Consider the following 576,716-nt stretch of genomic DNA (forward strand, 5'->3'; position numbering starts at 1 on the left):
AAACTGTAAACATTCAAGCTGAAGGTCGAGGCCGCACAGCTGGGTCTTCAAATGCACATTTAAAACATTGAAGATTAAGGATCACAAATGCAATATGATCAATGCACTCTTTAAAACTACTTCTATATACTAAGCAGCCCACCTACTCAGGTCAGGTATTAACCAATGTCATTCTGCTCAAACAGAAAACCTCTCAATTTTCCACTGCTCGCTATCTGCAGTACCGCACTTGCCTTCTCAGCTGAGTAACGTGCCTAGTTACTAACAAAAAACGATGGGGCGTGCCAAGCCTCCACCAAACAATAAAAACAAAGATGAGAGGAAGTGGAAAACATGATCGTCTGTAGCCTAAGGGAAACATGTTACCTCCTCATCACTGGTGCACTCATCATTAGGCTCATCATACACTGGTTCAGACCACATTTCCTATTCTTTCCTTCAGCTCCACTTCATCCCTCCCTCCCTACAAATTTGTTCTGGGACACAATAGTCCCAGAGCCAACAGTGCACAGCAAGAGAAACCTGACCCTGTATGATGCTCTATCTGGTAGTCCCACACCTGTGCTACTATAGCTCTGTTGGCCCAGCCAAAGGGCCCTTTGCTAATCTCAGATATGGTCATAATTTTGCTACAGTATGTGTGTACAGCACAGGCACACAAATACTGGGTTTTTTTGAGTCCACTTCAACGAAACTTTGCTTACATTTTTTGACCGAATAAAGATGACAATGAAGGTTTTCAATTACAAAGACAATCCTGCATATTACGGTAATGCTACTCTCAAAACCATTCATTATGCAGTCATTATGTTTCTCCCTAATAACTAGGGTGTCCTCTACTCTTTATTTAGCATCTTAGATCATACTGTTTTCCATCCCGATAAAAGATGTGTTTCCCTACAATTCCAAACTTTTGATCCCTTTTCTCATTCTCCAATCAGATTGTATGTTTTTTTTTTTTTTATTTTAAGTTGTTGGCACATGGCATGTTAATGCCAATGAGTGTAAAATATGCCAATATAATATATTTTAACTTACAGATTAGTTGTTTCTTAAGTCATATATTGAAAAAAATATCGCAATAATACTTATACTTTAATATCGGGATTGTTGGGTTATAGTCTTTACATGTGCTCTGGTCAGGTCCCTAGAGGATCTATACTGCCGACCAGCGCAGGCATGCGCTCCGGTCAGTGAGGTGCCGTGAGCACTAGGGTTGGGCAGGTAGGGCATTAAAAATTGAGACCACCAATGACAATTTCATACGTTTCTGCTGGCAAGTGTTAATTCAATTCAATTCAACTTTATTTGTATAAAGCAATTTACAACAAAGTCATCTCAATGGTCTTATCAAAACATAAAATTCGTATGAAGAAAGAAAAAAGCCAACAGGATCCACATGAACAAGCATTTAGCCATCTAACAAAATCAACATAGTAAAACACCATTAAAGAAACATAAACAATTATTTGATATAGCCTCCATACACTCCCATCAAGATATATCTCATGACACGACAGCGTATCCGTTGTTTGTGTTGGAAACACGAAGAAAAAGACAACAACAACAACTCAGAACAGCCTCAGTGAGGCGCATCCACAAAGCTAATCCTTCCTTTTGTACCATTCACTGTAGAAAATATGAACAATCTTCTGATCTTACCTTTGTTGAAGGTCTGGTAACTCTCCCATCTTTTAAAAGCTGTTGTTTTTCCTCAAAAAAAAGTTTCTCTATTGTCTCTAGCACTGTCATCCTGCCTGTAGTGTTATCCCGCCCACTAGCTAGAGCAAGAGAGAACGTAGCAGCAGCGGCCACGTTAAATCAATTAACTAATGCACTGTGAACGTATGTATAGCATTTAGCATAGCGCGGTTACATCCAAAGGCAGCGTAGAGAGCTGCCTTTTTACGTAAATGGTTTTCATCTTGAGGAACTGACAGCGCATGTGCAAACACATAAAAACACACTATGGGAACAGAGGCAGAGCAGCAACATGCTTTTGGGAGAGGGTGTGGCCTCCTCCTGCCTTGCAGCGGAGTGTGTGCAGCCGTTCCAGAAAATAGCACTTAGTAATTTGGGTAATGAAACGCACAAAATGCTGACACTTTCAAACTTATAGGTACTGTATGCTATCAAAAATGAAAAAATAAATGTTATAATTAAAACAAATAATCAAAATATCAATTCACCCTTGGGTAGGCACTGCCTACCTTGCCTACCCTGACTGTATGTCACTGGCTCCGGTCCTATTCGGACCTGATAACCCGCCCGGTTCTGTAATGCTGGAGGAAGACACACATTTATGATCATACACTTATAATGAAGATGAAGTCAAGGAATAGATTTAACACCATTTATTACAGATATGATTTACAAGTGAGTGAGATACTACTCAGCACTGGCCCCCAGGGTTCCATCACACATGTGTTAAGCAAGCTGAAAGAGACCACTGTCCTAGCATCCCCTGGCTTTATCCTCTTTGCTCCTCCTCTTCTGCCAGGGCCCTCTACTCCACTGACCTGTATCAGTAATCAATGGGTGTGGGATCAGGTGTGCACCGCTGAGTGATGTGTCTGTATGTGTTTCTAAGTGTAATGTACAAATAATGTCCCTAATCGTATCGTATCGTGACACAAATTGTATTGCCAAATGCCAGGCAATACACACCCCTACTTCAAACCCGTACTCTTCAGGCCCTGCCTCTGGGTCTTTGGGAACATTTTGATTTCAACCACCTTTGCATGTAGGATACAACTGCAACTATTTTTGTTACTTTCAACAAACACCTGAACCAATTGCACAGGAAACTTTGGGTTGGTGGACGTTTCTCAAGTTCTTGAGGAGCCTCCAGTTCCTCTAAGTCCTGGACATCCACCGTTCCATGCTGTGGTTTTGTTTCAGCATAAATGTTCTGAGCCACTAGTGCTTTTTCCTCAGTGAGAAATTTAATCTCCTTCTGTTGCTTCACTTCCACCTGTTTCAGATGGTCAGACTCATCCAGCAAATCAGTGATTTACCTTTTTATAGAATCTACCTCCGTCCTAAACTGCTCTATTTGTAATTGAGAACAGTGCAGCTTATTCAGTAAGTGGTTGTATCCTGTTGTGCAATATTTAGCAAGCTGCTCTTCCAGAGCTCAGTTTTTCTGCTGAAGTTGCATTGTCTCTGTTGTAGTAATATAGGGACACATAGTCTCCATAGTGTTGTGTTGTGGAATAGCATGCTGTGTGGTTGCTGCCTCCGCCATCTGATTATGAAGTTCATACAACTCCTCCCGAAGGCTGTGTATGATGGTCTTTTGCTCCACTGTCTTCGATTTAAACAAAGCCAACTCAGCGTTGAGTCCTTTTATCTCCTCTTTCTGGAGATCCAAGTCCATTTCACGTTGCATTGTTCTCACATTATAATTTTCCTTTGAAAGCTCCCATGTGATTAATACATTTTGGAGCTCCAACTGGCACACTGCATATTTCTTTACAGCACATTCAAGTTCATCTTGTTTCTTCTGCATCTCCAGCTCCAGGATGTTGTACTGCAGCATCTGAGCATTTTTCTCCTGTGATGAAGAAGGCTCACGGAAAGTTTGCTTTTCAGAAAACAAACCACTCTGCTGATATTTAAACGTGTTCATTTTCATTTGTTAAGCTTTTGTTTGTATCAAGTTGCTAAGCTGTGAATCGACCAATTCACCAACTTCTGCGTATTGTCTTCGATTGTTGTCTCTCAAGCTTTTTAAAAGCGGAACGAACGTCAGCGGTAATCCATGACGTCACGCACGTCACTTTCGCTCGAGCGCAATTTCATGTTTTTTTTTTTTTTTTTAATTTATGATTTGTTTTCCCCCCAACTTATTTCAACAAACTTCTGTGTCACATGACATGAACAGTAAAATTTAAAAATATGACACAAATACAACAAAGCATAAGGAAAATAATAATAAAATTAATGGGCTATTTTTTGTGCTAACATTTTGTAAATTACGTGAAATTACATCCACACATCAGAAACAGACCCCCCCCCTCATTTTTTTTTTTTTTTTTAAACAACAACTAATAAACACAGAAAGAAACAGCTGTTTGACCTGAACGCACCTTCTCAACTATTTAGCCTCAACATTATACACCACAAATTCCTTACAGGGACAAATTGCATTCCTAAATTAAAATTCAACTTATTGTGCCTTTGGAGAAATGATAAGTATAATTATGTTATCTAATTGTGTATTTTTTTTTATTACAACATAATTTAAAATATTAACAGAGGAGAGAAGTTTAAAACAGAAGTTTTAATGGCAAACAAAATACAAATTAATTTCATTTTTTTTAATTTAAAACAATGTCTAATTTATTTATCAGTGCACCTTTTCTCCATAAATCAACTGTATTGAAACTTAATACTGATTACTGAGGATTACCTGAACTGTATTATTGATGAAACAAAAAGAAAGAAAAAAAAGTAACTAATGGCTTTAAAAACGGAAGAATGGATCTAATCATGTACTGACACTGTTTTTCACTGCAATAAAAAAAAAAAAAAACATTTTATTTAACATACATATCAGATTTTAAAGCATACCATGGTAGGGGGCATTTAGCATATCTGAATTTGTGTATATAATATTTTGTTATTATATATAAATTATTATTTAAAAAATGTTTTATATTTTTAAGGAAGATGCCAAATTGAACATTTTGAAATTACCAGAAATCACTGTTTATGTTATTAGAAAACAACAAATCATATAGGGAGTTCCATATAGATTTAACTATTTCACATTAATAAAATAGATATTTTGTTGTTTATAAATTTGTTTTACATAAATAACAATTGTCCACATTCAGTATAAATATTTTATGTTAAAATAATTTGATGGGTAAATGTCTTTGAATTTTGGAGTGGACTTCTTTAAAAGGTAGCGACCTCTAGCCGTGAGTCTGTGGAGCTGCAGTGCGTGTTGACGTCAGAGACTGTGACGCGGTTTCCCCGGCAGCAGTGGCGGAGAGTCGGAGACCGTTGGGCGAAGATGGCGGACTCGCTATCGACAGGTTCAGCAGAGGAGAAGGAGAAAGAAGGCAGAGAGAAAGACAAGAAAGCAGCCAAGTCTGAGGACAGCAGGGAACCAGACAGGGTTACTGTGACGCCCAGTTTTAACGAGAAAAACGGCGGCAGTAAAACGAAGAACCGCAACCTGGCAGGTGAGGCTAGCCTGGGTTTGAGCATAGACTGTAAAAAGAAGCCTCCAGTGACAGCGGCTGCAGGCTGAAGGACCGCTGCTTTGCTTCCTTCACGGGCGGTCACGCTGACACTGACAGGATCACACACTGACACACGTAGACGCTGACATACTACAGTGCAATGTTGTGTTCTTGAAGTCACACCAGCTTTTGGTGCTGCTCGCTGTTTATGTAGCTACAACCATAGCAGTGCCTAATCAATCACTGATCTGCATTAAGTCTGTATTATCATACGTGTCCTAACAGTTTAGAGGCTGTCAGAAAGGCAGCACTAGTTATTGTCACCGGGATCAATGGAGATCCGTTGTTTTGTTTTGTTTAGTTCAGTTGCAGAGATGCCGATAAATGCATGTTAACTCTGCATATGTATTTATCTAATGTTGGCATGTTTACACCTGTACGTGACAGATTATTTTTGCAATCGGCTGCATTTGTATTGTAATTAACGCGATTTATCGTTTTTTGCAATATGAATGAGCTAAATTGGAAATAGTCCTTGGGCGGCAAATGTATCCTTTTTTTTTTTTTTTTTTTTTTTTTTGCTTTATTACGCTACTCTGCACTTGATCCTGACAGTGTTTTGCAGCTCTATTCCTAGCTTCATTACACAACATTCTAACTTTTTTTAATGTGAAATTCATAAGCAAACTCCTGAGATAAGTGTATTTCAAATTACCAAATTGTTTCAGTGTTAATGATGGCTTGCAAAATAGTGATTCCACTTTGTTACATCAAAACCACAAATGTAAATGTATTTTTTTTTTATGTGATAGACCAACACCGTGTGCCGAATAATTGTAAAATTTAAGGTAAAGGATACATGGCATGTAAAAGCATTCATCCCCACCCAGTGAATAGTTTGCAGAGCAACCTGCAATCACAGTTGCACGTCTTTGTGTTGTTTCCGCCACCTTAGAACATTCTAAAAACTGACATTTCTGCACGTTCTTCTTTGCAAAATAGCCTCAGCTCAGTCAGAATGAAGAGCGTTGGTTAACAGCAATGCTTTACCTCTTGCAAGAGATTTCCAATTGGATTATGACTAAGCCATTGTGACAATTAAGTATGCTTTGATCTAAAGTTAAACCATTCCAGTGTAGCACTGGAATGGTTCAAGGTTCAAGGTTGTTGTCCAGTCTAAAGTCTTTTAAAGGGTAACACGTTTTCCTCGTGCCTTTTATTTGAAACCAACCATCGCCTCAGCCTCTTGGTCCCTGTTGAATGAAAGCATCCCCACAGCATGATGCTGCCACCACCATACTTCACAGTGGGGAGGGTGTGTTCAGGGTCATGTGTAGTGCATTTAACCCAAACAGAGCATAAATTAAATTACGTTATAAATAAGTTTGATTGATGATAATTAACAAGATGAAGACTCTTGTAATCTTGACATGTGTTGGTGGCCCCAAGAAAAGTTGTGATTTCAGTTGTGTGTAACGATTTTGGTAATGTTTTTTGTGTGTCTGCAGACCTGTCTCTGTTCAGGTTTATAACGACTGAGCTCACCAGAGGCTACTTTTTAGAACACAATGAGGCCAAATACACAGAGCGTCGAGAGAAGGTTTACACATGCCTCCGCATCCCCAAAGAGCTGGAAAAGGTAAACACACACACACACACACACACACACACACACACACACAAACTTAATTCTGAGAAACAAAAATGATCAATTCTGTAACAGCTGATTGTGTGTTCCTGCTTCTTCTCGTCCTTGTTCAGTTGATGACTTTTGGCTTCTTCCTCTGCCTGGACACCTTCCTCTACGTGTTCACCCTGTTGCCCCTCAGGGTGATTCTGGCCCTGTTACGACTGGTCACGGTGCCCTGTTGTGGCCTCAGGTAAACCTATCAAGGCGTGTGCCTTGAATACATTCCAATAAACCAGCTTTTTTTGCCATTAAAAAGAATAATTACAATTTAATTTAATACTTAAGGATTTTTTTCTCTTAATTTTTTTGTTTTAAACCTTTATTTAACCAGGATTGTCTCATTGAGATTGGGAATCTCTTTTTCAAGAGAGATTGTATGCGTGTTACATTTGTTCTGTTATGTAATGCTACAGCTATTGTTGACATATGTTATCTATGTATGAGAACCTTCCTGCCAAAATACATTGGCATATTCAGTGTATAACAGCCATTCCCACAGTATCCATCCTCATCAAAGACTCGGATACATTTACTTTAATCAAGTAAAGAAAATAATAACCCTGTATTAATGTAGTTTTCAGTCCTGTTACATGCACAGTGCCCACTACAGGATCATAAAAGATACTGGTTTGAATTGGATTTCCTGGGAGGAGTTAGTCAAATGACCTCCTAACTTTTTTCAGTACACACTTTCTTATTTCAACCTCTTAATTTCTTACACCAAAGCTTTGCTTCAATGAAGTTCTATACCCAGTTCCACAGTACTGTGGTGTGGACATTCCGTCAGCCTACAAAGCCCTCACATGAAGTGTAGATGGTAAACTGTTTTGTTTTTTTTTCTCTCTTTTACAATGAGAGACTCAGCAGAGGACTGTCGATAGCATTGTTAACAAACACAGATATTAGTTATTAATCCCCTGTACATCCTGGGTCAAATACCAATGTCAGATGAAGGTAAAGAAAGTCATAATGAATGGTGTGTGTTTTCATCAGTCTTTTTCACAGCGTTAACACACAGAAACAGTCAAAGTCACACTCCCTTCCTCCTCAGGGCGAATACAGAGAAGTTTAAAGAACCCACCCTACATGTTTTTACACTATATGACCAAAGTATGTATGAGGAGAGCTTTCTCATACAGGTGTGTGGTGCTCGCTTCATGAGGTATGGCAGACGGGGGCTTGAACGTTGCATTAAGGCATTTACACTACCAAACTTAAGAGATCTCGCTAACACCCAGTATTTTTACTGCATTTAATCAAATACAGAACAAAAGAGGATGCAAATAACGCTCTAACACGACAGCCACATGTTTTATTTTTGCTAACTTTAGCTCACTCTCAGTCTACCTAATCAATGACCAGTTTGTACCTGCTGTACACAACAAAAGTCCATGTCAGAAGATTAAGTAATTAAAAAATGGTGTATGTTAAAGACGATAATCAGGATATTAAGAGTTTAGTTGAACTATAGTATATTATTGTGATAAAGTGTTCACTGTAAATTTGGCTGCATGGATACAGGCCCTATAAATCTAGAATGACTGTAGTTACATTAGCTTTGGTCACTTTTTGATAAAAACACATATCAGTGTGTATTTTTGAGCAACATCAAATTAGACTACAAATTTAAAACGTTTGTTTTTTTTAAATTTGATTTACTTGCTGTTGTGAACCTAACCTCTCAGCCGTACTGATAAGCCTCAATGCCCCACAGTAGGCCGCAACCCACAATGTAGGAATCAATAGTGTTTAACCTCTAACAATAACAATTATTCAGATCTGTCATTAGTTATTATCATCGGTTTTTTTTTTACATTTTTTTAAGCATCGAAAACAATTTGTGAATAAAGACGAAAGGCGATTTGATCACAGTTCACTGTGAAATCTTACAACTTGCTATGCACTGTATGCCCGTGTTACAGTAAAAAAGAACTGAAGAAAGTGTTGCGTGTTTGACAAACTTAGTGTTTATACACTATTAAATATCTAAATCTAATGCGTGATTTAGTAGTTGGTTCTGTGTATTTCTTCTGTTGAAAGTATTTATTCAGTTATTTATCTTTACTCTGAGTAATGGTTGCCCTCGTCACTTGGGTATTTATTTATATATATATATATATATATATATATAAATAAATATATAAGAGCAAGTCTTTGTGGTCTTAAGTTATTAGCTAAGAATCTTTTATTTGTGTGTTTGATGTTTATTGAAACACATATGCAGTAATGTTTAAAACCAGCAGAGTGCAGCAGAGCTCTGTCACACTCTGAGCCATTGGACGTTTGAGCTTTTTTTCTGATGTTTACTTTGTGTGTGTTTGTGTTTAATCTTTGGCCATTATCTGTGACCTGTGTGTGTGTTTCAGTGGCTCCCGCCTGCTGCAGCCAGCTCAGGTTTGCGACGTGTTGAAAGGCTTCATCATGGTGCTGTGTTACTCCATGATGGGCTATGTGGATTACGCCATGATGTACCACCTTATCAGAGGACAGTCCGTCATCAAACTCTACATAATTTACAACATGTTGGAGGTCCAGACACACAGCACTATTACTCACTGTATAAGTGACTGATTGATAGTGTTCCAAAGTTTTGCACCCAGTTCTCACTCCCTCATTTCTTATGTTGACAGGTAGCCGATCGCCTCTTCTCGTCTTTTGGCCAAGATATTTTGGACGCGCTGTACTGGACTGCTACAGAGCCTAAAGAGAAGAAGAGAGCACACATAGGAGTGATTCCTCACTTCCTCATGGCAGTGCTCTATGTTTGTATCCTCCGTCAGACCACACTGTGTACTGGAGTCACCACAGTGGTGGAAAATTAAAGCAAATGGATTTCTTTCTTTTTACAAGAAACTTTATTTAAAGTAAACTAGAGACTTCAAATCTTACAATGTAAAAATATTTAAACTCAAGAAAGGTAAAGATAAACTGAAAGCTCACTGGCCTGTTAGAGCAGTCAATTCAGTTTACTCATTTTTAGGTGAGATTAGAGGAAACATTCAGTAAATATTCAGTAAATCACCATATTGTGTTTTAAAAGTTGCTACCTCCATGCTCGGCACCTTTACTAGATTATCTATAGCTGTACTTCACACAATTGTTGAAATTAGGCTTTTTTTCCCTGAGGAAAATAGTGGCGGAGATATTTTTTTAATTAAGTACTAAGAGATAGGGATTTTTTGACTCTTGAAACTGACTTGGAATCAGTATATTGAATCGGATCCCCTCCAAATGTTAATGGAATCTTTCATGGCGTAAAGTCTATCTTTGGTTAAAACGTTGATCACATCTGTACGCACTTTGAGTCTCTTTGAAAAAAGTGGCATATAAATCTAAGCCATTATTATTATTATTATTATTATGACCTCTTTAAACAAGGCTATTTGTGGCCCCTAAAATGAAACAATCGTTACCCTCCATTCTTAACCATATTATGCTGTTCTAGCTCTATAGATGTATGATTACAAGTTTGTCAGCAACTCTGCACTTTTTATGTATGAGAATCAACACAAAGAAAAATTGTCCATCTTCTTTAGTAAATATTTCCTTTACCATGTGCTGATAAAGTCCTTCATGCCATCCTCATCATGGTACAGGCCACCACCCTCAACGTGGCCTTCAACTCCCACAACAAGTCCTTGCTCACTATAATGATGTCAAACAATGCAAGTATAAAGTTTATTCCTTTTGTCCAAGTGTTGCAGCAGGACTCCAGTAGTTTCATCTGGCTTTTTCCCGCAGTTTGTAGAGATCAAAGGAAGCGTGTTCAAGAAGTTTGAGAAGAACAACCTCTTCCAAATGTCAAACAGCGGTAAGTAGGAAACAGATTGTTTCCACAAATGTTACATCTTTGACATTTTGAACCTAATGGTTTAATACAAGGTAAAAAAAAAAATTTTGGAATAAAGCTCATCCGACGAGGAAACAAAGTAGGTTAATCCAGGATTGCTTTGTTTTGTTTGTTTCCCACAGACATAAAGGAAAGGTTCACCAACTACATCCTCCTGCTCATCGTCTGCCTGAGGAACATGGAACAGTTTTCATGGAATCCTGGTAACTGATACTGTGCAGTGCATGCACCTTTCTAAAGTCAATAATATGACACTGATATACTGGAGTATTATTGAACACAGACTGGTGACGTATAAAAGAAAACAGTATCACGAGCCACCGCAGGATAGATTTAATGAAAAAAAAAAAGTTTAATTTTGAAAATGTACAAATGTATAAGAAGGGACATGTGTACCTACAGCATGTTAGCTGCTGAGTACCTAATTGGAAGGACCAGACATTTATATCACAGGTAAAAGTCCGCCTCTCTCTCATTTAGTGTCAGACATATTTTAGTTCTAGTGCCAAATACGGACCAGTTTGATCTCAAGTGGGCAGCCAATTTTAGGCGGGAAAACAAGCAATTCATTCTTCTGCTATCTAAATATATGTAAAGTAATTAAACTTACAGACAATATCCAATCTTTAAATACATTTATTTGAGTTTTTGCCCTGTTTTTATTCAATTTGTGGAATAAATTTGATAAAATTGCAGGATTTTGGAAAAGATAAAGATTTATTTTTCAACACTTAAATGACTAAAAGATAAAAAATCTACAACTGAATTATTTGGTATTTTTACACAATGATTCATGTTTTCTGTAATTTCTACTTTATCCTGTGGGCCGAATTCGATGCTCTAAAGGGACGGATTTGGACCCCGGGCCTTGAGTTTGACACATGTTTTACACAGTTTCATCAAACGACAAACTACAGATGAAAATGTTGGTAATATTTATTCTTTTCATGAACTGAGGACTGATTCATTTTCGTGAATAATATATAGTTGAGCATCACAGTTATGAAATGTGTAATGTCCGCCTCAATCCGGTCCTGTACAGTACGCCTATTTTTTACTCATTTGAAAAAGTCAGCAGCTTTGTTTGTGATTTGTTTCTGTTACTCTTTTGTCTTGTTATGGATTATGCTCAGTGAGTTGTTCTTGTTTATTTTCAGACCACTTTTGGGTGTTGTTTCCTGACGTCGTCATGGTGATAGCCTCTGAAGTTGCCGTGGATGTCGTCAAGCACGCTTTTATCACCAAATTTAATGACATCAGTGCAGATGTGAGTCCATTCTTTACACGATTAAGGTTTAGTTTTTGTTTAAGCCCGGTTTAGTTGAATTAAGAATAAACCAGTAAAAGGAGTCAAAACTTAAACAACTAAATAAAAATTATAATTTTATTGTTCAAATATTTTCAGGTTGCCTCAAAAATAAAAAAATCCTTTTTTTTTTCTGTGCCAAGCTTTGCACACTTTATTAATTTTACAGTGATTCTCTGTACCTTAAAACAATGTCCAAAACGTCTTGTTTACAGCGTTTGATTAGAACCTCAGGTAACCTCAGTAACATCATACAGCTCCTGACATATTGTCTTCATTATAAAGGTCATACCGATGAAATTCTTCTGAAACACATTTCTTAATCAAAATGTATGTATCTTTAGTGCTTTAACAGTTACCAGTGGTAGCCCAGATGTCAATGTGGTTTTACTCAGAATCCACTCATTCTATTTTTCTTGGTACATACATTTTCCTGGTTCCACACTACCTTCCTTAGTGTAGTCATCCTCTTTGATTTCTTCCAAGGAGTAGTAAACTGCTTATGTAACGTAGAGCAAACCCACCACCCCACCCCACCCCCCAGGAAGAGATTAACCACTTTATCTTCAAACTGTCACTCCTGATTACACAAACCTCACTCAAGCTGTTACATTCCAGCACTTGTAAATCCATGCAGGTGCATATTTATTTACGGTCCTGTTTTTACTTGTTGCACATTTTCAATCTTTTACCAGTAAGCCTTCACATAAATACACTATTCTAAATACCCTAATAAGAAAATGTAACTATACCTATATGTAATTAATGAATCCAAAGACATTTTTCACATTTGTGTTGAACTCCTGCTATTGGTGTTTCTTTGTTTCAGGTGTATGGGGAATACAGAGCCAGTCTCGCCTTTGACCTGGTCAGCAGTCGACAGAAAAATGTGAGTGTTAAACGTTCATCAATCTGCCTGAGAACTTAAACAAATGTGTTGTACGTTTGCTCAATTAAATAATATCTTAATGGATTAATTCTTAGTGTCAGATTTATGTACTTAATAAAGCATTGGCAGTCGCTCTCCGTACGGTTGCCGTATCAATATTCCGACATTCTATCCTTACGCAGCGCCCCTATTTGGCCAGTTTAGGTCACGTGACTAAGACTAAACACAACCCTAACCCTAAAAATTGTTGCAATTGGCACCGGGGGTTGTCCGTATGGCAACAGTACAAATAGACACTTTCTAAAGCATTTTGGCAGCTAACTAGTGAATTAACTGCACTCAGACTGCAGAGGAGAATTAATTGATTAATTGGATAACATTGTGAAAGGTTATTCCTTAAAAACCTGGTTTCATTAATATTGCTGGCATTTAGTCAAGTTGTACTCAAATAGAAAACTACATCAGTCATTTTAAAAATGATTAAAAGAAAAGTTCATAATTCTCTGTAATTCACGCTTTGATTTGCAGCCAAGTTTACTGGAGAGTTTTAAGGAGAAAATGTGTGCCATAAAACTATTTTGGGATTGGTTGCACTGGTTAATGTTTTTCTTTCTTCTTTCCAGTTAGTGACAATTTTAATATTACTAATACTTGTTCTTATTAATAAATATAAGCTGGGAAACACCTGAAATGCAGATTAATCTTCCTCTGCAAATGTTGACTGATGTACCATAACTTTATATTTCTAACATGTTCTAGCTAGTCTGACTGAGTGAAACAGGTAATGATGATGTGTTTTTTTTTTGCCTCTAGGCTTACACAGACTACAGTGACTCTGTATCCAGAAGAATGGGATTCATCCCACTCCCTTTAGCACTACTGGTCAGTCACTGGTTCTGAGGGTCATCTGATCTGAGTGATGTTGTTTAAAGTATGTCTAAAACCTTTCATCACATTATTTCTTTCTCCAGCTGATCAGAGTGGTGACCAGCTCAGTGAAGATCCAGGGTTCTCTCTCCTTTATGTGTGTGCTGCTGTTCTACCTGGGGTAAGTGCTGGAACGTCCAGTGTTATGTTGGTGGTCTTTATTTGTTCAAGTAATGTTATCTCCTGGTGACGTGGTGGTCCTTTGTCAACAGTATGATCACCCTGAAGGTGCTGAACAGCATCGTCCTGCTGGGAACGTCCTGCACATTTGTCAAGGAGGCGAACATGGAGGAAAAGCTGTTTGAGCCGCCGCCTTCAGCCGCCTCGAGTCGAGCAAACTCAAGAGCGAACCGGACCAAACACGTTCACATCTCGCCTCAAGGTAGTTTAGCTCACTGTTCACGCACTGCTACAGTGCAACTGCTGTCAGGAGGATTAGAGAATGGAGAATAGGTCTGCATGATTTTGACTAAAAACCTAATTGAGATTCTTTGGACCAATATTGCGATTTTTATATTTGATACATTTAAATGCATAAACTGCTAAAATTATGAGTGAAGGAAGTCATGTCACTTGTAGACTGTCAAACAACATATTCTGGCTCAAATTCTCCCACATTTGATCAAAACAAATTCATCTACTTTCAAAAATATTTGGTTTTATGTGGCCAGCGCCCTCTTCTAGAGGAATCACAGAGCGTCAGTCTTAACACTTCAGGATCTGCTTTATGGAAACGCAGACATTTTATCTGTTCCAGCTGAACCTGAGATCGCAAGGCTCCACCATTCTGATTGGTGAACATCACTCAAACGCCAAAGACAGAAGGAAAAAAAAACCTCAGCCTTATGAGGTTACGTTACTGCAGTAGTCAAAACCGATATTGATAAACCTTGCAACCCGAATGGAGAAGCACATTTGTAAATGGAAATCACTTTTCTATACAACAACAAACTACTAATAATATGAGTTCAGGAAACATCATTCAATATTTAGTTTTATCACAATTAATCAAAATTACTGAGCCTTTAATAAATAACCTGATAAAACTAAACCTTCCTCTTGTGTTAGCTTTCTGTTAGCATTTCTTATGATAACAGGTCAGTTTTGGCCCATGTCTTTAATCAGCTGTACAATAACAAAGATATTATCTATCATCTAATTCGTTTCTCATCACTTGGTTATCTTGTTAGGATTCCTAATCAATGAAAATATTGGTCATAATATTTTTGGTGTGGGCGTCTGAGCCTTCATCTTGTCTGTGTACCCCTTGATTTAATACATTTTTTTTAATGGTACAATGATACTAAAAAGAACTGAGAGGCAACGGGAAAACGTGATCTGAAACATGGTTTAATGATAACTACGTATGTGTAAGCCATAGAACTGTAACATGGTTCACCAGAGTTGCGTTTAATTCAATTGTAAATGACAGTTTTATCAGTATTTTCATGCCAATGAAAATGACAGTCAATTATCTGAACTCAATTACAATCCAATTACATGTATTTTCATTTACAAATAATATTATATCATAATTGTAATTAATTACCAATTATGCGATTACAATTATAGTTTACCCCAATCCTGGTTCTCTCTGCCATGCTTTTTTTTTTTTTTTTTTTTACATTTTTTAATTCAAACTGCAAATTTAGAAATTTTGACTTTGTTTCCACATCTTATTCCCACATGAATAATTCCTGGTTTCTTTCCAACAGATCCTACAGCTGACAAAGGAGTGCCACTAAAAACAGACGTTTCCCAGCCCACCAACATGGCAGACATTACTTCCACCGTACTGCCCAAGAGTGACTCTGACACGTTCCTCACGACGCCGGACGGAGACGACGACGACAAGATCATCAACGCAGACACGGGACTAGAAGAAGAGGGACTGAAACAAAGAACGCCCAAGAAAGACTTGCTGGAGATCGATCGCTTCACCATCTGCGGCAACAGGATAGACTGAGCAGCTGAAGTGTTAATGCAGCGTGCACGCAGCACCGCCTCGTTCAGGGATCAGACACGGGTCACAGAGTGAGCTCGGACCAGCTTCCTCTTATGCAGCTGACCCCTCCACTTCTTATTTATTTATAAATCACTGACGAAACAAGCCAAAAGCTATGAAGCTGCGGAACACCTTAGGGCTAGCCAGATGTTTGCAGCTGGGCCCCCCACGTGTGTCCGAGAAAGGCTCCGAGAGCCGAGTCTCAGCCAATCGGGGAGCTGCAGAGGAGGCTTTGTGTGAGCTAGTTAGCGTGTGTGTGTGTGTGTGTGTGTGTGTGTGCAATCGCTACAGCTGGGCTGTGCAAGTGTGTGTTTAGAAGCACAATCATGCTTACAGTGAGCTGGTGTTTTTAGAGCCGACAAAATCTTGGAGGTTTTTCTACAAACTATGACTGAGTCAGACATTTTACACACATAAGGAAGTCTTGTATCAATTTTTTTTTTTCTCTTTTTCTTTTGCAGAAACACACTTGCTTACAAAGAGTTCCTGATTGAATAGAGTTACTGTTAAAATGAAACATGGTGAAGCTAACACGTTAAAATGGATACAGTGTTAAATCTGGATTTAAAGTTTAGATTGTGTCTCAAAGACAGATCAGAGTTTGGAGCTTTAGTGTAATTATGCTGCACTAATTGCTGTTGTTACTTCAAAGTGCAGAGAAGTCAGTGCCTTTTATTAAAGGCACTGGTAATTATTACATTGAGGTGATCTGGCCACCCACAATGATTCAGGTCAATTAGTTTTATACTGATTATTAAAGTGTGAAGCCTACAAACAATTTATTAATGAATAAAAAATACTGCAGTCCTGTTTTGTAAGTTTAATCCTGCGTGCACTGTAAGAATAGAGCTGAAGGAACAGTATTTCTTTTTCTTTTTCATCTTCGCAGCTTTGTTTTTAACCTTATGTTCATATCAGGAGTTTATGATAAAACTACACTTGTTTTCCGACTTTGGTGTGGTGTGATTATTCGTGTGTCGTTGGACAGAAACAGTGACCTGTTATGATGAGAAGAGTCACTGTAGGTTCTGCTAACAGAGAAACAGCAGAGCACTGTTCTCATGTCCGTCAGCACGTTTATTCACAACTGTTTGAGAATCTTTCCCTGTTATGAACCCATATTGTCTGCTTGTCATTACAGTGAATACAGTATGTCTCACACTGCGTTGAATGAATTCATATTCAACCCACAGTGTACCTGTAAGGGGAGCCGATGAGCAGAGCGCTGATGAATGGAGAGAAAAAAAAAATAAAAAATTCAATCCAACACAGTCAAACTGTTAATGCTCCAGTTTTTTTTATTAGATTTTATGAATCTTGATTTGAATGTAGATGCTGAGTGCAAATTATGATTTAAATGTTACTTTCTTATAGTCAAAATGATCAAATATTCAACCAAAGCTCTGAGTAAAAGTCCTCCCAGTCACTGATTATCATGAATCATGTACCTAATGTGAAACACACATAAATATTTACAATATTGTGCTTTTCATTATCTTTCCAAAGATGAAAACTTCAAAATTCTTAGGAGCTCAAATATTTTTTTTTCATTTGCCTCAAGGTCTTTGTTCGATTCCTAATTTTAAGCATTTAAAAGTGTTTCATTTTGGTCTTCTGCCTTTAGGGCCAGATAAAGTGCAGACTGGCGCTCACGTGGGCTACGGGTTTGTTAAAAAATAAAGTGCAATTTTAACACTAAGGTGTCCCTGTTTTCACTTCCACATGTAACTGATACATACAGTTTGAAAAGCACCAACAATATCCAAGCAATAAGTAATGATATCAGTCCCTGTAAGATCAACACTTCAAAAAGCTTTGATTTTGTGATTGATTCTTTGTTATTTGGATGAGTTTAGTGGGAAAATGCTTGGAATTAAGGAAAATTGAGTTATTTCCCCAATTTTTGATAAAGTGAGACGTGTTATATAGGTGCAAAAGCCCCTGCAAATATTATCATTGTGATAAATTTGTGTATATGGAGAGAGAAACATAACTTAAATGTTTATTATTTTTTGCAATGATTCATGTTTTATCTGTCATTTTTACTTATTTTAGGGCAGTGTTTTCCAAACTCTTCAGACATTTAACCTGGAGCCATGTACCCCCTACTCCTGCACACTTAAAAAACATAATGTAATGCAGTGTTTTTCAACCTTGGGGTCATGACCCCATGTGCGGTCACCTGGACTTCTAATGGGGTCCCCTGAAAAGTCTAATTTATAACAAAAAAAAAAAAAACCACTGATTTAAAATTTTCTTTATAAAATGTTTGAATTATTATTCTCGTTTCAATTATAACACCACAAACACAAAACAATCTTAAACAACTGCATTCTTTCACTTTCTGAAATATAAATCTAGTTTAAATAAAATGGCGTTTAAAAATATCTTTGCATCACTTTGTTCACTAATCCTGGCAACAACAAACATTATCAAAAGTTAATTCTTGAAAGGAAGAAAAAAAACATGTGATATACAATGTAGTCTTACAGTGACATTTGTCTCTGACTTTCACCTATATCCTGTTTAGGAACAATATATAATAATAATAAAAAATAATAATAATCTGTAACCACAGGCTAATGTGTAATTTGTGGTAATGCATGGAGGGATATATTCTAGTTTCCAATTTGTGTGTTTTTATTCATGTACCCCCTTTGACAATTTGCGTCCGCCTGGGGGTACCCGTACCCCACTTTGGGAACCTGGGCTTTAGGGGGTTGATTTGTTGTTACCAGTCTTGGTTATTGAGTACATCTAAAACTATCAGTTTTTCCACCTATATTTGTCTACTACTGGCTTATCTGACGAGAAAAACACAATTAACCACAGAAATAATTTTAGAATCGATCACAATAGTTATTTTACTTGAAATATTCATCGCTAGTCAATACCTTTGTTATGATAAAAACCACTTTTTTTCTTGTTGAATCGGTACAGCTGAAATATCATGGGTTTAACTTTCCACATTTTGGTGTAAACGTTAAAACATGCTGTTGTGTGTGGATGTAAAACTCTCCATCATTGCTGGATCAGCGCGGGGGCGCGCGCCCACAGGTGCTCACATCGGAGTAGACGAGCACGAGCACTGGGGATTAGGGTCCGGGCAGGGTGAGGAAGGGACACCGGGACAAGGAGCACATCATCGGCCATGATTCTGTGAGAGCTCCGGGCAGACATCAGAGATGAGTCGGTACCGAAGGACCAGGAGCTAACGGAGCGGAGGACCGTCACACGGTTTGTTTCACTCTTTGTGAGCCGATAAAACACCGACTGGGACCAACAGCTGTGTCCCAGTATCGAAGCAGAACTCCAGGTCCTCGTTCGTCCTCCGCCTCAGAACTGGACTTTGCCGAGCCATGCTGTGGAGCAGGTGGCTCGTGCTGCTGCTCTGCTGGGGGGGCACCGGCGGGGAGCCGCAGGTGGATGCTCAGGACCGGGAGGAGGTCCGAGCGGACCCCCACAGACAGCGGTCCCCTCCACCGGTGGAGCCGCTGGACTTTGGGTTCGTGCCTGCAGCTGTGTACGACACCCACGCTTACTACGAGCCCGGGAGCATAGGCGTCCTCTTCCACATGGTCCATGCGTTTCTCTACGTGGTCCAACCTAACACCTTCCCCAAAGGTGAGGTCCCTGTCCCTCATCTCTACTTTATTCATCAACACATCCACCATTTATGTGTGTCTGTGTTGGCTAATAATGTTTATCTACATCTTTAGAAATGTAACTATCAAACCACATTTCAGCACAATGGTCAATGGTCAGTGGTTTACAAATTGTACCATTGTACAAAAATCAGTGGTACGTAAATTCATTAGATCCAATAGATTTTTGTACAATGGATTAGAAACGAGCATAAGACAAGGACCCTGAACCTATCTGACACAGTCTAAGATTAAAAAGACAATTCAAAAAAACTTAAGAAGAAAATAATAATAACAGTATAGGACAGGTTTTAGCTGAAGCTTTTGTTGAAGCTGGTACAAAACAAATGCCTTGTAAAAAAATGAGTTTGACTAGAGCATCATCAGAGTAAAGTGGAGATGAACATTGTAATACAAGTGCATTGCATATTCTTTCATTAGAGTTCAAGTATCTCTGAAAGCAGGATTCATTGTTTGTAATTATTGATATTGATATCGGATATTGGTCCGAAAACAAATATCAGATTTTATTGAACTGCAATATATATTACATTATATTTATTTAATTGTAGAATACTGTAGATATTATGTTGAAGGTTTAAATGTATGTAACCAATTGGTTAATAATACATGGGTCAGTTTTTTTCATCCCTACTGTTGTTGACTATTGTTCTCTGTTTGAGTAACATCGCTTGATCAAGTCTTTTCTAACATTCCACACTACAAAATAAGTAATAAAAGTATGTATGATTCATGCTGATATTGTATCGATATTGGTATCGACCAATATGCAAGGATGCAATATCGGTATCATATCGGAAGTGAAAAAGTTGTATCGGGACATCCCTATTTCTAATTAATTATTATTGTTGTTGTTATTGTTGTTACTACGCGGGTTGTCGTGATACAACTTTTTCACTTCTGATATGATACCGATACCAATATTGATCCGATACAATATCAAGCATGAATCACTTTGTTGGAGTGTGAAGCACAAAAGTATCCATAGGTGACCTATGGATAATTTTATCGGAAAGCTTATATCGGTGATTTTAGATGCAGTGCGATAAAATTCGATATTCGTTTTCTCGCTGATATCGGACCGATATCCGACATCAATATTGGATTGGGACACCCCTAGTTACTACACTCATAATTTACTTACTTGTTGTAACTATTAATATTATCATTATAAGCAGTTTTACATCAAACTTAATTGGTGCCATTTATAGCACATTGTAAAACGTACATCAAGTAAGTTGTAATAAAACACCTGATAAGTAGACATGCACGGTGGGCCTCATATCTAAAGCTCCTGAATTAAGTTCATAGTTTAAAATTGTATTTACTTTCGTCAAATCATCTAAAGAGGAGATCTCTCTCAGCCGTCACATGTTGGAAAGCTAAAGAACAACTGGCCAAACTCTTGATGTAACAACCTCATGGTCGTCTTTGTCAACAGAAATCAAAGGGCTAAGTCCAAAAGAGACTTCAAACAGTTGTTTCAAAGGTTTATTTGCACAAGGCTGCTGTTTCCATCATTTCTGCCTGAGAGGTACATCTGTAGAGTTAAAAACCAAAGGTTGAAATGTTTCCCGTCAAACAGCAGAAGTCCAAAGACAGATACACAGCCTGCATGGTGGCGCTGGTCCCACAAACCAATGTTATGAGCAGATTAATGGGGATCAATAGCTCGTCATAAGTCACAAGTGGCCAGTCATAGCTGCAAAATTCATGTGATCGACTAGTATTGATGTCTGTCACATGATCATTTCTGACACCCTGCTGCCCCCACGGGGAACATCAACCACACTCTAATGGGCTCACTGGGCCACAACTGATCAAAAGTGGTTTGTTTGTGTGCTGTGCTGTGCTGTATGGAGAACTACGAGTGGTCACGTTGGAGGATGACACAGAGCAATAGGATTGAAGGTTTTAAGTTGCTGCCATTTTGGTGTCCAGGGTTAGAGCCACTGGCTGCCTAATCAATTAGCAGATCAGCGATTAGGGGAGGCTTTCACCGTCACCTGGATCACAACATAATACCTTAATCCACTGGACCATATGCTGCCATTGCCATGGACCTTCTGGGTTCTCACCAGGAATTTTTCACAGCGTGGGGGAATAGCGAGGTGTGTGAGCGAGTGTTGTAGGGTAGTCCAGGCGCATCTTCCCCAGAAAAATTAGAAATTTATAACCTGACGGCCAAATTTTGTGAAATAAAGCTGTTTTATTTATTTTTTTCTTAAATCCTTGTTACTGCCTTACTTTAAAGCCTAATTCATGATGAATGGAGTTATAGAGTTACTCATGCTTGGTGTAAGTCCTCCACTAATAAACACTCAGACACTGTATATACAACGATAAGTATAAGTAATTTACTTATGAAGTGCTTTTTGCAGATAAAATGACAAAGTGCTGTACAGAGCTGTGGTGAAAATACAACGGGTGCATATACATCATAGGAGCAACATCATAAAAGGATAATAAAAAATTAAAATCCAGTTAACTAAAAGCTTTTCTGAGAAGCACAGCATAACGTGCATGGCTGTTCATCATAGGAATGGGATCCACACAAGGTTCCTGCTGCTTAACAGAAGGTTTTCCTTGCCACCATGATGAATTCATGTTGGGTGTGGGATACATATGTATGTGTATATACGTATATATGCATATGTGTGTATCCATAAAATGAAGAGTCCGTCCTTAAGACTGCTCTGCTGTAAAGTGTCTTGAGATACCATTGGTTATGATTTGGTGCTATACAAATAAAGATTGATTGAGATTGATTGATTGAGAAGTGAAGTCTTCAACAGTTGAGCTCCTGGAGAGACTGATGCAAGTTATTCCAGAGTCTGGGAGCCACAGCCAGGAACGCCAGATCTCCTCGGGTTTTAAATTTAGTTTTTGGGATCTTTAGGAAACCCTGACCTAAAGACCGAAGGCTGCGTTCTGAAGTGTAGGGGCACAACAAGTCTGAGATATATTGAGAGGCCTGACCATGTAACGCTGGGAAAGCAAGATTTGGGGATTAAGATTTTGTATTCTATTTGAAACTTAACTGGAAGCCAGTGCAAGAAAGAATGGGGGTTATGTGGGATGTTCTGGGAGCACCGGTCAAAAATCTGGCAGCAGCATTCTGTACGATCTGGAGTCTGTTTAGTGACAAGTGAAAACAGAACTACAATAGTCAATGCGAAATGATATGAACTCGTGTATGACCAGTTCGAGATTTGATTTTGATAACAGATGCCTCACTTTAGAGATATTTCTCAGGTGGTAAAAACAGTTTTTAGCAACCAGTTTGACACAGGATATACAATCTAAGAACTCAGATAAAAAGTGAAACTCTGAGTCATTAAAGGAGCAGTAGAACTGAATATCATCAGCATAAAAATGATAAGACATTTTTAAAACCACAGATCAACATCAACCACAGATCAACATTCTATTAGGGCTGGGCGGTTTACTGGTTCACACTGAATACCGGTATAAATTTTCGTTATGATATGAATTTTTAATATACCGCGTACCGGTATATTTGATTACACAACTTTCGGAACGCTAAGCGTTTCAGACCCTTTTCAACGTTGCACTTCTAAATAATTATGTAAACAGTAGCGCTCTGGTGTTAGTTGTGGTGTAAATTATATGTGTAAATGGATAAGAAAGACACAAATGAAATCTCTGAAGCTACATGTGAGCATGTGCCTGCGTGCACATGCCTCTGCGACAGGAGAACAACACTCATGGACACTGAGGCACGGTTAGCATAGCATGTCGAAAAGAGAGCAAAGGATCGCAGTTTGTTTTCCTATAACATGGAAATAAGTCCTGAGGGAGCTGCAAACATAACGCTACCTTATTCATCATAACAAACCACCACACCACTGAGTATGCAGCATTTAAAGCTAGAAATCAAGCTATTGCTAAAGCTAAGCTAACACAACAAAGAGCCATTGGGCTGCTGTTGCGAACTTGTGTTACTGCTAGTGTGGAATTATTCTAGAATATTCACTCATCATGACAGTAAAACAGACCATCCTAAGTCAATCTACTGCAATAATTCATCTCTCAACCAATAGAAAATGCAGTGAACACCTGATTATGCATGAAAAAAAAAATACCGTCATATTCCGTGAAACCGTTAGAATTTAGAAAAATACCGTGATATACATTTTTGGTTATACCACCCAGCCCTACATTCTATTCAAAAGACTCATTCAAAGACGAGCTTTTATTATGTGGGACCCACAGTAATATTAGAACTGTTATGGAAAGCTTTGATCAGGCCTAAAAAGAAGACCTGACCCGGCCTGAGCCCGACAGAACACGGCCCAAAGCGGGTCAGGTCTTGTTTTTTCTGCCCGATTAAAGCTCTAACGTCTGCATCCTCTGCTTTGTGACCCATAATCACCATCCAATATAAACAATGTGCTTCATAATCTCTGTGTATGTAAGGGGGTGGAGGCGTGTCCAAAACCTAATTTAAATTTGAAAAGTGTATGAATAAAATGTTATCTCTTGTCTATACAGTGTCTCGTGAGTATTTATTAGTGGAGTGGAGTGATTTTAGTGTTAAGAAGCCAATGGCGTGGAACAAATCCCATTAGGTGTGAAACATTGTAGAGCCCGACTGATATGGGATTTTTGGGGTGGGTACCGATATTGTGGTGGTCTAAAAAACCTATAGCCAATTATGAAATAAGAGCATTAATGTACACATGATATAAACATGAGCACAAATTCCTATAATATCCAAAATATGATTCAAGACAAAAAGACAGAACACTACCAAATTAAAATAAGGAACTTTAATTAGTAACACAGTCAACATAAAGAGTGTAAAGCCAGTAAAAAAAAACAAGATCAGGCAAACTTATGCAAACTGTATTTCCAGAACACAATGTAAAAACATATTGGAAAAAATCTCAAACAGCAAACATGGCTAAATCAAAAAACTGTAATCAATGAACTAGTGCACTTTTCCCAGTTTTGTAATCAATACTGACAATTTATCAGGTTCAAATGCAGAAAGCAGAGTGACGGAATCTCCATGCAGCAAATAAGCTTTTTCATCATTTACATTTTGACCGATGTTAATTAATCGGTGATATGACCAGCCCGATTAATCAGTCACTCTTGTTTTAAACTATGGATGGCCTCCTTTGCAGCAAAATTGGTTAACAGGTTATAAAAAACTGTTAAAAGTTAAAGTGTATTCCATTTCGTTACAACAGGTTCAAGAATTGTTTATTATTTATTATTTATTACATATTTAAAAACAGTTTTTCCAGTGTAGGAGTGGGCGATATGTCTGAGATGAATAACTCCTTGACCTACAACCTTTCAGGTCAGAGGGCAAGGTTGTGTCATACCAATCAATGTTAGCCTAAAGGCAGGGTGCACTCTGGGTAGGATTCCAGCCAAAAGTACCAAGTTACACACAACTCATATTTGCATTGATGGAAAATTGAAAACTGATTAGAATACAATAATGTATTATTATTATTATTATTATTATTAACCTTAAAAGAGACAGAAAATATGCACAATATGACTTATTACGATGCAATATGACAGACTTCACATTCTAAAATAGGTAAAATAGAAATAGCTACAGTATATAACACAGACTGAACCATGACCAACATATTTTGAGACACTATCATCACGCATTAAACCGTAAAACTGGCAGCCTACTGTGTAGCAACTTTAGTAAACGTCAAATCTCATGCAAAATCTTGTGCGTTTTCAGAGCGTGCATTTGTTGCAAATACAGAGGAGAAATATAAAATGACCAACAATATTTAACTCACTTAAACTGTATTAAGCATGTTTCGCAGGATTTGCTAAAGTTAAAAAGCCAGTTATGACATTTGATACGGGAAAGCCGATAAAACAGAAACAAAACGGAGAAAAAAAAGGTAAACTGACAAAAAAAAGGAAGGAATTGGGGAAATTTTAAAACAATGAAATCGGAGCCTCTGAAAATGTACTTCTCTTAACAGAAAATACACAATTTCAGTGTTTTTGATTGCAAAAATGATCCCACCAAAAAGAATGAATAGAGAAATGCATGAATATTTTTATAGTTGTTAACTCCACTGGCTCATGTATCAGTTTGTATACAGCTCATCCCCCATTATTTCTTTCAAATTGTACAATTTATTACACAGTAAAATGGATTCCAAAGACACACACAGGAACATGTATGTTAGTTTCTTTGGAGTTTTTAAATGGGCCTTTAATGTTTATCTGTGTGTAAGCTTTTTTTTTAAAATTGTATTTATTTATTTAAAGGGACAATGCATATTAATAAACATATAAATGTAAATATGCCAGAATTAGCCAATGGCTACTTTCCATCTGTAGTCCCTGGCAGATCAAGGAAATACAAAGACCAATATACATTAAAGACAAAAAATCATCACACAGATCATCCCCACAATTAAACTTGAGACATAAAACATAGTAGCTGAAGAAGATGAATGGAGTGTAGCATTTTAGCATATTATCATAATTCCTAAGAAGCAAATGGGAAGTAATTTGCAACTAAGGAATTTTATTTTATTTTATCAACCCTCAGGAGGAAATGTGGCCAACCATGAGTAAGTATCAGGTATGATGTAAATGGATGGATGGATGGTAAATTGGTGGCACCAAATATAAATACATGAAAAAAAATGTATATTCTAATACAAGGTATACATTTATTAAAGTAAGTATTGAACAAGTCACCATTTTTTAAGTAAATATATTTCTAAAAGTTATGTGTAATAATGGGAAATGAGCCAGGGAAAAAGTATTGAACACATGAAGAAAGGGAGGTGCAACAAAGCATGGAAAGCCAAGACACCAGCTGAAATCAACCAGTAATTAGAAAGCAATCCTGGCCCTCATCAGTGCAAATTCATATCAGCTGGTTCAGTCCCAGATAAGAAGGCGTCTCATTACCAAGTCAGCTGAGCACTGTTGGGGCCATGATCCAGAAGTGGAAAGAATATAATTTCACTATAAACAGGCCATGATGACCTGATGCTCCTCACAAGATTTCAGTCAGAGGAGTGAAAATAATTATCATAAGAGTTGTCCAAAAGCCAAGGATCACTTGTGGAAATGTGTTTTCTGGGAGTTTTATGGATCAAATAGCACATGTTGATATTCTGCTTGGTCACTTTCTTGCTTAAATTGCTTTCTGAACTTTCAAAGGTGGAGAATAAACAGATATTTAGCCTCAGTGTGCTTCCATTTTTGCTATTGTAGGTTTGAAATGCATCTTGGGAAACTTCGAAGTATACTTTAGTGGGAACAATCATCACCCCAATCATCCTAACCATAGTTATAGTATATAGTAAACAGTATATACTTGAGTTTGTAGTGTATAGTATGGAGTGTACCATTTCAAACACAGCCATTGAGTCAGCATGCAGTCGTGATCCGACTTTATTGTGTTTCTGTTTTACCCAATACTTTTAATTACCTATTTAATACCTTTTAATTAAAGGTAATACGTTAGTTTGTCAGTTGTGCTGCTTTGGCTTTAATGGCATAAAAAATAAAGGAATATTTTTCAGTCATCATTTGTCTACAGTCCCATTTTGTCGCATCGTGAACCCAGTATCGTGAATCCAATCGTATCGGGAGTTGAGTGAATAGTTTCATCCCTACAAATCTGTCTAAATCTGTGTTAGTCAGCACTTCTCCTTTGCAGAGATAATCCATCCCACCTCACAGGTGTGGCATATCAAGATGCTGATTAGACAGCATGAATATTACACAGGTGTGCCTTAGGGTGGCCACAATTAAAGGCCACTCTAAAAATGTTCAGTTTAATCACAGAGCACAATGCCACAGATGTCGCAAGTTCTCAATGAGCGTGCGAGTGGCATGCTGACTGCAGTCTGTGACCCGAAAAAATCAGTGACCGCTGTGGCTTCTTGGCGGTGGAGAAGAAGAGTGCTACGTAAACTGTGTAAACCTCTTGTGTTGATATTTTTGTTCAGTGTAGTCACAGCAGCTTGGAACCAGCACACTTAGAGCAGCAAAGCCTTGTTGTCAATCGTCTCTACAGAAATATTCCTGTATGCACATTAAGGCAGGGAATACATAACCATAACCTTGTTATTCCCTGCCCCATCACGATGCCACTCGTGCCATCGACATTATATCATGGGACGTCTTAATATTGCGATATCTTGTCCCATGATATATCGTCCCACACCTAGTACTTCTCATTGTTCTATTGCGGTGAGAAGATTTTATCTGAAGTCTCACTGACGGTCTCAGCTTATCTGTCACTCTGAGATGACCCTCTGCTAACCCCTCTATGGTATGAGTCAGCTGGTCCAGATCCCAGTAGACCCAGTAACGCTGGACTGGATAAGATTGTCATCTATACTGAACATCAGGAAACCTCACTGAGTGATGTTGAGTGAAATCCACCCGGATATTATTATTAAATAATGTGACACTGCTGGTGTCGTCTGTCTTTGTCACAAGCTGAGTGTCGTTGTTACAGCGAAGATAGATTTTGGGTTTTTACTTCTTAGGGAGCGAGCAGGTAGCGTCTTATCCCTGATATACACTGGCTGGATTAGAGGATTACCATCATCAACTGAGCTAATGCTAACACTCTCTTGCTACCACTGCTACAGATGGCATTGTAACACACATACTCACTCACACGTACAAACCGTAGACACACACACACACACACACTCACGTCACACAGACTCATGTCCTAAAATCACGTCATAGTCGCAGTGTTTGTCTGTTTTCCTCATTTACTGCTGCTGGTCATTCTGTCAACAAACTGAAACTTGTTGCTATACGCAGAAAAAAAAGAATTACTGAAGGTTATATAGAGGACGTCTGCATCTAATAGTAGAGATACATTTTCTGCATTTGTGTTAATGTGCACAAGTTTTTTTTCTTTCAGGAGCTTTTTCAATTGAAATAAATGTAAACGGACAAATTGACTCTGATTTCTATAGAAGATTCAAAGTTGTGGAGTTTTGTTTGGTACACGACATAGTTACACCTTCACGTAGTTATATGGTCACCTATGATCACGTCCTAGGTAGACTATAATGATAATAACCAAAATGTATACATATACAGTAGCAGTATAATACGTCCTTATGTTTGGTTAATATTTTTGTTATTCATCTGATTAAACATTAGTGTTTTTAAACTCACATATTCATATTGGGTTAAAATAGTTGGAGAATCTTGTAAAAAGATTTGTCATGTACTTTGGCCACTGCAGTTATTAAATTCTTCATTTCTAGTGTTGCACATTGTAAATAGAGATGTCCCGATACAACTTTTTCACTTCTGGTACGATACCGATATTGCAACTTTGAGTATTGGCTGATACCAATATCAATTCGATACGACATGAGCACAAATTATACATACTTTTATTACTAATTTTGAAGTGTGGAATGTTAGAAAAGACTTGATCAAGTGAACAAAAGTCAACAATTCAAGTTCTTTCAGTGGCACAACTGAGGGCGGGGACAAAAACAACAAAAACTTACTGGAGTGTTTATATCGGAGATTTTAGATACAGTCCGATAAAATCCGATATTCATTTTCTGGCTGATATCGAACCGATATCCAATATCAATATCGGATCGGGACACCCCTACTTGTAAAGTCAAACATTCTTCCACAGTAACTGTATTTGCTATTCCTAATGGTTATAAAGGAAGTAGTTATTTATCGATTGGGCTTTGATTTTGTGCATCAAAGGCCTACAACACGTAAAGCCCACAGGCCATAAATTTACCAGTAGAAACTGCCAGCAGCAGATATTCTAATCATATTAATTCATAACATTTTGCTCAGTTTGTAATAGTCTCATATTACCTGTACGAGGGCAAGTTACCAGGCAGAAACAATATTTTGAATCCATCAGCCCCCCCTTACTATGAAGTAATAAAGTGAACAACAAAGCACTGTTGCTAACAACTGAAAACAAATTAGATCGTAACGCGTTTCTTTTGCACAGTTTATGTGCCTTTGATAAACACAGTCCTGCTGAGTAATGTTAACCTTCATGTGGAAGAAAATACAAAACATTGTGATGCGACTGAAGGTTGAAGGATGCATATTTTTCAAGAACAAAAAAAATCCAAACTGATTTTAACATGAACAGTTACAGTTACAGCATTTTGTGCATATTTCAATCCTGTCTATTTTAATACACTCTCCTTGTTTTGTTTATCAGCATCGACTGTCCCCCTTTTTTTTTAATTTCTGCTGCTGAAGCTGAAACTGAAACTCAGCTATCATATCATTTCTTGTAGAATTTTTTGCTAAATATAGTTCCAGATCTAAAAAAAAAAAAAGCACCATGTAGCTTTGAAGCCTGTGGGGCGGCTACAACAAACTCTTTAGCTGCCAGCCAGATTTGACATGTGTTCTCTGTCAGAGAAATATTGTGAAAGTAACCAAGTCCCTATGAGTATTTGATCAGAAAATGTAAACATTTCTGGACGTTCTCCTGAGAACTAAAATATTTTTTACATTCTTGGGTGGCGGCACAGAGAAGTTCATACAGTTTTAAAATTTGTTTTGGATTTATTCCCGCTACTTATTCAACCTGTAACCAAAGATTCAAAGGGGAAACAGTTAAAACATAAGAAGTTAAATTCCTGTGGTCTTCTGAAGACCTGCAGAACACATTAAGTGGTTCTACTCCTTTTTCCAACTCCTAATTCTTGTCAGAAAACAATATATTTATGATTAATTTTAAAGCGCTTTGGGACAACTTTGGTGGTAATAAAAGTGCTTTAAAAATATAGTCTATAATGTAGTATCATGAGAATTATTCATAATTCATATCACACACATGCACACACAAAACATATTTATGGAATTTATCTTTTTTTTATCATCATGAAATCATTTATACATAAATGTTTGGCCTAAATAAGTCAGTTATTCCTGTGCTAACTTTTCTTAGACCTGCTGCTTAAACTCCAAAAAAGTCAAAGTGATTGTGCAGGCCAAGCTTTTATGGTCTGTATTCATAGTATTTATGAACTTTTGCCCTTCATGAACTGAAACTAATGATTACTTTGTTTTTTAAGTGTGTTTTCTTAAAAGGTTGCTCTAAAGACTATGAATTTAAAGTGTATATAATATGAATGTATTAAATCCATTGGGCAGGTTTCACTCCTAAATCCTCTTTATCAACAAGCTTTACTAATAGTTTGATTATCTTTTCACAATGCTGATTGTCCTGTACTCAGTTTGTATGTTTGTACTTTGTAAACATAAAAAAATAGAGCAGTGATGTTGGTTGTTGGGTTGCATAAGACCTGGTCCACACTTTCCAGTATGGGATGGTCAGAGCCGAGGGTGGTGAGAGCCCATACGGGAAGACGCTAACATCAATAAGCATTAGAGTTTTTTCTCAATATTTAGTTCACTTATTTGATATACAACTACAACAAGAGATCAAGTAAGATTTTGTTTATTGAAATGTATATTACATGAAGTGTTTTTTAATTTTAAACAAACGGTTTTTTAAACAAATATGACAAAACAAATAGTTGTTTATCCCCTCGTTTCCTTTCATTTGCTTTGGTTACCTCCCATACTGGGTCACTGAACTAAGCTGTCTAAGCTTAACTGCCCTCACTGACTAATGCTAACTAAGTAGCTGAGCAACAACAGGTGGCAAAGACACAACTTGGATGTTGTCACATGATGCATCTGCAGTTATCAGTGCCACACGTTCCCCCAAGTAGCTATCATTCAGACGTTTTGTTCAGGACTTTGATCAGTGTTCATGATGACATATATAGAGAGAGATTTTATAAACATTATGGGGGAGGGGCAGGGGGGCATCCCAGTATGAAGAGGGGGCAGTGTTGAGAGGATTATCCATACGACCACTAAAGACACTTAAAATCACTGTTCCTTTTTTGTTTTAGTCGACTTATCAGAGCTAAACATGCAAACTGGTAGCATACAGCGTGCTATGCTACTATAAAATGGTGACGTCATCACATGTCATTTTGCTATTGCTGTTCTATAATCGCATAATGTGACTGCACATTTTATGTTATTCTTGAATAGAATAATAATGATAATAATAATAAGAATAGTCACAATATTAACAAGCTGAACAGAAAACTAGGCAAGACCTGCATTCGCAATGCGAATTGAGTACGTATTTGGCAATTGAAAATTGAAACAGCAAAATTTGTGGAAAAAAATTAAATATCATAAAACAGGTTAAAAGTCCTCATTTCTGAATTGTAAGAATTGTTCATGTGAAAGACATCTTATTGTGTGTATTTTGTTGTTGAATAATGTCCCTTAATGTTGTCCTTTTGCTAATTAAATTGAAAGTAATAATGCAGGAAACAGAAGACTGACATTGACCTTAAATATGACCTTGAGTGAAGGTCAAGGTCACACATTGAAAGGAAATGTTCAATGGTATTAGTCTGAGCACTGTATCTCAATGTGTGCTGTAGGGGAAAAAGTATATTATTATATATATTTTTATTATATTATTATGATTCTTGTTTAGGGCTGAGCAGTCATCACGTGTATCAAATATGAGGCTGTTTAACCGTTGTATATGAGAGTTATAGCGGTTTTTCTATTATGGCGTGCTAAATGACGCCAGTCGAAAAAAACCATTATAAAGAGTAAACCAGTTAAAAATTACTCCCAGTGAATTTGATGCGAATCCATTGAAAATTAGCCAAGATATAGCATTTAGAATGTGATGGAGAGGGATTTTCCAGTGACATTATAGGCCCCTCCCACTGATCACAGAATGTTTTTTCCTCATCAGTGACCTGCTTCCATCTTATAAGATTCATCCAACACTGTTTTGAAGTCAACACGACATATCGTCTTTCTGCCACTAAAAGTGGCGCCATCTGAGAATGCAAAGCATGATGGGTAATTTTGACATTGATTCTTGTTTAGGGCTGGACAGTCATCATGTGTATCAAATATGAGGTTCATCCAACACTATTTTGAAGTGCTAGTCACACAAAAGACTGACCTTGACCTTAAATATGACCTTGAGCGAAGGTCAAGGTCACATATAAAAAGGAAATCATCTTGTGGCCAATTTACATCAGTAACTTTGACCCCAACCTATCTTTTTACTGGTTGGCCGTACAGCTTTGGTCCAATCACGTAAAATACTCCACTTGAGATGAGCTTTTCAGAAATGTATGCATCAAACTTGTACGATAAATATTCGTAGAGATATGAAATTTTTGATTTTTGACACTTGCCTTGACCTTGACATTTTGGCGCCAAAAAAGGTTGACTGCACATCCTTGACATGGCCCCTATAAGATGACATACATATCATTAGTGCTGCGTTAATAGCCTAGGAAGAGTTCTACGGCAAATGAGTTGCGGAAGAAAAATAATAATAACTCCTACGATTACAAATTGCAAATTTCAATTGCCTAAAACAATAAAGAAGCCACGGTTTGTTGTATTGTCCTCCTTCTTGCGGTGTGTGTGTGTGTGTGTGTGTGTGTGTGCGTGTGCGTGTGCGTGTGCGTGTGCGTGTGTGTGTGTCAGCAGTTTCACTCATGCTAAACTGGCCTCCATCTGCACATCATATGCAACGGATCAGTCTGAGCAGACTAACATGGATCCATGATCCTACATCCTTAAAGCCAACATTACTCCTAATTGTAATTCTTGTTAACACGTGTGTTATGATAGTTATTATACTTGGAGATCCACATTTTGCCTCTGAGATTGACTGTTTCCACATTTGTGTGGATGCTCCTCTGGTAGTAGTCTAAGATAAAAATCTCGCAAAATGACAAAATAAAAAAAGAATGTCACATGACAACTAATGGCACTCACATATTACTTATTAAGGATATTTGGGTCTTTAAAATGTGTTATTATAGTGAATGTTTGTGTTTGTTTGTGTTGATACTTCTTAACAAATCTAAAGAAGGTGTTTTAGAACACAGATAAAAAGATAGTGTAGGCCTCATCAAATACTTCCATTAATTCAAGGTATTTCCTCTCAAAAAAAATTCTCACAAACAAATGTTGAAGTTTGAAATTTATTATAAGATTGTTTTTGACTCCATCACAAACAATGGGTTTGTTGACAAATGGTCAAATGACATTTCTGATATTTAAGAAGTGTTTTGACTTTGTTCCAGACTTACAGTGATTTCTTGTGTTGTATTTTTTTGCCAGACATGGAAGACTGGAATTCACTTGACACCATGTTTGTCCTGGTTTCTTTATCATATTCGCCGTGCTATGATGTCACTTCACGAGACATAAAATTTCGGCTGTGTTTCCGTGAAAAGCCACAAAATCAACATCCGCCAATATTTTTGGACACAGCTTTCGATCTGTGAAAACACCAGAAATGTCACTTCTGTTGTATGTTTTTGGGGGCGCAGAGCCTTGTATCATTAGTGAATAAGAACAACTTTTGGGATAAAATACAGGTACAGTATAAAATATGAGTTATCGTCCTCAGCAGCTTTAAGTTAAGCGCTTGTGTGGTTGGGATTTTGCCAAAGCTGACATATAAACTTGAATTTAATGTTAGCCAGTTGTCGTTCTAATGCTGGGAAAAGCCTGGGTTTACCTGCAGAGTAACAGTCGGGTGAGTCACTGTGTAGGTAGGCTTAGCACTGGCTGACCTATATAGAACAAGCATGCTGACAGCTGGACTGTGTTGGTGGGGTCAACGACAAGCTCGCTCTCTCTCTCTCACACACACACACACACACACACACACTAGTACAGCTGTTATACTTGTATGACAAAACACAGCCATCGCATCAGTCCTTGTTGTAAATGACAGAAATTATTCCCTGTAATCAGTGCTGTTTGTTTTTGAGCAGAGAAATATTTTTTTTTCCTTACTAAGCCTTTGTTTGGCATCACCTGCATCCAGCTGAGCTGCCAGATACGTGTAAATGTAATCACTTGTTCCCGCAGGTACTTCATATTGTAAAAATGTCATTTCTTTCAGATCTCATTGTTAAAGTCATCCAGCAAAACATGGGTGGCATCAAAATCGAAGAATGGAGAAAGGTATGTTTGGATTAAAGTGATACACGCTACACGTTGAGCTACAGCTCGCAATGAAATGTAAAAGGTAGAACAGTGGTTCTCAACCTTTTCAGTGCACCATACCCAAAATAAAGGTGCCAGTAACCAGGGACCCCCACTGTAGGTGATTGAAGGTGGTTGAACACAGACATGAACATTGAAGAACAGTCATGTGGGGACAGGGTCATCTATAAGGGGGAATAATGGGGAGAGATTTTTGGGACCATCCATAAAGTCAGCAAAATAATGGTCCATTGTTCTATGAATCTGTGATAAGCACATTTATTTATTTAATTATCTGAATAGTATCCACTGTTATCCGAGAAGTTTATCATTTGCACCGTAGCATATAGTCTCTGGGGTGCTTGACGTGAAAGTTGCAGGTCTAGCGCCCCTAGTGGCCAAAAGTTACACAGTGTGCCTTTAAAGATGTAAACCCTTGTTTTAATCAGAAATAAAATGAATTAAAAGTGGCACAAAAAAAAAAATAAAAATGGAAGAAAAGGTGTTGAAATGGAAAACCACAGAAAGTGGTTAAAAGTTGCAAATTGTGGGTAATAGAATTTAAAATTGTAGCAGCAATTAGTTTAAAATGGCAAATCATGTGACAAATTGTGAATGTGGTTAAATTGGCAAAAATAAACATGAAATATGGTGAAAGGTTAAAAGTGACAATAATGGGTCAACATATGTGACATTAGGTGGGCGAAGTGGTGGAAACGGTTTATAAGTGTCGAAAATGTCATTTAAGGCATTTAAATTTGATGAAGAAGTGGCAGAAATGGGAGTAATGTAGCAAAAATACATTCAAAAGATCAAAAATATTGCAAGAAAAAGTGATGGAAATAGGTTAAAATATGGCAAGTTTGGTGTAGTTGCAGAAAATTAGTAAAAATAACCAAAAATGGGCTGAAATTGTTAAAAAATATATATTCTTAGTTTCTTGAAGGCATCTGGCGACCACCCCCCCAGTGTCTCGCGACCCCAAATGGGGTTCTGACTCCAAGGTTGAGAACCCCTGATGTAGATTACATTTTTAGTGTTGTTTTCATTCATCACATATTGCTCATCAATCACTATTTTTAGGTCTTTGTGGATTTAATGTGTTGAACTAATTAATTGTTTTCCTGTCTGTCTCTCTGTTTATCTCCCATATTAACTGTGTTCATGTTTTCCAGCCTGAGAACGTCGTCCTCCTGCTACAGGTGAACATCTTCCTATATGTGGACTTTCTCTCCGTCTGCTCTGTTGTACAAACCAAAAGGCCACACACTGAGCAATGGCTGAGTGACGCTCTCTGTTTCCCACAGTGGCTCCACTACGAGGCTGGCTTCCTCACGTGTGCCACGTTCGGCCTGCTGGTGGTGGTGCTCACGCCGCTCATCGCCGTCTGTTTCTGTGTGTGTCGCTGCTGTGATAACTGTGGAGGAGAGATGCATCAGAGGCAGAGGAAAAGCGCAGACTGTCATAGGGGCTTTTTCACAGCCTCACTCATAGCCACATCCATCTTCATCATGTGAGTCATCATCATCTTCCTCCTATTGTCAAGCTGTTCAACTCAAAGGTGGAAATGGAATATTTGATGTTTGCACTAAAAAAAAAAAGATACAGCATGGACTTTTTTTTTTAATTATGTAGCTTGTAAATATAAAACCAGAGGTGTAAAGAGTGCTGACATATCCTACACAAGTAGAAGTACTGTAATTTGATTGAAATTATACTCAAGTACGTCATACATAAAATACTACAGTACAGTACAAGTTAAAAAAAAAAGCTCAATTAAATAGTACACAAAGTTACTAGTTATTTTCTTTTCACCCCCACGTTTATATTTGATAATAAATCTTGCCACGGTTCCCTTGCATACAGTAAATATCTCATGTATAAACTTAAATAGGAAAAGACCAAATCTTGCACAATTAGAACTTCATTTATTTCCCACAAAGTCATCTGTATAAAATAAAATGTTTCTCAAATTGTACAATTATTTTTAAAATAAAATAACACCAATCACATCAATTTGAAATAAAAAAAATATCAAGCTCTAAGTATAGCTATATAAAACTGAGAAAATGACCAGCATTCAATGCTGTTTTGGCTCACTGCATTACATTTAATCTGATTGGTCAGCTATGATGTGATGCATTTGATGGTTGTCTGGTCAATTAATTTTTTGTAGTTTCACAATGTCCGTTGATCATTTTAAAACAAAAAATAATAATTCATTCTGTAACTGTTGGTTGTAGAAATGTAATGAATTACTTTACTACTTTTAAAAAGTACAAAAAAGTACAAATACCCATATAAGCAACTTAGTTACAGTAACTTGAGTACTTGTAATCCATTACTTTCACCTCTGTATAAAACCATGCTAGACACTGAGATGAAACTTGTTTCAGTGAAGTAGATGCAGAGACAGAATAAACCCTTTGACATCACACATAATACATGTTTATGTGCACTACACATGCACATAACGTCATGAACAGGGAGATCCAGTCAGGTTTTGTCAGTGTGATCATTACTACTGTATATTGTGATATCAGATGGAATTTCAATGCATTCATAATTTGTTCATCTCTTTTGTTTTTGGCTTGTGGAAGTTAATCATAGTTCTTAGAGAATAACCACCTGATTACACTAAGGCTCAATGAGAACATACAAACTCTACACACACTTATCTAAGCGGCATCAACGCCTCAGAGTGAAAATGACTTTATAATCACTCTAGAGCTGGGCGATATGGACCAAAATTATTATCTCCATATTCGAATGCCAATATATGATAAATCTTGATATTTTAAACTCTGTATTCAATTATTGTGTATATTTTAAAGTTTGATGGTTGGATAGTGAATGTGCCTTGTCTAACCCATGTTCATTCATGTAGACACAAACACTGTGATCTTCAGTAGCTTCACAAAACAATATTACAGAATTACCAACAGCTAGATGATTTTCCTTAGACCTCCTGAAATAACAAATACACAATTTTAGGATGTTTTCATAATCTCTTTTACACCCCTGCCTTTCTGTAATATTTCTAAGTGTGGTACCACTACTAACTAAATTACCAAAAAGTCTTGAATCTAATTTGTTTGTTTTTTTTTATTTCTAAGTTTTATTACATTGTTTTTCGATTTTTTTTCTTTCTATTTTATTGTTTTATTTCGAACAGATTCCAAATGCAATAATACAAGAAACAATATTTCAAAAAACAAAAGATTTGATGCAGATGGTATTACTGCATACATGCTTTTTGTGTTTAAAAGGGAATAGATGGAGCTATAAACTTATTAGTCCCACCCCTTTTCCTACATGACAGTAAACCCAAGGTTCCCAAAGTGAGGTACAGGTACCCCCAGGGGTATGCAAATTGTCATTGGGGGTACGTGAATAGAAATAAATAAAAAAAAACATTGATTTTTGTACCCAAGTTTGTACTTTACACGACATATAACTCATACTAACACCAACAATATATAAGCAATGAGTGGCATATCAGTCCTTGCAGGTTTTTCTCTTTCAAATGTCATTCATTTTGAGAGATTACATTAAATAATTGCAGGAAAATTGACTTCTTTGAACAATTTTAAATTTAAAATGATTGGAGCATACCTGTCAAGTATCTCGTTTTGGCCGGGAAACTCCCGTATTTTACCCCTCTTTCCCGCCATCGTCCCGTATTAGTATTTTCTCGTAAAAATAACCCGTATTTTAATGTAATAATAATTAAAAGATGCCGTACAAAACTGAACGCCGTCACTAGCCTCACTAGAACTGCCACCCAGGCCATTTCAGAGTTTAGTGCTGACAGCGGCAACAAACCTGGAAACAACTCAGAACAGAGATGATGAATGAAGACGTTCTGGCGAAAAAAACAAAGAACTCGTGTAAATATCTTATAAAATAGACAGAGTTTACCTTCATAAAGAGCAGCAGGATGGGACACAGTTACACGTTCTGTTAGATTAATAACTGAGATTTTAACGTCTACCACAGCGGAAGGAATGACGTAAGTCACCATGAAAAATCAGCCAATCACAAGCTCCACAAATATACACTGCTTTCAAAAAGTGTTAAATGATGTAAAATCTGCTACAAATAAGTCATTAGTGAATACCAGAGAACCACATGAGTCAGCATGAGAAATTACAAGAAAATATGTAATGAAAATAAAATGTTAATCTTTAACTTAAAGACAAGCAACATGAAATTAACAGTAAATATGCAACGTGTTGACTTGTATATAAACTGTAAGTATATTAAATAAACACATATGCTTCATATACACATTTATGTTTTTAGTTAGGCTGTTTTATAATTTAGGAATTAGAGCTGGGCGATATATCAAGATTCAAGATGTATCGAGTTTTCTATTTTGGCGATATAGAAAACTATAATATTTCATATATAAACTTTTCCTCACCCACCGCGGGCGGTCTCTTTTTTTCTTCAAGCTCGGGTCCTCTACCAGAGGCCTGGGAGCTTGAGGGCCTGTGTATATTTACAGTATATATATATATATATATATTATAGCTTATTATGTATATAAAATACTCGTTTTAGGAGTCGCTGCATTTACCTGTGTAGCATTCAGCATCAGCAAATTTAACCCAGAATTGTCTTTCTGGTCAGACTTTATTTGATAAAATTATCTAGATTTATATCATATTTCACCATTTTGAGAAAATATATTGAGATATGAGTTTTGGTCCATATTGCCCAGCCCTAGTAGGAATGTTCACAGCATTTCATTGTTAATAAAGGTCGACCTACCAGATTCTAATCACATAATTGTATTTAGTAAGTGGTTGATAAGTGGGTATTTTAGATTTCTTGTACACCTGTCTTAAAATATAGGGGATCCTGGAGCATGGTTGGGTGGGTGGGACGGCTGGTAGTGGGCGACTGAAAATTTCTCTTATTTTCAAATCCAAAACTTGACAGGTATGGACTGGAGTCATGGGAAAAAGGCATGGGAAAATTGTGATTCTTCAAATATTGTGGATTATACATTGAATTTGTGTATTTAGATATCTGAGATAACCTAGCTGATTTATCTACAGCTGAATTATTTGGTAATCTGGACAATAATTTATGTTTTTTCAGTTTTTTTTACTTTCTCCTGCAGGCTGAATTTGATGGTCTATTTGTGCTGTAGGGCTACGTTGTATATGACATTACATTATTATATTTCTAAGTGTGCAGGAGTAGGGGGTACATGGCTTCAGGTTAAATGTCTGATGGTGTACGTGATTGTGAACAGTTTGGGAACCACTGCAGTAAACAATCTCATTTTCAGCATCCTGTTTTCTAACCATTGCTGCCGTTAATAAATTACTTTTGTCGCATCTTTAAATGATTGTGACTATAATACACACAAAAAACATATTATACACTTTCAAAATTGTCAAGTAACATAAAGAGTTGTTAGTTTAGTAACATACTTTAATGTCCATAATGTAATTCCTTAAAGACAATAGCCTTTTATAAATGACATAAAGATATGTTTTCACAGTAATGTCACATGTGTATGATTAAGGTTAATTTGAACTGAACTTTTTTTTTTTTAACTCGGACTATGACTTATGCTTGTGTAGAATCATGAAATTGCATCAAACTTGAACAGAACAAAGATTTATGTTACTCTACCTCCCTCTGCTGGTGGATGACGTCACTGCATGTCCTCTCTTTGGTGCTGACTTTGCCTTTCAGTGTCGGCGTTCTCATTGCTTACGCTGCAAACCACAACATCAGCACCCAGGTCAAAAGCACCCGTCGGCTCATCAACACCAACATGAGAGACCTGAAGACCTTTGCAAACAACACGCCCGCGGTACACTTTAACACACACGCATAACACAGCACAACACATGTACAACAAATGTATGTGTAGAACTGATGTCTGAGTCTAGAATGTGTTTCTTCTTCTGCAGCAAATTGAGTATCTGACAGCCCAGTACACCACAGCTAAGAACAAAGTCCTGTCAGACCTTGACAGTAAGTTACACGTCTCACACTTTAAAGCAGTCGTGCCATATATTCTAATGTTTGTTCGTTTACTGACAGACATTGGGCCTCTGCTGGGAGGCAGGATTCACAGTCAGCTGGAAAAGGAAGTCGTTCCTACACTGGATACTGCTCTGCGGATGGCAGGAGGTAACCAAGCTTTTACTGTTGATGTATCACAAAGCAGTCTGCAACTCCAAACATTTTGAACAAAGAAGCATTTTTTAGGGATACAAGTAAATTGATCAGTCTAGATTAGTTGTTCTCAACGTTTTCAGCCCACAACCCCCCCCCAAAATAAAGGTGCCAGAGAACAGGGATCCCCCACTGTACCTGAAGGTGGTTGAACATGGACATGAACATTAAAGAACAGTCATGTGGTGGGAGAAAAAAATGGATGAAAAGGTGGTGAAATGGGATTTTAAAAAACCACAGAAATTAATTAAAAGATGCAAATTACAGTAGGCAAGTAATCTCATTTTGTCTCTCATAGTTGAGGTATAGCTATGATGAAAATTACAGGCATCTCATCTTTTTAAGTGGGAGTACTTGCACAATTGGTGGCTGACTAAATACTTTTTTGCTCCACTGTATGTAACATTAGGTGGGTTAAGTGGTGGAAAATGTTTATAAGTGCCAAAATGTAATTTAAGGCTTTTACATTTGATGGAGAAGTGGCAGGAATGGGAGTGATGTAGCAAACATGCATTAAAAGGAGCAAAAATATGGGCAGAAATAGGGTAAAATAAGCAAAAATTGACTTGAATTGTTCAAAAAATATTCTGTTTTATGAAGGCATCTGGCGACCCCTCCCAGTGTCTTGCTACCTCAAATGGGGTCCCAATCCCAAGGTTGAGAACCACTGGTCAAACCAAATGTTTGGTCTCTTGCTTCCTTGCTCTTTGCTTATATTCTCAGGGTCGTCTTCATCCTTCCAGAATTCTGTTGTTTATTTTTCAGCACCTTCACAGATTCCAAGTGTTTCTAACTGTCATAACATGACTTTTCCTTTTCATTCAAAGCAAAAGTTGAGAGTGCCATTAAAGGTAAACAGAGCTGATCAGAGCTCAGTGGTGCAGTGTTTGGTGAACCCCCGTATTTAGCCTCGTCTTAACTCACTGTGTTGTTCTTTTACATTGTTGATGTTTCCTTTGTGGTTTGTGGTGTCATTGGTACACCTAGTTTCAGAAAGAAAAGATAAAACTGTTCAATGCTTAACAGCAGGATTGGAGTCAATTACATTTTTCCATTACAGTTACGTCTTCATCAATTATCCATGTTCATTTACAACTCAATCAAGATTATGGTGGCAGGCATTTTTACCAACTACAATTGGAATTGCAATTATTATTTTTCCCTGAAAGTCAATTACAATTACCTTCTCAATCATTAAGTTCTGTTACAATGAATCACAATTACTGAGGCTTAAATAAATAACCTCATAAAACGTAACATTCCTCTTGTGTTAGATTTCTGTTAGCATCTCTTATGATAGGTCACTTTTGACCCATATCTTAAATCAGCTGTAAAATACACTAAAATTATTATCTATCAAGCTTCTCTTGTTCTTCATCTCTTGGTTATCTTGTTAGGTTTCCTTATCCATTAAAATAATGGCATTAATATTTTTGGTGTGGACGTCTGAGCCTTTTTTTCTGTCAGTATAGTACCCCTCGATTTCTTTTTTTTTTTTTAATAGTAAAATGATCCTCAAAAGAACTGATGGTGGTGGGAAAAGTTGATATGGAACCTATTTTAATAATGTGTAAGCCATAGAACTGTACAGGTTAATTAAGTTTTTATATGATGTCCATGCCAATTACAAAATCAATTATCAATTATCTAATAATACAATTCACTTACTATTACAACAACAACATATTTTACCATTACCATCACAATCACAATTATAATTATGTCATAATTGGAATGAATCATCAATTACACCATTACAATTATAATTGACCCCAACCCTGCTTAACAGGACAAATATAAAGTTAAAGTAGTCAATCCTAATCTGTCCTGTGGTTGTTCAGCCATGCGAGAGACCAAAGAGGCCCTGGAGAACGTCAGCTCTTCGTTGGAGGTGCTGCAGGAGGGGATGGGGAAGCTTCAGGCCAGTCTGTCCACAGAACGCGCCTCTCTGTCCAACACACTCTCTGACCCCGCCTGCACCAACGGAGCCGTGTCTCACACCTGTAACACCATCAGGTCCACGCTGTCCCAGCTGGGAATCAACGCCGACTACTCCAACGTAAAAAAAAAACGATAACGTTCTGTCTCGTGTGGATCGAGGTTAACACATGCTCATGTTTCTGTGTTTCAGCTGCCAGATGTCAGCCACGCTCTGACTAATGTTAATATAGTCCTAAGAACCGATCTCAGCAACATTGTACAGAAGGTCTGTGTCCATTCCATCATCATCATCATCATCACCATCATCATCATCACCATCTGCTGAACTTGTACTGTTTCCTCACTCTGTTTCCCACACAGGGATACACGTCTTTCAATGACACACCACAGCTGGTTAAAGAGCAAACAAAGAACATTGTCTCAGGTAACAAATATCTTCTTTTGAAGGCCTGACATCATTTATTTTGGTAAAAAAAAAAATACATTAAAGTGGATTTAACTGTTCTAACCCTTCTTCTTCTTTTTTTTTTTTTTTTTTTTTTTACATAATGACCCCAGCTCTGCCTCGTAAGTCTCATTTTAAAATCTCTCTGCCATTACCCATTCCTTTGACTTTTGTCACCACAAATTGTTAATTCTAAAATAAATCTTTGAGGTATTGACTGTCTTTTTGTCGCTACACAGGCGTTAAGGGCATGCTGGATAAGATTGGCACAGAGATTACCAGCTTTGCCAAGATGTTCCCAGTGGAATCCTCTTTGGTCAACTTCACCATCTTCCTTAACGAAAGACAGAGAGCCATCGAGGACTTTTACCCACAAATTGACCAAATTGATTTTTATAGGTTTGTTTAATACTGTTATCCTTTAATGATCACTTTCACTAAAGTAATTGTCTCCCCATTACATCTATTTTCTCTGAGGGGTAGCAGTGGGCTGACACAACATGGTGGGTACACTATAGTGTGTCTATGCTTACTCTATGCTGGAATCCAACACGGACTCTCCAGTTCTATTATACACACTAATTAACAAGCATGACCTATATTTGGGAGATATATAATAAATAAAGTTATAAAATATAAAGTTTATTAGTGTTGTTATGACTATGCAGACCTATAGGTAAAAAGATGTGGATTATGTGATTTAATCCTGCATTTTTTTTTTTGTTTTGTTTTTTTAAGAGGTACTGCCTAGAAATGAATTTCAATATCCTACCTTAATTAGCCTACATTAGCCTTAATCAAACCAAACATCCTCACTAACCATTCGCTAATGATTATTTAGTTTAATTTTAACTATCTGATCATCTATCAATGTAAAATGTTATTTCACGTGTGGACAGTGTCAGCACATTAGTCCAGTTTTAAAGTATTTACACTGGCTCCCAGTCAGTCTCAGAATAGACTTTAAAGTTCTACAGTTCTAGTGTATAAATGTGTGAATGTGTTTAGTCCAGAATACATCAGTGAGATGTTATCAGGTATGAACCCAGCAGGTCTCTCAGATCTATGGACACAGGTCAGATAGTAGAGACCAGAGCTCATAGTAAACATGGTGACGCTGCTTTTAGTTGTTATGCTGCAAAGAAGTGGAACAAACTGAAGTCAGCATCACGTGAACATTTTTAAATGGATGGAGAATTTTAATCATTGCATCGTTGACTTAATGTTTTTACTGCTGATTTTAATGTTCTTATTGCTTATTCTTAAACTGTTTTCTGTTGCACTGTTTAATCATGTAAACACATTAAGTTGCCTTGTGTATAAAGTGCGTCATGCAAATAAATTTTCCTTGCCTTACTAAATATAAAAATAATTTTAACTCTTTCTTTAATAATCCATCCCTCTCAATCCATCTCTTTGTGTGCTGTGTATGTGCTACAGGTGGATTGGCTGTGTGGCAGTTCTCTGCATGGTGATCCTGGTCCTGGCTTTCAATGTTCTGGGCCTGCTGTGTGGCACATGTGGCTATGACAAGCAGGCGACCCCAACCACCCGGGGCTGCCTGTCAAACACCGGAGGAAACTTGCTGATGGCGTAGGTCACCAAAGGGATAATAAAATCACATTTTGTCATTGTGATCTACATTAAGGAGGCCATTAGTAGGTTTACATTTTTCTTTAAAGAAAACATCGATAGTGATGGACAGCACAAATGTATTCTGTGAATACGTCTCAGTTTTTAATGAGCTTTAACATTACTGGACAGTCGGTCGAAAAACAAAATAAATCTGATACTCAAGTTAATTATTATATGAATATTTGTCATTAATTATTCCCCGTCTGCACCTTTTTCTCTGTCAGTGGGGTCGGTTTCTCCTTTATCTTTGCCTGGGTGCTGATGGCCATTGTTACGGCCATGTTTGTCACCGTTGGTAACGTAGAGAAACTGGTTTGTGAACCTCTGGCTAATCGACAACTCTTTAAGGTACTAAATAAATACCACTTCTCCTCCTTCCTCCTATTTGCATGAAATCACCCTGCTGCTGTTACGATGAATTTAAGAATGTCTGATTTTGCATACAGATCATAGACACTCCATTCCTGGTCCATCCTGAAAAGAGGAACTTCCTTCCTGGGATGCTGTTTCAGAATCCAAACATTGAGCTGACGTTGGGCAGCATGTACAGGTAACACAAATCTACATAAAAAATGGGTTTCCAATTTTAAAATAACCTTGTTTTGTTTTTTAAAAAAAAAAACTTCTATTTGCACCAACACTAAACTTTCTCTTTTTTTAAAAAAATAAATCTATCTGTGTCTATCTGTATATGTTTGCATTGTGCTCGTTCCTCAGGGAATGCTACGAGAACAATGGCTTGTATCATGCTCTGCAGCTGGAGACAATGTTCAACATCAACTCCTTCCTTAACAGAACTGTGGTACGTATCAGTGCACTGTGTAGAGATGAAGCTGGAGCATTAATGGAATTATTAACAGATGAATGTGTGTGTGTGTGTGTGTTTTTACTGCAGTATAACAGGGACATAGCCAAAGTGTTTGAAAGTGTGAAGGTAGACTTGCAGGACGTCACCCTGCTGGAACAGGCCGGCAGAGACAACCTGATCAACTTTGCCAACTCTGGGATCGGACACATCGATTACGAGGCTTACCTGGCTGAGGTGTGTGCGTGTGTGTGCCACTCACTCATCAGTCGCATTTTTGTAGTGGTAACAGTTACCTGATGACTCTTCTTTTCATGCTTTCTTTATTTGAAATGATGCTTTTTAAGATTTAGTAGATTATTTAAATATTTGCCCATCATTTTTAATATTCAGGTGAGCAAAGGAGTCACTCTGGTGGACTTGCTTTCCTTCTCCACTGACCTGGAGGCTCAGGCTGACCAGTTGGTGAGTCCATTTATTTATTGTGACATTGAACTACATCAACAATGTGACAACAAACCTTTCAGTGTTAAGGTGTCAAACTGTGAGAATGAATCAGAATCAGAATTCCTTTATTAATCCCAGGGGGAAATTGCTTTTGTTACAGACGCTCAAGAAAATATCACAAATAAAGGAATAAATGTTAAACAAAGAGGAAAGAAAGGAAACAAGTGTATAATTAAGTAAACGACTGTTAAAAATACAGATTAGATAGACACATTACAGTAGTAAAAAATAAAGTAAGATAGATAATACTACTAATAATAATAATAATACAAATTTGTATACAAATATGATACAGATATTTACAACAATAATTATACTAATGTACAAATATAATACAGATATTTACAACAATAATAATAATACAAATATGATACAGATATTTACAACGATCAAGCTGATAGAAGTAGAATATCCAGTCCTACTTCTATTCTCATGTCTATCTAATAGCTAATCCACATGAGCAGGTAGACCTGTGGCCTTTTCCTAGTTGACTTTAAAGAAACACATCTAATGGTTATCCTAAACAGGCTCTCATCTAAACTCCTGCCAGATTAATAATCCCTCGTCACCTTCTAAAGAAAGCTCATACATATGTGAAGGTTCAGCCATGGTCCCACTCTTAAAGACAACACTACAAGGTCCATAAATGGAGGTTTGGATGTATCGTAAACAGAGAGCTTGTACTTGTGTCTGAGCTTTGCTTTCACAACTAAAGTCCAGTACAGGACCTGCATTAGTGCAGACACCAGTGAACCTGCTGCAAATCTGGGCAACTTTTATCTCATCATGGGGCCACAAAACTGTGTTTGTCTGATCCAACGTCCATGTCAGCATTTAGAATAATGACCAATCTGAGCATTAATACAGAAATAAACAAATTTGTATATTTTTGAAAAACACTTTCACTGATATTTATTTATTTGTTTGTTAGTTTGTTTGTCTGTCAGCAGGATCACGTCACAGGTACTTAATGGATTTCAACCAAAGATAAACCCAAGACCCTGGAAGAGTCCATTAAATTATGGAGCGAATCCAGATCAAAATCATCATATCTTTGTGTAGTTTGTAATAGACTAATCTTTATGAAATTTGACTCAGTTATGTCGAGATGGTTCCTCAAATACTCTACCGAGTTTCATTGTGACCTTTCAAAAACATGAGGGTATCCAGGGCTTTAAATTAACTTTTTACATCACCAGCCAGCATGGCTAGTAGATTCTTAAAGTTACCAGCCGAGCAGATTTTACACCAGCCAATTTTTTTTCCAGCGAAAATAAACTCCATTATGAGCCACAGAATAGATTTAAGCATTCATGTTTTTTTTTAATAGTTTGTAATTGGGTTGATTGCAGAAATACATTAAAATGGTAAATATATAAACATTTAATTTAAAAACAATGTTGTAACAATGCATAAAAGGTGCAATATGGAACTTTAGAAGTAAACATTTTATAAAGTATATTCTCATAACTTAATAAACAAACTTAACTCAGATGAAAATTGGATCCCTGGAACACTGTTTGAAGTTAGAAAGAATCAAGTACTAACTTCTTTTCAGATCCTCTTTTATCTTCATTTTACCCTGTGTCGGCAGCAGCCTTCCTTTTTTGCAGTTCATGTTTTTCAACACCCGATAAATGTCTCCACATGTTTGTTTGACTGTTCCTAACTAATTTTACAACTTCGGTCTGTCTGACTCCTCCGATAACAAACCATAAAACAGTTGTTGTGTTGTTGTATGATACGTTACGACATAGTGTTCATGGGAAATGTAGGATTAGTACAACCAGCAGTGTTGCCAGATACACATTACGTTTTAAAGTCTAAACACACACAAAAACCCTGTTTTCTTGGCAGAAAACAGCCCGATCTGGCAATAATGTTGCAACATCGTTTCTTCAGCCTGACGATTCAAACAGACACAGTGGTATTTGTTTCGTTCTTCACCAGCCACAATGGCTAGTAACTACAATGTTACTTGCCAAATTAATTTCTTACCCACATTTGGCGGGTTGGTGGGTGTTCATTTAAAGCCCTGAGGGTATCCATACATTTGGACCTACTTTGTCTTTATTAATGTGGATATACATTTCTTCCAAGCCTTTAAAGTGTAAATGATCCTGGTAGATAACTGCAAATATCTGGCAAAGAGGAGATTTAGTGCTTGGTGGAGGTTTGCACTCTGTGTTCTCACTCTGTGAGTTGATTATTTGAGTTGTCATTTGTGTATTTTTTAGTTATTTACTTTGGGGGCCTAACAAAATTAGATAGAGGGCCGCATGTGGCCCCCAGGCCTCCAGTTGCCCATGTTTTCCCTAATCTTCACCACCTCTAACTTAACAGAAATAATTAAATGCTGCTTTAATGGAAAGTTGTTAATCTATATGGTTCCGTATGGTTTAAAAATGTTTTTATACACCAAAGATGAAAAACAACATTCATTGTACTCTTCAGTGGCTGCTCTATATGCATTTGAAAAATATATACAGTACTGTATATACAAGATATACAGTCCAACAGACTCCCTGGAGAAACCATCAAACTTCATGCACTCTGATAGTTGACATAAACAAGCTCACCATTCACACTCCACCACACACACACACACACACACACACACATTCATGGCACATGCATGCTCTGGGATCTGTGCCATCTATCCTTTTAAAGACTCACAGGGCATAGTACACAGGGATTACTGTGAAAGGCCACTGAGTCCAGGTCCATTCTTAATAAAACCTAAACATTTAAAATGTAATTATTGTGTCGGGACATAAACAATACGATGTGCAGCTGTAACAACAGTTGTTTTGTGTTTGTGTTTTTCATTGAACAGCCGCGCGGTGCCCTGGAGAATGCACTAAAAGGACACGCCAGCAGCATCAGGAACATTCACAGAGAGCAGGTGGTGCCGCTGGAGCAGGCAATGGTAATTAATCACCACACAGCGCAGCACGCAAACAATGTAAACCCAGTAAAAGTCCATACGTTCTTACAAACACCTGCACATTATCTATCTGAACTCTGACTCAGTACTTTAGATCTGCTCTGTCCCTCCTCTATTGTTTAATAGGAGTTATTTAAGCATGAAGTGTGTTTATTGTTTAATTTATCACAGCTGTGTGGTCATACATATCACTGCAGGTCAAAGGTATAACACTGTGTTTTTTTTCTTTTTCTTTCACTGAAATGTTGACAGAAATATGTGAAAGCGCGGGTAAGACACTGACGGTGTTTATTGTGGTATGTGTTTGTTGTAGCAACGTGATGGTCTGTTTCTTCCAGCTGTGCCGTGACGTGACGGAGTGTTGGTAAACGTATACATCCAGGCTTTTGTCCCATTTAATCACTGCGTTTGTGTGTGTGTTCTCTCATAGAGTACATTGAGTCAGAGCATCAGACTGCTGCAGAGGGCGTCCAATGACGTGCCGGTGAGTCAAACAAACAAACAAACAAGCAAAGTATCATCATGTATCAGCTCACATCAAGCTTTCTTTCTCTCATTTAAGGTGAAAGTCACTAATATCCTGAGTGCCATTGATGCTGCAGAGTACCTCATCACTAATAATGCTTCTCAAGTGGTGAAGAAGGTACATCACTTTCAAACAAGACAGCTTAGTACTTTGTTAATGAGCTAATGAACTCATATATGACCTAAGGGCTAGTTCACTAAACCTACATAAAGGATTTAGTCAGGCTAATCCTGATATCACAGGTGAGTTCATTCAGGATGTAACTGGAACCACCATTTTACCAAAGAGAAAATGCGTCAGTTGCCATGGAGATTTGTTCTGTGCAGCTTGCCTGCTGCTGACCAGGGGGGTATTTCATCAAACCCAGCTCAGGGTTAAGGCCAGGTTTAATCTGAGAGTCCGGCTCCGTTAAGCCGGGTTCTAACTGGAACAGCAGTTTCATCAACGAGAAAACACCTTGGTTACCATGGTAACACAGTCCGTGGGTCAAACCTGCTCCCGACCAGGTTTAAGCAGCAGGCTTGGCTTAAGCTGCAGACACACTCTCATGAAACCACGTCATCATTTTGAAAGAAGTCATTTAGTGATGCTTTAAAATACTCAACAAAGATCTACAAAAGGAAAAATTATACTTTTTTTTTTTAAATACCACTTTAATACAGTATTTTAAAAGGAAATTAAACAGAATATCATGGTAAATGTTTTGATATGATTTTAAATCCATACAAATGACGATAGAATCATTGTCTACATGTTTAATGTGTACCGTATTTTTAATGAGCTATCGCCGTCTCCATGTGTTTAAACCATCAGTAATAATATATAAGGATACGTGCGTATCCATCGCCGATCCGTTTAACGCACGGTATAAATGAGTCCATTCATTGATCAGAGAGTCCGTCATTTATTCTCACGGCTCAGTAACAGATGATGTCACATCCTGTTGGTCTCAGCAGTGGTTCCTATTGGCTTCTTCTGCATCGTAAAAGCTGCATGCACCGTCACTCTCTAATCATTCATTCTGTGATCGATCTCGTGGGTCTTATGACGACGTTCACTTAAGCTAAACACTGTCAGCTGGCTCGGCTCAGCTGGGGAGATTGAAGCTGAGAAGAGTTTGATGAAATGGTAAAAGCCAGCACGGTCACGGACGGCTAAGCTGAACCATGTTTAAACCATAAGCCTGGCTCTACTGAGAACACTTTGATGAATTACCCCCCAGGCTAAAGGGCAGGCTTAGCTTATCCTGCTGCTCATTCACCAGATCTTCCAACTGATCTCACACAGTTTCTTACACTTATCTCAGTTAAAACACATTGTTATGTGACTCAGGTGGTAGAGGGGTCGTCTTCTGATCAAGAGGTTGGGGGTTTGATCCCAGGCTATTACCTGTCTCTGCGTCGAAGTGTCCTTGGTCAAGACACTGACTGAACCCTAAGTTACTCCCAGTAGTCGACCAGCGCCTTACATGGCAGCTCAGTCCCATTGGTGTGTGAATGGGTGAATGAGTTGATATTGTAAATGCTTCGGGACTACTTCAGTGTATGCATAAAAAACACTATATAAATCAAGTCCATTTACCATGTGAGAAATAATGTTTATGAAAACCATTTTGCAGGCTTTTCATGGTTTTTCTTGTCGTTCACAAACAGTTCCGTTTGAAGTCGCTCCAGTTAGCTCCGTGAGCTCTCGTTAGCTTCTTTTTAAGCAGGAGAGTTGTGCAGTCTGTTTATCCAAAGCTCCTGAGCTCCAACCACTCACTGCAAATACAGACAAAGGGTTCATTAGTTAAGTGGCCACACCTGAACGCTGCTTCCTGACCCACATTTCTTCCCTGATCCTATTTACTTGCTAACAACACGCCACAATGACACTTTACAGCCATTGTTCTTGTTCTCAAAGTGCGTGGCGCGCCCCACTTGGTGGTGAATGGAGGTATGAAAGGTGAGGCACGACCAACAGGATGAAATTTTGATTTCATGCTAATCTTCTTAAATAAAATAATTAATAGACAAAGATTAGATAGTCAGTAAATGCACAGAATATTTTACACTGGTACCGTCCAGTCACGGCAGGGAAGGAGCACTGCAAGTATTATTTATTTATTCCATTAATACACGTTTCTTTACGTCCTTTAAAGGACAAGAAACTGTTCAAACATAATTATTGTATTTCATGTCCGTCCTTTATTTCCTTAAAAGCCAGGGTTGTCAGAGAGGATAGAGCAGTCTTCTGATATTATAACATGCCTGGATTACCTTGAAATATTGTGTGCGTGTATGCTAAACTGAATCCATCTCACAGTGACACTACTGTTGAGTAAACAAGTTTAAAGAAACGGTTAAAACGAAAGCTTCACCTGAATTTCAGCTTTTTTTTTTGTTCATTTCTGTGTTTTCAGGAAACAACAGGCTACACATTGAGCTTGGTGGGATACTTCCAACAGTACACAGAATGGGTAAAAACCTCTGTGAGTATCCTCCTCATTTCCTCTTCTAGCTCATTAAAGAGATTCCTGAAAAGAGGAAACACACACAAGTGAGTTTATATGGTTGAGGGTTTTTAGTGTAGTTGCTCAGCTATTTGGCCAATTCATTAATCGAGCCAAATTGGGAGTTAAACTAGCTGGTTTTAGTGATTTCTGTGAGCAGGACAGACTTCCTGAATGGAAACAGACTCTGTTTGTATGAGAAATCAGATACTGTATGTGCATGCTTCTACATCTGATTAAATGTGTGTGTGCGTGTGTGTGGATTTTTATCCCCCCAGCTAACCGCAGAGGTGGCCCAGTGTAAGCCCATCAGCAACATAGTGGACAGCATGGAGATCGTAGGATGCAGCTTCATTGTGGACTCAGTGGTAAGACATCACAGCGTGTGTGTTTGTGCTGAATAATTTCCCAGCTGTATGTACAGTACATGTACTCTCCATGTGTACGTTAGCTGAGAGGAGAAACAGGTCTTTGATGGTTGAAGGCAGCTCAGGGACTTTTAGGAGGAGGTGAAAGTCAGTGAGAACAGTGTGTTCTCAAGCTACAGAGTCTGTATGGAGGCCAAGCCGCATACACATGCCAGGACTCTTCACTGTTTACACTTTGGGCTCAAAGGACTTGTGAAGATTTACATTTACACATCAGTGACATATGATCTATGTGAGTTTACACATGTCAGCCTCAGCATGGCGTGTAGTTACTGTGCACATGTGTACGAACAGTTTGTACTGATGAAGTTTTTTTGCAGTGGACTATGAAGTACAAGAAGCTGAATGATTTCACATTTGCTGAAAATACCCAACGTGCCTTTATGCATCACCAACAATCCAAAAACTATGGCTGTGTTCGAAATGGCACACTCCGTGCTATACACTACAAACCCAATGAGTATATACTGTCTACTATTCAATTGAACTTTATTTGTATAGCGCAATTTACAATAAAGTCATGTCAATGCACTTACCAAAATATAAAATGCATAATAAGAAAGAGAAAACCCAACAAGATCCACATGAACAAGCATTTAGCGACAGTGGGAAGAAACGACTCCCTTTTAACAGGAAGAAATCTCCAGCAGAACCAGGTTCAGAGGTGGCAGCCATCTGCTGTGACTGGTTGGGGTTAGTGGACAGAAGGACCAACAGAACAGGATAGAGAGATAGAACATCAGAGTGTCTCAGACTAGTTGAGCCGTGAACCACAGATCAGGAACTGCCATCATCAGCTTCACCACAGACACCTGAAACAGAGCAGAGAGAGAAGGACGAGGAGAAGGCACTGACTGCAGAAAAACATGATACTATATTATCAAGTCAGCCTACCTTGGGCGACCGTGGCTCAGGTGATCGTGGGTCGTCTTCTGATCGAGAGGTTGGGGGTTTGATCCCAGTACCTGACTATGTGTCGAAGTGTCCTTGGGCAAGACACTGAACCCTAAGTTGCTCCCAGTGGTCGACTAGCGCCTTGCATGGCAGTCCTGTCCCACTGGTGTGTGAATGTGAGAGTGATTAGGTGAATGAGCTGACATGTAAAGCGCTTTGAGACTGCTTCAGTGTGGTGATAAAGCGCTATATAAATCAAGTCCATTTACCATTTACCTTGGCTTTTGGTCTCACTCCCAGTGGCCTAGTCAACACTTATTGTAAAAGTGACAAATCTCTTTCCGTTTATTTGTAAGCTAACAACGACTCCAAGGTCTGTAAATGTGACCGTTCACAGACGATCCCATGTCTGCTCTAGTGGTTAGGTTATGTTATGATTCAGTCCTGTTTATGTGGACTGTAAATCATAACCAGCTACATCAGCATTTGAATCTCTTCCCGTTTATTGAACCAGTAAATGCGACCGTTTACAGATGAGCTCATGTCGTTGTGTTATGAATCATATACAGTATGTATTGCTTTGTATTTTCTTTAATTGTGAGTCATTTTGTCTGTATATGTGGTATTTTCTTATTTTTCATGTGTTTTTGGAGTTATTTTCAGTGTATTTGTTGTTATTTTTGTGAGTTTTTGGGGTCATTTTCTGTGTTTTTGTGGTTATTTTGTGAATTTATTTGAGTCAAGTTGTCTGTGTATTTAAGGGAGCTTAATAATTGATGTCATCATTTAGATTGTTCCATATTCCGACACCCTGAACAGAAATGCACCTTTCTTTTGTGACTGTTCTCAATTTTGTGTAATTTCTGTATTCCTCACTATAGAAGCTAGCTTACCTGCTTTTTTGATATAGTTAGGGCCAGCATTAATTTGGTTTAAAAATGTGTTAATATGTATTGTATACAGTATGTATTGCTTTGAATTTTCTTAAAAAAAAGGGGGTAATTGAAAAACACCACACGTTAATGGGTTTGGATACGCTGATAATAATAATAATAATAATAATAATATCCAATATGATTATTTAAAGGTCTTAAAGTTCAAAAGTAAATCACAAACTGTCTCATCTGCTGTAGCTTCAATGCGCTACAATAGTAAACTGATCACTTCCGTGACAAAATGTGAGGCTCTATGAGTCGCCATTGCTGTAAAAAAAATGAACTATTACTGTGAACGGAGTTGTTGCAACTTTTTCTATACGGCTCTGGACAAATCATAATCAGACTAAAACAGAAGTAGCAGCCATTTCCAGGACAAACTAAGATAAACTTACAGAGAGCTGAGCACGTTGAGGCAGGCTGAGAGACAGGAAGACACCAGCTGGAACAGCTATCACAACTTCAAAATAAAATACCTCAAATAATACGTGTCCTAATGTGATGTTGAGTTGGAGGCCAAAAGCCTGCTGTCAATGTACTTGTCCAAAGTTATTTCATTATAGAGTAGTAATGAAAAAATCACACGTCTGTTTTTCAGAACACGTTCTGGTTCGGTTTGGGAGGCTGCTGCATTCTTCTGATCCCCAGCATCATTTTCTCCATCAAACTGGCCAAGTATTACAGAAGAATGGACACGGAGGACGTCTTTGAGGAGTGAGTCCACATTTATGTCCTTTTCTGTCTGTTGGAGTTTTTGTTTGATATCTAATTAAAGCCAAAGTATTTGCTCCTCTTTCTTCCTTTCACTCTGTCCTCATGGACTCTGACCTTCATCATGTCTCCTCCTGATGTTTCACTCCATTGCCTGCAGCTCCTCTTTCTATCCATGGCTCGTTGCACTTTGATTCTGTCCGATCCTTTGCACCTTATGGCCTTTATCTACTGTACATACTCACTTTCTCCAGCCTTCAACTTTTTTTCTTGAAATCATGAGTATGGTCTCATTTCACTCTTTGCATGGACTTTCCTACCATCATCATTCAGATCTACTTCCATCCTACAACTGGAGGAGAGGGGCTTTTAACAATCAAAGGCCTCCTGTTATCCGCTCCCTCACTCTTGCATGTTGTGTTGCAGTATGATTAAAGCAGGTAATCGGGGGGCAAAGGTCTGTGGTTTCCATGGAAACGTCGCTGTGGTCAGGTACAAGCCGATGCTAATCCAATCGTGCACAGTGCATGCTGCTGTGATAGCTGGTGGAGGGATGTAACTTGTGGATGGAGGTGTTTCCTCTCATCCTCATTTCAAACCCCTCCCTCGATCATTGTGCATGTGTGTGTGCACGTAGCTCTCCCTACGACGACACCCAGTTCCCTCGAGCCTCTGCCCCCCCGGGCCCCGCTGACTGGTGAGCTACAGGATCGCTCTGTCTACTCTGTTGAAGAGGTATCGTTGATAAAACTGATCATTCATTCATTCATCTGCAGAACTGCAACCATCAGCGCATCTTCTGTCGGTCTGAGCGACAGATCTTTGAATCTTCTTCTCCTTGGAAACTGCTTCTTTTCTTATAGTTCAGTTTTATTCATTTACACCTATTTAGGACTCACTGACATAAAGTCTCATGGTCAACCTCTAAACGTAATGACCTTGTCAGAAAATCAGACAACTGTATAATGGGTATTAAATTAAAGTTGTCTCTTTTATTTTGCATTATACTGTATCAACATGGACCACATTGTCATGCAATGACACAGCTACTGTACTATGTTAGGCTTTGGAACTAATTTATCATGTTTCCTAAGGAGGACAAAAAAAAGAGTATTTTGGTGTGTAATGAATATGTTGTCAGTGTTTATACTTCAATCTGGGTTTTTTTTTTCTTTAACTCTTTAATTCAGTGCCAGCCATTTTCAAATTGTCTACCTCCTCTGTGACAGCCGTTTTAGAGCATTTTGACTGATTTTTAAAGACCCACAGAATATTTTGTTTGTGGCTTGTTTTGTTCTTCTGTAATCCACAGTTGAATAAAGGCAAGTTTCACACAAATTGCCAGTTTGTGACAAAAAGCTTAGAAAAACCTATTAGTGACTTTGAAACAATTTTATTTGCTTTAGGGACACCTCAACATTGGTTTCCTTCTATAAAACTACAAAAACAACACTGAGACCGGGTTTTGGTGGCAAAATGATTATTATTTTGTTATCTAGGTCAGAGTTGAATGGATTTCTTACTGTATTTTGGCCGTCCTCCAAGTCTTTCCCCCGTCATTCTCCACACACGCAACTTCCTCCTCCTCCCGGACATGCCGAGTGTCAGCGCTTGCCCCGTTTTTTTGATCATTTTCTCTCACCATCACGACACTCTCAACATTCCACTTAGTTCCACACATGCGCTGGTCGAGTGTGAGCTGCTGTGAGGTTCAACATCAACCCGTAGCTCCATTTTCTGTTTCGTAAACTCTTTTCCTCTCCCTCACGGGTGATCTCTCATCCAAAGGTGCGCTGCTGCCACCTACATGTCACCAGTTGGTCACTACATCATGGTACAAGTTAGATATTCACAGCATGGCTTCGTCACACTGTCTCCTAGCAACCCCAGCCGAAAAACACAATTCACGTCTATGCACTCAATGAGTTAAAAACTGACAGTCATCACTTCTAACTGTGTCTATTAACTACACCAGTGGTTCCCAATAAGTATGAATTGGCTTCTGGATCCACCAACACTTTTTACAAGTAACCTGTGACCTAAACAAAGGATAATGCTCCTATTCTTTATATACTGAAATCATTCAAACCTGAAATAAAACAGTCGTTTGTGACGAATCCAAAATATTCAGGGAAATATTCCCTTTTGCTCACAGTGACAATCTTGCATCTTTGCAACACATTTAAAAACAAAATGCAAAATTCAAAAGAAGGAAATAGTAAAGAAACGTACGTAACATTATTAATATCCAACCAAAGTTTTCTAACTTTGGTTTAGTTGGTGCTTTAGTTAATTAGTACATTTTAGAGATGTTTGATATTAGCTTTTTGCCGACATTGTCCAACATTATATATCCAATTTCCAATATTAATCCAATAATGATGTATACATAGCCTACACACCTGTCATCCAACCTAATTTTGGGTCACATTCTACATATCTCCATGGAAATATCAAATTAAGTCTGTATTTAATGTATTACCGCACTGAATATATTCCATAAATAAAAACAAAATAATACTTATCCAACTTCAGTAATGAAAAAAGTGCCATGTTCATTATTTTTTTTGTCTTAAACAAAAACTGTGTGGCCTCAGTCGTGGTCCAGACTGATTGTCCAACTTCTGTAAGAACAATGTTTACTGTGAAACTGTGACAATACTGGGAAAAAATAACCTTTCGATATTTGTGCAACAAACATCACATAAAATGAGTTTTATATAGTTATATATAGTGTGTACATGTGGTGGAAGATGATTACAGCAACATAGCTCGTTAGCATTAGCTTAGAGGTTAGCCCGTGAGCTAGTTAAAAATATGTACGAAACAGTGATGAATTACCACGTAAAATGGCTAATTTAAACACTGTCTACTAATGTGTTAGTGCACAGAATGTAGGTGAACGAGCCGAGGTCTGACGCTTTGCGCTAATGTGTTCCAGAACTAATAGGTTCTTTTTTTCAGTGAAAATGTGCAAAAACACTAATAATACATAATAAATAGGATGTTTTGAAGCAAATAGTTTTAACTCAATTTGTCCTCTGAATGATCAATATCTTCTGATGAACATATGCAGCAACTTCATTTTTCATCTCTACGTTTAATTTTGATATTAACTGGGTAAAATATCTTGATATATCGCAATAATATTGTATCGTGATACATATCGTATTGCAACATCCTTGCCAATACTCACCCCTAATCTCTAGTAAACTTCCTTTAAAAGAAAAACATTATATTTCCTTTGTTTTTGCATGAAAGCCTTTGTTGATAATCTAACCTAGACTGACTAATGTTGGGCTAGTTAAGTTTATTTTCTGCACCGACACTGAAATAGTAACAATATGTGCTTCAAAGTTCACTCTTGTTTTCTGTCTTCTTTCACAGTGGGCAAGAGAACTGGAATTAGCTTTTCCTCTGTGGTAAGTATTATCTATTTATGTATTCTCTCATTTTACCTCAGTATCAGGAAATGTGACTTTAATGGCAAATGCTTAAAGTGTTACTCAGAGCTCAGATCACCTCAAACCACTTTCAGGAACATGACTTTAGATTACTGTTCAATGGCCTCCACCATCACCAGATCTAAAACCAGGAGAACTCATTTTAATTTTGGAGAAAACGGATCATATTTGATGTGGAGCCAGTAAAATCTTGTTATCTAATAATGTCAGTATCATATGGATGAAACATTTCCAACACCAATGCAGTGTTTTACAAACAACACAAGTAAAACACGTAAATATCAGGCTTTATATTTCATTTAATGTTCTTCTCAAAGATGATCCTGAAGCCATTTTTATTTTTACATCACATTATTCTTTGTTTCATTGAGCTGATGAAGAGGTGTGTCTATGTCTCTGTTTCAAGATGACTTGGTTTATTAACTTTCCTACTTCATCTTCACACAGCAAAGGGAAAAACGACAACAAATAGGAATTCTGTAGTGCCAGGTTTTCTCTTCTGTCCTGGGATGGACTCCTGCCTCCAGCGTGCTGTTAACCTACAAAGTGTTCTCTCTCACACTCACCTCCAGCACCCACGGGTGCTCCACGCTGCACAGAACCAGCTGTCTGAACCTCGTTCCTCCATAGTTCATTTAGATGAATTTCTACTCAGGCGATCACTTTCACGTTGTACATTTTTTTTTTTTTTTTAATGCTTTCAAGACTTTTGGAAGTTTTATATATTTTTTGTTAATCTTTTGTTTTATAACATGTGTAGACTTTGTAGCTCTAGCTTTTTTTTTTTCTTGGTCTCTGTGAACATTTGTAATATAGCGAGAATCATTTGGTTCAATGTTGACTGGATAGATTTTCAGGAAAGAATTTGATTTGATTTTTGAATTAGATGAAAGGAGATTATTCGACTTGTTGCATCCAAGCTGCTAGCTCCTTTAGCTTAGCATAAAGACAACAAACTAACAAAGTCCATGTGCACCGTCATATGTTGCTTTTCCACCAACACAGCTGCACATTGTTGTTTTGCTGTGTGTGTAATGTATTGTACTCACATGTTGGGAACTGTGGTGCATTGTTTTCTGAAGGAACCAGACTCGGCTATTGACCAAATAAAAACCAAGTCTTAAGTCAATGGTTTAGTGTTGTCTTGCTATTTTAAGGAAGTAGTATGCAGTGCAGCCACACTGAGGCCCGCTCACTATAAATCACTTTTCTACTCATTGCACACACGAGTTGTACACAAATGAGAGCAGGACCTGCTTTTTGCCGTTTGCATGAGGTTTTTGTCTAAATATATGCTGTAAAATCATTTTCTTAAATAAGTCTGTTTACTTTAGGGTCCCAAGATATCTGTTAAAGCAGTGATTCTCAACTGGTGGGTCGGGACCCTAAAGTGGGTCACGGAGAGCTGGTCAAAAATAAATAAATAGGATTTGTCTTTTATTTTGAAATATTTTTTACTTTTGACAGGCATGTTGTGAAATGCACGTTGCACAAGAAAATATATAGATTATATATGTGTGCTTTTAACAGCAATTTTTAAAAAACTAGTTTGGTTGGTTGAATTCTAAAAAAAAAAAAAAAAAAGTGGGTCGCGATTTAATGACTGGCAAGATGTGGGTCCACTTGGTGAGACCAGTTGAGAACCCCTGTGTTAAAGCTCTTTTTTTTTATTCCTAAATCTGGGAGCTCTTACTAGGGTTTAGCTTTTACCACAGAAAAACAAAAATCAACATTTTAAAATAAAATTAAGCCAACATGGTATAGATGGAGTCAAAAGGAAATAAACAATGTCTTATTTTAAATTGCAACTTTTTTTCAGGAAATTTGTTCTCCTTTGATGCTTTTCTTTATGAAAGAACTCGTAGGGATACATTAAAGCAATCACCTCTGAGGAAGACTGACAGTTAACATAAAAAAAGTTGTACGATAATTACATTTTAATTGCATTATATATATATATATAGTATTTTTTAAATATTTTAAACAATTATACATGTATATTGTGTTTTACAGTAATTAGACTTATTTTTAACAATATCTTATTGTTTATTACACACTTTAATTTCCGCCAAAGGAGGTCATACTTTCACCTATTTTTCTCATATTTTGACAAACCAAAGACAGACTTTAGGCTATTACTGATTAAATAAAATGTTGGAGGTGAGCCTAATAATATATGTATACTGATTCTGAATCAGTTAAAATATCTCATCATCATTGACGAAATGTTGAAAAAAAATCAAGTCTTGGTTAGTAATTACTGATCTTCATCAAATTTGACTCCATTTACACTGATTGACATAGTGGTGGATTTTTCAAAGAAATGTGTGTATGTATACATTTGTATCTACTGTATTTTTATTAATGGGGATATATATACATTTCTTCCAAGTAAATGATCAGGATCATTGATCCAGATAACTGCCAATATCTGGATATTTGGTGCTTAGCGGAGGTTTTACTATTTAATACCTTGCAAGTGCCTTGATGTAATACATTGCATCCTTTGCAATTTGCACTTTAGTGGAATTTCCCTGAAAATTAAATATTTTGCATTTAATAGTATTTTTTTTTTACAAAATGAAGTGGTGGGTAAGATGGAAACAAACAACAGATTATGTGTGTAAGTGTGCTCTTAGTGTTTGCACTGTGTCTTAGAAGAAAGCTTAGAATATGTTTCTATAGGTGAGCAGCTGCACATTTTTTTAGGATCACAAAGTGCTTCAGTGCATTGTGTAGATCACGTGTCAAACTCAATTAAATGTGTAAAATACTTTACGAACTAATTCAGTTGTAGACGGAGCAGTTCCTCCAAATACACATATTCAATGTAATGTAAATATATATACTACAATATTTGCTCGTGCTCACACTTTTCCTGTGCTTATATCACATTACAGCAGCCATTTTTAAAAGCAAATTGTTGAAAGAACTCTCAAATATTCCAAAATCCTGCAATTGTCCTCAATTTATTCCACAAAATTTCCCCAAATTAACCAAAAAAAAAAGATCATATTTGGCCCCTGAACTAAAATGAGTTTGACACCTTTGTTGTAGATGGATTACCACAGAAGTCTATTGCAAAGACATTTATCTGGAGTGACCAATAATTTGGAAGATAGTTTCTTCCTGTTCTAACACAAGTTGGCATTAATCTACTGAGTAAGGTTCATAAAGACATGGACGAGTGGGCAGATCATGTCCTTAACTCAAACATAGTGGACCTTTCAGATACAGTCCAGTTGAGACTATGAGGCTGACCTTTTTTTTAATTATAAAATCATAAAATGTCTGTACACTCTGAAATATTATTGAAGTGATAGAGTTTAAGCAGTAGATGTGCATTTTTTTGGCACACCAATGTTGGCCTTGATAGTTATGTCATTGAATTGTTCCAAAAAGTTCAAATAAGCAAATATTACCAACCTATGGAGGGTTTTTAGCCTTTTCCACAGATGTGATTAGAGAGGGGATATTAGAGGTTGGCAACAGTTTGTGAGAAGGTTGTAAATCTTGTAATTAGTAATTACTTATAATAACTTATCACATACTAATAAAGTAGTGGCTATCTGGACGGTTGCCGTATCAATATACAGACATTCTGTCCGTATACGCAGCGTCCCTATTTTGCCAGTTTAGGTCACGTGTCTAAGACTAAACCTAACCCTAACCTTAAAAATTGTTGTGATATTGAGTTATAACCTAACCGAACCCTAAACCTAAGACGCTACGTACTTGTACTTCGGTAACCGTACCAATAGCACCAGGGCTTGTGCGTACAACAACTTTACAAATAGACACTTTCTACTAATAAACTCCATTGGGTCTGAAACGTCATCAGATGCTCTTGACCTGTTTTTTTTTTTTTATGTTAAAACACACACAGACTCACTGCAGTGTGCACGCTAACCAAAGGGACAGTGTTTAAATCTTTTGTGGAAGTAAAGCGGGAATTTGGCTTAGACGACTCTGACTTGTTTAGGTATTTCCAATTAAGGCATTTGGAGATAAGGACTCACCTCTCACAAGAGGGCTGTGAGCTGGTGGAAATGATGACGGGAGCATACAAAAAAATACCTTAAAAAATTGTATCTAGATTGTATAAATGTCTACAAAACTGTAATGGTACCGAGTCATTGTACATAAAAGAAAGGTGGGAATCTGAATTACAACTCAAATTGTCTATTTGTCTTTTACAACACACTTCCACCAGCTCAAGACAATTGGAGAAAATTTGGCTGGAAGAACATTATAAGGTTTTTTTTTATTACACCTCATATCAAAAGTAAGCAGCTCAAAAGCCCTCGACATTGCTGGAGGCTTTGTGTCAGTATGAATGCCAACCATTCCCATGTATTTTGGACTTGTCTGAACGTCAGACCCTTCTGGGTAAACACTGTAAAAGTAATAGATGAAATCTTTGGCTATGGGATTCCCAATGTTTCCCAATCTTTATAACTTGGACTACAAAGTTATGTTGATGGCCAGCAAAAAAAAATTGATTTTGATCAGAAATGGAAGAAATGGACAATCTATAAGACCCAAGTGTGAATGGGAATCTTTGTAATTATAATAACCTGCTGTTTTGTTCTGTTTTGTTTGATATTATTTGTAAATTGCATAAATAAAGAGTTAAAAATAAACACTCAGAGACTAAATGTACCTCCCTTTTAGTGGCCTTAAAACTCAATTATAACAATGACGATTATTAATTAATATGGCCAGAGAGTGCACAGATCCTTAGATGGCTGAGAACATTTCTAAAACGTAACACATGCAGCAGCTGGAGGTTACCAGGTTTGCCTGGAGTGACGGTGAAGGCGGGGGTGTTGGTGGTCAGGGTGGTGCGATGGAGGCCCACCCTATCAGAGGAGGACAGCTGTGAGAAAAAAAAGGTACACAAACACATTTGACAAGTTGACTCTGAGAAACGTTTTCCAGTAGATTCATCTCTGTAAAAATACGACTTGATGAATCTACTGAGCACATATGTGGATACATTACACACTCCTATACCGCTGATGGAAACTCACCACTTCCTCTGGAGTACTTCAACCAGTGTCTGTTTTTCATCTGTATAGGGAAATCTAGTACAGAGCCTGGCTAGCACTGGTTCTGAACTCTAACTAAACTTACTTTGAAACTTGCAGGTTACAAGACTTTAACCAACAATAACTGGAATTTCTTCTGCATCCCACAAAGAGGACAATGTAATCAATTTCACCTACTAAAAACTCATGCTTTACATTTGATTGAGTACATTGGCATGGCATTGATTTAGAATAAGGGTATTAATGTTATCCAATCACAGGAAGATTAAATATAATGCATTGTGTCTAGGGATGTAACGATTAATCGTAAGGCAGTTAAAAATCGATTCATAGGTATCACGGTTGATATCGATTTTTTGAAAATTGAATCGCAGTACTTTTTTTAACCAGCAGTGTAGGCGGCTGGCTGAGTCTGCTAATACTTTCTTTCTGGCCGCCTTCTACTCTTAAATATGTTAATAAATGATTCATTACCCCTTTAGCACCAAAAGAATATCTGTAATATTACTTGAATATCTGTAAAAGTCACGTTTTTCTATTAGCTCTGTCTGCTAGCATAGCTTCTCTTCTTCACTGCAAGATATCTGCATGCCAACCGACCACTGTGTTACCAGCGCCTTCTGCTGGTCCAAACAAATATGACGTAAATCAGTGCAATCACGGTTTTTTTTTTTTTTTTTAAAGTCCAATTGTTAAGGCACAAAATACATTTTCAGTTGCACTTTTAAAAAGAAAAATAACTATTATGCAGTTTTGCATTGTTTATTATAGAACCAGAATTTAAATTAATAGGCTTCATTTTCATTTGTATTATAACTTTATTTATTTCATTCAAGATTTATTTTTAGTTCAATTGCATTGTTTTGAATTGTTTATCAAGGAATTCTTTTGACAATGAAAAATAAAAGGAAAATAGTACAGTATTTTTTGTCTACAGTCTCATTTTGTAAAATAAATCGTGAGAGAATCGTATCGTGAACCCAGTATCGTGAATCGAATCGTATCGGGAGTTGAGTGAATCATTACATCCCTAATTGTGTCTATTACTGATTTTGCAGGTTTCATTGCAGAATCAAAAGCTGAGAAGATAAGCTCGTATTTATTCAGCGTTACTGCACCAATGCTAATTGCGATGAGGTTGTAACATGAAAGTCATTCTTCGTGGCACAGGAAATGTACTTCTACGTCATGGTGAAGGTCTCTAAGGCTGTAAAAGATAAAACATCAGGACTGGTCAAGCAGATTTAAAGTGAGGTGTGGTCTGATGCTTTCCTTCAAATAGTGTTTTTGTTAAAAGATGCATTAAGTAGATGTGAGAATCTGCAACTTAAAAACCTTGTTTGCAGATGTGAAAACATAAATAGTGCAACAAGAGTGAAAACCACCAAAGGATTGTTTTTATACTTATTGTCTGTGGAGTGTAATGTTAGATAAGAAAGCTTCCATTCGAGCACTGTGAGATGGTTTCTAACAGATATGGTGACATAATTCAGCTGCTCTCTAAACTTAAGAAGTTTATTTACTAAACTGTTGCATCCCAACGACACAAAACAATCTTTTCAAGGATCAAACACCCATAGTTTAACTCTTTATGAAACAACGTGAAGACTCAGTCGGACTCTGAACCCACTGGCTTCTCCATCAATAGTCAATGAAGCTCCTGTGTTAGATTATATAATATCTGAACATTGGCTTCATGTATGTAGCTCCTTCAGACTCTCTGCAATCCCGGGGCTCCCCCTCTTCCTTCCTCAGTTTATGTTCACCCCTTCTTTACAGCCATTACTTTCTGACTTTCAGGCCCACCACACAGGACTTGTGGTCAATGTGCGCGCCTGTGTGTGTGCGTGTGCGTGTGTCTGTGGTTTTGAGGGACATATTTATAAAGGGGGAGGAGTTTGAGCGTACCTGAATAAAGCTTCCTTTGTGAGTTTGGCTCTTTAAAAAGTGGCTCCCGTGCACTCTCTGGCCTCGCACACCTCAGCCCTCACATCTCCCACATCTACCAGTGCAATGAAAGCCAGGATGAGACTGTTGCTGCTGGTCTTGGCAGCAGGCATTTGTGTGTCAAAGGCTCAAACCAACAACAGCAGCAATGACAACAGGCAACAGCAACAGCAGCAGCAGCAGCAGCAGCAACAACGCGGCATCTGGGATGAGCCCATCCGATTCAGCACCAAGACGAAGGACTCATGTACCATGGTGGTGTCAGGAGTCGGGGACTATACTCGCCTGCGCGTGTCGTGCAAAGGTCAGACCCCAGGTCGCTCCTATTACTGCGATTTCCAAGGCAAACCCAACCTGTGCCGCGCCTACAACCTCAACCCTCGCCACTACTTCACTCAGATGATGTGGGACATGAGGAAGCTGAGCCACGCCTGCCAGGGACCAAAGATCTACCGGCCACAGATGTGCAAGAAGTACCCCGATGAGGCTCAGATGACCTTTTTGGCTGCGTGGCCCAAAACCACCACCTCCAAGGCTTCCAAGCCTGTCCCAGAACCCCGTAAACCAGCAGTGCCAGCCCAGACGAAACCAGCCACCGCTCCTAAACCAGTGAAGCCCCAGCCTCAGCCTAATAAGCCCCAACCAGGAAAGAATCCTCAGAGCAAAAAAACCACCCCCAAGCCTGGAAAGACCACTACTCGCCCTACAGAGAACCCTGACTCCAAAGCTTCCCGCATCGCCACCGAGTACTGCTGGAAGAGCTTCCACGGCATCTGCTCCTACTTCATCGGCTGGTTCCAAAACTGAGGCGACTCTGCAGACACACACAGGTAAGAGCAGAGAGAACCAGAATATTTTAACACACTTCAATGTAATATATGATGTTTGTCTACCAAGTTAACCTACTTGTCTGTCTCTGACCGCTCCAGGATCTGTGAGAGGCCTCCAGAGACTGTAGTGTGGTTCGATTCCCCACAGGTTGAAACAACCACACTGGACTGATGACTGCTGTCTGCAGGTCTAACTCTGTAACATGCACAGCAAGGCAAAGGCAAAAATAATTCAGGCATTTGTTTCTGTTGATATATGATGTACATTCCCTCCTCGTGTCACGTGGATATTTTACCTCCATGTATTTCATCAAAAGCAAAGCGAGGAGGAAGAGAATAAAGTCAAAGTGGTGACCTTGAGGCATCTGTGTCGCTCTGTTTCTTTATGTTTTCGCCTCAAACTAGTCACAACGTCTTCATCCCAAAGGGGTCCTTGTTTCCTCTCAGCAGCAGCTGTAACAACACGTCTGTTGGCCGTCTGGCGACAGACGGCAGAGTAAATAATAGCACCCAGTCACAGGAGCTGAACACACCTTTTGTACGCGCTGATGAATCAGGCCAAAGAGCTGCTGTTGGTAACAGAAGAGTCTGTGTGAAGGCCAGACGCAGCCTCCACACTCATTATATTTACCCAATGTTAATGGTTAATATAGTAATGAAAAAGGACAAAAATGATGATTAGAATTTCACAATATAGAGGTTTATTAAATATATTTATTCACAGTGAATATTTCAAAATAGGAAGATTTGTAACCTTCAAAACAATTCAATTTAACGATTGTATTTTTTTTTTTTTTCATTTTGTAAATTTTTACGCAAATGACTAAAAATACCGTCTAGGATGAAAACAAACTGTATTTTGTCTGAATTCACACACACAAAAAAAAAATAATAATAATTCTTCCCTTCATTAAATTGCTTACAGTCACAATTAAAAACTGGTATATGTGTGTCATCTAATATAACACTGGGGATCTGGTTGCAATAAGACTGGCAGAGTTTTCTTTGTTAACAAAACAAAATGTGTTATCTGAATTATGTTGATAGAAATAGATTTATTTTCATGATTTCCTAAACATTTATAGTTTTTTTTTTTTTAATAAAGTAACTCATTTCTTTACCTCAGAGTGGCGCTGTTGAGCAAAAAGTTGTGAGTGGCTGAAGATTTTTAGTTAATGATGATATTCAATGTGAAATCACAAGACAAGAACTTGGTCAAATCTACCACATTTAGTTAATTATATATATATATATATATATATATATATATATATATATATATATATATATATATATAATTAACTAAATGTGGTAGATATATATATATATATATATATATATATATATATATATATATATATATATATATATATATATATTTTAATATAAACCAGTAAAGCTTAAAGTTAAAGTGGTCGCATTAAAACACTGTCCAATAAAGATGCTAAAATTTTGGTCCATTAAAAAATGATACCCTGTGACCAATTTCTTAAGAAAAACATATAATTTATGTGTTTGTTTGTGAAATATTTAACAGAGTGTAAATCATATTTTTGCAGAACTCAAAACCATGGTAAAGCTTCTGGGATTTGTTCTCATCATTGTAAATTCTATAAAGCAAAACCATAATTTGTGTCTTAAATTTAGGCCTTTAAGTTTTTCCTACTAGAAAAGCACATCGTCAGGTAAGATAACAAAATTAATGTGCAATGATGATTAGCTTTTATACCAATTTTGCGCAGGGAATGAGTGATATTTTACTCTTTATTGCCTTTATGTCTTTATTTGGGTTGACAATTTTATTTCAAATTAATGTAACTCTTCTTACGAATATTATTGGTTTTCCCGTCTTTTAAAATTATGATTTGTTCATTAAAAAAATGTTACACAATTATTAGGTTTTGAATATATTCCATAAATGACAGTATGGGGTGAAAGTACACATTTATTTATTTATTTATTTATTTATTTATTTATTTATTTATTTATTTATTTATTTATAAAAACATATTGCTAAGTGCTGACTATGTCATAAGACGTAAGGACGGCCATGGTCAGTGGTAGAGTGGAGCGTCCAGTAAGCGAAGGGTTGGGGGTTCGAAACCCGCACTATCCCAGTCATTGCTGTTGTGTCCTTGGGCAAGGCATTTGAACAACATTGCCTTGTATGAATGGGTATGAATGAATGTTGGTGGTGGTCAGAGGGGCCGTAGGTGTGAAATGGCAGCCACGCTTCTGTCCGTATGCCCCAGGGCAGCTGTGGCTACATTGTAGCTTACTACCACCGGTGTGATTGGTGTGAATGAATAATGGTTTTTGTACGTCCTTCAACAAAAGTGTTATAAATCTCAGCCGTTATTATTATTATTACAAGAAACTATAGACATGGCTTCACTTATGGTCTAGATAAACCACTAAATAAAGAATAAAGGTCCAGATCTTGCATTGAGCTCAAATACATGACATGTTGCCATGCTATTTGATTACCAAATGTGGCAGTTGAACCGTCTTTTTTTTTCTTTTTTTTATCTCACAGTATTTTTATATTGGAGAGTGATTTGTAGTGATTTGAGAGTGATTGTTGGGTTGTGATGAACTGGTGCCCTGTCCAGCGTTGGACACCACAGTAGGTCAAAGATCAAAAGTTCTAGCACTTTTTTTTCTTTTTACCATTTCTAATTTATCTTTAAGAAACACAGAGTGATTCAGTGCACACGTTTTTACAGAAGATACAGGGAAACCTAACCAGCAGAGACGCTTGACGGACATTTCAGAAGTTTCTTGTGGTTTCAAAATGACATTGGACGGTTTAAAGCACATAATTAAAAAGTACGGTATTAACTACAAAAGTTGATGATTCTATCGTCATTTGTATCAACTGAAAATCATAAAACATTTAGCATGATATTCTGTTGAGTTTCCTTTTAAAATAACGCATTAAAGCTGCAGATCTTTGTTGAGCATTTTCAAAGCACTACGAAATAACGTCTTTCAAAGTGATGACGTGGTTCTATAAGAGGGTATCTGCAGCCTACAGGATTTTGGTTTTTTTGTTCTTTCTCAATAAAACATGGACTGGTTGGATAAATGCTACGCCTGTCTGCTGCCTTTGACTCTATCTGCATTCGGGTCCTCCACCACCACCACTACACCCACCTGATGTGACACATACGATAACGTAATGTCATAAATGTAGCCCTACAGTGAAACTTTTTCATTTATTTCATTGATTAGACTATACTGGTATTTTCAGTGAGAAACAATTCTTTTTTTTTTTTTTTTGCAAACATGAATCTACCAAACATTTGTTGATTTTTTACATACACCAGTAATAAAACATCTTCATCAACCTGAGACTGTGAAATATAACTCCCTACAACAAAGTCTTGACAGCATGTTTGGCTAGTGCAAAGAAATGTAGCCTCGTCACATTTTCCCTTTTTTGATGAGATTGTTTCTCTGCCTGAGGTTGCGTGAGGGGGCGTGTTCCATACACCTTGAATATTATATATATATATATATATACCTTTCAACTGTGGGCTGACGAGTGGTATCAGTTGATGTAGAAGAACATAATATGTTTTATTCATTTTCATCTGTTAGCTACGCAGCTAACATGATGGAATGAGCGACAGTCAGTAACTGGAAAAAATCATTCAATGAGATTCGTATATAAGTCTTTGCGAGAGCAGGGCGACTGGCTATGTAATGGATTTGCTCACCACTAAAAGGTAGTCTATGGCAATGCATGCAGGCTCCTGACTGCTGGTTGATCTATAATCTAGTCTCCAGTTTTGTCACACTGTTTGTTTGTTTTTAGGCCGGGCTACTGGACTCAACACGCCACTCACTTTGTTGTTTTTATTGTTGTTGTTGTCGTTGTGTACACTAGTTAAAATCGCTAATCCTCTATTATTCGCGAACGGATCGGGCTGAAATTTGGTAGGTACAGTATAATCTATGGATGTGCACGCATCGACGCTCGAAACCCGATTTTTGATTTGGTCACGTGACACATACCAATATATGAATGGGGCCCATTGTTCCGCATGTGCCACGGGGGCCCCATTTTTTTACCTGCAGTCATTTGACTGAATTCTCGACAACATGGTACATGCTATTTGGCGTTCCGCGGGCCCGGCCGTCGTTCATCCAAACTTTTTTATTCATGAACCATCCGTGACAATACCCCACTTTGTACAGCGCAAACACAAGTTTAATGTTTGACACCATTATTTGTTATAATGTTTTTTTTACTTATTCTACAGGCCAATTAAAAGTGGGTTACAGTTTGGACATCAAAGCTTTAGAGGAAGACGCAAATGTCATCTTCAGTCATTGTCTTACTAATGGGCATCTGCAAACACACCCGAAAAACACCTTTTCAATTCATGTTTATAGAGGAAGAAAAAGTACACATGATGTGACATAATGGACTTCATTTACAAAGTGCTTTTATTACCACCAAAGTAGAAGCATTTTACAATATCAGCTCATTCACCCATTCACACACACACACCAATGGGACAGAGCTGCTATGCATTGGCGCCAATCAACCATCCAATCACCGTCCTGCCCAGGAACACTTCGACAGGTACAGCATTGGGATGGAACCCCAAACCTTTGGATCTGAAGATGACGACCTTCAACACCTGAGCCAAGGTCACCCCTGTATTACACTTTAAATTTTCCAAAGGCAGTTGAACAAGATGAAACCATGTCCAATGTGTTAAACACAAGTTTCTCTATGATTTTTGTCCTACGGACAGGACAGTAATTATTTTCTACAAACATGTTATTTTGTAATTCAGAAATTGTTTTGTTTTGGTTGTTTTGAATATATATATATATTCTTTAATTCTAGACACATCTTTCTTTTTTTATAGATGTGTGTAAAAAGGGACATTAGCAAATAATTTGCTTTGCTCTGTATATTTTTTTTGCTTTTTTTTAATCCAGTGTTTTATTTATTTTCTGCCATACTTTGGTGTGATTGTTTTATTACTATTCACCTCTATTTTTAATTGTTGTTTATTATATGATTTGATTTTTTTCCCCCCCACAGTTTTACTCTTTTATTCTTTATTTAGCCCTGGCATCACTTTGTCCTATACAGTGTTAATAATGGATCTGCTGACACACACACTGAACTCAATGAAGTCATCTTTTCCCGCTACTGGGATTATTTATTCCCACATTCTTGTCACTCTCTCTGAACTCTTTTCATACCTTTCCTTTCAGTTGTTGTTTTGACAAGCCTCGTCATCCACTAGTCAACACATGCTGTGATCAGGTGACGGAAAGTGGGAGTGGTTTTGTGGCACGTGACGCCAGACCTACCAAGTGGATCTGTGGTGACTCAGGTGACCATGTGGGGGGGGGGGAATGCCTTTGATCTTCAGCTGTGGACATGTCTGCTCATGTTGGGAATAAACGCATTCCCGCATTCATCGGTGGAAAGCAGCCAAATGTTTTCTAAAGGGATTTGCTTGGAAGTGATTATGTAGCTTTAAGTGCGTATTCTTGCGCACGCCCCCCCGGGGGCTCGCGCGCGTTCTGGGGGGTGGGACCAGTGGGCGTGGAGCCGCGTGGAATGGATGTATGAAAAAGCTTGTTTGGCGCAGTGCAAGAGTCACTGGTGGCAGGGTTTTTACGCACAGACGCACCTGTTGAAATTGGTAAGTTGGAGCAAACTGATGATGGAGAATAGACTTTGTGTGGGCTTTGACTTTGATGTTGGCGTAAATATTGTACTAAAATGATTGAAAATATTGAAATGAGCGTGCTTTTTTCCTGTTAGAGTAAAATTATTCATCTGCTTTCAGGCAATCCTTCCTCTGATCAGGTCACTATGCAGTGGTTCTTATCTGTGGCCCCTTGGCTCCTGTTGGCTTTCCTTGGACAGCACGTCTCCCTCTCCCTCGGGGGTGGAGGGGCGGACAGCAGCGCGTCCCTGTCCATTCTGGCTCAAAGAAGCTCGGCTAAAGTTTCAGGCCGTGGGAAGTTTTCCATCAATGCCAAGATGCAGTGCACCTGGAGTTCAAGAGACACCGGGGAATCCGTCAAAATCCGCGTCAAATGTGAGAACCCGGAGGCGCGCGTTATAGGCGGAGTGACCGACATGGAGTGTGACTACAACGGAACACCTCGACAGTGTCCCGGCTTCATGTCCAACCCGCGAGGCTTCTGGAAGCAGGTGAGCCGCTCGTTCAGGAAGCTGAAGGGTAAAACGTGCAAGGACCAGCGCGCTCTGGTGCGCGCCGGGATGTGCAAACGCGCGCCACGGGGAGCGCACTTCAAGCTGGACATCTACAGTTCTGTGTCGTCCGGTCAGTCCGGGGGCGGGGACACCTTCATCCCACCACGCGCATCCACGTCCACATCAGCGCCTCCAGGCACCAACTGTTCGTCCTCCAGGGGAAAGCACCAGAAAACGGCCGAGGAGCACTGCAGCAGCCAGTGGACCAGTGTGTGCGCCTTCCTGCTCTCCATCCTGCAGAGCGACGACTGTTAGAGGACCATGACCAGGACTGACTGAGGACAGGGTTTGTCTGGCCAAGCTGCACTGACACATGGACACCAGCATCACCTCTGCAGGGGATCTTCCTCAGGTTGTGACTGTGGCGCAAGTTCTCAATTACCGTTTTGTTTCCATATTTAATATAAATATACAAAGACATTTCAAACAGTCAACTACCTTCTGCTACTATTCAAATGTATTGTTTATTTTTTTTATTTTTTAGAACGTTAAGTAATGTATATAAATGTATTAATTCACACAATTGCATCCGTAGAAAGACAAATATGTGAAGCTCTTGGTTTATTTTGTCTCCAATCTCTGTTATTTATCTCAGTCCATCATTTATCTTCTGCCTCTAAATAAATCTCATGGCTAATGTGCAGCAATGCATGTTACATGTCTGCTATATCTCAGAAGCTGTTATTTATACTTTAACTCATTTAATGGGTGTCACCGTGGTGCAGTGGTTAGCACATCTTGGACACCTGGGTTCTTTCTGCGTGGACGAGTTTGCATGTTCTCACTGTGTTTCCTCTCTGGCCACATTCTGAAAAACATGACTGATTGGAGTCAATAATTTGCTCATAGGAGTGAGTGGTTGTCTTAGCGTATGTTGCCCTGCGATGGACTGGCGCCCTGTCCAGGGTGTATCCTATGAGAGCTGTAGGCACTAGCACCAGCACCAGCAGACCCCCGCTACCCTGAAAAAAGGAGCAATCAGGTTAGAAAATGGATGTATGGATGTTATTTATACTTAAAATCATTTTTGACACTTGGGTCCTTTTTGTGTGGAGTTTACATGTTCTCCCCATGCTATGGCTTTTCTCCAGCTTCCTCAGATCATCCAAAAACATGGCTTTTAGGTTCGTCTCTCAATTTCCCGTATGAGGTGAATGGGAGTGTGAGTGGTTGTCGGTCTGTGTGTATGTTATCCATTGATGGACTGGAGCCCTTCCCAGGGTGTACCCCCACATCGCGCCCAATGACAGCTGGAGATAGACCTGCGTCCTTACACTCTGTAAACATGCAATGGTATTGTTCTACATCCATTTATTGGTTAACAACAACTGTATTTATCCCATATAATCATGCTGGAATTCTTCAGCAAAATAAAGATTATTTGAATTTGTAACGCCGAGATGTTTTATTTGAGTGATTTCTGTCTAATGGATTAAAGAAACCTTTTTTTCCAACAATAAAACTTTCTGTCTCTTGTCAAATGAAAACACGTTTGCACTCCTGCCTCGGGCCTGATTATACGTACCTTCATCCTTAACATCCTGATTTAAACAGGTCAGACTTCACAATAGGAAAACAGATTTTTTTTTTTGACTGAATTCTCTTTAACAACCCTCCCTTTCACTGCTAACATGGCCTTATATTTTAAGCACACACACATGAAAGCCTTGTTCATCCAACACACGACTGGGAGTGATTGAATACATCATCCAAATATACGGCTTGCTCTTGCAATTTCCTCCTACGGCCTCTAATTACCTTCAGAGGGACAGCAGCCAGCTGCAGGAGCTGCTTCAAATAAAGGAAGATAGAACATTGCACTGTTACGATCCAGCTGTGCCTCTGCTTTTCAACCCCCAGATATAGATTTCATTTCCTGTCCAACCTTGTCGACCTTTGATCTGTCCACTCAAAGGAAAACAGTGAATAATTTACCCACTTTTTAATGGAAGTTTGCGGCCGTTCGTGTCACATTAGGGAGATTTGTATTTTTCTACGAACACATCCTCGCTTTTCGTCACCACAACAGAGTCGAGGGGGAGTGAGAGAGTGATTGTTGAAGATAATGAAGGAAGAGAGGAAACCTTCCACGCATTTGTGATTGTCTGACCCGAGGGTCACATCATCAACATTTGTCAGCATTTGGAATAATGACAGTGTCATTTTGTATGTTTTTCTCTTGTTTTGTGTTTTTTTTTTTTTATTTTGTTTTGTGTGTTTTTCTCGTCATTTTTTTGTTTTGTTTTTTGGAGTTATTTTGTGTTTTTGTTGTCCTATATCGCAGTTTTGCTGTTTTATGTGTTTTTCTTGTCATTTTGTGCCTTTTAACTTTTATTTTGTGTCTTTGTTGTAATTTTGTACACAGTGTTTCACTCATATTCTGTATATATCTGCTGTCATTTTGTAAATTTCACTCTTATTTTGTGTATCTTTATTGTCATTTTCTATATTTTACCGTTATTCTGTGTATTTTTGGTGTTATTTTCTGTCCATGGAATAATTTTGAGGTTTTCTAATGCTATTTACAGCAAACAATATTATACATCCTGACACATTATTGAGGGATATTTAGATATGTTGGATGATTAAATTCACCTTTGAAATGTTGACATTACAGTGATCTATAAGAGCTGAATCCTCTTAATGCTGAATATTTGTTTGCTATTCCATGCAGAATGCTGGAATGTCATTGATCAGGCAAAAAAAAGTGATGTTTTTATTCATTTATTTGTTTGTGAACAGTCTAATAAAAAAAAAACAATGGATGGATTTTGATAACATTTTCAGGAAATATCCCAAATAAGATAAGGAACAAGTGATTAGATTTTGGGGATGATCTGGATTGAATCTGGATCTCTATCTCTCATCATTGGCAACATTTCAAAGAATTCATATTTCGGTTCATAATTGACCAACATTCATGAATTTTGAGCCAGACATGTAGGGTTGGTTCCTCTATCACGTCACCAACTTCCTTCCGGATCATACAGAAAATCAATATCTTTCTAACATTTATGTGACAATATGGGGAGGGTGGGCTGCTATGACGGGGAAGACGTCTGCGCTCACTGATGTCCTTTCTAGTTTAATGATGTTTTATTTGACTTTTGTTTTTGGGGGACTTTTGGATCTTTATCTTTTGTGTGCATGATGTGGTGAGTCACATAACCACTTTATTTACTACAGTATGTCAGCTGGAAACCTGTGAGTCTGTTCATTTTATGTAACAGATACTAAGCACTGACATCCGACACAAATTATTATTTTTTTTAAATCCAATCCCAGCAGAAACCACAAACAGATGTTGGGATATAGTACTGTACACACACACACACGGGTACATACACACACACGTACATACATACGGAAGAAGGATTGAATGAACCGTCCAAATTTATGGCTCGTTCCTGCAGCTTTTCCTGTCTTTAATTACTTTGTCAGTGACAGCAGCCAGCTGCACGCGCTGCTTCTATATAGATAGAAATGAAGGCTGATACTTGTGTGTGTGTGTGTGTGTTTCCTAAACAAGTGTAACCCCAGATGTGTGTTTGAAGGTTTTCCTGTCTGACCTTGTTGACCTCTGACCTGCTCTCTGTCTGCTCACAAAGGCACTTAAAAAGGTAAGAACGATTTCCCCCTTTTTAACGGAAGCTTGTTGTCTTGAAGGAAGTCTTTGATGGTCCGATGGGGATTTGGAAGATGTATAGTTTTACTGAGTTCTCCCTCACGGCTCAAGGACACATTTCAGCCCCACCGCAGAGTCAAGCAGGAAGTAGTTAGAGCTTAGGGGTCCAAGGTAATGAGGGAAGACAGGATACGCCCTCCAAAGATAAACTATTTCCTTCCAAACACACCTCAAGTCATCATGTGGAACCTTTTCTTTCATTCATAAAACAGATATGACATGTTAAGGGTTCATTTATTCAGACAACTTTTTTCTCAGGAAATGTACTTTGATCTCCTCGCTTGTTTCGCCCGTCAACTGCCAGTCTTCTTCAGAGGTGTCTGCTGATCTCTTTGACGTGCCCTTGACTTCCACATAATAGTTACAGAATAATCAGACGGTTAAGGTTTTCATATGTTGACCCATTATTTTCACTTTTAACCTCTTTTCATTCCATTTTTCATGTTTATTTTGCCAATGTAACCACATTTACGATTTGTCATGCCCATTATTTTCCAATTTAAACCAATTGTTCCAACTTTTTAAATTGCATTACCGCCCCCCCGCCCCCCCATTTCTGCCACTTTTAAGCCATTATCGATACTTTGAACTGTTTTATTACACTTTATGGATGGGCCCTAAAAACCTCCCCCCTTTATTTCCCCTTATAGATGGTCCTGTCTCCACATGATTGTTCTTCAATGTCTGTGTTCAACCACCTTCAGGTACAGTGGAGGTCCCCAGTCTCTAAAACCTTCATTTTGGGGGTCGCTGGCTGAAAAGGTTGAGAACCACTGCTCTACAGGTATCACCAGCTGCCGTAAAATTGCGGGGACATGTTTGTATCAGTTCAGCAACAGAAAGTATTTTCAAAATAAAAGCTGCTGACCTGTCTTTATCATTCACACTTGTAATCTAAGTAAGTGCTCAATGTCAACCCACCGAGCATTTTTAGGTCTATTATACGTCTAATAAACGTCTAAATGTTCCTTAGACATCTAGTCTAAAATTGGTCTACCAGAGGTACAGAAATAAAAGTTTTTTAGACGTCTAAATGTAGACTAGACGTATATTAGATTATTCAGACTTCTACATTATAGACGTTCACCTGACGTTCATGCATATACCAAGCATAAACCCAGGTATAAACTTAGACACTGATTAGACGTCTATTAGAGGTCTAGTCTAAATTTAGACGTCTAAAAAACTTTCATTTCTATACCACTGTTAGACCGTTTTTAGACTAGACATCTGTTAGACTAATATCCGTCTATTGCTCAATGTCAACAAAGCTTCTTCGTCATTATTTCAAATGTTAAAATCAACTTCCAGTATGTAACGAAACAGATTTAATGTTTGATTACAGGTTTCCTTTTCTAACACAAGCCGTCTGAGGTTGGAGTGATTGAAGTCTCAGAGATTCAGCTCATAATAAAGCATGGAGATAACTCCTTTAAGAGGCAACTAGAGTCTATGTATTATTGTATTTTATGAAAGAGCGATTTTACATCCATACGGTAAGCAGAAGCCTAGAATAATAATGTGGGGCATCATATTAAGTATTGGGGTCTAGCTGAAAGTCATATTTAAAGGTTGGGGGTTCATTCCTAGGCTTGTCCATGCGCATTTATCGACAAGGAGGACCAGTGCTGCTATGAGTGGATCAATGCGAAAATTAGTCTAAAGTGTTTTAGAGACTAAATGCAGGGTCTCAGTGTAAGTCTATTATACTAAATGTGTCAAACTCCTGGCCCTGGGGCCAAATCCGGCCCTTTGGAGCATCCATTTCAGCCCGCAGGAGAAAGTAAATAATTGCGTAAATGAAACTTAACAATGTTTGCAGGGGCTCATATCGTATGATTGCAGTTATTTTTGTTGTTGAACTCTTGAGAAAAACTCAAAATTCTTACAAAATCCTTGAATTTTCCTCAATGACATATTATTTTGCTTATTTAAAGAGAAATTGGTTGCAAAATCTAGATTTTATGTATACACAGATACGTAAACTGGGGCACAATAATGTTAGAATGACTCGTTTTGCGCACAAAATCTGAGGCCCTCTTGTGATCAAACTGCTCCGTATTTGGCCCCTGAACTGAAATAAGTTTGACACCCCTTATTTATACTATTCTGGTTCATCAGTCTGAGTTCAACTGTTTCATTTTGAAGAGGTATTAATCGGCCTTTTCTTAAAAAGAATAAAAGTGAAAAATTCTAACCAAGAATGAGTGGGTGTTAGGATATAATCAGTTTTCATTTCAGCTAGTTACCAGTGTCTGATTGTGTTGACGATGTTGAAAAAAAGATAAGGCTTCTAACTTATCTCTATAACAAATAATGTGATATCTATTAACAGTAAATTAGTCCATTTCAGACTAGTCAGAGAAACCAAACAGAAAAATAATGGGTTTTGATTTCATACTGTAGATATCCAGACTTGTAGATGTAATAGGCAGTCACGTGTAACATACTAGGAGCTGTGTCTGGACAAAGACTCAGAAATAACCACAAACCTTCTGTAACCCTGGGGAAAGTCATTGTGAGAACCTTAATAATTATCCAATTTCAATAGATTCGAGGAATGCGTGTATTTTACGCTTCATGACGATTAAGGCCTGTATTGACTTGTTTCCGACAAACTTAGTGGTTCAAGTGTTCTTGTAAACCAAACAGGTTCCCACGTCAGTAACCGCCATTGACATGATGTATTGATACATATTCAAAAGCTCTTTGAGGGCATTGTCCAAGTGATCAAAAAGAAAACATGCGTCATCGAATGGGGCACACCTGCAACAGTGAGCTTTGCTTTGCTTTGACCTTACCTAGTCCGCTTTTTAAAGGTACAGACCTCTGCACACTGAGAAACCCAAGTTGAAGAGCGTTAAGCTCTGTCACAAACAGTCAAATCAGCAAATCAATAAGGAAATCAGACTCCCAAAGTTGCCAATAATCAATTTCTTCATTGTTTTTTTTTTTCCTCCAGCAGCACAATGGGCTCCTCTTCCACATCTTAACCACACACTTTGTTATTATTTACACATGCAGGACTAATTACAATGGTGTACATATCTACTAGTCAACGAGACTGACAAAGCCCATGTAATTTAGAATAATATCCATCTCTCTATAATGCAAGAAAGTTCTGTATGCGTGTGTGTGTTTGAGTTTGTGGAGCAAATATCTCCACGACGTAGTATCTGTTCGACCTAAAACTTTGTCAACGGTTTACAAAAAAACAACAAAAAACAATAACTATACAAAAAATGCACAAAAACACAACAGAAAGATAGAAAAATACACATAATGACTCCAAAAAAACATACACTACAGAAAAATACACGACATGAAAAAAATATAAAAATGAGAAGAAAAAAAACCCAACAAACACATTTATCATGTCCCATAGAATTAAACCAGGGAAATTACACACGCTATTTTACTTTGTAACCACAATTATACCCCTTTATAACACTACAGAGCACAGAGTATGTACACATCTTTGTACATCCAACCTTCAAACACATACTCATCATAATTGACAACTCTACTTAAGCCCGCACTATATGAATACATACTTCCAATGGGCACTGTATTAGTTTGTTAATTTATAAAAACAAGTCACCTATATCTAGGTCTCTACTGGGTGTCCATCGCCTAGAGCTAATAAAAAGTTGTAAAAAGCCCTCTGGGAATTATTTTACTAGGACACCACAGGAATAAAGAAGAGAAGGTTTGTTAGAGATTCAAACCACCATTAAATTGAACACTATCGTAGCAAAGTGTTTTTAGCACAATTATCTCTAAGCTTACTGATGCAATATACGTCATTCCTAATCCAAAACCTTTCTGCCATTGACGCGTTTGTACGTCAAAGATGTTTTTTCACAAGGGTTGCTAGGAGACACTATGGCGGAGATTTCCCATGAATATTGGCGCTGTAGTGTGATGTAGTGACCAACTCCTGCCTTGTAGATGGCAGCATTGCAATTTTAAATCAGAAGATGAGCCGCGATGTATAGAAATAGCATAGAAGAAATTAAGTGAGAATCTCGCGATCGTTGTGGATGATCAACAACCCAGCCCAAGCGTTTTCCACGTGTTCCACGACGTTGTATTTTTAAAAGCCCAGCACATCTGATAAATGTGAGTCGGATGAATTCAGCGAACCTGATCCAGATTCTTCCAATGAATGGCTGCCGTCTGGATCAACCGGGAGCAGCAGAGCATCGTCCCCAGATTCTCCAGAAATACATGAAAGACATAAGAACTTTTTAACTTACTTTATAACTAAAGATTGATTTGATTTGATTTGCTAACTTGCTAGCTAGCATCAAAGTGATCCCCCCTTCTCCCCTCCTTCACTCCACGCCACATGAATGCCATTTTGTCCCACTATGTTCATATAGGCTACTGGAAAATCTGTTGCCAGTACCAATCTCGTGCAGTCAGGGTAGGCAAGGTAGGCAGTGCCTACCCAAGGGTGAATTGATATTTTGATTATTTGTTTTTAATTATAATATAATTATAAATCATTTATTTTTCAATTTCAGAGAGCCTACAGTACCTATAAGTTTGAAAGTGTCAGCATTTTGTGCTTTTCATAGATCAAATGACTAAAAAGCGCGATTTGCTGGTACGGCTGCACAATCTCACTCCACTGTAAGGCACCCCCTCCCAAAGGCACATTGCTGCTCTGCCTCTGCTCCCATAGCGTTTTTTATGTGTTTGAGCATGTGCAGTCAGTTACCCAGGATGAAAACTATTTACGTCCAAAGGCAGCTCTCTACGCTGCCTTTGGACATAACTGCGCTATGCTAAATGCTATACGTAAGTTCACAGTGCATTATTGAATTGATACAGCGTGGCCGCTGCTAAGTTCTCTAGCTAGTGGGCAGGATAACACTAAAGGCGGGATGACAGCGCTAGAAACGATAAAGAAACTTTCTTTTGAGGAAAAACGACAGCTTTTAAAAGATGGGAGACCTGAGCTACCAGACCTTCAGGGAAGGTAAGATCAGAAAATTGTGAATTTTACAAAAGGATGGATTGGCTTTGTGGATGTGCCTCACTAAGGCTGCTTTGAGTTGTTGTTGTTGTTGTCATTTTCTCCGTGTTTCTGTGTTTCCACAAACAATGAATGCGCTGCCGTGTCATGAGATATATCTTGTTGGGAGAGTATGGAGTCTATATTAAATAATTGTTAATGTTTCTTTAATGGTGTTTTATGATGTTTATCAATGATTTTGTTCGATGGCTAAATGCTTGTTCATGTGGATCTTGTTGGGTTTTTTCTTTCTTATTATGAATTTTATATTTTGATAAGCGCATTGAGATGACTGTTGTAAATTGCGCTATACAAATAAAGTTGAATTCAATTCAATTAACACTTGCCAGCAGAAACGTATGAAATTGTCGTTGGTGTTGACATTGGTGGTCTCGATTTGCAGCGCCCTGCCTACCCAACCCTAGTGCTCACGGCACGTCACTGACCAGTACTGATGTGAAGCAATTTTCAAATTACAGATTGTGCATCCAGCAGAGAACCCACTCCTGTTGGCAGAGCTAAGAAAGGTTCAAAAAAACATTTATCTTTCTGCACATCACACTGCAGCAAAAAAAAAATATAAAAAATGGTATTTATATATTTCTATAATTTACAGCTTGTGCATCCAGCAGATGTCGTGAACAAGACTCTGCCTGGCATCAAACAGACTGGCAGCCAAATGAGATCCCCTTCACTGCAACCCCTGGACCCCGGAATGCTGCCGCAGAGCTGGATTCCGACGTGCCAGCTGACTTCCTGGAGTTGTTCCTAACTGACGAGCTGCTCCAACGTATTGCAGATCATACAAACCTGTATGCCAGTCAGTATTTCCAGGCACATCCTGAAAGTCTGCCACATTTCAGAGGTAATGCTTGGAGTCCAGTGTCAGTCGCAGAACTTTAAACTTTCTTTTCTCACAGATTAAATCAAAAAGCCAAACCTTGAACTGTACGGGAGTGTGGATGAGGTAGATGCAACACCCTGTTTCAGTCAGACCATGTCAAGGAACAGATTTCAAATCATATGGAGGTTCCTTCATTATAATAATAATACGCCAGTGATAGACTACAATGTGGAAAAGTTTAAAGAGATGTACCAACCAGAGAGAAATGTTTGTGTTGATGAGGGAATGATGCAGTGGTGGGGGCGTCTGTGTACAACCCACAAAAGCCAGTGAAGTATGGGATCAAATCCTACATACTTTGTGCCTCTGCCACAGGGCACTGCTACAACATGTGGCTTTATGTAGGGGAAGCTAGTACTCAGCCAGAGACCATGTTCTCACTTTCACCAGTTTAAGTAATACAGAATTTGTTTTGCGTTTTAGTTAATAATGCTCATGTTGGGCAAACATTTACACACTCAGCATAGTAATGTCTCATAGGTTCATTGCTGCATTCCTTGAGCTTCAGCCTCATGATTAAAGGGGTTAAACTTATTAGGCTGTGACCTACTTCTGCCTGGTCTGAACTAGTGAACAGCTCTGTAACTAATGACAAGTTATTGTAACGCAAACTGTAAAGTACATTAGCTTCATTTTTACAGATTTTCTGAGCAACTTTTCACACAAAAACTGAAAAACATCAAAATGAAAACATAAATAAAATAAAAAAACACTTTAAATAATTCAACTTGTGCGGAATTCAATGTCAATTGTTTTTCTATGGAACTACAAGAGATAAAGGGACTTGGTGATATTATTTTCTCCATCACAATCATTTTAATAAAAAAGTGCTTCTTCTTCATTATTAGTGTTTGATACAAGTGGTTCTTCTCTGTGGCATACTGGGAACCAAATGAACCGTGCCTTTATTTTGTTTTGATTTTTCACTCATGACAATACAAACTTTCATTCCTTGAAAACTCATTAAATTGATCATGAACTGCTTGTGGTTCAGCTCCGCCCCCTAACCACCCCACAAAAACATAGTGAAAACCGTATTATCTGACCCACAAAGCGGATCACACACATCCACAGCCAACACCCGGGGCACCCTGAGGCACACCATGGTCGCAGAGGTGGGAGGAGCTGGAGGTATTGTTCTTTCTGTGGCTCGAGGTGGTCTGACCTCCACGCCCTGCACTTCAGACCTTGTTATTGGCTGCCTGCTGCTGCTGCACAGACAATCAAAGAGAAGCCGCTTCCTGGCAAAGAATAACAGAGCCTAATGTGATGAGACCTGAGATCTCTTGTTTTTAACCCACACACTGGCAAACAGTCGTGGAGACAAAGGCACATGGTTTGTACCCAGTACCTCTGACTGGAAGCTGTGGTTAGAGTCTGAAGGTCAACATGTAGCAACCATCCACATCCTGCAGCACAATGAAGGCAAAGAGCATGACAGTGACAGTTGTGATGCGTTGGAGAGGCGTCGTCACTGGAAAACAACTCACAGAGCCCTCCGTGTTTGGGGTTAGCTAGTCGTAATTACTTATAGTGTTTTTTTCTGTCATATATTTAATATAAGCTGGCTCTAATGCTGTGGTTCCTAACCTTTTTTGGGGTCATGACCCCAATTTTGTATCACAAATTTGTGGCGATCTCAGAGACATATTTTTCCTCTAGAAATATTTTTTGTTATAGAGGATTAGTGCACAAAGGGACAAGATGAACCAACACACATATATTTATGAACTGTATTTCATTTGAACTAAAATTACATTTCAGAACATTTTGTGTGGGAAAGAATAATAATTATTTTATAATAATTAAAATATATATATACTGTATATAAATATATATAAATATACAATATTAATCAGTATATTTTTATCAATACCTAGACATTTCAGGCGACCCCAAGGTTGAAAAACACTGCTTAATAGCGACACCAGTGTCAAACTCAAGGCCTGGGGGCAAAACCCGGCCCTTTAGAGCATCCAATTTGGCCCACAAGAAAACTTACTTACAAAATAAGTCAATTAAAATCAATAAATAAATAATTACATTAATTTGGTTGTCAATTTGTCAAATGAACTCCCAATGTTTCTAAATTCCTGCCATTTCTAACCAACAATGGCACAAAATTCCTCTAAATTACACAAAAGTGTTTCATAAAGTCAAGGACTTTTGAAGAGAAGATCCTTCAGATGCTGATATCATGTTGTTTATTAATTGCATATTGTCTGTGCCTTAGATATATACCAGGTAAAAGGCAAAGTGCAAACTATAGGCACAGTATTGATGCAGCATTTGAGATCAAAATTAACCCCTGAACGAAAATGAGTTTTACATCCCTGCAAACGCGGCATAGCGGCCTACATGAATCACTTTAAAAGATGCTCCTGAAATTTCATTTTATGCCTCATTTCCTTCAGCAACTGATATATTAAATAATTTAACCTGTTCTACAGCAGAAGTTAAACAGCTGTGCTGTAGTTATTATGTTCTATCAAAACTCGTTTCCTAAGGGAAATGCCTTCTTTACTGCTGAAACAACTGTCAAATGTTTATTTCCTGCCAACGCAGAGACAGATTCACTCACAACTGAAATGGATAAACATGAAGCTTGGAGTACCAGCAGGTTAAAAACCTTGGAAGAATTGGAAGAACATGCAAATGTGTCATTTCATGACATTTCAACAAATGGCATAGGCAGTTCAATCTAAAAAAAAAAAACAATAAATTATTATAAGACACAGAGGTAAGCTAGAAAGAGTAACCTTTATACTATAAATTAAAATAAAGATCAGATTTTTTCCTACATTCTCACATGGCAGTTATGCGCCAATGAAAATAGTAAAAAAAAAAAAAAAAAATTGTCACCCAATAACCAATACATACTGTATATGTGACTAATAATTCATGATTTGAACAGTCTATATGATGTAATTCCTCAGACATTAGAGCTGAAAATGGAAAACAAAGAACACACGAAAATCAACACATTCCCCCTCATTAAATTGGCCATATCTGAAAAAGTATTAATTCGATTAAACTATTGAATAATCTCGAAAGAATTGGTAAAAATTTCAGACATTTGAGACCGAAGTGTGTGAGATGTATTGAAACCTTTTTTCTGCACAAATGCATTAAAAGGAACAAAAACGTGTCAAGAAAAAGTGATGAAAATAGCTTAAAATATGACAAATTTGGTGAAAAGAGGGGAAAAATGGGCTCGAATTGATCTAAAATAAATAGTATCTTGAAAGCATCTGGTGACCCCCTTTCAGTGTCTTGCGACCCCAAATGGGGTCCTGACCCTTTTGTTGAGAACCCCTGGTCTATTTTCCCACCCTTCCTCACTGGTAATATAATTCTACATTAGAAAATCATATGTGATCACATTGTGTTTAAATATCAGCTGGAACTAATTATACTACTTTATGCAAAGTTCAACAGTTAATAAAAATACAAACATGACAGTGTGAAAGAGTGGACAATGTACAGTAAACAGAACTGTAACATATTTTTCATTATTTCAAGATGTCTGACTTCTAAGCTGCTCTGTCTCCCTCTTGTGGCCATATAAGAGAGTGACTACAGGAAGAAAAAAAACAATGATGAACTTCATGTGAAACATTTATTTTTGCATATTATGGTTGAGGCAAACAACATGCAAACATTGCAAATTTTAAAGTGGTATTTTATCATGGAATGATTTAACACTAGATTGAATATTAGTGGACCAAAAAAAGCTGCACTAACAAAGTTTAAGCTACCTTTCAAAAACATAGTTAAAAAACCTGATTGGCTGTCTGCTCTCACAGACAGCTTCAGTTAATAAATGACAATTTGATGTTAGCTTGTTGTTTGAATGAGTAACAAAAAAAAAAGAGGCACGTTTGGTTTAATTCTGTGTGCGTTTGTTACGCATCGTCTCCTCCACAGAGAAGCAGCAAAGCTTTACGCAGGTCACCACCAGTGTCGCCCTGTAACAAACACACAGACGTAATTAGACACATACAGAGTGAGGAGGTAATCAATTATAAGCTTTTTTCTTTTTTTTTTTTTTTAAACAGATGAGCACCTTGATCATTGAATGCAGGGAGCAGGCGAACAGCTTTCTAAACTCAGCTCTGATGTCCAGCAGGTCCACCTCACTACGGGTCACCATCACTCTGATCAGGGTGTCATCGTCAGTACCTGCACCCTACGACACACACACGATGAAACACCAACAGAAGTCTCAGCTGCATGCGTTAGCTCTTTGGACTTTAGCAACTCTCAGGATCCAGACCAAATAAGGGACATAGGTTTCATCACATTACTTTAGAATTCATAAATCCTTTTTTTTTCCCCCATTTGAGCAATATTTGAAATGTCAACAGCTGTACTGAAATACTTACACCAGAGATGGGCTAATTTTATCACAGCAGGGGTCACAAAAGTGTGATTGTCTGATCAACGTTCATGTCCGCATTTAGAATAATGACCAATCTGAGTATTAATACAGTGATTGCTGTTGTATTCTTTTGTTTTCTGTATTTTTATATATCTTTTCCTCTCTTTTTGTGTGTTTTTCTGTAATTTTGTTTATTTTTTGTGTATTTCTTTGTCATTTGACGTGTTTTTGAAGTCATTATTGTTGTCCTTTTCAAAAGTACTTAATGAGTTTTGAAAAAAAATTTACACCAAAGATAAACTTATAATAAATGGTGGAATCATCCATAAACTTTTCCCAAAAAAATGGGGGTTCCTATACATTTGGACCTACTGTATCTTTATTAATGGGGATAGAAATGTCTTTAAAGATCATGGAACCATGTTCAAAAAGAGTATTTGCCATTGGTGTAAACCACAGAAGGAAGGAGAGCCACACAGGCTATTTAATATTTCATTATACACAGCTTTCAGTAGCTGTTAATTTAGACTAGACTGTGCAGTTTTTTTTTTTCCCAATTGCTCTTCATCAATTATTCGAGACAAAATTGTTAACTAGAGCGTTAAACATCCATTCTTTGTTTCTTCTTGTTTCCCTGCGTCGTCTTCTGGAAAAAAAATAAATGCAGCCATCTGTGTGTAAAACTGTGAGAGAACTACATTTGAGTGCAAAAAACAGGCACTGCAAACAGTTCCAGGTTTGATCAATTCAGTTGCGTGTACGGCATTAATGTATTTACATTTTCTAACTGCAGATCCACCTACATGACATTTTCATCAGAGGCTAACGCGCTAACTGGATCGTGTGTATAATATATCGTGTTTGAGAAACAAAAAATCCTGATTGTAAACGATGCAAACCCCAGGCATATTGACGTATGTCCACGTCTTTGTTTACATGTGCAAACCTTTGGTAAATATACTTCTCTGGGTGATCTTGTTTTTGTGTATTTTTGTTGTTCTTTAATGCATTTCTGTCATTTTGGGTGTTTTGAGACATTTGTGTATTTTTGTTGTCATTTCATGTATTTTTAAGTCATTTTGTGTGTTTTTGGAGTCATGCGTGCTATACAAAAATTAGACACCACCAGTTGGCCATGTCTGAAATGTCGGAGCTTCACTATGAGGTTTAACTGCACTTAAGGACTTACCTTCATGGAGTGGTACAGGGTCTCGGCAAAATATGTTGGGACACTCCGAGCACACTTAACTGTAAAAGGAAAACAGTAAAAGCAGGAAATGATGAGAAAAAGAGAAATAAAAAGAGACTAAAGATCTATACTGAAGTTGTAACTTGTTTACTTACCCACAGCAAGAAGCAGGGCTCTCAGATTTCCAGATGTTTCCCTCTTGATGGTCTCCTCCATCTCGTATCCACTCATCTTCATGTAAGCGTCAAATACTGAAACACAGACGGTTTTACGTTACACTGGTTATCCTCTGATTCTTCTGTCAGGTGAATAAAGAACATACACCTTAAAAGTGTGTGAACAGGTTATGGAGGAATTTGTGTATTTACTATTTCCTAGAAACTGCAGAATATGAATAATATGAGCCACAAACACACAGTTGAAGCACGTATTTAAATGTGTTCTTCCTGCGGAAACACATACCAACCTTTTCTGAGATGTTCGGGGCTTCTGTTGCCCAGGATGGTTACAAATGTTTGCTCTTCGGTGCCAAACTTCAGCTCTCCTGCCTGAAAGAGGACCTGCAGCACCACAACATGACAGCACATGTTCAGAGTTCCAGTCAGCTGCTTTATTATAAGACAAATGGCCTATATCTGCACTATAAAGGTTTCTGCTATAGTGCAGCATCCAGGAAGCATTTTAGGGTTTAAAACCATGGTCATGGGCCTACTGTGGTCATTACATGATAGCAGAGCCAGAAGCAGGGGTGAATGTGAGGTTCCCATGAGAAAAGCTACTTATGGTCAAAATGTTTCATGCTACAATGGCTGTGTTCAGTGGAACAGTCTGCCAGCTACTGTGAGGGAGACCCCCACTTTTATAATAACTAAAAGTCATTAAAGGAGTGGCTCAGATCAACTCAACTTTAGGGTAGCCTATACATGCAATATATAAAATACCTTAGGGTACATACAATACACATAACACGATGGTACGTGCAATAAAGACAGCACTTCAGGATGCATGTGCAATACACATAAAACTTTAGGGTATGTGCAATATATTAGTTTGTATACATTCTTTTAAAGAGAAATATTGTGAAGAAATTGGTTTTTAACTAGAATACAAAACTAATTAATAAGTGAACTTTTTTCTGGCTGACCACACCTAAGTATGTGGTGAGAAATCTCTCCTGTTGTTTGTGATCTTATTGTGTGTTTCCTGTTATGTGTCCCTAATGTGTGTGCTTCTGATTATAATGTCTTGTATGTTTTAATGGTTCCATCAGCCTGTCCAGGGACAGATGGAAAGTAGCTTGTGGCTAAAATCTGAAATATTTACATATTTCACATGTTCATTAATATGTACGGTCCCTTTTCTAAATAAAACACGACTTGAAATGACAATCTTTAATCCAAGCCTGCATTATCAGCATCGATGGAAAGAATTGTTGGTTTGTAGTCGGAGGATTTCTTTGGATAAAAGCAACGTACGATGCTAAATAAATGCCAAATTAAATTCTCATCTTGTGACATAACTCACTACAGGGTTGATTAGAGTGAAAGCCGTACAATTAATATGAACACATGACGTTCACCACTGCAAACAAATCATCCAAACTGATGTAGATTAGTTAGTGCTGCTGCCTCACCTGAGCATCGTTCTCAATGGAGTCAAACTGGATGCCGGACTGTCTGTTGGCCTGAAAACAGATGGAAAATAAACATGTTAGAGCAAACAGCACACATGTTAGGGCTTCATCTATCCTTTTATTCTTTAATTAAGATTAAATACAACATTATAATGTTTGGATAGTTAAAGAAAATCCTCAGAGAGGAGGACATTTACCTGAAGCAGAATAACCAGAAGCCTTTTGAAGTGACCTGAAGTGTCTCCAGAAATGTCCTCTTCCAGGTCATCATCATACTCTGAGAAAACAATACACAGCTGATTTATTTCTCATCTAGGTCAGCTCTGCCACAATGGGTACGATACAGCGCCTTGGTTTGTTGTAAAAATAAACAGTCTTTACTTTGTGCTGAACAATAGTGGAAGAATGATTTGTGCTGTGGTGTGTGTTACCTACCCTGTCTGTAGGCAGCGATGATGGTCCTCACCTGCTGAGGAGTCCTAGAGGCCAGGATCTCCACCAGCACCTTCTCGTCAGTTCCTGCCCCCTACAGGATGAAACAGGAAATATTTAGCAGCGCCGCTATGGAACAGATTGTAGATTTTATATAGCAGATCTGTAGTAGAGCATTGAGTGGTATTTTGGAGTTCTATTTATGTTCATCACCAATGCAAAGACAATCAACACACTATTCTATTTACACTGACTTATTATGATAGATTTTTGAAATTATTCTGCTAGTTTCGTTGAGGCAACTGGACTTGGCGTTTCAACTCTCATTCAAGAAACGTCTTCAGTTCTGAAAATGACTAGTTGGGAGTCTGGGATTTATACCAGCAACTAGAATCAAACATGACCTGGATGACTGAGAACCTCCACAGACATCTAAGATGTTTTACAGCTCTAAAGATAAAAGGCACAAATTGCATTATAAAAATATTTTTTTTACTGTAGAACAGCAGTAAAAACATCTTGAAAATACCAAATATAATTGACAAAATATTTCACATAAAGAAAACGAAAGAGCAGCAGACTACAGAACCTACCTTGATGGCGTTACGCAGAGCGGTCACATCATAAGCCACAGGTGGAGTCATTAGAGACACGATCAGAGTCTCAAATTTGCCGCCCAGCTCTCCCTTCAGGTCATCAACCAGGTCCTGACGTGCACAGATGAGTTACATTACAACTACTGCATTGACAGATGTGCTGCTAAACATCTGTAATATTCTGGTTTTAATCAAGATGTAATGCATTTATATAATACACATATAGATTGGACAGTTTCACAGATGTGTGGATGCCAATTTACGCTTATGGACCTTCCAACTAATTCCTCATTTATTGTACACTTTCACATACGTGTGACAATGTTTGTTAAGTGCCTTGCCCATTGACACAATAACCACGGATTCAATCCTCCTCCCTCTTCCTGTTGTTCAGCTCCTGCAGCTTCCTATTTACAGTGTATGCACAAAAATATATACTGTATATTTATATTTTGTGATCAATGCTATTGGGTGATTTAATGTTGTAATTGGCTCTATATCAATAAAGCTGAATTGAATAATATAAAGTGTCAACTAAAAAAACAAATCAAACATTGTCTGTACCAAATATTTACAACCTATAGTAACAGGTGTTTACAACGCCATGATCTCCTTCACAATAAAAGCACAGGAAATATGATTTGGTTTTTTTTTAAAACAATAAAAGCGGTCTAGCTGCTGTAGGGCTATTAGCCAATGTAAGGATGAGGCCCAGCTAAAGGAAACAGCTTACTCACAACAACATACGCTGAGCTGTGCAGTTTTTAGCAGAGGAACGTAACCCGGGCAGATGAGACAATATAATATTAAACAGCTACAACATGTTAAGTGTTTCCCTTCCTCTAAAGCAGAAGTGTCAAACTCATTTTAGTTCAGGGGCCAAATATGGACCAGTTTGAGCTTAAGTAGGACACAGATTTTAGGTGGAAAAAAAACAAAACAAATATAACATTAATGTGCCCTGGTTTGCACTTCCATGTATAAATTATTTAGAAATGATAAAGTATGTCAATCCATGCAGGATCTTCACTTAAATTTCGTTGATTTGGGGAATTTATGATAATTTCATGGAATAATTTGAAAGAAAATTCTACAGATTTTGGAAAAATTGAGAGTTCTTTGAAAACAATTTGAGATTTGAAAATCACTGCCGTCATCTGCTATAGGAACTGGAAAACTGAGCTCTGCAAATGCTATGCACTTTAATTTTTGTATTTGGAAGGACCGAGATATCTACAATTGAATTAGATTGTAACTTAACAAAATATTTCATTTTTTCTATCATTTTTAATTAATTTTCAAAAAACATTTTAATATATTTGACAGGGACCATGTACAGGAGCATTAATCAGTGCTTTGTACCAGATTTGAGCTCTTGGAGCTAACTTCCATCTGCAGTCCCCAAGACAGACAATTACAAAACACTTTACTCTGTGCACTGTAAAAAGCATAAAAAATACAGTTCATAATATTCACAAACAGTGCAATTATACATTTTTAAAAAGCACATTTCATCAACGGGAAAACTTGTTCCTCTATACTTTCTCAAACGGGCCGAATTTGATGCTCTAAAGGGCCAGATTTGGCCCCCGGGCCTTGAGTTTAACACTCCTGCAAAAGAACATTTTAAAATGCAACATTTAAATAAGAAACGTCAATAATTCCAGGTTAAAGAAAATAATGACAGTGTGCATTGTTTTGGTGGAGTGTTCTCATGTGCTGTTTGTACGTAAACAAGCAACGATGAACCCAGTAGCCTGTCGTTTAGCAATGGTGGTGCACATGTGAGGGTCACACCTTTCCAAACAGGGTTTTGTAGACAGTTTTGATCTCCTGCCTCTGGGCGTTGCTGCGAGCGATCAGCAGCTGCAGGATGGTTTCCTCGTCAGTACCTTTAGGAAAACAGTCACCGTGGTTACTTCAGTCACCATAAACTCTTCCCACATTATTGACATTACATTAAACACATGTAGTGTGTGGGATTGCTGATTACATTTCCATTCCCCACTTAATTACAGCTCTTGGTCGAGGTCAGCTTATGTGTGTTTACATTGTTACAGATCTCACGTTTCACCTCTGTAATGCACATGCGCGTGTGAGTCACTGCTGGCTATGGGTGGAGCCCAGCGCTGACAACTGGGAACACTACAGTAGCTGCTGAAAGAGCTTGGGTTGGTCTAATGGAGCCGTTATCAAGGCAGACACGCCCCTACAGAGGATCAGATGACACTGCACTGAGAGCAGATGTACGTGCATACACACATGAGAGCATCTTACCCAGGCCTCTCATGGCCTTGCGTAGAGCTTCTGCATCCGCGCTGGAATTGAAGTTTCCACTGGGTCTGACAGTTCCTCTGTTGGCCTGAAAGAGGTTCAGATAGTGGCTCAGTGGCTTTATTATTGTACTTTTTTTTTTTTTAAATAAAAAGTAAATACACATGTAAAACTCATACAGAATAGCAATTTGAAAATGTTCAATACACACACTCACAAAGATTAAATTCTCTATAGATAGATCATAGCTAATTGTATCTTAATGTTTATAATAGGACTTCTGTCCAGATTCAGGACTGTGATGGAGTCAATGCTAGCTGACTCATGCTACACCCTGGATCAGGCGCCTGTCCATCACACAGACCAACAGTACCACACCCCATTTACTCATATAGACTATTCAGAGACTCTACTGAATGACACTGATTTTAGACCATAGAAGGAAAAGGAAATATTCAGAGAAAACCTAAAGAGAACATTGAAGTGAAAACATTTCCACAAGCTTCCAATCACTGCACTGAGCTGTACCTTTAATAAAAGAATATTACTGGAATAGCTCATAACACATGGCATAATATCTGTAATACATTTATCATACACTGTAAATCAGGGGTCATTAAGCTTTCTGAAGCTGTGAGCTACTACTCTATAGTCTATCAGTTAGAAAAGCATTGCATTTTTCACGCTTTCACTTTGTTTCAACATGAAACACTATTTCTTTTGATTTTCTGCAATTGTTTAATTTTCATTACAGTTCATAGAAAATCCACCTTGCATTTTTAAAACAATTCCTCATACTGTATATATATATATATATATATATAAAACCACTGACCAACACTTGAAAACATTTGTCACAATGTTTCAGTGAAAATAAACATTTAAAAATGGTTAATTTAACAGTAAAAATAAAACTTTAACAGTATTCAACTTTACTAAGTACTTACTACACACACACATACATATATACTGTACATATGTCTTTGTGAGTTTGAATCCTGGAAAGGACATCAGATTTTGCTGTAAATAGTAAATAACAGAACAAATCGAGATTTTGTAAAGAACTTTGTAAGTAGACTTCTTCTTTCTTTCTTGTCCGTCACGCCGAAATAAGACGTTAAAATTGTGAAATAATCTTTATGGGTGTTGCTCACCGTTCTTGTGATCATTTTGACCCCACGGGGGTGAGATCTTGCATGGAGCCCCAGATCGGGGGAGATTATCAATAGTCTTGTATGTCTTCCATTTTCTAATAATTGCTCCCACAGTTGATTTCTTCACACCAAGCTGCTTACCTATTGCAGACTCAGTCTTCCCAGCCTGGTGCAGGTCTAATATTGTGTGTCTGGTGTCCTTTGACAGCTCTTTGGTCTTGGTCATAGTGGAGTCTGGAGTGTGACTGTCTGAGGTTGTGGACAGGTGTCTTTTATACTGATCACGAGTTCAAACAGGTGCCATTAATACAGGTGAGGAGTGGAGGACAGATGAGCCTCTTAAAGAAGAAGTTACAGGTCTGTGAGAGACAGAAATCTTGCTTGTTTGTAGGTGACCAAATACTTATTTTACCGAGGGATTTACCAATTAATTCATTAAAAATCCTAGAATGTGATATTCTGGATTTTTTTTCTTCTCATTTTGTCTCTCATAGTTGAGGTACAGCTATGATGAAAATTACAGGCCTCTCTCGTCTTTTTAAGTGGGAGAACTTGCACAATTGGTGGCTGACTAAATACTTTTTTGCCCCACTGTATGTGTATTTTTTTACCACCATATATTGAGCGACTAGCCTGCCTTCAGTTTGGCTCATCACATTCCTGTCTTTCCAACCCGCCTATAATCCTAATAACTTCCAGATTCAAACGCTCCAGACTGCATACAGATGTGCACACAAGCTCACAATCTCAACCCAACCTGCTTCTCATCCGCCAAGGACAGAAAACGTTGAAATAAGTGACAGATATTGATGATTTACGAGTTAATCATTCCAGTAGGAGTGGAGACAGAAGGTATGGAAACAGAAGACAGGTCTATGCAGGAGACATTGGGAATGTGATAAGAGGGGGAAACATTAACTTTCAAATTGATTTCAGTAATAATCGTTGGTGCTGTCACAATGGCTCATTATTTCATGACACTCCCTCACATGGTGACACATTAGACTTGTGTCTTTGGAACATGCTCAATGTTTAGAAAGGAAAGCCACCGGAATGCGTCTGGAATCCTGTAATTTTCAAGTCCAACGTCCAAAAAAAACAACCAAGAAATCATTGTAACAAACCTCGACTTTGTCCCTGAATGCAAAAACACCCACATGTTCTCCTCACTTCATCAACACATTCAGCATCACAAGTTCAATCAGATTAGGAATAGTTGTGCCAACGCCTGCCCAGATAAACAGATTAAAAGGACAAGGGACAACACAATACACCTCCTTTCTGCGGGAATGTTTGAAATCTGTTCCTATCATCATGTGATGAGTTACGTTCTACCAACAGGTCCAGACGTGGAATGGGGCCGGGGGCTGCTTTAAAGGTATGCTGACCCTACACATGCAGCTATGGTATGTTACAGTTACTGTAGGCTGCTCACAGCTCATTCCAACATCTGTTGTATCACTAAATATTATCATACCACTTTGTTTATTCAATGTACTCCTCCTAGACTGATGAGTTGCGGTTGTCATGAAGACAGCAAATAATCTGCACAGCAAAGGCTTTATGATAGTAACTGCCCAAGTCATAAAACATAGTTTATTATTAACTTTGCAGATACAAATACATTGTATTATGTGAATAATATAAGTTCATCACACACAAAACAAACGTATGCACACATTCTGTGTGTCAAAGTAGGAATATGATTAGCATGAATATCTTTGACAGTTCCTGGATTCCAGTTGCAGATAGAGAACGGGAGCATTTAAAGAAGTAAACAAAGTGAGCGCAAGTGTCATATGTCAGTGGCCAGCGCTTGTGTGAGCAGTGAATTAATGATGACGTGTGGTCAGGTGCATGCTGGGATCACAGTGACAGACCTCTACATTAGCTACATTTATATATTTTCTACACTACATATCGAAATTAATTTAAAACAACTAGTGCAGTGGCTGTAGGAAGTATGTATATGTTTAGCACTGTAATATAGGCTAGCATACATCTGCAGCTTGCTGATAGAGAGAGTTAGAACTACAAATTAACTTTCTTCTGTTGATTCCAGTTTTTTATTTTGCTATTGAAAGAGGCCACTACGTCTCAAAATAACTTCACTAATCAATCAATCTTTATTTGTATAGCACCAATTCATAACACGTGTTAGCGTAAGAACCTTCACAGAAAGCAGGTAAAAGACCTTACTGTGTGTTATCTAATTTCTTCATAAATTTGATGCTTTAGACCCACATTACATAATTATATATATATTTTTATTTTTTTTATTAAATATTATAAGAAAGTGTCTATTTGTACGGTTGCTGTACGGACAACCCCCTGTGCTAATGGTACAGTTACCGAAGTACAAGTACGTAGCGTCTTAGGGTTAGGATTAGGTTTAGGGTTAGGTTTAAGTTATAATCCTATATCACAACAATTTTTAGGGTTAGGGTTAGGTTTTAGGTAAGGTTTAGTCTTAGTTAAGCGACCTATCACGTGACCAAAACTGGCCAAATAGGGGCACTGCGTATGGATAGAATGTTGGTATATTGATACGGCAACCGTACGGATAACCACTACCTTATTAGAATATTAAATTAATTATAAGACTGTTATGTGGGGTGGAACTGCTAAAAGCCCTCCTCCTTTATCCGGGCTTGGGACTCTGAGAGAACCTATGACATCATCATCAGCATCATCCACAATTTCTTAACATCGAGCTGTCCTGCAAAGCTCAGGAGTTGGGGCGTGGGGGTGGGGCGTCTAAACAAATACAATGTTGCACACCCTTGAACCAAGCAGCAGCCGTGTTGAAAGTCTCAGCTCTGTCTGTCCCTGAACCGCAGAGATATTTGAGCCACAGACACACAGACAGACAGAGATTCCTTGCTTTATAGATAGATGTAAAGATGTCACTTAAAATAAGGCGCTGGGTCGCCATTTTAGAGATGCAAGAAGACAAGCAAATGCCCCCTGCCGTCTTCTCCCACACCTGCCTCACCTCTGGGAGACTCAATGGTTGTTTAGATACACCCTATATTTAGTATAGAGCCTGTACTGGGACCTGCTTATCTGTGCACAGGGAGGCTTGAAGCAAAAAAACAAACAACGGACTTACTTATATGTAGTTACTGAATAATTCTGTGCATGTGAAACCTCAAATTCTAATGAATACAGCTTTAAACTGTGCAATACAAAAAGCAATGTTTGCATCAGGGATGTTTCCACACCTTTTAACAGAGGATGGATCCATCTGGCCACATTTTAAATAAATAAAATTTAGTCTGCACTGACTGGCGCCCTGTCCAGGGTGTACCCCCGCCAAGCGCCCTATGAGAGCCGGAGATTGGCACCGGCAGACCCCCGCGACCCTGTTAAAAACGGGAATAAGCGGGTAAGAAAATGGATGGATGGATGGATAGTCTGCACTGAGCGCTGACCTGTCCTCACCCTCGCTAATATCAAAATAGGCACTCGAATGTAATGTAATTGACAATCAATAGATAAAATAATGCTATGACAGCACTGAATCCGACTACTATGGCTAATACTTGTTATAAATGAGTAAATATGTTATAAGTGTAACTGTGGCTTAATGTGGATGAAAATCTAAAGTTAGGAGGTTTCCTCAAATCACAATGACTAAAACTCTGTTATTAACTTATATGCAATTCTCCAACATTTGTTCCTCCATGAGATCAATCATCGCTGAGAGCAGTTCAGCTTTTCTTCCCCCAAGGTGTCAAATTAATGATACGGCTTTTGGAAAAAAACTACTTAAACAGGAATAAAATGCTGTTGTGGGGGATTTAAAGCTGTATGGACCATGAAACAACGTAGTTTAGTCAGAAAGCCCGGAGGTACTGTCCACTGTGTGGATTACTGATGTGTTTAGAAAATAAACAGTGAACACTCACACAGAGCTGCACAGTTTAGGCCGTGACAACACAACAGAGACCATGTTTAGTTGATTATCTCAAACCTATCCCCAAAAATAAGTTGAAAAAAAATACAGCAATGTCAGTTTTAAAACCATCATGGATTTGAACGAGAGAAAACGGACTCCACCCTAAAATAGGAAGACACTCTTCCCCTTTAAGAGAAAGAGGGTGGCCTTAAACTCAGAGTAGACGTGGAAATGTGTGTATTAGAGCAGAGGTGGAGACCCAACCCAATGGATCGGAGCCCACATGAGTCATACACCAAACTTCCAAACTTTACCGACCCAACATTCTTCACGGACGGACACACTGACAGAGACTTTACACACATTTAAAGTGAACAAAAAAAAAGACGTATTCATAATAAATCCCATTATACTGAACCACTAAGTTATTTACAACTACTTTGACTTCCCATATTCTAAAAAAAAAAAAACAAAAACAACCTCCCTTGCTAACCTATAAAACAAATGTATGTGTTTAACTTTTACAGATGAAAACCAATGAAATGTCACAGAGAATGCAGTGAACAACATCTGTGCATTATACAATGTCGAATAAAGAGGGCGTGGTCATTGAGTTCAGAGAGTGAAAGACAACGAGTCAAACATTTGCATAAATAACGGTATCTCCTCTGGACATTTACAAGGCTTTAACTATGGAGTTGTGTTTTCTGCGTTGGGAGCTTTAAACTGCGTTTTAGGAACATAACTCACCATGTTGATGATATTCAAGGTTTTCAGGCGGTTTGAAGATGATCTGTAAGGATGGAAGAATGAAAGTTTAAGATAGAATCCAGAGAGACTCACACAAGTGGAAACCTTTCTTCTAAAAAAAAGACGAGTTTGGACAAGTTTCCTCTGCTCACCTGTTGAGTGTGTGTGTGTGTGTGTGTGTGTGTGTGTGTGTGTGTGTGTGTGTGTGTGTGTGTGTGTGTGTGTGTGTGTGTGTGTGTGTGGGACTTACCGTGGAGCTGCAGCCTGTGTGTGGAGCAGAGAGAGACAGAAAAGAGAGAAGGACACAAAGTCAAACCCTCTCGGAAATATACTCTCCGCTGTGCGCGTGAGTGAGGAGGCGCGTGACAGCCACCACACCCCGGTGCGGCGCAGAGAGCAGAGGCTCCGCCTCCCCAGCTCGTGAAGAACTCTGGGAAATGCTGTTTTTTGGGTTAGCTTGCTGCTTTCTGAATTTACTTACACGGTAACCTGCCGGTCTCTTATTATATGCACTGGTTCAGCTTATCACATTGCACACAGCTAAAGTATCTTTGCATTTAAATATCAACATTTGTGTGTGTCACAGTCAGTACAATAACTAATGTCTAAGGGGTTAATATATACAGTAACTGGCGTTAGTGCATTAAAGCTGCAGTATCTAGAATCCTCTCTCCGCTCCGCTCCGTTTTGAAACCGAAACCAATCCTCCCATACCGGTATATTTTGTGAACGCTCTTCGTGACTTTTTTCTCCATAGAGACTAGTGACAAATGTATGGACTTTATCTTGTGTTACTGGAGATTTTTCTGGTGTTTTACAGAAATGAATGTACGTATCAATCTGTAGCAGTGATGTACCGTGAGCACTAGGGTTGGGTAGGCAGGGCGTTGCAAATCGAGACCACCAATGACATTTCATATGTTTCTGCTGGCAAGTGTTAATCTAACTAAATCAATATTGTAAAACACATTGTAAAACAAACAATTATTTAATATAGCCTCCATACTCTCCCAACAAGATATATCTCATGATATGGCAGCACATCCATTGTTTGTGTTGGAAACACAGAAACATGACGACAACAACAACAACAACAACTCAGAATAGCCTCAGTGAGGCGCATCCACAAAGCTAATCCTTCCTTTTGTACCATTCACTGTGGAAAATATGAACAATTTTCTGATCTTACCTTCGCTGAAGCTCTGGTAGCTCAGGTGTTGGTCTCCCATCTTTTAAAAGCTGTCTTTTTTCCTCAAAAGAAAGTTTCTTTATCATCTCTAGCGCTGTCATCCTTCCTTGTAGTGTGATCCCGCCCACTAGCTAGAGAACGTAGCAGCAGCGGCCATGCTGTATCAATTCACTAATGCATTCTGAACATACATATAGCATTTAGCATAGTACGTCCAAAGGCAGCGTAGAGAGCTGCCTTTTTATGTAAATGGTTTTCATCTTGGGGAACTGACTGTGCATGCGCAAACATAAAAACACGTTATGAGAACAGTGGCAGAGCAGCGACGTGCTTTTGGGAGGGGGTGTGGCCTCCTCCTCGCCGTTCTCTCTCTGCTCTGTTTCAGGTGTGGTGAAGCTGACGATGGCAGCGTTAACCTAACCGCTAGAGCGGACAAGGTCTCGTCTGTAATGGCCGCATTTATAGACCATGAAGACGCCGCTCATCAGCCACCGTCAGAGATAAACTTTTTATTACTAAACGGCAACGAGAAAATTACCAATCTATGGTAAGAGATTTCTCGCCTTTCTAACGAGCTAAAAAAGAATGATATTATACTGTATTATAGCGGTAACCTAATCATTAGGAACAAAGCCCTAAACCATGCAGGCAGACCTGCTAATAATGTATCATGTTTTTCGGCAGTCAGTGCCTTCTCCTCGCCCTTCTCTCTCTGCTCTGTTTCAGGTGTGGTGAAGCTGATGATGGCAGTTCCTGATCTGTGGTTCACGACTCAACTAGTGTGGGACACTCTGATGTTCTATCTCTCTATCCTGTTCTGTCTGTCCTTCTGTCCACTAACCCCAACCAGTCTAAGCAGATGCTGCCACCTCTGAACCTGGTTCTAACGGAGATTTCTTCCTGTTAAAAGGGAGTCGTTTCTTCCCACTGTCACTAAATCCCTGTTCATGTGGATCTTGTTGGGTTTTTTCTTTCTTATTATGAATTTTATATTTTGATAAGTGCATTGAGATGACTTTGTTGTAATTTGCACTACACAAATAAAGTTGAATTGAATTGAATTGAAAACAAAAAAGGCCTCAATCATACCTACTTATCTCATATGTTTAGTCAAGCATATTAGTCTTGATGGTCAAGTCAATATTGTGTTTTAAACTGGTTTTGCTGCCATTGCCTAAACCATTAGTGAAAGTGCAATGAAGCAGCATTGAAAGTTCTATAATGCAGACGTGGGAAACTAGCGGCCCGGGGGTCTCATGCGGCCCTCAAAGTAAATGACACAAAATGACTTCCAACACACAAAATGAAAGGAAATACACAAAATATAAATTATATAATATAAAAATAAACAAATTACTCCAAACAAACGAGTACAAAATCATTAAAAAAAAAAACAAAAATACAAAAAATTACTCCAACAACACATGATACAGCAACAAAACAGTATGTAGCCATTGTTATTTCCTGTATTGACCGTTCACTACATAAATGTTGATGTTTTTGTGGTCCCCACTTTCTAAAAGTTGCCCATTACTGCTTTAATGTCTGGCATAACATTATGACCATCTGTAAAATGTGCCCCCCCCCCTATCACTCATACAACACTATATGTGCTGCAGGGTCTGCATAATGATTTTGCAACAAATTACAAATCCTGTTTTCTAGGCCTGCTTTTTATTTCATTTCTGCTCATCTTTCCTACACATACGTCCACACACACAGACTTTAGCAATTATCTTGATCTCGTAAGAGCAATTTTATTTGTATATGTTCCAGACAAAAGATCACATTCTTCTCTTTTGTCTCTTTTGATGACTGGGCTTTCTGAGACTTACAGACAAATCAACAACACCTAAATGGGATCAATGTTGTATTACTTTTGTAACTCATATTCTGGTCATGCACACAAATGCAGCAGATAGAAGCTATGCGTCTCATTTTTAAATAAAGTGATATATTGAGCAATCCACATTTTTAAATTAATACTGGCATTTTTTGAGGAGGGATTATCTCTCTGAAGTGTGCCACTAAACAGATTTTTTTTTAAAAAAAATCTCAATATAATTCCATGCTATGTAAACCAGTGGTTCTCAAACAGGAGTACGTGTACCCCTTAGGGTACAGCAGCACATTGAAGGGGGGACTCGGAAAGATTTAACAAATAATTTAAAAATAATCAGGAAATGTCTCTAGCTCCTTTTTCTACTATTTTTTTTTTTTGATAAATTCACCACAAACTAACAGTACTATTGCTCAATGAAATACTATATATTCTTGTAATTTATTGAAACAGGATTATTTTATGCTGTAGAAGCCATTTTTTTAATCACACTTCTTACAATAGGAAACAATATTTAGCGACATTTTACAAAGGATACTGTATTTACTTACTAGTGAAGTATAATCACATAACAGTTGTAGTTTAACTAAATCCTATGTTAAATTACACTGGTTTTGAATTTGTAGATTAAGCCTTAAGGAACTAATGTTCAAGACATATTTAGGGGTTTAGGGGAGCTTGTTGTTTCAAAAATAAGCATAAGAAATTATGGAGAGGGTATTATGATATGAAGAGGCGGGGTACACGTGATTTGACTAAAATGTGAAGGGGGTACATGGGACATAAAATATTAGGAACCACTGATGTAAACTATACTATACCAGCAGAATAAGAAATCTGGATAAGAATGGTTAAAACTTAAATGAATATTGCATTTTACACTTATAATTAAAAAATTCACTTTTTAACATTGCAAAAGTTAATAGATGCTGTTTATTTTAGGGTAAAAAAAAAAAATCCACTTAAATGAATTTAATATTTTCTTGAATACTTCTATATAACTAATGAGATCACTGAAATTCTCAAAGACTAAAGAGTTTGTGGTTTGCCCAGAGAAGTACAGAGATGAACATTTTATTCTCTCTCTTGTTTTAGTCATAATACGTGATTAAAAACAGTTGTGGCAGTGTGCAGCAGCACTAACTGTCCTTAATGGGTTACAAAAACCAATCTCTATTTTAACAGTATAATAGAAATCAGTAGTTGCAAAACATAAGCTCTCATAATTAATTTCATTGTAAATAATGTAATTAATAAAACTGCGTTTGCTTGTGCGCAGTAGTGTAGTGTGGTGTAGTGCAGTGCAGACTAACGTAAGTATGTCAATAAATGGCAGAAAGCTTTAAATCCATATCTTTTATTCAGTCTGTGGTATTTGTCTACTGTTAAGAATTATTTGATGCGTCAGCGTCACAGCTTTAATTCTAGAAAGACTATAGAAGCAACATAAATCCTGTTTTTATAGGTAAGTCGTCTCTATAAACTACATTTAAATAATAATTAAACTTCATTATAGAGACTATTTTTTACAGATATTTGTGCTTAATATGCGAGTTATCTTGTTAGGTATGGCTAAACTTGTCCAGAAAACCAGTAAAATATGTACTTTGACGTTATGAATTAAAAAGTGCACCCCCGTGCTTGCGTACAAAATGGTATAGTCCAGTTTGTATAAATGAAAAAATGAAAAAGCTAGCTCACCCTTAACTTTAGTCGGCAGCTTCCTGACGACTACTGATTTATTTCACATTATATTAGCAACAAACACTCATTTAGCCAAAAACATGGAGTGGGCCCCGATGGAGCTTAATCCTGAGGTATGTGACGTCTTTTTCAGTCGTAGTTCGTGGTGCTTTGTGGGTTTGTCAACTCACTTGTTGGCTAATTGTGTCGTTTCAGATGCTGAACAAGGTGGGTTTATTAACCTTTGACCGTTGGGTAAAGGCGGGAATTGTGTGACCATTAATTACAGTGTAAAGGTAAGTTTCTCTGCAGTAGTTATTAGTCGGAGCAGTGCTGTTGGAGAAGTATTAAGATTTATAGGTGTGGTGGCGTAAAAATATATGCACATAAATGTAATGTGTGTGTAATTTGAAGCGGGAGAAATAGAGGGAATGTCCATGAGCATCCCTCCATGATGTGCCCCCCTCGTGTCTGAGCTATGGGTGTGGTCGCACTGGTCCCAGTCAGAGCAGTATCCCTCCACCCTGTCTGCACACCGCGTCCAGAGGATGTGATGAGGGTGATGCACTACTTCTGTTTGCCTTTTATTGTCCGTGTTAGCTCATGGCCTCGCTGGGTGTGGACGGAACCTGGAGCTTCGTGGACGTGCTGGGATTTGAGGGGGACCAACTGTCCGCGGTCCCCAAACCATGCTGTGCACTCATGTTGCTCTTCCCCCTCACTCAACAGGTAAAGAACACAGCTGTGGGAGTAGTGGGGATGGGTGTGTGTGGTAGTTGTGACTGCAAGAGCATGAATCAGCAGATTAACATTATTCAATACGCAGCCTCATTTATGAAAGACAGAATGTTTTGTTGTCCAGCCAGACATAATTTTATGTACATGTTTTTCCTTCCGTTTTTAGACTATACATAAATGTTTTTCAAGCTTGGGGTCGGGACCCCATGTGGGGTTGCCTGGAATTTAAATGGGGTTGTCGAAATGTCTAGTAATCAATAATAATAAAAAAATAATAATTAAATAATAGTGACTAAAAATGTTTATTTTTGTTTTTATTTTGATTATTCATTTACAAATAAAAACAAACAATTTTATTTATTTTTTTAAACTCAGATTTGCCAAATAAAAATCGTTTTTTTTCTACAAATTCAATGAATTGACTTTTTTTTTTTTTTTGCTCAGCTTTATGTCAAATATAAATCTAGTTAACTAAAATGCAGTTTTATATATATGTATCTATACATATATAGATATGGGATTTTTACGGCTGATATCAATATTGGGGTAAAAAGCTATATATATATATATAGAAATGAGAAAGTACATGAATACAAATTCTTATGATTTAAGCAAATAATCTTAACACTACTAAATTAAAATAAGGAACTTTAATTATTAACACTATCAAATTGACTGTAAAGGGATAAACTTGTGCAAACTGATTAATATAGAATATTTAAAAAAAAGATTAATTAATATAGTTGCTCAAATTGTAAACATGGATAAATCCAAAAAAGCAAAATGTAACTGTAAACGATCAACTAGTGACCTTTTTGTAGTGTTGTATTCTACTGCTGATTCTAAAGTGGCATGTTATAATGCAGAAAGCAGAGTGACGGACTTTCCTTGCAGCAAAAAGTCAATACATCAGTTGCGTATTATAGCCTGAGTGATTGCTCGACTATTGACCAATGTCGATTAATTGATGGCTAAAATCAGCCTGATTGGCGGCTGCACTGGTTAATCGGTCGGCTCCAGTCGTTTATCCGCTCATATGATCTTGTTGCACTATGCTTGTGATCAGATGACTGTACATTTGCTCTTTGTGTTTGTCTACATTACTGACAGCATGAGTCCTTCCGAGCCAAACAGGCCGACAAAGTTATTGGCGGCTCTGAGCTTTATTTTCTAAAGCAGACGGCCAGCAACTCCTGTGGCACCATCGCCTTGCTGCACGCTGTGGCCAACAACAGCGACAAAATGAAGTTTGGTGAGTTCACCTCTGACGAAAAGGACTGAGGCCATAAATGCAATGACAGTGAAGGTAGACCACTTGTTTAAATGATTTTAGAATGACGGACATAGTTTTAGATTGTTGAAATCAACATCATGGTAAGCGATACTGTCTCTTTGAATGGGTTTTTGTTTCGAAAGAGAAATGACTACTGATTGGTGCATAACTTGCTTGTTTCTACAGGAAGTGGTTCGGTCCTCAAGAAGTTTCTGGATGAGACTGCAGACATGTCTCCTGATGACAGAGCCGCACATCTAGAGAAGAATAAGGTAGAATGAAGTCTGACCAGTAAAACTGTCCTTGTTTAATTTGAGTTAAAAAGGAAAAAAAAGGCATTTGTAAAATAGATCAGATTTTAGGACTAAAGATTTGTAATATTCACATTATTTACAGTATGTGGAGATAGAATATTCACTCTAGAAAGTTTTATTTTAATGTAGTGGAGCCCAGAGTTCACAGTAAACATGGTAACGCTGCTTTTAGTTGTTATGGTGCAATGAATTGGAACAAACTGAAGTCAGCATCACATGTGAATAGGGATGTAACGATTAATCGTAAGGCAGTTAAAAATCGATTCATTGGTATCACGGTTGATATCGATTTTCTGACAATTGAATCGCAGTACTTTTTTTAACCAGCAGAGGAAAGTGTTGGCGGCGGGCGGAGTCTGCTAATACTTTCTTTCTGGCCGCCTTCTACTCTTAAATATGTTAATAAATGATTCCTTACCCCTTTAACACCAAAAGAATATCTGTAATATTACTTGAATATCTGTAAAAGTCACATTTTTCTATTAGCTCTGTCTGCTAGCATAGCATCTCTTCTTCACTGCAAGATATCTGCATGCCAACCGACCACTGTTACCAGCGCCCTCTGCTGGTCCAAACAAATATGACGTAAATCAGTGCAATCACGGTTTTTTTTTTTTTTTAAAGTCCAATTGTTAAGGCACAAAATACATTTTCAGTTGCACTTTTAAAAGAAAAAGAACTATTATGCAGTTTTGCATTGTTTATTATAGAACCAGAATTTAAATTAATAGGCTTCATTTTCATTTGTATTATTCCTTTATTTATTTAATTCAAGATTTATTTTTAGTTAAATTGCATTGTTTTGAATAGTTTATCAAGGAATTCTTTTGACAATGAAAAATAAAAGGAAAATAATACAGTATTTTCTAAATTTGTCTACAGTCCCATTTTGTAAATGAAAAAATCGTGAGAGAATTGTATCGTGAACCCAGTATCGTGAATCGAATCGTATCGGGAGTTGAGTGAATCGTTACATCCCTACATGTGAACATTTTTAATTAAAAGTTAAAGGCATTTTTCTTTTTCTTTTTTTTTTTTTACTGCTTCTACTGCGTATGATTGAGAAGGAGATTTTTGGTCATGTTGTTGCTGATTTTAATGTGTTTATTGATTTTTAAGCTGTTGAATGTTTTTTGTTGCACTTTTTGACCATGTAAAGCACATTGAATTGCCTTGTGTATGAAATGCGCTATATGAACTTGCCTTGACTTATGGGAATGTCAAAAATGAGAGAATCAACAAATCTACTGATTCTGTACCATTTATGAAGATAATTTATATATGATAAAATTTGTAAAAAAAAAAAAAAAAACATTTACAAATTTGTAAACATTTGTACATTTACTGCTGTGTAACATGTACAGCATGTATCCATTGTGATTTTTTTTTTTTTTATACATTGTTTGCAATGTATTTTTGGATTTCAGGCAATCTTTGATGCACACAATGAAGTGGCAGCCCAGGGTCAATGTCGGGTAAGGCTTTTTACTGTCACATCGTGGATGCTACTACTATGCATCAGTCTGATATCCAGTAACTGATTCTCTTTCAACATGTGTTGCACTTTAATCATTGCTGTCTCTGAAGTCACTGTCTGGGTTTTATTTTTTCCTACTATATCACATTGAACTGGGCTTTGGCATTTTAAACAATGGGAGACTTGACCATTAAATGATGTATGATGTTTGGAATTTACATAACTAGTATACATGTAACAGTTCCCTTGTAGTTATTTATGAATTTGTTTTATTTGCCATAGCCTGAAGCAGACAAAGTCAACTTCCACTTCATCAGTTTCATCAATGTCAAAGGACAGCTCTATGAACTGGGTAAGAACACAGTCTGCTCACACGCTTTAACGTTTGTTTGCACAATAGATTTTTAATAGTGTCCTTTATTCATTAAGATGGAAAAATGACTGGAGCACTGCAGCATGGAGCTACTAAAGATGATACCTTCCTCGTGGTAAGTAGAACATGGTTAACATTAACATGTGGGTGATGTCATTTGGCTCTAACATTGAAACTTTCATTTGTGCTCAACATTCTTAATATAAAGATACTTACTACTTTTCAAGGAGAGGAACAGACATTGGAACCCATGTATTGTATCTATTGAAAGCCTTTTGTAGCTGTTGCACTAAACTACCACCAGAGGGCTCTAATCTCCTTAGTAATGGAGCTAAGGGGGTTGAAAGTTGATGCTCCATTCAATGATAAAGGAATAATTGTGCTGAAAATGTTTGTCCATTGATAAACTTTACTACAATTGAAGTGTTCTAATGCAACAAATTGGGCTTAAAAGCAAAACATAAATGAACACCCTGTTTATGTCTTGGTATATATTTACTGTTATTTTTTAATTATTTTAATCTATTTAAAAGCTATTGCATTAATGTGTGGTTTACTTATTGTTTCCCATATCTAGGATGCTGCCAAAGTCTGCACTGAGTTTGTGGCAAGAGAACAAGATGAAGTTCGCTTCTCAGCTGTAGCTCTTTGTCAAGTCTAAATGTTCAGCTGGATGCCAAACTAAGGAAAAGGGGAAGCCAAAATACCCAGAAAACCAACACATTCTGCACACTCCTAATTCAAATTATCGTCATTCACACACACTATGCAGCATAAAGCACATTTTGTTTTCACATATCTTTCAAATCTTCTGAACAAAAAATCTTGTTAACATGGTACAAACCCTCTGTTCTGCAAACATTACTACAAAGATCCAAGCTGTTGTATGTGAGTTGTTCAGTGTATTTTAAACACGAGCCAAGTCTCACCACTGTTAAAGTGCAAAATACTTCATTTTTCCATTGATTACATAAACCCACAAAACTGAAATACCTTGTTCTGCCAGTATGAGTGAGACAAAGGTCAACACTGTCTTGGGACACTTTCTGCCTTGTCCCCCTGAATGCCTTTTGTCCCTGTGTGATTAAGTTTCTAATCTTGCATTCCATCGAGTACACCAGAGTATCTATCGTAGGAATAATTTCAGCATTGTTCAACTGCTTGCACACTCGCGTGGCCTTCTAATGTTTTTCTTTAGGAAGTCTGTATGTGATGTTAAAAGGTTTTTATTCCTCTCCAAATTTAATTGAGATGTATTCGTTGGGAGAAGCTTTTATCAACCCAGAAAAATACAAACTGTCAAATACTTAATGTATTGGCTTTAAACAATTAAAAGACTGCCTAAATGTGATTGTTAGTCATTGAGTATTACTAAGCTGTATGCACTTTGTTGCTGTAGTTTTGCAGTGGCTGGAATTGAATAAATTCACTGTAACACTTGAGTCTGTTTTTGTTAATGTTACATGAACATGTGAAATGTTACATAAATTTAACACACTTGTGTTAAAAAAAAAGGTAATTTTAATGACTGCAAAGGATTATTTTCTGGGAGACCATAATCTTAATTTTAAATAACTTACTGAGGTATATATATACTTTCATAATTGTATTTATTTTTGCACCTTATCTTTCATTTACATATTTTCTCTGAGTAGTCATGCTCCTTTTTCTGCGTATATGTATTTTTTATATACCGTATTAATTACTGTTACTATTGTTTTTCTGATTCTTTCGTAACATTTTTGGCTTTATTGTGCATTCTACATGTTAATGCAAGATTTTATTTAGATCCAGCATTTCATCAAATATTTGTTCTAAAAAATGTTTTCCTCAAATGTTAACTTTAGATCCTCATTTCTCCTTTTTGGATGGGGCTACTGGTTCTCTCCCCCCGCAGAGATTCTTGCCTGCGCGTTCTCGCCTGCAGAAATGCGCGGCCCCGACGGTGTAGGACTAGCGGCGTCAGCCTCACTCCGTCCGGTGAGCAAGTCGATATTTTTAGCCTCCTGAAACACACAGTTTCTCCATCTCTGCACCGCATTCAGAGCAAAGCTGAGACAAAACGCACGGACGCGCGTGAAACTGCTAAACGGTGTTTAAAAACCCAGCAGAGACCGGACCGTACCTCTCCGAGACTGGGGAGGAAAAGCCCCGCCGGGCATCAGTCGGAGGGAGCTCCATCACCAACTATCACCTCTGCTGCTGTGGACATGGCGAACACTACAGCAGCGTGTGGAGGGCTGAAGGAACACCATCCTGAACCGGCCTGTCAGGAGGCTCAGAAATGGATAGAGGTGAGTGCTGAGTCCCGGACGCCACGGGGGCCTGGTGCTGGGACACGCGGGGGACGAGTGTGGGTCACACGGGGATATAAATACACAACAGCAGCGGACGCACCGTCACCTGTTGGGGTTAACTTCAGTGTTGGGTTACGGAGTGTGGGGTCAAAAGTGTTCACTCAAGCCTGACTTTTAATGAAGCTCAACGTTAATGACGGAGATTAAAAAAATAATAATAAAAAACACTTAAATATGTAAGGACAAATATCCATGCAGTGCGGTTGTGTTTTCCAAGAGGAACGCCCCTTTTCTCCAGGCGCGAGGGGATCCCGGTTGCCATGGTTATGAAACCGGGGCAGCTTTCACGCACGAGATGCTCAATGTACCGATGGCCGCCGATGAGATTGTCATTCGTGCTCTACTGCACGTTTTCACCGTCGCCATCTGTGAAAAGCTGCAGCTCTGACCTATTTACTGCTCTTTTCATCAGGACTCAGCTTTAGTCCGCCCACCTCCATAGACATAGACATAGATGTCACATAGACATAGAGATAGATGTCACATAGACATAGAGTTTAGAGTAGATCACTACCCTAACCCATGGACTAGTTTCTGTCTCTCACCAGGGTCGTGTTTTCACAGGACTCCCACGGACGAGCTGATACTGACACAGAGAACTGATCATCTACCAAACTAAAGATAAAACCACAGCACTGATGACCACACAGAACAAATGAGTCACTATCTACACCACATGTTTCAAACTCATGGCCCGGGGGGCCAGATCCGGCCCTTTGGAGCATCCAGTTAGGCCCTCAGGAGAAAGTGAAAATTACATAGAAAACATGAATCATCGTTGTGTAAATGAAACTCAGCAATATCGGCCGACACCGATATTGATTCGATACATCAGCATAAATCATACATACTTTTATTACTTATTTTGTAGTGTGGAATGTTAGAAAAGACTTGATCAAATGATGTTACACAAACAGAGAACAATAGTCAGCAACAGTAGGGATGAGGAAAACAGACCCATTTATTATTGTTACATAAATGTTGTCCTTCAAAAAAATATCTACAGTATTTTACAATTGAATAAAATAAATAAAAAATAAATTGCAAAAAAAAAAAACAACAAAAAAAACTAAATTTGAATCCGATATTTGTTTTTAGGCTTATGTCGAACTGATATCGGATCGTAGGGCTCGGCAAAAAAAATCGTTTTAATCGATTAATCAAATACGTAGATAAAAATGATTTTTATTTTGCACATTCGAGTTTAAAAAAATAATAATAGTAATTTTATTTTTTTTATTTTATTTTCTTTTTTCTTTTTTTTCCCACCACAGTTTTTTCGAACTTTTTAGCATTCCGATGTGAGCCAGCCCCCTCTTTGTTTACATGTGTTTACCCTTTCAGTAGGCTATATGTGTGCCACAGGCATGTTTAATTTTTTATTCGCACTATGCTGAGATGCTAAGGGAAGAGTTTATTATTATTTAAATTGTAATGTTATATGTTATAAAATATGTAGTTATCTGATTTCTTAATCAGAAAATTAAAGCTACTATGAAGTTGCTGTTGCACTTGAACTTAAACCTGGGTTAAAGCTTGAAATTGTTGAATGACAGAGAATCATTTACTTTTTAATTTGGGATTTTTATGCATTTTAACTCTTGAGGACAATCACAGCAATAAAGTTGTACTTTTGACAAAATATCTGATGTCTGCAGTCATTTTTAAGTGAATAAAAAAATAAAAAAAATTGATTCGAAACTCAATTTTTTTTTTTTTTTTTTTTTTTTAAACCAGAGATTTTTCCTTTTTTAGGCAAAATCACCCAGCCCTATCAGATCAGAACACCCCTGTTTGCAGGGGCTCACAGTTTCCCCACTGCTTATATTGAATCATTGTATTCATTTAATCTTAAAAAGTTGGGGGAAAAAATCTCAAAATTCTGAGAAAATCCTTCAATTTTCCTCAAATGATGACATCATAGTTCCCTTAATTTAATGTAAATTGGCCTCAAAATCTAGGAAATATAAAGTGAATCTCTTCTTTGGACTGATATCTATCACTTAGTGCTTGGATATTGTCAGTTTCTTACATATTTTGTATTTAATGTATACTTAGAAGTGCAAACTAGGGCACAATAATGTTGGAATGACTTGTTTTCCAGTATAAAATCTGTGGCCCACTTGAGACCAAACTGCTCCTTCTTCCGCCGCTGAACTAAAATGAGTTTGACTTCTCTGATCTAGAACAACGACAACAGCTACGTTAACGTATGTACAGCTTTATATCATGATTTAAAATATCAGATCACTGATGTGCAAGGCAGGGTTTTATTATAGACCTCCAGTCCATCACTGGGCTGAAAACCATTTTAGTGAAATCATCTCTAATAAGTTCACTCCATAATAGAGTTAGCCACCTTTTAGCACCTTTGTTTTTTATTAGGAATGAAATAGGAGCGTTTATGACCATTTTATTTAACTAATCTTCCCGAGGTGAGTAGACTTTTTTTCTTTTTTTTAAATTCAGCTTCAACTTTGACAGAAAATCAGTTTCATTGTACATACAAATAGCTATAGTACATGTTTAAAAGATATACAAAGGACGGGCAGAATGCTACAATTTTAAAAAGTGTTTTGGAGATGTAGAGAAAGGATGAGGGAACACCTGCACACGTGTGTGTAGATGTTTGTCAGTAGAACGTGTTCACATCACTGCTCTGATTTATCCCAAAGGTGTCCTATGAAGGTCAGGACTCTACAGACTAGTCCATAGTCAACACCCAAACTGACATTTTCATAAAAAAATACATTAAAGGTAGAAAAGCAAATGTAAACCAAGTACATCAAAATATCCCAATAGACCTGGAAAATGTACGTTAAAAATTAACTAAGGATCATAAGTTTGACAATTCCTGGTTTGATGATAATGTACTAATCATTTAGGTGAATGGGGTGTCCCAATACTTTAGTCAGTGTGGTGTAAAATCACATCCTAGGTCGATTTAGAGATAGTGCTGAACGATTTTGGAAAATAATGTAATTGCGATTATTTTCCCTCAATATTGCGGTTGCGATTTAATAAGCAATTAAATATTATACTAATATCCAATCAGTAACATCACACTTACTAAAGTGCAGGAAAAGTAAAAACTAATATCTGCTTTAACCAACTGGATGTTTTTTAGGTAAATCAAACTCCCAACGACCTTTGACAGCATGTGCAGACAAAGAAAGAAAAAAAATAAAAAAATTAAAAAAATCGCAGCCTTTGCGATTAGAAAATTTCGTTTCATAATATCGCGATAATATTGCAAATGCAATTAATTCAAATGTTACAATAAGATAAGTTATAAAAAAAAAATAATTACAATATTATAGTTTGAATCAGTAACTGTTTGTTGAGCTTGCATTTATATGACAAATTTAGACTGTTATTATAATAATAATAATAATAATAATAAATAATAATAATGCTTTATATAGCTTTTTCATAGACACTCAAAACACTGCTACATTATGTCCATATTAAACAGTTTGTGAATGAATAATTCATTGTTCACAATTGATTGATCTATCTGAGTATTTACGTTGAGCGTTTGAAAAATTAAATGCTGTAAAATTAAAGGTACAATCCGCCATGTTGCAAAGCTAGCATGATGTGAGTTAGCAAGATAGCAACCTCTGCTTCACTGTTCTGCCTTTTTTGTGCTCGATATTTGCGGAAATGGTGTCCTGTGGCGAGTGTGCACGCAGGGACCGAGTGGGGGCGTGGGCAGGATGAGACATGAAGGCATCTGATTGGTCAGAGCTAGATTAAACGACAACAACCAACACAAAAATATGCTTTTGTTTGGCTCTCTGATGCAGACACACACTAAAACACACAATTTATTCACATAGATATTTGATTTGAATATTTTAGAGTATCTTCTGTAAATAAAGAACATTTTGTCCACATTCTCTTTTCTTATATGTTATGCCTTGTTGTGTTAGGGAGTAAACGGGACAAATTTGTTGAATCTACAAACTCATCAATTCCAATAGATTCCAGTTTGTGTTTCACAAATTAGGCCAGTTCGGTTCAGATTATTACCGCTTGATAAATCCTAATCTATGTGGTTGTATCTATGCTCACTCGTTTTGTTGTCTCACTGCATCTTAATTCTTTAGTTATTTCCAGGCCAGTCAGACGGACCCTATTTCTATTTCTAGAGGTGTATTTATTTATACACAGTCACAGGTGGAAACCATTCAGTTAGCTAAAGCTGTGCTCCATGAGACAGTTCCTGTGTGTGTGTGTGTGAGGGTCTCTGAAGGATGCAAACTAAGTATATGCACACTCACACATGCCAATCAGCTATGCATGATACAGCTTCCAGTCTGCAGACACTCCCTGGTTGGGTGACACTGGTCACCATGGGATCATAGCAGGGTTGGGCTCTCAGGTCTCAGTTTCCAGGCAGACTGTAGAACAGTAGGCTGCATATCAGCATATAAGCAAATGACCTCAGCCAAGTGGATGCACGCTATTTAAGACACTTTATCACAGTGGTTCCGTCTTCCAAAGCTGTTTTGGATCGTGTCCCCGTTTTAATATCACAAATTTCTGGTGACACCAAAAACTTTATTTTTCCGTCTAGAATTAGTTTTTGACCATCTTTGTTATAACAATGTCCCGATACAACTTTTTCACGCCCGATACAATATCGATATTGCGGCCTTGAGTATTGGCCGATACCGATGTCGATCCGATATCAGCACGAATAATACATACTTTTACCACTTATTTTGTAGTGTGGAATGTTCAAAAGGCTTGATCAAGTGATGTTATTCAAACAGAGTAATTTATTATTATTATTTTATATATATAAAAGCATTTCATCAGTATTTTTCTTTTTTTAATGAATTATCAGACATTTCAGGCGACTCCGTATTGGGGTCACGACTCACGACCCCAAGGTTGAATATTACAACACTGCTTTACCACTTGTTGGATGTCAGTCAGCAGCCACATAACGCAGGCAGCCCATTATAGTGACAACAGTGAACCTCTGCAGTCAGTGACAGACAACACATTACAGAGGCAGGTTTAAACACACAGGGACTAAACCAAAGAATGCATGCAACTGAGAGTGTGTGCCAGATGTCCTTCCTCTGCAGATTAACTCCAACGCTCTCCGACAGCCAGCTGTGTCTGTGTGACACACAGTGGACACTAGTCTGACTTCCCCTGCACTGAATACTCACTAAAAAAAAACAGAAACAATAACACAGACTCATCTTCATGGTCTTTAGTAGGGGTGTCCATTGCTACGAGTCTGACGATATGATACGATTCACGATTTGCATGTCACGATACGATATATCCCAATACTAAACAATACGATACAATATCAGTTACAAAATGGTATGAAATACAATTTATTTCATTTTAACTTGCAAGAACAAGTAAATGGTATCTAACTTCACTGACACCTAGTGACTGGGCGTGTACGTGCCACGCATGTGTTAGCGCAATTACATGGGTTTTTAGGCCGGTGTCACGATCTGAGTTTACCTTGTGCTGAGATCGATTATGAGCATGCGCACTACCGGAAAATAAATGAACGCTACTTCCGCTTAGCTTTTTTTCTACTTCCGCCATGCTGAGATTGAAAATGACATTTCAAAGCTAATGTTATTTGACGAGTGCTGAGTGGCTCCTTTTCTTGGGGAAAAATGTTCAACTGCTCAATATACGAGGCAGGAGAAATATGTTCAGTAATGTATTCTGTGCAATTTTTTATTATTACATGTATTGAGTTTGTATTTAAAAAAAAAAAATGTTTTATGAAAATAAAGCACATGTTGGAAAAAACATGATTATAATAAAACTCCATATGAAAAGAAATAATTTATTTTCCAAAAAAACATTATTATAATATACATTGCAGTAAATAACAGTTAACCTAATGTAACTTCATTAAAATCAGTATAATCCAGCACGGGTACATCTCAGTTCGTAGCAGTCACGTACTGAGATTTTAAGAGAATCTCAGCACGGAGGGAAACTCAGACCATGACACCGAGCTACCGGACTCAAAACCACTCACTTTGTTGTTGTTGTTGCTATTCTTCTTCTTCTTCTTCTTCTTCTTGTTCTTGTTTTTGTTTTTGTTTTTGTTTTTGTTTTTGTTTTTGTTTTTGTTTTTGTTTTTGTTTTTGTTTTTGTTTTTGTTCTTGTTCTTCTTTTTGTTCTTGTTCTTCTTGTTCTTCTTCTACTTGTTCTTGTTCTTGTTCTTCTTCTTCTTGTTCTTCTTCTTCTGTACACTAGTTAAAATTGCTACTCCTCTGTTATTTGTGAACGAATCGGGCTGAAATTTGATAGGTATAATCTATGGATGTACGCATCAACGCTCGGAGCCCAATTTTTGATTTGGAGCCCAGGGGGGCCCAAAAGAAATAAAAACAAAAGTCTATTTCTCATTTATTTGCGACGGTTGGTGGTATTAAATCATTGGCACATACCAATATATAAATGGGGTCCATTACCCCGTACGTGTCACGGAGAAGCCAGGGGCCCCATTTTTCAAAAGACTACTCCTCCATTAGTTCTCATTAGATCGGAATGCAGTTTGGTATGAATATTCTATGAGTGAATATGATGAGACGCTTGGAGTCCTCTTTTTGAAATGGGGACATAGTCGTGTGATATATTGTTTCAAAGGTAATTCAGCATAGATTAGGATTATGCCTCGCACAATTTGATTAGGAGCCCGGGGACCCAGCCCCCTTTTTTCCGGCAATTTCCATTTCAGAGTCGTTTTCTCATTTATTTGTGAGTCAAATATTGTGACAGTTGGTGGTACCGAATCATTGACCCATACTAATATATGAATGGGGCCCATTACTCCGTATGTGCCACTTTTTACTCGGTGTAACTGAGTCATTTGACTGAATTCTCGGGAATGTGGTACGTGCTATTCGGCACGGAGACGTTCCACAGGCCAGGCCGTAGTTCATCTGAACTTGTTCTTCAAAAAGTGTAATTAGAAAAAGAGATTTTCACATATTTTGGATCGATACGATAATCGCACGGTGAAATATTGTGATAAATCACTGAATCAATTTTTTCTTGCACCCTTAGTCTTTAATATTTTCCTGATTGCATCACTTTAGAGCACGAGCAAAAGTATTGAAATACTTATCTGTCACTGCTAGTTTACTATGTTAATAATATAATATAATAATGTTTTTTTATGTCAAACTATGCAAACAGAAAATTACCTTTATATGTTTAATCTATTGATTAGATATTTTCCAACAAAAGCTGGTGAACCATGTGCTGGCACATCACTCTTGTTACTTTAGTTTATTCTACAAAGCATTAAGACTGGGTTCTGAATTATTCTGTCTCTGTTTTCAAGTCTTCTCTCTTTTCTGTAAATGTTTTTGTTGTTGGAGTCTTTAGTCAGTAAATGGCTTTCAATTACTGCACCATTATAACAAGGCCTCACACTTACACAATATAAACCATCAATTAAACGTCTCTAGATCAGTGTTGTTGCATTCATTTCATTTCTGTCCTGAGTATAAAAAGCTTTTTTTTCCCCCCAAACTAGTGACTTAACCCATTTTCTTTGACTGATTAATGTAGATCATAAATAATAAGAGTGAACAATAGTTTATTATAAAAACCTTGATTTCCAGCAAGTTTATTTTGTCTTCTTTTTTGAAATAAGGACACATCAAAGCAATCAGCAAACGCCTCTGAAGAAGACTGATAGTTGACAGTCGAAACGTGACAGGAGATCAAAGTAAATTTCAAAGTACATTTCCCAAAAAATGTTGTCTGAATAAATGAAACATTAACATATCATAAAAACCATTTAGCCTTGACGTGCTATCCTACGATGGTCTATATTTGTCACTCTTTACATCTCTGTATTAATAAATGACGTTTTAATGGTAGCTGCTGCTGCCATTCACTTTGGCTAGGCTGGGGTATCCATACGCAGCTTAAGAAGTGCAGATGAAGGATTGAATTACAGTTACTGACTCTGAAATTACCCATCAGCTCCTTGCCTGGTGTCCGTAATGGGCATTAACCATTAATCAAACTACTGACTACTCTGTCTGTAATTATGATGAACTATTAGGTAAATATTTTCCTGAACTAGAGCACTCAGTGTGTTAAAATGTCTGTATTTCTGGTAAAACACACATGGCCAGTCTGCACCCACTGCCTCTGTGGTGTCTCTACACGCTGCCTACACCATAACACTAGGGCAGGTCTCTCACTTCAACACAGTGCTCTTCTGTGAGTGAATAATGCATAGTCATGCTGTAAATTTTTCAAAGACTTGCAGGCTAGAGGAGACACAGCAGGTTTGGGAAAAGGCTCAGGCAAAAAATAAAATAAAATAAAAAATTGCACGATCACCATTTATTTTGAAGTATTACAATAAGGTAATGAAAGGGAACTTTAGATCTCCATTCAAAGACTAACGGATAAGCTTTTTGTGTGTTAGTGGGGTGTGGGGTGTGCATGTGTATCAGCGGATGTTGTGTTGTTTTTTTTTTTTGAAAAAAAACAAAAAACAATTAATGAAGAAAGATAAGAAATAGAAAGCAATGCCAAAGGGAAACATCTGGTCTTGTAATTATAGACAATTCATAGCCCCTCCCACATCCTCATTTCCTGCAGCGCCACAGACCTTAATTAACCATTCAAACTAAGTGAGGCTGTAAATATTATCACAGTAACTTTTTTCTTCATTTTTGTCAACATTAATAAAAATGTTTTTTTTTGTAGAACTTAGAACTTTATTGAAAAATGTACAATACAAGACAACTGGGAAACTACTGAGAATTTTGAATGGTAAAGCATAACTAACACACAAAAACAGAACAGCTTATTCAGTTATGGGTTTTTATCAATTCACAATCACAACAAGAACTGAGAGATATCAGTAACACCCATATTTTTATTTGTCATTTTCATCTACGTCTGCATAGCATCACTATACAGAAGCCTGTGTGCAACACATAATGTCAGGACTATTGCTACAAGAGATTGGAATGTTTAGGGTTCAAAATTATTCTGTAGTTCTTTCATATTGACTCATATTTTTGATTAATTAATTTTTGCACTTTATTTTGATGGACTATCTTGGTTAATTTTTTAAAGTTAGTAATACTAGCAATTCATTGTGATTAATTGCAGTTATTCACATCTCTAATAATTAGTGATGCACTGAAAATCCAGCCATCGAACATTTTTGGCCGAAAATGAGCCAAAAGTGCATTTTTTTGGTTTTCTAATTTCTGGTTTTTCGGTTTCTGTCAAGAATTTTCATTTCACGGCATCCTTACTAATAGTAAAACACTGGTTTACAGCAGTGGTTCCCAAACCTTTCACAGTCCTGTACCCCTTCTGATGTTTGACCTGAAGCCATGTACCCCTACTACCCTAATAATGTAATGTCATATACAATGTGGCCCTACAGTGAAATTTGTCCCTGAATTTTACCTATCCTGTTAAATAATATGTAATGAAAAAAAAGAATAGTAATCTGTAGGCATACAATAAAACATCTTGTTATTCCCCGCCACAAAGTGTGGAAGAGAGATATTCTGTAGATTTGAGCTCCGTCCGAGTTAAATGGGACATCTTTTCTTGGAAACTGTTTAAGATAGGATAACCAAATTTGGTGTGTGGCTTCAGGCTATCAATACCTTGATGGAGTTAGTAAATGAGAAGCACACAATCATTTTTTCTGGAGTTATTGCCCTTGTTTGCTTTTTTTACTCTGTTCGAGATATCTTCAAAGGGGATATCTTTTCTCAGAAACAGTTTTTTCGGCGTGTCTTCAGGGTATCAATACCTTGATGGAGTTTGAAAATGAGAAGCACACAATCATTTTTTCCGGAGTTATTGCCCTTGTTTGATTTTTTTTACTCTGTTCAATGTATCTTCAAAGGGGACAGCTTTTCTCTGAAACAGTTTTTTCGGTGTGTGGCTTCAGGGTATCAATACCTTGATGGAGTTCGAAAATGAGAAGCACCCAAATATTTTTTCCAGAGGTATTGCCCTTGTTTAGAATTTAATCAGCTGACTGGCATTTCCAGTGAGAAACAATCTCACTTTTTCATCTGCCTCAAACTTTGAAATACAACTCGCTACAACTTTAATGCAAAGTGTGAGGTTGAGTGGATGCACAGAAATCTGCTGTGTTTGACTGAATTTGAGAGCGTCTGAGTCTTTAATCGCTCTCCACGCAAAGTCTTTTTCTGTATTTTGTTTTCATAACTGTCAAAGCTGAAAATCCACTTTCACACAAGTACGTGGTGGCAAAGAGCATCAAAGTCTTGACAGCACGTTTGGCTAGCGCAAAGCAATGTTGTCTGTCACCACTAAAGGGTGGTCTAACAGACGGTAATGTATAATTTGTGGCAATGCATGGAGGCTACTAACTGCTAGTCTATTTATATTCTAGTTTCCAATGTTGTCATTTATTCATGTACCTCCATGACAAATTGTGTACCCCTGGGGGTAACCGTACCCCACTTTGGGAACCTAGGGTTTACAGGATATGAGGTATAGTGCGGTTTTCTTTACTGTCAATTATACCTTTGGACTCATTTTTGTTTCTTGGTAAAAGCTTCTTGAGTAGCACGAGCAACAGAATCACAGAGAATGTAGGCCTGCCAGTCCGGGCGCCAAATGTAATCTGTACTAATCTGGATTAAATGTCCAAACGCATCAGTCAAACCTCTCTCATTTTCCATTCAGGTTTGGCTGCAGGTTGCACAACAGTTAAAAAAAATGAAAAAAAAATCTGTGTGTGTCCATCGGTGTTTGTGTCATGTGGGTTTAATTTTGGTTTCCTGTGTATCTCCTCTTCTGGTGACATACAATAGACTCCAAATGTGTGTGTTTGGGATGAGGGCACAAAGCTGTTTCCCTGCTGACCTGAACCCGTCTAATTGGGTTTCTACTGCAGCTAAATGTTGGAGGGAGGGTGAACGTGAAGCATCATGGTCCTTTTTTCAGGAACAGACTTCATAGCAACTAAATATAGTGGACTGAAATGAAAGTCAACACAATCGGGTTAACAATTTTGGTGGCAAAGAGATTAATTAATTGTTGTAGAGTGAATTATGTAATATACAAAACGATTGTCATTTAAGTTTGATAAAGAGATTGTCTGAGTGTCTGTAAAATGAAACTTAGGTCAACAGTTTGTAAGCTTTTCGTAAAATTATCTTTTCAATATGCTGTTCTACAGAAAAATGGCACACTCCTGAACATACAGAATGTTCTGCGTCTATTTTTGTGCAGCAACATCAGCAGTATGAGCAATTCAGGGATAGGTGTACTGTGCACTTGAATTGCATGTATGCATGTAGACAGTGATGGATACATGAGGCGGTTCCAGAATGATAAACTTCTGTCAGCTGTTTGGGAAGCTGATGGAGGGGTGAGTGAACTGCTTCTTTAATCTGAAGCCAGGGTAGCAAACCCTGGGCCACATACGGACCTAGTGATACCCTTGTGTTGTCCTCATGTTTTGTATACAGCCCTTGTCACAGCTTAATCTCAAGTGGGTCTGAACAGAACAATTCTGGCATTTTCTTAAAGCGATTATCCGGAGGATGAAAAGAGAGAGAGAAAATTCAAAAGTGAACGTCTCGATGTCCCTCCCTAAACAGCTCCACTTCCTCCCCCTGCCTCTGCCAATCTACCAGAAGCCACGCCCCTACTTTTGTGCACGCGCATAGCGGAACATAACAAGGTCGCATCGGGTCACATTGATATAGGTCTATGGGTCATCGTTATTCGTTTGGCGATGGACATTTCTAAGTTAGCACTCCTCCATGATGCTATGCTGCTCAGAGTGATACCTGTTTGCTGTTGTGAAGCACGGCCTTGTGTCCGTGCACAGTTTACGCACGCGCATTCACTTTGATAGACAGTCTCCGTGACAGGAAGTTGCAGCCTATTGGCTGGGCGATCGTGCAATTTTCCGTTTGTATAAGGGTCTATAGGACGAAGGCGGGACTTGGCGTATATGAATGACCACCGGCAGTATACCATAGTAAAAGACTTGTTAGCCTTTTTTTCGTATTTCAAAAGAATGATAGATAAACAGATTTCTCAGAAACTCTGGATATCAGCTTTAAGTAAAGTTTAATTTAATTTTTCAACATTATTGTGCTCTTGCATTAACGCTTTCACATGTACGCACCAAGCAAAACTTCCCCTAAGGACATGGATGCTCATGTTTAGTCCTTGGGGTTGGATGTGGCGGTGGGGTGTGCTGGGTCCTCGGCTCCTCTGGGCTTTATCGGGTGTGTATGTGGGCACGGTTGCCGTCTCTAGGCCTGGGGTCACTGGGGCGTCTGGTTGGGGGGTGGCCTGGGGCTCTTAAGCTCCCCTTGTTGCTGCCGGCCTGGCGGCACTTTTGGGCCCGGGGCGGCGCCTGGATTTGCAGAAGTGGCTCTTGCACACACATTGGTCATTGATGCAATATAGCATATATCAATTATCAGTGGCAATATCAGTTTTAGATAAAACCACTCACTCCTTCCCTCTGTTCATTGCCAACATATTGCACTCTCACCATAAAATAGTTGACTCTTCCCCATCCCTTCCATTGTCCTACCCCGACTCCCTCTTCCCTTCCCCCTCACCAAGGACACTGCCCTCTCTTTTTATATTCTCCCTTTAATAAAGTGTTTCTTACCCTTCCTTAGGGTGGGCTGGTGATGGTCACAATTATGCAATAAAATAGATGTATGCTCCAACACCCCCAAATTTAATGATTCCTATCATGCAGTTTTATAGAAAGCCTGATAATGAGCTAGCCTTTACAATCAGCTGTTTTGGATCAGGGGCACATCTAAAACATGCATCTAAAACTCCCCAAGGAGTAAAGCTGTTGATGATCATTCCTCCCTAGGTGTTTTTCTTCAGTTTGATAAGAATATCAAACAAATTGTTTTATTCAAACACATTGTTTTTCGAAATACTGTGCATAACAATGCCACTAGAGGGTCGAGCAATGGTCTGCTGTAAGTGCCTCACTTATCTTTATCTTTTATCTACAGAGCAATAACTATTTGGAATAATCTGCCTTATTGTCTGTGTCGTATTGAAAGTAAACAGGAATTTAAAATTAAATGTAAATCCCATTTTAGAATGACTGTATGTTGAATGGTTCTGTTTCATTTTTTTCTCATTATTAAATACGTATCTTAATTTTTATTTTTTATTTTAACGTTATGTATATTATCAATTGTATTTGTAATATGACATAATGTAATTGATATGATTGTCTGTTCTGTATTTAATTTTTTTGTTGCTACTGTGGACCCCTGGTAGACGATTGGTTACTACAGTAATGGGGGAATTGTAGGATCCTTAATACTGTAATTAAATAGGAAATGTATAAATAGTTGTGATTATCATTATTCACTTTGGTTTCTACTCGTTTATGGAGAAATCGACATTTTTACGCCACTTTGTTTGAGACAAGGTTGAAAACTTGTTAGCAGCTCTATTTCCAGTCCACATCCTTTACATCTGCCTTCTTTTCCTGTCCTCTTTCCTCAGGCAGTCACAGGGAAGAACTTTGCAGACAAGGACTTCCGCAGTGCACTGGAGAATGGTATCCTGTTATGCGAGTAAGCTGGTTTTACTCACTCCATTCCTTTACTGCTGGAGATCGTTCGTAACTCCACACATAAAGTCTCCCTAAGTCTCCATTAATCTCTGCTTCCACCCTCCTCCCCGCAGGCTGCTAAGTGCAATCAAACCAGGGCTGGTCAAGAAGATCAACAGACTGCCCACCCCCATCGCCGGCCTGGTAAGAGGACACGCTCTAGTTTGATACCTTGCGTCATCGTGGGAATGAACTGATGGTGTTTGGCTCTCTGCTGTTTCCTCTTTAGGACAACCTGTCAGTCTTCCTACGGGGATGTGAGGAGTTGGGTTTAAAGGGCGCCCAGCTGTTTGACCCCGGGGACCTGCAAGACACTTCTATCCGAGCTAACCTCAAGTAATCTAGTGCAAATATAAATATATCACTATGTTTGAATATTAAGCGTTTTACTTCAACATGCTTCTCCTCTTTTTAGAGACTCTGACTGCAACCGGAAATTAAAAAATGTGAGTTTTCTTACATCATTTTCACTTGTTTCATCTTCATTGTTTTAATGTTTACTGTATATCGTATGCAACGTAGTACAGAGACAAACCAAAGCTTCTGACCCTCAGGTGCTGAACACGATATTCTGGCTTGGAAAGGCTGCCAGTGGCTGTGCCTCCTACAGTGGCCCCACTTTAAACCTCAAGGAGTTTGAAGCGCTCCTCGCTCAAATGAAGATTGTGAGTGAATCAAAACATTCTACATGGAAATGACATACAATAATATAATTAATATACATTACACAATCATACAGTATAGGCTACAGCCTAGGTTACCAAAGTGGGGTGAGTACATGAATGAAAATTAAAAACACTGTGACAACATTGAAAACTAGAATATAAATAAAACAGCTAATGCTAATGCTAGGCTAATGCTATTGCAGGGCTAATGCTAGGTTTAAGCTAATGCTAAGTGAATGCTAATGTTAAGCTAATGCTAATGCTAAGTGAATGCTAATGTTAAGCTAATGTTAATGCTAGGCTAATGCTATTGCTAAGTTAATAGTAATGCTAGGTTAAAGCTCATGCTAAGCCAGTGCTAATTTTAGGTTAATGCTGTTGCTAGGCTAATGGTAATGCTAGGTTTAAGCTAATGCTAGTCCAATGTTAATGGTAGGCTAATGCTTTTGCTAAGTTCATGCTAATGCTAGGTTAAAGCTCATGCGAAGTCAGTGCTAATGCTAGATTAATACTGTTGCTAGGCTAATGGTAATGCTAGGTTAAAGCTAATGCTAGTCCAATGTTAATGCTAGGATAATGCTATTGCTAGGCTATTGTTAATGCTAGGTTAATGCTAGCTAATGCAATTGCTTGCTAATGTACAGTTAATGCTTATCTAAGGCAGGATGACGCGGGTCAGCACATGCATCCTCACTTGCATTTTCTTCAGGAAATGCAAATATTCTAGTTATTATTATTTTTCATTATTATTATGTATTATTCCTCAACAGAATAAAATTCAGGGACAAATTTCACTGTAGTTCTACATTGTATGTGACATTATGTTTATTAAGTGTGCAGGAGTAGGGGGTACATGGCTTCTGGTTAAAGGTGTGAAGGGGTACGGGACTGGGAAAAGTTTGGGAACCAATGGGCTACAGCATACCTACATATTTACAATTACTTCAATTTTATTGATTCAACAAGGATAGTTTTCTTAATCATGTTGAATACATACTAGGGGTGGGACGATAGACTGCTCATGATATGATATGATATATTTGAAAAGGAAAAAATGACAGACAAAAAAAATGGCATTAGCAAAATTAACCATGCTTTAATTTGACATTAACTCTGGATATACTGTACCTATGTACTCTGGGTATGACCTTTTCAACTCAAAAGGAAAATAATAAAATAAAGACAAATCATAACAGTCTGGTGTGTAGTAGATATTTATCTCTCATGATACCACTCGACAATACAACCTGTAACATTTTAATATTGCAATATCTTATTGCACGATATATCGGCCCACCTTTAATACCATAAATACATACTTTAATAACACAACACTTCATATATTACAATTAGGGTTGGCCAATAGACGATATACGATTTGAATCTCCACATTTTTACCTCAATAAAATCTTACCAGAAAGATAAATCAGGGTTAAATTTGCTGATGCAAAATGTCACACAGGCACATTTATTTACAAACAGCTGCACAATATGTTTTAATTTTGGCTTTTTTTCCTATAAGGGACAGCACGTGTGAGTGAGTTCTGTAAAGTGGCTTGTTTAGGGGAAGGTCTGGGTTAGGACGCAATCAGTAGTCCATCAAACATGCGGTTCTGAGATGTAGTGAAAGCAGTGACTCCTAAAACAAGTATTTTAATACAAAATAAGCTATAAAATTAAAAAAAAAAATAAATAAATATATATATATATATATATATATATATATATATCATTATAGGCAATATTGTAATTTTTTACAACACCAATATAGAAATCTTGATATATCTTGAATCTCGATATATTGCCCAGGCCTACTTACAACATTATATACATTACAATCACAGTATTACACAACAGAAAACGAGGTCATTTGTGGAAAGACATCTTGACAGCCTTCCCACGCACATAATGAGTTGGGTAAAGCATCTGTTTGGTGCTGCGTATGTGGGAGGAAGATAAGTAGTAGTCACAGTCCTACGACCAACTAAATAAACAATCACACTGATATAGTGTACATACAAAGTTGATACTGTATCAATGGTTGTCATTTATGTGCTGAACATGAAGTGTAGTCACTCTGTGTGTGTTTTGATCAGCATTCAGGTTGTAATATCCATGCAATCAATGTGATGATTCATAGGTCAGTGTTTTTCCCACCATGAGAAAGGCAGGCGTAGGAAGCATAGGATGTTGGCACAAGTAAACATTCCAGTTTCAAAAAAAAGCACCTAATTTAAATCTTCTCACACAGTTGTTCTTTAAAATGTTTGTTTTTCAAGCAATTTTACAAATAACCCTCCCAGTCAATAGTTTGGACACACCTTCTCATTTAATCTAAATGGGAAGGTGTGTCCAAACCTTTGACTGGTGTAATATTTGTCTCATTAGAATAGTTTGTGTTACTGTGTGATCTTATTTTTGGCCTGATGTGATTGGACGTGCACTGCAGGAGAGCGACGACGGAGGTGAAAGTCCACAGAAAGGCAGCGTCAGAGACAGCGGCTACGACTGCTGGGACTCTGAGAGGAGCGAGTCTCTGTCACCGCCACAACACACACGGGACAACTCCCTGGACAGGTGTGTGTCTCTCAGACACAAATGAAACACACAACAGCGTAATAAAGATCATTTGGAAATTGTAGATAAAGAGAGGTTGTATCATAATAGTATTTAAACACATCTAAATTGTCTCATGGTGTGTGTTTTTTTTCTTCTTCTTGTTTGTGGCAGTCTGGATTCTTTTGGTTCCCGTTCACAGCACAGCTCTTCTCCTGACGTGGTGAACAGAGGCAACAGTGATGGTTTGTTCTGATGATTTTTTTTTTACAGATGTGAACTAAACTTGCTTTTGGCTTTTTCCATCTGTATCAAGTCTTGTGAATGAGTTGAGGCTGTGACCCAAAGAACTCAATTCAACTCAACTTCATTTACATCTACAGCACCTTTCATACATAGGGCATGTAGCCCAAAGTGCTTTAGAAGGACAGGCAGACAGCAGAAATCAATAAAAAAAATACAGTGTGAGGAAATAAAATCAATTGAATGGAGAGCCACTAAAAAGTATAAAACCATGGATTAAAACATACAGAGTTAAGAATATAATAAAAAAGAAGGAAATTACAAAATCAGGATTATTGCGTGTCATTTCCATTTGTTCTAAGAACCTCAAAAACATAGTATTTGAGGTTTATTTTCCCAAACTATCCTGTTTTCCAGAGTTTTAGCCTCTGAAAAATCACTTTCTGAGCAACTCTTCACAAACACGCTGATTTGTGTCCTACTTATGCATATTCATGAGTGGGCGTGTCTATAGACGGGACACTCACTTCCTCCTCCCCGCACGGGGACGTAGGGCCAGAGGACAGCCCGCCCTCCTCCCACCCACTCCGTAGCCGAGCTCATGCTGCTTTATAAATACGAGACAGATCGTGGGGGCGGGGCGTACATACATAGACTGTAGAAAAAACCCTAACCCATGAAGGATGCGGAAATGCTCACCTTCGTGGGCGTGTCTGTTTACATGTCAATCACGGAAGTGAGTATCCTGGAGGCTCGGCTTCTCCATCTCAGTGTCGCGTCAAATTCGTCATCAAAGTGGGAACGCGTCATCAAATTGGAGCGAGGTGTTTGGGCTCACCCTGCAGTAAGAAAGGAGCAAATCACCCTCTAACTAACGATTGAGGGAATCAATGAAAAAAAAAAAACTTTGGGCATGTGTATGAAGCTCTAATAGCACTTTATGATGTTTAAAGCACAGAAAAGTTGATTTAGCATAACATGGGCCCTTTAAGAGCCAAATTAAAAAGATGTGTATTTAGTTTTCTTTTAAAAACATCAGTGGAACTGGATGATCTAATGTGGAGGGGGATTGAGTTCTAGAGTTTAGGGGCATAAAAACAGAACGATCTCTCCCCGGTGCAGGTGTGGGTCACACGTGGGACATTCAGTAGTGAGGCAGTCGAGGACCTGACGGACATAAAATGAGTAGAGGTTTGCGTTGTATGGAGGAGCAAGGTCATCTACAGCTTTAAAAACAATTAAAATAACTTTAAAATCAATTTTAAGATATATTTTGAGCCAATGCAGAGTTTTTAAAAGAATGATCATATGTTCAACTCTTTTTTTGTGGCTAAAGTTCTTGTAGAAAAATTCTGGATAAGTTGTAGTTTTTTTATTGACTTTTGGGGTAGTCCAGTAAAAATAGAGTTTAGAGTTACGGCTGGTGATAAAAGCATAAATTAAAACTTTTTTGAGTTAAAAAAGGTCTCACCTTAGATGCGATACAGTCCAGCTTTTTTCAGTTTTCAAAAAAGAAAGTAGTTCTGAAAAATGTGAAACTCCTAAATAAAAATAAGCATATTCAGAAATAGACTGACTGTTGCTCTCCAGCATGGTGAGGTTTTAACCTCGGTATAACATGACAGAGTCGCCTAGCTATGGACAACAGCTGAATGTGTGTGTGTGTGTGTGTAACTGTGTGTGCGCGTACCCATTCATGCCCCAGATGCCACAGCTGTTCATCTAAGGAGCGATCACGAGAGATTTGGACCTAGACGTGTGTGTGACGTGTGTGTGTGTGTAAAGGTTTTCAATGGGGATGACCATAAGCATGTGACAGATTAATATATGGATCACTGGGTGACAAGAAAAACAGTGTTCCAGAGTCGGGAATAGAACCATTCCTGACATTCCCTGCAGGTCGCAGAGAAGATAGGCTGCCGTCAGTCAAAACAAATATGCTTGTAGTGAACCCTTCCAACATGTGACAGGTGGCTGACATGGTCATGACAGATGAGTCTGGCATCAATGTAAGGCCTGTCTATTCTTTGAAGGTCATAACAATGTGGTTCACGATGAACTCAAAATAGAAGCTGAGTGAAATCTATATTTACACAACTGTTTTGAAAATGCAAGAAGAAACATTTTGTGGAAGCTAGTACCATATATATTATATAACAGTCTTTCTCAAATTTGGGTACATTTACCACTAGGGGTACGGCAATGGCACTGCAGTAGGTACTTGAGAGAGAAGGTGTAAAATATAGGGGTTTTCTAATGTTTATTTTTTGTTTGAAATGAATACAAAGGTCAGGCTTGGTCCCACCCCAGCCGGTAGATGACTGGAAAGGATGAAAACTATAGAAATAAATCTATTCAGGAGGCATGAAATACTGTTTTATTCTACTTATTAACAAAATTAGATTCTTTAATATGTGTGTTATCACTCATTCATTACATAATTATGCTCTAAAGTTTTCATAGTATTTTGAGCAAAATGATGTAGTCAGACTAAAGGGGGTACTTGGATTCAGAAATAAGAGAATGGGGGTACTTGAGCCAAAAAAGTTTGAGAACCGCTGTTATATAAGACTATTGCCTTATATTTTGGCTGTGTACATTGAGTAACAAGCATGATGACAGTATAATATTACCAACAAATCTGTATCTGAACAGCTACACTGTTTAATATTCAATTTATTGGTATATGTTGTGCTTTTTGTGTTTATTGAATACTCTTGGCACTTCCTCACTGTCTGAACACTCCGTTGATTAATGCCAAATGTATTCCGGGAGCTCGTACCAGTAATCAGCTTTGTGTCTGTTCACATTTTCAGATGGTATTACTCCAGAGATTAAAAAATCCTTCTGACCTTCTTTTTTTCTCTTTTTCAATGTAATGCTTCATTGCTCACTGTTGCTCAGGGCGAGGCAGCGACTCCGAGGCCGATGGCAAGAGACCAGATCTACGGAAGGATGACATGTTGGCCAGGCGGACTGGCAGCATTGAATCAAAAAGTACCATCCCCTTTAACCAGTTTCTTCCCAACCGAAGCAACATGAGCTCTTACGTCCCAGCGCCACGAAGAAAGCCTCACTCAGAGGAGGGCGAGCAGAGAAGGTAACAACAAACTCTGTAGAATCTACTCAGATTAGAGATTAGAATGACTTCACTCCCAACTATTCCCTATGACGAAACCCTTTTCATCAGTCACTGTCAAGCTGCTCCAGAGCAAAGCAAAAGAAACGGAATTCACCACAAAACTCTCAAAACTGTCACTTGGGCTCCTGAGAACAATGAGGAAACTCTAACTGGAAAAGAAGAAATGGTCAACCAAGGTGTGTCAGAGCGTAGGAAGTTGCAGAAATTGGAAAAGGCGGGAATAAAAGTTCTTCCTGCTGCCATTCGCTACTGCAGGTCAGGGTGCAGGGGGTTGAAAGTTTGGGTTTTCGTGGGCCTCAGTTGCACAATTTAACCAAAAGGTTTGTGTGAGTGAATGTGTTTGTGGGCTGTTTGCAGTCAGCTTTATTCACACTGGTGTGGGCGAATAGTTTCAGTCTGCTGTGGCGTTTTGAGGAGAAAATAACTCATTTTTTGGTGACGAGTTGTTTGGTTTGATATTTAAATTGATGATTGAAAATCGGCTTTGCATAAAAATTGTTCTAAATCACAGAGATGTGCATCGGACTAACCCGGAGTTCTTGCTAATAGATTTTTTGGATGCATGCCAACGTCATGCCAGCGTATTACCAGCTTTGCTGAAAAAAACTGATCTGTTGGATTATTTTATCTCTGAAATGACCTTGCTTTACCTACTCATCTCCAAACCCAGCCCCCCCACGGTGGAGGAAAAGGAAGAGCGGTCAGTGTCCCCAAACATCATCCTTCGCTGTGATAATGACTTTTTATCCTCTCATAAATCTGCGTGGGACAGCCCCCCTGATGGGGAAGAGGATACAGATGTGCGGAAAGTTCCAGATGTTCATAAAGACGACTTGGCGTCCAGACGTGCAAGTCGTGGCCCTGTTGGTCCAAAGGTTCATCAGTTTGTCCCTCCCCCTGTGTGCACCAACAAAGACTTGGAGCGGTGGGAGGGCATCAGGCGGGCCTCGCAGCAAACTCTGCAGGAGAAGGAAACCAGGTTAGCTGCATGTGCCAAGAGAATAACTTCATGTTTATTCCACTCTCTCACGATTTCCTTTCTCACTTCCTGCTTTTTCTTTCTTTGGCTGTTGTGACCACTTCTGTTTGACATCTTTGTGTGTGTCTATCTGTGTGTGTGCGTTGGGTTTATCTCGTCTCTACTTTAACTCATAATATCCATCCTGTGACATCACTACGCTGCTGGCTCTGTGATTTGGCAGAGAGATGGGAGCAGTCCCTGACATCATTACACGCAGAAACAACCCATTTCTAAAGCCTGCCTCTAGGCTTGAAGAGGAGGAGGAAGATGAAGAGGAAGAGGGAAAGATTCAGGCAATGCCTCATAAGCAGAGAGATGACTTGGCTCGTAGGCGAGCTCAGAGCAGGAGCCTTCCACAAAGGGATGGACCTATGAGCTTAGTTTCATCAGCCATGAGTCAGTCAGATATGCAGAAGTGGGAGAGACTGAAGATGACAGAGCCAAGGTGTCCAACAAACACTCAGCACACATACAGTTCAACATGACTGAATGCAGCTGAATGTCCAGTATGGTCTTTCTCAAAGGCTTGATATGAAACAACAAACTGGAGTGTGTGTTTGGGTGTGTGTGGCTGCTTCTAGTGTTCTTATTTGGATGGTGCAAAACACAAGGCAAAGGCAAGAGAGGGCAAAATTTACAGTGACACCAATTACTCACCAGGAGGCCGTGTGCTTAAGAGAAGTAACAAAGCCCAAGCTTGGCAGGCTTGACTGCTTCAGCTCACTTTACAAGACAAAAAGATGTGTTGGAATGTTTGGTGGAGCAGTTGAGCCTTCCAAGCATTAGCATTTCGTACTCTGAATCTCACCTTCAACAATATTTCTAGATATACCCACTGCTCTTCCTACTTTTAAAATTATTTGATTAATGTCACGGCTAAAAGAAAGTCTGAAATCTAACATTACACCGAGAAGTTTGACGTTCTCCACTTGTTCAACGATCACCTTATTCAACTTTAAATCTGACTTTGGGCTACAAGATAACCTATATCTTTAACTTATTAAACTACTTTTTGTTTTGGAAATATTCAGAACTGACTTATTACAACTCCAATAATGTAAAACCTGCAGTTCCTTATTCAGGACATCATTTATTTCACTAGATGAAGGCACAGCATAATGTAAGGTTGAATCATCTGCATAGAACACAATTTTTGCATTTTTGGTCACCTGCACAAGATCATTAATGAAAAATTGAACAGTAACGGACCAAGGCAGCTACCCTGAGGCACACAAATGCACTTTTTGTGATCTAGAAGACAGATAGTTATCGATCGTCATCAATGCCACTGGTCCAAAACCATAACATTCAAGTTTATTTATCAAGAGATTGTGGTCCAACAAATCAAAAATTTAAATCTAACAGCACAGTCCCAACAATCAAGGCATTATCAATAGCTGTAAACCAGTTATCTTTATCAAAGCAGTAGATTTGTAATATTATCCCACAGTCACTCCCATGGTTATAAATCAAATAGACCAAATATTGATGCTAACCTGCTGTTAGCTGTGAGCTCTCAGATTACTCATTTAACTATGTAATACCGCATAGTGATCATATATATATGGATATGATTCTCATGCTTTGATTGGAGAGATGCCGACCAGTGGCTTTGATGCTGTGCTTTGATCACCTCTCAGTAGGGAAAGCACATTCGTTTTTTTGACCACTTTGCACCATGTCAAACTATAACGAAACCTGCATCACTTAATTTTTAAAGATATATGCCTACTACTTACCTGTGTGCAATTAAACTTATTGCACCTTTTGTGTCATTGTTGCTAACTTTGACTGAAAGATACAACTAAGCTAAGTTTTCTTCATTTCGTTTTTAGTTTTTTAAAACATATGTTTCACATTTCTACATTTTGCACCAAGTTCTTGAAGCATTAGAAGTGTAGTAGAGGCTGCATTTGCATCCAAAAACAAAGGCAACTGTTGGCTGTAGAACTGCCTCAGCTTTGTTATTCCTCCCCAGCTGATGTCATCGTATCGGATAAAGAGTTGTTTGTGTTCTGAAGGGATAGTCAGAGAGTTGTAAATACACTTTATAATAAGGTTTGTATTTTGTCTAGAGCTCCTTTCTTAGCAGTTAAAAGGCCTTATACAGAAATCATTGAATACTGGTGGAGTCACTGTCACCAGTCTAGTGGAATGAAAATGTGTGAATGTGTGAATTCATGTGTGTTCAAGTGATTCTAACACTAAATCCCATCTTTTTTGTTCACCCATACTTCCTGTCTAATTCAACTATTTCCACTTCATCCTTTTCTCTGCAGTTGCTCATGTTTTCTCTTCCACCCTCTTTCTTTTTTGCCCCGCTGTTTCACTGGCGCTTCTTGTTCCTGTGTCTCTGTGTGTGTGTGCGTGTGTGCCTGTCGTCATTTGTGAGATGAACAGTGAGAATAGCACGGCCCCCGTGTGTCCGGCTTGTCAGCAGAAAAGTTATGGAAGGCCTTTCAATGGATCAGTGAATGCTGGACGAGGCCAAGGCAAAGTTGTGACCTTTGGGGGCGTGACTGAGATCGAGCAGCCTATAGACGCAGTCACGTCAAGTGAAGGGGAGGAGACAGAGTTGCTTAGACGACTCCTTTCCAAGGCAACTGTAGCCATGCCTACCATTGGCCTGGGCTCCCGGTTTTCAGAGCGGGAACGCAGGTACGAACATGGCCAAGTGCGAGACGCTGAGGCTCTGCTGGCCTAAAATCCTGTCTGCACTGTTATGAGCTGCGCTATAGAACAATCAACCTTTTACTGTTGCATTGCTTCTTACAGCTCATAAGCCCATTTGAATGTGCATAAAAAGGTAGTTTGAATGCACTTTTCTGCATTGAGCTGATTTGTTTTTAGTTGGAATAATGCTAATGCATCAGCATGTCACGCTGTGCACATACTGTACATCGAGGTATGTGTGATATTCGCAGTATGTGAATATTAAATATAGTAGTTATAAAATTAAACTGTAAAATCTTTGGTAATGAAATAAATAAAAGTGTCTTTTTTGTTATTTTATGACCTGAATTTATCAACCGCACCATTATGACCCATTTTTGGTGCAAAATCTCAGCTTCTTAAACTGTTGTAAACAGCTTCCAAAGAAGTTTTGGTTACACTTTATTTGTAGTTTTATACCTAAGGTTTACATTACACAACATTATCTGTCAGTAGCATGAATAAGGTGCCATGAAGGCTGTCATTAAGTGTTGATCGCTAAATTATGACACCTTTGGAGCTATGTTGGCATTTTTTGTGTTAGCTGGAGAGATCTAGTGGGGTTAGGTAGGGTTATGGTTAGGGATTAGGGTAATGAACGACACTTAATGACAGCCTTCATGACACCTTATTCATGCTAATGACAGGTGTCATGTCATAATAATGACAGTGTAATGTCAGGCTTTTGTATAAAACTACAAATAAAGTGTTACCAAAGTGTTTTTCCATTAAAAGCCATTTTCCCTTCATAATACTTACAAACTACGGTACTAATTTTTCCTGAAGCTTGGCTCGTCTGCATGTCCACGTCTGGCATGTACAGTTAAAATAATTAAGCACTCAGATTATTTGGAATTTACAAAACAATCTTACAGTCATTTAGATGGTGCTGACTCCAAGCAAACTATCCCAACCTATGCCGGCCTCCCAACCATGACAACAGAGTGCACTCCGTCTCCTGCTGAAGTCGATGCTCGCCTGGCTCAGTATGTGCAGAGAACAGAAGAGTGGGGAGAAGGTCATGAAGAAGAGGAGGAGGAGGAGGAGAGGATGCCAGATCTTAAAAAAGACGACATGATGGCGAGAAGGACAGGAGTTTTCCATAAACAAAGTGTGGCTACGGCAGTGACGTACAATCGGTTTCTGCCTCTCCCCGCCTCCAAACACTGCACACGAGGAGAGGTCACTGCAGACGCTGCTCCGCGAAATAAGCAGAAAGTGTTTGCAGACAGGAGCAAAAAGCTGGACGTCAGGTGGGCTGAGATGTGATTTCAAGTGTGTTTAACAGTGTGCTGAGATCACTAACAAGCTTGCAGTCATGTGTGTCCGTAAAGACGTTTTTTCTACCTCGTATTTGGTTATTTCAATCGTCAAGTTCTCTACCATAGAGTGGAACGTCAACAACCAGGAGTTCCCATGGAAATGCCTGAGCGGGTATCAGTGCTCAGAGCAACGTCTGAAGATAATAAGGATGAGTTGGATGAAAATGAGCCGGTGCCCGACCTGGAGAAGGATGATATGATGGCTCGAAGGACCAGATCAAAGCAAAAAGAAGGCAGACCCAATCAGTTCCTGCCCGTGCCTGGATCTGTCAAATTTACTGTTAGCCCAGTGTCTGCCATGAAGCTGCCACACAGCAGACCAAAAACCACTGAGAAGGTGGACAGTGACAGGTATCGGTCTGAACAAATGCTTGCATGCAGGTTGTGCTGTTTCCAATTGTTACGAGTAAATATCGTAATGAAAATTAAGGATTTGATTCTGTTTGACTTGTGACTAACCGTGGCTCTGCTGTTGCTCCTGGTGACCTTTGATTTATTCCTGCTGAGAGTTTTGATGATGGCATGTTTGAGCGGTTGGAGCTTAAAACCTGATAAAGAGCTGATACTTTTATAGGTTTTCAGTTGTGCTTGGATTTCTGCAGCACTCACATGATTCAGCTCAGTTTAGGCACCGTCTGTACTAACCTTGGCTTGTTATTGTCTGGAATGAGTTTAGTTTTTTGCTTCGAGTTGTGAGTTTTTAGGTTTATTTTAACTGTTAGGTGTAGATTTGAAGTGTTTACACTGTGGAAATGTTTACAGTGTAAATCACAGATGAATCACATGAGGACATGAACTACTGCTTCTACACCTGGAGTCATTTAAAATGGTCACATCCCCCTGTTACACAGAAAGTCAGTAAATATGCACATTATATGTAATCATTTTTATAATTGTATGAATTCTTGTGAGTTTAAAAAACCCCCATATAATTTAGTTTTTCTGATGAATAAAGTCGAGAGCGTTTTCTAACATTCTCAAAATAACAGTTTTTAACTCAACTTTTTAACGTCACTGCTTTCATGAAGGAAAACAGGCCTCTTATTAAATTATTTAGTTATTTTTTAAAAGAGCTAAATCCACCCTTTGTTGAACAAGTTCGGACACGTAACGTCTCCGCGCTGAATAGCGAGTACTACGTACCCGAGAATTCTGTCAAATGACTCGATTTCACCAAGTCAAAAAAGGTCTCCGAGAGGCTCTTGACGTCCGCTCATAGAATATCCATGTCATATTATTCAACGAGCATTAACGGAGTAGTTATTTGAAAAATAGGCCCGAGCCCCTCAGGGCCTTCGTCGAATTGTGCGAGGCATAATCACATTTTATGTTGAATTACCTTTGAAACGATATACGACACGACTATGTTCCCATAAATTTGGAAATTACTGAAAATAAGGGGCGGGCCCCATTTAAAAAAAGGGCTCCGAGGGTCTCATCATATTTATTCATAGAGTATTCACTCCAAACTGCATTCCGATCTAACGAGAATTAACAGAGTAGTCATTTGACAAATGGGGCCCCCGTGACACGTACGAGGTAATGGGCCCCATTTATATATTGATATGTGCCAATGATTTGGTACCATCAACCATCGTAATATTTGAGTCGCTAATAAATAAGAATAAGAATTCATTTTTTTCTTTGGACCCTAGGAGCCCCCCTGGGTCCCAAATCAAAAATCGGGCTCAGAGCGTTGATGCTAAAAATCCTCGGCCCATCTACTGCCACCCTTTGACATGGAAGAGTATTACATTACAGTTTCACAGCACATGTAGTTTACAAAGTCAGGAGATAATTCCTGTCAGCTCAAAACCAACTCCAAAAATAATGGCTGTGAATTACTCACTCAGAACAGTGTAGTTTAGTAAAGTTAGTCAGATTTTTGTTTAAAGAGAAATATCAGTGTCATCATTTTAATTCAACAAGAAAAATGTAAAATGTTTATGTGAAAGTTTCTTTGTTATATGTACAATGGTTTACATCTTGTTGTTTAGTAACTTTAATGATCTGCCATTGGTGAACATGTCAGTGATGTTAGCCGCTTAGAAAAGAGAGGCTTCCTTCATGACTTAATAAACCAAGTAAGGCAAGGCAAATGTATTTATATAGTGCATTTCATACACAAGGCAACTCAATGTGCTTCACATGATCAAAAAGTGCAACAGAAAACATTCAACAGCTTAAAAATCAATAAGAACATTTAAAATCAGCAGTAAGTACAGACACACACATACTGTACGTGACTGCCAGTCAGTTATGATAATAATTTCTGCTGAGTCTAGACATTAATGTAATATAAAAAGTAGGAACAATCAGTTTAAACTGGCAAATAATGCGGATGACAAATCGTGAATGTGGTTAAATTGGTAAAAAAAATAAGCATGAAATATGATGAAAAGAGGTTAAAAGTGACAATAATGGGTCAACATTAGGTGGGTAAAGTAGTGGAAAGTGTTTACAAGTGCCGAACATGTCTTGAAAGTGAAAAAAATGTGCAGAAAAGGCATTGAAGTGGCAGAAATGGGTAACAAAATAACAAAAAGGGATGAAAATAGGTTCAAATATGGTAAGCAGATAAAGGGTAATATTAAGTAAAAATGGGCTCAAATTGTTCAAAAAATATTCTTAGTTCCTTGAAGGCATCTGGTGACCCACTCCCAGTGTATCGCGACTCCAAATGAGGTCCTGACCCCAAAGTTGAGAACCCCTGTTATAAATAACCATAGTTCTGCAGAGCCTTGAGTCTGCATGTTGGTATTGTTTCAATGTTAAGAGGACAGCAAACAACACCATGATTGCCTCGACTGTGTTGACGAGAACTGAAACTCTGACTCAGCAATTATCGTCCTTATTTAAACAATTATGAGGAAGCCATTTGAGCTCTCAGCTTTTGTAGCAGCAGTGAGTTGTAGTCCTCTGTGGTAAAGCTGTGGTTTACTCTTTGTTCCTATGGTTAATTGTTGGCCTTGTTGCTGGACGCGTATTTCACAGCGTTGTTTCAGTGGCGGCAGAACTTCAGGCCACGTCCTCCAAAGCCCCAAACGGCCCCACATGTTTGAAGGAACGAAGAATGAGACAGGATGAGAAGTCCGACTTGGAGATCTCTAACGTTGTGTCTGAACCTTTGACTTCTCCCTCACGTACGCCTGAGTTCAGCCCTGCCACTGCTAAGGAGGCAGAGCTGGAGAAGCAGAGAGTGGAGGAGAAGGTGGAGGTGGAACAGGGAAAGAGGGATGACAATATGAAACCGTATATGAAGCCCTTGGGGCTGGAGGACGATGAGCTGCCTCCAATGATGTGAGACGCTTTTCTTTTTTTAACTGAGAACCCAACAAATCCTTCCAGTTTGTATTTTTTTTTCCTACGTTTTCTTTTAAATCTGTGAAATGAAACCGAGCAAAGGAAAACATGTCTCTCTCTCTCTCACACACACACACACAGTGTGTGTTGTGTTGGTTTCCACTCAGCGTGTGCGTAGTGAACGTGAAGTGTGTTTTTAAGAGCCTGTTGCCCATTACGACCCCACCTGCTCCCTCCTGTCACTCACCTCATTGTGTGTTGTTTTAGGATGAGTCGACGAGTGGCTTTTATGCCTGAGGAAGCTGAGTAAGTTTTCTAGCCTCCAACTGGTTAAATATCTGCATGGCAACCAAAATATATAAAAAAAAATAGGCTATGCATGCATTAACAAAAAAATATTACTACATCTATGCGCTAACGTCAAACTCAGGGCTTTGCTTCATCTCATCAGTGCTCGTCACTAATATTCTGGTTTTTATTTTGTGTTTTTTTTTAACATGTTTTTGTTGCTTTTTTTGTAGATAAAATTCTATAGAAATCAGGTATTTATTCTAACACACTGGAATGTTCGTTTTCTAACAAAATTCTAGTTTTGAAACATATTTTTTGCGCTGTGGTTTATTATTTGCTGTTGGATTTTGAACAAAGTGAGATAAATGGTGTCTGGTTTGTGTTCAGTTTAGTTGTTTGTTGCACAAAGTCTTGCTCGCTTTTTTTTTTTTTTTTTAACATATCGCTTCAGGTCAGAGTTGGGGTCAATTAAAGTAGTAATCACGTAATTGATAATTAATTACAGTTATGACGTACTGTAATTATAATTGTATATAAAAATGTATTTGTAGTTGAATTTTTTTCTCAGATAAGGCTATTGTAACTAAGGCATGAAAATGTTTCATGAGGTTATTTATTTCAGGCTCAGTAATTGTGATTAATTACATTTGAACTTTAGTAATTGAGAACATAATTGTAATTGAATTTCAGGGGGAAAAAAATTATTGTAGGTTTAACTGTAATTGTAATTTGAAAAAAACGCCGGTCACCGTAATCGAGTTGTAATTGAACATGGATAATTGGAGATGTAATTGTAATTGAAAAATGTAATTGACCCCAACCTGCTTTTGGTTATGGCCATCTGTGTTGCTTTTCAGCCATGTGCATAGACTCGCCAGGATTTGTATTTATTTTTTACATTTATTTTGACATTAAAATATCAAAAAGAACAAATGAGCAACGTGTGCAATGAAGTGCTTCACGTTTCTCTCCCCAGGAGTGTGAGCATGAGTGACATGCTGAGCGAGGACGAGGTGGGACACCTGCCGTCAATGAACCGTTACGATCGCATGCATGAGCAATACAACAGCTTTAGGGAGGATGACGACCACTGGCAAGATGTAAGGAACGTGTGCTTATGAGTTATTGTCAAACACATGGATTTGTTTTGTAGTTGTGCATTTGTCCTGGTCTGATCAGTCCTCTGGTGGCAGGAACTGGCTCGCTGGAAGAATCGCCGCCGCAGCGCGTCGCAGGAACTGATTAAAAAAGAAGAAGAGAGGAAGAGAATCGAGAAAAGGATGAAGGAGGATGAAAAGAGAAAAAGCATAAAGACGTATAAAGAGATTCTGGAGGAGAAGTAAGGATGAGCTACTTTATTAAGTGGTGTTCGCCACTTTAAACAAAGGTGAACTTTTAAACCCCACCTGCGCTTATTGCACCCCCAATTAATCCTGACAAGCAACTCATTTTCACATTTATTGAGCTAACAGAACAAGTGACATCATGGTTTATAATGAATCCTAAATCAAAATAATTAAATAAACAAAATACCTGCATGAAAAACAAATGTAAAAGTGTACTAGTCAAAAATACAGGAAATAACCAAACATTGTTTGCAATCTGTGACATAAAGCTTAAGAAAACAAAAAAGGACTTTCAGTGCACATATGAAATAAACTAATAGGGAACAATAACATTTCATGAATACATTAAAACTAAAATGAACTAATCACCTGCTTGAAAACCACATTACAAATACAGAAAATGAAGGAAGATTGTTTGTTTAATGTATTCAGTCATTTAAATCATTATTTTTAGACTTTAGTTCCACATTACATTTTATTCCCGGTCCATATCTAATGCTCTTTTAATTTCTGCTACATTTTCAGGCTTCTCGTTATTACTTTCTTTGTGTGTAGGCGTTTAGTTTAGTGTTATTGATCTCAGAAAGGCATTTGGCATTAAATTGAAAAGTTTGTAAGTCTATTTCCCACCGGGGGGGGGCGTGCCACACACTTTGAGGAGCACTGCTGTAATCTGTTAAAGCTGCTACCCCCGATGATCTTTTATTGGATAAAATCATAGTGTATGCTTCATAGATCAACGAACGTCATTTACTCCCAAATGAAAGGAAAAAGGTTGAAAGTGCTGCATGAAAGTTTGTTTTCATTTCCAGTGTAAATACTTCCGTTTGTTGACATTTTGCGCATTGCATTGTGGAATGTGGAGTCCTGTATATGGATGCAAAGAAATGTTTTTACTTCGTTTCTACCTTGATTTCTTGTGTTTTTCTGCCAGACAAGGAGGACAGTTTTTCACTTGACACCACCCAGAATGCAATGCGCTAAAAGGTGTTTAGGGTGGAGATGAAAACCAAACTTTCCAGGGACAATTTCACATTTTTTACATCTATTTTCCGAGCAAATGATCTTCGATTTATTGATCAATGAGGCCTGAACTGTTAATTTATCTAATAAAAAAATTGTGGCAATAATAAGAACATAAAATAATGCACATTTCTCCATTTCTCCATTCTGTTGTCTTCTGTTTCCAGAGAGCGCAGAGAGGCGGAGCTCTGTGAGGCGTACAGGAATGCAGCCACACCTGAGATGGCCGCTTTGGTCCTACAACGCTACGCTCTCCGCTTCACCATCAGCGACGCAACACTGGACAGCCTGAAACTGCCCAGATCCACCTCTGCACCCACGGAGCACACGTCCACCATGGACTCAGACATGGCTGACCAGCAGAACCTGCCAAACGCTACGACAGAACCGGAGCACAAGAAACAGAAAGAGATGGAGACAGAGACAGCCAATCAACGAGAGGCGTCAGCTCTCCTGTCTGCCAGCGCTCCAACTTTGGATTGTGTTCTAACCACTCTCACAGACTTACAGAATGTGTCCCCTCGGTCTCTACAGCTGCATGAACCACTGAATAAACCCTCAGAGTCTCCACCAACACATCCAGAAGCGATGATTAGAAGAGACGCACAGCCACAGACCAAACACACTCCCCCTCAGACGGGACCAGAGCAGCCTCACCCAGCACCCCCTACACGCACACTCCCCCCCGCTCCTTCTGTCACACACAGACCTGTCCCCCTGCTGGCAGCCAAACCCTATCAACCCAGAGGCTCACTGTCTGCAGTTAAACCTGTAAAGGTAAGGGCTCAGAACCAGCTGTGGTGATCACATGGTTCAAACATCTACTCCATCACAGATCTCCTGTTTCAAAACAAAGTTACCATCTTATCTAGTATCTTTTTTTTTTTTTTTTAACACACGTTAGGTGGAAAAAGGAATTCATATAGTTTTGGGGCATGATTAGGAAATTACAGCTTTACTTGAATAACTTTAACAAAATCCTCTGGGTTTTGTGTGATGAAAAATAGATAAAGATATTTATCAGAAAATCATGCTTTGTTTCCCTTTACAGGTTGATTTATTTATTCACGTTGCTTAGTCAATGTATACATTTAAATCTTAAACCTTTTATCTTCTCCTGGGAAGCATTCTACGACACCTCAACCCAAAAATAAATAATAATCATTTTAAGTCTTTTTTTTTTTTTTTAGGAAGGAAGCCAAACTGTATGTATACTAGGGCTGTGCCTTTCCATAAATCTGACAATACGATATATCTCAATATATCCCAGTGCTGAAAAATATGACACACATTGTGATATATTGCGATATCAATAATTACAAATTTCACCTTTACTAGTTTAAAATGGTATGAAAAACAAGTTATATCATTTTCTTAAACTTGTGTAAATGGTAACTGAGTGTAATTCAAATTACAGTATCAAAAACTAGTGGTATGTTTATAAAACTGTTCAATTACCATTTTCAAAATGCTTCTATAACAGATTCTGGTTCTAAGTTTTTAATTACTTTTTTTTAAAAAATCATCATCATCATCAATCTTTGTTTCAGAATTAGTCCAGAATTTAAAAGATAAAAAGAAAAGCACAATTTACAACAAACAGCTGCACCAATGTTTACGTGCTATGCATATGTTAGTGCAATTAAATTAAATTTAAAAAAATTGATTTGGACATTTTTTGGATCAATACAATAATTGTGCAGTGAAATATAGTGCAATATATTTCTGAATTGATTTTTTCCCTACACCTTTAATACATACGTTTGAAATGTTTGCATCTATGAGATTGAGATTATTAAGGAGATTCATGTTTTCAAGATCAGATTTCATTTATTGTCATCGCACGATAAAAAAAAAAAAATTACAAAATGGCAATAATAAATAAATAAATAATACAAAAAACAAAACAATTCTACAAAAACGTTACATAACTTTTGGCAGTAATTTTCCATTTTTCAGTTCTGAATAAAAGTTGATAATTAGAACGTGAAGCCATGTCGAGGCAAAATGAACAAATGTGAGTTTGAACAGAACATAAGAAATAAATATTTCATAAGAAATACATTTTTTATTTCATTTATTCAAAAATGGTGACCCAGGCAGAAAAGATCTCTCCATTTTTTTCACGCCTGCATCCTTGCTGCATGTTTATCAGGGCACGCTGCGATGCTTACTCATGTCGCTACGCAACTGAAAATTTGTTTTTAACAATTTGAGCTCATTTTTGCAAATTTGCACCCTTTTTATGCAACTACGTCAAACTAGTCATATTTTCATCACTTTTTCTTTCCATATTTTTGTTCCTTTTAATACATTTTACAGATTACTCACATTTCTGCCACTTTTCCATCAAATTTCAATGCCTTTTCTGCACATTTTTTCACTTTCAAGATATTTTCAGCACTTTAAAACCCTTTCCACCATTTTTCCCACCTATGTTGACCTATTAGTGTCACTTTTAACCTCTTTTCACCACATATCAACGTTATTTTGCCAATATAACCAAATTCACAATTTGCCATGCCTATTGTTTGCCAGTTTCAACTAATTGTTCCAATATTGACATACTTTGAACTCTTATTACCACTTTTCTGTCCATTTTTGGCCACTCGAACTTGCAACTTTTAACCAATTTCTGTGGGTTTTAAAATCTTTTTAAACATTTTCCACCATTTTTTATCCTTTTTATTTCTGATTAAAACAAGGATTGACATTTTTAAGATGACTATATACTATGGCGCAAACTTCCAGGTACAGCGTGGGTCCCCGGTCTCTGGCACCTTTATTTTGGGGGGTTGTGTGCTGAAAAGGTTGAGAACCACTGCCTTAAAGAACTTCATGCACATTCTAGGAGAGCCTGCAAACTCTACACAGAAACACCCTGGGATTATTCACCACCTCTCTGAATTAATTCTACTATCTTTCAATTGGTGGATGACTCTTGGAGATGATTTTAAAAATAACTACTACAGACTAGAGTCTGATTTTCTTTGCTTGTGTCTCCCTCAGATGGATGGACTGGTGAGAGTGAATGGAGAAACAACAGAGGATTTTACCCCTGCTCCACCTACATGTCTAAAAGACTCAACTGTGGAAACAAAACACGTTCCCTCAGAGCCAATAGAAAACCTCGTACCACCAGAAGAAGTTGTTCAAAATGTATCGGAGGCAGCAGCGGAGCAGCCGCCTCCACAACCAGAGAAACCAGCACCGTCTCCTGTCTCCACCATCAGCTCTCTGCTGGGAGGCAGAAACTGTATCACTAAAACCACTATAGTGACAGAACTCACCCAGACTCATGTGGAGGCTTTTTACCCTGATATGCAAACCAACGGACAGGTAAAACCTAACATTTACACTCTCCTCATGCCTCTGACTTTACTTAAAGGGGACATATACATATTTTTCACCTTTTAAAACAGTTCCCTGTGGTCTAAATGACATACCTGTGCTGGGATTTGGTCAAAACATAACAGGAATCAAGCAACAGGGGAGGTTTATGACCCTGTATAATCATAATACCTGTCAAGTATCCCGTTTTGGCCGGGAAACTCCCGTATTTTACCCCTCTTTCCCGCCATCTTCCCGTATTAGTATTTTCCTGTAAATTAATGTAATAATAATTAAAAGATGTCTTACTAAACTGAACGCCATCACTAGGCTCGCGAGAACTGCCACCTGAAAGGGCCTGAGTGGCAGTTCTCGTGAGATTAGTGTTGACGGCGGCAACAAACCCGGAAACACCTCAGAAAAGAGATGAATGAATGATGACTCTCCGGCAAAAAAAAACAAAGAACTCATGTAAATACGTTGTAAAATGTGACAGAATTTATCTTCATAAAAAGCAGCAGGATGGGACACAGTTACACGTTCTGTTAGATTAATAACTGAGATTTTAACATCTACCACAGCAGAAGGAACGACGTGAGTCACCATGAAAAATCAGCCAATCACAAGCCCCTCAAATATACACTGTTTTAAAAAAGTGTTAAAGGATGTAAAGTCTGTAATAAATGTGTCTAATAAGTCATTAGTGAATACCAGAGAACCACATGAGTCAGCATGAAAAATTAAAAGAAAATATGTAATGAAAATAAAATGTTAATGTCTATATATATATATATTATAGCTTATTATGTATCAAAATACTAGTTTTAGGAGTCGCTGCTTTTACTTCTCAGAACAACATGTGAAGCTCAGTTAGATGATTAATGAGTGTCACATATTGATCAGCTGTTTGTTAATAAATGTCCCTGTGTAGCATTTAGCATCAGCAAATTTAACCCAGAATTGTTTTTCTGGTCAGGCTTTATTTGATAAAATTATCTAGATTTATATCATATTTCACCATTTTGAGAAAATATATTGAGATATGAGTTTTGGTCCATATTGCCCAGCCCTAGTAGGAATGTTCACAGCATTTCATTGTTAATAAAGGTCGACCTACCAGATTCTAATCACATAATTGTATTTAGTTAGTGGTTGAAAAGGGGCTATTTTAGATTTCTTGTACACCTGTCTTAAAATATAAGGGATACTGGAGCTTGGTTGAGCGGGTGGGACGGCTGGTAGTGGGCGCCAGAAAATTTCTCTTATTTTCAAATCCAAAACTTCACAGGTATGTGTATAATCCTGCTCTTTCAGAGCGCTCCGTTTTAGGGTGTGTGTCCCTGGAGTTGCAAAGACCTCCCTCCCCCCGGCCCTTCTCTTCCGCGGGGTGGCACACACTGAAGTGACTAGATTACATTCAAAATCAATCACCACCATGTTCAAGTGACTCATCACGGGCGATTGAAGTGACTGTAGTCGCATTCGGTATTAACGCTAGCGAGAAAAACAATGGCGGACTTTCGCAAAAGTTTTCATCAGGTTGGGGGTGGAGTCCATTGGTGGAGATTAGCGTTGGGTACCGAAACGCGATACCAATATGGCACCGGTTCCGACGTAAACGGTATACACCGTGTTTGATAACCTACATGACCCGGAGCTAAGCACATCAACAACAGCAGCAGCCGGACAAATCAAGGTAAGTCCCGCTCCCAGTGCTGCCAGTGTGGCGGACATCATCACAGATGATGACAGCAGCCTTTCCTCTTCGGGTCAGTCTCGTAATTTAATGCTAGCAAACACTGTTGCCATTCAACGTGTGACAACAACATATGAGCTATGTCTATACTTAACTCAGTGTACGCTGACTTTCTGTTTAATGTTAAGCTCATAATAAGTCGTGTTTGTAGACAAAATGTTGAACTTAAGCTTTAATACCAGATTTAAAAGGCACAGTTTTGCATTTACACAGGAATGCAACAGACTGGCTAGCTCAGGGGTTTACTGCAACCTGCGGCTCAGGAGTCTCATGTGGCTCTTTGACTCTTTTGCAATGGCTCCCTACAGCTTTAAAAAAAAAAATGTTGAAATAAAGAGTTTTTTTTTTTTTTTTTTAACAAAGGCTATTAATGATTATTGACAAATAAAATCATGATAACAATATTAATATAGTTTAATACAATATTGTTCTGTTTTATATTATTTAAATGTTTTGTTTATTTATTATTTCTATATGTTACTTTTATATATATTATTTAAGGTAATAATGTGTTCAATTTGGCCCTGAAAATAAAAGGATATTGTCTTTTGACAAAGTGTGTGCGGATTGCACCAGAACCATTTAAAAAATACAGAGTAGGCACCAGTATCGGACAAAACCCAACCCAAATGGAGATACCAGTGGAGGGGAGGGGATTTTCTTTCAGATTTAGCTTGTGATGTCACAAACTTAGAACATTTTAAACTGAGCACTTTTCTCTGTTATAAGACTTACACAGACCACAAACAAACAACTGGATGGGTTTATTTCACATTATGTGTGCCGATGGACACGCAAGTTACCTCTGCAAAAGTGGATTTTTCATAATATCTTCCCATTAATAATTATCACCTAATGTTTATCCAGTGTGTTGTATTAGATTGTTGTCAGTTTTTGGTGTAAAGTTTTTTGAATTTGCTCAGGGTGAAAATATATTTATATTCAATTCAAAGTTAAGATAATTAAGATCCCTAAAAATGTTTGTTTATGTTTGAATATGTAATGCATATTTACAAGAATTGCATTATTGCAGATTGACAATGGTGTTTTTTTGTTTTTTTTGTTTTACATACTCGATAAACGTGGGTTTGTGTGTGTGTGTGTGTGTGTGTGTGTGTGTGTGCGTGTGTGTGTGTGTGTGTGTGTGTGTGTGTGTGTGTGTGTGTGTGTGTGTGTGTGTGTGTGTGTGTGTGTGTGTGTGTGTGTGTGTGAAGGGGATGCTTATATAATCCCACCCCTTCTCCCTGTATCAATCAAAGTTCCTCATTATTAGGCTTTCCTTTAAAGCTTATACCCCTAGAAACAGAAATGATATTGCATTAATTTGTGGCAAAATAAGAAATAATAAAAAAACAAGAAAAAAAATTATAATAAAAGACAAAAAATGTAGTGGATTTGAAAATAATAAATAAATGGTCTCGATTTGTATAGCGCAGGGGTCTGCAACCTTTACTCTTTAAGGAGCCATTTTGCCTTGTCTCGACTGGATTAAAGTCCTTCCGGAGCCGAAAAAAAAACCTTCTCATGAAAACAATACAGCGTATAAAATTCTCTACAATTAAAATAGTATCGAATAATTTTATGAGCTAATGGATAACTTGGAGTTGATAACACATTATCAACTCCAACTCATGCTAATTTCTTACAACATATCAAGCATGCATATTAAGCCGGTATGTTAGCAGTTAAATAAATCTTTCCCCACACAAATAAAGTCTGTATTTTTTTCCAGAATAGTCTTTTTTGTTATTTAAGTTATCTTACCAGAGATTTAAAACTGAAGGTTAGCCACTGGTGGAAGGAAAGTTAATGGTCTGTAGATGTTACAGGAGTTGAAGTAGGACGGTGGCAGAGTTATTCATTTTTAGGTTAACCAATTGTTTTATCATTTTATTTGAAGTTAATGTCATTAATCACCAGTACCCTCTGTAGGAAATAATTCATTTTCTTATTTTTTTTAAATGGTCAGAGAGCCATTGCAAAAGAGTCAAAGAAACACATGAGGCTCCAGAGCCGCAGGTTGCAGACCCCTGGTATCGCGCTTTATCCCTACATTGAAGTCGTCTCAAAGCGCTTTACAATATCAGCTCATTCACCTATTCACGCACCAATGGAACAGAGCTGCCATGCAAGGCACTAGTCAACCACTGGGAGCAACTTAGGGTTCAGTGTCTTTACAGGGATCGAACCCCCAACCTCGCGATCTAAAGACGACCCCGTTCCACAGCCTCACCCCAAATATACTGTTGGCTATAAACTTAGAATAAACAGAAATAAATAAACCCTGCTTCACTGAGGGATTGTGTTTTCCTCTGGTTCTTCTCAGTAAACCAGGTGTCAGGTTTCTACAGGTTCATTTGACTAAACATTTCCATAAACTTTAATCACCGACCCTTCAATCAGAGACCAGAAGGTTTAGTTTACAGCAAAGCTTATTTAAAGGTACATTTTTTTACATTAGGTAGAAGCTAATATGGAAGCAGAAGAAGCTTGTGAGGCAGCTGCATCACCCAGCAGCACCGAGGACTATTCTCCCTCTGTCACAGGTAAGATGGCTCTCTCTCATCCATTTTATTTCATTTCTGGGCTTTGTCTTCACAATGTTGATGTTATTTCTCTCTTATTCCTTAGAGGGAATGGAAGAGAGCAGCATGAGCGTGAGTACATCAAATCACCTCCAGCTATTCTTTCTGTTTCTCCTTCACTCACGTTATATTTTGCTCCTGTCCTCCTCCTCCCCCTTCGTCTCGCTGATCGCTGTAGTTGTTCTAGTCAAACTTGTCCTCTCACTTTTCCTCTCTTTCTGTCCGTTTGGTGTGTATAAATGTGTTTCTCTGTGTGTGTGTGATTGTGTCGGTGGGGTCGTGGTAGATTGAGACCCCCATGTTGAACTTGGCTAAGCGTGTTAATCACTGGGTTTGGGACCCCAATGAGGAGCGTAAAAGATTGGAAAGTTGGCAGCAGGAGCAGGAGCGCCGCCTGCAGGTATGCTAGGGGGGGGGGTGATGTGTTCCCCCCACATCTCCCACATCCTTCACTACACTGGAAGTTGGTATTCATGTGTTTCTGTCACATCTGTGTGTGTGCAGTGTGTGTGTGTGTGTGTGTGTGTTGTCTGTTTATTGGCTGGCAGTTTTCTGTAAAGTCTATGTTTTTGTGCAGGAGCAATACCAGAAAGAGCAGGAGAAGCTGAAGATGGAGTGGGAGAAAGCACAGCTGGAGGTGAAGGAGGAGGAGAGGAAACACAATGAAGAGGTGCAAAGAAACAATTAGATTCATCCATTAATTTTCCTGATGACGGGTCATATTGAACACACAAAACACACACACACACACACACACACGTCTACGCCTACGATCACGTCTGACTCTAACACACACCCCTTGGGATTTTACAGCGACACCTAATTTCGTTTCCTTTTTCTTGACCGGTGTTTTTTTTTTATATGTTTGTCTGTTAGCAGGATTACATCTAAAGTACTTAACAAATTTATGTCAAATTTTAACCAAAGATTGACCTTAAGCCAACCAGTGGTTCCCAACCTTTTTTGGATCGTGCAAAGTGTGGAAGGGGGATATAGGTTTGAGCTACGTCCGTCCGTCCGAGTTAAAGGGGACAGCTTTTCTCAGAAACTGTTTAAGATAGGATAACCAAATTCGGTGTGTGGCTTCAGGGTATCAATACCTTGATGGAGTTCGAAAATGATAAACGCGCAATTATTTTTTTCGACAGCTATTTTTAGAAACTGTTTATAATTTTATATTCTGATGTGATCATATTTCTTATGTATACATCTAAGTTAGATTTAGGACATTTAGGAAAAGGTTGTGAGTTATAATGATAACCAATCTAGTTGGGGATGTTGATGACTGTCTTTTTGTTCTATACTGCATTTCATTTGAAATAGATTTATATTTGAGAAAGTTAAAGTAGAGAATACAATTAAGTTTTTGTTTTTGTTGTTTTTTTAATCATTAATCAATTGTTTTTTGTTTTTATCAATTACTAGACGTTTTAGGCGACCCAAATTAAATTCCAGATGACCCCACATGGGGTCACGACCCAAAGGTTGAAAAACCCAGCCCTGCCTTAAGCCATGGAAGATTACATTAAAGTAAATTTTGGAGTGGATCCTCATCAATATACTGAATCTGGATCCGTTTTGAAAACCAATAAAACCCTATCATTCATTGTTTTTGAAATCTCAAAAATTCATATCTCGGTGTGAAATTGACTGATCACTATGAAATTAGACTCAATTGTGCCGGGTTGGTTCCTCCATTGTCCCACCAAGTTTCATCCAGATCAGATCTAGATTGTGCATTTCATCACATTTTTTTTTTTTTTTTTTTTTTAAATAAAATTTTGGTGCCCATACATTTGGACCTACTGTATTGTTTTTAATGGAGATAGACGTTTCTTCCAAGCCTTTAAAGTGTGAATGATTATACTATAATTAAACTATAAATATCTGGTAAAGAGGAGATTTGGCGCTTGGTGGAAGTTTGCGTCGTCTGTGGTCTTGTTTGTTAATGTTTAATTGATTTTTCCAGGAAAGAAGAATTCTGGAGGAGACCGTCTCTCCCCTCAGTCCCGTCGGCTGGGTGAACCAGCAGACAGAACAGACATCAACAACCTCTCCGTCTACAGAAAACAACACCAATGGAGGAAATGTGCCACGGCTACACAATGGCCAGAAAATGCCCATTGGGAATGGGGATCAACATTCATCAAAGCTCCATTTCTTCCAGGGTGAGAGAGTGAGACAGAGTGAGACACTGACCTGCAGGACCAACAGCTGCTTCCTTCATCTGGTGAATCCATGAAAGTGTATCAGTGGAAATGGTTTCCTTTGTTTGTTTTTGTTTTTTTGTCCTGTAGATCCTGCAGGTGATAGTCAACCGTTAAAAAAACAGGAAATGTGGAAAACAGCATCTCTGGACCGCAACCCACATCTGAACCCGTCACAGGTCGTCAAAAGGTAAGAAGTCTTTGTTTTACTGGAAGGTACATCGATGTCTTAAAACTGCAGATATAAAGGTATCATTTAAACATCCCAACCACAGCTGAATATGATTGTGTGCCAATAACACAAGGAGTCAACGTAGAAATAGTTAAGATAGAGGTGTTAATGCTAGGGGTGAATTATTCTCTTTGACGCTCAATCAACAATGGTGGTCCAGTGAATACAGAAGTGGGCTTGTAACTGGAGGGTTGCAGGTTCAACTCTACAGTGGGCCATCACTGTGGGACCTTGAGCAAGCCCCCTAGACCTAATTGCTTACAGGACTCTCTTGAAAAAGAGATTATTAATCTTTCCTGGTAAATAAAGGTTAAAAATAAACTTCCTGTAAATTAAAACAAGCAAAATAATACCACATACTGTACAAAATGTAGTTCAGTATCCTTATCTAAAGCAATGTGCTTTGGGGAAAATTAAGTAACAAATTAAGGCAAAAATACATATATACAGTTTGAATAATTTACCTGATTAATTATTTTGATGTTTTAATATATTTGTTATCCCATGTAGTTGTTTGTTATAATAATAATAATTATTATTATTATTATTATTATTATTATTATTATTATTATTATTATTATCTTCCTTACATCTTGTTGACAAGATGCACTACTACTATTATTTATGAACTCAAGGAGACATTGAGAATGTCTTGATCCGTTGTCTTTTTTTTTTTGCGCCACAGGTCTGGATCACATGACGGTGTAACGAGCAAACCACAGTCGGTTCCTTCCACACCTCAGCCTCCTTCACCCACCAGGTGAACACAGCACTGATTACAGTCACAATAACACCTCACTGTTGGAAAGCAGAAGGTACTCATTGCTTTTCTCTTTATGCGCACATGCTCCTGTGTGTGTGTGTGTGTGTGTGTAGGTGTGTGAGTGGAAAGCGGTTGTGCTCTGGTTGTTCTCAGCCTCTGGGAAAAGGAGCTGCTATGATCATCGATACACTGGGGCTGTTCTTCCACATACAGTGTTTCAAGGTATTCACTATATTTTAGCAGATGTTTAACATTTTAATATTCTAGCACCCTGTTAGAGCCTGAAATATAACAATACCTGAAATTTTACATTGGTCAATAATGTCACAACATACTAAACTCAAAACGTAAAAAATTTTTATAAACTTTTTTCCTGATATGTATATGAAGGTAAGAAGTAAAAAAAAAATTGTCAAGGTTCTCCAAACAGCTTTAATATATATATATATATATATATATATATATATATATATATATTAAAGCTGTATATACACACACACACACACACATTTTTATTAAGATTGTGAACGATAAACCGATGTGACCGGATATGTGTGAGCGATACGGCTACATCGGTAGCAGCCTCCTCAATCAATAGGAATTAGCCATGAATTCCAGGATGAATTGATTTCAGAGTCATGGATCGGGTATCGCGGGTGTGCACTGTAGCTGTTCCTAGTCAACGTTCTTCAAGCCAAAATACGGCGCTTAGGGGCGCCTCCATCTTGCAAATTTGACCTCATTTGGAGTGAGGAGCCATGGTAACACGCTCCCACCCATTTAGCGTACTACCCTGATGACTTACGCAGCTCAGCTACGCCACAAACTTAAGTATCTTTCCCGCTGGAAATTCTACCAACGTCTTATTCACATGATCAGATCATAAAGGTTAGTACTAGTACTAGTAGCTCAAAAAAGACGTAAAACCTGAACGGAAAAGTTCAATGGCGTCTTGGCTTTCCTTCACAACGTAACTGCTTATGCTATTGACAGAGAGAGCTACTCAAGACCCGCGGCTGTCAATCATTGTCATATATGTCCATATATATATATATATATATATATATATATATATACTGTATCTATATATAGACTGTGCAAAGAGGCCAATGAGACAATCCAGCTCATAACTGCAGGGTGTAAGATGCTGGCAGGGAAAGCTTACATGGAGCACCATAATCAAGTGACTGGTATAGTGTACAGGAACATCTGTGCAGAGTATGGGCTGGAAACCCCAAGGTCAAAGTGGGAAACACCTCCAAAGGTGGTAGAGAATGACCGAGCCAAGATCCTGTGGGACTTCCAGATACAGACGGACAGAATGGTAATGGTGAACCAACCAGACATTGTGGTGGTGGACAAAGAGCAGAGGAAAGCTGTTGTGGTCGACATAGCAATACCAACGACTTCAACATCAGGAAAAAGGAACACGAGAAACTAGAGAAATACCAGGGGCTCAGAGAAGAGTTGGAGAAAACCTAGGGGGTGAAGGCATCAGTGGTGCCCGTGGTCATTGGGGCACTCGGGGCAGTGACCTCCAGACTGGAGGAGTGGCTCCAGCAGATCCCAGGAAATACATCAGACATCTCGGTCCAGAAAAGTGCAGTTCTAGGAACAGCAAAGATACTGCGCAGAACCCTCAAGCTCCTCAGGCTGAAATGTTGCACATTGTTGTTCGTATTCTGTGCTACTTTTACCTCTGGAGTTCCCATTTAATGAGTCAGCCAGACTTTTTTGGTTCATGTCTAAAAATAAATACAGTGACATGTGATTTTGTTGTTCTGTTTTTGTTTTTGTCAGTGCCATAAAACCACAATGCTTGGGGATATGTGGTTCTTTTACATATTTGAAAAGAAAATATTGTACTCTCACTTTAGAATTGGTTTCTTTATTTTATAAAATATCTACAACAAATATTTACTGTAGAAACAAATCGTATAATTCCTACACTGTATCAAATCGGTCTGTAATAATAAGGATATCCTTTTTTAATCAAGATGCATATCGAATTGTTTATCACAGGGAGATGTGCAACCCTAATATTTATGCATACACTGTATGATACTACGCTCTACATTGAAGCAATAAGCCCTTTAATCCATAAATCTTTGACACTATTAGGGGAAAAATGTTTTGCCTGCCCCATAACGTAATAACGAAAAGGTTTTTAACATGTTGGGCTCAGCATCTTGATACATTATTAACTAGTTGTAATATTTTGGGTTTTATCACATTTTGGGCTCAGCACTTGTGTTACATTGTTGACCAGTTATTACATTTCGGGTTTTATTACATTTTTTAAAAAATGACATCGCTACTTATCAGGCTCTAACACGCCCTCTTCAGTGTTTAGATATTTTTACAAGACGTTTACCTTTTCATCTTTCTGTGTATCTATTGTTCATGGTGTGGATCCATGGGTGCAGTGTGGAGTGTGCCATGGGCAGCTGGGTGACGCCTCAGCGGGAACTGACGTCAGGATTCGTAATGGACTGCTGAGCTGCCACGAGTGCTACATTGCATCTCGAGGTGGGGAAACACATTAGTGTTACCTGATCTCAGCATTAGGAATGATTGATTTATGTATGTATGGTGCACTTAGTGTCTGTACTAGTAGTCACATGGTGATAATGTTCAAAGTTGGTTGTCAGATGACTGGACTGTTCATCAGGGTACGTAAACGTGCGTGCGTGTGTTTGTTTTGCAGGCAGAGGTCAGCCAACTACTCTATGATTCACCTTCACATCAAACTGGAACTGCAACGTCATCAATATTTTCGTCTCATTCAGCCGATCAGAAAGCCACATATCAAACACTGGATTTATCTGGAACATTGTTGGAAACGTGTGTTTATTCCTCAATTACACACACACACACACACACGTGGGATTGACGCGGATTATGACAGAAATTGGACTGATCTGTGGACGAGATGTCACTACATGCACAAACATTACTGTTACTGTACACGTGCACACCCACACATGGTGTGTCTCCAGCTGAACACGCTGCTTTGCTAAACGCAGCTGTTTTTTTTTTTTTTTGTTTTTAACACATCTGCCCCTGAGTTTGAACTGCACTGATCATGTGACGTGCACTCTCTGAGTGTGATGCAAATAGGTTTGCGTTGGATAACCTGAAGTAGCGTGACCTTATCAATGCCTTACTCGTATCTTCTCCTTCGGTTTTGCTGTTGTGTTTACAGTTTTGCATGAAAAAGAGCTTATATAAGTTATTGTGAGTGTTGCTCAGAGGGATGTTATCTTGTGTTTCGTCTCTCCTTCTCTTTGTTTTGTTTTTTTTTGGGGGGGGGGGGTGATTTGGCTAATTTAAGCATCTTCTTTATTTGCATGGTGTTAAATAATGACTCCTGTCTTTAAGATTTAAAATATTTTCCCTTTAGGATATTTTAGTCCCTGTTTTCCTCTGAGAAACTGCATCACAGCCAGTGCCTTATGTAATGAATGTGAGGGCGAATGTGTGTGTGTGCGTGTGTGTGGGAGTATTTTACGCTCTCGTAGACCTTTGGGTCTGAGCACATTGTGTGTGTGTGTGTGTGAGAGAGAGAATCTGTGCATGCAAATGCAATGTGTGATGACCTGAAGCACACAGCTCCATACCAGCGAATCTAAATGTTTATTGGATCAGCGTCTGCTAATCACCCGCTCCTCTCCAGTAAAGTTCAACCAATGACGTCCAGTTATTTGCTGCTTTTCCCGGTGATTATCGTCCCACTCCTTTGGCAGTTTGCTCTCCTAAAAACTTCCCGTGTTTGCCTCGATCACAAGTGTTGCCTCCCCCGAGTCTCGGCTCAACTTCTTATCTTCCTTCCGTTTCTATGGAAACCTGAAAGCTTCATCACTCAAAGGAAATGAGCTCAATCTTTTATAGCAACTATATGTTTATCAATAAAATGTTTTAAATGGGATGACGCCTTTTTTTTCTTCATTATTTGTATTGCACAGCAGTGGCCTTATGGACTATAACCATGTCCAGCAAAAAACAATTTAAAATCAGAATCAGAATTCCTTTATTAAACCCAGGGGGAAATTGCTTACGTTACAGCCACTTAAGAAAAATCAACAAATAAAAGAATAAAATGTTTAACAAAGATGAAAGAAAGAATGAACATTAAATAAGTGTATAATTAAGTAAAAATAAAGACATTAAGACAGTAAAAAATAAAGTAAGATTAATCATAATAATATAAATATGCAAATTATAAACAAATATGATAGATGTTTACTAAAATAATACAAAATGTTCAAATATGATACAGATATTTATAACAATGAAGTTATGAAAAAGTATAGATATGTGGTTATTATAGTTTAAATAAAATGTTCATAGTTATATTTTGTGCACTAAGACCTGCAATTACAATTGAAACCTATTTTTTTCATTACCTTTTGATAGCATTGGTAAATGGTTTCATATACACTACACGAACAGGTATATTCAACTTGTTAAGTTATATATTGTCATTTAGTCCAGGGGCTCTATACTTGTTAGTTAAACATAATTTATTATTTACTGTCATTTGTAGCCCTGAATCCCATAAGAATGATCTAATCTTTGAACATATTTATTTAGTACATTAAATGAGTGCCTGCACTAGTCTTGTGTATAACATAATATGTACATTTATATGTACAACAAAATTAAATGTTTTTTTTGCTCAATTTTATTTCTATTTAAACAGCCATCGCACTTCACAGTGATACAGCAGAGCGTCATGTCTAGTATCATATACTATACAAGTATATGTTTTATTGGTGCATCAGTCCTCACACGTAGTCACACACGTTTTGTAATGATACAGCACAAATAAAAGGTTGTTTTTTTCTTTTATTATTTTATTTCAGAAACCCCCAAACTACTTCTTGAAGACCCCATTTTGAGAACCACTGATTTAGTCCACTCACAACTGGTTTAAAACCAACCAACATTTTCTTTATTTTACATGCTTCCTGCTTTTCAAAGTCAAATCATAATGTGTCACTATAATAAATAATAAAATAATAAAAGGTTCATATAACAGGACTTTGAACTCAGCTTGTACTGTCACTGATTCCCTATGAGCAGGAGGTTTAGGCTTTTTTTGGTTTGCATGTCTCTGGAAGTTGCATTTTTCCTTTACCAGTTCAAAAAACATTTAAAGAACTTATATAAGAAAGTGTGAGTTTCCAATGTGTGGAAGTATAGTACATAGGGGTGAGAAATAACACAGTAATCGATAATTCATGTAAATATTTCCACAGAAGGTCGGTTAACGGATATTTTAAACAGTATGGTTGAGCTGCTGATTTTGATATGTATTTAATATTTATAATTTCGGTAGAACTTCCCATTTTGTTCAGTGTTTATTGTATATGTTAGACGCAAGGATACAGCACCACTGAGTTTATAGTTATCCTCTGCTGGTTGAACAAAAGATGAGAAGTACACGTGTCTCCTGTGTCTGAATGCAAATGCCATATGTTTAAAAATAAATAAATAAATGAATAAATGAAATAAATAAATAAATAAATAAATAAATAAATAAATAAATAAATAAATAAATAAATAAATAAATAAATAAATAAATAAATAAATAAATAAATAAATAATATACATGTATTATGTCTACTTAGCGAAGAGAGAAGTAATGTCAAAACAATTTATAAACAGACCAAAAGAGACATTAGGACCCGCGTCACTTCCGGAACTATTGTGTCAGGAATCAATTCTCCACGGCACCAGAGAAATGAGACACAGGAAGTTTACTATTAGAAAGCAGAGCTCGTTAAAATGTCACTTCTTCTTGTTGTTTGTGTCTGTTTGACTTAAACGTATAACATCGAGGAACATGGACACCCGGAGAAACCCGCCGCAAACGGTACGTACCTGTGGTTACCATGACAACCACCGAGCGGGCTGAGCTCCAGCTGTTAGCTTGTCACATGATTATGATTATGATCGTGTGTGTTTGTTTGTTTGTTTGAACTGTAGCCGCTCGTGTAAATCCTCACATGATGGTGTGTTTTCTTGTTTTTTTTTTTTTTTTTTTAAAGGAAACTGGTTTAGTGCCATTAGTGACATCGTTCCACTACTGAGTGAGGCTGTGAAATTAAAAACAAGTGTTACCGTGTATTCTACAATATAATGCAACTATGTCACAATAACAAACCCTGCGTCACAGCCAGATTTCAGGCTGTAGTCTGCCATATACACTTAATATGTGACCTAATGTTTTGTGCCACGTATATAAGAAATCATTAAATTCACAGTGATTAAAAAGTTGCTCATTACATTTAAGAAAATCATTTTTTAAAATGCATTTACGACCTTTTTTCTCACTTCTAAATAGTAAGTGGCTATTCATGCGGAAACGTATGAAGAACCTGCCAGTCTATTCATACGGAACGCCCCTCATTGGCCAGTTTAAATGACGTGATAGTTGCACCACGTGACTTAAAGTTCCGTCAGTTTTATTTTAGCTCATATTTATTTTTTGCTACCTCGCTAAACCTTTTGTTTTAGCCCTAACCCAGGAAATACCCTAAATGTTTATTTTTTTTGTATATGTATTTTTTATATGTATATGTTTCTATATTAATAGACACTTTGCTCTAAATATTAGCTATTTCTTTTTTTTTTTTTTTGGTAATGCTGTATTCAAGGGGAGAACATTTTCCACGTGAATTTAAGAACTGGGAATTTTGGTATATTCAAAAATATAACATTTTTAGAATTAACCGGAAATTGGCAGTCTTTTTCTTTTAAATATTCTTGAATTTATCAGAAAATTTCCACTCCTTTGTGACCTTAATGTGGAGTATTGGTTGAATGTTTGAAAAGTACTGTTATATTTAGATGTCGGGCTTTCTAAAGTTCTAAGTCAACATTCTAGTTGTCTTTATGTCGTACTACATTTTTATAGGTCTTTGACACCTTTGTGGGATTTACAGTAATTGAAAAAAACAAACCAAAAAAATAATAATAATAATAATTTGCAGTATTTGTGGTAAAAATGTAAAAAAAAAAAGGAAAGAAAGATAGAACAGGTTTCCCAAGTTAATAATATATTCCCTTCAAGCAAAAGGTGGGAATCATGTTTAAAAATAGTATGAATATAAATAATTCAGTTTTACTCACCTGAGGGGTATTCCATAAAGCGGGTTATGTTCAAACTCTGAGTATGTTCAGGCTCAAATCAGGGAAACTCTGAGTGTCCCATTCCTAAACGCGAGGTATGTTCTTCTCTGAGTATGTTACCATGGCAACATTGTCCGAACTAAACCTGGTCGCTGGCGGGTTTTATCGAAGAAACCCTGGGTTTTTACCTGGCTCCGCCCACCTTAACACTGTTTCTAAACACTTTAATAAACCTGAACACTCTTCTCTGAAACACATTAGTAACATCACACGCCACAGACGTGCTCACATCATTACTAATGTTGTGTTGCTTTATGTTTATGTTATGTAGTTTTTTTTTTTATAACATTGTGGATACAGAGCATTTAGGGAAAGACACTGAGAGGTTGATCTGCATTCAAACATCTACTGACGTCTGTAGTAAAGTTCCCTGGATACAAACCTGTGGATAATATAAAGGAGGAGATGACAATTTTTTTTAAAGACGTGACCATTTTAATTGGAAAGACATTTTCCATTAAGAGAAACATTTTGGATGAAGAAATGTTAGAGGGATGAGTGTGTAGAGAGAAGATCAGGTTACCAAAAACATAGGATCTTATCGCAGTCTTTTTTTATTTCGAAGTGTCTATTAATACAGAAACGTGTCAATAGACCCCGGGACTATTGATATGGAAACGTTCGTTTTCCTGACCTTTTCTACAGAAATGTGCCTGTGTTTTTTCACCGTGTCAGGATGGCCGAGTGGTCTAAGGCGCCGCACTCAAGGGTCCTTCCTTCCACTAAGTGGGTTCAAATCCCACTTTTGTCATATATATTTTTTCATTTTAACATGGCAAATTCCACCTTTAAAAATACATATATGAAAAAAATTTACATTTTAAGGTATTTCCTGGGTTAGGGTTAGGGATAGGGCTAAAATAAAAGGCTTAGCGGTGTAGCTAAAAATAAATGTAAGCTAAAATAAAACTGATGGAACTTTAAGTCACGTGGTGCACCTGTTACGTCACCTAAACTGGCCAATGAGGGCTAGCAGTCTATTAATAAGTTTTCGTATGAATAGCCACAACCTTTTTTTTAATTTTAGAATAAATTAAAAAAGTTTTTTATTGCTGCAGTACGTAATTTTTTCTTCTTCCCTTGAAACTCTGGTGATGTAGCGAGAACCTTCCTCAGTGGATCTGATGAGGAGCTCGGAGGAGGACTCTCTAGTGGAAGGTCCACTGATCTCTGCTGATGCCCTCCACTCTGCCATCAGGAGAGAGTTTCAGACCATTCCCACTTCGTGTCACGCCAGCCTGCTGTCTCTGCTGCATGTAGGACACACACAAGCTCTGATTTGTATATGATTACAATGAAATAAACTCATAAATGGAAATCCATTCCTTTTTTTGCAACCAGAATAAAAGTGAATTCACATTGTCTTTATTTTGGAAAGTAAAATGTGATTCTGCATCGCAAAAAAAAGGTGGAAACATCAGCAATGATCTGGTATCATTTCTCTTTTATTGTAATAGTTTCACACCAAAAATCAATCTGATATTAATCCTAAATCTCCGCTCACTGTTTAGCCCTTGGTGCATTTTTAAAAATCTCATTGTGTTATCTCTCCTTACAGGTTGTGTACGTGGTCTTATCTGTGTGTGTGGGAGTGCTGTGTGTGTTGAAGTTTGGCCAGGAGGAGGTGTGTATGAAGATCCTGGGCAGCGTGCAGGGCGACACCGTCGTTGTGTTCGGGAAGGTGTGTTTGTGGGTGCTGGTGGTTCTGTTCACAGCCTACGTGAAGCACCACCATAACCGAGCCCGCATCAGAGGCTACCTGCTCTTCTACAGGAACATGAAGGACCTCAAACACCTGCCACTCATCACACACTCTGCTGGTAAAGGAACACACCATAGGCTGCGTCCAAATAGTCCCTCCTATCTCCTTTCCTATCCACTGTTCCTTCAAGTGTTTAAGTGGTGACCATGATAAACAGTGTCCGAGTTCTCTTTAAGCTCAGGAAAATAGGCTCAATGCTTCCTTTTTTACTTCCTTTAGCCTAGGAAATACTGATGCATCCTTTACCAAAGGAGACGAGATAATGCTGACCCACAATTCCTTGCGGTGACAACATTACACCCGAGTGCTTACGGAAACGCACGATAAGTAACGGAGATCATGTGAGTTACCAATGCAATAATATGCCTTGAACCACTTTAAATAAATAGTTTAAAACCCATATATTATGATATGTAAGACATATTATCAGATTATAACTGACAGAAAAGAGACACTGTGGTTCAAGAAAAAGGGATCAGAGACATTTTAACCCACATTATATTTTATTCAACATAATTCATATTTGTTAGTGGAAGGTGTCTAGGTGAGCAACCATTCCCAACGTGACGGTTTTTTAGTTTCACTTTTGTTCCTCGTTGCCTGGTAGCCTCTTTTCCTTTGATTTACATTTAGACCGTGTGATTTTTTTTTAGATTATATCAGCGGAAAGTGTTAAAAATGTGCTTTTAGTCCATTTTTGGAAATTTGTATTTTATCATCCACGGCAAACGTCACTAATCTTTGCGGCCGTCAAATTATTACGTCACCTATTTGAAGTGCGTCTTGATTGTTAAAACAAACGTGATGGCCTTTCCCTAACTCCTCTCCTAACACCTTTCCTTAACCCCATGACGTCATCCACAGGGCTATGGAAAAGTTGATAGGAAAGGAGATGGGGGGACTATATGGACACAGCCCATAATTATCAACTGCACTAGCTGCTGTTGTCCACAAGGGGGCAATATGCTGAAGCAGATGTGATTGTCTCTTCTGTGTGGACAGGAAATGCTCTGCTACTGCTGCTTCAGGCTGTTGATGTGAGTCCAGCTGTGCACATCTACATGCTGCTCACTGTGCTGGGGCTGGAGTGCCTGGTGTCTGTGTCGAGCCTCATCTATTACGCAGGTAATAAGTAACGCGTTGTCAAATAAAAAAACAACCAATGGTTTGATTAAATCCTGCAACTAATTTGAGATGTTGCCTCCTTCCTTGATGTTTATTCAGTCAGTTATCTATGAGCCACACTATCAGAGTTTCATCTCAGCATTTGGAATAATGGCCAATCTGAAGGTTAATACAGGAGCAATAAAGGGTTTAGTCTGTTGTTAATATGTACATTTTTTGTTTTTTTGTCTATTTTTGTTGTCATTTTCTACATTTTTCTTGTTTTGTGTTATAAGAGTCATTATGTGCAATTTTTGGTCGTTTTGTTGGTTTTTTGGAGTCGTTTGTATATTTTATTTTTGTTTAAGCTTAGTATTATTTTGTTTTATTCTGTGTATTTTTGTTGTTATGAGTCATTGGCCCTGATTTATCAACCATTCATACATTCAGATCTGAGCGAAATAGGACCTCATTCAGGCTTTTAAATGTAAATACAAAATAGTTCATCGAACATTTACAAATGTGGTACAATGATCAGTAATGTGATGTAGTATAGGCATATTAAACACAGACAAGGGACAACATTTAGTCATTTTTAAGGTTTTTCTTAAAGTGTTTCAATCATTAATTTCATTTAATGTGATATTTATTGCCTAAAACATGTGGACTTAGGCCGATAAAAACGTCATATCCGTGCGTGTCTCCAGGACCTCTGTTGTGAAGTTGCTCACAGCACACAGGGGGGCAGACGTCAACTACTCAGTAACTGATTCTCTTCCACAAAGCGATCAAATGCGCTCCTTTAATTCCAGTTTTCACACTGTCAAAAAGCACATCTTTGTTTTGTTCTACCTAAGTGGGCGGGGCCTCCCAACCAAGAGTGCTTAACAAGTTAATAACGATCGAATTCAGCCACCAGATTTATCAATTTGTACGGTGGGATTGGTCAAATATGAATGTTTCATGAATCACACGTTAGTCCTGTTGTATGACCAAATGTGCACTCAAATTTGCACCAATGGGTGTATTTTTGTTGTTGTTTTGGAGTTATTTTTGTTCTGAATTTGTTTATTTTCCTGTTATTTTTGTGTATATTTCATCCCATTTGTTTTTGCACTAAATTTGTGTATTTTTGCTGTCCTTTTGTGCATGTATTATTTATTTTTTTGAGTAATTTTGTGTACGTTTGCTGTTTTGTGTGTTTACTTTGGGGACGGCACAACATTTTTACTGCCATGGGTTTGTGCAGGTAGATTTTCATCACAAGGTTAACACATTAATAGGGTTTATTTTAGAGTGGGAAGTTTGAAAAATTAAAAAAAATCATGATGGATCTCTACAGATCTAAGGCTATATTTTTGCAGATGAAATTTTTGAAGCATGATTGCAGTGTGTCTGCAATGATGCAGTGACGTCCATCCCTGCCTCTTGCTCAGGTTTTGCTGTGGATGAAAACAGTATCAGCAGCTGTTTCATGTGAAAAGACACACCCCGTAGTTACATTAGATCCAAACAGAGGCACTACCCCCCAAGCTGTATCTTCGTGCATCAGCATCACAATACTTGCCCTGCCCTTTTCAGACCTGACAGCATGACAATCAGCCTTTCAGGCCCCGGTCCAGCCTTCTTCTGTCTCCCTGTCCTCACTGATGTGCTGACTCTTTGCTTCCGATACAAGCACTCTGCCTGTTCTGGTGGATGACACTCATGCCCATCTACGTATCCATTGTGTGATCCTCCAAGGCCTCAGACCTCGAAGTGTTCACATTTGGCTTTCAAAGTGAAAAGTATCTTCTTTTCTTTCCTCAGCAATCTTTTGCTCTTTGAGTTGAAGTTCCATTGGTTTGATGCATGCAAACACATGGAACCAAAAGTCAATTTATCCCACTCGGTTTCCACGATTAACTTTTTTGTGATGTTGATAATTTTTGCTTTCAGTTAAGAATTTTCTATCAAGAATTGCAAGTGAAAATTTTGAATAATTTCCAAAATAAGGGCTTTAATTCAAAAAGATTTAATACAATCTTTAATGAAAGCAACTAAATTTCATATCTCTTCCAACGGACTTCATCAGATCCCTTAGAACCAATGAGGTATTGTATTTTTACCCATTTGGTTCAGTGTTTGAAATTCTTGAGCCCTTTGTAAGCTTTGATATATTAAAACAACAGATTTAGCATTTCCGTGGCTTTTACAGTAAATGCAAAATGTCATAAAAACAACAAACATTAAAATCAATTTTTTTTATTGAGGTGCTTTACTTTTGTAGTGTTTATTGTCTTTCACTGTGAGCTTGTGCAGACTTCTTCCACCTAAGTTAGTTATTTAAGCACAATAAATTATTTATTGCTTATGTAGCTTTTCTACAATTAAGTAATAAACTACTAACCGTTTTTATTGCACCTCTTCATTTAAATAAAAATCCTCACAATAACAAAAGCATGCAAATTTATAACCCACAACTTTTTAAATTTTACTAACCATGTAAGAACTTCCTGGTTTAATGAAATATTGTCACCAGAAGCTAAAATAGAGATTTTCTGGAGGAAATTTTCCAACTAGAGATCCTAAAATAAACTTTAATTATTCTTGTTATTACTGCAACGAGGTCCTCGAATACCTTGATTACAATAATGATCAATCAATTTGAAACCTTCTTTTAAAAATAAATACATGTCAAATAATAATAATAATAATGATAGTAATTCAATTTTAAAAACATCTATTTATACATTTTATTTTAATTTTTTCTTCTTTTCTTGTTTTTTTTTTTATTAACCATTTGTCATTTGACACCACACGTAGTGGAATCTTTTCCTGACAAATGTGCACGTTTTTTTCTAATTTACGTAAGTATTTAATTTTTTTTAATGAAAACAAATGTGTTGGTAATTACTTATTTTCTTTAATGTTTAATATTTACACCAGTATGTTATTCAAATTAACATGTTATTTAGCAAAAGTATATTTTGTCAGATTATTCTATTAATTGATGCCAAAATATTCAATAGCTGCAGCTGTACTCGTTATTAGAAATTTAAGATCTTATTTGTGTCTTTAGTAGGGCTGGGTATCACCAGGTACCTCACAATACGATACTGTCACGTTATTATGCCCCCCCACCCCCACCCACCCCCGATAGCGATAATATCACGATACAGCGATTCTGCGAAAGTCGATATATTGTTTTCGCCATGTCTTTTATGTTGTAATACAAAAAAATAAATAAATATCAATATTTGGCGCCAGTATATCGATATTGTACTGCTAGATGAAATATCGCAATATATCGTATTTTGGCACAGCACTAGCCTTTAGAAATATAGAAATATTACAATGTTGGAGATAATATTCAAAAACATTTTAAAGTAGTAATCCAAGTCCAAAAGCTAACAATAATTTGCGTGACTCACAAATTTGTCATAATTTGACTAATATTCCTGAAGCCAGAAGCATATTCTTTGCCAACACTGATGATGGAGACCACAGTGATCCACAGTTATGTAGCTCTGAACAAACTGCTGCTTTAAATCTACAGTGAAGATGCTCCAGACAATCTCTAGTAAATGGATCCTTATTGAAGGTGTGTTTGGCAGCTGAGGGGCACAGATTGTAGAAGACTAGATTAGAAGCATTAGGATATACCCTAACCAAAGGGTAGGACACAAACACACACTATTGTCTCCATGTTTACAGTGCTGATGATTGGGGGTCTCTCTTTGCCCATCGCATTCCTGCTCAGATCAGGGCAGTCACGCATGACACAAACCAAGCAACGCCTCGCAGCACAAACCCAACACACACACACACACACACACACACACACACACACACACACACACACACACACTCTGACCGATGCAGAGTCAAGGTGACACCACAGAGGACATCATCGGTGATAAGAAAATTAGAGGTTCTTGTTAGGGGAGGAACTGAGGGAGTGACATAAGGCCTCCAGCCATGAAGTCCATACAGGAAGACTGACTCTTTGAAGTGCGTGCTCTCTGTGTGTGTGTGTGTGTGTGTGTGTGTGTGTGTGTGTGTGTGTGTGTGTGTGTGTGTGTGTGTGTGTGTGTGTGTGTGTGTGTGTGTGTGTGTGTGTGTGTGTGTGTGTGTGTGTGTGTGTGTGTGTGTGTGTGTGTGTGTGTGTGTGAGGTTTTCTGTATGTTTCTGTCTCTCTCATTTTAACTCGAATGTGTTCTCCTCAATAGACCTTCATACACATCAAAGTGATGCCAGGGCCTTCAAAGGTTTGACTGAGAATACATGTCTCTCCTCAGGCTGGCTATAGGAGTTAGCTTTAGCGCTGCAGGGCACAGCAGTAGCGCATGCTCACACAAATGCATATTATTAATAATGCTACACTGAACGCAGCAAATTCCTGCTTCCTGTTGAATTTTTGATATTCAATAATAAGTTGTCAATGTGAACCTTGTTTATTTACGCAGCACAAAAGCCTAAAAATAAAGCACACTGCATTTTTATCACAAATTCTCACTGAGAAGACTTTCACATTTACAAACCTTATTTTCTGTAGTCCAGTGGTTCCCAATCTTTTTTTGTCCCATGTACTCCCTTTACTTTTTGTTAAATCATGTGTACCCCCTCCTCATATCATAAGTAGCTTCTTCATAGTTTCATATGCTTTTTCATTTGTGGAACAGCGAGCACTCTCTAAACCCCTAACTGTCTCAAACATTGGTTCCCTGAGGCTTAATCTACAAATTCAAAACAATGTGTCTATTTGTAATTTAAAGTGGAATTATTATTTTTTTTAAATACCATGCAACTTTTATGTGTTTACTTCAGTATTAAGTGCAAAATGTAGCTAATTATTGTGTCCTATTGTCAGAAGTGTGATAAAATAGCCTCTACAGCATAAAATAATTTAAATAAAATAATAATGATAAATAAAAAGTTTCAATAAATTACAAGAAAATATATTTTATGATGCAATAGTCCTGTTAGTTTGTGGTTAAATTGTAAACAAAATAGCCTTAAAAAGAACTAGGAACATTTCCCAATTATTTTAAAAATAATTGTTAAATCTCTCCATATACCCCCTACAAAGTGCTTCTGTACCTCTAGAGGTACACGTACCCCTCTTTGGGAACCACCGCTCTAGTCCCAGTGCAGTTTTGTGAATACTGCACCCACTGCTGCTGTGCTAACTCACTTAGTGGTATTAAAGTGCAGTTTTGCTCCGATTACCTGGAAACCAAAAATATTCCCACCAACCAGGGACCTGTTGAGAAGCAAATGAATTTGAAAGGCAAACTCTGATTTGAGTGTAACTAAAATGGCAAACCAAAGAGGTTTCCAAGCTAAGGCGATATGTAATATAGCACAATTAGAGGTCAGGTTGGGGTCATCGTAGAGATTCTCGATGTTGAGAGGGAGACAAATATTTGAGGCCTACGAGTAATACTAGCGACTAACTCTGGTAATTTGATTTAGAATATTTGTGGAGTTTGTATGCTGATGGATGGATATGTGGAGGAAATACAAATTAAGAAAGCTTCCCTCTCCTGTCACTGGGCCCACACACACACAGAGACACACATATTCATTCCTATGGCAGTGTAAAAAAAAAGGAAGCAGCAGCAGTAACTAGAGGGAACTCCATATATAATGGTCCTTTTCTCAACCCCAAGGTACATATCAGGGCTTTCCTGTTGTGAGACTGCTACTGTATTATTAATGTTCTGAGTTGTTTTGACTATTTTTTTTCCACCGAATTGCAAAAACCCTCGGCGAGACCTAATTTGCTTGGTTTTAATCTCGTCACACAACGTTAATCCGACAGTCAGTGTCTCAATTGTGGGATCTCAACCCTATTTGGTTGCATTGCCAGTTAGTTTGAAGCAACCTGCAGCAGTAGACATTAACTGAAAGGGATAAAACCTAGAAATAATAATGATACAAACAAACACAGAAAACAAAGAAGACGTGTTATGCTGCCTATTTTTATTTATTTATTTTTCAATGACAGGAGACGATTCTAGTTCATATCACAGGATAGACCAAGTACACCGGTCCATCGTAGGAAAATCACAATTATCCACACATTCATAGTATTGTGACAGGAAAGTGAAATATAAATATAAATTAAAAAAGGAGCACAAAGCAAACAAAAATGTACAACATAACAGAATGAAAAATCAAATAAAATCAATAACACTTGTCAAAAATCAATAAACACAATACAACACAAGTACCAAAACATTTATAACATAACATAAATGACACACCTTTAAGTACACCTAATACCTACATCTCTAACTCAAGTAAACAAACATTCCATGTCTTTTCATGCTCAGTTATTCTGTTGTTATTTGTTGCTATAATTGTTTGTAGAATATACTGATGATAAACTATTCTAAGTTTTTCTTTTTCTTTTTAGCGCATTATTTTCTCCTGTAATTAATGAATCACAATTAACGCGTTAAAGTGACAGCTCTACTTTTAATACATGGTTGATACGTTTTCTGTTTATTTACATTTACTGTGAATATTTGACCATCAGCTGTTTGTTACTCAATGTGATTTACCTACTGTTGTCTTCACTACTTAATTTCTCAGGCTTTTAGGAATCTCTCTCCCTCTCACACATACTTGTCTACTGTTCCTTTATTTACACACACACACACACACACTGAGAGAGATTTAGGGCTCCATTATGCAGGAATGTGTAGTATTTCTTTAGATAGTGTGTATGTGGAGATGCTGCACTGTAGCAAAGTAAAGATAGCAGCTCTTTAGAGCCTCCCTGACAATTTCCTCCAGCTAATGACACCCAAGTCTTATCAATACACAACCAGCTCCTCCCCCTGCTCCTCTTCACATACATTGCTGATACACACTGTAGCCTTATTAAATTCACCCCCCCACACACACACCCCCTACCTCGCACTCTACCTTACGGCTTGCTCATCCTTGTGTGTAAAGGTGTGTTTAGGGTGTGAGAATTAGAGGTCTGAGTGCAGGATATGGCACCCCCATAAGGACTGAGTGCAGGATATAACAGCCTGTGTGTTTTAAGAGTGCGAAAGGGATGGAAAACCATAAAAATGAAGCGTGTGCTGTTTCTCACCTGAGTGATTACCACCGACAGGAAGCTCCAACTGCTCTCTGTGATTTTAAACACAAGTAGCGACGTTAACTTTGATCACTAGACATCTATTCTGATCGTCCCGATTCCGAGAAGTGGCTGATTTGTTGGCTTTGCATTAAGAAATAACAGCAGCAGCTGTTGTGTGTGTGTTTTTCAGTCAAGGTGAGGCAGTTCAACACAGAGCAAGCTGCACCGGATGTGAGCCAGGAAGATGTTTCACACTACAGCATCACAAGCTCACCGACGGAGACGGGCTTCAGGTAAGTGGACATTTTATTTGTAGGACTCCACACTGGCACACACACGTAGATGAGCATCTAAAATGTGACCCATGTAAATTAGCAGGACTTAAAAATGCTGGTTGGTGTAGTTTTGTGGCTTGTATCCATTTTACATTTACAATTGCTGACTCACTTTCCAATCCTGTTTCTCTGCTGGTAATGCTGTGTAATCGTTCAACATGACAATATGCTGACAACGTTTGGCGTCTGAATTATGGACATTCCTATAAAGCTTCAGTTTTCTGCAAGAAATACATTTAAGGGAACAGTTCTGCTGATTCATTTGTATTTGCACGTTTTGCGCTGGCTTTTAACACTGATATCCTCGTTGAATGTCCTTCTGCAGAAACTTCTAACTGCTGACGAACCCAGATGGACTTTGAGTCATTTTCTGGTGTTGTGCATGTAAGGTCTGAGTAGGCCTGCAGGACCTGGCTTTTGTTTTATCACAGATGTGGATTCTACAGCCAGCTATAAAATAGACGGAACAATGCTCTCTCCTTTAATGTTTGCACATAGGACGGAGCAGGAAGGAGAAAAACAAAGACACAGTTTGCAATGTTTATCAAGTCGCCTTGTAAACAGGACCACTGACCTTGAAGGAAAGCCGCCTCAAAACATCAAATGTGACCTTTTTAACACTGGAATCCACTGTAATGACCTTTGAGCATCAACAATGTCTTTCTGTAATAGAAAACTTTAGAATAAGAGTTTATTTTATGGGACCCCCAGAGTTATGCATCAAGTGGAAATCATTGTGTAAAGGTTGAATAACTCAGACTTCAAGTAAAGTAAGAAATCAACAATTAGCCATTAAAACTCTCCCCTTCTGCAATCTTTACTTTCCGATGTGTTATTATTAGTAGAACTATGGTGTGCGCACAAACGACTCCAATGACTAATGGCAGGTATTGTGGTTAATTTGTCAGTTTGTGGCTGAGATTTAATACTCAGCATGGTAACATTTAGGACTCAAAGTGTCATACCTGAAGCCACATTACCACACATTTCTGTGTGTGTGTGAGGTATAAGTAGTATCATGGAAAGCCATGATAGGGGCTGCCTGCACACTGAAAACAGGAGGTGTTGATATAGTATTCTGTACGACATATATTGGACACTGGTGAAAGTAATTAATTACAAGTACTTAAGTTACTGTAATTGAGTTGTTTTTATGGGTACTTGTACTTTTTGAGTATATTTATATATAATTTTACTTTTACTTCAGAAATTTCTACACCCAACTATTACTGAGTAAATTATATTTTTTGTTTTAAAATGATCAACGGACAAAAAATGAAAGGATCAGAATACAATCAAATGCATCACATCATAGCCGACCAACCAGATTCATTAATGCACGGCACCACAACAGCACTCAGTGTTTTAGCGTTCATACATGGAGCTATACATGGAGCCTGGGATTTTTTGAAAAATCATTTTGAATTGAATTCATTGGTGTTATTTTATTTAGAAAACAATTGTACATTTTGACAAACCTTTAATTTTATACAGATTATTTTGTGGAAAATAAATTAAGTTCCAATTTAGTTCCGATTTAGTCTCTTCCTTTTTAAGTTTATACATGAGATGTTTACTGTGTGTAAGGGAACCGTGGCAAGATTTATTTCCAAAAATAAAGGTGGGAAATGAAAGTAACTAGTAACTTTTACTTTGAGTATTATTTAATTGAGCTACTTTTCACTTGTACTGTCGTATTTTATGTATGACGTACTTGTATTTGAGTACAATTTCAATTACGTAACAGTACTTCTAGTTGAGTAGAATGTATTAGTACTCTTCACACCTCTTATTGGACACGTGTATACCTGAAACACATCACGACGCAGTGCTTCGGTTGTTTTGTGATGAAGCTCACCTGCTATTCCTTATCCCACAGAGGGAGCTCCAGCCTTGAGGAGGTGGTGGAGAAGCAGGCCGATCTGATCGAGTATTTAAAACAGCACAACACTGTCCTAAGCAAAAGGCTCCTCAACCTCACCGCTCAGCACTGACCTCAGTCCAGCTCTGTGGACAACGAGCCTGATCACCAAGTCGCTCAGAGAGGAATTTAAAGGAGAGAACTGGAGCCGTAGGAAACACTGGATACAGAACTAATGCACCTGTACATACAAAGTAAGCCAAGAGGACTCCTGTTGTCAGACATGGACAGATAACGCAGGAGGAGGTGAACTGAAAGTGGAAGACCGTTAAAGAGGCAGAGTGGGGTGGGGGTGAGAGAAGAGTCGTGGGTCACAGATCAGAGGTGAGGGGTTTTTATCACAGCATTACAGCCCCTAGTGACCCGTGTGAGCTGCTGCTTTTGTTATTGTGAGTGAAACGGTGAGCTCAGAAAGTCTTACAGATCGTCTGCACAGAGGAAGGAGAGGTTATCAGTTTTCCAGGTCAATTCAAAGAGAAAACAAGGGTTAAGAAGCACCTTAAAATGACTCTTAAATGCTGTTTTATATCAACAGGAAATTGTGTGAGTGCTATCCATTGATTTGGTTGTTTGGTTATTGTTTTGCGTTTTTTGTACGTCGCTGATCCAATAAAATGTCCAGTCTTTCAGTTTGGAATTTAAATTCTATCAGCATGATACATAATAAATACTGCTATTTCAGTTTTGGAGTATTGATGTGAACCGTGACGCCTTTGAATCGATTTTTAACTGCCTCACGATTAATCTTTACATCCCTATTGATTTTAGGATTAGGGCTAAAGCTTTGTGGAAGCTAATGGAAAAACCCAAAACTTTGCTTTTGCTGTGTTGAGTTTGAACAATTTGAAGAATCTGCGTAAACAGAGTATGGGATCATCAATTGTGCTGGTGTTGTTTGCTCTCTTTCCTTTACTCTGCATCATCTTTACCTCTCAAGTATTTACAACTCTGTTCCCATGTGGCTTCAAACGATACGAGCACTGTAGGTAGAAGGTTCTCTACCATCCTAGTTCTCATCAAGACGTTTGACTAAAAATGTCCATCCAAGCAGTCACTTTATCTAACATTATGGGTGTCAACTTTTCCATTTTCAATGCAATTCCGATATTGCTGCCTAATGAATTAGCCGATATCGATCCGATACGATATCAAAACGAATCATATGTACTTTTATTAGTTGTTTTTTTGTGTGTAGAATGTTTTAAAAGGCTTGATCAAGTGATACTATTCAGAGAACAATAGTCAGCAACAGTTGGTATGAGAAAAACTCACCCATTTATTAACCAATGGGTTACAGAAATCATAACCAAACACATAAGAATATTATACAGTTGAATAAAATAAAGTAAAACATAAATAATCTCAATGAAACCAATACAAAAAATATCAGAGATTTTATATGCAAGTCGATGCTTTTTTTTTTTTTCTTTCGGGCTGATATCGGACCAATATCTGATATCAATAACCCAATCCATTCATTTTCCCACACGCCTGTTCCGTGATACTACCCTCTTGCTGTTTTAGAAGTATTACCTTACCAACCACCAGTTCATCTAAACCAGTGATTTTTAGAGATGATGTTACTCATGAGTGGATGATTATGTTTTTCTATCTGATAGATTTCAAATTTTTAGGTTTTTAAGATTTTTTTGTCAGTGATATAAATGTTTATTATCAGACACTCTGCGTCCAGTTACTTTAGCGTCGCTAATTATTCCCAAATAATGTTAGTTCTGTGCCATCAGCAATGATTGAAAAATGACTTCATTGTCCCATAAGTTGAGAGCATTTTTAGGACCTATCAGTTTTGGAGAAAAGTGTTACAAAACCAAACCAGAGTTATATCACAATTTTAATAAAAACATAAATCAATATACATCTGAAGTGCATATATGCAATAAAAAAAAAAAAAAAAACATTTCTAGAAATGTTCTAAAGATTATTTCCAGGTCTTTGGTCGGTAGCTTTAAATACCTGAGAATATTTTAAAATCGATGGTATTTTGGTTCCTTACTTCTCCATTTCCCTTAATTTTCAGAAGGTGCTCAGCTGTGTGGCTTCCAGGCTGCCACTTCATCTCCTCATTCAGTCTTCTTCCATCACAAATAAATGGGGACTTAGACCTCTGAACATGGTCTTGGAACAAACACACATTTGTGGAGTCTTTTTGCAGAAACAGCAATATTTTGGTTTTTGATTGGCATTTTTACGGCATCCCACACTTTCTTTTTTTTTTGCCGCTTCCGAGGTTTTATTCAGACCCTGAGATCCATTCGTGCGTGTTGTATTTGCCACACACTGAAGTTTGCTTCATCCATCTGGGTCGGCCTTGTTGCTCTGCTTCCCCCTGTAATAAAGAAACATCTTTATATCCCTTGTTAAAGCAAATACCTATTCATCATGTGCAAAAGTTGGCTGTAACCCCCCGAGCCTCGTGGGTCTCAAGCCTTCAGGTTCATCATTAAGAAGATTTATGTCTGCGCCTCTGTTTTGTGTGAACACAAAACTCTGCCACAAATCACACACACCTTCCTAACTACGCCACGCCTAGGCCTTCACCTGGTTTAGCATCACACAGCTGGCTTTGTGGAAATGGTAGAAACACATGGGATGGTGCACTGGTCCTTACCTCACGGGAAGGGAACTCTGGAGTGCAGTGGAAGGCACCGTCTGTAATGGCAGTAGTGTCTGTGGTATTTTCTCCTCAGGTTCAAGAAATCTGGAAAAAGATGAGAAGAAATATGCATTTAAATGTGCATAGTGGACCATGTGGCATGTGACGCTTACAGGGGACAAGTCATTACAAATAAATGACAAAACAACAACAAAATTCAATGGTTAATAATATGAAATTACAGTAAATAAATATTTGTGTTTAATAGCACTATGGTATTTTGTGGGGTGTGTTGGTCTGTAGCTAGTAAATGTAGATATAGGGGAGGACTGTTTAATTTTTTTTCATCAGCTTTAGTTGATGATCAACAGGAACTGCGGATTTTCTTGAGTCGATACTACTTTTGCTCCTTCAATTTACATCCTAAAACTTACACAATGATGATAACAAATGGTATGAGTGTTATTTCTTTCTTTAAAAAAAAAAAAAAAAAAAAAACATTTATTGAAATTAACAAGAACAAGTAAAAAAACATTTAACAAATATTAAAAACCGGTGTCGTAGAACAAGAAAGGGTAAAAAATATTTCTCGTGCCTCTGTAAATAATGCAGATCGGCGAACGCAACAGCCTGCATCGGTCGATGCCGATACGCGTTAAAAACGCAAAAATCCGCCGATAATATCGGCCGGCTGATGTACCGGTTTATCACTAATAAATATACATTGGCGGGATTATAGTCGTGCACATTGAGCAAGAAAATTCTGAACGTGCATGTTAACGCTGGTATGTAAAAAAAAATTGACTATTTATAGAGTAATTTCTAAAAGTATGTCCCAAAACGTCACTTTCTGCACATTGAACTCATTGTTTTGTTATCCGGGCCCATTTTCCAAACAGCTGTGGCCAACCAGGAAGGTTATTTTAAAAGTTCCCTAATAAATCTCCTCTGCTTGTTACGAGCCAAGCCCAGGAAGAGATAAACAGCCAGATGACTTTATGACTCCAGAGGGTCTCCCCGGTCCCCACCCTCCGCACGCCTGGAGCAGAGATCCTTTACACATGGCACCGCAGCTCCGTGCCATGTTCATAAAGCCTGGCCTATTTGCATGACGCTCGGCCACCGTGATTAACAAAGGAGCGGCTTGGAGGCGGGAGACAAAAGGGACTCGCCTGGGGTCAGCTCCCCTCGTCCCCACCCTCCACCCCACTGTCCTCCATCACGTCCTCCGGGTTTATCACAACCAAAACCAGCCTGTTTGCACTATCACAAGTCAAATCCTATCGCCCACATTTTGTTTCCCCCAATTGCAAAACGCTCAACTAAGCAATAGCAAGCACTTTACATTGATAGGTGTTACTAATTAATTTAGCGAAAATGTGTTGCTTTTTTTCATTATTCAACTGCATTGCCTGAATATAAACACCTTCTACAGCATTTTCATTGATGAATTATGTACTTTGGATTGTTGGTGTTTGAATGTCAACATCATTATCTTGTTTAAGCTTTATATTTTAACTTTTTATTTCCAAAAAAAACATTTTTTTTTCCACATGCGACGAAAAATGGTTGCCGTAGTTACCAATTAATTAATTAAGACCCAGCCGCGCAAGACTTTTAACCGGATCTATAAAACTCAGGACAAGTCTGAAGTTGATGTGTTAAAAAAAGATTTTTTTATTCCATATTTTATTACTTAATGCAGAACTTCTTTTAAAATATATATATATGTATTTTCCGAGGTGTTTAGCGGTAGTTTACAGTGTGAGAGCGTGGTCCTACCTGGCCTGGCGGAGGACACCGACGTGGCACTCACTGCCATCAGCAGCAGCAGCATCAGCAGGTAGAGCGGGTTGAAGATCCTCATGGCGGCACTGCTGTGTGTTTCTGGTAAGGTTGACTTTTTTTTTAATGATATACGTTCCCCACTGGAGTGTTAGAGAGTCCTCCTGTGGTAGTGACGATGCTCTGTCTGTTCTTCTGCTTGGGTTTTTAGTCCAGAAAGATAAACACCAATAAGCCCCAGTGTTTCTAATGATGGCTTTAAAGAACGTGTGTGTGTGTGTGTGTGAAAAGTATTCTCAAGTTCTGAATACGATGTGGCTTTGAGAGCAGAGTGACAAAGGTAGCTCTCCCCCCACCTCATTTATGTGTCTTTTTTAGAGGGAGGGGGAGTAAAAAAAAAAAAGGGAGGTATCTCCCTTTGCTAGCCCCCACTTTACCCCCCCCCCCCCCCCCCCACACACACACACACACTTCAGTATTGCACATATTGACCCCACATGTAGAGGGTAATTCAAGTGCCAGGAAACCACCTCTTTGGACACTAACAGGTAGTTAAACACACATTCTCATGCTTCATTAAGTGTATGAAGTCATGTGACTGAGAGATATAATAATATAAAGAAGAAGAAGAAGAGTGCATTGATGTCAGATTACTTTGGTACAGTGTACTAAGCAGTAACTGAGAGGAGCAGGTCTTTGTAGAGCAGGGTCCCTCCCTCCTCCCATCAGTCACTCACCCCCTGCCCCCACACTGAGGTGGACACACATCTGGGGCTTTTGGGTGCTGCCACGAGGAGGGGTGGCTGCTTGTAAGGGGGTGCCATTGCTAAGAATATATAAAACAAGAGCATTCGAGAGGGTAAACGTCCTCAAAGTGCCAAATATCCTCTTTGCCAAATATTTATGGGTTATCTGGATCAGTGATCCTGATCATGGTGCCCGCATGGACCACTAGAGGCCTGTTCTAACAGCAGCACTAGTAACCAAGGAACTCTGTGTAAAATGTCATTTACTTGCCAGACTTCAAACATGAGATGAATACAGGCGACAGATGTAGTAGAGTTACAGTACATACTTAGGGCCCTATAAATTCAGTTTTATATTTTTACAAAATCCGTTTTATTTTTTTCCAAATTTCATTTATTTTTTTCCCCAATTCTGTTTTTTTCCACTTTAATTTTTGGATTCCTTTTTTTTAGTTTTAGAAATATTTATCATTTTTTTAAAAAGAAAATATTAGTTTTTAACTCCTGTGAGAAAACATAAATACTAACAAAAACATTAATAATTAAACAAAAAATTATGTAAAAAATAAAGTAAGATACAATTAAAAGGTAGATATTAGTTGTGGTGACATGGATTATTCTGACTGCTCCTTTTTAATTATTTATATGCCATGTAAAGATGTATGAGAGCAGCATTAATGTTTAATGATTAAGTTTTGATCAACTTAGTTTAAATTAACCTAATTTAAATGATCCTATCTTCTGTAACTCTGATGAGATGTTGCTCCTCAGGGATGGGTTAAATTGCAGAGGACAAATTTCAATATATATGTGTAACAACATATATACATGACAAATAAAGGCTTAAAGCCCAGTTTAATTAAATTTGATTTAATTTAGAGTTGGTGGGAAAAAGAAAAAGTTTTTAAACTCAATTTTGATCTACCATTGATTAAATCGATTTTTTTTGCCCAGCCCTAATCGTTCAAATGTTTCATGTTTTACAATTAGTAGGAATATAGGAACAATGATTTCCCATTAAATGTAACGAAAATGAAACAATTTCTTGAATTAAGAAAAAACAGTGTTGCATGTTGAAACATTTTCGACCATTTGAAGTTACTGGTAGTTTTCCTTATTATCTTACCCTTTAATTAAAGTGAAACTGTGAAAATTTAGTATCGAAAGGGTATCTGTCACACCAGCAGCTAGGGGTGTCCCGATCCAATATTGATATCGGTCCGATATATCAGAAAACGAATATCGGATTTTATTGAACGGCATCTAAAATCTCCGATATATATATTATAATATATTTATTCAATTGTAGAATACTGTAGATATTATGTTGAAGGTTAAAATGTATGTAACCAACTGGTTAATAATAAATGGCAGTTTTTCTCAAACCTACTGTTGCTGACTATTGTTCTGTTTGAGTGACATCGCTTGATCAAGCCTTTTCTAATATTCCACACTACAAAATAAGTAATACAAGTATGTATGATTTGGATCAGATCGATATCGACCAACACTTAAGGATGCAATATTGGTATCAAATCGGAAGTGAAAAAGTTGTATCGGGACCTCCCTACCATCCCTTCCGGATCATCAATACGTTTGAAGTAGCTTGCAGTTTCAGAAAGGTTGGTGACCCCTGCTTTAAAGGCTTTTCAATAATTATTTTATCTCTATTAATAATGATAAAGTAGGTCCAAATGTACGGACGCCCCTATTTTTTTGGTTGAAAAAACGTGATGTGATGTGCAAACTCAATCCAATCCAAAAGAAACTCTGTCTTGTAATGGAGGAACCAACCCAATATAACTGAGTCAAATTTCACACAGATCCACCAATCATTGACAGAGATTAATTTTTGTGCATTTCTCCAATGATGAAAGGTGGGGATTTTTAAATTTTTTTAAAAACTGATCCAGAATCAGTATATTGATCCAGATTTCCCTCCAACATTTAGTATAATCTTCCATGGTGTAATGTCTATCTTTGGTTAACATTTTGTCAAAAATCTTTAAGTACTTTTCACCTAATCTTGCTAAAAGACAAGTAAAAAATAAACTCCTTGGCAGAGGTCATTATGTCTGAATATTGAAATGTCTGATATTAACATCAACACACGGCCTGAGTTTGCCATTCATTTTTTAATGTGCAACAAGTCGGTTTTTATTGATTTAGTCAATCATTGTTTTTTTTAAAGTACTGTTAAAATTCGGTGCTCCAAAAAAAACCCCCCAAATAAATCATTATTAATTCTTGAGCTGAGCATGAACCGATTCCTCTGTGATATACATTTTGCTGTTTAGTGTTGAGCAACGGTTCGTGAAGCTGCTGAGAAAGCTGTGGATTCATACCTTGGCTCTTTGGGTTCCGCGTGCTCTCTAAACTATTTTTGTGTTTAAGATTTATTGCAGTTTCTATAAAATAACCGGTATGTATTTGGCCACGGTTACATGATGTTTTTGAATTCGGAATTATTTATTCCGAATTAAATCATTCGGAATTAAAGTGTTCTGCTTTGTGTTTACATGGAAATGGTAATTCCCGAACGAGGTTTACATAGAAAACAGGTTTATTCGGCTTTAGGTCTGGGTGTTGGGAAGGCTCTGATTGGACAGGGGGAGATCGTGACGTATCACGTCTATCAGGAAAACACACAACAAACCTTATATTGTTGGCTATAACACAGAAGACCACACATGAGAACTGTTTTCACCTTTATTTTGACTGTAGTTTTGACGCAGCAGCTCGGCATTAACACACGGTTTCAGTTTGGACCGTGTAGCGGAAGAGAGATAGGAACTAATCACCAGTAAAAAGCACAGCAAACCTCTGGAAAAGAGGAGTCACCGGGAATAAATAGTTGCTCCCTGGTAAAGACGGTAGCTCTAACAACAGGTAAAATGATAGACTGTGAATGAAGTACGGGGACGCATGTACTCCATCCTGGTGCCAGCCGTCCAGTGAAGCCTGTTCAGTTTATTGCGTTTCCCGAGGTCTGTGTGTGTTTAATAAGTCCGTTTGAAAGTCTGCCTATTTATGCCTCCGTCCATCCACTCTTTTCATTATATCCATGTCTTTTAAGGCTCTTATCAAATAGTCTAGGCTGGAGTCCGGGCGGTCACCATCTTGGATTATGTCATCACCAGCGCGTCATCGCCGCAAGTCGCGCATGCGCAAAACGATACGAATTAAGTTAAAGTGGCTTTAACCAAGTAAAGTGTTTACAAGAAAAAGGAATTATCTAATTCAGAATTAAAAACTGAATAAACCAGCCACCTAATTCGGAATTAAATCAGCATTAGGAATGATGTTTTTACAAGGTCAGGTTAAAGAGGAATTACATTTTATTCCGCTTTAAAAAGGAATTAAATCTCCCATGTAAACGTGGCCATTGTCTCTGTGATTCAATGTCTCTGTGTTCACCTTGCCATGACTCGGCAAAGTTTAGGGCGATAATCTGCTTTTTGCCCTGAGTAAGATCCTTGTGAACTTGAACATTGTTTTATCGCCCTATTATCATATTTGCAGTGGCTCCTTGTTGACCCGTACTTATATTACATGATGGCAGTCATTTCTCATCTCAAATTATTTAAAGAACTCTAAATTTGTCCAAAATCCTGCAATTTCGCCCCTGTTTACATGACGTTTTCTTCCGTTTTTGTTTCCAAAAAGTTCCGCATTCACACGGCAACATTTCAAAACAATCTCTTTTTACATGACACCGCTGGAAACATAAAAAAACGACGCAGTATACAATAAATGGTGGTAGGAGTTTGCAATGAACTAAAATAAGCAAATACCAGTAAAAGTGTTCGTGTGCATCACTCTTTGGATATAAACTGAATTTCTCCAACAAAATGTTGATTTTCTTCACCATCACTTGGATCACAGAGCTGCACTCCTACTGAGGGCTTTTTGACCCAACCCGGAGTTGTGCTTAATTTCTATCTTTTTGATACGGACTCTGGTTGGACTCGCTGCGCAGTGAAGGGGATGTGTTTCAATGAGGATGACGTATAAATGTTTGCTGAGGATGTGAACGGATGCTGTCTTCCGGTACATGAATAAATTATGTTATGAAATGATTGTTATGATTTAAGCTATATAAAGTACTCATGCTTGTGCTACAGAAAGTATCATTTCCCCGTTTACACGGACACTGAGAGGGAAGCGTTTTCAGAAACTTTCACTCTCTAACCCTTTTCTAAAAAATTCTGTTTTCAAGCACCAAAACGCCGTTGCCATGTAAATGCACCACCAAAACGCAATAAAACTTGTTTTCACTAGAAAACCTTCTCATGTAAACAGGGCCTAAATAGAAATGGGTCACAAAATCAAGTAAATTTAAGTGAAGATCAGGGACTGATATCTGTCACTTGCTTTACACACTTACATTACACATCTTTCACATGTGAAAGTTCAAGCTAGGGCACAATAATGAATAAATTGCACTTTTTCCAGCCTATAATCTGTGACCCATATGTTATCGAATTGCTTTGTGTCTGGTCCCTGAACTAAAATGAGTTTGTGAAGATGGAGGATTTATAAACACTTTGTTTTTGGGCATTGTTGTGATCTCCTTCAGGTTGATGGTTGACTGAATTGGGTTTTCTTGCAGCAGGTAACCCACTTTTTTTGTTGGCATTAACTCCGATGGTGTAGGCAGACTCATTAGTGTGTCTGCTTACAGTCGTCTCTGCGGTCCCCGACTCTCCATTCAGCACCCGCCTAATGAATTGACACATTAAGATGAAATGCCAGCCATTACATGTGAATGAGGATTAGAGAAGCAGCAGGACACTAATAGACTGTAGGACTCAAAATAGTCACAAAGACTTTGAACCAGCATCTGGACCCTCAACTTTCTTCAGTTCTCAAAAATAGACAAAAGTGAACATAGTGACCTTGTTTTTACTTCTGTGTACATATACACAAATGCCTTCGTCTTTGAAAGTGTGCATTTATTGTTTTACGGTATTTGCAGAAATGCTTATTCAAATTCCTCATGGACTTAGTCTGTGCACAGATCACACACACATTCATCCTGCTGCAAACATGGCAGAGGTTTGCAGTTTGTTCTCTAGGGAGCAGCATTCACAAATGAACCCCATTGTCTTTAAAAAAAAAAAAAAAAAAAAAACTTTTATTTTGCCAATTTAAATATGTAAATTTGGTCTCAATTGTCATTCGGAGCCACCTGGTAGCTGCAACCCACTTAGTGCGACTCAACCTGTTTCTGTGGCTCCCCTTATATTGGCTCCTACACATAGAAACAAGGGAACCCTACCAGATTCTCCCACCAGGTTTTATGTTTGACTGATTGGAACGTGTTGTAATATTTGCTCTTCCTGGGGATTATACGTCTTTACAAGGATTACCCTGTCTGCTCAAATACTCCCCTAACACAGACACACACACCGAGGGCAGCCTCACATTAAAACGCCTGCCTGGCTTTGGCAGCGCTACAGTCCGCGGACAAAACAGGCTCAAACATTTGAAGTCTCAGTCCAGATTATGAGATTTAGTTTTTCCATAGCACAACGCACGTCACTTGAATTGTTTACTGAAAATAAATCATTAGGAAATTCAAAATTTACAGCCAAACCCAACAAGGAATCTTCTAAAGAGCCGACATCCTGAAAACCGTAAGTGCAGTCAATTCCTCTCAATGCAGGTAACAAGGGTGATGTTTATAGTTGCTGATGGATCAGAAATTAATTAAGAGTGTTGTCCAATGGTTTTATAAGCAGGTCACATTTTTTGTTGCTGCTGGGGCCACCTTTGAAATGAATTTAGCCAGACACAGGATGAAATTTTGTGCTACTTCACGATGGAAATCACGATTACTTGTCAACCAAAAAAACATAAAATATATTCTTCAAACATAAATACAATCCTTCAAACACTAAAATCAAGTATGTTCACTTTTGCACAAAACAACACTTTTTGCACGTGATGTCTTTGCTCTAGGTCTTCATCATCAAACCCAAAGTCTTCCCATATCAGAGAATTTGACTTGACACTTGTTTACCTTTTTTTTTTTTCTCCATTTCTCCTGCCATGTTTCAAGACCATGAGTAACAACTTTCCTCATGTTGGCCTGCAGGCCAACAGATAAAAATGAGCACCAGTTCGGCTAATACACCATCAGCTGAACCGGTCTTTGTACCAGTTTCTTTTTGGATTTGAATGCAGTCATAATAATCTGAATCTCTTGTTCATCACAACAAATTAAAAACACACTTCAGATAAAGCTCTGCATTCATAGATGTACCGTTACACATGTTGCAAGGTTTTGAACAGAATTGGACATATTGGTCCATTTGTCACACTTTCTACACATCCAGTCACCTGTTTTTCAGTTAAAAATAGTGTGTAAATGTGTGATATTATCCCAAAACATGCATGTGAGGAATTTGTCATGTTGAGGCCTGATTTTAAATGGAGAGAGAAAAATTGAGTCTTATTGCTTTTTCCTCGTCAGATTGATTACTTTCACTTCAGAAGGTGAATTCTGTTGTTTTTTTTTGTGTCTGTTTTCAGTCCGAAAATTGGAGGCCATACATTAGGGTTGCACCTAAAAAACCTAATTGTGATTTTTCTGACAGATATTGCGATTTTGATTCGATTTACGATTAAAATTTTTTTTTTTTTTTATACATTTAAATGCATATGCGTTTTATTTTATTTTTTCCAAATTCTGTTTTCCACATAAAATCCTGTTTTTTTTTTTTTTAGAAATATTAATCCATTTTTTCCCGCGAGGAAACAAAATACTAATAAATAAAAAAATCTATAATTAAACAAATGTATGTAAAAAATAAAGTAACATACGATTAAAAGGAAGATATACGTTGTCCTGAGGAAACAAAATAAATACCAATAAAACTATATTTAAACAAATGTATGTAAATGTATTTTAAAATAATGAGTAAGATACAATTAAAAGGTTAATATAATTTGTAGTGACATGGATTATTCTGACTGCTCATTTTTAATTATTCATGTCATATAAAGATATATGAGGGCAGCATTGTCACTCAGTTCCCCCTCAGGGATCAATGGTTTACTGAATCTGATCAGGTCTATTGATTAAGTTTTGATCAACTTAGTTTAAATTAACCTAATTTAAATGATCCTGATGACATCATTCCAGACCATAATGATTAAACAAACATAAATGTGCAAGACATCACGTGTAAGAAGTGTTTTTCATCACTAGGGGCCAGAATATTTTATAGTATCAGAAGTTATCATTAATCTAAGATGTTTCAGACTCTACAATCCTACCATCAATGGTCTAGTCCACAACAACAGGACAACTTCATCCTCAGATCTTCTGTAGCTTTGATGAGTTGTTTAAACACTCTGAGCAGGTGAAAATGATTACAGCTGACTCATGTTTTCACGGAGTGATGCAGCACTACATGAGAAAAGGACGAAGCTTCACAGACAAGTTAAAGTTAAACGGGCACTGGTGGCTCTGATTTAGGAGTCAGTGATGATTTGTGTAGCTTTTTTTTTTTTTTTGCCAGTTTAGACAGTGTTTAGATTGTGTTTGAAATGGCAAGGATGAGAGTGGGAAGGACTACCAGGAGAACTGGGGAATTGGTGAGCCACAACCAGTGTTGGACTATGGTCTTTAATCCAAAACGGCCCCTGGGCAGCAGCTGCCCACTGTGCATCGGGGATGTATAAAAAGCAGCTGACAAATTTCATATTTACTGTATGTGACAAAGAATTCTTAATTTGTGGCACCAAGAACAAGGAAACTCTGAAATAAAGATTGTTTATTACCCAAAATGATTTATGGCCAGATTAATTCTACTAAATGCATTTATCGTAGATTAACTAATAGCAGTAACTCCTAGCAGTGGTGGGCTGTGCATTTCACACCTGGGCCTTCAGCGATCTCCTACCCCAGTCAACCCCAATTAGTCTGGCCCACACCGACGCTGACACTACTTCATTACATGGAAAAAAGTGTGATCAATCGATTGTGTTCGTTGTGTCACTGCAGCCTTCCTCAGAGCTGTCAATGCTGTCACCCTGGTTCCTCATGTGATGCGTTAAAAACAGCTGATCAGATGATTGTGGGGCCTGCTGTCCTCCGGGCTGTGCTGGTGTTGGTGGGGGGGCGTCTTGTGTTGGGGAGTAGGTGATCGGCGCCCGGTTGGGGGTGATTGGGTGTTCCTGCTTGTCGGTCTGTGGCTGGTAAGGTGCTGTGCTTGGGTGGTCGGTGCACTGTTTGTGCACTTTCAGGCCCAGGGTGGCACCTGGTTTAGCAGAAGTGGCTCTTGCACACACAACGGTCATGGATGCACTGGCATCCCTTGGGCTGTGGGACAAACTCGTATTTGGCTTAACCTTAGATACGTTGATCCCAAATATCACTTTTAGGTATAAGCACTCACTCCTTCCCTCTGTTGACGACCACCATCATTATACTTAAGCTGTGGATGAGCTGCAGAAGAACCTGAAGTGCTGTGGTTTGAACTGCTCCTCTGACTGGAGTCACTTCACCCCTGATGGAAAGACTGTGCCTGACTCCTGCTGCGTGATCATCACCAGGAACCGTGACTGACGCCGCCAGTGCACACACAGGGCTGCTGTGGAAGCTTTGGTGAAGAACATTCTGTGGCTGATCGTGGCTGCTCTGGTTATCACTTTCCTGCAGGTGTTGGGCATCACCTTGGTACGGAGTCGTGTGATCAACAGCGGAGCAGCACTGTACCAGCTGCCACTGTTAGTTCATCTTTTAATAAAGGATTTCTGCTGCTTTTATTGTTTTGTTTGTGTAGCAGTGAGAACTTAACATTAGGGTCGGTTCTTTTTCGTTAAAAGTCGCTGTTCTTGTGACGTATGTTTGTTTTACGCCCTTTTACTTTCACTCTTTAAATGTTTTTGGGGTTATTGGAAAGACAAAGTGAAAAGGACTTGAGTTTCATGGCTTGACACGTTTGACACAACACAAAATGGAAAAAATAGTTTACCATTTAAAGAAAACCAATCATTTCAACAAATAAAGGCACAGGAGGGAAATGTTCTCCTACCATCTTCACTTGGTCTTATTTTAACTGCAAATAGAAACAAAACAACCAAAAAGTAAATAATAAAGTGCCATCAAAAGTTACGCCACACATTTTGTAATTTCTCTGACACAAAGTTCAAAGTTGTCAGCACACATACACATGAATGTCCAAACTGCAATAAAGTGGGTTCTAAAGCTGAAAAAAGATGGAGTACGGTATTTGAAACCTTGAAAAGGTTTGCTAATGAGCCTTTCAATCACGAGCATGAAGTGAGAAATGTGAGAACTACCACTTTAAAATGAATGAACGTGTGAATCATTGAAACACATTAAAAAGAAAACCCTCTGTTATTGTAATTGATAGTTGTTTGTTTATTAAGAAGTACGGGAAATACAGGATCAGCAGTTTAGGGACTTCTTCATTGGCAAACCTGATAATAATTCACTAAAGAATATACTATAACGATGTGTGTTTTTTTTTTTTTTTTTTTTTGTTTGTTTTTTTTAGCTCATTTTGTTTTAAAATACTTGTTTTAAGAGTCACTGCTTTCTCACATCTCAGAACAGCATAACAAGCACAGTTTTATGGATTATTGAGTGTGTTCTAACCCAGACCTACCCCTAAACAAGCCACACTACAGAACTCACTCATGTGCTATCCCTTAGAGGAGTCTGGTCAGACTTAATTTGAAGTACAGTTATGGAGATTTATATTGTATATCGCTATTTTGAGAAAAAATATTGAGAGATGAGTTTTGGTCCATATCACCCAGCTCTAGCATGACTGCATAATTTTTGCCACTGACAATTGTGTTCATAATAAATGACAGTAAAACTATTTTTTAGACTAAGGACTAAATCATTTAGTGTAAATAAGTTAAATATTCAAATAACTGAATGTAAAAATCCTCCTAATGAAGATAAATATTTTAAAAACAAAAAAGGTACAAGTTAATCATTATGAATTTGATATTTTCTTTTTTATATATATTTTATGCCTCACAGAAATGTCTTTTTTTTTTTTTTTTTTACAATTTGAAATCAATTAATTAACCAGATAGCAAATGTGGAGCTGAGGTAAAATTTTGTTAACAATACCCGATGTTGTGAGTTTGATTCCCAGTCAACTGATTTACTCTTAGGTTGTTTTAGGGCTGGGAATTTTTTTATTTTTTATTTATTTATTTGTTTTTTATTTAAAAAAAAATCCCCACCACAGTTTTTTCGGACTTTTTTGCGTTCCGTCCTTGTGTGTTACCGTAGCGCGATGTGAGCCAGCCCCCTCTTTGTTTACATGTGTTTACCCTTTGAGTAGCTGTGTGCCACAGGCATGTTTAGTTTTTCATTTGCACTATGCTGAGATGCTAAGGGAAGAGTTTATAATTTTTTTAATTGTAATGTTATATGTTATAAAATATGTAGTTATCTGATTTTTTTTTTTTTTATTCAGAAAATTGAAGCTACTGTGAAGTTGCTGTTGCACTTTTGCTTCAACCTGGGTTAAAGCTTGAAATTGTTGAATGACAGAGAATCATTTACTTTTTAATTTGGGATTTTTATGCATTTTAACTCTTGAGGACAATCACAGCAATAAAGTTGAACTTTTGACAATATATCTGATGTCAGCAGTCATTTTAAGTGCATTGAAAAAAAATCAAATTGAAAATCAAATTGAAACGCGAATTGTTCTTTAAGAAATCTAATAATTTTTTTTAGGCAAAATTGCCCAGCCTTAGGTTGTTCAGTGCGTTTGGGACTTTTCCCTGTATTTATAGCTACTGCATGTTGTTCGTATGTGTGCTTAAGAGAGATCGTGTAGATTTCCCCTTTGTGTACCCACAGGTTACAAACAATCAGATATTATTGTTATATTAACAGTGCTGTCACTCATACCTAGTTCCATAACATTATCAGTCTAATAAGGTAATCTCATATGATTTGTATGGTTGTTTTTTTTTACATGTTCAATATCGTGTCAAGAAAGGTAGTAATTCAATGATGAATCATGGCCGTCTTTATAGACGTGCTTTCTCTGCTGTGATGAACTTAGGGTTTTAAACCTCAGGGAGCGCCTGCTGTCCGCGGCCGCTGACCCTGCAGCTGACCTTATGGCAGCCAATGGAGTCCCAACAGGCAGACGTGTCTGCTAGGTAATAAAGCCAGTCTGTACCATTACTCTAACAAAAGTAAATGCTAATTATTGGTTTACTTTGGTGTTTTCTCAAACAGCATATGTTTTTACAGAAATGTGTGCTAGGATTTTTCTCATCTCACTTTGAAAAACTCCATTGTTTTGTAATTCATAATTTGACTCTAAATGTGTTAAAAATGTATTATCTCTCTCGTGCTGATGCAACCAAGAACTTTCATTTTTCTTTTTCTGAACTTAAGGATTACATTTCTCTGTTAAAGGCTTCAGTGATCCTCAAGCTTGATTGATTCACTGATAAATGAAGCGCTTGTGCCAGCCAGAGACGGCAACAATAATACCATTTATTATTCATTTATTTACTCACAAAGTTGAATTACACATGCAAAAACAAAAGAGATTTATTTTTGACTTGGTACTTAACGTGTGAATGCAGACACAAACGTGTGTGTGTGTGTGTGTGTGTGTGTGTGCAGTGTTTAGGGTGTAGCCATATGCGTGCTGATTGTGATGTGATTTGTAAGTCAGTTGTTCATCGTTAGAGTGATAGGGGGTCTGTTGTAATGCCACAAGGTCATCAGTGTTAATGAGTGCCGCCGCCAGCACACGTCTCAGCGACTGCTGAACCCCTTCCTATCAACCACACTCCAATAGACATGTACGTAGTTAAGTAACCAAATACACCAACGATGAGTTTGTTTCTTTTTTCCTTGCAGTCTAAAAAACAATAACTGATTTACCTAATCTTCATCCTTTGCCTTCCCTGGGTTCGAAAAGCTCGATGGCTGATTGTTGTATGAGAAATGGCTCGGGGGGTCGAGGGGCAAACTCAACAGGGAGCAGCCCTCGACCCCCCGGGATGTAAGCCCAAAAGGTCTGCAAGGGCAAAAAGTTACTTGGCTTTGGTAAATCCCAACTCAGACACAGCGGCTTCTCCAGACATAAATGGCTGTGGGTGAAGTTTTAGGTTTTTTTCCCAGAAGGCAGCGTGTGAACCTTCATGGTTTCCGACAGCTTAAACAGTCGATAAGAAGAAATATGCTGAGGCAACTGAAGTCTGACAGAGTTAAAGCAATATTTATTTACAATTAGGGAGCAGTGTTTCATCAACGTTCTATGAAATATTTGGATGGTAGGCAAAACAAAGTATTTTGAGTCAGAGTGACTATTTATATGTAAGTGTTGGAAGAAGTAGGACACCAAAGTTTCCATACTTTGGTGTAAAGATTAAATATTTATTAGGTACCAAAAAATATTAAACACATCTCCTGAGTTGCCATTTCACCTGAAGCAACAAGAATTTAAAAATCTAACCTAACCTGTTAATATAGGACTGGACAATATATCAAAATTTGAGGATGTTATGCATTACTGAATATTACGATATAGTTTATATCAATGTCTAAAGCTTATTTTGCATTAAAATAATAGTTTTAGGAATCAATACATTTCCTATTTCGTCCCTAATGATCTGCCGCTCACACAAACTCCTCTCTAAACCACCTCTTTGTTGTCTGTGTAGAGACATCATGGCTTTTGATACAGACAGCAAGTGTGTGTCTATCAGTGTCCGATGTGCAGCAGTAAAACACAATCGACATAGAGCGCCGAAAACAAGTTCTTACAAAAAGTTCAAGTACGACTAATCTCTTCCACCGGCTTCTACAACAGCAGCATTAGGTATGATACGAAGACTGTTAAACTTCAGGCTGCAACGTAAATCATATATGCCTGCCTCTAAAAAAGCCACGTGAGAGAAGTCACACACACGTGCTGTCCCTTATGAGAAGAGAAGCAAAAAGTGGTATAAAATGCCTAAAGCAGTGGCAAGGTCACAGACCCTATTGGATTCTTTAGGGCTTCTGATTTTCCATGATTGCACAAAATGATTGGAAAAAACAAGCGGTGTGATGAACAAGCGGTTCAAAATGTTTTGACTACATTCAAATGTGAAAAGGCACTGTTACAACGAGAGGATTAGCTGATGGTGTATTAGTACGGATGGTGATCATTTTACCGAGTTACACGTCACAGTAGAAACATTACATCTCCAATCACTGCAGGATTTTGTGCAAAGCTGAGGGTGATTTGCCGGTTGGCAATCATTAATCAATATTTTTTTTGTCATTGCACATGTTACAGAGCATATGTGGAACCATATCAGAATTTCCATGGTATTATTACCGTTAAACATGAGTCTGAGGGTCTAGCATTGTGGCTAATCAAATGTTTAGCTTTCGTGATGTGATGTAAACTCGTAATCTGGAAAGAACCAGATTGATGTGTAGCCCCTCCCTCTAACTCGAGTTCTCCACATTGATCTGGGTCTATGTCAGACGAATCCTTTTCAGAAGCAGGGAGGGACATGAACAGAATGCTTGAAACTGATTTGGGCGAAGCGCCTGTCCACCATGATTTGTTTTAACCAATCACACAGTGACAAATGATGATGTCGTCACTGGCATTCGCCGCAGAGACGCTGCTACAACAACACGAGTATGCAAGTTAAGGGCACGTCAACCACATTAACCGTTCTTCTCCCCGCAACTGCTCATGCGCCAGTTTTGCTTTGGCACTTCTGCCTTCGTCACACGCAGATATCCCGCCCTAAACCACAACACTGCCTCATGGTTCTAACCATTTTGGTTTGGTTTCAAAAGGCAAAAGCGAAAACAGCACAAGATGAATCCATCTTGTAGGCAAGGTTAGTAAATTCGCGTGATTTCAGCTTTACCCTGTTTCCATAAGTCATCTGGAGCATATAAAATATAATATAAATAACAGTAGTTGACTCTATTAACCCTATTTTCAGAAGTTCATTAGCCAGGAGGGTTCACACTCACCAGCACTGGAAGGCCACCACTAGGCTTCACGACACAGCCAGTTTGAGTAAAGTCATCTAAACAGGTAAAAATTAGGAAATGGAAAAGTGAAAAAGTAAAGTGATGTGGACGTAACATGGAAATGGTATATCCTGAATCTAAATTGTTTATAAGTGGAAATCAGAGCCCCTACTTATATTTTAAGAACAACCAAGATTTATGTTTTTGCTTTTTGTATGTTGACATTTTGCACAGCTGGTCATATTTCATTATGCAGTAAACAAACTTTATTTAATTTTTTCAGGAGCATTAACATGCTATAATTGTGCATCTGGCGGTGAATGAAAGTGTCTTACTGGTATTTTGCACCAGTGACTTTGATCCAGACGTTATTGAGAAAGAAATGATTGAGATATGATTTTTATATATATTTTTATGTATATATATTGTTTGTTTACAAAAAACTAAATTGTGCCTCTGTTTACTGAGGGAATTAGAACAGTAATCAGGACAAAATCTAGTTTTTAATTTGATTTGAAACACACCCTTTTGTTGACATTATTACAACGTAACGCAGTAAATAACACAAAAAAGCTGAGTTGAAATTGTTTCTAGTTTATTTACAAGTCTCAGGTTCTTTTTTTTTAACTTCATGGCTTCTGTCCAGCTTGTTTGGTAATCACTCTCTGCTTTTTGTTAGGTCGTTGTGACTTCCTGACTTCAAAGCTATCTTTTACTGAAAGAGAGAACACATTAGGAAGCATTAAAAAGCATGTCAAGTCTGACTGTGTATGTGTAAAGACAGAGGACAGTCACATACCTGGGTGGTCCGGCTGTGGCTGGATGCAGACTGAGGCCAGGATAAACAGGGTTAAGACAAAGAAGGCAATGAGGATGAAAGTCAGCTCAAAGCTGGAGAAAGGCAGGTCCATTTACACATCTGATCACTTCCCCTGAAACATCCACAGAAATTCACTTTTCATGTGAGTTACAATAATTACTGATGGAATTCTGCACCAAACTCTGACCTGAAGAAGGTCTTTACCACAGATATAGGATTTTTATTTAATTTAAAGATGCTGGATACAAATATAAAGACAAAAAAAAATGTAAAAGGTTGAAATTGCCACTTGAAAGTGTTGTTCACCGTAAACACTCTCTTATTGCACACATTGCATTATGGGATGTTGAGTTCTGTGAACAGATGTATAGAAGTGTTTTTTTTCTTTTTATTACTTAATGCTTACTGTGATTTTTGTTTTGTTTTTTTTCCCCCAGACAATAAGGACAGTGATTAGTTTATTTTTAGGGGTGTCCCGGTTCAATATTGATATCAGCCAGAAAACGAATATTCGATTTTATTGGACTGCATCTAAAATCTCCAATATAATAAATGTATATTGTTTTTTTGGATTTATTTTTTTAATATCTTTTATTTTATTTTTTTATTTATTTATTCAATCATAAAATATTCTTATTCCTAAAGGTTAATTATATGTAATCCATTGGTTTATAATAAATTGATCTGTTTTTTAAATAATCTAACATTAATAATTCTAACATTCCACACTACAAAATAAGTAATAAAAGTATGCATGATGCGTGCTGTTATTGGATCTGATAGACATCGGTATCAGCCAATAAGCAAGGCTGCAATATCGGTATCGTATCGGAAGTGAAAAAGTTGTATCGGGACATCCCTAGTTATTTTTGTTTGTTTCCGATATTCCCTGTGATATCACAGTTTCAGCCAGATTTGAATCTTTCCGTTTACATCCTCAAATTAACATCATTGTTTTGCCGCGATGCGTGAAAACACCAGAAATGTGTTGGGAAGTCACTTTTGCCATTTTTCTGGGGCAAACAAAAGCTACCACGGTAAGAATGAAGTAAACACTTCTATGCATCCGTCTATGGGACTCCATGTCCCACAATGCATTGCGTGAAACTTGGTGTGTTGACGGTAGAGATCAAAACAATTGATTAATCGGTGAAAGCTAAAATCAACCCGATTAATCGGTCGGGCTCTAGTTGTAACTGAACTGACTAAACTAAAATGAACCTGACTAGGGATGTAACGATTCACTCAACTCCCGATACGATTCGATTAACGATACTGGGTTCACGATACAATTCTCTCACGATTTATTTTACAAAATGGGACTGTATATAAATGACTGAAAAATATTCCTTTATTTTTTTTGGGGAAAATACTATACTATTTTTCATTGTCAAAAGAATCCCTTGATAAACTATTCAAAACAATGCAATTTAACTAAAAATAAATCTTGAATGAAATAAATAAAGGAATAATACAAATGAAGAAGAAGCTTATTATTTAAATTCTGGTTCTTTAGTAAACAATACAAAACTGCATAATAGTTATTTTTCTTTTTAAAGGTGCAACTGAAAATGTATTTTGTGCCTTAACAATTGGAGTAAAAAAACAAACAAACAAAAAAAAAAAACAGTCATTTTACTGTATTTAGGTCAGATATTTGTTTGGACCAGCAGAGGGCGCTGGTAACCCAGTGGTCGGTTGGCATGCAGATATTTTGCAGTGAAGAAGAGATGCTATGCTAGCAGACAGAGCTAATAGAATAACGTGACTTTTACAGATATTCACGTAATATTACAGATATTATTTCGGTGCTAAAGGGGTAATGAATCATTTCTGAATATGTTTAAGAGTAGAAGGCGGCCAGAAAGAAAGTATTAGCAGATTTCGCTCGCCGCCAACACTTGCTGGTTAAAAAAAGTACTGCGATTCAATTTTCACAGCATCGATGTGAATCGTTATACCTATGAATCGATTTTTAACTGCCTTACGATTAATCGTTACATCCCTAAACCTGACGTAAGTTAACTTAACTATGGCCCAAAGTAGGACTCCTGTGCAGGAGAGAGCCAAATGTACAGTGTAGTCACATAACAGAATACAGTATATTAAATAAATGTTGTGGATTGTATATATTAACTTTAAAAGGTGTGCCCAGTGTCAAAATTGTCATCAATAAAACAACAAAACTTGATTTGCTTGTGTTCAAGTGTAGCCTTGGGATCTTAGATAACATTGGCACATTAATGCCTAAACAAACTATATTTCTGTTTGTCCAAATGCTGAATAAAGTTTGAAAACGGCTTGGAAACTTTAGTAAGTACGTACATTACATGAGCAAACTATATTCTTTTTGTTGCAATGCCAAGCTTCATCACCAGAAGGCATTACAACCTTGTAATAGATTTTCTAGTGTCTGTATGAACAGCTCAGTGGCAGTAAATACTCTCTCGTCTGTAGGATCATGTGTTGGATGAATATGGTTTCATATGTTTCCCACTAATCACTACTGACAGTATATAAATGAATGTCAGGTAGAAAAAGCTTCTTCTCAGATTGAAAATCATTGACGGTAGTATACACGGTAGTATCACAGATTAGCTAATAACATGAGGTTTGAGGCTAAGCTTTTCATTTTAAGATAAGTTGCATTTACATAAAAAAATCCTCTAAATTTTACAATGTAATGCAACCAAGGTTTGAATAAATGTTTTCAGTTTCAACCACAATATTCAGACTGAAATGTAATTTAACAAACCTATCGTAAACAGAGCAAAATGCAGTGAAAACACGCCATTGAAAATAGTTCGGTGGAGCTTCTAAGTTCACTACTGACCACCTGAGGAGCTTCTTATATGTACACAGTCCCACAAAGCAGCTTGAAAGTGATTGAGAATTTTCTATGTTCAGAAGAAGTCCCTAAAATCATCTTAGATTAGGGCATTCTTTTAAATCTGACCTGGAGTGTAAACAACACTGTCTAAAGAGTAAAGATGTATAGGCTTTAAGACTTACATGAAGAATCAGATTTGTTGGTGAAAAACGCAATACACGATGTTTCTATATGTGAAAGCAGTCCATTAGAAAAGAGGTAGAACAGGTGTACGATCCAGTCGGGCCACACTGTTGACGTAGACATGTCTCTGCTGGATTCCTTTGACAGTGTGCAATGTAGGCCACTCCTTTGTTTCTTATCCTGGAAGCTAATGGCAGGATCCTGGAACAAGATGCACACTTTTACAGGTCATCATTCAGACTTTGGTCTGAGAACTGCTAACAAACACACACACACACAAACAGAAACACACGCACAAACCTAAACTGGTGAGAGTTTTCTCAGCTTTGACTGAAGTCACACTGTCTGTTTGGGCCTTAATGGTTTCATGTTCGTCTCTGCAAAAAAAAAAAAAAAATTGAATAAAAAAGATTATTAACTTTGTATCTATACTAGGTTTGGGTGGTAATACTGTATACCGCAGGGTCATAAAAATAGCAACGGTATCAGTTTCAGTACCGCCGTTTCAAAAAATGGAATGCACTTATATAGGAGATGAGGATTAAATAAAATGTATTTAATGCATAAACATGGTTCTTGGTCCAGGAGCACTTATGTGTTGAATGGTCTGTTGTTACGTGACAGCGCGGAGGCGAGAGACTGAAACGACTAGATTACATTCAAATCAATGTAAATGATGCGACCTCAAATTATCTCCCCTCAAGCGACGTAACTTGCGTGATTTGAGCGACTAGGTCAAGCGCGACCTCGTACCTCAAAGTTGGAAAATCTGAACTTTTCAAGCGACAACTCCCCCGTCCTTCACTGTGTGTAGAGCTGAGGCAGCAGCTCCTCCTTCCCGCTTCTCCCACTTCCTCAACATACCAGGGCAATATTAAATCCTTAACTCCTTGAATAAGCCTCCATTCTGAGTGAACTCATTGGAGGAGATCCAGGTCAATATACGGATTCTTGATCATCATTGGTGACATTTCAAAAAGTATATCTCAGTTCGCAAATGACTGATCTTTATTAAATTTCACTCACTTATGTCGATTCAATTTTGAGTTGATGCATCTAGATGCACTTTTTCACAGCATTTCATTTTTTCCCCTGTCATTCTAATGAATTGCTGTTTTTAAAATCAATCATAGAAATTGCCTTCAGACACAGAAGACAAATGAAGCTTTCATTAAACTAGCAGCTACTAGAGGATATCTGTAAACTGTTCAGTTCGAACTTGTATCATATACAACAAACAAACACAAGAAGGGCTGTTCTCAATGATATAGATCTTATGATAGATAATAAACAAATATTATAAATCAGCAGCTCAAGTACCATAGTGCTACAGTATTTAAATATCCGTCAATCTGTTAAAATATCCTTCTACAGTAATTTGTGTAACTTACCATTAAAATAAATGATTGCATGAATGTATGATTTGATTATTATGTCTGAATGACGATTGTTCCATTCCCTAGTGCCCATACTTTTAGACCAACTGTATTGTTATTAATGTGGCTTGCCGGAAGTGCTCTTGTCTTCTGATTATTTTTTTAAATTGCACTTAAACATCTCAATAAATCCACAATTTATTTAGTCCACTCTAGTAATAAAAGCATATCAATTGTGTTTTTGTGTGTAACCATACCAGACAAGTGCGCACATTCCTCATTGAGCATCCCAGTTAGAGTGACCAGGGCAAAAACCAGCAGACAGAACATGATGGTTAAAGCCTCCAGCTCAGTTAGCAGCATTTCTTTATAATACCCTGTAACCGCTACAGCTGTACGTCAACAGTACAATCAGCTGCTCTCCAAAGGCTGGGTCCCTTCAAACACTAAAGCAGAATGAGGGCAAGACTCTTACCCCCAGTGTTAAAGGGGCATTTCAGTGTTTGGGATCACACACACACGCACACACACACACACATATACACACACACGGTGTGCTTTATCTCTGTCTCACACTTCAGCAAACTGTAAAAAGCCGACTTACACACCCCTCTCAAGTTCAGGTGAGATCATGTTAACCCTAATTATTTATGGACCCATTGCCTGTGTGGGTGTTCAAGTGGAGAGTCCCCACATTAGCTTTAGAGAGGTGTCAATTGTTCAGATCTTCTCTGGGCCATTGGGCATTAGATCTATTGAAAAGTGCTAAACACTAAGATCTGAAATAAAGGTTGGTAAACCAGGTGCGTCCCTAAATCCTTTGGTGGTGCTGTTTCCTCACCTACTGTGGGGAATTCACTACCATTACGCCACTAATAGGTGCGCGTATAGACGTGGAAATTAACATTTTGCTCGTTCAACGTGGAGAGGTGAGTGCACAGAAGCACAAAATTACATTTGAAGAAGTTCAATTGGAGGCTGGGGGACTTCTCTGTCTGCTACACAAACATTTAATAATGTAGAAAACAAAATAAACAAATAAAATATTAAAAAAAAAACAAAACAAAAAAAAACATTTTCAAAAACCTGACCTGAAACCTATATTTGTCCCCCTACTTTAATGTGGATGCTCCGCGTGGTTGTGTAACTTTGCTCTTAAAACAGGCAGATTTGGACAAAAATCGTCCTATTGATTTGTTGATGCCATTGATCTGAGTAAATGCAGCATCAGACTCGATCAATCAGTTGATCAGCACCATTTGAAGATGATCTACTGAGCATCATCCAGTAGGTCTGAGCTCCGAAGCAGCGCTGTGCCATGCACAATCTCATTTGTGAACATTGTACCATCGCTGCGTAAATTGCGGAGGAGCTCAGATGATTCTGGCCTGGCATCAACACAACACGAGAGTTTTAGGGTCAAAACAGGAAGAGAAAGACGCAGGAGCTCACTGGAGTGGTGTGTCCGACTCCGGAGCGACATACATGGATCTCCAGACGCACAGTATCCTCTGCACAGCAGCCACACGCGCTGCCTTTTTCTCTCCCTCACACACTGCATTTTCTTATTCAGTGGCTGTTAATATTGACTATTGTTATATTTAAATTATTTTCTTATACTAGGTTAACTGGAGTCTTTTTTTTCCATCGCCGCTGTTTATTCAGTTCTGTGTGTGAGTTTGCACCTGAATGTGGGTCGTACTATTTTCACCGCAAACAGTTCCTGGTTTGATGAATTGCATTGCGCCCACTGCATTAATTTCACTTTATTTCCAGTTTAGATTTGTTGCCAACGAAAATAATCCTGCAGACACATGGAGCTGCTAGAGGTGCAATGTGTCTTTTCAGCATGGAATATTTCCAAGCCCAAGGAAAACAGATAACACACTGTAATATCAATGTATAAATCAGGAGATGTACAGTATAATTTTCCCAATTACAGGCCAATTTTATTATTACCACAACTCTTCAAGATTATTGACAAATTCTCCAGGGACAGATTAGATCAATTTATTTAAAGAAAAAAAGGTAATTATCTGCAAGTCATTTAAAAGTATAATAGCCTTAAAGCTGCAGTTTGTAGAATTCTCTCTCCGCTCCGTTTTGAAACCGAAACTGAACCTCCCTTACCGGTGTCTTTGTGAGCACTGACTTTTTTCTCAATAGAGACATAGTGACAAATGTATGAACTTTATCTTGTGTTATTGGAGATTTTTTCTGGTGTTTTAGAGACTCTGACATGAACGCACATATCACTCTGTGGCTACTGCCCTCAACAGTGGCTGCTGCTGTCAACTCACAGAGGCGGCTGCACTGATCCCAGTAGCCGCTCAGCGCAGAGGGAAAACTATCACTCCACATCCAGACTATAAAATGAACTCACCTTGAATAAGCTTCTCTTAAGTTTACATGCTATTTATCCCGTCTGTTCTCACTCTCCCTTTGACACCAGTGTGTGCGGCAGACCCTGCACAGTCATGGGGATCCGGGAGGACACAAAGTGGTCCGTTCCTCCCTAGTATGTTTGCGACTTTAAACTGTTGCTTCTCCACATCAGTCTGCCTTTTTCCGCTTGATTTGCCATGTAACTGTTGTGCCTAAAGCCGCGATGAGACTTAGACCATTACACTTTACTTGAGCAGCCAATAGTAATGCCCAAAAACAGCCAATGGAGCACATGTATTTGTAGAAAGATCTTTGATTGGCTGACCTCCAGCGTCACGCTCCTGAATTCATAAACTTCATTTACAGGGCCAGGAGAAGGAGCAGAGATTCACTGTCCGCTCAAAACAATTTGGATTACAATATGCTTAAAGATTATTATGTATTTTCGACCAAATTATGCAACAAAAAAAACTTACATACTGCAGCTTTAAGTACAAACATGCAGTTCTGTAATCTGGGGTTATGACATGTGACCTGTAACACAGGAGCAGTCTGGCACTGCCTTGTGAACACCTCATCACCTCAGTCAGTCACTGCTCCTTAGTGATCATGGCATGGCCAACAGCCCCAGTTATATCAACCATAATCCTCTTGACCCGAGACATTCTAAAACAGGATTACACCTACACAGTAAATACTGAGGATGGGACAATATATTGCGCAACAAGATATTGCAATAATAAATTATCACAAGGTATATTGTCAATACCTTTCTCAAATGAGTGTCTTTTTAACTGCAGGAGACACAGTCACTGTTCGCGTGCACTTGTATTTTATCCTTATTTGATGAACAGTGTTTTATTCAATTATGTACTTTTTTTTCTTTTTTATGTTTTAGTGTTTCTTCTTTACATTCGCAATATTTCTGGAGCATCTGTGAAAAAAAAAAAAAGAAATTTCCCCCCGGGATAAATAAAGCATATCTGATTCTGATTAATTACAGTTAGAAAATGTAGACAAGCTAATATTGTTGAAAAACCACATGTCCACATCTGGGCTGTTAAGACTGTTCTCGTTTAAAAACAAAACAAACCAACAATCATTATGGACAGGTAAGAATATCTTTTTGAAGAATGTCATAATGACATTATTTGGTTTAAATTTTAGACTGGCAGGAATTGTCAGTTGTTTTTTCCCTTTAAAAAGATATTGTCCCATATGTTATTGTGAGCCCAGTATCGTCTATCATCCCGTCCTGTGTGGAGACGCTGATTTAGTTTTAAGGGATTTGTCTGGTTTTCTCACTTAAATGGTCATTCAATCCACTGCTAAACCTTTACTGCTTTAATGAGACCGAAGCAATGAGGGGATGTGATGTCTGTTAACACATACTTTCACATCAGGGAGTTCCTCAACAATTGGGGAGTGTGCGTTTCATGTGTAAGTGGATGTCATCCATGTGCACAAGTAGTATAAGCTTATTAGCAACATCACTGGTCATAGGGGTGATTGAGGGCAGTCTAAATCCTAATCCTCCTGGACCGTATGTTTGTTATACAGCCAACATGACAAAATCCTGGCTCCACCCCTTTGAATCGCACACACGCACTCACATATTCACACGCACTTGCACGCACTCACTGAGACGCATCACGACCACAGACGTGCTTCATGCATCAGCGTTTATTGCTCGTCTTCTCCTCTCTGTCTCAGCAGGAGTGCTGAAGAAGAGGAGGAGGAGGAGGTTCTCATTGTGAAGTAGTTTCCCTGTTGTCATGACAACCTCACACCCCACCATCCTCAGACCTGTCTTTTTGTTGCCACGGTGACTTGATTCCAAAACGTCTCAGCTCCACTTGATCATCCGGATTGGACTAATAAAGGACATATTGTCAGTGGCGCCGTCTCCTCCCTCCGTAAAGAGCTTGTGGATGGGACAGCGTAACCCACGCAGGGATTCTAATTAGAGGACAGGAAGGCGCGGCGTACTGGAAATGCTGTGAGAGTAACACCCGAGTGTTGCCTGGAAACAGCAGCATGCCAGTACAACAGATAACTGTGGTTCCAGCCAAGGAGGCGAGCAGCAATGGCAAAAATACCAGTCGCTCAAAGGACAAGACTGAGGTGAGCTTTTAACCTCTCTAACTTAAGCTCTAAAGCTGCACGAATTCCACCAAAAACGCACAAACTATTAGTGTTTAACACCTCGTTTAGAGATACATTAATGTTCAATACATCTAATCATTGAAAACGCAGACAGCTTGTTGTGTTGCGCAATAGAAGAAGTCCTGTGGGTAGCAGCTAGTTCTTTCCTTTGACTGCCTGAGTCTGTCACATGTACACTGTTGATCAACATGGCAGCTTTTTATCACTTCACACTCTGAGGAGGGTTGGAGCTTTCAGCTCAATCTTCTATGGGTTACATCACATAACTTCAGTAAATAACTCATTAAAAGGTTGTACTGTGACCTGATGATGTGACTTTAATCTTTTGTCCCAAGTTTACAAGGGCAGATTTAAAATTGAGGTTACAACGGGACACTGTTTTTCAAGAAATGCCAAAATGACTTATCAGTAATAGATAAATGTTTGTTCGACTCTTATCATAAGCAGATGAACAGTAAAGGATCATTTCTAGGTCAATTTTAAAAGCTGTCTAAAAGCATAACAGCATATACATGTATATTTGTATTTATTGGTAAACCGAACAGATACCGTTTAGAGTTTTCTTTAAAAACGTCACGGTCCTGCATGAATTCTTAAAGATTTTAGCATTAGTAAATTGATGAATTGCAATGCGACAAGAGTCCCTTTTGTAAAGGGAGTCTTACAGTTTGAATAGTCACCTAACAAGATGAGGTTCCGTCACTGGTGTATCGTTGCACTTTGGTTCTGACCGCTCATTTACCAATTGTACATGTTTCTCCCCAACAAACTGTAAAGAAAAATGAAAGGATAATGATAACAATAATGACTGGATGGCCAAAGTCAACACACCTGTTGACATGCAAAGCAGTCCTCCAACGTGGCAGGTAATCCACTTTGTTCAGTGAACACATGTACCCACCAGCAGGCCAACGTTAGCCTAGCTTAGCTTTCACATGTTTCTCTTGCTGTGTCTTTCTCCAGGTCTTAATGCACTCGTTCTCCATAGATGGGAATTTAGTTTCTGGGCCTTTTGTTGTTCAACTTCTCAACATTCTAATTTATATTTTTAACAAAAGTAGCATAGCTGAAGCACTAAAACTTTATCTGCTTTCAAACAGTTCAATACTATAATGAGGGACTGTGGGAATCTGATTGTCCCTCAAAGTTTGATTGGTCAGTTTTGTTAAATACTTGTAATATCTGATGAAATCTGCTGGTTTGACAGAGAATTGGCTTTATAGTTGGTGTTTAAATGTTGGCTTGATCTTACACTTTTCTGCTGTTTAGTTTGCTAGGGTGCTCTTTGTGTTTTATATGGAAGATTTTATGAAAGGTAAAACTTAATCCAATCCATTTTAAGCTTCTGTGGTTTTCTGTTTTTGGTATGTAAGCTTTGGGAAAGATAATCCTGAGGTGAATGAGATGATACAACCCATGCATATCAGAGGAGCAACGTTCAATCATGCTGAGGTTGATTCTTCACTTTTCAGTGAGCCCGCCCTCCTCAATCCACTCAGCGTCTTTTATTTGTTACAATTCAAGGATGCGTCATTTTTTTTTTTTTTTGCGCTGCTCCACAAATCATCTGTTCTACTGGTTTCTAAATAGTCATCAACTGAGGGAATCTACACTGAGAGAAACAGTTATTTGGTCTTTTACTGCAAGGAAAGTCTTTACCTATAGACTCCTTAAAGGCCCACATCACGAATGACGTGGCTGGAGGCAAAAACAGGAAACGCTGCTGGCTAAAGCATAGATATATATATAAACACTAGGTGACGCAAGCGGGATTGGCCAGCGTAGCTCAACGGCGGCCATCTTACCTCAGACAACTGACATTCTGACACATTCTACGGTAGCTGTTGGAAGGTGAGTGATAAGCTTAAACAAAAATACCCTTAACTCGATGCAATATTGATGGATTTACAAACGGTTTGCCTTATTACAAACATTATTATACGTAGGTATGACATAGGATGCTTGTATATGTTGAAATTGCCGCTTGTTGTTAGAAAATTGGTATGAAATTGAGCAAGTTAGGGGTATTTAAATAGTACATGCACCATTGACATTGATGTAATGAGCAGGGCCAGCTGTCTAAGGTAAGATGGCCGCCACGTTGCTACATCGCTCCCCATTGTCTAACACTGCGGGTAAGTCATCTATGGTGTGATATGACCCTCTATCGTTTATATCCCTAATTTAATGTGAGTGGCCTTGGTCCCACTCTGTTGCTAAAATATCACGAAGCAGGCTAATCTACTCAAAGCAAAGTTGCTACTTTCTCGATCGAGGTGACTGAAGTAGGTATGACTTGTGTGCCTTGTGTAAGCAACCATCAGCTGGCGGCCATTGACAACCACCATGGGTTGCGTCCGATCTCAGCCTAATTCTACATCATTTAAAACCAGCCGGGCCGTGTTTGGACATGAGCGTTTAGCGCGACAAAGATGCAGAAAATGGATACTGTGGTATGCAGAGGTGAAACGCTGCTTCCGTGAACGGAATCATCAATTAGCCTGGTTACAAACTGTCACTACAGCCAATATGACTCATACAAGCAAAATAGCTGAGAAGATTGTTAAAGGAGAAGTACCATTTATTTTGGGATATTCTTTTGTTTTTGCCATAAAATCTTACACAAACACTGTAATATTCTCTGCACTAGACCTTTACACTGTGATGGAAATTATCCATATCTTGGTAAATTTTTGTGAATCTGATCGTTTCTGTATTGAGCTGAAAGAATTGAAAAGTAATCAGGTCTATGCAAAGTTATGGAAAATAATAATGGTTTATTATAAAAAATATGTAGCCTTATTCACAACTTTTGAAACAATATTTGGAAAAAGCTGCTGCAAAATCAGGCATTTTAAGCCATAACAATCGCAGAAATTGGTCACAAAATTCTAAAGGTACTGAGAAAAAGGAAAAATATCATGTTACGAATTTATTTAAAGAAAACATTTTTATATATAATAAAATATATAATGAATGAATAGCAAATTTCCATTCATTTCTTGTAATTTTAAGGAAGAAATAGTATATCAGGATATATATCTTTATAAGGATATAAATCTACCTCTATTGTGATATAAAATGTTCTCCATATTGCGCTGCACGAGTAAAAGGCATAATTGTAAATCAGTATTAGCAGGGTTTGTTTTTAGCTACATTGCTTTTTCAATTGATATTCATCAGTCACAAACTTTTATCAAACTTTTTTTGCAGTTAATTCCTTCTTTTTTTATATTAAATGTCTGTGAATATAGATAACATCCATCCTTGAAAGGGTCTAAGCCCTCTTTTTCTAGTTGTGTAACACGACTTAATGGCAGTGCAAGAAAAGAAAGCCTGGCTGATTATAGATTGACAACATGATTGATAGATTCATTTGAGGAGTTGGATTGATCATAATGTGTTTGTGTGTATGTGGGATTGACTTGTCTCTTTGTGTTAGCCTTGTGGCTTCACAGTAAGTAGGCTGAGAAGTGCTTTATTACCCTTTGTCTATGTAGAGTCATTACATATAGAAGAGACATTACATTCACACTCGTTCACTCCCTACCAGCAATTCAGCGACTCCAATTAACCTTATGTATGGTCCTTTCAGACCACACTAACGATGCACACAGAGTGGGGGCTCTAAGCAGGGTCTACATTTAGTAAACTATCCCAGTAACCCAGGTCAGACAGGGAGACTGGACTTCTTTACCTACCTTTGGTGGATAAACCGTGATGCCATTGCATAGAAAAACTCCTCAAAAAGCACCAGGCCAATTAATGCAAACCCCTAACCAGGGAATGAAAGGTGAATTGTTGGCATATTTTTCTGTCTGAAAGGATAGTTAAGCCAAAGTGTGTCCCAATCTGGTAATGATATCAGATATTGCTATCAGCGAGAAAAAAAACGAGTATCGGATTTTATCGGCCTGCTTTTAAAGTCTCCAATATATATTGTTTTTATTGGATTTATTGAGGTCATTTTTCAGGGTCTCCTAATTTATTTTTCTAATTTATTCAATTTAATGGTAGAATGTTCTTGTGTTTAAGCCAGGTTAAATTGTACAGTATGTAACCCACTGGTTAACGATAAATTAGTCCATTTTTCTCTGAGTAATATCACTTGATCAAGCCTTTTCTAACATTCCACACTACAAAATAATTAATTAAAGTATGTATGATTCGTGCTGATAATGTATCGGATTGGTATTGGCCAATACTCAAGGCTGCAAGAACGATATTGTATCGGACGTAAAAAAGTTGTATCGGGACATCCCTACATTGAAAGGCTATTATAACGGTATCATATTGGAAGTGATCAAATGTCATAAGGATGGTGTAAGGTTGTGTCAAAGGGAAGTACCTGTTGATGATTTTACAGTAGAATAGTAGCTACAAAACCTGGTTTGCAGTGAAAACATATAGTATAGGGAGAACATGCAAACTATGCACAGAATAATCCTAGGTTTCTATCCAAGAATCCAAACTCACGATATGTTTGTTGTAAGGCAGAACTGCTAACCACTAACAACTAAGGTGCCCCCCTCTTGCTAACATAATGGTCATAATGGATACCCGAGTACTAGGGATGTAACGATTAATCGTAAGGCAGTTAAAAATCGATTCATAAGTATCACGGTTGATATCGATTTTCTGAAAATTGAATCGCAGTACTTTTTTTAACCAGCAGAGGGCGCTATCCACAAGTGTAGGCGGTGGGCGGAGTCTGCTAATACTTTCTTTCTGGCCGCCTTCTACTCTTAAATATGTTAATAAATGATTCATTACCCCTTTAGCACTGAAAGAATATCTGTAATATTTCTTGAATATCTGTAAAAGTCACGTTTTTCTATTAGCTCTGTCTGCTAGCATAGCTTCTCTTCTTCACTGCAAGAATATCTGCATGCCAACCGACCACTGTGTTACCAGCGCCCTCTGCTGGTCCAAACAAATATGACGTAAATCAGTGTAATCACGTTTTTTTTTTTTTAAAGTCCAATTGTTAAGGCACAAAATACATTTTCAATTGCACTTTTAAATGAAAAAAGAACTATTATGCAGTTTTGCATTGTTTATTATAGAACCAGAATTTAAATTAATAGGCTTCATTTTCATTTGTATTATTCCTTTATTTATTTCATTCAAGATTTATTTTTAGTTAAATTGCATTCTTTTGAATAGTTTATCAAGGGATTCTTTTGACAATGAAAAATAAAAGGAAAATAATACACTATTTTCTAGTTTTTTTCCCAAAAAAAAATTTGTCTACAGTCACATTTTGTAAAATAAATCGTGAGAGAATCGTATTGTGAACCCAGTATCGTGAATCGAATCGTATCGGGAGTTGAGTGAATCGTTACATCCCTACCGAGTACACACTGCTGGAGGTGGTTTGGTTGGAGAGTGAGAATGATCGGAATAAAGGATTGTTTTTCAAACATAAAGTGTCAGAAAAGCTGCTGTAATAATGGCCCCCAAAGGGAAGGAGCTGAAAAAAGAATACCTCGCATACCGTCTTTGTACAGGCTTTTGTTCTGGAACCAGAAGTGTACACTTGGTATTTTCCTATCTTCTTATACAACTCGAAACTACTTTAATCTAAGCAAACTTGACACAATCCGATAGTCACATGCACACAGTTTGTATCACCTTTTTGGACCGATATCTTGTTATCATCAATTCTATGTATAGTGCTATTACACAAGTTAATGTCTTCGTTCGGACCATTTTAAAAAGGTTCCAACTAATGTATTTATTTAGTGTGGAAACACTGGGAGAAATGCAGTGCACCAGTTCATTGTTCATATTTTAAATGTAGTAGTGTTCTGCTTGTTTTTCATCAATTATATTTTGGATTTTATAAGAATTTGACCTTATTTAGAGTGTATATTCTGTGTATATCTATGTTCTTCTTTCATATATCAGCCGATTTATCTGATTTTTAAGCCCTCCAATATCGGTATCGGCATCGGACCCAAACAATTTTGATCAGAGACTGCTCAGCATGTGGTGATGTGTACATTCATAGAATTACAGAAGCTTAGCTTTCTGTAACTGTGATTGACTTTGATTGTCTGACCAAGGGACCACATTGCAAGCTTGCACTTTTAACATTTTTGTTAATACATTTACAAAAACATCTACCGTATTTTACGGCGTATAGGACGCTATCTTTTTCCTTAAGAGTTGAGGGTGCGTCCAATGTGGTGGTGCTCTGTGTGGATTTTTCAGTCACACACGTGTCCAGTGAAAGCGGCTGTCGGTAGGCAGAGTATTACTGACAGTCCCCTCTACAGCAGAATGAATGAACTGTAACAGACACTGAACATCACGGTGAACTGAACGTTCAGAAACCAGCTTTGGATAATGTGGGGAAAGTGATGCTTCATGGTCCGTATGAAGGGGAATTGCGTGGTAGGGAGTGACAGCAGAAGTCATACATTTGCTGAATATTTGTTTTTATTTATATATTTAGATTTATATAAAAAAGATTGCTGATTGTTTCAATACAAATCAAATACCGGTGATAAATTGAAGTTTGTGGAAGGGGAGGCGGTGTATATAGGGACTCCCTTGAAAAAGAGGTTTTTAATCTCAATGGGATTTTTTTCCTGGTTAAACAAAGGTGAAATAAAAAAAAAAAGAAAAAGCACAATGAGATTTAAAACGTAAGTTATCTCAACCACTTTTTAATAGCAGGAATTAATAAATGGCATTAAGTTGTCAAATCACTGCGTTAGGTTTATCAAGGGCGATTGTACACAGGACTGAGACTGACAGCTGATGTAACTGACACACACACGGAGAGAGAGAGAGAGCGCTGAAACACTCCGGATAATCAGCCAGTTTATTATACAATAGAAACAATAAACAGCATAAAGTTGCTAAATAACCACATTGGCTTTGTAAGGAAGCGATCGTGGCCGTATTCCCGACGATTGCTGCTGAGGCGATGGTGCACGGGAGCGGACGGAGCGCTGTATCAGTCTGGTTTCAGAAAGTAACCATAAAAAGCTGTAAATGGACTGATATGTAGACGTGGGACAGTGAGGAGGAGACTTCACATGGAGATAGAAACTTATCAGTTGAAACTGATCAGAATACGCAGAAATATACGTAAACCTCCATTAACAGGAGTACAGCAGCCCACCCATTTGCCCGTTCTGATTGGCCGAGTCGTCGGAAAATTGCTAAATTGTTGGAATGCGGCCAATACAGCGGTGCGTTCAGTAGCCCAGAAAATACGGTAGTATTTTTATTATTATTGTAATTAAATTAAGACGTTACATAAGGTCTAATAAGCTTTTTGTCCAGCAGCTGGATTGAAACACACTAATCTGTTGAACATTGTGTCCAACAAGTGAAATCACATTGTCTTCAGGGTTTGCGTTGACCCTGAGCCCAACTACGGTACTAACTTAAATGTGACAATCTAAATCTCTTGATAATGCAGCTTAGATAATGCAGCCTTCTACGAAGTACAGTGTGTACTTACAAACTGCAACTGTGTGGGTTGAGGGGCTCATGTGGCTTCTTTGCTTTGATGTGTTGGCTTTCTAAAAAAAAAAAAAGAAATCCTCCCACATAAAACATTTAGAATGGCAACACCAGACTCCATGCATATCCTGTGTCCACATCCAGACTCTGATGACTATGTATCACTGATCCAGTCGTTACTGATCAGTTGTTTCATGTACATGCAATTAAAAGCATTTGTGTTTATTTAGGTCCTTTGTTCATGCAGTAGTTCAACAGAGACCACTTTATTATTACTGGCACTTTTTTAATGACAATAGTTTCTAATTCATTTAAAATAGTTGAATATAAAATAGATGTTTAAGAAGCTTTTCTCATTACTCAGGATCTCATTCTTGTAAACCTGCAAACTGCTGGGAGTTTTAATTTAAAAAGTGTGCTAGGAAGTTCTACGTTTGTGCTGAAACAAGGTTTAATCCCACAATGCACCTGGGTACCGGTAATGTTGTTTGTGTGTGTGACATGGAATTACAGCAAACTCAAAGTACTAATTTAGGAAGTGCATTTATTTTTTAAATTTCTTTAAACTTACTGTAATTCAGTGCGTTGCTCTGCCGATTGTTTGTTTGTCGAAAACACTACCTCATGGCTACGACCTCATTTTACTATTACCATAACATTATTTTTTACGGAAAAGCATATGTTTTGTTGCTAATGGAATGACTGAGTATTAACACTGTTGTATTAGTTGTAGTATTGACTGTTAACACTAAAAAATATGGGTGCACCGAGTACATTTTTTTTGGCCAATCACTGATCACCGATTTTTTTAAAAGCCTGACCTGCCGATACCGAGTTTGTCCAATCACGATTTTTTTTCATAACTGACATCATACACCTCAAATGTTCCTATCCTATTTTATTGTAAAACATTGAACAATACCTGTGAAACAATGCAAATGTGTTGTTTTAACTGCACATGAGGTAGTTATCTCAAATCTTAATGAAAAGTTTAGAACATTGCTGTCCAAAATACTAAATTATATCATTTCCTTTAGTCTTTCATTTTTCACATTTTAAAAACAAAATTAACATGTCCATCAGGTTCCACTGCAGACCTGTTTGGAGCTCTTTGCCAAAAATAAAGTGCACAGCAGTATTTTGGTTTTACAAATAAAGGGTTTGGGGGTAGGTGATATAATGATAATCTACAGGACAAATTACCAAAACATCTTAAACTACCAATAAAGTGTCCTGAGTGTTAAGTTTCCTTGTAGAGCAAGAATAAAAAATGTCCAAATGCAGCAGCTTTGTGAATATTTAAATGTAAAAATATTATTCTAAAAATAAATTGCAACAGCGTACAGGATAACAGCTGCTACAAGTCAAATATTCTACAGAAATAATGAAGTGTATCATGGGTAACATTTTCATAATTCAAAAGGTAATGACAGACGGGTCTATTCTCCCGTCTGGACTTAAGCGCTTTTTTACACGCCTGCAGTTGCGTGACTCTCTCCGGTCCAGGTTCCTGACACGCCCACCATGCGTGAATCAACCAAAGGCTCGTAATCTGTGAATGAAGGAGGTCTGAAGCCAAGAAGGCGGACTGGGCCATGATGTCATTATTTTTGGGCTGTCTAGAAATCACAGAACATGGACTTTTCCTAATTCTTGTAAATGTGATTGAAATCTGTGAAAATGATAAAGCGCACTTTTAATTTGAAATGCTTTCAATGATAAACAACAAGTTGATTTGATCAGATTACTGCAGGGTGAAGATTGGACACTTTTTTCTATCTGAGCTACAGTTAAAATGTCTCTTTTTTCCCCCTCATATTAACGCCCAATTAACGTTTGTTTGTGTGGAAAGTCTGATTTTATTAACTTCTTACATTCCTGCATTCATGTGATATGTTATTGTCTTTCATGTTTCTTGGTCGAGATGTAACTGAAACTGAATTGCCCCATGAGGACAAATAAAGTTTTATTACTTATTTCATAGTTTGTAATGTTATAAAAGGCTTGATCAAGTGATGTTACTCAGAGAACAATAGTCAGCAACAGTAGGTTTGAGAAAAACATTTATTATTAACCAATTGGTTCCATAGATTTTAACCTTCAACATAATATCTACAGTATTCTACAAATGAATTAAAAAAATAAATATATATATATAAAAGACCCTGAAAAATAACCTAAATAAATCCAATAAAAACAAATAATACTTTTAAAGTGCAAACAATTCAAGTCAGCTATTTTTTATTGTCAGCATATGGTGGGAACAAGAACAGAGGGCGGGGACAAAAACAATATCGGAGATTTTAGATGCAGTCCGATAAAATCCAATATTCGTTTTCTATCGGGCCGATATCCGATATCAATATGGGATCGGGACACCTCTATCCTTTGCTCTTTTTTTTTGTGTAAAACTGCCAAACTGTCGACATGCTAAGCTAACTGCTCCAGGTGACCGTTGTTGTTACACATGAGCTGGTAGGCGTGGCTGTTAATCATCTCACAGCAGAAGAGGTCAGTGGCTGAGTTTATGACCCACTTTAACACCTTTGTGGAGGTGAAAAAGACCGGCGGAAAACATTGGTTATATATGCAAGGATCAGCCGATCCCCCAAAATAAGCGAAATTGACATCGATTGGTGCATCGGCAATACTTTATATAACCTGAATAGGCATAATTCAGCTTCTGTTGATATGTTCATCCGATTGAGCTTATTAAAATTTTACTTTAATTACTTTACTTTAGTCAACTTTATATGTAACTATTTGGGACTGCCTCAATCAGTCAATTCACTTTATTATTGAATCTAATTACAACTGTATAGTATACTGTATAGTAACACTGATTTAGAAGACTTTAAAACAGAGCAAATTATGCACAACACAAATAAAACCAGAAAATGTATGAATTAGCGACCTTTAATCTTACAAAAAGAAAGAAATCCAGAAAGTGCAGTATGGGTTTAAGTTCTGCTGGTGGCTTCACATGATTTTCTTTTCTGTGTGACCTGTGACAGACTGCGGGCTGTGCAACATTTCTTCTGTTCTGACTGGTCAACTGGGATTGGCTCCAGAATAGCCCGTTAACTTGGATGAGCTTTATAGCGTGGAAAGATTATTGTACATTTATGAAAAGAACTGACAGACAGATTTGTGTCTGTAGTAGAGAGGATCAGGCTGTACTCAGCAGGTTAATGCTCTTGGCTCTTATGTGTTCTTTCTCTTTTTTTGGCATTTACAATGACTACCTACATTCTTTTTAATATTGCATTAGTCATAGATTTACCTAAAACTTCATTTAGATCTTACTGTTACTCAACCAAGATCAGTTTCTGTAGCAAACTAACCTGGAACGTCATTCATAAATTGATAACTGTCTTTATTGTGTTGACTTCCTTTTCCATAAACTGCCACACAGAATGCTCTCCTCTTAACTGAGACGCAGACAGACCAGAAAGAAAGGCACAGTTGATGTCTGATAGGTGAGTTCAAGGTTGATCAGACAATCAGCGCTCTGGGAAGTTCCAAGAAAAAGTGCATTAAGTTGACTTAAAATAGAGACACATTGCAGAGCAGCAGCATCTTGTGCACTTAGCGGGACGGTCAGGTAAGAGGATTGGCTGGCTTTAGCTCAGGTCACAATGAACTAACAAGGACATGCGGCTGCGCATGACTACTGACGGCGTAAACAGCAGGATCTGCTGATAAGAAAAACGACAGTGGCAGCTGGTCTTTAAAGCTACTTAGTAATGAAGAATCAAAACATTGGCATTTCAGCATGTCTACTAAAGGATACTATAATGCATGTGTGCATCTACGTCTCTATCTGTTACAGGCGTTTGTTTATAACTTTGAGTAAAAAGTTGCAGACATAATATTGTACAAATTGAGTAGTGGGTTTAAATAATCTGTTTTTAATGATTTGGTTGTTGGTCAACAAAAGAATATGGTCAATGCATTTTTTTCAAACTTTTTTGGCTCAAGTACCCCTTTGTCTGACTACAACATTTTGCTCAGAATACTATGAAAAAACAACTATAGAGCATAATGATGGAATGAATGAGTGCTATCACACATTTAAAAAAATACCATTGTATTGTGATATTGGATATCGGTCCGATATTAGCCTGAAAACAAATATTGTATTCAAATTTCCGCATTTTTGCAATTTTTTTTCTGATTTATTTATTTATTTTTTTGATCGAAGTCTTTTTATTTATTTTTCACAATGTTAAACAAGAAAAACAAAACAAAACAACCCCCCCCCCCCCCAACCCCTGCTATACCGGAGCAGAAAATCAGGTTACATATTTATGTGGCACTGATTAGTATACAAAGTACAGAGCTTATGCAAATTAAGAAAGTTTATCAGCCAACACACTTTCAAAATAAGACAAAAATGGCAGCCACTGGTCATAAAATTTCTTAGTAGATCCTTTCAGTGTATATCTGATTTTTTCCAAACGCATATGAGCCATAACCGATTTATTTATTTTATTTTTTCAAATTATTTTTTTATTTATTTAATTCAATTGTAGAATACTGTAGATATTATGTTGAAGGTTAAAATGAATGTAACCAACTGGTTAATAGTAAATGGGTCAGTTTTTCTCATTCCTACTGTTGCTGACTATTGTTCTCTGTTTGAGTAACATCACTTGATCAAGTCTTTTCTAAAATTCCACACTACAAAATATGTAATTATTATTTTATTAAAGAAAAAACTAATTTAAAATAAATAAATAAGAAAAGGATGTATGATTCATGTTGATATCAGATCAATATCGGTATCGGCCGATATGCAAGGCAGCAATATCGGTATCATATCAGAAATGAAAAAATTGTATTGGGACATCCCTAGTTGTAAATAAGTGGAATGAAACAATATTTTGTGCCTTTGAAATAAATTTATTTCTATGGTTTTTGTCGTTTTTGGTGTGGGACCAAGACTGACCCTTGTATTTTCAGTTCATGTTCTATTCAAAAGATCAGTTTCACCATCAAAATTACGATTATCATTTCTAACTAAAAAATAAACATTAGAAAACCCCATGTTTTTAATGCTTTCGTTTGTTACTTTCCAATTTCTCTCTCTCAAGTACCCCCTGTAGGGCCATCATGGACCCCCGAGGCGTACACGTGTCCTTATTTTAGAAGCACTGGCCTTGAACAAATCCTTTGTGTGTTTTTTATTACTTAATATCTGATATCTCATAACAACAGGGATGACAGACCATTAATAGTAACGGTATTGATAGCTTTCTTTAGGCCTTCCAGGCTGGTTATTATATTATCTTTCCAAAAAATGATAAACGGGACCTTAAATATGATTAAATAAATCAGTCTCCATCATCAGATCATGGCAGTGCAGTGAAACAAGTTGTAATCTTTTTTTATTATCAGTGCTATTGTACGTCAGTGCAATCAGTGTTTTATTACTTGTGGCATTAAATCACTGCACTGTGTTCTGCACTCTTAACGTTTCAGTGATTTTCTGTCTCTGCTTCTCCCAGCAGGGGAGGAAGGCACCTGGGCACTCAGGGAGTCGATCCAGCAACATCTCCAAGGTAACCACTCAAACGGGTCAAAATCAAGGTCACACTTAGCAGTGTGTAATGGTAAGATGCATCCAAGCAAAGTGTGATGTGACGAGGCTGTGCGGCAGATGCAATGAAAGGAAACATGAGCCACTTACTGTATGTACAATATAAGTGTGTTGCACTGTTTGCTTCATAAAATGATGATAGAACTTGAGCCATTTTTTGTCTGTATTGTCATTTTTAAGGCCTGACATGCATTTATCTTACTGTATATTAACATTCATTATTATCAGGGTGTGAAGCAGTCCACAGCCAGGACTGTTCAGCAGTCCACAGCATGTCCAACAAACAGACACAATGATTCCCAGGCAAACACACACACACACACACACCTGCTACCATTGCTAATCTAGAGACTCAAATTAATCCCTCAGCTATGAAAAAGTTGGCAAAACCCATGTAGTCTCATTGAGAACCTGTGAACTAATGACTGAATGTATGAGATACACCAGTGTTTCCCAACCCAGTGCACAGACCATCATTCATGACTGTCCAAGATTTGTTCTCACCTCAAATGATAGAGTTTATAATGACGGGAAGCTCTACATCAGAGATGGGCAACTTGTCTCACAGCGGGGCCAACAAAAGTGTTATTGTCTGATCTGAGGGTACATCATCAACATTCAAGTAGGGCTGCTCGATTATAGAAAAAATAATAATCACGATTATTTTAGTCATAATTGAAATCACAATTATTCAAACCAAAAAGTTATTTACTTTTTGTACAAAAAAAACATAAAATATATTCTTTCAACATAAATAAAATCCTTCAAACACTTGACTTGCCACTTGTTTACCATGCGTTTTTGCTGCGTTTCTCCTGCCATGTTTCAAGACCACCAGCAACAACTGTCCTCATGTTGGCCTGCAGGTTAGCTTTGGCTTTGAGAGGGGCGGGGCGGCGGGGAGGAGCTTGCATGTGCATGGATTAAACAACTCAATAAAAATAAACATAAAACATAAAAAAAATATTATTTCTTATTTTTTTCAATAATCATTTTCTCGATTGTGATTTTTGTAATCGTTAGGTGTAATAATTGAAATTGTAAGCCCTACTTTCAAGTCAGCATTTAGAATCATGACCAATCTGAGCACTAATACAGGAAAGAACGGGGTCTGTGTGTTTTTGTTGTCATTTTGTATACAGTATTTTCATAGTTGTGTTGTGTTTTTTTTTTTTAACACATTTTGTGTATTTTTGCTGTCAGTTTGTGTATTTTGCTGTCATTTTGTGTGTTTTTGGAGTCATTTTGTGGATTTACTTTGGGGGCTGCACAAAATTAGACAGAGGGCAGCTTGTGGCCCCCATGGCGCCATCTGCCTAAATCTGCTCTACATACAACACGGAGGATTCTGAAGGTGACCCATAGAAACGCATTCAGTTTTTGCAGAACAAGGCAGAGTTTTAATTAAACCACAAAAAATTTTAGCATTTGATGACAAAGATATGACTGATTATACAAGAGTTAGTTCCGACCAAGAAATTTAACAGACAAACTTACTAATATAGAGTAACAACAGCACCGGGACTCCTTATGGATCATATCACTCCGCTGTACAGCTGATCTAAATACAGTTACGTCTTGGGCAACACCGCAGTACACTGTGCTCTCCACTTGTAGAACAATTTTTCTTGGTGGAGCCAAATTATTAAATAAACAATCAAATCATAATCTATTGTCACTTATTACTGTTAATAATAGGGGTGGGAACTTCTGGGTACCATGCGATACGATATGCGATACAAAGCTCACGATAACGATTATCTCACGATAACGATTATCTCACGATATGACGATACTGGTTAGGGTTAGCAAGAAAAAAAAGATTAAGTGAAAAAATACAATTTTTTAATTTTATATCTCTGAAAGATGATAAATTGAAAAAGTGTCCTATGAACAGTGACACTATTTTAGTGCAACATTTCTGTAAATAAGTGTCAACATATCAATGTAAATGAATAAGTATCTGCAATAGTGCTTTCTTTGGCTCAGGTGGTAGAGGGGTCATCCTCTGATCGAGAGGTTGGGGGTTCGATCTTGGTCTATACCGGTCTGTGTGTCGAAGTGTCCTTGGGCAAGACACTGAACCCCCAAGTTGCTCCCAGTGGTTGACTAGCGCCTTGCATGGCAGCTCTGTCCCAGTGGTCACTTTGTGACCTCTGTCTGTGAAAGGTGCTATAGAAACAAACATTACTTACTTACTTACTGTTATAGTGCAATATTCCAGTAAACATTATATTGGTTCCTTCAACAAACAGTGAAAAAAATGTCTGTGTCTGTGTTCAGTGAAAAAGCAGATAAAAATAAAAAAAAAATCATTAATCGATTGTGCGAAAAAATATCGCGATATGTCATTTAACTATGAAACATGCGGTTGTAAAACTGTTGTATAAAAGCAATATCACACGAGAGGTCGTGCTGTTGTGCTGAAACACCAGTGCTGATATTTCAGCACAACAGCACTCCCTCTTGTGTGAAATTGCTCGAGTATAGAACAGTGGCTTTACTTTTATCAACACAGATTGTTTACCGTTTTAGGATAAAAATGTAAATCTATCGTTTAAGATTCTGCACCTGCAGCTTTGGGTTCGTGCCTGTTTTTTTATGTCCTTTTGTAAAGGAGAAAACAGTGTAATAAATCACAAATTTTCACATGGTGCACTGGGACACATGTTTAGCACTCATAGTGGTAATAATAAAAAACTATCTATTGTGTCTTTTACAGCCATATGTTAATTGCTTACCAAGTAATGTTTAAAAGCACATATATGGCATTGCACTGTAGAAATCCCATAGGCTGTACAAAAAAATATTTTATCTACATGTTAAAATATCTTCTATTATCTGAGTTAGTTGCTTATCTTGTACATAAGGTTGTACTTGAAGAGTTACAGTACATTTGATCTGAAGACAGGATGCCATTTGTTTCAGGCCAGTAACTCTACAATAGGACCTATTGCAGCGTCCAGGACATCAATAAGTCCATCCTCTCAGGACATATGCAGGTAAGACAAATGACCCTTTCTAAAGCCTGTATTTGTATGACATGAACATGTTCAAACTCAGTTTACAGTCTTCACTATGCAGAGTGGGAGACTGAATAAGTTGGTTTCCTGTAGCACACAAACTCATAAATTCCACAGATTGTAGGAATTAGATCCTACCGTCATTTGGTTTTGGGGTCTAAACTTTGAAGGGCATTTCTGTTGCAGTTGGATGCATGTGTGCGAGTGCACGGAACTCTTTTATCACTCATCTTCACTTTGTTTCTACTGAAGGGAGAGAGAAGGACTGTTCTATGTGCCTATTTTCAGCTACTCATAAGTGACCATTGACCAGTTTGAAGTTATCAATCCTGTCATAAAAATGTTTGATCAGTGTGAATGAGTCTTTTGTAGGATACAACCTGAACAGGTCATCAGTTCATCATACACACATGCAGTCAGTAAGGAGACCCCCCAAAAATGGCTTAGTGGCCACTTTATGCAATTTCTCTGACATGTACTTTGTATTTATCAACCCAATATCTGATTTGTTTTCCACCAACTTAAGGTTGTTTTTTTTTTTTCAATATTACACAAAACAAGCTGCTTCTTCTTTTTTTTCAAACAAAACAACTTTACTGATAAAATTTAACATTTTACACATCACACAGTAGGACATAAAGCAAAACACATGGTATACATAAATGGCCGATACTACGAAGCATAATTATATTTTGGATTATCTCCGTTAGCAGGCTTCAGACAGAAGCTGTCCTAAGAATCTCGATTAAAACTCGCTAGGTTAAGCGTGTTGATTTCAGCCTGGTTATGTGCGCGCTCTAGTGACAGAGGTGGAGATTACAGCGTCAGACCAATCACACTCACTGAGAAACTAAAGAACAACTTATGTCACAATTGAGGAATAATTATTTAAAAATCTGAAGATTTTAAATCCATAATTCAGACCAAAATTAACACTGTTGCTGCAGTAAAAGAAGCAAATAATTAATTCAGGAATTGATGAGCGTTAATGCTTAAATTAGTGAGACTATAAACAGAGAATAAACAAATACTCTGATCTTTCTCTTTTACCTTGTCTGTGGCTCTGATGCTGCGTTCATAGCTCCACCTACATCATGAGGTGGAATATATTTATATTTTACATTATCTTACAGGACTGAGGCTCTTTGCATCACCCCAGAACATATGAATAAATTAATTTATCGGTCTGAAAGCACCCGATGTATTTATTTTACTTCATCAGTCCATCAGATAAAAATCTATATGTTTCCTATAGGATGTCATGGTATATAAAGGATACATATTCTCTCTCCCCTGTCGGCGTCACATCAGATCCACACAGCAGCGTGTTCACAATGATCCTCCTTTTATTGGTCAGGTCGTTTTTTAAGAGAGCTGATTGGTCAGGAGGCGGAGCTTTTGTATTCACTCATATCCGAGAAAAAAACCTGGTCCCAACCAGGGTAGTCGTTCAACCTAAGTTACCATGGTGATTTAGCTTCGTAATACGTTAGCCAGCTTCATAGTCCAGCACACACTGATTAAAGTTAGCGTAATAAGAGGAAATCTAGCTTCATAGTATAAGCCCTAAATTCTTAGTCCAGAAATTAACTTGAATATAAATAAACCTAAAAAATCTCACAAAACTACGACCCAGAACAATAAAATACACATTAATACTAACAATATCTGAAACACCCACATTCCAGTCACAAACAGGTCTAATAGGGGTCATCAAACAGGCTACTTCAGGTTTTCATTTGCTTTTTCTTCCATTTTTCATATCCTAAATGCCTGTTTGTGAACATCCTGTCATAGAAACCAATGTAGACACTTGTCATTGGCCGTTAAGACGTTAAATGTGTTCAGGCTAAATTTCAAGTGGGTCCAGTCCTACAAATAATTGACCATACTGAACATGAGTGAGAAGCTTATAGTTATAGTTTACAGTTTCACTGTCATCCTCTCTGTTAAAGGCTGAGCTTCACATTGTTTCATATTCATGTGTTTCATGTCTAGCCATGGTTTTTATTTTGTTGAACTCATCTTCATTTTCATGTGTGGTTGTGTGTGTGTGTGTGTGTGTGTGTGTGTGTGTAGTTCTGGCCAGCTGACCCGCTTAGAGGATGAGGATGCTGAGTCAAACAAACAAAAGCACACACACGCTTCCTCGAGTATGACTGTGACCAGCACGGCTCTGGGCTCATCCACTGTGGCCCAGAAAAAGCATGTGAAGCGACGCCACCGCCGCAAGAAAAGAAACTGCTCTGGCCTGGAGTGTGTCGAGACGAACGTCAAACTTGAGCAGAGCGACCGCAGCCTCAGCTCCGATCGCAGCGAGTTGGGTGAGAAGAGGGAGCGCTCCTCTAAGAACCGAAGAGAGCTCCCTCCTCGCCTCCGCTGCTCAGCACCTCCTCATTCTGACTCCTCGTCTGAGGCCGAGGCATTCCGTGATGATCGCAGCTGGAGCAAAGAAAAAGCCAGAAGAGCGCATCGTCGCAGTGGGAGCAGAGACAGAGATCTGACTAATGCGCATAAAGACAGAGAGAACAAGGCTGACAATATGGAGCTGCAGTCGGTGGGCTCTGAGGAAGGAAAGGACAACCAGCCGCTGGTGGAGGACTGCGGCGGTCTGAAGAAACGCCACAGCAGCAGAAGTTCAAGGAAGACTGACAGCCACGCATCAGCTAGGGAGGGGTCCAGGAGCAGAGAGGGGGAGAAAAAGGACAACAAGTCTCGAAACCCAGGGGGCAGCTCCTCATTGGCTGAGGAAGGCGAGGAACTCATCACCAAGAGATACCAGGAGAAAGGCTCAGGGGGCGGGGACATGTCGGTACCCACGCCACAGAACCATTGTGGTTTGAACGGGGGTGCTGCACAATTCTGCTCTGATGACTCTGAGCTGGAGGTCTGCAGGTTAGTGCGTGTGCAGCTGTTCGGGAAGTCGGGCCTACGTCACAGATGACGTTAGCGGTAGTAAATAAACAAGTGCTATCTTGAAATGGGGGAAACAACTAGTCCGCCTCCTGTTGTCTGATGACAATACCGGCTTTATTTAAACACTGGAGTTATTTATATCTCCTGTATTCTTACAAAATGGTATACAGTTATGAAGACGCACTACCAGAAGAGGCCAGTGGAAGTCCCAGCTATTAAAATATTCATGCAAACTTTGCCTAATGAAGCCCATTTTTATGAAATATCATGCAGTAAAATCCTTACATGCCATTAATCACAGTGTACATTTTTACAACAGTTATAAATACATTATATTGCCATCTAGTGATGGATAATGAAAACTAAAGCCATCAAGATGCCCCTAAAATTCTCAATCCTCATTTCAGATCTTAATTGTTCACTTACTCGTTATGAAATGTAGAGAGCACATGTAGAGATGAGACGTTTTGAAAACCAGTTTTTACCCTTGTCCACCCTACCAGACTCCAGCATATTTGACCGTCCTATGATGGAACGCTAACGTTTTCTGCGATTTTTCTCTTTTGGAATGATAAAAAAACTTAATATCTGGATTGTTTTTGCCATAGGACGAACAGCCAAACACAGAGCAGCTCTTCAGCATGGTGAAACCTCTTCTGTTACAACAGGAGTCAACATGTTGTTTTCCCCCAAACAAATATGGCGTCCGGCGTTACTAGGCAGAAACGTCACCACTTACCGAATGCCTGACTTCCTAAATAAAAGAGTGGAAGACAAAGAAGAGTGTGAAGCAGGAGCAGCAATCATTTCACCTGTGTGTTTTCTCTAACTGATGAGTGTGTGTATGTTGTGTGTGTGTGTGCAGGATCTGCCACTGTGAAGGAGATGAGGAGTACCCGCTGATCATGCCGTGTCGCTGCACAGGGAGCCTGAGCTTCGTTCATCAGGCCTGTCTCAACCAGTGGATCAAATCCTCTGACACACGCTGCTGTGAACTCTGCAAGTTCGACTTCATCATGGAGACGAAGCTCAAACCTCTGCGTAAGGTATGTCCGCACAGCCCAACACACGGACACACACATCCTAGGGTGACAGCGAGCACAGTTCAACCCTCTTATTGCATCTCCATCACTGCTGTGTCTTCCAGTGGGAGAAGCTAAACATGTCCAAGAGTGAGAGAAGAAAGATCTTCTGTTCAGTGTTGTTTCACCTGGTAGCAATAGTGTGTATGTTGTGGTCAGTCTACGTTCTGATCAAAAGAACCGCTGAGGAGCTCAGACTTGGAAAAAACGGTCAGTGTCCAGCACATTTTCCCACTCATTGACCAGAGGCACACTAAGAGAAATGCTCAAAAATTCGTTATTTTTCCCCCTTGGGTTTGGATTTTGTGGCGTTTAGAGAACAATTACAAATACGCACCATACAGTATATGTCTCCTCCTCATCCAAAAGGCAGTGCATGGGTGCAGCTGTTTCTATTTGTGAAAATATTTTTTTATTAGTGATAAAGACTAAATAAAACCAACACAAAGGTTTATAGAGTACTGGAAAGTAACTCAGGACATCATTGATCAACTCACTAGTTAGTTTTAAAAAGATTCTCTTTGGTATTGTTACTGTAAAGAGAAAGCAAAATGTACTCAAACACTCTGTTATGATCTGTGTTTACATTAGTTCCATCTCACCCATGTTTACAAGGTATTTACATATACATGCAGAAACTCTGGTGTAAACTCAGAGTGGATGTGATCTTCTATGTCAGGGATGTCCAACTCATTTTAGTTCAAATACGGATAAGTTTGATCTCAAGTGGGCCGCAGAAGTTGAGAATCGAACAATTTCAACATTAGTGCTACTTTGCATTTCCATGTGTAAATGATATAAAAGTATGTAGTATATAAGGCACCGACAATATCTAAACAATAAGTGACCTTATTCATTTAGGGCTCTATTCTTCCATGTGCGTGAGTCCAAAAGGCAGTACAGCGGCGCTGTTTGTGGCTGTGTGCTATTCTCCCCCTGTACTTAAGTCAGTCTCTGCGTGCCTTCATCCAAGTTATGTACTGTGGGTGGGGCAGCCCTGAAATGTGGGTGTTCCCATTCAAATTTGGCTTTACGCGCATTCTTCGGTGTGCGTAATTCCTTTTCCTCCTACGCGCTTCTAAACCTGGAATAAGTGCAGCGCTCCGATAAAGTGAAACATTATATTTCACTAGAAATATAGACTTAGTTACATTTGAAGCCACACGGACTCGTGCGTCGTGCAGCAGCAGCTGTGATCACTCAGCTGCTGCTGAGAGTAAAAATGACTTCCATCGTGTTATACAAGCATGGGAAAACTGCTTGTGACAAATTAAATGAAACTCCACTTGAATAATTGTAAAGTTCTACTTCCAAATAAAACTGTCAAAATGTATTATTTTCCATGGATGCCAATAATTATGTTTGGATATGATACAGTGATTTCAAATTACTCCCAATTTCTGCTTAATTTCAATAGATAATTCCCATCAAAAGTTTCTATTTTTTACTATTTCCAAAATTCCTGAGCTTAAATTCGCCAGATATTTTACACGCCTTTGTTGAGGTATCCACAACTAAATTATTTAGTAATTTTCACTGTTTTCTCAGCCCTTCTTTCTTTCCCCTGTGGGCCCATTTTGATGGTTTAAAGGGTCAGATTTGGCCCCTGGGCCTTGAGTTTAACACACGTGTCGTTATGTTAATCACACTAGACAGTACAGTGCAGGTTTGAATGGTGGGGAAGATGCAGGAAGTGTAAGGAAAAATCATTTTAGTCGATAGGTAAGAGCTTTTATTTCCTGTAAATGAAAACAATATTACACATCCTTTCACTATATGCGATCGTTCCTTTGATTGTAGCTTTTAAAGAGACTATTTCTGCTCTGAAAAGACAAACATTTAAATTGAATAAGATTCAAACCCATTGCTAAGAGTAATCTAACTTCTCCCTAAAGTAACTCAGCAGCACCACCTGGTGGTCAGAGGCTCTGACTACGCCTGTAACGTCACTCATTGGCTCTTCACTCTGTGCCTCTGGTCACATGGTTTGGTGTGTTTTTTGCTCTGAAGTGTTCCCATATCAGCCATAATATCATGACCACCTACGACTGATTGCTTTCTATCAGAACCAGCATCCAGTAGCTCAGTGGCTAATATACAAAAAGAGAACCACATGATGAACACATTTGATTGCACCTTATACAGTACATGACCGTTTCCAACAATTCCACTAATATTAACCTGAGCTTTACTGCCTGATTAATCTCACACATTACCCAGCTACACTAATCCAAAGATAAATGGTGTTTTTCTCCTAAACGTTGGTCATTATGTTATGGCTGATGATTCATGTGTTCATTATTAGAGATCCTGAACATACCTAAATAACTGCTGTACATCTATATATTTAATTAAGGAATTAAAACTAGAGATAAATATAATAATAAAATGTAATATTAGTTGATATTGGGTAATAGTATAAATCCCTCCATATTTTGTCTGAGGTTACCACTACATGTAGTGCAGTATTTTCTTATGAAATATGTTTGTCTTTTCATACAATAAATTCATTGATTATATTGGATACTTGAGTGATCACCATTTGCCCCCTAATATTGAAAAAAACGATGTGTTGTTGTTGAGACATATTAAAAATTGATATTTCACTTTAACAACACATTAGTTTCATATTTTGCGCAAATGTTTTATGTGGAATCAAATAAGTGGATTATCATAGACAGATATCTGTAGCGTGACCTGGATATTGGAGGGGGAGGGGCTTTATGTGTATATTGGTATCAGGTAAGACAAAAATAAACAAATATCAAACATCTCTATTTAAGGTAAATCTTGGTAAGTCTGTCCGTAGGAGTCCATTTAAAAGCTTTTGAACTTTTCATTAAATGCCTCAAGGTCAATGAATGATGGTGTTGTTTATTTGTGATCCACGTGTTAGTGTGTGTAGACCCCTCTGTGTTGTCGACCACATTCACACCTGTAGTGTAGTGTGTTGAGATGATAGACACGTGAATCTCAGTGCAAATAATATAATTCACTCACCATGTAGAAGAAACACTCATTTTGATCATTAGCATGTAGCTTTTTCCAAAAAAGTTGGAATGCTTTGTTGAGCATTAATACTTGTAATGATGTGCATCACAATTAAACTGATTATTTAATTTGTCCAGATGAACTCATTCAGAGTTTGTTTAACATAATTAAGATAATTGATTTCCTTAATCTTTTATAGTCAAAGGATTTAAAATTGTGCAGGGATTTAAATGAGTTGCACATCATTCTTATTGTTCCTTTCAAAGACTATTTTGGCATATACCTGGCGTCCATACTTCTATGGAAACTGAGCAGTGTTTATTGCACATCATAGACCGTAGAGATATTGAGATAGAGTAGAATAAAGAGAAACTACACTCGCTCTTGATTTCAGAAGAGTGGTGGAGAGTGTCTCTACTGAAGTACTATACACCGCAGGGTAAGAGCAGCATTGCACACACACCACTTTCCCTCAAACACATTTCATGTGGACTCACAGCTGCAGTTTGTGTGCACGTGTTTGTCTCCAGGTGTGCTGGAGTGGCCCTTCTGGACTAAGCTGATCGTGGTGGCCATCGGCTTCACAGGAGGCCTCATCTTCATGTACATCCAGTGCAAAGTTTACCTGCAGCTGTGGCGCCGCCTCAAGGCCTTCAACAGGATCATCACGGTGCAGAACTGCCCCGACAAGGACCCGCCCAGCCCCCTCGGCAACGGCAGACACGAGGCAGTGGAGGTACCGGTCAGTGCGGCCCCTGTGGGCCCCACAGAGGCTCAGATGGATTCAGACATGTCTGTGGAAGCCGCTGTTGCGCCGGTGCAAAACCCAGTATGAGCTGTTTGGCCCAAGGGTTCTGAATGACGCTTTGCTTCTTGAACAGGACAAACTGGTGGGATTTGAACCCCTGCATAGTTTCTATGCTGGCCCCTGCTCTGATTTCAAGATTCAAACCTGCTTTGAAGCAAACTTATTGATCTGTGAAAACTAAAAAGGGCTAAAAGTGAGAACGGAGGGAACATGTGAAAGAAAGACTGCAATACAATGTTCACTGCCACACCTTCTTTAGAATGCACTTTGTCAACCTGCACTGACATGAGTTTAAACACATTATGGCAGGGGTGTCAAACTCATTTTAGTTCCAGGGCCAAATACGGACCAATTTGAACACAAGTGGGCCACAGGTTTTAGGGGTGAAAATGAACTATTGCAACATTAATGTGTCAAAGTTTGCACATTAAAGATAAATTAGACAAATTAGTATGGAAGGCATCAACAATATCATAAGCAATAATTGACAGCTACTTAAATGTCCTTTATTTATTGACCACATTTTTATTTAATTTGGGTTCATTTTGTGGAATAAGTTGAGAAAAATTACAGGATTTTGGAAAAAAATTTAATTCTTTCAAACTGAATAATTCATGTTTTCTGTCATTTTCACTTTCTCCAGCGAGCTCAATCTGATGTTCTGAAGGGCCGGATTTGGTCCCTGGGCCTTATGTTTGACACATATGCATTATGGAAACCTCAGAGTGCAATGGTGAGGTCTCAGTCTGCTTTAGATGAAATCTAAAAGGTATTCATTACTACAGTACAGAAGGCTGCTACAGGCCTGGAAGGTTTGCTGTTTTTCCAGAGCTTTAGTATCACTATATGTGTGTGTGTGTGTGTGTGTGTGTGTGTGTGTGTGTGTGTGTGTGTGTGTGTGTGTGTGTGTGTGTGTGTGTGTGTGTGTGTGTGTGTGTGTGTGTTAATTGGTACAATTGTCTATTTTAGCCTAAAGCTTAAAATGGTCCTAACGTGTAACACCACTTTAACAAATATGGCAGCCCAATGAGAACTTTTGGTAGTTTAATTACTGCTTTGCATGAATCTCTCTATAAAAGCAAGAAAGTTCTGCGTGTGTGTGTTTGTGGAGCGAATATCTTCCTGACGTGGTGTCTGGTACCACAACCACAAAGAGGAAACATTTAACAGCATCTTAACACCTACAATAAACAGCACTAACCATAATAGCATTAACCACACACACACAATAATCACCCATGCACTAAGAAATGTTCAAATGCTAAATAAATACTTTCATTTGCACAAAATTGTCTTTAATCGGATCCTACCTAAAACGCTGCATTAATACAAACTTTAAGGGTAATGTACTAGTATCTTAAACACAAACATTTATGTCCACAAGTACAATATAGGCCTTTTAATCTCTACATTGGTATAATGAATGGGCTGACAAAAAAATAAATATTTTTTTTAAAGTATTGCTGTCATTAGCATTTTGTGTCTATGAAATGCTGCGATGCAACAAAAACCTGTAACATTGTAAACATAAAAACAGGTATTTGGTGCATATCCCTGCACACACACACACACAATATAAACAGCCTGATGCTGTTAGACAGACGCATACTGAGGCCTCCATGTTCACTCTGGACAATCAGTTCTTCACACACCAAAGAGTCTTATGACTAAAAAAAAAAAAAATAAGATTTATTTGAACTGACCTTTGAAACCTTTAAATGTCACATAGTGAAAAGTTATTTCACTCTTCATAGTTTAAAGGTGGTGTTAACAGGTATTTCTGATGTTTTGCTTAGTTTAGAGGGATTTTATCTCATTTTGTATCAAACAGCATCATTTTAAAAGATTTAAAGACTCAATGAAAACCAGTGTTTATAATTAAACTTCTTTTTCTGTGCAATAAACACCTAATGTAGATACTCTAACTCCTCCTCAGGCTGGTGTTTAGTTATTCATCACTTACTGACAAGGCTTCTTTATAATGACCTTTCCATCACAGCGCCCTCTGCTGGACACACCATGAGCTGAACAAGTTCCTGCAAATGTGCTCTTCATTACACAACGGAGCTTTAATTAGAGTCTTCCAGCAGTTCATCATTCAGATCCTCTTCATGCTCCACCACATCTTCCTCATTATCATCATCACCACAATCCTCCTCCTCCTCCTCTTCTTTATCGTTCTGTGTAATCACACCTTTGTTGGAAAACTTTCGAAGTTTAATGTTTGGGAGTTTCTTCAGATCTCCAGTCCACTCTCTGCCAAAACAGATCAACTTCAATCAATTCTAATAAACAAACTAAAACACAGCCTGAAACGTTATGTTGACTCACCTGAATGTTTTCAGATGCTTTGCATTGATTATGTCTGGGATCTCTAACAAAAACAAAAGGAGGAGTTTAGCAGAGGTACGTTTGTGCACAGACGTGTGTGTGTGTGTGTGTAGTGTGAGGACTCACCAAACCCCACCCCCTCAAATTGCGCCCGCTCTCGCTCAATGGTCTGTTTGATAACGTCCTCTCTGGAGCTATGGAGACGACCCTGACGACCTTTGATCCCGTTCACCAGCTCAATCTGCTCCAGCTCTGAATCAAACCTGTGCAGGTACCTGAACACACACACACACACCTTAATGCCTCCATGTTCAACATGAACACACAACCATCAGACTAGGGCTGGACGATATGACCTTTTTTTTTTTTTTTTAAATATCTCAATATTTTCAAGCTATATCACGATATATATCTCGATATTTTGCCCTTGCCTTGAGATGATGCTTTGATGCAAACAATCAAACCAGAATGGCAATACTCAATGTGTTTTCTCTGTGATGTAATGGGGTTTCTCCTAACTAATATAGCATAGCATAGCATAGCGCACCTGTTAGCAAACCCTTAAACTAAGGTAAGTCAGTTAAAGCCACATGTCACACAGGGACCTTTATTAACATAAGTGTAAAGAACAATATCAACATTTAGAAAACTAATTATGTGCATTTGTGCACATTTTAAAAACAACTTCAGCTGACCAAAGTGCTGTACTGTTTTTTTTTTTAATTATTATTATAATTAACTATCAATTTTGTGGCATAAATAATATATAAACATTTACCACTGTACCGCACTGTAATGATCGCCTTCTGAGGACTGTCCCTTTAAGGGCCATTGTAACGTAAGGTCAGAGTTGAGTCAGACCTGCCTACTTCCTGATTCGTACTGAGCACATAGACTTTGTTACTTTTCTGTTACCGTCCTGTCTGAAATTACATATTAGCAGTGTTTGAGCTTCCCCTGCATACAATAGACGTGCAGTGTTACGGTAACAAGTTGTTTTGAGTCCTGTTTACAAAGTTAAAGACCCGCAGAGACCTCCTTTAAGTGGAGGAGGAGGGGCTGTCTCCTCAGTGCGAGGGAGGCGGAGCAGAAGGGGTTTTGTGTGCGGATTTGCGGTAAATGGAAATTAATATATTGCTTTTTTTTAATGCAAACTGAACAATATCAATATAAACAATATTGTCCCGTGTGATATCGTGCTTTAATATATATCAATATAAATTAAAATATTGATACATCACCCAGCATTACATCAGACTAACATTTACAATAACATATTGTGATAATAAACAGGTGTTTGTATTAAAGGAATCCTCCACTGTGGCCTAAAACTAAAAATGGCCTAAAAATGATCTCACAGGGCGAGAGTTCCAACTGCAGTTTGGTAGTAGACAATGAAGCAGAGAAGAAGAGCTCAGTGCACAGTTGAGTGGCTGAAAACTGAGACTAAATGTGTCGGACCTTTCAATGATGACACAGGCGTCCTCTTTAGTGAAGCTCGTCTTTGTTGACTCAAGCTGACTCTGAAACCACAACAGCTTCTCACCTGGAACACAAAAAAGCGAAATATTTAAGCTTTAAAGAACAGATGTTAACTCGTCATTCTGGAAATGTTAAGTAGACTTACCAGTGTTATATAAACGGGATGCTTTTTCAGTCTTCTGCCTGCAGCAAAACACAAACCAATTATGTCACAGAAATACCCAAATTAGTTTTTTATTAGAAGATCTGAACTCCAGGGCAGGGACAAAAACATCTGTGTGTCATAAAAAGTTATACAGTATCTACCAAAGCTTTAGTGTTGCATTTACTTTGTGACTAAAATTTAGATTTCACGCCCTCATGCTTCCATCCCCAGGCCGTCCCAGCTCAGGGTGCAAGATAAGGCTGAACGATTAACCTTCATTGCATCAATATTGAGGTTTTCACTACTGCAATAACATAACCTCAGATGCTGAGGTTTTTTTCTTCCATCTTCATTATTTGAGTGATATATATGTTCACCAATCAGAATTGCCGAGAACGGCCTTCCTGGGCTGCTGGCCAATCAGAGATGGTTACAGGACACAAGCTTGTGTGCGCTAACAACAACCACACTAGGGTCCTATGAAATAAAAAAACGGAATCAACTGTTGAAACGCTGTCACCGTGAGAAAAAGGATGTTTTTTTTTTCTTTAAATGGGGAAATGTTTTGGGGAACACTCATTAGATGTGTCTTACTCGTTATTTTAAAATACATTTTCATTTTTGACATATGTTTTTGTTTATAGTTTTCTTTTTTATTAGAATTAATTATGCTTCCTCACAGTACAACTTATATCTTCTTTTTAATTGTATGTTACTTTATTTTTTTACATACAGTTTTGTTTAACTATGGGTTTTTTAAATTTATTTATTAGTATTTATTTTATTTCCTCACAGGAGTTAAAAACTAATATTTTTGGAAAAAACTGATTAATATTTCTAAAAAAAAAACGGAATTTTAATTTTTTTTGAGGAAAACAGAATTTGGGGGAATTTTTTTTTTTTAAACGCATGTGCATTTAAATGTATAAAATATTTTTCAAGATCGTAAATAGAATCTCACTATCTGTCAGAAAACTAGCAATTAGGTTTGTTTTTATTTTGGCAAAATCGTGCAGCCCTAACGTAGTGTTTGTTAAAAAAGTAGTCAAATAAAAGTACAGATGTTTTCTCTGACAGGACTAATAATGGTGATTAAAATATTCATCCAAATAATCGTGATGATCATTTCTGGCAACATTGATAGATTTATAATGTGTTTTCTCTCCCTGTAAAGCAGGTACTGACTCAGTGGTCACACAGCACCACTACATACTGTCATTAGAAGCTGTAAACTGTTGTTGTTGTTGTTCAGGAGTAAAGTTGGGTTCGTGTTCCACTCACCGGTCCTTCTTCTTCAGACGGACCTCCTCTCGGTTCATGTAGGCCGCCTTCCTGCTGTACGGATGGACCGCTTTGTCCTTGTCCTTGGTCCTGTTGGCCTTAGGCTGGAACACAAAGACACACAGCAGTGGGTGAGTGTCTATAAACACACTACAACACCACAAACTCACCATTTTTACTCCTCACAGAAGCACGTGGGTAGTCGACTGTGTTTACAACCGCACCGGAAGTAGTCCGACAGCGAATTAGGTTCGGGTTGTCGGTTGAATGAATAGAAAAATGTTCCTATTTCTCAGTGGTGTGCGATTTAAAAATCTAATTATAATAAAAAGATACAAACAAAACAAAACAACAACTATAAATAACTATATAAGTGTTTATATTGCTTACACATGTCATGGATATATTTAATTTCTGATCACTGTAATGACATAACATAAAATGTGTTATTAAATAATTGTAATTATTATTATTATCTTTTTTCAAGCTAAAATAATTAGCTAAATTCCTATAAAAAAAATACAGCTGTGGTTATTTTCACTCACTGTTTTATCGCACCGCAAACTTGGCCCATTTATTCAAAGCGCGCCTTCAAAATAATAACATTTGTTTTGTTTTTCAAAAAATAAAAAAATTTAAAAAAGGAAAAAAAAAAGAAAAAAAAGAAATGTTTATAATATCAACTAAAAGTGAAACAATATATCGCACGACAAAATATCACAATATTAAAATGTCACAAGCATGTAGATTTTGTTGGGTTTTTTTTCTTGTTATTATGAATTTTATATTTTGATAGCACTATGAGATTACCTTTGTTGCAATTTGAGCAATATAAATAAAGATTGTTTGATTCACAAGTGGAGTCATTGAGGATATGAGCGATATCGCGGTCAGATTAAAACAAAAGACACACTATTGATACTAAACACCACATTTTTGGGGTTCGTTTAATTTTTTTTACATTCCTATTGAGTTAAAAATGTCATACCTAAGGTAAGTATTAATGTATGTTAAAGTGAATAAAAGTATGTTTTTTTTTTTCAACATTTCTCTTTTTAGCCCATTATGGTATATCATATCGTATCGTATCGAAAACTCAGTGTATCATCCCATTAACATTTAGGAAAATCTAAGAAAAATAACCTAAACAAATGTCAGATTTCAGATTTTTCTAATTGAATAACCACAACAGCCAAATATGTGTGTGTCTGAATACTAAAGTAAATAAGTTCCTCTTAAAAAAAAAAAACAAACAAAAAACTTTATAAATATAGGCTAATATAGCAACCACATAAGTCCTTCTGCTTGTTCATTATGGAAAATGCACTTTGAGCCTAAAAAAATGTGAAACATGTAAAAACCTGTTGTTGGAGTAACGATGCTTGCAGACACGTCAGATCAAGTGTCTGCTGTGTGACCTGGACGAATGCTGTGAAGCAGGTGAAGGTAACTGGTTTTAATGTGTCTCGGAGTCTGATTACCTGCTGAGTGACACAGGTGGGAACATTGTTAAACCTCAGTTTGATGAGCTGTTCTCTCATGCTAAATGAACTCCACTCTGCAGGTCATGCATACCTGGCAGGCTGGAATGTGACTGTGCTGCAGACTTGTGGGTACAAGCACAGCATTGATTGCATCACATCCGTTTGAGTTATCTGGTGAAACTGAAGGCGTGTTGGGGGTTTTTTCTCCCTTCCCTTCCCTTCCTTTCTATTGAACTTCTTAGGTCAGATCAGGAAGTTTGATGCTGTGACAGTACAGGAGGAGGAAGCAGGCACACAATGGCACCATGTCTGCCTTTTGGCCTGGTAACATGAGAGGCCTCCAGCTGAGGATCCCTGTGCTGCTGCTGCTGATGCTGTGGCTGAGCTCTCTGTCCACCACAGGTAGGACTTCAACTCCTCCGTCTGCTCCTTCCTGCTCTGCGTTATGTGGCACCTGTCAAACTCATGGCTCGGGGGCCAAATCTGGCCCTTTGGTGCGTCCGATTCGGCCCACAGGAGAAAGTAATATTTACAAAGAGAACATGAATCACTGTGTCAATAAAGCTGAACACTCCTGGTGCTTAGATTGCGGGAATTGCGGTCAAAACTCAAAATTCTTACAAAATCTTTCAATTTTCCTTAAATTGTTACATAAAATTTCCTCTAATTAAATAGAAATTGGTCATAAAATCCAAGAAATTTAAAGTAAATATCCTGTTGGGACTGATATCTGTCACTTATTGCTGTTGACATTGTCGGTTTCTTACATATTTTGTATTTTATGTAGAAGTGTAAACTAGGGCACAATAATGTTGAAATGACTTATATGAGATGAAACTGCTTTGTATTTGGCCCCTGAACTAAAATGAGTTTATCTAACGGGACCGCTCTAGAAAGTGAAAGAAGATGATTGACTCATAACTGAATATACAATGACACTAAAGCAGGTTTAAGACTTTAGTTCAGAGGTCCAAACAGCCCCCTGTACCGCTACCATGTCTGAGCTTATTGCGTAAAGTCCATTTTTCTTCAAATGTGGCATTTTAAGAAATCCGTCCCCTTGTTTGAGGAACAAGTTGAGACGTGAACTTCACCTTCTCGGCTCAGACCATCGTGTGAATTGGCCAACAGATTTTTCTCTCTCTCGCAACAATAAGAACCCATTTAGTCGGAAGTTCCTGTGTTCCCTCTGACTCATTTCTGCTGCTGCTGCTGGTGTGTGTGTGTGTGTGTGTGTGTGTGTGTGTGTGTGTGTGTGTGTGTGTGTGTGTGTGTGTGTGTGTGTGTGTGTGTGTGTGTGTGTGTGTGTGTGTGTGTGTGTGTGTGTGTGTGTGTGTGTGTGTGTGTGTGTGTGTGTGTGTGTGTGTGTGTCATTCTGTCACATTTCCTAATCTGCTCTTGACAGTGTTTTGTCAAGACAATGAAGACGGTAACACAGATTCAGAAGCTGTGCCACCAGAAGAGGAAGAATTTGAGGAAACAGCGACTGACACAACAACCACAGGTGTGACCCCCCCCCCCCCCCACCATACCACACCCCCACCCCCACCTTTGTATATTAATACTTCTTCAGAGGCATCGCTTTGATGTTTACTTGACTTCTGCGTCATAATTCCAGCAAGCTGAACGTGTTGTTGTCTGAATAAATGAAACCATAACATATTATTCAAAAAGAAGACAAACTTATCTTGCTGCAAAGGTTGTACAGTATATTAGTTTGTTCATTGATTAGCTTGTGTTAATGTTTGTATAATTGTTGGCTTTGTTCATTGTTAGTTTATTGTTTTATTTTTATTTTGTTGATTAGTTGGCTTATTGTTTCATTTTCTTTCTTTCCTTTCTTCCTTTTTTGTGTTTTTGTTCATTTCATTAAATTTGGACTTCTGTCAGACAGAGTGTGGGGGTTTGTGGTTGGCCTTGTTGGGGTGTGTTTGTGTTTTTAATGGCATCTCATTCACACACCTTCTGTTTCTGATGTTTTCAGAACTAGACGGGAGCTTAGCAACAAGCCCCTCCTCCTCCGTAGACCCTGGTTTGGTCTCAGGTACTTCTTCTCACTCTGACATGTCTTCTCATTGGATCAAAGTAAAAACGGAAATAATGGAGTGAAAATATTTCCTATGGTCATTTATTTATCTATTTATCCCCGTGACCCTGAAAAGGAGCAAGCGGGTCAGAAAATGGATGATTTATTTATTTATTTATTTATTTATTTTGTGGTTTCCAGCAGATGACTTTGAGAAATTAGGTTCAGGAGATGATGAAAAAAAGAGCCCTTATTTCGACCCTAATGAGGGTAGGTCATACTGCACAATGACTTACCAACAAGTGATTGTGTATTCATATTAATATTACCTCTACTGAAGTTAACTGGAGTTTATTGGAACGCTCCTGACATTTCTCAGATGTAAAGTGTCTTCTAAGGCTGTGGTTTCCAAACTGGGGTACGTGTACCCCTAGGGATGGGCAACTGTTATCACAGCAGGGAATATCATCTCAGTATTTAGCATATGGACCAATAATGTGTTCAGTCTGTTTTTGTTTTCATTGTGCATGTTTTTCTCTCATTGTGTGTGTGTTTGTATGTAACTGGAGTCGTTATTTGCATTTGTTGGCCATTCAGCATATTTTTGGAGTAGTTTTGTGTATTTCTGTTGTCGTTTTTGTGTATTTTTTGTCATTCTGTGTTTTGCTTGTTGTTGTTTTGTATCTTATGAGTCTTTATGTGAATTTTCGGAGTCATTCGTGTTATTTTTCTCGCTGTTTTCTGAGTGAATTTGTGATTTTTGTTGTTGTTCTTTTGTGTAGTCTTTCCTAATTGCGTATGTTTTAACTTTTTTGAGTAATTTTGTGCATTTTCTCTATTTTTTATTGTCATGTTGTGTGTTTGGGGACCACACAAAATTAAAACGAGGGCCGCCAGTTGCCCATGTCTGCCCTACGGGTACTTGAACACCTCTAAGGAGGTACACAGAAACATTTGTCAGTTTATTTTTTTAACATTAAAGATTATAATTTTATTTTTTTGACTTGGACACGGACTTTTTTCCTCATCTATCAATATTAATTTGTGGCACAACTCTTTAAAATTCACCAAAAGGTGAAGTTCAAATTCTAAAATGAGCAAAACATCATAAATAAATGAATAAAAAGTCTTAAATTCAAGGTTAATACACAGGAAAGAGTTTAGATGAGCCTGCAGACACAAATAAATAATGTGTAACATGAGATAAGTGGTTCTTGCGATAAGAAATAAAGACTAAAGGGTACCTGGGGCAGTACATTTGGGAAAACATTGTTCTAAGTAAACCTTTAACTTTTCGTGTCATTGACCAAAACCAGCAGAAAAGCTGCTTCTGGTTGTATGTGGGACTCATCTGCTGCTGTGCTCCTGCAGAGACTTCATTCACAAACACATATTCCGAACAAACGGACTCCACCTTCACATCTGATGAGGAAAATGGCTTAAATCTCACCACCATCCTCATCCCTGTGGTGGTGGGGGTCCTTATCATTAGCATAATAGTCTGTGGTGTCATCGCCAACCGCAAGTGGAGCCAAAAAGCCACAAATAAACGTAAGTCCCCCGCCAAAAGGAAGTGAGTCATACTATTAAAAAAAGCATCTGCACACTGACTGTGCCAAAGATCAACGTATTGATGATGCTGCAAAATGCAACAATATAACATCAGTTTTTACAGTTTTAATTTAATCTAAATGAAAATTTGTAACATTTTGCTTAATCTCCTGCTTTAGCTTGAAATAACTTCTCTTTTCATTCCTCAGAGTCTGTTACAGACGATCCGTTCTTGGATGGAACCAGCACAGAAAAGGTTCCTATGTAAGTGTGAAAACAGGCTCTCACAGCCTGGACCAAAGACGTACAGTAGGTTTACAATAGAAACCTAATTACATTAAAAAAAAAAAAGTCATCAAAATATGGATAAAAAAATAATAATAATGATTGTCCCAGTGCAGTATAGTGGCATGGTTGTATAGGAGTTTGGGACTCACCACAGTACAAAATCCTTTATGCTTTGTTCTTTAGAGACTTTTAACACCCTCATTGTGAATGAATGTGCAAGATAAAGCTGGTGCACTATGGAAGTAGATTTGTGTCTTTATTATTCAGTAAAACAAAAAATAATTTCAATTTAAAAAAAAAAAAAAAAAGAAACATTTCAATCAAAAAAAAAGTTTTCTTCAGTCAAAAATAAATATTTCCAATCAAAGTAGAAAAAAGTGTTCAAATGAAAAATATTTTAGACCCAAATATTTGCATTTGAACAATTTTATTCTTTGATTGAAAATGTGTTTTTTGATTAAAGTCATCCTTTTATTTTGTATTCAGGCCATATTATGAGTAGTACATTTGTGTGTTTATTATTTAAAAAAATAATAATTTTTGATTGAAGTAAACTTTTTTTTTGATTGATTTTTTTTGATTGAAAAGTTAAAAAAAACAACAACAAAAAGAATAATACAATAGAAAAGAAAAGAAGGCTTTTATTGTCATCATACACAATGTACAACGCAATTAAAGGACAACTCTGGTGGTGCAAGAGTACATAATAAAATAAAAACTCAATAAGCTTGTAAAAGTAATAAAAAATGGAATAAAATAAATAAAATGTACAATAATAAAGTCACAAATCTACCTATATAGTACAGAAGATGTAAGACTCAAAAGGTTAGATTGAGACTGTGGTTAGTCAATAATTAATATACGTAATAATCCCAGTATTTAAAGGAAGTCACATCACAGCAGATCATTCTGTCCATTGTTAATAAAGAGGGGTTTTCCTGGGTCAGCTGTGTAGTATTAATGTCAGTTCTTCACCCTGTGTTTTCTAGGCCAATGTTTGAAGAGGACGTTCCCTCTGTGCTGGAGCTGGAAATGGACGAGCTGGACCAATGGATAAAAAAAGACAGTGAGTAAGATCAACAAACATTACACAGACAGAAAAATAAAGATGTTTGACCTGCAGATGTCACTGTTTTTCTAAATAAACAGATAGCTGAGATACTGATGCTCCTCTAACTTCTACTAAGCAGCTAGATCAGGAATGGGCAACTGTCATCACAGTGGGGGCCACAAAAATGTCATTGTCTGATCCGAGGGCCACATTATCAACATTCATGTCAGCATTCAATATAACGGCCAATCCGAGCATTAAGAGGAAAAAACAAAAGGTTTTCTTGTTGTCTGTGTGTGTTGTTTTTTTTCTGAATTTTTTTTGTCATTTTGTGTGTTTTTGGAGTCATTTTGTGTATTTTATGAGGTATTATGTGTGTTTTTGTTATTTCTTGTGTTTTTTGTTTCCTTTTTGTTGATTGGGTAATTTTTCTGTCATCTTGTGTAATTGTTCTTATTGTGTGATTCTTTGGTGTCATTTTCTATGTGTTGTTGTTTTGTTAGTTTAGGTGGTTGTGTTGTGTGTCTGATGTCCTTTTGTGTGTGTTATGTTGTCTTTGTTGACATTCTGTGCATTTTGCTGTGTGTTTTTGGAGTTATTTTGTGTATTATGTTGGGCTTCATATTACTTCCAATTTCATAAATTACAATTTTTGGTGGATTTGTCTTTGGGGCCCGCACAGAATTAGACCGAGGGCCACATGTGGCCCCCGGGCCGCCAGTTGCTTATGAAAATTTTAATTCTAAACATAATTTAATAATAATTCACTTCAATCCAACTTAACTTATTCAGCGCTAATTACAACAATAGTTCTCTTGGAGTGCTCAAATAATTCATATATATATATATATAGTTTAATACAGGGGTTCTCAACTGGTCTCACCCTAAGACCCACATTTTTCCACGGCCATTAAATCGCGACCCATGTTTTTCAAAAAAGCTGTTGAAAACACACATTCTCTTGTTTAAATCATAAATCTATACATTTTCCTGTGCAACATGCATTTTACAGCATGCCTGTCAAAAGAACAGTTTCTTTCAAAATAAAAGACAAGTCCAACATGAGAGACTACGTATTTAATTATTTTTGACCAGCTGTTCGCGACCCACTCAGTGCATGTCCGCGACCCACTTTTGTGTCCCGACCCACCAGTTGAAAATCACTGGATTAATACATAAGAATATATATTGTACAGATAAATAGATAAGAATGTATAGATTCAATAATAGAAATTTAATAATAGATTTTTTTTTAAATATATTTTTAATCAGTAATCATTTTTTAATCAATTACTAGGTATTTCAGGCGACCCCGTTTTAATTCCAGGCGACCCCATATGAGGTCATGACCCCAAGGTTGAAAAACACAGAATTAGATTATGAGCAAATGCAGTAAAAATAAAACTCATATCCTCCTTTATTCACTGTTGTTGTTGTTGTAGGTGGTCCTGCTGAGAGCTTAAACCAAGTATAAGTGTGGTGAGTACACGCTATTATTTATTCACCAAATATATTGCCTCTATATGTTTTTTTCAAGTACTTTTCAAGACTTTTGCAACTTGTTTGTTTTTGTTTTTAAAATACAGATGTAACCCCACCATGTTTTTAATGCCTCAGTATTAACAGGGGTCATTTTGGTATGAAAGCCTGGGTGTAATCAGAGCCGGATTAACGCAAAGGCAAACTAGGCACGTGCCTGGGGCCCGATTGGCAGGGGGGCCAGACAGAGGGACCAAGCAGCTCAGCTGACTTTCTTAAAGGGACAGCGTGCTTAATGTGGTTTAAAAGTACTACAGAATTTAGTCACACATTTCAGCCTTAATGAAGGGAAAAGTCAAAAGTGGCACAAAATGTTGATATTGAGCTGCTAGTGATTAATAAAAGGGTCTTTGTGGCATTTCCACTGACTTTGATCAATTATTGTTTTTGTTGTAAAACTACATTTAAAGAAATAAATAAATCAAGTATATTTGACTATTTATTTAACTATTCAATTTAATCGACGCATTTAATTAAGATTTTCTGCAAAATGCAATAGCTTCCAACATTTATCTCATTTGCTCTGTTTACATAGCAATGCTGATACCTATTGGTGATTTACTGCTACTACTGCCTTAAAAATGACACTCACAATGGATAAGATAAGGATATTTTAATAGCATTTAATAGAGCTGGGTAATAACGTCTAAATAATAATAATTAAAAAAAATGTCCGACACAATTTATTTCAGTATACAAAGATCCAACAAGACTACGCTATGTGAAATGTGAATGAACTTCTTATTATAATAAGTTACTATACTAACTTTGGTAAGTTTCAGATTTCAATTCATAAATAACATCAATGGAGGAGGGGCCAAAAAATACATTCTGCCTAGTGAAGTCCATTTCTATAATCCAGCTCTGGGTATAATGGTCTGTTTTAAACGTGACCCAGTATGATTTTCTACACATAAGAGCTAACACGTCTAACCAATGACATCCTGTTAGTTACTGTACTTAGCGTACCATCACAGTTGTGTTTGTTGTGATGCTCTATGATCGACCGTGGCCCTTTTATCATGTCACACAGTTCTGTTTGAGAGCCCGAACACACCAACCACATCTGTCCCTGATTACAACAAGCACGCACTGAAGCCATTGTGCAACCCCGCACTTAGAATAGTCGCTCTTTTTACTGGAAAGGCTGGGAAGTTCTGGTCATGGTCTACTGCAGACACAAGCCTCCCAGTGCTCCCACCAACGCCACCACAGCCCAGGTTTCACCTCAGGCTGTTGTTTCCTGTGCTACGTAATGTAAACTCAACTCTAAAGATTAGTGTGTACTTAATCAGAAATGCACCATATCCTCAAGTCTGGTCTGCTGTGGTTGCACAATGTGATCCTTCCCAAGTTCCTACCGCAGAATGTGACGCTTGTTTTTCCACCACAAGATGAACATCTGCAGCAAGTAGTTTAGGAAAAGGTGCCGTGGCCACATTCATTCCTAGAAATTAGGGAAAACAGTCATTTGTGTTTCCTAAACTCATTTTGTGGGTGCGTGCACCTCATCCGTTTCTTTGTATATATATTTATTTTTTTAAACAATATTTTTATTCCAATTTTAACACTTTTATGCAATACACAAACAACCCCAACAAAACAAAACAAAAGCTCACACACAGCATGATAGACTTTAATAAAGGCATGTCGCTACATCAGTCTTTGATAAGTATATTTGGTAACAGCCTGAATTACACAGAGAAAAGTCAGTCACAGACAGAAACACAGTAGGTTGACTTTATGAATCCCTGCAGAAGAGTCCAAGATGTTGTGTGTTAAATATTTTGTAAATATGGATCCCAGACACTGTCAAATACATCAGTCCTTGAATGGATCATAAATGTACTAAGCTCACTCAGAATACAGTTATATTTTATTATATTGTGCCATGACTTTATGTTTAGAGCAGCGGCATCAACCAGAAAAATAAAATATTTCTCTTATCAGCATAAGTCATGATGTTATATAGCCTCTTGATAATATAATTGTCTATACTGAACCCCCCCACCCCCCCCCCACCCGATCACCACCTCCGCCAGCTTGATACCTGCTGCACTGTATATATATATTTATATTTATCCTATTTATCATTTATTCTCTATCTATCCTTTATTTATCCCTCATCCTTTATATTTATCATTATTATTATTATTATTGTTGCTGGGTTGTTCTTTGTTGTGTTGTTTTTATTTCTTTTGTTTCTTTTTGTTGCTTGTTTTGTGCACCAACCACCAAGTCAAATTCCTTGTACTGTCCTCAAAACTGTACATGGCAAATAAAACATTTCTGATTCTGATTCTGATTCTGATAAGGCCAGTTTATATCATATTTCATGTATAAATACAGCTATTGTCACATTAAAGCTGATGTCTCCTGTCTGTCCTGTACAGTATGTGTCAAAGTAGGATTTCACAACAGAGTTTTCTGAGTTCTCAGATCTTAGATGATTTTATGACTTTTAATATAAAACTCATAGATTCACAGGTTTTTAGTTTTTACTTGTTCTATTGTAGTGTTTGTCAGGGTTATTTGTTCATTTTGTTACTTCACTAAAATAAAACTACAATTTATTGCAACTCATAGTTGAGTGTGCTTTAGTTTAGGGGAAATGTAGTGTGGAACAATTTTGTCCATTTTTAGTTCAGGTGCAAACATCCATCCATCTGTCCGTTCGTCCATCCATTCATCATCCATCTATGCATCCATCTATCCATCCATCTATGCATTCATCCATCCGTCCATCCATCCATCCATCTATCCATCCATCCATCCATCTATCCATCTATCCATCCATCTATCCATCTATCCATCTATCCATCCATCCATCTATGCATCGTCCATCCACCCGCCCATCCATCTGTCCAATTTGTCCATCCATCCTTTCGTCTATCCATACATCTGTTCATCCATCTATGCATCCATCTATCCATCCATCTATGCATTCATCCATCCATCCATCCATCCATCCGTCCATCCGTCCATCCATCCATTCATCCGTCCGTCCACTCGTCCATCCATCCATCCATCCATCCATCCATCCATCCATCTGTCCTGGTGCTGATGATGATGACTAACATATTTTAAACTGTAACTTTATTTCATTTATAAGTTGTTCTCCTCCACTAATGATAATAAGCACAGAAACAAAATAACATTTCTGGTGTTTTTTCATGGATTAAAAGATGTTGATATTGTGGATTTACACGTCTTTGTAGCCAAAGAAGTGGAACAAACTGTCATCAGAACATGTGAACATTTATAATCCAAGTTAAAGGCACTCTGTTCCTCTACTGCGTATGATTGAGAGGGAGATTTTTAATCATATTAATGTTGATTTAATGTTTTTACTACGGATTTCAAACCCTGTTTAATTTATTGATTTTTTTTTTAAAAAAAAAGTATATTATGTAAAGCACATTGAAGTGCAAAGAAATTTTCCTTGCCTTGCCTTTCCGGAAACATCCGACATCATATCACAGGGAACATTATCAACAAACCCGAACAAAAATAGCAGCAATCGAATCACTTTCTTTCTTGTCTTGTGAAGAAACACAAAAATCAGAAGTAAAAACTCTTCTTAATTATCAGATTAGGAACTTTGAACACTCTACAGGATGCCCAATCCCACAATGCAATGCACAAAACTTATCCGGAGCTATAAAGAAATAATAGGGATCAAACCCAGCTGCTTTAAAAAGCTGATCAGAGCTCTCCAGTTTCACCTCTGGAACCTGACATTGTCACCTCTCTCTCTGCAGGTTAAAAGACTTTTGTCGGGGACACAACATGGAAAATGCTCATTTGGCTCTTTGTCATGACAAAGACTTCCTTCAACAACAATCACTTCATCTCACTTTGATTTCTTCAAGACAATCTGCCGTGATGACGCAGGACAAAGAGCATTTTTTATTTATCTGCTCCAGATATAATCAACAGACTGTAAAGTTGAACAACTGGACTTGTTAAACGTTGTCCTATTTGGAAACATTTCACTCTTATTCTGTCATTTTGACGTTTTCTGTCATTTCAACGTTCTGTTTTTCATTAGTATTTAACTTTTCGTTATGTTCCAGAGTCTGAGTCTCACACAGGTTTCTCATGCACGTTGTGATGTGGTCACTTAAACAAACGAGGTGTGGAGCTGTTTTAGTTTGACCAGAACATAAGCTGCACAGACACCTTTTGTTTATGTCTTTTACATTGTTTTTCAATCAGTCCAGATCAGTGTTCATTTTGTCTCTTATAATGACTTTCACCGTAGGTTTTGTCGACAGTCTTTCACAGACTGAATGCAAAGAGAATGATGAAATAGAATAATGACATGTATGGACATATTCGTCAACTGGAAAAAAAAAGAATTCAATTCAAAATAAATGTTAAATTTTAAAGTAAGAAGTATAATCAGTCTGGGAAGTTAGACATGATGAGGCTTTGTCTGTAAATGACAACACATGGACCAGGACTGGTCTCACACGATGTCTTAGGGTACGAGATGTTTGTGGGTTCTAAATAAGAATCAATATGAATGGGAAGCGAAAAAAAAAAAAAAATGCGTATAAAATAGTCATTGTTAACCAGGAAAGATTACAGGCATATACGTCAAAGTACGTAAACAATACATAATCAATAGGCCACACAAACAATGAACTGTAAATCAAAAGTCTAGCTGCGTCCTAAATAAGTTCATTCAATGTACAGTTTTTGTACTAGAAGTATTAAAAAAAATCATCAGAAATGTTTTTTTTTTGAAAAGCAAAAAGAAGAAATTAAGGTTTGAAATTAAAGAGATACAAGTAATGGCTTAAACGTTTTTGATCAATTAAATGATAGATTAAAATAAGCTACTATTGAATACAAGTACATTAAGGTAAGTAATTATCGACTTTTGTTATATGTCAGTGTGATATATAATGTTTTTATTACCTTTTAATGTAGAATTGTCTCCTGAGGCTGTGCCATCACATGAAATGAAATAGTCAGTGTTGGTCTGTACTTACTGTTCTTAGCGCTTTGAGATCAGATGAACACTTGGGATTCCTTTCAGAAGACGTCTGAGTGAGGAATGTTGTGATGGATACAAAATAAAAAAATATTCCTGCGCTGTTATTGTTTGCATTTCAACCGTTTATCCAGTGTCTGCACTCAGCATAGTCTATGCTGGTATATCTTTAATGTACAATGTGAGATATTAGACATTATTGGCACTGGGATGTTAAAGCCTTCAGTCTTTTACCTAAAAGTTAAGTAAATGTAGGGCAGGAGTGTCATACTCACTTTGATTCAGGTGGAACGAACCAGAAAAATATGGATATCTTTGAGGGGAAAAGCAAACTAGCTCTTCACTGTAAACAATGTGTGTAATTCAAATAGAATATCTTTAAGCATGAAGCAATGCTATAGTCTTGAATACAATTTGACTATGAGAATTGTTGAATTTGCATTGTTGTTCCTAACATTTACAATTTATAGAATTTCTATGACTCTTTGTGAGAAATTGCCGTTTTTTTTGTTGTTGATTTTTTTTACTGAAATCTTTGAATAATGAGCATAGAGCTAATGCAACCATCTGTACATATCAGGTATATTCATTGAATGTGGAAATTTAGAGGAACTGAAACGTTTTCTACTGAACTTTATAGTAACAATCATTCAATTTATGTTTTTTCTGTAATTTGTCTTTGAAGAAAATCCTCCCGCAGGCTGAATAGAAAGCCTTAGTGGGCCAGATTTGGCCCTGAAGGGCTTTAGTTTGACTCCCCTGATGTATAGTGAGTATATTAAGATCTTTGAGTGCATGTTTGAAATTTTGACATTTTCAACTTGTCAGCACCATATCTCCATTCATTAATATAAACGCTGTCCCTCAAACTACACTTAACGACACATTTCACCCTGACGCTGTAAATCCACCTCTAACGCCAAAGAAATTTTAGAGATTTCCTATAGTTTCTTAATGCTGAGTGTTTTTCAACCTTAATTTTATGAAAGTAAAACCTCATAATTTGACATCATGTTTCTTAAACCACTGAATTATTTGTGAATCATCCTGGTACTCGCTTTAAAGCCTCAATGAGGGATAGTTTTCTTCTTTCTGGCTTGAAAATGATCAGATATGAGGAATATTTATTATTTCCCATTAGTATGTACAGGTTTTCTTTACTAGTGTTCCTGTTTCCTAAGACGTTTTAAGTATGCTATTGTAATATACTGTAGTATATGTAATAAACTAGAATCACTGCCAGCACCTCACCGTTCTACACTATGGGTTTTATCTGAAACCCCTTTTTATTGATGATGATAATAATAATAATAATAATAATAATAATAATAATAATTAGATTTGTTCGACTGCTTCACTTTGAAAAATCCCACATGTGCCCCACACCTGCACTGAGGAGAGAATGTTCTCTAACTCTAAAACTCAGTCCCCCTTTACATTAGATCATCCAATTCCACTGATGTTTTTAAAAGAAAACTAAAGACAAATCTTTTTGATTTTGCTTTTAACACACAATAATCCCTATTTTGTTAAGTCTTTTTTTAAATCATGTTTCTAACTCATTATAAGTTTTTTAATCCATGGTTTTATTCTTTATTGGCTCTCCATTGAATTGATTTGATTTCCTAATTCTGTATTTTCATTGATTTTTGCTGTCTGTCTGTTCTCGTAAAGCACCTTTTGCTACTTGTCCTATGTATGAAAGATACTATATATATACATAAATAAAGTTGAGTTTTATTCCGTAAAATATTCATCCTATAAATTTTAGTTGTAGTTTTAAACGTACCCTAAACTACAGTACAATTTTGACCACATAGTTTACATGTCAATATAGGAGTAGAGCAGATGCCCAAACAAAACACTGCCAAATATTACGGTGATTGATGCATTTGATGAAAGAGCTGGGCCTTGACACAGGCCACTGGTGAAACCATGTGTTTACCTACAGAAGCACATAGGTTTCTATGATGAGCCAAAGCCTTCACTCTAATGTAGAATGTTCAGGACTTTGCTGACTGAATCACTGTCTCAGCAGTCGGCTGTCACGCTCCATCAGCTCCATTTCACAGCGGCACCAGCATCACCGTTTGTTTGAAACCTCGCAGAGCATCGTCCGTCTGTTGCAATCATCGCATCCACCCGTCCATGGGCCAGCTGTGAATGAGAAAGGCATTGTGTGATTACAGTTCACTTACCTCACAGTAGTTTGGAACTTGCTCCTTTGATCGCTTCAAGAACACTCCTCACAGTTTGAGTCAGAAGTAGTTTCCTGCACATTTGGAGTTTCAGATTAATCAGCAGGGCTTTAACCGTCCTATTATCCTTGGGGTCAGTTTGGTCCCACTCAATGTTTAGCATTAAAAAAAAATAACAGTTGACTTTTTTGCTTCATATTTCATGAGTGTTCCTCATTTGATGGGTACAATTGATTAAGCACAACATTTTCATGATGATATTTTTTCAATGTGCTGAACACATGCTGCAGGCATTGGTGTTCCTCTGGGGTCAATTTGAGCCTAAGCTGTTTTAGATGCGAAAACTGTGTGTGACCTTAACATCCAGTGTGTATTGCAATCTGCTCTCTCTCTTGAAAATGTCCTCTAAGAAAGGGTTTACCATCATTAAGATTTTGGAACAGCTCCTTCACAGTGAAAGTGACGTAGAGGGGGGAATGTGTCGGAGACAGAGGACTTTATAGTGAATAACTCCAAATATGTTACAAAAAATGAGATAAAAACGAGTAAATAAAAACGTTTTATTCTGTGAAAGTCATGAATGTTCACCCCAAATAGAAAATATTTGGATGAAAGATATTCAACACACACTAACTCTGAAACTGAAAGACTGACCTGATGGTGGCGCTGCATGGAAGGTCATATCATGACCACAACCAATAGGGTTCATACTCTGTGGTCATTAATTTTACAAGATTTGGATGAAAACTATTCAAGATGAATTTATTGTAATTTCACAGTTTGGCCTAATGGTGGCGCTGGAGAACAGGTCAAGGTTTCATTATCAAGGGATTATTGATGCATTCAACAAATGAACAAAGTGCCAGAAACACAAACTTGGTCAACAATTTTCTGAAAATCATTTTCTGGAGGCAAATATCTCTGTGGTCAGATTGACCCTAGTGGTTTATTGTGTTAGTAATATTTGAGGATAATAGGAGGGTTAATCATAACTGGGCTAATAAATGTCACTTCTTCTGTCAATGCAAGATAAATAGGGGACTTGATCACTTTCCTAATCAAATTTTACAGTTGTTGGGCTTTGGAGATAAATATCAGTATATTTTCTCAAAGAGATTAAGGTCAACCCTGTGCTCTTTCATATTAACAGTAACACTTGTGCTTTACAGCATCAACAGATATTTTGCTGAGAGAATGAGCAAAACAATAGGGGCCAGAATTTAAAACCTCACTGATAAACAGAAATCATGGTTATGGTTGAGATATGTGCAAAGAGTTGCAGCATCAGCAGTTTCACAGCTGCAGCTGTCTTTCACAGCCCTGTTTGAGGCTGTTTGCAAATGAAGTGTGCATGCTTACACTCCTCTTGTTTCCAGTATGTGTGTGTGTGTTTTCAGTTTCCATTGACCGGATGCCAGTCGTGATTTCCACACTTCTCAGGATTGCATGTTTGGGGCTCAGTGATATCTCTGGGACTCAGCTTGTCCCTGGAGAATCCTGATATGGGGCCATGAAAATGACTCCAGCCAATGCTAACAGTAGGTGCACCGCTGGGCTAAAACCAGCAACAGAAACGGTGAACACTAATCTGTAACAGCATTTGTTCCCTTTGAATACATTGGCAGGGGAAAATTAAGTCCTGTTTCTGTTTCTGCGTGTTTTTTTGTTTTTTTTTTGGCATATCATACAAATTAAGAATTAGTGTGATACCCTGTCCTATCAATTATAATCGTTCATTTTTGTTCGTTTCTTAAAGCTCCCAATATTGGTTTTACTTCATATATTTTCTCCAAGTTCTTGCATCTAATATAAACTTGCTTTAAATTCATATGTTTAGTCACATATTGTTTAAAAACCCTGAGCTGTTAGTTTGTGAAAAATATATTGATGACATTTTGCTGTTCAGTAACAGGTTTAGGCTTTAATCCCCAAACTATTAACTAATATTTAACTAGTAACGCTCTAATGTGGGTGTAAATATAATGATTGGAAACTCAAGGTCGAAAGAATCATTTTAAAACGAGGGCACTCAAGAGATCGAAAACCTCCGACAATCGCCATATCTCCTCAGTTTATCATGGATCAATGATCCTAATCATGGTATCCTGATAATTCACGCTTTTAAGACTTGTTGGTTTGAATTATTAATGATACAGTAGGTCTAAATGTGGTCACCCTCATTTATTGTTTGGGAAAAATCCAGATAAAAAGCGCAATCATGATTCAATCTGAATGAGGGTAATTAAAGAACCAACCCAACAAAACTGAGTCCATTTTTAAAAAAGATTATGAACCAAGAAATTAATTTTAGAAATTTCCCAATGATGAGAGGTAGGGATTTTTAGATTTTTCAAACTGACCCAGAGTCAGTATAAACTGTAGGTCTGAATCCCCTCCAGCGTATAATGGAATCTCCCATGGTGTAAAGTCTATCTTTGGTTGAAATGTTGTCAAAATTTTTAAAAAAAAGTTTGAGTAACTTTGACGTATTCCCGCTAACAGCCAAACAAACAAATAAACATAATAATGATAATATTTCCTCTTTGGCGGAGGTAATATTCACACATTACTTGTGGCCACATGATGTGAAAGTCTTGCAGCTATTGTTGTCCTATGAAGTGTGAAATACAGGGAAATGTTGCATTATGGAGCAAATGCATTTTTGCTCTTTAGGGTTAATTATTTTGGAAAAAATTACATCCATAATGAAACTTTTAAACTTTTTACTATTTTTAAAAGACTGGCCGTATTTCTCATGGCTTATTAGAATGGTCAATGGTACACTGAAATTAATAAGTGGGTGATTAGACAGAGAAACATTGATGATGATGATGATGATGATGAGGAAAAGATGCTTCTTGGACATGGAATGGCACCTGTCTGGCTGAAAAGGAGCTGGAGATGATTTTGACGGATCCCAGTCTCACTACCAGCATATTTCCAGAATGTCAACATACATTTGGATTCTATATTTTATAATTATTTACTTCGGTGAAATTGTTTTTAGGAACAGCGAATATTTCATTCCTCTCAGGTGAAATGAAATTGTCATTTTTGCACTATTGCTTTTGGTTTTAACTAGTGAAGTACTTTCAATGTTTAACATTAAAATGATCGTTTTAGAGTCTTTACATAGAGAGCCATCGTTTGCACATCCTCCAGAGTTTGAACAATATCTGGGCATGTATTTAACACGTGTTTCAGGTAATCGCAGATATAAAAATCAGCAGATGTTATTTATATTTATATAAGTTATTTTATTTTCTTAATATAAGGAACATTAGGTAAACAATTTCAAGTAAACTATTCTGCTCATGGTTTTCTTATTTCATATTTCTCTTTATTACACAACACAAAGACTCTAAAACTGTCCTTACTTTACACAGTAAATACATTTTTTTCCTTCTCTTTACACTTGCTGTCAAAGGTCAACACTACAAGAAGTGCAATCTTTTTAGGACAGCACCGCATGTTTTGTTATTGCAGTTAAAAAAATGAATAATTTTTATTGCATAATTGTTTTTTATTGCAATATTTTAACATTATTATTATTTAAACAAATAAAGCACAGAACTTTAGAGTCTCAATAAAATACAGTGACACAAAAATTGTGATGAAACCATTCCTACTAATTTACATTTGTATACATTTACTTTACTTTTTATTTTGTTTGAATTTCCTACTGAATGAAACAATTATGTTATCTTTTTTCCCCCTTCTAGATCACCTGTGTCCAACTCATGGCCAGGGGGCCAAATCCGGCCCTTTGGAGCATCCAATTCGACCTGCAGGAGAAAGTAAAAATGACAGAGAAAACATGAATCATTGTATAAATGAAACTCAACAATATTCACACAGTTTTCCCCAGATGATTGCAGCCATTTGCAGTTGAAAAAACTCAAAATTCTTACAAAACCCATCAATTTTCTTAAAATTGTTACATATTATTTCCCTTAATTAAATAGAAATTGGTCACAAGTGAAGATCCTGATACTGATATCTATCAGGTAGGTTGCTTGGATTTTGTCGTTTTTTTTGCCCCTGTTAGATTATAAATGGTGACATTGTACTTCACTGAAGAAGAATAAATACCAAACTTGGATTTGTTAACATGAAACTTCCCTAACAAAATATTTTTTAAAGTGAACTATGAATAATTTAGTGTCGATATATAATATTATTTATGTATTGCACGTCACTCCGAGGGGCATTTCTGCGTCACATTCTGGCGCCTACGATCAAACAAAAACTTGTCGTCATCAGGCTGCGACAGTCATACTCCAGTCGGTGGAGATCCAGGAGGAGACGCTCTGAACTGCCGCTGCCTTGGAGCGCCTAAAGACACAAAACCACCCGTTGGCGACACGCTGTGGGATCCGGATGCGGCCGTGTGTCCTGTTTGGATGACTGGAGGTGATGAGAGGACACCCGGGATGAGGACGGAGCCGTCGGGTCGAGCAGCGGTCAGAGCAGAGCTGTTTTAGTGGCGCTGGTGAAGCTAGTTGTTAGCTGGAGGAGCTAATACGTTGGTAGTCAGGTGCAGACGGGCTGCTGCTCCAGGAGAAGCCACACTCTGACCGCCACCAACCGCGTTTATCTCACCGGAGCCCGGGTTGACGTGGGCTGGATCCTCGGACAGGTGAGACTGTTCCACTCCGCACAGTTTCGCGAAGTTTACGTCCATCTTTGCACTGGGACCGGGCCTAGCATTAGCCTGCTAACCGCTGCTTTCTGCTAGCTTTTAGCATTGCTAATGCTTCTTGCTTCACGTGCTTTTTACCTAAAAAAAGGCACATTTGTTTTTTACATGAAACATTTGAAGATAGCAGGCTTACGTTGCTGAGACTGAGTTTTTAAAGTGCACACCGTTAGGTCTGTGTCATGGTCTGTAGGACTTATTCTAGCACTTGAGTCTAAAGATGTACACACTAAGTTGGATCACTCACACAGACACTTTAAAAACCACAGTGATCAAAGCACAATCAGCACTACAATCTCACTAACACACACTTTATACTAATGTATTGTTTTAAAGCCTTTCCTAAACTGTTTTTCCTCTAATTTTGGCTTTGTCAAAAAACCCTGAAATTAATTTAAAAAAAAATTAAAAATAAACTTGAATATTAATATTATTGCAATGTCCTCCTTAAAATTATGTCTAATAAACACGTAACAATAGCTGTCTGTAAATTTTCTTCTCTAAAAAGCTTTTATTTAAAAGCTTTCTTGACCCAAATGTTTACAAACACCCAAAGATTCATTGAAAATCTTGAAGCTTTAAAACAAACTCAATCTTGCCTAAAATTGTGCATATGACATCAAAACCAGCAGTAACTTCAGAACAGCAGTTCACCTTTTGCATTGTATGCATTCATACACACATGAACCTGGAAACACTTTTTACAGGCTTTCTTCTTTTGGGATGTTTTGATCCCTTTCTATAGTTATCGCTATTTGACTTTTGTCAAATCATATTAAGTAATCGCTCACACTCACTAATGTCTCAACTGGAGCTCAACAGATTAATCAATGCGGCTGATTAATCGTGCTGAATTTAGCTTTCACCGATTGATCGAAGTTTGACAATACTTATCTGATGTATTACTTTTTTGCTGCGTGAAAGTTTTGTGGCTCTGTGCTTTCTGCATTACAAGCTGACACTTAAGAATAGGCAGTAATAATTACAAAATGACAACACAAGTTCATAGTTTACAGTTACATTTAGCCTCTTTTGATTTATCCATGTTTACTGTTTAAGACTATAAGCAACTTTATTTTTGCATTTATTTTTTAACATTGTGTTGATAGTGTTACTAATTAAAGTCTTTATTATTTATTTATTTTTAGTAGTGTTCTGCTTTGTTGTCTTGTATCATATTTTGGATACTTTAAGAAACTTGTCTTCACGTACAGTGTATATCATAAATCGGCCAATACATCAGTTATTGACGTATAAATCGATATCGTATAGCTTCTATAGGGGTCGCCAACACGGTGCCCGCGATTTATTTTCCAGGATTCAAACTCGCAAAGATAAAATACATATGAGATATGTAGTCAGTACTTAGTAAAGTTAAATACTGCTGACAGTTTAAAAAATAAATAAATACATAAAAAAAATAACCACCTTTAAATGACCTGAAACATAATTTTTAAAAATGCAAGGTGGATTCTTTTTAAAATGTAATGAAAATGAAACGATTGCATAAATTAGGAGGAATAAAGTGTTGCATGTTGAAATTTCCTGTCTTTTTAAGTTACTGCTATCCTTCCTTATTATCTTACTTTCTAAAGTGAAACCGTGAAAATGTAATATTTCACAATTGCTTTTCTAACTGGTAGCCCTTCAGACTGTACAGTACCTATGAAGTGGCTCACGGTTTCAAAAAGGTTAGTGATCCCTGATCTGTAGCCACTTATACATATTCTAATTGCTCAAAAAGTTTTGGAACCAGCCTATCATACGGCCGACCTATATAGACAAAACATTTGTATGCAGAAACCAAGCTAAAAATATATATCCACAAGAACAGAGAGCTAAAGAATATTTTGTGTGTTGTGTTTGACATGTTTTTCTCAATCCATATCAACCCTCATCAGAGTCACAGTATAGGAGCTCTTGCACATTCCCTCCTACCAACAGTTTTGAGACTCATCAAACCCATTATATGCTATTTATTTTTTTTCTGACTCCAGGTTGAAACCACACTATCTAGAGCATTGGTTCTCAACTGGTCGGTCAGGACCCAAAAGTGGGTAGCGGACCTGTACTGGGTAGGTCGTGGACAGGTGGTCAAAAATATATATATACTTAGTAGCTGTGCTTCCATTAACCCTGTAAATGCGCAAAATCTAAATGGCGCAATAAAAACTGATAATGGAAACACCTGAATTTTGAAAAAAAAAAACACTAAAATATATCTCAAAAGTTTTCACGCTTTCATGAGGAGGAATTCCTGACGTTTCGATATTAAAATGTGTCGCAAAAGCGCTATGGAAACACCTTTTCCGCAAATACACATCACAGAACAAGGCTCAGAATGTGTAGACAGAAGAGGAGACCGGAACATCCGACATTTCTTAACATTATTCCAAAACAACCTTCAATGGAAACGCGTTCAAAGCACAATCATACTTTGTCGACATTTAGAAATATCGCTTTTGTTTTGCACAAATCTGTAATGGAAACCCAGCTACCGTCTCTCATGTTGGACTTGTCTTTTATTTTGAAATATTTTTTTCTTTTAATAGTCATGCTGTGCAATACATATTGCACAGGAAAACTTATAGAATGAAGTTTTAAAAAGGATGATATGTGTGTATTCAACAGCTATTTTTGAATGAACTAAATTTGGTTGCTTGAAATCTTAAAAAAAAAAAAGTGAGTCGCGATTTATTGACTGTGGCAAAATATGGGTCCATGGTGAGACCATTTCAGAACCCCTGATGTAGAGCAGGGTTCTGGCCAAGAATTTCCACAGCATAGGGGATCGCATGGTGAGCACAGTTTTAAAATGTATAACTTTATGAGCCAAATTTATTGAAGCAAAGCTAAAGTTGGGTTTGGTTTTGTTGTTTTTTTTTTATTATCTTTGTTCCAGCCTTACTTTAAAGTTAAGTTATTTGTTGAATTGGAGAAGATGATGATGAATGTAGTTAGTTACTCATGCTTGATATACAATATATATATATGTGTGTGTGTGTATAGGTCCTCCACTAATAAATACTCACACACTGTGTAGACAGAAATATTTTATTCAAAAGACTGATTCCAAGACTCACTTTTCAAATTTAAATGAGGTATTATGTGGGACCTGCTGTAATATTGGAACATACACACACTTGCGTGCCCGTGTGCACATACATGCGGAAGATGCACACATTTAATTGGGCCAAAAAAAGAAGGGCCGGCCTGAGAGAACACGGCCCAAACCTGTCTGACCAGAATGAAGATGGAGGTCTCTTTAAGCCTGAACACGTTTCAATCAGATGGTAATCACATCTGTGCGCGCGCATGTAATATGATCCGTTGTGAGTTAGAAACATGACGAGCAGCTTCATGTGCGACAGACACACCATCTAGTTGAAGCACACAGTGTATATTGGTCGGTAATTACAGTTACCAAGCAGAGTATGTACACTGGCAGCATTGGTGTCAGCTAAGTGATGCCAGGGGTCCTCTGGCTCCTTGGGCAAAGACTGGCATTCTAGCAGATCGCCTGTATTAAATGGATGGTGCGGCTGATGTATTTGTTTCTCGGTGATGGAGATTAAAAACGTTTTAACAACCCCATACATGCCTGGAAGTGCCTTCTGTGTCCAAGTGTGCAACAATTATTACGACGGAACCAATTAAAAAAGGAAAAACTACGGATAATCCCCCCCTACGGGAAAAAAATTGCTATATATCATCACACTTCCAATCAGGGGGCCCCAACGCTCAACAGCCGTGGCGAGAAACCTGCTAGAGGAAGCTTGCCTGCAAATTCTGATCAGACATTTTGTGTCCTGATTGGATTTAAATCACTAAAAACCTCTGCTCCACAAAGAAGCTCTCAAACTGAATACAAAGCCCCGTGGGTGTCACTATCAGTGCGGCTTGTTTTGCAGGAGTGGGTTTTAGTGAAGGGAGGGATATAGTTTTCAGAAAATCCTTAAATGGAGAAAAAAGGAAAAGCCACAAGAAGCAGAGATGAGAGGAATTGGCCAACTCTAAGAGAGGGAAAACTGTTCCAGTCATTCATCACAGCAAGCTAGCAGTAAACACAAAATAGCACAACAAAGTTTTTACTCACTTGAAGTAATGAAAAAATATGATCTAGTTGCAGCTAAACATAGAATCAAACCCAAATTCGCCAACATTGTTTATTTCAAATCACATGTATCAAGTCTAGTACCGTAGTTAACCTGAGTCATGTGTACTGTTCTATTATCTACAGTTATTCTGATTGTTTTAGAGCATGTTACAGATTAGTCTCTTTATTCATTTATTGGGAGTCATATTGTAACACTGACGTCCTAAAAGTAATTTAGTCTGACAAACTAATCGGGTTATAGAAGACTGTATTTAAAACTCTTGGTTGAACATCACTTTGATATATACAGTATATACGTGTTTGATTTTAGGGGTGGCAATCTTTAGGCACCTCATGATTTAATTACGATTATCAGAACTCTGATTGGAGGATTTGAAATCCTCAGGTCTTTTAGAAAACAAGGTTGCTGTGAGATTTCATAAGAATCAAAATACTGAAAGCATGGACATTGTCATAGTTGCATCATAGAAGGTAGCGTTAGTCAAACTGAGACTCGTTGCACAGCTCCAGCTGATGATCTATGGAGCACATGGATGAGAATTTATAGTCCATTAAGGTCTTTACAGTTTAATTTGTTGCTAATTGTTTACTTTTTGAACAAACATGATTAGAGACATTAATTTGTTTAAAGGGACTTCCGGTTTGGGTGAACATTGGCTAGGGTGCGTCGTCTCTGTCTCCCGCAGCTACAACTTTGAAAATCTACTTTTTCCTTAAAACCCCCAACCTGCTTCGAGGGTTATAACTATTATCTAAACCTAAACCAGCCCAGAGAGATGTCGAAAGCTACAAAGTCTGCAAAAAAGACAGAAGCGGATGCCTCTGCGACTAATAGCGACACAGCGCTAACTAGCATAGCCGCCATGCTGGAGGCCCACAGAGCAAGCCTTGCAGCCAACTTTAAAGCTTCATTTGCCGCTTTGGAAATGAGACTTGAAAAAATACAGTCAACGATGACAGAGCAGGGTCAACGTATAGACTCTTTAGAATCCCATGTCAAGCTGCAAGACCAGCGGATCCGGGCACTGGAGGAGAAGTGTGTGGCACTTGAGGCTAACAACACCAAGCTAACGGCTAAGGCTATCGATTTGGAGGGCCGCAGCCGCAGAAATAACATTAGAATAATCGGCTTGCCTGAATCCATCGAGGGCCCCAGACCCACAAGTTTCTTAGCTGACATTCTGGCAGAGATATTTGGTGACCAGATTCTACAGTCTCCTCCTGAGTTGGACAGGGCCCACAGGACGCTCACCGCCAAACCACAACCAGGCTCCCGACCGAGACCGGTGATAGTCCGTCTCCATCGCTATCAGACCAGGGAATTGATCATCCGAGAGGCCCGTAAAAGCCGAGGGAAGCTCCAGTACCGGGGGTCACCAATTCAGATCTTCGAGGATTACACGCCAGAGGTCGCCGAGGAACGGGCTAAATACTGTGTGGTGATGGCCCAGCTCTATAATCTCAACCTTCGGCCTGCACTCCTTTTCCCGGCCCGACTGCAGATTACCCTAGAGAACGGAGCGAGGAGGAGATTCTCATCTCCGGAGGAGGCCTCAGTCTTTGTGGCCGATTATCAACAAACCCCGAGGCCTGATTAGCTTAGGTGGTAACTCACCGGCCGTTGATGTGGGCTAAGGTAACCTAGCCTCCTTACAAGAGGGGGCAAAATTAACATTACACATCAGTAAGCTGCTTGTTTCAAACAGGAACCTTTTGTGCCTTAGCACCAGTCAGTGTTTATTTATTTTTTACTCTATTTGGACAATATACTTGGTTATCTTGTTTGCTTGGAGAGGTTTGGAGTCGTGTTTGACATTGTGGAGCTCAGGCCTGAAGCCTCACTGTTTGACTGTTCTGATGTGTAGCCGGATAATAGTTCATAGGATGATGTTGTGCTGTTAAGTTACTACATGGTGAGAAACTACTATAATTTTTCTATGTATATAATGAGGGAGGAATTGTGACTACAATTGACCATTTAATTTTCAAATCCAAGTGTTTAATGTATTGTATTTCAGGATCTCTTATTATTATTATTTTTATTTTTTTTGTTATAAGTATTTTTAATTTGCTTTACTTTGTTTTCACCAGGTTTTGACTATTTAATCGCTTCAGGTATTCAATACCTCTCAAATGTTTATACGTACATTGCACAAGATTATTTTATTAATTTATTTTACTTTACTATTATTATTTTAAATTTTACTTGTTTATTTTTCTTTTCATTATTTACTTTACTTTATTTAATTTTCAATTCATTGTTGCTATTGATTTATACTGAGTATTCAAAACCTCTCCCATATCTATCTACGCGTTGTACAAAAGTTATTAACATGTTCAAGGTTCACACAAAGGACTTTGGGGGTTTCAAACAGTATAAAGAAGCTGCAGAGCTGAGACAGACAGAAGAAGAGGAAAGGTGACACAGAAAGGGAAGGTCGAAGAGTTGGGGAATGGGGAAGGGGGGTGGGGAAGAACCTCTTTACCTGAAACTGTTTACTTAGAATTTAGTTTTTTGTTTGTCTTCATCTCATGTTGTGCTGTCTCTGTGCAGAGGTTCACATGCACCTCTGGCTGCTTGCTCCCTGGAGTTGACCTACCAATCTACTGCTGGATGCTGGATCATGGCTAGTGTAGTCAATGGGGGTGCTGCTAGTGGATGGGCTGTGAGGATCATTTCACTAAATACTGGTGGGCTAAACGCTGCGATCAAACGTACGAAAATTATGACCCATATCAAAAACCTCAATGCCGACATAATGTTTCTTCAAGAGACTCATCTATGTAACGCAGATCACATAAAATTAAATAGGCCTTGGATTGACAAATATTTTCATTCTCAATTTAATGTGAAAACAAGGGGTACAGCTATATTGATCAGGAAAAATGTACACTTTAACCCAGATAGAGTACTGACAGACTCAAGCGGTCATTATGTTGTTGTCACGGGGACATTATACGAAAAACAAGTAATCCTAGTATCAGTCTATGCTCCCAATTGGGACGATCACAATTTTGTAAGCTCACTATTTGCTACCATTCCCAATTTAGACTCACATCTGCTAATAATGGGAGGAGACATGAATTGTGTAATTGACCCGATACTAGATAGGTCTGTCACACGATCAGCCACACCAACTAAAATGTCTCAGGCTTTTTTCACATTTATGGCACAATACGGATTTATTGACCCCTGGCGACTCTTACATCCCTCCATTAAACAATACTCCTTTTTTTCTCATGTACACCGTTCCTTTTCCCGTATAGACTATTTCCTGATGGATAAAAAACTTTCCTCAGCAATTATCTCTACTCAGTACGTACCCATCACAGTGTCGGATCATTCCACGGTAATTTTGGACCTCCATTTTAGTATAGACTCCAACACCTAGTGGAATAGACTTGATTCTTAAGGCTAAAACCTTAACAAAAGGCCATCTTTCATTCTTTTATAAATTACTCTCTCCTATGAGCGAATCTATTAATGAAATCAAGGTACACTGGGAGTCAGAACTACAACTTAATTTCTCTGAGGATTTCTGGGAGGGGGCCTTGAGGGCTGTTAACTCGTCGTCCAGTTGTGCTAGACTCTCTCTCATACAATTTAAGGTCCTGCATAGATTACATTATAGCAAGGAGAAACTTTCAACCCTCTATCCAGACACCGTTGACCAAAATTGCAATAGATGTTCTCAAACCCCATGCAATCTCACTCATATGTTTTGGTCATGTCCTAAACTGTCCACATTTTGGCAACTATTCTTTAAAACAATTTCAGATGTTTTGGACATTAATATACTTTCTACCCCACATATTGCCATTTTCGGCAAACCTCCAGACGACCTTCGTACTACGAATATTCAAAACAATGTCATAGCCTTTGCGACCCTTATTGCTCGTAGAAGATTCCTCTTGTTATGGAAGTCTTCCCTACCACCTTCAGTCAAAGTTTGGTTACGCGACATTCTCTCTCTTCTTAAACTTGAAAAGATCAAGTTCTCACTTAGAGGCTCATCTAATAGATTCTACTCCCACTGGAGACCATTGCTCTCCTATTTGGATGGGCTCCCAGCTACGGAAGTCTGTTTGTAAGCACCCACTGTGGGCTCATGTGAGCACCACTTCTCTCTGTGTCGGTCCACTGGCGGCAGATGACCCCCCCACAACATATTCATTATGAAATATGCCAGCATGGCGGTTCTGCATCAACAACCAGGGAGTGGGCAGCCATCGATATTCATTCTGTACTGTTGTTGACAGCTATTCAGGCAGGTATGAGGATGCGCACATGCATGGTTCATGTGTAGATGTGTAGCTGCTCATGTGCACTTAAATATGTGTGGACATGTGTATATGTGGGGGTGTATGTGCTGTGCAGAGGTAAGTGTATGTACTTTTTCATATCTATTTTGTAGTCATATTTGCACGGTAATTATTTAAGAGGCTCAGGGGTTTGGGGTGAGGGGAGGGCGGGGCTTTCTTTGTTTCGTTTGGATCAAGTTTTTGTCTTGTTTGTCCAAATTGTTCAATTGTATAAAAAGAAAAGAAAATGTACGCTTTTTGTATACAGTTATATCTGTGACTTGCATTTCATAAATAAAATTATAAAAAAAAAAAAAAGATTTGTTTAAAGGAGCATAGGGCAGGATTTGAGAAAAAATAAACTTTCAGTTTAAGTTTTTATAATGCTAATGGGTGATGAAGTGCTCTAAACCAAAGAGAATGAGTCCACACACATTTCTACCTTTTGCCTTGGAAAGATTGTGTGATATAGAGATGTCCAGAAAAAAAAGTTGTAGGCTTAAAAAAAAAAGTAGAAGGCTCAAATTCACAGCGAGTTGCCGCCACTATGCGCCGATGATGCGCGATGCCTAAGGGGGTTAGGGGGCATCCCCCCCCCCCCCCCGGAAAATTTAGCAAAAGTGATGCTATATGGTGGCTTTTGGTGCATTATATTAGTGGAATTATGAATTTTCTTCTGTCTATTTTGTAGCACTTTTCTTAGCATGATGTATTTTCTCACCTTTTTTTTGTTTGCATGATGCATTTACAAGTTGAAATGTGGTATCTATGATAATGATGACAAAGAATTGAGCATTATTTTCAGTTTATCTCTTTCCAGTTGAAAATGTACCTACTGATAGTATACCAGTAGTATAGGCGCGTGGTCTCTTAGTAGTAGGGATGCACTGAAAGGAAAATTTGTGGCCGAAGCCGAATAAAATATAAACGCTTGGCCGAATATCGAATGCAGTTAAGTTTTTCACTATTTTTTTTAATAGTGCATAAATAGCCTAGAATACATTTTTAGACATGTTTATTAAAGAAAATAAATGTTTATTGAATATTATGACATTTTGAAATATTCCAGTAGCCGTTGCTTTTCAAAAAAACAAAGTTTTTCATTAGCCTTTCAAATAAAACATGCATTCTATAAAAAATCTAAAGTGCATTAAAGGGGAGGTATGATGAAAAAAATCACTTTAAAGGGATCTATATCACTGTAGCAAAACCATTATAGCTGCAGAACAGCTTTAAATTGTTAACCCACTTTATGTTCCCTGAAAAAGGCCTTTTTGTATAATTCTGAAATGTACATTATTTTTCAGTTTTGGGTAACCAAACCTTTTGTTTATAGCTTGTTTTGTTCTTCTGTAATCAGCAGTTTCACACAAATTGCCAGTTTGTAGCAAAAAGCTGAGAAAAAAAGCCTTTTTCTGAAAAAAACTTAGTTTTAACAGTTAGTGACTTTGAAGCAATTTTTTTTGCTTTAAGGACACCTCAACATTGGTTTCCTTCTATAAAACTATAAAAACAACACTGAGACTGGGCTGTTGATGGCAACATTATTGTTATTTTGCTATCTAGGTCAGAGTTGAATGGTTAGCCAGCTACAGCTGGTTCAGAACGCTGCTGCTCGGTCTTAACCAGAACAAAGAGAACACATTACTCCAGTTTTAAAATCTTTACACTGGCTTCCAGTCAGCCTCAGAATAGACTTTAAAGTTCTGCTGCTGGTGTATAAATCTGTGAATGGGTTTGGTTCAGAATACATCAATGAGATGTTAATCAGATATGAACCCAGCAGGTCTCTCAGATCCATGGACACAGGTCAGATAGTGGAGCCCAGAGCTCACAGTAAACATGGTGATGCTGCGTTTAGTTGTTATACTGCAAAGAAGTGGAACAAACTGCCAGCAGAGCTGAAGTCAGCATCACATGTGAACATTTTTAAAAGTTTAAAAGTTAAAGGCACTCTTTTTCTCTACTGCGTATGATTGAGAGGGAGATTTTTTGGTAATGTTGTTAACATGTGTTTGTTGATGATTTTAAATGTTTTTACTGATTTAAAAATTTTTTTTGCCGACTTTAATGTTCTTAAAGATTTTACGCTGTTGAATGTTTTCTGTGGCACTTTTTGTTCATGTAAAGCACATTGAGTTGCCTTGTGTATGAAATGCACTATTACAAATAAATTTGCCTTGCCTTTGCTTACTGTATTTTGGCATTTCTCCAAGTCTCTCCCCCGTCATTCTCCCCACACGCAACTTCCTCCTTCTCCCGGACATGCCAAGTGTCACCGCTTGCCCCGTTTTTCTGATCGTTTTCTCTCACCATGGCGATACTCAATACTCCAATTAGTTCTACACATGCTTTGGTCGAGTGTGAGCTGCTTTGCGCTGCTGTGAACTTGAGCATTAACTCGTAGCACCATTTTCTGTCTTGTAAACTCTTTTTCTCTTCCTCTGAGCTCTTCCCATCACGGGTGATCTCTCATCCAAAGATGTGCTGCTGCCACCTACATGTCACCAGTTGGTCACTACATCATGGTACAAGTTCGAATTTTCATAGGAAAGCTTCGTCACACTGTCTCCGAGCAACCCTAACAGAAAAACACAATTGACGTCTTTAGACGTCACTGAGTTAATGTCAACATTAGATCAGCGCACAAGTAACAAGCGAAAGTGAAACACAAACAGGGGTGCAGTGCGTCCAAGAGACCTATTGGATCTATTTACATAATCCATGTATCAAAGATGAAGATAATCCATGTTATTGTGCAGAAAAAGAAATGTTTCAACGGTCTATTCCTTTAAAATTGTCCTCTGCGTCATTCTCCTTTTCCCACGGATCACTGCTCTCACTGTTATACAGATAAAATTGCTTTCTTCAGGGCTACAGCTGCTTCAGCAGGAAAGAAAGAACGCTGTGCACAAACACTGTGACCGAACCCGACCACCTTTTCTAAATATCTTTCAGAATCCGACCCGTTTGGTGCCGTCTGGTCCCGTCAGGGTTCGGTTTGTTATCCATCCTCTTGTTAAAGTATCAGCTGTAAACAGTTGATGTGCGCCCCCGCAGCGGCGTGGCTGATGACTGCAGTTACCCTATCCACCGTGGTGTCACTATGGAGTCTGATTTCTAGATCCTGCCCTTTAAATGATTTTCTCAGAAACTCAACTAAAATAAGGTGTTTGTAAAGCATATTTAAGATAATCCCTTGAGCGTTACCAACGGTCGGTGGCAGTGAACATGTTCAAAATATTATATAAATCACAAACCTTTAAAACACCGCCTTAAAAGATACCTTTAGAAAAATTTCAATGCAAGCTCTATTGAAAAAGGCTTGGAGGTTTAGTCAGCTAATGTTTGTCTTAAGTCCTTGTCAACAAAACACAGACGGCACCATTTTTTAGTTGATTAGCTGTAATCAGGCACGACTCCATCACAATTTCTGGTCTCTCTTCACCTAGAGCAGGGGTCTGCAACCTTTACTCTACAAGGAGCGATTTTGCCTCATCACACTAGGATTAAAGTCTTCCCATAGCCAAAGAAATACTTTTCCAATGAAGACGGTATTGTATTAAATTTTATACAGTTAAAATTATATAGAATGTTTGATTTGATTTTTATTGATCATGCAAAAAAACCAGTTTAAAATAAAATAAATTAACATAAAGAAATAAAACAGTATTTTGCATCTTCAAATTCTTACATACTGTATCTCAGTTTACATGAACACAATGTTATATAAAGAAGATTTTTTTCAGTTAATGTATTTGAAAGGCTTCAAAAAGTAACTTAATTTGATAACACATGATCATGTGGTCAACACATGCTAATTGCTCATTTCTTGCCACACATAAAGCAAGCATATTTAACTGGCACATTGGTGGTTACATGAGTCTCTCTCCAGACAATTAAAATCTCTAATTTCTTCCAAAATAGTGTTTTTGTTGGTTTAGTTATTTTACTAGGGATTTAAAACTTACGGTTTGCCACAGGTGCGGGAAAGTTGATGATCTGTAGATGTTGCAGGAGGTGAAGTAGGAAAGTGGCTGAGTCATTGCACAACGTGATTTATTTTAGGTTAACACATTGTGATATAAATATTTTGTTATTAATCATTAATAGTTTCTGTAAAAAAATAACTTTTTTTCAATAGTTTTTTTTTTTAAAGCTATAGGGAGCCATTGCATAACAGTCAAAGAGCCACATTAGGCTCCAGAGCCACAGGTTGCAGACCCCTGACCTAGAGCAATCATCTGCCAGTCCTGAGTGTAAAATAACATGACGGACCACAAAACCTTGTGTTGTTCGTACTAAAACAATGTTTAAGAAAATCACTACAAAAACATAAACAGAAAATACATAAAGAAGATGGGAGTCTGGCTGAAAAAGGCTGCTCCCCATCCGTTTTATGTTGAGCAATAAAATAGTTCAGAAAAGTAATTATGAGGTGTTAAAAACCCAATAAAAAAGTGCCTACTGTTTTGTTTCTTAATACATAAACACAATTGATAACATGAAGGTCCACATGTTCCTGTTGTGTTGCAAACTGCAACAACAAGCCTCTGTTATTTTTAAGGGTGTGTGAGGTGTTAAAATGAACATGTGAGTTTGTAACATCTTCTAAAGAGATTAAATTTGGTCCGTGACTAGGAAGATTAACCAAACCAACAAAAATGTAGACTATTCCCAGTCATACTGGTGACAAAACATTACCAATATTTCATGTCAAACGCATACAATTCAGCTTGACTCACTGATGCACCTGGACAGCTGGCAGACAAACTTGGATAAGCTACGTATTGGTCACAGTGTCAACATGTAGCGTAGTGTGTTAAAACAGGGATAAGCGTTTATAGCTTAATATTTGGTGTTTAAAGCATAACTTGAATACTTGGAGGACCCACCCACTTTTTTACTCATGTTTGAACTCATAACTTCATGTCAGAGGAGCAACAAACTCGAGGGTGAAAACGCCTAATGCAATGCTCCCAAAAAAAAAAGTACTATACTTTCCATAGACTTTTTAAAGGGCTCCTCTTTCTTTCTTTGTTTTGTTTTTGTTTATTTTAACCTCAATTCTGTTGTGTGTTTTGATAGCTCCTTTTATATTCCTATTTATGTGGTTGCTTGATCATTGTGGATGCACTGTGTGCATCCCAAATAGAAGAGTGTCCAGCCTTTGTGCTGCTTAGTTTCAGAGAATCCATTATAGTCATCTTTGGTTCATTTTAATATAAACTGTAGACATGTCTTAGCTTATATTTTAATCCAGTTTATATCGGATCACAAGCAAAAAAAAAATAAGCATAACTTAGAACTAACTTACTTAATGGTATATAAACAACCAGGGGTGGTTAATCGACACAATTATCAATTTCCAAATATTCAGGTCTTGATTCAGTTACAAACTGACTTTCGATTCATAACAATTATTGATTACATTTTCTGTTATTGCTGATGATTGATTTTTTGTTTAAAACTATTCAGCTGCTGAATCATTTGACTTTATTGAGTAACACCTCCTATCCAATAAACATTTAATAAATAATGAATATATAACAAATGCATTTTCAAATTAGAAGGGCAAACCCTGTATTACAATTTGAACAATGTAAATTAGCAACTTTTGGAAATTTAAGAATCTATACATGATCGTCAATGACAAAAGTGATTATCAGTGTTTTTCACCACCCTTAATAATGATATATGTACTTAAAAAAATGTTTTGCAGCACATTAAAAAACATTTATGAACTTGGGATGTGTGCTTTGGTTAAAGCTATAAATGAAAGCTGATAGTCTGCCTTGAACACACAGATGGTTGTTGGTTTGTGTGGTTAAGGTTTTTTTTTTTTTTTTTACTTTACATAAAGCACTTTTTTTTTTTTTTTAACAAATAGAAAGCCAAAACTGAAAGAGTTTCTCTCTCATGTCAACTGTGTGAACAGCTTATTTTCATCCTGCTGCCACCAGCACCTGCAAGTCTAAACCACATGTGGTTTTCCAATAAGATGCACATTGCAGAGTGGTAACTGGTTGTTACATTTCTCTCTGTCATCTGGTCCCCTCCTAAACAAAGTTTTTTTGGCTTTGGACAGCCTGCTCAAATAAGGTTGCTGCCATCAGTAGCGCAAACTTGCGATGGTAAATCTGAATCTTAACTCTGGAATATTGTAATATATGTATCCTCCTTTGTGTGTCAGCAACATAACCCAAAGACCTAAAAGGGCTCAATGCTTTTGAGGTCCATGTGATATAAAAGATCACATGGTGGCTTTCTTTGTGCAATCCACAGAACAGAGCTTTTACTGTTTCCTTGTCAGTTCACTGTCACAACCATTTGATTAGTGTAATATATTTTCCTGACTTTTCCAAAGGGAATCGCCAGTTTATTGCAAACATGCACTTTTGTATTGTGCTTGAAGGCATGATAATTTGCTACATTACAAATTTCTTCAAACTGCTCAAATTACAGCAAAAATTAACATATTTTGGAAAATAATTTAATTGCCATTTTTTCCTCAATATTGCGATTGTGATTTAATATGCGATTATTTATTTATTTTATTTATTCAGTGAACACAAGCAATAAATCAATCTGTTTCATAATAAGCAATTTCAGATTTATTTAAACTAAAAAAAATTTGCTGCCTTTGCGATTAGAAAATCTCATTTTGATATCGCGATAATATTGCAAATGCAATTAATTGTTCAGCCTTAGTAAACAGTCATAATAATTTGAAATAGCAATGATTTAAAAAAAAAAAAAAAAAAAATATATGCAAATTTCATAAGAAAGAGGCAATTTGTTTTTTTATCGTTTTCTCCCAACAGAACATTTAATGTGATCATAGTGTTTTGGGCGTATATATCTCGTGATAAAGATCTATAATTTACTCATGACTTTAATTCATCAACAATTTGTATGGCTCGTTAATGGCTTGATGAGAATTCATTTGAGGTTACCTAAATAAGCTAATAATAAGCTGCACCGCAGTGTTCCAGTATATGACATTATTTTGGAAATACAGGAGCAAGACAAGGCTTAAGGTTTTAGAATGCTCAGTTTTAGTGTGACTATGCATTGGATCAATGAACTAAAAAATAAGCGTCATTAGCTATTTCTGTGTGGGTCGAGTCCACAAAGAAAAGCAGGGTAAATGGAGAAGGAAGTGAAAGCTCTTTTCTGTGCGGATGGCTAAGAAGTATCTTCAGTCTGTGGGAGATCTCTTGAACGGTTTGTATACAGGACGTCATCAAGAAAGGCTTTGCAGGGACAAAAGGCAGAGACATAAAACCCAACTAGGCAACTTTAAAAGACTGGTCTGGTAGTAATTAGACAGATGTTAAAATACTGCACTCACGGGGGTGTTTATCTCCTGCAACTTATGACAGGCAGTGTTGTGCTCCAATTCATCAAATAAAGCTGCAGCTGTAAAATTTTGGAATTTAGCTTAAAGAAAACCTGCACTAAGTGTATAGTTTTGTTTTTGTTCTTAATCAGATATTGTTCAATAGGAATGAGAATCTGAGGTGCTTCCCCTCTGCGTCCTTGCTACTCCTTCCTTTAAATGTTTAAAAGCACTTGGTACTACAGATTCAACAGCAGTGGAGGATGTGTAGTGCTGTAGAGAGATACTCTTGCTGTCTATCTGCAAGGCACTAGAAACATGTTAATAATTCAGTGCTGTGCCATGTAACTCTGAGCTGCCTAATGAACATGGGGGAACAGTCTCTCAGGCGTTTTGCTTTGATGTGGACTGGGGTGTGAATGCAAGGTGACATTGTCAGGGACAGAAGGAAGCAACTGTCTTGGGCAAAACATGTAGAGAGATATTGCTTTCTAAGATTTTACTGTGGCAGACAGTTTTGGAGGCACTAGAGATCTATACATTCTTTGTTCTTGTTTTTTGACCTTTAAACCTGAGAGGACAGCAAATCTAGCAGCTTTTCAACATCTGCTTGCTTGTTATCAGGTTTTCTGCAGAGCTTCGTGACACTTCAGTACATTCATTGCTTTAGTTATTACAACACCTGTGACTGGATGCATCAATTCGTATCATCTAGGAGTAATGCACTCCCAAGCTTTAGAGGTGAAGGTAAGTGGCACTGAGCGAAGCAGCACACAGATTTGTGTCTGTGTTTTGGACTCACAGCGGTTTCAACTCAGACGTCTTCAATCTTTCCCTAATACAATCACGGCTCTTCCCCGACACTCACAACTCGTTTCCTCTCCCACCAGTCCTGTGTGAGTGTGCAGCAGAGGTGCAGCATTAAAAACATTTCAAAGGAGTCCTCTTCAAGCAGAGGTCCGGTTGGCATAGAAACGGCTGTCTGTGTGAATAGAGGCTTCTCTTTCACGCCTGGTCAGAGGTCGCCCACTGTCTCATAGTCAAAGAAGTTTCCGTCAGACCTATTTACAAGTTCACCATTTTTGGAAGAGTGGCAGGTTGTGGTACATGTAGTCACAAACTTTGTTGATTTGATGATACTACAAGTATGGAGTTCAGTTGCTGTCCTCTGAACTCTGAAGTTTACTGTCAATATACAATGAATGGATTTACTAAAAATGTCTAGTGTGGCTGGTTCAAGTGGAGTTATTTGTGCAAATGTTTTTAGAAATACTCTTCAACAACTCTTTTAAAACATCTGTTGAACTTTTAGTATTTAAACAAAACAAATAAGTCATCTTGTAGCGCTCATCACAAAATATATAATGAATGAAAAAAGACAACACTGACTACAGATGAGAATAAATCCTACATAAAAAGGACAAAAAAAAATGAAATTGTGTTCAGAACAACCTAAGACTGTTTGACTAGAGAGACAAGCTTTGATGTAAATTTTCTGTGTTCAAAACAGGGGACGGGACTTGGATAAGCAAACTGCTTCTCTCGTCTCCTTTTTTGGCATGGACAAAAAAAAAAAAGGAATAACAAAACTTCTGTGAATGCAACCATGTCGGAAATAAACTGAATAAATAAATAATTGTTAAGAAAAAACCCAAGAATTCCCTTTGAACAAGCATCAGCTATAGTAGGGGGAAAAACATCACCCTTTAACGGGAAGAAACTTAGTGGCAGCCATCTGCCTCGACTTGTTGAGGTTAGTGGACAGAAGGAGAACAGAACACGATAGAGGGAAAGAACATCAATGTCCCAGAGTAGAGACTGGTTGAGCCGTAAACCACAGATGAGGAACTGCAAACTCCAGCATCATGACAGCTGAAACTGAAAAAAGAGAGAGAGAAAGCAAAGATTAAATAGATTACTCTTGAATGTTTGCTGCTGGTTCATTGGTTGACAGTTGTTGAATTGCATTCATATATAGTGTCTACTAGTTAGTTTTTTAAGTCTACTTTGTTACATCCTTTCCAGGTTTTGGAAGTTTTGTTGGCTTTCCCTGTGGCTTCTTGTTGTAAGGTGGGATACACCATTAAGAAGACTTCAGTCCACGGCAGAGCTAACACACATCAAAAATCAAACATGAACACATTGATTTGCTTCTACACAAATTTGAGAGACCTCACATACTTGTTTTTGGATTCGCTAAGTAATCAGGCTTTCTCAGAGGGAGCTTACAAAGTTGTCTACACACTGTCTTCTAAAACAATTGTTTCGATTAGCTAATCATCATGTCAACCATGTCGGAAATAAACTGAATAAATAAAAAAAATCATCATATAATTTTTTCTTCTTGTTGCAAGACTTTGTGGTCACACTGGTGTGTTCAGTTGGCATGCTTTGCATTGCTAGCTAGGGTTGTTTCTGGTAAATATGTTGGTCAACCTTGAATTATCAAAAGCAAAGAAGGTTGTAATTAATGATCGACCGATTCATCGGAGAATTTTTACGTGCATCGGCCGATGTGCGCTGCTGCGTTCGCCAATCCGCTTTATATACAGAGCGGCTGCTCCGTGTTGCTGGAGACAGAGGGTGCAGTGTGCAGAGCCCCTCCCCCACTAGCAGAGCGTGAAGGAAGCTCTTCAACCCCAACTGCAAGTTTTAAACTTTCAAAGCATCTTTTAACTGTTTAACTTAGCTGTTGTTTCGTGTTGTCGCAATTGTATTTAACGAGCAGCTGGCTGGAGGTTTGGTGCGTGTGTTTCTCTCTCCCTCCCTCTCTGCTTCTCAATATTACAGCCATATGAGAGCGCTGTGCTGAAAGGAGTTTTTAAAACATTTAGAAGCAGTTTACTACTTGTTGGAATATTTATTGCTGTTAATGTTGATGCAATTTAGAATAGAAACTTGAACAGTTTGTTGCTTAATGCACATCTTGTTATTTTCCTCTGCTAATTTATGTTCTGGGGTTGTGTTGGGATGGACTATTATTCATGGTTTCTTTTTGTGTTTGATACTGTAATTATATATCTTTATACTCAATAATCCTGTTAATGAAATATATCTTCAGTCAGGCCATCTTTAGTCAAAGCTATTTTCAGGACAAGGACGACCAATTCTCTTTCATAATCTTTCATGAGATGTCTCACACTATTTGTTCTACCTCACCTTTGTTAATTTCAATAAATGTTCCTTTTTTAAAATTGAGACTTACACCATTTGTTATCATCATTATGTAATTTTTATGATGTAAATTGAGGGAGCAAAAGTAGTACCGGCTCCAAATATTGGCTCAAGAAAATCGGCAGTCTGTATCGGTCATCGGCTAAGGCCAATTGAAAAAAAAAAAATCGGTATCGGCAATTCCTTTGGCACAACTTTCATAGGCACCATCATTAAACATAAACTGATTAAGCAGGTCATACATCAATATCCAAGCATTGCAACATTGTTGTAGCAGACAGATAAGTATTTGTCAAGAGTTATATGTTGGTAAAATAATTTGTAGGAAGGTTCGACTGATTCCCAGATGCTCCAGGACTTTGTTGCATTATCATGCTGGGATATTCTTCCTGAAGCTTGACCTGACTGGATCTTAACCAGGGACATGGGCAGCTGGCGGCTCAGTTAAAGTGCCTTTAAGTCTATTAGGAAGATAATCCTTAAGGGAGCGTTTCAGTGAACTGTGCGAGTTGACTGAACAAATCTGTCATTTCACTTTCTTTGGCATTCAACCCTGTCCCACGTACATTCCTTCCTTTCAGCCAGTGTCTCTCCAACACATGGTCACCATGTGCTCTCCTCATTACGCTCTAAAGCTGCCAGCCCTAAAACAGTGCACTAAATGCAAAAGCTCTTTGAACATGAATGGCTGCAAAATATTTTAGATTATCAGGATGAACCACAAGATAACTGTTATGAAGAATGTTTTTTGTGGTTTTCTCATCATTGATATTTGTTTACTTGTGTCTTTTCTAGGATTTCTCAAGCCCCCTGCCTTTCATTCTTATTGTTCCTGGCTCGGTCGGTGGCTCAGTAACTCTTCACAGTGGAAGGTCTGCAGTGCTGTAGATAACACTTACTTCCCCGCATCCGGAGACAAGCCTCTCCAAGGCCCCAGCACAGTGCCTTGACTGACAGGTTTGGGCCCCCCTCTCTCTCTTGTTTATTAACGTGTTCTACCTCTCTTGTTTATTTACATGTTCTACCTGTTTTTTTTATTGCTCATTTGTAGAGCTGTAACTAACAATTATTTTTGCAGTTAACTAATCTACCAATTATTTTTTTCGATAAAAACACTAGTCACGATTTTTTTTCTGTTTTGAATCACACATTTTGGACTGCTTTTAGCGCACCTGCTTAAATCCTTCCACCTGTCAATGTGGCCCTGTCATACTGTTTACAGAGAGGAATTAAAACAATGACCTAAAACATGTATTTGTAGTATAGTTGTTATATTTAACACATAAAATATAATTGAAATTACAATAAAATCATGAATAAATTTAATTTCACAAACTATAAGTATAAGTTGTCTTAAACAAAGTGGTAGTAGTAAACAAAGAGTCAGTGTAAATAAGTAACTTTAAAAAGCTGGAGCTAACCTGCAGGTTGTGGAGAAAATGAGGCTTAAACCAATCACAGTTCCTTTTATTTAAATCAAGTCCATAAAAGAAAACATAACATCTTGTTTGAAAGAATCTTTACAAGTTAAGAAATGTTATCCATGCTTAATGTTATCCAAATCAAATAGTTGATAATGAATTCAAGTGGTTTACTGTTCAATATAAACACTAGTATCTGATCGGGGTGGGAACCTCTGGGTACCTCATGACACGATACAAAGGTCACGATATGACGATTATCTCACGATATGACGATACTGCGATTATCGATATATTGGTCAGAAATCAATCTACGATGAGCTATGACATAAGAAAAAAAAAACAAGTGAAAAAATACAAATTTTATTTTATATCTCTGAAAGACAATAAATTGAAAGTGTCCTATGAACAGTGACACTATTTTAGTGCAACATTTCTGGAAATAAGTGTCAACATACCAATGTAAACCAATAAGTATCTCCAATCGTGCTTTCTGTAAACAAATAGGGTCTTTTTTACCAGTGACACTATTATAGTGCAATATTCCAGTAAACAATATATTGGTTCCTTCAACAAGCAGTGACAACATTTCTGTGAAGACCTACCTGCACATTTTAGTGAAAAAGTAGAAAAGGTTTTTGAAAAAAATATCGCGATGTATCGCTGTATTGAGATATCGTCACACTCCTAGTATCATAAGAAAATAACACTAAATCACTGAGTGCAGAGCTAAACATGCTTTCAGACCTAATACCTTTAAATTTCGTCTAACAAACACATTTGCATATCATTAGAAATGAAAAATGTGGGAATTATCAGCGGTACAGGGATGTCATTCCTCTTTTGGTCTGTGTACAAACCGGGGCTCCACTGTTTCTCTTTCGGGTGTCCGTGTATCTCCGTCGATTAAAGGTATTGTAGACTATGTTTAGGTTCCGAATGGATCATCAAGACTATTGGTCCTCCTAATTGTCAATCATGTTTACGAAAGGCCGTCGTACGTGCTCGTGCCTGGTGCGCACCGGGTCCTTTGAAAATGGATTTTCACTTACCGGTGGCGAGTCTGACATATTGGGAAAAGTGCAAATCTTCTATTGTAAGGTAAGCGACCGATGTCCACACAAACTTGTAAACAGAGCTGTGCACGAGGAAAACGGGGCTCGTGCACGCTCTCCCGCACACGTAGGCGTGTTGCGCATGCGCATTTTTTTTCCAAATGCGGAGAGGGCGTTTCTTTTTTAAACATCGTCCACAATACCTTTAAGATTATACGATGTGTCGACGCCATAATATCCGCTTTGACGAACTTTTGTAGTCGAAGAGATAATCGACTGTGTCGACTAATCATTGTAGCCTTACTCATTTGTATGCCTCAGATTTATATTCTCATTGTGTTTCAATGCTGCTGGCACAAATGGACAGTTGAATTTCACTTTTTATTTTATCAAAAAAAGAATTTAATAAATACAAATACATAAAAACAAGGGAACAAAATGTACCAAGATCAGGAAAGGAGTGGAAGAACTATAAATGCATTGTTTCCTGACACTTCACCCCAATTACCCTTTAATGCCCTTTAAAAAGGATGTGTTTCGGTACCTCATTATCGGATCGTTTATCTTTTTTTTTTAACTCACTGATTGTGATCGGTCCAAAAATCCTGATTTTGTAAAGCCTAGTTAGAAGGTATTTGGTGTAAATTGAGAGCCATACTTCAGTCAGGCTACCACAAGGCAGTTGTGGCTACAGACATAGCTTGCATTTTGACATTGACCTAACAATTATCAAAAATAAATGGTTAATCTTTGATTTCATATTAATTAGTCGATCTTAACATCATTTGTGTGGTTAAATTCACTGCGCTTGCCCATGTGATGCCTGTTTAGTCCATTGCATATACTTGACACATGGCATGAGCGTTGTTCCACTGCAGTTTTCTCTGACGCATGTCATGACCGTGCAGGTGTGAACAATTTGAGTCGTATCTGATATGCAGTCATTACGTGGACAGCAGATGAATGATATCATGAAAATTGAAACAATTGAGCTTATTTATTCTCTGGCCCATAACAATAGACTTTGAGCGCATTTGGGTTTTTCAGTTAAAGTGTAATTTTTAAACATCTTTTTTTAGCTGCACTTCATCTTTGAAGGACTGAAAGAAATATTGCTAAACAAAATCAGAAGCTGCAAATAATATAAATCCACACAAAACTATGAGGCACAGTCTAAAAAGTATAAACAGATTTTTATTATAAACCTCAGAATCAATTGTTGTTTTAAAAACCGTGTATAGTGAAAAGTATTTCATTTGTTGATGTGCTTTGATAATTCACTTAATTGTGTCCTCTTCTGAATTTATTTGCATTAGCTGTAGTCTGCACTTCACTAAAGGTCAGTGTTATAAATTATTACAGAGAAGACCTTTGTTTGGGGTCATTTTTCCACTAAAGCATGTCACATTAGTTGTATTCTGGTAAGGCCAGACAAATGTATTCCAATAGCACATTTTATACACAAGGCGATTCAATGTGCTTTACATGATTTAAAAAGTACAATATTTAGAAAACGTTAAAGAGATTAAAAATCAAAGGCATCGGAGTTTGAGAGCAACAATAAAACTATTTTAAATTCTGTCATAAGCAGTAGAGAAAGGGAGAGCTTTTAACTTGCAATTAAAAATGGATGCTGACTTCAGCTCTGGTGGTAGTTTGTTCCACTTCTTTGCAGCATAACAACCAAAAGCTGCTTCATGGCCGTAGCGGCCAGGCATGTTGATGAAAGCTGTGCACCCCTCACGGTACTAAAATCCACTGGCCGTGCTTTACGTTACCCTGCCTCCGCCCACAGAGATAAAAAGACTGTAAAACTAACAAGAGGGTTCATTTTGTGATGGAACAAACATGCCCAGGTGCTGAAACTAATGCACAGAGAGAACCCTCTTGTCATCCAGTTAGTTTGGAGACGCGGAAAACAAACACACATGCACATGGCAATCTACCGGAGCCGACAGAATTATCAAGTTCATTTTCAATTATTGTGCAATTAATTGCACCTGTGTCCGTAGATCTGAGAGACCTGCTGGGTTCATACCTGACTAACATGTCACTGATGTATTCTGGACCAAACCCATTCACAGATTTATACACCAGCAGCAGAACTTTAAAGTCTATTCTGAGGCTGACTGGTAACCAGTGTAAAGATTTTAAAACTGGAGGAATGTGCTCTGACCTCTATGTTCTGGTTAAGACCCGAGCTGCAGCGTTCTGAACCAGCTGTAGCTGTTTGAGGACCATTGCTCCATTACAATTGTCCAGTTAGCTGGAGATAAAAGCATGGAGCAGCTTCTCCTGATCTTTCTGATTCATAAACCTTCCACTCTGTAAATGTTCTTTAGGTGGTAGAAGGCTGTTTTTGTTATGGCAGATTAGAACACCAAGGTTTAGGACCGGGTTAGAGCTGTCTAAAATGGTTAATATATAGATTATTTTTGATTAATTGACAAATATTTGTTAACTGAAAAATGATCATTTTACTCATCCAAAAAAAATTACTTAACATTACTAAATCAATGTAACTATTCACATAATAAAGATATCAAACCATCTCGGTAACATTTCAATATTTATTAAACATTTCTTCAAAATGGCACTTAAATTTCTCCAAAATAAAATTCTATTTTGAAATAGAATGTGCAAATTATTGCATTCTCAGGACCAAGCTTGCCAAATTCGGGGAACAAAAACATTTCTGAATTGAAACACTTGACCACTGCCATGTAGGTCATTGCACCTGACTTAGATAAATGCAGTAATTTTTAAAATGTTTATGTTGGATGTAATAGCCATTGGTTCAATGGTTTCCCTATCATAATTGTAGATATTCCTATAGCTTTGATGGATGCTGGTAGTCTATAGAGCTCTTGTGCACAACATATTTATATTTATGCTTCCCCATTGACCTTAATAGGTCTTACTCGGGTCTTTATTTAGAAAGAAACATCAGCCTTATGTTATTCATAGCATGTCTATTCTCTGTCTACATATTGGCCATGCTACATGTCCACTTCACCCTCTATCGTTCACAGCTGAGTCCACCTAAAAGCTTTTTAAACTCAGAAAAATACTGAGCCCTGTCTTAAAATGACTTTTATTACAGAGCCTTGTTCTCCCCTTCTAGCATTCTCTACTGAATTTAAAAAAATGTTGTCATGAAGGGTGAACCAGATGCTCTAATGAGCACAAAAGCCAACCTATTGAGCTGGTATACTTTGTAAGTTAGCAAGGTTTTAGGGATGATGGCAATTTTCCTTGTTTTTAAATGTATGAATTGTAATTTCAATGCAGAAATGCTTCCACACCTATTCAAATTTAAGTTTACGTTGTACAGATATGCAATAAACATTGATTGAATCCTCATGAAGAGATTAGCATTCAAACATACAGAGCTCAAATGAACGTAGAGCAAGATTAAAACAGTTTTTTCCCCTTTATGTATTAAAAACCTGTAATTGAATGCATTGCATTCACGTGTGTTGAATTCTATTAATTTGCCTGCCTTGAATATCCAATTCTGCTTATGTTTTCTGTAAAAGGAAAATTAAGAAAAATTCTAATGCTGTTCATATGAGCTAAGCTACATTTATCTGTCAGGTCTCAGCATTTTTTGAACTTGTAGGAAGAAGCTTTGTAGTGAATGTGGGGCTGCAGAGGAAATGAGGTTGAATTCCAGCAGTGATTTGTGAATCATCTTTCATTCTTTTTCTTCTTTTTTTTTTTTATGGCAATTTCATCCACTGCTGCATAATGGCTATAGGGGCTCTTTTCTTTCATTCATTCTATTCTTTCTTTTATCTGTTGATGTTATGTAAGTCTAGGTAGGCCTATGAATGCTTGTTTTTGCTCAAATTTCAGTCATTTTGTTCTTTGTGAATTAACTTGGGAGTAGGGGCAGGACTAGATAAGCATTAAGCTTCCTTCTGCCCCTTCTCAAGCATTGCTGGGCTCTTTTAAGTGAGCAACGATTGCCTTATATTGTTTTATGTTTAAGATAAAGAAATAAATCAAATCAAAACAATATCTTGTGTGAAACTACCTTATGAAATGTACTGCATTACAAGGAGAGACTATGTAAATTCCACAGGTTAAATATTAATGTTTAGTTTCCCCTCGTGTAGCTCTTGCTCTCAAGCTGCTCTTTGAGGTTCTAAATGTCAAAGTAGAAGATCGTGAATAAAGATGTCATTGGTGACCCATGATTTAGAAAAATGTCATGAAAATAGAAGTCTGAAATAGTCAAATGAAACTCAGGAAAATCTGTTTTAATGATAATAATCTGCCTGTCAGACTGGTACCAGGGCTGTGTGGGAACATGTCAACTTGTTCAAACTCAATGCCAAACACCTGCACCAGGAAATAGAGACATGTACAGCTGGAGCTGTAAGAGTTATACTCAGTGTCATTTCCATATAGGAAAGGCAGTTTTCCCTCAAGTATGCAGCTTTGAGGTAAGTGTTGCATCCAATTAAAAACAAAGATTAACATAAATTCATATTATTTTTAACTTCACGCCACAGTATGACCAGGCTTGAATCACTGGAGCATATTTTTTTTTTTTTTAACTCATGTCACTTTAAAAGCCACCGTAGCCAATAGAACATTTATGAATGTGTTTTTCTCTCATCTGTTGCTTTCTTTTCAGTGACACGTCTCATTGTAATGTAAATGAATTCATTTCATGCTGTCACTGAATTCATTCAGTGTAGTATTTTTACCAGCACTGCTCAGACCTTGGCAAGGAAGTGTAGCAGCTGCATTCTTTAATACGGGCGCGTTTTATCTGGCAGATCCAGTCACAGCTGACCCAGACTGTACTTGCATGCATCCATAACCTCTGTGCTTGGTTCCCTCTGAGGGAAAATTAGCTCATATCCCCGGTACTGTGGTTAAAATGGAGCCTTCTTTGTTTTACTTTAAGTTGGCCAACACACAGCTTGCATAATGGACAAAACAGACAATTGTGTTCCTATTGGAACCACATTTTCAAATAACAAACTTGCCTTACGGGTGCTTCATGTCATGTGACAAACTCATGACCGGGCAGTCTAAATTTACCATGTCGAGGCAATTTATGAGGAAGACATTATAACCTCAGATTTCTTAAAAATGTTAGTAGGTGTATGTTACTAGATAAAATTACTATAATATTCGGGTCCTACAGGATCTTGTGGCTATTTATTTTGCCAATTATTGCTTCCACGAAACTTGTGAAATGTGTGATATGCAGTACTTACTGGGAATTATTTGTAAGAAAAGGAAGGTTTATTTACCTTCACAAACACTGCAATGTTTAGGCAGACAGAGGTGTAATCAAAACTTTTTAAACCTTTAATATTTAGATTTTATACCTTTTATTTTGTAACAAACCAGAAGAAAATAAATGGAATTTAAAATCCTTCAATTTGGGAACATTAAGGATTTATGGTAAGGAAAATCATCTTGGATGAGCTGATTTTATGTTTACTGGAACTGTCCCTGTACTGGGCTGTGAACCAGTGGTTTGAGGACCTCTGTTACTGAGCATCTTTATACTACAAACAAATTTAGCAGTGTTGATTTTTTTTATTACGAGTGGATACTTAACTCACTACATAGCTTCCTTTTCATTTGCCGCTGTTTGAGCTGATATTTATAGTCTCTTTATCTATTAGCTAATACTTTTTCTTAGAAACTTCAGTCTATGGTCTTGCGGCAATGGGTTTTTGGGGAAAAGTTGTTTTTATTGATTTAACTTTCTCTATTCTCTGAGGCTGTTATTGTGACAGTAAAGCTCTTAGTTAGGAAGCTCTTGCTGGGTTACACAACCAAATCATTGTTCTAAACTTATGCTCAAAAAAGGAATCCACTGTGTAATTCTTAATGTTCTTTTTGCTTTTAATTGGGACCTTAAGTACTTAAGTAGCCATTGGAAAAGAAGTTGCTCTTTTGTGACATTTTCTTTTTTTATTCAGGCTTATCGGACTCCACATATCAAAAAAAACATATTATGAGCAATTACAGGACATTTACGTAAGAATTTGATAGATGTATATGGTATGCTGTACTTCTTTACTTTTTTTGTTGTTGTACTTCTTTACTTAATGTTTAATAGCATATTATTGTTTAACTTCAAGTTAAATGTTAACCCAGTGACCTGGATGCATGTAAAATGTTTACATAATGTGGTACACAACAATTAGAAATCGTAATGACGTCACGTCTGTGTTTTCATCTAAAATGAAGCCATAAACCCTTTTCTTATGGCTTATCTGACCACTATCTTAGTGTCTCACAGTTATCACATTTCAAACAGCTGGAAAGCCTGACGGAGCATTTCCACATTTGCCTGAACAGACACTTTAATGTTTATGCTTGTCTACATCTATTTCCTTTCCTTTCACTCATTTGAGCCATTCAAGCTTTCTCTCTGTGTGTGTTTTGTTTTTTTCTTGCTCAACAACAATGCACTTATTTAAATGACGTCTGAAGTCCTGGGGGGCAAAAGAAAAGGTTATTATTGCTGCAGAGTTTCTCATGTTTTAAAAGGCAGTTGATCCTGGCTTGGTTGTGTAAGAGATAAGTAATTGCACGTAGCCTTAGAAAAACAAGGTAATGTACAGTCATGTTATAAACATGTTTGTGCCCATGCTTGTCAGGTTATTATTTTCTTTATCTTTGGGTCAAAAGGATAGTGAATTAAACTCTGGCTATGTTGTTTATGTGTGTCAAGTGTCTTTTGGCAAGACACCAAGTCGTAAATAATTCCCAAGGGAGGATTTGTTCCTTGCATGACAGCTCTGTTATTAGTTTGACTGTCTGTGTGAATGGATGAATGAGGCTGAACATATAATGGACAACTTCAGTGATGATGGGTATATAAGTTGTCGCTTTACAAATGTTACAGATTTCCAGACGGAATTTGTTTTCTGTGGCTGAGGCTTCCCCTTGTTTGTTACTCATCGTGTGTGAGAGAAGTGGGAGTGATTCACTGTTGCATGCTGGCGCAGGTGTCCCTAACTGTGCCAGGTTGTTGAATTGTTCATTTTTTACATGTTCTTTTTTTTGTCTCTTGACATGTCATGTTTGAGTTGAAGAAGAAAAACAATTGACATGTTGTCCTTTGGTTTTCTCCTCTCCTTGTCTTTGACAGCTTTTTAACCCTGAGTTTTGTGTGTCTGTGTGTGTGTGTGTGTGTGTGTCTGTGTGTGTGTGTGTCTGTGTGTCCACAGAGATATTCGGAGCTTGGAGTTGGATTTGAAGTGGAGAAAACCAACTGTGGCCTGAACAAATAGAGATTACTGTAAGTATGCACTGTGAACTTCCCTGGGGTCAGGAAGTTGTTGTATGTAGTTGATGCTCATTGTCTTGGTTTACACAGTGGGCTAGTGAGAGCACTGGGTGTTTTGGATAAATGAAGCTGTGTGTATTGTTTGCAGATGAGGTTTTGTGGTCTAAATTGCTCCTTGGTGTATCATCAAGTATTTAAAACTCATCCATTTGGACCAATTAAAGGACTGTAGATCAGCTACAGTAACCAATCACGCTGTTTTCGTTGCAGTCGTGTTATGTTATAAACTTCAGACTGTGGTTTATGTAATAGCTGTTTTACTTGTGTTTGGGGCTGCTGCTGAATGATAACCTGATTATTTTATATCGCATTATCAGAGATTTGTCAAGTTCCCACTGTATTAGAAACTGCTCATTGGTGCCTTTCTTATTTCCTAAAATGAGTGTCATTGAGTTGTGCGAGTCAACAAAAACACAGTTTATTGAGTTATTGGCTGCTGTTTTAGTTCTTAAAACATTAAAGTTTGCAAAAGCTATGTTTGTCGGAGGCTGCTACAAAAGGAAGTGACTTATTTTTTCCAATTGTAGCCCTAAAGTTCAGAAGTGGTTGTGCATGTGTTTTTTCCCCCACTTCCTTGAGTATTCCTCTACACCAAAAATAGACTGAAGTTTATTCTACATTAGTGCTTGGTGTTCGAGGAGCAGCTTATAGGATGTAGGCTTGAGCTCAGCTGTATCCTAGCAACACATTTTCTTTGTTATCACGTGAATTTGTGCCCTCTGTCACTAGAAATAAAGCGTTGGCTCGAGTAAATGTGAAGAGATTTTTTTTTTTTGAAAAGGATTTTGATCAGACAGTGACGATCATGTTTTTTTAACACATGTAGAGTGATTAGGGTGACATTATCAAAGTACTTTAAGCTTTAATTATAGTGCAGATTTATTGAAATTATATTTAGGCAGAGCTCAAACGTTAACCTTGAATCAAAGAAGCAGTAATAATAATAATAATAAAGTAGGAATTACATGCATCCTTTGGCCTATATCCTTGTTTAATGAATCTGTTTTGGTGGCATTTTAAAAGAAAACATTTTTGTAGCATAAAAACAAAATAATACATTGAAAGCATTGGATATGGCAGGACAACTCTTATTCCAATAAATGTGTTGATTTGTTATACTGAGTACACTAAATGCTAGTGATTGGTAATGAAAGAATAGAGCAGCAGGACACAACTTGTTTTGTCGATGTCGATCAGCGTCATGTCGAAGGAAATTTCTGCTCTGCTGAAAGATGTGTAATACATAAAATCTATTTCTCAGCAAATAATGTCAGCACATGTCATGTTGTTAACACTACCTGTAGTGTTGTGCATTTTCAAGGAAAAGCAAGGAGATGGTGGGGAGAGGCATGGATCCACGTTTTGTTTCTACCTTCATCCCAGCTGACAGTAGCTGAAGCATGTTGCTTTTTCTTCATTAAAACCAGTAAAAAAGAAAATCCTATCCTTGTTTAATGCAGTTCAACTGTGTGAATCTTCCGTGCATCACTAATTCATATTTATATATTGAGTTGTGGTAAAATATTTTAAAAAAACAAAAAAAATTCTACATATAGTATAGAAATTACTGTAGTAACGTGTCCTTTTTCCTGGCCATATTCCAGTGAATGAAAGGTAAAGTGATAGCACATAGCAGCGCGGTGTTCTGCTTGCTGCTGCATTTTTTAAGCAGGCAGTGGCACTCAAGTGTCCCAATGTTAATATTCCCTTCCGTCTAAAACAGTTTCTCTGGTCACTTGGACTGGATGGAGGATATTTGATACATTCTGAATAATTCAGGATGATGGTATTGGGATTGAGTTTTAGTTTTAAGTGGAGGTTTCCTGTCTTCCTCCCAGTACAATCTCCTTGTTTTTTTTTTTTTTTTTAAATGTATGAATTCTCAAGGTGTTGACCTTAAAGTAAGCTAACAGTGTGGATACAGTTAAAGTGGGGAATTGGTTGGCTGTTCTCAAAGAGAACACAAACCAACGTAAAAGGTTTCTGACATGAGTTTCTGGGGGAAGTGGACAGCTGTCCCTTTAGGATGGTCAGTTGTTGTTGTCCTCCCCCCAACCCATATGGGAAGCTCTAATGTCTATGTTGCCTAGAGTCTCAAATGAAGGATGGATGCATTGATCTGGAAACGATCCTTTCAGTATTCTTGTGCGTTCCTTGGGAAGTACCAGACATACACTGAAATGCTTCCAATAAAGAGGTGACTGTGTGTTACAGAATTCCAATGGAGGGAAGCGTTCTCACTTTCTGAACAGGTTCTTCAAATTTGAGCCGAAAACTGCGACAGTTCCGAGACTGAGACTTGGCTATCTTCTTTTACTCCCAAACCAGCCCCACACCTCACCCACTCATTCTCTGTAAATAATTCAGTGTTGCCTTTTGCCTGTTCCAGATAGGAGCGTGCACATCATTGAAAGTGGTGGATAGCAGGGCTTTAGGCTCTCTAAGACTGTTGTCAGTCAACAGAGAACTCTTATCAGCTGCCATATATTGTAGTTATTCAGCTGAAAGTGTTTTAGTCATGGTTAATTTCATCATCATCATCTCTGGACAAATGGTAGCTTTGTGTAGCTTTTTAAAAGTTAAGGTGACCACTTCTTTGGAGAAAAAAAAGAGTTTCCCAAGTGAGTGTAAAAGGTCAGGGTTTTAAATTAAAGTTTGACCATCAGGCGGTTGGTCAGTAGTCTTCTCTTGCATTAGTCCTGTTTGGGTTTGTATTGGAACTGTTCCTCTAAGGCAGTGTTTCTCAAATGGCGGTATGTGTACCCCCGGTGGTACGCGATTACACTACGGGGGGTTAGAGAGAGAGAGAGAGAGAGAGAGAGAGAATTAATTAACAAATGAAAGTATTACAGATATGGGGTTTATAATGTTTATTTTTAGTTACAAATGATAACCATCATAAGGATGATGGAAATGACCTGATTAGAACATGAACTGAAAATACAAGGGACAGTCTTGGTCCCACACTAGGTGGGAAATTACAAGAAATGAACAAAAACATTTAAATAAATACATTCAGGAAGCATTAAATACTGTTTCATTCTACTTATTTACAATGGGATTCATTCAAATGTGTGTTATCACTCATTTATTCCATCATTATGCTCTATGGCTGTTTTTTCATAGAATTTTGAGTGAAATCTTATAGTCAGACAAAGGGGGTGCTTAGGTTCAGAGATAAGAAAAAGGAGGTACTTGGACGAAAAAAGTTTGAGAACCACTGCTCTAAGGAATTCCCCAAATGAAAAGCACTTCAATAATAGTGTGACAAAAGTCAGTGTAAAATACTGTATATATATATGTATGTATTTAGGAAATTAATTTGTATTAAATGGTGGGTTTGTTTTCCATCAGATATTTTTATGTATACTTTGAAATGTAGGTATAAGTTAATTTGTTTTCAAACTGCCCAAAATAGGCCACCGAACCTTCCCTTTATATTCAAGAGACAGTAGTAACCCTGACTGTTTGTTTTTGCCTGATGCTCAGAGAGAAGCTCCGTTGAAGATCATCAATATTGATCATATGTGGTTTGATTTTTGCCACTTTCGGAGTGAAACTGCTGAAAGCATCTTGTAACAACACTTATTTATTAAATTGACAATACATTACTACTCACCTACCACAATGTTTCTTTTCACCATCAAATTATGATATTTCCCCACTAGAGGGCAGCCTTTGTAAAAATATTTTTAAACCTCAGACATGCTGTTCAGTTTAGACATGAGCTTAACTTGTCAAAAGGTTTTAAAACAGATTACATGTTAAGTACAGGGTTTCATATCAGTTTGTTTGTAGATTTACTACCAGGTTTTACTTAAAACAAACTGAGCACCACCTTTTCTGTTTCACTTTTAAGAGCAAAATGAGCAAGTTGATGATTTGATATTTACGTTATCACAGAAAGGGAAGAATATTTCTTTGATCTACTGCTGTTAAACTGTTTTATAATGGCAAACTGTAAGAGTTGTATTGCAGATTGGTTAAACTACAACTTTCAGATTTAAAAAGAAAAATCTTTTTCAAATTCTAATATCAAAAACTCAAACTGCATAAAAAGTTTTTTTTTTTTTTCTATTGTGTGCTGACTCACAATTGGCCCTTGTCAATATATTATAATTTAGCTTTTTTAGTCCATCATTGTCTGTTGATGAGTCTGTCAAATTTCTCATCATACAAACATCACCTTGTGCTTATTAGAAGGGTGTGATTCTTTTTAAACTAGAGTCATCCTGTAGACGCCAACAAACATCTTTTTTGGATTACTAATGTAACATGATGTCATTAGATGGGAGTTTTGGACCGGTATTGGAGTGATATTTATTGTTGTAGGATGCTTGCGTACGTGGCTCTGATGGTACTAAGTCTTCTAACCGAGAGGTTGGCAGATTGATTTCTGACTTCCACTGTCTGCGGGTTGAATAAGAAGCTGAAGTGGCTCGCAATGTGAAGCACTTTGTAACTTTTATAAGTAGTGACATCATGCACTATATTTTAAGGCAAGTCCTTTTGCCTTTTTATAACTTGATCTAATCTATTGACCAGCCTGCCTATACAGTCTATTTAAATTAATGAAATATTTAATAGAATATTCAGATTTTAGGTTAAGATGAAGTTACAGTACTGTCAGTAAATATACACAGATATGTCACTCTGCTTCATCCTTCCAGCTAAATTAATTGTAACCCTTAGATGGTTTATTACTTGTGTGAGACGATGATTGATTAAAAAAAAAAGAACCCTCAAACTGTTACTGTAAAAGGAAAAGGAATTTAACATAGTGTAGCCATAGACTGAAAGTGTGTGATGGAAAACCAGTAGCGGTCTTGGATCGGGTCACTTCATTACATTTTAATCTTTTGTTTTTTTTAAACTTGAGCCTTTACAAGCCATACCAAGGCAATCTTCCAAGAAGCATTCCTACAACATGAAGCTACCTCCATGTTTCACAATGGGATCTGTGTGTTTATGGTGTTTAATGTCCCTTTTTAGAGTCCCAGTGTGTCTTTTGGGTAATGGATAAGATTTACTTTTGCTCTCTGTTGGATAAATGTCCGTTGTATTGGAAGACACCTTGTTATAAGTGTTCACCCTTGACCCACATACAAAAATATTAGGCCTGGGCAATAAATTGAGAGTCAAGATATATATCGTCATTTCTGTTTTGGCATTATAGAAAATTAAAAGTAAATAAAAGTGTTATGTCCCTTACATGAGAAAAAATGTTGTTCAGCTGCTTTTAATAAATGTACCTATTTTGCACCAGCAAACTTGATCTAGAAGTGTCTTTTTGGTAAGACTTAATTGAGTTTAAAATATAGAGTTTTATATTGTATATCACCATTTTGAGAAAAAATATTGAGATATGAATTTTGGTCCATATCGCCCAGCCCTAAAACATATGCATTTGGACTTTAGGCTCCATGCAGCACACCTTACGCTGTGCTTTGATCAGTCAGTATCAGGTGGTAGTGCAGGGCTAAAAGTCTCTAACACTAAACCGATACATCGGCGGCCGACATTATCGAACAATTTTTGCGTTTTTTTTACGTGTGTCGGCCGATGCAGGCTGCTGCGTTTGCCAATCCACATTATTTACAGAGAGCAGAAATATTTTTTTCTTGTTCGACATCACCTGTTTTTAATTTGTTAAATATTTTTTACTTAGTGTCATTCTACCTCACTTTTGTTAATTTCAATAAATGTTCCTTTTTTTTTTTAAAATTGAGACTCATACCATTTATCATCATTGTGTAATTTTTATGATGTAAATTGAGGGAGTAAAAATAGTATTTGCTCCAAGTATCAGCTCAAGAAAATCTGCAATCTACAAAGAGGTGTACATGCTCAGTACTCTGTGTTATAAAGGGGTATATTTGCGGGTGCAAAGTAAAATAGCATGTGCGATTTCCCTGGTTTAATTCTATGGGATGTGCATGATAAATGTTTTTGTTTTTACTCATTTTTATATATTTTTATATATTTTTTCATTTGGTGTATTTTTCTGTAATGTATGTTTTTTAGAGTCATTATGTGTATTTTTTTATCTTTCTGTTGTGTGCATTTTTTGTATAATTAGTTTTTTTTTCCCATTGTAGTTTGATTCTGGAGTCATTTTGTGTATTTATGTTCCTTTTTGGTGTAGTTTTGTGCATTTCTGTTGTCATTTTGTGTATTTTTTTGTATAAATATTTAGTTTTTTGTTTTACGTCATGTGTATTTTTGTATTTTTCAGTTTTTGTACAATTATTGTTTTTTGTTGCCATTGTAGTGTGATTCTGTTGTCATTTTGTGTATTTTTTGTATAAATATTTGTGTATTTTATTATAATATTTTTGTTGTTGTTTGGTGTGACTCGCTACTCAGTGGCTCACACACACGCATGCGCTTTAGCCGCGCACATCAGTAACTGTTGGGGAGATATTCGCTCCGCACACACACGCACGCAACATGCATGCACAGACTTTTTCTTGCTTTTATTAGTAGATGCTGTCCTACACTTACTTTAGGTTGCAATTTATTCTATATTATTTGCTCTGCTACCTGTCTGTTTTTAAAATGATGTTTAGTGCCCCTTCTATGTCTATATATTAAGACATACTGTAGCAGTTGCAGATGTTTTTGATGCACTCCTTAGCTCCAACTATGAGCTTTGTGTTTTTATGTCTTCCTCTGAGACCTCTGAGCTTTGCTGCAGTGAGTCTCTGCTTTATGGATCAATACTGAAACAGTGAGCTGACAAAGTGAAATGCAATATTCATAAATAATGAGCAGGAGACCCTTTTACCCTGCTTCCACCCAGTTTTGGCCAAGAAAAGAACATTGTCATTGTTGCAATGCTCATCTTTTCCCCTATGTCTTCATATCTTTTCTGAACAATGTTGTTTCCTTCTTTCATTCTTCTGGATTTAAAATCAAGGTCACGGTGATCTCGGCTTTTATTTCTTGCTTCATGTGCCTAGAAGTGGTTCTGAGGAATTACAGCTTTGATTTACAATAGATATGTAGAAATATGTGCAAAGTAAGCTCAGCCAAGTATGTATGAATACTTTTTATAAGTGTGCTTAAAGTGGCAAAATGCCAACAAGCAAGTGGAGCAGCTTAAGAGAAACAGGACAGTGGATGGCGGTGGTGTATATTTGTTGCATGTTGATGGTGGTAGGCAAGAGTTTTGATGGAATCTTATACAGTTTATTGTTGACCGATTTTTGCCATGCCAGGATCCCTGTCCCTCCGTTTCACTGTTTGCTGCTGTTCCCTCCTTATTTTATTGGCTCAGGTCAAAAACGGGCACATGTGCTTTGTGCTAAATTCCCTGTTTCTGTGATATTCAGGGTAAACTGGGAAATGCATAAACTCTAACAGACACTGAAAGGAGTGCTTTCAGAAATAAACGAAGCCAGGATGCCTTTAAAATTAAATCACACTTTATTTTTACACCACTTACCTGCTTATACATCTTAAAAACTAAGCACATATCCTTAAAGAATATAAGTCTCAAAGACACAGGCTTTGTCCATGCTTTACTAAACATCTTCGCTGCCAATTACCAACTTTATTTTGAGGTGGATTATATTCAACATGCGTCTGTGAAAAACTCTGGCTTTGAGGCTTTTCTAATGTTGATTCATTTAGCAAGTTATTAAGGAGATCATAAGCAGCATATTGGGTCTCAGTGTATGGCTGTGACTGGATATATTTAGAATATTCTGTTTCCTATAATGATTTTCTTGTTTTTCCTTAGTTAATGCCCTAGACTCCTTCCCTCACTGTATCTATACTCTGTAAATTATATCTAATAATCTGTGTACTGCTTCCTCAATTCTTGGAGCATCCAGAAGCTTAAATGTTGTCTAAGAAAATCACTTTCTCGGGCGAGTTGGAGGAGCTCAGTCTGAGTGGTTTACCACAAGAGCTGCTGGTGGTGGAGGTGGAGGGGTGCTCAGAGGTGGCAGCAGTGCTGATGAGGATAGCATCCTCAGTGCATAGCAGTCAAAGGCAGTGGCAGGAGCAAAGAGAAACGGACGGCAATTATGCGAGACGGAAAGGAGTAGCTGCAGCTGTGGGTTTGTTTAGTTAAAGGATAGTGTTTTGTGGATGGCTGTAAGTTTTGCAGACCCAGGAGGAGGTTACAGCAGGAGGTATGTGAGTACAAATGAGACTGCGAAGTAAGTGAAGAGCAATCTCAAGTGAAATGGACCTTGGACTTCCAAACCTGTATTTCCTCCCTGTGGATTAAGGTGAACATCTGTGTTAAGCCCACTGGAAACGGAGCACCTGTGGATCTGTAGCACCATGTGGAATATATTACAGTAACAGGATCAGCTGTGCAAATACTCTGGGAATTCAGTGAGGACCTGGAATTACCTGCTTCTTGCAGCTAAAGCTGCTCTCCCTACACACACAAACGGGCACACACACACCTTTAACTCCTTAGTGTCTGAGCTACTAATGAGCAATTCCATGTGTGGCTGTGGCTGCAGCATCATCTCCTCTCTGATGAAGAGGCTGGGCCGCACAGTTTGCTGCTCAGATCTCCTCTCCTGTAGCAATACTTCAGAGCAGCTGCAGCGCATGGCCACTGGTTGCCCACCTCGACCAAAGGTAATGGTGTGTCAGCAGCCACATCAGTGGCATTCTTTAGATAAGCCAGGCTGGCCCGGTGTTGTACAGCAAGTGCTACACAGTGCTCAAACCAACACTAAATCAAGCAACCATTGTTTGTGCTTTGGATGTAGTTTTCCCATATGATGGAGCAGTAAAAGCATGGAGCACTGCTCAGTAATTGCTTCTTTAATGGAAGCAGGTGATTTAATGGCTGTCCTGCTGCCTTGACAACAGTGGCCATTTAAATGGATGCCTTCAGTTTTTCTGCGGTTTACAGTGATTGCTGCTCCTCTCCGATAAAAGCCTTTTTCTAATGAAATAAAAACACCCAAGGTTGTGGTGTTTTTTAAATTACAGCTTGGATGACAAAGTTAGCTGCGTGGGTCTAACACTGGCTTGTCTGTCACATGGCTCAGAATTTGATGGACGCTTAGTCATTTTTTATTTCCAAATCACAACCTGAGCCACCTACTCTGTCTGGACATTCTTCTGATTTTCAAGAAGATTTATGCCCATGCATAAGAATAATTTAAAAAAATCTGGAGAAAGATTTGTTGCTAATAATAGCTGTTGTACAGTTTGCATTAAAAAGCATTATAAATGACATTCTAAGTGGAAATATTTAGTAAATGAGTTAACTGTATAAAACAATAACTGTATAAAAAAATATTTTTTTAGGGATGTCCCGATGCAGTTTTCTCTTTTACGATACAATACCAATATTGCCGCCTTGCGTATTGGCCGATACCTTTATCGATCCGGTACGATTTCAGCATGAATCATACATACTTTTATATTACTTATTTTGTAGTGTGGAATGTTAGGAAAGGCTTTATCAAGTGATGTTACTCAAACAGAGAACAATAGTCAGCAACAGTAGGTATGAGAAAAACACATTTATTATTAACCAATTGGTTACATAAAATGTTAACCTTCAACATAATATCTACAGTATTTAATTGAATGAATATAATATATATTAGAGATTTTAGATTCAGTCCGATAAAATCCAATATTTGTTTTCTGACTGATATCGGACCAATATCCGATGTCAATATCTGATTGGGACACCCCTATTTTTAAATTTTTTTTTTTTTAGAAAACTTACTAAACAAAGCCCCTGACTGTATAATTGAGTATCGTCTTTCTACTTCAAAGCTCAAGGGCTTCAGTTTCACTTAATTCCTTTGAGACATTACAAGACATTACAAGACCATCTCAGAATAGAGCCATTGATTACAGATGGAGCAAAGTATATAAGATTACAAGACTTCAGAAATCTTGAAAAATTATGTAGCAAAACTTTTTTGTCTTAAAGGCATCCCATGTTTTTCAATTGAAACATTAGGTTCATTCTTTGCTGCTCGCCTCCTCTAAGTGTTTAAGAAATGTTGGTCCAGCTAGTTTATACCAGCTGCTGTGTTATGTTTTCATCTACAGCATGCTTTTTGAACAGGCAATATTTCTCCAGCTTCTGTTAAGGTCCTGTGGTTCTTTTTGGAGTTTTTTTGTTTCACTGTTTGGGGCTTTACACCCTCTGGGATCTTGGCATGGCATTTTTTTTATTCCTAAAATAATTTTACTTGTGTACATTACTATTTCCTCTGCCTGTGTTAGTATAATAGTGTTGTATAAAATCAGCTCGGGAAAAGAAAAAATTATGGACTTGGGCTGAAAAGTACATTAAACATTGTCCCTTAAGTCAGATACTTTGAGTGCTTACACCCTCTATACAGCAGCTTTACATTACACTAATTGATGACTTTTGTGATTTCCCCTGTGTGTAAGAGAGTATCGATATTCAAACCAGCCCTCTTGAGCTCACTTTAGCAAATGTATTCAATTTCATTCAACTTTGTTTATATATTGCAAATTACTCAAATCGCAGCGCTTATCAAAATATAATATTCTTAAGAAAAAACCCAATTAATCCACATGAACATTCATCAGCTACAGTGTGGATAAAAAAATTCCCATTGAACAAGAATACATCCAGCAGAACCAGGCTCAGAGCTGGCAGCCATCTGACAGAAAGAGGGGAACAAAACAGGATAGAGAGATAGAACGTCGGTGTCCCAGACTAGTTGAGCCGTGAACCACAGATGAGGAACTGCCATCTTCAGAGTCAAGACACCTAAAACAGAAAAGAGAGAAAAGGCAAACTGAGAGCGGAGTGTTGAAAAACTATTTTGCATATTTGGATCTTTACATTTCAACAACAGGAAAATCTTTTGTCTTGCAAGCAGGGCTGATGGTATCATGCTCAAGGGCCTCAAAGGAAACAACTTATACGGCAGAACGACCAGCATGTGGATATTTCAGCCAGTCAAAAGCAATATTTCCCAAGTAAAAATGTGATTTGTGAATCTCTGGAAAGCAATCAGTCTATTACACAAGGTTTTCCGAAAATGGATCAAGTTGAGCACAAAAGACAACAAAATTCATGTTATTCAAATGATAAGTAAGTCATCTGAAATACTGTTAATTTCTTGATAAGATTTCCAGGCCCCACATTTAACACCAATGAGGTGAGGAAATGGAAAAAGACATAAAAGTGGGGGACATCCACCTTTAATTAAATACAAACTAGTACAGTGCCTGTCGGAAGGATGTATTCATATAGGGGTCTATTCTCCCGTCTGGACTTAAGCGCTTTTTTGCGCACCTGCAGTAACACGCTTCTCTCCAACGCATATTCTCTGATCCCGGCTGCTGACACGCCCACCCCACGTAAGGAGCCAAAAAGCGTGTGTGTGAATGAAGACAAGTTGAAGGAACGGAGGCGGTGATGTCACTTTTTTTTGGGCTGTTTAAAATCACAATATAACAGGTTGATTTGATCAGATTATTGCAGTGTGACTGAGGTTGAGGTGAGTCACAGTTAAAATCTCTCTCCTTGATCATCATCATCATCAACATTGTAAAGTGTGACCGAGTTAGATGCGCTGGAGATATGAGGAAATAACTTGCTTTAATACAGAGGGATGTTTGCAGTGAAACAGAACTATTGGTTTCCATAATACGCAGTACGCAATATAAATAGTTTAAAGCGACCTGAGCTGAGCCTCATTCAAATATGTGTGGGAACAGTTTGTGGTCTGTCCAAATCCTCATATGACAGCTTGTTTCACTCTGTAGTGGATCAAACTGTGACTTTACGTTTGACATAATATGAAAATAGTTGAATCACTGTGACCAACATGGACAGAAGTCTGTGTCTGTCAGTGTTTTAATTAATCACGCAGCAGCAGCTGCGTGATACAAGTCTGTGTGGCTTCAAATGTAACTAAGTCCATATTTCTAGTGCAATATCATGTTTCACCTTATCAGGGCGCTGCAATTATTCCAGGGTTAGAAGCAAGTAAGAGGAAAAGAACTTTTGCACACCATAGAATGCGCACTAGGGCAGATTTGAATGAGAACACCCACATATCAGGGATGCTCAGCCCACAGTGCGTAACTGGAATGGACTGACTTAAGTACAAGGGGAAAATAGCGCACAGCCAAAAACAGCGCCGCTGCGCAGCTTTTTGGACTTGCGCACATGGAAAAATAGAGTGGGGGCTTAAGTAGAGTTGTCAATTATGGCCAAATGAGTATGTGTTTGAAGGTTGGATGTACAAAGAGGTGTACATACTGTACTCTGTAGTGTTATAAAGGGGTATATTTGTGGGTGCCAAGTAAAATAGTGTGTGTGATTTCCCTGGTTTAATTCTATGGGACATGCACATAATAAGTGTTTGTTTTTTTAACTCATTTTTATATATTTTTTTTTGTTTAGTGTATTTTTCTGTGATGTATGTTTTTTTTGGAGTCATTATGTGTGTTTTTGTATCTTTCTGGTTTCTTTTTGTGCTTTTTTTTGTATATTTGTTGTTTTTTGATGCCATTGTAGTGCGATTCTGGAGTCATTTTGTGTATTTTTTAGGGATGTAATGATTAATCGTAAGGCAGTTAAAAATCGATTCATAGGTATCACGATTGACATCGATACTTTGAAAACTGAACCGCAGTACTTTTTTTAAACAGCAGAGGGCGCTATATATTTAGCCCGTCTCTTGTCCAGCAGTGGACAAGCGGCGGGCGGAATCTTCTTTCTGGCCGCCTTCTACTCTTAAACATGTTAATAAATGATTCATTGCCCCTTTAGCACCGAAAGAATATCTGTAATATTACGTGAATATCTGTAAAAGTCACGTTTTTCTATAAGCTCTGTCTGCGAACATAGCATCTCTTCTTCACTGCAAGAATTTCTGCATGCCAACCGACCACTGGGTTACCAGCGCCCTCTGCTGGTCCAAACAAATATCTGACGTAAATCAGTGAATGACGGTTTTTTTTTTTTTAAAGTCCAATTGTTAAGGCACAAAATACATTTTCAGTAGCACTTTTAAAAAGAAAAATAACTATTATGTAGTTTAAACGATAATTTAAATTAAAAGGCTTCTTCATTTGTATTATTCCTTTAATTATTTTATTCAAGATTTATTTTTAGTTAAATTGTATTGTTTTGAATAGTTTATCAAGGGATTCTTTTGACAGTGAAAAATAAAAGGAAAATAGAACAGTATTTTCTAGTTTTTTCCCCCAAAAAAATAAAGGAATATTTTTCAGTCATCAATTGTCTACAGTCCCATTTTGTAAAATAAATCGTGAGAGAATCGTATCGTGAATCGAATCGTATCGGGAGTTGAGTGAATCGTTACATCCCTAGTATTTTTTTGTATAAATATTTAGTTTTGTGTATTTTGAGTCATTTTCATATTTTTGTTGTTTGGTGTATTTTTCTGTAATGTATGTTTTTTTGGAGTCATTCTGTGTGTTTTTGGGTTGCCTTGTGTGACACACACTATCTCCTCCATGGGTTCTCTCACACACACGCACATCAGCCGCGTGCATGCACCTACTCCGTCATAGGTTGTTAAAATGCGTGTAAATAAAGGTTTTGAAATGTAATGACCAAATACAACTTTTTAACTTCCGATGTGATACCGATATTGATTCGATACGATATCAGCACAAATCATACATACTTTTGTTTTGTATTTTGGAGTGTGGAATGTTAGAAAAGGCTTGATCAAGTGATGTTACTCAAACGGAGAACAATTGTCGGCAACAGTAGGTATTAGGAAAAATGACTCATTTATTATTAACCAATTGGTTACATAAATTTGAACCTTCAACATATTATCTACAGTATTCTACAATTAAATTAAATTAATACAAATATATTAAAATACCCTGAACAATAACCTATATAAATCCAATAAAAATAAATTATACTTTTAAAGTGCAAACACTTAAAGTTTACTTCAGTAATTTTTTTACTGTCAGTATATGGTTGGAACAACTGTGGGCGAGGGCACAAACAATATTGTCCACTATCCACTACTCAAAGTTAAGAGTTCACAGCTCCAGTTAACAGAACAAAGTGGTCATTACTCGCTCATTTATTGGAGAGCTTATATCGGTGATTTTAGATGCAGTCCAATAAAATACAATATTAGTTTTCTGGCTGATATCGGACCGATATCCGATATCAGTATCGGATCGAGACATCCCTAACCACAGGCACTGCTGTCTCCCATTTATTGCTTGGATAATGTCACTGTCTTACAAACTTTTTTTTAATCAGTTATAGGTGAAAGTGTAAACTACGGCACAATAATGGTAAAATTGCTCTTTTCTCCAACCATAATCGATGTGTACATGGGTAAACATTTACATATTCTTACTATACTGGTGGCACTTATAGTTTGGAAAATACAGCAATTGGTGTGCTATAAATTGGGAGGAAACATGCTTTGTTTGGGGTTTGTGTGATGTCTCACTGCAGCTGGGGCCATCACCGTCCCCCCAAGGGCAGACCATGGAAGATCAGTTTGTCCAGCCTCAGCGGGGGGGAGCCCGCATACCACTTTCTGAAGCCTCTTTGGCACTTGTTCCCTTATCCATTTCCGCAGCAGGTGTCAAATTTATACTGTCAAACATATTGACACAGTGACCTCATTGACTGTTTTGCAATGTAGAGAGACTCATTAAAGACTTCAATGAAAAAAATATATGTCCTACATGACCAAATGTGTGGTTTTATCTCAGTTTTTTTCTATTTAACTGTTGTGGCTCACTGCTCGTGGCGTATTTATCACCCTGACACCCGTGTCACCCATTGGCCACAGGAGACTTAGTTTCACACCTGCCCACTCTATTTTGCATCTCTTGGAGGACTAAGAATCCAGTATGATAAATGTTTATTTTGTGATGAATGCCATGTCTTATTGTATCTGAGGCTATAAAATTTGAATTGAATAAAACCTGTGTGTGCACGTTGAAGTCATGGAGCAGTTTTCTCTTGTTGCTGGTGTATCTTTTTTTCTGGAGTAGCTGTAATAAAACACTGATAGATTTTAGGACCCAAGACATTTAAATGTTTCTGTGTTGGAATTTTTCCTTGTTAAAAGCTAGTTAAGACCATCTAAGTGACTACAACACATTTTTGTTGAAGAGAAATAATTATTCAATCTCAGCTGTTCCAGTAAAAGGCAGGAGCTCTACTATTCATAGCCTCCTTTTTCTGTGCTCTCAGCAATCAACCACAGATCCCAAGAGGGTCGGCTGTGCAATCTGAGATCGGTCTAATGTTCTCAGACTATACAGCCAAGAGGAGTCTTATAAAGACACCAATGACCTCTTTTTCAAGGTGAAAGCAGTTGGTATGATCCAGATTGTGCCTTCTTTTTCCCTCCAAAAGTGTTTTCCCATCATCTATTTGGTGCAATGATGACATGTATTACTGTTACTACAGAACAGACTGAGCAGTCATTTCTTTCTTTGTCGCAGTTGAGATTAGCCAGAGTCCTCATGCATCTGAAATGCATTCAATCATTATTAAAGAATATGAGCAATCTAATGGGGTGAAATAAATTGTCTACGGTCACAGAGGGTATTCTGTTTGATTTCCTCGAGCTCTATTCACAGCTAAACAAAGAGAATGTTACTAAGCGAATAAAAACAAAAATATCACATTTTTAATTTATTTGTATGAAGGTATTCCTGAGAATTCCAGCTTGTTCTTGAAGGAGGCTTTTAAAGTTTCATTTTATTTCAAGCAGTGACCATCATCGATAATTTGTGAGGCTTTTAGTTCCACTGGCTCAATGTCTGACTGTTAACAGAGCATATAGCATGCACACTGTTCTTCAGAACAAGTGCCAAACCGTAATGTTGACAATTTGACATGCATTTTTAAATTAATATTTAAAAAAAAAAAAAATGGGATTTATGTCAAAAGCATGAGGCTAAGCTAAACTTGTGCTCATCATGTGTACAAGCTGTTTCTGATACTAAAGAAAATGAATAATGCAGTACAGTAAAGAAATTCAAATTGACTGTATATTTGTGTTTTCTTGTTCCTTGTCTCCTCTCAGCATGTCAAGACCTTCTCCTCTTCAGACAGCCTAGCGAAGGTTCAAGAGGTAGCAAGCTGGCTTTTGGAAATGAACCAGGATCTGCTGTCGGGGGGCAGCAGCAGCAGGCGAACTCGGGGGCCTGGCGGTCCAACAGTGCGAGGTAACGCCTCCTCCACGGCTCGGGCACCCCAGCAGGCGGCAGAGGAAGGCGACGAGGATGAGCACATGAACCGTGTAGTTGAGGAGGAAGAGCAGCAGGTAAGGCCCCTCAACCATGAATGGAAGAAAGACTTGAGTCCAGAATTTGAAGTTTGTCCCTGTTTGTATTTCCCAGCATGAGGCGTCACAAGTGGTTGGCAATGGGAATCAACAGTGGGCATCCAGGGACTCAGGAGCCAGTAATGGCCCTCAGAGAGGAGAGGAAGGCGAAGAAGATGAAGAGGGCCTGTCGAGCGAGGTGAACGGCCGAGGGAAAGGAGCCCGATGGCTGTGGGCTCCTGAACATAGACGCCTACGAGGCCAACCGCTGGGTGAAGATCAGGAGGAAGAGGAGGAGGAGAATAACAACAGCAGCAGCCAGCAGGAGGAGGAAGACACCGAGGAAAGGACAGAGGGTGGGGAGGACCAGGGCACAGAGGAAGAGGAGAGGGAAGAGGGGGAAGAAGACGAGGATGAAGGGGAGGAAGAGATGGACCAAGAGAGTGACGAATTTGAACATTCAGTGGAGAGCGGCAGGGACGAGGAAGAGGAGGAGGACGGTGAAGGGGATCAACAGATCCGCTCTCCTTCTCTCAGGAATAGTGCATCAACCCCCAATAACAATGTGGAATTGGGATGTACACGCCAAAGCTCTTCCAACAAGAAGGTAAGAAAGGCTTTTTTTGCTTTATCTTTGCTATTTTACATGTATATGTTTGTTTGGAGTGTTTCCCTGTTTCATACTTTAGTCTGGACATTATTCCAATTTTGCTTGATACTGTGTCTCCCCCTAGTGACACACATCTGTTACTGCACTGTCATTTGCAATACTTGAGGTGTGCTTTTGCATGTTACATGTTAAAGGATCTACATTATCAAGAGTTCTGAGTGTCGATTTCATGTGTGAAATGTGCTGAAGTCTCATTGCACAGTGGCTCTTTTACCATTCGTGTGCAAGTGTTAACGTTGCTGATGAAATAAAGTGCTTCGCAATCATTAAATTTTTAATAAGTGGTGTAAGTCAAATCATTTTTTTTCCGTTTTTAATTTTCACTTTGAAACAGCTAACACTGCCAAAATGTAGGAAACTGTAACACATTGGTTATTATTTACATTAACAACATATCATGCTTCCTTTTATATTTTCACCAACTTTATAGTGTGCACTAGGGGTGTCCCGATCTGATATTGATGTCGGACATCGGTCTGATATCAGCCAGAAAACGAATATCGGATTATATCGGATTGCATCTGAAATCTCAGATTGTTCCCATCATATACTTTAAAAGTATAATTTGTTTTTTATTGGATTTATTTAGGTTATTTTTCTGGGTCTTATAATTTTTTATTTTTTTATTTTATTCAATTGTAGAATACTGCAGATATAATTTTGAAGGTTAAAATCTATGTAACCAATTGGTTAATAATAAATGGGTCAGTTTTTCTCATACCTACTGTTGCTGACTATTGTTCTCTGTTTGAGTAACATCACTTGATCAAGCCTTTTCATTTTTCATTCCACACTACAAAATAAGTAGTAAAAGTATGTATGATTCGTGCTGAAATCGTACCGGAAGTAAAAAGTTGTATAGGAACATCCTTAGTGTGCACAGTATTATAAATGGACATCCACTGCTTGCAACTAAGGCACCTGTTGATAAAGAGATGCTTTATTAATGACTGTAAACTAAGGATGTAACGAGTAATCGTAAGGCAGTTAAAAATCGATTCATAGGTATCACGGTTCACATCGATACACTGAAAATTGAATCGCAGTACTTTTTTTTAAGCAGCAGAGGGCGCTATCTACTTATCCTCTTGTCCAGAAGTGGAGGCGGCGGGCGGAATCTGCTACTACTTTCTTTCTGGCTGCCTTCTACTCTTAAACATGTTCATAAATGATTCCTTACCCCTTTAGCAGTGAAACAATATCTGCAATATTACGTGAATATCTGTAAAAGTCACGTTTTTTTATTAGCTCTGTCTGCTAACATAGCATCTCTGCCAACCAACCACTGGGTTACCACCGCCCTCTGCTGGTCCAAACAAACACTCGGACAAACTAATAAATGCTCCTCTTGAAGCCAAGGTAACTGCAGTGATGATCAAAACACAGATTTAGGTCGAGTTACTGTTGGATTCTCTTCAGCTAGTTTTTTTTTGCTCATCTATTATTTTCTTTACTGCTTTCTCTTCTTAATTGTAGCATTTTTAAGTTAAGCATGTGTCTGTCAAATGTTGACATGCAGCCATTTCCAACCATTAATGCCTACTAGGGTATTTAAGATATTACCTCAGGAGTTATTCCTGATCATTTTCGATGCTCATTTAACAAGGTAGAGGTGCTTTTATTTTTCTAACCATGCAGTCTTTTTTTTTTTTTTTTTAAAGAAAAAAACACTTCTTTGAAGCTCCAATTTTGATCAGACTTCATTTGAACTGTATTAAAATGAAGAAAATAAGCTTGTTATGATGCATTTATTGAAGCACAAAGTTGATATACACAGGATCTCATTCATGTACTAGCCCTTGTTTTTTAGGTTACAGGTTCAGTTCAGCAGAGGGCAGTGTTTGCCTTTCTTCTTGGGTAGCATTTTTAGTTCCGCTTAATTTGATTAATATAAAGCTAAGCGTGTAAACTGGTGCCATTAATATTTTAATTAAAAACTGTATATGATTCAGAATTTTATCAGAGTGACATCCTTGGTAATTGTTGTCAGTGTTTTTCTCTGATGTCAGACTCCTTTTTCTACTTGGCTGCACAGCACAGGCTTTGTTTGATCTCTGTATTACACCTGTAGAGGAAATCATTGTAATGCCTCTATCCCAGTACAATGAAATGATCACATTTTTAGTGGGTTTGACATCACTTTTCAACACTAACTTGAAGTTCCACAACAATGACATTGTAATTTAAGCTGTTTATCACATTTAATACCTGCCATTGTTTTTATGACCTTTGATGCAGACTTGGTGTTGGTTCCTACAGATCAATAAGCTGCTGAAGATTATATATATTTTCACATAAAAAAAAAGAAATTGCTGCTAGAAAGTTTGTTTTGCTCTCCACTGTAAATACTCTCATTGAAATTTTTGAAAAAATTCTGTGCATTGCATTGTGGGATATAGAGTCCTGTAGACAGATGCATACAAGTATTTTACTTAATTCTTATTTTGATTTCTTGTAAAATAAACATCTGCCATTGATTTGCAACAACTTTCAGTCCATGAAAACACAAATGTGTTGGGAAGTTGGTTTTTTTTTGGGAACAAACACAAGAAAACACATTAAGAATGAAGTAAATACACTTGCATGCATCCCACAATGCAATGCGTGGAACTTTCCAATAAATGTCTAACAGTGTTTACGGTGGAGATGAAAACAAATTTTTGAGCAGCAATGTCAACTTTTTACACATTTCTTTGAGCAAATGATCTTTTGATTTATTGATTTATGAGGCCTACACTGTCTTTTGACTGATTTAAGATGTAACATATTTTTAAAAAGTTTCTTTCCAGCAGCGTTAAGCTTTCAAAAGTCGATGTGTCGTGTACTGTATAGTGTACAGTTTGAGCACTGCAGCAGAGGAACCATCAGTCCTCATATCTTGACCAGGTGCATTGGCCTGGGTGATATCTAAGATGTATATGCATTCTATGTGCACTGAAGGAGTGTGAAACTCGAAACGGGGTCGACCGTGAAAAGGTCATAAAGGTCCTCAATGGGGCAGATTGAGTTTTCATCGTCCAGGTGTTGTACGTTCAGACCATTTCAACAACATGCTTCACCATCTCGTCTTACTTTACACTAGTTCTATTTGTCCTCACTCCGATTGGCTGATACTATGGATCGTGTTCATCAGTTAATCTCCTAAATTTGTGAAGAGCTTTGTGGATCTATATGCAGGCTGTGGATGAGCGTCCCACACTTCTCACAGTACATACCTTCTGGACTCGAGTCAACATTTTCTCCAGCTTTACATGCGATGCATATGCCTTTCTATTTAAGATTCTGGTAACTTAGTGGGATCAAGGAAAAGTTATCTTCTGGAAATTAACTTTGTTCATTCTTTATTTATCAATCTAAGCCTTAACATTCTGCTCTGAGATACAATTGACATAATTTATACTTACTGCACAAATAATTATTATCCAAGTCCCCAAAACTCATTAGTAACTAACTTTTCTGTCGGTGTAAAATCCAATTCGTTTTAGAGGCTCCCTCCCCCACATTTGGGGCTGACAGTATTTGATTATTAACATGTCTGACAAAAATATATTGCAAACTTGCAGGATCTGATATCATCGTGACTCATGAGCCGTTAGTGGCATGTAGAACTGCAGGGCTCTGAAAGGTCTGATGGGGATTGATTGCACTGACATAAATCACTGAGACTAAAACAGTTGCAATTTTTACCACAAATATTTCACATTACTCTGTTTTATTACAGTGATTAATAAATTCCACAGTTTAGTTCTCGGGATGATATTTTAAGTTATTTGCATCAATCTGCATCAGTTTTCAATGTCATACTATATTCATTAAGACTGAGAAGTGATTAATTATTTTACCCATTATTACATATGTGCTTGATGAGAAATATATCTAGTTGAACGACTGTCAGCATGTGAATAGCACTCATATGAATAATATGATTATTTATTAAGATGCAATGTTACCTGCCCTGCATGTCTACCTGCCCTGCATGTGTACAATACAATGGAATAAGCTGCACCTTGGACATTCTGTCCCACTCAGTATTCAAATGTACTGCAGGCATTAATGCTCACACAGCAGCGCCAACTGCACCAATTTAATGAATTTCTGAAGAAAAGGCCAGTCTCCTCATTGTAGGCGGTGTCTCCCACACACTGGTAATGTCGCACAGGCTGAGATGTGCCACAAAGGACCAGTCCTCTAATCCTCCTACATGAATGTAACTAAAGTCCTCACTATATACTATTAAATGCCCACAGACTTGTCAAATTGCTTTCTTTGTTTGCTGGAAAGAAACTCCAGATTTATAAAGGATTTAAAATTTCACCCTGGAGTCATAACAGTTGGGCTTATGTGATAAGTACATTTTGGGTTTTGAGCTTTAGTCAGAGGAGAATCCAAGGTATTTCCTTAGGCTCAGCCTTGCTCTTTTTGTGACCTTTCGATGCATGGTACTCCAGTTCATGCTTGTACTGCAGATGGTTTCTCTGTAAATAATGTCAGCCTGCTCTCATTATGCATACGTTTTCTTCTAGTTAAGAGTCTTCAACCCTTTACTGTATCAGTTATATTTTTTATTTTATTATTATTTTTAAATCCTCCCATGTCTTAATATCTAATTTTGGGTCAATACTACATGTCGTGTATCCTTTTTGCGAGAATTTCATGTTTTATTATTATTTTTGTTTTGTTTTTCAGTCATTACTGTTTAACATAACTGACCAGCCCTTGCTAATGATGGGTGAGAGGGCAGTGTTACACATGAGTGAGGGGGGAATATAAGGGTAGAGGAGTTTGAGAGGACAAAAGCATTCTGTTAGTATAATGTGATGCTACTATTGTGTAGAGGAGTTAAATCTGCTGTACCAGTGTAGTTACACATATAGAGAATATTAGGGGGTGGACAGGAGGTGGGGTACTGAGGTGGCCATCTTGCTCTGCTCTGGTCACGACGGGTAGTCTCTGCCTCTAATGGTAAATGGTGGCCCTTGGGTACCAAGCGGTTACTCAGTGGTCCACCCTCCTCTCAGTCACTTTTACAGAGGGAAACCAGTGGGTTTGATGTGTCTCCATCATTCAGACACTTTTTAGTCATTCCGGGCCCAGAAACGGAACATTTGCATTCTGAGACCAGATTGAGGGTAAACAAACAGCAAAAATAGCCCTCAGTGAAATGTAAAATATAATTAAATCAACTCATGTCTTTTTTTACTGTGACATGCACACAAAACACACTAGTATTAGAGTAGTACTGTATATGTTTGTGATTCTAATTTATTAATTGTGATTGAGCTCTCAGCCTCACGTTTGTTCTGTGGGCGTGGCTTAAGTGGCTCTGAAGATGCTAAAGGTAGCTGGCCCCTGGACTGGGCTATGAAAATGGGACTTGAAGGGAACATATTATACCAAATTTGGACTAAATTCAGTTCAATATATAAAGTCCATAGTAAGAAAGAAAGAACCTAGCAAGATCCACATGAACAAGCATTTAGCGACAGTGGGAAAAAAAAACTGTGCACAACTGTGTCTGACTGGACATCATCCCATTGCTGCCCATTAGAGCCATGTGTAGATGGTGGATCGTGTTTGAATATAATTTTGGTGTTCTACTAGATAATCTTAATTCTTAGTTCCTATTTTTAGGTTTAGGGCTTTTTTCCTAGTGGTTCGGTTAACGCTATTATACGGTATACGCTTTAGTAAATAAGTAGGTTTTGAGTTTACTTTTAGATGTGGAGAGGGGGGCTGGTTCCAAAGGCGAGGAGACTGGTAGCTGAATGCTCTGCCTCCTGTTCTACTTCTAGACACTTAAATAATGTCCAGGAGACCAGCAGACAGAGAGGAGTGATCTGCACAGACGATAGGGCACTAACAAGTCTTTAAGATACACAGGCGCTTGATCATGTAGAGCTTTGTATGCTAACAGGAGGATTTTAAACTCTATTCTAGATAAATGACATTACTCTGCTGGGGTTTGGTCAAAACACAGCATGAATCAAGCAACAGAAGAGGTTTAATACCTTGTGTGAAACAGCTGTTTGAGAGCGCTCCTTTTTGGGGTTGTGTCCCTGGAGTACACTTCCTCAACTTACCGGGGCAAAATTAAAGCGGTTAACTTTTTAAATAAGCCTACATTATGGGTGAACTCATCCTTTAACTCCGTAAGTTGATCATTTCAACTGTAAAAGCGGTGTTGTTAATGGTAAGTGCTGTAAACGTGTGGCCGCAGAAGCCTTCTCTCTCCCCTGTCACCAGCGGAGTTTAGCTTGTGATGTCACAAACTTGGGAAATATGAGCACTTTTTTTTGTGTTGTAAGACTTACACTGACCACAAACAAAGGACTGGATGGATTTATTTCACATTTTGTCTGTTGATGGACACTCAAGTTGCCTCGTGTTCAAAAAAAGTGGATTTTTCATATGTCCCCTTTAATTCTGTTGAGGCAGTGCAGCTGCTTAGCAATCCCAGTTAGTGACACCAGAGGGAGACAGTGGTCTGAAGGTCATCCATAGGTTGTATTTGGCCTTTATGGCTTGCTCAATAGTTACAGACTTAACTTGTATTGACTTCCTGTTGTTTTGAAATGTTCCCTTTACAATATTGTCATTGAGCCAGTGAAAGCTTAAAGGGTATTGGTACTGGAAATATGTATGCATCATAAGATGTGTTTTGTATTACCAATAATCAACATATGTGTACAGTACACTTGTTTTTTTATTTTTAAGAAATCAGATGAGCTTTCATTCATTTCAAGTAGTTGGTAATTTTCTCTGTTTTATTTTGAGCTTTAAGCAAAAGTACATTTTATTTGATTGCTCAATCAATGGAATAGTCGTCAGAATACTCGGATTACCAAAGTATTTGATTGCATCAGCACTAGATTACAGTAGTTAAAACTTGAACTCCACTTGCAGTGGCCACACAGTTTCTTTTACAGTACTTGTTGCATTCATACTCACTCTCTAAAACTGCAGCAAGCTTGTCATAGCAGCTGGAAAGTGCATTCCAAAGCCAAAGTCTTGGAATGTCTTTGCGATCAAGTGAGGTACACTATTTTAAACAAGCACTGATTTATTTCCTACATGTCATGTACATTAACTTGCAAATACCCAATCCTTATATTTTCTCTCTATCATTTGATAATGTAGATAAATTCTAATGTCTATGAACTGAACTGGATCATTTAGCAGGAGCTCCACAGCCTGAACGCAATGATGAAATTCAAAATCAAGCAATAAGTGTACAATCATCTTCAAGCTCACTATATGAATTTTTTTTCAATTCATGTAAATATCTTTACAGTGATTCTTACATGTTTCTTTTGCGGTTTATTCAGCATGTTTGATTAGCTAAGCAGTGGCTAACATGGCTTCATTTTGCGCCTCATGCTGTAGAAACTAAAAGGGGTGTTGACTGGCTACCTATTCACCAATTGTTGACAGTCAGGGAGGGGCGGTGGGGCCCATAGTGTGCTTTGGTAGAAACTCAGGCACTATAATCCTCCTCAAACAATAGTGGATGTTAGAATAGAAGAGAGGTTTAGCCCTCCTGGTCTTTTGTTACCAAATATTTTGACTTTTTAATGCACATCATTTGTCTGTTTTTGCTACAGGCTGCCAATTCATACATGTATTAAACTATAGTTATTGACAATGACTGTTCCTCCTACTGTCTAATTACATGACCTTGTTGCATTTTTTTAGTGTTTGATCTGTTTGTTTGATCCATCCATTCGGGGTGTAAATCGCCTGTTTCATTCCAATACGAAATTGATAATAAGAACAACGATTTAATATTTGCCGATGTCACAAAGCCTGCCACGAATAAAAAAGAATAAAAACACAATATTGATACATTTTGAGAATTTTATTGCCTGACTATTTAAGGCATTTACATGAAAAACATTCTTTTAAAAAACTTTTTTCTCACCAAATAACGTTTGGTGTTTTAACAAAGCGGAAGGCAAAATGGTGATGGATATTGATGTTTATACTTTAGATCAATTTGACTAAATTATTGATAAAACAATCGATTCCGGGTTAAACATGTTTTTTTTTTTTTTTGCTTGTCTTATGCAATCTTTGCAGATTTTACTAAAAAGTTTAAAATAGCCTCATAGGTCCAGCTGTCTTAAAGATGATCCAGTGAATTCATTGCTGAAGTAAATGTGTCTCGCACTTGAACAACTGCGTGATCATCTACTTAAATATCCTCAGCCTGTTTGCTGACATGGAGTTACTGACATACCTCGACACTCGGGTTCATGAAAGAGTCGGCCCATGTTGGTCGATAACAAATCAAACTACTTTTGACAAACACAATTCTTACTCAAATATGATAGTTGTTTAGATTTAGGCCGCCAGTTTTGTTGGTACAGACTTTCATCAGGGATCCGGGATGATGATTTAGGAAACTATGTTGGAAGGACGATGAGAGGGTCTGTGAATGACCACGATGAGGAAGTAGCTCTTGACACGTGCTGTGTTGGACAGCTCTTGGCACACATTCCATTGCTGAGGGGTCGTGGGAGTAAATGCCACTGTGCCTATCTCTGAGGGCGGGGTGAGGCTGAGCCAGTTTATCTTTGCAGGCCTCCGGCAGCAGCTGCTCTGGCTGGCGTGAGCACAGCAGTGACCTCACACCCCAGAGATATTATAAAGGGTACCAGTCAGCTGGGAGATGCGTTCACAGTCGGTCGGAGCTCAGCAAGTGCAGTCCTGACACGTCTACTGAATGGTTGAGAGGTCCAAGTAAGACTGCCGATTAGTTGGGAAAAGTGAAACTCGTGGAGATGTTACAATAGACATTATCCTGTTAGTTTTGCAATGCTGCGGCGTTGCCCCATTCCACGTTTCTCGTCGTCTGGTACTCATAAAAAGACGCCAAATGTTGCCTGTGGGAAAGGAAAGGTTTCGTCCTTGTTCAATCCGGAGAGCCAAGCCCCCGACGTGGTTAACCCCAAGGATGTCACTCCTGAATCTATACCGCCTCAGAAAGTCCTCAAAATCTTTAGCATCAACATCATTGCCCAGGGTTTACCTTTCTGTCGCAGACGGGTGAGTATTTAAGTTTTGATTGTGGCTAACTTATATCCACAAATTACTGGCTCAGTGTATAATATGATATTAGATTAGAGGAAACCCTGCTGCTGTTGGATTAATGTAAATAACAGTTTTTGGTCTATAGATTATGATTTTCTGTTTGCTCAAAATTTGTTTTTTTAATGTATTTTCAAAAGACAATTTTGGATCCATTTCAAATTTTCAACCTTGATTGTCATGAGGGAACTACTTTTTAACATTTATATTGCATCTTTCATCGCAATAAATGAATGCGCTAATAAGGAAACCGTTCAAACGCATCTACCCTTGAATAGAAATGTTTACGTGTCATGGCCGCAGCCTGTGATGGACGGCGCACATCATTGTATCCTTATAAAGAGCGTAACCAATGAGTCTATTTTTAGGAACAAAATTTTTTATTGAAAGTCATTATTTACCTATTATTTAAACTTCTTTTTGATAGGGCTATATCTGAAATTTTTTTTTTTTTTTTAAACGATGGAATGATCATGTTTTAATGTAGTCGAAATAGAAATGTGTTTTTCCACTGTGCCTTCAGTTAAACTAATCCAGGCGATTGATGTGAACACTAACCCTGGTTTCATTCAAAGTCTGCCTTTCTGCACTGTAATGTGCAACACGAGTTGATCCTGATGAAATGTGGCGCCGATGTGAAGTAAGCTGCTTTCCAAAGGGGTTCAGAACAACTTTTTATGAAAGGCACTAGTCTCTTTAGCTTTACTTTCTCTTCATCCTAACACTGAAAGTATTGCAAGTTATTACACACATATTTGGTGTTATTGTAATCTTTAGGTATCCACACTTCTGCTTTGTTTTTTTTTTTCTTCTCTTTTTCCAAAAGGCAGATGTAGTAGTTCCCCTATTTTACCAATTATTTATTTTACTGAATCACACAATTGCCAATTCCAGTTGTTAAAGCTGTTATAAAAAAGTGAAGTGTAGAAACTGAAAACCAATAGAAATAAATGATTTTATTGTCACCGTGAAATGAACAATAATGTCTATTAGGCCAGTCAGAGAGGAGGGTTGTTACCAAGCTGCTCCAAAGAAGCGTGCTGCCACATTTGTAATGATTGACCAATGCTAACATGACCTGGTCCCCCTTCCTTTACTTCTTTTTCAGTGTTTGTTTTTAAAATTCTTTTAAACCAGGTTTTTATTTAACTCAAACAACCAATTGTATTTAGCCTTCTCATACCTATTCTATTGACAATTATTTTATCACAGTTTAAGGCTTTTGTCCAGTACTTGTAAATTTAAAAAAAGAAAAAAATAATACATTTGTTCTCATTGGAAATTTAAAGTTACCTTTTGACAAATAGTACTTTACAATCCAGCCAACAGCAGGCTGATAAATATAGCAAGTTTGTCGCCCATCTTTTTGAACATTAGCATTGAATAGTTTAATTTATGGATGCAAATTTAAGCTAGGTGAACAAAAGGGAAGTGCTATGTTTTTAGAATTTGTGACAAATATCTTTTACACAAAGAATGTGCATCATCCCATGTGCTTTCTTAGAAGCACTTAGACATTCTGTGTTTCTGATGCAAATGAAGGAATAAACCAAGTCCAGAAATTAACTTGAATCTTTGGTGTTGCTAAAGCAGTCTTTCTAAGCCTGATGCAATTAATCGGAGGCAACCATCAGGCCAGTTCATGGAGTTCTCATCCTGCTGCTCTGTACACAGCGATGGCCACGTGGATGTTGCTGTGCATGTCGCAGCTGTCAATGAATGCAATTACTCGACGCCTTGGTGGTAAAGTTGAGTTTGGCTTGGCTGGATATTTGGGAAAACAAATACTTTATTTGGTCCTTTTAGATCTCTACTCCGAATTTCCCTGCAGTTTCATTTTAGACCACAAATGGAACATACGAGACTATTTTCTGTTTTTCTTTTTGAATTTAATGAGATGGGTTTTAATACCAAAAATAAGTAGATTGTGCTGATAAAATACAGTCCGAGACACCGTAAAGCAGTTCCGGCAGCAAGAATAGTTGTCCAGCTGTTATAGAAGATGACCATGAAGATACATACCACGGTTGTGGTATTCCTCTTTTCACCCACCACACCCTGCACTGCAGGCCTGGTGGATAAGCCTGTCTGGACATGCCCACAGCAGCTATGTCTGCATTAACGGCTATAAGCAAGACGCATCCGAGACTTAAGCAGGTGTTATATCCGTGTCGGCAACTTTCTTTAACAAGTTCTTATGTCCTCACAGTTTTCTCTAAGCTGTCAACATTCTAAAGGAGTCATGGAGCAATTGTGGTTCTGGTCTTTTATTTGATTGAATTTTACTGAACGGAAATGTAAGACTAGATAGAATATTGTCAACTTTGTTCTCTCAAGAAAAAATGGGACAAATAAATAAAGGCAATTTTGATTAGATTTTCGTTTAGAAAACAACAATCTGATGATTCCCACAGAGGGCACCCCTGATTATGTTCTGTTCAAGATGTAAGCACATGATGTGTGACAGCTTTGTGGTTATGATTCCACTCCTAATTTTTCTCTCTGTAGGTCAGATAGTTTGATCAGAGCTCAAGTAATATTTTTGCTTTCGCTATTTATTTTACAGTTCTATCCATTTATTCTCCTCATTTCAATGTGGACAGGATTTTTTTTTTTTCAATATATCCTTTAACTTCAGATTTGTATTAGACTTAAAAGAACACACAAACTTATTTAAATACATGTCTGTTTATGTGTGTGATCATTATGCAAATGTTAGTTATTAAATTTTTTTTATTTTTGTACAGCAACTGATAACACCTATATCTTAACAGTGATTACTGCTTGATATACTGTACCTTTTCAGAGAAAGGAGATTTTCAAGTACTTTGAACCAAGGGAACAAAATGATTTTCTTTTTGTGTGTGGACATTTAAAAAAAAAAAAAAACACCTTTTCAAACTCTCTGAAACTTATCTCCTTGTGTGGCGCTTTAATTTCACACTTATATTAAGTGTTTCAGCAACACTGTCTGGCTCATCTTGGGTGTCATCAGAAAGTCAGCTGATTTATAAGAGCCGCTTTGGGCACCTGAAGCAACTTCTATTAGGCCTTTTGATGAAGTCTCCTCCCATTTCTGAAATGCCTCTCGCAGAAATATGTACTAATATTTGACAGAATGGAAAGTAATTATTTCCTTTCTCTTATCTCTGATGCAATCTTTTGTAACACAGTAGGGTGACATTGAGGTGAAATAAGAAGAGATTCCTGTTCCAGGTTGTTTATTAATGTTTATTAATCTGTAATACTTTTGAATTTATGATAAAAGTTTCTGTAAAAACACCAAAAAAGTAATAAGTTTATGTTAAAGCACAGCATTTAAATGACTATTTTTCATTCAATGAAGTGCTAACTGTCTTGGAAGTTTAAAAGACAGTTGACTTTGGCCCTGTTTTCTGCCCTGAAATAAGAATTGGGCCTCTGCGCCCTGCAGGAGGTCGGATTCAATTGCCCTTGGGCTCCAAATAACACATGGAGAAGGCATCTGCCATTGGCTATTCTGAGAAGCAATGCAATTCCTGTAGACATACATATCCATTCAGCCACCTACTCAGCAGTCAGATTAACTTTCCTGTTTACCTACCACTTGGATGGAAACTTGTAGTTGTGCACACTAGCGATTTCATTGTTTAGGTTCCCCTGAGAAGTCACTCGGCTGTGACTTGTATATCTCAGCTCAGTCAGTTTTCTGATTGTTTTTGCGGGAAAAGATGAGCGGAGTAACCTTCTGTCTAGATTAATTGAACACATCACACACAGTTTATGCAAATTTTCTGTCTTTTCTTTTCACTAATCATCAATGTCAAATCGTCAAAGAGGCTCTACGTGCTCAGTAAATTAAAGCACGATTCAAATACCCATCATACGGAAGCTGCTGGTTCAGAGTGTTTTAATGCTATTGTATAGGGTGACCATTTTTTATTTAAAATAAAAAAAGGGCACTTGACCCATCCTGGGCATAGTCAGAGGATAAACCAAATATGTACCTACATATGCCTTCGGCATTTATCTTTACCGTTCTTTCCTTATCGCTCCTGTGTTGTTAAATCCCTCTTTTCCTGCAGACATTTTTCATTAAAATCTGCCATTATTTTCTCTTTTTGTCCCTATATGACACTTATTGGCTGTAAAAAAGCAACATCTTTGCTTTCAGAAACTTTTTTCTGATAGGGAAAATTTGACCAGAGTTACGGGAAATTTAATAGACATTAAAAGTAAACATGTTTGGGTAAATGGTAAATGGACTTGATTTATATAGCGCTTTATCACCACACTGAAGCAGTCTCAAAGCGCTTTACATATCAGCTCATTCACCCAATCACTCTCACATTCACACACCAGTGGGACAGGACTGCCATGCAAGGCGCTAGTCGACCACTGGGAGCAACTTAGGGTTCAGTGTCTTGCCCAAGGACACTTCGACACATAGTCAGGTACTGGGATCGAACCCCCAACCTCCCGATCAGAAGACGACCCACTACCACCCGAGCCACCGTCGCCCGTGGCTCGGGTTTTTTAGATGTTTTAGACCAAACATCTAAAAATAGATGTTTGGTGACTCTTAAGTTAGCAATGAGTTTCTTCCACCTACCACAGGGTGGCTAGAAGCCCCTGATATTTCCAATGTAGCCAGAAAAGCGCTGAGAAATGGTAATCTCCCTTAAAATGTACAGGGGAAAAAAACCTGCTCACACTGCTCCTTAGTGGTCACCATTTGGTCAGGTTTTCTCTAAAGGGGACATATTATGAAAAATCCACTTTTGCAGTTTTTTTTTAATCACATATGAGGTTCCTTGAGTGTCCACCAGCACCAACACACAAAAAAAAAATCCAGTCCTTTGTTTGTGGTCTGTGTAAGTCTTATAACACAGAGAAAATAGCTCCGTTTCGAATTTTTAACATTTGCGATGTCACAAGTGAAATCGGGAAAGAAAATACTCTCCCCTCCGCTGATAACGCCACCCATGGACTCCACCCCCAACTTGATGAAAAATTTTGTGATAGTCCGCCATTGATTTTCACACCGAATGCAACTTTTTGGTCACTTATCAATTGATTGCTCCAGTGAACTGTGTGTCTCTCTCTCTGACGGGGGAGAGAGAGGGCTGATCACTCAAATGCGATCCATATCTGACATTTTCAAATCAGATTCAGGCCACTTTCATTTGTGATCCTGAATCAGATACAGATCGAATGCTTTTCAGTGCGTCCTCAATGTGAATGATCAAGGAGGATTTAATGCTCATTTGATAAGTTGCCGTTATGAACAGCTGTAAGTGACAGTATTTAAGCACCGGCTGTTGAATCAGTCCTTTTTCTGCACGAGAAGATGGATTAGCCTTATATATTTGATACATGGATTATGTAAATAAGTGCACACTCATGCGCGTACTGTGCCTGTTTCCTCGTGCGCTGATCTGATGTTGACATTAGCAGTTGTCTGTTAATAAATGCAATGCTTATCACTAAAACGAGCGTATAATTGTCATTTGTATGAGGAACAACGGTTTCAGGTCAGGTGCTGATATGAATACCTAATGCCTGTCGGTTTCAGTTTTGCTCTGACAAGTTCGGGTCAAAGCTTGATGGTTCATATCATAAGTGGTCTGTGTTTAAAAGCAGATCGGCACCACAAAAAGCCAAAACATTATTTGGCTCCCTTTTTTTTTTTTTTTTTAACAGTATCTTTGTTGTCCTCTGCACCTGCTCATTCATTCTTTGGCTCCACTGCACAAAAACTTTGAGACAAATGCGACAACGCGCATGCGGGTCACATTGGAGCCGCAAACCGTTCACACTGGAGTCTGATATAGGTCACATTTTAAATGGTAATGTGAACGGACGAACAGAAAACCGGATCTGAGCAAAACAATCGTAATGAAGCATTAAGACTTGCAGTGTGAACGTAGCGTGTGCGCCACCCCGCGGAAGACAGGGGTGGTGAAAGGGGAGATCTATGCAAATCCAGGGGCCCACCTCCAACACAGAGCGCTCTCACAGAACTTGTTTTTACAGCATATTAAATCTCTGCTGTTGCTTAATTCGTTTTATGTTTTGACCAAACACCAGCACAGATATGTCATCTCGACCAGCGGTTCTCAACTGGTCTCACCCTGGGACCCACAGTTTGCCATAGTCATTAAATCGCGACCCAATTTTTAATTTTTTTTTCTAATTCAACCAACCAAATGTAGTTTTTCAAAAATGTTAACACACATATATATATATATTTTTTTTTAACGTAAATCTATATTTTCCTGTGCAACATACAGTTCACATAATGCCTGTAAAAAAGTCCAATATGAGAGATTTAAGTATTTATTTATTTTTTGACCAGCTGTCCGCGACCCACCCAGTAAAGGTCCGCGACCCACTTTTGGGTCCCGACCCACCAGTTGAGAATCGCTGATCTAGACCACAGGGAACTGTTTTAAAAGTTAAAAAAATTGTATAATATGTCCCCTTTAATGGTTTTTGAATTTCATAAAAGCACCTTGTGCTGCTTCCCATAGTGTCAGCTCATTGACATCCAGACCTTTTTATTGCAGTTTTTCCTTTTTAAATATTGTGCACACTAAAGCACTTCGTATCGACTACTTATCCAGACAAGAACCTTGAGCTGTTTGGTATTCCAGACTATCAAGTGCCTCTATTTTAGTTTAAGGACAGAAAGACTAGGTTTTGAAGGTGAGCGCATGAATGTGCATGCCTCTCAACAATGCCACTAAGGTCAGTTTCTCAGTGTATATTGGAAAAATTTAAACACATGGTCGGCAACAGGGGGATTACACCCTCTTAATAGTGCAAGGCCTCTGAGAGAGTCCCTCACCACACAGTTTGTAAAAAAGAAAAGGTGGACTAAAGAAATGTTGACTAAACTATAGGAAAAACTTTTCAAAATGTATTTTCTCATTACAGCAGGTCTAAGCGGGGCAAGTCAGTTTTTATTCGAATAACTCTTTATTAGTGTACAACTTTCAAAAGCTCTAGAAAGAAAAAGGATAAAACCAAGCATTAATTTAAACGGTTCAATAAAAAAGTACAATAATTAAGACAAATAAGTCAAGACCAGAATTAATAGTGTTTTTAAAAGCTCAGTCAAAAGCACAACAGGTTATTAGCAATTTATGGTTGACTGTTCTTCTGTCAGTAGTTTTTTAGTGAAATGTCACCCTATTTATGAGATCAATGGGTAAAAGTTATTTATATGAAGTCAATGAGAAAACATGTAGTGATCAAAATGTGCACATGGCAGTCCTCATCATGGTCAATTCTCTCAAATCACCCTAAAATCTTTAATATTTTTGTTAAACCGCATGAACAGAGAAAATGGGTATTTAATAAAACCCGAACCCGATGTACCAGGTTGGGTTCAGTCTTAATTACTATATTTTATACGGACTCAAACCGGACTCGGCTGCTGCGCTGTAATAAGCGTTTTGCTTATGCATTTCGATTAGCATGAAAAAAGGTGCACAAAAGGAAGATGAAGTGGCAAATTGAAGGCCGGGGGTCAGAAAACCAGTCAGTATCTGGTGTGACCACCATTTGCCCCACGCAGTGCAACACATCTCCTTTGCATAGTCTTTATCCGGTTGTTGACTGTGGCCTGTGGAATGGTGGTCCATTCTTCCTCAATGGCTGTGCAAAGTTGCTGGATATTGGTAGGAACTGGAACATACTGTCGTATACGCCGATCCAGAGCATCCCAAACATGTTCAATGGGTGACATGTCCGAGGAGTATGCTGGCTATTCAAGAACTGGGATGTTTTCAGCTTCCAGGAATTGAGTACAGATCTTTGCAACATGGGACAGTGCATTATCATGCTGCAACATGAGGTGATGGTCGCTGATGAATGGCACAACAATGGGCCTCAGGATCTCCTCACGGTATCTCTGTGCATTAAAAATGCCATCAATAAAATGCATCTGTGTTTGTTGTCATTAAACATACGCCTGCCCATACCATAACCTCACCGCCACCATGGGCCATTCCATCCATAATGTTGACATCAGCAAACCGCTCACCCACACGACGCCACACACACTGTCTACCATTTGCCCTGAACCGTGAAAACCAGGATTCATCCGTGAAGGGAACACCTCTCCAACATGCCAGACGCCATCGAATGTGAGCATTTGCCCACACAAGTTGGTTACGACGACAAACTGCTGTCAAGTCGAGACCGCGATCAGGACGATGAGCATGCAGATGAGCTTCCCTGAGACAGTTTCTGACAGTTTGTGCTGAAATTCTTTGGTTATGCAAACCAATTTTTGCAGCAGTTGTCCAGGTGGCTGGTCTCAGACGATCATGGAAGTGAACATGCTGGATATGAAGGTCCTGGGCTGGTGTGGTTACACGTTGTCTGTGGTTGTGAGGCAGGTTGGATGTACTGCCAAATTCTCTGAAACGCCTTTGGAGACGGCTTATGGCAGAGAAATTAACCTTCAATTCACTGGCAACAGCTCTGGTGGACATTCCTGCAGTCGGAATGACAATTACATGTGTGGCATTGTGCTCTGTGATTAGACTGAACACTTTTAGAGTGGCCTTTTATTGTGGCCAGCCTAAGGCACACCTGTGCAATAATCATGCAGTCTAATCAGCATCTTGATATGCCACACCTGTGAGGTGGGATGGATTATCTCTGTAAAGTTGAAGTGCTCACTAACACAGACTTAGTGAACAATATTTGAGAGAAATGGGTTTTTTGTGTATCTAGAAAATGTTTTAGATCTTTGGGTTCAGCTTATGAAAAATGGTAGCAAAAACAAAAGTCTTGCGTTTATATTTTTGTTCAGTGTATATGGAAACCCATCTATAGAGGGACTAGATACATCTTATCAACTTAATCCTACACCCTTTTCAAACAAGATTATCAATCTACTGTTATTCAGTTGTCTCTGTCATTTTTTGCCAGAGCACTTTCCAAGTTTTTCTATTTTTTTTTATAATGTGTTCAAATGAATGCGTACATATTATGAATGATAACACTAATAATGCTCAAATTGTTTTTATTTCAAGGAGTGTGTGAATTATTTTGAAGGGCTATAACTAACTCCAAGCACTGGATGGATAAAAATGGCCTTTCTCTCTGGATTTATTGGGGCGGCTATCCATCACGGATCCATCTGTTTACTTATGAGCGAACAGGGTCACTTTATTTACAAGGACACTTTATTCTGACTTTTGTTACAGCAACATTTACACTTAGTGATTCTTCCTTTTAATTTCAACGAGAATGAAAGCAATCTTTCTCCACAAAAAAATGTTCCCACTGTTTTGGTTGAACCTTTCCTTCGTGTCCTTAACTGAATGGCGGAGTGAAAAATCCTTGCTTCTTTGCAGTTTGCCCCCATTGAGCACAGAAAAATACTACAGCTGCATACCTGCTATTATTTACTTACTGTCTACTTCACGCCAGATTTCTCTTTATCATCAATATATTTGTTTTTTTTAATTATTTTGAAACCGTATTTTTCATGTATCTCGTTCATTTATTCATCCATCCAGTTACACCCTTTGCCATGAAAGGTGATTCCTGGTCTTATCTCTAAGCTGCAGAGCTGACACCATTCCTCTTCACACTGGATGGGCTGCTCATCGCACTCAAATAAATTGAGCTTTTCACTCTCGGAACAAATGGTTCACCGTGACGGAGCTTTTTCCAACACTGATTGATTTTAAAACTTTAACAAAAAAAGGTAGCACTCTGACAAAAGTGAGAGTTTTTTAAAGCTGGCAGACAAAGGCAAAGACCTGATAAAGGAGCTACATGGTGTGACTGGTGCTTTGGAGCACCGGCCTCGTGTAATACAGTTCTTTGAAATTCTAAATCAACTGAAAGGATTTAACATTTTCTGGAGTTTAGATTTTTGTCTTGTTTAAATAGTCAAGTATTTGTTTTATCGTAAACATCTATTATCACAACAGTATATGAGCCTGTACAGCAGGGGTGTCAGTCATTTTAGTTCAGGGGCCAAAAATGGACCAGTTCGATCTTAAGTGTGCTGCAGGTTTGAGCTTTTAATATCAGTCTCTGCTAGATTGTCACTGAAAAAAATCTTGATTTTTGTAACCAATTTTTGTGTCATATTGAGGAATTTTGTGGAATTGTTTGAGAAATTGCAAGATTGGTGGGAAAATTGAGTTCTTTCCACAATTTTGAATTAAAAATGACTGCATTCATGTGCTATAAACCAGGGAAAATGGCAAGCCCCTAAAAATAATGTAGTTTCATTAAATTAGTATATTTGAGATCTACAAATGAATTATTTGGTCATTTACACAATAATAACATATTTTCTCCGTCATTTTGACTGTCTCCTGCGGGCCGAATTGGATGATTTAAGGGGCCGGATTTGGCCCCTGGGCCTTGAGTTTACCACTTATGCTGCACAGGGTGTAGAAAAGAAAAAAAAAAGTTAATCAGGACCAGACTGCCTGTTGCACACTATTTCATCATAGGAAGATGCAAACTACTAAAAATAGTTACATTTAGTAATTTCACACCTTGGAAAATATGTTTAAACTGTAATTGTTCTCTTAAAAATCTTACCTGAAATTAAAAATATAAATGCTTAAAATACTATATACCTATAGACTAACACCTTTTATTCTAGGTCATCGGTAATTTGTAGGAGGTGTGAGTTCAGTTATACAAAAATAAATAAAGTATGAAAACCACAGCTGAAAGTGAAACGAGGGCCTTTTCATCGCTGTGGCGCTCTCCTCACAGCCAGAGGACCTCAGTGACTTTTATGTGGGAGCTGTATTTTTTTTTTCCAGGTTAGCTTTCATACCACACCACTGCACCACAGTTACTCATTGTTACTGCTCAAGTTTTTTTTCCTACATAAACTAATAACATTAAGCTTCTTTGTGCAGCAAGGCTTCAGTGTCAGGAATAATGTTTTCCAGAAGTTGTTAATTATTCCGGTTGCCCATTTTGCAAAGAAATGAAGGAACTTAACCTTATATTAGAATCAGAAATGTTTTATTGACCAAGTACTGTTTTTAAGTCAAATAGTCAAATAACTAAAATGGTATTACTTTTATCCCCTACACATTCCTTATATGGGTTTGGAACAATATAAGGTGTTATGGTGTCCATTTTGTTTTCTGTGTAGAACAGTTTCACAATCAGTGTTGCAGTAATAAGTCTCCTAATACCAGCTAAATCATTTTAGTGAATAAATAAAGCATTTCTAAGCTATTTTTTTTAATTCCATTATTCATATTCTGACCATAAAGGTGATTTTGAAAGATACTCAATGAAATTAAAAAAATTGTTTCCTAGCAGCAACTACAAAATTCTGATTTAGTTGTTGGATAATATTTGGTTGTTTAATAAACACTAAGATGAGCGTTTATCTGGACCAGTGGCTCAACTGTGTGCATGTGTGTCTACGGCCATTTAAAAGCAAATCCTGTATCATTAAACTCTAAAGCCAAAGTTTTTTGGGAACTACTTCATTCATATTTGCCTTTTCTTTTCTTTTCTTTTTTTTTTCTATGTCCATCTTGTCGTTGTGATTTGCTGCATGGGAACAAACAGGTAAGACAACTTTTTATTTTCCTCTGTAAAAAAGTTGTTTAGAGAACATTTAGTTTAATTATTTTTGAAAAACTATTAATGCTCCTTGCATTTAGACACATCTCTACGGTTGATTTATCTTTTACCTCTAGGGGGCAGTATTGACTAACAGAAAATTGGGCAGTTACTGCAGTTGCTCAGTAACATCTCAAACTCATAACAGTGTTCAAGATCCACTTAAATTAGAATAGCTCTGTCATTCAAGTATGTCACATTGGTTAGGTTGTACCAGCATGTAGCAATATTTTATTGGTGTTACACCAGATCTTGCTTTGGCGTAGGCTTTTAGCATCTCTTTGTTACACCTTAGTTAAGTCTGCCTCGTATCCTCTGAAACAAAAACTACTCTTAACCACACGTGTTATGCACAAGCTTTTTTCATGTCAGCCAGGCACTGATCTGTTGTTTTAAGTGCCAACCAAGTACTCAGGCCCTCTTATAATCATTTTTCACATGCATACACTCAACACTAAGAGCTTCAATAAATGCTCAAATTGTTATGACCGAGTGCAGCACTCAGAGCTACATTAAGTGTAAATAAGCTTTTGCGGTGTGTCACAGCCTTGCAAGTGTAATGCAGTCATAATTGTTTAAAAAAAATCCTTGCAGGCTATGCTGAACAATGTTAGTGCCAAAACATCAGTGTTTTTTTGAAAAATAATAAAAAAATCAAACTGGAGAGCACAGCAGATGGAAACCCTTAATTCCTTAATTCTATAATTTTACCTTTTTTTGCAAGAGTTAATCTTTTAAATGTTGGATGGTTTAATTGAATATGAGACATTTAAAAAATAAATAAATATCCATTTCAAATTTTCCTGAATTCCATTTCAGAGTAAACCTATTTTGTTTTATTTTCACTTTTATCTGCTTTCCCTAATTTGATGTTTATTACTGACATGCTAATTTGCCAAAAATGCATAATATGGATTAATTAAGGTAAATCTTCAATCAAAGCAGTACATGCAAATGATCTTGCAAGATTTTGTAGATTTAGATTTTCATTTTATTTGACAAGTCAATGTATTTATCTTTTCCAAACACTTGCTAGTTGCTACACATTTAATAACCAGGTAAATTGAGAAAATGCATGGCATTTTTTCTTAAAGGTGAGTGAATTATGTGTTATATACCCATTTACATGTATGCCTTGCCATTCTCAGATCAAGGTAGCTGCTAAAGTTAGCATACCTCGGTACCTTGCTCTGCTTTATTACACATTTTTGAGACCTAGCAATGAAATTGTTCTGCAGTTCACCTCGGATGTTCAGGAGCGAGCCACAAGATGCAAAGTGGCTGTCAGTACCTGGGCCTGACATGATGTGTCACAGGGTTAATTGAGGACTTGGTACATTCTGTGTCCTTCTAGTGTCAAGTCATAAGCTGTAGCTCTGATTTTTCATGGTCTATTATGCACTACAGGAGTTTGGTGCCATTAATAGGCTGTTAGGGGTCACAGGTCTTCTCTTTTTTACATGTTTAGTAATTTTATTGTATTGCACAGTTAAGTTCTGGTCAATCATTTTTACATCATTTCTCACATAATGCACTACACAGGTATTTCCAGTATTTGCATTAAGACACCAAGTTTATTGAGTTTTAAGTCGACACAAAAAAAGTTCCCACAGGTCAAGACAGGTTACAACTTAATCTGTATCCTCACATGTGTGTGTTTGTGTTATATACATTAAAGTCAAAGTTTTCTATAGATTCACAGTACTCAAAAACAAATATTCAACAAAATCCACTTAATACCTGCAAATGCATAATTATCTCCTCCAAGGAGGTGACATTTTCTCCGACGTTTATTAATTTCTTTGTTAGTAGGTATAAATCAACGGATTCTAAATCGTTTTCAAATTTTGAAAAATCCCTATCACTCATTATTGTTAACATTTTGAAAATTAATATCTCTGTAATTAACTAATCTTTATGAAATTTGTCTGAACTATGTTGGGTTGTTATTTTAATTACCCCAGAGAGTTACATCCGAAACAGACACGGATCAAAAGTTTCATTGTGATTTTTTTTCTAAAAGTAGGGGTGCCTAATGGACATACATTTGGACCTGCTGTATTGTCATTAATTCGGATAGACATTTCTTACAAGCCTTTAAAGTGTGTGATCATAGTACCATGATCAGAAACACTGATCCAGATAACTGCAAATATCTGACAAAGAGGATATTTAGTGCTTGGCAGAGGTTTGTGCTCGAGTGCTCTTGTTTAAGTTATACATTTATTTATTAAAACAGTTTTTTGGGGTTTTTCCTAAAATCCTTTAATTTTGTATTTAAATTTGTTACTCAAACTTGTATGACAGTACAGCTCATAAAAGAGCTGCTGCCATTGTATTCTACTGTTTGGATAAGGAGGGTGAGGTTAAGCACCAAATTAAATCTTCTTTCCAAATATACTGTCTGTGACTGTTGAGTAAATAAACTCAACAGTAAATGTGTGGTTTGCATTGCGCGCTTCACATCCCAGTGTTTTCTTGCACTGTGACGCATGTACCCGCTCCATCCTCACTACTGACGCCTCCAAGATGGCTAGTCTAACAGGCTGCATCCAGACAGACAACATGGGCGGGACCGTGGTCACGCATCGTTTTTCATGCCTCTCCACGTACATTTCTCAGTTCAGTCAGGTGTCTACAAGCATTATTAATGTTTCCAGGCATCACAGCTGTGTTCTGGCTGAGGTCAGACATGGCCACACAAAAAACAGTAATGCTCCTGTTGATCTCCCATCTGTATCGATCTCACTGCCTGCTGGTTCTCCAAGCAAAGAAAACGGCCTTTCCATCTTGTCACACAACATCTTTTATTTATTCTCAGCCACCCGTTGTATCAATGCTTCATCCAAGTATAAAAGGAGTAGAATTCTCATTTTGCCGTCTTATATTAATTCTCATGCTTAACTGGCTGAGTGTGTGTGTCAAATTATATGGATTACACACCAGATCAGCACATGGAAGAGAATTATTTTCCTGCCAAGGAATGAAAGTGGACTGCTTCTGGAAAGAGGCGCATGTAAAATCAGCTTTTCACTTCAGATATTAGACTGTAGCCTGGCAATAAAGGCCATAGCAGCAAATACTAGGACTAATGTTCCTGTTTGTTTGATTAGTCTTGGATAGTCAGATTATTCATGAGTATGACGGCTTGGTTTGTATTAAACTAAATGTTAAAATACATGAAAATTGAAATGTGCCCTTTTTGGAGAGTTTTTGTATTGATATAATATATAATCAGATGGCTATATCTGTCTATGAGTTGCTGGTGTTTGGTCATTGCATTTTTTTTTAGAAGAGGCTTGATCAAGTGATGTTACTCAAACAGAACAGTAGATATGAGTAAAATCTGACCCGTTTATTAGAAGTGCTGGAGTGGACTCTGGAATGGGTTGCTTATATTGGAGATTTTAGATGCAACAGGCCGATATAATCTGATACTCCTTTTTTGTGCTGATAGCAGATCGGGACACCCCTAGTTTGTACAACTATCAGCTTTACATGTACGCACAGGTTCTCTATCCTCTAGGTCATGTGGATTCTGATATCTCAGCTGAGGCAATTGGACCTCAAGTCTGTTTTACATTTTCAACCAAGTCTCTAGTTTAATGTTGGTCTATTTATTCCTGCCCACAATGCATCATCCTGTGACACACTGTATACGGAGTCTGACACGTATTCAGTGGCCGTTCTCAGTTCCCACTTTTGCCAGATATTGACCATTTTACCACCCAGAAGCAGTGGTGAAAATGATTCTCCTCTTGGTCATGAAATTCCTGGGAAAGTTCTGTACTTTGTAAAACCAATTTTCCAGCCTTAAAAATCCATGGAAAATTTAAACTGTTTTGAATTATTTTTTATTTTTTTTAAATATAGCCTGTTTTATTTTAATGTTTAAAATCCAACCTTCACTATTACTATTAGACGTTCAGCAAGTCATTTAACCCTAACACCTTGTGTTGTACATAGCTTTGGATAAAAGTGTCTGCTAATTGAAATTATAACCTTATAATTAAACATGGTAGCACTTAGTTTGTTGTTTTTTATTGTTAAGTTCAATAGCTTATGCATTGTTATTTTATTGTTACATTAGTACACTGGAAAGGCCCACTCATTTTTGCACTCCAATGGTCTTAAACAGATCTTAGCGGTTCAGAACTAAGTTTTGGAAAAGTTTTGAAAAATCATTGTCAAAAAAGTGTTGGAATCATGTTATAAAGATGCTCAGACAGTCATTGCGATCACAGGTCAGTCCTTGATTATGTCCCTCAAAGGCTAGACTTGCACACTTGCTTTCTTATTTATTCCATTTAACAAGCTTATAGCACTAGCCTGAAACTATTTTTTGTTATGAATATACAATATTTCTATTGAATGTGATTAGTTTGTTGTGTTACAGAATACTTGCTTTTTTAAGATGAACCGTTGTCTTTGTGGAAACAAATTGATTGAAGTAAAGGGCTGCTAAACCTGGCTTATTAATCAAATCAAATGATGCAGTTTTTCTAATATTTTAAATGTTTTTAACGTTCAAAGTATTGATGTTGTTTTTGGATAAAGTCATCCAGCCTTTTCGATTAAGAACAAACAATGCAAGGTCGCTACTTTGGACTCTACTTTGTGCCAACATTCCCAATTTAGCTGAGTTAGATTTGGCTGAACATTTAGTGCTTACCCGGAAGCAGTTCTAAATAAAAGTGGATTTTTGAAAAGACACATACATGGCCTCCCCAAGGCAGCAGAACAAAGCAATCAATATCCTCCTCGCCTGATGAAAATAGGGGGGCAAATTGTGGGGATTAATTTACTAATAGAGTGGAAAATCAATAATGCGTTTCTCGCATAGATGGAAGCACAATGAGGCGCACATACAGAGCAGCTGGATCTTTAATGTGTCCGTGTTCTGTAGCCCTCACTGCGATAGATAATAACAAGGCAGGCTCCATGACTACATTAGATTTTCCAGCTATGTTTCCTAACAAGGCAGCAACATCTGATGCCTTTCCTTTAAACAGAGCTCTGATGCAATTAGCACTGCCTCATTAGATTCCTAGTTTATCCCTTTCTCTTGTTTACCATCAGTCCAGTGAAAAAAACACTGGCATTATTAAAAAAAGGTCTCAAGTTTACTCAAAAACCTGTTCCAGGATTAGGTCAAAGAGAACTTTTAGAGGCAGACACTTCGGTATTCACCAAGTTGTTTTTTGGCTCATTTACGGACTCCCTCCTTACTTATCTATTTATTTTTAAGTTTGAGATGAATAAATAAAACCCATTGTTGAATTTAGCATGCAGTTTTAAGACTATGCATGACTCACATTACTAGGACACATACAGTTAGGTCATATATATTTGGACACTGACAAGTTTTTTATCTGTATAATTCAAATTCTAGTGATATAATTAGGCTTGGGCATCGTTTATATTTTAACGATTCTGATTCTCAATTTCGATTCATGTTCTAAACGATTCTCGATTCCAATTTTTTGAGTTGTGCTGGTCAACAGGTCACAGATTTAACAAGGTAATTTTTTTGCAGCAAAAACATTAAGACGGCAAAATCAAGCAATTAGCTTATTGAATGAGTTTACATTGTGGGTGAACTCATCCTTTAGTAAGTCCGTAAGTTGATAAGTTAAACCGTAAAAACAGCGCTGTCTATGAGAAGTGCTATAATGCTATAAACATACGGTTGATTGAAGTGACTGCAGTTGCTAGAGTCACGCTTGGCGTGAACGCACCTTTATAACCAACCCTAGATAGAATGGACATAGGCATAAAGTGCGGAGTCTTAGCTTCCATATTAGCTTCATTCAAATTGAATGAAGGGTTTAGGAGTTTCAGGTCTTTAACATGGGCTACCCTAGTTCAAAAGGGACTTAGAGGAATTGAACAATTGACTCAAAGGCCATTTCATGGGCAGGTGTGTTATGTTACTACCAATGAAACACATAAATGGCCTGGAGTTGATTTGAGGTGTGGTGCTTGCATTTGTAAGATTTTGCTCTGAAGACAACATGCAGTCAAAGGAGCTTTTCATGCAAGTGAAACAAGCCATCCTTAAGCTGTGAAAACAGATAAAAACCCATCGGTGAAATTGCTACAATATTATGAATGGCCAAATCTAGAATTTGGTACATCCAGAGAAAGAAAGAAAGCACTGGTGAATTTGGCAACGCAAAAAGACCTGGATGTCCAACTGTGGTGGATGATCGCAGAGTCAATTCCATGGTGAAGAAAAACCCCTTCACAACAGCCAACCAAGTTAAAAACACTCTCCAGGAGGAAGACGTGTCATTGTCCGTCTTCCATCAAGAGAAGACTGCATGAGAGTAAATACAGAGGGTTCACTGCACGGTGCAAGCCACTCATAAGCCTCAAGAATAGAAAGGCTCGATTGGACTTTGCTTAAAAAAAAAAACATCTAAAAAGCCAGCACAGTTCAGGAAAAACATTCTTTGGACATATGAAACTAAGATCAACCTCTACCAGAATGATGGTAAGAAAAAAGTATGGCAAAGGCGTGGTACAGCTCATGATCCAAAGCATACCACATCATGTTTAAAACACAGTGGAGGCAGTATGAAGACTTGGGCCTGCATGGCTGCTAATGGCACTGGGTCACTGGTGTTAAATGATGATGACACAGGACAGAACCAGTCAGATGAATTCTGAGGTGTTCAGGGACATACTGTCTGCTCAAATCCAGCCAAATGAAGCCAAATTGATTGGGCGGCATTTCATAATACAGATAGACAATGACCCAAAACAAACAGCCAAAGCAACCCAGGACTTTATTAAAACAAAGAGGTGAAATATTGGTAAATGGCCAAGTCAGTCAGCTGATCCCAACCCATTTGAGCATGCAAAGACTAAACTTTAGAAAGAGAGTGCACAAAGGGGTTTTAACCAAGCATTAGAAAATAACAATTTATTTTCAGTTATTTAGTTTGTCCAATTACTTTTGAGCCCCTGAAAAAATGGGATTGTTTAAAAATTGCTCTTTTTGTTCAATCTAAATGTAGCATTCACATGAAAGCCTCGTGTGCAGATTTCAACAAGCAGCATGTGACGCTATTGCTCATCTCCTGTCATTAATCATATGAAATGGTATTGGTCACTATGCTCTTTACCATCATTATTAGTTGCTGGTTGCTGAAACCTCAAGGTTCTTCAGGGCACCAAGCAGGATGGACCCTAGGCTGGTGTCCAGTCTTTCCTATTATTATTCTTAAAACTTAAAAGCTCTATTTATTGACTGTGGTAGGAACCAAAGAACTGAGGGAATATCTTTGAACTTCTAGAAGAAGCTTCCTGAAATGATGCTTGAATAAGGGGCATTCTTGTGGTAGGGCAGCATTGCTGGCTTTTTATTTTACTATACATGCCTTGATGTGGCCTGAAGTTAAAATACTGTCCATTTTAAGCACTTATCACAAGGTATGCAAAATTTAAGCTTTGATATTGTAATTTAATATTGTCAACCATAAAATCTTCTTTACAAAATCCATAAAGTTCCCACGCATGAAATGTTATAGGAAGTTGGCAGTTAAAAGGGTAAATTTGGGACACGTCACCTACATGTGCTTTTCTTGTTTCAACTCTCCTGATCCTCTCTGGGCGTCCTTTACAACATCAGCATGCTACACTGAGTTGTAAAAAGTGCTGATTTGGACTGACTGGCCTCTTCAATATGTGATGAGCGTGGGAGACTGGGACCCCGAGGGGGCAGCGAAGGTTTTACTGCTGCTTCATCTTTCTAACCAGCTGTGGATGCACATGCTAAGTCAGCACGAGCCGCTGACTTTATTTTTTTTTAAAGAAACATAAATTAAAGGATTACTAGTGACCTCTTCATATGTCAGAGGATTATAAAAAAAAAAGTCTTCCCTAAACCCCCGTGTAATCCTACTTGTAATCACGGTGCATATCATGCAGTTTTAAACACTTTTTGATAACATTACTTTAGTTTTATAATAAGACATAATAAATATATATATATATATATATATATATATATATATATATATATATATATATATATATATATATATATATATATATATATGTTTTAAAGAAAGATCCAATATTGCATTGATAATTGCAGTTTTTGTATGTGTCAAAGAAAAAAATTTGAAGTGCGGACACCCAAGTTTACAGATCACATATTCATATATATATATGGAACTGTATATGGGCCAAAATTTATATATCTATATTTTTTTACTCAGATATATTATTTAAATCTCAATATTTTTTAACTCAATCTTACCCAGAAAGACAATTACAGGTTAAATTTGCTGATTAAAAATTCCACACAGGCACAATAAACAGCTGCACGATATGTGCTACTTTTCCATTAAGGGACACATGTGAGTGAGTCCTGTAGTGTGGCTTGTTAAGGAGAAGGTCTGTTAGGACGCACTCAGCGATCCATCTAAATGTGCTTTTCATGCTGTTCTGAGAAGTAGTGAAAGCAGTGACTCTTAAAACAAGTATTTTAAAACAAAATAAGCTATAAAGTAAATGTGTATATAGGCGATATTGTCATTTTCTATATCGCCAAAATAGAAAATGTGATTATCTTGAATCTCGAATATATATGCCTAAACCAAAATAAATGTGATTCACCACATATTTGAAACAAATGGGTTTATAGTGTGAGGGCCACCAATGAGTAACTTTTTTTTTTTGTATGCTTACTGATCAGAAAGAAACGTCACCGTAGTTTAAGTGCAGATACAGCGTCCAGCCCTAAATCCAGGAGAATGATAGTGTTTATATATTCATGACTGAGAGGTTAAGGGAACCATGAAGAGCCAAAGTTTGCATTACTAAAGAAACCAGAGTAATCTGATGGTACATTCAGTGGGCGTTCACCATTAACGGATGTTACCTCGAGTGGTAATCGTTACATCAGTCACACTGTATGTAACAGCCTGGACTTCCCAAGCACGTCACATAGAAAAAATGACAGTCAGTTTAATGTAGTATGCAATGATGTACATGACGAGTAGAGATAGCACAGAACTGTTGCCCGGTAATGGAAATGCATCACGACTCATGCATGCATAAAAAGGGTTCAAGACTTATTACTGATCGAAAATAACGTTTTTCCACTTGATATATAAGCCAACAATATACTCCTACCATATAGTTGTTCAAATATATGCATGGTTGTTAAACATCCTGTCTTTCTGTTCGAAACACATTTATATACAGAGATCAAATTATTCAACTGCTTTCCAATTCTTAGATAACTGTATTGAAAATTTATTGGTGATTAAAACTGCAGCTTTTCTTTTTCAAGAACAAATCAGTTACTACTAGATTTGGTCATTTGCAAATATTGAAAATGTTTACACATAGACTACAGATAAATAAGACTAATTGAAATGAGCTACGTATGCGTAAACTACTTCACTGTTTTATACCAACTGTCTGAAGGCCTATAAAACATGGCACATTCATAATGGCATAATTCATATAGTATAACTTGTCACTTTTTCTTTACATTAATTGATGAAAAATCTATTAAGGTGCACATTTCTTTGTTGTTCTTTTAGCCAACAGCTAAATAGTGTTCAACAATTGAAAGCTAAAAACAAGTTTTGATGACTGGTTTTTCTATCACATTGTAAGGGAGTTAACAATCATTAATGCATACACAAACTCCCTGCTTTACAATGAAGCATCATTATTAGTGAGTCATTTGGAGATGAAGCACAGAGTAGGGGGAAAAGAGGACCTCTTCATGTTGGTTTGGATTCTTTTACAGTTTGTTCCACAGCCTGATGTTGATTTCATTGTCAGCCAAGCAAGGTTATAGTGACGTCTATAGCACACATGACAAGGAATTGCTGTGACAAATTGACACACAAAAGATGCAATTGAAACCTTCGCTAACAACGTATTGGATTTATCAAAGAGAATTGCCTGAACAGGTCAACTCTAATAGAAAACCAGAGCCTCATCCTTGGACAAGGCCAGAGGCAGCATGCAGCAGCCCCAAGGCCAGCAAGTGCAAGCACTGTTGCCAGGCAACAGTTTACCGATAAATGGATAGAGCGTGGCTGCAGAGAGTCTGGTCCTCCACACCTCCCTGCCAATCGTCATTGTAGCGTCAGGATTTGCGCTGCACTTCGCTCGGCCTTGAATGATTGAATTTATCTCAGGCGTCATTGGTTTATTTTTGTTGCTCGTACTTGATATCTATCACAGGTTTGATGGTCCGTGAAACCTTGAAATATATATACTTGTTTGTGGAGAGTTTTTTTCCTTCATTTTATTTATTTCCGTCATAACTTTTATTCATCAAAACTTTTTTATACCAGACATTAATATTGGTATTTTGTTGACAGTCCTTGGTTCTGCGTGTATTTTAAATGGAAGAGACCACATGGTGTTGCGTTTTCTCTTTTCATGGGCAATCTTTGCAGTCGTGTGATTTGGGTTTTTGTCCTTAATATGGCATGTCTGTCTTTGATGGAGACCTATTGGTTTCCTGAATATGTAATCTGCCAAGTTCATGCCTTTGGCTACCCACTGAGAAGGGCTTCCTTGTTCGGTGTCTCCCTGGCAGTGTTCAGAGTGTCCCCAGCCTCTTGTGCACATTAACATACAGCTGTCCCACAGGATGTAGTGAGACAGACACCCATGAGCCTCAGAGGGAAGCTGGGCTCTCCCTCTCCTTTTCTAGATCCAGTGCGCAGTCAGCAGCAGATGGGCTGTGGAGATTAAACCACTTGGCGCATGGCAGCTTTTGTGGGCTTTCTATTGTGAAACTTAAAGGTCACCTATAGGGTTAAGGCTGAATTGATGTGATGAGCTCCGCCTCCTATAAATGATCCAAGCTGTTGATGGTCTTGCTAATGATCGTCCATTGGTTTGTCAGGAATTCTGAACACCAGTGAAGTACATGCAAAGTAGAAGAAAAAGTTCAACTTTGGCCACATTATGCATATTTGTGGCAAAGTATTTAGTAATTCTATAATGTGTTCCATGTGTAAGAAACCCAACAGGTGTACGCTAAAATGGCTCCAACAACTAAATGAAAACTAAACATAAATTAAAGAGTTTTTTATTCTCAAAGTTTAAAAATATATATATATATATATATATATATATATATGTATAATTTGTTAATGTAATTCTGACCACTTGTTGAGCAATAAAGTCTTATAGAAAAGCTGCTAAGATCCATTTGCGGTAGATTTTTTTCTTTTTTAATCTACAAAAGAGAGAGCCATAATAATTCATGCTACATTATCTAACTACATTACTTCACTTCCCACCTTATCAAAACAATATTTTTAATATGAAAAGAAAAGGAACTGCTGTCAAGTAGATATTAGACTAACCTGACATTAGGAATCATGAATCTCTCACTAAATCTTAGCCAAAAGGTCATAAAACTTGATCAAATGCCTGAAAGTAAAAATGTCCTCCAAATTGTGTCTCCTACTTTTAGAAGAAAAGGCTGCCTCTCTAAAAGACCGCATGGTGGTTTTTCACAAATAAATAATCAACTGTTGTAGGGCTGGGCGATTTTTGCCAAAAAAAAAAAAAATCTTTGATTTTTTTAAAGAAAAATTTGAGATTTTAATTTTGGTTTTTTGTTTTTCATGCACTTAATGATTGCAGACATCAGATATATTGTCAAAAGTACAACTTTATTGCTGTGAATGTCCTCAAGAGTTAAAATGCATAGAACGATCCCAAAATAAAAAGTAAATGAGGCTCTGTCATAAAACAATTTCAATCTTTAACCCAGGTTTAAGCAAAAGTGCAACAGCAACTTCGCAATTTTCTGATTAAGAAATCAGATAACTACATATTTTATAACATAACATTACAATTAAAAAATAATGAACTCTTTCTTTAGCATCTCAGCATAGTGCAAATAAAAATGAAACGTGGCACACATATAGCCTACTCAAAGGCTAAACAAAGCGGGGGCTGGCTCACATCGCGCTACGGTAACCCACAAGGATGGAAAAATAAATAAATAAAATAAATGATTATTATTATTTTTCTTTTAACTTAAATTTGCAGAATAAAAATCGTTTTTAACTACAAGTTTGATAAATTGATTAAATCCATGTTTTGCTCAGCCCTACAACAGTGACTATTTGTGGAAAGAGTGTTAAACAACAGATCTGTTGATGTAGATGTGTGTTGTTTAAAGGTAGAAAGTTCATCTAATGAATGGCACATTTTCCAAACTTTATTTGACAAAGACAACAATGGCTTACCTCCCACCACCACCAGGGTAAAATTTTCACATTTAATTATGTTATAGTTTGACCTCTTTGTTGGAAACATTTATATTGAAGTTGATATGATAAAACGCAGTATCAAAGTAAAAAAAAAAAAAAAAAGTAACAAAATAACAGTGCAATATCTTTTCAGCCAATATGTATCACTTTTTAATATGGAAGTCCACTTGAACCTTAAAATAGTGTGAGAAAATGCTTTTTATACTGCCAAATATTTTTCCAGTTGATTGTTTTTGGGGACATGGTGGAGAATTCATTTTGCATGGCTCAAACCATTACATGTTTGCAAACTTGTACAAAAACAAACACACAGCACAGTGCCTGTAGGGGCATTAAAAAAAAAATATATATATATATATATATATATATAGACATTGTATTAATTCTTTCTCTGGATAATTAATGTGCAGTGATACTTTTTGCATGGTTTTAAGTTAAGTTAGTGTGTCATTCTGTGTAACTTTTTGGCAAAGAGCAAAAGGACTGCAGCAAAGGCTTAGCAGCTGAATCAGAAGGACCCAATCAGTGCTTCCTGTTCCTCTTTCAAGGTCAAGTGAAACATAAAATGTTTAAAATTCCCTTCACTCCCAAATATTGCTTTGGCTTTTTAATGATGAAGCTCTGACTGAAGTCATAAATGTAACAGTATTTTAGACTCCCGCTGTTATGGAGGGGGCTGTGAACATAAACTGTGACTGATTACTTGGTTACTTGATATTTATTTTACTGCGTTATAATTTTAAGCTTGTCTGTCCCACTTATTGAAATTCTATTACATCGGCAAAATAGCGAGAATATGTATATATGACATAATACTATGGTAGATTTTTTTTTGGTCATGACGTTTGCATTTACAAAAAGGAAGAATTTCTGGATTATGTAATTAGGTCCCTGCTGTTATTTCATTTAGTTGACATGTCTAAGCCACTCCAGCTTACAGGGAAGTGCCATTGCACTTATGTTGCATCACTTTTCTTGCAGTTATTTAATTCTAAAAATGTACATTTTCGTGTGCTGGAGTTTTTATTTCTCTTTGGAAACAAATATGTTTGTATTTTGTATTTAGTGTTCACAGTTGATGGGAAACACGTTTGGCACTGAATAGAATGCTCACAACCACTCTGTTGGTGGGCCATCAGAGATGACAATTATTCTCTTCAAACAGGGACCGCTGCTTTCACAGTGGGTCGTCTATACTAGATAAAATGGTGAACATCAACTTGAGAATCGCTCTTTCAGTTCTTAACTAGGCTGTCTGCGGGGGACGGGGGAGGGGGAGGACCAACAAATAAACTGGTTGAATAAACTTGAGATGTTTCACCTGCATCCCTCCCAGATTACCTCATGTGTCAGACTGCACTCCCAAAATGAAGTACCTTTAGGAAACCATCGCCAACTGCTACAGTATTTTTTCCTTTCTTTGAATATCTTTATTCTACCTCCCGCCACCTTACACTTCATTATTCTATACAGGCTGCTGACATTTCAGTGCAGAAGTAGTGACCTACTGCCCTGCAAAATCCTCTGTTGTTTCTTAATTGAAACATAGCTGTTTGTTTAATAATCTTCATAATCATGTCATCCTAGTTGTTTTCACCAAGCTTGGGATCACCAGTAAAGCCACGTTTCGACTTTCCTGCACAAACAGAACAGGTTCTTGTATTGTCACTGCCATAGGCATACAACTTTTTACACTATTTAAACAAAAAACTTTACTCTTCTGACAGCATAGGGTAAACAGTAGTGTTTGTGTTACGTTTGGTGCTTGACAGTTCTTCAATGTGTAACAAAGTTTGACCTGCATTAAAGAACACGGGAGTGTGCAGATGGTTTGGAGTTAGTCTGTTGCTCCTTCAGTTAAGTGATTTGGGAACCGTAGAAATGATAAAATACTATTGGTGTGACTTTATTATCCTCAAACATGTATGCCACTGCAAACATAGGGGTCACAGAATTTTGAAATTCAAGGATCAATTGAGGACTACTTATTATAGGGCTGCTCGGTTATAGAAAAAACAATAATCACAATTATTGTAGTCTTAATTGAAATCACGATTATTGAAACGATTATTTGTCAAGCAAAAAGTTATTTATTTTTTGTACAAAAAACACATTAAATATTGTCTTTAAACATAAATAAAATTCTTCAAACAGTAAAATCAAGTGTGTTCACTTTTGCACAAAACAAAACACTTCTTGCACGTGACGTGTCTTTGCTCTAGGTCTTAATCATCAAACCCAATGCGTTCCCATAGAAGAGAATTTGACTTGTCTTGCTAGTTTACCATGCGTTTTTGCTGCGTTTCTCCTGCCAAGTTTCAAGACCACTAGCAACAACTTTCCTCATGTTTGCCTGCAGGCTAGCTTTGGCTTTGTGAGGGGCGGGGCGGAAGGGAGGAGCTTGCATGTGCGTGGATTAAACTCAGTTAGTATTAATAACATGTGTGTGCCAAGCTTTATTATTTGTAGATGTCCAAATTTTATATAGCGAATAAAACATATGTAAAAAAATAAAATTATATATATATATATATATATATATATATATATACAGTGAAGAAAATAAGTATTTGAACACCCTGCTATTTTGCAAGTTCTCCCACTTAGAAATCATGGAGGGGTCTGGAATTTTCATGGAAGGTGCATGTCCACTGTATGAGAGATAACCTAAAAAGAAAAATCCAGAAATCACAATCTATGATTTTTTAACAATTTATTTATTTAGAAATAGCAGGGTGTTCAAATACTTATTTTCTTCACTGTATATATATACACATATACAGTATATATATATATACATTATAATCGTTTATTCTCAATTATGTTATTTTGTAATCGTTGGGTGTAATAATCAAAATCATAATCAAATTTTGATTAATTGAGCAGCCCTAACTTATTATATTAAGAGGTGTTTGCTACGTAAGAGTATTGAGAGGAGTTACCTGCAGTTTTATATGGTAAATCACAGTAGATCTGAAACACAAAGGGATTTATCCTGTTTCACAAGTTGCCTTTATCTTCATTCGTGTAATGAGGCTCCTCTGGTTAACACTTAAACTCTGTGGTACTACGGAGAGATAAGAACATATTTTATTCCACAACTCAGTTTGTTAAATGTCATCCTCTGATCTATCATATATTTAGGTAAAGGTCACATCATTTTTCAGACGAACCCTATGCACAATCCACTTAAAATTGCTTTATGTTGAAAAGCAGACATGCGAAATGTTGCTTCTTTACTGGTCCAAGAATTGTACATAATTGGGGATACAGATACAATTACTATCAGTGTTTTAAAAAGACTGAGGCAGTAAAATCAATTAACTAAACCCAAGGGCTGCTGACACCTTTAGTTTAGACCATCAGGGGAAATATTGATGTGTACTTTTGTCAATCTCCAAACATTAGAAAAAATTTGGAGATTGACAAAACCGCATTCCCTGAAGAAAATGCAGGTGAGGATGCAGGTGCTGGCTGCTGCATTAGGTCAGCATTAGCATTAGCCTAGCATTAGCAATAGTGTTAGCATTAACCTGATGTTAGTATTAGCCTAACATTAGCATTAACCTAACATTAGCATTAGCCTAGTGTTAACATTAGCATAAACCTAGCATCCTACTACTAATTTTTCAACTTTTTCAACTATTTAAGTATTTCTCACAGCTTTCCAAGGTAAATTTGAAGATATATCGCCATATTAACAACCAGCCCCCAATGGGCACAAATTTCCTTGCTTTGCTTAATCTAAAAAGCAGATAGATCAATCTGGAGGATGAAATGTTTACTTTGTGTTCATGTTGATGTCTGTTGGGCTAAGATTCACCAGGCTCATTCAGCACATTCCCAAAACATCTTTTCATAGTTGAATCAGATATCAGAGCTCCAGCTGCATTCAAATGCTGAACCCAGAAAGATTTACCATTCAAAAGGAAGACAAAACTGAGGAAGAACTGGTATGTGTATGCTTTGAGCATCAAACTTCACAATTGGCTTCTTGATTGGCAGTTTAAAAAAAAGATACGTTATTCTATTATAGCAGGGATGTTGAACTCATGTTGCCTCAGTTACACATCCAGCACAATTTGTGGGCCAGACCTGTAAAATAATACCGTAAATCAATCAATCAATAAATAGAACTCTAAATACTTATTTACAGTAAAACAAATTTAAACATTATGAAGATGTTGAAATGTATTAAATGATTTACTTTTATGACACATCTTGTAAAAAAAAAAGCCTAAAATTGTATTAAACCACTCACATTTTGAACTATATTAAGCATCACTCTATTTACCCCTGTGCATTCCAACTTACAGAACCTGATAACATGCACAATGTTTTGTCTGTGTGAAAATCCTGCAATTTGTTTGCAGTGAGTTTTTCCCCCCATTAAATATTAAAGTGTAATTTATAAGCTGTATGTATTATGTAACATGTATATAAAATATGTGAAAACCATTCAAACATATGCTCATCGTAATGCTACGTTCTAGCTTCAATCACCAGTTAAAATGTTTGCCATTTCAGTTAATACACCGCTACAATATGTTACGTTCTGGCAACATAAGTAAACAATATGTTTTAACCCATGATGAAAGATATGAATAATGATCCACCGCATTCCAATGTGGGACGACACACACCCAGCTCTCACCAAAACCACGATAGACATTGTAGTTAATTTTATTACTTATTCAAATTAATCTGATTGGCCGGATTTGGCCCGTTAGCCTTGAGTTTAAAATGTGTATTATAGAGATGATATTAGAATATTATATTTTTATTAATTTCGACAGTTATTTTATTTTCTAAGTAAAATGCATTCATAAACTAAGATGCTTATTCTATTAATGTGCCTGATATATTAATACTAAGGCTTATTCGTTTCTGCTGCAGATGCAAAGCAGGACACTCCTGGGGCTAATAAGCAGTAAATCAGAGCGCTAACACGCACACACATGCCCACAATACGAACCCAAACAGCTGCGGCCAAGACAACCAAACATGCTCAGTTTTGTTCTTTGTAGAGAAAAGCCTGTACTCATCCTTTCATAGGGTTTTACATCAAAAAATGATGCTCTTTTTAATTCCCCTTTTTAGCAGCTCTGGAGAATTGGATGTAAATCTGACTGTTAGCTATTTCAACACAAAGAAGATGCATTCATATTTAGCCACATGAATGATATTGTCTTTGTTGTATTGCTGGGAGCAAACAAAGTGTGCCAGTATGTGCATAATAATCATTTCTCCTGTGATTATGTGGGTTGATGCCAAAAGGATGTCTGATTGTCAGCCTGAAACAGATGCTTTGTTTGAACGTCAGTGAGATGGACGTAAGTGTCCCTTTTATTAGAAGGGTTTTCTTTGGGATCGTAACAAATTATGACATTAATAATTATTGTCAAAATATGTTTGGAAGCAACTGTAATTTAAAATGCTGCCAAGGGACTGTTATGATGTCCATTAGAAATTATGTTTTTACCCTGAATTTAACAAAAAAAAGTAATTGAGAATCAGAGCTCACTTACTAGTGACCTAGCCTAAAAGAACATTCATACTTATCTAGCTTTATCAGGTTATGAACTAGATATTTACCATTTCACCAATTCAATGTGTAATCAAACTCTACGATGAAGTGGCACTGTTATATTTAGAAAACAAAAATGATTAAAATAAATTTAAAGGAATTTTTCTCAAATGATAAACAAACATTAATTTATTCAGTCATTTTCATTGTAATATCAGGGCATTGCCTTGTTTAAATGGCAATAAATGCTTAGTGATGGCTATAATCTCTTTGTTGTAGGTTTCTTACTATGCATTTTTAATGTTATATTAATTGGTCAGGAAAAACATGTTTTTTTTCCCCGTCCAGCAATGGCAATACCCACTGGCTTTTCTTGCTTTAGAAGGCAAGGCAAATTTATTTGTATAGCGCATTTCATGTGCTTTACATGATAAAACATTCAACAGCTTAAAATCAATAAGAACATTTAAAATCATCAGTAAAATCAATTAAAATCATCAGTAAAATCATTTAAAATCATCAACAAACACATTACATCAACAAGATGACCAAAAATCTCCCTCTCAATCATACGCAGTAGAGAAAAAAGTGCTCTGCTATCTGACCTGTGTCTATAGATCTGAGAGACCTGCTGGGTTCATACCTGACTAACATCTCACTGATGTATTCTGGACCAAACCAATTCACAGATTTATACACCAGCAGAGGAACTTTAAAGTTTATTCTGAGCTCAAGAACTAACAACAATGTAAGCACTTTCACTTCTACGACTGTGAAGATAGTTGCCTATTTTTGTAAAAACTCTAAACTTGTATCAATACGTGGTGCAACTGCAGCATGTATGGATACATCCAATAATTGCAAATTCTGACCTCTGTCCTCAATTCATTTTCAATGACCCCATTGATGTCAAAAACGAGGCGCTGCTGCTTCTGTTAATTTCTTTTTTGACCCGACCCCTACTAACTTGGATGTTTGGGTCGCGTGGGTGGCTGTAGAATATGCAAATCTGCCGCCATGCAGATGACGCCACTATTATTCTTTTTGTAGAATGCCGTGATCTATGATTCCATACTTTGCAAAGCTCCCCCAACTTGTATAGCATCTGTTCAGCCTGAAATGAGAAATGCCAGAAAAAATATCGAAACCACAGCAGACCCCCTACTTCCATCCTTTTTCTCGCCCTTAAGAGGACAATCACACAATGACATTGCCCCGTTTAGTGATGCATCGCTGCCCATGAAGTATTTGGCTTCTTCAAGTTCACCACCTCACATTAACCATTTGCTCAAGAAAGCCTCTTTTCTGCTGTACTGTTTTCTTTTACCACCAGTATCTTATCACTGAGAAACTGTGCAGGCCACATCTCTCTGTTCTTGCTTAACAGCTGTTGGACCAATAATTCAGTCGTTACACCTCTTCGTACTTAATGCCTGAATAATTATTCAGCCAGCAGCTCCATGGATTAAAAAATGCTTCTCTTTTGTATATCTGACATAGATAAGCCATTCTTTTTCTCTATCAGAGTAATTCCTGTTTAAAATGTTGACTATAATATCCTTTTGCTGTATTAAATAGGTTATGCTTTGTTTGGGTTTGGGACTCGTAACAAAAAACTATTGTAATAAAAAGACAGCCTGAATAATTAATGCCACAATTAGTCATTTGTGTGTAATATTTTTCAAATTATTGTCAAAGAAGTGTGCTGAATAATTCACCTCCATCCTTTCACATTTATTTTGTTATGCAACCACTCGAGAGTTGGGCCCTTTAATTTTTTAATCAGTTGTCATTTCTTTCTTTCTAGTTAATTGTTTTAATTGAATTTATTTTTGTGCTTTTATGTTGCTCTGTAATTAACTGAAAAGGGAATCGAGTTGATAGGCTAATGGTGGCTGTTATATACTGTAGTGTTTAGAAATGATAAACCAAGATGTGTTCACTTTATTTAGCCTTAAGAAGACATCAACCTGAAGCAGACATGCGTTTTGCCAAGGCTTTTGGTTTTGATAAGCAGAAGGTCGGTATCGGGAGGGGCGGAGAAAGGAGGCCTTGTTAATGCTTTACCAACCAGCAGAAGAGGAGCGACAATGGAGGCCGCAGCCCATTCAAAGGCCACAGTGCAACTCCTTTTGCATGCCAAGCATTCCAACGTGCTGTGTAAAGGTTGGGCCAGCAGAGAGCATGGAGAGGGCCTTTATCATGAGAGCCACCTTAAACACACAAAGCTCAAACTGCCCTGCCTGATTTACGTGGGAAATTCTAAGATCGGCCTGATCCTTCGACACCTGTCGTATTTTCAGATAATTAGTATTCACTTGTGCTTCAGTTTAAGTTCTTTCTAAACTCCACATCTTGGCTATCAAAGGGAATTAAGAGAAGAAAGTCCATGAGTTACTTCAAGCTACTCTGCTGTGGCCTCCTGTGATATTTATAATTTACCACATGTTTCTCCTCCAGACAAACAAGCACTTACAAGACAATGGCCTAACTCTTGAGCCTTTAAGACTGTCAGTTGTCCAGGTTATGGTAATTATAGTTGTTTAGTCAAAGCTGCTGGACATGCTTGTTATTTTGCCTGAAGACAAGTTACCTGTCAATGTCATTTTTCAGAAGCTTCCCAGTATTGATGTGTCTTCGGTGAGAGGTGAAACATCCCCAAGCAAAACTTGAGTTATTTTAACAAAGACAATCTAATGTTTATGCCAAACCTTTTGTCAGTATGTGTCACAGAAGCAGCAATAATAGTTGCATTTAACCATCACTGTTTTTTGTGAGGCACAAGGATGTGAAAAATATGTAAAGGAAATATGAAGGTTTTTTATTATTGTTTTTTTTTATTATTATTTAGCAATCACCTATTCTCCAAAAAATTATCACCACAGATGGCATCTTATTTCTTTAAAACTTAAGTTTAAATTATTATTATTAGTGAGGATGCATTGGCATCCTCACTATTGTATTCGTTCCCCTTTATTATTATTCTACTATTTTTTTCTTCTTCCGTATCCTCAAACTCGTCCCACAATTTTCAACTAATTTCAACAATTGAGGTATCAAACTTTTCAGAAAATTCTGCACATCTCTGCTATATCTCAGTGTTTTTGAAAACTTTTGAACTTTTTGAGTTATTTCTCGCGGAACTTTTTGCTCTTTTCCACTTACATTGAAAGTTCGAACCTTTTTGACCCTCTTGTGCATTTTGACCCTCTTCATCGTTGGCCATTTTGAAACTGATCCAAACCATTCAACCTTTTTCAACCTTTTTCAACCTTTTTCAACTGTTTCAACCTTTTCAAACTTTTCAAACTTTTTCAACCTTTCAACCTTTTTCAACCTTTTCAACCTTTTTCAAACATTTCAAACATTTCAAACTTTTTCATACTTTTCAACCTTTTTCAACCTTTTCAAACTTTTTCAACCCATTTCAACTTTTTCAACCCACTTCAACCTTTTCAAACTTTTTCAACCTTTTTTTTGACCTTTTTCAACCTTTTTTAAACTTTTCAACTAATGCTTCAGCTGTTTGTTCACTTTCAGCTCATACTGGGAATTTACTTATACTAGTATATAAACTGGTTTTAGCGATTGTTGCTATAAGCTATTACAACGTTAAGGCTATTGCTAGGTTAATGCTATGCTAATGTAGTGCGACGGGGCTAGCACATGCATCCTCACTTGCATTTTCTTCAGGAAATGCAAAAATTCTAGTTATTATTATTATTATTATTTAAACGGAACAATGGTAGGATTGTTTGGGCCATTCTGTGCCCACCCCACTCCTCTCTGTGTGTTGGGTCACCCTTATAATTACAGGTGTGAGCCAAGAGATATAAAAGCCTATGACTCTGAGCTTCATCTCCAATAAACAGAGCTCTTCCCATGACCCCCTTATTATGTCACCCTGTTTTCATGGTCTAATGCTAATGTCTTGAGAGGTCAAGAATGTCAAATGCCGGCTGCCTTCTGAAGCATGTGACTTGGTATGAGCTAAACCTTGAATACGTTTTCATATGATAAAATGATATTGTTCAAATTCCTTATTCAATATAGATAAATAGTCATCAAGCCATGTTTCTTACATGAATCAAAGAGTTTAGTCCAAAAGCGTGTTTTTATTATTATTATTATTACCGCCAGCCTTTTTTAAAACTTTCAGCAGTTTGCTTGGCCATGTTTGTTCTGAATTAAAAGCCTGCAGGACATTTTTTGTTTTGCTGCCATCAGTCATGCATGGATTTGTTAACCAAGCTTGTGCAGTCATCCATTACCTACTATGCTAAAGGCAAATACTAGTCTATACATTAACAATAGAGGAGAGTGTAAATCTATTCACATGTGGCCTGCATATAGTTAGCACATTTGCTTTTCTTGGATCTGCTTGCTGGGACTTTACCTGCACTTCTGGAATCAAATGGAGCATATTGTTTTATTAAGACATACACTACAATGCCAAAAGTATTTGCTCACTTTACTCTTTACTCTTAAACTATAGGATTAAATCTGATGTCGTTCTAGTCTTTCTAGCTAGAACAGCTTCAACTATTCCAGGAAGGCTTTCCACAAGGTTTAGGAGTTTTTTTTATGGTAATTTTTTACCATTCCTCCAGAAGGACATTTCTGAGGTCACACACTAAATGGGATAAGAAGGCCTGGCTAATTCATCTCTATTATGTTGTTTATCAAGTTGAGTTCAGGACTCTGTGCACAACAGTAATGTTATTTGTCACCAAGCTTCATCATCCATGCCTTTATGGACCATGCTTTGTGCACCGGTAAGCAGTTATGTCAGAACTGGAAGAAGCCATCTCCAAGCTGTACCCACAAAGTTGGAAGCATGAAATTGTCCAAAATATACAGGTCTCTGGTGAGATTTATGCCACTGTATCCAACATTTTGCATTGTGCCTGGCGATTTACGGCTTGGATGCAACTGCTCAGACATTAAAACCCATTCCATGAAGCTCTCTACATGCTGTTCTGGAGCTAATCTGAAGATCGCATTATGTTTGGAGTTCTGTAGCTACTGACTGCAGAAAGTTGGCCACTTCTACGCACTATGATTTTTTTGTGGCCTACCGACTTGTGGCTTAGTTGCAGTTATAGTACTGCTAACATTTGATTGTAGAATATTTAATACCAAGGATGTATTGCACAGGTGATATTTTATCACTGTAACATGCTGGAATTCACTGAGCTGCCGAGAGAGACTCATTCCTTCATGAATGTTTGTTTTTATATTTATTCAGAAGCACTAACATGATGCAGTTTTAATCAGCTTGGTGTTTAAAAAATTAACTAAGCCTTCGTCAGACTCAATTTAATCTACATAGTTCTAATTTGTTTGAGCTCTTTGTGGGGTTTTTAATAGTTCATCTTTATAATTATATTTTTATTGTGTTGAGTTATAAACATACTTGTTTATACATTAAAAATGTATAGAATTTTTTACATTTTTATTTAAAGGGGTAATAGTCTTCAATCCTGTTTAGAAACACCACTCCTCCACAGGAGGGGGAGGAGCTTAAAGGAGGTCTTGCTCAAATTTTGCTCGCTTTCCAACATTACTACACCTTTAATCCATTTTTAAACTTGTACATATTAACTTTTTGTTGAAGGGTACATGCAGTGAACTGCAGGTTTAGTCAGGTAACATTCTTCAGTCCTTGTAAGCACATCATCCCGAAGGCTCGGCTGGCATTATCTTGCCTTCTCCACAGGCTGATAGTGATGCAACAGCACTGTATTGGATATAATGTCAGGTAGTTGTCATGCACGTTTCATGCATAATTTTTCTCCTTGGATTATATAATTTCCTCTGCTGAGATGTCCAGTCTCTCTCCTGCTCGCTTCTGTTAGGCAGAAAGATTAAAATCAAAGGAAGGAACATCTTTACTCCCACTTGGTTTTTTTTTTTTTTTAAGGAATATAGAATTGTTCATAAATGTACATTTCAGATGTTTTTTTGGAAATAATGTACATCTTTAGTTACTTGGTTATGCATAAATAAGTAATTTATCTCTTAATTGAAAAGAGTCATGGCTTTTGCTATTTTATTAAATTTTACCACAAGTATTTATACTTTTGCTTGCTCTTGCCATGCTTTTGCTATGAATCCAGTTGGCTAAGTGTATTCCCATCTATGAAGAGTCAAATACGCACTTTGCAGATACAGACACGATCCCTGCTGTGATGAGTTGTAGGGATGATGGCCGTGGTACGGTGTAGGAAAGAAGGCGTGTGTAGGATTTTCTGGATGATGCAGATTGGTTTGGCAACAAGTGGTGCCCCACCTTTGATGGAACAGTCGATGCCCAGCCCCCCACCCCCCCATCCCCCCGCTCTGCTGCATTCAGGGTCCCCCGGTGCATTCACTGGCAGAGATGCGCTGTGCACGTTGGACTGCACCATTGCTGCCGTCTCCACCGGGGAGGCTGTAATCCGACCCTGCATGGAGGTGTCGTGCCTCCAGTGAAAAGGAAGCGCACTCTCTCCTCCCCCTTCCTGCACAGTGTCACCCTCTTCCTCCCTCATCTGCTCGCTCACAGGCTGCTCTGCTGCGCACGAGCCTGCGTGTCGTCGCATCATCGCTGTTAGACCTCGCTGTGAAACGTTGGATTGTGTGTTTTTTTTTTCTTCTTCTTCTTTTTTTTCCAACAATACCCTTCACCTTTTTATCCCCGATGCCTTTACCGTGGGAGTGTACTGCGTGCACGGCAGTCCGGTGACGTGCCGGAGCATGTTTGCATCAGAGAAGGATTTACCTGAGAGTGTCCGTCACACGCACCGTAACGACCGTCCGTGAAGAGGGGAAAAAAACACCCACAGCAAACCTTCACCATGGGGTTCTACGGCACTTTAAAGATGATCTTCTACAAAGTGAGTACGGGTGTCCCCCCCTCCTCCGACACATCAGTGCGTGTTATTTAACCCGCTCTGTCGCCCACATTATCGTGCGCGCCTGTCGCGGCAGATTGTGCGGCCACTGCGGAGGATGAGGAGCAGCAGAGCCCACAGACTCCTCTCATTCCCCGGGCCTTTAATGTGGTTTTCAGCGCTTTGGATGCTGTAGTGCTACGATGCGATGTGGCATCTTGTCCTCTCCTCTAACTTCAGCTGTGATACTGCACGCATCTGCTCTTCTGTAATCAGGGAGGGTCATTGTTATACATGGAGAAGTCACCCTGCTTTGCTGCATACATGATCACTTCCATCTGCAGCGCTGGGTGTAAATATCAAACTATATGTAGGCTTCCTCTTTGGATAGCACTGGACCCCATTATATTCTCCTATTGGTAGGACACTTGCTGCACCTGTGCTTTATCCTTAACCCTCCCTTTTTTCTAATAATGCTGGTGCCATACCACCATTCATCCTGTAATAATGCATGCTTTATACACATTTCTGATCCCATCTGAAGCTACACCTGCAGATTTCAAATGAATGAAAAACCACCTATACACACCCACACCCTTCCATCCTGCAGTCCTCTCAGGGTTGTTTTAACCACGGCTGCCTCATGTACATTTATATCACAATAATCACATTTACAGCCTGGAATGCACACATGTGATCATCAGCTTGCATGTGACTGTTAAGGTGGCCAATTCCGTGACATTGGAGGCTCTGCCCCAGGCTTCAGCCGCAAATAATGGGTCACTGTGTCAGCCTGCGTAAGGCAGAATATCCTTAAGGATGCTGGTGGGTTATTTACTGGATGGCACTAATGAAAATATATATTTGATGGTAAGGAAACGCACTGAAACAAACAAATAAATCACCAACATAATAGTAAAGCAGATAAATGTTAATTACACACATGCTAATTTAAAATCAGACTGAAGCATCCCATGTGGTGGGGATCTTTGCTTAATGCTCATAATGTGGTTAGAGTGTATTTTCTAATCAGTGAGGAGCAGATTGGGAGATGAATTAGATGATGAATCTTTGCCAATTTCTCTTCTTCCTTCCATATTGTGTATGTAATCTTAAATTCTAGGAATTTTGAAGTCGATCTGTTCATCTTAGATATTTTGTGGAGCTTTTTTCCCTTGCAGCAGCAATAAGGAAAATATATTTCCTTCTGATTACCAGTTCACACCCATTCTTCTGGTTTGATATTAGAAAGTGTGCCAGTTCTTTCTAAAATGGCCCGTTTGGAGCTTGCAAGTTTCTGTGTGTGTTGTTTCATGTAGATTGTCGAGAGGAAACTCTTTCTTGACTACTGAAACGGTTGAAAGCCATTTCCTCGTTTCTTTAACTGACTGATGGAGTAGGAAGTAGTCTCGGGCGACACAAACCAACACATTATGTGAGAGTGATTGCCATCTTTAAAATATCATTAAGTGTCTGTGTATCCATCTGTTGTGCTAGTAAAAGAGAAGCCAGAGAAGGGAGGGGTGCAGACCATCGGTAGTGATTTACAAACACTGCGTTCTCTGGTTACCTTTTCCCAGGCTGAAACACAAGAGGAGGCTGCCTACACGCTGTTTCCCCCCCTTCATGCATGCATTTAGGTTGAGGCTTTCTTACATGTATGCACACATTCAGAGCAAGCCAAACCTCACCCTTTCTTTTTCACACACTGGGAAACAGGCGCACACACCCACTGCATGCATACACACACCCAGGCTCTCCTTGGCTACTGAACTGCCATTGAAGTGAGATCACTGCCTTAAGAACTAGAAGTGGAGCTTGAGCGCTGTGTTTTAACAACCAACAATCTAATTGGCTCAGTTTTATCACTGACCTTAACTGTAAAGTCTACCTTCTAATTCCACCCTCTAATTTGAACCGTATTTGTTATTTTTTCTCAACTTTGTTGCCACCTTTTGATAATGATTCCTTCGTATATCTTTGCAGTTTTTATATGTTTTTTCCTTTGATCTTTAGCACCCTCTCACATGAGATGAATCGAGTGGGATAGCTCACAAATAACTGTTCTGAAAAAAGTGTAATGCCCACAGGGTACATAACCTGTGCTGCTTATTAGCAGGCTAATCATGTTCACATCCTTATATAAGCCCAGGCTTTGGGTGTTTGTCAGTTGTTTCGGTGCAGTGAATCCATAAACCTCATCAAAACCTGTAGTTGGGAACCTGTATTGGTTACTAATTCATGGCTACTCTTCCCTGATAGTCTGCCTGTCATTCAACGTCATTAAGGCCGAAAGGCAGGGAACATTGCCTTTAACTGTGGATCCTCCCGCTGTTTTCAACACTCATCTGTGTCCTCGGTGGGGGACGCACATGCACACCAGCACTTAAGGAAATTATAGTGATAAACCCAAAAAAAAAACTATATCTTGAGGAGAGGCATGTAATCATTCTACTGTGGAGTCAGACCGAATGGAGTCAGCTGTCCAATTTTGTTTGACTATACGTGGTAGAACACTACAAAAATAAACAAAATGAAATGCGCTAGCATTGCATTGCCTCAAGAGAACCTTTATTTACTATGGATTTTTGGTTTGGAAAAGCTTTTGTTAAAATGCTTGGCACTATGAAGGGAGAGAGTGCATTTCCCACTACATGTTGTGTCTTGCAGCTCAGCAAGACAAACTGTTGCACAATTACCTCTGACTCAAAATTACTAAGACTTGTAATTAGTAAAACACCAATGTTCCAGTCAGGTTTAGATTTTGTGGAAGAGCAACAAAAACTGTTTTATATTTTTTTTTTTTGAGTATAAATGTTTTTCATGATAGTGCTTTGCATTTTTTTTTTTTAATCTAAATAAAAATTTGATTTTAAAATCCTAAAATTCCCAAGTGCTTTTTAAAAACAATTAGATGTAATGAAAAATTAAAAAAATCAAGTGCTGTGTCTTCTATAAGAGCTTTTTGGTATTGTGCCGTCTATTCATCCTTAACTGTAGATGGTGATAATTGTTCAGTCATGCCAATAGATTCACTGCTCGCTTTATATTCTGAATGAGCATCAGAAGGCAGGATGTTGACGGCACGAGATGTTCTTGTCCTTTAATATAATGATTGAACATGGCAACGTGTCTATGTGATATAATGTAAAAGAGCATCACACTCTAGCATTAACGACCGTCATTAGTGTCGTCACTGATTTTTAAAGCCCATTGAACGGAATTCTTTAATATTAACTAAATGTTGAACTTGTGAAGAAACTGCCGTAACAATGAATTTAACGACGGTGAATGTTTACATTTCCAATTCATGTACATCTTTAGATGACTCAATTGTCACACTTATCAATCTGTGGACATGAATAATTTCTTCATAAAACACAAGAAAACCTAATTAATGAACAAGCAAGGCCGAGCTGCTACATTATGTAACCAATTATGGCTAATAATCAGTGTTCAGTTACTCCGCTAGCTTGTTTATTCATGAAAGACCAGACGATGAGATGGTGGTGATCAGTTGCATGTGTGTGGACGAGCGTTGCCAAAGCAGAACGGCAGGCATGGGATGAAGAGAATTGGCTCGCCCAGGCCGCCAACACAGGCTCCCTTTGTTTACACAGAAGGGTAAGTTGGTATCGGCGATCGGGCGTCGTGCGCACACGCAGGTGAAAGGAAAATAAAGAACTGGCTCGTTCTGTTTTCCCTCGTGGGGCATTAGTATGAATCAGAGCAGACTGTCAAAGTGTGCACGAGTGTGCTCCTCCCTCTAACAGTTGCTCTACTCAGTGGGTTTCTGTGTGCGTGGACGTGCTGAACGCTAGGAGGCTGGGCGTCAGCATGTTTGCCTCTGGATAATTTGTAGTGTCTGGCTGCTGAGAGATTTCTGTTCACATGTCGCATCAACATGGGAAATTATCAAAAGATTTAATCACGGTGTTGTAAAGCGAACATACAAAGTGTTTATTTAATATCCTATTTCATTAACCTGCTGCTCCCACAGAGCAGTTGTAAATTGTTGCTTGGTTAAGGAACATCTTAAGTTGAATCTCTAGTCTGCATTAAAGATTAATTTTCCATTTGCATTAACTAGCTTCAGGCCTGTGGCATCTGTTTTATATTATGCTGCGATTCAGACAAAATGTTAACAGTCCCACATGAAAAAGAGAAGTTCTGCCTCCACTTCTGTTTTTGGCGTCCTCTTTTAGGACTGCTGTTCATAACTTCTTATGTTTTTTTTTTAATGTTTCATACACTCAAAGAACGCTTCTGGAAGGGAAATCAATAAAGGAAAATTGTTTTATAGTAATTTAGTTTTCCTTGTGCACCCATTGTGTTATTCTGTGGTTGCTTATAAGCTTGTGCTTGTTTGTTTTTTTTCTCTTCTCTCACAGATGAAGAGAAAGTTGGACCATGGCCCCGAGGTTCGACCTTTCCCTTCAGGAAAAAAGCCCTGCAAAGGCCCGGAGTACTCAAGGTAAACCATTAATGCATGATCACAGCTGTCACACACTAACTTTCTTCTAATTGCCCTTCTTCTGCAGCTTTATGCCTTTGTTTACCACCTGAGGGTCAACAGGTTTTTCAGAAGAAATAACATTTGAAATAAGCTCCATCGTGTTATTTTCATGCTAGGCTGCAACTTAAGAGAGAATTTGAAGAGCTCTAATCAAAGATGCTGCATGTGTTTACCAGCTGGAGGATGCTTCATTTTCTTTATCCGCAACAGTCAGCCCAAAGTCCCAGATGTTTCTCCTCCCTGAATATTTAATGTTCGCATGTAGCAACATTAAAATTCAAACCGAACACAGCCACTTAACAGTAAATGTTGCAACGTAACCGGCTCCGTCTCAGCTTTGTCTCACATTAAAAATGCATCAATAGTGAAATCGACCCCCGGCCTCTTATTTTGCTGCCGGCTCACAGAGTCTCAAGCGATTGGTGTGCACGCCGGACATTTTTCCACCACTGTCTGTATATTATGAGAGGGAATGAGTTTCTTTGAAGACCTGCGCTGCCTCTCACGTCCTAGCACCACATTGATGTTGAGGCCTGAACAGACTGAATTACACCTTAGTTAATGAGCCATAAGAGCTAAATGAAGTCTTGGTTCTGGCTGCCTGGTTTTGGTTCAACATCAGGAATATTTTTGCATTTATATATTTTTTTTAATTCTGATGCATTGTTTCACATAAACCAGGAGGGAGCTGCATAATAGGAATATGATACTTAAAGGGAAGCACTTTCTTTTCTTAGGACTGCAGGAAAACTTTAAATTACATGTGATTTAAATTTGTTTCTTAACCACAACAATATGCAAGGCCTTATGTTGTTTGTTAGTCTTTGAGTTAGTGTTAATCTTATTTAAACTGTCAGGTATGCAAGATTATGTATTTTTTATTTATGATTGCGTTCTGTTGTGCACTGTTTTAGTGTGTAGATGAGGTTTAACTAACTATTGAGGGTTGGTAGAAAACGGAGGGTCAGTGGTTGGCGATTTGTAGCATTATAGCAACTCTGCAAGGTTGAGTGTTGGTAATACAATAGAAAACTGGACACATTTAATGTGTCTTTTGGTAATACACCAATAGATGAACACAACAAGCATTGAAGTCAACAGTATCAAATCATTTTTTGATGTTTTATGTTAACTAATTATTGTAAAGTAACCTGCAAGGCATGCTGGGACACCATTCCTGCTGTGGAACATATCAATAAGCTAAAGAGAAGCAACTTGGGAACATATAGATTGTACAGAGAATTTTACATAGATTAAAGATTTATTCTCTTAACAGCATCAGATCCTTTGTGCGCAGTCACCTCACTGGGTAATAAATGGTGATTTAGGAATGCAGGTCATATTAAATCTACATGTTTTTTTTCTTTAAGTTTAAAAGGAATTCTTTGTTTCAAAAGGGAAAAAAAAGCAAATACAGATGTTTTAAGCTTAGCAATTGCTTTTATCTCACCTAATCTACTGACAGTCCCACCCTCTGATCAGAATTAAAAACCAAATGTGTAAATATACACGTTCAGCATCCCTACATGAATAATCCTCATAGTGAGTCCCATTGAACTCTAGGATAGTGCTGTCAAACACTTTATTTTTGAAGTTAAGAGTTTCTCTATCGGTTATAAATGTTATCTCTAATTGATTGTCTTTATTTTTGAACTGTTTTTCTTTATAATTTGCAGCCCGACAGGAATTGTCCCGTGTCCATCCACACCCACCACATTCGGCCACATCAGGACAGCCAACAGTCAGGGGCAGCAGAGGCGACGCATCACCTCAATCCAGCCACCCACTGGGCTCCAGGAATGGCTCCGAACATTTCAGGTGACCTTTTTGCCGCGTTGTTTTTGTTTTTCCTTTTACCCTCCAGGCGACTTTTAACTCTCGAGCAAAAACACCTCAGAAAGAAGATTTAAAGCCTGATCCAGGGTGACACAGTCACTGTAATAATTGCTGCCATGTTCTCATAGCCCAGCACATTATCATGGGCACTGCTGGATGGAGATGGGATTAGTCGTACATATACGATAAAAAGCAGATTTATGAGGTCACAGAAGGAGACTTTAGACATAAGCCATGTGTTACTACATATGTGTTAGTTTCTACAGTTTTACTCTCAATAACTATCAATATCAACAGTCATGGTATACTAATATAAATAGATAGATACTTCAATAACTATTTCTAGAATGTATATATCACATTAACATTGTCATCAGTGTACAAATGCATATTTGTCAAGTCTCTTATCTTATGTTCGATTCAAATGCTAATTGCTTAAGACGTAATGAAAACCTGATGTCATTTAAACATTAGCCTTGATGGGGTCCATGTAATTAGTTGCCATAGATTTCATTACTCCAGAGAGTTCAAACCCATTATCTTTGACTGGCTGTGCAAACCTTTGATACCTTCATGTTATTCTTTTTAATGAATATAATATTCCTGGGCCTGGCCTGCTTTTTTTTATCCCTGACAGCCAGCTTTTGGCTACCAAACCTCCAACTTGCATTCTGTACATTCCCCAGTCCAGTCCTAGCCTGTGTGAATGTGAAGCTCTGGCTAACGAAACACCACGAGAACGTTGACTTCTTCTGGTTACGTCAAGGACATGCGTGTGAATGAAAAATGTCACTTGTTGAATTAAAGGATTAGTAAGAGATATCTGAAGGGTATTCATATCCGTCTCTGGTTTTTAGTCTGTGATAATAAGATTTACAGTATATTGGTAGGTCTAGATTGAATATATAAGTAGAGCTGGGAGTCAATGACTTTAGCAGAAGGATTGGCAAGAGAAGAATAGTTTATCTGAGTTTATAAGTATTAAAAGATCATCTGGCAGCACATCTAAAGTTTGTTTAAACAGCATTTGTCTATTTTTCCACACATGCCAAAGGTGATGCTCTATTTCATTTGTAAACATTTATGGTTTGAACAATTTATTCCCATTACTTTTCTAAGATAGACTTGTCAGATGTTAAATACTGAAGCTGAGGGATTCCTTTCTCCAATCTTCATTATTTTGTTCTTTTTGAGGCTTGATGAATTCAGCCTTCATGCTAGTGTTTTACTGAACACACTTTAGTGTTTCCGTGAATGTCTTGCTTGAGTAATTTTGTCAGCAGCTCATCAAAAATGATTGGTTTAATTAAAAGAGCTTTGCTCTTTTGCATCAGGCGGATTCTTTGCATGTTCAAGTGGTGTTACTGATCGCAGATTTTAGAGCTCCCATCATACAGAACCATTTAAGTTGCAGCAGAAAGCTAACTGACATGTCTAGACGGAGTTTAATAACCAAAAACATTTTGTAAGGAAATATTCAGGTTATTTTAGCATTTCTTCTAGACTCAAAAATGTTCACAGCTGTTTCTATACATGCCAAATGATTAGAACATACTGTATATATATATATATATATATATATATATATATATATATATATTCATTCCTAAAAGAAGAAGTAAACCAGCATTGCTGCAGAGTGAAGGGTTTGTTAAAGCTTGGTGTTTGCATAAAAATGCTTAATTTGTTTCTATTTTTGTTTCTTTTTTTTTTTTTTTTTTTTTTTTTCAGATGAGAACATGCACAGAAAGAATAAAATACACCTATTGTTTAAAAGGATGGTTGAATCCATGAACCAAAAAACTAATGTAATTTTAAAATGATGCTTTCAATGAATTACTGAAGCGCAGGAGGTTCAGTGGTGCATCATTGTATCCCAACATGAAGGGTTGAAGCTTTGTCTCCTGAGGTTGGGACAACAGCTCATGCTCATGTTTCTGTCGGTACTCGCGTCCAACCATAAATGGCTGAAAATCGATGCAACACATAAGTAGCTGCTGCATGATCTTCCCTCAGGGATGAGGTCTCTAAACCCCCTGATTACCTTCGCAACCAGGACCACTGAAGCTTTTAGCTGCCAAATTACAGGTGGTTTGTGTGTGCCAAATTTTCCACCCTGCCTCATAGCCTGTAATCATGTTGGAGGAAAACAACTGCAGCTGTTGCCTTAAATGTGTACTCCTGGTGCTACTTTGCAGAAACGGTTGAGCAACTGAATGTCTAAGAAAGGAAAACATGATAATGACGTTGATGAAAACTGCTTCCTGATTTTAAAATATTCCGTTGGCTGCTGGAAAAAAAAAAAGTGGTTGCCTCCAGCAAGTCTGTGCGGCTGTGGAACGCACGTAGGGAACATTCTCGCGTTAGACATGGCATAGAGCAACATACCGCTCAAGGTGCCCCAATCAAAGAACCTACACAAAACAAGCACACAAAGACAAGTCAACGTTAAGCTATAGGGCAGCGAGTGGCGTTTTCTATATATTTGGTGTTGTAACCCAGATTTGAATGCATAATAAATATTCTCCTGGCCGTGTTTATCTCCATGAGCGCACCTGTCATGGTAAACTACTCTTTAAAAGTCTGAAAAGAACACAGAGACAAAAGAGAACACCCAGCTGTACAGACAGTGCAGGGACGACGATGCTACACAAACCAAACGGAACAAACCAAGCCACTACTTCTTCTCTTTGAGCTTTATTCTCACACTGGTTATTGCAGATGGTGAAATCCGATCATAACAACTGACATGAGCCCATAATGCCGGGGCATCATAAACCAACACATCCTTTGGGCCATATCTTAATTTATAGTCAGACAGGCAATAAACTCAAATCCTCTCTTGTTTGTGACTCACACAACCAATGCAGACATGCATTTTACACCTCAATATTTGAGTCATGAGTATGTATTTGATTTAAACACATAGTGTAGTATTAATTCCCATTTTTTACTCTTGATTAGTTGTGTAAATACAGACATTTCTTTAATCTTCAATGTGTTTACAACAAACTTTTGTGGTCTTAATCATCTTGTGTAGATATTTATTTACACAACTGCCAACATTTTCTATTTAAGTTGTGACTAACCTTAAACACATAATTTTGTCTTTTTAAAAAAAAAAAAAAAAAAAAATATGTTAAGATTTCATTACTTTCAGAAAACTTTTTTTCAGAAAATAAGTTCTCTGGACATGTTTCTACTGCCAACTGTCAGTCTTTCTCAAAGGCATTAGTGATTGCTTTGATGTATCCATACAAGTTCTTTCATAAGGAAAGCATCATAGCATCTACTGCTTTCTGTAAAAATGAACTTGTAGGAATACATTAAAGTAATCACTAGATGCCTCTAAGGAAGGCTGATAAATGAAACCATAACATATTAACCTTAAACACGGGTCTAAAATGTTTTGTTCATTTCTTTACCCAAACAGAGCTGGACTGGCCCAGAGAAGCTGCTTGCGCTGGATGAGCTGATTGACAGCTGTGAGCCAACACAGGTCAAACATATGATGCAGGTGATTGAGCCACAGTTCCAGAGAGACTTCATCTCCCTGCTGCCCAAAGAGGTGAGTGTTTAGGCATTATCTTCACTTTCTTCTGACCTGATCAGCCACAGGAAGGACAGTCCTCCTCCCAGCCATTAGCCTCTCACTCAGTTTACTGCATCATCATCCAATGTGGGCATCTTGTTTGCAACATTTGCCATGCAGAGAATCTGGTTTCACGGTTCTTTTTCAATCACACAAGATTGCTTCGAATCACAGCAATGTCATTTCAAATACTTGAGACAATATCTGACAGGTGTTCGGATGAGCTGTGATGATGATGGTGATGATGGTGATAGTGGTGGCAGCAGCATCGGGGAGAGTGAGGCAATAAGAGGAAAGATTTCGAGGTGTTTCAAAGCCAAATATACAAACTGTGTGTTCACACAAAGTGCTTTTTCATGTGTTGATCTTGTTGTCTTTGATCTCTTTTTGTTTTACAATCTTTCATCTGTGCTAAAGCTGCTGGAAGTATATTAGAGGAGGCTTTTTTTGGAAACTTAAACAACATATCTTTAGGCTGGACTGTAGGATTAGAATTAAAACTAAATCCAGGTTTCACAATGGGCCACGCATAGTCTTTTGAAGTAGTTTCTGTTCAAAGGGCTTTTTAAGCTTCAGAACTATCCACGAACATGGAATTGGCTGCTGGCTCAGACCGGCTTTTAGATGATTTGCAGTGTCTGAGACTGACCCAGGCTCTTTTGTGGAAAGCCAAAGGAACTTCCACTCGGAAAAGGAAACATTTCTTAACGTGCCTCAGAGTTTAGTCATTCAAAAGAAATGACTGGCCCTTTATCCTCATGTAACTTGTTCTAGTTGTTTCATGTTTGTGTGTCTCTGCTGCCATTAACACATTTTTGTCTTCATCTTTCAACAGCTGGCTTTGTACGTGTTGTCATTCCTGGAACCGAAGGACCTCCTCCAAGCAGCACAGACGTGTCGCTACTGGCGAATCTTGGCCGAGGATAACCTGCTGTGGAGGGAGAAGTGTAGGGAAGAGGGTGAGTCTTTATATCTTAAGATATACTTTTTAATTTCAAAGAAACTTTATTAAGCTTCTCTCTTGTCTCACTCTTATTAGGTATTGATGAACCTCTGCTCCTGAAGAAGAGGAAAATAGTCAAGCCTGGCTTCACTCACAGCCCCTGGAAAAGTGCCTACATCAGGCAGCACAGAATAGACACGAACTGGAGAAGAGGGGACTTAAAATCACCTAAGGTAGCTTTGCTTTTTAAACCAGTGATTAGCTAATGAATACAGTAACCTCGTATATCACAGAAATAAATCTGGTACATCACACTGTCTGGTTCTGTTAAAACGGCTCTCATTAAGCGTGACACATGCTTGCATTGATGCTGATTGTTTCTGCATAGAGGCTGTACTTTACACCACAGATCCCTAAGCATCATCAGGCTGCAGGCCAGTTTGTTCTTGGCAGCAAGAAAGTTTCAAGCTTCCATTTATCTGCGTACTTTAATTTAGAAGCAAGAAGCGCTCACACTGCAGGTTATTTTAGGCCTGTGCACTTCAGAATGAGATTCATCTGCTCCTGGTGCTTCGTAGCATATGTGGCATGCTCTGTCATTTGCTGAGCTTGCAAAATCAGTGATGCAGTAGGTGAAAATGTGCACACTCAGACACAAGGCACTGCTGTGTGCAAACCTGCAGCATGTGACGAGTAAAGCACTGGACTCACTGTCCTTGGATGTGTTTGCTTTGTCGCTCTGCATTCCTCCACTTCTTCCCTTTCACTTATTCTTCCTCTTCTGTCTTTTCTAAAGGTGCTTAAAGGCCACGATGATCACGTGATCACCTGCCTCCAGTTCTGTGGCAACCGCATCGTCAGCGGCTCTGACGACAACACGCTCAAAGTCTGGTCAGCGATCACAGGAAAGGTACGCGACCGTCCAACACTTTTCTTCCTTCAGCAGGGTAACTTGTATCGATCAATATGGCGAGATAGACTTTCCTCTACAATATGAAACACATCCCTGCAGGACTCATCTAACTCCTCCTTTTCTCTTATTTATCCATTTTTTCCAAATTGGTTATACAGCCCATGTCTGCCTTGGGTGTTAGTATTCATAGCTGAGGCTGGTGCAACCACACTAGCTTTTTTTTGCTGCAGCTTTACATGCAGTAGTAAAAAAGAAAGGCAGTGGTTAGACTGTGTTAATAGAGAAAGGCTCACAGATTGTCGCAGCACTTTGTTGCTTCAATGTTGGACCACCTTTTTAAAAATTCAATTATGTTTTGATCATAGCTGTAGGTTTCTTTTTACTCTTTTTCTTTCACTTGGACTTAATAAATTAGAAAAGGTTTTATTAAGGAAACGCATTAAAAGGTTTGAGAGTAATTGGTTCTTACCGTGATCAAACAGGAGAACGATTCGTTCTTTTGTTAAACGCAAGAGTAGAAATTCAAATTTCATGGGGTGCAAAAAATATGGCAGACCCTGTATAAATGTGGGCCTGCATCCAATCGATTACGTGTTTACTGAGCCAAGGTCGTGCGGTGGACACCGTCGGCACACATTATTTTATTCTTTTTCATTCTGATGTTGTGATGGTTAGAGTAAAGCCAATGTGGCTTTATCCTCTGGCTCTGCAGCTTTTCCTTACCACTTTGTATTCAGGTAGACATCCTGATGCACTGGATATTGTTACATGTTTTTTTTTTACAAACACGCCTCAGAGTTATATCAATAATAAATCTGATTCTAGTTTGGATGCTGTATTCTGATCACGCATCCTATTCTTTAGACTTCATGCTTTTAGAGTTTTTAATCCCATAGAGGACGAGATGCGTACATGTAAGAAATTGCAAATAAGGCCAAGTTGAAAAATTTGATCAATTTCCCGTAGTTTGCATTAAATTTATTATTTATACCATCCAATTTCCAAACTGAAGCCAATTCTTTGAATAGTGAATTGTTTGACCTTGGTTTGTCTGTAGCTGTTCAAACTAATCTTTCAACTTGAAGCCAAGCACAACGTCTCCCACTACAGCTGAACCCCATCCATTCCCTTGAGTTTTAGTCAGAAAAGAATTACAGGCCAGTGTGGGTCAATCAGCAGAAAGATTTTGACTTTTACTCTTTTGGATTTTTCATGTTATCAAGTACAAAACGTGTTTTTATTATTATTCATTAATTTTTTCACATTTGTGCTCTGATGTGTAAGAAAAATATCTCCAAACTTGCTCAAAATACCACACACAGAAACAGACCAGCCACTTTAAAACAGCTGAACAAAATCTGTCCAATCATCATTTTGCTTTATTTAAATAGTTTTTAAGATCAGATAATGAGTTTTACCCAAAATAACCAACTTATTTAAATGAGTAAGAAATTAAAAAAGTTAATTGTAGTACTCATTAAAATTGTAAACAGTTCAATAATTATCTACTAGATTCCCTGTTCCGTAGTAGATGTAGAACAAACTGCTTCCTCTTTTCTGCTTGTTTTGTCCTGCGTTTTAATTCATTGTTATATAAATGACTGCAGCCTGAACTCATGCTGTGGGGCAATCAAGGATTTATAATGAGCACTTTTCATTTAAGGCTTTCCCCCACTCTTATTAAAACTAGGTCGTTACTTAGTAATAAGGTCTGCAAGTGTTTCACTGAAATAATATGAGCCGCTGAAGTTAAGGTTTTTGGGTTTTTTTGTTGTTTGTTGCTTTCTTTTAGTTTAATCCTCCCTTCATGAACACTTCCTAAAGCTTTGGCTCAGAATGAGTCAATTACTGACTTGATTAATCTTTTCTTCCATAGTATAATCTCTTTTTAATGAAGATGTTTTAGCTGAGGTGCTGGTGAACTTTTGCTCCTAAGACGTTTAGTTTTTTAAATTTCTTTGTGGAAATGTGCCGACTATGCTTGCATAACATGCGAGCATGACTCTACCAGGGCCTGGGGGAGTCCTACAGTAAATCTTACCAGTGTCAGGAAATCACTCGGTTACGATATTAAATGTTGTTTAACATTCAACAAGCATTTCCCTTTTATTTGTCTGCCATCCTCTCATTATGTCTTGATATAAAATGAGGCTATTACGTCCTAACTACTTGTGTTAACCTTCACTACTACCTAATTCTGGAGACTTTAACATTATTCAGCTCTGGGGCTTGTTTGCTTGGATTGTTTCCCTGTTTTAATGATATAACATGAATGACAATCTGTAGAAAGATAGGGAAATTAAAGCTCTCATGCAGAATTTTTCTCTAAACAAAAAAATGCACCATCTGATCCATGTCGAACAAACTGTGATGATGCAAATTTAGTTAATCAGATTTCCATGTCTGCATTTTTAATGAGGATTAAAAGGCTGTTGCGTAGAGTGAATTGACCTCTTTTTTTTTCATATTTTATAGAAATGTTAAATGGATGTTTATTATGATTGCAGTCATCTTTTTCAAATTATTATTCCTTTATTTAAAAAACAAAAAATGAGCTAAAAACAGCAGTGGGCAACTCTAGCAAGTCTAAATAGTAGTCCTAAAAGTAGCAGAAAGTCCACAGATTTAAGATGTACAGTATATACTGTATGTTCATGAGCTGAAATTCACAACCATTGTCTTACTAGTGAAAACTGATGGAGTTTTTCTCTGCACTCTTCAGTGTCTGCGGACGTTAGTGGGCCACACAGGAGGCGTGTGGTCATCCCAGATGCGAGACAACATCATCATCAGCGGCTCCACCGACCGCACGCTCAAGGTGTGGAACGCTGAGACGGGAGAATGTATCCACACCCTCTATGGGCATACCTCAACAGTACGATGCATGCATCTACACGAGAAGAGGTGAGTAGCTCGTCCTAATGACAAGTGTTAAGTTTCTATGCAACCATTGTTTATGTCAATAGGCACAACAGCAGATATTTCTATAATCTTTCTTGATTCTCTTTTTTTTTTTTTTTTTTTTAAGTTTCACTGTTCAATGTCTAAGCGACACTTTTCCATCATTAATTGCACTAATTTGCATTTTATTGTTTCTCTCAAGATCTAAAGATGCTCTTGGAGGTTTGCCGATTAGCTGTGATACTTTAGTGTGAAAAAAAACCCCCACAATGCAATGTGTGAACAATAACTCAATGTTGCCAATAAAATGGAACGGTTGAATAAATGTGTTTAAATCCAGGTAAAACCAAATAGATCTATAGTCATTTTCTTTTGCCTGAATAGCAGATGATGCTTTTCCAGCATAAATGAAACTGTATTTTCCCCCGAGCATTGAAGACATGTTTAATATTCATTGTATACTGGTCAGCTGTTAAGTCCTCTTCACAGTCCCTTGACGTGCTTTCCCTCTTTAGTGTAACTAGTTCATAGATTTATTTGTAAAGCCTGGATCAGCTGAACCGAGCCTCTTAATCCGGTTAAAATAATGTTGATCAGGCCTCATTGCTTTTTGACTAGCTGAACATGGCACATACTTGATTTAAAACTTTAATTCCTTTACGTTTTTTTAAGGCCGGTTTTGTAAAACAAGCATTTGCTCTTCAATGTCTTTTTAAATAGAATCTTTTAAACACATATTTGTACTATTTGGATGCTAACTTTCCATTGGCCTGAAACCTATAATATCCTGAAAACATCAAACATGATTTTAAACAAATAATCCACATATCATAATCTGTGAAACAAATCGATGTACAAACCTTCAATCTCTGAGAAACAACTCCAAGACAGCAGAAAGGACAGCAGTGGAATTGTAACGTGCGACTCATCCAGCAAAGAGAGCAGTGCTCCAGGTCTTAAAGAGGGCAGCATGTATGAAAGTGAGGCTTCTTAGCGATTAAATAGACCCTGGGAGCCATTTTAAGTGAACTGGGACTTCATTCATTCACTGGGTGTCGCACTCTGGAGTCTTAAAGTGCTTTTTTTGCCTTTGGGCCCACTAAGCTTTTTGTGTAGCATTTGATTACTCACTCAGTGGAAACGTTGTGCTGCAGGCGGACAGTGAATAACTGGTTGATATCTGTGTGTTTGGACCTGTAGGTTATTAATACATAGGACTAAATGCTAGGCCTGCATCCACAGTGCTGCTAGAACTAAAAAGTCATATTATTGGGAACTAACTGACAGTATGTAACAAAAAAAAGTCATGGACTTCTTACAGTTATTAGTGGAACATTAAAATTGAGTCCTAACGATAATCTCCGAGTGTTTCTCTTTCTAAAACCTGTAATGCGTCTTTTCTTCCTCGGTGAAGTCACCACACAGGGCGTCTGTTGTAACTGCATAGGTGTGTGTTTGTTCATGTTTGGACTTGAATTAGAGTCTGTCGGTGATTCATCTTTGGAGGAGTGGAGGAAAATGTGTATTCCTTCATCATTGTCCTTTAGCTGCAGCTGTATGAATGTGTTGTGTGGAGTGGATGTATAGATTAGATGTGTACAAAGCTCGGATCAACACAAAGCTACACAGGGCTTTGAAATGTTTTCCCATCAATCCTTCACCGTCTCTTAACCCCTGACCAACGGCGTCAAACACCTAACTTGCCATCTTTTCATTCGCAGGGTGGTCAGTGGCTCACGCGATGCCACACTTCGTGTTTGGGATATAGAGACAGGTCAGTGTTTACATGTTCTCATGGGCCACGTGGCAGCGGTGCGCTGTGTCCAGTACGACGGACGGAGGGTGGTCAGCGGTGCCTATGACTTTATGGTCAAAGTGTGGGACCCCGAGACGGAGACCTGTCTCCACACGCTGCAGGGCCACACCAACAGAGTGTACTCATTACAGGTAAAACACCCTCACCCTCACACCAATAACCTAAAGATCACACCTTTTAAAGTAGAAGTTTTGGTTTTAGGTTGGTTTTTTTTATGCCATTTTGTTGTTGTCTATTCATCACTGGCTCCTTGAAGATGTCCTCTCATCATTCGTGTGATGACAGTGCACTTTGTGGTTGCACAACCTTCAAAGCGAAGGCGGTTTATGTCTTTGATTGATTGTTTTTTCTACTTGGTAGCTTCATTAGCCTTTTTAAAACGTTAATGCAGCTCCTACAAGATGACGGGACAAACAGAAATGCTTTCACAGATCAATAAGCCATTAATTTCAATGGGTTTGGTGCTAGGTACTGTAATACAGCTCAGTGTGCTGTTGTTGTGAGATTTATTAGCGACAAGCACAAAGATTTCAGAGAGATTGAAAGTTACTTTTTCCACAGTTTGATGGGATCCATGTGGTGAGTGGCTCACTGGATACATCCATAAGGGTCTGGGACGTGGAGACAGGGAACTGCATCCACACGTTAACAGGACATCAGTCCCTCACCAGCGGGATGGAGCTCAAAGACAACATCCTGGTCTCAGGCAACGCAGACTCCACCGTCAAAATCTGGGACATCAAGACGGGCCAGTGCCTGCAGACGTTGCAAGGTGAGGGAGGTTGGGACGAATTACAGGAAAGTGGTTTAGGGATTGTATCATGTAAACTGAAATGTGGCACATTTTGCACATTCGATGGATGAATTAACCATTATTAAAAGCAAAAAAATGGGAATATCATAGGTCTTTGTCTTTTATATATGCCAATAAACATGAGATGATGGAGGAATAACAACAATTAATACTAGTGTGATGTACTTTGTTTACAGTTTGCTGTGAAAGAAATGCTCCTCCTTTAGACTCATTTTTTAACGACAAATCTTTCGACTCATTTTTCAATTACTCGACTCATCTTATCTAATGAAAAAGATCACGAATTTATTACCTTTTGTCTATTTTATTTTAAATATAACTCATGGATGAAAACATAAAATGTCACCTGTACCATGACTAATGTAAACAATATAATTATAACGTCAACAAAAGAAAACATACATATAGGATGTTTTTCACATTAAAAAATAAACAAAAATGCAGTTTTTCTAGTATATTGCTAGCTATAACAATCTGTACGACCTCTAAAGTTTACACTGCCCAGTAATTTCCAGTAAGTATTAACATAACAACAAAAATATGTATTAAAAAAAGGATGTAGAGTGTTTGAAAGTATGATGTAATACAATTATTTCACTATTAGGGGAAGAATATTTTGTTGTTGTTTGCCAGGCAAAACAAAATAGTTACATTTTGGGCTCATCTTGATACATTGATCAGTTATAACATTTTGGGTTTTATTACATTTTGTATTGTTATGTTTTGGGTCGTTGTTGCATATCGGGCTCTAACGAGGTAAAAAATAAATTGGCGTTTAATAGTGAAATGAAGCATTGACTGAAAAAATGCCGTCAACACATTTTAATGGTCGATCACATGAACTATGTTGACAAATTTGGAAGCATTAATCACTTGTGTTGTTTTCATTTTTTCCAGTGATGCATATCATTTGCACTGGTAACTTGGTTACTCTATATTATGTATTCTACGTGGTTAAAAACAGGAAATGTTTGATTTTACCCAGAAGTCTCAGCCGAGCCTTTGACAGGCTACTCCATGTCTTCATCAATGTGGAATAACAGCAGCTGCAGCCTTTAGGAGACCCTGCAAACGCACAGTATTTAACCCATGTTAATGCTAACAGTCCAATTATGAGCCCGACTGAATGAGTGTGTGTGTGTGTGTGTGTGTGTGTGGCAGCGCTAACACCGTGCGAGCCTGCTGCTCCTGATTACACTCTCATTTCCTTTGTGTCTGTTTGAATACTTCAACTCCATTAGCAGCTCCAGAGCCTCACAGGAAGTTGGAAATCCTTTGCTGAATAGCAGCAGCAGCGGACACCAGTGGCCCACCTCTAAATGCTCTCATTAGTAAAGTACAACCCCACAAACATCCGACAGACACTGCAGGCGAACAAAAGGATGCCCCAGTAAGAGCCTGAAGAGAAGGGAGGGATAGAACGGGGTGAGAGGACGTGTGTGTGTGTCCTTTAAAGAAAAGACCACTACAGTAAAAGACTGAGGGCAACAGGGAGCTTTGTAGGTCATACATTTAGGTCAGTGGACAATTTCTGTCATTCATGAGTGTGTTTTGATAAGACAATAGGACGCCGTTGTAGAGATGAAGAGAGCATAGGTAATGACATGCTGGACCTCTTTGTTGTGGTAATGATGAGAGCAGAAACAAGGCATGCTGGGGGTTGGTGCACAGCACTGTTTTATCCTCGGGTAAATAACAGCAGCTTTGAAACACAACTAAACACAATATTCCTGCCATGAATGTTACGTGTGAGAGGAATGGATGGTGACGCCACAGATAAATTGGTTGTCTGAATAAAACAAGGCTTTGTTTACACAACACTCGATCCTGCTTCCTGTTTGTGTCGGCTTAAATCACTGCGTCACAATATCCTTTACATTGAGATTGTTTCTTTAACCTGTGTGTGTGTGTGTGGGTTGGTGCCAATTACATTTTTCAGTTACCATTACGTCTACAGTTACAGTGACCAGCATTTTTTTCATTTTACAATCAAATTACATGTATGTTTTTATCCTCAAAGTCAATTACAATTACGTTCTCAATTACTAAATTTCAATTACAATTAATCACAATTACTTAGCCTGAAATAAATAAGAGAAATAAAAGTTAACCTTCCTCTTGTGTTAGCTTTCTGTTAGCATATCTTATGTTAATGGGTCCTAAATTAATTTCTTTCCTATTTATTGGTTACCTTGTTAAGCTTCCTAATAAATAAAAATATAGGTTTTATTATTTTTGGTGTGGTTGTCTGAGCCTTTTTTTTTGTCAGTATATCCCTAGATTTATTTGTTTTTAATAGTAAAATGTGGGAAAGCTTGATATGAAACATATTTTGATAATTATTAACTACATATGTGTAGAACTGTACATAGAACTGTAACATGGTTCCCCAATTTAGCGTTAACTTGTAATAATAATAATAATAATAAAAATAATAAAACATTTTTTTATGGAATTTTCATGACAATTACAAAGTCAGTTATCTAAACTCAAATACAATTGAATTACAATTATGACAGCAGCATATTTTTAACAATCATAATTACACCATAGTTTAAATTAATTATCAATTACAATTATAATTGACCCAAACCCTGGTGTGCGTCAGTTTAGAGTGGTGCCCCCTCAGCACTGACTCACATTATCAGTAGAGGAAACGCTGCCATTTGGAAGCCGACTACGTCCATGCATTACAAACATCCTACTGCAGCGACTGTGCTTTGCAGCCAACACACACACACACACACACACACACACACACACACACACACACACACACACACACACACACACACACACACACACACACACACACACACACACACACACACACACACAGGTGGAGAACACCCTTTTTGGCCTCTATGACGATGACAGAACCACTGCAGTTTGTCTGTAGGGGGAGAATTTCAGTGCAGTAAAGAAACAAGTTCTCTGTTTTATTCTGTATTAAATTTCTTTCAGAGTTTGTAGGTTATTTTATCTCCAAATCACTTGTTTACCCACTCACAACCTAAAAAAAGGTGTTATAATTTCACTAGCTGGGTTTCCATTACCCTTGGAAATGAACAAAATCTAAATAGCGTAATAAAAACTGGTAATGGAAACACCGGAGTCCTGGAGAAAAAAAAACACTCAAATATCGCTAAAGCGTTTTTACGCTTTCATGAGGAGGTATTTCGGAATCAGAATAGTTTTATACCGTAATAGTTAATAGTATAAATAGTTTTACATAATGGTTTCAGATGTTTCGACATTGAAATGTATCGCAAAAGCACAATGAAAACACTTTTCCCATAATTACATGTCACAGAACGGGACATACCTGGTCACATGACCACTTCTCTCTGAGAAAACATACGAGGCTCCTCCCCAAAACAGCCTTCAATGCAAACGCGTTCAAAGCGCAATTATACTTTGTCAAATTTTAGATATATTGCTTTTAGGTAACATTTTACTTGAAGTTTTATACATAAGGCTGACATTACGCTGTCATCATTATGACATGACAACTTTCATTAGCATGAAGGTGTCATGAAGGCTGTCATTAAGTGCCGTTCGTTAGCCTAATCCCACTAGATCCCTCCACCTAACCCAAAAATGCCAACATAGGTGTCATAATTTAACGAACGACACACAGCTAGAGACATCAAAGTTTTTTTAGTATTTATGTTAACTTTAAGTATCTAACCTAAACCCTTTGTGTGTGTCCAGGTCCCCACAAGCACCAGAGCGCCGTCACGTGCCTCCAGTTCAACAAGAACTTTGTCATCACCAGTTCTGATGATGGCACGGTCAAGCTGTGGGACCTGAAGACGGGCGAGTTTATCCGTAACCTAGTGACCCTGGAGAGTGGCGGCAGTGGTGGAGTGGTGTGGCGCATCCGGGCCTCAAATACCAAACTGGTGTGTGCAGTGGGCAGCCGTAACGGGACAGAGGAGACCAAGCTGCTGGTGCTGGACTTTGACGTGGACATGAAGTGAGACGTCACTGTGGGGAAAGAACAGCGAGAGCAAAACAATGCCGAGGAGGGACGGAGGAGCGGGGCCGGACGGGACAGGGCGGGGCTTTGGAACACGTTCAGAACTCTATCACCTACTCTTACAACCAATAGCATCACTGTCTGCAGTGGACTGTCCTGTCCTCCACCTTCATCCTCCTACCTCCACCTAAAGGCTCACAGTTTGGCACCCCACTGCTTTTGAACCCCCACAACCAGTGCAAGGTGAAGCTGGAAACGAGCCAAAGAGTCGGCACGGCCCGATTGGCCTCTGTTTGGTATCGGTCGGGAGGAAGAAGAAGAGGAGGAGCGGCTGCTTACGACTGAACTCTCCTCAAAGCCACTCTCTCCTACTGGGGGGTTGGTGTCATACAGACTTGGTTTAGCTCAAGTCCGACAGATTTTGTGATGTACAGAGATATAATATTTTTTAAAATCAACAGTGTCCCTCCTTCACACAGACATCTGCTAAACACTCCCTCCCTCCCTCCCCACCATCACCACATGCACAAACACACTCTGCAGACTAATCAGAGACCGTAGGTCAGGATGGAGGACGTTTTCCAGGCACACTCAAACATGTAAAAATAATCTGAGAAGTGATGAGGGTTCAGGCTCGTTTATTATCACTCCATTTCCCCTGTTCTTGTTGTTCTTTTGGTTTTTCACAATTTGGCACACAACCACAACTGTGAATTTCAATGAGTTTCATGCTTTCTCACATCACTTTTTGTCTTTCTTGCCATCAGCACCAAAATCCCAGTATTAGAAACCAGTCCCATTAAGGTTTGCTGCCGTGATGGCAGTTTGTTCAGTTTTTCTTTATACTTAAGTTTTTTTTTTTAATTATTTGGGTATGGAGCTCAGTCTCCACATTGACATCAATGCTGTTCGGATGTTTTCAGTCTAGCTGGTGTGGTTTCCCTGATGCCAGCGCTGTGCAGAGGAAATATATTTTGCTCTAAGCGCTGTGTGTGGATTAATGCTCCTGAACCTCTTGGTTCCCCCACACCCCCCTCCAGTGACCCCCCCCACACACACACACACACACAATTCCCTCCCCCCAGTGGCCAAACTGTGCTTATGCTGCTAGATGAATGGGAAAGGAGAGATGGAACTTTTATTTGCTGAGACGTTTTAGTCCCAGGCAAAATTCCAAATTAAACTTTGTCTGTTCAGACAAAAAGAAAAACACCCAACACACATTTTTTTTTTCCTCTTTTGTTTGTTTGTTCTTGCCACTGAAACTTGAGCCAAACGTGCCTCTACGAGGCTGTCAGGAGGGAGCGTGTCCGACAGGCATTGACGGGGTCGCCTACAGAAAGGAAAGAGAGAGATGTACACTGTTGGCGTGAGTGCTTGTGAGTGCATGAGTGTGTCATAGCGTGTTAATGGGCAAATTGTAAACACATTCCTTGGGACATCGCTCTTTCAGCCTGTTCTATGGGGTAATGTACAAAAAGCTGTGTGCAACGGCAAAGGAGGAAAAGTAAAAAAAAAACAACAACAAAAAAATCAAGCTGGCAGTCGTGTGGATTCAAACACGTGAGTGACGGAAATCTGTCTGTACTGTGTGTGATTGTTCTGGGAGTCTTAGTGTTACATGTGTTGCAGTCCATATCCCCCCCCCCCCCCCTCCAAAAAAAAGAAAGGAACACAAAAGGCAACAAATCCTGAACAGATACATTGTAGCCAAACAGAAAACGTCTCAATCTCCATGAGTCACAACTCAAGCTGAACTGTGAAAGTGGTATAACACTGTATATTAAAAAAACAAAAAAAAAAGTCAGAAAAAAGCAAACAATCTTGCTCTCCTTGTTGTCTTCTCCCTGTTTTTAATTTATGATCTGGTTTGAGAAATCAGATTTTGCCTCTGGTGTGTTTTTTTTTTTTTTCAGTTTATGTAAACTGCCTGGCAAAAACAAAACAGACAGAGGAAAAACTTTAAAGGGATTGTGTATTTGTTTGATTCACTTAGAATTTTATTTTCTTATAACTTAAGTGCAATAAAATGTGGGGTTTTCTTTTTCATTTCAAGCACATCAGTCGTCTGTTTTTGTTGTGTGTGTGAAGGCTTCATGTTCAATAAAGCAAACCTTTGGATAATTTTTTTCACAAAGGGAATAATTTCATCAAACGATGACAGGACAAAGCTAATGCACAGATATGGTCCAGTTAATTTCAAAGGTACAGGTTTTGATAAACATGTAAAACATATTTCTAACTGCTTTTGCTGGTCAGTTTTAAGGACTTTTTCTTCATTTTAAAACATCTGTGAAAGTTGGTGTTTGACTCGCATGATTTTCTGTCCAGACCAGCCCACTACATTATCAGTGGCACCACATGGAAGCTGTTATTAAGTCAGTGATGCTCAACATGTGGCTTTTTGTCTTAATTTGAATTATTATTCCCCCATAAAACCTTGAAAGGTGGAAACTTTTTTAACCCATTTTACCTTTTCCTCTGGCCGTTTTGCCACTTCCTTTGTCCCATTTTTGCTGCTTTTCAAAAAGGTCTGATTAATACAATTTTTTGCTTTTTTTTTGTCCAATTTTGCAAGTAAATTTTGACACTTTTATCCAGTTTTTGTCCTTTTTTGAACTTTTCATCCAAATGAGCTAACTTGCCCAAAAAATACCACAAGTTTTCTTTTTTTTTCCCTTTTTCACTCTTGTTTGACACATTTTACCCATTTAAGCTACCTTTTGCCATCAAATACCACATGGTTCCTCTTTATTTGCCGATATTGTTTTTAGGCCATTATTGACTGCTTTTGGCTCATTTTAGTCACTTTTCATTCTTACTATGTTTTTGCCACTTTTGGACCATTATTGGCCACTTGTTACCATGTCTGCCTTTACTCGCTCATCAAAAAACGTACCGGACCAGATGACTTTGGGACGACGGTCCACCGTGATGATGCACGGTATGCCAGATGGCCTTTCCAGCCCTGCCTCCAGGACAACAAACTGTCTTGTTTCACGGTTTTACTAGTTTAGGTATGGACTCACTGATCCCTGTGGAGCTGCTTCACAGCTACAGCATCAAACCGTATTACCACAAGTGATACATAAATCACATCCAGCAAGTGGCACAACCACACTATAAAAGCAAAAAAATGAGGATTAGTTTGCAGGCGCCTCTTCTTAGGATCTGAGAAACTTTTCAAAGACTTGATGTTTGCAATCATAAAGCTGAGTCATTCAAGACTTTCATGCATGTTTAATGTGAATTTGGCCTTAGCTTGTGCTTTTATGTTTTTTTTTGGTTTTTTCCACAATTTCACACATTGCAATTGTTGCTACATCAGAAGCAGTGTTTGAGGTCGCATCCTACAAAATATACATATTACAAAAGTAACAAGTTACAAAATAAACTTACCATATTTTTTCAGTAGCCAAGGAATATAACATACCTACACAAAATATGGTAACATATTTTTTATAGAATATTTCTTACACATACGTATATTGGTCTAGGATGCACTGGCATGTCTTGGACTGTGGGATAAAACTCGTATTGGGCTTAACCTTAGACACGTTGATCCAAATAGCTGTTTTAGGTACCACTCACTCCTTCCCTTTGTCCACAGCCACCACCATTATACCTAAGCTTCACATTGTCACCAGACTGGCTTGATTACACAACACAATATGCACAACTACAACTACAACTACACATCTCACTTTCACTTTAAAATAATCAACTCTTCCCCACCCTTTCCTCTCTTTTTATATCCTCCCTAAAATAAAATGGGTTTTTTCCCTTCCTTAGGGAGGGTTGGTGATGGTCACAATTATGCAACAAAACAAAAAAGGTAATATGTTAGTCTACATTTCGAGTAACTCGAGTTACAAACTCTTCCCAAATAAAATGCACCAAATCAAGTTGGACACTGGTGTACAAGATCGAGAATTACTTAAGTAACTATGATTCTATGAATCCTGGATGACCACCAAAGGCGGTGCTTAAAGCACTGGATCTTCCATCTTGCGCATGCGCTAGTCAAGTAATTATATCAACAAAGTCACCTGTGACCCCGGATGATCCAGAGAGTCTATATCAACCAGTGTCATCAGGTGATCTGTTCCTGTCAAAATCTTCTCACGAGGACACAAGGATCCTGAGTGACAGGATGCTCTGGTGATCATCCAGGGCATGATGAGGAGGCAATGAAGGATTTGGCCCGTGACCCACCCCAGAGCCATCAGCCTTCCAGCATAGACATGCCTGGCTCACTGACAGAGCATGCAGCTCCCCCACACGGTACCACAGCAAGAAGAAAGGCCGTCTTGAGAGACAGCCACTTTAAATCAGTGTGTCCCAGCGCCTCAAAGGGCGGCTGGGAAAGGGACTGAAGGATAACCTGTAAGTCCCATGATGGCGACCCATAGACCCAACGCGGTCTGAGTCCCTTTCAGAAACTGCTTGACCAGATATTGTGATCCCACTGACTGGTCATCCACCTTTGCATGACTGGCTGAGTTAGCAGCCAAATTCCCTCTGAGGGTGGAAGTAGTCTTGTTTTTGTCAATAATTGACCGCAGGAAACGCAGTATAGCCACCACTGAACATGTCTCCGGCACCTCGTTGTGAGAGTCACACCACTCCACTATGGAATCAGAACAGTATCATAATGAATGAACTCTTGCAGGGTTTTTCACGAATGCACATGCTTTGTTTCACAGTTGTATTTCAGATTCACAAATGCACACGCTCTACTTCACAATCATTGTATTAAAGCACACTTGTAATATAAATCCACAGATAATGTAAATTGCTGAATGTGCATTTACAAACTGCTTCTGTGCTGTGAAACCTCTGTGTATTTGTGAGAGAAATGTGTGTGGTGATTTTTTGAGACTGCCCTGACATCGCGGGTCAACGAACGTCACCATTGACTGATAAAAGTCATTGACAGATTCATCAGCCAGTCATGTGGCTTCTTACATTTTCTCCACTCTTGTTTGAACACTGCGTATGCTCACACATATCAGTAGCTCTGCAATTGGTTTAAAAGTGTAGTGTAGTCCATCCCACCACCAGCATTACCCCATCCACCTGGCAAGGATTTTGTGATCAGTCCAGCTTAGACACCAGGACACTCATCACTCTTTAATTTGAGGGTATTTAGAACACAGTTACCTCAAACAGACAAATATTGACAATCACAGTACCTTTGTACCTCAATTTGAATTTGATCCATGTAACAAGAGAAAGGAGTTTAACCCTCAGCCACACATCCATTGGGTGTGTATTTTTTGCAGTAGTTGTTGCTTTAGTTTCTTTTTAAATATAGGTAATGAGGCAGATTGTTTGAACCTAATATCCAGCTAATTTCATTATTGTGGACCACTGTAAGATACACTAAACCTAGCACTTGCTAGGTTCCTATAGTTTCCTTTTAGGAGCAGCTTATGTCTAGTGTGGTGTGTTTGACAAGGTGAGTATAATGGAATTAGTTCACACAATCTAATGTTTAACCTGTTGACAACTCTATACATTGTGATAAAAGTCACCTTCAGGAAGCTTTAGTAGGCCATGTCTATGGAAGAGCACATTTCTATGAGAATTACGTGTGGACCATGAAATAGCTCTTACGGCTTTCTTTTGTTATATCAAGAGTTTCTCAATATAAGTAGTGTAAGTATTATTCTATATAATATTACAATTATGCAAATGAGGCTCAGACAGAGTCGTATATAGTGACAAGAGCACATCTACGTGGAGCACGTCTCACTTTAAAGAACAAACCTACAATTTTAGATCATTTTTGAACCAACTCATTCATATGTTCCTTAAAGTTTACGAATTGATCTATATGGATTCCAATAAATTTTATTGCATCCACTTTTTGAATAACTCTACCATCTATGTTTAAATTAATGTCACAGTCAGTGTACTTATGACTGCTTGAGCGAAAAACAATATAAAAGGTTTTAGTAGTAGTAGAAGAACATGAGGATGCTGTTGGTGCTTCGTGCAGCTGTTACCAACCTTTTGAACATGAAGATAAATTAGCCTGGAGATGTTGATGCGAGGAATATTTTTTCCTCATATTGTTAACTGACCACTACACAACCGTATTTCATTGTTTTTCTTTAAAATAAAATCTGTGATGAATAGCTTTAGCCTAATAGCTTATTGCCCTAACTTGGCTTTTCAGCTCAACCTAAATCTCCATGAAGATAGGCAGTGTTTGGTGACCCTCTGGGTTTCTTTTCCCTCTGAAGCTTCAGTGAAACAGCAGCAGTCACTGAGCTGCAGATTCCCTGCTGTTGCCTAGTGATAGGCTTCGTTTTCACTATCCACTCACATCCACACATGAATGGATACACGGGGAAGTTTCCACTTTGGTTGGCAAGGTTACTCGGCGTGCCAGTTTTTCTCCCAGGATTTACTGGTGTTTAGAAAGCTCTGCTGCATGACGCACAGAGCCAAAAAAAAAAAAACAACATCTCTGCAAACCTTAAGCATGAAGTTACACAGTTTAATAAACCTATATTTAGCCTTTAAACAGTTGATCGTGACTCTAGTTAAGGTTTGCAGAAGTTCATTCATATTTGCATTGGTTTCGCTTCAGAGATCCAACAGAAGTTGATGGGTACTTCTCCAAGTCATGCAAGCATATATAAACTCAACAGAATGGAGGCAAACATCAGTGGCAGATTGCACTGTTTACCTTAAAGCTTTCCTTCAGTTACTGCAGCTTCAGTACCAACTGTTGATGATGGGAAGTATAAACCTTATTCCTCACATCCAACTCTTTAGTTAGATTACTGTTTAACTGTTAATGAGCTCACTTTTCACTCATTTCACTGATTCTGAAGTGATCCGTAAATGAAGTTGTGAAAACATTTACCTCTTTCTACACCTCATTGCTAAGATATGTGACCATACTTTGAATTCCAAAAGAATGACAATTGGCCTGAGCCCAAATACTTAAAAAGTACTTAACATTTACTTTAATCAAATCAGATCAAACTTTATAAAGAGCTTTACATACTGTAGGTCCAACTCAAAGTGCTTTATATAGTTAATAACCACAAACCCCATCAACCACTCACAGGTTTAAATAACAAGTTCTGATGAAGTATGGCCGGGTGGCGCGGAACGTCTCCACGTCGAATAGCACATACCATGTGCCTTTGAAACGTTATATCACCCGACTATGTATGTTCCAATAAATTTAGAAATTACTGAAAAAGGGGGAGGGGTCCAAGACGCTCTTGACATCCGCTCATAGAAGAATCCATGTCAAATTACAGCCCAATTCAACGAGCATTAACGCAGGAATAGTCATTTGAAATTGGGCCCCCGTGGCACATACGGAGTAATGGGCCCCATTTATATATTGGTGTGTGTCAATGATTCTGTACCACCAACTGTCGCAATATTTGACTCACAAATAATTAGAAAAAGACTTTCATGGAAATTGCCCAAAAAAAAAGGGGGTGGGCGACCGTTCACAGACGAGTCCATGTCTGCTCTAGTGGTTAGGTTATGTTATGATTCAGTCCTGTTTATGTGGACTGTAAATCATAACCAGCTACATCAGCATTTGAATCTCTTCCCATTTATTGAACCAGTAAACGCGACCGTTTACAGACGAGCCCATGTCCGCTCTAGCGATTAGGTTATGTTATGATACAGTCCTGTAAGGAGCAACCTCATTGCTTTCAAAAGTGTTAGATTTTTTTCAATAGCACAAATATTGGCAGAATTGAGCAGTCTGCGACACATTCATGTACGATGGGAAATGCGGACATTTTCATGGATTTACAAACCCCCCCGGACAGGACATAAAGAAGGGGACATTTGGTCACCCTCAACTATGCACAATATGTAACTAAGTGTGGAGTGAAAGAATAATGCCATGTAAAGTGCTTTGAGTGACCAAAATAAGGCACTATATAAACCCAATGCATTATTATTATTATTATTATTATTATTATTATTATTATTATTTAAAATGTATAACCTATTGCGGCCAATAATGGACATTAATGACATGTTTGTCATTTCACAGCCGGAATTCAACCAGACTGAGTCGATCTGATCCAATTACTTTTGGTTAAACAAAGTTGTGTTAAATGCTTCTTCAAATCCAAATCCTTTAACCACGTTCTCCTGTGGAGGTAAGTAACAGTTGTTTCCTCTCAAACCAGAACCTGGTGCTACATTTAAGTCTCTTGACTTTGTCTTCGTCCTACTTCTGCTCTTTATGTGAATGTATAATGTACATTACATCATAAAAGAGCAAATGAAATAAAATGAATCTCTGAAACTCTGCTTTTGATTTTGGATACCTAATAAAAAGTGACACAAATGTCAAACAAAAATAAGATTTTACAAGTCGGATGTTAATCAATAATCTAATAGAAAATTTTGAAGAAGTCCATTAAGAAATTCTTTTTTTTCTCTTTTTACTGGTGAGTATATTAATCTGTTTGACAAGTAGAAACGAGTAAAATTATTTTCTCATTAAATGGGCATCACAAATAATTGGTTTTTTTTACCCCTCAATGCCAAAACGACTATTTAAAACATGAGTTGGCTTTGACATTAAAAAGTGCTTTGAGTGGAACTCCTTATTGGATTGAGTTTATGTAAAGTATCATCTTGATTAAAAAGGCTTTGCAGCTGATTGACTGTAACCAAGGTGATTGTCAGGATTCAGAGACACTGGTCCATCTCTACAGACTGTCCTTTAATGAACTTCATTTTAGGAAATGATGAATCATCTCGTTCCTTCAGGTTATTACTCATTTTATCAGCATTACTCTTACAGCCTGGATCGCACTGCGCTGTCTGATGAATGAAGGTCCCTCTCGGCTCTCGCCGCTCAAATGAAGCTCATCTACCGCCGCCTTCAGCATTTACTCATCATCCACCAGCCAAGCCAACAACACGCCACCGACATGAGAGATGGAGCTGGTGAAGGGGGATCCCCCCCCACCAGGCAGAGTTTGATGTGAGTGGAGGCATTCAGGGGGTTTTGATGTTAGGATAAAAGAGGCAGGGGGGCTCTCACACCTCATACCATCTCCCTCCATCTCTTTGTTGGGTAATCCTGCCCTACAGCATCATTGCCTCTCTGGTTGCCAGCAGAGTCTCAATGGGCCACAGCATTAGCAGTGGTAGCATTGCACAGTCCTCTTAATCCTATTTGGAACCTTTGTTGTAGCTCGAGGACTGATAAAGAAGCTTATAATTGCCATAACTGGCTGTCAATGGATGATGCTGAGTGAGGTTACAGTATCGGGGCTTGCCATTGATTTGTGCACACAGGTGATGTAAGACGCCTTTCTTTTTTTTTTCTCGGGCAGCTAATGTTTATGTCAACTATTAGTCTTTGCTCCTGCCCTCTGGATAATCACATGGATTTAAAATGGCCACCTTTACTCAGCTCTTCCCTTCATGGCTTAAACTGGATGTTTGTAGAAATTTACACACCTGACCTTTACTCCTTTTCATTCATCTCACAAGGAGAAAATAGAAGCTGCTGCTTGAAGAGCGCCCCAATTGGTATGCCAAGTTTGTCATCAACAAAAATTGGCAATTTGAATAGATTTCTGCATTTGATCACAGCTCAGCAGCACAACAAACCACACGTTGTGCTTCCAAATGAGATGCGTCTTTGCTGCTATTCTTGGTGAAAAATTGGGTTGTGGAGAGTCTGTGGCACAGACAGTCATTCATACCTTTTCTATTTTAAATGCTTCTTTGAAGTGTCTGCTTAGCTGTACATGGACCAAGTCATTAACGTGGATGATCATTGGTGTGGCATGAAGCATAAACAGAGGCCAATATTGATGTCAGGTGTTCTTGTTTCCTTTGTTTGTTATTTTCTGAGGCTTGGAATGATTTTTTAAAGTCGTGTATTTCAAATTCAAATTCTTCCAAGCAGCACAACCAAAATGGAAAAATCCAATTTCCAGATCCTCCGTAAGTCTTATATCAAGGTGATGTCACTATTTTAAGGACTATAGCCTTTGGGAACCAACGTCCAAAGACTCGACATTAGGCCTCGACATGTGGTAAAATATTACAAAATGGTTAAATTGTACAATTCTGATTAGTAAAAAGTTAGCGGCTAGTGAAATAGAACATAAAGATTTCCTATAAAATGTGATTAAAATTAAACAATTGCATGAATTAAAAAAAAAAAAAAAAGTGTTGCATGTTGAAAAGTTTCCTACCTTTTTAAGTTACTGCTAGTTTTCCTTATTATCTCACCCTTTAATTAAAGTGAAACCATGAAAATTCAGTATTTCAGAGATGGATATCAAACCTCTAGCCCTTCGGATTATTCAGTATGTTTGAAGTTGCTCGCAGTGACAGAAAGGTTGATATAGGTGATATTTTCAAGAATACAGCAGCTTTCGCATGATATGTTTCAAATCTATTTTAAACCAGTCTCAAAAAAAGAAAACAATTTCTTCTCTCCCAATGAGCTTTTTATCGATTCCTGAACAAACAAAAAATGCAAACTCATTGGGATCATAAACTATGTGTCATTCAGCCTTAACCAAGTTCTGTGAATACAGTTAACATTGCAACATGGTGTTTTATTGCTTCATTTATCAAGCTTGTACATCTGAATCACACAATGATAAATTAGATTAACAAATAGATGTAAAATACAAAATTAAAAAACTAAAACTTCAGAAAATTCTCCAATAATGCCAAAAAAGTCGCTTGATTTTTCAATAGATGCTTTCAATCAGTATAACTGGACCAATACATTTTCACCAATGAATCCCTCTGTAAAAAGTGAGGGGGATGAATATTATTTTTATGAAAGTGCAAGTGTCGAACTTGACGGACCGGGTCAGGTTTGGGTGCTATGCAGTTAGGGTCCTACATATAAAAAAATATAAGAAGTTGCACATTTATGTAAATACTTTTTTTTCAGTCTTTGCATCCAAATTTGTATTCATTTTTTTCAATTATAATTTTTATATTTCAAAATAACTTAACTTGTTATGGCATTCAGTGTGGACAGCAAAGTAAGATTGTCATTGTACACGTGACACATGCTTTGAATCTTGAATCTAAATACAAGATTTCACCCTTAACATAAAGAAATAATCCCATTTTATTGCTAGTAGTTGACAGTGTTAACAGATGGCCTCCTGCTGCTTTATGAAATATGAAATAAAAGCACAAGATGTTTTCTGTTTTTTGTCCTATAAATGCCGGAAACCCACTGGGTTGAGAGAACTTCTATTACAGAGTGTTCTGTTCTTTTCCACTGTGCAAGCATCCTATGACTCATCATTGTCTTAGAGTCTCATTTGAGCAAATGTCAATTTTCTTTAAAAAGAAAATTATTGCTCCTCATGCACACAATGTGGCGACACCTTCAAAAATGAACAGTTAGTGTTGATTCTTAGAGCTAAAGGTTTTCACATGAATAGCATTTTGATCTTAAGTCTGTTTGTGACCTTCCAGTGAAAAATGTGGAGGACTGCAAAGGAGCATTCAGGCCAGGCGGCCAAAAGGATGTGAGAGGAGGCTGCCAGCACCACCTGTCTACTGATGAGCACAAGCTTTTTATCCACAGAGTAAGCAAATTGCCCTTCAGTGCTAATTATATAGGGTGAGTATATATATTTTTTTACTCTGACACATAGGCGTAGAATTGCGCATGGACCGTATGGACGTGTCCATACCAATCTCAAACGATGGCTCAACTGTTTCCACCAATATTAAGGTTAAAGGGAAAAAAGGCAGCTTATGTGGCACACAAAGGGTTAAATCCTTACCACTTCAGCACCGCGCCTTTGAGACAGGTGTGTTTTTTGATTGGCTTAGCTTCCTGTAGGCTGTTGAAGTTGTTTCGCATACAGACGACGCTGACGAGAGGGAGATCGCTACTGTTTGTGTGCGGTGCAGCATGTCCGAGGATGTCGGGCAAGGAAAGAAAGGTGGAAGAAGAAGTTAGTGTTGGCTCATTGTAATGTTCAATACAAGAAGGCCTAGTGAACACAATTCATCTTCTATACTTGAGTCGTGCTGTGTCACTGCTCATATCATCAATCTTTTGGCCAAGTTGTAGCTGATCTAGAAAATATTCAGCGCTACAGGTAAACTTGACATGGTGCTATACTAAATGTTTTTGCTGAGCAAGTTTGACTGCTTATGTACAGGAGGTAATATATCGTACAAAGTTAATGTCAGGCTGGCATCATGTGTTAACAGTCTTGCCTGGTAGACCTAGTTCCGGGAGAGCAGGTGGAGTTAGAGGTAAGACCTCAACATATTCTATGACACTGGAATGTAATTCAAATATAGATTTGTTTTTACACAAAATATGAAACGAGTAATAATAGAGGGTTTTGACGATGCATCATCAACCACGTCAGCAACTCAGTCGTCGCCATATTGGCGATATGCAGCAGGTTAACAAAGGGAACGCATACAAGCAAATTCTGTATTTCGAGAGAAAATGGTAATTGCTGTGTTTTTGGCTGTACCAATTGGTCAGACAATGAAAAACATTTGTTATATATATTGTTGCCAAAAAAATATAACAAATCAGGGAAAGCAATGTCAAAATTTATCAGAGGAAAGGAGGCGCTTGTGGCTATCGAAGCTAAACCAGGACCTAAGTGGCAAAAATCTGAAAAACATCCACATCTGTTTGCCCCATTTCTTGTCAGTGTAGCCGATGTGGTCTTTCTATTAATACATTTCACCAAAATCTTGTTCATAATGTGCATTTGGTTTCATGGTTTTATTTTGTAATGTTTCATTTAGAGACTTTTATTTTAGCAGTGCCTCTACTTCCTGTGCGTTTGCGGGCTTTACCTCATTTCTATGAGGAGGCAGACAGGAGGTAAACAGTAGCATCAGCTCTCCTGGTTAAAATGTGAAAGTTTTCAGCAAAGACTTCATTTAGGTTCTATTCAAACATTGTTTATACTTTATAAGGCTTTTGCCATTATTTCCGTTTGTAGTTGATGTGTGAAATAGCGTTTTTTATGTTAGTACAGTACCATACCTGTCAAGTTTTGGATTTGAAAATGAGGGAAATTTTCTGGCGCTCACTACCAGTCGTCCCACCTGCCCAACCAAGCTCCAGTATCCCTGATATTTTAAGACAGGTGTACAATAAATCTAAAATACCCACTCGTCAACCACTTACTAAATACAATGATGTGATTAGAATCTGGTAGGTCGACCTTTATTAAAATTAAAATGCTGTGAACATTCCTACTAGGGATGGCCAATATGGACCAAAACTCATATCTCAATATTTTTTCTCAAAATGGTGATTTATGATATAAATCTAGATAATTTTATTTCGAATGAAGTCTGAGAAGAAAGAGAATTTTGGGTTAAATTTGTTGATCCAAAATGCTACACAGGCTGATTTACTAACAAACAGCTGCACAATATGTGCTACTTTTGTTTGTTTTTTTTCCTGTAAGGGACAGCATGTGTGAGTGATATGTAATCTGTAATATGGCTTGTTATGGGGAAGCTCTGGGTTAGGACTCTGTTCTGAGAAGTAAAAGCAGTGACTCTTAAAACTAGTATTTTTAGCTATTATATATAATAGAAAACTCGATACAACTTAAATCTCGATATATCGCTCAGCCCTAATTCCTAAATTATAAAACAGCGTAAATAAAAACATAAATGAGTATATGAAGCACATGTTTATTTAATATACTTACAGTTCATAAACAAGTCAACACGTTGCATATTTACTGTTAATTTCACATTGCTTGTCTTTAAGTTTGACATAATAATAATAATAATACATTTTATTTAAAAGCGTCTTTCTAAACATCCAAGGACATTGTACAGGGCAGTCATTAAAATAAACACAATAAAAACAGCAGAATAAAAACAGATAAAAACAAGTGCAGCAGAATAAGTATTGGTGTGGTGAATGTGTGTCTAGATGGAGTAGGATTGTCTGAAGAGGTGAGTTTTGAGTTTTGATTTGAAGAGTGGGAGGGAGTCTATGGTACGGAGGTCGGGGGGAGAGAGTTCCAGAGCTGGGGGGCAGAGGAGCTGAATGCTCTGTGTCCCATGGTGATGAAACACAAAATGATATCAGTACAGCCACTCCACGTTTTACATTCCCACACAAATCTGCAAAAAAACAAAGGAAAATGTGCAACAGACAGGTGAGACTGCACTAGTTAACTTACATACACGTGCTAACAGGAAACTTTTGTAAGTGCTGTACATACCTGTCAAGTATCCCGTTTTGACCGGGAAACTCCCTTATTTTACCCCTCTTTCCCGCCATTGTCCCGTATTAGTATTTTCCCGTAAATATTCCCTATTTTAATGTAATAATAATTAAAAGATGCTTTAGTAAACTGAACGCTGTCACTAGCCTCACGAGAACTTCCACCTGAAATGGCCTGAGTGACAGTTCTCGCGAGATTAGTGCCGACAGCGGCAACAAACCTGGACACAACTAAGAAAAGAGATGATGAATGAAGACATACCGGCAAAAAAAACAAAGAACTCATGTAAATACCTTGGAAACTGGAACAGAGAGTTTACCTTCATAAAGAGCAGCAGGATGGGACACAGTTACACGTTCTGTTAGATTTATAACTGAGATTTTAACGTCTACCACGGGGGAAGGAACGACGTGAGTCACCATGAAAAATCAGCCAATCACAAGCTCCACAAATATACACTGCTTTCAAAAAGTGTTAAAGAATGTAAAGTCTGTAATAAATGTGTCAAATAAGTCATTAGTGAATACCAGAGAGCCACATGAGTCAGCATGAGAAATTAAAATAAATTATGTAATGAAAATAAAATGTTAATGTTTCACACAGTAAATCGCCATCCTGAATGACAAACCCCTGTGTGTGACTCAGTTCATCAACGTATACAACACAAGGCAGAAGGTTTCTAGTCGGCCAGTGCAGACACGCCGGCTACATCAGGTACAGTAAGTGAATTTAAACTTTGATAGTAATAAGTGCTCTGTAGTTTATAGTGTACAGTGGATATAAAATGTCTACACACCCCTGTTCAAATGCCAGGTTTTTGTGATGTAAAAAAATGACACCAAGGCAAATAATTTCATAACTTTTTGCACCTTTAATGTGAGCTATAATCTGTACAATGCAATTGAAAAACAAAATGAAACCTTTCAGGGAGGTGAAGTAAAAAAAACTAAAAAAAACTGAGAGAATGAGGTTGCAGAAGTGTGCACACCCTCTTCTAACTGGGGACGGGGCTGTGTTCAGATTTAACCAATCACATTCAAACTCATTTAAATTGGAGTCAGCACACACCTGTCACCATTTAAAATGCCTCTGATTAACCCCAAATAAAGTTCAGCTGTTCTAGTAGGCTGTTCCTGACATTTTTGTAGCCTCATCTTCTAGCACAAGCCATGGTCTGCAGAGAGCTTCCAAAGCATCAGAGGGACCTAATTGTTCAAAGTTATCAGTCAGGTGAAGATGACAAAATAATTTCCAAGGATTTAATTATAACATGGAACACAGTGAAGACAGTCATCATGAAGTGGAGAAAATATGGCACAACAGTGACTTTTCCAAGAACAGGACGTCCGTCCAAAATTGATGACAAGAAAGAAGAAAAAAACTGGTCAGGAAGGCTGCCAAGAGGACATTGAAGGAGCTTCAGGAATTTCTGGCAAGTACTGGCTTGTAGTACATGTGACAACAATCTCCCGTCTTCTTCATTTGCCTTATCTTAGGAAGAAAAACTTCCGAGCCCGGCTTCATTTTGCAAAAACACATTTGAAGTCTCCCAAACGCATGTGAGAAAATGTGTTATGATCCGATGAAACCAAGGTTGAACTTTTTGGACATAATTCCAAAAGGTATATTTGGCGCAAAAACAACACTGCTCATCACCAAAAGAACACCATACCTACAGAGAAGCATGGTGGTGGCAGCATCATGCTTTGGGGCTGTTTTTCTTCAGCTAGAACTGGGGCCTTAGTCAGGGTGGAGGGAATTATGAACAGTTCCAAAAACCAGGCAGTGTTGGCAAAAAACCTTCGGGCTTCTGTTAACAAGCTGAAGATGAAGAGGAAATGTATCTTTCAACATGACAATGATCCTAAGCACACAGCCAAATCAACAAAAGAATAGTTTCACCAGAATAAGATTGAGGTTTTGGAATGGCCCAGCCAGAGTCCATCTGTGGGGTGATCTGAAGAGGGCTGTGCACAGGAGATGAGTGGGCAATTATTGCCTCATCAAGATGTGCCACACTGATAGACTCTTATCCAAAAAGACTGAGCACTGTAATAAAAGCCAAAGGTGCTGCAACAAAGTATTATTTTAGGGATGTGCATATTTATGCAACCAGGTTGTTTTAGGTTTTTTATTTTTCCCCTTTTTAGTTTTCAGTTTGATTTTTAATTGCATTGTAGAGGTTATAGGTTACATTAAAGGTGGAAAAAGTTGTGAAATTATTTATCTTGGTTTCATTTTTTTACATCATAAAAACCTGGCATTTGAACAGGGGTGTGTAGACTTTTTATATCCACTATAAAAATGTAGACTGTGGTCTGTGAACTAATGCATATCAATCTGGAGGTCCTTGAAATGAAAAATGCTTGGCTAACATTACACCTTGGGTATTCATGATATCATGCAGTTGGTTGATTAAATATGTTATTGCATTACTTACTTTGGCCTTCACAACACATCTGTCATTGATAACTTGATACTGCTCTCCCTCACCCATCCACACACCATCTGGTTATAGGCCTCCACATTTTTTATAAGATTTAAGGTATTCCGCAGTGTATGGGCTTGGCAAAAACCAGGTAGTTGATGATATCAGGATACATAATAGATGGAAGACTCTCCGGGTTGATACAAGACGAGGGAGCCGACTCGTATGGATCTGCAACATCAATAAAGCGTAACTTTTCCAAATATCGTCCCCATTCCTGCGGAACAAGTCCTTCCCTGTATGCCTTTGCATCTATAATGCATTTTGAGGAGCTTTTCTGTGGTTTATCCATCGCAGAGTTTACCTCCGAGTACTGTTTACATCCAAATGTCGCCAAAATGGCTGCGCATCCGGGTCACTGCCCAAAATGTGACGTCGGTGAAAACCCTCTATTAATTTTGTGTGATGAAGTAAACTGGTCCAGCTGTAGGCAGCAATAGGGAGAGAAGCCGTGAGAATTAGGAGTCTGATGGCAATGAACAACAGTAGAACTGGAGACAATATTGATATTAAGGAGAACGAATTTCAATTACCGAAACGTCTCCATGCTAAGATGTTGTTCTTCACAGCTCTTTGATATGGTGTTGTTACGATTGTTTTTCACACGTGTGACAGAATCCATGAAAGAGACCGCTTCTTACAATGGGAAATAGGAAAAAAAGAGAACAAGAGGAACTAAAAGAGACCAAATAACAGAGGATTTATATTTGGAAAAAGTCAGCAGGAAGACCCTCCTGGATAATACAACTTCAATGCAGGTAGAGGGAGTTGACAATGAAGGTGCCATGGGAGAAAACTCTTGGAGAAGAAAGTCAAAGTAAGATAAGTTTAATTTCTAGATGAATAAATGTTGTTCAGCATTTCTGTAGCCTTGCATATCATTTATGTGTCAATGGAGGCTTGTAGAGTGGTGATGTTTTTGGAACTTTCTGCGAGTAGATGACTGGAACAAAACCAGTTTATCAGAAAACTTTGAGATGACTCCATCATTTGGTCGAAATGTCAACGCCGCCATGTCAAGTGTCAGAGACGAGGATGACTCAAGCGCAGAGAGAGAGAATCAGGCAGCGGGCAGGCATAGCGTTCATATTAGGAGTCCATTTTAATGACCAAAAAAAAAAATGTACAAAAACTGGAATCCAAAAAGGCACAAGGAGTCGCAAGGAAAACAGGGAGCAGGGGACAAAAACACAGAAGAACACGAGGGTAACATTGACAATGAACCAGTCATCATTCTGTGTCCAAACACTCAGCTAAATAAAAAGGGGGGTTGATTGGGAACGGGTCACACCTGGGTGCAAAACATGAGGCAGCTAATCACTGACAACCCAAAAACACTGAGGAGGTGGAGACACGAGCAGGAAGACCTGGGAACATAAAGACAAGACAACACGCAAAACTAGAACTATAATGGAAACTAAACAGAACCAACAAAGACTGACGGTACACAAAGAGGACCACAAGGGCTACAGACAACAAAACTAAACAGAACCTGACACTCAATCCAAGTCTCCACTGGAAACGGACAGAACAAATGGAGAGAGCCAGCATAGGGCGACGAGGCTGAATCAGAGATTTGAAGGTATATTCAAGATTCTCAAGAACAGATTATTTTTAATGTATAATAAAAATGATTGACTGGAGTCACCTCTGATTTTCGATGTTTTTAGTCTTTGTTCTAAAGAGAGAAATTAATTTTCAAACCTAACAATGGACAACTACCTCAATGACTATATTGTATATTTCTGTTTCCAAGCATTTTTAAGAAAACAATGAATACTTTTTGAGTATATGCTGTGGTCGGGCCAAGTGTCCTCTTATTTGGTAATCAAAATATGGTTACCCTAAATTAAATGGTCCATTTTCTGCAGCCATAGACTACATACAGAAGGCTTTTAAAGACATTTATTATGATTGCATGGATGGTTATCAAACAGAAGTTTTTAACATCTAATCGATGTCAAGTGTGTACGTGTGTGCGCGCACTCTATTAAATCTTTGGTAAGATCCAGCAGGGATTGTCATGCTCAAGATTTGCCTTAAGCACTCTTCAGCCACACACACACACACACACACACACACACACACACACACACACACACACGTGCAACGCCTGTGCCTCTATTTGTTTTAAGATCGGTAAACTTCACCTCATTGTAAGCCATCATTTCAAATAAACAACAATCCAGAGTTTCAAAAAGATCTGAGGCACTCAGAGACTGTAGTAAGTAAGACTGTAATAAGCTACAATCCAATTGGGTCTGACTATAACCCTTCTTATTTTAACCTTCCCTAATCACACATCACATCACATTTTCTGGATAATGATGGATGGCAAATCATGGAAGCTACCACTCTCAAACAATATAAATAAATAGTAAATGCTTCACTTTGTCAACACAAGACTTTCCTGAAGCTCATTTGATTTGTTTACTTTATATAGATCGAACATTGCAGTGTACGCAGGTTACTCCAACATGCAGCAGTCAGAGCCCTCTGGTTTGTTGATCTAAGGTGGAGAATGACCTCATCCTTTACCCATCCAGTAGCCTACGCTGAATGTATTGGAAAGTCTTCTAAACCAACAATAGCTCTTTTGTGGACTGACAAAGTGTTGATGAAACCATGGTAATTGTAAAGTGCAAACAGTAAAAATTTGAAATGTACCTTTGGATAATGGTGTCTGATTTAGTCCTAAACACTGAATGTCACAGAGTACAGACATTAAAACTAGTGTTTGTATATTACGAATAAGCAGTTATTACATAAGTAAATCGTCACTGAGTTACGTTTCTTGATGGCTTCTCTGATATCATTTTATCAGATGTCTAAAGAGTACTGATATATCCTACTCAAGTAGAAGTACTGTTATTTGATTGAAATTGTACACAAGTACAAGTAAAAAGTAGCACAATTAAATAGTACTCCCTACGTTTATTGGTAATAAATCTTGCCATAATTCCCTTGCATACAGTAAACATCTCATGTATAAACTTAAAGCTGATATCCAGAGTTTCTGAGAGGACATCTCGATGTCCCGCCCTAAACAGCCTCACTTCCTCCCCCTGCCTCTGCAATCTACCAAAAGCCACGCCTCTACTTTTCTGCGTGCGCATCGCAGAACATAACAAGGTCACATTGGGTCGCATTGATATAGGTCTATGGGTCAGGTAAGAGCCAAAATCATATTTACCTGTTTGCTGTTGTGATGCGCGGCCTTGTTTCCGTGCACGGTTCCGCCTTCACTTTGATTGACAGTCTCAAAAACAGGAAGTCGAAGCATATTGGCTGGGCGTACTTGACGATCGTTTCCATTTGTATAGGGGTCTATAGGACGAAGGAGGGGCCTATATACATTAATGAATATGAATGACCACCGGCAATAGACCATAGTAAAAGACTAGTTAGGTATTTTTTCGCATTTCAAAAGAATCATACATAAACAGATTTCTCAGAAATTCCGGATATCAGCTTTAAGTGAAAAAGATGGTCAGTTTATCTAGAGAGGATCTAGTTTCTGCTGGCCATGTTGTCGTATTAGATCAGGATTAAGTGTTGTTCTCCAAACGGGAGGCCAATGAGTTCCCATTTAACTTCTATTTTTAGCAACCAACAAATTCAAAGATCTGGGGGATTTGCAGACTGTACAAATTCCATATAGGGCAAAGTGCAATGATTTACTTCAAAATGTACAAAATATATTTACTCAGAGGGTAGGATAGTATATGTTGCTCAAGGAATGTCCAAATATAAAACAAGCATTTCAAAAGAATCATACATAAACATGGATTTCTCAGAAACTCCGGTTATCAGCTTTAAAATGGAAGAGACCAAATCTTGCACAATTGGAACTTGATTTTTTTTCCACAAAGACATCTGTATAAAATAAAAGGTTTGTCTAAATGCACAATTCTTTTAAAAATAAAATAACACCAATGAATTTAATTCAAAATAATAACAAAAATCTCAGGTTATAAGTATAGCTACATTTATGAACTAAAACTGAGAAAATGACCGGCAGTTTTGGTGTGGTGCATTACGTTTAATCTGGTTGGTCGGTTACGATGTGATGCATTTGATTGTTGTCTGGTCATTTCATTTTTTTGTAGTTTCACAATGTCCGTCAATCATTTTAAAATAAAAAGTAATAATTTACTCAGTAAAGGTTGGGTGTAGAAATGTAACAAATTACTTTAAAACGTACTTAAGTACAAGTCAAATGACTGATTTAGAAATACACTCAAAATAGTACAAGTACCCATAAAAGCAACTCAATTTCAGTAATGTGATTACTTGTAATCCATTACTTTCACTTCTACTTTTTTTATCAGTGTTTGATTGAAACAACAGCATTAGGTAGTGAGGAGTTTTTGCCAGAAAAGCTGCAGCAGTGCATTAAAGCTGTCAAAGCTTCATTAGAGCTGAAGGTTTGGGTGTTCTCTGTTTCCTCACATCATAAAGCCCAATGTCCAGTGAGAAAGGAGAGACAGAAACAGAACCAGAGGTGAAATGCAGCACTCATAAACATAAACGCTAGCTTTCCTTTAACAAACCATCAGCTACAGCAGGGCTTGATTTTCAGCTCCGGCTGAAGGCCCTTGAAGGCCTCCTGTCAACTTGGCTTTCATCTTTTTCATCACCCAGGCGGGTGTTGCATCACTCGTGTTCAAAGTGGTCAGGTCATACGCAAACCTTCAGAGGAGCTTCATCCTTCAAGCTAATTCAGCTGAAGGTGAGAAACTCCCTTAGATAAGAGTTTAAAGCTCTGAATAAACTTCATTACTCTCGTCTGTGTAAAATGTTCCTCTTGTAAGACACATTAAGACAAAAGAGAAGCAGCCACACTGAATAAATTCATCATTTTTTTTTTTTTTTGCCAGGACGCTTCCATCACCGGCTTTACAAAGCATCTGAGCAGTGTTGGCATATGCTAATTTTAAAAAACCACTACCCTCCAATTTTCATGTCAATTTCACTTTGCTTTCACGCACGTTGCCCACCAAACACTCACTCTTACCATAAACTATTTACTCAAAATGATACGGCTGCACATTTTATTAAAGATGTCTGACTTTAGGAAGTAGCTGCTAACTGAAAAATGTTTTTTTCTTTGCCTTCTTTTAATTGAACAGCTTCGAGGAAAGATGACAAGAGTAATACTATTTCTCAGACAAATGGCTCATATGCAAGTGAGCACCAGAAGCAAGAGTGTCTACATTTTATCTTCTTGGGCTGGGCAAGAAGTTTGGGCCAGTTAGACCACAGGCTAACCACTGCAACTGTGATTTCTGATCTTACCATCATTTCTGGACTATAAGCCACTACTTTTTTCTTACGCTTTGAACCCTGCGGCTTAAACAATGACGCGGCAAAATTGTTGATTTTTTTTTTTCCCCCCAGTTTTATAAGCTTCATGCCGCCACAAAATTGAGCTCCGTCACATTAGACCAGGTGGAACAGTGACATTTTTAACATTGTTCTTGCTTGCACTGAATCATTCTGATGACTCATTTTGTCATGATGCACACTGCTTCATCATAGCAACAACAGAGCGAGGGCCTGGTGAAGCAGCAGCAGAAGCGTGGATGAAGTAAAAGGCAGCCAGTTTGTAATAGAAAGATAAACAACATAAATCATCGCGTTCGGTTTGTTCAGGATTGCTCTGGACTCTGGGGCTGATGGAGACGCTTCCGTAAGGAGGACGGACAGATGGAGTGGAGATCAGAACAGCCTGGATACAGGCTGGATCCAGTAGGAGTGTGACAATATCTCGATACGGTGATATATCGCAATACTTTTTTGCACGATCGAGTATCAATATACTCGCGCAAAGCACCAAAATATACAGGTAGGTCTTCACAGAAATGTTGTCACTTTTTGTTGAAGGAACCAATATATTTTTTTACTGGAATATTGCACTATAATGGTGTCACTGTTAAGAAAAACCCTATTTTGTGTTTACAGAAATCACTATTGGAGATACTTATTAATTTACATTGGTATGTTGACACTTATTTACAGAAATGTTGCACTAAAATAGTGTCACTGTTCATAGGACACTCTTTCAATTTATTTTCTTTCAGAGATAAAAAATAAAAATCGTATTTTTTCACTTTTTTTTTTTTTTTTTTTTTTTTTTTTTTTTTTTTTTTTTTTTTTACCTTGTCTGCACATGCTTTCGAAGGTTAACACTACAAGAAGTGCAATCTTTTGACAGCAATGCATATTTTATTATTGCAATTAAATAAATTTATTTATTTCATTGCATAATTGTGACCGTCACCAGCCCTCCCTAGGGAAGGGTAAGAAATACTTTATTAAAGGGAGGATGTAAAAAAGAGAGGGCAGTGTTACACCAAGGTGAGGGGTTGGAGGGGGGTGGGGAAGTTAGCAGGGAAGAGGGATACAAGATAGGATATAGAATGGGTGAGGAATAGTTTTAAGTGATGCGATGTGAAATTGTGGTTGTGTATATTGTGTTTATTGTTGTGTTGTCAAGCCAGTTTGGTGACCAGTGTGTGGTTTAGGAATAATGGTGGTGGCTGTGAACAGAGGAAGAGGTGAGTGGAAATTCCATAAAACAGGTATTTGGGAACAACGTGTCTAAGGTTGAGCCCAGTATGAGTGTTATCCCACAGCCCAAGGCCAGTGCATCCATGACAAATGTATTTCCAAGTACCGCCACTGCAAAACCCAAGAGCCGCCCCCGGGCCCGAAGAAGCAGTCAGGCCAGCAGCAAGAGCAGGCAGCCTAAGGGCCCCCGGCGACCACCCCACGGCCAAGCAGTCCCCCGAACGCCCCCAAGATCCCAAGCCGAGAGGCAGCCATCGCCCCCCCCATACACACCCGAGAAAGCCCCAAGGAGCCAAGGACCCAGCGCACCACGCCACCGATCCCATCCCCAACCCCCAGACCCCCCACCCCATCGACCCCCCCCACCCCCCCCACCCCACCCCCGCGCCTAACCCCCCGAGGGGAGGGCCCAGAGAACTCCCTGCCCGAGGCCCCAGCGGAGGAGCCGAAGCCCACACCCAGCAGACGACCAGAACCGCGCCGAACAGGCAGCCAGTGGGCACCCGCCGGCGAGCCCAGAGCCAGCAGGGGCCCGACCCCAGGCCAGAAGGACCCGGAACGGATGCAGCACCAGGAGCAGCCCGCCCAGGGAGGACGACCACACCCCAAGCCGCATAAGGCACCAGGGGGCCGCTGGGAGTCTCCCCGCCGGCCCCCAGGCACCCCAACCTAGCCCCCCACGGCGCCCCAGATCACCCTTCACTGATGCCGCCCGCGCCACGAGCTTCAGTTCTTTTTTTTTTTTTTTTATTAAAGCCAGGGCCCCCTCCAAGGGCCAAGCCAGACCGCCCCGCCGGGATGTGGCCCCCTATTCCGGCCCCCGACACCCTACCTCACGGGGCACTGCCCAAGCAGGGGCCGCACCAGTAGGTACGCAAGGGCGCGGCACGCGCCACCCGCCCCGAAAGACCCCCGCCAGGACCGGCCCGGCCAGCAGGCCAAGCACCCCGGGCCCCAGGAGCAACCCCCGGGACCAGGACCCCCCAAGGGCAAGCCCCCCGGGACGCATCCCCCACCCCCGCCCGGGACCCGGCCACGGCCCAGCAGGACCGCACAGCCCCGGACAGCCCACGGCCAGCAGCCCAGGGCCCGCCGCCCCCCGGACAGCGCCAGCCACGGAGCAGCGGCCCCCGCCGGCCCGCGAGCAACCGGCGATCCCCACCGCGGGGACGGAGGCACCCCAACGGCACACATCAAGTGCGGGACAGCAGCCCCCAGCCAAAGATGCCCCGGACCCACCCACCAGTCCGCAAACGGCAGGATAGACCCACCAGGCGGCCGACAGCAACCTCCACCACCGGAACAGCTAGCGCCGCCCCCCAGTAAACAGCATCACCCCGAGGCGCCAAGCAACCCCGCCCCAACCCCGGCGAGGACACCAGCACCCCCCCAGCACACCCACCCCCCAAACCGGCGAGGCAGGCCGCCCCGGGCCCGCACACCGCGGGGCCCGCCCCCAAGGCCACCAGGAGACAAAGCAAGCACCAAGCCACACCCAAGGGGGAGAGGCACCCCCGCGCCCCACCCGGCCGACACAGCCCGGAAAGACCCCGCAAGGAGAGACCCCGGCAAAGCCCCCCCGAGACCCACCGCCACGCCCGACCGCACCATCTTGATGTGCTTTTGCTCTATGCAGTGGCCCAGCCACCAACAGAGGGGCCAGGCCCCCACCGGAGAGGCCCAAATATGTGTACCAACCCACCACCCTCTTATGGTGCCTCTCCATTCCCCAATGGAGAGGCACTTCCCGATCCCCTGTGTGAATGTGTGTGTTTGGTGAATGTATGGGGTGTAATTAAAAGAAGGGGGATGGAGGGGAGCGGTGCTCCCCCTCCAGCCTCTGTGGATTTATGTGTATGTGGTGTAATAGGCCGGAGGGTGTAAAAGATGATACACCCTCCGGGGGGTGACATGTTGAGATGCGATTAAAATTGGAGGGATTAGTAGGGCAACTAGAGGTGGGAGGGCCGCCCCCACGCCACTACATAGTAACACAGGTGGCGGCCCCCTCCACCCCCAGCCCCACCATCCAGCCCCCCAAGGGTTGGGTATTGGTGTGTGGTGCATTTTGTGAGTGAGCCAGACCAGCTGGGAGTGGGGTGAAGTGAACATGTAGGAGGCCTGTCCAGTGTGAGCCGGGCCCGTCCGCGTGGCGGGCCACGCGAGAGGGTAGATGGCGCAGACGGGCAAGTGGCACTGCGGGCCCCGGAACAGCACAGCCGGAGACCCCCCCCCACGGCACCCCCCAGACCGCGCCGGCCCCGCGGAGCACGGCGACACCCCCCACCCCCGGGCACAGCCAGGCACCAACAACATCCCCCGGCACCCCAGGGGGCGACCCCCGCCGCCCGCCGGCCCGGAGCAACGCCACCCCGCCACCAAGGGGAGCGGCCGAGCAGGGGGAGGCCCATGCCCGCACCAGGGCCAGCACAGGCCCACCCGGCGCCACGATACAACACTCTCCACCGGGAGGCGGCCCCGGCCCCCCCGACGAGAGAGGACGCCATCCACCGCCAAGCAGGGCCATCCCGCCAGCCACGGACCGGCAAGCCAGAGTACCGAAGCACCCCCAGCCCGGAACCGCCCCCCCACACCAACGGCGCCAATAGAGCCCCCCCCCCCCCACGGAGGCAATCCCCGACGACCCACGCACCGGCACGAGACACCCCCCCGACGCCAGCACACCCCAAACAATAGCGGGCCCAAGGCCACCAGCCCCGCCCCGCCCAAGGCTGCGCAGCGCCGCCACGAGCCGCGGCCGGTCCCCGGGCAGATGGCCGGAGAGCACCTCCCCGGACACGTAGCCCAAGGATCCGCCCCCGGGGCACCCCCGCCCCGGAATCGCGCCCACGGCGCCCGGTGCACCCAGCCAGCAGACCAGCCAATCCCAACGCGGATCCACCGGGCCAGGAACCACGCGCCGCGCCCCCGCACACCCGCCCAATACGACCCCCGGGGAGGCCCCATAGCACCCCTCACCCCACCCCCTAGCCATAACGTCCACACCCCGGCCATTGCGGTCGTACAAAAAGCCCCCGAGGGGGCCCCGCCTAGCTCGTCGCGCAAGCGACATCCCTAGCAAGGGTGCGCCTCAGGGAGCCAAGCCAAGGACCCGCAAGGGCCGACGGAGCAACCCACAGCCACACCCCGCCACCCAGCAACCCAGGAGGCAATCGCCGACCCCGGGCAGCAGCCACCCCCAAAGCTACCCCCACCCCGGATCCCCCCGGACCGGAGCCAAGGACCCCACCACCCCAGGCCCCCCAACGAGACCACCCCCCAGCCAACCCACCCGGCACGGCACCGCCCGTCCCCCAGGCGGGAGCCACAGCCCCCCCACCAGCGCCCCAGGCCAACGGGAGCCCCCCAAACCCAACCCCACAGGATGGCGGGCGCAAGAGCAAAGGAGGAGGAGGGGGGGAGGACGAGACAGGGGGACAGGGAGCAAGGGGAAGGAGCGGCAGGGGAGCACGCAGGGCCCCAGCCCCAGAGACCAACCAGATGCGCATGCAAGGGGCAACGGCGCCAAATCAAACAGCCCCGGGACCCCGTGAACACCCAGAAGGAATGCACACCCGCGCTGAGGCAACAAGGCACCCCGGCAACCCACCCCAGCCATCCTGACCAAGACCACCCCAGAGGCCCAAGGCGGCCCCGGCCTACAGTTGGGCTAGTGCGTTAGTAAAGAGTGGTGCTGGCAGTCGCTTGCAGGCTAGATCATCAGGCTTTTAAAAATTTAGATTTAATGCAATTAAAAAAGGAGTCCAACGCTCCTCAAAGCACGTTATTTTTTTTTGTTTTCTGAGAGCAGACATCTTTTCCATGGAAATAAATTCTGTGAGGAGATTTTGCCATTGGTTTATGTTTAAGGATTTTTTGTCTTTCCAATTTAGTAATATTGTTTTTTTTGCTATGGCTAGTGCCGCAAGGATTGATTGTGATTGGTTTGCTGGAGGTTGAAGCATTGTCAGGTCTCCAATCAAACAAAGATTTGGAGATAAAGGAATTCTGTAGTCCAAAATGGAGGACAGTTTTTCAGTGATTAGAATCCAAAAGTGTTGAACTGGGGAGCAAAGCCATAAGGCATGTAAATAGGAATCCGCTGTATTCTGGGTGCACTGAGAGCAGATGTCTGTTGCTGAGAAGCCCATTTTATGCATTTTCTGTTGGGTAATGTGGGATCTGTGGAGGACCTTGTATTGAATTAGCTGAAGGTTTGTGTTTTTTGTCATCTTAAAAGTATTACAACAAATTTCTGCCCAGAAATCAGTGCTCGGGGTGATTGAGAGTTCGGCCTCCCACTTCGCGATTGGTAAGTAATTACAGTTAGTGTTCGAAAGCGCTCTGTATATTTTTGAGAGTTTTTTTGATTTTGTTGAGATTTTTTTCATATATATAGCCAGTTCTGGAGGTTGTAACGTAGTTAAGTCTAGTGGAGTGGTTTTCTTTATTGTCTCTGTTACTTGTAAGTACTGTAGAAAGTTACTTTTATTTATATCGAATGCTTGGGTTAGATTGTTATATGACCTGATCTTGTCATTTTCAAAAAGGTCTTGGAGATGAGTGATTCCACTCTCTTCCCATGTCTTCAGATAGAGTGGTGTTTTTTTATTTTTAAAGTCGGGGTTGTGCCAGATTGGAGAGAGTATACTAGTTTTTAATTGGCCATTTGTGATGTCCAGGGCTTTCCACCATGCAGTCAGTGTGGAGGCAATTAGTGGGTTTTTAAAGCAGTTGTGATGTTTGAGGGTCGCAGTGATAAAAGGGAGATCAGAGAGTTTAATGTGTTTGCAGTCTAACTGTTCTATTTCTAGCCAAGTGTTGTAGTATTCTTTTGGATTTAGCCATTCTGTTAAATATAGTATTTGGTTTGCTAAGTAATAATGCATGAAATTAGGGGCTTCTAAACCACCCTCGTCTTTGTTTTTTTGAAGGGTAGAAAGGCTTATTTTAGGTTTTTTATTTCTAGTATAGAATTTTGTAGTTGTAGAATCTAATCTTTGAAACCATTGTTTTGGTGGTTTTAGTGGTATCATTGAGAACAAGTAGTTTATTTTTGGTAAGATTTTCATTTTAACTGAGGCTATCCTGCCAAGTAGTGAGATGGGGAGATTGTTCCATCTCCGCAGATCTTCTGTGACTTTGTCCAACATCGGATCATGATTTAGTTTAATTAATTCATTTAAGTTTGGTGATATATTTAAGCCTAGATATTTAATTGTATTTGTGGTGGAGGGGTGTTGTGGATTTTGGTGTGCAGGATTCCAAGAGTTTTTTGTCAAAGGGAGGATTGATGATTTTGTCCAGTTAATGGAATAGTCTGATAATTTAGAGAAGCTGTTTATTAGATTAAATACTTCCTCTAAAGAGGATTGCGGTTCTTCCAAATAGAGTAAAATGTCATCCGCGTAGAGATTAATTTTGTGTTCTGAGATGGATGAGTGGATTCCTTTAATAACAGAGTTCTGACGTACAGCTGCTGCGAGAGGTTCAACGAATATTGCAAAAAGCAAAGGTGAGAGTGGACAGCCTTGTCTGGTTCCCCTCTGCAGTGTGAAGCTTTGGGATGTTATTTTGTTTGTGGTTACTGAGGCCTTAGGTTTATTGTACAGGGTGGAGATCCATTGTATGAATGATTCTCCGAAGCCGAATTTGCCAAGGACAGTTAGGAGGAATGACCAGTTTACTCTATCAAATGCTTTTTCTGCATCGAGTGACAAGATTATTGTTTTCTTTTTAGAGTTCTGTGCCATGTTGATCACATTAAACAGTCTTCTCACATTGTCTGTGGAGTGTCTCGTATTTTTTCACTTAATTTTTTTTTCTTATGTCAGATTATCGTAGATTGATTTCTGACCAATATATTGATAATCGCAGTATCGTCATATCGTGAGATAATTGTTATCGTGAGCTTTGCATCGCGTGTCGTGAGGTTCTCAGTGGTTCCCACCCCTAGAATCCAGGCTGTTCTGATCTCTGCTCCGTCTACGGTAAAAATCAGCCAGTTTGTAACAGCATGAAGTTGCCAAATCACCACGTTGGATTTGTTCAGAAGCGATAGTATTCGTATTCTGACTCAGAGTCTGACTCGCTGTGATCGCTCCGTGGCAGTTCACGGTAAGAAGAGCGGACGAAGCCGTGTATCAGTCTGGTTCCAGTAAAAAGTGACCATAAAAAGCTGTAAATGGACTGATATGTAGACGTGAGGAGGTGATTTCATGTAGTAAAGGAAACGTATCAGTTGAAACACGGAAATTTCCGTGAAACCTAACTTGAGTACGGCAGCCCGCCTACCTGCGCGTTCTGATTGGCCGAGTTGTCTGAAGGGCATCCTCATCAGTCAATAGAGTGCGGCCTCCGTTAGGCTGCGGCATTTATGTGGATTTTTCTTTGAAAAATGCTAAATTACTGTAATGCGGCTAATAAAACTGTGCTTTATAGTCCAGAAATTAAGGTATATGTGGTATCAACAAAATGTGGGTGTTGAGACATAGTGACCTGTAGCAAACACGCAACAGGTCTTCAGATATAACAACTGTCTGGTAGTATAGAGAAGAAACCTAAGTACTGATAAGAAACCTATATAACATATTTCAGTTTCAGTCTCTGTTCTCCAACATAACACAATTATGTGTTTCCAATTAAGCAGATCCAAATAAATTTGTGCACCACAGCCGGCATGAAATGGTGAAGCTGACCTTCACAATAATGAAGTGAAGGCAAAGAACTTGGAGGCAGTTTATGTTTTGAAGCTAATGTGAAAGAAAAAACCGACAGTGCATCCACCAGGGTTCCTTTCATACTTCCATGGCTTCTTGGTCGACAGAGACACTGATTGTGATTTCTACTAATTAAAAATGTCCAAAAATTAGACGCTACAACCTAGAAAGGCTCTGTTGGTGGATTGAGGCGAACCCAAAGCTAAGCGATAATAATAAAATATTCAAATGTAAATGAAATGTTTAAAAACACTTCACTTTATCTGGGTTAAATATTATCCAGAGACGAGTGGAGAGCACACGGGAAGCAATGAAGCAATTACTGAGAGTGCTTTTAATACTGCAACACAAATTATCCTCACCATCTGCAAAATATTGTGCGTTGGTGATTCTGTGCTGTTGGGCTTTCATGAAGATAACACTTTTTCCCAGGAGAAAACAGTCAAACGTGGGACCAACACATGTCTGCAAAAGGCTTCCTGTGCTGTTAAAGGTCACAGCTGCATTTAAGCTACACATTTAGACTAGTTTGATGATGGAGCCTTCTTTATGATGTGTTTCATTAGAGCGGTGAAGATAACAAAGAGGGTGAAAACAGATGTGTTCAGTCTTAAACAATCCATAAAAGTGGTTTCATTGGCGTGTTTAACATATTCTCCGTGTGCTCTGACGATCTGTAGGAGATACTGTATCTGCCTGGTGACCTGAGAAAGCCGCTGGGGTGATAAATTGGAAGCATGTCAGATATGAAATCTGTTTCAGGCAATTAAGAGCTTCATGGAGATTTATGTTGATTCCTCATTGAATATGAGAGATGATTTTTCTCTGGTTAAATTACTTCTCAACGGACCAAAGAATGGAAAAAAGAAACAAATCTGATCCAGAGGCACTGATTATAATAAAAATAATAATTATAAAGGAATCTGTTCCATGCTGTAACATTTAGCATCTAGCTTGCAGGAAGCAGATCATGGGTGCCGGTTCAATTCCCACCATAAGCCTGAGTGGAGTTTGTATGTTCTTATTGGGTAATCTGTCATTCCCCAGCAGTACAAAAACAGGTTAGTCAGGTTAGTTTGACTCGATAGGTTGTCCATAAGTGAGAATAGATGTAACACACATGTCAAATTCAAGGCCTGGCAAATCCGGCCCTTTAGAGCAGTGTTTCTCAAATGGGGGTACGTGTACCCCTAGGGAGTACTTGATAGAGAGAGAGTGGAAAATAACAAATAAAGTATCAATCTTGGTCCTACTCCAGGCATGATGTGACTGGAAACTATAGAAATAAATCTACTTAGGAGCCACTAAATCAGTGTTTTTTAACCTTGGGTTCTGGATCTCATGTGGGGTCGCCTGAAATTTTTGCAAAATTAAAATAGTTTTTAATTTTTTAATTATTATTCTTTATTCTCCTTTTTTTTATTATTATTATAACAACACACAACCTTAAACAACTGTAATTCTATCTTTCACATTGTGAAATATGAATCTATTTAAACTAAAATTCCGTAAAAAAAAATGTCTGAGCTGAAACATAATCAAAAATTAATTCTCGGAAAAAAACGTCTTTAGGGTCACCATAAATTCTTGATATCAAAATGGGATCACAATCCAAAAATAGTTGGGAACCACTGCACTAAATACTGTTTCACTCCACCTTTTTACAAAATGAGACTTTAAAATGTGTCTTATCACTCATTCGTTCCATCATTATGCTCTATATTGGTTTTTAAATAGTTTTCTAAAATGTTGTAATTGGACAAAGGGGGTACTTGAATTCACATATAAGAATTTTTTGCAACATCCTGCCATTTTCCTCAAATTACTGCACTAAATTTCCCCAAATTAAATAAAAAATTTGGCCAAATAAACAGGGAAATACAAATATACATGGAAGTGTAAACTAAAGCACATTAGGGTTGTGAAATTACTCATTTTTTCTCCCAAAAGTCCGTGACCCACTTGAGATTAAACCAGTCGACATTTGGTCCCTGAGATAAAATGAGTTTGACACCCCTGTTAACAAGACAATGGTTATGTTTACATGGAAGCTTTAATTCCTCTTTAAAGCAGAATAAAACTTAATTCCTCTTTAAACTGACATTGTAAACACTTCATTCCTAATGCTAATGCTAAATTTAAATCCAAATTAGGTTGCTGGTTTATTCTGATTTTAATTCTGAATTAAATAATTCCTCTTTCTTGTAAACACTTAATTCCGCTTTAAGTTAATTCCGGTCGTTCTGCGCATGCGCGACTTGGAAGAGAGTCTTCTTAACCCCTAAAGCGTAATTGAATAAAGCCAAATAAACCGGTTTTCCATGTAAACCTGAATTCGGAATTACTATTTCCATGTAAAAACGAAGCAGAACACTTTAATTCTGACTGATTTAATTTGAAATAACTAATTCCGAATTTAAAAACATGATCTAACCGTGGCCAGTGTGTCTTTATGCATTGGCCCCTCAGACTGACTGGTTTCTAACATGTGTGTTTGTACCTTGTACACATTGTGAACTGAGGAAGATACCAGCAGACTCTTATGACCCTGCACAAGATGAAACAGGTACTAAAGAGGATTTAATGAATAAATTAATGAATTAGTCTTTAGGGGGAAATGAAAGGATGGCAAGTTTGCAGAAAGGTTCCCCTTGTTAAAGACTAAAGAGGTGGGTGTAGAAAGTAGAGCCACAAAACAAATCCTCAAACCTCACTCATGACAGATCTGGGAAAAGAAAAAGCCTCTGTACGTTTCACATGTGCTCTGAAACAAAGTCAAGTGGTTTTGGCATCTGGCCATCGTTGCTTCTTTGATCGTCTCTTGACAGACTCAAGGTCGGTGTAAGTTTTTCTGGAAGAACCAAAGGATGTTTGGATTATGTCTCTTAATCTCTGCTATTTACATCTGCTTGTATCATTTAACTGATATGCAGAGGAATGGATTAACAGCCTCACATGGAGAGGCAGCTATCCCTCTATTATACTATTATAATTACTTAGCGGTGCCCCAATACAACATTTTAAAATAACTTCAATAAAAACTATATACATTAAGTTGGAGTTTTCAGATGCAGGTTGATATAGTCTGAAAGCTGTCTTTTTGTCCTGATATTGGACCGATATTCAATATCAATATTGGATCGGGACACCATACTATCACTATTACTATTCAATAGAGCTGTCCCAAACGATAACTTTTTAAACGATTCATCTAGTGATTATTTTTTTGATTAATCAACTAATCCAACGATTAATTTTTCAGGTAGCGATTATTTAACACCACTTGATCAATGCTAAAACAACTTCCAAAATAATTAAATGAATATAATGTTATTCAATTTAATTAATAATATCAATACTAGTAACATGATACTAATTGAATTATTTTGGATGTTGAGCCTGAGATGGCTATAGTATATTAAAATAAAACCTTCACTTATGGATGTTAAATGGGAACAGGGCTCTAGATCATGGAAAGTACGGTATATGGTAAACGGTTACATCATGACGTTATGTTTTAATAATAAAACGTTGACACATTGTTCCGGCTCTACTATTCAAACAAAATATCCTGCAAATGTTGAAGGACTTCATCTGCCTCAGGAAGTAGTCACTCTGGGTTCTTCACCCAGTCCAGTTTATTGCCTATTAATATTTGCATGTATTTGTAATCCTCTATGATGTCCACACTGACCCCCTGGATGGAAACAGGCTCACGGGCCTCTTGGTTCTCCTCAGGTCCACAATCAGCTCCTTAGTTTTTGTCACGTTGAGCTGTAGATGGTTCAGCTCACTCCATGTGACACATCTGTCCACAGCAGCCCTGTTCTCCACCTCGTCCCCCTCCCTGATACACCCAACCACTGCTGAGTCATCAGAACTGCTGCAGACGACAGGTCTCAGTGAAGTAGTTGAAGTTTGTGATGTAGAGGGTGAAAAGGAAGGGGAGAGAGGACAGTCCCTTGAGGAGCCCCTGTGTTGCTGACAGTGTGCTGCTTACTTTGTCTTGATCAGTCCTGTCAGGCTGCCTGTGTAACCTCATTCCTTTAGTTTTGTTGATATCTGCTGAGTAGACATCTCATGTATAAACTTAAAAAGAAAGAGACCAAATCTTGCACAATTTGGAACTTAATTTATTTTCCACAAAGGCATCTGTATGAAATAAAATGTTTGTCAAAATTTACAATTATTTTAAAAATGAAATAACAACAAAGAATTCAATTCAAATTCTCAGGCTCTAAATATAGCTACATTTATGAACTCTAAAACTGAAAAAATAACCGGCATTCAATGCTGTTTTGGGGCCGTGCATTATGTTTAATCTGATTGGTCGGCTATGATGCAATGCATTTGATTGTTGTCTGGTCAATTCATTTTTTGTAGTTTCACAATGTCCGTTGATCATTTTAAAACAAAAAAATAATAGTTTGCTTAGTTACAGTTGGGTGTAGAAATGTAACAAATTACTTCTTTTAAAACATACCTAAACACAAGTAAAATTACTACTATTAGTAATATACTCATAAAAGTACAAATACCCATAAAAGCAACTCAATTACAATAACGTGAGTACTTGTAATCCATTACTTTCACCCCTGGTTTTTACAGCGTGAATTATTCCATTTATTTTGGTTGATATAAGAGGCTGCTGTACTTTTCTGTATCTCAGAATCAGAATCAGAATCAACTTTATTGTATATATAAGAGTAAATATAAGAGTAGTTAGACTAATATGTGCAAACTAAATAAAAATAACAAGATAATAATAATAATAATAATAATGAAATAAAATAAAAATACAATAATAATAATAATAAGATAATAGTGCAGTAGTGCATTGATGAGTAGTGCAGGTGAACATTTAAATGAAAAAATTATGTCCATGAACATTTCGCAGTGACAGGATTGTTCCAGGGTTGATATGTTTAGTTCCATGGTTATTTCACAGTAACAGAAACAGGTCTGACACTCTTTGACTGTATAGTGTTGATCAGAGTGACAGCCTGGGGGAAGAAACTGTTTTTATGGCGGGAAGTTTTGGCGTACAGTGATCTATAGCGTCTGCCGGAGGGGAGGAGTTTAAACAGATTGTGTGCAGGGTGTGAGGGGTCTGCAGTGATGCTACCTGCCCGTTTCCTGACCCTGGACAGGTATAAGTCTTGGATGGAGGGCAGATCAACACCAATGATCTTTTCTGCAGTCCTGATTATCCGTTGTAGTCTGTGCCTGTCTAGTTTGGTTGTAGATCCAAACCAGACAGTGATGGAGGTGCACAGAACAGACTGAATGATGGAGGTATAGAACATGATCAGCAGCTCCTGATATTGTTTTTCAATTCAATGGACTTGGTCCACAACTGCCTCTAAGTAAAATATCTCCACATCGATCCTTAACACCCGGTACATTACGAGTCTTTACGGTCAGGGTCTTGTTTTTGCTTCATAGAAAGATCAGAGTGATTGAAGATGTGTTCAGTGCATGTAAAAGTGTGTGTTTGATTTGGATGGAGGAAGTAGATGAACCTCACGTGTTGTAAATCCATAGTGTTGATGAGTCCCAGTTCATACAGGGATTATTGGTTAAATGAGAGTGTTTTGGTCAAGGTCAAAAGTAAGCCTTGCCGCACCGTTGAACAGTTTATGACTTCATGATAACCAGTGGGAGAATAAATGATCCCAAGCCTGTCTTGACCTCCCTGTGACCTACAATCATTGCACTTCTGGGCTTCTGCTCCATCACTCCTGCAACCAAATGACTTCCTGTCAGTCTGCAGGGAGTGATATATTCCTGTAGCAGCATCCTGAAACTTTGGAGGCGGGTTTGCCCTCAGAAGTGATTTTATTGTTGTTGAGACTTGGATACATTGTCTGCTTACCCTAATTGCTCAATTACTATTTCAAAGAGCAGAAAAATCACAGCTATAATACTTCTACTTCTGGTGTTAATCCTTCTCCAGAGCTTCAGTATTTTCTCAGTTTATTTTTTCACAGGATCTAAATGACTTGGTTTTACATCAAAGGAGGCTTTCTTCGTATCAGCAGGCAACACAATTAGCCACTAATGAAGAAGGCTGCAGATTTCTGGATTCTGCACAGTGACATCAGTTCTTTGCATTAACCACCCTCATCATCCTGCTCCGTTAGGATGGAGGAGTGAGGGAGGAAAGTGTTACCTCTAATGGCAAGCGTAGGAGAACACAGTCAGGATGACCTAACATCAAAGAGGGCGTAGGAGAAAAAAGATCGTCGACTCACAGCAGAGAGTGGACTGAAGAAATTACAGGATGCGTAATGTAAAAGTTTGGAGGTTTTAACCGAACGTAGAAATAATCAGAACAGCTGTGGTGGTTATCTGTCTTCATCATCTGAATTCTGCAAGACTTTGTGATGTATAAGATAACACCTGTATGCTGCAATGATGTGGACTTGACCCTTATTGATTCAGATTTATAATAGTATTAGTCTCCACAGTGTTCACCTCCTCAACTCATAATTGTCATTAAAAATATTTTAATTCAATGAAATCTGGACTAAGATTAAGTATCAAGTTAGAATAACTTAAACTAGTTTAATAAATTGGATGAAAAATGTAAATGAAATCTAAATAAAATCCTGGGAATTTTTTTTTGGCAGAACCAGAATCCATCTTTTTTTCCCATTATACTAGGCAGGCATACAGTATATAAGGGGGCAGTCAGAAATGTGAAGGGGGCACCATATGTATCATGCTCCAGCACTTTCTTTCCCCTGTGCTTATAGTAACAGTGTTTTCATCATTGAAGTGGGTTGTTAGCTAAGTGTCCAACCCCGACCTAGAGAAGTGGATTGACCTTAGTCAGGCTTCTACCTTCAGACTTGCCCAACTTTGGTGAAGACTAAGCTATTGCTGGTATAGCTCTTAAGGTCACTGAGGCACACAAACCCCCTGACCACAATAAGGTGGCAATCCCTCAAGGGGGGAAATGAAAAAATAAAATAAATAGAATGAAATATAATGAAATATCCTTCATTCAGATTTTATCAACCAACAACATAACATACAGTATATGTTAACTGGATGATTTTGATTTTGCTTTTGTGTTCCCAGGGTTTTGGTGAAACTGTTTGGGTTGGATGGGAGTGAATTTTAACAGGAGTGGCTGTTTCAGTCTCCCTAAATGGTGACCAATCCCCTGTTGGCTCTGTCATGGTCGCCACGGTAGCCGTGGTAACCATTAAGTATGGTCTGGTGACAACAGGAGGTGAAATGGGGGAAAGGGGGCTGGGGGTGTTTTGGGCTCGGGGTGTGCCCTGGCCACCTCTGCTACGGCCCTGGAGTCAGCTGAAATGTGCAACTCAGCCCTGGTGGTGATGGTGGGACATGGTTGGGCTGTGAGGGGGGGCTATTTGGTGGTGATGAGACCCTGTCTCCCCCTCTCTCTCTGTCCTCTCTCACCTCCTCCCCCTGCTCATTCACATCTACATGAGACATGATGAGAGCTTCCACCTGCTCCAGAGTCTCATCCTGAAAACGCATCCCCAGGTTGTCTAGCCCAGGATGAGGCTGTCTGGAAGGGGTCTCCCCAGTCTGCTGTGGGCATACCCAGGGGTGCTTCAAACCTAGCCTCCATGGCCATCATGTAGTGGTCCTGGAGGATGAGCATAGTGGTGTGTTCCCACTTTTTAGCATTCCCAGTAATAATTGTTTGTGTTCTATTACAGGAGCTGGCAGGTTTAATAAAGTCAATAAATGATTAGTCAGCCTCTGAACTGTGGGAGGGGGCTTAGAAACTGAAACATTTTTTAAATGGTGGGCCAGTTTTATTATTTTATAAATAACATGCACTTTTACCCCAAAGTCTGGGTCATGAGACTGGGGGTTATCATCCCTGGTGTTGTAAGGGATGTGTGTGCGGTGCTTGGTGTCTCGTGGAGCAGTGCCGTTACTGCGCGTGTCCGCGTAATGGCGGCGCATGGTACGCTCATTAGAGCGATATTTTGGGGCTACAAAGTAGTCCCGCAGGTCACAAAATTGTGGCTGAAAGCCTGGCTTTCTGTAGCCCGGTGGTGCTGGGTCGGTGTGACGGACGCATAGGTGCGCCACTTGCGTCTGTTATAGATTTGGCTTTTCAGAGAACTTGATTATTAATATTAAGATATAATTTACTTTTGGCCCCTACAGCAAGAATTAAAATAAATGGACGTTTAACAGATCGGATAAAATTGGAAAGATCAACACGTCAAGGATTTCCTTTATTGCCAACCCTATCTGCACTCTATATCAAACCATTAGCACAAGCAATTAGAGAAAACCAAAATATTAAAGGCATAGCAATTAACTCTATAGATCATAAGGTAGCCCTGTACGCGGACAACATCCTACTGTATCTTTCTAATCTAGATGATGGGTTTCCAGAGTCTGAGAGCCACAGCCTGGAACGCCAGGTCTCCTCAGGTTTGAAATTTTGTTTTTGGGATATTTAGGAGACCCTGAACTGAAGACCAAAGGCTTCGCTTTGCAGTGTAGGGACACAACAAGCCCGAGATATATTGAGGGGCCTGACCATGTAACGCTCTAAGATTTTACACTCGATGCGGTCCTTGACTGGAAGCCAGTGCAGAGTAGAAAGAATGTGGGTAATGTGGGATGTTCTGGGAGCACTGGTCAAAATCTGGCAGCAGCATTTTGTACGATCTGGAGTCTGTTCAGGGTCAACTTATTAAAACAAGTGGAAACAGAATTACAATAGCTAATGCGGGATGTAATAAACGCGTGTATGACCATTTGATTTTGATAACGTCTTGTTGTACTTATTTATGTCACTGCTTGTTAAAATTCAAATTTCTCAGTTCCATGAGTGGGATTAACACATATCTCGATTTATTTGGAGAGGAAAAAAGCCACGTGTCAAATACAGCACATTAACACTCCGCAGAGAAAAGGGTGGTCTGTCATTACCAACACTATGTGATTATTATATAGCATCTCAACTCAGACCATTAATATTGTGGTGTGATGTTCATATGAAGCGAGATGGAGAGAGAATGTGGAAATATCCCTATACAGGCCTTTATCGGTGATTCAAAATGAATGATAAATTATTCAAATATTCTGACTCCTCTGGCAAACTTTACATCAATTACATGGTTGCAAACTATAAAAAAACTGAAATTATTGGATCTCACACAAACACTTTGATGGGTGGCTTAGATTTTAAACTTAACCAAATTTACTCAAGATTCAAGCATTGGGGACAACAAGGACTTACTTCTTATTGTAAAATACTGGACAAGAAATCATTACCAACTTTTCAAACATTACAAAGAAAGTATAACCTGGACAAAAATAATTTTTTTAGGTACCTACAGTTAAGACAATATTTTACCAAAGCCTATCAATTAGTATTGGAAATTCAACAAATGATATTAGAAAAAGATGGGAGAATGAAATGAGTATTGAAATCTCAAGTGAGCAATGGAATAAGGTATGTGAGACTGCTTTCTCGACCACCTGCTCTGCTTACTGGCAAAAATGTAATATGGTTCTTCAAAACCCCCAAGCAACAAATGAGATGGGACCCAAACAGCTCTTTATGTTGGAGAGGTTGTGGTGATAATGAGGCCCATCACACTCATCAGTTTTGGCCCTGTGTACAGTTAAAACAGTTTTGGATCAACAATAGAGCAAATAATTGGTATCAAAATAACAAAACATGATGACACTACATGGGGGATATACCCACAGACTTACCAAATAACGTCAAATACCTAGTCAAAGTTCTCACAACCTGTGCAAAAAAAGCAATTACCCAGAAATGGCTCCAAAAAGATCATCCTTTATTAGAAGCCTGGATTAATTTAGTTGAAGAGACAAATAAAATGGAGCATCTGACTTTTATGCTAATGTTACAGGCTAACCTCTATTACACGATGGAGAAAATGGTTGAAATATTCTGACTTGGTTTGATGGTTGTATAACTTGTCAGTGGTGTGCACAGACATTTTGGGGGGCAGGTGCTCAGTGAAAAATAAGGGCACTTTATGCTGCATGTAGAACTGACGGCTGCCTTATTATAGTAGTGTGAGATTTAAAAAAAAACAAAAACATTACAGGCACATGTTGAATGTAATTGCATAATTATGTCAATATCTTAATAAAATGACTTGACCTTTGAACTGGTATAGTTTCACACTATAGCACTGATCAGTCAATCACTATTGATTTACTTCTTTGGAATGAACACACATGGAGAGGTTTTAAGCAAGTTACAAGCTACAATGATAGATTAGTGTCGTATTTTAACCCAGTCAAAACAAAAGAAGTGTACAAAGTGTCATTTTGAAGTGAGGAGTGAAGAGTGAGTGTGACCTCTCTCTAAAGCAGCATCATCCTCCTTGGTGCCATGTCTATAAAGAGCCTAATGACCTCACAATGATTTACCTGGATGTCTTTCTCTATGGCAAGCTGTTGGATATTGCATAGCTGCTATCTTTTTAATTGTGTCATCTCTTTCACATACAGTTGCTACATCATGCCTTTCTTGTTCTCTATTCTGGTCATCAGACAGCACTTCTGATTCTGTAACTGTGCATAGACTTGGTGCTGCTATGGACTCTGCTTTATCTGTAGATGAATCCGGAGATACGTACATCTATCTCAACTTCTTTGCTGATAGACGGCCTACTGCTTCCCTGCTGTAGCTGCCTAGAATAGAATAATAATAGTTTTAGAAAAAACCTATTTTTTAAGGTTGAATATAGCCTATTAAGGTAAATACAAGATTACTGCAAGTCTTTTAACATAGAAATAACTTGTTGGTATAATATAATTAGCTAAAATAGCTTAATGCCTAATTTAGTACAGCCAAACCACTTTGTGTAGTTAAAATAAAATGTGGACAGCTTTTAAGATATTTCAGTAAAATTAGACGAACAGTTCAACTTTAAAATTTGAGCTTTAAAATGCCCTAAACAGTGAACATGACTCTTGACTCTGACCTTTCATCTTCATCTTCCTCCTTGCTGCTGGTGGATGCTTTTATCCAGGAGAGCAGATAACTTCTCCCCAGGACTGCTTGCTGTAGCTGCTTTTCTTTTTCCTTTCTTATCCTCTCCTTTCTAGGCATTGTCCCGCAATTGGTAAATAAAAAGAGACCAACAATATGAATAAGATTGTTTGGTTATATTTCAACAGGGCACATGGCTACTTTTTCTGCAGGCAATAGGGAATTGCCTGTTTGTCATTTATCAAATAAATTACTGCAAGTGTTAATTATGTAGCCTAATGTAAATCTACACAATAGCCTACTAAATATTCGTCTTAAGTAAGTAAACTGATAGATTCACATGCTGTAGGATACCAATGACAAACTCTACCCGTGGTCATCATCACGTCATATCTATTATTGGTTTTGGGTCGCGTCTAGTAGGAATGTGCGATATTTTATCGTTTATGATTTATTGTCAAAAACATTCTCACTGGTAAGAATATGTCATCCCACGATATAAACGATAAATTCCCATGTCGGAAACTAACGAAGGCCATGGACCATTTCTCCCTCAATTTAGCCAACAATGCCCAAAAAAAACCTTGTTCCACGAGCCAAAACAGCCTCTGTTTGTTGTCAACAACTTAGTATTCTCTGGAGCAGAACGCTGTTTAAGAAAGCTCTGCTGGAGCCTCCATGGTGTGCACTGCCACCGCCCCCCCACACACTGCCGAGTGTGTGAGGTGATCGTCTCGGCTACCTGAAGCTGCCGTGCTGGGATAGATCATGGACCGCTACTTGGTTAAAACCAGACAACCATCCAACAAAGGGAACAAATTCAAGTTCCTCCATCAGATCCACCCAAAGTTCCACAAACACAGGGACAGAGATGAACCTGTAGCAACAATTATGACCTGGAAACTCAACTAAAGCTAACTATGCTAAGCTAACACACCGATACACAGAGCAAATGCTAACCACTCCATTTAAGGAATAGACCAAGTAAAAAGAACACGTCTTACTGTCATAAAGCCACAGAGAGCTACTGATCTATTTATGGTCAGATTTAACACTTGTATGGAAGGATAAAAGCGAAACATGTCACACATTGTGTGAAATAAATGTTAGCATAATATTAATGTCACTATTGATCCGTCCCAACTTGTGAAACGCAATTTTTTTTAAAATTATATTTCACTTGTTCACAAGACAAAGCTGGTCCCATTAGACTAATGTAACTATTGAGATTTTTACACCTAAATATAATGAATGATTAAATCATCAGCTTGATCTGGTTTAATTATAGGAAATCAGAAAGATATATTTATCAAAAATAACTTTATGTAACTCATTGTCAAATATGAAAGAAACAAAATTCATCAGCAGTAGAAACACTATTGGAGTTATTTGTGCTTTTTTTTTTTAGAAAATAATTTCAAGTCAGGAAAGAAATAAATTGCATACAATAATACTAATAGAGTGATCCACATGCACAAATAACTTCCATAAAATATCAGCCCATGAACTCTTTGAGTCAGCAGCTATTGCAGCATTTTATAATGTGTCTAGTGTTGATGTATTCATTAATTTTATTTGTGTTTGTAAGGAACCTGTTTACACTAAGCTGTACATTTAAAAAAAATTATTTATAGCTTTTATTTATCGTGATTTTTATCTATGTCGTGATAATACCAGAAATTATCGGGATAATTTTTTTTAAGTCAATATCGCCCATTCCTAGTGTCTTCTAGCTTGTTAAGCAGGTGAACAGTTGGTTAATTTATGCCCAGCTGTGTGGCGTTGAGACAGGCTACTTCACAACAGAAACAAATAAATGCATTTATGTCTTATCTGGCTGGTGGGCAGGGGAGGAGGTGTGTTTTGGGCTGGAGCTGTGCATTGTCTGCTGCTACAACGCGCCTCCTTTTGTGTCCGCTCTGCGTGTTCACATTGACAGAGGTGTGTGCGGGTGGGGGTGGAAGGAATATTTAATTGGGGCATTATTATCACACACTTTTAATCAACGAGCACTTACAGATCATGTCAGCATGGGCCACAAAAAAAAAAAAAAAAAAACTTCAAAAGGGCACTTGCTTGGTCCAGAGGGCAAAGGGCAGGTGCTTTAGCACCACCTTTTGTCTACCTGTGCATGCCACTATGACTTGTGTTTACACATAATTTTTGATCCCAGCTCTTTTCATATCTGTATGTAAAATATCTTCATAATGTACATTGAAGCTTCTTCATGCTGACTGTTTTGGTTGAAGAAAAACGGAAACGCAATGTTTCGGTCCTTAAAGGGACCTTCTTTAGGCAGGCTTGCTTGCTAATACACGTGTAAAAACGTGTCTTTCGTGAAATCTGAGCATGGAGTGAGGTATCAATCTAGAGCTGGCCCTGGGGTATGGTAAGGTTTTACAACTTTACAAGGATTAGGTTTATAAATGTAAATAGAGCTCATTATTTGATTTTGTTAACTCAGAAATCTGAATTATATCGAAATGGACAAAAGCTTAAAGAGCAACTATATACAATAATACCTTGATTATGGGCGGGGCTCCTGTAGCGGTTAAGCCATGCCCAGTTTATGGTAGAACAATCTATGCTGCTAACTACCTACTCAATACTCACTATACCGCTCTATTCACAGTTCTCTTAATCCAACCTACTCACCACAGATTGTGGAGTCGACAGGTGCTCGTGGTGGTTGTTGAAGAACCATTCTCAGCCAATAGTAAAATGTGATTGTAATAGCCAGGTTTCAACCCATAGAGGGCAGTCACTCTTACATGTTTACAACACAATACGCCAAAATGAAATACTTTGATTAAAATATCATGAGTTGGACTAGGATCAATCAACAACTACTGACATTTTACTGTATTCGGAAAAATAATTCCATGACTCCATTTTTTAAAAAGCTCATCTCCTATGAATGATGATATGCACCACAAATGTCAATTTTATGAATGAAAGTGAGGGTTTAAGGAAATGGCTTTGGCTTTAACACACAAATAGCAGATGAGCAGTGGATGGGCATATCAGATCCTAAAGAAGGACTCCTTCAAACTCCATTAAAGCACTGCATCCATTAGGGTTTCCTCCTGAACCGTGATCAGTTTTCTCTACACACTCTAAAGACTCATGCCGATTGAGTGGCTATTCTCTGTGCAGCTGGCGACTGCCAGAGCTGAGGGATAATGAGACGCGGGATAAGAAGCCTGTGAAGAGGGATCAGCAGCAGACTGTTGGCAGGCCTGTGCTGTCTGAGCCAGGCTCCAGGGGAGTACGCCTGCCTCAGAGGAGCAGGGCCCACGTGGCCGATGAGAGCTATTTATGTAGAGAAATGTAAAGAAACCATCAGAAAAACAGCCGCACTTCAGACTTGATCAAATCTTTGACATAGCTTTGGTGTAAAAGGCGACCGAAAGTATTTGAGAGCACTGTACGTGAGTCTCACAGCGAGTCAGATGACATGATCGGCCAGTGAGCGGGACGGGGGACGTCTCCAAACATACTGTAGGCTACATGTATGACAACAAAGCTGCTTTTTGTAACGCAGCTTCAAAAGCAGGTCAAAACTAAAATTTGGTGACTTTGCTAGGACCCAGACTTCACATCACACTGAATAAAGAGTACAAATCATGTAGTTGTTTTAAAAGTAATTTATTCGAGAGAATAAAATACCCTATCGGATTTCAACTACTGTACTGACACCTGTCATTTCCAGAAATTCTTGGATGACTCTGCAGTGGTTGGATGTATCAGGGAGGGGGATGAGGTGGAGTACAGGGCTGCTGTGGACAGCTTTGTCACATGGAGCGAGCGAAACCGTCTACAGCTCAATGTGACAAAGACTAAGGAGCTGATTGTGGACCTGAGGAGAACCAAAAGGCCAGTCAGCCCTGTCTCCATCCAGGGGGTCAGTGTAGACATTGTTGAGGAGTACAAATACCTGGGACTGGTGATTGACAATAAACTGGACTGGGCTAAGAACACTGAGTCCCTCTACAGGAAGGGCCAAAGCCGCCTCTATTTTCTGAGACGGCTGAGGTCCTTCAACATCTGCAGAAAAATGCTGAGGATGTTTTATGAGTCAGTGGTGGTGAGTGCCATCCTCTACGCTGTTGTTTGCTGGGGGAACAGACTGAGGGTCACAGATGCCAACAGACTCAACAGAATCATCCACAGGGTCAGTGACGTTGTGGGGATTAAACTGGACTCTCTGACAGTGGTGACAGAGAGGAGGAGCCTGTCCAAAGTGAAATCCATCTTGGTCAATGTGTTCCACCCACTCCATGATGTGCTGGTCAGTCACAGCTGCACCTTCAGCACCAGGCTGATCCAACCACGGTGCTCCACAGAACGCCACAGGAAATCATTCCTGCCTGTGGCGATCAAACTGTATAATTCATCACTGTAACTTCACAGCTTGATTGTTGTATATATCTAAATCATATTTGTATATTTGTATTATTATTATTAGTATTATCTATCCGACTTCATTTTCTACTACTGTAATGTCTGTGTATCTGATCCCTATTTTTAACTTCTTAACTTAATTATACACTTATTTATTGTTTATTGTTTCTTTCGTCTTTGTTAGCATTTTTATTCTTTTATTTGTGATTTTTTTTTTCTGTGGCTGTAACATAAGCAATTTCCCCCTGGGATTAATAAAGGAATTCTGATTCTGACTCTGATCTGCTGGGAATCATGCTTTACCAGCTGACAACCCCCCCAAAATATATGTTTCCAGTCTCTACTCCCAACCCAAAGTTTGGGAATCATTCTTTAAAAGGAACCTTTGGCAGGTGTTTGGCTTCATTTTGATCGCTGACCTTTACACAGTATGAGTGCAGTCAGGGGTTTAAAATGTTGTCATAGAGTGATGACAGAGGGAAGCAGAGCAATGGATAACTTGATGGCTGAATGTAAAATTACGGTAAGCTTTACCATCAAAAGCAAATGCATTGATTTACAGGACAACATGTTTGTTAATGTATTTGCGTTCATATACATAATTCACAGCCCAATATGTTGTTACGGGTTGTAGTTCACTCAATGAAATAGTTTCCCATCAAAGCATTTTGTTTGATGGAAATGATTTCGTGAATTTTCTTAGGTTCAGACCTTAACTTTTTTTTTTTTTTATTGCATGTGGATACAACAGACAAATCCTGGGTTATACTCATACTACTGAGGCCCAGACTGACATGGTAAAAAAGAATATGTAATTGTGGTCACCAATCAGCTATGATGTGTGCATGAATAACTAATTAGTGGCCACGATACAAGTATAATGTGCGTACAAAATATTAATTAATATTCATGTAATTCCCAGTGGTTAGCGTGGCCAGTTGCTGCGGCAACGTCAGATGTTGTCAAAGAGGATCAGGTTGCTGAGCTGCCCTCATTGATGCTGTGTCGCTTTTATTAATGTTGTTGTACAACTGTTAAATGTGTTAATAAATGAATGTGGGTGCAGCTCTGTGTGAATGGACACATCACATGAATAATACTGGACTTAAAGAATTATTCCTGAATTGTGACGTAAATTGCCCTGCATAGTTTGTCCGTGATTGCGATTGGTCTGATTCGGCAATCTCCACCCCTGTCACAGGTGATTGCACGTAGGCTGTATTAAATCTATGGAATCACAGGAGTGCCAAAATTAAAAAGGAAATAAATGTGGAAATATAAAGAGAATCAATAATAAAAAATATACAAATTTAGTCATTCTTTTTCCATTTTGTCTTTGCTTTTTCATGCTGTTACTTGTGATTCGTTTCTCCCTGAGCCTGCTAATACATAGCTACTGCAAGTAGGAATCGTGTGATTAGGTATCAACTAGTCACCCTGGACAGAAAGACCAGAATGACCAGAATGTCATTGCTTTTACTTGACGGCTTGAGACATCAAGTAAAAGCAATGTCAAAACGCAAATGGAAAAGACAAAGACAAAGCAGAAAAAGCACTGACAAAATGGAATAAGCAAAATGCAAAAAGCAAAGACAAAATGGAAAAAGAATATGACGCCATTTGCATATTTTTTTTTTTTTTACTATTGATTCTCTTTATATTTCCACATTTATTTCCTTTTAATTTTGGCACTCCTGTGATTCTATAGAAAACAATTTAATTTAGCAAGTCCAGCTTCTCTCGGAGAATTTTTGGTTTGGTCAGTGGTGGCCAATCCTGGTCCTCAAGAGCCACTATCCAGCATGTTTTAGATGTTTCCCTCTTCCAACACACCTGATTGATATTGGATATTGGCTCTTGAGGACCAGGATTGGCCACCCCTGGGTTAGGTGAAGCCCGCTAATGGAGATAAATCCAGGCTTCACTTATCTAGCTTTGTAGTACAAGCCCTAAAATGTTTTTTTTTAATCACTCATTAATCCCATCATTATGCTCTATCTTCAATTCAACTTTATTTATATAGCGCTTATTACAGCAGAAGTCATCTCAAAGCGTTAATAAAATATTATATTTGGAATAAAAAACGAAAGAAACTCAACAAATCCACATGAACAAGCATCAGTGACAGTGGGAAGAAACAACTTCCATTTAACAGGAAGAAATCTCCAGCAGAACCTGCTTCAGATACAGTTGTTTTCACATAGTATTCTATACAGCAAAATGTTGTAGTCAGAGTTGGACAAAGAGGGAGTTTGTGTTATTGTGTTTTTCTACATCTCAACCCAGTGATGGACAACACAAGGTGTGAGATACATTTCACCCTGTGTAACAGGCTCATTGCTGCCTGTCAAAGCCCAGTACTAGCCAGGGTTAGTAGAAAGAATGACTGATGGATGTTGTTCTTTCACTGAGCTCTTTGACAGCTACAGGGGATGTTCACAGTGTGACTCATTGAGTTTCATGAAGGTGTGAGCAGCAAGAACTAAACAAGAAGCGTCTAGGTTCTCAGATTTCTCCATCAGAAGTTTGATAGAGAGGTGACATGCACAGAGTGAACACAACAGTGACCAACCTGAATAATCCTATTTTCAGACATTTCCATTTGTTTTCAGTGTAGTTTACAGAGCTTGGAGGAGAAGATTTATTCAGAGCTTCAACTTGAACTAAAGAGAAAAGCAAAATAAAGCCAAGATGGTTTGGGTTAAAATGAGCACATACAGACCGTCTTCAGGACACAAAGCAGAGTTTCAGCTTGTTTTCCACACAAACAACTACTGGTACCATGGAAACAAATCTTAATGGAAAGATTTTTTTTTTTTTTATCAATCTTAAAATAAAGTGAAACTTCAACCGATTGCAGATTGAATGCACTAAAGCAGTTTTTGTTTTGCATTCTACTGTGTGTGTAGAGAGTGAATACAGAGTCACAGTGAGAACAGAGTGAAAACAATGCATATTGCATTAGGGAGCAGGAGGCAAGGGAGGAGCAGTATTAATCAAACATCCATAAATACAGTCCTTAATGTTAAACCTGCAATTATTTTCAAAACTACGGATGCTTGTGATCTGTCTGTTTGAACGCAGAGTTTCTACAAAGTGGGTAAGAACCTAGGCCAGATATGTGTTACATTTTCTAACAGGATCTATCATTCCAGGGGCTTTTCTTTTTTGTTAATGTACCTTCGCCAAGGAGGTCATATTTTCACCATCGTTCATTTGTTTGCTTGACTTTTAGCGAGATTATATCAAAAGCGCTTAATGGATTTTGACAAAATTCTAACCAAAGATAGACCTTACACCATGAACGATTCCATTACAGTTTCGAGGGGATCTGGATTAATTTGCTGATTCTGGATCCTAAAAATCCAGAATCTATTTTTACTTTGTGTAAATAAAGTCATTCTGTATTCTACTTGGAAGCACACATTTATTTTTTTTCAAATAATTTAATTGCTCTTTACATCCACACATTCTGAGTTTCAAACATCAGCGTGCTTTATGTTTTGACACAACATAACCTGCCCTGCTGCAGCACATACTATTAGGTTTGTAATTTTAATTTTGATATATTTATGAGAATGTACAGTTCATGCAATACTACATACTAAAGAGTAGGACATTTAAATAAAACAATGCAATTAAGATTTCCTCAAATCAAACATTGTATTGAAACAAATCAAACAGCAGCAAATTAAAAGTAATTAAAATGTTGGCTATTTTTACTGATGATAGAAAATAAAACAATGATATAGCCTGTTAAAGCAGAACTAAGTAACCTTAATAAATCCTTCTCGTAGTTCCTGTGGGGGTAATACAAGTGTTTATGGGGTGATTGGGGGTCTTTCTGGCCAGAAAACAGCACTTGCAACTTTCCTGCCTCCGACCCGGTGGCAAGACACACGTACAAATTTACTTTTCTCAAACTCATATTGTTGCGGAGCCAGCAAAAAAAAAAAGCTGAGAAGACCATTGTCCGAGGAACGGAGCAACTCTATGCAATGACAGCTCAGCAGAAACACACACACTGTTGTCGTAGTGTTGTCGCAACCCAGCACTCAATCAGGCAGCACACACACAAATATCCATCCATCCATCTTCAGAGCCACTTTGTCAACACACAAACACATCACACATTTCCACATTACTACTTCCAAATTACTTATCATTTATTTTATTGTTTCTCTTCCTCATACTGTTCACATGGTCACATGGGACTATATGTGTGAAAGCACCCTTAGTGTCACGGTTGTATTAGGATTTTTTAGTGATCGGTTGCTCCCGTCTTGGGAGAGCAAAGGTGTGATGTAGCTGTGGGGTGGGGCAAGTTACTTAGTTCTGCTTATTGTGCCTATTGTGAATTGGGTCACTACTCACTTGTTGATTTCACTTAAATCTTTCCTGGTTTTCCACCTGCAGGGAGAGATTCATCACAAGTGTATGTGTTTGTTTCAGAACTAAAGCCTGTTAAAAAATGTACACTTCAGGGCTTGAAGGAAAGTGAAGAAAGATGTTTCAAAGTAGAAGGTGTCTTCAAATTAACAAAGAGATGCTGAGGAACTCATCTTTTTCCTCTATAGCACAAGCTCATTGTGTATCTATACAGTTACATTATGACCCCATGCTTCGACACACATTACACCACAGGAGGCTTTGGTTCCCATAAAACCGCATTGATGGCCCCAGAACTCGTCCGATAATATTGACTCACAATGTTTTCTTGTACATCATCCAAATCTCAGCGAGTCATTGCTTCTCTGCTACTGATTTCCAGAACAACCATCTCCAACATCGGCTGGCATCCTGCCAGAGACGATGAAAAGAGTTTTAAAGAAGAAAGCGAGCACACAGAGACTCAAGCTATCATAAATCCAAATGAAGCCATTACCATAATTCTCACAGCTATTCTGTTTTTCCCCCCATCTCTGTGCTCGGGGGCGATGTTCAGAACATTTTCCTACCCATCTCCATTTCACTCATGCTTGTCAGACAGCAAGCGGAGCAGAACAGTGAAAGAGGAACAGCGGTCATAATGAGAGCGAGGATAACGCAGCAGAGGATGGAGGGATGGCAGTGACTAAGTGAGGAAATCCAAATAGTCTGAATCAACTAAATTGAAGGAGCGTCATCTTTCACAAGCTCAGCCGCTTTTAACGAGGAAAAAGACAATCATCGGGGATTTCATCATTTCAACTTGTCTGCTCACCCCCAATGCAATTTTTAGCACTTCCTTCCTCGTTATTTAGGCAAAGATATGAATTAAACATAACCACTTGCTGCACTGGAGAAAATTAAAAACATTACAGACACTTTATTTTACATTTGAAATAGTGGCTGCAAGTCCAGGGGAGAAACTGTGGGTGATTAGCTTGGAGTTAAAATGAATCTCATTGCGTTTTGTTCCTCTTGGGTGTTTTTGCCTTTAGGTTTTACAAAAATCTAAAATTATCCAAGACTTCTGTTCTTACTTTCTCTGTGACAATATTCCATTGTTCATATTATGAAGAGACTTCAAGGCTGTTTGGCCTCCAGCTACAGTGAATCCACCACAGGTCACTGGTCTTCAGTCGATCCACCTGCTCCCTGTCTGCTCTCCATCAACCCATCCAAAGGACAAAACTCTGCCCCCTTCTCTCCTTTGGGAAGAACATCCACTAGTGTCCACTTTCTAATCTTTGAATAAACTTTTACACACTTTCTCAAGTCTGACATTTGCAAATAGTTACTGAGTGAAATGTCATTGTCTTTAACCCTAGCTCTGTGAGCTGTGTGCTTACCCCCATAGGACAGCCTGCAGACATGCAGAGTTAAAGAATATTTGGCAAAAGGGCACAATATGTCAAGCAGCAAATCAGATTTCACAACAGGGATAGTATAACGCATGGGACAAAAATCTCTGTTTTCCACTCAATCTGTGTGAGGATTCTCTATTAGTATTACAAAATAGGATACAAATGGAGTTTTAGTTTCTGTAATAGCCTGTAAAACCTATTAATACATCGATAACAATACATCAATATTATATAGTACTTTTTTGGACACTCAAAGTCGCTTTCCAGAATTAAGGGATTATTCTTTCACTCCACACTTTGTGGTGGTAAGTTACTATTGTAGCCACAGCTGCCCTGGGGCAGACTGACGGAAAGAGATGCTGCCATAGTGCGCCATCGGCCCTCCGACCACTACCAACACTCGCTCACACACTGCATTCATACTAGGCACAGCAGAGTCTCCTTCTGTACACTCTGATTGTTAAGATTCATCTTTTTTGCTGTTGACCTTCAGTAAAATGAGTTGATTCTGAAATGTATCCACTTCTGCATCAAGTACGAAAACATTATTTTCAAACAAGGCTGATTCAAGTCAAGTTTGCCTATGTAAGACTCAAATTCAACATTTGCAAGAACTAGATGTTAGTTAAGTACTAAAAAAAACAGTTTGAATTTCTGACAAACAAACTCAGTAACACCTGGAAGTCAAAAAACAGTCAAGGATATTGACAGTCATTCCTGAATAATGAAACATGATTGCTGCCACTGAACACTAGTGAAATCTCATCGTTCATGCAACATGCAGAGTGGGTTCAGTATATGCCTAATTTTTTTTTAAACGGCCCGAAACTTTAATGTAAAAACATTGTTTTAAGATGTAGCCTAGTTTAAACTTCCGTGTTTGCTCGCCTGTCTACTCCTTTCTAATCATCAGCTTGGCAGCGCCGCTGTATGCCTCTCAGTCAGAATTATACAACAGGAAACGTACAGCATCACACTACTAAAACACTATGTTGCCCCCAGAGAGAAAACGGCCCCAACTTGGCATCTGCAGATGAGAAACAGAGATGTATGTTTCCAGCTCGACCGCCTCCGTCTCCCTCTGCTGCTTTGACGGCTGTGACGCTTTCACTGGCCTCATTATGAGCCTAACGGTGTCTCCTGCTTCTTTTCTTTCCTTCTCCCTCGATCCGTGGGTGATGAGGCCTGATCCTTCACTGTCATTCCTTTTCTTCACAGGTTCATCCACTGCTCTGATTGGCAGGTAATTACCACTGGGGTGACAGCAGCCTATTCTAGGGGTGCTGAGGTCATCGGGATGGTTTACAGGTTTTTTTTTGGAGCTCAGTTTTCCTCGCTGAAGTTCTGTGAGGTATTGCTGCGGTCATGAGAACGCAACAGGTGGAAACAGAGTTGTTCTCAGATTCTGAAGCAACCTTTGGTATCTGCTAAAGAGTTTTTGTGCATCTAACGTTTGTTATATTATTACTGCAGGACTGGGGCTAATTAATCTGATCTCTTGTATTGAAAAACAGTAAAATAGAAAAGGAAATAAACACCTGGTGGAAACTGATCTAAAGGTTAACTAGGGATGCTTTGAAGATACAGGGATAAAAACTTTTGATGGAGTCTTTATTATTCAGAAACAAGCAGTGGAGTTATAATAAACCTTAAACAGCAGCAGCATGGTAGTGTAGACCAGTGGTTCTCAACCTTTTCAGCCTGTGACCTCCAAAACAAAGGTGCCAGAGACCGGGGAACCCCACTGTAGGTGGTCTGAAGGTGGTTGATCACAGACATGAATATTGAAGAACATGCGGAGACAGGGCCATCTATAAGGAAGAATAAAGGGGAGAGCTTTTTGGGGCACATCCATAAAGTCAGCAAATTATGGTCCATTGTTCTATGAATCTGTGGTAACCACATGTATTTATTTATCTGAATAATACTCCAGCAAGTTTACCATTATTTGTGCCATAGTATATAGTCATCTTAAAGATCTAAAACCTTGTTTTAATCAGAAATTGAGCAGAGGTTAGTTCAGGCAGGCCGCAGACGTCAAGCCAGCCACACCTTCAATCAACCAACAGCCCAGTTTGGCTCACCATTGGCCAAAGCATGAAGGAGGCACTACTTAAACTCTGACAGCTGCCTCATACCTCCACAGCAAGCATCTTGCTAGCATTTCGGATAATATCGCTCAGATAATCAGATGCATCATTCAGCTTACCTTGCTGCTCATCAGAAGATCCTAGGCCACGACGAAGCTCCATGGCAGATCAAATCGAGGACTCTAAAGCAGATGAAGCTATCTGCAAGCATACTCCGTGTTCCCTGAAACAAGGAGGCATGTGCCAGGCAAGTGTTCGCTCAATCATCGCCCAAACTAACACAACAAATCTCCACAGGAAAGCCGTGGAGAAAAGGAAGCATCTTTCCATCAACCTCGCTGCAGTACAAGCCCCAACTCCAGGTGCTCCGGCTAAACGTGTACGGTGCTCGGCTCGCAGCTGGCCGACAACTCGGGTGCCAGCTGATGCCTCGTCCTAGACCATGGGTAATATTCAGTCGGCTCTGTTCAGCATCAGGACCCATAGTTATTCATATTGCTCAGCTGCCAGCCAGCATAGCGTTGTCTCTCAGGGGTCTTCCTGCCCGCTCCTTGCTTCAGGCATTCCATGAGGGCTCATGGAGGGAAAAAAGGTACTCTCCTCACCCTGGGCTTCTTACGTGGGCGTGCCCAGGAGCACCCAGTAGTGGCCTAGTGGTTAGGAAATATGTCTTGTAATCAGAGGATTGCTGGTTTGAATCTCACCTGGGCCATCATTGTGGGATGTTGAGCAAGTCCCTTAACTCTAACTGCTCCCCAGGCACCACACTTGGTGGCCCACTGCTCCTCAGGGATGCTTGCTCGGCATAATATGGTCTTGGGGGGTCTGGTTGACCGTGTTCCTTGCTTCAGGTATTCCATGAGGGCTCATGGAGGGAAAGGGAGGCGTGCTTTCCCCGCCTTGGGCTTTTGGACACGGGCTGTGGAAAAGCAAGGAGTACCCGTAACAAGTTCATATTAAATTCCTATCGCTCAGCTGCCAGCCGGCTACTGCTTGGGGGGTCTTGCTGAACACTCTCCTTGCTTCAGGCATTCCATGAAGACTCATGGTGGGAAAGGGAGGCATGCTTTCCCCGCCCTGGGCTTTTCCCCGTGGGCACGTGGAAAAGCAAGGAGTACCCTGCTCTCCTTGGCTTAGGAGGACCCGTAGCAATTCATATTGCTCTAGCGTGCGTTGTATGGTGTCTTGGGGGTTTCTGCTAACCGCTTTCCTTGCTTTAGCCTTTAGCTTGGGCTCAGGGAAGTTCAGGTAGGAGTGCTCTCCCTACCTCCGGCTTTCCACGTAAGCACGCGAAAATGGCATGGAGGTCCTGGAACAGACCCATATCGCCAAATATACAATTGCATGCATATCAATGTAAAGCGCTTTATAAATTCCAATGCATTGTTACTGTAAATAAATAATTTATTCTGACTAAAGCGGTCCTGACTGAAATGAAATGGGTTAAAAGTGACCCACAATGGTGGAAAAGGTGGTGAATTGGTATTTTAAAAACCATAGATATTAGTTAAAAGTTGCAAATTAGAGTGTGTTTTAAAAAGTATTAAACTGGCAAGTAATGAGCATGACAAATTGTGAATGTGGTTAAACTGGCATGAAATAATTTTAAAATAAAGTGACGGGGTAATGGGTCAACATAGTGTGACATTAGGTGAAAAAAAATGCTGGAAAGGGTTTATAAGTACCAAAAATGTTTTGAAAAAGTGCAGAAAAGGCATTGAAATTACATGGAAAAGTGGCAAAATTGGGACTGTAAGCTCTTGTTGCACTGCATTGGTTTCCCCATTAGTGCTCTGGTTTATCCAATCATGGATACATGTTGTGGCACTCCAGCATCAGCTCAAGTGAACCTTTTTAGCACATTTCAAACTTACAATAAAGCTCCTTGAACATCACCTCCAGTGGTCTGAGGGCCATCAAAGTCATCTCTGCTGTTTGGAGCACAATCAAAATTACTGATAATATTTTTGTGTTTGATTGCGCTCTCACTTCTTGCCATGCTAGAGCAAATAGTGCACACACCAATGAGTGGATGGATTATGGTAAACATTGTGATTGATGTCACTGTTTAAGTATATTAGAGTAATGTCATATTTTCTGCCATTGCATCTATAATTTGTTGGTCATTGTCATCTTTTTGAAAATTAGCACTGTTAAAGATTAAACTCACTTTTCTCGCACAGTTGATCATTTTCCAATGGTTTATTACATCTAAATGACTCATCTGATCCTCTCTTGATACATCACATTAAAAAGACTAAGATTTATGTTAATCAAGATGCCGCATTAAGAAGGCACTGCAATACGGTGTGTGACAGGTGCTTCTGCATGAGATGTGTGCTGGAGTGGAAAATCAGTAATACTGCCTAAAGACACCTGTTGCCTTTTCTAATCACAGAAACATGCAATCGCACGCTGAAAGGATTTTAATATAAATGCAGTATTTGAATACGTTACCTAACAGCTTCATGCATCACTTACCATTATCAGCCTTCAGTAATGACTGCTCAGCCTGATCAGAGAGTTGCTATGGCAGCTCATCCCAGCTTCCTTTTTAGATACTTTATCACTCCATCACAGCATCAATAGAAGGAAAACAGATTATGTCTAATTTATAAATTCCAAGTAGCAAGCATGCATGCTAGGATGTTGGGTTAGGCTGGAATACCTGATGAAAAACTAAAGAAAATCAGTGCTTAGCTCAGCATTATCATGTATTTTATTGTTGAAAGCAAGAGGAAGCGTGTCACCTTTTGTTTTGATTTTATTTCTGACAAAGCTTGGAGTCACACTGAGAGCTGAGAGTCACTCTATGAGTTTGTAGTTTTATCTGATGCAGTGAAAATAAGCTGTAGTGAAAACCTTTTCCTTGGGTGAACGTTTGTAGAAAATTTGTTATTAATAGATGGATTAATAACTCATAAGTTTTAGTCTGCTTTTACACTGGTATCGTCCCAGACTTTGGCAGAATAGCAAAGAACAGCTGATAGTTTTATCACCTTAACTTTGCTCAGTTTTTTGTTCACAAGGCACTTGTGATTACAGATGCACCGAAAAGACAATTCTTGGCCCAAAGCGAAAATGTGTAAAACAAGGCTGAAAAGTGAAACAACAACAACAAAAAAAATACTTATGACAATTATTAAGAATTGCCTTGCCTTAAAAAAGTTGAGGAGAGGCATCCCAGTTATGATGAAAAAAATAAATAATAATTTTGCGCCTTTAAAAAATCTCTGCTGATGGATCTGAATTTTGGTTACATAAGCCTTTTTTGTCTTTTAACCAAAACAAGCACTTATTTAAGATGCACAATGATAGATGCAGACTGAGCTCTGAGTGACGCACATGAACATAAATACTGTGGAAGGATCCACACCATTGCAAAATAAAACCTGGGTCAAAGAGTGACAACAACACTGGCAACATGGCTGAGTCACAGGCTCAGCTGTGGGAGTGAAGCCCTGACTTCAGACAGAGTGAAGAGTGGTGAGTGATTTCACACTTTGGAGTGCATAATAGAAGAATCATACAATTAAGTATGAAAGCAGAGTTTGATCGAATGCTAAAGCAGATCTGCAGATACAGTACACACTGACATGAGGGTGTTTGGAAGCTTCGCTGAGGAAAACCACAGGATATTCTGGAAACTGCTGACTGTAACAAGCCACCATTACGTCACCCAGCACACCCAACATTTAACCCAATGTGGGACCTTAATACCTACTCCCACACATGCTGACAGCACTGTTATCATCCTAAATCACAGTAAGCTTCCTTCCCTCCCTTCAAAACAGAGATATTTATAAAAATGAATCACTTTCTGACCCTGTGACAAATCTGTACACCAAGAACTAAACGCAGAGGGATGACATGGTCTTGATCAGAAAACATCCTGTTCCCTGATTGATATGCACCAACTATCTGTTAGAACTGCTGCTGCTGCCGCAGGAGGAGAATAAGGCAGGAACAGATGAAAAGCCGACAGCTTACTCTGTGATCTAGCTTCTGTGTTGATCCCTCAGAAAACAGAACAGAGCTGCACTCTCAGCTAAACAGACCTGGAGATGAGAAATTGGTAATCTTTTGTAAACCAGTGTAATTGATGCCTCTCTGTTGCTTTGGATGCATGGTGTGTCCTCGAGTTGTACCCCAGTGGAATCGGATATTGAAGGGTTCATAAACTCTGACCTTTTAACCTGTAATACAGATCCTGAATTCATCCTGGAGATAATGTGTGGGATAATATAAATAATCGGACTCCATGTGCGGTCTAGCATTTGCTCTCCTCACTATATAAAGCAGGAGTATTCACATAAAGCTGTAAAAATCTCTGGGTTTCTAGCTGATATATTTGACATTTAGCCCATTTTCTCATACATTCATGTCAAACAACTTACAAGTGCTGGTCATATAATTAGAATATCATGAAAAATTTGAATAGGTTTTGTTTCACAATGCTCTCCAGGGCGTGGTTATCCCTATTGCTTGTACACTTTTTTCTACCACATCTTTTCCTTCCCTTCGCCTCTCTATTAATGTGCTTGGAGAGCTCTGTGAACAGCTAGCCTCTTTAGCCATGACCTTTTGTGTTTTGCCCTCCTTGTGCAAGGTGTCAATGGTCGTCTTTTGGACAACTGTCACGTCAGCAGTCTTCCCCATGAACTAGACTGAGAGACCATTGAAAGGTCTTTGCAGGTGTTTGGAGTTAATTAGCTTAGTCTTCAATATTGAACCTCTCCACAATATTCAAATTTTCTTAGATACTAAATTTGGGGTTTTCATTAGTTGTCAGTTATAATCATCAACATTAAAAGAAATAAACACGTCGCATATGCCAGTCTGTGTGAAATGAATGTATCTCTATACATGATACAAGTTTCACTTTTTTAATGGAATTACTGAAATAATTAAATTTTTTCATGATATTCTAATTATATGACCAGCACCTGTATGTAATTGTCAACAATATGTTTATGTGTAAAAAAGAAATGTTATATCTAAATATTATATATAAATCGAAATATGTTGATATGTCTAAAGCTAAATATTTAGAAAATATTTAAATCACCAAGGTAGCCATATTTCAGTGACCTTAGAGCACGAAGCCCCACCCACACCTTTTTATTTACCTACCCCATCAAAATCAGTGTGGACTAGGGATAGGGAAATTAGAGAATTTCATATTTTCCAAAAATAATGTGAAATTTTGTATTTCAAATTCACAAACAAATATAACTAATTATACACTTTTACAGCCCGTTCATCATCTGCTAAGTGTGCTAGCCAATGAGCAGTATCAACTGGTTGAGAACTTGAAGTGATAGTGATAGTAACATTTGTGTGCTTCATGACCCTGATGATGTGCTGACATATTTCAGCATTGACCCTGTTTTGGTAAAAAAAAAAAAAAAAAAACATCAAAAAAGCAGATTAATTTAACTACCCATTCAATAAATGTTATTCAGGGCTGCTGAAATATTGGTTTTCTCTAGATTAAACACAGACTGAAGACAGAGATTCACTGTCACACAGTTTCATATTCCCTTCAACCTGCTGTTACATAGCGCACGTATACCTGTGTCGGGTGGATAGAAGATGTCATTTTACTGCAGCTGAGACAAAACCCTGACCATATTCTGCTTAAATACAAGCCCTTTAGGCCTTTCCAATGACACAGAGCATTACCCTAATCAACAATCATTAGCCTGGCATATTCACTAATAAAGGTGCCAATGAAGTGCATACAGTAGTGACGTCTCATAAATTATGGAAAGGGGAAGGGATGGAAGAATGAATGGATGGATGTCGTAATAAAAGAATGTGCTTCGGGCGCTGCAGGAGGGGGAGAACAGATGGACGTTGGTGTTGTTCCATTAACGGTGTCAGTTCAGTGTGCCTCCCTGACCACTAAACTACACTAATGTGGCTCTAGCAGCTGAGAGTGACAACTTTGTTTAGGGGAACAAATGAATCGCTCTGAGACTCTGTGTGAACCATCTGTTGACAGAGGCTCATTTCCACAATGATGGCTATTAAAAGACACTGGAAGGCTTTACCCAGTTTACTTTGTTCGGCTGCTTTTATCTCACATCAGTAAGCACGGCGCCTCTATTGTGGCACTGGATTGTCAAAGCTTAGCTCTAATAGGTGGCACTCATAGATTAGGATGAACAAAGCTACTTTCTACTAAACCACTGTCAGACTTTTGGTGTTTAAGCAGGAAGTGTCAGAAAAGCTATCAAAGGAACAGGTGGCTTACTTAAAGCGACATTGATGCTTGACAAGCATTGGATCAGCTAGTTACTCAGTTTTTCACCATCAGTGATAAGAGCTGGATATCAACAAAACACTGATTTGTCAAATTGTTGGCATTCGTCCACTGATCTATTTATTTTTGGCTTAAATTAAAACATTCTCAGTATTTTTAGTTTGAAAATAGCTGAATAATTGCATTTCCTGTTAAAATATGGAGACGAGTCGTTCAATAAGTCAGCAAGCTTGCCTGCCTCATGGCAAACCCTATGTGCTATGAGATTGGCCTGAGTTGCTGTCTCTTTAATGTCACATATTGTTTTCAAACACTTTTAATGCCTTGACTTTCCATCATCTAGATGTGCTGATCGATCATAAAAGTGCAGTGTAAAGTTATGGAGTGTAGCATAGGCGACTTTGTGTGGTGTAACGGATTGTGAATTTTCTCTGCCAAGGAGGTAATATTTTCAGAGTCTATTTGATTGTTTTTGCCTGATACTGTAGCAGGATTACATCAAAAGCACTAAACAGATATATACAAAATTTTAGCCAAAGACAGACCTTAAGTGATGAAAGATTTCATTAAATTATGGAGGGGATCCAGATCAATTTACTGATTCTGGATCAGATTCATAAATCTAAAAAAGCTCTATTTCTCAACATTGGAAAAACTAGTACAGTGACCGTCGGAAGTATGCATTCATGTGGGAGCATAAGTACAGTTGTCAATTCTGGCCAGATGAGTATGTGTTTGAAGGTTGGATGTACAAAGAGGTCTATATACTCTGTACTCTGGAGTGTTATAAAGGGGTTTATTTGCGGGTGCAAAGTAAAATAGTGTGTGTGATTTATCTGGTTTAATTTTATGGGACATGTGCATGATAAATGTGTTTGTACATGTGTGTATTTTTCTGTAATGTATGTTTTTGGAGTCATTATGTGTATTTTTGTATCTTTCTGTTGTCTTTTTGTGCATTTTTTGTATAATTATTGTTTGTGTTGTCATTGTAGTGATTCTTGAATCATTTTGTGTATTTTTGTATCTTTTTTTATGTAGTTTTGTGCATTGTTGTCATTTTGTGTATTTTTTCTATAAGTATTTAGTTTTGTGTATTTACAGTCATTTTCATATTTTGGTTGTTTGGTGTATTTTTCTGTAATGTATGTTTTTTGTAGTAATTTTGTGTGTTTTTGGAGCCTTTTTGTATATTTTTATGCATTTCTGTTGTCATTTTGTGCACGTTTTGTATAAATATTTTTCATATTTTCGTTGTTCTTTGGTGTATTTTTCTGTCATTTATGTTTTTTGGAGTAATTTTGTGTGTTTTTGGAGCCTTTTTGTATATTTTTATGCATTTATGTTGTCATTTTGTGTACTTTTTGTATAAATATTGTTTAGCTTTTATTTTTTATTTTATTTTATTTATAAATACAGTGTGTGTGTGTGTGTATGCCAGCCATCTCCTCCGTGCGTTATCTATCACACACATGCACGCGCGTCTTGCACATAATCCGTCGCAGGTTGTTAAGAGAGACACGGTAACTACGGTACACCAGTTAAGTCAACTATTCATCAGCATGTATGTCTATGCTGTACACCCCCTCAACTAACAGAAAAAGTTTGTCACACCAGTGCCACCACTGGATAAGTTTGTGTAGAGCCCTGATAATAATAAATATGTTGATAGGGATATAATATTAACAGTGAAAGTAGTAATAAAAGTAATGTTGTATTGATATTAATGTTAATAATTGCAATAACAAAATAATATAATAATGCACTAAAAACAATATTAATAGTAAACAATATTAAATAATTATAAGGTAATATAATGATAATATAGAAATGCTAATAATACAATGAGAACACCAGTAACTATAATACAAATATTAATAATGAATTACAAGAATAGCAATTACTTTAATACAATAAAAACAATAACAACATAAAATAATAAGGTAATAGCAATAATAATAATACAATGAGAATACCAGTAACTATAAGATAAAAGAATAATACAAAAAAAAAAAGAATCATCAGCCGTGTGTGTGTGTTTGTTTACGTTGTAGCTGCTAGCATCTTTCTTAGAACATAGAAGAATATAAGAAGAAACGCTCACCGTTGCGCAGAACAAACTATAATCATAGTGGAGCCATCCGCTCACAATAACGTTACATTCCTCTGTCTGAAGAATCAGAATGTTTGTGATAAGGTTGGCTAGTGATTGTCAGCACAGCCACCGCCCACAGCCATGGAGACGAGGGAGGAAGTGACGTCCGTGACCCGAGATTTAAAAGAAGTTTGGAATCACGGAAATAATATTAAATAACCATGAAATATTACCTTTAATGACTTTTAGTGGTACAAAAAAGTTTTTAATATTGACCTTTTTTTTTTTTAACCCAAACAAACTGCGACACGGTGACGTCATGAACCCGGAACCGGAAGTAGCGCGCTCAATACTACGCTCTTACCGTTGGAGCCGTAATTATAAAATTAACGTTTTGACCATTTTGCTGCACCAAATTACTCAAAAATAACAGATGCACACACTTGGGGTATTTGGAAGCCGTCGACTAAGTTTACGGTCGAACTCTAACCGCGTCGGGGAGATATTCGCTCCACAGACACACACACACATCCTTAAATTATAGTATAGATTAGAAAATTTTTAATTTTGGTTTGTAATCAACCAATCTATGAAATCTGACTCAGTTTTGTAATGTTGGTTCCCCAACTAACCCACTAGTTTTCATCTAGATCTCATCCGGATTACGCATTAGATTGTGATTTTTCTAAAAAATAGGGGTGCCCATACATTTGGACCTACTGTATCTTTATTAATGATGATATAAATTTCTTCCAAACGTGAATGGTCATGGTACCATGATCAGGATTACTGATCCAGATGACAGCCAACATCTGGCAGAGGTTTGAGCTCTCTGAGTTCTTGTCTATTTATGTTTTTTGTGGTGTTCAGAATGTGTTGCAAATGTAATTTTCCCATTGTCTTTAATGCATCACTAAGGTTTGAAGGTTGTCAATCAATCCTCCTGCCAATGATGACAAGTTGTTTGTCAGTCGCGGCAATATATAAGTAAATATAATTCAGAAAAAATCTCTGATATGTTGCTATACTAAAATATATGTGCTAAAAACAGACTTGAAGTCTATCATTGTACATTGAGAGCAGCACTGCCTCCCACTGAGATGACCCTGGTCTTAACCCAGGAAAAAACACGTTCTTGTGGAGTTTCAATTCTGCCTCCAAACATCTATGTATAGTTTCTGTGCTCGTGTGTGTCCGTCTGTGTGGCCATTTTCAGCCTTTGTGGCTTCCTTTCCAGTTTGCTTTTCACCCACTCCCTGCAGCTGAATTCATTCACCACAACAGCACCAAGAACACAGCTTTTAACCACCTGTTCCTCAATAACCATGTGGCAAAATTGCTGTTGCAACCACAGTGGGAAAATAAAATCAACACAGCAACTCCTTTTTTAACTATGGATCCAGGACTGACATTCCCTCCTTTTGCCACCTGGGGCCTCATTTATCAACCTTTCATGAGTACAAACATCCCCACTGAAAGTATGATATTATCAACTTGTACTTGTGTGTAGAAATGGGTGTAAATTTATGTACGTCTCTTATCATGCGTGCACACAAAACCTGGTGGTAGAACAGTTATACTATAACTATTTAAGTTATAGAATGTTCAGCAATGGCAAACCTCACACATTTTCTCTGTTTCTTCTAATTAATGCAAGTTGTCAATTATTAATTTAATACGCAATATGAATGATTGATTAAATGGGTTATGAAGCAGCGTTAACTGGACAAGCTAAAAAGAACAAGCACTATTGGAGGATTTGGAGAGCTGTGCATCTATAAAGATCACACTGATCTGTTCAGTGAGAGCAGAGTAGATTCTCAGCAGTTACCGCCTCCTCGAAAATATAATATACTGTTAATTTATGCTGTGGTTTGTAAATGTTGGAGCGATAGATGGAATTAAAAAAAAAAACATCCCAGTGCACATTTAGCTGCTGTCTGCACCTCCAATGTTACAATGCTTAAATAAAAAAAATTCAGGGCCTCGTATGGTTTTTTAGAACATCTCTATGGGTCATTGGGGATACGGTTACGCACTGAAGCTGGGGCTTATGACCCCCATAACCAACCCGAGAATGTGGTTCTACTCAAAGGCCGCTGGCTGTGCCTGTCCGACTAGGAAAAGTCTGCACATCAAGTCGGTTTGCTGTGTGAAATCCCTCAGAGCTGACGAATTGATGCCTCATACAGAGCCTGTCCCACCCTGCAATGCTGCTGCCATTCAAACATAACAGAAAATTATAGAGATTTTAGAGAAGTCTGCTTGTCAATCGTCAGGACGAGCAGAGTATTAGACAGCACTGGGAAAAGTTTGGTTCGTTCAATCGTGAACAAAAGACCTGGTGTACAGGAGGCAGTGGAGAGCAAAGGTATCCAGAGGAGCAGGAGGGCTCAGAGTCCCAGAGGATAGCAAGAGGTCCAGCACACAGGAGAGCCGTACAATCTATCAGACGTGTCCAGAACAGAATGCAGACTTCAGAGGATTGAGCAGGGATCAGGTACAGGAAGGCAGTCAAGAAGAAATTCTCCAAAGAATGATCACAGGGAAGCATGACAATTTAACACTGAATACAGGAGAAGACTGGGTTAAATACTGAGGAGTGAGACAAGGTGCAACCACTGAGATAATCAGCACATGTGAACGTGATGAATGTGATGAGTGCTGGGGAGGCAGGAAAATCTTGAGAAATGTGCTCAGGTTTTCATTGACTACATTGCTTAAATAATAACTAAACCCCTGCTTTCTGCTGAGCTGCCAGGAGGGAAATTCACAAAATATCTTATTATGGGTGTTCAGTAAGACACGCCCACTCTGTGTGTGGAGAAAGACAGTACTACACACAATGATGTGTCTGTACACACACACATAGCAGGTTCATGAGCTAAATTGTGTACAACTACAGACACACTATGACGACTTGAAGCTCACGCACAGCCTTACAGACACCACTCAGGGGCAAACTGTAAATGCACACATAGCTTGATGAGCCCTCTGATTAGACCAGATACCTCACCAGACAGCCCTTCTTGCTGGGTGAGTGAGAAGAGGTTTGCTTATTTGAATGGCGCTGTATTCTCCGCCCTCTCTACTTATACTAGGCAGGACTCCCTGCGACGGATGAATACATTTCACCAGCCAATCAGGATTGGCTAAATGAGACAGGGCTTCTGAAATATGACTCGGAGGTATATATCCCATAGTGAGACATCTCACTCATATTACTCAGAGAACCGCGGTTATGTAATAACCTATAGTTTCTTTCTTGTGCTGCCACTCTGGTGTTTGAGTGTGGTGAGTTTTACGATGCGGTGCAGCCTAATTCTAAGGAACACAGAAAATTAATTAATTTTACAAGATTAAACAGTTTGGAAATTGATTCAAAATTCAACGAATAATTCTATTAAGAGATTTAGGAGTAGCTCTTTCTGTCGTAGATGTCCATGCACCGCTGCCTCCACCAGCACCGTTCCAAGATGCCGATGCTGTAGGTACGTCCCTCCACAGCCGATGCGGCGTCTAAGTATATTATGTCGCAAGGGTGAGTGTTTCTTCTTATATTATTTTATGTGCTAAGAAAGATGCTAGCAGCTACAATGTAAACACACACACACACACACGGCTGAACTCACACAGAGCCTTTAGAGAGTTTGGTGTTCCAAAACATCTATTTTTCATGGTACTTCCGTGTCTCTCTTAACAACCTGCGACGGATTATGTGCAAGACGTGTGAGAGATACCTGATTAGGTGGTTTGACCCAAAAATAGGTGGGTATATAATATTTCACAAATAGGTGGGTATATAATATTTCACAAATAGGTGGGTATATAATATTTCACAAATAGGTGGGTATATAATATTTCACATTATTTTGTAACCAAAAATGAAACGGTGGTAAGAGCAGTTACACCCTCATCAGTATTAATAATTTATGACCCATGTGTATACCAATTGAACCATGTCTAATCACTAATATACATCCCTGTTTTAAGATCCTTGTTACCACACATAATATCTCTAAACTCTCCTAGTTTCACACTTCTTTGTTGCTCACATTTACTTTACGGTAGCAGAAAAGAACAATGCTACTTCAGTATATCGCTGAGTACATCTTTAAAAGAAAGATAATAAAAGACGACTCCCAGGAGTTCCTTTGAAGTTGAAGGGAGTTTTTAAAAATACACTGCAGAAGAATTTCATGCTCGAATCATCTCCTCCCCTGCGGTACTTTATTGTGAACTACTTGCAGATCCACTGTAAATGTCTTATCTCACACAGTTAAGTATGGTGTAACCAATTCATTTCAAAGTTTAGTGTATGAAACTTCATGCTGTGTAATTAGTATAATAGAACAACAACTACTTTCATCACACTCATTCGCATGTTAAATACATAAAGGTTGGGAAACTCTGGCATCACTCAATGCATCTCAGACATTTTAAAGGTTTGTGCTCCCATTCCTCATCCCTTTTCCTCATCCGGATGCTTCACATAGAGTGCATTAACCTTCAGTATGTCAGGGTCAACAGCATTCGGACCACAAGCCACATCCACCTCCACAACGCAGACATTAAAACCGAGTCAGCCTCTATTTGCAGCTGAAGCGTCAGAAAGAAGTGCAAGAAAATGGAAACCAAATGATGTTTGCATTGGGCTCAAAGTAGGACTGAACTGTTCTGAGCTGCTCTGAGCTCTGAAATAAGTGAGTGATCCCACAAAACAAACATTTTGAAACCATCCCAGGTTGACAGTCCCTGTAAACATTTATTCTGAAACAGCAGCTGGCAAAGAGCGGAGCAGGGCATGGGGAAATATTTGTAGGTAATGAAGTCATTTATTTAGTTCTTTTAAACACATCAGCTGAAACAGTGAGTTTTGAACCCTTTTATTCTCAGGCTCATTGAAGTGTTTGCCTCATCACATTGAGACGAAGAAAGTTCTCAAAGACTTTCAGAGAAAGTTGAATACCTGTGTGCCTGAGTTCAGGAAGTTCTACAGATGACGTTTCATCATAGTGCAGTCAGTTTATTTATTTATTTTTTCTTTTTAACAAATGAAGAAACAACTTTAGAAGGAGAAATTAAGGATGATTTAGATTTTAAAACAAATAGTTCTCATTCAAAGCCACAAAGGAATAGTTTTTTTTTTTTTTGATGTAACAAGATCAATTTTGAAAAACAATCCATTTTCTGTTGCTCTTTTCTGTGATGAGATATTTATTCATTCTGAATATCCATTAAGGCTCTTTGAAATTGATTAGCTGATTTAAAGACACTGTACATTTCCTTCCTGGTAATGTACAGGATCCATTAAAATGATGTTTCTTTTTTCTGACTTGCAGCCAAACTGCATCACATCCATGCACAGATCATTGCAAATTATGACAGCTGATCTGTCTGTTTGGCTTTTTTAAAAAGATAACACAGCAGGGCTTAGGCAGAGGCTTCATTTTACTCAGAGATTATCGTACACCTGCTCCGTCAGAATGTTGGGAGGAGGATTAATTCTTGATTAAATTCTGTACTTAATCAGGAAAAACAAAGAAGCTTATGACCAAAAGCCAGAACACTGAGTATGTACTTTAAAAGCTTTTCCGCTACAGCTCTGTGTGTGTTTTCATTTTCAATAACCTGAATGTTATTAAGACAATTATTCATGGTTGTAAAGATAGTTCCCAAGATATCTAATCATAGAATTGATTTCAACAGCGTTGTGCAGCTAAATCCAGTTTGATTGAAACTGAGGAGCCTTGAAAAGTCAAACCAATCATTTTACCATGTTGGTCATGAAAAAAACCCAACATGAAATTGGAGGCCAGCAGTCCTGTCATTTAGGGGTACCAGAGCCTCTATATCAGGGGTGGGTAACCACAACCCTCGAGGGTCTGATTCCTGAGACGTTGATGTGTCCAACACTGCTCCAACACACCTGGTTGAAACCAATGTGTTCTCATGAAGCTCTGCAGTAGCATGATAACAAACTATTCATTTGATTCAGGTGTGTTGGAGCAAGGACACATCTAACCCAGGATTTCTACTGGATGCGTAACTGCTGAAAAACAGCAACGCAGCAGGTTTCCATTCAAGTCAATACACCTTTTTGCGGTGACATCATCATCATCTGAGACACTTGAGCTAGCAACACCCGCCGCCTTTTTAAGAGGGGTAAACTTTTGCTTGACAACCGCTATTTACACTATTTACTGCGGTCAACAAGAAGGTTTTACTCAATGTCTTACAAATATTTCAGCAGATTAAAGCCAAAGGCCAAGCACCGATAAGAAGAAAAGGTTGGTTTACAAGACTTCTTTCATCTCTCTTCTGAGTAGTTTCCTGCTTTCCTGCTGTCGACACTAATATCTGCCACTCAGGCCATTTCAGGTGGCAGTTCTCGTGAGGCTAGTGACAGCGTTCAGTTTAGTAAGGCAGAGGAATGTTTTTATTTATATTTTAATTCTTATTACATTAAATTAGGGAATATTTACAGGAAAATACTAATACTGGACAATGGCGGAAAAGAGGGGTAAAATACGGGAGTTTCTCAGCCAAAACGGGATACTTGACATGCAGGTATGTTTGTTCACCCTTTCTTTTTCTCTTTCTCATGGCCCGTCTCATGGAAATCCCCGGTGTCCCCGATCGCTAGTCTGCCTTTGCCTGTTACCATGTATCGCGCGATTACACGTGAATTAGCGGGATCTTCTGAGTCCTTGCTGCAACAGATGAGCAGCAAAATCGGAAGGGTCCAGGGGAATTGCTGGACTGCAGATTCCGCTGAAGTTGCGCAGGGGAGCAGTTTTAGTGCAGATACGCATCCAGTGGAAATCCAAGGTAAGTCTAAGGAATCAGGCCCTCAAGGATTGGAGTTCCCCACCCCTGCTCTATATTGAGTCTGTAGTCATACACCACCTCTATAGCCCTTTCTCTTGCCACAGTCTGACAGAAAAGTCTCAACTAAAGAATTTAGTCAATCCCAGGGAAGTCAAGCATGGATGAGATTACTTTTTTAAATAGATTATTAAATTGTTATCATTTGCAGACAATTTTGGTATTCTTTGTGAGGTGTGAGGTCACAAAAAGGGTAATTTTAGGGTAATTTTTCTTTATTGTATTTATGTATCTTCTATAACAAATGCTCTCACATTGAGGAAACATCAGTAACATTTCGGTCATTGATCAGCATAGTGTATTTTCAGATTACACTCTATTGACTCACTTTAAACAGTGGGTCTAAAATCCACATTCTACACTCTTTTGGCATATGACATGCCAAATTGCACTTATACGATGAACTGAATACTAATATGTGCTTCTAACCATTGAGTTAACCATCTGTGCCTTTAACATATGTAGCGACTGGCAGTGGCATTCGCACAGTGGGAATGATAGATGGGCTCTACAACCAGAATGTATAACAGGTTTAATGAGGTACCTTTATAAATAATAATGACAACAATATTTTCTTTGAACGAATGCATAAAGTGCGTCATGTATATTAAAGCCTACATTGATATGTGGTTAATGAAACTAGCCACATATCATTTTTGTTGTTTCTACTATTAATTAGATATGTCAACAAAATAGTTAAAACATGTTTAATTTCATCATGACTAGACTGTTACAATGGTCTGGCTTCCACATACACAGCACAGTTCTGTTAAAATAAAGGCTGATAATAGAAAAATACTCAGGGCAAAGCTAATAAAATCATTAGCGTGCATGAAATCTGAATGAAATAGTCATGTTTTATCATAATGACTCAGTATTAAAATATTCACGCATGAACCTGACCTTTTTGGTATTCTGATCCACAGGTATTAATAGAATGGCCTACATTTAAAATGTGTGTGTGTATTCAGCTGAGACTCGTTATTACCTCCACTAAGCTTTATTGTTTCTATAGATTTGTTTATTTATGTGTTAATGTAACAATTTGAGCATGGAGTGATGTATATTGTGTTTTTCACTTGACTCTGTCTCTTTCTTGTCTTTATATTTGGTTAAATGAGCGAGTTGTTTGGTTTTTGCTCCCATTCATTATAAAAAGGCTTCTTGTTAGTCTGTCTGTTTCACTGGTTTTTATCCTTTTATCCTCCTGCTCTTGTTCCACAAAGAGAGTAAACCAACCTGGACACTGAGGTCATGGTGAATCTGAGATCTTCCTCTGCAGAACAAACACATGTAGATGCAAACATTGGCTGCCGACCAGCAGGACCGGCTTTCAAGGCTGATTTGATCGAAATTGCCACGTTATCCTTGCTGATCATCCAATCAGTTCCTGTTAGAGATCCCAGCACGTGTTCCCATTCCCACTGTGACACCAGAGGCAGAAGTACAGGCTGTTCCAATCAATACCCCACACAAACACACAAGGCCCATGCTCCACTGTTGGCTAAATCTCTGGCTACTAAGCACAGGGCGGCTAAATAAGCCTTTAGCAGGCCCAGGCAGGTGAGACGGATGACTTTCCCAAATGAGGACTCTGCTGACTCCGTGCTCTAAATCAATGATGGTGGCAAGCATTGAAATGAAACCCTGCAGCACATTTTCCTTTGGAGCGAGTTGGCTATACCTCTGCACACATATTAATATTTTATCATGGGATTGCTCACTACTGTGACAGATTGTATTCTTTGGTTAGAAGAGTTGTAAAATCACTTCTTAGTGATGATCTAGTCTGACACTGACCCGCTGGGCCTAGTTGATGGAATACAGATGGGTTTACATTTTTATTTTCTTATACAGTGAACGTCATCAGTTTGGGGAACACTGCAATCATTTTGATTGTGGGCACACTTTACAACCACATATGAAGTTTTATGCTCTGTGTACACAAACAAATTCACAGCTGAAAAATGAAAAAGCTGTCTCCCACTGTCAACAATTAAAAATCAGTACTGAGCTCAGGCAGACGTATTTTTCAAACCAAGAGACTCCGCAAAAGTTTGATTCAAATATAGTGCTCAGCCTTGGATGCAGCAGCTGAAGCTCTGTTTGTTGCTGCTCTGGGAGACTTTAGCAGCAAAACTAAGTTAATAAGGCAAAACATTAGAAGAAAAAGAAATCATTTAAGAATGAAAACACCTCTAGTAATTCTGCCCGGTACTGTATTTCAAAGTAGCACAAAAAAGGATGGGTTTAAATAGTCAATCCATGGATTTTGTCTTTATATTGATGCAGACAATCCAAAAGCTTGAAACAACCTTTTCCTTGTCAGGTTGATAGACGGTCAGGACTCAGGTGCAAACCCACAGACAAAAGTTTTGATTAATGAGGCAAGGGAATACAGACAGGGTTGAACTTGGCAGGTGAAGGCAGTTGTTTCTGGTCAAGGACACACACACACACACGCACACACACACGCACACACACACACACACACACACACACACACACACACACACACACACACACACACACACACACACACACACACACACACACACACACACACACACACACACAACAACAACAACATACAGACCAACAATCGTACACACTGAAGCAACTCACTTAGATAGAGGGGATGAATAAAAATGGGATGGCTCAGACCAGGTGGGATTGAGGGTGAGTGAAATTCCCAAAAAAAAGGTGAAACCACATTAATATAAGTTAAACAACAACAACAAAATAGGTTGCTACTGTAGCATACTGTGTGGCCAATAAATCTGCATTGTTGCTGATTCAATGCTATTATTTAATGTGGTATTCAAGCATTATTTATTTCAAGATAATATATGAGTAATAGGATTTGAAGTTGTCTTTTTTATAGTTGCAGGTAGCCTTTATAGGGCTTAAAACTGAAGGTTGTGTTCTGAAGTTTGAACATGTTTTACTAAACAAAGTCAACTTCTTTGTTTGTGTTTTATTCTTGTCATATAGAAAGTTACACCGACGGAATAAAGCTGCTGTGCCATTGGTGCTCGTCAATATATACAGATGGACCCCTCTGTCCTGATTCTGCCTCTATGGGAAAAGCCTAGAGTTGTCAACTAAAGTAGTAGTACCATCTAATTATGGGGTAAGTGTGATTCACGACCTGACTCATAGTTTGGAGTTACAAGGAAGAAAAGTTACAGTGACCCAACAAAGGAAAACTGGGCAGTTTTTAAATGTTTCCACAGCACAGTGGATAACAAGAGCAAACGCAATCCTCCGCCAAGCACCAAATATCCTGTTTTGTAGATATTGTCAGTTATCTGGATCAGTGATCCTGATCATGGTACCATGAGCATTCACACTATGAAGGCTTGGAATCTACTTCTTTGCCCATTAATAACAACACAGCAGATCCAAAGTTATGGTCGCTCCATTTTTTGTACAATCAAGATTAAATGCACCATCTAGATCCAATTCGGATGAAACTCAGGGAGTACTCATACTGCCAGCTCGGGCCTTTCCAAGCTCAAGCAAATATCCCCCCCTCCCTGTCCCTCCTCTGGCACGGTAGAACGGACGCCATCACCAGCTCAACTCGGTTCCCACAGACAAACTCGTCATCACGTTAATTTATGACACACGTATGGCCTTACGTCACCATTAAGCGACTCTGGGTTTTATGTTGACAGTACATGCTGTTAATTTCATATCTCCTGTTGTAGGGTAACTATGCATCAAGTTTCAATCAGACACGTGCTCTTTTCATGGCTGGATTATAGGAACGGACTGGGTTTCCCAGGGCCCCTGAATGCAAGGGTTAGGGTCGTTAATTTAAATGATGCTCATATGTGCTCTATTGGAGAAATTCCACCAGTTTATGAAAGATAAGAAGTTGCTCTTTACAGCCAGAGTCAGTAAGTTGCGGTAATTTTACTCACACATAACAGAAACATTAAAGATGCCGCTTTGTTTTGACGAAATTGACAAGAAGAACAGAGAGAGAACCAAGTGAGTGAGAACGAAAGAGAGAGATTAAAACAGACCAAATAGCAGTGGATTATTGAAAATGAAAGACTCTCTCTGATGATAAAAACCACCATGAATGGAGGTGCAAAGGGATTTAAAAACAAAGGAAGAAACTGATCCTATAAAGGTAAGATCAGTTTAATTTCTGGAACAATAAATGTCGTTCTGCTTTTGTGGAGCTAGTCTTTGTGTACATTAATGTAAGTGTAAATATATGCTTTTAACGTGTGAGACAGTTTAGGACAGAGTATTTGTGTGTTTGTTTAAACTTTGTGTGTGTGTGTGTGTGTGTGTGTGTATGTGTGTGTGTGTGTGTGTGAGTCCATCTGAGCATATTTATCTCCATCACTTTCAGTTTTTCTTTCAATGAACATGACAATATCTAACTCTTCTTTTATTTCTTCTTCTTTAAGTCCATGCAGAGTGGACACGCCCCTCCCTGGACATTAAAACCATGAGCTGATCCTAGTTTCCATCATCTGGTCTAGACCCATCACTTCCACAGGCAACAGACAGAATAAAGCTCAGAGTCAACATGGGACCATGGGATGCACTTATTTATTGAAATGTATATTAAATGATTATTTAAAGTTCTGTAATTTTATTTTCTACGAGATGTTTTTCATTGTTTCAATAATCTAGAGACTTAAGGAAGGTTTATACGATTTGTTTCAAGGACAGATTGTTATAATGTATAATAAAGGTGATTTACTTGAGTCACCACTAATTTCAGATTGTTTTTAAGTATTTGTATAAAGAGACTTTAACAGGACAACAATGATGTGCAGAGCTGCAGTAATGTTGGCTTCATACAATAATAATAATAAGTTAACTGATGGTGGCATTGAAATTTCAACGTCACCGTCAGTGTACTTTTTTTCATTTTTTATAAATTGTTCACTGGACGTGTAGATATTGTGTGACAAAGATATCAAAGGTTGTTATTTTGAGGAATCGTATTTATGATTAAAAGTTGTGATTGTATTATATTCTAACGTTTAGAATTATCTGGCTCGTCTTCCTTTCTTTCTGTTCACAGCATAACCTTATATTTAGTTCTAAAAAATGTGTTCACAGCTAATTTTACTGATTATTGTTACACATCATCCTGTATGTGCATTATATACAGTATAAATGTGTAGTTTTAACCAACTGTCGGAGAAACAATTTTATTAAATACATAGCAAATGATATGCAAACAGAAAAACAAAGGTAGAAATAATGTATTTAAATGTGAAATTAGTGAGTTGTTGAATAGTGCTGAGGTGCAGGGTCTTCTTCTGCAGAGACGTGATGATGAGAGGTTCGTGTAAAACGTGGACTTCCAAGGTACTTTTGAGGGTATAAACATGCATATAAACACATTACTGGAATATTAACCCATATGAATCAAAAAATATGGAAATGGGACATTTTACTGCTGCAAATGTGTAACATATTACTGGTATTTTGAGAACCTTAACACATGTAGATTTCTGAGCAATTCGTTATAGTTGTGCAGGACTCCCAGGAACTCCACATACTGAAAATCGGTATTGCCACTAGTGCACTAACACGACACGGCCTAAGAAAAGAACTAAAATTAGATTAAAAAAAATAAAAAATAGTTGCAACATTTTGCAGTCTTGTTCCAGGTTCTGCTGTCAGAATATTCCCATCCTTGCACTTCCAATGTTTAAATGTTGTTTTGTTTTTAAGGTTCATGTTAAATTTTGCAAAAGGTTGCACTTTATTTCTGGCTTATTGATTTGTGTTTGGCAAAGTATCACGCTTTCTTTCAGACGTTTCATTTATTTGGGCTTGTATTTGTGATGTTCTGTTTTTGCGTTTGGATAAATAAATGAATACACCCACTTTGCTCCCAAAGACACTTTGTTTGTTGTGATTCTACAGAGTTTGTGAGTATGTGTCCAAGAACACTGAAATATATGATTATAGTATATATATATATATATAAATATATATAAAAAAAAAAAAAAACTCTTCCTCACCCTCCGCGGGCGGTCTCTTTTTTTCCTCCAAGCTCGGGTCCTCTACCAGAGGCCTGGGAGCTTGAGGGTTCTGCGCAGTATCTTTGCTGTTCCCAGAACTGCACTTTTCTGGACTGAGATGTCTGATTTATTTCCTGGGATCTGCTGGAGCCACTCCTCCAGTTTGGGGGTCACTGCCCCGAGTATATATATATATATATATATATATATATATATAAGAGGTACAAGGAAAACTGGGAGCAGGGTACAAAAACGCTGCAGCACACGAAGAGGATAACATCAACAATGAACCAGCCATCATTCTGTGTCCAAACACTAAATAGTGAGGTGCCTGGGTGAGACAGCTAATCACTCACAACCCTAACACATTGACATCACTGGGAGGTGGAGACACGAGCAGGAATACCTGGGAACACAAAGACACAAGAGTTAAAACATGAAACAAGAACTGAGACTACACAGATCAAAGACTTCTGGCACGTTTCCATTGGTGGTATCGGCTCTACACAGCTTCGCACTCCTCGCTTTTGGGACCCAATACTGTTTTTCTGGAGCTTTTCCATTGAACACCAACCTAACACGTGAAACTGCCAGACTCCACGAATTGCACTTTTTGGCTGCCATCCTCACAAGATCGCCAACAAAAATCAATGCTGGCCAAATGCTTCCTCTTTGATGACCCTACGCCGTATTGATTCTCAGACCCCATCAGCGTCTGTTTTGAGCCTACGTCACATGTTCAGACCAGGGCTGCTTTTTTTGGAACCTCAACAAAGGAGGTACTAAAAAAAGCAGCACCAGGTACCAGGGAGGAGGTACTTTTTCCCAGTGGAAACGCGGAAAAAGAGAGTAGAGCCAAGCCAAATAGAGCCGATACCACCAGTGGAAACACGCCATTACAGAACTAAAAGAGGACCACAAAGGCTAAACACAAACAACATCAAACAGACCCTGAAAGAACTGATCCAGAATCCATATATTGATCGGGATTCCCTCCAAAATGTAATGGTATCTTCCATGGCACAAGGTCTATCTTTGGGTAAGATTCTGTAAAAATCTGTACTTTTGATGTAATCCTGTTAACAGACAAATAAATAGATAAACACAGATGAAAATATTACTTCCTTGGCGGCGGTAAAAATCATGATTCTAACCACAGCAAATGCAGATCAAGCATTACGCAAAATAAGAGCTCCTCCCCCTTTCCCTACAATAACGATTCCTGGTTCTTCTTCTTACACTCCAGATCATTCTTACATCATCTGTATTAGTGTTTTGCACCTCACTGTGTGCTTGCAGGAATTTTGTGAGCTCAGAAAAGCGTATCCTAAATGACATCATCATGGCAAAATAATAGTCTCTGTATGAAAGCAGCCTTGCTGTGTCTGACACTTTTATATCACAACAGACTTCAACAATTTGAGTTGCAGTAACCCGGCTCTTGAAATGAAGTACAACGTCTAACACTTTGTGTGCATCAGTGGATGTTGATTAGCATGACCCTGCCAACAAATGACCCGTTATTCTCCCTTTGACCATGTTTGATGATACTGACTGTTCATCTGCTCCCACAAGAGCTGCAGCTCTGCAGATTCTCTGATTGTCTGGCTATTACAGCCGAGCCCTTCACAACTATTCATGTTTGTCCTGCTTTTAACACATGATCCGTTATAGTCCACTGCCAGGTGTCACCTACTACCGGTAATATAATGCTCTGGTTGATCAATGTATGTCTGTGTAAATTTTGCCCCAGTTAACTTATTTTCTGTCAACAGTGTAGATCATCTGATGTTTTTCACGTTAAAGTAGACAGAGGTCCTAACCTGCTATGTAAGGGATTCTTATTCACATTCAAATGCTGCTTCAGGGGTTTCAGCTCCCAGTCAACTTCTCATTATGCGTCGCTAGCTTTCAGGTGCTCTACAAATTTAGTGCAGAGCACTTGATGTTATTTGTAATGCAAATAGATTCACCTGGCCTTTAGAACAAGCAGTCTCTATGGTGATTATTTAATTGGCAAATTTAAGGTGTGAAACTAATGTTGGTTTTCCTACTTGTTTCTTTGAACTAATGGTTTAATTAAACATAATTCATCATTCTGATCAGATTGTACTTTCTAATTTGAAAATAATAGAATATTTGAAGAATGGCCTTTAATACATTATGAGAAAATTGGAATAGAGAGAGTGATGGTGTGCTATAATGATGAGAGTAATTTATCTTTGACAGGTGGCCAAGGGCCTCAGGATAATGAGATCACGGAGTTGTGTATTGTCTTTCTGCGTTAGTTCTTGGAGCAGTTGAAATTGCTCTGAAATTCAAAACCATAAGCAGGGTAAAAAATATAATTTCAGCGTACTATCATTAACCAGGCTAGAATGCAATTTAATGCAGAGCTAAATTGCAAGTTCAGCTCTGCACTCAAAATAGTATATCTATATTCCCAGGTTTTTATAAGACGATAAAAAGCAAAGATACTGTAAGAGTCGGCACTCTAGGAATTGTTGACTTAAAGCTGATATCTGGCGTTTCTGAGAATTCTATATTTATGTATTGTTTTTTTGAAATGTGAAAAAAATACCTAACTAGTCTTTAACTACGGTCTACTGCCGGTGGTAATTCATATACATTAACGTATATTAGTCCCTCCTTCGTCCTATAGACCCCTATACAAAGGAAGCCATTAGGCTTCGACTACGTGTTTATGAGTCTGTCAATCAAAGTGAATGCGGAACCGTGCACGGAAACAAGACCACGCATCACAACAGCAAACAGGTGAACATGATTTTGGCTCTTACCTGACCCATAGACCTATATCAATAGGATCTTGTTATGTTCCGCGATGCGCGTGCAGAAAAGTAGAGGCGTGGCTTCTGGTAGATTGCAGAGGCAGTGGGAGGAAAGTGGAGCTGTTGAGGGCGGGACATTGAGACGTCCTCTCAGAAACTCCGGATAGCAGCTTTAATACAAGTCGTTGTAAAAAAACACATAATTTCTCATAAAAAAAAACGCTAAAAAGCCGATGACTTGCATGTACTAACTGAAGAACAAAACTCTAGTGGTGCAAAACCACTTTTAGGGCCCATAATTGACTTCACACAGTCTTCAGAAAGTGTGAACCCTTTTAAAACAAACTACTTCCTAAAATGGAACACAGCAGGATGAACTTTGAGACAGAATCATTTCCATCAACCTGTTTGAGTTTTTTAGTCCTTAATTATGTTGCGAGCAACAGCAGTGCCTCATTATCTAATGCAGCCTATCTTTATCCATCCAGCTTTTAGCATCGCCTGCATAATGGACTTCACCATAGCATTGAACGCACCCTGCTCTACACAAAAATAAGGCACATTTAGCTCTGCCTCTACTTCTCTTCACTCTCATCTCTCGCTCCCTATCACAGACTCCAGCCTGTAATGGGGCCTCGCTTCAGGATGAACACACAAACATTTTTCATATTTACAGCCGGATGTGAATCAGATGACATTTGAAAAACACACGCACGCACACACGCACACACACACACGCACACGCACACACGCACACACACACACACACACACACACAGAGAAGATTTTGGAGGGCAGACCTAAAAGAAAATGAACCCCTTTAATATTTTCATGCAGGATTCCTATTTGAAAAACCATAAGCAAGACATCTGGGATCATTTTGAAAGAAATTCAATTATTTGAAAGATCATGCTGTCATTAAAATGATGAATTAATTATCTTTCTGTGGATTAGTTATTCATTATTTAAGTGGTAAAAGGCTGTAAGGTCAGCAGTTGAGACTTGAGAACTTTCTGCATGTTTGCATGTGTTTCCTGTGATTGATTGAGTTTTCTGCAGGTACTCCATCCAAAGTCTAAACATATTAAGTTAAATGGAGTCTTTAAAATGCCTGGAGGACTATGATTATTACTATGTGTTGGCTTCTGTCACAGAATGGTGTTCTATCCAGTGTCCAGTCCCTCACCTCCTGTCCTGGGTAAATTAAATTGTGAGTGAGTGAATGGAAAGGTTTACACACTCAATATACAAAACATTTAATTCTCAAGCATTTTTAGTTCAACATTAAAAAAAAAAAAAAAAAAAATGCAAAACAGAAATGTTGAATTTTGATATTTTAGGAATGTTGGGTAAGTTTGCGCTGTATAAATTACTTTATGACTGCAGTGGAAAACAAAGTAAAGCCCACATAAAAGTTCAAAGTCATCAAGGACAACAATGCATATATTATAGAAAGTGTTTTCAGGTTATGCATGAATAATATCTTGGTTTGCTGTCAGCAGGCCCAATCACATACGGTACTATTTTATATGATTTATGATGTATATTTTTTAGCATGTATTAAGAATGCCCCACTGAGATCTAAAAATTAACTAAACCTAAACGGTTTCTTTCTCAAAGGTGCATCAAATTTGATAATTTACTTCATAATTACAATAATAATTCGTAATAATTCAATTTTACAACGTTTGTTTCCTTGTTGCCACAGTATTTGACTCTGAGCTTCTCCTTGTGGACATATTGTGCAAAATAAACACCAATGATAACAAATTTGCAAGCAGTGCGAAATTATCTGATTGAATTTAACTAAGTTTATACGGGAAAATGGAGAAACTTTGTTTTTGTGCTTGGTAGGTTTGATAAATGTCAATTGTAACAGAAAAAAAAAGGATAATGTTTTTGTTCAGCATGCCGTCGTGGAACATAACACTAGTTAAACATAGATGGATGATCGTTTAAAAGATTGATTAAACTTGTGGGTGCAAAGAAAGTCATACATTTGTTAAAAAAAAATAAAAATACCCTCGTCTTCAGATGTCATAGTTGGTCATGGTAATGGGAAAATGGTAAAGTAGTATGTGAATAATCTGTGTGTTGGCAGATACTACGTTAGCTTGTCAGGACAATTTGTGTTTTAAGCTTTATTTCTTCCAGAAAGGGTGAAGAGAAAAAGGAACTGCTCTACAGGTTTTCATCAGCCTTAGCCACCATTTGTAGTCTTTTACAACTTTTGTCCCAAATTCAGTTCCCAGGTTCTTTCAGCACCCACGCACACACACGCACATACACATGGCGATCCCTCTTTGTTTTGTGCTTTAAATGTGAAGTTTTAAAGAATTGTCAATCAAAACGTCCATGACCACTTGAGATTCTTGGGTGATCACACAGGGTGAAAACATTAGAGGCTCCACAGCCAAGGTTTCATCGAGAGGATGCAGCTACAAACCTGACTTGACTGTGAATTGTAAGACTCTCGCTTTTTGCTCAAGACTTTTTCCTTAAGAACAGTGTTTATAAACCTGTGCTTTGCAGTAAAGCCTCAGTCTCCTTCCCGCTCCCCCTGAATCAATGCTCGACTTGTGAATGCAGACAGCCTATTTGTTCAGTCTTTCAACGAGGAGTGAATAACTCCACTATGTTCCTGGCCAGGAATTAGGTTGCAGGAAAAAAAAATCCCGGAAAGAATGGGTTAGAAACACAATTTTTTAAACCATTGTTCTTTACCATAATCAGTATTGTCAGGTGTGTGCTCAATGGCCTGTGTTTAATTAACAAGCTTTTGATTACTATACCCTCTCTGCTCCGTTATTGTCTCACAGCTTAATTGGTTGAACCACAGTCTATGTGACAGATTTGCTGGTGTCGTTGCCAACACACAGAGAACCGCGTGTTGGCGACTTCTGCTATAATCAGAAGTGATTACAGAAGAACTGCATTGTTTTTTCTTTCAAGTATGTATAGTAATTGCAAAATCATGAATGGATTGCTGTTACCAGCCTCTATAATGATTGGATGTCTAATGTCAATGAATGTGACATTTGATGACATTCAATGAAAGGTCGCGCCAATCGAGACCTCGCCCACTGTATTCGACCTATGTCTAAATGATTCTGCATGAATATACATGTTATGTTGGATTATTTTAAACCTTCTAAATCTTTCAGTTGTTCTGCTGTTTTGTCCTGGCTTTTTTGTTTTTCTGGAAGCAGTTTTATATATTTCGGTGGGAAGACATTTTGTTGTTTTATGGAAAAAAAAAAGTGTCTTTTGATTGTTGGTATTTTATCCACTCAACTATGCATTCACCTCTTGCTTAAATAATCAATATTTTAATGTCTAATCAATGTTTTAATGTTTTTCAATGTGAGAAAGTAAAGTATCTAGAAATGAACTGGCTCTAAGAGTTATATGTCCTATCTAAGATCCCAAATAAAGAGCTCTAAATTGGGTCTTAACTTATGCACTAAATTGGAGTGTTCATTATGAAGAACGTGTGAAAAAGAGTGGCCGCAAGCTCTCAATTAAATTCTGAAGGTGCAAATGAGTGAGGCTAATTAGCTTATTGTTGAATGACAGCAAACAAATGTGAATATAGAGAAACACAACGGGTTACAATCTTTGAGAAAGTCAATGCTGTGGGGGAAACACGAAGAGCAGCAGATGAAGTCATGAAAGTTGGATGGATAGAAAAAGAACAAAGAAAGAAATAGCTGTTTAATTCTTAAATGAATTCCTTCCGAAAAATTGTTTCTCCTACCCTAAGCAGAGCCGACCCTACCACTAAGCGGATTAAGCGGCTGCTTAGGGCCCCACGGCCACAGGGGGGTCCCCACACGATGGCTGTCCGTCACACTTCTTTAACCTGTTATTTACAGCAAACTGCTACCTACTAGTTAACACCCCCCATCCTTCAAAAAACACTGTCAACTTCACTATGAGTTGAATCAGCGTCTATTGCCAGCCAACATCAGGTGACCTGTGATGACTGACCGGGGCAGGTGTGTTCAATTAAAAGAGACACAACACCATGTTTAAATATGTCAAAGAAGGAAAAAAAATATTGAATAAAAATAAATAATTAAACATGTCGAAGTGGACATTTCTCTCCGAAGCAGAGAAGAGGAAGGGGGAAAAAAATGAAGACGCAAACAAACAAACTCAAGGTAAAGTCAACTAAAGCAACTTTCAACATGCAGCAGGATGATTCACTGTTGGTGATAAAATGCCTCCATTTTATTACATTAGTTTGAAAACATGTAGCCAGCGCTAGCTGATTAGCTCCAGCTAACTATATAATGTATTGAAAAAAATGTCACCATTGTTTGAAAACACATCTGTGCTTAATATTTAATTGTAGTGTCTAATGTGTAATTTTAAACTACCTGCTTCATACTGTGAAGGTTAGAAAATGAACAATATGAAAAGATTTACAATCATACCAAACTAAAGCAGAATTAGCAAATAGTTAGTCCCACAATGGTTACCTTTGAATTATTTTCTGTTTCCAATAGTTGTGATTGAATTATGAAATAAAGTCAATATCTTTTTTTTAGAAGGAGCCATACTTAAATATTTTGGTGGTGGAACTAAAGAACAAGAAAGCTCTGGTCAGTAAAAATTGATTGTTTTAAATGACAGGTTACTGTGTTATATCCTTATTCATAGACATAACCTGCTTTCTTTGCTTAAGTTTAATCTACTCTGCATGTTCTGCATAATGCTGTGTTTGTATTCTATAAAGCAGCTGCAGACGATTGTCTAACTCCTGGGTCATCCACAGAGGACATCTCTGCTCTTGATGATGGAATAAAAGCTCTTGATGATGGAATAAAAGACTTCACTGCTCAAAAAACAAGAAAAACAAACATATAAATATAGTCATTACTAGCAATTTTTTTTCTTTTTAAATGGTTGGAGAAAATAAGCTGTAATGTTTTTCTTTTAAGTTCTAAACAATATTTATATTGCATTTTTCATTTGGATGTTAAGACTTTGAATGCATGAATACAAATATAAATAAGAAAAATAAAAGCACTCATTGCAACAAAATAAATATGAATAGTGTTTATGAAGTGGTAAATGTAATTATATATATATATATATATATATATATATATATATATATATATATATATATATATATATATATATGTGGTAAATGCTAGTTTCTGTGAGAGAAAGAAGTTTTTTTTTTAATCAGCAGAATCGTACTTTATCTGTAAACAGTTAAGGGTCTTTTGTAGCTGGTCCTGCTTCCACATTGGCCTGTAATTGGACTGGGACTTTGGGGGGGGCATGTGATGTGATGGCTGACAAGAGCAGCAGTGTTCAGGCAAGCCGTCTGGGAAAGTTCTCCCCACAAGCAGATTCTATGTGTGTAGCAGTCCTCATGAAGGCCAGTGGGAGTATAGATTAACAGAACTAATTACTATTCATTTGAAAAGCTAATGTGTGACTGGATCACTGCAGCTTTTCGTCTCTTTCCCATCTACTTTCCCCCTCGGTCATTCATTAAAGAAGTTTATTCTGAAGTGTTTCATCAAGTGTTCGCCATCAGCTCACTTCACACAACTTATATGATAGAATCCAAGAGTGGGGAACATTTATGTTACCTGCACACGCACTTTCAGCTCTTATGGGGGTGGATCCATTCTAAATTCATGCGCACCAGTCCATCGAACATCTACATTTTCCATAGACTTAGAATGGGTATACGGGCACGATGCACAAGTCACGTCCATGTGTGTGTTTGATGTGCCTTAACACGTAAACACGTTTGCAGACGCCACACCTATGCCACACTTTAAAGTTTATGCACACATATGCCACACCTGGATGACAACTTTTGGATGAGTTTAATACTAAAGTCTGTAATGTCATAGATGTGGAGAAAACCAAACTCACAGAAAACACCTTGGATGAGGACTGAAATAATGCAGAATATTTTTGATTGTAGAAGAGCTGAGCGTAAATGGAGATCAACTAAACTCCAAATTCATCTAGAACTGTACAAAATAACTCAACGTAAATTGAATGATGGCTTGTTCAAAGCGAGGCAGCCATACTTTTCTGAAATTATTGCTAAAAATGTCAACAACTCTCGCACATTGTTTTCTGTAATTGAAAAGCTCACAACCTCCAAAGATCAGATAGCTCCTGAATTACTGTCAACTGGAAAATGCAATGAGTTTGCTGTATATTTCAATGAAAAAATGCAAATAATCAATAAGGTCAAACATCAAAACAACAAAAAGCTTGATCAGCTTCAACCACTGAGGGATGAGTCAACTACAATGTTAGAGTTAATTACAGTGAACCCAAAAACATTAGAGGAAACTGTTCAGCAGATGAATCCATTAACGTGTTGCCTTGACACAATACCCTCAAACTTCTTTAAAACTGTTGTAAAGTCAATTGTCACTGATTCGTGTCAGATGATTAACTGCTCATTCCAATCAGGCACCGTAACAAAATCCCTGAAAGTAGCTGCTGTCAAACCTCTGTTAAAAAAGAGAACACTGGATGCCTCTATACTGGCTAACTATAGTAATCAGCAACCTTCCATTCATGGCCAAGATCATTGAGAAGATGGTCTTCAACCAACTGAGTCAATTCTTAACATTCAACAAAATATTTGATCAATTTCAGTCAGGTTTTCGTTCTCATCACAGCACAGAAACTGCTCTTATCAAAGTGATCAATGACATAAGGTTGAACACTGATCCAGGAAAAGTATCTGTTCTCATTCTATTGGATCTAAGTGCTAAGGGCGACCGTGGCTCAAGTGGTAGTGGGTCGTCTTCTGATTGAGAGGTTGGGGGTTCGATCCCAGTACCTGACTATGTGTCGAAGTGTCCTTGGGCAAGACACTGAACCCAAAGTTGCTCCCAGTGGTCGACTAGCGCCTTGCATGGCAGTCCTGTCCCACTGGTGTGTGAATGTGAGAGTGAATGGGTGAATGAGCTGATATGTAAAGCGCTTTGAGACTGCTTCAGTGTGGTGATAAAGTGTTATATAAAATCAAGTCCATTTACCTTTACCATTTGACACTGTAGATCATACAATTTTGTTGCACAGATTGCAAATATGGGTTGGACTAAATGGAAAAGTAATGCAATGGTTTAAGTCATACTTGGAGGAGCAAAGTTATTTTGTAAGCATTGGAAACTTTGAATCTGACAAATTACCAATGTCCTGTGGGGTTCCTCGGGGCTCTGTTCTTGGACCCCTTCTGTTTAGCCTTTATATGCTTCCTTTAGGGCAAATTTTACAGAACTGTAAGGTTGATTGTTAGAGCTATGCAGATGACACACAACTATATCTATCACTGAACCCAGATGGCTATGGTCCCATAGAGGTGTTTTGTGACTGCTTAGAAAAAGTAAACTGTTGGATGAGTGAAAACGTCCTTCAACTAAACCAGGGGTGGCGGTTCTCAAGAGCCACAATCCAGCATGTTTTAGATGATTCCCTCTTCCAACACACCTGATTGGTATCATTTTCGATATTCATTTAAACAACAATTCGAAATAAGGGATGATATTGATTAATTTAGAACAATTCGATACCAAACAATTCAGTGACTTCAAATCGATTCAGTAACGTTTTAGCCAAAATAATAATTCAACCAGTGTGACTGTTGAAACACACCCATATAAATTTTGCCATGCTTTAATCAATTTTTTTGTATTTCCTTTGATACAATTGATTGTTTATCTTTTAAAACGATTGATGTCATCCGGAAGGCCAACTTGCTGAGCACAGATCCATAACAATAATAATGCATTGGATTTTATATAGCGCTTTATCATAGACACTTAAAGCGCTCTATAGAATTAAGGCATTATTCTTTCACTCCACACTTAGTGGTGGTAAGCTACTATTGTAGCCACAGTTGCTATGGTGCATCATTGGTCCCTCCAACCACCACCAACACTCACTCACACACACACTACATTCATAATACAATGTGTCACCTAGAATTCTCAGTGGTCTCCCATCCAACTACTAACCAGGCCCAGACCTGCTTAGTTTCCAAGATCTAACAAGATCGGGCAATGACAGGCTGGTATGGCCACATTGATGTAGTTGGATCGTAGGAATATACATCGATTATCGATCTAATGGATGAAGCGTTACACATTAGTTTAAAATGATGTTATTGTTCAGTTGCAGTTACATTCTGGTGCTTGTATTTGGTTTCTCTGGATACATCCACCCATAATCCACAAACAAGTATGTTGGGTTAGTCAGAGTATCTAAATTGCTCATAGATGTGAATAAGTGTTTGAAACCTTGTCTGTTTATATGTGTTGACCCTACGACATCCTGCCCCCTCCTGCAAGAAGAAGCAGGTACTGAAGATGGATAAACCTTTTTACAGCAACATAATATATGTTATCAATTCTTGGCACTTGTTAGTGTGTGTATATATAAGATTACCTGTTTAATATTATCTCTGAAATCTGATTCCCTTTTCGGTATGTCGAAAACTGCAGCTGTTTGGTAAAGTGCTGCTACGGTCAACTATCAAAAGCGCTCTCAGGAACCAGGATTAGCAACCTTAGTTATGAATATGAATATGAAGTGGATGTGTGTATTTGCAGCATCTGTAGCTGAGTGAATTTAGTATTTTGTAGAAAGTTAGAGTGAATGTTAGATCTATCTAATCAGTCTATATACTAAAACAAGTGATATTACCCAGTGTGTCTGTGGAGGAATGAAGAGTGTAACACTTTATGACTAAGTCATTTCAAAGATATTAAAAAGTCTCATTGGAGCAAAAAATAATCATCACTTTGGGGCTTGGACTGCATTCAAGGTTTTTAATCTTTTATATTTTAACTATGACATGGCATTAACAAGGCCATTTTAATCAATTAATTTGGTTACAATTTAATTCCTTCTTGGCATTGAAGCATCAAAATTTCTACTTTTATTTTCAGTAATGTCATCTAAATCACCAAAAACTAATGTGCTCTACAATTGGACAAAACTTCCAGGCTAATGTCGTTTGGCTCTCTTTACTGCAATGGGAGCTGTAAAAGTTTGTGTGTGTGTGTGTGCATGTGTGTGTACGTGCAAATGCATGTGTGTTTGTGCGTGTGCATTTGTACTTTGTCTCATTTTGACTTTAAAGGAGCCCAAATCCTTAATAGACTACAGATACAAGGATTCTTTAATTTCTAATTAGATATAATTAGATATTTATTCAGGATCTGAAAGTGATGCCTTATAAGTGCTCTGATGTTGGAATCACTGCGTGAGTAAATGACACAGAGCCTTAATGAAGTCCAGTGGCGGCTCCTGACAAATTTATCTGGGGGGGTCAACTGTTCTGATGATGACTAAGGTGACCCGTTATACCGGTAAATTAATAGGCAGCAAGACAATTGCCACATCTTGCTGTTTTCTGGTCAACTTACATTGTAATACCTAAAGGCTGGGATACACTGTGCTATTTTTTCAGTCGTTGTACTCAGCTCCAGCTCAAACTGTGCGACTCAAGTGCAGAGCCCGATTGTGCACAGATCACGATGCATGTTCTCACACTGTACGGACCGACACTCTGACACGATCTGACTGCTCACACTGTATGTTCATACATGCCACGTCGGGGTCTTGTTTCCGGAAATGCAACGTACAAATTAGAAAAAGACGAACTCTGAAGCGTCGCCATTAAAACAGACGGAGAAGAAAAAGTGGAGAGACACTCGCAAATCTCAGCAAAAAGAGCTTTAAAAAAGAAAAGACGGCGATGTGATGGACCAGGAGCTGGATGGACAGACGTGGGCATGACAGTCCGTCAATTTTACAGCGGTCCTACGGTGTTCACGCATGCTCAGTGTGAGCATTTACAGTATGCTGGTCCGTGGCACTGCTTCAACTGTGTGATACCCTCACAAGGAGCTCTTGAGGGGCGACTGGATTTCAAACATGTTTGATATCCTTACGACCTACGATTGCTGATCGGGAGCTGGTCGTGAGGTGTTCATCGCTTCTCGTGACCCCATGTATCTTACACGATGCACGACACACGATCTAGCAGAGACTCACACGATCCCACAAAATAGACGCACGAGTTGAGAATCGGCTGTAAATGGGCTTAAAATCGTACAGTGTATGCCTGCCTTAATGCAACGGCTACAGGGAAAAATTACATCCAGGAGTGATCAACCAATAAAATTTACTTGGCTCTACAAATGAAGATCAACAGAGAGATGAACTGTGAATCAGTTTACCTTCAAATATCTTTGAACATTAATGGATACGCTTGCTTTACCAAAGGGGACTACATATAAATCAAAATCATTAAAAGTATTTATTTACAGTTCTTTAAAGTAGTTATTTTAAATACTAATAGTTTATATGAATCCAAATAAAGGGGTAGTGCAATCAAATTGCTCAACATTGCACAAACAATACTGTATTTGCAGAAACAAACAGTAAATACAATATATGAACAGATTACCATATCGGTAACAACATTTTAAAGATTTTGTGCAACTTAACTATCTTGCACGCATTCAACAATGAACTATAAATACAAATATAATGCAAAATTAAACATATTGCCTGAAAGCAGCATTTGAATGAAAAGATAACTATAAAAAAACCAACATCAGCAGTGTGTGTGTGTGTGTGTGTGTGTGTGTGTGTGACAGAGAGAGACAGAGACTAAGAATGACAGGTTGGGATGTGTCGATTCTTGCTCACTTCATCTTTGGCGACGAACCACTACCCTGTAGCTCTCATCCAGCTGTTAGAAGCAGGGTTCCCCCCGCTGGTGCGTTCAAGTCTTACTTAAAGTGTAGGATGCTTCTCTCTCTGTCTTTCCTGCCCTCAAGGAGCTAATGTTTTTCCCCAGCAGGCATTTTTGCTCCTGGAACATAAAAACAAACATCAGCTTGCTGTGGCAAGTCATGTTTTCCGAGCTACTGAATGAAACATATTTACCTCGGATCTTTCCGGGTTCAGAGTGCAATTGAATGCAGCAGCTGCACCTATGCTCATGTTAGGTATGATAAAAATATGATAGTGCAAGCCCTCCCGGAATCCATAAGGAATGCATTGTAACAACTGAAATTAGAAAAAAAACTGATTTTACAAGGAAGTCTAAGACCAGTCAAGGCAATTTTCAATTTCACTGAGATCGCCCAAAAGGGGCGGTACTTCGTGGACATAGACATAGAGGGCAGCTCAAACTGTCGAGAGCTGTTACAGCCCTGTAACACTGTGGTAGAATATGATAGAAGAAAAATCACTCTTTTTTCCCCTTTGGTAGGGCGTCGCCCTGATCGCCCTTATGTAAACACCACCCATGCTTAAGCCTCTGTTTGAGGGCAGCAGCTAGGCTGGAAACTCTTGAAATTGTATTTTTTCTACTTAATTAATGGTGTGCCATCTGCCCGTCTCCATGAGGGGGAAAGCTCCAGCTGTGTCGGCTCTGATCTCACCTGTCACCTGGCTGCACCTGCCCTGATATGAGCCTGTGAGCTTCTCACTGTGTGTGTCAGGACATACTGCCTTGAATGTATTAGCCCTCACTCTCTCTCTGTGAGAGTGATGTGTGCGGATCACTTCGATAATGTGACATCCTCAACTCTCCAGCATGACATCCTCATCTGTGATATGAGTGACTACTCAGTCCTGCTTTGACAGCTCACTTTTCCCTAGAGAAGCCATTTTTTTTTTACTTGTATGAATCCCTTACCTGTGTGTCTGACAGGAAAGTGGCCTTTAATGAACAGGTTAAACTTTGTTATTCACAGGGGTTTCAGATCATCGTTTTCCATGACTGTGCAGCAGACCTGTGTAGACAAGGTTTACAAGGTTTCTGCAGCATTCGTGTCATATGAAGTTCTTATCGGTCCAGTATTATGCTATTTTTCACCCATCTCCATTTGTAAGAACCCCAACAACATAGTACTTGAGGTTTATTTTCCCAAACTTGCCTGTTTTCTGGTTTTAGCCTCATGACCCTTTTATAAACAGGCTGTTTTGTGGCCTTAATGCATATGCTTGAGTGGGCGTGTCTCTACATGATTATTATTTTTTATTTTTTTTGCCAACTTTAATGTTCTTATAGATTTTAAGCTGTTGAATGTTTTCTGTTGCACTTTTTGATCATGTAAAGCACATTGAGTTGTCTTGTGCATGAAATGCGCTATACAAATACATTTGCCTTGCCTTGCTTTGTAGACGCTGACTTCATGCCTCACTCTTGCAAGGGTGATCAGTGATCACCAAAGTGATTTTCTTTTGCTATCCACACATTTGTTATTGCTTTCAGCAAAAAACAAAAAAAAAAACAACAAAAAAACTGCAAATTAGAGTAAAACACATCGTCTCAACGCTGCTTTAGAGTGCGTGTTTATCACAGCAGCAGTCAGTCAGCTGTTTCAGCTGAAGGAACTTTCTTCTCCTCCTCTCGTCTTCTAACTACAGGAATAGTGCATTTAAGGTGATAGTCATTTGTTTTGTCCAACCACTGCATCGCATTGGGTCACAAACACGTCAGATCAATTCAAAGGCGATACGAGGAGGTATAACAAATACTAAAAATGGAACTGCTCCGGGTGGCACTCCGTGTCTGTCCACTGCTCTTCAGGGACGAATTGAATGCAGAGAACACATTTTGTGTATGTAGCTTTACATATATGACAATAAAGCATAATATATATTCTATATTGAACCACAGTGTTTGTTTGACCTGTGAGGTAGTTTTAGAGGGAAGAGCCCACATTCTTATAGGGTAGGAGGAGCCAGGATTGTCAGTAGGAGGAGTTTCCACTAGGTGACATCACATACAACAAAAATCCAACTCTCCCATTTGGAGCTGACTTTCTACAAAATGTGGAATAACAAGGGAGGGAGAAACAACTTTACAAAAACAACAAAAATAAGATAAATCAGCAAACAAGTGGGCTTGGAATGTGTCATGGTCTTTGTCATTTTTTTTTCTTCTTCTTTCTTGAAACATTTTATTTACATTTTTATCTATACTGCTAAATTCTCCAGGTGTTCAAATGGTAACAGAAATTTAACTTGTTTCCATGTACCAGTATTCAACAGGTTCTTAAAAAACATGACCAATAATAAAACCCGTTTTATTATTGAAGGGACGTTTGTTTTACTTTTTACTTTTTTACTTAAGTACATTTAGTAGGATGTACAAGTAAGCGAACAACTTCAATAGTCATTTTTTATTCAAGTATTCATACTTTTTCTTGAGTACTAAAGACTAGTACTTTTGCCACCTCTGGTGTTTTCAAGCCCTGCGTGAGTTCCTCTTGTGAAGGTTTTGTTCAGTCAGTCATTGCTTATTTTGTGTAGATTTTAGGATTCTATCTGAGGTTTTTTTTTCAGGTTTTGACATCTTTCTGTGATATTCCTGCTTATATCTTCACTCCCATTCTTGTTTGTGCTTGTCATTTTCATCTCTGTGCTGTGAGTGATTGGGCTCTCTCCTGTTTTGCACTCAGGTGTGCTGCATTCCTAATCAGTTGTGGGATGTGAAATGTTTGCTGGTTCATATGGGGTGCCAAGTGTAAAAATGTAGTATAAAAGTTTTAGCTAACACATTTTCATTATTTATCTCACTTTTCTCATATTTAGCACATTTTCCTAAATTAAACACAAAATTTAACCACATATATAGAGGTAAAAAAAAAATTAAATCTAAATATTGAAATCTAAATGTTAAATCTATATCTAAATGTTAAATCTAAGTCTAAATGTTAAATCTTATATATAAATGTTAAATGTTAAATCTAAATGTTTTATATATCATATCTAAATGCTTAATCTTATATCTAAATGTTAAATGGTAAATCTAAATGTTAAATGTTAAATCTCAATGTTAAATGTTAAATCTAAATGTTAAATCTATATCTAAATGTTAAATGTTAAATGTTGAACTTACATGTTTCGCACGTATGCTAATTGCCCCGCCCCTTGTAACCTCAACCAATACACGAGCATAGACACACAGCCGATCCCACCCACCTCTTCACCCTTCACCGATGCCTGCCTGGGTGATTATGGCTGGTTCTCTCCATGCGGTGGAGATCGAGCGCATTCGGGCTAGAGCCGAAGATCTCAGCCCTAACCTGAAGAGATCCAATGCGATCGAAGGCTGGCCTCTCGAAAATGAATGCCTAATGTTTGAAAACTTATAAACGGCTCGTTCTTGAGCTTTGTGCGTTCACAGATTTTAAATGTGTCAGGCTGGATTGTATGCAGGCTTTAAAAAAAATTGGCAGAATTCAGGCCATATTCTGTTGGGCTCGGGCTGTGTCGGGTCTAACTTTTGAAGGCTGATTATAGCTCTACTTTGGGCGTTGACTTCGGCCTAGATCAGAATTCAGGTCTTAACGCTCAATTCAGATATTTTTGGGTCAAACTATAGTGACTTGCATACGCAAAAGAGGTCCTGAGGTACTAAGAGGTGTTATTAGTGTGTGTGGATGTGTGGCCCCTTTAACAGTTGTTGAGTGTGCAGGTTTTTTACCAGTGTGCTAGCGTGTGTATCCAGAGCACGAGGTAAATGGTAAATGGACGTGATTTATATAGCGCTTTATCCCTACACTGAAGTAGTCTCAAAACGCTTTACATTTCAGCTCATTCACCCATTCACACACCAATGGGACATGCAAGGTGCTAGTCAACCACTGGGAGCAACTTAGGATTCTTGCCCAAAGACACTTCGACACATAGACAGGTATAGACTGGGATTGAACCCCCAACCATACCTGTCAAGTTTTGGATTTGAAAATAAGGGAAATTTTGAGGCGCCCGCTACGAGCCGTCCCACCCGCCCAACCAAGCTCCAGAATCCCTTATATTTTAAGATAGGTGTACAGGAAACCTAAAATACCGCCTTGTCAACCACTTACTAAATACAATGATGTGATTAGATTCTGGAAGGCCGACCTTTATTAACATTGAAATGCTGTGAACATTCCTACTAGGGCTGGGCAATATGGACCAAAACTCATATCTCAATATTTTATATATATATATATATATATGGTGGGAAAGAGGGGTAAAATATGGGAGTTTCCTTGCCAAAACCGTATACCTCTCGATCAGAAGACGACCCCCTCTACCACCTGAGCCACGGTCGCACATCTATCAAGAAGCTGTACAGGATGGTGACAGACAGATAAATGTTACAATTGTTTATCCCAGTAACGGAGTCTTGTGTCCTACTATCTGACTGCTGTAAAGAAAGGGAGCTTAGAGCTTCAGCCCCAAATTAGAAGATAGTTTCCCCTGTGTCTCCCCACAACGGTCTGGAAACTGGAACATGAAGGGTTTACAGTGCGCACACAGACACGCACTTGTGTAAATATGTAGGCATCTAGTCTCGGCATGTGTGTGGTATATGTAAAATATAATAAATATTTATTACGTTTAGGAACTCATTCCTTCCACTGTCTATTTTTCACTCCGTCCTATATTGGGTTCCCCCTCCCCCACAGCTCTGTCTATGATGCATTTTGATGGCATAAAGGTCTGATAGAATGCGACCTGGCCGTTCATACAGCAGTCGCATTCCAAAATATTAGATACGTATCAGATTTATATCCACATATGAAAGAGGCCTGGTTCCTATTTGAAAAAAAATGGAATTATAATGTTCACATTGACATGAAGAAATCAGATACATGTCATATGAAGACAAAACAATCGGAATTGACCTGCAGGTGTGAACATAGCCTATGTCTCCTGCAGTTGAAAAGAAATGCTTGCTTGGGACAGATAAAGCAAGAATGGAAAGGAATCTCTTTTTACATCATTCTCAGAAATGGGCAGTTCTTATTTTGAAGAGACCAGTTGATCCGTACGCAGACTGTTATTCCCGCTGAACATATCGTGCTAAGTTAATGGGTAGTTAGATTAATGTTGAGGTACAATAATGCTTAACTTTAAATAACAGCTGCTGCAATCGTTGACTTTTCTGTTGCATCAAACTCAAGTGCGCTATACACACTTTTCCATAGATTTTATGAATATAGTTCTTTTGACTGAATCAAAGTACAGGAGAGTCACACCAGATTACATTTTATCTCTCTCAACATTCAGTGACACATTTATGGTCACATTTTATGGCTTTAGTCTCCTTTAATTCAAAAGGCTATGCTAGTTTTATCTTTGTTCTGTGTCCTTAGGACTGTGTTTGCTGTTACAGTTGAGTATTTCATGTTCTTTGAAAGTCAAGGTGAAATGTTGGCATCTCTGTGGCAGGACAGAATGGATTACAAAGGCTGCTTCTTGAATCCACCTCTGACAGCAACAGTAAAGCATACCGCACACTTCAATCCTGCCTCCCCTGAGAAAACTAGAGGAAAGGATTCATGCAGTAGCTGATAAATAAACCGAATTCCTTCAGTACTACCTGATACAGATTCACGGAAAATCAAATGGTACTATTTTTTGGGACCTAAACGCAGCCTTATGACGGTGAGGAAGTGGAAGAGTTGAAGAATTTCCATGACATTTGTTGAGAGTGTGTGTGTGGGTGCGTGGCCCTTTAACTGCGAATGAATGCCCTCGTCGCTCGACCATGTGCGGAGTGAGAGAGCGTGTGAGACCGGAGTAGATCGATTATAAGCTGAATTAAACCGGAGTCCCATGTCATACTCAATGACTGTTGAGGATAGCATCAACTACAAGAGTTGGAGATGAAGCTGTGGAGCCAGACCACACTGGAACTACTTTTATTACTTTTAGCATTATCATTAGCATTAGGAGCAAATACATATTTATTGACTGTGGCATCGCAAAACCTGTTGTATGCTGATAGTTCGTATTCACAGGTGCACAGCGGAGGTGGGGCGCATACACACACATGCTTTCACCTTTGAGCACAAATACGAGTGAAATAAAGCCGTGCCACGTAAAACAAATAACTGTTCAGTGTAAATGAGACGGATACAACAATGCAATGGGAGCATCTCCCGAAAGTTTCATCACGACAATGACGTCATTGATCGGCTCGGCAAATTAAGACATTGCAGCCTATCACATTAATTGCATAAAATGCAAAATATCGGCCAATTCGATATAGCCGATCAGATGTAAACCCTAACTGCAACACTGTTTTCCCCGCTTTTTGCTTCCTAAATAGAAAAGTAAGAAATTCAACCTGTTGAATGTGGCTAAACATAAGCGTATACAGATTTAAAAGATTTTGCAGCGTATTGCCTTAATAAGAGTACTAATTTAAACCTGATTATGAATTATCCATTGGGCACCACATGGTGAAATCTATTAAAAAAGCACAGACTTAAATTAATGTGCAATTATCCCAATCACTGATGATTGCTCTCAGCATCAAACCAATTTGCATTCATTATAACCTAACTGTAATGTTTGAATGACCACATTTTAGCTCACAGCTTAAACTTATTCCAGAAAGAGGGACGCACGGTGGTGTAGTGGTTAGCACATCCACTTCATAGCAAGAAGGTTGTGAGTTCAAGCCCTGGGGTGCACAATTGGGTTCTTTCTGTATGGTTTGTATGTTCTCATAATGCATTGCTAATACCATGATGTAGAAACCATATAAGTTTGTGTTTCAGGTTTTCACTTCACCAATTACAACACCTAAACTAAAGAAAATACAAAGAGGAATACTTTAATACATAAATTTGCAATTTTTTCGCCAAAGTTATCGAGTGAAAGGCATTGGGACTGAAACGTGTTTTATTAAATGTTTGTCTGATCGCTTGCACTGTGATTCACTGATAGAATATCTTCATCACTGTATGTAAAATGTACACATCTTTTTAGTTAAATTTTAGTTTAAGATAACTGATTTCACTAAAGACATTAAAGTAATCAAAGGAAATTAGAATCTTGCTTGGTTTAGAATGACTATCAGAGATCTATTGGTTTTGCTTCTCGAGCTAAGTATTGAACCAAATGGTTTGATTGAAACTCTGAAAGGCCAGCTTTGTTTGCCTTCGGTATATTTACTTATGCAAAATGTGTATACGTAATAAAGTATGTATATATATATATATATATTTGTTACCTACCACTGCTGTTTATGACTGCCTCATTAACCTGGCGTAACATACTATAATCGTCCACAAGGTGTTGCAAATATATTATATGTATATTATAAATATACATTATACAAAGTACCACATGAGCCTTTGTTTATGTCAGGTCTGGATCAGGTTCAACTAACCTGTGAAAAAGGCTTTCAAAACTTTTAAAATACTTTTCAGGGATTCAAAGTTAAAACAAAAAGAAAAGGAATAAATTATTTCTCAGTGTGAATTGTTTTGTGTGCAAAGACTTCCATCTTGGTGATCAATAAAGGATACAGCGGGTAAAATAAGTATTGAACGGGTGAACATTTTTCTCAGTCAATGTATTTCTAAGGACGCTATTGACATGACATTTTCACCAGATGTTGGTAATAGCCTATGTAATCCAGACATGTAAAGACATCAAACCAGATGTTCATACGTTTAGTTATCTGTAATAGTGTTAAATGAGCCAGGGAAAAAGTATTGAACGCATGAAGAAAGGGAGGTGCAACAAAGCATGGAAAGACACCAGCTGAAATCAACCAGCAATGAGGAAGCAATCCTGGCCCTTATCAGAGCAAATTCATGTCAGCTGGTTCAGTCCCAGCTGATGACCTATAAGAAGGTGTCTCATTACCAAGGTGTCACACATGAAACATCTCATGATGGGTAAAAGCAAGACAACCTCTCTCAAGACCTTCACAACCTTATTGTTGCAAGACATACTGATGGAATTAGTAACAGAAGATTTTTTAAACTTCTAAATGTTGAGAACTGTTTGGGTCATGATCCAGAAATGGAAAGAACATTATTTCACCATAAGAAGGTTGCAACTAGGGGATCCTTACAACATTACTGTAAGAGGAGTGAAAAAATTATCAGTAGAGTTGAGCAACTGCAATGTGCTCTTGTACCCCTGTTTTGGAACCCCTGCTGTACAACAACCTCTTTAAAACATTCTTTGTGTGAAGTGTGCATTTGAATACTGCACTCATGCTTTAATAAAATAAAGTCTTGCACAATTTGGGAATTCTAATAAATATCTAAATTAGTGTATTTTGTATCAAGTATAGCACATATATTCCAATTTTAAAACAATGGCATTGAGTGAGTGCATGTTGCCTTAATTTGAGCAGAGTTATAGTTTTTAAAAATATTATTCAAAAAATGTCAGGTCAGGAGTTTTTGCCTGTACTAGTATATTGTCTGGTTAAAATAAGTTTTGTTAGTGGCTGTCACTACTTTCTATTGAAGCTCATGAATACACATTTTAATTACATTTGTGCAGGTTCAAACCCCTTTTTCTGATTTTTGTAGCAATACTGAGTAAATTAACAGGATATTTTCTTGACGATTGGGCACAAAAAACATTTTTTGACAAATGTTTAAAGGGGCAGTATGATGAATAAATCACTTGATAATGGTTTTGCTACAGTGACATACAGTACATCCCTTTAGCCTCATTCAGAAGGCTGAAAAAGTTATGTTTCCTTCCTCCCTTGTTATTCCATATATTGTTAAAAAGTCAGCTGCAAATGGGCGAGTTGGATTTTCCCCGCTACCTCAACTCAACTCTCAACTTTATTTACGTAGCGCAAATTACAACAGTCATCTCAGAGCGCTTAACAAAATATGAAGTCCGTAGTAAGAAAGAACCCAACCAGATCTACATGAACAAGCGTTTAGCGACAGTGGGAAAAAAAACCTCCCAATTTTTTTAAAGGAAGAACAGCTAGCTTGAGGTACCTGACGTCAAGTTGCGGAAACTCTTACTCCTGACAACCCTGGCTCCTCCTACCCTATAAGAATGTGAGCTCCTCCCTCTCAAACCATCTTACAACTAAAACAAACACTGCTGTTTAATATAGAATATATGTTATATGTAACGCTCCATACACAAAATGTGTTCTCAGTTGGCAGCAATGGTAGCACCCAGAGCAGTTCCATTTTTAGAACCTGTTATATTGCCTCATATCACCTTTGACTTGATTTGACGTGTTTGTGACTTTGTTTGTGAAGAACGTGACTTATCAGCTTAACACTCAGAATTCAAGATTCTTCTTCTCACTTATAAAGCCCTAAATGGACAGGCACCAGTCTATCTCAAGGAGCTTGTAGTGCCATACAATCCCCCCAGAACACTACGTTCTCAAAATGCTGGACTACTCGTTGTTCCATGCATCTCTAAAAGTAGTATAGGAGGAAGAGCTTTCAGTTATCAGGCCCCACTTCTCTGGAACCATCTACCAACCACGGTTCGGGGGGCAGACACCCTCTCTACCTTTAAGGTTAGGCTCAAAACATTCCTCTTTGATAAAGCTTTTAGTTAGGAACCAGCTCATAGCTCATAATTAAGATGCAATAGGCATAGACTGCCGGGGGGGGGGGGGGGGGGGGTCTGGCATGCTCGGTTGGAGAGAGGTTGGAGAGGGCGTTAAGAGAGAGGTCATTTAGGTTAGAGAGGGACCGGAGAGGGTCCCATTCCTCTTTCAAACACTCCCTCTATGTCTGCTTACTCCCTTGTGTGTTTGCTCCTGTACTCCTTCTGGCTTTTGTCTTGCAGGTCCGTGGGATCCTCAGTGTGGAGTTACAGAGACTCAGCGGCTCTGTCTCCACCCTTTTCTCTGCACACACCCAACACAGCATAACGTGGATGGCTGTTCATCATAGGAATGGATCCACACAAGGTTCCTGCTGCTTAACAGAAGGTTTTCCTTGCCGCCATGATGAATTCATGTTGGGTGTGGGATACATATGTATGTGTATATACGTATATATGCATATGTGTGTATCCATAAAATGAAGAGTCCGTCCTTAAGACTGCTCTACTGTAAAGTGCCTTGAGATACCATTGGTTATGATTTGGCGCTATACAAATAAAGATTGATTGATTGATTGATTGAACACTCCTGTGAGTGTTTAAAGCAGCTGGATGAATCCGCCGCTGTATAAACACACCCTGTCACTAAATGCTTGTTCATGTGGATCTTGTTGTGTTTGTTCTTTCCTACTATATTTTGTTAAGCGCTTTGAGATGACTTTGTTGTAATTTGCACTATATAAATAAAGTTGAATTGAAGCGCTGAGACGGACTCACAATCACAATAGAAACTTAAATATCCATGTGCTAAACTGTAATGTGCAGTTTTTTGGCTGAAAACCATAACGGTGCGTGGATTGCAAAAGAAAATTGCTTTGGTGATCACTGATCTCTCTCACAGGCACGAAGTCTGCATCTATAGACACACCTACTCATGAATATACATAAGTAGGCCCCAAAACAGCCTGTTTATAGAACTGCTCAGAAAGTCACTTTTCAGAGAGCTAAAACTCCAAAAAAGTTTGGAAAAACATACCTCAAATAGTACATTGTTGGTGTTCTCTTGTTCTTAGAGCAAATGGAGATGGGTGAGAAACAAAAGTTACGCATGTAACTACGTAGTTATGCCCCTTTTATCCTCACCGCCGGTAATGTGTGCGGGGTTGTATGTTGCCAACTCAATTGCCTGGTTGACATGTGGGGGCGGTAGTGTCTTTGGTAGAAACAAGGGGTTCAGCAACAGCATGACTCCAGAACCATATGCTTTCCAGCGCATGCAGTATGGTGAAACAGAGAGTGCATGGAGTTCACTCACTCTCTTAGCCAATATTGAGGCCAAGAGAAATGCCGTCTTGGCCAATCACTATTTTAGTTCAGCCTGTTCAAGGGGCTCGAACAAAGGGCCGCAGAGTGCTTGTAATACAACCGGTAGATCCCAGGGGGGTACCCGTACTGCGTGAATGTTTTTTTTTTTTTTTTTCCTGCGCCCCTTTTAGGAAGCGAGTAACCGTCATTGACCCAATAGTCTGATAGGCCATCTTTGCCCTATGAGCCGAGATGGCAGCCACATAGACTTTCAGGGCTGAGGCCGAGCAATTTTGGTCAAGTAACGCTTGCAGGAAACGCAGTATAATTGGCACTGAGCACTGCTCTGGTGTCTCCCCGTGTTGACTACACCATTGTGTAAACAGTTTCCACCAATTTACATACTGTGATCTAGTGGAAGCTGCTCTAGAGTTTAAAATGGTTTCCACGACAAAGTTGTCACATTCCCTTAAAAGTGGCTCTGGCCTTTCAGAGGTCAAGCCCATAATTGTAGGCGGTCTGGATTCGGATGCCAAATGTGCTCGTCCAGTTGGTAAAGGAGGTCTTACCTCCTCGGGAGTCTCCTGGGGACCCCATCTAGGAGCCTGTGTAGTACTGGAAACCACGGCCTCCCTCGCCAGTTTGGGCCCATTAATAGGAGACTGTGGTTGCCTTGTTGTACTCGATGTAGCACTGCCAATAACATCGGCATTGGTGGAAAGGCATAGAGGAGGCCCTCTGGCCAAGGGTGGGCTAGCGCCTGCTGACCAAGTGGGCTCATCTCCTGCAAGGAAAACCACAGTGCACAATGTGTTGATGCCCGTGAGGCAAACAGATCCACCTGGGCTCTGCCGTACCTCCTCCAAATCATCGCCACCACCTCTGGGTTGAGTCTCCACTCCTCCGGCAATGGTTTTTGGCGGGACAAGTAGTCTGCCACCTTGTTCTGGATACCTGGACGGTGCATCACCCTGAGGCTCGCAAAATGAGTGAATGCCCATGGAAGGAGCTGCTGAGCAACCTGCAGCACCTTCTTGGACCTTGTGCCCCCCCCTGGTGGTTTATGTGGTAAACTACCGAAGTATTGTCTGAGCGTACCAGTATATGCCTGTGTTTTAGGAAGGGCAGGAAGTGTGTCAAGGACAGAAGTACTGCCCGTAGCTCTAGTACATTTATGTGCTCCCTCCTGTCCCGTAGGCTCCAGGCCCCTCTTATTGCCCGATGTTGCCACACAGCTCCCCATCCTAGGAGGGAACCAAGCCCATGGAGACCCATCTGGAGACGTATAACACGTTCTTCCATGGCTGCAGAGCAAGGAGACACTGAGGAGACACCCCCACGTTCCTGTGTCTGTGCCACTTTGCCAAATGGAGCCCATTTATCCTCCTTTGGAGGGAACGCAAAGATAGAATCACTGCTGAAGCATGCCCGGAAGTCTTAGCAAGAGGGCATACCACACGGTGCGGCCTTGCTGAAATCGAGGGAGGAGACACAAACTATCCTCCACTCGCTTCGGAGAGAGTGAGGCTCTCATCCTTTGCAAGTCCACGATCATCCCAATGACAGGCATTTGTTGTGAGTGTGAGGGAACTTTTCCCATAGTTCACAGTTAGCCCCAAACTGGACACCTGAGTTATGAGAGCAGCAGTATCCCTGTTCAATTAGTCCCTTGATTGGGCGCATTCATCAGTCTTTGATATGCGGTAGGATCTGCATCCCCTGGCCTGTAGGGGGGACAGGGCTGCACTGACACAACTTGTGAATATTCGTGGTGCCAATGACAGACCGAAAGGCAATACTCTGAACTGGTAGGCTTGACCCCTGAATGCAAAGCACGGGTACTGTCTGTGCTGTGGTGCAATCGGCACATGAAAGTATGCATCTTTCTGGTCGATACATGTGAACCAGTTCCCCTCCCTGTCAGCATGTAGCACCTCGATGGTGCTACATGCCAGTATTGAACATAGTCTGCCGTCCCTTTTTGGGATCAGAAAATAACTTGAATAAAAACCGTCTAGCTGTTTCGTAGGACTTACAGCCTCGATTACCTCTTGCGAGGAGGCTTGATATCTCTTGGCTCAGGGTCAAGGATTTTGCTGGGTCATCCAAGCTGGTCATTTTGACCCTGTTGAAAGGCGGGGGCCAATGTCGGAACTGGAGTTTTTAGTCCCGTGATAGAGTGGCCAACACCCAAGTGTCTGACGTTAAAGTTCGCCAGCCTCTGAGTTGGTGTCAGGAAAACTGACCGACCACCGGCCCCAGGCACTCACTGCCTACCCCCCCTGCTTCTTGAAGTCTCGGGGGGGGGGGTCCTTGTGTCTGGGGCCATGGTCCTGTACTGCGGTAGCAGCTAGGTCGCTCCACGTCCTGTTGAACTCGGCATGCAGGGATGACCTGACAGGTGGGCACGGGGAATGCCCCTTCTTTGAGGAGGCCTCTGCCTGGTTACTGGGGTAGGTCTCCTCTGTAGGGTGGAAAAATGTCATCTAGCCTCTGTGGCCTGGACGCTACATTCCAGTGTCTGCTATGCTGCAGGCCCAAACACCTCCCCCAAAACCACTGGGAGAGCCCGGAGGGTGGTTCTACATGGCCCCGCTAAAGGAGACTGGGCCAGCCACACCTGGCGATGAGTCAGTGTCAGAGTAGACATGAGCCTGCCAAGCTCTTTACTCATAAAGGTGAAAGCCTGCAGTGAGGCATCACTGAGGCCTTGAGTACTTGAGGGGTCCCGATTGGGGTCCTGCAGTGACTGTGAAAGAGACAACATAAGGTGGGAGTGTGTATTACCCAAACGACCCATGCGGGCCACAATATTATAGCATCTTACTAAGTAATCATCAGTTGCCTGGCATTGAGGTCTGGGACAGCGGGCATAAGACCTCAATGACCGGGGAAATAATAATGGTTGCCATTGAAGGCTCCACCAGCGGCATGCAGTCCGGGTCAAAGGTAGACGAGTTCTGCATAGCTGCCATAGCCTGATGGGCCCTACTGAAAAAAGTGCTTGCCCGGGTCGGCGGCACTTTTGTCTCATCTAGCCCCAAGTGTGAAAGGGCCCTGCGGATCACTGGCTTCACAGTGTCCTGATAGGTCTCTGATCCTTCGGTGGAGTCATGACCACTGAGCTGGGATTCAGCTCTTGGGGATCTAGCAGACATGTCTAATTCAGCCTCAACCTCAAAGTGGCTACAGGAAGCACCCTTTGAAATGGCATTATCCTCCTGTTGCCCAGGAGACCCAGCCACTTGCCCGAATGTCGTCCTGCAACCTGTCAGCCTCGCTGGGCTGAATATTGAGCAGCAGCTGTTTAATCTGAGAAAGCTCAGATGACAGTGCATCCACCTTCGTGGCCAAATTGTCCACCCTCCTGTGCTTCTTCCATGCTGGGGCGCCCATCGCTTCAGCAGGACAACGCTTTGCCGTGGTCTTACTGATGCCTGACGGAGGCAGTGATTCACCCTGACCCTTCAATTCTACAAGCCTTGCAGTTTTCAAGTTTTCCACTGACAAATTTCAACAATCACTGAGTAAGGCAAGGAGCGAAAACACTCCCGCTCTGTGTACTAGTATCTGGAGCTACGGGCAAAAACACCCCCGCACCTCACTCCCCATGAGCAGTCCAACTTAAATGCCAGGAGAACAAAAAACAAACAAACAAACAAGCAAAATTAACTCCTGCTGCTTGTTGAATATTTACCCACCAATGAGATTAACTTCAACAATGGTAAATTATATTATGCCTGCTTCCTTAAAAGGCAGACCTTTTTTTTCCCTCCTGTTTGCTGCTCTTTGTCTTGTTTTTGTCTTGTCTTAATCTAATAGGAGCCTCTGCATCCCAATCCTAAATCTAAATCATGGAACTGATCAGCTGGTCTCTCAACATTATTGGTCAAATTTCTCAAGGAGGACGTGCAATGGGAGAGCCCATATGTCCTGAGGATGTGGAAGACATCCACCAGATTGGAATTATAACAGGTCTTCTGCTGATTGGAATTGGTATTTTCTTGAATTATCGCAAAATTTGGAATATGTTGGCAGCATTATTGGAAAGCCACTAGTCATTGACGGAAGGGGCCGAACTCTCAGATGGAATTCACCATGGTGAACTTTTAAGGAGGAGTGGTGAGTTTGTGTCAAGGGAAATGGCCACATTATTGTATTAATGGATATGAATGACGAGGAACAATAGGGCTGGTAGTCAATATTGTGACTAGCCCGTCTCAAAACAACTTATTTTCATTCATTCATTTGGCCCCTTGAGATGAACAGCCTGTCGTCAAGGTCTGTTTTTTTTCTCCATACTCCATGGACGATATTTTAATTTAACGCTCTGACTTTCCCTCACTTTTCCATGAACACCTGGGATCTTCGTCTCGACTAACGAACTCTTGAGGCCATCTCAACGGCAACGCCGTCCTACGTCATCGGCATTAGAGAACTGTGAGATTGCAGCAGTCTCAGAAAACAGGCATACGCTCACATGATTATTCCGCGCACTTTCACACACAACCGTTTATTTTCAAATAAATCAACCCCTCCTCCTTCCCTGCAGATGGCAGCAGGAGGCGAAGCTGTAAGGACAGCGCCACCCTGTGGCTGACCTGCGAACTACCTATCCTAAAGACCATGTCTTTTAATATTTCTTGGTCAGGATGTAACTGAAACTGAATTTCCCCTTGGGGATTAATAAAGTACAATTAATCAATCAATCAATAATGCTATGTGAACTTTTCTGATCGGCTTTATACCGTTGAAAAGCATAAGTGAAAAACAAATGATGTTCTGACTCTCAGCTCAGAGGCTTGCTGGTATATGGTTTTATTGGTCTTAAATCACCATGATGTAGCAAAAACAACCTTGACTTCATGGCCTTGTGGTGCAAAGCTTATTTGAACTGTTGGAGGTGAAGCATGTAAAGCAAAGATAATAGTCTTGCCTTTAGGTTAATGTCCTTTAATCTCTCTTTATTAATTTTTAATGCTGGCCTCTCCAAGCCATCAGCATAATCAAAGCAGTCATCATGCCATGCAGTGAAATGTTCAGTTCTAATCACATCATTATTGCATCAAGACTGTAAATGACTGCAAGCTTTGTTAGACAGTCTTTGATGTGTGAGTGTGCGGAGGTAAGCACTGCAAGGAGACAGATGACAGCCCTAATGACCCAATGCAGATTAGCTGCAGCATGTTCAGGTCAAGAAGAACTGCAGAGCATTCTTGCGTTATGTGTGATGCAGTGTTGCTGTTCTTTTTTTCATGTTCCTCTTTGCAAGCCTGAGCACAATGACGGGTCCACTGTGATGACACAGGGGTAAGAAATAGCTCCTTGATGGCCACCACCCCCATAGAATAATCCCTGCAGTTGCCTCCACTGATTTATTGAGAGCCAGTAACCTTCTCTACCAGCGAGTCTAATGCCTGCTGTGGCTCCCAGTGCATGTATCATTTTCCATCTTGGTGATGCATACTGCCATAGAAAGACATTACCTATCATTACTGCAGATAATGTTTGCAGCTAACAAAGTAACTTTTGACAAATTTCCTTTGAAGGATACAGCACTTATGAATTTATTGTGTGGCCACACCTTTATACATGGCTACCTGCCAGATATACCTTTTTAATTCTTTGGTTGGGTTGCTTTTGATTGATTAAAATTAAAATTTAAAATGATCTAAGTTAATGAACTAAAGTAACCTCCTAGAATATATTACCTTTAAATAATTTTTGCTTTTGCATATAAAGCCTAACATTCTTTGTCAAAGGCAAACATTTCCAACGGTGCCAAAGGGGTTTTCTCTGCAAAGCCCTTCATGAATTGTATCGCTGTGGGTGAAACTGCTGCCAGATGCCGCCATGCTGACAAAATAATGTGGCTTCAAGCAGACTATGATTCTAATATAACAAATATGAGAGTCTAGGGTTGCAACACAAGAGTAGAAAGGAGGATTTTGGAGCAAAACAGATATTATCTGGCCTCAATAGTGTAGTTAGTTACTTGTACTCAGATGACTGCATATTTCAAATGAATTGGATTTCATTTATGAGTTGAGGGGGAAGGACAGATAAGAAAGGAGGTTCAAGAAATGAAATCAGTTAAATAATCAGTTTCCTTCATACTTGTATCTAAAGGACTGCCATTATTCATGTGGAGAATAGTCATTTATTTGATGAATAAACCCATAATAAAATTCTCACAAAAAACAGACCCTTTCACTAAATATAATTTTAGAGGCTCATATTGACTGATACCTGAGAGACATAGAGATTGGTTTCAGTTCCCTGAGTACAAATTTAAAACCACTAGAATGTGTTTCTGCCTTTTCCTGGCAAAATAAACATAGATTGCTAAAATGAAGATTTGAGGTATTTTTGAGGCTTTTGGCACTACTAATAGGCCTTTTTCTATAAGCCATCACTTTGAGTAGAGAGAATGCTTGGTTGGAATTGAATTGTATCTGACACATTTTCACAAATCTGTGTGTACTCAAGTTTATATGTTTGACTTTTTATGAAATAGAAGGCCAGATGCTCTCTTACAGAAGTGATGACTCAAAAGCAAGTGTTGTGCCCTTACAGGCCAAGGAACAACATTAAGAATAAGATGAATCATTACATAAAGAAAACTGTACCAGACTCCTTTTACTACTGCTAATGCTCCCCTTTTAACTCCCAAAGCTTTAGCACGATAACTAAGTCTTGTTTCATTGCAAATCTGGGAGGCACTCCAAATTGTCTGCCTTCCCAAAAGCCTAAACAAGATGCACATTGTTTTAGAATGAAGTGGCAGCAAAAATCCTCACTAAATTTGCATATGAAGATGTGTTTTCCATTTGTGGTTTTTGGAGGATTGAGGAAGAACAAAGCGACATCGCTCTTCAATTTTTTCAAAGTGCGGAAATACAGGGGGGGTAAGGGGTTTCTATTTTTTTTCTATTTGTCAAGATCAAGGGTGGGACAGGGAAAATAAAGGAAGTTTTGTGATTGTGGAGTCTACTGAATTTGTGAGCCGGCATGTGGTAGTCCTTTAATTTTGCATTCCTCTCTGTTAATACTTTATATTCATGTCAGGACAAGAAATGTCATTTTTTTTTTTAAACCAGTATCTATTCCACTCTAAAGCTAAGTGGACGTCCCTAAGTGCTTGGCACCCCAGTCACTGATATGTTTTATATTTTTGTTTCTTCTTTTTCACAAAGCTATCCTAAGAATCCTACCTGTCTTAATCTTAAAAATGAATTGTTGAAACCACAATCTTCTTGTCAATGTTTAAAAATCTCGATTCACGTCACAATCTTTGGCCATTCTACAACTTTTCGTCCCCACAGTATGAACTGACTTTGACAAGAAAGTATTTAGGTTTGCGGCTGCTTCTGGTTGGAAGACTTTACAATCCAAACTTAAACTCAAAACATTTGTTACAATGAATGAAATAGGTTAAAGTCTTGGTGAAATATCAAAAGTCTACCACGTCTGTGTGCAAGTGTTTTATGTGAGCAGGTTTTACTGTTGAATTGTTATATATTCATACATGCAAATCAGTCGCTTTTCGTGGAAAATTGCTGTTTTGAACTCAGTGTGAGCACATAGGCCTCAGCGCTCACGCTCCGTATGGCCGGGATAACATGCAGACGTTCATCAGGTATGTAGGGCCCTATATCTATCACATTAAGGAATCGTTTAATGAACCAAAAAAAATTTAATCCACTGAAAGTGACTTAATGTGAATGACATGCCGTCATCATGAAGGGGCTGTTCATTAATTCCTTAATTTGACATACATTTCTGTTTAATTACGTTTTTTATTATTATTATTATTTTGTTTCCTCACAGGAGTTGAAAACCTATATTTTCTGATTTTTTTTTTTTTTAACAAAATATTTCTTAAAAAGAAAAAAAAAAGAAGTGTAAGAATGGCCTAGTGGGTAGGCTCAAAAAGTAGTCCAAGGTTCCCAAAAATGCAGTCAAAGTATGTATTTACAGTGGTAAAAGCGCAGCAGTATTTACAGTGCAGGCCTGAAAAAAAAATAGAAGACATCCAACTTGCAAAAAGAGGGGAAAAAGTGGAAACAAATAAAGATTGAGCTCTACACAAACTCTGTTGCAGCTCTGTACAAACTTTGTTATACCACCTGACAGCACTGACTCCAAACACCAACTCCCCCACCAGCCTCCAGCCTCCTCTTATTTAGTACTGAAGGGGAGGTACCAAAGCACATGATCTGAGGGGAAATCAATTAACTCATCTCAGACAAATTAATGACCAAAAATGCATTTAACATTTACCAAACAATTGTATATTAACTTTAGCAATGTTAAGAGGTGAGCAAATTTTGACATATACTTGAAAAATAGTTATTTGTATTTGCTAAGAAACACCCCTCCAACTCTATTACATGTGGTACCTTCCAAGAAGCACACCACTATATAAACCAATCACAGGCTTCTCTTCTGTTTGCCACTTCCTGGTTTAACAAACACAGCACATGGAGCAATGGGTGAGAAACACTTATACTACTAATGATGCATTTGTTTTTACATTAAAACCTTACAAACAGTTTAGAAGGCACGGGGTAGCCCCGTGACTAACAGGATAAACAAATTAAAATATGGAAAACAGAATTTGAAAAAATAAAATGTATTTTATAGTGCTCTATGTAAGTCCTGTTAATGTTTGCTGGTAAAAGGCACATGGGTCAACAAAGAAAGCTGCCCTGAGAGGCTTGTCCAAACCAAAAGAGGAAAGAAACAAGACAAATGATAAAAACTGTTACTGTAAATGACTATAAAAACCAGTCACTCAGTAGCTGTGGTGTTAAGTATTGAAGTGAAAAACAGTATAAATGTTAGATACTTTTACTTTAACATCACAATTCTTCATATATATATTTTTTTATTGTTTCTCACAAACCACAACTTGAGTGGCCTGAATGCATTTTTTTTTTGCTTGAAGAAAATAGTGTATTTTGTCTTATTGTACTCTTCAGAGGGTTCAAGATTGCTTATTTTGTGTTAAAATAAAAAATAAAAAAAATTTGGGGGAGTATCCTGACCCCCCTACGATGGATTTTTTTTGGTAACCTTTTTCATGCCTTTAAGTGTTGCATGTTTGTGTATTGCATTTATAAACTATTGTATTTGTTCTCACTAATTGTAGTGCTGCTGTCTTGGCCATATCTGCCTTGTGAAAGACAGAACTTGATCACAATGACACTAGTAAAATAAAGGTAATTGACATTAATTAATTAAATTAAATTGTTTCAGAGACATGAAAGCACGTATCACTGCTGTGAGGACAGTAACACACAGCAACAGCTGCTCCACACACAAGCAGCTGAGCTGCAGCGAGCCCAGCTGATCAGAGCAGACACACTGCACATCCAGACTGCAGATGGATCGTGTCCTTTTCACCTTAGATAAAGTTTATCTTAGGTTTACAAGCTATTTATCCCGTCTGTTATCACTCTCTCTCTGATCCCTCTGACTCACTGCACACACCGAGTCAGAGGGACCTCCACGAAGTCCGCCGTTCCCTCTGAACATGTTTGTGCCTTTATTCTGTTGCTTCTCCACCTCAGTCTTCCTTTGTCTTCTTGCTTTGCTGTGTAACCGCTGAGCTTAAATCCGAGTTAGTGACTTCAGCTGGAATACAATGCAATGGGACTGTCCCCACTCTCAGATCGTGAACACACATAGACTTTTGACGAGCAGCTCAAGCAGCCAATGGTAATGCTTAAAACAGCTCATGGGATTGCCCTGATGGTAGAAAGATCTCTGATTGGCTGAAGTCCAGTGTCACGCTCCTGAGTATTTCTAAAGCACTCAAAAAACTTTGGATTACAATATGCTCAAAAATGATTATGGATTTTTAACCAAATAACATAAAAAAAAAAAAAACTTACAAACTGCAGCTTTAAGTGTAGGCTAAATTCATCAACAATTATTTCTTTAAATTCTCACATATTTTCACACATTTGAATGCTGTAACAGGCTTTTGTTTAGGCGTGAATGAGAAGCCAACAACACACAACTGTGAATCTTTACCTCATAATCACCTAAGCTGCTAACACAAAACACTATGAACCAGAGGTAAGTGGTAAATCCATGAGCAATCATTTGAACACTTGTAAACATTGTCAGTAAATTCTGTTTATCATCTTAAACAAGAAGACTGGCTGGACTCTGAAGAACTGATACTACCGTGCTATGTTATCAGCAACAAGAACTGACATAGTATATTGGACTCTTTATCTCAGAACACTTCAACCATCATAATGGGCTCAGTTCATTAAACCTTGGCAGTTGGGAAAGCATCCAGGACGCAGCGGCACAGCGTTGCATGCAGATGTATTTGTTTCCCTAGTGTCTGCAGCACTGTGGTATCTGTTTTCATCTTCCACCTGCAGGGTAATAATGGGCCAGTGATTTTCTTTGGTGACAGCTCTAATTGTGTCCAGAATCTATTTCCACATCTGCTACAGCTTCCTCATCATGCTGACCTTCCTCTTCCGATCTGGCCCACATTTTCATCCTCTTGACTTTCCAGATCTGGACTATCTACATCTTCATCAGATCCCATGTCTTTGTTCTCTGGCAGACGTTCATCATCATTATTGTTGTCACTATATTCATCACTGGACTCAGAAGGATGTTCTTTGACTGCTCTATGCTTCTCTACTCCCTACTGTATTTGCGGTTTACGAAATCTGATTATTTTTATTTACACAAACGACAGCTAATTTGCACAGTTGATATGAATATGAACTGATTTACAACCAAAATACTAAGAAGAAAAAGTGGAACAAAATGTGTGATTGAGCTAATCTGGATGCATGATGTTCCCTTCCTTGGACACATTGTTCATGCTAATTTACTATATCATGATTGACTTTTTTTTCTTTCTTTTTTTTTTTTTTACCTCTTGGTGTCTTCTGGAATAGAATGTTCAACAGGATATGTCAGCAGTGGTCAATTTGAGTTTTGAAAAACCTAACGTCAAATAAAAGCGTGCAGCTTTTTTTTTCTAATAGTCATTTTTCGTCTTTTGTCTTTTCCAAATATAGTATCGTATTAATCTTGCGAAACCAATGTTGTGTATTGTATTGCAAACTCTAGTTCCACGCCAACTAATGAGCAATTGTTCTGGATTCAGAAAACATTTGCTTGAAATTCCAAGACTGACCACTGAAGGGCCCTAACTGGGTGGTGCAGTAGTAGAATGCGGATCGGTCCCCTTTTTTTTTTTTTCCACCATGCCCAACCTGAACAACTATTATAGCGTTCTCTCTGTTCTGTATTGGTTTTAATTCCCTATGGTTTGTAGGTCCAGCTTCAACAGCACATGATGTTGTTTTTCTGCAAATAAGCATTCTGTGATTAGTTTTATTCTCATCTCAGAGCGTTTTAAAAAAAAAAAAAAGCTGTTGCTAAGGAATAGCAATATGATGGGTGAGCCGACTGCAGCCACACAGGTTAATTTAAACTGGTGGAGTGGAGCGATCCAGGACACAACAGTTAGAGGTGATGCTTCTGGCCTCCTCATCAACATTCTGTCACCTCCAGTTTCTTCCCATTTTGTGGCACTGGGGCAGAACCCTGAACCCTCCCTTTAACACTTCCAGCACTATTAAGCTGTCTTTATGAACATCATGTTACAATGAAAAGTTGGGGAAAGACTTGCAAAAAGATGGCGCCCTTTCAAACTAATGCAAAATTTGTAAACCTTGTGTATTACAACATTTACAAATTATAAAAGTATCACATTTTTCTCAGAGGGTCTTTGAGCTTCAGTCAAGACAGAATGAGAAAATCTGCTGTACATCTTTGATATCTCAAAAGTAAAGGTACACTACGGTACTTATTTAGTTACTTATTAATATTTGACGTTTAACGTGAAACATACAATGCATTCTCTGTTTTGCATAACTCAAATATAGAGCATATATATTGAGGTAATATTTATGTAGATGTGTACTGTGGTTACACAACAGGCTGCCCAATGTTTGTTTCTGTCAACTTCATAAATGTCAGCATGTTAGTCTGTTGCCATATAAATTATTTGATTTGATTATTAGCTCCAGCTGCACTGGTTCTAGAAATACTGGCTGTAACCTCTGGACATCACAAGAACAATTTTGAATATTTGAACTGATGACTCGAGGACATTTGGACTTGTTTGATTTATACTGATGAATATGGCTTTGGTTTCTTCTGTACCAGGGGGGCCATCAAATGGTGGACTCTGGTCTGGGTTTGTGGACTGGGACCTACAGACAAAACAGGAGTTACTGTATGAATTAAAACTTGACATAGTGCTTCTACTTTTAGCCGACGCATCCATTGCAGTCTTTACCAGCAGCGGCCTATGCGGCAATGAAACGCAATGAAACCAATTCCATGCGAGTTATGCCATCCCATGTGATATGGTTCCAACAATCAGGTTTGAGCATTGCCGGAGGTAAACATTGTGACTCAGCAGAGGAGGCAGAAGAAAGACAGAAAAGATTGCATTATGGAGAAAAAGTCAAAGAAATCGACAACAGAGCTAGACAAGGGGAGAGACTTAGACAATAGCGTCAGAGTTGAGAGAGTGATGAAAAATAGGAATAAATGGCTATGAGCAGAAAAAGAAAAGTGGTCAGTGAAAAATTTAATCCAGAAAGGACAAACTCACTTCTGTTTCTACTTCCCCCCTGTAGCACTAAATTAGTCTGTCGTCTGTTCAGAAACTGTAGCACTTGTTAAAAGTGCTGATGTGAAACAACATTATGAGACAATAATAAAGGTTTGTTCAAATCTGAAGAAAGATCTCAGAAAGCTCTAGTTATGACGAGTGCACCAGGATCCTAAGCAACACGTTTACCTGTACTGCCCAACATGTCCATTAGTGTTTCCTCAGAGTTTTTTTTTTTTTTTTTCTAGCTGTAAAATCATTTTGACACATTTTGTAAATAATTTTATACAATTTTATTGTATACATTATACACAATATATATTAATTTATGAATAAGTAAAGTTTTATAAAAGATTCAAAGAGTTAAAATCCTGGCAGGACAAGCTAGAGCTCAATTCTCATTAAACAAAGAAGTGAAAATAAGAGAGAAAGATATTCAGCCTCTGAAACGGTTTGAATAAGATTGTAAAATTGATGTGAAAAATGATTCCAGACTCTTTAGAAACATTCACTATTTAGTCTTCTAACTTATTTTCTCTTAATTTGAAACACAGCACTATTTATTTATTTTTGTAAATCAGAGAACATTGTGCGTATTAAATGGCTGTTTATTCTTTTTGCACTGAGGGAGTTTTGCTATAATGAATGTATGTACGAGCATTACCTGCAATCCAAATGTATTTTTCCACAGGCTTCTTTTTGCTTGCGACATTTGGAGGAGTTTCTCTGACAATTCATCTGCAGGACAAATGTACTTTTGCTGCTATCTTACATGAGGAGGAGATAGCAGAAAGAAGTCGTGCAATATCAGTCTGTACTATGTTTAGCCAAGGGTTAGAAACCAGCACAATTATCATTGCTTTGGGACATGGTGGCTCCTCAGGCAGTTACAGGTTTTCTGCTGGTCAACCATGATGAAGAGAAGGCTGATAACAAATGTGGAAGTGAGAAAGAAGAGCTGATATTTCCACAAGTTTGAAGAAAATGATGAGAAATGAAAGTCAAACGAGGTTATAAGAAAAACATTGATTGTATTTCCAAACCTCACAGGTTTAGCAGTGGAGCAATTGAAAGTCTGAAATAGAGAAAAAAGACAGAATTTCAATTTTGCAGGGCAACACTTCTCATGAGCATTTTTTACAACTACTCCCCAGCTTGTAGTGACTGCCACAAGAACCCTTGGAGGGATAATGTTTCACTCTCTGCTTTTAGTGTTACTATCAACAGCTTTTCTCCCAGCAATGCCAGTTTCATTACCACCTGTTTCCGAGATGTAACCTGCTGAAGGATATAAGATAAGAGAGAGAGAAACACCTGCATCCTCTGATGCAGTCGACTGCCACTTCTGATAGGAATGTAATTCAGCTGCAGAGCCTGTTTACTGTCTCTGAGGCGTATCCTTTGATGAACAGCTCCGGTGTTGAATTAAGCACTTAGCTGTCTGTGATGGGGTTGACTGTTGAAAAGTGATTGGGAAAACTTCCGTTATTCTGCTGTTTTGTTGGCATGTCATTCTCAAAGGGAAAAACTCAGAGTTTCTTTCTGTAAAAGTAGCTGTACTAACTAGGTGATACTATAGATATAGGAATACACAATACTTTTTTTGTTGTATAATAGGTAGCATTTCACTAGAGGTGAATATATTATATGTACAGGTAGGAATGGGAATCAAAAACTGGTTCCCAGTAATCCAATTCCTAGGAATGGTTTGTTTGCTTGTATTTCAATTCCGCTTATCGGTTCCTCTTAAGTCGCAAATATGTAGCAATAAACTCCTCCAGGTCCTGTATATTGTGTTTTTGCTCGTACTAAGTGAAGCTCCTTCACCATATAGTTGTTCGCTGTCCACCGAGGAGAATCCACCTCCTCCACCCGCAGCTGTGCTGTCCACCGTGATGTGTTTGTAGCGTCTCTGTTGCTACGCTACTCACTTCCAGGTTCTGTACACTCGCGCAAAAGTTGCTTCTTGCATTGACTTTTCTTCCGAAAACAACAAACTTCAGCTAGAACACATGCTTCGTCACCAGTTTATGTCCTCATAACAAGTAATCAGACACGGGAGACGGACTGGTACTGATCGTTGTCTTTAGTTTGCTCTTTCACACTGCTTCACACACACACAGCTGATGCCATCACATGTCCACAACGGGGACGGCGTCTCTGAAGGTCCATTTATAGAAATGTAAACAAAGGCTAAACTAAAGCTTTACTGTTTAGATACAACAATAAGTACAGCTGTACTATTGGTTAATATGTTCTCTTTTTTTTTTTTACAGAAGAATTATTTGTTTCGTGTTTGAATTAGTTTTGGATCAAGTTGTGGTGGGGAACATTGTGTTGAGAAGGCTGTGTTTCCGGTCGGATGTATTTTGGTGTGACTCAGTGTGTGCACTGTGATGTTAGAGGGCTATAGAGACGTGTGGTTGAATGGAGAATAAAGTTTGGAGTTCCTTGCTGAACACGCCACCTCCGACTCCCGTTCGTCAGCTCTACATTATCGAGAAAGTGGCTCGGCTTTATTTGCACCGTTTCTGGATTCACCAGAGCTGCGCTCGGACAAGAGTCGCTTTCAGCGCTACTTCCGTCTCTCCCGTGCCCAATTTGACAACCTGCTGATCTGCATCGGCGCTCTCATCTTCTACCAGGACACCTACTACAGGCGCTCTATTACAGCAGAAGAGCCTGTCCATCTGCCTCCGCCTCCGGTTAGTGTTTTTTTTCCTTCTTCTCATTATTCTGAATATGTCACAGTTGGGGAACGCTCCTGATCGGTCGATGCGCTGCGATATGCCCCAATAGTTCAACAATCCCAACTCCAGCGTTGGCCGCGGTGGAGGCCCTGGACGCACGTCAAAAGCGTCCGCCGCGCAAAAAGCTTCATAACTCGCAGCAAAAGAGGCACGGGACGTGCAGCGGGACCGCCGACGCTCCCTAGAAGTGCGTCCACCATATATTGTGAATGTACACCTGCCGCTTTTGAAGCTTTCGATGCGTTTGGTGTGAACATGCCATTACCGTTACAATACGGTGCGTTTGTCCGTTACTTTGCTAGCCGCAATAAACTTCCTGTTTACAGTGGCGCTACATATTTTTGCAGGATGCCGTGCCAACCACCATTAAACAGAAAAAGAAGAAGAATCATTGTCGACGTGTCTCTGTTTACTATAACGTGCGCGAATCATGGTGAGTCAATGCGAGAGCAAGACCAGCCTCTCAGAGTGAAAATACATGCATTATTTCAACAATTCCTGCATTGGTGAAGCTCTAAGCTAACACACTGATGACTGGATGTAAGGGAAGCCTCTGCACCGAAATAACAACGGCTGGATTTTAACGGACTGTGAATGTTATCCAGGGACAGATCAGCGAAGCTATTCCATGGTATGTTGTTGTAAATATGCAGCCTGTCACTACTGTGGAGTCACTGTTTTCAGCAGCTCGTTAGCCTGACACCATGTCCTATGCATTGCATTGTATAGCTCAGAAAGTGTTCTGGTTTTTTTTTTAACATATTTGTTTTTATAAGCACATACAACAGCAGAATCTGCACTTGGAATACGCACAACTTACTTTACTAATGTTAAGGTGCAACTCTTAAGTTAAGTTTGGAGAAGCTGTTTTGTGCTTTATATGCACATAATTTATGGGTTTTTATAGCAGTTTTTGCAAAGAAGAGGTGGTCAAAATGTGTTCCAAATGTTATTTCAGATTGCTTTCATTTATTTATTTTAGAAGGCTTCATGTGTTTGTTACATTGTTGATATAAATTATGAAATTATATAAATTATATAATATATTTGCTCTAAGGGAACCTTCTAAGGGCTAAACACAACCCTTTTTATGACGCTGAAGCCACTTTCATTTTTGATTTTTGATTTTGAATAATATTCAGGTTGTTTTGTGTTATTTATATTAGAATTCCTTGTAACATTTTCAGTGTCTGCTGGTCTCAGGTAAATAAACTGGTATTAAAAGAATTGTAAAGACTAATACTGAGCAGAGATTAGAACTGTGAATGCAAATGATTAGAAACTGTAGGATTGGATACATTATAAGTTCATTTAGCAGATACTTTTATCCAAAGCAATGTTAATACAAGAGCAGTAGGGGTAGGAGGATTCAAACCACTGACCCTCTGAATAAAATTTTAACTTTTAACTTAATATTTAATTAAGAATTAACAGTTATTGACTGGTGTCACTCTGTGCTGGCTGAGCTAGGTTTAATTACAATGTTATGCTGGATACTGAATATTCAACCAATTGCAACCAAAAAAAAGTTAATTATGTTTTGCTACAATACGAGACAGCTATGACTGCAGTCGTTTGCTAAGCATCTTAAGAAAGTTAAATCTGCATGCAAATGTTGTTGTCAGTGTAATCTCATTCTTCATAAATACCAAATTGATGACAGCTTTGTTCCTGTTTGTTCCTTTTTTTTTTTAATCCAAGTAGACTGCCTTTAACATAATTCTCTTTATGCAGTTTATTTTTCTTTCATATGCTACCCACCAAATCCACAGCAGTGCAAATAAAATGTGAAGAACATTCCAGGAAGACAGCCTACTCGAAAAATAACACCACATTTGAGTCGACCTCACTGATGGCTCTGATAAAGGCTTAAAAATAGCCCTGGCTGTCCGCCTCTACCTCCTCACTTTTCACAACATGTTAGTTTTGCGTGCAGCACCTGCAGGGGTGAGACTGTTGTGTAGATCGCTTCATGCAAAAGGGCATGGTTTGGATCAAGCAATAGAGACAGAGATGTGAGGTAATCTGTGTCAACGTGAAGCTCTGCCAAAAGGACAGTGAAGGTCATCAGTCAGCACAAATAAAACAACCCTCCTGACGTGATAGGTCATGTTTAGGAAAGGATCTCACTTTTCCACTGAATGACAGGTTGGGAGGGTTTCTCTGCAGATAATTCCAATGTTGTTTAATGTTGGAGCACTTGGCTGATGACTCCTCTATGTTTAATTGACGGTTGAAGGTTGCATTTTAAAGGACAAAGATATAATGGAAAGCTTTTAAAGAATACATTTCCTGATTACTAATAAAAGACTCTTCAAAAATGTTGTTGACAGTTTCATTAAATGCTTTAAAAGAAAATGAAGGAAACTTGGCATTTTGAATCAATACCCCAAATAGGTGTCATAGTTATTGATCAGCTGTAAAATTAAATTATCTTAACCACAAAGAAAACACAAAGGTTAGACTAAATCCTTATAATGTACTTTATACTCACTTCTGACATTTACAACAGTTGTCAGGAACAACCTAATCCAAGAAAAAATAGTTCAAAATAAGTTGTTTTTCAGGGAACCTTGCCTTTTTTACTGCAAAATGTAATCTAAGGGATTTCTACAATTTTTGTAATCATAATTTTGTTCTCAGTTCTCTCTCTCTATATATATATATGAGCCTGTGTGGCATTTTGCATCAGCAAATTTAACCCAGAACAGTCTTTCTAGTCAGACTTTATTTGATGAAATTATCTAGATTTATATCATATATCACCATTTTGAGAAAATATATTGAGATTTGAGTTTTGGTCCATATTGCCCAGCCCTAGTAGGAATGTTCACAGCATTTTAATTTTAATAAAGGTCGACCTACCAGATTCTAATCACATAATTGTATTTAGTAAGTGGTTGACAAGTGGGTATTTTAGACTTCTTGTACACCTATCTTAAAATATAAATGATACTGGAGCTCGGTTGGACGGGTCCGACAACTAGTAGTGAGTGTTAGAAAATTTCCCTTATTTTCAAATCCAAAACTTGACAGGTATGGATCATCCATGTTGGGCAGAGCTCAGAGGGAGAGGAAAGAAGTTTGCAAGACAAAAAATGGCGCTACGAGAATTGATACTGAAGTTCCCAGCAGCTCATACTCGACCAGAGCATGTATGGAAAAAAGCAGACTATTGAGAGTGTCGTGATGGTGAGAGAAAATGATCAAAATACGGTGCAAGCGGTGAGACTCGGCTTGTCCGGGAGGAGGAGTAAGTTGCGTGTGTGCAGACTGACGGGGGGAGAGACTTGGAGGACGGCCAAAATACAGTAAGCAAACCATTCAATTTTGACCTAGAAAGCAAAATAATAATAATGTTGCCATCAAAAGCCCGGTCTCAGTGTTGTTTTTGTAGTTTTATAGTAGGAAACTAATGTTGAGGTGTTACTTTTTAAAGAAAACAACATTTTTCTCAGCTTTTTGTCACAAACTGGCGATTTGAGTGAAACTTGACTTTATTCAACTACTGATTACAGAAGAACGAAACAAGCTAGAAACAAAATTATATTTTTCTGATGAAACTAGAAAGTCTAGTCTTTCAGAATCTAAAACGCCTGGCAATATGGGGTTGGCTGCTTTGAAAAGGGCTGGCAGTGAATGAGTTAATAACAGCCTTCATGACATCTCTTTCATGCTAATGACAGGATATTGTCAGCCTTATGTTACCAATATCATTCACTTAAGTAGCTTTCAATGAATGCTTCTTAAAAATGTACTTTAGTTAAAGACACCAAAGAGCTGCACCTCACGCTAAACCAGTTAGCAACCTAGCCTCACAGCTAAAGTTCCCATAAAGCATGTGTCATGTCCTCTACAACAACGCAACAGTTCTCTTGTTTCAAAGAAGTAGGACAGAACTTTGCTGATTCAAAGTAAAGCAAGATACAGCAGTGTCCTTCTTAATAGGTGGGAAACTTCTCCTTTCATGATTTACAAGTGTGTATTGGATGAACTTGGTTGAACCTCAAGAAGAGGCTTTCACTCTTTTTAAAAGACTGTTGGAAGTCGTATTTGATGGTTCAAAAGCAGCCATGGAGCTCTTGGAACTAACCGTCTTCTGACAGACTTGCAGTCGTTGCATAAGCAGTAACTGTCAGAATATGCCAGATTTATGACAACGCTAACAATTCCTGGAAAAAAGGAGCCATCAGAGTAGGTAGGTGGATGCAGTTTAACATCTTTTTTTTATTGGGAGAATTCACAAACTGCAATGATGTCACAAGATGGCTGGAAATGTGTCTCCTGAAGCCACTCTGACATATTTCAGACAATCATGGAAATCTGGCTGATGCTGTTCTGCTCTGCCAAGCTTTTTTGTCTTTGCCAAACCTCAATGCTTTCCAACATCAAGCCGCCTGACAAAACAATTGTTTTTCATCTTCTCCCAGTGCTTGGGTTTTCTTTAGGTACTCCATCTTCATCCCACCGTCCCAAAACATGTAGATTAGGTTCAATGGAGTCTCGTAATAGTCCATATATTTGAATCTGTCTCTGCCCATTTATTTGATCTGTTGCAGACTGAGTTTATTAAGAGATAACTAAAATTGTCTTTCAAAACCCCTAAACCCCAAATGTTGTTAGACCAAACTCATTAAATGTAATAACTCAGAAGAGCCGACTGTAATTTTGAGAATTCTGGAAGATCAATGAAATTTGCATTAGAACTCATTTAAATATGTGTAATTCCTTTTCCTCTATTTATACCTTATGAGAGTTCATAAGTGTGTTTATGGGTTGTTTCTCAGAACTCTATGAACTCATCTGGAGAGTCTCCAGTTGAGAACCATCACAGCTTTCTATATGTAGATTATGAAATGTTTAACTCCCATGACACACTTTGGTATTAATTGTCTAGACCCATCTAACCGTGTGTCCCTCTTCAAAGATTCACAACAAATAAAGTAAAGTAAATCTAACTTTACTCTTTCTCTCTCCAAAGCATAACATAATTTTTAAAACTTTTTTGGGTAGCAGGATTGTTGTTGTGCCTTTGGAACAACAACAATCAAAATGAAAATCAAACAAAGCTTGACAAGAGGCTTCCTTTGCCAGCAGGACTTAAAATATCACAAAAGCCTCAAACATTTTAATCTTCTTTTATGCCATTTTCAATCAAGAATGAATGTGTCTTCAGCAGAAATTGCCCAAATATAACTTTGAACCCTTGGCTTCACACCGGTTACTGTTATTGTTCTTGATCTTTAACAACAGGTGTGAAGCTGCTGTCCTTAAAATGACCAATCATGTAGTTTGTATTTTTTTTCCATGTGAGTGTATTTAGAATGAGCTTTAAGAAGCTGTTATTAATAATATAAACCACATGGGACACCATAAGGATTGACAGTACTATATTCACCCCTACTCTGCCAATCTGTTACTCTGCAGTGCCCAGTGTGTAACAGCACAGTATTTGGCTATCAACGTTCTAAACTTTTACTTTTGTTGTTGGCATGCAACCTCAGAAACAGATTTGTTGAAATGAGACCAATTTTTCTATCTAATCTCATTTTAAAGGCAGAGCGAGTGGGATCAAAGCTAAAAGTGGGACGAGTCAGAATGCCCAGAGCAATGCATTAATGCCAGACTTTCAATTTTTTTTTTTTTTTTTTTATTTGTGTTCCCATAACAATTTATATCAAAATTGATGTTACCTAATTTTCATAAAAAAGACATTTTTAGGTCGGTGAATATTATTGCATTAACGTTTTGTGTTAATTATTCCACAATTAATTCAATTTATTTTTTAAAAAGTTAAAAAGTAACTAAACCCCCAACCTACTTTTTTCTGCTGAATATATATTTATTTGGGTATTAAGTAGTGCTATTGATTGATCGTAGTCCAACTTTTAACATTTTAGTAAAAGTATTTTAATTTTGCACATTTATTTGTAAAATGTCACTGCCCTCTATGGGTTGAACGCTGGCTATTACAATTACATTTTGCTATTGGCTGAGATGGATTCTGGTGACCATCATGCGCCAAAAACTGTCACTGTTGGTCCCGCCCCTCTTATAAAAGCTGAAAGGAGGGAGGAGGGTTTCCTCCAATCACAGCCCTCAGTGACCATTGATTGACAGTTCTAATGAGGAACTCCAAGCTCCGTCAATGCTCCTGCATTCCTGCGGTGATGTTTTTGACTCTGTGCTTCTATAAAGAGCAGATTATGTGCCAATCAGAGGGTTCATCAAGCTATGTGTGTATGTACATAGTGTGTGTATTCCCGTCTGTCTCTGTGTGCGCAAACATGCATCTACTTCTTCCGTTGTGTTCTGAGGCTCATGACGGGAGCAGAAAAGGGACAGTTTGTGAGTGATATAGTGTCTGTGGGGCTGTGTGTACTGTGTACTTATGCTTGTGGGCTGTGTATTGTGTGTAGTAGTTGAGCAGACAGCGGTCTGTCACTGTCAGCACTGACCAGGAGCCTGACTGGGTGTGTCTTACTGCGTCAGAAGTAACGCCCATAATCAAGGCATTCTTTGAAATTCTCCCCTAGTGGCAGACAAACTAACAACAAAGGTACAGATAGGGCTTGGCAATATGGATCAAAACTCATACCTCAATATGAGCTATAAAAAACAATATAATATATATATATATATTTTTAATTCAACAAAGTTTTACCAGAAAGACAATTCTGGGTTAAATTTGCTGATTCAAAATGCCACACAGGCTCATTTATTAACAAACATCTGCACAATATGTGCTACTTTTGGATTTTTCTCCTGTAAGGGACAGCATGTGTGAGTGAGCTCTGCAGTGTAACTTGTTTAGTGGATGTCTGGGTTAGATGCACTCAGAAATCCATCTAATTGTAATTCTGAGATGTAGCGAAAAGCAGCGACTCCAGGGGACTCAGTTTATCATTTACCTAAGAGGAAGACAAAAGCGCACAGTATGTGGCACTAACAGGTTACCACTGCACCTTTATAAATATTAGAGTAATGACAACTATTTGTGGGTAAATCCCGGCTCGGACTGGCATCTGCAGCTCTTCGCTTTGCTGAATCTAAAGAGCCTTTCTATGCAGACACTTCCAGACTATATTAACAGGATTATTCTAATTGTTACGATAATCTATACTGTAATTTGAGGATGGTGTGTGCGTGTGCGTGTGCGTGCGCGCGTGCATGTGCGAATATCTCCCCAACATGGTGTGAGTTCGACCTGAAACTTAGTCAATGGGTTCCAAATACCCCAAGTGTGTGTATCTGTTATTTTGGAGTAATTTGGTGTAGCAAAACGGTCAAAATGTTAATTTTAAGATTACGGCTCCCTCGGTAAGAGCGTGGTATTGAGCGCGCTACTTCCGGTTCCGGGTTCATGACGTCACTGTGTCGCAGTTTGTTTGGGTTAAAAAAAATAAAGGTCAATATTAAAAATGTTTTTGTACCACTAAAAGTTATTTAAGTTAATATTTAATGGTTATTTAATATTATTCCCGTGATTCCAAACTTCCTTGAAATCTCGGATCATGTACTTCACTTTCTCCTTCGTCTCCATGACTGTGGGCGGTGGCTGTGCTGACGGTCATTAGCCGACCATATCGCAAACATTCTGCTTCTTTAGACAGAGGAATGTAACATTTTTGTGAGCGGATGGGTCCCCTATGATTATTGTTTGTCCTGCGCAAGGCTGAGTGTTTCTTCTTATATTACTCTATGTGCTAAGAAAGATGCTAGCAGCTACAATGTAAACACACACACACACACGGCTGATGCGTGTGCGTGCACTATACCGGGATGAAAATACTGAACTCACACAGAGCCGTTTAGAGAGAGTTGCGACTTTGGTGTTGCAAAACGTTTATTTTTTGTGGTACTTCCGTGTCTCTCTTAACAACCTACGACGGATTATGTGCAAGACGCGCGCGTGTGAGAGATAACGCACGGAGGAGATGGATGTAGACACACACACGGACAAACAGTATTTATAATAAAAATATACTAAATGAGTAAAATAATACAAAAACTAAACAATATTTATACAAAGAGTACAGAAAAAGACAACAGAAATGCATAAAAATATACAAAAAGGCTCCAAAAACACACAAAATTACTCCAAAAAACATACATTACAGAAAAATACACCAAACAACAAACATATGAAAATGACTCTAAATACACAAAACTAAATACACAAAATAACAATAGAAATGCACAAAACTACACTAAAAAAGATACAAAAATACACAAAATGATTCCAGAATCACAATACAGTTTCAACAAAAAACAATAATTATACAAAAAATGCACAAAAAGACAACAGAAAGATACAAAAACACATAATGACTCCAAAAACATACATTACAGAAAAATACATCCAACAAAAAAAATATAAACATGAGTATAAAAAACAACAAACACATTTATCATGCACGTCCCATAAAATTAAACCAGGGAAATCGCACACACTATTTTACTTTGCACCCGCAAAAAAAACCCCTTTATAACACTACAGAGTACAGCATATATACACCTCTTTGTACATCCAACCTTCAAACATAATCTCATTTGGCCATAATAGACAACTGTACTTATGCTCCCTCATGAATGCATACTTCCGAGGGCACTGTACTAGTAATAGTAATTTGGATAAAAGGGAGCTGCTCTTTCCTCCAGTAATGTGGACAGAGTGCTTAGCCTCAGCTGCTGAATATAAAAGTGCAATAGTTTAATTGTGTTCGAACAAAATTTTATTGTTCAAGGTTCAAATTTATTCTGCGGCTCTTTCAAATTGACACTGGGAAATTATTAAATCTATGAGTTAGATTCTTTGTGCACTTTGTCATAATGAACAATCTTGGTTATTTATTTATTTTAAAGTAATATTTTTGGTAATAACAAACTGACCTTTAACAAAGCGCGAACCTTTTAGTGTTTGTCTTTGTGAAAACAAATGCAATGAAATATTTCACCTTAATAAATATAACTACAGTATAAACTCATTTTCTGTACTGTAACTTGATTCCGTGTTCCGTTCACAGTTTTACAAAATGTGATTCATAACGGTCATATTTTTATTAGTAGTGACATTTGTTTATTTGATTCACACCTTAAGTAAAAACACATTTGAACAGACCTTTTACATCACAGTTTTACTAACAACATCTATCTGTAAAGAATACCTGTAGTAACCTCTAATTACAAACTGTATGAAAATATCATAGAGTCAGGTAACATTATAAATCCTTGGTACCCAGCCACGAAACTGAAGAGTTATGCCATCTTAGCTCCTTCATGAACAACTTTATATTGGATCTGCCTTCTGCTGGCAGAAATTTCCTCCTCTGAGTCACTAGACTATCCTCTTTATTTGCATCCACGAGGATGCACGGTCTCACTAGTGCTATTTCCTGTTGTGCAGAGTAAAGCAGTTGCGGGTCCCCGTGTGAATAATTCTGGATACGCTACAAAAATGGCTATAACAGTTTCAGGCATGTGACAAGTACCTCCAAATCCCATTCTTTTTGGTGTTTGTAAATAATAAATATGAAGAATAAAGAAAATGTGTAAAAAAAGCACTACAAAAATGAAATGATTATGAGAACAAAAGGAAGAAGGTGCACAATACTGCCTCTGAATCAACTGTACGACTCATATCCAGCCAATAATGGCTGCTTCCCAGTGGTTGTACAAAATAGTTTAGAAAAATACTCAAAGTTTTTTTTTTTTTTTTTAAATATAAATGTGAACCTTTTTAATCAGTAATTTATTGAACACATATTATGCGTAACATTTCAGTGTGTGGGTGACTCTCACTCTTTCTGTTGAGCACTGCTAGGTATGAAAAGCTGTTGTTTTTACTTCAGTAAATCCCTGCAGCAGTCTGAGGAGCACAGGACATTTATGTAGAATCCTCTACTGTCAAAGTGCAATATCATTAAGAAAAAGCTTCTGCAATGTTTACCTTCATTAAATTATGTTTTAGTGAAACCAAGCTGTTAAGTTACCCCACACACTTCTTCCAACATCAGAAAATTCAGACCTATCTATTTATAAAGCCAACATTTTACAGTTGGTGTTCACTCATTAATCCTCCTCCTCCAGACTCTACATTCAGAGAAGACTTCTTTATCATTTTAAGTTGTTCAAATACACTTGAAGATGCAGTCAACCTTGAAAAAATGAAGATGCTTTGAGCAGAAATGTATTACTTTAGTTTCTTCAATCTGCATTCATGTCATTCTCTTTGGAGTTTAAGCCTTTTTTTTATTACCTACAGTATGATTCGTTCACTTTACAGAAGTGTACACACTTAAAGATGTTTAAAAGAAAATTAAAGAGTTTTTTTTAGACAAAACATGAATACGAAAAAAGTAAACATGCTATATTTATGCATTGATAACCAACAGCAGTGAAATATTAGCATTAGTGTTATTGTTGTAAAAGTGATGCTGAAAGCGATAAAAACTTTTTTTTAAAGGAGCACACTTATAGACATCAGTAGTCTTCTGGAGATATTTTTCAGTGAAGGTCAAAGTTAAATAAACACACAAATACACACGCAGACAGGCTGACAGTGGCATAAACAGAGCAAAGCAAACCAAAAGAAGAATCAACTGAAAACTGATAAAATCTCACAAGATACTTTGGTTGACATTTTTTTGTTTTTAGGGATTGGTTTTGCTATACATAAAAGTAAAGTCAAATAAACCTTCCTGACATGTTTATGGCAAACTTGACATATGCTTATAATGAACACATGGCAGCATTTATAATTGACATGGTTTTTAAATGAACAGGAGACACAAAATCACAGTTGTTGCCACTTAATGCCTGGAGGCAACCATTTCCAACGAAAACGACTGGAGTGACGCTAAATATTAATTTGTGATCTGGAACATAAACTGTTTCAAATGAATTGTGGAAGATGCGTAACTTTAAATACAAATTTTTTTGTACCCGTTTGAATATTCCACACTTACATAATTGGTTCAGCTTCAGGAGCAAATTGATGTTTTCCTGTGTTTCAGTGTTTTGTCAAATGCTTGGAACATTTTAATGTGCATGTCACAGAGAGAGTCAACCAAAAAATGGTCTTTGCATACAACTGTGCACTGTATCCACCTCCGACTGGTGCACTTAAGTAATTTGCCCCTGGGATAAATAAAGTATTTCTGAATCTGAATCTGATTAATATGTCACGATAATGAAATGTAATGCGAGAACTGCGTGCATAGTGGCCAATAGGGTGGCCTCTATTATAAGCCAACCGCTGACAAAAAACATACGTTTTATGCTTGTAAGTGTAGATTACCTATGGAAATTCATTAATAATGTTCTTACAAGTTAAAAGAAAGTACATTTTCTGATATTGTATGACTTTTAGGTTTGCTTCATTCAATGATTTAAATTAAGGCTAAAGGTGATCACCAGTAAAACACTTTTAGAGGGTTCACATCAAATTGATCTTCCTTTTACTGCAGACTAGAGTGTACAGAAAACCTTTTTTTTTTTTTTTTTAATCAAAGGACATACACGGGGGGGGGGGGGGGGGGGGGGGTATAGGTTTGAGATGGAAGTAATCTTTCCAGTGTGAAATTGTCTTTTTGTGTTTGTCTCCTTTCATCAAAACTGAAACAGGAAATTGTGTCTTTAAAAGGTTGTTTTTATTAACAGGAGACCTTGAAAGGTTTGCTCTTACTAGTAATGAAAACACATGTTGGACAAGTAAATGACTAATTATGGCAAATTCACCAATCCAGCTTCTCCATATTATTTACCCCACTAGTGCAGTGTCTGTAGGAAGTATGTATTGCTATTGAAAAGTAGGAGGTTAAGTAGATTTTTCTTGGATGACCAAATGAGTTTTAAGGTGGGATGTCAGGGACATTTAGGATTGTTGTGAAATGTGTAGAGTGATAACTATTGTGTAAGGACACTGTAGGGAATTTAACCCCATCTATTCCGATTTCAGTTTGTTGTCCTCACGGAACCGGATCTCCTCAGACCGGAACAGACTCGGTCCAGACTCGTTTAGTGTCATTAATCCACAAGAGTCAGTTTAGATGCACACAGAATTTGTAAAACATTTATGAAATAATTTATTAACGTTATCATTGCAGTTTAAATAAATCCAACATCGAACACACTTGAACCAAGCAGCAGCCATGTTGAAACTCTCAGGTCAGTCTGATCCTGATCCGCAGAGATGTTTGAGGAACACACACACACACACACACACACACACACACACACACACACACACACACACACACACACACACACACACACACACACACACACACACACACACACAGATTCCTTACTTTTATAGATGTGGGACTGATGACATCATCACTGTGGAGGTAGGACTGATGACATCATCACTGTTGGGGTAGGACTTAATGACTGATGATGTGACTGTGGTAGCTCTGCCCCGGTGGACAATTTTATGAAATAATTTATTACCTGTATCATTGCAGTGCAAACAAATCTGACGTTGTACACCCTTGAACCAAGCAGCAGCCATGTTGAAAGTCTCATGGCAGTCTGATCCTGATCCGCAGAGATGTTTGAGGAACACGCAGACAGACAGACGGAGATTCCTTGCTTTATAGATAGATATAACCAGGGCTTTAAATTAACTTTTTACATCACTAGCCAGCATGGCTAGTAGATTCTTAAAGTTAACAGCCAACCAGATTTTCCACCAGCCAATTTTTTACTACATTATGAGTGCCACAGAATAGATTTAAGCGTTCATGGTACTTTAAATAGTTTTTATTTTAGTTGATTGTTTTAAATTAATTTAATTAAGTTTTGAAAGCTTTAATAAATTATATTCTCTTAAACTAATATTCAAATGCATCAACAATCTTGCACCAGAGCCATTAAGTTCATTTATACAGACAAAGAGGCAAACAGTCACCAGAAGCACCTCCAACTATAACTGCACAATCCCCAGCTGTAAAACAACATTTGGTCAGTCTGCTTTTTCCATCAAACAGGCCAAACCGTGGAACTCACTGCCTACCCATCTCAAATGCATCACAGTTTTTAAATTGTTCACGTCCAAGCTTAAGTTGTGGCTTAAAACAAATCAAAGTTGTACCCACTTGTAAATAATATTTTTTGTTTGTTTGTTTGTTTGTTTGGTGAGTTAGCGTGTGTACTGTATCTGTGTGAGCTCAATGTAATGTATGAATGCTAGATCACTTTTGTAAATAAGTTTATATGTGTTTAAGATTGTGCTTTTATACATTTTGTTTCTAGGGAAAAGCTCAACCAGGGACAGGAGTTGAGAATTGGCATTAGCTATACACTCTGTGTGCATCGCATCAGTTGCATCTTTTTGCTCTAACTATGTCTGATTGCATTGTCCCTGTCAAATAAATAAATAAAATAAAAATAAAACAAGTGAAAATTGGATCCCTGGAACACTGTCAGAAGTTAGTAAAACATTTTTTCTCTACAGTGCCTGTAATTCTTCTATTTTTTCTAACATGCATGCTCTTCAAATGTTAACAAATCCCACTCCCCACAAACTGTATAATGCACATTTTAAAGGTGAACAAATGGTGGAATACTAGCCACTCAAGACCCAACATCCATTTAGTAATAAAACTCCTCAATTTCTTCTTCTTTCATCTTCAGTTTCCCCTGTGTCATAATTGTATTATTATTGTTTGTAATGCGCCGCTCCATTTGTCTTCTTCGAATCCAAATGTGGCATGTACACTATCCTATTCAAAGTACAGTTTAGGTGCTAACAGATAGCGATACAGTTTTGTTTTGGGCTAGACTCAGAAGACTAGGTTCGACTCTCGGAGTGGAAAATGAGACACTGAACATGGTTTAGATTTCAGTGATACCATATACTGTATTATAATAGCAAAGACAACCAACATTAAACATTAACAACAGAAGTGATATAAATGGCCATTCATAGTATGTAGAATTAATTATGTCATTGGACATTAAATAATTTTGCAGTGCACATATGGTCCATAAATGCCCAAAAAAAGAGTTCAAGTTTTGCCTGTAATGGCAAGGCACAACCACAGTTTAATGGCCCAACGGTGTGCGTAGGTGGGAAAAAGAAGTCCAAGTATTTGGAGGGGAATGTGCGTAGTGAGTGTGTGGACCGTTAATGAGTTGCGAGGAGGCACAACTAAGGAAGGGGGGCGACTGCACAAAAGAGCCTCCTACCAGTCCGACCAGAGCAGTGGAAGTTCAGTTGGTTCGGTCCCAGGCACAATCTTCAGGCTTATGGCCCAAACTAAGCTTCTAGCTCAACATCAACCTGGCCTGTATGAATTACAGGTCCAGTTAAATATCTGATGTGTGCAGACATTATCAAAACCATTCAGAAATACCAGTGCTCAATAACACAAACTGCATTACAATTAGCAGTATTTCAATTTCAGTAATCCAATATTGTACAATATAATCAGTTCATGATATATAAATATGATTTGAGTAATTCATGTAATATTTGTTATATTAATGCATTCATTACAGTGCTCAAGAATTCAATTCAATTCAACTTTATTTATATAGCGCAAAATACAACAAAGTCATCTCAGTGCGCTTAACAAAATATAAAGTCGAAAGTAAGAACCCAACAAGATCCACGTGAACAAGTATTTAGTGACAGTAGGAGGAAATCTCCAGCAGAACCAGGTTCAGAGGTGGCAGCCAGCGCCTCGACTGGTTGGGGTTAGTGGACAGAAAGACAAACAGAACAGGATAGAGAGATAGAACATCAGAGTGTCTCAGACTAGTTGAGCCGTGAACCATTGATCAGGAACTCCCAGCTCCAGCATCAAGACACCTGAAACAGGAAAGAGAGAGAAGAGCGAGGAGATGGCACAGACTGCATAAAAACATAATACACTATTAGCAGGATCAAGAAGATCAGCATCCACAAATAAAGTGCATGGAAGCCCAGTGATTAATTGGACTGGATTAAAGTGCATTTGATACCAATACCTGGCTTTGAAGTGTTCAAACTGCATTCATCATTATCAAAAAGATAATACACAGTCAAAAAAATAAGTTACAATGCTAAGGTTTCATTCATACTCAGAGAAACTGGGCATACAAGACGCTATTAATCGCACCAATCAACAAGGTAGTGGTAGCGGCTAGGCTAAGCTAACTCATTCAAATGAATAACATTAGCGCGACAAACCCATTTAGTTTTTTAACCTATACACAGCTCTGTTTCACACACTCGGCGGCTCTGGTAGTCGGCTCCTACAGTTTGACACTTATTGCATTTAGTTTAGGGACATTTACTGGTAAATTAAGCAAACAATGATAAAACGTACCTGCAGCAAGCGTGACCCTCTCGCTTCTGCCGAGTGCTGTGTTTATGTTACCGTGATTGTTCGCGCTATGTCACGTGACAGCGTAATGGCGTCACATGACGACGTACAATGTAATCACGTAAACATAACAGTCACGCTAATGTAAGCATGGAGCTAATTGTTCTATGACACGTCACGACATAGTGTTCATGAAAAATGTAGAATTAGTACAACCAGCGGTGCTGCCAGACCGAATGCATTACGTTTTTAAATCTAAACACACGCAAAAAAACCTCACATTTTTTGGCGGAAAACAGCCCAATCTGGCAACAATGATTTGTCTCATCGTTTCTGTAGCCTGCCGATTCAAACAGACGCAGTGGTATTTGTTTCGTTCTTCACTAGCCAAAATGGCTAGGAACGCTACAATGTTACACGCCAAGTTAATTTTTACCTGCAATTGACATGTTGGCGGGTGTTAATTTAAAGCAAAGTTCATTTAAAAATGAACAGCCAGATCATATAGCTATATCTCATTTTAATCAGTCCCTTTCAGGATTGGGGTCAATTACAATTTTTAGTTACAATTACATTTTCAATTACCCTCGTTCAATTACAATTCAATTACAATTACAGTGACCAGTATTTTTTCCAATTACAATTAAATTGCAATTATTTTTATCCTTAAAATTATTTATAATCACGTTCTCAATTACTAAAGTTCAATTACAATTAAACAAAATTACTGAGCCTGAAATAAATAACCTAATGAAGTAAACCTTCTTCTTGTGTTAGCTTTCTGTTAGCATCTCTTATGATAGCGGGTTCTAAATCAGCTGTAAAATACACTAAAAACCAATCCTCTAACATTTAATTTGTTTCCTATATCTTGGTTCTTTTGTTAGGCTTCATAATCAAAAAATATAAACATTTCATTTAAAAACAATGTTGTCACAATGACTAAGAGGTGCATTGTGGAACTTTGGGCGTGTCAGAGAAGTGAACCTTTAGTGAAGTATATTCTCATAACTTAATAAACAAACTTAACTCAGAACGCAAATTGTATTACAAAATGAACAAGTTGAAATTGTAACAGAATTCAAGTACTTGGGGTTGGTTCTAGACCCACATCTAAAATTTGATAAACATATTGTAAAAATTTCCTAAACTTTTAAAAGAAATCTCAATTGTTTTAAATTAATTAGATGCTGCATCCCAAATCAAGCGGCCCTGCTGTACATGCATGGGATGATCTTCTCCCACATATCATACTGCGCTGACAGCATGGTGCCAAGCAGCTCCCTCAGCCACAAAGGGCATTGGTTCATTATACAACCAAGCAATAAAAATGATGGACAAAAAACAATCCACTACCACCACTGCAATATACTCAAGAAATATAATTTGTTAAGTTTTGAAAGCTTTTATGAATTACAGTATATTCTCTTAAACTAACATTCAAATGCATCAACAACCTTGCACCAGAGCCATTACGTTAATTTATACAGAGACAAAGCAGCAACAGAGTCACCAGAAGCACCTCCAGCTATAACTTCACAATCCCCAGCTGTAAAACAACATTTGGTCAGTCTGCTTTTTCCATCAAACAGGCCAAACCGTGGAACTCACTGCCTACCCATCTCAAATGTATCACAGTTTTTAAATTGTTCACGTTCAAGCTTAAGTTGTGGCCTAAAACAAATCAAAGTTGTACCCACTTGTAAATAATGTTTTGTTTGTTTGTTTGTTTGTTTGTTTGGTGAGTTAGTGTGTGTATCTGTGTGAGCTCAATGTAGGAATGTATAAATACTAGATCACTTTTGTAAATAAGTTAATATGTGTTTAAGATTGTGATTTTATACATTTTGTTTCTAGGGAAAAGCTCAACCAGGGACAGGGATTGACAATATATATAGGTTTTAATATTTTTGGTGAGCGTCTGAGCCTGAGTGTACCCCTAGATTTAAACTTCTTTAAAATGGTAAAATGTGGGAAAGCTTGATCTGAGACATATTTTAATAATTGTTAACTAAATTTATGTAGAACCGTACATAGAACTGTAACATGGTTAACCAGTTTAACATCCATGGCAATTTAATTACAAAGATAATTATCAATTCAATTATGATTACAACACCAACAGATTTTTTTTAAATCACACCATCATTGTATACATTATTAATTAGGTGATTATAATTATAATTGACCCCAACCTGGATCAATATACTGATTCTGGATCAGTTTCCAAAAAAAAAATCCTTTTTTTATTTTTTTTTTTAAAAGGGGATGATCATACTTTTCAACCCATTGTATTGTTATTATGGAGGCAATTATTTCTTCTAAGCCTTTGAAGTAGGAATGATCATAGTATCATGATCATTGATCATAGTAACTACCATTCAGCGGAGATTTGGGTTCTCTGTTACTTGTTTTATTAACAAGATACATCCTGATACATTCTAGCAAATTAATGTATATAATTTCTTGCTGTCCAAAGAAAAATGAATAGAAATTCACAAGAGACTTATCGAGCCCTGGGGGGAATGTTGATACTCGTGCATCCTGCAGAGCATTAATGCACCCCCGGCGGGGCTAGTTATTAAAGCTATGGCTTGTCCTCAGACCAAAGCCATGTGGGGCAGACATGCTGTTAGCACCAGGTGAGCAATTCGGCTTTGGCAAGGAAAGACGTGCAAGTCCTGGCCAACCAGCCTGAGCAGTCAAGCAAAGAACAAGTGAGATGCCAACCTAATATTTCTCTACACCAAGATTTAAGCTTGGCCATGTGCGAGCGCCGTTAATTGCTATATTTAATGTCCATGAGCTCAGGCCAGTTGGAGTCTAAAAATCCTACTTTCACCAAAAACAGTATGTGCACAGTGCGCCTGCACCTGTTCCATGTGGCCTCAGTCCACAACAAGGAATGAAGGACACAATTAGTTTTTAACCTTAATACAAGACCAGTGAGGTAAGAAAGGCAAGGCAAGAAAACTGTTCCCAGAGTTGCTTTTTCTGCCTGCTTGCACAGTAAAATAAGAAAACTGTATTAACGGGAACTTCAGCTGGGACAAATGAAAAGGGGATACCATTTATTTACAATGTTTGAGAGTGTTTGCGTTCTACTGTTAACATCTTAAGCTACATTACAGTGATTTGTCAACATTTAAAAGATTTCAAACATCCCATAATAATGACCAATATACAGGACAAGCAAAGATCAATGACTGACTCCAACTTGAAAATAAAAAACTTTACTGTAAAAGCTAAAGTCTCTTTTAATGTGTATATATTTATAGCAGGTCTGCCAAATCAGTGTTCAGTGAGTTGATTTTGAGAGTATTAGGTACCCTTGACTGCATCAATTGCTACACCTAGAACAGGGAGATAGCTTCCCGAATTGCTGATTCATTAACTACTTCAAATTCTGTGTATTTCAGACTGGATATCTGTGTCAGTGATTTGGTCAGTGACTTTCCAGCTTGTGAAAATGAGCAAAAATTAAATTCACCACTTTGGGAATAACAGAGTTATGGCTTTAAGGGTAGGCTTTCCAAAAAGACTGTGTTATAATAAAAGCCAAAAATTCAGAAAACAATGAGGCACATGTAGCATAAAGGTTAAAGAAGGAGTCAATTTGATTACAAAAACTCAAAAAAATGAAGAGAACACACAACTAAGTAAGTAAAATTTGAGATTTTAAAATCTTAATGTTGCTGGGGATGATAACTAACATTGCTGTACCTGTATTACATTCAAAAGTTCTTCTCACCTACTACTGATGCCAGTGTAAGCACAGAATCACTACCAAGGTGCCACTTCTGTTGTTTTAATCAGAAAAACATTTACAAAGTTCAAGTCACATGACCATTTGTCAACAAATCTATTGTTTATGATGAAGTAAAAAAAACAATCCAGTTTTTTTCTAAAGAAATACCTTTGATTTATTAAAAATGTTAGTTATTGTCTCCAGCAGCTCTACGTCCCTCAGATAGAAAATAGTCTTGTGATATTTTATACAAGCATGTGACCGCCATCACTTTACTAACACTGGACATCCCAACTAGTTTCAAGGAACCTGAATGTGAGTAGGTCCAGTTCTTCTTCACCTTAATAACTCATTCAAAGCTGAGACCATGTTGTCCAGACTCTGTTATGATCCTGTTGAAATGAACCAAATATAATACACGTATTTCAAAGCAGATTAAATGACTCCTTTTCCCCTTGTAAATGCATGAAAAGAGAAGTGAGTCCCTTTGACGTCAGCAGTAGTGACACACGATGACTAACCTTCAGTAGAGAACCAATCCAGTTTCTGATGATGTTAGGCAATCTTCCTCTTTACAGTGTTGGAGTTTCCAAGGAAACCAAAGTGCACTATTGTCCTTCCTGAAAATCTGTCTACACTAATGTGTTTTTGAACCTTTTAATTTGCTTTTAATTAGTGCATAACAAAAGACTTTTGTTAAAAAATACGGTGTGTGTGATCACACAAATGAGCATATATTACAGCTAAAGGGATACTTTGGGTTAATTTGACCTTGGAGAGTGGAACATGTTCATTTTGTAGATGTTCTGTAGTTGGTATAATATCAATAAAATTGAATTTCTCAGTAATGTTGTGCAGTGAGTGAAGAGCAAATCTGATGGTGTGTGTGACAGTGTCAGCTCAGCGGGGAGATTAATTCCAGGTGATTTTTAGAGATAGAGCTAGAGCTGAACTGAAGTGTTGCTACACTGAGATCAATATTGTTTCTAAGATTTAATTTCCTCTGAGATATTTGAAAACCGATTTAATCCAAACAGTAGGAATTTCCAATGAGATGTTTATCGATGCAAGCCCTATGTTTGTTAAGGAGCGTGGGGAGTGATGTCGCAGCGTCAGACTCAGAGCATAAGGAGGGAAGATTCCTGGAAGTGCACAGGGGAATGGGAAATAAAAAATCACATTTTCTCCAGGTACTGAATTTGAAGGTGTATGAATAAAAAAGGTGAGTGGGATTTGGCAGATTGAGTGACGGAGAAGGGTTTTAATTCCAGGGTTTTGAATAATGTTTGCCTGACATGTTGGTGGATGATAGGGGGAAAGCCTATGTGCTATTTTCAGTTCCAGACACGTACTAGCTGTGTACCAATGGCCCTCTAGAGTCTACAGCCAGCATTAATTATATTCAAGAAAAATATGTATGGATTTCCATGTTGTCAGTGGTTTACATTTAATTGGAGCCTGGGTATGTGGTCACTGTGGGAGGACAGTGTTTCCATTCAGACATTCATTTTTTAGGTAGAAATGACTCCTATTCACAGAAACCAGAGGGAAAGATAACAATTGTATCTTCTATCTGACTCACTAAAGACCTAAGGTAAGGCTTTTATCTCACTAAGTGAAAGATGAAAGTTTAAAACACTTAAGGAGAAATTTTTATGATGCCCACAGAATTTGAAAGGGTTATTCCTGAGCAGACGGTGGGGCTTTTTTTTTTTTTTCTTTAAATTAAAAAGCAGTCAGTGAATTTTCAAGTTCATTTTCTACTTGGTATTGCATATCTATACAGTCCACAGCTCACACTGCTGTTGTCTGCCCCAATGTGCCCACCTGTGGCAATTTATTTCCACCATCTTCCTCCACATGGGTTGCCTGCAGAGAACAGATAGTAGAAGAGCTGCAGGAGAGAATAAGGAGGATTTGGCAGCTCCTTTCCCTCCCCTGACTGCGAAGCTCAGACTGCTATCAAAACTGTGAACCAACTTCCAAAGCGCCACATATTTTTTTTAGGCTTTCTGGGGACCAGAACACTTTATTACATGTTGTCAGAGATTTGCTTGAGCCTCTGTCTACCGCAGAGGAAACTCAACCAGGTGTAGCAAAGGTTTGGACAGTGCATCAACTGAAATAGCAAATAGTATTTACATTCTTAATTGTAGCCCTCTCATGTGGAATGATGTGAAACTTGAAGTAGAAACCAATTTCCTCTTAATTCTGAAAGTTACATGAAAGGAGAGATGTGTATCGGATTTGTTAGCTTTTGAGCCAAAATGACATTTTGAAGTGGCATTTTTTTCTGTTTATTTTTGCATGAATATTCTGCTCATTGCACATCACTGAGTTGCTCCCTCAGAATGATATTGTGTCCTCAGTTGCTCCTCTTGGCCTTCAATAAAATGAGAGTTATTGCTCAGCTACAGCAACATCTTCAACCTCTTGGACAACACTGTGGAAAATACAAACTTAAAAACAGAAAAGTAAAGAATAAAATCTAAAATAAGTTTTTCTTTCTTTGCATCCTGGCACCAAATGCTCTACAGACCAGTCTGTCTTTGGTTGTCTGTCTGTCTTTCTGTCTGTCTGTCTGTCTGTGGTGTAGCTCTGCGTCATACCAAAATGATCATACCTATGGTGTAGCCAGTCTTACCCCCAAATTCAGTGACGTGCCGTGACCACTAGGGTTGGGTAGGCACGTTGCAAAAATGAGACCACCAATGACAGTTTCATATGTGTCTGCTGTCAAGTGTTTATTCAATTCCAATCAATTTTATTTGTATAAAGCAATTTACAACAAAGTCGTCTCAATGTGCTTATCATAATATAAAATTAATAATAAGAAAGAAAAAACCCAACAAGATCCACATGAACAAGCATTTAGCCATCTAACAAAATCAACATCATAAACACCATTAAAGAAACATAAACAATTATTTAATATAGCTTCCATACTCTCCCAACAAGATATTTCTCATGACACGGCAGCACATCTGTTGTTTGCGTTGGAAACAGAGAAAATGACAACGACAACTCAGAACAGCCTCAGTGAGGTGCATCCACAAAGCCAATCCTACCTTTCACTGTAGAAAGTACCAACAATTTTCTGACCTTACCTTCGCTGAAGCTCTGGTAACTCAGGTGTTGGTCTCCATCTTTTAAAAGCTGTCGTTTTTCCTCAAAAAAAAGTTTCTCTATCGTCTCTAGCGCTGTCATCCTGCCTGTAGTGTTATCTCACCCACTAGCTAGAAAATGTAGCAGCAACAGTCACATGATATCAATTCACTAATGTATTGTGAACTTACATATAGCATTTAGCATAGCGCGGTTACGTGCAAAGGCAGCTCTCTACGCTGCCTTTGCACGTAAATGGTTGTCATCTTGGGGACCTGACTGCGCATGCGCAAACACGTAAAAACACGCAATGAGAACGGAGGCAGAGAAGCAATGTGCCTTTGGGAGGGGGCGTGGCCTCCCTCTGCCTTACAGCGGGGTGACACTGTGCAGCTGTTCCAGGAAATAGCGCTGTTTAGTAATTTGGGCTATGAAACGCACAAAATGCGGACACTTTCAAACTTAGAGGTACTGTAGGCTATTGGAAAAATAAATAGATTATAATTATATTATAATTAAAATAAATAATCAAAATATCAATTCACCCTTGGGTAGGCACTGCCTACCTTTCCTACCCTGACATTACGTCACTGCCCAATTTCCACTGGATGCGGCTCCGGAGCTGATAGGTTTTCACTTTAGTCCATGTGTTAATTTCCACCGGGTCTGCTGTGCTGCGTGTCTGCTCCTTCCCAGCTGCAACATTCCGGTGCCCTCTGCCAGATATACGTAGGACTTCTATTCCTGGCAGACACCTGAGCATGACGCATCAATCAGCACAGTCGTCCAACCGGAGTGCACCGTGGCGCACTCAAAACGCTACCGGTTCGTATTACCGGACGGCAGAGGAAAACCGGATCGGTGCCGTGGTGCAGCGGAGACGTATCCAGTGGAAACCCCTGGTCGCTTTGCCTGCTTTAAGATTACTTATCCTATAGTTACAAATTGTGACTATAATTTTCAACTCCTATCTACAACTCAGATGTCCAAAAGTAGATTCTTTTATTTTTTTACATGTTAGAGTTCAGCTAACATTTTCGAAACAGATGCTTAATTGGAGCACACACTGATGTAATAATATAATATTATAATATACTATAAAAACAAACAGGGTAAAATGTTATGTTGATTTCAAACTTCATATTTTTGGTTTTAATTGTCAATTTTTCTCATTCCAATGTTTTTTTTAAAGTTGCACTATTAATCTTAAAAAGACAAAGACTGAATTGCCTTCTGTTTGAAATGTGCTATCCAAATAATAGTGACTTTCCTTTCCTGATACAATAAATATATTCTTCTTGCAACTCAGGACTTTGCATGAGCATCATTTTAATTAACATGAACATGGACAAGCCATTCATTGACATCAGAAAATTACTTTCTCATTAGCCTGTGTGTCTACAGAAGACCTTCCTCCTGCCTTTATCCCGTTTGTTTGTTTTTCATTTCATTAACCTTTATCTAGACAGGAAAATTACATTGAGATTAACCTTCTATTTTACAAGTGTGTACTGGTTAAGATAAGCAGCAGTATAGGTACATAAAAGTACCAAAATAATACTAAAATGTTCTTAAAACAAATAAATAATACTAAAGAAAAGTATGAAAAACAGTTTAAAAAAAAAAAAAAAAAAAAAAAGCTTATGAAAGATCTTCATCTTCACTTTGTGACCACTCAGGGCTGCCTTACATAGGCCCCTATACATAGAGCAGGAGGGCCAGTAGTTAAGTTTTATTCTATAATAATGATCTTAAAGTGCAAACCTAATGCACTCCACCACAGTGTGGCTCACATCTGATTGTGTATTTTCTGCACAACACAGTCCTTGGCTTCTTAGACCTGGTGGCATGTCCCCACAACAGAATAATGGATGCCTAATCAGATTAGGAACTGTTGTGGTGTCCTTTCAAGCTGCAAGAGATTTAGACATGTCTGTGAAAATCAGTTTTCCATTTGTGCCAAGAGGCTTGGCGTCCTTTCATCTTGCTGTCTGATGAGACATCCACCTTCAAAGGCTTGCATATTTTCCATCTGAGCAAAATTTGGCTGGTGGAAATTCAAGCAAAAGTTTGTCCAAGAAAGATAGCCTCCCCAAACGTCAGGCGCATTGTGATGTGTAGTCCAGCAGGACGATACAACATCGCAGCAACAAAACATCCCACGAATCTGATGCCTTAAGGAAAGAAATTTAATCAGCTTGAGTGAACATAATCTAATCAAGTAAAGTCCATGTTTGAGCCATATCTTCCTATTTATCTCTTGCTTACAGGTTTGGGTGATGGCCTGAACGATACATGTGCTGAAATTCTATCTATATAACTAAAAGTAGAAGATATTTTATTGCTTTTCTGTTAAGATACCATCTTTTTTCCAGTAGTTTTTAACATGTCAGCCAACAAAAGCCCTGTTGTGTCAGTTTGATGGAGCTTCAGGCTGCACAGACACTAATGGGCTGTCGCATCATGCATTTGCAAGGTCATTCAATTAACATCCAGGGTTGATGTCAGTTGTTGATACCAGCTCTAGCATAGGTTCCTTATTTCAAAAGTATATTGCATAACTCCCCCGTGTCCCTCAAGCAAGGTTTATTCATAGATACCCAATTAATGTTAAACAATTATAGTGTGCTACCAAACCTTTCATCAATGACTTCAGGGCACTTAGTCGTTACCATTTGTTGTTGCATAAGCATCCAATAATGATAATTTAAAAGAAATGTGCTTATGATAAATCTATTAGATTGACTGAAGATGGTGGATGAAAGTTTGGTTCTTTTCAAAGATTCAGCTCAGCTGTCTAAGAATCATGAATATTTAGCAAGTTGGTTAGCGATGGTTTATTCAGTGTTTTTATTGTTCATTGTGTTATCATTGTTCTTGTGAAAAAACACACATTTTATAGCATTTTGTTCACATCTTCGAATGGACACCCAGCCACAACCAGTCATTTCTATAAGTATAAGCAAACAAGTAATATACTGTAAAAAAGTTGTACCTGTTTTTGTAAAAGAGAAACAAAAAAAAGTCTAAAAGATGATCTTTTATAGATGCCGTATGCAGACTTCCTATTGTTAACAGAACCCCAGCACAAACTGAGTCAGTGATTCAGTGATTGGATGGACTTTCATTGACAATTGTCGTGCTACTGCTTTGCAAACTCCTCTTAAGTTGTAGTTTAGTCTGATTCTGCTCATATATTCCCTCTTTCCTGCTTACTTTGAGATAATCTGATAATAGGTCACGCTGGCGCAGGGTTAAGGCTGGGATACACTGTGCGATTTTTTTTACTCGTTGTACTCAGCTGCAGCCCAAACTGTGTGACTCATGTGCATGTACGGACCGACACGTTCATAGACGACACGTCGGGGTCTTGTTTCCGGAAATGTAACGTACAAATTGGAAGAAGAAGAACTCACACTCACAAGTCAATGTAACAGCGGTCCTACGGTGTTCGCGCATGTGCAGTGGGACAGTAAGCAGGTCTGTGGCACTGCTTCAACTGTGAGATACCCTCATAAGGAGCGACCAGGATTTCAAACATGTTTGATTTCCTTACAACCATACCATTTCTGATCGGGAGCTGGTCGCGAGGTGTTAACCGCTTCCCGTGATCCCATGTATACTACACAATGCACGACACACGATTTAGCAGAGACTGAGCTCGATCCCAAAAATAAACGCACGAGTAAAAAATTGGCTCAAAATGGGACAAAAATCGCACAGTGTATGCCTGCCTTTAAGTGTGAAAAGAATCATCTTTCCACAGTTGCAGGGTTGGCTGACCAGGGCTTTGCTGAAGGAAGTTATCTTGTGATGATTTCACATTTTACACACAAGCGATGGAGGTCAGGAAGGGGCTTGTCTCCCTTGGTATCTCTGCATAGTGAGATGCTTTCCAGAAGTTTGACTCTTAAATACAATAAAAAACATACTTTATTATGTGTTGAAGGCAGAATATGTGGAGAACTCCATGCCGGGAATGCATTTTAGTAGAAAATATGTTTAATTATATATTTCCTAGAATCATATAGGAAAATATATCTGGTCGATTTAATTCTGATTGGCAAGAACAAAAGCAGAGAATGCGTCAATAACCTGCGCAATGGGCTTCCCTTTGTTGCATGCACTAAATATTTCAGTAACGTTTAGTAATTTACCATGAACACTACAACAGACACTGCTTCACATAGCCAGCCTTTATAATTAAAAAAGGGTCTTTGTAATTTTCATAACGGCTATTGCATAAGAAGCAGATGCTCTGTTTCAAAAATAACAGCATGAAATTAAAAACACTCTTCAGCTACACGTATTGGCTTCATGGTTGATAATCCATTATGTGCTGCTTTTATGCACGACCACAGAGGACAGAGTACAGCGATAGCTACGCGGTAGCTTGTCAGTTTAGATAATTAGTGCTTACTCAGAGGGAATAGAATGTGAATTAACTGAGCTGTGTGTGTGTAGACCGTCAGTGTCCAGTCATCACTCATGATAAAGTCATTGACACACTGGCCTGTTAGCTCGCTGTAAGAGATGCATTACTTTCTACCATTGTTAGTAATGGACGTCATAGTTTTCGTAGATGACATTTTTTCACGTGACGAAATCAAGAAGATGAGTGAGTTAAAAACACTACGCAAAGCTTGACTGGCACTTATTTAATTGGATCCAGCACCTCATTTTTTGATTTTATTTTTTTCCCAGCACCTTATTTGCATTTAGGTGTTTTGATTACATTTGTAATTATTATATTTGGACACCTGTGTCTTTTAGTGAGTTGAAATCACTAGAAATGTCATTGTACACACAAAATTGAATGTAAAAATGTCTAAGGTGTGATTTTGCGCAAAAATAGTTTCTCTGTCAGCTTGGAAGACGGTAGAAAATGGCAAAAAAATGAGCTGGGTGTAAAAAGCTTTTTTAAACCAAGAAGTGAAGCGAAGCCTGAGGTTCAGAAATCCAAGCTTGTTTCTGTGGAAATCGCGGTGGAGAGAAGCAGTTAGCGTAGTGAGTAGCACCTGTAGCGATGATACTAATGCAGGAGAACCTGCCTCCAACAGGCAGGCGTCGGCTGTGAAATATGGAAAAAAGTTCAGAGGATACAAAATGTTCCCTATGGCTGTTTTTTGGCTGCTTTGACAAAAATGTGAGCTCGCATTTTATTTTCATTTTCTGCTGTGCTGCTGATTCATAAGAGGAGTTGTGGTGTAAAAATTTGTAAATATTTTGTGTTTGTGGGTTTTTGTGTTCTGAAAGTAGTGAACTTTGTGATTAGCTGTGATTTTGCGCTGTCACTCAGAGAGAGAGACGGATGCGAATCCGTAACGGGCGATTGTTCGTGCTTCTTTAAGACTGATTCATTATTCTTTAATTAAACATGTAGGTTAATGGGTTGTTTGTGTTCACGTGATATTATTGGCCCATTTAGTTAACAAAAGGCGCTTTAAAAAATATATTCTGTAACATCTTTGTATCTCTCTTTTATTGCCGGTGTGGTGTAGTGTAAAAAATAACCCTACAGTGAAAGTTTCCTCCGGTCAACAATGGGTATGAGCACCTGGCGAACTTGATTGATCAAACGGATTGGGGTTGAATGTTAAAAAAAAGGTGAATATAATATATAAGGGACATCCTGGATCTGGGGTTTTTAGCTCTTCTTTATCTATTTAATGTATTATAGAAGTATTGGATCGGGACTCGGTATCGGCCAATTCTCATAATCAAAGGACTTGGACTCAAACTAGAGGGCAAAAAAACCTGGTCGGGACATCCCTAGTTAAGGCTGGGATACACTGTGCGATTTTTTTGAATCGTTGGACTCAGGTCCAGCGCAAACTGTGCGACTCATGTGCAGAGCCCGAATGTGTGCAGCTCACAATTCATGTTCTCACACTATACGGACCGACACTATGACACGATCTGACTACTCACACTGTACGTTCATACACGACACGTCGGGGTCTTGTTTCAGGAAATGCAGCGTCCAAATGGAAAGAAGAAGAAGGACTCTGAGGCATTTCCATTAAAACAGACGAAGAAGAAGAACCCGGAAGTGGAGAGACACTCACAAATCTCAGCAAAAATAGCTTTAAAAAAGAAAAGATGGCGACGTGATGGACCAGGAGCTGGATGGACAGTCTGTCAATTTTACAGTCGTCCTACGGTGTTCGCGTATGCGCAGTGAGAGAGTTAAAGGTAAGCCGGTCCATGGCACTGCTTCAACTCTGCAATACCCTCACAAGGAGCGACCAGGCTTTCAAACACTTTTGATTTCCTTACATGCATGTCTGTCATGTTGAAAAAAGGTAAGAATCTTTCTTTTAATTTTTAGGGGTTAAGGTTTGGGTTTGGGTTAGAATTGGGGCTTATTATAGTAGGAAAATTTAAGGAAGCAAAATATTATACGTATACGTGTAAATATTTACTACGCTCTTCGTGCACATGCACCCGTAGGAAATTTTTATGCCACGGATTATTTTACAGAACATCGGGACAACACCCGGCCTTTGTTTCGGGACCTCATGATTTACAAAATAAGCACTGACTATATGTGAACAAAAACTATATACTCATGTTATTAAGTTCCAATCAAGAACTAAGTGGGTTTTTTAAAGCTACAAACCAGTTGGAAAGGTATACAATCAAAACTACTCTTTTTGGGTGAAAGACACGAGAAGCAAGCAAATTAATCAATAGCAAATAGCCTGATTGTGTTTGAGGAAGTAAGACAACTCGTGTGTCTAATACAAGACTGTGAAATGAGTCAATAAATGTATGTAACTGTAAAGCCAAAATGTAAAACCCTGGAGAAAGAAGGACGTGTGGACAAACATTATAGTACATTTGGTATAAATGAAGGCAAGACGGTACATAAATACTGAGGGACAACAATTATGGGAAAAAAGTCAAACAAAAAAACAAACATGAAGTAGCATCAGCAGGCAAAATTGATGTATTGCACTTTATGCCACTGACAGCCTTCGTTAAAACCTGTCAACATTGTCACATTTAGGAAAAAGAATACATGTCTTACTACTACTTTTTCCCGTGTTAATCTCAGACGATTTATGCAGACATGGTAGAAAGAAAGAAAGAAAACAGTCAATGACATGTATTATTGTTATGTGCAGTTTTATGAAAGTGTGTGTGTGTATTTACAAACATTAATACCATCCCATTTCAGGTTGATAAATGTTAGTTGAATTTTTACAAAATGCATAAACTCTTATGCTTTTTATTTTAGTTCACTCTATCTTTAACAGATATGTAGTCTGAAATATGTAATCTATTATAATATACATTATATAATAATATTTGACAAAGGTATCGGTCTGACATTTGGACTACAAATGCAGCCAACCATCTTTCTTTCACAGAAAGTATTGCATGAAAGTAAAAGATTTTAGGTTGAAAGGGATCAGATGAAAGAGAACTTTCTATTATCCATTTCAGTGGATATTGATAACTTCCTTTTTATATCAGTCCAAATCAATGCGTGCCCTTCACATCTACTAGAAAAGATCGACTATGGGCCTCTCTCAAGGGTAAACACACTTCTTCTTTGAGTCCAGCTTCTCTCTCAGATCTTCACTGGATTGTTTGCTTGTCCAAACTCACGCTTTGTGCACCAGAGTCTGAGACACTTCCATAATTGTGGGAAATGTGCCGTCACACCTGTGGAGCCTTGTCATTTTCAGCACCAGCCTGTGTCGTGGCTACGATTTATCTTTGCTTTCTATATTTCTCAGGAAGCTATAAAATGACACTGTTCCCGCTTTTCTCTCATCTCATTCTCCAGAGGCTGCCTGTGCTGTGATGAATCATTTCATCTCCTGCTCAGTGCTGGATGACAGAGAAAAAGACCAGCAGGCATTTCCAAACCAATTGTATTCCACACTCATTTGTACAGACATTGGACACTGAATCAAACGTTCAAATATTAACATTTTCTATCTGCACAAAAAGATGACAACCCATCAGCATTTGGCTATAATATTTCATATACACACACACGTTGATGGTGTTTTTTTATTATGTTGTAGATGATAATCTAAGTATTAGTGACATTGTAGGGCAAAGACAGATCTGCAATAACTCTTCTTTTTTTTGTAACATTGTTTGTAACAGCAAGACTTGTTTGGTTTCAGCTTTTTTTTTTATTGGAGCTGTGACATGAATGATGGCAAAAAGACTTTTAAAACACTATAATGCAAATTTAAACATGCTATGCTGTATTGCTAAAAATAAAAGATGTTGATTCAACGCCACATTCCTGTACATTTATATGTTTCCCATTATCTACACGACTCCATCTCAACTGGTGGCTTGGGACCCAAAAGTGGTCACGGACACTGATTAAAAATAAATAGTTAATGTGTGTCTTATGTTGGACTTGTTTTTTTCTTTTGAAATAAACTTGTTTTGACAAGCCATTTTGCACAGGAAAATATATACATTTGTTTTTTTTAAAAAAGATGATACATGTGTGCTCTCAACAGTTTTTTTTAAAAAATAAATAAATAAATTTGGTTGCTAGATTTCTAAAAAGGTGGGTCACAATTTAATGATGTTGGAATAATGTGAGTTCCAGAGTGAGACCAGCTGAGAACCCCTGATCTACACAACTTAAAACAATTAATAAAAAAAACAAACGGGTAGGCGATTTTCAAAAACTAGCAGGAGGCTAGGGGCTCTCTTTGCGGGGTCTCTCCGGGCGGTGCCGGCCTGGTAGGGCGTGGGGGTGCCCCTTCCCTACGGGTGGGGCTTGGTGCTTTCTAGGGCTCCTCGCGCGGGCGGCATCAAGGAAAGGCAATCTGGCACGCTCTGGGGTGCCTGGTCGGTGTGCCTGGGGGCCGGCGGGGCAACTTGCAGCATCCCCTTGGTGCCGTTGGCGACTATGGGCGTGGTCACTGTCCCTGGGGGCGCTGCTCTTGGTGCTGCTTCCATTCTGGGTCCTTCTGGCCTGGGGTCTGGTCCCTGCTGGCTCTGGGCCCGCCGGCGAGTGCCCGCTGGCTGCCCGTTCAGCGTGGCTCTTGCCGTCTGCTGGGCGTGGGCCTTGGCTTCGCTGCTGGGGTCTCGGGCGGGGGGCTCTCTGGGCCCTCCCCTCGGGGGTTGGGTGCTTGGGTGTAGGTGGGTGGGGGGGGTGGGATGCTGGCGGGGGGCCTTGGAGTTGGGGGTTTGGGTTGGGGTCGGTGGTGGGATGCGCTGGGTGCTCGGCTGCTTGGGGCTTCCTTGGATGTGTGTGTGGGGGGCGGTGGCTGCCTCTCAGCCTGGGATCTTGAGGGTGTCTGGGGGGTTGTTCGGCCGTGGGGGGGTGGCCTGGGGCTCCCTGGACCCCACTCTTTCTGCTGGCCTGGCTGCATCTGCGGGCCCGGGGCAGTTCCTGGGTTTGCGGTAGCGTTTTTTTTGCACATGTACTGGTATACGATGCACTGGCACGCCTTGGGATGTGGGATAAAACTCATACTGGGCTTAACTTTAGACACGTTAATCCCAAATACCTGCTTTAGATACTACCACTCACTCATTCCCCCTGTTCACAGCCACCACCATTATAGCTAAGCTTCACACTTGTCACTACACTGGCTTGATTACACAACATAATAAGCACAATATATTCTAGAATTTCACATCTCACCCTCACTGGAAAACAATTTATTCTTCTCCACCCTTTCTATTTCCTACCTTGAGTCTCTCCTCCCTGCTCCCTTTCCCCTCCCCCTCCCTCTCCACTTAGGTGTAACACTGCTCTCCCTTTTTATATCCTCCCTATAATAAAAGATTTCTTACCCTTCCTTAGGGAGGGCTGGTGATGGTCACAATTAAGCAATAAAATAAATAAATGTATTTTATTGTAATAACAAAACATGTATTGCTGCCTCATAATGATTGTAAAAAGTGTATCTGGAGAAAATCACCAACGCTAGCTTTAATGGAAAACAACACATATTTGACACAGCATGCTGTGTCAAATTGACTTTTGTTTCATTCATTATTTGCTCTAATGTCAGTTCATGCTCATCATGGTACATCTACTATGAATGGCATAATAAGCAGCATAAGTGATTCAGTAGCTCCATTGATATCAGCCTTTGCTAAAAAGTCATCAACAAATATAATTTGTCTGTGGTCGATTGATCTCCATAAACATTCATCAGGCAACCATTGCTACGGGGTCTCAGCATCTAACAGCATATACACCAAATAACAGATGCACAGCGTTCGGGGATGTTAGTTATGGTATGACATGAGACACGTTAGGTTGAAAAAGTCCACAGCGATCTATTTACACCAAAGCTAAATAGGAACAAACAAAAGACCTGCTGTGAAACAAATGTGGAGGAAACTGACTGGCAGGCACAAAGTAAACAACCAGGCTCGGGGAATTACTGTAGTTGTGTGTGAAAGCTCTCAGGCATCCAGGTCATGTTGATTCTAGGAGCTTACCAGTACATTGTTTGTTTTAACAACTGAAGAAGCATCTTGGATGAAAGGCGAAACATGTTCAAGCAAATATTAAAGTCCAGTGACCAGGGTTGGGGTCAATTATGATTGTAATTGTGTAATTGATAATTAATTACAATTATGACATAATTCTAACTGTAATTGTAATTGGAAACATTTTTATTATTGTAACCATAAATTAATTGTATTTGAGTTCAGGTAATTGACTTTGTAATTGTAGTTGGCATGAAAATTACATAAAAACTGTAATTTACATTTTAATTAAACGCAAAGCTAGAGATCCATGTTACAGTTTCGTAGTTAACACGGAAGTTATACAATAACAGTGCGTAGTTAACAATTGTTAAAATGTATTTCATATAACTTTTCCCACTACCTGTCAGTTCTCTTGATGATCATTTTACCATAACATTTTATTTTTTTATTTTTTTTAATGTATATCATGGGGTATACTGGGGAAGCCTAACAAGGATGTTAGATACTATTTTTTAGTGTATTTTACAGCTAATTTAAGACATGGGTCAGAACTGACCCATTATCATAAGAGATGCTCACAGAAAGGTATAGAGGTCTATAGGACGAAGGAGGGACTTAAATACATCAATGTATATGAATGACCACAGGCAGTAGACCATAGTAAAAGAGTAGCTAGGTTTTTTTTTTGTATTCCAATAGAATTATACATAAACATAGAATTTTCAGAAACTCCGGATGTCAGCTTTAAAGGGGAAAACAGTAACTGTCATTTTAATTGTAATTAAGTTGCAATTGAACAGGGATACTTGCAAATGTAATCGTAATTGAAAAATGTAATTGACCTCAACCCTGCCAGTGACTATACCTGAGTCACTAGAATTAGGGCAACACCTGTGTAGAGAGGGGTGACCTTATTACTCAGTCACTCATGCGTGCACGTGGGTAGAATAGGGGAAAAAACAAATACTGTAAACCTAAAATAGGAGAAAATCCCACATCAAGACATAAATCAGATGTAGATGCATTTCACTCAAGCTTCCACAGTAGCTCACTCTCTGTGCTTGTACAGTATATCACTGTCACTGCCTGGCAAACAGATACACTAAACTTTATCTTGAGATTGTGTCTGATCTCAGGCTGGGAGAGCCGTGCTGCGCTGTGGTGAGAGGATAGGAAACATTAGATCTGTATCTATTTTTATCTCTGTGATGAAATCGGTCAAAATCACTGTTTATTTTTATTATTATAGAGGATTTTCACAGCGTGTCATCACCGCGTCATCAAACCGGAAGTCGCCATAATGTAGATTCTCAGCAGGTAAACAAAGCAGATCCCGAACGTCAAACGAAAGGAAATGGTGAATTATTGCCTGTCACGCCTTCCACCTCTAGCGCCACTTAAGGGTGCTGTTTCCCTATTCTCTTTTCTGTTTCTCAATGGTGCTGTGAGTGAGTGGCTGCTGATTGCTGACCAGTTCCACCTGCAGGAGGCAATCAGCAGTCCCATAAAGGCAGCACCCTGGTCCTCAGTCTGGGCCAGATTGTCAAGCTGTAACCCAGAGCTACTCAGACCTCAACCCAATCGGCTTCCACCTTGTCCCGCCTTGCCTCTGCCTGTTCCTGCTCGTCTGTCTGCCTCAGCCTGATTGGGTCGTGGAGACTTCCCCCTGATACCTGCCTGGATCTTCTGCCTGCCATCCTCACCCTTGGTCCCGCCTCCCTGGACACTGAGTTAAGCTTCGCACCTTTCAGTGGACCCCAGGTCTTGCCTGATCCCTTAATTTTCTTTAATAAAGCAGTTCATTTAGTTTTGACTCTGTGTAGTTTGTCATCTGCACCTGAGCTTTTACCCGTTCTGTAACATTGCCGTGTTTTTGCCTGTACCAACTGGTCAGACCGTGAAAAACATTAGGAATTTTATAGACTGCCAAAAGTTATAACAGATCAGGGAGAACAATGTCAAAAGTTATCAGAGGAAAGGAGGTGCTTGTGGTTTGTGAAGCTAAACCAGGATCTATGAGGCAAAAATCTGGACAACATCTGAATTTGTTCAACTAATTTCTTGTCAGGTAAGTGAATTGTTGATCGCAGTGGCTCTTAACTAGTTTTCTCGTGTTATTATAAGAATATAATTAATATCAAGGTACTGCATGTGGCATTATTGACTTAGTATAATCACATTTACAAGCCTGCTATAGTAGCAACACAGCTCTTAAAATGTAAAGCTAAAATGGGCTGTATTTGTCATTGTATTCCAAAAATGTAAAATGTCTGACCTTTATCAAAAGGATGACTCAGATTGGGTTAGGGTTAAATCCAGGTAGTTGACGAAATCAGGATACGCAATAGACATAAGACTCTCTGGGCTGTCATTGATCCAAGATGAGGGCGCCAACTTGTATGGATCTGCACCACCACTAAACCGTAACTTCTAATATTGTGCCCTTTCTGCGGACCAAGTACTTCCCTCTATGCTTTTGCATCTATAACGCATTTTGAGGAGTTTTTTTGTGGTTCTGGACATTTATCCATCACAGTGTCTACATCCGAGTGGCTCTAATATAGCCGCGCATCTGGGTTACTGTCCAGAACATGACGTACAGTAGGTGGAAACCCTCTATAATCTAACGTGAATGAAAAAAATAAACTTTAGTGTATTCTCTGTATGCTTCAGGACACAATCTAACCACAAACTGTTGTTGGGGGTTTTTTTTTTCACCTTGTCTGCACATGCAAAGGTCAACACTACATGTAGTGCATTTTTTTTGCTACAGCAATGCATGTTTTATAATTGCATTGAAATACATGCATTTATTTTATTGCATAATTGTGACCATCACCAGACCTCCTTAAGGAAGGGTAAAAAAACTTTATTAAAGGGAGAATAGTGTTACATGTTGGTGAAGGGGGAGGGAACAGGGAAGAGTGGTCAGCAAGGAACTCCAAACTTTTCTCCATTCAACCACACTTCTCTATAGCCCTCTGACATCACAGTGCACACACTGAGTCACACCAAAATACATCCGTCCAGAAACACCGTCTTCTCAACACAATGTTCCCCACCACTTCACAGTCACTGGGTGAATTATGAACGTAACTGATCATCCATTCTATGAACACCACCACGTCCCGAGCATCTTCGACACCGGTGACAAGCGTCCAAAAACAACGGGCGTGAGGCACGATTTTGACGTCAGAAACGTGTTTGGTGTGAATGGACCATTATGTGTCTAATGACGCCAATAAATGTATGAATTTAAAAACACTTTCACAGAATGATTGTGTAAGGTTTGAGCTGAAGTATCACAGTTATAACACAGCTGTGTGCCTGAATTATACAATTATACACTAGAGACAGCAGTTCTACCCTTGTCATTCTCATCACAGTTCAGTTAATAAGCATATACAGATAATCATAAAACACTACTTGACGCTATGACGGATCAAGGCAGATGATCACACTCCCCTGAGTCGGGATCTGATTGAGTTTGTTGCAAATAAAAAATATGTAATTTATATCCATGTATAAATGCTGTAAGATTATTGTGTTATAATAGTAGCGATGCAAATGTAATTCAGTTTAATTTAATAAAATTACTTGTATTTTCATTTAATAAAGTTATTTTAAATTAATTGAATTTAATCTAATTTAAACCAGTATTTAACACAAATCATTAAACAGTGGTATTCACCTGGTCTTGATTCAAGTTCCTTCTGACAAACAAACTAAATGAAAAAAAGATTGATGCATGTTTTGTACCTGTCCCATGCATCAATTTTTTTTTCATGTACAAAACCTCCGCCCTTGCAGGTTGAACAGAAATAAGCCCAGTGGCTATTTTGGAAGACAAATGTTATGTGACTGTGAGCAGCTGTATGGCTGTGCAATATGTGCTGTTACATATTGTTTTAATAAACATGCTGGGAGGAAAACGGGACTGCAATTTCTAATTTGTTTTACACCGTTCATCTGTTCTCTTCATCATAACGAACAAAGGCGATGAATTGTCAGTAACTTATAGTGTGGCTATTCTCCGGATACATCACATCCTTATCCACCGTGTTATTGGCAGTGCAACTGGGAATGTTTATGGAGATGAAAGTGATTAAGGAAATGTGACTCACTGCAGAAATTTTAATTTGCAGTTAAGAACTTGTTTCCCTGTGGGACACAATATTCTCTTTGAAGGAGGAATGAAGGTCTGAAAGAAATACAAAGTGAAAACGACTCCAGCTTATCAAAGCAGGTACACTTTGCTGAAACCCTGCATAATCGTGATGCACTACACAGCAAATTGTTCATGGCAGACATTGAGTGCATGGGTAAGGCACTGTAAACCACAACAACAAAAAGGAGAGGCCACACAAGCAATCAGTGTCACTTTAAATTCTCTCTCAGCTTTAAAAGCTCACATTTTACTGCTTGACCATAAAGGAAACGACAAAAAAAACCCTTTATTAGAGCTCTCAGGTTGCAAGGAAAGCCAACAGTTCATATAAACAGCCGTAAAATCTGTACGCTCATCTTTTAGTACCTAACATCTTTTTCTATCTCTGCCATTGACAGGCTTTGTTGTGCTAACACTGAAAAGAAAGTGTGAGAGATAGAAGTGACTGGAACACACATGGTGAAGGTTAATAAATTATCTGAACTACTTTCAACTCCAAAAGGTTTGAGTGTAATAGGATAAGATAGGAGTGAGAAACGGATAGGATTAGTTATATGGGGCGCATATTGTAAAGTTGCGCATGCTTACATAAACAGCATAAACTTTTTGTAATATTTAGCAACAGACCATTTACAAAACGTATGTGAATGTTTTACTTCTTACTTCTAATTCTTACTTTTTACCAGATTTACAGCAATATTTGTGATTTTTTTTATAATGTCAATGTTAAATCTAAATATTAAATATTAAATCTAAATCTAAATGTTAAATATGTGATCTAAATGTTACATTTAAATACAAATGATGCATCTAAATGCTAAATGTTAAATCTAAATCTAAATGTTAAATCTCAATGTTAAATGTTAAAGGTAGGGTAGGTAATTTTTTCCAGATACACTTTTTAAGTTTTTGGTTGAAATTGTCTTTATTTCCTAACAGAAATTAGGATCATATGTGCTCTGAAAAAGGAGCGAAGAAAATCTGTCATCTGTAGCCGCTATAAATCTGTAAAAACATTTTTAACCAATCATGTCTCCTTGTCTACCTGCTCGTCCTCGACCCCTCGCGTGCACGAGCCCACATTCACTGCTGACGGACTTAAAACATAACATACAGTATATAATGATAAAGTTTATTGTTCACTTACTGCTGAATGAGACATGAGACAACAAAGTTTCTACACAATACAAGTGATGAGCTGAGGTCCGCTTCTGGAGCAGCTGTGCTCGTGCATGTGGGTGAGACGGAGCACAGAAGGGAGGTGGGGAGGGGGTAAAGGCGGAGCCGTCAGGGAAGCTACATTCAAAATCATGCTTGCCTTCAAAAAATCACCTACCCTGCCTTTAAATGGTAAATCTAGATGTCAAATCTCAATGTTAAATGTTTAATCTACATTTCACAAGTGAAACTAAATATTTAGCTACAATGCAAATTCACTGTTTAGATTTAGCGTTTAACATTTAGATTTAGATTTAACATTTAACATTTACATCTAACATTTAAATTTAGATTTAATATTTAACATTTAGATTTAATATTTAACATTTAGATTTAATATTTAACATTTAGATTTAACATTGACATCTTTTTACGAGGAAAACAATATCAAATTTCGGTTCACCACCTACATTTTGAAAAGTGGTTTCTTGCTAAATGTTGCAAAAAGTTGTTTATTTTAGCATGTCCAACTTTACAATCGGCTACCCATATAATTAGTTACATGTGATTTAATGATTTATTACTTGTATTTATTTTATCAGGTTCCTTTTCAGTTTTACTGAAGTTTAAGTGTTATGCAAATAGGTTGGGTGATATAAAACTCATTTATCTTCTACTCCCACTTGATCATGTACAGGGTGGTGGAAGTCTGCTGGTGCTTATCTCCGCTCCCATTAAATTCTGTCACAGAGCCAACATGCAGTCAGGCAGACACACTCTCACTCCTATGGGCAATTTCACAAAGTCCAATTAACCTAACATCAATGCTTTTGGATCGAGAGAGTAGGACAGAGTACCTGAAAAAACCCACATGAGCATGGAGAGTATACATACAATCTCTACACACGAGCCCCACCCTTCTTGCTATAAGACACAAGTGCCAACAACTACACTGATGCGCTGCCCTGGGATTTTAAACAGCTGTTTTCATAAAAGCTGCTTATTTTCTCTTCTTGCTTTAAAATATCCTTCCAAAACTGTCTTTTTGGATGATGATCAGAATTCATGGATCATAGTAAATTTTAGCCAGGTATTCATCAACACAGTTTTATTCCAGCATTAGCAGTGTCTATCCAAGCAGCGTCACAGATAAAACATGCAACATCTCATTGCAATAGCCAATTTTAAAGTAATTACAAAAATGTTTTGAAATTTGAGGTTTTGGTACCCAACATACATGGCAGGTTTTTTGGCGACTGGCGCTCTCCTCCCCCGTAACCTTACGTGCGCCTCTCAAAAATCCTGACTACCCGTTGAGGCAACGTCGTTGTGTTTGGGCACTTTTGCGGGCCGCTAAAGGATCCTAACCACTGAATGTGAGGTTGACAGTATTTTCCGCGAGTGTGTCGTCTGTTTTGAATGTGATGCGTTCATGAAAGATGTAAGTTTGGCTCACTGTGAGCATGTTTAAGCAGTTGTTGATTGGTTGTGAACCTCACCGGTTGCGCAGCGATAATGCTAAGCTATCCGGCTGTGTCACTTCCGGTTAGCCCGTTTTTCATTTATATCTGTTTTTCTGTCTTATTATTTACAGAATACTTTCACAAAACATCCATTATCTTGTACATCAGTAAACTAATGGACAGTTCATCACTGTTTCCATGCTGTGGCATATAAAAGGCTGAGACTGAACTCTGTATCCACGTTGCTCTCTCTGACCTACACTTCTTCTATACAGGCCCTTCAACGCCAATGCCACATTAAGTCGCACAAAGTGGGATTGCAGCAATCTTAAATTCTCCTAATATCAAATATGGACACTCTAAAACCTTCCAAAGTTTTGCCCTTCGTGATGATCTGCTCGTGGGGATGCTGACATCACTAGAGGGGGCCAATGGGATGGAGGTGATGTCGACTGGGCACGCCAATCGGCTTCTAAGTAAGCTCCCTAAACATTTAAGAGATTAGTTTGTGTAGCACCTACAAGTCCGAGGTCAGCTAAACACCAATTGTCTCAACCCATACAATCTACGGGACCTTGCGGACTGGCTTAAAGTAAAGGCTGAAGCTCAACGGCTGTTGGCAAAGATGGCACAGCATTTTACCTCAGAGTACTTCACACCATCACCAATCAAAGCCCCCACGTCTACCTTATTACACCAAAAGATCACGCTTCATTCTCCAACTCCGTCAAAAGGGGGAAGGTGTACCTTGGGACTTAAAGGTGAGACTGAGTCGATAGCCCTACGGACAATGCGCCAGGATGTAATTTGCCTCATGGGGTCTTTGGTGGACTTTCATGTGGCCCCCCTAACCTGGCACACAGAACGGCACCTGATTAAGGGTGCCTTCACCTCAAACAGGCTAGCTCTGTTGGAGCAAACTTATCCTGTGGCTACACTTCAGAGACGCTATCGTCACCTGAGAGACATTCAACTGCAGGGCTTCAGCAGAGCACAGCCACTACTACTACTGGGGTCAGACTGCACCCACCTGATCACCGCCTGAGAGCCCGTCAGTTTCGGCCCCAGAGGTGGGCCTGCGGCAGTTCACACAGCTCTTGGTTGGGTTCTTCAGGGTCCCGATGGTCTTGGGTCTCATGTTATTTTACCACCCTCAAGCCAGGGGCAGATGAACTCTATCGACATGTCGAACGTCTATGGCAGCTCAATGTTCTACCATTCCGGAGCGAGCGGTTAGCAGTGCGGTCACATCTGGATCATGAGGCCGTGAACATCCTAGAAAGAAAACTTCAAAGAGTAAAGGTCGGTGACATCTTCTAATATGCCACACCTCTGCTACGCATCAAAGATGCCCCACCATTAAAGGCAACTGTTGATGCAGTCATTCCCATGCTTTGTAGCACTTCAGCTAGGGCTGAAATGCATGAACCGGAGATTAGGAAGCTCATCGATGGAGGATCTGTCACTAAACTTTCAGCAGAAGGGGTGTAAAATTCCAAAAAGTCAAGGTTCATTCCTCATCACCTTGTCCATCACAATGGGAAGGATCGGTTGGCGTTTGACTGTTCTTTTACCTACAAGGGTCTCTCGCTCAGTGACCAACTCCTCCCGGGCCCAACCCTTGAACCATCGCTCATTGACGTCTTCCTGCAATTTCGGCAGTATACAGTGGCAGTCAGTAGAGACATCCGTGTGATGTTACATCAGGTTCGTCTTCTTCCAGAAGATCAGCCTCTGATGAGGTTTGTCTGGAGGAACCTACAACAATATTGTGAATGACAGCAACAAACCACTTTTGGAGAATACAATCTCTAAAGTGATATCAGGTAAAAAAAAAAAAATTAATTAAATTAAAAAAAAGTGTGAAGAAATCTGACATGTGGGAAACAGTAAATAAATGCAAAGAGATGAGATGTCAAGTCAGTCGACAGTTGACAGGAGACACATCTGTTTTCCAACCAAACCATCCATCATCAGACAGACTCTGCAGTTTAGATAGATGATTATTTAAAAATCTACAAGCAGAATTGAAAGAGAAAAGCTGGGACAGGGTTCAGTGGTGTAAGACTACAAGTTACTATAAATAATGATTCAAATAGAGAGTAGGCGTGAAGTTATCAGATTGTGAGTACATTTGTGCAAGAACTTTAAAGAATATTATAGTTTTTTTCTCATTAATTCTAAAAACGAAAGAAGGGTGTTTCCTTTTGACTATGTTGAGGTCATTTCGCTCACAAAAGAGAATGAAGTTTGGAGTGGCCGAGTAAATGTCACCAAACTGCTCAAAAAATAATAATAAAAGTCAAACTGAGAACACAGGTACATGCATCTTACATGTTATTTGAACAAAGCTAGAGCAAATGTGACTCTTTACTACACTTTGGTGGCCAGCGGAGCAGGTGTCATTCCTTTAATCTGAGTGGTCTCACCCCACAATCTGTTCAATCATTCTGAGCAACTCAACCCAATGACCACCAGTCAGGATATTTTTTCTAAAATTCCAGATGGAGAAGAGGTAAATATACTTTTTAAAATGAGTGGGCAATTAAAATAGCCAGTGCATTTCAGTGGATTATAATATTAATGTATATTATGTAAATTAATGATTTATTTCAGTGATTTTAATTTTAAAAAGTGAAACATGATCCATCATACAGATTTATTCCACACAGTGTGACTTATTTCACACGTTATTTTGAAAAAAAAAAAATCCAAAGTCTAGTACCTCAAAAAGTTTTAATACTGTGAGAAATGAAAGTGTGGACAACAAATTGAGCATAGCGGTAGTTCAGGCAGGTCGCGGACGTCAAGCCAGCCACACTCTTCAATCAACCAACAGCCCAGATTGGCTCCCCATTGGCCAATGCATAGAGGAGGCACTTGTCACGGTTAGTTGCGGGTATGGACCCAAATGCATGGAAAGATGGAGGCAGGATGCAGGAATAGCGTTCTTGGAACCAGTCCATGTTTATTTACCAAACAAAAGTAACTTAAATCCAACGAGGCAGGAGGTACAGGGAACAAAGCGCAGCAGGACACGAGGAGGAGAGACAACATACAATGATCCCACAGCCATACTGTGTCCAAACACTCAGCTAAATAGTGGAGGAGGCCTGATTGGGAATGGGCCACACCTGGGTGAAAACACGAGGGAGCTAATCAATCACCAACCAAGCACACAGACATCACTGGGGGTGGAGCCACGAGTAGGAACACCTGAAACATAGACCAGACTCAAAATAAACAAAGATACAGAACAACCAAACTAACCAACAGAACATAACAGCACTACTTATACGTGACAGCTGCCTCATACCTCCTCAGCAAGCATCTCGAATGATATTGCTTAGATCATCAGATGCACCATTCAGCTTACCTTGCTGCTCCTCAGAAGATCCTAGGCCACGACGAAGCTCCATGGCAGATCGAATCGAGTACTCCGAAGCAGATGAAGCCATCTGCAAGCATACTCAGTGCTTCACAACTGGCTTGAAGCTCTTTTAATCCAACCGCTTTTTAGCCATTTCTATAGTCATCCAAGCCGTCGAAACACGCTCCTTTATTTCCAGACTTCTTGACCTTTCCAAATCTGTAGCCAAACTACAGCATACGGTGAGTTTAGATACAGGTCCAAGCTCCTCTTCCAGTCTCTCCTACTGGAGAAGTGGAATGGCATCTCTTTTTTCTACAATGATATATTAGAAAGTTCTATATCCTTAAAACTATACATAGACGCAACTCCTTCCATTGGTTTTGGGGGGGTTCTCAACGAGCAGTGGTTTGCCGACTCATGGCCCAAAGAACTGTCATCACTGTCATCTAATGCCTCATCCACTGCACTAATGTAACTGTACCCCATAGTGATAGCCTGCCTCTTGTGGGGAAAATACTGCTCCACTGGTTTTGCGACAATAAGGCAACAGTCAGTATTAACAAGGACGTTCCTCAATCCCATTTATTAATAGACTTGAGAGGCGGCTAACCTGGTCTTCCGTGCTGGGTAACCTCATTATCCGAGCGGCCCACATTCCAGGCCTTGATAAACAAACTCGCTGATTCTGTCTCAATTTCAATTCAGAAAGTCTGCCAGCTGCTTCCAGGAGCAGCTCCATCCATCCTGGTCTGCCCCCCATTCGCTCAAACATTGTTAGATTACGCAACACTAGGCAGGACTACATGCATTCCGTGGTATACTACATGCGCTCTGACTTGGCTAAATCTACTTTAAAAATGTACGATTCCACATAGTCTTACTTTAATTCTTTTTGTGCCACTTTCTCTATTGCAATTTTGCCCGTTAACATCCCCGCCATATGTGCCTTCATAGTACATAGCTTTGAGTCTCGCCTCTTGCAGCCTTCCTCCATCAAAGGTCTTGTAGCGGGTATTCAATTCCATCTATGGTGTTTGGATCCATTTACAATCAGCCTGCTGGGAAACATATCCATCCATATCCTGCTAAACGGCCTCAGGAAAGTAAACCCTCAAGGCAGTGATACTAATCTCACTCTCACTCTTTCACTCTTAAAAAAAATAGCCTCTTATTTAAGGAACGGGTGTTTCAGTACTTCTGCTTTTTATGGCTTCCTTAGAGGTGGCAAATTCACTACATGCACAAGATCCTTCTATCCCTCTTGGGACCTCACCATAGCTGATGTTATTATCAACAGTCTGACTGACTGCGCTCTTTGCTTCAGGCATTCCATGAGGGCTCATGGAGGGAAAGGGAGTGCTCTCCCTGCCCTGGGCTTTTCCACGCACGTGGAAGAGCAAGGACTACTCTGTCTCCTTGCTTAGGAGGACCCATAGCATTTCATATGCTCAGGCGCGGTGTTGTTTGGTGTCTTGGGGGTTTCTGCTAACCACTCTCCTTGCTTTAGCCTTTAGCTAGGGCTCATGGAAGGTCAGAGAAGAGTATTCTAACTACCTCCGGCTTTCCACGTCAGCAAGAAAAAAGGGCAAGGAGGTACCGGAACAGACCCATACCGCCAAATGCAAGATTGCATGCATATTATTGTAAAGCGCTTGAAGGTGCTATATAAAAAACTAATGCATTTTCATTGTTAATAAATCTTTTATTTTGACTAAAGCGGTCCTGACTGAACTAGGGTTAATGCTTTAAGCCAGGGGTGTCAAACTAATTGTAGTTCAGGTGCCAAATACTATTCCTGTGCTTTGTATTTACCGTAAAACAACCATCAATGCCTGAAATATATCACCCTGTGTGGAATTAAACTAAATGATGCATCAAGTTTCCTTTCTTAACGTCAAATCACTGACAGCTCAACTTTTAATGATATTCTAAACCATAGGGATTCACTCGTATGTCCAACCTCTTCCAGACAGACTCTAACTTGTTTAAATTAGTGGAATGATTTCAGAAACACACACCTCATTGTTCACACATTTCTGCTTATTTTAAAATCAAAAGGCTCCCTTTGACAGTACTAATAGTGTCTTCTGCCAAAGGACTGATTATTAAGAAAAACAAATCTCAGCTAATACTTGTTAGCTGAAATGCTTAGATGAGAAGAGAAAGAAAGCTCAAAGCTATTATTAATGTCAGAGAGGCAGATAGGAATTCTAAATAAAGGTGCAAAGGGAAGGTAATAATTTTTCAAGTTTAATAATGAGAAAAGGCCAAAAACGTGAAAAGTTTTCAAACATGTTCATGTCTTAAAATGGATTTCCACAGTTACGCTGCTTTAAAAAGACGAATCAGGCATCTTTCGTCAACCTATGACCAGACTTTCAGGATTTTTTAGGTAACACCCATCAAATATAGCTTAAGTCTGCTGTAGAACACCAAATTAAGGCCTAATTTATTGAAGACTACTCAGCTCACAGTTCACTGCAAGGGCTCTTTGACTATGTGTTTGATCACTGAAGTAATCAACAAAGTTTTAAAAGTTACATCTGTGGGTTAACCCAGCCCCAAAGAGAACACAGGATAAAACCTTTCAACTTGGATGAAAAACTTTAATCCTCACTAAGCATGGTTACAAGAAAGATTTTCCCAAAAAAGAATACTAGTTTTTTGCCTTACACTAACACTGTTACAGAAGAAAGTAAAGAACTCCTTCGTCCATCCTATGAGAGAAACACAGAAGAAAAAGTTTTCCAGAGGTAATAATCTCTGCGGAGGATACATCTATTATTACATCATGGTCAACTTCAGGGATGAAGAGGAATTAAGGGACAGAGAGGCATCACCACTTGAGTGCTATCACCACAGAGACTATCAGAAGGTTTCTGCTCTCCTGCAGCTGCTCAACAAGATGTCAAGGCCAGACCAAAGAATTACACATTAGATCAGGCCCAGGGCACAGTGAAGAGAAAAACACTCTTTGATGAATTTTCATTCAGGTTTTTGGCAGCAAATGCTCCTTCTGCAAAAAGTGAACTTTTTACAAGCAATAAGGTAGAGGCCACAGTGACATTGGGCATAGTTACTGTATATTAATCAACATTTAGTGTCAAAGGCATTATATGAAGTGACCTAATATTTAAAGCTGCTGGAGTTGATTGATTTTTTTTGTCAGACAAAGACAGTGTAAGCCTCATAGATCAATAAATCAAAGATGAAAAGAAAAGATTGTAAAAGGTTTGAAATTGCTTCTTGAAAATGAACAACTGAATGAAGTAAAAACGCTCCTTTGCATCCTACTACACAGAGGTGAAAGTAACAGATTACAAGTACTCACGTTACTGTAACTGAGTTGCTTTTATGGGTACTTGTACTTTTTTGAGTATATTTCTAAATCAGTAATTTTACTTGTACCTAAGTACGTTTTAGAAGAAGTAATTTGTTACATTTCTACACTCAACCATTACTGAGTAAATTATAAGTATTTGTTTTCAAATGATCAACGGACATTGAAAAACTCCAAAAAATGAAATGACCAAATAACAATCAAGTCCATCACATCATAGCCGACCAATCAGATTAATTGAAATGCACCGCGCCAAAACAGCATTGAATACTAGTTATTTTCTCAGTTTTGAGTGCTTAAATTTAGCAATATTTAGAGCCTGAAAACTTTTTTATTTTGGATTTTAGTTTATTGATCTAGGAAGCCTGCAATATGTGCCTATCTAATTAATTCAGCAGCTTCAATGTCACTATATACATATTTGCATTTTCTGCCTGCCTATAGTGCATCAGTCAGCACTTTTTTCTTACGATGATGATGCAAAAAGCACAACTAAGCAGACTTTCACAACGATGTAATCAATTCAGAGCCTGTTGCTGTACGTCCTCAGTCAACCCAAAACACACTTATGACTTAAAGAGGAGATAAGATCAGAATGTGCTGCTTGGACAACACTATCATCACCATCTTGCAGCTTACAAAGAGTCGAGGGATCAAGACTACACCTTGGATGAATAAAAATAAGCCTGTGTTCTACACTTTGACATATGCACCATTCAAAATGTATCTCTAAATTTAAAGGCACAATGTTGATAACGATGTTATTTAAAATATCATTGACATGTATTGTTTGTGAATGCAAAGCCTAAACTACATCAATCATCCTAATATACAGAACAAAATGATAAAATATAAAGTCATTAAAGCATGAATAAAACCAGAGGTGAAAGTAATGGATTACAAGTACTCACGTTACTGTAATTGAGTTGCTTTTATGGGTACTTGAACTTTTTGAGTATATTTCTAAATTAGTAATTTTACTTGTACTTAAGTGCATTTGAAAAGAAGTTTTAAAACGATCATTGGACATTGTGAAACTACATAAAACCAAATGACCAGACATTAATCAAATAATCTATGTGTTTGTGTTTGGAGTCGTGCCATTTTTGATCAAAGCCCAGCCATTTTCTTGGGTTCAAGTTGGGATTTCTACCAATTATGTTGTTGTCCACATGGCACTGTTTTAGAGTTCATAACCTTTTTCGGGTCATGACCTCATTTTGATATCACAAATGTCTGGGACACTTTTATTTTTCTAGAAATAGTTTTAGATCATGTTTATTAAAGTGTGTTACAAATACAGAGTAGCCAGGATTAGTGCAAAAAGTGTCAAGATACACCCCCTCAGATATTATTTTACTCCATTTTATTTTAATCAAGGCTATATTTAGTTTAAGTATAGAAAACAGTTGTTTGATTTTTCATTGTGTGTGATGTGTTCATTTAAAAAAAAAAAATTATATATATATATATATATATAAAGGAATAAAGGAATCAGAATTCCTTTATTGATCCCAGGGGGTAATTGCTTTTGTTTCAGCCACAGAACACATCACAAAGAAAGAATACAAACATTAACAAAGACAAAGAATAAACAATGAATAAGTGTATAATTAAGTAAAGACTGTTAAAGATAGGGGTCAAAAACACACACATTACAGTAGTAGAAAAAGGTAGGATAGATAATAATAATAATAATAATAATAATAATAATAATAATAATAATAATAATAATAATAATAATAGTAGTAGTAATAATAATAATATACAAATATATACCAATATGATTCAGATATTTACAATAATACAAATATACAAATATGATTTAGATATATACAACAATCAAGCTGTGAAGTTACAGTGATGAATTATACAGTTTGATCGCCACAGGCAGGAATGATTTCCTGTGGCGTTCTGTGGAGCACCGTGGTTGGATCAGCCTGGTGCTGAAGGTGCTTCTGTAATTGACCAGCACATCATGGAGTGGGTGGAACACATTGACCAGGATGGATTTCACCTTGGACAGGCTCCTCCTCTCTGTCACCACTGTCAGAGAGTCCAGTTTAATCCCCACAACGTCACTGACCCTGCGGATGATTCTGTTGAGTCTGTTGGCGTCTGCGACCCTCAGTCTGTTCCCCCAGTAAACAACAGCGTAGAGGATGGCACTCACCACCACTGACTCATAAAACATCCTCAGCATTTTTCTGCAGATGTTGAAGGACCTCAGCCGTCTCAGAAAATAGAGGCGGCTTTGGCCCTTCCTGTTGAGGGACTCAGTGTTCTTAGCCCAGTCCAGTTTATTGTCAATCACCAGTCCCAGGTATTTGTACTCCTCAACAATGTCTACACTGACCCCCTGGATGGAGACAGGGCTGACTGGCCTTTTGGTTCTCCTCAGGTCCACAATCAGCTCCTTAGTCTTTGTCACATTGAGCTGTAGACGGTTTCGCTCGCTCCATGTGACAAAGCTGTCCACAGCAGCCCTGTACTCCACCTCATCCCCCTCCCTGATACATCCAAAATGGATATATAAAATATAATCTTAAGCAGTTTTTTTACTTAAGTTTTCAGGCGACTCCACTTTAATTCCAAGTCACACCACATGGGGTCCAATTATCCAACAATTATCTTGACGTGCTCGCTTATGCAAAACTAGTATCAAGTGCTCGCGTGTAACTTTTATGTGATCAGACAATAAAAAAAAATTACCTGTGTCCCTTTAGGGGCTCCGTAGAATTCATTGGTGTAATTTTGTTTAAAAAATAATTGTACATTTTGACAAACCTTTTATTTTGTACGGATGAATTTGTGTGAAATAAATAATTGTGGAATATTTCATCTCTTCCTTTTTAAGTTTATACATGAGATGTTTACTGTATGCAAGGGAACCGTGGTAAGATTCATTACCAAAAATAAACGTGGGGGGTGAAAGTAACTAGTAACTTTTACTCTGAGTTCTATTTAATTGAGCTATATTTTACTTTTACTTGAGTATTTTACGTATGACTTACTTGTACTTGAGTACAATTTTAAACAAGCAACAGTGCTTCTACTTGAGTAGGATATATCACTACTCTTTACACATCTGATTAAAACTTTGTTTGTTCAAGGGTGTTCAACACTTAGAATGCAACATATCTGACAGCAAAGGTTGAATTTGCTCATTTATAGAATCAGAAATAACTTTATTAATCACCAAGAGTTAATTAGAACGGCAAAGAGTGGCATATTAAAAGAAAAAAAACAACACTTATAATGATTATTATACACAAACGCAGAAAAAAGGAGCAAGACTACACAAAAATAATGTGCATATGAAAGATAAAATGCAAAGATATTAAAATTAATTAATTAAAAAAAAATAAATAATGAATACAAATAAATAAAAGTATATATACATGTGTAAAAATATTTTTTTATTTATTTTTAAATGCACATCCATCTCTTCTTTGTGGTTCCTGCATGTATGCTGAAGCAAACAGAGAAGGATTTGGAACCAACATGTTTTAACCTGGAAGTGTTTTTTTTTTTTTTTGCATGCATGCATGCACTGAACAAGATTCATCATGGCTTAAGGAGACAGGGAAAGCAAATTGAAGACACTGGAGGAAAGCTGCTGGGGACAATTTGTTAGTCCACTGAAAGACAAAAAAATGTCATTAGATTTGTTCCAAGCTAACAATGACTGTCACAACAGCAGGGGGTAGAACAAATAACTTACAGCCACACTATTTCAACAATCGCCCACTGCGCACCCATAAATATAGCAGACTATAACACCGACAGCAGTTTCCCAGGCCAGTAGATACACCATAAAACAAAATATGCACAGCACATAAAGAAATACAAAAGGTGCTTTGGATAATAGATATGTATTGCAGGAGGTGGTATAAAAAAGAAGGCTGTGAAACAAATGGGTTTTTAAAAAAACAACAACCGCACACACATACTCACACAACTGTGAGTTGAATTTGATTTCACAGGACATAAAGCTGGACTTTATTAGTTTTTCGTCTCCGACTGTGAAGTGTACTCCAAAGCCATAGGCCATAGAATGTGCTGTGCTGCGAAAATATTGATAATCAAAGCATAAAAAATATTTAGGAATCCTCTCCCTTATTTTTATTATAGATTATATTGTCTGAGTCGTTTTGTCAGGCTTTTGGTGTTTTTTTTTTTCTTTTTTTTGAAAAAGGAGAAAGTAAGGCATGAGCAGAGAGGAAAACTTTTTTTGATGAATGATGCAGGCAGCGTAAATGAGGACTGGGCCTTAATAGCAGGAGGTTTTTTAACCTGCCGCTATTTGCTACAGTAATTGACGTGATTAAGAATGTTTGTTTGCAGCCTGGTCTGCATCGATCAGTATGGATGAATTTGGCTATAAGCTAAAAAAAATCAATTTGCTGGGTTTGTCCATGTTGACTATTGATGGTCAACACCCTATGGCATCTACATTAATTGACAACATGCTGCACAAGCAACCGATTGCACACAAAAATAGAACAATAGAGGAGGAGAAACTGCCTCCATCCCTCTGATCCATGGCTGGGATACAAATCCCTCCGTCTCTTTTTTCAAAGTCCTAAGAGGAAGAATACAACACAGGACAAAAGGTTTTGTCTGTAACAAGCATTTAAACATAAATACAGGTAGGTAGTGAAAAAGGCATTTATTTCCCAATCTCAAACCAGCTCAGCCCATTCTCTCTGTCTTTGACATAGATTCAGACAGATACAGTAGGTGAGAGGAAAATCTGAAATTAATGTATAATAGCTGCAGAAAAATCAAGTGGGTTTAGGATTGGATAATTTTTTAATCGCAAGAGAGAAATTAGCCTTAACCTAGATTTAGTATTAGCTTGGCAATAGCATTAGCCTAGCATCAGCATTAGCCTAACATTAACATTGGCCTAGCAGTAGCAATAGCCTAGCAATAACATCACCCTAGCTTTAGCAATAGCTTAGCTTTAGCAGTAGCGTTAGCATTAGTCTAGGTTTAGTATTAGCCTGGCAATAGTATTAGCCTAGCGTCAGCATTAGCCTAACATTAGCATTGGCCTAGCATTAGCAATAGCCTAGCAATAACATCACCCTAGCTTTAGCAATAGCTTAGCGTTAGCAGTAGCATTAGCATTAATCTAGGTTTAGTATTAGCCTGGCAATAGTATTAGCCTAGCGTCAGCATTAGCCTAACAATAGCATTGGCCTAGCATTAGCAATAGCCTAGCAATAACATCACCCTAGCTTTAGCAATAGCTTAGCATTAGCCGTAGCCTTAGCATTAGTCTAACATCAGCATTGGCCTAGCATTAGCAATAGCCTAGCAATAACATCACCCTAGCTTTAGCAATAGCTTAGCGTTAGCAGTAGCCTTAGCATTAGTCTAGATTTAGTATTAGCCTGGCAATAGTATTAGCCTAGCGTCAGCATTAGCCTAACAATAGCATTGGCCTAGCATTAGCAATAACCTAGCAATAACATCACCCTAGCTTTAGCAATAGCTTAGCGTTAGCCGTAGCCTTAGCATTAGTCTAGCAATAGCATTAGCCTAGCAATAGCATTAGCCTAGCATCAGCATTAGCCTATCATTAGCATTGGCCTAGCATTAGCAATAGCCTAGCAATAACATCACCCTAGCCTTAGCATTAGCAGTAGCATTTAGCATTAGTCTAGGTTTATTATTAGCCTGGCAATAGTATTAGCCTAGCATCAGCATTAGCCTAACATTATCATTAACCTAGCATTAGCATCAGCCTAGCTTTTGCAATAGCCTAACATTAGCATTAGCCTAGCATTAGCATTGGCCTAGCATTAGTGGGCTACTCCTCGAGCCACTTGCTATGTGTGCAGTGTGAGGCGGGTCAGCACCTGCTTCCTGCATTTTCTTGGAAAAAGTTGAAAAAAGTTGAAATTGGTTGAAATAGTTGAAATGAGTTAAAATGGGTTGAAGGTAGTAGCTAAACAAGAGGTGTCTGGTTTCCACTGGCAGCATGACATGGTCCAGCAGCAGACATACCGTCACTCTGTTCTATTCTCGTGTCAGCAGAGAGAACCTGAACCTGTCTCCATGGAGACAACGGTGTAATCAACAGTTGCAGACACTGTGGATGGGAAAATAAATGGGAAAATTAAAAGTTAAATAGTTTAATAAGTTGAAAAGTTAGAAAAAAGCTAATACTTATTGAAATTGGTTTAAAAATGCGGTAGTAGTTTGAGCTAGATGGAAGAAGAAGAATAGCTATAATAACAAAGTATAGTGATAACAATAGTGAGGATGTTTACCTTTTTTTTGTTTTTTTTTTACCTTGTGTTTGTTGTATTGCCTAGCTTGAAATAAATAAATAAATATATTCCCTCTCTCTCTCTGAGGAGCTTGGCCAAAAATGACATAAGGTCATAAATGCCATGATATATGAATAATCTGCATAATGAAGTCTAGACTTTCATACGGAGCCCCTGAAGGGACAAAAACTATTTTCTATTGAATATGTTTTATGTGCTCACGTAAAATTTCTACATACACACAAATATTTTGTGTCCCATCAGGGGCTCCATATAGTAATATCAAGAGCACAAAACTTGAAAAACGTTAGTTCATGGTGTTTGTGCCTTTCTTCATAACTTATACATTATATTTTACAAAAAAATGATTGATTTATATTTGAATTTCCTCAAAATTAGGAGCAGACAGGTAAATTAAAACATCAACTGGAAGTCAAATCATTATCTGGAAGAAAATAAAACCTCCTTGTGTTTAATTATGCAAGAACATGTATTACATTCTTCAACAACAGTTAAGAAGAGTACAAGAAATGAACCCAATTCTGTAATTTTCAAAAAGTTAGGTTTCATATAAAAACTTTAGTTTTTTTAAGAGCAACAAAAGAACGTAAAGGTGGTAATTATAGTAGTACACCAGGGAATTGGAAAAAGCAAATACAATAAACACAATTTTTAAATGTTACCATCACACAATTAAAAACAACTAACAATGAAAAATCTTGTTGAATCTCATACATTATTGGAACAATTATTTTGCACAATGACCAAAGAACAACGTTTTGCTCAACTAGTGACCAAATTCTTAAAGTGACTTTTGCTTTGTTTCTTTTCTCATAAATAACACAAAATCATGAATTATGGACAACTCTTTTTTTCTAAGGAAACAACAGGAAAACTCAACCTGCCACTTTTTGCAGATAAACAATGACAGATGAGCTACAGACCAGAGGAGTCACATGATCTTAAACTTGATTAAACACCCATGTAAGTGCTCATCAAGATGATAAAGTACACTTCAGACTGTATGGCAGGTTCACTTTATTTACATTTATCAGTCAAACTGTGTTGAGACAATTGGACCATTTTTTTTATTCACAGCTACTTAAATTAGCACAATTAGGGAAACAATTAGCATGTGGTGATGTTTTGGGGGGAGTGTCATAGATCCACAAGATCTCACAACAGATTGCTATGTTTATATATATATATTCTTGTTGAGTTGTTGAGTTGTATGTGAGAGTTTTAGTCAAATAAAAGCATGTCTCTATTTTCCAACTGCTACTTTATTTTTCTATTTTCCTTTCTATAAATATTGTATTATATTGTATTTATAAACCTCAAGGTTTATCACTCCAGCCGTTTGCAGTGATGGCTGTTACATCTTTATAGCTTGTGACGTGCAGTCAGGGTAGGCAAGGTAGGCAGTGCCTACCCAAGGGTGAATTGATATTTTGATTATGTGTTAATTATAATATAATTATAAATTATTTAATTTTTAATTTCCGATAGCCCACAGTACCTATAAGTTTGAAAGTGTCAGCATTTTGTGCGTTTCATAGACCAAATGACTAAACATCGTTATTTCCTGGTACGGCAGAGACGCTGCACAGTCTCACTCCACTGTAAGGCAGGAGGAGGCCACACCCCCTCCCAAAAGCACATTGCTGCTCTGCCTCTGTTTCCATAACGTGTTTTTATGTTTGCGCATGTGCAGTCAGTTCTCCAAGATGAAAACCATTTACATAAAAAGGCAGCTCTCTACGCTGCCTTTGGACGTAACCGTGCTATGCTAAATGCTATACGTACCTTCACAGTGCATTAGTGAATTGATACAGCATGGCCGCTGCTACGTTCTCTAGCTAGTGGGCGGGATAACACTACAGGAAGGATGACAGCGCTAGAGACAATAAAGAAACTTTCTTTTGAGGAAAAACGACAGGTTTTGAAAGATGAGAGACCAACACCTGAGTTACCAGACCTTCAGCTAAGGTAAGATCAGAAAAATTTTCATATTTTCCACAGTGAATGATACAAAAGGAAGGATTGGCTTTGTGGATGCTCCTCACTGCGGCTGTTCTGAGTTGTTGTCATTTTCTCCATGTTTCTGTGTTTCCAACACAAACAACGGATGCACAGCCGTGTCATGAGATATACAGTATGTTGTTGGGAGGCTATATTGAATAATTGTTAATGTGCCTTTAATGGTGTTTTTACGATGTTGATTTTGTTATATTAACATTTGCCAGCTGAAACATATGAAATTGTTATTGGTGTCGACATTAGTGGTCTCGATATGCAACGCCCTGCCTAGTGCTTACGGCACGTCACTGTTTATAGAGGACTGTTTGGATACGTAGTCGGAGTCAACAGTAGTAGGATAGAGATGTCAATGGCTTCAATGATGCAAAGCTAAAGTTGGAATTGTGCTATTCAGACTGTCTTTAACAGATCTGGCACAAGTCACATATGGGCAAAAAGATCAGATTTGGGTCACATTTGCCTGCAATGTGAACATAGCGTGTGTGCTCTCCACTTGTGGAAATATTTTTGTTGGCAGAGCAAAATGATTAAATAAATAAACAAATCATAATACCTTGTCACTTGTTACTGTTAACTAATAAAAAATGTGCTTGTAGAACTGTTGTATAAAAGCAATATTACACTTGAGGTCATGCTGTTGTGCTGAAATATCAGCGCTACAACCAAATCACACCAGTGCTGATATTTCAGCACAACAGCACCTCCTCTCGTGTTGTTTAATCTTAATGTATCGTGCACTCAGTGTATCGTCCCACCCTAGTGGTTTTGCAACATTTTAGTATAATGTAAACAATTACAATGCATTTTAACACAAACATTATCCATAAACCTAGTTGTAATATCTTCTGAGAGTAATTCTGTCTTTCTTTTGTTGTTCAGTCATTTAAAATACTAGGTTTTTGTGTAGATCACAAACACCATTAAGGGAAAATGTATTATTCACAACATAATTTTGTTGCACAAATAGGGCTTTTTAAAAAAAATAAATAAAAGTGCAAATTAATTATTCACTGTAGTGTTCATGCTATTTCTCCACACTCTTGAATTTTAATCCATCAGCACATGAAAAAATAACAAATGACCTCCTACCATGTTTTTTAGGGCTGTGCAATAGTAACCAGCTGGACCCGTGTCCTCACACACCAGCTAATTCCGCCGGTGCTCGCATGGCTCCAAATTGATTCGTCCCTCTCTGCCTGTCTCTTTTACAGCCTGGCTGTATGATTGAGATGCTTCCTAATGAATTCTCCTAGGCCTGGGGCTCTTACTGTGTTAACTGGAGCTACAGAGAGCCATCCATAAACCTCAGGCAGTGACAGTTACACAGCGCTCCTAAGGGAAAAGGGTTGCATTAAAGACACAGTTGTAAATATTATTTTTGCCAGATGTTCAATCACACTGCCAAGATATTGCTTTTTTTTTTTTTTTAAAGTATTCCTCAATTATTACTTACTAACAACAAATATCATTACATTTGACTTTTAAACATGATCTAAATATCAACAAAAGAACGTGATCAGCAAAAAGCAGGACAACGATCCCTGTTTTTAGAGGTAGCACAAAAGATCCTTTTCTTTCAGCATAAAGCTGTCATAATAGACACAAAGTCACCCTTGCTGTTCAGGATTAATGGTACAAAGAAATGAGTTGTCTCTCTGGGGACCTGCCAGCAGTAGATGACTGCCATTAAAATGAGAGGGCAACAAGGCAAAATTCTCTCTCCTTCTCATCCGTCCGGCATTGTAATACATGCTGACAAGTTTATAGCTGTGTCCCATCCTTGAACGAGCAGCAATTACCGTGGCTAGTGCTGATAGCTGACTGAGCTAGGCCAGTAGGAAGAGGAGAGATTTGAGTGAATTAATAAAATGCATGTAGGATTAGAGATGGATTTTATGGGCAAACATATTAAGCGAAGGCAAAACCATTCAAAAATAGTGCTGTATTTGGGAATTATAAGCTAAGTCCAAATCAAACAAAAGGGGAACTTCAGGGAAGGTAATTGAGAGCCTGAATGACATTTGAATAAATAGTGTACACAGAGGATTTTGACCAGGTTTGCACAGTGAACTGTTAAATTCAAACATTTAAAAGACAATCAACAACATTTCTGTTTACTGTGCAGCTTCTCTGTTTCCTGTGTATGGTTTACATTTTTATTATTACATTCTTATTGAAAATTAGTGCAGACATTAACATGGACATTAAGCATAAGAAAGTGGCGACCTAAAGCCTTCAGACAAAGTCATTACATAAGTCAATATTTAGCATCCTATATTGTTTTACAACTCTGGAAAAAAAACAGTCCCTGAAAAAAGGCCACACACATTAAAGCTGATATCCAGAGTTTCTGAGAAATCTATGTTTATGTATAATTCTTTTGAAATGCGAAAAAATACCTAACTATACTTTTACTATGGTCTACTACCGGTGGTCATTCATATTCATTAATGTATATAAGTCCCTCCTTCGTCCCATTGACCCCTATACAAATGGGAACGATCGCTGAGTGCATCCAGCCAATAGGCTTCAACTTCCTGTTTTTGAGACTGTCAATCAAAGTGAATGTGAAACTGTGGACGGAAACAAGGCCGCGCGTCACAACAGCAAACAGCTAAATATGATTATGGCTCTTACCTGACCCATAGACCTATATCAATGCGACCCAATGTGACCTTGTTATGTTCTGCGATGCGTGTGCAGAAAAGTAGAGGCGTGGCTTCTGGTGGATTGCCGAGGCAGTGGGAGGAAGTGAGGCTGTTTAGGGCGGGACATTGAGACGTTTCTCAGAAACTCCGGATGTCAGCTTTAAGGAGAACTAAGTGTATGAAAAAATTGATTCTGCGATATCTCGCAATATTTTCCCTTTCCATTATCATATAGATCCAAAAAAAATGTCCAAATCGATTTTTTTTTTTTGTTTTTAAACAAAAAAAAAAAAGTTTAATTCTGCTAACATATGCATAGCACGTAAACGTCTGGTCACTAGGTGTCAGTGAAGCACATCAGACCTTGTTAAATAACCTCACTCCTCAGTGCATTTTTACGGAAGAGTATTAGGACCACAGAAGAAAAAAACAATTTGGAGGCTAAAAAAAGAAGCTTCATACAAATAAAGTTGAATTGAATTGAATTGAAAAAAAGTCGAAAATCAAAATCGAGATTTTTTTTTTGGAGGTAAAAAAAAAACAAAAAAAACGTCAGTGGCCCTAAAAATGTCAACATTTTTAAGGCCACTGACAAAAAACCAACATCTGAGGTAAAAAATAATTCATGCACTTCAAGGAAAAAGTTGAAAATTGTTTTTTTTTAATTATGTGCAAAATGCCTGACAGGCAGTTTGAGGAACTGGTTAAATTATACTTTAGAATAAATACAGATGACTGTTAATTCAAAGAGCAAAAACTGTGACTCTGCTTAGAAGCTTCCTCGTTAGTATGATGGTCAGTATCCCCGCCTGTCATGTAGGAGACCGGGGTTAAATTCTCCGATGAGGAGATTGCATCATTATTTGTCCTGTGCTTTTTCCTAAATTTGTAGAACATGTCATTTGTTTGGATTATCTTTCCAGGAACTAACAGTGTTTTAGTCTGATTCAGTCTACTGTGTTAATTATATTTTTGCAAATGCAATTTAAACATCTGCAAAATGGTGACTTGTACCTGCATGCCAACTATATAAAAATGGAGAAGATTTAGGATGTCCAATTGTGTCCTGGTTAACAAAATCCTCAATGGATAGGATAATGGTAAGTTTAGAACCAGTTCCTCAAACAGACATTTTGTACAAACAGTCAGCAAGTTGATTTGTGACTTTTTTGGGTTTTTTTTTTTTTTTTTACCTCCAACATTTTTTTTTCTTCAGTGGCCCTAAAGAATCTCAACAATAATTTTCGCCTTTTTTTTTTTTTTTTTTTAACCTCCGAAAAAAAAAAAACGACTTTTTTCTGAAGTGAATTTTTTTTTAGCCTCCAATTGATTTATTTTTCTTCTGTGGCCCTAATACTCTTCCGCACATTTTAGCTTCAAAATTGATTGCATTTTATTTTAATAAAACATACTGGGCACTTTTAAAGATATATGTGGTTACTTGTTTTAAATAATTTAAAAACTTTACAGAATCAAACTCTGTTGTAGAAGCAAAAGTGAAAAAACTGTAATTTGACAGCTCTGAAATCCAAATGTCTTCAGTATACATTGATAAACATACTACTTGTTTTAATATTGATATTTGAATCAAATTTACTTGTTCTCACAAGTAAAAAAAAAAAAAAAAGAAAAGTGAAATGAATTGTATTTCACACCATTTTGTACTTGTAAAGGTGAAATTTGTCATTTGTATTTAATGATATCGAGATATACCGTGATGTACTGTATATCACATTTTTTAGTATCGGGATATATTGTATTGTGACATGCAAATTGTGAATTGTATCGTATCGTCAAATACATGGCAATGTGCATATGAAGGAGATATGCAAACTAAAGCCAAATAAAGAAATGTGTCTTGTTTTTCTAAGGAGATAAACATATTTCTTAAACCCAGTATCACCTGGGGAGATTGAAACACTGACTGTTAGCTCAGATCACACAATGCAAAGATGGCTTCTTTTTGCCTTTAGGGGACACATTCACTCCCCTTATAGTAAATTGATGACTGAAATTATACCTTTAACTCAGGAGGAGGCATGGCCATCAGTCTCTCTTTCTAATCAGGTTTGTTGAAAGATTTTTAAGTCTATAGTTTGTACAGCCCTGCTTTGATCTGCACAGTATTTAAAATGTAAGCCATTTTCTGTTAAGCATTCATTATGTTCACTTTCATAATGAGGGCAAGAAGTATGAATGCTGGAGGAGTCAAGTGACGTATTAGGACTGCATGCTGCAAACAACACTAGTCTTGTCTGCCACGCCTACTGTCTAGTCTCACACATCCTCCAAATGATTCTCCCTATTATCCCTCATCACTCTATCGCAGCCCTAAATCAGACTCAAGTATGGGTGTTCACTGTCCAATCCCTACCATTGACAGAGCAGCCTGTGTTAGAACCACTGAGAACATAATCCCACTCCATCTCTGTGTTTACCTTCTTTTCATTTTCACTTCTTTACAATGTGTGCCAGTTAAATTAATTTTACTCCACAACACTCTTCAACTTGATTCATTCGAATTTTAATTTTCCACTCTTCTAACTTCTCTCACTTTTCCCTGTCTGATTTTTACTGAAACTACTGCATCCATTAGCCGCAGCTCCTCACGTCTCTCACATGAAAGCACAGCTAACCCACAACAAACACACATTTGAGGTCCTACCTATAAAAAGACATTGAATTGTTAATATAATCAGAATTTTATTTAGATGATTGAGGCAATAATATGATAAATTGTTGACAAGACAGTAAAAAAAATTAAGAAAATGGACCATTTATTTAAAGTTTCTGGTAGCAATATTTGTGCAACTAAGTCACATATTATTTAGTCTCCAACATTGAATATAAATACAGAGTGCTAAAAAACCACAGATTTCATTTTTAAAAAAATGCTGTGTAATCCAAGGTCCACATTATCAATGTTCATGCCAGCATTTAGAATACAGTGGGTATGGAAAGTATTCAGACCCCTTTGCATTTTTCACTCTTTGTTTCATTGCAGCCATTTGCTAAAATAAAAAGTTCATGTTATTTCTCATTAATGTACACTCAGCACCCCATCTTGACAGAAAAAAACAGAAATTTAGAATTTTTTGCAAATGTATTAAAAACAGGAAAACTGAAATATCACATGGTCATAAGTATTCAGATCCTTTGCTCAGTATTGAGTAGAAGCACCCTTTTGAGCCAGTACAGCCATGAGTCTTCTTGGGAATGATGCAACAACAAGTTTTTCACACCTGGATTTGGGGATCCTCTGCCATTCTTCCTTGCAGATCCTCTCCAGTTCTGTCAGGTTGGATGGTAAATGTTGGTGGACAGCCATTTTCAGGTCTCTGCAGAGATGCTCAATTGGATTTAGGTCAGGGCTCTGGTTGGGCCAGTCAAGAATGGTCACAGAGTTGTTCTGAAGCCACTCTTTTGTTATTTTATCTGTGTGCTTAGGGTCATTGACTTGTTGGATCTACCTACTGCATCTTTGGAGCTCAGCCACAGTGATCTTTGGGTTCTTCTTTACCTCTCTCTCTCACCAAGGCTCTTCTCCCACGATTGCTCAGTTTGGCTGGACGGCCAGGTCTAGGAAGAGTTCTGGTCATCCCAAACTTCTTCCATTTAAGGATTATGGAGGCCACTGTGCTCTTAGGAACCTTGAGTGCTGCAGAAATGTATTTGTGACCTTGGCCAGATCTGTGCCTTGCCACAATTAATACATTTGCAAAAATTTCTACATTTGTGTTTTTTTCTGTCAAGATTGGGTGCTGAGTGAACATTAATGAGAAATAAAACGAAGTTTTTGATTTTAGCAAATGGCTGCAATGAAACAAAGCGTGAAAAATTTAAAGGGGTCTGAATACTTTCCGTACCCACTGTAACTAGTAGGAAGTATGTATTGCTATAGAAAAGTGGGAGGTTAAGTGAATAAATTGGGACAAAACAATGCACCAGCATGAAGTTATGCCTGGAGAAACACTTTGAGACACTCATGTTTACATGGGAGCTTTAATTCCTTTTTAATTCAGAACAAAAGTTAAATCCTCTTTAAACTGACCTTGTAAACACTTTTTTCTTAATGTAAATCTAATTTAGAATTACGCGCACACACACACCCACACACACACACGGCGGATCGCTGGGCCCCTCAAAACCAGGAAGTGGGGGTGGGCTCTCCAGCGATTGGCTCTACCGCACACGGTATGGTGTGCAGAGATTGGCTCTGGCGCACACGTGACTCACCCCGGTGGACAATTTTATGAAACAATTCATCAACGGTTCAATTGCAGTCCAAACAAGTCCGACGTTGCACGCCTTTGAACCAAAAGGCAGCCATGTTGAAAGTCTCAGCTCTGTCTGTCCTTGAACCGCAGAGATATTTGAGCTACAGGCAGACACACACACAGACAGACAGAATGTTTGTTTGTGCATTTTTCTACTATTTTGTGTGTTTTGTTGTCATTTTGAGCAGTTTTTTGCCACTTTGTGTAGTTGGTAAATTAGACAATTAGTCCGTGTCTGAGTAATAATCCTTGGCAGGGTTGTTAAAGACAAATTGTGGAGGAGTTAATATTGATTTAGTTTATGAAAAGAAGACAAACTAAAGAGTTTTTTTTCCACAGAGGCTAATACAATAATGAAAACTTTAAGCTGTTTTAATCCATGGTTAACCTTGTTTATCCTCATTAAATCAGAGGAGCATTGGAGTGCTGATATTTTTTTTAAGTTCTTTCATGTAATTCCAGTAAAGAAATCATATTTGCACACATTTATCACCAGCTAAGCATTCCAAAGCACAGATTGTCTGCCACGTTTATCCGTTCAAAGCTAAAAGGAAACTGAGCTGGCATTCAGTGTGCTTGTCCTTCACGGTGAAGAGTTTGGTGTTTGGTGTAACACTTTAACAAATGCACAGATACAACCTTGAATCACTCTGCCAAACTCTTTGTAATCCATGCTCTTACGTACTTGGATTAGTAACAAGTATGTGATAAATATCAGAGGTTAGCTGGTTTTTACTAATTATGATTTTTTTTTTTTTCTCATTTCTGGTTCCATTATAAAGTATCAGTCGCTGCACAATAGCAGTTAAGATTATAACCACAAAAATGATTAACAATATCATTGAATTTTTTTTTTTTTCCTTTCATACAAAGAAAAAACATGTTTGCTTGGATTTATTTCATAGGTATTATTCTTGTCGTCAGGGCCAGCCTTCCCGACAGGTAACACTGGCGGCAGCCTAGGGCGCCATCTGCTGCATCTAAATGTTAAATCTAAATCTAAATATTAAATCTAAATCTAAATGTTAAAGGTTAAATCTAAAGCTAAATGTTGAACCTAAATGTTTCGCACATATGCTAATTGACCCTGCCCCTTGTAACCTCAACCAATACACAAGTAGAGACACACACAGCTGCTCCCACACGCCTGTTCACCAATGCCTTCCTGGGTGATATGTATGGCTGGTTCTCTCCCGGCGGCAGAGATCTAGCGCGCGGTCATGGCAGGTGTACAAGTTGCACTTCAAAACACTCCCAACACAACAGTGCAACACAATTATGAAAATGTATTTTAATTGAATTTATTGTGAGACATTGTTGGTGTACAATTACACTTGCACTGAGCAATGTTGTAATAGAGTTATGCACAGTTTTATTGGCTATATCTCATTATTATGCAGTGGTGTGTCAATAGATCAATATATAATGATTATGGGCTTCATTTTCCCATGTGCGTAAGTCAGAAGCGTCTTGTTTGATGGGCAGGTTAAAATGACTCTTTTTGTGTTTTGGGTTGCCGATTCCTTGGTCTCTGTCAGTGGTTCTCAAACTTTTTTAGCTCAAGTACCCATTTCTTTTACTTTTGAATCCAATCCTTTGTCCGACTACAAGATTTTACTCAGAGTTCTGTTAAAAAAACTTCTTTTGAACATAATGATGAAATAAATGAGTGATGCCACACATTTGAAAGAATTTCATTTTGTTAATAAGAGGAATTAAACAGTGTTTAGTGCCTCCAGAACAGAATTATTTCTATAGTTTTTTAAAAAAATATAATTTAAGGCCTTCTCCCTCCTGATGTGAGACCAAGAAAGAACTTTGTATTTTTGTGTAATTTGTTGTTGTTTGTCTGTTTTTTTCTATTATTCAGTATATTTTCTCTTATTATTTAAATTAATATCTCTCAGTGTGTGTGTTTTTGGTGTCATTTGGTTGTTTCTTATGTCGTTTTGCATGTTTCTCTCTTATCTTTGTGCATTTTGAAGGGATCTTGTGTATTTTTCTCTCATTTAGTTCATCTTGGAAATGGTATTTAGTGTGTGTGTTTTTAGTGTTGTTTTGTGTATTTTTTTTTTTATTGCTTAGTATATTTTCTCTTAATTTGTGTGTTTTTGTTGTTGTTTCGTGAGTTGCTGGTAATATTCAGTTCATTTTCCTCTCTCACCTACCCCCTGTAGTGCCATCGCGTACCACTAGGGATACACGTAACCCCATTTGAGAAACATTGGTCTATTATGTGCACCAAACAATGTAATTGAAAATCCTTAAAGGCTGACGCCACAAATAACGTTCTTAAAGATTGTGTGTGCGTGCGTGCGTGTGTGCGTGCGTGCACGTGTGCGTGTGTGTGTGTCCTAATCACCAGCCAAACTGACTCTAATCAGCCTATACATAACTAAAACTAATACAAACTCCATTCTCAGCCTGCTGGCTCAACACACTGAGTGATTCTGATGAATGTGTTCAGCTGGCAGAGCTGTAAATAATAACTAGTAATAAGGTGATAAATAAACAAGCTAATTTGAACTTTTAAAGTAATGATAGGAAGGGGAGGGAAGAAAGATCCCTTAGCCAATGTAAAACGTTACAAGAATGGGGTCTGCCATGCGCTTATTGTTGAACAGGCAGCTGCCCCTCAAAGCCACTGATGCCATGTCTCTGTAATAGTGTGTTCTGGTATCAGCATGATTGTGTACTAATTGCTGTTTTGAAAGGTGAAATGCTAAGGAGGGTAAATGTATATTAGAGAGAGAGAGCAGTTCACAAACAGGGGAGAAAACAAATTAGAGCAATGTTTTTTTTTAAGAATATTTTTGTTTCAGTACATTTTGAGACACTCAACACTGTCACTTGCCTCCATGATTGGGTCACGTCTCAAAAACAGAAAGTTAAAAACATGTTTACCCCATTTTAAAGAGCTGTCCCTGGCTGCATGGTTCACCGTACGGTTAACCTTGTCATGGCAACCAGCATTTCCTCATTTCCATGTTATTTGTCTACAAGATACCAACGTCCATCCTCCAGCCTGTCATTCTGCTCAGCGGCTGTTTTAGAGCCTTCAATCTCCATGTCTCTCACACTCTGCTCTCCAGGTTTGTCAAGTGGTCCATTAGCGAGACAAAGACTAGTTCATGCACTGTGTGTGTCCACTTAGGACCTGTTACACAGTCTTTATAAAGTGTAAACACATGGCAAACGCTCATTGTGCTTGTGATGTCTGTGGGGTCAAAAATTCAAGTTCTCCTTTACATTTATAAATTAGTTACAAACCAAAGGCATGGAATAATTAACTTCCTAATCACAAATTATTTGCACAGCATATTTTCGTCATCTTGGCACCGAAAACACACAAATGTCCTTCAGTTCATATTAAACCCATCTTAATTAGGACGTAACAAATGTAAAAAAACATATTCAGGGAAACAAAAACAAAAACAGTAAACACAAACTCAACTAGACGAACTACGTTTACCACAGACAATGGAGGGGAGTATGCATAAACTGAACCCCTCGGAGTCAATATAACCCCTCAGAGTCAGTATAACCCCTCAGAGTCAGTATAACCCCTCAGAGTCAGTATAACCCCTCAGTGTCAGAATAACCCCTCAGAGTCAGTATAACCCCTCAGAGTCAGTATAACCCCTCAGTGTCAGTATAACCCCTCAGTGTCAGTATAACACCTCAGTGTCAGTATAACCCCTCAGAGTCAGTATAACCCCTCATTGTCAGAATAACCCCTCAGTGTCAGAATAACCCCTCAGAGTCAGTATAACCCCTCAGAGTCAGTATAACCCCTCAGAGTCAGTATAACCCCTCAGAGTCAGTATAACACCTCAGAGTCAGTATAACCCCTCAGTGTCAGTTTAGCCCCTTGGAGTCAGTATAACATTGAAACATGTAACATGAAATGTAAACCCGTTTTTAAAGACAGTTTTAAGCTAAACAAGTGTTCTCTCTAAATCTTTTTCAGACACATTTTATTTTACACAAACAATCTATGTTCCTCCATCCAGTTAGTTCCCACACATACAGTATGTATGTATGTATATGTGCACAAATGTACAAAAAAGTACAATATTTTGGCAAGTTAGGTTAGAGTTGTTTTTTTCAGATCGAGGGAATTTTTTCCCATTTTTTTCTATAGCAGTAATACTAATACTAGTAGGTGTAATAACACTGTACTTAAAAATTTAATAATTGCCATATACAGTACAATAATAAATGAATTACAAACATGTTCACCTTTAAAAAGAAGTTTGGATGTTGAAGAATGAAATAAATCTTGGAGCAAGTTTATCCTTTGCTTGTGGTTTCAAGCCACTTGTCTCTGGTTCTCTGTCTGCGTGTGTTCTCCCTGTGATGAACTGTCATCATGTGCACAGTATATACAGTATTGGCCTTATGAGTCTGCTGGGATAGGCTTTCTTAACCACAGCAGTCTTGTCAATTCATTAAAACAGAAAATGTTGAAAGGATGAAAAGAAACCAAAGAAAAATGAAATAAAAATGTAAATGTTCAGTAAAAAAAAAAAATCAATAGATTTAAGAAACACAATACCAATCAATTAAAGAAGATAGATTTTTCAGGAAAATCAATTGAAAATTTCAAGTTTTTGAAAGAAATTAAATATTTTCATTAAAATTTCATAAAATTCATGTCCACGTTTCCTACATAGATTCGCATCTTCTGACATAGGCCACGCCCACTCCCACAGCACATAGCTCTTTGTAAGTCACTGCATATCAAAAACCTACTTTTTCGAATTCCTCTTTGGGGTTTTGTCCAATCAGCGTAAAACTTGGCACGTAGAGTCTTCAGTTGGACCTGATCTAAAGTTCAGCAAAAAAATTTGTTCAAAATTATTGGCTCAAAATATGCGCGAATAATTACTGAGTCATTTTTCTAGCTAGCTAAAAAAATGCATAAGTGTTGCATATCTCGGTCAAATGAATTGCTAACAACACCAAATCTGAGATCCTGACTGTGACTGTGGGTGTATGAGCCAAATTTGAATAAATTAGGCCTCTAGGGGGCACTGCAATTATGAGAAATTTATATCTCCTAAATGGCACAACCGATTTTTACCAAATTTAGTGGGTATGATCGTTGGTCATTCCTGGGACCGTATCTCAAAGTTAATTGCGATTGGTTAAAGTGGGCGTGGCTTATTACTACATAACATATAAATGAACAAACCTTTATTTCAGCTGAAGTAATATGTTGAGGGCTGTGAAATTTACAGGGTAACTATAGAAGAGCACACAGGTCACCCATGCCAAAAAGTGCACCACTAGGTGGTGCTATAATGGGTGCAAACGCATTTTGGCCTGTAACTTTCACACTTTAAACCACATCTTCCAAAACTTCATATCCACCTTTTCACAGCAAATGGCACGTTGGCTTGTCATCCTTCATGACGTGCTTCCACGGGCTCCACGAAACCTGTGGGCCGAGTCGCTTGGCCCCCTTTCATAACTGCTTTCAGTTCTAGTTACAGTTGAACTAGTAGGAAATCTATTGTGCGACAGAAAGCAAAAACTTCTAAATGTTCTTGTAGCGGTAGTTTAGTCACATTTATCGTGGGTCAATCATTCCTTCTGCTCGCTGGCTCTATTTATTTCTCAGTATGACACTTGCACCACACTTCTGTCTGTATCAGAACACAACTCCAATCTCTCACCGAGGAGGTCACAGTTGCCCGCTTCTCATCAAAAACTTCCCGAGATCACCTCGCTGAAAATAACAGGGTCATGTCCTTCTCATCTCTGGTAAATAGAAATGTTATGGCCTTGTTAGTGAGACCAAATCTCACACAGGTTCCATTTTAGACAGGCAGAGATGAAAAACATCCACATGCTAAAACAATGCAGCAATGACTACTATTCAAAATTTCATCAAATAGATACAGTTTTAAATTTTTTTAATTTTAAAAAATTAAATAAAGCACAGAGAATGTTTTGTATGTCTTTTTCTTCATTTGAAATTCAGAACTTGATCATATCTGATCATTTTTGGTGTTTGCATTGGCAATAAATGAAAACTTTTCTTGTAAAAATTATTTTGAATAAAATTACTCGAGACATAGTGTACTTTATTCTAAAAACATTATGCAAAGAAATCACTTCTTATTAAAGGGCCTATGTTACGCTAAATCAATTTTTCTGTGCTTTAAACATCATAAAGTGCTATATGGGCTTCATACACATGCCCAAAGTGTTTTTTCATTGATTCCCTCAATCGTTAGTTAGAGGGTGATTTGCTCCTTTCTTACTGCAGGGCGAGCCCAAACACCTCACTCCAATTTGATGAAGCGTTTGACGCGGCACTGAGCTGGAGAAGCCGCACCTCCAGCAAGCTCTCTGCCGTGATTGACATGTAAACAGACACACCTACAAAGGTGAGTATTTCAGCGTGCTTCGTGCAGTGCTATGTATGTATTTTCTAGTCTATGTATGTACCGGTGAACGCCCCGCCCCCCGTAGGAGTTGGATGGGCCGTCCTCTGGCCATACGTCACCATGCGGGGAGGATGAAGTCATGAATGAGCCGCTTATGAATAAGCACAAGTAGGCCGCAAATCAGCCTGTTTGTGTAGAGTTTCTCAGAAAGTGACTTTTCAGAGGCTAAAACTCTGGATAACAGGCGAGTTTGGGAAAATAAACCTCAAATACTATGTTTTTGGTTGTTCTTAGAACAAATGGAGATAGGTGAAAAACAGCGTGATATGGGACCTTTAATGACAAACTGCAAGATTGGTAAACAGTCAACAGGTGTTCAATAAGAAACAAATGGTAAACTATCAGCTGGTCAACTCTTACTTTAAAATCTGTGCTATCAAACGCAATTGGAAAAAGAAATGTTAAAAAACAAAAAAAACAAATGCTAGATAGAAGTATTGACAAAATAACTATATTTACATGACAGCAATAAAGTACGATTGCACTGTTTGTTCTCCTGATAGCTTGAGGGAGGAAGCTGGACCTTAGCTGAGGTGTTCTGGCCCAAGCTGCACCCAGTGATGTTCCCAGAAGCTTTTATCACCCTTAGTTACAATTAGCAGCTTTATTTTTTTTTTCATAGAGCATAATAGAATAAAAATCAAACCCCTAAAGTCCATATCCACCACCATCAAATTGTGAACCTCAACTACAATGAGATAAAGCATTGAAGGAGGATTTGCCTTTTCTATACCCATGCTCTTGGCAAACTGTTTGAGGATGTCAATTCCATTGTTTTATATGACTCACGGTTTTCTTCTTCTTCTGCCATGCTAAAAAATGTTAGGGTAACAGTGTTGCACGACTGTTGTGGGACAGAGACTCCTTACATATTATTGAATATTTAAAATAGTATATTTATTAAAAAAAAAAATTTGTCCACAATTACAAAAGACATCTATCAACAAAATAATACAGAAGAAAGGGAACTTGAGTTGTATTTTAAGTTTTTTAGTTAAGGTTCAATTTGGTCATCAAAGGGGTGGGACATGACAAAATTTGAATTTTAGGAGGTACACTCCAGACACATTTGGTATTTAAAAAATAATTTTCAATCAATATTTTTTCTAAGCTTATGTAGATTTGGTGTCAGTATAATTTACCCTTGATTGCTTTAACAGTTTGTTCGTGGATTTTATGAAATTGAGTGGGTGGGACATAAAATGTCCTCCAATTCTGTTACTGGGCAGAATGGATCAGGAAGGAATTGGACTTCACGTGACGTAGCGAGAGTGGAATGACGTGCTTCCGAGGGCTCCTGATAGCACCCAGTTAAAATGATTCTTTCACTGACTTATTCCATCCAAACTCTGACCTAAAGTCGACCTCCAGTAAGTGCATGAATACCACATCCAAGATAGATGCTAAGGCTAGCTATAGCTAACCAACATGCTAACATCTGACAGAATGAGCAGTGTGACGGAAAAGGAAATCCAGGTGAGAGCTTAACTCGCATCCTCAGAGTCATACGGAAAGAAAACCAAAAACTCACCACCCAACTTGATCCCAAGATGACGGAGATTAATACTGCTTATCACTAATCTGGATAAAACAATAAACGGCCTGATCGCAAGATTTACAGAGACAGAAAATGCCATTAGCAATGTAGTGTATGCGCTGGTGGGTCGTCTGGACAAAACAGTGCGTCACCTTTGTAAACCTTATGATTAAGGTTGACCAACTCGAAAATTACAGCAGACGTAACAACATCCGAGTCATTAATGTATCAGCGGGTTGTGAAGGCATGAACCCAGTTAAGTTTTTCACTGGTTGGCTTCCCTCCATTCTGGGACCTGACAATTTCCCCGACCCCATCATCATAAGAGCAAGCTCACGGAGCACAGAGGGTCCTACATGCTGCTGCTTCAAAGGAGAGAAACACTATTCAACATGACAGCACATGTAATGCTCTTCGCTGAAGTGAGCCCTGCTGTTGCCAGATGTTGAAAGTATGAACAGATGAAGAAAGAACTTACAGCCAGGTCGATCCTGAGTACATTTTTCTGTTAGTTTTTTGTTTCACAGATGGATGGGACATTTAAGCTTCACTGAACTGGACACTTTGATTGGTTAGTGTAATTGGTTTCACTTTCACTGACATTATGCGGTCATTATCTGTCATTAGCATGAATAAGGTGTCAGGAAGGCTGTTTTTAAGTGTCGTTTACTAAATAATGAGACCTTTCACTAAATTCCGACACCTTTGGAGCTATGTTGGCATTTTATGGGTTAGGTAGAGGGACCTAGTAAGGTTAGGGTTAGGGCAGGGGCTGAGCTTCGGGGAGCTGGGAGAGCGGCACGCCCCCGGCTCTGGGGCCCAATATCAATTATTCCAACAAACTGTTATGATGTGCATGTGTAACCCTTGGTTTAAAAAAAAATGTTCTTTATGGTTATCTAATTTGGATGGACCAGGTACTAGGTTCTCAAAAGTTACAAAAAAATGAAGAAACCCCAACGAATTGAAACAATGAAATGGCTGGAGGCAGAAGTGAGCTATTTGTTTTATAACAACAAATAATTTTAAACAGTATACAACTTAACAGCCGGCATTTCTAAAAGTTACATTTAAATTTTCGGGCACCACTTTGAAACCAAAAAAAAAAACTCAATCAGTCTTTTGAGTTCAGTTTGTTTTTTTTCTGGAAGAAATGTCAAAATGTCAAAAGTCTGTCAGTTAGGAAACTGAAGAAAAAAACAACCAAAACAAATAATAATCCTTCTGTCGTGGAGGTTTGTGTGGTTACCACGATGTTGAATCCAACCAGTAGAGGAGAAAAAAAAATAGTTTTCAGGTCACTGGTTCCAGGCACAGGCTCGCCATCTCCATTGAAGAGAGAGTTCCGATCCAATCCATTCCAGTATTTTCACTCCCATCCAGGTCAACATCAATAACAATCCATCCAAACAAAGAAACCTAGCCTGTATAGCAAAGAAATGTTGCATACAGCTAATAAAAATCATATCCTCTCTCAGATTCTTGAAATAGCTATAGCTGGTGTTTATCTCAAATAACCAAATATTTCAGGTTTTATTTTCCTTATAATATCAGTAACATGCATGTTGTTTTTTTTTTCCTTTTTTCTTTTCTTTTCTTTAATTCAAATATTCTTTGTACATGAATAATTTTTTAAACCCATGTATTTCCAAATATTTATATTTTTCCCAATAAAATATTCACTTTAATCCATTTCAAAATCTCATAAATCATGAAATAATCATAAAATAATTATTTTGGCATTACCAAGCAGGTAATAAAAAAATAGATTTAAGTTATCCCCTTTTTATCACTAAAACTTGGCATTAAATTGTATATACAGTATCGGCATATGCAGTTAGCTGCCAGATAAAATCACAGTTACACCATACAAATACAATCAGAAACATGTTAACATCTCACAAACTTAACCAAAACCTTGGAAAAAAAACAATAAAACAAGAAGAAATATATAACATTGCTTTTTTTCTTTTTTTATAAATGATAGTTCACCACTCACAATTAGCATTAGCTCCCTGTTAGCATGTCACTCGCGGTTAGCATTAGCTTTTCATTAGCATCACTACATCTTGCAAATAAACACATTAACTCACCAAGATGATATCCCACATTAGACATAGCTCAGAACTCTTTATCAGCTCCTCTGTTCACACTGTGACTAAGAAAGTGTTTCTTTCAGTTGGTAGCAAAAGAACTATCATTAACACGTCCTCTGGTCCTGAGCATGCAAGGCAAAAGAAAGGCCGAAATACTAACGTGAGTCTCAGTTCACGTCTCGGGGGGGCGGGACATAAAAACTCTGGACCAATGAGGTCATTATCAAAACATACTAACAGGATGTCAAGGTAATAACAAAATACCCACACTTCCTCTTACCAAAATAAATGAATCTTCAAAATAAAATAAAAAAAATATATTCACCAAGAAATAAGGTACACTTTCTCAACTGGGTTACACCCTCCCCCATTACAGATCATGCACGTCTCGTTGCATGTTTAACCAATACTGTTCGTAACTGGTGTTAAGAGATGTCGAGAAAGCAGTACTCAACCCTTGAAACAGTGACTCTACAACAGTCACCAGGGGGTTTCCTAGATTAGGATAGTCTAATCTCTTAGCTGGTTGTCTGTTTCTAACTGATCGTCTCAATGGCTGAGAGGTTATAGGGATTTTACTTTCTATCTCCTCAGATAACTCATGTTCTCTTTCTTCAGCCGTATCTTCAGTAGGAGTGTCATTTTCCTCAGGTTCATCAAGACTTTGTAGTAAACTGCCACTTTCAACTCCTGTGTTGTCGACATCCAGTAAGTTTCCTGATGGTTCATTCTTGGTTGGTTCTTTCTCCATTTTCAGGACTGGATTGGCAACGGTTCCAGGTAAGTCACAATCGGGTGAGCTCTCATTCAGTGGTTTGGTCATATCCGGTGGTTTTGAATAGTCATATACAGTAGTAAATCTGGTTATCTCTTGGCATGGAGGATCGTCAGACAATGGGATGAAAAGATCATCAGCATCAGATTCGTCAGGATCAGTATTTTCAGTGACAGCAGTTCGACGAGTCTTTGGACGAATAAAAGGTACTGGCTCAGGTACGTCTGCCGTAGAAACTGGGAGGAAGCTGCAGGAAAGCAAAAGGTCTCTGTGTAGCGTTCGTGAAGGACCTTGCTTTGACTCAGGTTTTACTGTGTAAACTGGTAATTCTCCTGCACGTGCTACAACAACATGGACGTCTGCCTCCCATTTATCTGCCAGCTTGTTTTTACCACGCAGTCGTACATTCCTGACTAAAACCCTGTCTCCAGGTTGAAGTTCAGAGACAGTGATTTTACGATCGAACCTCGCCTTGTTTTTGTCTGCCACTTTTTTTGCATTTCTTGAAGCTAACATATAGCTTTCCTCCAAACGAGCTTTGAGACTTTGGACATATTTTGAATGGGACATGTTCTGATCTCTGTTTAAAGGAAGTCCGAATGCAAGATCAACTGGCAACCTGGGTTTTCTTCCAAACATCAACTCATAGGGACTAAACCCAGTTACGTCACTGCGTGTGCAATTATATGCATGCACTAGCGGCTTAACATACTCTTTCCAGTGGGACTTTTGCTTGGTGTCGAGTGTTCCCAGCATGCTGAGTAATGTTCTGTTAAATCTTTCGACAGGATTGCCACGTGGGTGGTAGGGAGTAGTGCGTATTTTCTTTATGCCTGAGATCTCACACAAGTCTTTGATCAGTTTTGATTGGAAATCTGGACCCTGATCACTGTGCAGACGTTCAGGTATGCCGTAGTGGACGATGAACTGGTCCCATAAGCACTTAGCGACTGTCTTGGACTTTTGATTAGGCGTTGGCATTGCAAGAGCGAACTTGGTAAAGTGATCAGTTATTACTAAGATGTTACTAGTGTTACTGCTGTCCGGCTCCAAACTGAGAAAGTCCATGCAGACCAGCTCTAGTGGTCTTGTGGTAGTTATGTTGACCAGGCTTGCTGCTTTCTCAGGAAGACTCTTTCTTCGGATACAGCGATCACATGTTTTTATCTTCTGCTCAACGTCGGATGCCATACGAGCCCAATAAAATCGAGATCTGACAAGATCAAGGGTTCGGTCATTACCTAAATGGCCCATATCGTTGTGCAAACTGTGGAGTACAGATGCTCTGAGCTCCTCCGGAAGAACAAGTTGATAAGTCACTTGGTCTCCATCTTGTCTTTTCCTGTATAACACCTCATCGTGAATCTCCAATCTATTGAGTTCCCTGAGTAAGAGAGAAAGATCTGGAAGCTCTTTTCTGACTGTTGGTGGGGGTGTTTGACCAAGTTCAATCTGAGCAATCACTTGACTGATTAGTGGGTCAGCCCTTTGTTTGTCCTTTAGTTCAGAGTGGGACAAAGCAGGAACTGTGGGTAAACCATGCTGTTCCTCAGAAACATAGATGTCTGGTATTGCATGGGCTGAGGTGGTGAGTGACTCAACCAGTGTAACACTACTATCACTGCTATCATCTCTGATTTTAACAAGATGACTCTCACAGATTGCTTGTACAACATCTTTATCTACAAGCTCTGTAGTGTTACTGTCAGCTAGGTGATGCTCTACAAAACGATTCACTCTTTCTTGCTCTTTCCTTGACTGTACATCATCAACAAGTTCACCATGCGGGCGTCTAGAAAGAGCGTCTGCATCTAAGTTTTGCTTACCCGCTCTATACTGGAGCTTAAAGTTGTAGTTTGATAAAGCTGCAAGCCACCTGTATCCTGTTGCGTCTAACTTAGCAGAGGTCAATATGTATGTGAGTGGGTTACTGTCTGTTACAACAGTAAAGGGACTACCATACAAATAATCGTGAAACTTTTCAGTGACTGACCATTTGAGGGCTAAAAACTCTAATTTATGAGCTGGATAGCGTGCTTCGCTTCTGGATAACCCGCGACTGGCAAAAGCTATGGCCCTAAGCTGTCCCTCTTGCTCTTGATAGAGTGCTGCACCTAAACCTGTAGTACTGGCGTCAGTGTGAAGTAAGTAGGGTAGCTTTGGGTCTGCAAAACCTAAAACCGGAGCTGTAGTAAGCTTATCGATGATGGAGTCAAAAGCAGTCTGACAGTCAGGGGTCCATCGGCTTTCAAATGGCAGTTTGGGATCGTGGTAAGTCTGGTTCGTTTCCGTTGACTTCAACTTCTTGCGGAGCGGTGGGTACCCTCGGGTCAGGTCATTGAGTGGACGTAATATGGTTGAGTAACCTTGGATGAAACGTCTATAGTAGCCCGAGAACCCTAAAAATGACCTTAGTTCTTTAAGGTTTGTGGGTCTTGGCCAGGTCTTTAAAGCTTGAATCTTTTCTGGATCAGTCTCAACGCCTTTTTCTGATATTATGTGGCCAAGGTACCGGACTGTAGTTTGACAAAATTTACATTTTTCTGGTGATAACTTCAGTCCGTACTCTTTGAGACGATGAAGCACTTGCATGAGTCGCTGCTCATGTTCCTCCAGGCTACTTGAGAAGATGATGAGGTCATCTAAAAAAACAAGTACCTCCTTCAGATTCATATCACCAACACAACGCTCCATCAATCTTTGAAAGGTACTTGGGGCATTTGTTATGCCCTGAGGCATACGATTGAATTCCCAAAAACCAAGTGGAGTTACAAATGCGGTCTTCTCTTTATCTGCGTCTTCAACCTCAATCTGGTAATATCCAGACTTAAGATCGAGCACTGTAAACCACTTGGATCCTGAGAGTGCAGAGAATGTCTCCTCCAGATTTGGAAGAGCATAGGAGTCTTTAACTGTTTTCAAGTTAAGTTTGCGGAAGTCTATGCACAACCGGACATCATTGTTTCGCTTCCTCACCACAACAATCGGGGATGAGTACGGGGACTGAGACTCCCTTATAACACCTGCAGTGAGCAGTTCTTGAAGGTGTTTTCTCACTGCCTCCAGATCTTGTGGATGTATAGGGCGTGCTCTGTGTTTGAAAGGAGTGGGTTCATGAAGTTTGATGGAGTGCTTCACTTTACTAGTACACCCAAAATCAAGGTCGTGGTGAGCGAATACCTCTGGCATGTCGCTGAGTTGTTTGGTGATTCTCTCTTTCCATTCCTGCGGTACCGGAGAGTCACCAAAGTTGAAGTGCAGTTGTGTCTCTATGTTGGCAGTTGGCTCTCTTGCGGTGGTGACATTGTGCTGTGACATGGTACCATGGAAAGTTCCAAGCTCTGCAATAACACAGGTGGATGGAATGGTGACATTTTGTTGAGTTTCATTTTTTATCACTATAGGGATTTTATGTGGGGCATGAGCAGGAAGTGTTATTAAACAACTTTTTACACAAAGCCCACCTGGCAAAGAAGACTGAGTTGGATGTTCAACTATAGCACAAGTGTCGAGTGAGATACTGTGAACATTAACAGATCCCTCCAAAACTACAGTTTGCCCTGCTGATACAACAGCTGGTCTCCTGCCTGCTAATGTTACTAAACCAACAGTCCCATTTTTGTTTTTTGAGTGTCTAACTTTAAGAGTCTTTAGGAGCGCTCTGAGTCCATAAGGACCAGGTAAGTGGTCATGTGTCTTTCCGTCCAAATAATTTTCATAAAGAACATCAAGTGTGTTTGTCCCTACCAACACTGGTGTAAGACTGTATGGCTGAGCATCTGGAACAACAAGAGCTAAAGTTGGTATTTCAATCTCTGTATCTAAAAAGTCCTTTGGAAAGGTAACACACATCTCTATATAACCTAAATAAGGGACAGGCTGTCCTGCGGCACCCTCTACCTCTAACAGGTTATAGAGTGGGTTAAGATCTTGGTCTGGAAAGTGCTGTTTGTAAAATGATTCAGTGATCGTAGTCACTTGGGACCCTGAGTCAAGAAGACAGTTAACTTTAACTCCTGAAATGTTAACTTCAGCTGTGCATTTAGATCCAACTAAGCCTTTTGGCAGACTATGAGTTTGCTGCTTGGTAAGTGACTTTTTAAGGTTAGCTTTATACTTTGCTTTAGTGGGACATGATTTGCTCACTCTAGTCTCCATTTGCCCCGTAACAGAGACTTTTCTTAGTTTAACTGTTCTCTTGCCGCAGTGGGATTTTCAGCTTCCCACTTCCGTTGTTTCTCTTTGAACAATTTTCGCTTCTCGGTTACTAACGCTGGGTTTGGTTCACTTTCACAGTTTGGCTTTATGTGACCATCTTCACCACATTGAAAACAATACCACGGTTTGGGTGGTGTACTTTGAGTTCTCTTGCCTTGTTCCATAAGTTCTTTGATTTCTTTTCCAGGCTTCCATTTTTCTTTTTGTCTCACATCAGATGAATTCTTTGAGTTTTGGGTTTTCGGTCTTAACGGTTTGGCAGTTAGTTTTACTAGTTGACTTTGGATTTCTGCGACTTGTTTTGTCAGTTCTTTTGTGATTGTGCTCAAAGTGGCAATGTCTTCCTCTGTGTCACATTTTGCTGATTGCATATGAGAGGCTACCTTTGGTTTTGCGCTGCCCAAATATTGTCTCATTCGCGCTGTTTTTGCAGCGTGCTGATCTTCTTCAGTGCGCAGTAGCAATAGCAAACTAGGAAAGGATGGGGGACTTGTACGCTTTTGTTTTAACTGGAGTTCAGCCAGCAGGGAATCGTTCCAACAACCTCGACAAAACTGTGTTAGGAGTAGTTTGTCAAACTCACTGTTTGCGGCACCACCTCTCTTCACTGTGAGAGTTAAAGCTACCTGAAGACGTTGCAAATAGGACGATGGTTTCTCACCAACATTTTGGAAAGTGTCAAGAAACTTTGCAAATAATTCTCCGCCGTCTTGAACTGTTCCAAAAGCAGAATCTAACAACTGTAGATATTCAGCAGGTGAACTCTTCGGATCCAAGTGTCTCACCACGTCAGCTGCAGGGGGTGAGAGGCTATCAATGACTTTTCGAGATTGTTGCAGTTGTGATATGCTTGTATCAGTCATAATGAGCTCTACACTGGAGCGCCAAGTATCATAATCAGGCTCGTGAGCAGGGCGAGGATCTTTGCCTGAGAAAACTCTGAGCTTTTGAGAAAAATATTGCCCTGCGTAATCGTCTCTTTTCACTATGTGCTCAACTACCACTCGCTGCACTTCTGGAGGATTTAATTCATGCGTAGTAATGACTGGCCTACTTTGAGCTGGGCTACTCGCAGTGTTAGATGTTTTTGTCAAGTTAAGTTGTGCTCCTCTAGCATTGTGTTCCATTACAGAGGGCTGAGGTTCAACCAACGGAGACGCAGGTAGGTTTTCAGTTATGTTAGTTGGTTCAGGTGATTCAACAACAAGTTCTTTGATTGAATCATTTATCTGTGACATCATGTCTTTTAGGACATCTGCATAGGCTCTACCACTCATCTTAGCTAGGTTTTGAAGATCACTAAGATACGATTTGGTTGTGTCATTCCCAATGTTTTGTGTATAAACACTAGAAAGAGACTGTATCGTAAATCCAACTCCACTGTCAGATACATGAACAACTGGCAGTGGGCCAATAGCATTCACGGCTGCTCCTGAGTTGTACTCAACAATAACATTCTGATGCAACTTTGAAGATCTGTCATCTACTTTTATGGCTCTTGAGATTGACCCATACTGTTTTAAGAATTCACACACTTCTTCACATTGCTCATCTCCAGCCATTCCACTCACTATTATCGCATTTGGGATTTTCACAGATTCCTGTTCGACTACATCCATTTTGGCTTATGTTTGCATAAAATCAAGAAACAGAAAAAAAAAATAGGAAGTTCTCCTGGCTGTGCTCGCCAAAATATTGTAACCCTTGGTTTAAAAAAAAATGTTCTTTATGGTTATCTAATTTGGATGGACCAGGTACTAGGTTCTCAAAAGTTACAAAAAAATGAAGAAACCCCAACGAATTGAAACAATGAAATGGCTGGAGGCAGAAGTGAGCTATTTGTTTTATAACAACAAATAATTTTAAACAGTATACAACTTAACAGCCGGCATTTCTAAAAGTTACATTTAAATTTTCGGGCACCACTTTGAAACCAAAAAAAAAAACTCAATCAGTCTTTTGAGTTCAGTTTGTTTTTTTTTCTGGAAGAAATGTCAAAATGTCAAAAGTCTGTCAGTTAGGAAACTGAAGAAAAAAACAACCAAAACAAATAATAATCCTTCTGTCGTGGAGGTTTGTGTGGTTACCACGATGTTGAATCCAACCAGTAGAGGAGAAAAAAAAATAGTTTTCAGGTCACTGGTTCCAGGCACAGGCTCGCCATCTCCATTGAAGAGAGAGTTCCGATCCAATCCATTCCAGTATTTTCACTCCCATCCAGGTCAACATCAATAACAATCCATCCAAACAAAGAAACCTAGCCTGTATAGCAAAGAAATGTTGCATACAGCTAATAAAAATCATATCCTCTCTCAGATTCTTGAAATAGCTATAGCTGGTGTTTATCTCAAATAACCAAATATTTCAGGTTTTATTTTCCTTATAATATCAGTAACATGCATGTTGTTTTTTTTTTTCCTTTTTTCTTTTCTTTTCTTTAATTCAAATATTCTTTGTACATGAATAATTTTTTAAACCCATGTATTTCCAAATATTTATATTTTTCCCAATAAAATATTCACTTTAATCCATTTCAAAATCTCATAAATCATGAAATAATCATAAAATAATTATTTTGGCATTACCAAGCAGGTAATAAAAAAATAGATTTAAGTTATCCCCTTTTTATCACTAAAACTTGGCATTAAATTGTATATACAGTATCGGCATATGCAGTTAGCTGCCAGATAAAATCACAGTTACACCATACAAATACAATCAGAAACATGTTAACATCTCACAAACTTAACCAAAACCTTGGAAAAAAAACAATAAAACAAGAAGAAATATATAACATTGCTTTTTTTCTTTTTTTATAAATGATAGTTCACCACTCACAATTAGCATTAGCTCCCTGTTAGCATGTCACTCGCGGTTAGCATTAGCTTTTCATTAGCATCACTACATCTTGCAAATAAACACATTAACTCACCAAGATGATATCCCACATTAGACATAGCTCAGAACTCTTTATCAGCTCCTCTGTTCACACTGTGACTAAGAAAGTGTTTCTTTCAGTTGGTAGCAAAGAACTATCATTAACACGTCCTCTGGTCCTGAGCATGCAAGGCAAAAGAAAGGCCGAAATACTAACGTGAGTCTCAGTTCACGTCTCGGGGGGGCGGGACATAAAAACTCTGGACCAATGAGGTCATTATCAAAACATACTAACAGGATGTCAAGGTAATAACAAAATACCCACACTTCCTCTTACCAAAATAAATGAATCTTCAAAATAAAATAAAAAAAATATATTCACCAAGAAATAAGGTACACTTTCTCAACTGGGTTACACATGGCAGGGGAATCTATAGACAGGATGTTAGTCTATCACAGGGCCAACCAATGTTTTTGTACTGCTTTCTAAACAGCAGAAGTGCAGAAAACAGGCGACTGAATTAATGAATGGATTGGTTAGATTTTACACCTAGTAGCTCTGTGTGTCAAAATCAGAGGATATGGAAAGCATGCTGGTATCCTGCAGATGTTTTTGATTCCTATGTGTTTAAAATTGATTTGTGTGAAATTTCAGTTTGACTGCACCTCAGTTCTCTGTGAGTGCAGACTCAAACAGTTTGACACTCCAAGAAACAGTGAATATTTTCCAATAACTTCTTATTCTCTACTTCTGATATAGTTTCTCACTTTGAGATTAGTTTTTCCTGTTTCAAGTCTATGCAAGATGACAAAATAACATATTTTCCATTACTTTGTAAAGTACCACCACACAAAGAGTTACAATACACAAAGTGCTTATTTAAAAACCTATAACAGGCTTCACCATTAGTGAGAGGTACACTAAACACTTGTATCATCTTAGATCGTGTTTTTTTGAGTAAAATTTGGTGCAGAAAAAAGTCTGTGTTGATTCACAAAAATACTTTTTAATTATAAATGAGCCAATATAAACCTCAAGATAGTGATATAAAGCAGGGTGGGCACACTTTATGGCAAAGTCTGAATCATGCAACAGACCTGTCAAGAAGCATGGTTGGTTTATTCCTGGTATTACAGCAGTCAGGTGCACATCTGGTTTTTAGGCAGTGGACACATCGACACTGACATCTTTACAATCACAGCACATCAGGATGGGCCGTACAGGAAATGCAAAAACCCTTAATTTGACTATTAGAACGTTCTTTGAGAACCATGTATTTGTGTTTTGTGGTGCAAAATGAATCTTTCAGAGCCTTTTGTCTAGTTTTTATCTGATGAGGAAAATACAACATATTTATTTCCATTTTATTGTCTTTGTATCATTGTTGTTGTTGGGGTTTTTCCACACATAAAAGTATTTTTGATTAAAAAATAAATAAAAATAATAATAACATCATTAGTATTAATAATATCCAGTAGAACTCTAACTAGTATTAAGATAGTTAACCACTCCAAATGTATTATTGCCCCCATGCAAAAATTGCTATCTGTTTGTTTATTTAAACTCCATACACATTGCATTTCAATGTTTTTCCAAACATGTGCAATTTCAAGCTTAAAGTTAAGTTTAGGAAACATTTTGACTACTGACACTTTCATGTAATGTTGAGGTAATTCCTTATAACAATATTCTTTCTGCAATTTTTGGTGCTAAATCTTCATCTATGCACTGTAAAGATGTTTGGTAGGTTTTTGTTATTGTGTTTCGAATGAAAGGAACAAAAGGAGCTTGAACGGACAACTTAAAAGCACCAAACACAAGCTTTTAAGAGCAGTACGAATCTGTTTGATGGAAAAGTGAATACACATACAAACGTAATCCTGATGTGGGGGACATTTGCTTTGGGTGAAATAAAGGAGTCCTGTGTTTTGTCTCAGATGGACCCTTGGCAGTGCTTGTGTTTAACTGTGGGAACAGACCACTTGGAGGCACCTCATGAAAAGGAGGCCTTCGCGCCTATTGGCGCTCATTAATTTGGTCCATCTCTTACTTCTGGTGCTTTTGTCTATAGTTATTCTACTCCCTCATATGCACACACTTTGACAGTCATTCTCCTTCAACATTCTTCTGATTTTTTCCTCCCTTCTCCTAACGTGTACCTTGAAGTCTGTGGATGGTTGCGTTCATTAATTACTGAACAAAAATGAAGATATGCAGAAGCGCTACTTCACAGACTGGGGCGTGTATTGTGATGGGCAAGGGCGAGTCGCTAAGATCTGACCCAGACAGCTGCTCCAAAGCCCTGGTGGTCCAAAGTACCAGCAAAAACAACTCTATTAAACCATGATGATTTAAGGGTCCGATGAGGCTTGATTTATTTCCAGAGGAGTACATTTTGTTTGCTGGTGTGTGACTGAAAAAGAGATTTGCACAGGCAGTATGTTGGTGTGCAACCATGACCGACAGCAAAAAGTCTGCTCTCTTGATCATTATACCCAATTAGCCAATTACTAATCAAAGATTCCAAACCTTTGCTGTCTATTGCAGCGGGGAAATCAGTTTGATGGTGGAACAGTACAGCCATTAAGGAGGAAGAGGAAAAATAACACTGTGATCACATGCTCTTGTTAAAGCACAGCATTTGAGGAAATCTGTTGTCTGGTAGATTATTTCTTTGTTCTCTCAGTGTGTTTTGGCCACATGTCAGAATGCCTGTTATTACCTTTTAAACGATGCCACATTTGCAAAAAACTTGCCTTAATGTTTTACTCAATCCAAATGTTTTCTGCCAATGCCAAACTGTGCTTTTGTTTGTTGTTTGTTGTTTGTTGCAGTGGGAGTTTTTTGTTTTTTTTCTCTCTGTTAAACTCATTTATGATGATCAGTAGAATCATCGAACAATTGAAGCTTGAAGGAAGATGAGCCTTTATTTTCAGCGTTAATTATGACAGCAAATTTTAATTTAGTTTTAGTAATAGTCTTTTGACTGAAATGCAAATTAGTTTTAGTCCAAATTTAGTCATCTAGGACTATTACCATTACTGTACAGTATGTAATATAGTTTTAGTCAACAAAAATATATTAAGATTTCAGTCGACTAAATCGGTTACAGATATAGTCGATTAAAATATAAATCAATAATGCATTTTTAGGCAAGATTCAATTACAATTTTTTAAATATTTTTTATCAATTTATATTTATCAATAATATTATTTTCAATAACTTACGTTCGCAAACATAATCAGTCCTATTCATACACAACCTACAATCATGATCCTATTGGATCACATATCAGCTTGTCCCGCCTTCCACTCAACAAAAGTAGTTTTGACTGGATATCTTACACAAATCTAAACTTTGTTCTGATTGGATTTCATCCCACGCAAATATTATATAGTTCAATTTTTATTAGCTGACAAAAATATCAATATAATTTGATATAACGCAATTTTCGCACACGTATTATTTTTGTAGTTATTGTCAACTAAAAAAATGTAGTCTTCAAAAACTATGACAAAAACATTTCTGTCAACAAAATGAACACTGTTCATAACCGGAGCCAAAGCTGAACTAAATAAAAACACTACCATACATACTTTAGTTTCTGACTGTTTAGCGAGAAGTGGATTTTCAGGCAGTGCTCTGCAACGATACACAGGATAAAGAGGTATAAATGACATCTAAGGCTATATACAGTTTACATAGGAAGTCATTCACAAATCCTCTTTTTGCCTTTGTTTTTGATAGTCATGTTATGAATGTATCAGAGCGAGTGTTTCATTTGGTGCAAGAAAACATTACAATGTGATAAGATACTGCATATCAACAGACTGCAGGGGTTGTTCAATACCATCAAAGCTTTGTGAATTGTTGTACTTATCTGTCAAGGTCTATCTCAGGATTTTCACTCATAATACCAGTGTGATTTGGCTCAATAATCATACCCATTACAGCCTCTGTCAGGCTGTGATATTCACTCCTGAAAAGGCAATTTATTGCAGAAACCCATCATACATATCAATGTACATTGATAATGACTACTTACCTTTTATATTTCAGGCTCTCACTCTCATGTGTTTGAAGTGCGCTGACCCTCCACGGCAATCTCCTAAGACGTCTCCACACACAGCTTGAAACAGACTTCTTACACGAGCTGTCATGTTTTGATTTAAATAATAATCATGGCACTGTCAGATCACAGAAATGGAGCTGAGTGTCTCTTATTCAACATGTACCGTTTACTAAATCAGATTTTGACAAATACAAGAAGAAAATCTGAGCTAAACAACATATCACAACAGAATATAAACCAAATCGCATAAAGATTTAGTGGTAGTTTGTGTTTAAGGTCCCTTTATTTGTGCCTCTGAGGAGAAATTTGACTTGGATAAAAAAAAAAAAAAAAAGTTACAGCTGCATGCGATGAAAATACAAGCAGGGGGATAAATGCAAACAGTGGAAATATTTAGGCTATAAAAGCAAACTCACAGCATTAAGATTATATAACACACAGGTTAGAAATAATTAAAAGAGGAAAAGCTCAAATAACTGTTATAAATATGCTAAAAAGGCAGAAAAGTGTTGGTCCATATTGTTGGTTCAATGAGTTTTCCTCATTGTAATACTCTACACTGGTAACAAAAAGTTGGGGATAATATACCAAGATTAAGTCTGATATTATGGATATATATAGAGCACTCAGAGAATGCAAAATTACACCAAGCGCCAAATATCCTGATCATGATTATTGTCACTTTAAAGGCTTGTAAGAAATTTATTTTCCAATTAATAACAGTACAGTTGGTCCAAATGTATAGACATATTGCAATGAAAAGAGCAATCTGGATGAAAGTCGATATAACTAAAGTCAAATTTCATAAAGATCTGTCATTATAGGCCGAGATTAAAGCTACGGTAAGCAATTTTCTCCAAATACACTTTTTAAGTTTTTGGTTGAAATTGTCTTTATGTCCTGACAGAAATTAAGATCTTATGTGCTCTGAAAAACTAACAAAAAAAACTGTAGCAGCTGTAAACCTGTAATAACTTTGACCAATGGAAAAAACAAAACGTTTTTCTAACCAATCACGTCTCCCTGCTCGTTCTCAATCCCTCGCATGCACGAGCGCACACTGAAAGCAGGTCACCGCTGACAGAGTTAAAACAGAGTTTTTGGTCATGTTTTTTTTAACATATACAATGGTAAAGTTTATTGTTTACTTACTGCTTTTTTTCCATTTAAGGCTGTTACGGACAGGAGCCTCGCAACTCCCGTAAAAATCTCATCCTGCGAGACTTCGCTGCAGAAAGACGAACACTCAGAACCTCCTTATAACTCTCTGCATTCCTTTGTTGTTTCACGTCTGATGTGGCAGCAATCATTTTAAAGTATAATGCAAAGAAATGTCCCGGTCTCCTCTTCTGTCTACACGTACCACGTCATGTTTTCTCGGAGAGCAGTGGTCATGTGACCAGGTATGTGACATTCTGTGACGTGTATTTGCACAAAAAGTGTTTCCATGGCGCTTTTGTGATACATTTCAATATTGAAACGTCTGAAAATACCTCCTCGTGAGAGCGGCAAAACTTTTTAGTGATATTTGGGTGCTTTTTCAATATTCAGGTATTTCCATCACCAGTTTGTATTGCGCTATTGAGATTTTGTGCCTTTCCAAGGGTAATGGAAACCCAGTCAGTGTTCCCATAGCGCTTTTGCAACACATTTCAATATCGAAATGCTTGAAATACCTCCTCATGAAAGCAAAAAACTTTTGAGTGATATTTGAGTGCTTTTTTGAAATTCAGGTGTTTTCATTACCAGTTTTTATTGCACTATTTAGATTTTGCGCATTTCCAAGGGTAGTGAAAACACAGCTAGTGAGCGTGCCAATAGAAATGTGGAGAGAAAGCTGTTAAAAGGAGAATCATGGAGGGAGAAATGCTAAGGAGTCGACTGTGTGGTGAAAAAAGGTAAGGTTTGATAGGAAGTTCCACCATTGACTAAATCCTGCTGTGGTATGATGCCTCGTAGTGAAGAAAATGGAATGCACAACAAACAAATAGCAAACCATAAACCACATCTGATGCACATAATGGTCTTCTGGCAGGATTTCTTGTAAATCAACGGCCGCAGATGATAGGAAATGTTGGCGATATTGTTCTCACCATTAGGCTCGCACTAAATTTCCTCCAGCTTTTTAGTCATGTGCATTGGCAGCAGAAAAGCAGTGAATCAAGTAGAAATGTTTCCGGCTTAATTTCACAGAGAGTGTAAAATTGCTTTGATAACATTAGATTCACCCCAGAACGATATAGAAGGCTGCTGGCTCAGCTAATTCCTGGCTTCCATCAGAGTTGCAGCCCCAGGTAGGCACTCAGGCACACTGAGCATGTCCTTGCAGGCCTGATCTTTGAGCCAAAGGGCAACGGGAAAGTTGCTCTCTGTGGACAGACAGAATGTTCTCTAATTTCAAGTTCCCGTTAAAGGACAGTGCTGCAATTCTCAACGTACCAGCTTCAATTAACGATCCTCGGTTGGCAATTTTCAGGAAGTCATTGCTCTTGGTCGGTTGTCTCTGTAGGATTCTGAGAATAAAAAGCAAGTCAAGCTTTAACTTTCTATCACAATATCAGTCAGTGGTTCATGTTTCCCTTTCCCCTAAACCTATATTGGCTGGCACTAAAACACCCACAGAATGTGCTAGCCTTCATTCTGAACTGCAAATTGATTGTGTATTATGGAAATACACCAAGGTTAAGCCAAAAAAAAAAAAAAGAACTAAAAAATTGCCAAAAATTTGACTAATGAGCATTAGCACTGGGATCGTCCACACATTATTTTCTAATTATCGATTGACGTCATTAACGTGCACTCGGCATTGGATCAGCTTAGAGCGCATTCCCTCATGTCGTTATGTGTGCATACATGAGCATTATTAATTTATTTATTTGCACAATGCACACCACACACAACCACATAGACACATTCATTCCTCACTGTCTGTTTTCACTTTTAAAGCACCTTTTAAAACATATCTTTTAGTATATTAGATGACCTCTTTTTAGCCAAGGATACTCATTTGAAACATGTGATTACATTCGATTGTTGTAATTTATATGACTATAGCCAAGGTAACAAGACCAGAGATGACTAGCATACCCCAATGTGTTTAAAAAGAAGAATTCCCTTAATGGAAGCCTTAGTGCATTCATAATGTACCTCACACTGTATATCTGTAGATCAGGTCCCTTTGGCATCCCCTCAGTGCTAATTGTATTATCTTTTAACCTTTGAGCCATTATTATTTGATTTTGATTTTGGATGCTTTAATTCAAACGAATGTGTGAGTAATTGGAAAAACAACAAAACATTAATAATGAGAAGAGTCAAAACAACAATAACTATCGTTAAAACAACAACAATATGAACCCAACATGTTGGAAAAGGAGTAGGATGAAGCATTAGCTAACAGTCAGTCTCATCCACATATATATTTACATATTACACTCCAATAAAAAGAAAATATAAATAAATACATTAATAATTCATGAAATAATTGTTGTTATTCTTATTACTAGTATTACTGACTTATGGTTATATATCCACCACTGCTTAAGTTAGTACAAATAGCTATAAGGGTGCACACGCATGCATAGTACAAACCGTCCCTGAGAGCCAATGTAAAGAAATTATACTGTAAACATTTGACTCCATTTATGTTGTCCAATATTAAGGAAAGTACATTCAGTTTAATGAATGTGTGTCAGTAAAGCAACTAATAGAATCCTAGCAGGGAAAAAGGAAATCACCCTATAAACTGCCTTTGGCTGTGCACGACTGAGCTGAGAACACCTGAAACGTGCACAATACGCATGGGAAAAGGACTGAAACCAATTGAAGAGCTACTGGTGAGCTCATAATGACTGGACTGTTAAAATGTGAACTCATCATTGTATAATTCATTTGCTCAATTCATTTGCTGGATTAATCAAGTTGTTTTTATGAGAAGAGGAAAATAGTTTAACATTTGCTTAAAACCTTGTTTCTGTATTTAAGGGCTAAAAGAAGTTAGTATTTAAAATATAGCAAATTTCGCTTTAATTAATAAAATTCAAAGTGAAATATTTAATTTCTGTATGAAAATAGTATAAAATAAAAAGTATTTCTGTTGAGAAATTGTTACATTAAAATTGTAATATCTATAAGTGATACAAACATACGGAAAATGGTTCCAGGTTATAAAAGTCGGTATGTGAAAAGGAAGAACGAGTGAAATCCTGAGTCTGGTTGAGTCCTTCATTTTTCAAGTGTGGGATACACTTGACACATACATTGTTATTGAAATATACTACACAAAAATAATGATATTTTAAATTACTACTTTGTATGCACTCATTTCATAATACAGAGGCAAACTATTACCTAAAAAAAGAAAAAAAGAACAAATTATTGCGCTGTTCCCGCGGTTGGGCAGGCGTGAATTATAAGACTAACAAAGGCTGTAGGACAACATTAAAACAGAGAAACAGCGAGAGGTTAAATGGAGCGCTTTCTTGTACGGTCGTCCATGGCTCCGGTGCTATTGTACCTGATATGAGTGATAATACGTTACAAACGTTATTTTGCACAATAGGTGTGGCTTCAGATTTTTACTTTTTGGTGTACCTTGGGCACAAAAAGTTTAGGAACCACTGGTCTATGTGACTTTCACAAGAGTAAAATCATCATAGTCAGGTGACCCTGTTTAAAGGGTGAGAATGTTTATGGGACGTCAGGGTGTTAGAGATGTGCAAGAACAACTTGGTTTTTCCTCCAGAAATTACCTTCAGAGGCCTTTAGAGTCGTTGCTTTGGCAGACAAATGTTGGCAGGCATACAGAGGGCAAAAACAATATTAGCTGCTGCTGCTGCTGCTGTTGTAATCATGGTGGCTTGGTGTGGAGCCTTGGTGGAGGCTATATGTGGGAAAGTGCAGGATCTGTATAAGCCTATACTGCACCTAATGTTGAGCTGAAAGGATTGATATTTCATAAATCTGAAGATCATTGAATGAATTCATAGATAAATATGGCTCAAATTTACACACACAGGTAAATGTTTGTTTGTTTGTCTGTTTGTTTGGATCTTGATGTCAATATTTAACCTCTTTTCACAACATGAACAACTATACATTCTCCATTGATAGTCACTCTGACTTTTCTGAAGTACATTAGGTGAATACATATTACACTTCTAAATGTGTAGCTCAAATTAATGAAAATTCATCATATTTACTTTATGAATATGATTCATATTTACACCTCCAAAGTATTATTTTATGGTTCTATTTCTTATGTAAACCCTGGTCACCAGTCCAGGACAAGGCACCCACTCAGATAAAGGAAATCAAAGGAACTCATGTCATCCAACCAGGAGCGTCTCACCCGTGGGGGATGCAAGGGAAGCGACACCCGCGCTTTCATAAAAGCCAAAAAATCATCCCCCTCATTTTTTTACAGAGGGATTCATTGTTGAAAACATATTGGTTTGATTGAATGGTGATCAAGCCAATCACAGCCATTTCCGAGAAGGTAAAGAATGAGTTAATAGCGATGAGTAAAGTGGCAAAAAATGAGTAACAGGTGGCTTAAAGTGGCAAGAATATAGTGAAAAGTGACTAAAATGGGCCAAAAGCAGTCAAGAGTGGTAAACAAATTGAAAAAAAGAGGAATGGCAAAAAGTAGCTTAAATGTGCAAAATGTGGCAAAAAACAGGGGAAAAAGGACAAAAATGTGGAACAAAAACAGGCAAAATGTAGGGAAAAAAAGGAAACAAGTTGTAATTATTGGGCAAAAGGTAGCTTTTTTGGATGAAAAGTGTCAAAAAATGGTTAAAAAAAGGACAAAAACTGGATTCAAGTGTCAAAAAGAACTAGCAAAAAAACGGGGTATTTATTGGCGAAAGGTGGCTAAAATCTGGAAAAACAAGAAGGTGTCAAATTATTTTGGAAAAGGGGCAAAAATGGGACAAAGGAAATTCCAACATGGCCAAAGAACTTTTCTATCAACATCCATTGTTTTTACACACTAAACTCTTTGCAACGTGAAGTTAGAGATTAACAGCAACACCCCCAACAATTGTCCTCATCTGAGCCTATGGCACCCCAATGGTTTGCCCCCCCTTTGAGGAAATAATCACTACGTGCGTAAAGAGAGAAAGCGCGCCCCCCTGTGGTGAGACTCCATCTGTCCATCCCTTTGCACACTCCTCCATAGCAACGCTCCGACATAGCAACAGCCTCACAAGCCATTGAGAGGATATCTTGCATCTTGAATGGATAGAAGCAATGAACTTGAGCATTAGAAAAAATACAGGGAGTTTAGCATTAGGCTTGTAGTCATACATTTCACATTAAAGGTTAATATATTGTGTTAAAATTTAAGAGTGGCATTCCGTTAATTATGCTGCATAGCAACACAAAAAATATGCTCTATACGGTCTATTTCAGCCAACATGAAGGCTTCTATATTTGAATACTGATGATTTTTTTTCCATCTCTAGGAGAAAAATTACAACCATGAAATTGTTTCTCTCTATTTTCACCTTTTCCTCATGCTTTCCAAACAGAGCTTTAAATGAGACCAGACAGAACAGGATTTCTCCTCTTACGCTCATGGTAACTGGTCTGAGTCCAGTTCCAGTTCAGCAACGTGGGGCTTTGATCAGCTTCTTCTTCATCTTCAGCTGATTTAGCATGTCAGCACTAACTGTCCGTCAGGGAGTGAAGAAGCAGTCAAGCATGAGGAAATAGTGCATGCCAATAAATCAGGAGTAGGCTTTTATTTATATATAAGATTTATATTGACTCCATTAAATCACATAGTTTGTGCATGTGGTAGGACCTCATTTTGTCCATATTATCAACAGAAATGAACACACAGGAGTTTAAGTCTATAACAGGGCATAGATATGAGATTATATTAGCCCCACCGTGGGGCTGCTTTTGTGTTCCTTAACTGTCCATAATTGGCAGTGTGGGGCCCACAAAAGCTATCTTACTTAGGGTTTCAAGATGTCGGGGGCCGGCCCTGGCCCCACATAACAAAATTACAACATGTTTGTTTTTATCTCAAATAATCAAAAAGAAGAGTTGTTAAGAAGGGTTTCTTTTAACTTGTTGATCTTTTTAAATATAGATTACAATTATTAAAAACTATATTTCTATCATGTGCCACTGTGCTTATCTTCATTCTATGTGTGTGTATGTGTGTGTGTGTGTAGGTTTGTGTGATGTTGTTGGGGTTTCGTGTGGATTGTTTGCGTGGAGTATTTTTTTATTCTATTCAAGGTTTTAGTAAAGTAAAGCACTTTTAATTATACTTTATATGTATATGAAAAGCGCTCTATAAATAACGTTTGATTTGATTTGAAACATTGAAGGGGAGATTTTTTTTTTTTTTCCTTCCAGGAAATTAGGCCTACATAGTACTTTCCTCAGCTCCAGCTCACTGAGGCTGAAGACAATTTAAAATTCAGCATCTGACATGTCTTTACTGTTTATATAATTATGAATCCCTCGTCACTAAAACATCCTTTGACGGTGAATTCTATTTGAAGCTCTTTGAGCAGCTCAAACATGTGAAAGGTTGAGGTTGTGCTACACGAGAGCTGAGCATGAGTACTTTAAACATTGTTCAGGTCAATCAAAAGACAATCCACCTGCCTCTCAGTGTCATTTATTATCTTTGTGGCGCTCCAGGCTCCCTCTGGCCATTATGTGAATGGTCTGTCACACTTTGATCATTCCTGCTATTAATCCCTCATCAGAGGCATTGATCTGATGTGCCTCACAATCAAGGATTCTGATCATGTAGCATTTGCCCGAAAGCACAATCTCAGCTCAGCCATGCACAGAGGAAACTGTGTGATGGTATTTGTGCAGAAAGAAAAGAAAAAAGGAATCCACATCCATCAATCAAGACTCATTCATCAGGAAACAATGATGATAAACTCTATATAGAGCAATGGACATCTACAGGTGGACTCTTGGAGGAAGGCAGGGCTGAACAGACTGTGGATAAGTGATGAAGCAGGCTGGCTGCAATAATAAAAAAAAAAAAACTATAGTTTTGGGAGCGATGTATACGAACACCAATTAACCCCAACATAAACCATCAACCTTTGGAGATATGAAGTTCTTCATTTTATGAGAGAATTAAAAAAAAAATCAAGTTTGAATTACACAAACGTTTCTGCAGTAGCGATAAGTATCATTTAAAACATGTCATGAATATCTCTCCTATTATCCTCAAATATTACTAATACATTTTATCCGTGGGGTCAATCATTGTTTCCAGAGAAAAATTGTTAGATAAATGTTGACCAAGTTTTTGGCTGCATCCGAATAGTCCATCCTATTTCCGTTCCTATCCACTTTTCCAGTGCAGTCCGTAACTCTTATAAAAGGGACTTTTTTGTCATATTTGCTAAAGCTGTCACTATGTAAGGACAGCTTTACATGAAACTAGTAGTGTGTGTAAAAAAAACAGGCTCACTGAGTCCCCCTGCTGCTCCTGCTGCCTTTGGCAGATTGTTAGAATGCACCAGGACCGAGCAAAAATAACCAATCAGAGCCTTGATGCTGCATCAAGGAGAGGCGATCTGGCGCGCTCTGGGGTGCTCGATCGGTGTGCCTGGGGGCCGGCGGGGCGACTTGCAGTGTCCCCTTGGTACCCTAGGTGGCTATGGTCCCGCTTGCTCCAGGCCCGCCGGCTGCCCATTCGGTGCGGCTCTGGTCGTCTGCTGGGCGTGGGCCTTGGCTCTTCTGCTGGGGTTCCGGGCGGGGGGCTCTCTGGGCCCTCCCCTTGGGGGGTTGGGTGCTTGAGTGTGGGTGGGTGGGATGCTGGTGGGGGGCCTTGGGGTTGGCGGCTGGGGTCGGTGGCGGGATGCGCTGGGTGCTCGGCTGCTTGGGGCTTCCTCGGATGTGTGCGTGGGGGGCGGTGGCTGCTTCTCGGGGGCGTCTGGGGGGCTGTTCGGCTGTTGGGGGGTGGCCTTGGCCCCCACTCTTTCTGCTGTCCTGGCTGCATCTGCAGGCCCAGGCCAGTTCCTGGGTTTGCGGTAGCGGTTTTCGCACATACGTATACTGGTCTACGATGCACTGGCACGCCTTGGGATGTGGAATGAAACTCATACTGGGTTTATCTTTAGACACGTTAATCCCAAATACCTGCTTTAGGTATTACCACTCACTCCTTCCCCCTGTCCACAGCCCCCACCATTATGCCTAAGCTTCACACTTTATAACATTATAAGCACAATATGTTCTACAACTTCACATCTCACTCTCACTGTAAAATAATCTATTCTTCCCCACCCTTTCTATTTCCTACCTTGAGTCTCTCCTTCCTGCTCCCTTCGTGGGGCAGCATTATCTGTTTTACACAGCTAAAACAGTTTAGGGTCAAATTGACCCCAGGGGGACACCAATATATGTGTTCAGCACATTGAAAAACAATCATCATGATAATTTTATCTGTACCCATCAAATTAGGCAAAGTCATGAAATATGAAGCAAAAAAATAAAGTCAACTATTTTTTTTTTTAATGGTAAACATTACATGGGGTCAAATTGACCCCATGGATAATAGGAGGGTTAAATGTTGTTATTTCACATTACATTTTATAATGTTTTTGTCGTAACTTTTAGTTATGTTGAAAATGAAATGTTCGAAGTAAATGTGGAAGCTTGTTGGTTTTAAGCAAGGGAAAAAACTACTTTTTTATGACTCAAAACAAATTAACTTCATACCTTCTTAGGTTTTCTCTTAGATTTTAAAGTATCAAAAACCCATAATGTTTATTCCCTCAGCATCTGCTTTTAACTGAAGAAAAGCACCAATAGGAAACATCTGCTTCTTTCTCAAACATAAAAACACAGGGATACTGATACAGATATCCTTAGTTCACATTCAGCAAGCAGTTTAAAAGTTTAATAGTGCTGTAAGTAGAATAAATACAAAAAGCAGCACTTCAAAATATCGGCTTTTTAATTATTTCTCTCTTTTAAGTCAGAGATACAAAATATAAAAAATGTATCAAAAAAGGGGTAAAAAGAGTGCTATTGATGCAGTGTTCATGTTTTTTCACATCCAAGCAGATAATCCTTGTCTGCAAATATACATATTGAAATCATTCTGCAATCAAAGTGCTTTGATGTATTTGAAGTGGTTTAATGATAGTTTTTACCCTTCGGCGTAAAACAATCTGGATGAAAAATCAGGTAAAGTGCACATAATACATACTGAGCTCATCACAGAATATGATTCTTCACGACTGCTTCTGACTTCAAATAGCACCTGACGAAACTTCAAACAGCTGAAGCCCAAAGGATCATTCGCTCAACAAGTCTATTGTAAAGGCTTCACATATGAATATTGATATTTATTTATTTTTGAGCACAGATCAGACAGAGTCGTGCATAACAAGCAGCAGTAAAACAACTCTGAAGCAATTTTTCAGGCGGTCATATTTTATTAATAAACTCACCTAATGCCAAATAACCTCAAAAACAGCAAATTCCAAGGATTCAAACACATTCAATAATATAATATATATTATATACAGTATGAATGAATGGGAGTAACTATACCAGGGGTCTGCAACCTTTACTCTACAAGGAGCCATTTTGTCTCATCTCACCTGGATTAAATACCTTCTCAATGAAGACAATACAGTGTATTAAAATCTATACAGTTAAAATTCTATAGAATAATGTTTGATTTAGTTTTATTTATATTGATCATGTAAATGGAAACATAAAAACAGTTTAAAATAAAATAAATTGACATCAAGAAATAAAACACTATCTTGCATCTTCAAATTCTTACATATCTCAGTTTACATGAACACAATGTTATATAAAGAAGATTTTTTTTTTTCAGTTAATGTATTTGAAAGGCTTCAAAAAGTAACTTGAATTTGAGAACACATGATCATGTGGTCAACACATGCTAATTGCTCATTTCTTGCCACATATAAAGCATACATATTTAACCGGCACATTAGTGGTTAAATGAATCTGTCCAAACACAATTAAAATCTCTATTTTCTTCCAGAATAGTGTTTTTGTGGGTTTAGTTATTTTACCAGGGATTTAAAGCTTAAGGTTAGCCACAGGTGCAGGAAAGTTGATGGTCTGTAGATGTTGCAGGAGGTGAAGTAGGAAGGTGCTGAGTCATTGCACAATGTGATTTATTTTTAGGTTAACAAAAATATAATTATATCTTGATTTTTATTTGTCATTGATCATTAATAGCCTCTGTAAAAAAAATAACTATTTATTTCAATATTTTTTTAAAGCTATAGGGAGCCATTGCATAAGAGTCATAGAGCCACATGAGGCCCCAGAGCCGCAGGTTGCAGACCCCTGAACTATACCTATCACGTTTTAGTCTATGTGGTGCTCCATTGACCAACAGTGGTCAGCAGACCACAACTTGACCTAACATCCATCGAAACTGGTCCTAGAGAGATCCTGTCCTGCATGTTGATCAGGGGTGTCAAACTCAGTTCAGTTCAGCTGCCACACTAGGCCCAGTTCAGTCTCAAGTGGGCCAATATAATAGCACCTCCACACGTAAACAACTGTGACAGTGTAATGCATGCATGTGATAGACATATAGACTTGGAAATCAAAACTGTGGTCCATTTTTGACCCATCAAAGCATCTAAATTTGCTAATTTGAAAGATAAAATCACTGGGGGGAAAATTATTTAAAAGGTAAAAGTTGTAGGAGGATGAGTTATTATTAATTAGTTATATAACTAAGAATATTAATTATGATTATTAATATTACTTCAAATTTTGCGGGGTGCCACTCCTTTTAACAGGAGAAATATGTTTTTAGACTAAACTCATCAATGTGAAACCAGGGAAAAGTGAATTCTAACAGCAACATCTACACCATAATCACAGCTTTAATGAATCAGAGGAATCAAAGATTATGTTTAACCTTTTATTCAAAAGTCAACAATTAACACTGTCAAAATATCAATTGAAATGGGATAATTAAATCATGATAAAATGCATTTCTAGGCTAATAAAAGTGAGGATTATATGTAATAAAGTGAAATCACTATTCTAGGAGAATGCTAGTCTACTAAATATTGAATAAAATGCAGGATACATATTCGAATAATAAGATCATAAAATCAAAGAATAAAATCGTAAAGAGAGCTCATAAAACAAAGAGAGGAAGACAGACAGGGAAGACGAACAAACATGAATGAGATGAACTGTGTGTGGAACATGTGAGTGTGTGTAAGTGTGAAGTTATGGAAGTATGTATGTGATCTATTGTGGATGAAGTTTGCTGATGAAAGTTCATTCAGGTACCTTGAAGATGATGTCAGGGTTCACTTGATTCCAAAAATCTAACTGTTTCAACTAAAAATAAAATGAACGAAATGAAAAGGTGGGGAAGGGAAACGCGTTGAGTATGAAACGCCAGCGTCCCAAAACTGAAGTTAGGAGCGGCTTTCTTCCTTTTAAAAGCTTATCTTTGGGACTTGCCTCCCAAGAAGGAAACTTCGTTGATTGGTTTAAAGTTGCCAGCATCTCAGCTGGCTGCCCTTGGGTGTGTCTGGGGTGTGTGTTTATGTGAGACAAAGACAAACAGGAGGGATGATTCCTAGATTGGGTATAAAATTATCTGAAAAGAGTGGAATAGGACAGATAATATTTGCAATTTCAATTTCTGTAGAAACCATTCCAATAATGTTTTCATTTGTAACTTTTCAAACATAATACAATTTCTTTGTTCTCCCTTCTTCACTGGGACACATCTCAGAGAAGAGGCCTGGAAAGTGTCCTTCTGTGACATTTCACCACAAGGGGTCAGGGGTCAGTGGGACAGTTCTGTGATCTTACAGCATCCCAAAGGTATCTGTTTGTAAAGGAGGGAGAAGACGGATGTTCTTCCCCCTTGTGGAGTCATAAAAAAAGTTCGTACTGAATATTTCAAAGAGTTGGGTCAGTCTTTTCGGCTACGGTATTGGGTTCAAAGGCCGCATAGTGGGGTTAGCTATGCACCTCAAAGTTGCGGGGGCAGTTATTGGGTTTGTGACAGTTTGTGATAAAGAAACAGGCTCCTTGGTTAATTCCTGCTAGGAAGAGGGTCTTTAGGCTTGATGTGGTTTGGTTCCCTACAAAGTCAATATGTAAAATTTCAGATATTTGTGTATCACCGTTTTTCTTTTAAGAATATTATTTTTGATTTTTTTGTCAACATAAGCACAGTTGTAATTTATTTTGTTATATGTAATATAAAATTGTTTTGATGAACCTGTTTTGGTCCATTTGATGTCAATTTGGTTGAATGTTGCCACTGAGACTCAATGACTTTGGCACTTCAAGAATAATTTTTTAATCTGAGCAATATAATCCCATGGGCTGAACTGGACAACTAAAACATGCAGGATAAGGGCTCTCCAGGACCAAACTTGTGCACCCCTGATCCAAAGTTTACTGATCTGACTGTGGTGAAATGGTGAGGGACAATAACTCACAACATACACTGAGCTTCGTCACAAAGACGTGATCACACTGAAACAGATGAGCAAACACCTCACTCATGAAGAGCTACACAAATTCACCTAATATGCAAAAGACAAACTTAACATTGTGGCATTAGCCTGCAGCGTCCCTTGATTATTGATGGAAGATATAGTGATAGGTATACACACGATAGCTATAGGATTTGCAACAAATGTATAATTAATTAAAGAATACATATATATATATATATATATATATATATATATATATATATATTCTTTAATTAATTATACATTTGTTGCAAATCCTATACAAACAAGATAAAAGCCACTTTTTAAAAAAAAAAAAAAAAATCATAATCATGTCAAGCAAGGCTTCCATTCATGATCATCATCATAAATTTTCCGCTTCCGCTGCTTCAGCCGGTTGGGTGCCAAGGATTCGCTCCACCAGAGGCAGGAACCTTGACTTATCTTGCATTTCTCGTTGGAGTTGAATAGAAGAAAGGCCTGTAAGTTTATCGAAGTTTTTCCATATGTTACAGGTATATGGTTTATTATTAGAGCGGAACAGAATTTGTTTTTTGCAGGGCTGTGTTAGGAAGTCCAGTTATATGAGCAATGTACTTAAGGTGTTGGACAAGACAGAAGTTATGGATCGTGTAGTGGGTGAGGCAAAGTATGTCGAGACTGGTGTATTTGAAGCTCCAATCTACGTTATCTTCTTCTAACGATGGTGTTTTATCTCTTTGTCATGGTGGTGCATTGACAAGTTCGAACCCGATTCTGACAAGTTTTCTAAGATAATGAATCCATGTGGAGTCCAATTTCGTCAGCTGTGAGGCGTTGAGATGACAGGCTTGGGCACTGTACGTAAGACGGTTAGGCACACATGCACACATGCTGTTTCTAATAAAGTTGTACTACTGGGACTGTAATTTGCACAAAGATATGCTATATGATTGTTACATGCTCTGCTGTGTGTATGCCATACTCCTGTCCCAGCAGGCCACGCCCTTTTCCCCACCCAGCTGAAGCAGGTGCAGCTGATCAGCTACTGATCAGCTGGCTTTCAAATGTCTGCTGGAGACCTCAGTAGACAGTGGCTGGTTGGCACTCATGGTCTGTCTGGTCGGCGTGGTTGAGCTTGTGTGCGCTTGTTAAGCCTGTGCGAGGAGGGTGTTTGTCTGGGGAACATTTGTGGAACTTTAAATTGGTGGTTATTTGGTGGGTTTATGTTGGGAGGTGTGATTTACTGAAGGTTTGTTGTAAAATGAATCATCACCTAACCGCTAGAGCCAACATGGGCTCATCTGTGAATAGTTGCATTTACAGACCTTGGAGTCTCTGTTTGCTTACCAATGAATGGGAAGAGATTTGTCACTTTTATCATTAATATAATAAATATAACTAATATAATAAGTGTTGACTAGGCCACTGGGAGTGAGGCCCAAGGCCAAGGCAGGCTGACTTGCAATTTACAACAAAGTCATCTCAATGCACTTATCAAAATATAAAATTCATAATAAGAAAGAAAAAACCCAACAAGATCCACATGAACAAGCATTTAGCTATCGAACAAAATCAACGTCGTAAAACACCATTAAAGAAACATAAACAACTAGAATATTTGCATTTCCTGAAGAAAATGCAAGTGAGGATGCATGTGCTAGTGTTGTGTTCAAGACCACACTATCCGAGACCAAGACTTGCCCGAGACCAGAATGCACCGAGACCAAGACAAGACCAAGACTTTCGGAAGCCGAGACCGAGACCATAAACATTTTTTTTTCAATTTGAAAAAATATATAAATAAATAAAATGATGACAAGTTTTGACAGTTAAATAACATTCTCTCTTTAATTTTTGTTTATTTTAAATACATTTGACGGACAAAAAAAGGTGCCTGCAAAAAATTTACTAAAATATTAAAACTACTACTGCTACTGATAAAATCACAATTATTCTACATATTTGAAAACAAGATTTTTATGTCAGCTGAATGTACAGCAAGTGTTTAAAAGCATTTCTGCCAAGAAATAATGATTCTTGATTCTGATTCTTTGAGTTGTGCAGGTTTAACAGGTCACAGAGTTCACGAGATAATTTTTTAGTTTGAAAAAGCCTTTACACAGGCCATTTTATTAATTCACTTAGTTGATATAGTTTAATTTGGTTGCTGTAATGTAACTAGGATATTCAATTAACAAAGGTTTCCAGCTGTAACTGTAAAAGTGAAACTTTCTGAAATAAAACTACAAACAAGTTGTCATCAGTCTAAAAAACATAGAGCTACAGGTAGATGTGAAACTAAATAAAACAAACTCAAACCCTGGAAAAGTCATGTGACAAATCAATCAATTGTTCTTGTTGAGAATTATTATTCTGGATACAGTGGAAACAGAAACTATAAAAAATAATTATATTGTGAACCTGTTTATATTGGGGGGAAGAAATTAATTACATAAATGTAATTGGAGTCTAAAGCCACAAAAAAACACTACTTTAAAAAGATAATAGACTAATATAAGACCTCTTTACAGTTATTTAACTCATTTTGCGAATGTGCAACTTGTGGTGATGACGCGGTGGTGACAACATAAACCAAAATGGCGGCGGCCCGGACTAGAGCCGACATTATGTAATAAAGCCTTAAAAGACATGGATATAATGAAAAGAGTGGATGGACAGATGCATAAACATGCGGACTTTCACACGGACACACACAGACTTATTAAACACACACAGACTTATTAAACACACACACACACCTCGGTAAACGGAACAGGCTTCACCGGCCGGCAGGCACTAGGACCCAGAGGCGGAGTAAATGCGTCTTCATACTGCTGCACAGGCTGTAATATCACCAGTTTATCATTTTACCAGTTGTTAGAGCTACTGTCTTTACCAGGGAGATAATATGTATTCGTGGTGATTGTTTTCTGGAGTTTTACTGAGATTTTTAACGGTGATTAGTTCATATCTCCCTTGCGCTCCGCTGTCCAAACTGACACCGTAGCCAGACGCGCACACACACACGTCACTCAGTCACATTAAGGAAGGTTGTGGTCATTATACAGGGTGGATTAAATAATGAATAAAGGATTGTTTTATCCCGTTCTTCTACGTGTTATTATCACATTATAAAAAAAGGTTAAAAATAGCAGGAATTAGTGCTGGTCTCGAACGGTCTTGAGAGAAAATGAGAGTCCGGGCAGCCCGAGTCCGAGACAAGACCGAGTCAAAATGCTTAAGAGACGAGACCGAGACCTTTAAAATTTGGTCTCGAGACCAAGACCGTTCTCGACCACCACAACACGAGCATGTGCTGAACCGCGTTGCACTGCATTAGTGTAGTGTTAGCATTCGCCTAACATTAGCACTAACCAAGAATTAGCAAATAGGTTGAAAAACCCCTAACTCTTAGCATTAGCCTAGCAATCACATTCGCCTAGCATTAGCACTGACCTATCATTAGCATTCACCTAGCAACAGCAATAACCTGGCAATAGCTTAATATTAGCAATTAGGTTGAAAAAAAAATGGGTTGAAAAATGTGAAATAGAAGTTGAAATGGGTTAAAGAAGTTGAAAATATTTGAAAAGGGGTTGAAAAAGTTGAAAAAAAAGGTTGAAAAAAACCATTAGCATTCACCTCGCAATAGCAATAACCTAGCAATAGCTTAATGTTAACAATTTGGTTGAAAAAAGTTGAAATAGATTAAAAAAAAATTTAAGAAGTTGAAAAAACAACAAACAACAAAAAACAATATCATTTACAGAAAAACTGGGCAATTTGTGAGAACCACTAGGCTTTAGGCTAGAAATT

At 38.4% G+C, this 576,716-nt stretch overlaps 13 protein-coding genes, 1 long non-coding RNA gene and 1 pseudogene across 35 annotated transcripts; 10 read left to right on the plus strand and 5 right to left on the minus strand.

Annotated features, from left to right (window-relative positions):
- The first annotated feature begins 4,989 nt into the window (after nt 1-4,989).
- Nucleotides 4,990-16,812, plus strand: tapt1b (transmembrane anterior posterior transformation 1b). The gene is made up of 14 exons (XM_028457610.1): nt 4,990-5,195; nt 6,704-6,834; nt 6,957-7,075; nt 9,252-9,414; nt 9,516-9,651; nt 10,453-10,550; nt 10,627-10,696; nt 10,858-10,938; nt 11,893-12,002; nt 12,871-12,930; nt 13,744-13,812; nt 13,902-13,978; nt 14,070-14,239; nt 15,573-16,812. Exons 1-14 carry the CDS (start codon nt 5,024-5,026, stop codon nt 15,821-15,823), a joined length of 1,707 nt encoding a protein of 568 aa, XP_028313411.1. The 5' UTR covers nt 4,990-5,023; the 3' UTR covers nt 15,824-16,812.
- A 2,129-nt stretch (nt 16,813-18,941) lies between these two features.
- On the plus strand, nt 18,942-59,318 carry prom1b (prominin 1 b). Of its 4 annotated transcripts, none has more exons than XR_003674105.1 (28): nt 19,222-19,486; nt 34,520-34,581; nt 35,778-35,804; nt 35,910-36,115; nt 40,318-40,438; nt 40,539-40,602; nt 40,672-40,761; nt 42,648-42,865; nt 42,938-43,012; nt 43,108-43,171; nt 43,306-43,314; nt 43,432-43,591; nt 44,633-44,785; nt 45,052-45,175; nt 45,274-45,377; nt 45,545-45,629; nt 45,723-45,869; nt 46,026-46,097; nt 48,976-49,068; nt 49,517-49,570; nt 49,649-49,729; nt 52,014-52,082; nt 52,382-52,471; nt 54,959-55,074; nt 55,498-55,563; nt 55,709-55,806; nt 58,459-58,493; nt 58,983-59,318. XR_003674105.1 is itself a non-coding variant. In XM_028447147.1 (28 exons), the coding sequence occupies exons 1-28, from the start codon at nt 19,222-19,224 to the stop codon at nt 55,770-55,772; spliced, it is 2,721 nt and encodes a 906-aa protein (XP_028302948.1). In that variant the 3' UTR covers nt 55,773-55,954. The 4 variants fall into 4 exon arrangements, 2 of the variants coding, with proteins under 2 accessions (XP_028302948.1, XP_028302966.1); XM_028447147.1 differs by lacking the exons at nt 58,459-58,493; nt 58,983-59,318 and adding exons at nt 41,634-41,657; nt 49,339-49,356 and having other exon boundaries at nt 55,709-55,954; XR_003674104.1 differs by lacking the exon at nt 58,983-59,318 and having other exon boundaries at nt 18,942-19,486; nt 55,498-55,806.
- A 6,252-nt stretch (nt 59,319-65,570) lies between these two features.
- Nucleotides 65,571-66,725, plus strand: fgfbp2b (fibroblast growth factor binding protein 2b). Its single transcript, XM_028447179.1, has 2 exons — nt 65,571-66,363; nt 66,463-66,725. Exon 1 carries the CDS (start codon nt 65,600-65,602, stop codon nt 66,338-66,340), a length of 741 nt encoding a protein of 246 aa, XP_028302980.1. The 5' UTR covers nt 65,571-65,599; the 3' UTR covers nt 66,341-66,363; nt 66,463-66,725.
- Nucleotides 66,726-71,876: 5,151 nt separating this feature from the next.
- Nucleotides 71,877-74,015, plus strand: fgfbp1b (fibroblast growth factor binding protein 1b). The gene is made up of 2 exons (XM_028447191.1): nt 71,877-72,041; nt 72,189-74,015. The coding sequence occupies exon 2, from the start codon at nt 72,215-72,217 to the stop codon at nt 72,875-72,877; it is 663 nt and encodes a 220-aa protein (XP_028302992.1). The 5' UTR covers nt 71,877-72,041; nt 72,189-72,214; the 3' UTR covers nt 72,878-74,015.
- An 11,819-nt stretch (nt 74,016-85,834) lies between these two features.
- Nucleotides 85,835-109,696, minus strand: anxa5b (annexin A5b). 2 transcript variants are annotated; one of them, XM_028444359.1, is made up of 14 exons: nt 109,557-109,696; nt 98,795-98,808; nt 98,545-98,587; nt 92,743-92,827; nt 92,263-92,357; nt 90,463-90,576; nt 89,873-89,963; nt 89,635-89,714; nt 89,438-89,488; nt 88,271-88,364; nt 87,960-88,055; nt 87,805-87,863; nt 86,301-86,423; nt 85,835-86,202 (listed from the first exon to the last, which is right to left on the minus strand). In XM_028444359.1, exons 3-14 carry the CDS (start codon nt 98,545-98,547, stop codon nt 86,140-86,142), a joined length of 954 nt encoding a protein of 317 aa, XP_028300160.1. In that variant the 5' UTR covers nt 98,548-98,587; nt 98,795-98,808; nt 109,557-109,696; the 3' UTR covers nt 85,835-86,139. The 2 variants fall into 2 exon arrangements, with proteins under 2 accessions (XP_028300160.1, XP_028300168.1); XM_028444367.1 differs by lacking the exon at nt 109,557-109,696 and having other exon boundaries at nt 98,795-99,011.
- uchl1 (ubiquitin carboxyl-terminal esterase L1 (ubiquitin thiolesterase)) lies at nt 103,251-108,130 on the plus strand. The gene is made up of 9 exons (XM_028444393.1): nt 103,251-103,390; nt 103,473-103,484; nt 103,857-103,985; nt 105,105-105,246; nt 105,454-105,539; nt 107,009-107,056; nt 107,341-107,410; nt 107,488-107,546; nt 108,009-108,130. The coding sequence occupies exons 1-9, from the start codon at nt 103,358-103,360 to the stop codon at nt 108,090-108,092; spliced, it is 663 nt and encodes a 220-aa protein (XP_028300194.1). The 5' UTR covers nt 103,251-103,357; the 3' UTR covers nt 108,093-108,130.
- On the plus strand, nt 109,366-155,843 carry LOC114461825 (LIM and calponin homology domains-containing protein 1-like). Of its 6 annotated transcripts, XM_028444265.1 has the most exons (31): nt 109,366-109,725; nt 123,328-123,398; nt 123,511-123,580; nt 123,666-123,772; nt 123,852-123,882; nt 123,991-124,101; nt 126,551-126,678; nt 126,832-126,902; nt 129,805-130,000; nt 130,091-130,297; nt 130,713-131,021; nt 131,245-131,508; nt 133,464-133,721; nt 134,651-135,028; nt 135,164-135,448; nt 138,092-138,397; nt 138,668-138,706; nt 139,668-139,791; nt 139,885-140,030; nt 141,228-141,837; nt 144,070-144,399; nt 148,608-148,692; nt 148,778-148,803; nt 149,018-149,131; nt 149,309-149,401; nt 150,701-150,899; nt 151,029-151,128; nt 151,856-151,930; nt 152,047-152,155; nt 154,360-154,462; nt 154,641-155,843. In XM_028444265.1, the coding sequence occupies exons 1-31, from the start codon at nt 109,642-109,644 to the stop codon at nt 154,664-154,666; spliced, it is 5,055 nt and encodes a 1,684-aa protein (XP_028300066.1). In that variant the 5' UTR covers nt 109,366-109,641; the 3' UTR covers nt 154,667-155,843. The 6 variants fall into 6 exon arrangements, with proteins under 6 accessions (XP_028300066.1, XP_028300072.1, XP_028300089.1 ...); XM_028444271.1 differs by lacking the exon at nt 149,018-149,131; XM_028444288.1 differs by lacking the exon at nt 138,092-138,397.
- Nucleotides 155,844-157,653: 1,810 nt separating this feature from the next.
- tmem192 (transmembrane protein 192) lies at nt 157,654-172,014 on the plus strand. The gene is made up of 6 exons (XM_028444379.1): nt 157,654-157,811; nt 160,231-160,386; nt 160,689-160,950; nt 161,895-162,017; nt 169,268-169,370; nt 171,292-172,014. The coding sequence occupies exons 1-6, from the start codon at nt 157,782-157,784 to the stop codon at nt 171,404-171,406; spliced, it is 789 nt and encodes a 262-aa protein (XP_028300180.1). The 5' UTR covers nt 157,654-157,781; the 3' UTR covers nt 171,407-172,014.
- A 1,271-nt stretch (nt 172,015-173,285) lies between these two features.
- Nucleotides 173,286-175,814, minus strand: apela (apelin receptor early endogenous ligand). The gene is made up of 3 exons (XM_028444414.1): nt 175,730-175,814; nt 173,963-174,052; nt 173,286-173,680 (listed from the first exon to the last, which is right to left on the minus strand). Exons 1-2 carry the CDS (start codon nt 175,812-175,814, stop codon nt 173,964-173,966), a joined length of 174 nt encoding a protein of 57 aa, XP_028300215.1. The 3' UTR covers nt 173,286-173,680; nt 173,963.
- Nucleotides 175,788-225,062, plus strand: marchf1 (membrane-associated ring finger (C3HC4) 1). 5 transcript variants are annotated; one of them, XM_028444329.1, is made up of 9 exons: nt 175,788-175,837; nt 199,803-200,213; nt 213,248-213,301; nt 216,268-216,341; nt 218,442-219,257; nt 220,144-220,324; nt 220,426-220,570; nt 223,746-223,790; nt 223,882-225,062. In XM_028444329.1, the coding sequence occupies exons 2-9, from the start codon at nt 200,127-200,129 to the stop codon at nt 224,184-224,186; spliced, it is 1,707 nt and encodes a 568-aa protein (XP_028300130.1). In that variant the 5' UTR covers nt 175,788-175,837; nt 199,803-200,126; the 3' UTR covers nt 224,187-225,062. The 5 variants fall into 5 exon arrangements, with proteins under 5 accessions (XP_028300130.1, XP_028300122.1, XP_028300138.1 ...); XM_028444321.1 differs by lacking the exon at nt 175,788-175,837 and having other exon boundaries at nt 199,741-200,213; XM_028444337.1 differs by lacking the exon at nt 175,788-175,837 and having other exon boundaries at nt 199,741-200,213; nt 213,251-213,301.
- Nucleotides 225,063-225,832: 770 nt separating this feature from the next.
- On the minus strand, nt 225,833-229,665 carry tma16 (translation machinery associated 16 homolog). The gene is made up of 7 exons (XM_028444402.1): nt 229,569-229,665; nt 229,399-229,502; nt 228,118-228,155; nt 227,952-228,036; nt 226,617-226,765; nt 226,491-226,533; nt 225,833-226,415 (listed from the first exon to the last, which is right to left on the minus strand). Exons 1-7 carry the CDS (start codon nt 229,569-229,571, stop codon nt 226,229-226,231), a joined length of 609 nt encoding a protein of 202 aa, XP_028300203.1. The 5' UTR covers nt 229,572-229,665; the 3' UTR covers nt 225,833-226,228.
- A 1,366-nt stretch (nt 229,666-231,031) lies between these two features.
- On the plus strand, nt 231,032-242,446 carry tmem154 (transmembrane protein 154). Of its 5 annotated transcripts, none has more exons than XM_028458698.1 (9): nt 231,032-231,284; nt 232,288-232,386; nt 232,867-232,926; nt 233,110-233,178; nt 234,280-234,459; nt 234,669-234,723; nt 235,737-235,813; nt 237,229-237,277; nt 241,099-242,446. In XM_028458698.1, exons 1-8 carry the CDS (start codon nt 231,188-231,190, stop codon nt 237,270-237,272), a joined length of 681 nt encoding a protein of 226 aa, XP_028314499.1. In that variant the 5' UTR covers nt 231,032-231,187; the 3' UTR covers nt 237,273-237,277; nt 241,099-242,446. The 5 variants fall into 5 exon arrangements, with proteins under 5 accessions (XP_028314499.1, XP_028314500.1, XP_028314501.1 ...); XM_028458699.1 differs by having other exon boundaries at nt 237,232-237,277; XM_028458700.1 differs by having other exon boundaries at nt 233,113-233,178.
- Nucleotides 242,447-248,801: 6,355 nt separating this feature from the next.
- Nucleotides 248,802-363,406, plus strand: fbxw7 (F-box and WD repeat domain containing 7). 5 transcript variants are annotated; one of them, XM_028442924.1, is made up of 15 exons: nt 248,802-249,176; nt 268,967-269,128; nt 277,859-277,929; nt 294,012-294,251; nt 294,328-294,858; nt 344,693-344,775; nt 346,494-346,635; nt 350,087-350,221; nt 351,081-351,204; nt 351,285-351,421; nt 351,985-352,098; nt 354,824-355,005; nt 356,724-356,949; nt 357,380-357,590; nt 361,347-363,406. In XM_028442924.1, exons 4-15 carry the CDS (start codon nt 294,081-294,083, stop codon nt 361,613-361,615), a joined length of 2,325 nt encoding a protein of 774 aa, XP_028298725.1. In that variant the 5' UTR covers nt 248,802-249,176; nt 268,967-269,128; nt 277,859-277,929; nt 294,012-294,080; the 3' UTR covers nt 361,616-363,406. The 5 variants fall into 5 exon arrangements, with proteins under 5 accessions (XP_028298725.1, XP_028298791.1, XP_028298776.1 ...); XM_028442990.1 differs by lacking the exons at nt 248,802-249,176; nt 268,967-269,128 and adding an exon at nt 277,616-277,655; XM_028442975.1 differs by lacking the exons at nt 248,802-249,176; nt 268,967-269,128 and having other exon boundaries at nt 277,703-277,929.
- Nucleotides 300,131-308,959, minus strand: LOC114461152 (uncharacterized). The gene is made up of 3 exons (XR_003673814.1): nt 308,828-308,959; nt 305,465-305,470; nt 300,131-300,143 (listed from the first exon to the last, which is right to left on the minus strand). It is a non-coding gene; the product is annotated as an uncharacterized LOC114461152 (long non-coding RNA).
- An 83,501-nt stretch (nt 363,407-446,907) lies between the features above and the next one.
- LOC114472401 (uncharacterized) lies at nt 446,908-447,025 on the minus strand (annotated as a pseudogene).
- Nucleotides 447,026-576,716: the final 129,691 nt, after the last annotated feature.

Source organism: Gouania willdenowi, chromosome 1, assembly GCF_900634775.1.
Source record: "Gouania willdenowi chromosome 1, fGouWil2.1, whole genome shotgun sequence".
NCBI lineage: Eukaryota > Metazoa > Chordata > Actinopteri > Blenniiformes > Gobiesocidae > Gouania > Gouania willdenowi.

Coding starts and splice junctions, on each gene's coding strand:
- tapt1b (XM_028457610.1), top strand. CDS start 5,024: ATGGCGGACTCGCTATCGACAGGTTCAGCAGAGGAGAAGGAGAAAGAA. Junction 6,835..6,956: donor TCCCCAAAGAGCTGGAAAAG/GTAAACACACAC, acceptor GTCCTTGTTCAG/TTGATGACTTTTGGCTTCTT. Junction 13,979..14,069: donor GTGCTGCTGTTCTACCTGGG/GTAAGTGCTGGA, acceptor CTTTGTCAACAG/TATGATCACCCTGAAGGTGC.
- uchl1 (XM_028444393.1), top strand. CDS start 103,358: ATGGAGTGGGCCCCGATGGAGCTTAATCCTGAG. Junction 105,540..107,008: donor CACATCTAGAGAAGAATAAG/GTAGAATGAAGT, acceptor TTTGGATTTCAG/GCAATCTTTGATGCACACAA. Junction 107,057..107,340: donor CAGCCCAGGGTCAATGTCGG/GTAAGGCTTTTT, acceptor TATTTGCCATAG/CCTGAAGCAGACAAAGTCAA.
- anxa5b (XM_028444359.1), bottom strand. Junction 89,964..90,462: donor CTCTGCGTAACGCCATCAAG/GTAGGTTCTGTA, acceptor TTCATCCTGTAG/GGGGCAGGAACTGACGAGAA. Junction 88,056..88,270: donor CCCCGAACATCTCAGAAAAG/GTTGGTATGTGT, acceptor TCTGTGTTTCAG/TATTTGACGCTTACATGAAG.
- apela (XM_028444414.1), bottom strand. CDS start 175,814: ATGAGGATCTTCAACCCGCTCTACCTGCTGATGCTGCTGCTGCTGATG. Junction 174,053..175,729: donor GGTGTCCTCCGCCAGGCCAG/GTAGGACCACGC, acceptor ATCTTTTTCCAG/ATTTCTTGAACCTGAGGAGA.
- fbxw7 (XM_028442924.1), top strand. CDS start 294,081: ATGAACCAGGATCTGCTGTCGGGGGGCAGCAGCAGCAGGCGAACTCGG. Junction 344,776..346,493: donor AAAGGCCCGGAGTACTCAAG/GTAAACCATTAA, acceptor TATAATTTGCAG/CCCGACAGGAATTGTCCCGT. Junction 356,950..357,379: donor ACAGAGTGTACTCATTACAG/GTAAAACACCCT, acceptor CTTTTTCCACAG/TTTGATGGGATCCATGTGGT.
- prom1b (XM_028447147.1), top strand. CDS start 19,222: ATGCTGTGGAGCAGGTGGCTCGTGCTGCTGCTCTGCTGGGGGGGCACC. Junction 40,439..40,538: donor TTGCAAACAACACGCCCGCG/GTACACTTTAAC, acceptor CTTCTTCTGCAG/CAAATTGAGTATCTGACAGC. Junction 52,472..54,958: donor GCTTCATTGTGGACTCAGTG/GTAAGACATCAC, acceptor TCTGTTTTTCAG/AACACGTTCTGGTTCGGTTT.
- LOC114461825 (XM_028444265.1), top strand. CDS start 109,642: ATGGCGAACACTACAGCAGCGTGTGGAGGGCTGAAGGAACACCATCCT. Junction 139,792..139,884: donor ATGACGACCACTGGCAAGAT/GTAAGGAACGTG, acceptor CTCTGGTGGCAG/GAACTGGCTCGCTGGAAGAA. Junction 148,693..148,777: donor CTATTCTCCCTCTGTCACAG/GTAAGATGGCTC, acceptor CTTATTCCTTAG/AGGGAATGGAAGAGAGCAGC.
- fgfbp2b (XM_028447179.1), top strand. CDS start 65,600: ATGAAAGCCAGGATGAGACTGTTGCTGCTGGTCTTGGCAGCAGGCATT.
- tma16 (XM_028444402.1), bottom strand. Junction 226,766..227,951: donor GCCTGTGTCATCATTGAAAG/GTCCGACACATT, acceptor GTGTGTGTTCAG/GTACCTGCACAGGTTTGATT. Junction 226,416..226,490: donor AAGCATCTGAAAACATTCAG/GTGAGTCAACAT, acceptor CTGTTTTGGCAG/AGAGTGGACTGGAGATCTGA.
- tmem192 (XM_028444379.1), top strand. CDS start 157,782: ATGGACACCCGGAGAAACCCGCCGCAAACG. Junction 160,951..161,894: donor ACTCATCACACACTCTGCTG/GTAAAGGAACAC, acceptor CTGTGTGGACAG/GAAATGCTCTGCTACTGCTG. Junction 169,371..171,291: donor CCGACGGAGACGGGCTTCAG/GTAAGTGGACAT, acceptor CTTATCCCACAG/AGGGAGCTCCAGCCTTGAGG.
- tmem154 (XM_028458698.1), top strand. CDS start 231,188: ATGTCTGCCTTTTGGCCTGGTAACATGAGAGGCCTCCAGCTGAGGATC. Junction 234,460..234,668: donor CCAAAAAGCCACAAATAAAC/GTAAGTCCCCCG, acceptor TTCATTCCTCAG/AGTCTGTTACAGACGATCCG. Junction 234,724..235,736: donor AGCACAGAAAAGGTTCCTAT/GTAAGTGTGAAA, acceptor TGTGTTTTCTAG/GCCAATGTTTGAAGAGGACG.
- fgfbp1b (XM_028447191.1), top strand. CDS start 72,215: ATGCAGTGGTTCTTATCTGTGGCCCCTTGGCTCCTGTTGGCTTTCCTT.
- marchf1 (XM_028444329.1), top strand. CDS start 200,127: ATGCCAGTACAACAGATAACTGTGGTTCCAGCCAAGGAGGCGAGCAGC. Junction 200,214..213,247: donor GCTCAAAGGACAAGACTGAG/GTGAGCTTTTAA, acceptor TGCTTCTCCCAG/CAGGGGAGGAAGGCACCTGG. Junction 216,342..218,441: donor TCCTCTCAGGACATATGCAG/GTAAGACAAATG, acceptor GTGTGTGTGTAG/TTCTGGCCAGCTGACCCGCT.